Genomic DNA, 535,833 nt, shown 5'->3' with positions numbered 1-535,833 from the left:
ACACTAAACCAGCATGGAAATGAGTGGCCAAGCCGGACAAACGGCGTTGAAATTCTTGCAAATATCCACCATCATGGGTTGCGGTCTTGGCTTGACTCGTCTGTCTGCTCATATCATTATGCTGTAACGCAGCAAGGAGGATGGAGTAATCTCTCAAGACGTCCGGCCACTGCCTGACTTGACAAAATAGGAAATCGCCAATTTGTCAAGATTTTGGCGGCTGAACCGGAGTGAATGCCTTGTTGTTCCGGGCAAAGAGCAGGGTCAGGGAGAGATGGGCTTCTCGAGAGACCTTCCAGTTTCAGAGACCTTCTGTTGGTATAAGAGGCAATCCGCCGTCAACCTTTCTTTCACCAAGGAGTAGCAATACACGTACATTACATTCATTAGTACAACTCCAGTCATTCATTACCTCGTCATTCGTTCCTATTCCTTCATTATCTCATCATTCGTTCCTATTCCTTCTCTTTACCATACAACACAACCTTTACATTTATTTTGTCTTCCTGACATTCTCTTTATCCTATTCAACCTCGTTGGTTGCCTTGACCATGTTGACTTCAACATGGCTTGCAACAACACTCCAGGTTGTGGGCATCTTGATGTCTGTTAGCCTGGCCGTGGCAAACTCGGGAAACAGACTCGGAGCTAGTCCATATTACCTCAACCCTGATGCTTGTCCGGAGCGGTGCAGCATTTCCGGGCCCGAACCGGGGAACTGGTCTGTCTACCCGGATCTGAAGCAGCTCAAGCAATGTCAGGAAACCATGTTTTATGCGTTTTCTCTGTATGATCCAGTTGATGATGGCTCAACAGGCCATCGCATTCATGCCTGCACATCATTCGGTCCAGACTTTTCTCAACTGTCAAACTCGACCGCCGTGGCCCTTTCTTTTGCCCCCGTCAACGCCAGTTATGAGATTGGTTGGTGGGACGAGGATTTCGGCCTAGCTGCTTCTGGAATCCGTTCCCTCACCAAGCAGGCTCGCCGCTACCTCGCTCATGGACACGGGGCCACGGACAAACCCACCATCATGTTTGCCCAGTCTGGCCAAGCCACTATCGGCCTCTACGTTGGCCAAGGCCTCCAGAGTCAAGTGATTGGCTCTTCTGCCCTCAAGCTCTTCGAGGATAACCTTGCCAACTTGAATGTCACAACGCCCACATTGGCCATGCAATTCTGTGGTCCGGACCTTGGCGGCGCCCATTCGTTTGGCCTGATGGTAACAAGCAACGCCACTTTTGGTTCCCTCCAGAACGCTGTTCAGTCCTGGGCGAATGGAACTTGCCTGTCATTTTCACAGTCCACCAACATGACGGGCCAGGTCTTGTACACGACGCCACTTGACAAGTTGGCTGATGCCAAGAACTCTACCAAGCCATCCAAGCTCGCCATCACGAACAGTCGGAATTCCGGACGTCATCAGCATCTTCATGTCCGTGCCGAGTGCAAGACTATCCAGGTCAACTCCGGCGATAGCTGCGCCAAGTTGGCAAGCAGATGCGGCATCTCGGCCAGCGACTTTACCAAGTACAACCCGGGATCCAAGTTCTGTTCCGAGCTGGTGCCCAAGCAGCATGTTTGCTGCTCCAAGGGAGACCTCCCTGACCTCCGACCCCCCAAGAACTCTGACGGATCTTGCCATGCCTACAAGGTTCAGGAGAACGACAACTGCGCCAGCATTGCTATCGAGAACGGCCTCAAAATGGAAGATCTCGAAAAGTTCAACAAGAAGACCTGGGGCTGGGCTGGGTGCGAGCGCCTATTCTACAAGACTATCATGTGCTTGAGCGAGGGTGACCCCCCCTTCCCCGACCCCATTTCCAACGCTCAGTGCGGTCCGCAGAAGCCAGGTACCGAGAAATCCAAGGACGCCACTGATATCTCTGATCTCAACCCCTGCCCCCTGAATGCCTGCTGCAACATCTGGGGCCAGTGCGGTATCACCAAGGACTTTTGCACTGATACCAATACTGGTGCGCCTGGAACTGCCAAGGAAAACACCAACGGCTGCATCTCCAACTGTGGTACCAAGATTGTCAAGGGCAGCGGCGATGGTTCAGTGCGTGTTGGATACTTTCAAGGCTACGGAATGGGCCGTGACTGTCTCTATCAGGATGCTTCTCAGATCGACGCGTCAAAGTATACGCATTTGCACTTTGCATTTGGCACTCTGACCCAGGACTTTGATGTTGAGGTGGGCGACAAGCTCTCCCAATATCAGTTTCAAGAGTTCAAGCGCGTCAAGAATGTCAAAAAGATTTTGTCTTTCGGTGGTTGGGACTTTTCGACCAACCCCGCCACCTATGCCATCTTTCGCGAGGGCGTCAAGCCTGCCAACCGCCTCACTATGGCTACCAAGATTGCCAACTTCATCATCAAGAATGACTTGGAAGGTGTTGATATTGACTGGGAATACCCTGGAGCGCCTGATATCCCCGGCATCCCGCCAGCTGAGAAGGATGAGGGGAAGAACTATCTCGCCTTCCTCGCCGTCTTGAGGAACCTGCTGAAGGGCAGGTCTTTGTCTATCGCTGCTCCTTCTTCCTACTGGTACTTGAAGCAGTTCCCAATCAAGGACATTGCCAAGGTTTTGGACTATATCGTCTACATGACGTATGATCTCCATGGCCAGTGGGACACAGAGAATGCCTTCTCGCAGGAAGGGTGCGACTTCGGTAATTGTCTCCGCAGCCAGGTGAACCTCACTGAGACTCAATACTCGTTGGCGATGATCACCAAGGCAGGTGTCCCTAGCAACAAGGTCATCGTAGGCGTCACCAGCTTTGGTCGATCTTTCAAGATGGCCGAGGCGGGTTGCTACGGACCGGAGTGTCTCTATACTGGCGACAGGTTGAACTCGGGTGCAAAGAAGGGGAAATGCACCGATACCGCCGGTTATATTGCTGATGCTGAGATCGGCGATATTCTCAAGGATAAAAGCCGTGTTGTCAAGCATTTTGTCGACTCGACCAGCAACAGCGACATTCTCATCTACGATGACACCGAATGGGTCTCCTACATGAGCAGCAGCACCAAGAAGGTTCGAGAGAATCTCTACAAGTCATGGGGCATGGGCGGAACTACTGATTGGGCTGTTGATTTGCAGACGTATCACGACGTTCCCAAGCCAGCAAAGAGCTGGGCCCTGTTCAAGGAAGCTGTCAGCCAAGGGAAGAACCCCAAGGAAGATTTCACTCGAACCGGCAACTGGACAGACTATTACTGCACTGACCCTTTCGTCAGTCGCTCAAAGGAGTACACTGTGATCGAGCGGTGGAGAGGGCTCCAAGCTGATGATGCATGGAAAGATGTCATCAGAATTTACAAAGACACGGACAAAGCCGGTGGCCTCATTTTCTCGGATTCGGTTGCCCAGACTCTCAATACTGGAAATGGTGTGGACTGCGGATCGATATCGGGGGCCGGCTGCGACACTAAAAGCACCTGCTTGAATGGAATGGACGCGGAAGATTCCGGACCTGCTGCAGAGATGATCTGGGATTCGTTTGTCTATCTCCATGAGATGTTTGCGGCCTTTGACTTTGCGCTGTACAAGGCAGCGACCGGCATCAGCTTCTCCCTCGACGACTTTGGGAACAAGTTTGCTCCAATCCCTGAGGAGGAGGACAACACATGGCTTCTGGTCCTGATCGATCTTGTCACTATCGGAACCGCCACCGCTGCTGGGCCCTTTTTCAACTCGTTCCTCAAGAAGCTCCCATACTTTGCCGCCAACGCCGCCACTCACGACAATATCAAGGATACAACCATGACGCTGATTGGCCAGAGTACAACTCTGGCCAAGGACTTGCTGTCATCTAAAGAGTGAGTCGTCCCATATTCTGACATGACCATGTTACATGCTGACCTTTCACGTAATCATCAGGTCTGACTGGACACCAGAGAAGCAGGCTTCTTTTAACAGTTATATGGGCCAAATAATCAAATATTGGTCCGGTGCTAACGTTAAGGCACTACGCTGGATTTTCGACGGCACAGATGAGGCAATTGATACACTATGGAACCTCATCTCTGACGGGAAGCTGATCGGGGGCCCCTTGTATAATGGGGAAAGCACCCTAAAGCAGGAAGATGATCTCCAAGCCAACATTGAGAAGTCCTTCTACGGGCTTAACATCCCTACCCTCTGGCGACTTTCCGAGACGTATGCCTTTGTTCTCGACTCAGGTTATAACTGCAATGAGGAATACCCTGTCAAAGACTATCTCGACGAAGACACCATGGACGCCACCAGCGTGTGCTACGAAGGGAGACGTTACTATTTGGTATATCCCAAGGGTGACTCCGAAGAATGCTCTTGTTCTTATATCCATACCCACTGTGAGAGGACTTGTAAGAACAACAAGTTCAGTGCGCCGCCCGGCCTGGACTCGTTGGACGGCACGTTGTTTGGAGGCATCACGAAAGAGGACCTGATCAAAGGGTGAGTCATTCGCAAGCCAGTTTTGCAGGCTCTCCAACGGCTGAGACATTTTGCAACTCGAGGGTTTTCTTTCCCTTCCTTTTCCACCCCTACCGCAATACAGTGGCTAACTGAATGGTTTACCCAGATCCGTCCGCACTTATAACAAGAATGGGAAAAAGAACGTGGCGGGTGATTGGGACCCTACCGGCGATGACAGTACCTTCCGGGACCTTCTTGATGTCGACATCACGACCCCAGGCCTCGTGCGTCTCCCTGTATGTAGCCCTGAGCGCGCATTTCAATCATGGGATACGGCCTCCAAGGGCTCCAGCCCCTCCTACCCGTGCGACATCCCCCCCGGCAAGAATGAGTGCGGAGATTCGACCTTTGTGAACGAGACGAGCGACAAATCCCCATTGGTGAAGGATTGTGAGTCCATCATCAAGAACATTGAAGGAGACGGCGGCACCAAGTGGACGACGCAAGTTGTGGGCAAGAATCAGCGCAAGATTGCGGCCGCTGGCACATGCGCGTTTGGAGTCGAGGCTACCAAGGTCGATGGAAACGTGAACTTTGCTTTCGGTGGACAGGATCTCATCGACATCATCAACACGTCCGTTGAGAAGTATAGCAAGGACGGCAAGATCGGTGCTACGGGTGATTTGCACTGCAGCGGCAATGTGAAGCAACAGCCTGTTCACTGGGCTATCTATCATACCTGAGCAGGTCACTAGATATTATATTAGTACTAGTAGTTTGTATTCTGTAGTTAATTCTTAATTATAGCATGTATAAATTAGGTTCTCCCTACGGCTTAAGCTTGTGAGCCCGTTGTCCACGCGTTGTTGTTGAGTATTATCACGGTTCTCAAAAAGGATATCGGTCACGATATCAAAGAACGGAGATACAAACACATGATAACAGTAAATCCCAAATAGAAAACTAGGATGGCACTAACGTGAATGTATCTTTACGGATTCACGCTGGGTCTATCACCCCCAACGCCCCAGGATCAACGCCAACTCTGGCTGCCCAGTCATTACCAGCAATGCTCAGAGAGCATAAGCACACACAACTCCAAGTAAAGGCCCAATGGGAAATACATGTCGATGAATTTACAACATGACGTGTCCATCTCCAAGTGGCCAGGCAACACTGTTGGTCTCTACTCTTCGGGTTTAGTGCCAGGAGCCTTCGCCAGTCATATCGGTGTCCAACAGCCACCTCCAATCATCGACAACCGAAGTCAAGTAAAAGAGCATGTGGACGATTCCGTGTGACAGCCGTAATGTGCAAAGTACGCCTTGCAAGGATCAAGAGCACGAAGATAAGAAACGCGATGGTTTGCACATAAGATGCATCCCCGTCACATTTCTCTCAAGTTCTGCTCATGCTTATCCTCCATTCCTTCATTTTACCTCCTGGGAACATCACGACTCATTAACATTCAGCCCCTTACCATTAAGTCATCAGTTTACAAGGACACGCTCCAGTGATCAGTTCTTCTAACTACTCACAAGCCCCAAGGGCCGCATCAATCCTCAAAGCCGAACATGTATTCGTACCAGTATTCCTCTGCCTACCAGCAACCTACATCTCCCACCACTGAACCAACTCAGCCCACGGATGAGACAACCATGTATTCGTACCAGTATTCTTCGTCCTCTGCCATGGAAACACCACAGTGGCCGAGCTCCCCTACCTACCAGGACCATCCGTCATTCTCTGAAGAAACACCTCGATCTGCAGAAGTGCCGAGCGCGTATTCGTACCCGGATTCTTCATCCCAGATCTTGACAGAGCCGAGTCAAAACACGAGTCTATCCGACAACTCGAGGTACGACGGCCCCCGCCAATTTCTGTCACTTCAAAATCTAACATGCAATAGTTTTCACTGCCTTCATGCTGGCTGTACCTCCAGACCCTTCAGACGGGCCGCCGATCTCCAGCGCCACTACAAGCACACTCATCAACCTGAATCGAACGAGGCATACTACTGCGACTATCCACGATGCACACGCTCCAGCGAGCCTTTCCGACGCCGCGATCACTTCCGCGACCATCTGCGTGAATACCATCGCGAGGATATCCAGAAGCGTGGCGAAGTCGTCAACGAAGAATGGCTAGATGATCGTCACTCGGCTTCGAGCTGGTGGCGTTGTGCACGATGCCTCGTCCGTGTCTATGTCTCTCAGAATAACTTTGAATGCCCCCAATGCAAGGGGTCGTGTGAGCCCAAGCGCAAGGAGAGGCGCCGCGGGCATCGATATGATGTTTAGGGGAAGACTCTTCAGTAGGTTCGCTGTCTCCCAGAGGCCAGCCTATCTCTGTTCCTTAGCTATCGGTTTCGTTTCTTCCTCCTACCTGAGCTTTTCTTGTTCATCTACCTTTTTTTCTCTCTCTCTTTTCTTTATCTTCTTTGCTATCTATTTTAATGGAGACGACTTATGATTTATTCTTCTTCCCCAGATTGCTTATTCCTTATCTTTCCTTGTAAATAATTAAGAAGGTCTGCTTGCTGCGAGACGACTTTGATAGCTACATCTACTAAAGGAGGCTTACATTGATAACCGAAGAACGCGTATGGCTGTTGCCACGTTATCTGTAATACGAGACACAAAGGCCGACCGTATTGTCTCGGTGTCTGTCACTCGTTGAGCTATGGTCAACCGTACTCCGCGTATCGCGCGCCAATGAAATAATTTTCGCTCGGATAACCATGACCCCCAGAGCCGAACACGCAGCCTGTCACGTCGGATGATAAAGCCCCGGGATGTGGACAAATCACTCGATAAAGAGAAGACAAGCATTCTGAGCTAAATGATGGAATCCTTGAGGTCAGCCAGAGCTTCTGATTCGACGGCGGTGCCCTCGGGAGCGGTTGCATAATTCTCGTATCCCGGAATACGAAATTCTCATGTCAGATCCGATGCTTCCTGTTCCGCATGTTCCGGCCGCCAAGATGCAATGCTCGACTGCGTGCGTGTCACTGTGGCTCATTATCTACTTGGAAGCATCTCGACGCTCATGAACGATGGCTCTTTCACCTACTTTCATCTAAACATCTTGAATGCATCAAAGTTACTCCAAGACATTGCCTGCCACAGCCCTTGTTCATCGGCCGCTAAGCAAGCCGACAATGCAGCCCACCTCCAACTCGGCACTCGGCCGTCAGCACCGGCGACCACATCGCAAGTCCCGAAATGGCTGTCTCAACTGTAAGAAGCGCAAAGTAAAGGTAATCTTCACATCTCATCATTCCCCTCCCAGTCACTAAACAAGGCAGTGCGACGAGACAAAGCCCATGTGCTTCAACTGCATGCGCTTCAACGTCCCCTGTAGCTTCGACCCTCACTCTCCTCCCACCTACGGCCCAATACCAAAGGCCCTGTCCGACGAGCTAGAGGCAAGCCAGAAGATTTCGCCTCATCGAGGCCCGGGCCGTCCGCGCAAAGACTGGGCTGCCCTCGGCAATGCTCTCAGAGAGGCAACAGCCCCGGGATCACCAACTTCAAACGCTTCAACCACTTCCTCGGCTTCCCCTCCGGCCGACTCGGAAGCCTGCTCGCTGAACATTGTCGATGCTGATTTGATGCTGCACTTTGTTCATCACACCGCGGGCACGCTCTCCAAGCCCAATGACAGCATAGGCCTCTTCTGGAGGAATAATGTCCCCAGAATAGGCTTTTCTCACCACTTCGTGCTGCATCTCATCTATGCCCTTTCTGGGTTCCACCTCGCCTATTTGGAGCCAGCCGGGTCCGATACTCGGGCTCGACATCGCTCAATAGCTACCCAGCACTCAGAAGTAGGCCTCAAAAAGCTCAACGAGACGCTCTCAAACATCACAGAGGAAAACTGTGGCGCCCTTTACGTTGCAGCAACGCTTGTATCATACTGTGCCTTTGCTGCCGGTCCGACATCGCCCAAGGATCTGCTAGTCTGCAAGGTTGGAGACGAAACCACGCTTCACCAACTACCATTGATACACGGCGTGCGGTTGATTAGACAGACTGTAGACCCTGCCACGCTCTTCTCGGGACTCTTGGAACCTCTCGCAGAGTCCGGGCCAGACGAAGAGGTCGAGAGCTCTGCGCATCCGCACATGGACTGGGTCGAACCCTTTGCCAGGTTGCGAGAGTGGCTGACGACCAACGCGAGTATCAACATGACCATCTACGATCACGCTCTCTCATCTCTTTCTTCCATATACGAGGCCAACTACGGCAGCGAAAAGGGTGTGTGCAAAACCCCTTCAGCCAACCAGCTCATACTTGGCTGGCTGTATCGTCTACAAGAGACATTCATCGCAGCTCTCAAGCGACAAGAACCACCAGCCTTGCTCATCTTTGCATACTACGCCCCTTTGATAGCAATACTTGAGGAGTGCTGGTTTCTAGAGGGATGGTCAGAGCATCTCGTCGATTCAATCAAGGCAATGCTGAGTGACGAGTTGTCTACGTTTATGGAATGGCCGACAAACGTGGTGGGAAAGGTATCAAAGATCCATGCTCGCATTTAGATAAAGTATATAAGGCCTAGAGAACATATTACAAGTCTATGAAATACGAAGATGTTTATACAAGAAAAGTCTACAGGTGCTTGTTTACCCTGGTACAACCTTGGTAGGTTTCGAGTTCCGCAACGTCTCAAAGTCAGCAACGGCGCAACGAGTTTCCTCTTCAGACACTGGCTTCTTCTTAAGAAGCCAATCTCCTTCAATACGCATAGCCGCCTCGATCGCCTTGGGCGTTGAAGTCACGACTACAGCCCGGATGCTTCGGTGTATGCCCTGGGCCGGATACGCAACGAGTCCGATGGTAGCAGCAGTTGTCTTGGTCACCAAGCTCAATGCGCCCTTGCCCAGGCCCTTTGCAGCCCCCAATGCATTTTCTTGACGCTTGCCGTGGTATGTGTACACGGCAATGTCTGTCAGAGCCTCAAAGATTCCGTGGTAAAAGTTCTTACCAGCGACCACCGCACCACTCCTGAAGCCAGTGATATGATCCCGAGGCCTCACATCCTCCCCATAAAGATTCGGTACAGCTCGCAGCCCATCCGTAACCGCGATGGGAATATCGACGAATATGCCCTTTGCAGATGTAACGGCCAGCTTCCCAAGACTCTTGGTTGAAGTTCCAGCCGCTCTCCTCGCGACTCCGGATTCGCTGACGCTTGCGGAATCGCTTTGCGATCGAGCCTGACTTGATCCGCTCTCTAGTGAGGTTTTCGTTCGCGCTTGGTGTTCCTTGATTGTCTCGTAAGGTTTCACAAAGACTCCTGCTGTCGCATCTGCCATTGACGCAGCGACTTCCATTGATGCTGATCCAACGGCCGTGAACGGATCCCAACGTCTACTTTCAATGAATATGGGCTTTGGTTTGTGACTACCGAGTAAGGTGTCAGTACCGCCAACTTGAAAGGCTAGGCCTACTTACAACTTCAACTTGCTCCGTTCGAGTTTGTTTGCTCCAGTCAAGATTCGCTCTGCCTTTTTTGACAACAAGACTTGGTGTCTTTTTCCTTTATATGACCAAGACGCTGGAAGCTCTGGAACCAAATCACAGCGCTGTGGCTCGATAGGCAAATTGGAGTGAAAATGTTGGACCGCGGCCTGGACTCCCGATTCAGTTTTCATGCTTTCCGACATCTTCTGCGCTGCGATCGCGACTTCGGGCGTCAATGCATGTACTATAGCATCGGTGAGATTTCTAGATGTCAGGGATGAGTGAGGGATTGGCTGTGGGCCAGCGCCGGCGTTGGCTACCATCTGACCCCAGAAAGGTTGACTATCAATAGTTGTCATGTCAGTATAGATCATGGACCAAGCAAGCATGGTTTCCTTACTCTCCAAAGAACGGGACGATCACCGTCGGTATGCCGTAAAACAGTCCGCAAGCCGTTGTTCCGGCACCGCCGTGGTGGACAACAGCAGAGACCTGCTGAAACAGGTATTCATGGGGACAATCACCGACGTAAAAGATATTGGGGTCGTCGTCACCCTCAAGTTTGCTCCATCCCTGTGATATGATAGCCCGAACTCCAGCTGTTTTGATCGCCTTCAGGACCATGATCATCAGTCGGGCTGGGTCATCGACAACAATGCTTCCGAATCCGACGTAGATAGGCTTCGGTCCGCCTTTGAGGAAAGTTGCGAGATCTTCAGGGGGCTGGTATGAGGGGGGTTGTCGGAAAAAGAAACCAGAGATACCTAGATCATCTGTTAGAAAAGCCGTATATCATATGTCTGGTTGTACGACACCCACTTATGTTGTGGCCCCATTCTCTCGGTTTAGGGATCAGAGCTGGAGACCAGCAGTATGTGAATGGCACTTCCAGAGACTTAAGCAGTCTCGGACCTTCGTTCATCGGAACATGCTCGAGGCCGAGTTTGGCTTCTCGCCAGTGGTTGACCAGGTCTCCGAGCCTACACTCTTCGGTCAGTCATCGAAACCCATAGGAGAGCTGATCATTCACTTACCCTTGCCACGTCAGAAATTCCACCACACTGTATGACAGGTAATTGGCAACTTCACGTTCCTTGCCAGTACTCGGGTCATTGATATTCGCCAAGGGATGAGGAAAAGCACCTGTACTAGTCCAAGGCATAGTGAACATCATGTGTAGAGGAACACCCAATGCCTCAGCGCAATGAACATGTGCAAAGCTAGGCGGGTTGGCAATTATAGCATCTGCCACAAACGGATCGCCCGTCTTGGGATCAGGCATTATGCACGAGTCCCAGAACCCATCGAGCATCTGAGCAATCATCTTCCTCTTGGTGTTTATATCTCCAGCTCGAAGACTATCGATGCTTGGGATAAGCCCTGGGTTCTTGACCATATATGCCATGAGCTGAGAGGGATCGCCTCCAACAGGGTAGAACTCGATATTGGACGATTGAACAAAAGTCTCGAAGACATCGTGGGTGGCCAGTCGAATTCTATGACCGTGTTTCTGTAACTCGTGCGCCAGCGCAATAAAGGGTTGGACATCGCCACGGCTTCCAATGACTTGGATGACGATGTTGAGGGCAACTACTGAATGATCTCGGTTCTCGTATTGTTGGTATGCCGGCGAAGCCAACCCGGGAGTCACGTCGAGTTCCTCGAAATTTGGAAGTTTGGAGAGTCGTCGGCTCAGGGTCGTGGATATCTCGATATCGATTCGGCCGTCATCTGTGATTTCTAGTCAGTATTAGACACCATGAATCTCAGTTTTGCCCTGCTACCTCTTGTAGATGCATCAATTGCAGCTGTTCTCGTCTCGTTGAGCTGATCGATGCCATCGTTCGTGGATGCCATCTCTGCCTCTGTCATATGGTTGAAGCGTCTGGAGCACAAGGGATGGCCTCAGACAAGCAGATCAAATTGGCTTCCTCGGCATGGAGCAATCCTGCCCGACGTCATTCCAGTCATATAAAAACAGTACAGGGTCTAAAGCGGTGCGACCAGGATAGGCACTACCGCCGAAATGGCCGAAGTAATTGCACGATTCTGAATCATGGTCCCCTGTTAGATCGACTATTAGCTTGGCTCTAAACATGGGTGACTCGGAAAGAAAGCGAAAATTCCAGCATTGGCCAAACATCATCCCTCCTACCCACAAGTCCACTTTTCATGGCGCTCATATCCGAGTCTATGATAGAAATAGCCATGGCTGAGACGTGGGCCACGTAATGAATCATGTTGCGTACCTTCGGTGTCTTCCAATGAGATCTCAAGGAGTTTTCGTATTGTAAGTTTGCAACCCCTGTCCCCGGGGCGGCATACCAAACACCGCTGGTTATAGCCTTGCGGGTCCTCGGCCACGAACAGAATGACTCCGTGAGCCTGGCTATGTCATGACTTGGCGGAACTTATCATTTGAGACCAAAGAAGCTTTGGGTCAACGTAATGATGTGGAGAGCTAGAATTAAAAGGAGTGGGGAGTAGACAGAGGAGCAAAGCCAGACAGCAAACTCTTCTTCTCAACTCACCTCCATCTGTTTCGTTCTTCTTTCTTACGGCGAGCCTTCCTCCCCCTGTACTTTCCCCAGAAACCGCTCTTCCGATATCGATGCCGTCTCCAAAAATCGCCGACTATTGGGAGAATGTGGGCTTGACGGGTGTCATCTCCCGCGCCCTCTTCCGAGCCCTCCAATGTCTCTTCGCCCTCGTCGTTGCAATACTCTACGGACTCGACCTACAAAAAGCCACCTCAAAACACCTAGAAGCAGATTCAAGATGGATCTACGCAGAATTCGTCGCCGGCGTCTCCATGATCGTCTGCATCATACACCTCTTTTTCACGGCTACAAGCTGCGGCTGGACGGTACTGGACGGGATGGTGTCGGTTCTGTGGCTAGCGCAATTCGGTGTCTTTGCGTCCCAGTTCCTAAGCGACGACACTCCCTTGTACGACGCAAAGTTTTATACATCAGAGAGCAGGATGAAGGCTGCGGTTTGGATAAACTTGATTAGCATGCTCCTTTGGTTCACGACCACGGTACTGGGGACCATGAGGTGCTGTGCTCGCCGGAGGAAAGCAAAGACGTTGAGCCGAGGCGAGACGGTTGATATGGAAAGATTAGAGAGTCAACAATGAGAAAGAAGTATAGTTACCGACAACATGGGGCTTATAAGCAGCAAGGATAGCTACGCATTCCATAATGACAAGACTTTTTATTCATTGCTACCCCTAGAGGAGCTTGAGCGGATCCCTTTCTACAAGTATCTCGTTTTTGCTCGACCCGTGTACCTCTTCACCCACCACGGAACATCCAGTTCTCTAACAATCTTAACCTTGTCAGATCTTCTTAGATCCCTTGCTGGCCTCACGAGAACAAAACCCAGTGTCTGTCTTCTGACTCGGTTATCCCATCAAGGGCTGAACCAAACCCAGAACGCAGCTGATTCAACATGCTACAGTGACCATATTCAATGGTCAAATGAGCTCCAGAGACAGCCCTTTGAATTTTTAAGTCAATTAAATAAATAACTAGAGGCAAAGGCAACATTCTTGGCAAGTCGCGCATATTGCACCCCTTTCTGGGTGACTCTTTACTATGACTCCGTGAGGAATTACGCTGGTGTCAACACGGCTGTACATTCATGACGACTAACTTCCCTAATCACGACTGATTATCGAAACGTCCAAGCTCTTCTGATAAAATCAAGCTTGGCTGACTAGCGAACTGTTACATCGCAAGTTTCTCGATACATACTCTTTGTGCTTGCCCTTTACATATGAACCAATCTCAGTTCTGATGGCCCGAAATACTCGCTTGTTCAACATCAACTTCAAAACGGCCATCTCGCTTCTTAAACTCAGACAGCTTCGTCAGTTATTCCCTCATCCAAGCTCTCATTCAGGGTTGACCCTCGTTCTTTCATCCCCTCGAAACTTCCACTGCTGTAGCCAATCGTACTTAAACTCCAACATCCCAAACTGGAAACCCATTCCCTCAAACACTTGTTTCAGCTATCCATCACTCATGAGCTCAGCTCCCTCAGAAATTATGCCGGCGCAGCCAGCAAGCAAAGACATGGCGTTTTTAGATAGAACGCGGCACATGGCTATCACGTGGCACCCGAGATGATACTTTTCTCGACACATCTCTCGAGTTTATCCTCACCTCAACGTGATCCCCTAGATTATCACATCGAACTCGAAGCACTTTGCCCTTCCATCACTATTACCCACAGTACCAGCTCAAAAAGATGAAGAGAGCTATCCCCTCCACGATCAAGTTCAAGCGCCTCATTCCCCCATGACACTGATACGCAGCGACGCACAAATACTACCCTCCACGGTTCCCAGTGTCAAGAACCGCCAATACGGCACCAAGAACAGAAAGCCATTATTACAGACCTTCGAACCACGTACTGCGCGTGAGGTAGTGGCTGAGCTAGAGCTGAAAAACGGCAAAGACTGGAAACCATGGCTAAAAGGGACGCTTATGTAACATTCTATGTTACCTCTTGTTGGATTCATGCACGCGATAAATTGCTCATGATCACTCAAGGCCCTGTGCGTTCAGTCAATTCCGATGCGGCTATGAAGGCGCTGGATGAGTATTATGAAGAACTACATGAATGGAGTAAGGATGAGGAACATGAAGAAGATGCCAACAAGGTCAACGATGTCAGCAGGGACAACGAGAAGGAAGACGACATTAACAGAAAAGATGGCAGGCAAGGTTCAAAACTGCAGTAGATGGGTTGAGGTTTAATACCCCCTGCCTCACACGGATATACTATCTTCTGAGCCCCAAGCCGTCTCATCCCCAGCAAGTCCGGATGTACACATTCTTCTTGTCATCAATGACGTCTCCAAAGGGGCTATCAGCCATAACAGCAAAAAGACACGGTTATTAATACATGACGCCATCGAAACTCGATACCACGTAGCTTAGGCCATATGCACAGAGAACTCACTGGATGACAACAGAGGAAAGACCTTTCAATATGCGAGACGAAGCGGTCCAGAGTAATGAGGGCCGCATAACAAACAGTGAGTGTAAAATGATAAGTGCAGGCTTCCTTGGCTAGAATGACTGCTGAGTTGTCATCCTGGTCACAGTAGTTGGCGTAGTCATAGACAGATCGTCGTGGGAGGCGCTGTGGGAGGCATCCACATCGTAAAAAGTATCATCATCCATGGTCAAACTGACTCATCGAACCAGTTCTCTCTAGTGCTGAAGCGTTCATCTTGATGGCAGCAGCATGACTTCTTTGTTGCCTTGTTGCCAGAAGGTCAAATTCAAGACAGGCTGCCCAAGTTGGACGAAGAGTCTGCATCATTTCCGGTCCAGGGGCCTCTTTGTCAGATGTTTCTTATATTCATGGATGCGCAAGGACAACACTGTGCCACCATCAGGCTCCCTGCAGAAGGTCCTATTCCCATCGCCGCCTCGTATGTTCAGAGCTAAGTACCTCGCCTCAGCCACTACTGTCCCGTTCATAGTGAAGGGAAAAATAAAATACAAGAATATTGACATATTAACCCACCCATCTACAAGGTTAGTGATAAGGATACAAGAAACCTATCAGGCAGGCAATGTACAAAGACCCTCCAGATACCAAACCTCTCAAGGGAGTAACCATCCAACTACCTATATATTTCAAATACATTCCCTTCTTATGAATATTATATGATCTCCACATATAGAAGAGAATCTACTATTTTGGTGCTCCGTTTCTTTCTTGGCTCTCGTCGGTAATTAAATAAGCCAACAGTCCAGAGCTACGTTATATTGAAGAATTACACGGGATCCGCCAAATCAAGCGTCGGTATTTTTCTGAACAGAATAAAGGCAATGTGAGTGCACCTTTCTATTACTTCTCAAAGTGAACTTGGCGTCTTAGCAATGCTGATGTAATAGCGAGCCCTTTGTTCTAGTATTCGATCCATCAGATGGGCATAACCTCACCGCACTCCGATGCTCGTCCCCTGAAGTGATACCACGGGGAGGGACGAAAACAACACGCCGCTTTTCAAAGTGGAAAGCCAAGGAGACGTTTAGCATAACTTATAGATGTAAATAAGAATTTATTATTAAATAGTTTCGCTTATTTGGGAGTTATGGATGGAAGTTTGGGTATTATATTGCTCGCTCGAAGTAGCTTACCCTAGACCTTATCTACACCATGTCGAGGCTTTAGCCGTGGACAGGTACTTCAATCACTGCAATCTACTAAGGGCGCGAATGTAGGGTTCAATATTATACGTCATGAGCTTCAATCTCCACGTATGTGATATTTCCTTAGCTCTCCTAGGAGAATGCTGCGAGAGGATCATCCACAAGATCAAAACCACCACCCGGCAAGTCGATGAAAGGTGGGCTTACACTCTCTTACGTCAGTAGTCAAGAATTATCATTTGACCATTAATAAATATTTGCTAAAAATAAAAGGGAATTCGTATTCTAGACCATCACGGCGTCTTTGTTTCCGTTCGCACTCGGTTTTTTGCTGTCCTAGTAAGACGCGGACACGGAAATCGGGATAATGGACCCCGCGTCACGATAAAAGTCGCCGAGAAGCAGCCAAAGCGGAAGGAATAAGACGCTGCTTGGCTTGAGTATATGTATCTATAAAGCCGCATTCATGACCTTGGTCGCCTATCGACGAATATTCTCGCATTTAAGAGGAAAGCGAGTTGATCCCGATCATAAACCTGAGCTTCCAACGTTTTCGCACGATACCCACCCACTCAACATGGCTCGCACGACCACACGTGATTGGGATAGTATCTTCATCCCGTTTGGAGGCATCGACTTCGGGCCCAAATCGTCCGCATCAACCGTCGTCACCATCATCTTCCGGACGGGTGATGACATCCCCGGCACGGGTCTGCACTGGCATGAGACACACACCGAATACCTGCAAGTCGTGGAAGGCTATGCACTTGTGACAATTGGTGATCGCACAGCTGTATTCACAAAGGATGATGGTGTCATCACGATACCCCGATATACAGTCCACCAGTACATGCGCGCAGACAACACAGAGAAAGGCAAGGCAGGCAAGGACATGGACCTTGTTGTTCGAGAATGGACAGAGCCAGCAGATGGCGACAAGGAGATCTTCTTTCGCAACATCTTGAGTCTGCTCAAGGATAAGAAGGATACTGTAACGGGGACAGTGGGAATGCTGTTTTCCATCATGGTCGTTGCTTGGTCACACGATAACTATCCTGTGTTTTGGAAAGGCCCCAGGTTTCTGGGAAAACGTGTTCAAGGAACAGTTCAGAGGGCCGTGACATACTCGTTGATGGGATGTCTTGTCTTCATGGGTCGGCTGGCAGGGTGCCAGTCGCATTATGCCGAGTATACGCCATGAAGAATTGCCGATGGCCATGTGACGAGTGTCTATGGAATGGCAGGACATATGAGCTGGGATAGAACGATTGGGGCTCGGCCACTCTTATCGTTGGCTTGTGGTCAAGGTGTTAGGCGAAAGCAGGAGGACTCCTTAATGGTTGCGGTACTTGAACATGTCAGGTACCAAGTCATGGCACTCGGCCGAGTTGTCGCCCGTGAGTCTTGACTAACGCTTCGTTCGTGCAGTTGAGACAACTCTGGTTCGGGTCCTCTGAGTCAACAACGCGGACTCGATCTCCGACGATCCCCCATTGACCATCAAGAACCACCTAAACACAATACATTGACACATCCATGAACCAACATTCCCTCGGCAATGACTACTAGCCTCCAGCTTAACTGGAAATGCGCCCGCAAGTACGTAACGTGAAACCCATAAGGCTGGGACGCGATGCGATGGACCACCAAAGTGTGGATGCGCATCTCCGACACCAAGGAAAGCCAGCATCCTCAACCCAAGAGTTTAATTAGTTTGCCGAACGGAAGCATTTCCCAATCAAGGTCTGCTCTGCCCCCATGCCGCGTCTCTGGGTCGCGTCTGCCGGAGTTGGGATGGCACCTTGTCTCACGATCGACGCCCCGTTGAGTCAAAACCATGACATTGAGATGCTCCTCAACTTTGACTCTCAAGACCAAGCAATCACGTCGTCAGAGCTGCAGTGGCAAGAATACGAGCTGTAGGCAGGCTGCTTATCGGGCTCAAGAGTTCAAGAGTTGCACAGCATGACGGGCGATGGCCGATACGACGCAGGAGATTTGCAGGTCCCCTGCTCAAGGTCAGGTCCAGCACTTCGCTTCCCAAGCATTGACAAGCATTGACAAGCATTGACAAGCATTGAGGAGACGCTGCGGATCCTTTACGATGTCTGGCCTAGTACTGCGGGTAATTCCCCGAAGCGATGGATGGGAAGCGGAGAACTGGGATTGAAGATCATCGATGCGTGTGAAGCTTGCGGCCGAGGCATTCATCCAAAGCAAGGAACGCGGCATTTCTTTTTTCGTCCAGAGTTGCGTTTTTTTCCTTTGTATGCGTGTTTCAGCTTGAGGCCTTCTCAAAGGGGGTTGAAAGAGGTCGATCACTCGGCATCCGGGACGGACCTCTCTTTCTTACCAGCATGACGGTAAAGCGTCTTCTTTGTTCGGCTTTCGTGAAAAGACCATGTCTTGAAGACGCGGTTCACAAACCTTGTGCGATTTGATGCGGCCTGTGCATGGAACCGGGTGTTTCAGAGCGCATTTACACACAAGGATGCTCTCCTCCCGTTGCAACCTCTGCGGTATCTAGCCCCGAAGGAACGGATGGGCAATTTCCATCACAGAGAGAGACGCAGACCCAACAGAGAAAAGAGCCGGTCGCTGCAATCGAAGGTTCCATGAAACCTTCTCTGGGGGCTAGCGAGCGCCTCCCCTACCCCCTGAGCCTTTGGAGATTGAGCTCTCGAGAGATGATGTCAGGGGAGGGGGAGAGCTAGCAGGAGATTGGATCGCCGGGATGCTTTGGAGAAGAGGCTTGATTGAGGACTAGGCTATTCGTGTCGTAGCGGCCTTCAACGTGCTGGTAACCCATCAAAGGGGTCTTGTCTCCATTTCCGCGGTCGCACAGAGGATGGCGATAAGAGAATTGTACATACTGGGCAGGTGCGTTTACTCAAGCGATGATCAGAGGTGAATCCTGGGCTGAGGAAAAAAAGCCACATCTTCCATCAACCCATCTGATATGGCCTGGGCGTTGATGATTGGGCGCTCCGTTCGCAGCGTGGAGGGGCGTTAGCCGCCACGACGACGCGATGAGCGCAGGGTTGGACGGGATATTGAGCTCAGATGAGAGGCCCTCGCATGCTTGTCGTCTTGAAGAAACGCAGCTGCGCCGAGCCTCTTGCTGGGAGCCTGTCAAAGCCAGTCTCGCGGCCTGTCAAGCCATTCTCTTCATGCAGCCTCTCATGCAGCCTGCCTCTTTGCCCATAAATCTCTCTGTCCCCGCCAGATGCTTGCTTTCCCATGCCCGTCTTGCGCTGCACATTCATGCGCGCCCTTCTGGAACGTCTCGTCCTGGGTGGGATGGGGGGCCCAAAAGGAACGAATCGACGGTCATCGAAACAAGAACCACACCACCCGCTCCGACGGATTCAGGGGCTATCCGTGTCAAGGGTCCCCCCCCCCCTCGTCTTTTTTCCCCCTCCTTGGGCGTCAACTTGTCGGTGCTCTTCAAGAACCCCTCTGTATCCTTGTGATGGTGCTCCGTTGTGGCAGCGGATAGAGGACGGTGTGCAAGCGCCTCGCCGGACGGGCTCAAGCTTGGAGACCCGCCAGCCGTATCGACCGGCTGTTGTTTTGTTGTTCCCCGTGAGGGCGGCTCAGTGGTTATTGAATGACTATTTGGGAGGCAAGCATTGAAGAACAGACAGAGTTCAGGTGACGTATCAGTCGTCTCAAACGAGTGGGAACGAACATCAGAAGAGGAAAAAGGAAACAAAATGTACCCTTTTCATCCGCCAGCCGTTGATGTTGAAACCATCCCCTCCTGCCTTGATGCAAGCCATTAAAGCACGAGCGACCGTCTCTTGTGTCGTCGGCTTTGGCCTTGGGCACCCCTGTAGATCCCTGAATCGCGACGAGCATGGATGGGAGAGTCCTTGACCAGTGACTGTTTCCTGCGTTGAATCATGGGCTTGCACCGGTATAATTGTAAAAGAGAGTTTCGAAAACTCTTACTGGTATGAATCTTCCATGATTCAAGTGTTATGACATCTGAGTCCATGATAAGAAGCTCCTCGTCATGAGCAAGTCATCACAACAACAGGTACCTACCCAAGTACATCCATCCATTACAATGTCCCATTCAACGGGGATCCACCGGGAACGACGGGGAGTGGTTCCAGGATCCAATGCTAACGTTAGTCCTTTTGGGGATGGTGAAGGCTCGGGCTAATTTGAAACAGAGACTGGGACTCTGCCAAAAGACAGAGAGACGAGACTCACTCAAAGAGAGAGGTACGTACCGCGACGCGGGAGTGCCATGCCCAGCCGGGCTCAATGCCCAAAGGACCCCAAAAGGAAAAGAAGAGGAAATGCACGTCCCTCGGACTCGTCGCACGGACCACATGCACCAAGGTTACGCCTTGTGGTACCGTGTCGACTCAGCGCCGTGTCGCACAGTACGGAGTCTGATCCCCTTTTCCCCTCCAAATCCATCCACCAGCCATCAGAACGGTACGGAAGAGGTGTGAGCGAGTGTTTTGTCTGTATGCTTCTCTTTGTATCAACTGTCGCCAACCAAAGTGTCATCTGCTGCATTCTTTCTTCTCACGCAGAGACGGATTTAGCATCATCCACTCTACACCAACCAGAGCACATCTGCCATCGCCAGCGCCTAATAAAGAAGCCCCAGAGGCCCAGTATCACCTAGACAGAGGCCCTCCACTGGCTCCTGCGCCAGCCTCTTAGGATCCCCCCCGCCGCCAACCGCTAAATTGCAACCGCCAACCGCCCGCCCGCGCCCGCCTCCGCCTCCGCCTCCCTCCCACTCCCCTACCTACCTGCCTTGCCTTGCCTGCGAATCCATTGCTCTGCTCCTCCTTAAACGACTGTCGCCCAACAACCTCGACGCCTGCGCCCAGCCTTGTCACCTTGGAGCAACGCGGCTAGACCTGGACGATTCTTCCTACAGTCAAACACACTTCCGACTCCCTGGTCCGTCTGCCAGATCCTTCTCAACTTTCCTCGCACCGTAACCGCATCGTCGATCATCCGCCTTCTCACCCCCTTCGATCGCTCCACCGCCTGACCCGAGACCTCCTCCTCCTCCCGACCAGCCATCGCCGAAGCCGCCGTCAGCAGCAGAACCCAGGACAAGGACAGAGATAGGCGGCGATAGACTCCAACATCCGCCATCGCTCGTGCCCAACCTTCCCGACGCATCGACAAGCAGCAGAACCTTCACCCCGCTCGTGACTCGCTGCCAGACTACACATCTCCCGCTTCGATTCACCGCCGAATGACGTCGGACGCCTCTTTGAAACGTTCCTGAGTCGACGCCAAGGGAGATCTCCAGACATTCTCGTCAAGCCATTCGCAACCCCTCGTTCGCGCTCCCCTCGGCTCCCTCAACAACCTCACCCTCCCTCCCTGTTGTCGCCCTCTGCCCGCATCATCGTCGCCTCACACGCTCGACGGATGGAGTAGAAGGCTATGGCCCATGCCCCGCTGCTCCGAACAAACACCACTCCGGTCTTCCCCAACTCGAACGGATTCGGTGGTCTACCACAGAACAGCATGAACCATGCGCCGCGCGCCAGCCAACTCTCTGGCTCGACAGCCTTTGCCGGCTCCTCGGCTTCTCTAAGCTCCCTCGCGAGCGCCGCCACCATCACTCCCCAGAACGGCGGCCCCGTTCTCGCAACCGCCAACATCATCAACCAAAAGGCCGATGCCTCCCGATCCCTCTACCAGATCTGCATCTCGCTCAAGCAGCGCCTAGCCCAAGTTCCCGGCTTCGACCCCTATCTCGAGACCCTCGACCCCAACGACCCCGTCGATCCGCTATGGAACCTCTTCCGAACAGGATACCCTCTCCTCCTCATCTACAATGCCTTGCAACCTGAGGAAGAGCTCAAGGTCGAGGACTCTAGCGCTAACGAGGCTAAGAAGTCCAAGATCGCCATCTTCAAATTCGTCCAGGCTTGCATGAAGGAGCTGCAGATTCCTTCATCCCATAGCTTTGTGATTACTGACTTGATGGGTAATGATACTAGTGGTTTTGTCAAGGTGGGTGAGCGACAGCTGGGCTTGTGCCGGCTCAGTCTCTGCGCCTGGGGCTTTGTTAACCATCTATGCAGGTGACCCAAGTCGTTAATTATGTTCTCGATTGTGCCGAAAAGCGCGGCACCCTCCTCCAAGTTCAGCCCTACCCCGAAGATGAAGTTACAAGTGGCCCTACACCCGGATCGCAGATGACCTACCGAGATCACATTGTCCGAGAGCTGGTCGATACGGAGCGAAAATACGTTCAAGATCTCGAAAACCTGCACGATCTCAAAAAGACGCTGGAACAGCAGGGTGCGATTCCAGGAGACATTCTTCACCAGATCTTCCTCAACATCAATGCCATTCTCGATTTCCAGCGCCGCTTCCTGATCCGTGTGGAAACCACGAATTCGATGCCTGCTGCCAACCAGCGATGGGGATCTCCCTTTGTCCTGCACGAGGATGCCTTTGATATCTACCAACCCTTCATCGCGAACCAGCGCAAGGCTGCCCAGATCGCCAACCAGGTCTTTGACAAGATTCAACAATCAGAACACCCCGTGGCGACCGACTTCAACACACTGGACGGTTTCTTGCTAAAGCCCATGCAACGATTGGTGAAATATCCTCTGTTGCTCAAGGTGGGTTCCACAAATTGCCTGGCTCTGGCCGCTTGACTGACATAACTCAGGACTTGAACAAGAAGACTGAGGACGAAGAAACCAAGGCCGACTTGGTTAATGGTTGCGAGGCGGCCGAGCGAGTCCTGCACAAGGCCAACGACGCCGTCAACCGGGACCTCTTGGATGAGGCTTTGGAGGATCTGACTAACCGAGTGGAAGATTGGAAGAGTCATAAGGTGGAACAGTTTGGCAATCTTCTCCTACACGGCGTGTACGGTGTCATTACTGGCAAGACCGACCAGGAGAAGGACGTACGTCTTTCATACAGCTTTTCTTGATCCCCGCTAACTGTGCTACTAGTACGAGATTTATCTCTTTGAATGCATTCTCCTGTGCTGCAAGGAAATCTCACCAAACAAGAGCAAGGACAAGAAGGACAAGTCGAGGTCATCAGGACCCAAGGTCCGGAACAAGAACGCCAAACTTCAGCTCAAGGGCAGAATTTTCATGACTAACGTGACTGATGTCGTGTCCTTCTCGAAGCCAGGTGAGTTGGGCTTCCCTTGCTTCATTATTGTGCGCTACTAACTTGAATCAGGCAATCACAGTGTGCAGATCTGGTGGAAAGGAGACCCTGGTGTTGAGAATTTCACCATCAAGTTCCTGAACGAGGAGACACTTAAGAAGTGGGTGGTTGCTCTCGAAAGCCAGAGGAAGAATAACGCTCCCCGTGCCTCGACAAACTCCGACTCTGCTACTGCCGACTTTGCTTGGACCAGGGACCAGGCCGGTGGCCTTGAGAACCCATATCTGCAACAGGATGATGACGAGGATGATGACTACGGGCCAGCCACAGCGCCAGCCGGCCTCCCAATGCCCCCGCACCCCATGGGTGTCATGCCTCGAACTGCCTCGAGCAGCAACTTGCGTGCTCGTGCAGGCACAGGAGAGAGCTCCGGGTCCCTTGCGGGTATGGTGAGGGCGCCTCCGCCTCGATTTCCTCTGCCTGTACCACCTGCTCCGCTCAGCCTTCAAACCCAAGGAAGCGGTGCACCTTCGCCTGGTGCCTGGGGCGGCGACAGCTACTTCTCACCAGTGGCCGAGTCGCCAGCATCGTCGCGCACAAGCACAGCGAGCGGCATGTTTACCACTCCTCACTATGGCTTCCCCAAGACTGGAACGCCCCAACCCCCGTGGGAGGATAGCAACCGGTATACCGCTCCTGCCATGCCGCGTGCTCCCTCTCGCGACGGTCCTTCGCCAAACCCTCATGGCCGCAATCCTCGTGGTCCTTCGCTTCCTGCAATGGCCTCGAACAGTCAGGCTGCTGCGCAACAGAGGAACCGCTCTTACAGCACTCCCGACATCAACGGACCCGGAATGCCCAGGACCCGACAGCCCAGCCAAGGCAACATCCCGGCTGTACCCGGGATCCCGCAGCACTTGCACCCAGGTCATGATCCTAACATTCCCAGAACCCAGACTGGCTCGCCCAGAAACGAGATGCCCATCCGAGCTCAAACGAACAGCCCCGGAGCTCAACGGGAGCGGATGCACCAGCACACGGGAAGTCTTGGCGGCAGCATGGCTCAGTTCCCTACGCAGCCAGTGTACCCACGACAAGGGACTCCCGCTGCTGGCGGTAACCCACTGCGTGTTGATGCCGCTGCTGCAAACTCACGAACTGTCTCTCCAGCCCTTGGCACAGCTACTCTTCCTCCATCGACAAACCCTCTAGCCAGCCCCGAGTTGCCTCTGCCGACACAGCTCAAGGTCCGGGTCAACACTGAGTCTGGAAACTACGTGACACTTGTTGTGGCCTTCAACATCACCTACCAGTCTCTGGTTGACCGAATCGACGCCAAGTTGGCGCGGTTCACCAGCAGCAGCATCAGCAAGGGCCTACTCAAGCTGCGGTATCGCGACGAGGATGGCGATTTCGTGGCTATCGAAGGAGACGACGATATCCAGATCGCCTTTATGGAGTGGCGCGAGGGAGTCAGGAACATGTACGCTGGAGGCGTTGGAGAGATAGAGCTCTTCTGCGTCGGCGACACTTCCTAGACACCTGTTCAGCGCGCACACCCAAACCAGATCGACACCCACCCAGAGAGGAGGTAGACATGGTGCATTGTGCTTGGGATACCCACGGATCGTTACCGCATTTTCGGCGCACGGAAAACCTCGTATTTATTTTGTTCGGATCATGATGTTAAGGCATGGATGACGACCAATGACCAGGGGCGTCTGACATGGAGGACAAGGCATCAACCATATAGACACGGCACGCCACTCGACACGGAGCGTCTCTTATCACGGTCACACATCTTGTAGTGCGACACCGCACCGCCTACCGGAGCCGCTCTTTAGCGACGTACATGGTCGCACGTTTTCTTGAGTCTGGGCTGAATGCCTTTGAGTTCTGACGGCTCTTTTGCATAGACATGCGAAACGGTTGCGTGAAGGAAGGCTTCGACTTTGCCTCACGCCTCAAGATCTACTCTTCCCTGCTTCTAGGGAAAGCCGTCTTGACACTTCCCCACGGAGCATTTGTTCTTTTGTCCTTGGGATTACACATCATCACCTTCTCAGTCACTTCATGGGGTCCGGCGCTGTTTCTAAGAACGGGGGCGTTTTGTCTTTCTTTTCATTCTTTGGCATTTATTTCACCCTTCTCTTTTATTTTGTCTGTCCTGGGTTCGTTCCTTTTCGTTTTTTTAGTCTCTGATGTGGACACACCCTCTGTGCGCCTTGAGGAGAGGTGTAGATGATGGGGGAGATTTGGGTTTGGGTGTGCGCTGATGATGGGATGGGATGGGATAGAGCAGTGGATGGGCGCGTGGGTGTCTTGCAGAGTGAGGAGTAGTGAAATGCAAGCGCTTTGAACGAATTTGTGCCATGTGACTTGTGATATCGTGATTGTTGTAACCGTGAGCCACCAAGACTTGATAATGTTCGAGCACCCAAGATTCAGCAGCATCACGAGAGATGAGATTCGTTGTAAGAAAGATTAGCATCACAAAGCAGATATTGCGTGACATCCATTGTTGACATGTTGAACATGTTTGTATTGTACAGTAGCTAAATGTACATCATCCACCTCTTGTTCTTCGTTGCCCATCATGAACGGGGGGTAAAATGTTGTACAATCCATCCCAAGCAGACGCTTTCTTTCTACCAACGCCCAAAATGCATACCCTTCTACCAATTCCCTCACCACCAAGACTACTTTTGCTTCCTCGGCCCCGTCATGTGCTTTTGCATTCGTGAGAGGTGGTAGTTGATCGTGTTTGTGGGTGCGGGAGGAGGCGCGGGACCGTCCATGCACTTGCGGAGCTGTGTCTCGACGGCGGCGCAGCCTGTGGCATTGTATCCGGCAGAAGCCCAGCAGGCTATTTTACGTTAGTATGCCGAATCTTCAAGGTGGAGGGAGGGGAGAAATGTACCGAGGACGCTCGACATGATGGCGATGCACGGGTTCTCGACCTTGCGCTTCGGATCGTGGACGCGCAGGGTCTTGAGGGGAGGAAGACGGATAGCCTTGTGACGGCCCGACATGATTGCTCAGTAGGTATCTTCTGGAGATCCAATTGACGGCGTGGGGAGTCGGGACTCGGAGGTTCAGATGCCGCTCGTCGTGATGAGCTCGCTGCGATGGTGGATTGAAACCTTTGGAGTTGAGGGTCACGTGTGGGCGGTGAGCGGGAAATGTCCGGTGATGGGATGATAAGATAAGAGCTGATGATAAGATGGTGAAGTCATGCCATGGCATGGAGACAGGGAGCTGCTGGCTATGACCCAGTATACACAGCCACTCAGTTCCCAACTGGCAAGGCCTTCTCCAAACTATCAGTGACACCAATATCATGAATGAAAGAATAATGCACCCATCATGGAGAAATTCTCACTGATTCCCTCAGAACTTCCTCGTCTAGCTCTCGCCACAACGCAGATCACTAGCCACAGCCACCCCCACAGCCACATCTCAACCCAAGCCCATGACACTCGGCCGACCACTCACATCCAACTTCCAACCTCAATCCATGTTGATCTTCTTCATGCGACACTTCCAGGTTTTCACCGTGACTGGTTACGTGACATGACGCAGGATTCTAGAGCCCTGTCCATGACCGTTGATCCTCCGAGGCGCAGTCTCTCAAAGTGGAAAATGCCGTTGTAAGACGTAAACTGAATGTTTGACACCGCCGGCTCCTTCTCACCACCCACCTCGCCACTACCCAATAGACTCTTAAACCAATGACGTTTTACCCTCTATGGTGGTCAGGAAGCTTCTAAAAACAACCCTGTATGACCCGGGATGACAACCAAACAAGTGAATATCTGACCGATCATGGTGTCAAGGCAGACTTGGTAGGGCAGACCGTTTCATCATGGAGCATCGCATTGCCCCATTGCTGTGACTTCATATCTCTTGGCTGTGTTTCTTAAGACCTCTGGCGCTCCAAAACACCAAACCTGGAAGTCTCAAGCATCAAACACACATCCGGTCCATCTACAGTTGCCAACAATGGAGAAGCCAAGTATGTCCTTCATCAACCTACACAAGCATCATCACTAACTCTCCAAGCTCCCCCTCAGAACGAACAACACCCCACCTTCACCGCAAACCAAGCGGTCAACCAAGACCAACCGCCGACCTACAACAACCGAGACTTCTCTTCTCCCCTCGCCCAGCCGCCTCTCACGAACCCAGGCTCTCCCCCTCCAGCTCATATCCACAACCCGAATGATTTCCCACCGCAGTCTCAGGGCCAACCGCCACAGTCTCATGGCCAGCCGCCGCAGCAGAACCTCAACAGCGTGCCGCTCCAGAGCCTGCAGAGCCAGAGTGCGCCGGTCGTGTGTCCGAGCTGCGGCGTAAGGGACTTTACCGTCACCACAGCCGAGGCTGGTGGCTTTACACAGTGAGTTTCTTTCAGAAAGGTTGAAAGATGGAAGTTGACCATGTTAGTGCCGCTGCGGCGTTGGTATGCTTCGTGAGTTGCCTGGGATGTATCCCGTATTGCATCTCGTCACTTAAGGATGTGCACCATCGCTGTGCCAATGTAAGTCCGAGATGTCCTCTACATAAACACGACACTGACGTTACAAGTGCGGCGTTCCGCTTGCAGATTACCACCGTAGCGGTCGTACCGAGGTGCGTTGCTGGCAGAAGTAAAGGCATTGTAGCAATGCTAGATTGAAACAGAAATGAAGGCCTATACTGTTTGGGTGGATTTGTTAATTGTCTCTTGTTCCGTTATGATACCATCAACTGCCTTCACCAGGCACAAATCCCTGTCCTTCTCGTCTTTCCTCTGTCATTAGAAAAGACCTAAATCAGATGCTCAAACACACGTTACACCTGTCAACCTCGATCGCAACGCTAAAGGTGTAACATGTTCATGGAGGACGATGCCTCTTCCTAATGTATGTCATACATCGTGCCTGACCCGACCGTATCTATCATGCCAGTGATACCGTACTGTACAACCCGACTCCTCTAGACAACGTCAAACTTCTCCTCATCTAGATCCATGCTCTCGGTAGCTCGAGGAACGCTTCTGAGGGCTGCCCAGCCTGTTTTCACAGGAACTTGTGCTGCGGGCTTCTTAGTAGGTGGCGGTGCAGCGACCTCAGGCTCTGGCTCCTCCTCCTCTTCGGCTGCCTCCTCTTCTCCCTCTCCTTCTCCTTCGCCCTCCTCTTCCTCATCCTCATCCTCCTCGTCGTCTTCGTCGTCATCATCGTCGTCGTCATCGCTCGAATCTCCCGATCCGTCACTGTCGGCATCGCTACCAGGATCATAGTCTTCTTCGTCCTCATCCTCTTCATCCTGCAGCTCCTGCTCAGCCTCGAGCTGCGCCTTTTGAAGCTCAGACATGCCCTCCTGACCAGCTTCTCCCTCTGCAGCTGCCCCATTCTCCTCGGCACTCTTCTTAGGTCCTCGATTCTCGGCCAACTCTAGCTTCGCCTTTCTCTGCTCAGCCATGCTGCGATCCTGCAGGCGGTTGCGCTTGATGTACTCGTCGATACCACCGTAGTCCTCCTGGTCCAACATGGAGAACTCGAGCTCCTCGGTCGCGTCGCCTTCGCCTGCAAAGACTTCTGTGACGATATTGAACGTCCTCTGCAGAATGTTCGTGTAGCTGGTCGCAGCGATGCGGTTCAGTGGGATGAACATGAGAGGCTTCCTGAAGCCCCAGAAAATGCCGTTCTCGAGGAAAAAGAGGTATCCATCCTTGGAGCCTCTAAAGGCCTTGACATGCACGGCCTTCTCGTTTGGTCGATGGGGCTGTCGGACCATGCTCTGGAACTTGTTTGGGTCGGCAGAGGTGATGTCGACATTGTTGCCTGCGGGCTTGAGGTACCGTCCAAAGGCCCAGTGAAAGAGGGACTTGTAGTTGTCCGACACAGCAGCTGCGGCTCCAGCCTCAGGGCCTCCGATGGTGCCCTGCTTCGGGGCCGTTGCGGGTACTGTGAAGACGAGCGGCTCTATCGTAGGAGGGTTCGTCTTGGAAGGGAGGCATGTTCCTCTGGGGAACAGGACGTAGTTGTGCTGAACTTGAGCCTTCTCAGGCACGGGAAGGTAAAAGGCGTATTCTGCCTTGTGTTAGCAAAAGTATCAGGCTAAGAAGCCATCAATCACGCACCAATGTCGGACCAGGCATGTGTTATGGCCGGAATTGGAGCCGTCGTTCCAGGAGCGCGAGCATAGAAGTGATTCGCCGTAAAGCACAGCTCAAACTTTTTTCTCTGCGGCACCGAAACCGAAATCTCCTTGATCTCCAAGAGCACGGGCTCGTCCGCGGCGTTGGTCTCTGGCTTCACGCTGGCCTTTGTTCCATTCGCGGTCCCGTTGGTCTGCTGAACATCGACTCTTCTCTTCTTGTGCGCGGGTTCGCAACTTCCCTGAAGCTGATCGTAGACATGGTTCGCGATTTCGTTGAACAGAGCAATCCGTCCTGGAGAATCTGGCGGAAAAAGTTAGTAACAAGTTGTCACAGCCTGCTCAGGGGTATTGTTTACCTGCTGCCCTCTGGATGCCTTGCAGAATGTCTGGGCGGGCCTGAAAGAGGGAGCCCAGCTTCTCTGTATCAAGCGAGACACCCATGGCTGCTCCAATCGCCTACGCTGTGAACAATAACACAGCTTTTTTTGGTGAGATTGGGTGTTGATGCAGGTGAAAAGAATTGTTGCAGGTTTGTTGGTGGTGAAAGGACGGGCGCATCGTCATGGTCAATTTCCAAAAGAGTGCGATAAGATAACGATCCAATCCAATCCATCCATGACGCCGGGCGCTTATTAGTCAGGTTCCCCCGGCGCTTAACCTGAGGCCCCCTATAACTTTGGTGGCTTGCAGGTGATTTCAGGGGGCTTTCAGCGCCTGACGTCAGGGGCTTCCCCGCGACGGGCATCAATTCACTGGGAAAGGTGAAGCTTCTGTCGGTCAAAGGAAAGGGTCCGTCGTTCGTGTTTCAAAGAGTTGTTCATTCCATGCAAAGCGATATATCATCATGACGACCCCATTCCCCAATCTCTACACACACCGCAAGGTCGCCGACACGGCAGCCAAGGCCTGCGACATCTGCTACAAGTCCAGCACGTCGGTGCTGATCACGCCAGATCAAAAGGTAAACGAGTAGCGGGAAGCGGCATGATGGAACATGAGGCTTATGCAGTCGCCCTGGTAGGACTTTTTCTTTGTGTGCCCCGTCCATCTCAAGGACCGCTACTTTTGCACGCCCAAGGTTGATGAGGAGGCTGAGAAGGCGAAGCGTGAGAAGGAGTTAGAGGAGGAAAAGGAACGGGTCAAGAAGGAGTACGAGGAGAAGCAGCGCAAGAAGAAGGAGAAGGAGGACAAGGACAAGAAGGACAAGGATAAGAAGAAGGGCAAAGATGATGATAAAGACAAGGACAAGGATAAGGATGAGAAGGAAAAGGACGATGAGACCAAGGTGTGTTTCCTTCGACTCTGGCGATATCTGCACCAGACTGATGATATGCAGGACAAAGAAGAGGACAAACCGACGCCTGAACCCGAAGAGCCCCGCGTGTTTGAGCTAAAGAGGTATCATCCACATCCCACTTTATTGATTGACACTCTCTGACAATTACAGCTCGTTTTACCAGCAAAGGTTGATGAAGAAGCGACAAGCCGAGGCAGCAAAACTCCAACGGGAACGAATGTCAAAGCCCGGTTACTTTCCATCCGTCCCCTCGGATGCTCCCAGTAGGGGATGAGTTGTTTCTAGGTCTCCCATAGATTTTGAGCGACAGCCTCCCTTGTTTGTGTGACGGCGTACAAGCTGCATTCGGCCCAGTGGCATCACGTTGACCCCTATTCAGATAAACCTGAAAGGCATCTGTTTCGACCTAGGCATAGGGATGATAATAAGATCCATGCATTGCAAAGAATTATTCTCGTTTTTGCTGTTCTCATCTCGTGTATCTCTCCTTGCCTTTGCCCCCTCACTCTCCAAGTTCAATGTTCCCCTGGTTTACCTCTGCTGGAGCTCATCGACCCTGAGACCCAGTTATTCAACAGAACCCTTTCTGTACTATATTCATATCCCTGAGATACACAGCATGCACATTTAAACGCTACTTTTAGGTATTCTCTCGGTCAACATTTGCACTTGTGGTGCTATAACTCATGGGTTAAGAGGAAGTAAATGTTTAGGCGCTCTCAAGGTTTAGGACAATATCTATAAGAAGATAGTTCAAGATAGTAATATTTTAGATCTATTTTATTGATCAATGTATCAAATGTATTTAGGGGAGGATGTGTTAATGCCCTTATAGTTGAGTGAAGCGCCTGCTTTTCATTGCCAGGAGAGACTGGCCTGCAATCCGATAGTTGGAAGGAGCCTCGTTCATGTGATGCCTTAGGATCCCTCATCCACTCAGGTCAACGTCGACACTTCTCTCTCTTTCACCATCATCATCAAACCACATTCCACTGGCAGTCTTTCACAATGAGTTCTCGCCCCTTGCTTCCATTGCCACCTCGTTTTGGGCCTCCCCCGGAGTCGATGATGTTCACAGTGCGAAGAGCCGCATCTAGTCTCCCGCCGATTCAGCAATGCTTTGACCAACACCATCTTCATGTCAGTATCAACTGCGGCGTCTGTGATAAAGAATTGTCAGAGGGATCCCACTGCATGATCAGTGAGCCGATCGCATGTCTCTGTGTATCCTGGGCTGACAGGCATAACAGTATACTCCAAGACCTTCCCGAGAGGACCCTGGAATTCCGTCTCGACACGTGTTCGGCTTCGTCCAGGCCATATCCTTTGGCAAGGTGACGGCCTCTGCTTCTGCAGTATTGGACGCGACAAGAGCTTGCCCCCCGGTGCCGCCCTCACCCATCTTCACTGCTTCTTTCTGTTCTTCGGACGCAGCCCTCCACGCGCAGTCTTCCGTCACATGCGCGACCGTCTGGCCACAGCATTAACCTTCCGTGGATTCGACAAGGCGCCTTTCAACCGTCACTACACGATCCGCTTCCCACGGGATGTGTCCGTTGCCGCCTTCCTCAAAACAGCCGCACAGCTTGGCTTAGGCCATCTTGAGAGTCTACCGGACGAAGTCATTTCCATCATCGCCAGGCTCTACGTGGGCTCTCCTTTCTTGGACGCAGTGCGAGTCATGGCCACTTCCCTTGAGCTCCGCGCCTTCACTCCCCATTGTGTCTGGTTCTCTCTCCAAGAAGTGATATCCTGGAAACGCGGAGACGCTGTTCCAGTGCTTGCTAGCCCTCAAAGTCCCCAACCGGGGCCAGTCAGGATCACTCTCGATCCCCGTGGCATATTTTGTGTGGATCGTGAGACTGGAGGGAACCCGTTACATACGCAGCGTTTCGTGCGCATTCAAGACGGCAAAGGAGTGAAGCTGTACTTCAAGGTATGGGTGGAGGCCTCGCTTATACACCGTCAGGCACATCAACTTACTGGTTCAGGACGGTTTGGCATACTTGAAGCGACCCGAAGGGCATACCTGGTTTCAGATCAATGAGCCTCTTCTTACGCGGCGCACCGAGGGTATCATAGGCTACATTCTTCCACCTCCCGTGGACAGTTACGGTCACCCTATTCTTCCCACGCAAGCACCACCACCACCATGGTCACCAACACAGTGATTGGGGGTAGATTTGGGTAGAGGTTGGGGAGAAGTTATTCTTAACTTTTGAAGTGTACTGTTGTATTGGCTACTTCTATACAAATAAGAATACACAGCCTCAGGCACATAGCCTTACGCACATAGTCCAAAGCGCTTCTGATGCCCTTCATTCCATACCGAGGATGGTATTAGTTTACTCACATATTAGCTACTTCTTTATAGAAGATTGTAGAAGTTACCCTCAGGTCATAAATAGGAGTATGTAACCTGAGGCTCCTCTCATACTCCTTTCTTCCATAAAGGGGATAACATGAGTTTACTCTAATGCTGCCTATTTCCATACCAAGGATAATAAAAGTTTACTCTTAAACCACCCAAGTAGTTCTATGCAGAGAACGATACACAGCCTTCGGTGCAGTTGCTCAAGCAACATCCATCTCGATACATGTTCAAGACAACGACAACAATGATTGGGTCACTCAAAAACTCTCCATAAACTCTCCGAGCTTGACAAACCGGACTTTGCAAAACGCGATCCCCATAACCCCGAACCCTGCCAAGGCAAACATCCCATCCATCCTTGCAGTAGATTGTGTGTCCCTCGCCATCCCTGTTTTTTCAACATCCAGACCTTCCTTTCCCGCTTAAAACACGCAAAATGCTACATCCGACGGACCAGAAACAAAAAACAAGACATGGGATTCTCTCAAATCTCGCATGAGGGGTCGAAAGTGTGGAATGCGACGCTCAGGGTGCGCGGATCTGGGAAGTCATGCGAGGTGGTCTGCTTAGTGCTTACCCGCGTCACCGGGGAATGGGTCATCCTAGGGAACGAGAACGACGTCGACTTGTCGGCTCGGTCTTGGCGCGAATAACGAGAGCGAGAGTATCGAGCACTCTAGTTGAGGAGTTGCTGCTGCATGTGGGAGACGAGATATGCTCGAGTTCCATTGCAGCCAACACACACAAAAGCCAAGCATACATACATGTCCCTTGGCTAGAAACCCTCATCCCCCCACTACATTAGGTGTACTCGTAAGAAAAGAACAAGTCAAAAACCTTTTTTTCTCTCTTTCTGTGTGTGACCAAAAGTAGACACATCCATCGGCGATGGGCAACATATTCGGATCCGAAACACACAAATCGCAACAACCATGACACACAAAAGCGATCTTGACGTCTGACCTCCCCCTCCCTTCTCGCCTGATGACCGCAGGACGCATCACCAAAAGACAATAACCCCCGCCGGTGAGCGGTGGTTGTCGCTTGGACCTTGCTTGACCAAAGTGCCTGATCAGGGTGGAAGATGCCGTTTGGCGAGCGGACCAAAAAGCAAGCATCGTGAGATTCTTGATTCCAAACCCCTTCATTGTAATTCTCCACAGTAAGTCCATTATAGGGCTGACATGAGGATACAGTAGCAACGTGTGACTCTACTCAAGCGATATTACCCATCTTCTCTCTTGTAGCAGCGGGCTCTGTGTGTCCATGTCGGCCGACGATGGTCGGGGGATGGGATGTGACTGCAACCCGGGCGTCAGCGGGCTAGTCTTGACGCAGGCCAATGTTTGCAAGTCTCTCTGCAATAACACATAGCACCACCTTTTTTCATGCTGATGCAGGTCAACTGCAGTGATCGTCTCCGAGTCCGATATATCTCTCACTCGCGTCATTTCTCCCTTAAGCATCAAGACGTCACTTCGGCCCATAAGCAAGGGGGAGTGTGAACTTCTCAGTCCCGTAGAAACCCATGATTCACCGAACAAACCAAATCTCAACATCTCACCGAGAAAAAGAAAAGCACACACACACCGCCCGTAGAGTAGCGTCTCTCCCCCAGTAAGCCCGGTCGGTGGGTTGGGGTTACAACAATGGATCATACCGCGCGCAGCTTTCCGCACCCACGGCACTCTCTCACACACCGATGGCGTGCTGAGGACGCAAAGGGTGTAGAGACAAGAGGTACATGAGCTCCGTCAGACACCAAGTACCTCTCTCAAAGAGTAGGGGGGCGTGGGAGACCTGTCAGCCCGGACCCACGGTTCGAAGGAATACCCTCCCACCCTCATCGCCTTCTAGGGCTTTGCTGGAACAACCTTGTCCAGAGCGAAAGGCTCTCTTGATCTGGAGGAAAGCCGCGCGGTGCGTTATTGAATCCCGATCAGCCATCTTTCTCCACCAGGGCGTAGTAAGAGACGTAGGGCTGACAAGGCGCTCGGCACGTCGGGAGTTCCAGGGGGTGCAGACCAACGACCATTGAGGCTATACGGAGCGCCAGAAGCAAGTACTGTAAATATTTGTCCCAACGGCATCCGCAGCTCCCGTCTCTGCCGCAGAGAGGGTGGGCGATGCCGTCCTGGCTTGCATAGCACTATCGCGGGTTTAGTCTCTACTCGGCATAGAGTGTCCATGCAGTCAGATGGATAAAAAGGGCCTTGTTCGATGAGGCACGCAACGGGTAGATAGGGTGTGGTTCGACGACGCTAGATCGAAAGCGTAAACAAGAAAAAGCAGGTTGGTTCTGCAACACAAAAAACGCGGAGAGCCTCGTGATCCGTGTCCCGCATTGTTGTTTTGCTGCGTCCTCCAAAGAAGGTATCAAGACTCGAGGAGGGTGGGTATCCTAGAACCATGTCAGTGACAGCTTTGGGAACAACGCTCGTCAAGACGTCATCACCTTCTTTGTCAGTTGAAGCTATGGCCACCGCATGACAAGACTTCTCTCCATCAAGAGAAGCTCTCCTCTCCCGTGGCATCCCATGGTTGCGAGCTCCTTGGCACGTAGTGGAGTTGATGGTATGAGGCCACTAACACTTCCGCAGCCTATCGCACACACAAGGCACATAGCAAAAGGGCGCAAAATCAGCCCAAAACAGGACGACGAGATTCCAATAAATGCCCCATAAGGCAACCGCCGAGAAGCGAGGGGAACTCCACAGGAGAGAATCCACAGTCGTAAGCAGGCAAGCACTGTTTTAGCTAGGTTAGCCAGCCACTTGTCAGAAGCTTGATACAATCATAGATCGCAAAACAATAACAAAATCCACTCAGATCATTGATCGAGAGCTGAAAAAAGTCGTCCAATCGAGTGTGTTCCCTCGGGTTCCCGCCAACGTGGCTGGCTGCCTTGCTGACACTCACTTCTCTCTTTCAGCCCCATCTAGGCAAAACCACCAACACCACCTTTTTGACCAGGGTCTTGGCAAAGCCCACGATATCCGGGCATTGCTTCTTGTACTGTAGGCAGTCTTTGCAATGTTGTGAATCTCTCATTGGTCCTGGAACCGATAGGGCGTTCAGCCTTACGGTGGCGGAGTCCGAGTCCGAGGGGGTGTTTTCCCCCTCCCCTCTCCATTTTTCGAAACAGTAAGACGGTGATTCTAAATCGTGCTGATCCTTCCAAGGCTGCTACTGGTTCTAGTAAACAAAAAAAAAAAAACAAGCAAAAAAACAGCCTGGGCGAACTATACCATAGCGCACCGCCGCCGCCCCAGGCAGAGTGAGCGGGGAACTCTTCTTTCGGATCATGCCTGTCCGAGATGGATATCGCTGACCACAGAATAGGCATCGCCCGACAAGGGACCATCACATTCGAGAACACGTCCGTCCTCCCCATGTCATGTCGTGTGTGCCCGAGAGGGGCCCATCTCTTCACTTGGCAGTCCGTCATCAGCCTCGTTAGGCGGGTCATCATGTCGTCCCAGTGCGTCCTCTTCTTTCTTCTTTCTGCCTGGTTGAGATCGCAAATCCAAGACACCATGTCTGACAGGTATGATCGGCCGGGGGACCCTAGTGCTGATGTCAAAGAGACCAAGACGGGCCATTATTGAAACTCGTCGGATGCTTCTGCCTCGCAATCTTATTTCCCAATGCCGTCTGGCGTGCCCTCTTCCCATCTCCAGGAACCATCCGATCCTCCCGTCTTTTGCCTCTGATGATCCCTCCGAGTATGCATACCCTTCTATACCCTCCGAACCTCCCGGCTCTGCTGTCTGTCCCCCTCTATGACACCTCATGCATGGTCTGGCCTGCCTTGCACACACGCACGTTTTTTCACGACACGCCCTGTAAGCCCTAACTGTCTGCCTCCCGCCTGTGTGAGAATGCACATACCCCACTGCGCATTCGCCCACTCTCTCAGTGGCCGGCTCGCTACTCATACCTTCTCTTGACAAGGCGATGCAAGGATCGAGGGCGGAATCTTCCTTGTTGGACAGAGGAGAAGCTATCATGTGTGTAGACATCCAGTCTGTCCCCGGTTCTGCAGCCGAGCTCGGGGCCCGGTGGGTCCCCGGCCATCCTCTCGGCGACGGAGCCTGGTATCGGACCTTTGGGACTTCGGGTCGGCGACCTCGCGGGGGTTTCTGCCACCTGCAGTAGAAATCACACTTGCTTCTCACAAGTTTCCGCTTCGCGTAGCTGCTGCACCGGGCGGCATCCGGATACCCATGCTCTGGCTGGCGCCCAGCCCTACCGGCCGCTTCACCACATCATCCACCCTCGCCCTCTGCAGCGAGAACGCCGGTGTCACCCATCCCCCACAAGAGCACCGGAATCCCTTCCAGTCGTACCGACCCACGCCCGCACCGCACTTGGCGTTGGGGCATAGCAGCCGTCCGTTGAGCTCGCCCTTCTCCAGCACGCTTCGCATCCAGCTCAGCGGCTCGACAAAGAAGTGCTGGCAGGGAGTCGCAGGCGAGCTCTTGTCAGGCTGACGGTGATCGATGATGAAGGGGGCTGTGACCAGGGTGCGACGACACTTCTTACATCGTAGACTGACTCCCGATTCGTCACGAGGCTGAGCTTCCTCGTCCTCGAAACGGAGCCTCGTAGGTGCCTGGCCGACTGCAAGGTTCTCCTCCACCTCACGCTTGTAAGCCCACCGCTGGTAGACTGGGTGAGCCTCGACGTCATCGGGACATCCCATCTCCCACCACAAGGCGAGTTGATCCATGAATCCAGGGTTGGGCTCGGCCATGGGGCGGGTGCGTCGAACAAAGGTAAGAGCGGCGTGGACCGCCTCCTGGGCCGTGGCTTTTCGCGAGCGATTCACCTCAGGCTGTGGGATGGCGTGGGTCGGGTCCGAGATGGCTGTAGGCGTGATATTGGGGTCGAACCGGTTCGGATAGCGCCAGAGCAGGTAAGCAATAACCGCAGAGACCGACCTCGACTTTCCGGCGGCGCAATGAACAAAGACGCCTCCCTTCTCCTTCTTGCCATTATTGTTGTCAATATTCAGATGCTCGACTCCCTTCTCTAATGAGACACCCCCATCGTCTGCGTCCTCCACCTTGACTCCATCCTCGCGTCGGCTCGCCCTCAGACCTTCCTCGATGAATCTGACAGCCTTGGGGAGCTCGATCAGCAGGTCAGCGTCATCCACATCGTCAATGTCGATGACGAGGTGACGAAAGTCCTTTCCGTAGTCGATCCAGGGTTCGTCTTTGAAGTTCTTGAGTGCCGACGGGTTGAACGGGACAAGGGACAGGACGTGCGTGATGCGACGGTCGGTCAACGAGTCGGAACGGCGCAGGGCCCAGAGCCTATGCAGCGTGAGCATAACCGAGTCACGCATGAAGCGTCACATGGGGCTTATTCGAGGGTATCAGTTTACTCACCCACCAACAAACAACTCGTCCTGTCCATCGATGCGACTCAACGCCATCTGTGCGATGCTCCGCTTGAGGAGCTCTAGTTCTCCGGCTTCAAACTGGTGCCCGAGGTCCTCCCACTGCTGCAGACGCGTGTCTTCCTTTTCGTCTTGCTGCGCTGCCAGGTCGCTGACTGCGTAGTGGTCGCCTCGGTTGGTCTTTTCGTCCGCCAGGATGCAGGTTGAATTGGGTCGTGATTCGGGTCTCTCGTGGCGTGTCGAGGAGTCGCAAGTTGGTCTATGCGTGATATTTATCGTCTATCGCAAGAATGTCTCGTGCTCGAAGAAAGGACCAGCAATATATCAACAAATTCAACAGTCATCAACAAAGTTCAATGTATAGATCTCGGTGTGATTCACAACCGTGACAACTTTTTCCACCATTGCCCCTCCTTCACGCGCCACAACCGCATTTACCCCGCCATCCGGTCTAGCCACACTTTGAAATTCCCATTAACCACTTAGCCACAAAAAAAAGGACCCTCAAAAAGGACCCTTTTTTCCATCCAATGTCTCAGTTAATCCCCAAGCCACGCCCGACGCCAAATCTTAGCAAACCTCGAAAACCCTGGGACGTTTTGTTTTCCTCGACACGCTGCTAGCCCAAACAGGGCATGCACTTCGTAATATGTCCATCTCTCTTCCCACGCTATTGGATTTTTAAACTCAAAAAAAGGCCTCCAGCCTCACTGCCAGGACCCTTGTCCCTGACCCCCAAGCCTTACAGGGCGATCTTCATCATCGTGTCGACCACGTGACCCGGACCCTGCTCCGTCTCCGCCAAGAATCATTGTTGGATCTTCCCGTATTCTCACCGAATTAAATACACAGCTTCGTAAAAGGGGAGCAAGAGCGACAATTATCCATGAGCAAGAAGAGTGCATTAGCTCCAGGCTCAGCTTCTTTCTGCCCAAGCTGAAGAGAATGAAAAAACTCAACATGAGAAATGACGATTGCACACCCTCCTTTTTGCCAAGGGACACGAATTTCCCAAAGAGGCAGCTGGTGTCTTCAACTCGCAGCTTAGTTGTATCTGTAATTCCGCTCAGGACCCCATCATGAACTTGGTTGCTCGTTTAAACAGCCTTGCCAAGCAACCGTTGAATTTCTACCTCGTCTAGGCTGAAACCATGGGTGCATGCACTGCAGATTAACCACGAGGCCTTTATCATGGAAATTGCCATCCTCAACAATTAGACCCTGCAACGCCTCTCAGCACAACCCCCATCTGCCTTGAGAGCCCTGCGTTTCACCATGGATCGTTACATCACAAGGGTAACCGGGTACTTGGGACAGGACAGGACGGACGGGACGGGACACGGGCGGGAGGACGCGAGCTTGGTTTGCTTTGCTTTGCTTTGCTTTGCTTTGCTTTCACATCTTTTATTCTTGTTCATTGACTGCTTACATTGTATGGATCGCTTCACACTCACTACCTTGCTAAGTCTTCTCGTCTGCTCTGCTCTGCTGCTGTGTATTGATTGCCCAGGAACCCAAACATGAAATCAAAGTGCCATCCGTCCCAATGCCGTTTCCGTTTCCGTGTCCGTTGCCATGATAGAACCTTTTTGTGCCGTTACCCATGAGATGATGCATGCGACATCAGCATCAAGCTGTGTCAGCTAATATGTATACGAAGTAAAGCCCATTTCCTCCCCTCTTTGTCTTGCGAGTTGTACATGAGCGACAACCCCAAATAATAAACTGTAGTGTAAACCCAGATCATGTCAATAACGCCCGGTTCCTTTCGTCATAACCTTCTTTCGTGTAGCTGGCGCCGGCAGTCGTCAAGGTTGCTCAACCGTGCCCAGGCTGCCAGCAGGGATCTTCAGCCCAGTCAGCAAGTAGCGCCTCCACCGACGCATGGCCAGAGGCCACCGTCTCGCCATCTGCCATCCACAGTGGTGCTGTTCCATCGCCAAAACTCATCTCGCCAGACGCAACTGAGGCTGTCAGACCGGGCGAACCTTTCGCCATTCGAGACTCAGCCCAAAGACGCCATGTGGTTGTGATGCAGACGTCTCCGCTAGGAACGCCTAGCTATCCAGCCAAGGTTGAGTCGAGTCGAGCCGTCGTCCAAATGCCGCATTGCTTTGCTTGTCGGTGCGAAAGGGCGGTCCATGATCCACGGCAGCATCATTTCCTGTCCCTCCCTCTCGAAAGCACTGCCACAATGGCCGGTCGGTTCAGCCCTCCACTGACCCCAGCAGTTGGGTACGGTCAAGCACGCCCTGTGCACGTTCGCTGCGCGCGGAATACCCCGATGGGACTCGGGAGATCAGCGCCCGTCGCCTAGCCGCTCGCTGATTCGCTTTGTAGTCCTGCCGCATCTGCATCCTGCGACAGTCCGTCAACGCGAAACAGTTTCTTCTCCACAATTTGTCGTTTAACTCGTTCGCTAAGCATGGGATGCTTGGGTGGCCGCGCATCCCATGGGTGGGTGGAAAATTGTGCAACTGTGCTGTGCGCGCGTCTTGTCTTGACTTGTCGTCGTCCCAAACCTTTTGAAGACGCCGTCTGGGCTGGATGATTGTCGATCCGTATCATCGGTCTTTGAGTCGTCGGCCGCGTTTTGGCCCGTCTCGTCTCGTTTGGCAGTCCAGGCTCCCTGTGCTGTTTTGTGACCCACTGACATCTCCTAGCGGCGACGGCTCGTTTTGTACCCCGCCTTCATCAGCCCCATCCTCCACTCATCTTGAATTTCCAACATACCACCCCAGAATCGTCGTCATCTGGCGGCCGACCTCTCATTCAACTCCAGTGCCCCTTTGTTGTGTGCGCGGCCGAACCTGGGCTGTGGTTGATCGTTCCATTTCATATCCAGTATTTACCGGGGGGTTGGATCCTCGTCCATCATACAGGCGTTCTCGAGCATGTTGGTCCACTTGCCGCTCGTGCCTGCGTGGCTGTGCTTCAGATGCTGTCTGAAGTGGTCCGCACGGTAAAACTTCTTGGACGAGTTGCACTCTCTAAACTTGTGCACCTCTTGCAGGTGCTTGATCCGCTCGTCCCAATCCTGGTCTGTGGCGTGTCGAGGCGCATTACCACCGCTGAGCACTCCTGTGCCAGGCCCGCGTCCAGACCGCGGGAATTCGTCGCCGCAGTAGCCACAGGTGTCAGCTTCTCCAGGCCGGTTGGTCGAGTCGTGGAAGGCCCGGTCATATCCAGAGAGCGCAGAGCATGACCACGAATGGCGACGGACATGGAGCGAGTTTTGGTGGCGCTCAGCCTCGTTCTTGTTCTTGAAGCGGTTTCCGCAAAAGCTGCACTCGTATTGCTTCTCAGCTTCGTGGGCGCTAGTTTTTTTTTGTCAGCAACCATGTTCCACATTGAATCGTGTAAAACCATCATCTGACACAACTTCACGTAAGATGGCTGATGTCGTAATTAAATCTGACTTACTTGAGTTCCTCGAGCGTCTCGAATCGCTTTGGCTTCTTGGGGCAGCACTCGCACATGAAGAAACCCTGCATCTTGGATCCGCCAGGCTTTTGTACTTCAGTGATCTTGCGCGTGCTGGCTCCCGAGACGGTCCTAGAGTGGACCGAGCCGCGACCCGAGATGGAGGTTCGAGGGCTGGGGTTGAGGGAGACAGGCGCCGTGTAAGGCGAGTTGCACGAAGTGGGGGAAATGCCACCAGGTGACAATCCTACAGGTGAACGTCGACCATAAGAATTGGCATTAGTGATGCTCGTTGTGGGGATGGACATTGTCGAGATGTATGAGTTGGATCGAGACGTCGACACCGAAGGCATGGTAGCTCCTCGAGCCAGAGTAGCAAGCCGTGTAGGCGAGCCACGAGAGCTCAGGTCACGTCGACGCGAGAAATCGGCCGTCATGGCGAGAAGATGATCGTTGGGGTCATTCGGGCTGGCTGCCCTCCGCTTCTGGCCACCCGGCATGTAGGCATCATCGATGTGAAGTCTCTTCAGCGATTGTCCATCTTCCATCTCCATGTCTTCCCCATTGAAATCGTAGCTCGACTGTGTTGACGTAGCATCATCGCTGTTGTTCCTCTTGGTTCGTGTTCGAGGGGAGCGATCGATATCAGAGCTATCGTTAGGTGACCGATCTCCGTAGTGGAAGGGGGTGCTTCGTGGGGAGATGGCAGTGTGAATTGGCGTCTCAGTCAGCCTTGCTGGGGAGCCCAGGATATTGTTGCGGGTGTGAATGGGAAGCTGGACGGGAAGGCTGAGCGCGGGAGGGAATCGCCCCTCTGCTGAAGGCCTCCGGGAGAAGGGCTCGGCGGCTGAGGCACTGAGAAGTGATCGTGGCGGTGACCTTTCGGAGAGTCTGATTGGGCCAAGCTTCTTCTTAAGGCTGTCACCGTCAATATCGGCAGGGGATCGGAATTGAAAGTGGTCGTGGAGACGACCAAAGCTTGTAGGAATGGACTCGCGAGACCTGTTCATGTCAGTGTTAGTTGATGTCCCTGAACAATGAGTCGACACCAGAATTCCTGGGAGCCCATTGGCAGGGCCAGCCGCTGGTGGCATTGTAAATCCCATACCTGTCGGTTGATGAGTAACTGGCATAACCCTCGTCTCGGTCACCAATGTCCCTTCGCTGGTAGACGGGGTGTTCATCGTGATAGGACGAGGTCATGCTTCCGTAACCGCTAGCAAAGGAACCATGTGTAGTATACTCGCGCTTGATACCCATATCTTCGGGAGGAGCAGGTTGATCAGCTCCTGGGAAATATCGAGGAGGAGGCAAAGGAGGAGGAACGTCGTTGGGGGTCTGGATTCCTGGTATTGACATGGCAGGACTCCGACCAAAAGGCAATTCGTGATGACTCGCGTGTGATCGGAACCGGTCGCCTGGGGGAGGGGCAATGATGCTCGGGAGAGGCGGCGCGGCGTCTCTATATTGTGGTGGGAAGGCCATGGTGTTGAGCTTGGCTGTTGACCTGTCCAGCTGAGGATGGAGCACGAGGCAAGACAATGGCAGCTGAAGTTCGGGGAGGCTTGAGCTAGGATGACGAAGGGCCGATCCCTGACGTGAACGACCCTTTTCTTCGGTACCCTATGAATTGCGTTTGCCAGCGGCCTCCTTTTTTTCTCGCCTGCCCTTTCCCGGCGACTCGTTGCGCAGGGTGAGACGGAGTGGTTCTGCAGTGGCGATGTTATGGACTCGGAGCAGCCGCTAGGTCCAAGACACCACAGGAGATCCAGCTGGGGGCCGCCGGTGCCGTAAAGAAGCGACGAATGACAGAGCGCGCTGGGGGTGTTGCTCTGAAAGTGGCCTGGTCTAGTAGGGGGAGTATGAGTATGGCGGATGGAGAGGGAGAGAGGGGAAAGGAGAGGCGAGAAAGTAGATGAAATAGAAGGGGGAGGGAAGGGAATGAAACGAATAAAAAAAAGAGTTTTGAAGAGCGGGATGTGGTGTTGAAGAATGGAAAGGTGGGAGAAGGTCGGGCGGCGGTTAAGATTGTTGACGTTGCTGTTCCTGGAGCTGGCAGGTGCTCTCTAGACTGGCACCCATGTACCGCAGTCAAGAGCAAAAGGGAAAGAGGTCCACGACTAGCCCGCTCCAGAGGGTAGCCTCACCACGAGGAGAATGTGGCGGAATTAGGTGTGACGACAACAGCGGGGAGGCGGACGCAAGCATGTACGCACACGCCTAGAGTTGGTGGATTGGGCAAGGTATTTCTTTGTTTTTTTTGCTTGTTTTTTTGTTTTTCCCTCTGTTTTTCCTTTTCAGTCCAAATTCCTCGGGAATAGACTGAAATACAAGAAGATGAGGGGACAAAAAAGCTGAAAGAGAACAAGCACGAGGAGGAAAAGAGATGTGGGAGATGTCCCCAAGAAGAGGTGCAATGGGGGGGCGTGTGGACGGGCGTGCACATAATAATTGAAAGAGTGAAAAGTTGCGAGGTGCCCTATTACTTGTCCATCCTCCCAAGGGTCGCCTCTAGATGCAGTTTGCACATCCGTGCCTTGTAGCATCAGTGCGTGCCTACCTGCGCATTTAGGGGGCGTGTGTGGTGGCATCCATCCAGGCAAAAGGATCCCATCCATGGAAGGGAAGGGTGCCGCGCAGCGCATGTGTTACTACGTACAACTGTCAGTTGGGCCTGTCAGTCTATCCTTATCCCGTCCATGGATGTCTCTGTCTGTAGCCAACTGCGGCGCACGCATATAGTGCTTGGGTGCTCCGTCGGCGGGCATTTCATTTGGACAGAGTTCCATCCTGGGTCCGTTTGTGCTGTACTGTGCTGTACTCGTAGCCAACGCCCGCTTGTATGTCATGTCGCCCAAAGATCGTGATGTGGGAGAGATCCATCGCCTCCCCTCTTCCTCTGCTAGTTCCCTGTGCTCGCTCTCGTTCACTGTCATCCTCGGACTTGATGACTTGATCTCCATTGATTGTTCAACCCCCCTGACCTCGCTCGCACTCGTTGCTTACATTAGAGCACCTACATACATCCATAGCACTGGAGCTCCAGGCTGAGATGCAGAATCTACCCAAGGGGGTGCGGCTTCGAATCTGGCTTGCGTTCCACCTTTGAGCATGCCCGTGGCCCACCACCTGAATCAACCCCCCGCCCCGGGCTGCCTGAGCCTGAGGAGCCCTGTGAACTGCCCGCCTTACGGGCTCTTGAGCCCTGTCTCTCAAGTGGGCATCTCCCAGCCGGGGGGGAGGGCCCTATAGCCCTGTGCCCTGGAGGGCTGCACTTGGGGGGAGGGAGTTGAGGGGAGTGTGAGAGGGTGTGTGCGGGATAGCTTCGCGGGGGAGGGGTGGGTAGGCTGTAGGGCCGACATTTGTGGGCGTGGTTTCCAAAGGTACAAGTCCTCTGCTCTGGGTCAAGTACCATGGATTGGATTGAGCAAGCCCTCGTCAGCCTCTGTCAGCCCTTGCTCACCTTCTACTCCGACCGAATCGGCACTGCGCAGCGAGCACCCTTTTCGGATCGCCGTTGGCGCAACGCAACCTTCATGTCTGTCAGTCCCCATTGCGTTGGGCGGGCGGGTAATTTTTTCCACATTTTTTTGCCTTTTTCTGTCTGTCTGTGTTTCTATTTCCCTGGATGTTGACGGTTGGTGACAAGGCCGAGGGTGCGAGGGGGTTGCATGAGAGATGCTGCATCTTGCTGCTCTCGATACAACCAACGCCCAACAACAAGCTTCTTCCCTGATCCTGGATGGATGCTTTTGGTCGCTTCCATCCTCCTTCTTTTCGCCTGCAAACCTCACTGGCCCTCATGCGCATTCCGTCCGCCTCCCGCTGCTATTCCTGGGTTTGCCCAGCAGCCCACAGTGGTTGACTCCGACTCCATCGGCAGGGCGGATCCTGTAAGGCTCCGGGGAAGAGCCTTGGATGAAGCCCTACGGGCCATCCATGATAGTACGTATGTCCGTTGCTGTAGTGCGCATGTATGCGAGACGCAACACGGGAGTTGGTGATGCCCGCTACCGCTACCCGCCCATGTTTGCCTGCCCAATGGCTCGTGGCTTTCAGAAACTGTCAAGTTCGCCTTGCTTTCGACCCGCTTCCATTCTTGGCCCAAGTCGGCAACTTTTTGAATGCCGCCTTCGTCATGCCCCTCGTGGCCGTGGCCGTAGCCTGACTCTCCTCCCTTCCCTTACCCACGGCGCCACAAGTCAAATCAAAGGGATGGGAGCTCTGGAGCCCGAACCCAGCCCAGTTCGCTCACCCTCCAGGTTCATCGGGCACCTCGGGCAACAGGCAACGGCGCTGACAAAATAAACCTTGCCTTGCTCTTGGCGAATGGAATGGAATTCAGCTCCCCCAACGCCTCTCGCCATGCCAAGAAGCTTTGGCTTCTCAACTCAGCCTGCTTCGACGCCTGGTCAAAGACACGCAAAGGCGAGGCTCAGCGGACAACATTTTGCGCACCATTCCTTGTCCAACGGCAATTGCCATCCCATCATCATCATCATCACCACCATCATCATCATCATGACTGACCTACACTACACTACAAGACTCGGCGCTTCTGGAGATGATGTTCCTGGGTTTCGCCCCATAACTCCTGCGACCTGCCAAACATAGAATAGAGAGGTACATAGTAGGGCAGAGCAGGCTTGACTAGTATTGGATGTCGCTGTTTCGGTTTCACTGGGCATCATCCCACGCCAAGTTGACTATGCGTCTCTTGCATTTGTCACCACCGCACAAAACACTCTCGGACCGTATTCACGCACTCGAATGCAGAAGGCGTCGCGTCCCCGCGCGCCGATGGGGATGGGAGATCTACCAGGATCTCCAGGGATACAAGGCGGGACCCCCTGGATCGTATCTCTGATGAGGGATCGCCTGACGACATGCGACAAGTCAAAGTGAGGTGAGGTTGCAAAAGAGGATGCGAGGATTCCAAACGGTTCTGTTTCTTCTGGTTGGTAGGCTTACGGGCGGGTTCAGAAATCCTGCCTCACCAGCCAAGGAACACTAGGCGGTTCACCTTGATCCTTCGAGATATCTTGAATCCTCTCACCGATTTTAGAGAGACGGGTTTGACCTCACAAGAGCCTCCATCCAATATCCGGTTGTGCCGGATGTAGGATGCAAGAATCCGGCCATTTTAACCGGCTCGGTGCCGGAGATAGAGTGCAAATTCGACTGCCTAGAGTCCGGCCAAACCAATTCTAACCCAAGCGTCATTCTCCCGCTTGAACCAACCCAACGCCGAGCAGCAAGAGGGCATCTCCCACCGCTCCATCCCCCACTGGCCTGGTGTTAGTCGTTATGGCCTGATCCCTGCACCCGGCCGGCTCGGGCTAACGAGCGGAAAGCGCATCGACACTTGTGACACTAAAAGATGAACCGACTTCGGCTTGGTTCCTCCTGATCTTGGTCATGACTACGAGGGCGAAACCAGTCCGTCGGGTGCAGCAGAGACCCGAAGAGGCAGGCGGTTATGGTAGCCCTTCAAGGCTGGGCCAACGGTCTGTCACTGCTGCAGGATGGCGGCTCTTTCGACTCAGCTGAGGTGGTGTTGAGGATGGAGCCATGTCCTTCAATCTGCGGCGCTGGTCCGATTCCTCGAGGGAGGGCATCGTCATGGCAGACGAATTGTCTGAATGCCAGCTGCGGGTTCTGGGCCAGTTCCCGCTGGTCGGTGTTCCTAGTGCTGGGTCCGGTTCGTCTGTTCTCAAAAATGACGCTATCCCTAGACTTGGGTCAGTCGCGCGCAGGCGAATCGCATTCGATGGATTGTAAAGAGGGTTCGAAACATGTGGATCAGAATGACCATCCTGCATAAGTTGTCAGATTCTTGCTTGGAATCTCGTATGTCCAGGTCAAGCCGAGTTGCGACTTACAGACTGCAAATGTTTCTTTGTTTAGCACGAGATTAGGAGATGATGACCAAGCCCACATCACGATCAACGGCATACGGCAAACTCCGCTGCCTCCTTAACTGAACCCGCCAGCTAAGCCCTATCACTCACCATTCCACCCAAGCGCCGCGTTAGCAACGCCAGCTCCGCAGGGGGTCCTACGCTGAGTCGTGTCTTGGCCAAGCACAGCTGGAGACATTCCCGTCCTAGTGACCTCGGGAGGTGGGGAGCCCGAGTACCGCGTCACCTTATACACGAGTGCGCCACATCCCACCAGACGCGCGCCACACCCACCACGGGGCCTCGGGCCTCGGGGTCTCAGCGCAGAGATGGCGCGAAATTGGCTCTCAGCCCTACCATCCAATGCAGCGCAGGCGGGACGGACCCCTTCTTTTGAGTGTTAGGGCTGGCTTGGTGCGCCGACTGGTTGGTCCAGGCCGATAGCCACACGAGAGGCGGCGTGATTTTTCTCTCGGGGAAGGCGGCGCCGCTGGAGAAGCCGATAACACGGCATGCAGGTGGTTTCTGGGAACGACCGCATCACGAGCACAGAAGGGGAAGTTGTCCGACATTGATAGATGAAGCTGAAGCAAGGGCATTCAAGATTGCCTGACAACACTTGGCTTTACCGGGGCATGGAGAAACGCTCGGCTCTTGGCCCAACCCGGATCCGGTGGTGATCGTCTCCGGGGGCCAGCATGCCAAGTGCTCCAAGCCCCCTCCCAATAGCTGGACTCGAGCACAAGACACAGGAAATGAATGACCTCCGGCGAGCATTAGCGGAGTTGAACAACCATCCATCGCGGAATAAGATGACGAGCCATGGTGTAAGTTCAACGACTCCCGGCAATTTGGAAGACCGGGACCCCGAAGGAGGGGGGTGTCGCAACGGGACACAAGGCTGCTGCGCCACACCTGCTCTTTTGGTGTGCGCTCAGGGCAGCCGGGATAAGCACTCGGCAGTTCGTACCTGCTTCTGCTTCTTAGATGCTTCCACGGAATCATCCATCCATCAATCTCCCTGCCGACTCGTGATGATGACCTTTTCTCTGCCAAACATTACAAACCATGACTATTTTGGTTCCCAAGGGATGCTCCAGCGTCGTCAGCATGCTCAGCCATTTCCCTTGACGCGGCCAATTGCCCCCTTCCCCGACTCCCATCCACATCCCGAGCGAGTACGTCAACACCTCCCTCGAGATATTCCCCCTCGCTGAACGACCATCCTGCGCCCAGAGTTCGCCGACGGGTGGCTACTAACCTCCAGGACCCCACGGACTCGAGTACGAATCCAGTAGGCACTTCGCCGTTTGGTGCCCGCTGGTGATGGATCTAGCCGTAGCCACGGGCTCAGGCTCAGACTTGACTTGACACTGACGCGCGGGCGCCAGAGAAACTCAACCGCCAGATTCGGAGCTTCGTCGAGAATCCACTGCCCAAGACCTCATGCGTACGACAGTTGCGCGACTCCAACAACATGAGTGGCCGCCAAGGGTGGGGTGGCTGTTGGCCATGCTGGTTGATGACTCGGTTTCGACAAGGAGCGACAGACCAAGGTTTCTTGGATTGTCGGTCTCGGTCTCAACAAACCCATCCCATAAAATGCTTTTTGATGACGGAGAATGCCGGATGTCGTGACATGATTCAATCTTGTTTGTCTCACTGGGGACCCCCCAGTGCTACTGCTATCGTTACTTTGGCCCAACGTCTTTGAACCCTTTGAAACTGCGCCGTTGCTGGTCTAGCATGATCGGGACATGGCAGGCAGGTGGAGCTACTGAAGCGTGGGAGAATGGGATCAATCAATCAATCACACCCTCATCCTTCAGCCCTGTACGCTGCCGGCCGCTGGTCAACTGAGGCCCTGTCCTGCGGTGTGAGCTGCCGTCGACGGTCACCTCGCAGAGTCGTTTCGAATACAAGGCTCGACACTTTCGCACGTATCAGAATCAAGTTGGCGATCCTGCATCCCGGCATGATTGACCCACGCAGCTCTCGTGTCGGTGGACTCTAGCCAACTGCCGAGCTGTGGCTTAATGCGAGGCGTCAGCACCTTGGTTCAACGCTGGTACTTGGCATTTCTGATGCGCAAGGTAGCACCGAGAGGCCAAACCAAGTTTCAAGAAGATGCGCGGGACTGGATCAATCAGGTTGTCGTGTGCGGCCGCCCTATCCACTCGAAACACCCGCCAACGCTGCAACCGTCGAGGCCTGAGCTACGATGCACGGCACATTGCGCTCTCATTGAGCATCCCTGAAACCTGATGACGACTGGCGAGGCGCAGCAACACCTTATTTCTCTAACCGGCTCTCCGTGTCGATCTCCCATAGCACTACGGCCCTGTGCCAGGGATGGGATGCTTGTGAGGCGAGGCCAAAAGAGGGTTTGACAGATGCAAGATCCCAATCCTTCGAAAACCCCCCGGACCAGACCCTTTTTGCATTTCGACAAATGTCTGTCTAATATCCGAACATCTCTCAAAAGGTCCAATAGTAGTCATGCTAGCTGGCTCGGCGCAGTCAGTTCGCCCGGTTTCACCTCTCGGTCGTGGGCCCCCGATATCCGGGATTGTTGACATCTCATCAAGGCCTCACTGGCAATCAGGTTCGGTCTGGTTTCCTAGAACGGCGAGTGGCATTAGCTCTTTGTCCTGGCCCATACAGCCGGTTCCCTGATGGATAGTAGACGGGATATTGACTCCTTTGAGCCAAGTCTAGTGGCAATCATGGAAATTGGGTGGTGGGGTTGCCGAGGTTCAGATACAGGCTGACGAGGGGCCCTGTCATTCCCAAGCCCTCAGAGGCTGCAGAGGCTCCCGGAGCCGCTGGGACTCTTTGCAAACACGGGGACTGAGGAGCCGCTAGGTCTCCTGGAGGCCACCAAGGGGTCGTGATCTCAACTCCATGACGGTCTGTGAGCATCACGAGCAACCGAAGCGCTTCGGCCCCGTACCTGGTCTGGAGCCTTGTTCGCCCCCCTGGAACACAGCCTTCTAGGGCTGCCCAATTCCAACCAGTCGGCACGCACCACGGGCTAGCAGTTGCGGGATACGGGAGAGGCGCGCCACTATCATCAGCAGGCACAGACAGACACAAGGGCGCGTGCATGTTCCAAGGCAAAAACATGAAGCCCAGCGATATGGGATTGGATATGAGAGGGCTCTTGGCAAATGCCGCTTGAAAAATCAGATCTCCGAGCTGCTCACAGAACGCAACGTCGTCCCGGAATATCCGTGGCAATGCAGCGTCGAGTGGATCGGGAAAGCTTGACAGGTTGTGGCCGACGGCTGAAGGCCTAGAACGGCAATGATCATCGCTTAACCCCGTCTGCCACTGTCGGCGTATTGTCTGTCTATCCAACCAACCTCGACTGCAAGTTGTTTCTATTCTGAACGAGTAGCCAACTCAACTTCCCTGGCAAGCTCTCGAATACGACTGCGAGATTGCGAGTTTCTTCCGTCAAGATCTGGCCCTCCGTTACCTCCGATGTCACTCAGCCACCAGATCGACAAGGCAATAGCTTCAGGGGTAGCCATGGTCATACCACTGACATGCTTCTCCCGAGCGGGCAAGTCAACGGCGCATTGTGTCCAGTCAACCCAGAATCAGAACTGGTCATACGTAGGAGAGGCACGATGCGTTGGAGGAATGTCGACAACCACTATTGAGGAAAAGTGGGCTGGGAGATTTGAAATGCCGTCGGTGACCAATCTTGAACTCAAGACGGGATGTGGCCAAGCGTTGGCTGGTCCGGGCTCAACAAGCATTTCGAACCACGCGTCTGCGGACGCCCTAATCGATAGTCGTTGAAAGCCTGCTCAAGTTGGCGCTGGGTCATCTGGTTGCGACTGGACGCCTTGAGGGCAACTCGACGCCATCACGGGAGGTGGGCGGACACATGGAGCTTGCCGGAGCAGCTGAGACATCAAGAGAGGTCGACCTCGGGCTGGACCGTTCTTGCTTGATCATGAGGCTTGGGACATGCGCTGATTCAAGCTTACTGGACGGTTTACTATGCGAAGGAGCAAGCTTGGTCAACAGTGGCTGAGGCTCCAGGTTACGACTATGCTTCGCGGCCTACCAAGAGTTGGGCACGCCCCTAGGACTTGGCCTATTTCGACTGGGTCTGAGATACTATCTTACCGCCATTTGTTTACACGGGGCGATTGATTGCACGTCTTGACTCGAGGCTCATGGAATCCACAACAGATCTGCAACTGGGTATCACCGCCCTACTATCCGAAGAGTCTATCCGAGAGCGAGTCAATGCGACGGATATCACGGGGTTGCGAATCGAGATTGCCTCTGAGAAACAAAAAGGCATATCCATGCCACCAGAGAGGCGATTTGCCAGTCAGTCGTCGTGGCCTGTGTGGCACAGTAAATGCGGAATAGCGGTACAGCCAAGCTCCCGCTATCGACGACTTTAGCATACTTACGAGGGATTCACGCCGGGGAGCCTGTGCGTGATGCTTGGCTGGAGCGTACCGTACCGTACTCCGTACAGTAAGCGGACCTGTCCCTGCCCTGCCCTGTAGCAAGGCTGCAATAGGGAGACAGTGGAGCGCGAGTGGAGAGAATACGGCCAAGGCCTGGGCCCCCTTTGGCATTCTTCCCGGGGCCCGTATCGAGGAGATTTCGGCCGGGGGCACTACAGCCCTATGTCTCGCGATAGACAAGATGCAAGATCCCCGTCGACAAAGACCTCTGATAAACTCCACAAGCCTCGGCAGCATCTCGCACCCCTGCGTTTGATGGTGGGACAGGGCAGAGGCTCCAGCTGGAGCTGTAGGAGGCCTACGCAATCCTTGACAGCCGGCCGGGGACAGCAGAAAGGTAATTGCCCAGGTCTTGTCCGGCAGTCTGGGCATGGCGCAAGGCCTCCCCGCCAAGAGCCCCCTTTTGACGGAAAGAGATGGACAAGAGGCACAAAAGGATGGGAAAAACAGAGACAGAAAGAAAGGCAGATGTCTGCACAACGGCCGTAGACGTCACACGAGCCCACCACATGGTTCGCCTAGGGGGATCTGGCGAATCATGCCGACCCAATCAGCCAAGCGAGGTGAGCTGAAAAGCTGGTGGCTTGCAGAAGCTTGGGGAGTTTTGTGGGGTTGATGCCATCGTCGACTTGTCAGTGAACCAAGGTGACATTGTTGTTTTTGGGTATTAATTCCGCACTGGAGAAGAGCTGAACTTGATCAATTTTACCGACAGCAGGGTCACAGCTCACCTGATCAACGCCTAGCTGCGATTGATTGATCAGTCGTCTCCCTTGGTGAGCTGGATCTTGAAGATGTGAGGTAAAGGGCTGACAGCGTGGCTTGCTCGCCTCACCTGAACAAGACCGTGCAATGGGGGAGGCATTTCTTCTTTGGACTTGAAAGCGTCTGTCACAGAGGAGAAGGGAATGGCGACGGGTACGGCTGGGGCGCTCGGCTCGCACAAAAGCAAAGAGCTGGGATGTTGCCCGTCGAGCCAACCAGCGACGTCGGCTTTGGCGAAGTGCAGGGCGGGCATGTCTCACAGAGATTGAAGCTGTCCAACGCTGTGGTCGCTGAGCGGTATAACAGAGACCGAAAGCGAAAGAGGGGGAAAGGCAAAAAAGTTGTTGGGCTTGTTCTGTTGGCTGCCGCACACGCAAGTTGTGCGATTCGTGGACAAAACCACCAGTGTCATGTCTCGTATGGCATCAGAGAAATTGGACTGCAGTGAGATATCGTATTTTGAAACACGGATATTCCTTGAGGAATCAAGACCAACAGCAGCACAACATCAGCGACAGACACTACAAGGCCAACAACACCAACACCAACAACGCAGGCTGTGTACATACTGTGCCGCTTTGCTGCCCTCCCTTGTTCACCTTTTGTTTCCTGTTAACCGATGCTGCCGACTCACCGTTGTCCAACCCAACCAACCCCCACGACGACGCAGAAGGATCTCAAGCGAGAGAGGCTAGGAGGGTATTAAGCTTTGCCAGCCCTCCTCCAACGTGGCTCACTGACAAGTTTGACAGGGCGGAGCACCCAGAGCCTGTGCCGCAGGTCTGCGTCGCAGATTAATTAGAAACCCCGCGTGAGAGCAACAAGAGAGGTCATGTTACGAAAGCGAGTAGAAAAAGAGTTTGACGCCTAGAATGACTCGATCCATCTCGGCAGAGAATGGCCGTCCATCGTAGGGCTGTCGCGATTCCTGTCCTGGTCCTGCAAAGTGCCGACCATTCCATTCCATTTTGCCCTGCGGTGGTCGGGAGGGACAGACACACAAGAACCTTTGGGTCTGAAACGGCGTTAAGGCCAAGATCGGCCGAGAGATGCTTTGTCAGTGTCTCTTGTTGGACGCACACAGACATCATGTACTCCGTATAGAGTGCTACGGTGCCTACATTTGCATGCCTTTTCTGTTTCTCGGCCGCGGTTATTTATCGTCGACCGTCGTGGTATTGAGAACTTGACCGCCGTTGTATCGACTATAACCCAAGTCGGCCGCCAATTCAGTTATCCATAGACAGAAGGATGCTGCATTGGAAGGGATCCTGATTCCTGATGGCAGGCTGGCTGGGCTCCATTTTAACAGGGAGAGGGGCGCAGCAGAGAAACAAACACACGCCCACCCCCCTATTCCGGTAAGCTTCTAGAAAGGTTCCCGAAGGATTCCTCTTAAGGCAAGAGGTAGAGGACCAGGGGGTGGCGTGCGTGGTTCAGCCCTGGACACGCAATCCCATCCATCTCAATCCCTGCAGGGAGGGAGAGAGCGATACCGAGCGGTTTTTGACCAATAACTCTTTTTGGAGACTTTCTTTCTCCAAATTCCCTCCTCTGGTTTTTTTTTCTTGCTCTCGCATGAAACTCATGAGGGCGTCACCTCGGTGCTTATGCGGATCACTCACCGAGCATCCTTGCCCTCTCTCCATTACAATGACGGCTTTTTCATCTTATTCACTGCTCGGCATTACAATGTCTGGGCGATCACATGCAAAGAGCCGCGGCTTGTGTTTGATTCAGCCATTGTACCGGGTCTTCCTTGGCACTGTACTGGCCTGAGTGTCTCCCGGCCCCAATTCCGCTCTGGCCCTTGTCTTCCGCGTAATGGCGTTTTTCTTCCTCTGGATGCCAATGCCAATAGTGTCAAGTACCTTGCAAGGGACGGGTTGTGGGCAAGAAAGTTTTCATATCGTCGTCGTCACTGACCTTGACCAAAATATTGGATTTGGGGAACTTTACGGTCCACTCGATTGCAGTTGAGAAAAAAATAATGGGACGAACATGCCATGTTCCGTTCGTTCGCTCGTTCCGTCCCCCGTTCCCGTACCCGTAGCAGCCGTGCCAGACGAAGGCTGCTTGCTAGCGGGATGCACCCACAAGGCCCAGGCCTCGATCTAGCGGTTCCCGGCCTCTTGGGGAGGACGAAGCTAGAATGTTGCTGGTAAAGGTGAAAGTGACAGCTCAAGTTGTGTCTCTCAAGTTGGCGCAATGTTGCTCCGTGTCCGTACGGAATACGGAGGAGTGACATCCTTGGCATCATCCAACTTTTTGCTTATACGTCTTACTCCGTACTCCGTGTCGACTTCTCTCTCTCTGAGAGAGCAAGAGGTAAAACCCCGCAGCATACCGTATTGGGGCTCAATAATTGATCGGAGAGGGACCTTTTGAATGGGGCCCGAGATTCAATAGCCCAGGTCCTGGGGACCACACACACACACGCAAGCACAAGGCACGCACGGCACCGTCAGATGATGCCCCTGTCGACATCGACACAGAACTACGCAATTAACGCCCGTTTGAACTGTGGTCTACGAGTCAACCAACAGAGAGGGAGGGGCGAGCATGGCTCGTGAGACTGAGCTCCATCATGCCACGGAAACCTTCTAGAACGGAGCAACCTGCCAAAGTAGTTGATGCATCCCGAGTCGGGCCTCATTACGTCGTCAACTCCGACCTTGACGTTTCGCTCGGGCTCCTCTTTTATTGAGTTTCCCAGGGGTTTGCCAAAAGGTTCCGCTCTCGGTTCCTGGACTAGCGTTGGGTCCCCATCGTGTGTCTCCATGAAGTGCCGTCTCCCGCAACCGCGGCATTCGGTCGGGAATGAAGAGCGACCTAAGAAGCTCCACCTTGTCCCTTACCCATGATACGTAGCAGAGGGTTTGACCTTTAACCAGATATGTGTGCGTGCGCGGTCCATTGCTTCACCGTTGGAATAATCTCCGACCGTGTTTCCCTCTGGGCTGGACAGAGCAATGCAACCCTGCGTTGGGGGGCTCGTCCATCTCGCACCCCACTACTCGTTCCGGAAACCGAAGCCGTGACCAGGGACAGGAGACTCCAACCTGCGGAGGGCAGCATCGATCATGGGAGTTTCAGACGAGGGGCGGTAAAGAAAAGCACGGGGCAAGGAAGGGGGGGACGTCATACCTGGAGAGTATCATGCCGAGGCATGAAAGAGCTTGATCAGAGCTGTTTGATGAGATACTTCCCAATCAAGACTTCAGCCCGACAAGAATCAAGAGGCGAGCAGAGATCCATGTGGCATGGCATAGCCCAGGAGTAGTATCCGGAAGGCCCGGGTAGGAGATAGGGCCGCTGCAGAGACCGATGCAGCCGGTAGGGCTGTGGTTCTTTAGCATCTAACCGCGGGATGGAACAATCTTAACAAGTGTGTAGCCGAAGTAGTAGTGGAAGTCATGATGTGCTGCAGAAGTTGCAGCACACCCTCTGTGAAAGCGACCATGCACGTTTCACTGTGCCTCGGTGCAACGAGCAGAATTGGGGCATTACTTTCAATAGGGAACATCCCAGAAATGGAACCTGCAGAAGAAAAATTGTATACGTGGTAAACGGCCCGTTTGTTCCATACTGTCGGTACCGCGGTGGACTGATGGAGGGGGTGGGTTACGCAAGTCTTCTATTTTCCAAGATTCTCATATGCGGTGTATTACAAACCGTTCTAGTATCAGGCTTTTTGCGGCAGACCAAATGCCGATCTGGATGGCACATTCCTTGCTTGGTGATGGGCTGTGTTATGCTGGTGGGTTTAGGTTAGCAAGGCTGGTCGGCAGTTGTTGCAACACACAGAGTTGGAGCACGGGGAGTTACATACCTGCTGTGGTATGACGTTGCCAGGGTTGCCACTGCCTATATCGTACGGGAGAAGTTGTGTTCTGGTGATGGTGAAACCAATGCTCTGTTTCGGTGTTGGACTTGAGGAGAGAGGTGGGCAACTTCCTGTCGGCGAACTACTAGTTCACCGGATTCACCAGAATTCCATTGATTTAGCCGACCATACATAGCATTCCTACCGTAACTGACTGCTGGCGGGGACTCGGACTTGCTAAGGTCGATATGAGGATGGTTGTTGACCTAGGGTAGCTGAGGTTCCAGGATCTAGATGTGAGGGCTTCGTGCTTGGCCTATGTTCGGCTGGAACTCCCCGATTGTTCTCTCAGTTCCGCCCTCGCACTCTTGCATTAGTCCCGGGAAGTGTCTCTGAAATGTATACAATGCCCTGCCTTGTCTAGGGGCACCTAGAAACACACCTGCCCTCTGGCGCTATCAATAGCCAGGTTGATGACGACGCCGTTGCGAAAAGGCATGCCCACATACCGAGAGACTACAACGGGTGAACACCAAATCACCGGTTTCCCATGATTCATCAACCTCTAGTAACCGGGGACTTGGGATTCTAGCAGACCATGACACATTCCTCACTCAGCTCTTATCCCACGTGGTGGGTTCCTGAAAGCTTGGTATGCAGCGTCACTCCTAGTGTTTGGACACATGACTTTTCACGAGCTGGCTTTAAATTCCCCAGAATAAGCGAGGAATGGTTGTGGGAGACTCTTGCTCCCCACATGATAAAAACAAAGGGATATATTTACCGTGCGGCACAGGAACGTAGATACCATTAGCATGGCATGTTGAGCATGGGGAACTTCATGACCGTTGATGCGAACCTTCCAAAACACGCTTCATCCTAACCCCAACTCTAATATGTGGATGTGAAAAAACAAAGGGTTAGTTTCGCGACTGAGCTGAGACCGAAAGTGTGGAACTCAAGGGATAGAACTGGAGCCGTGAGTTAGCTAGGCTGACTAGTTTACACCGGCAGTTATCCTCGCTCCACGAACGACCGAGACCATTTGGGCATGTGCTGGTGTCTAACATAGCTGTAGCCTTCATGTTAAGTGTCGGTAGAGTTGGGGAAAACGTCGATCAAGCATTGCATCTCGCTTGATGTCTCAAGGGCTGAGGATACAAGGGCTGAGGACACTTGTGGGTTGTGGTGCTGATGGCCTCTTTTGGAGACGCCATTGATGTCAAGAGAAAGAATGGGTTGTGGTAGTGGTCAATAGCGCAAGATAGTTGTTGTTTACCGCAGTCTAGTCAACCACCTCATCTCGAATTCGCTCTCATGAAAAGGAGTGACAAAGTTGATCTAATCCGCCTCCCTAGTCCATCTATCCATGATCGTGATCGTTTAGTCCAACACCCAGGCATCCATCATGCCGCAGTCTCATAAACTCAGAAGACGCTCTCCTCAGCGTATCCAACGTATCCAGAAAAGTAAACCGCCCCAGCCAAAACCACAACCAAAGAGGTCTTCCAAGGAAACCAACCCCCCTTCTTCTTTGCCTGAGCCTGCTGCTGCGCACTCATCATCTTGCCGAGCTTCTCCCTCAACATGTCAAGCTCACCACGCAGCGCAGTCTGATCTCCAGCCTTGTTGCTGGCAGATTCTTCAACGAGGGACTCGAGCTCCTGGACGCGGTCCTTGTACTTGGCCATCTGGGAGGCTGTCTCGTCGAGGCGGGCCTCGTAGGCGTCGAGTTGCCACTGTTGAACGTTGCGGGGGTCCAGCATGACCACGTTGCCGCCAGTGCCGCGGGGGGTGAAGCGGATGGGGGTTGCGGTGGTGTAGAGGCGCTCGTTGGGGGAGGACTCCTTGTTAGGAGTGTTGGTTTGGGGGGTTGTGTCGGGCATGGTGAAGAGTAGTGATGTCTTGACCGTGTGTAGTGGCGATGACTCAAGAAGTGATGCTCAATGGGGTATGTGCCCAAGATGGGCGACTAGAGGTGCCAGATGCTCGCATTAAGGAGTGAGAAGAGATTCTAGATGACGATGGAAGACCCTCATATTTATATCTTTTCAGAGCAACCAGGCCTTCATGCAGCAATGTGATCGCTGTCAACTCCTTTCATGACAGCTTGACCTCAACCTGAAGCTCTCCTTGTTCCTTTGTCCAAGGCTTCGCCGCAAAGGATATGCAGTAGCTTGCACGAAACTAACCATGCAAGTTGGACAAGATTGGGTGGAAATCAAGGTTGGGAAAGCAGTATTGAGGCGTGTGACAGTTCTGGAACCACTAGGCAGCTCAACAACAAAGAACTATGCAGAAGGTCTGAAGCAGCCAGCAAGCTCAATGATGGGATAGCCTCATAGGAACGACATGGCATATATGAGAAATGATAGATATCGTGTGTCGTCGTGCTGGTTGTGTTTTGGTTGTTATAAACCCGGTTTACGAAGGAGGCTGGCTCATGTTCTTTGTTTATCAATAACGTAGAAAATCGACCAGTCATCAGAGCGGGTTGCGCGATCCTGCTTGGTGTAGTTCCGCTCGAATTACCTGCTGGTAGCCTGAACCAGCTGCATGATTCCCAAGCAACAAGAGCCTTGCAGCTGGTCTTTGTTGTTCAGAGGAGCTGACGTATCTGCCGGTATCCTTCCGGTATCCTTGTCCAGGAATTGCGGGCGACCGCATGAAGCGCACAGCAAGGTCTGCTTTAGCTCCTTTGACGTGGTATTGGGCTGTTTGCCGTCATCGGCCGGCGACGCTGTAGAGATGAAGGCTTTCGATGGGGGACGTGAAGCCAACACACGTCAAGGACACTTCTTTGTCTCCTTTGGCGTCGATAGATATAAGCCCAGATGTTGTCTGCTCACAGCACACGTCCCGCCTGAGTAGCCTCAAAAGCCTCGCTCCCAGCAAGATCGTGAATAATGTCAATCCACATGACCTCCTTAACGCGCCTCCGAACCTGGGACCAAGTCTGCCGACCCGTCAGGCTCTGGATCGACTGCGCCAGCCAGGGCGCCTTGCTATCAAAGATGACCATGGAACCAATGAGGAGGAGCCACAGCTTGACGTTCGCGATGGCTTCTCCCTCGACTGGTATGGCTTCGATGGCTTCCCGTAGTTGTGAGGTGAACAAGTCCGACTTGAGCTTAACACCTTGGATTTGTAGGAAGATGGTGGACTCGTAGGCCAACAGACCCAGACGAATAGCCTCTCGGAGGGGATGTTCGTCTAGGGAGTATTCAAGGACGAGTAATCGGTACTGAACCGACAGCATAATCTCTTGGAATATTTCAGGCTCCAGCTTTCGACGAGCAGGGATGAGCTGGTTGGCCAAGGCCGAAAAGTCTCGCAGATCTTTGAAAGCGCTCTTGAGCTTGTAGTCCCAGGAATCCATCATGCTCAGCAGTGCCACGGTCGTCGTCTGAAGGTGGGCCGGCGCAGAGATGCCGTGAACGGTCTCGAGTAGTGGGCGCCAAGTCGGTGTACCTTGGTAGAGCTCAGGTTTGCAGCCATTCCTGATGGACCAGCCGAGGTCGACCCTACCGTCGTGAGTACTTGTCAAGTATGATTCCAAATGACACTTACCGGCACAACTTTATCTGCAACTGACGGTTGTCGTTGAATGCTTCAAGTCCACCTCTCAACCTGACGATATTCCGTAGACCGTTCGAGTGAGCTTCAAAAGCATCCACATCCTCCATCGCGTCCGCCATGACAGCCAGCTGAATTACCACAGCCGTAGTAACATCCTCAACCTGCTTGTCCTTGTCGTCAATCTTGTCCTGGAGCAGCTGGATGGTCTGCCGAAGGCGACTCCTTGTTTGTGGGGAAAACGAGATGCCCCAGCCATTCTCGTAACTCTTGCGACCTTTTGTCGATCGCATTTCAAAGAGGTCCTGGAACGCGCTGACCATGAAGAGCACCGAGTGGAGATAGGTGGCATCTTGAAGAAGCCAGCGGAACCAGCAGACCTTTGTGCGGTCGGTTTCGAAACACCATTCTACCGGATAGAGGGTGTCTTTGATGGTGGTAAGGACTGGGAAGGGTTAGATGGCTTGTAATGCGTGTGGGTGAGAGAAACTTACATCTGTATACGAGATACAGCGAGTTCCTATCCAGTGGAGTCGCAAAGTTGAAAAGGGTCAAGTCTGGCGGCGACAACATGCGAGCGATGAGAGAAGGCGACTCAACCCACGCTCTGTACTGAAGGTGATCTCTGTAGTAGTCTGGGAGTCGGGACACATCCATGCCTATGTCCGGGCGACCAGACTTGCCATCTCTCCGAGCCTCACCCTGCTGAGCCTCAGGGTTCACCAGCACGACATCTCTGGAAGCCCCGCGACGCTTGGTGTTCTTGCCGCGCATGACATGGCTGCGGATGAACTTGCGGGTCTCGGGGGCAGGTTTGCCCGCGGGATCAGAGGAGATGAACTCGAACTTTTTAGCTGCAACGTATCAGGATGAGTAAAAAAGATCCCGGGTGAGGTCAGGTTAAGCATACGCGCCGTCTTCCTAGCCCGTGGCTTCTGCCGGACGGGGAGCTGAGGGTCCGGAGTGGTAAAGAGGGGCTCAAGCATATTGGCCAGCGCGTCGTCGGTCCTAATTTTGGTTCTGTTCTGACGTATGATGATCTCGGAGACGGCGTGAAGAGTATGAGAAGGAGAGAAAGGGAGGGCTTGAGATTGTTAACTCCAAACGGACAACAGTCGATGCATGGTGGAGCTGCGTTGGTGACGATATCCGGAGTTCCCCACAGGTGCCAAGACACGATTGTTTTCCTATTCGGGTTAGATCCGTGATGGTGCCCAGCAGGGCTGAAGGATTGATGCGATGTAGTCGAAATAAGACCTGCAATCTTTGCCCAATTTTACGAATGTAGCGTCCCCTTTATTTTGGTAGCATACCTCGGTGTTTCACTCTTTTCCCGACCACAGCCTCCCCAATCAAGCACAGCTTATGCATCAATCCTGTGGTCCGGAGATAAGGCAGTCCCTTCTCCCAACCGAAAATACACATCATAACCCCTTGATTTCGAGCCTCAACTCCATGTCTCGGCATTCATTGATTGCCCGAAAGGGCTGTCAGTCGAAGCAGCTGAGCAATCGTCACACTTACCGAGCAGGCTGCACCGCCAAAATGGATGGCGTCAACAGGTCTCGATTGCTTTCCGCTTTGGACTTGGACCTGTTTCGCTGCGTAATTGATCAAGCCATCTGATGTTTGTAAAGTGTTATAAAAGGGAGTGCAAGTGTAGTCGTTTTGAAGATGCAGACACATCATTCTACAGTCATCAGTCAATAGACGCCTCTTCTAACTCTGCAACTCCAAGAACACACCAACATCATCACAATGCCTCCAAAGTCCCTCGAACTCAAGCCAGACTCCTACCGCTTCTTCCAATCTCAGTTCACCAAGCCTATCTGGCCTCCCAAGGAAACCTCTCTCGCCAACGGCACTGGCATCATCACCGGTGCCAATGTCGGTCTTGGATTCGCTGCAGCCGAGGCCGTGTTAGCCCTCAACCTCAGTCACCTTGTAATCGCAGTCCGCACAGTCTCCAAGGGTGAAGCTGCAGCATCCAAGCTCCGAAGCAAGTTCCCCAAGGCCAAGATCGATGTGTGGCAGGTCGATATGCTCTCACACGAGAGTGTCCAGGCGTTTGCCAAAAAGTGCGAAACTCTGGATCGAATCGACTTTGCCATCCTCAACGCAGGCACTCAACACATGGCCTTCACCAGAAGCCCTGAGGGCCACGAGTCCACGTTCCAGGTCAACTACCTCTCAACCGTCCTCCTCGCCACACTCCTCCTGCCCACCCTCAAGAAAAAGGCACCGGCGGGAAAGCCAGGCCGTCTCACCATCGTCAACTCTGGAACATCCCTGATGGTCAAGGTGCCGGACCCAAAAGACGAGCCGGCGCTAGCGTGGTACGATGACGAGTCCAAGTTCTCACCTGCGAGCACGTACTGGTATTCCAAGGCCCTGGCGCACTTCTGGATCATCAAGCTGGCGGAGCGTGTCAATCCAGACGATGTTATCGTCAACCTCGTGGATCCGGGGTTGGTCAGGAGCACAGATCTACAGCGAAACGCCAACATTATTGTACGCACCATCTCCTGGTTTGCCAAGTGGATCATCGCGCGGTCCCTAGAGCAGGGCGCGAGCACGTTTGTAGATGCGGCCATTGTGAAGGGCAAGGAAACTCATGGCTCCTATGTCATGGACTGGAAGATCTTTCAGTAAGTGTTCTTGAGCTTTGGTTAGATGACAGACACTAACAATTACAGTTATACCAAGGCGGTGTATGAGGAATACGGCCAAGAACTTGCCAGTCGGATATGGGACGAGACTCTTGAGGTCCTTTCATTTGTTGATGTTAATGGTATTCTGAACTCGTTGTCGGAAAAGAAGTGAAGAATGGAGCGATCTGACGAGCAGGGCTGTTGATGCTGAGGGATGGGTTATGTAAATGGGAGCTATAATATACTTAATTAATTCCAATTTTTATATATTTCACCTCGAACATCCGACTATATACTGCCAAGAATTCGTATTCCTAACTGCCAATGAAGATCAACCGATTGACAGGATGAATAGTCGTCGAGGCAGGTTCTTGTAGGGTAGGTGTAAGCTGACATGAATCCTTGCCCGATGCCCTCTATTGCCCGTTTGGGAAGGCGACCCTAAAGACACCCTAAGGCTCAGCAAAAGAAATTCAACGATGAATCATACCAACAAAACACGCGACAGACATTCTAACATCGACAAAAAGACAAACCACGACGTTTCAACACAAAAAGAAGTGCATCCAAACAGCAAAAGAATAGGAATTGAAGGAGTGCGACCATCGGGAATCGAACCCGACTCTAGCGCTTGGAAGGCGCTAATGCTAACCACTACACCATGATCGCTTGTTGTTTGTTGAAGGTAGTAGTGTAAGTCAAGCTTATATCTGCAGTGGAGGACATTGGACACGAATTGCCCTGGTGGGCCTCCATGCTCACCTGTCTCGGTTGGCGCCTCAAGATCTGTCCAGTTGCTTACGGCTTGCCCAAGCAAGGCACTGTGGTACGGATACTTTGTGTGCCAAGTACTCCTGGCAACACGGCACATTCGCGAAACAAGTGACGACAGCGGCGGTCTGCATCATTCTACGCTTACACACAACTGCCATCGAGTTTGAGGCTCTCAGAAGGTCAATGCCGTTCGCTACTCCACGGGCCAAGACAAACCCTTCGCTTGTCACCTTTGCTTGGCAACTTGGCTGCTTGACACTGGTGCACGGAGGGGAGCCTGGGCAGGGGAATGAAGCATTGGTGTGCGTTATTGTCACTGATTAGTGCGAATAGCTTCAAAGGCGGCCGACATTGCGTTTCGCAAATGCTACAGTACGAGTCGATGGGCTGACGTGGACGGCATCTTGAACAAGTCCGATATGCCGGTAAACCGCGCAAGGCTGGGCTTGAACTTCTAGAAGGAGGAGCCATGATGATTCAGCATCCACGCAATCATCGTATTGGACATGATGGATGCTGCATCCGGTCAGGACAAGCCGGGTATTCGGCCATGCCCGTGGGATTTCGCTATGGAACAGAAAAGGTTCTGCCCTCAGCTCCAATCTCACCACCAGATGAGATTGGATCGTGAACAGCGCAGCGCCGAGACGATCACGCCGTTATCCGTGCCGTTTGTTCCGAGTAGGGGTACGTACCCTTTTTTGCGATGCTACCTGAGTTCAAGTGGTGAAGCTGCTGAGTTGATGTTGATTCACGACAAAAGAGATGAAGATTTCGAGACGTTATCAATCTTTGAATTGACGCTTTTGCAACGAGATACAACTGGCTTAGAAATATCTCCCCCAATGTTGAGGCGCAGTCAAATTGCCTTGCTTCCACCTTCTGTAGTAGGCCATCACGGAGTGGCCGGCCCCATCTCATCCCCCTTCCATCAACCCAAATCCATCCCGCCCCCCGTCCCACCAGTCCCCGTCTTTCAAGGGCCAAGAAAACTTGCGAGGCCAACCAGGAGCAGTGACTGATTCCTCCCGCCTCATTCGCAGCCATTGACACACGTACCTCCTTCTCCCGCGTCGCATGGAACCTGAAAGTCTCAGGTCCCGTCTTGACGAGAGAGATACGTACCCTGTCGCTGGGCTGGGCTCTCTTGCCGAGTGCCGTCCTGGTGTGTCGCACGCTGCCAAGGCCTCTCTCTCTTGAGGGGATGCGTACGCCGCCAGTTGCACGACAAGAAAAGATACGAATCAATTCATCAATTCAATTTGGACTCGATTAGAGTAAAACTCAGGCACATGCCGGCTTGAAACTTTGAACCTGATCTTCCAGATTTTGAACCAGATTTGGAGGGGACCCGGGGGAACAAGCCACCCCTCAGCACCAAGACCAAGCCTCGTAGAAGCCGTCTTTGCCGCTCCTTCCCTCTGACGCTGCGCTCACTCGCTCGCAAAGAGGCAGCTACGGCTCCCTAGTTCCGAGCCTGCACTTTCCCTCCAGCGTCTTTCTCCCAAAGAACCAGTGAACCCCCCCAAAGGCCCTGCTCTCAGCCACTCAAGGCGTGTCCCCCGTCTCCACCGAAAATCTCCTCCTGGCCGCCGCCGCCACTTCTTGTTCTTCTCCAAGGCCGAACAGACCAGGCCAGGCTCGCACTCACTCTCCACCCTTCCATCGCTCCCCCAGTCTCAGTCTAGCCAGCCAGCCAGCCTACGTACTACGTACCAGGCCAGCCAGTGCGTGAGATACCTGCAGCCAGCGAAACTGGGCCCCTGGTCGCTTCCACGCGCGCTCTCTTGCCGGGTTCCTTGCGCATCCCGTCATTTCTCCCTCAACCGGCCGACCTCCAACTCCTCCAGTCCAGTACCAAGACTCCATCTCTTTGCCGGGCTCCGATTCCTCCCAACGACTCGACTCGACTCGTCCTGCCTTGCTCTGTCTGCCCGCCTGCATACGCACGCATTCCCATCACCACGCGAGCACGGCAGCCAGCATCCGCGATACATACACGACACCGCACAGGAACCCAGCGCCACGAGTGCCGCGAGCCGACCAAGATCCGCCTGTCGGCCGCCTGTCCTTTCGTGGACACTCTTGACCCGACGAGACTCACGCTACAACTTGTCTGGACGCAGCAACTCAAAGACGCCTGTTTCCCCCCATCACCGGCATTCGTGTTATTTCATTCTTTTTCCATCAACAGCACCGACATCGTCGCCGGCTCATCTCGACGATACTCCTCTTTGCCACTCTGAAGCCATCGCGACGTTGCTGTTCGCAAGCCCTCGCTCCACCAACCCGAGTCTCACCCACAGACAACCTCGCTCGTATCTGTCGCGAATTTCCATCGATTCGCTAGTCATTTAGCCATCATCAACCTCTCTAGTTTGACTTTATAGGCCGACCCTGTTCCCTCGATTGAATCGTCCCGAATCGTCATCGCCGCCCTTGCATCGCCGACTCCACGCGTCACACCCCTCGAGAGATATAGAGTGACAGCGCGAACTGCGGTTTCGTAACCCTGGAGGGCTAGACCTAGAACCTTTCATCCGGCCCTTGGCCATGGCGGACAACGAGAAGAGGGTTTCCACCGGTGGGGTGTCAGAGGTCCCCGACGACCGCAATCCCCAGCAGCAATACCAAGAACAATATCAAGAACAGGTTATTGCCGATTCATCCTCCGAGTACAATGAGGTAATGAACCCCGACCTAGACTTTCTGGATCGCCTGACCCCTGCTGCCTCGGCGCTCCTCATACCTCTCACTACCGCAGACTAGTTGAATTAACCCGTGCATTTGAACAGTCCTTCTCCTACGACCAAGATGACATGCGCGACTACCATGCTGCCGAGCAGGACCTTCACGTCACCGAGGATGACCTGCTCGAGGCTCGCGAGCTCGCTTCCAAGTACACCCTCGAAGATGTCCGCGACATCATGGGCCGGGTCTACCGCATCCACGAAAAGGATCCCAACTTTCCCCTGACAGTTATCCAAAAGATCAAGGCCTTCCTCGAGAACGACGAACTTTTTACGCAACCCGAAAAGCATGAGAACCTGGTACAAGAGATGAAGCTGGAGGCTGCCCTCATCACCAACAACAGCCCGTATGCTGAAGTCCGAGCCGTGGTTGAGAACAAGGATGACACCTCCATTCCCTGCTCTACTATCCGCAGCTGGGCCATCGGTCTCACATTTTCGGTGCTCCTCGCATTCACCAATCAGCTTTTCGATATTCGTCAACCTGCGATCCGTATCATGGCCAACGTTGCCCAGCTTCTGTCGTATCCCATTGGCAAGGGCTGTGAGAGGTGGCTCCCTGATCTTGGATTCACGTTCCTGGGTGTTCGTCATTCTCTCAACCCAGGTCCTTTCTCCAAGAAGGAACACATGCTCATCACCATCATGGCCAACGTCGCATACAACACCCCGTACACCAACCTCATCATCTGGGTGCAGTATCTGCCACAATACTTTAACCAGCCATACGCCTCCCACTTCGCCTATCAGATCCTGATCGCACTCAGCACCAACTTCATTGGCTACGGAATGGCTGGCGTCTGCCGCCGTTTCTTGGTGTACCCCTCTTATTGCGTGTGGCCTGCGTCGCTGGTTACTATTGCGCTGAACTCGGCCTTCCACACTGATAACAACAGCCCGGTCCAAGGCCCCTTTGCCAAGATCTGGCGAGTCTCGCGAATCAAGTTCTTCTATGTCATGTTTGGCGCCATGTTCATCTGGTTCTGGTTGCCCAACTACCTCTGGACGTCGCTCTCCAACTTCAGCTGGATGACCTGGATCGACCCCACCAACCGCGATCTCAGCACCATCACTGGTTTCAACAATGGCCTTGGCATCAACCCTTTCCCCACTTGGGATTGGAATGTCCTGCTGTGGGACTCGGCCGATCCTCTAATGGTCCCCTTCTTCAGCACGTTCAACCGCTTCGTTGGCGCCTTCATCTCCATGTGGGTTGTGCTGGGTCTGTGGTACAGCAACATCTACAACACTGGTTTCCTCCCCATCAACAGCAACCGTGTTTACGATCGCTTTGGTGACTTGTACAATGTCACTCGTGCCATCAATGACCGCGGCCTGTTTGATGCTGAAAAGTATGAGGACTACTCGCCCCCATTTTTGGGTGCTGGCAACGTGGTCATCTACATCTTCTTCTTTGGCATCTACACTTCGACGCTGACCTATGCCATCCTCTTTCACCGTCGTGAGATTGTGACTGGATTCAAGGGTCTTTTCAACAGCATGAGGAAGAAGAAGTCGACCGGAAACGACGAAATCCACGACCTCGATGTGCACACTCGTCTCATGAAGGCCTACCGTGAGGTGCCCGAATGGTGGTATATGGTGTGCCTTGTCTGCGCCATGGCCTTTGGTATTTCGGGCATTGCTGGATGGGATACTCACACGTCTCCTGGTGTCATCTTTTACGGCCTTGCCCTTTGCCTCGTCTTTGTCATTCCTGTCGGCATCATCAAGGCCATGACCGGTATCGAGGTGACACTGACTGTGCTCGCCGAGTTTATTGGAGGTTCTTTTGTCGAGGGAAATGCTCTGGCCATGAACTACTTCAAGTCGTTCGGCTACGTCACATGCGCCCACGCCGTCATGTTCTCCAACGATCTCAAGCTTGCCCACTATGTCAAGATTCCTCCCCGACACACCTTCTTTGCCCAGATCGTGGCCACCTTTATCAGCACCTTTGTGTGCGTTGGTGTCCTCAACTTCCAGATGACCCAGATCCCAGATGTCTGTACCGAGGACGCCCGCTGGAAGATGTCTTGCCCCAGCGTCAACACCTTCTTTACCGCCTCAGTCCTCTGGGGTACTGTTGGTCCTAAGAAGATCTTTGGTGAGAACGGTCTGTACACCGAGGTGCTGATTGGTTTCCCTCTGGGAGTCGTTGTCGTATTGGCTGTCTGGCTGCTGAACAAGAAGTTCCCCAACTGGACTTGGACTCGACAGATCCACCCCGTGGCCATCATGTACGGAGGCATTGTGTGGGCTCCGTACAACATGTCGTATGTCTGGCCTTCGGTGCCTATTGCGTACTTTTCCTGGATCTACCTCAAGTCACGATATCTCGGCTTGTGGTCCAAAGTAAGTGTCCTGATCTAGATACAATGAACTACACTAACGACCTTCCAGTACAACTTTGTGCTCTCTGCAGCATGGTCCTGCGGCATCGCCATTGCCGGAATCGTCATCTTCTTCGCCCTTCAGCTCGAGGGCACTGAGCTGAAGTGGTGGGGCAACACCATCAACTACGTGGGATGCGAGGACGATGCTTGCCCTCTTCAGCAGCTGAAGCCGGGCGAGTACTTTGGTCCTCGGGTGGGAGACTTTCACTAGACTCTCACCTCTAGACTCTCACGGGGTCTTGACATGATTTGATGATTTTTGAGCAAACGGTTTTGATGTTTTTGAGCGTGCTTTTTTGTTGTATCATGGGCATTTTTTCGGATCTCCTGGTTAAACTCGTATACCCCAGTTGCGCTGAGTGACAGATATAGACTGTCCTATTATGACATTATAGAGGAGCCTTTGGGTCAGAATGAAATGATGAATTCAATTTGGTGTACATGTATGTGACCGTTTTGTGGTTTGTGACTATTTGTATAATAATGCATGGTTCATGGGGGTATCATTACTATGTCTATCTTGTCGTGATATAATTACAGAAATATTGAAAACATGGGCGTCATATCCAACTGTGCCTATCATAGGCCGGGATGATAAATAAATAGGTGACACATTTTATCTTGTGTATGAGATTGGCCCTTCACCTCAAGAAACGAGGAGTTATTGACCGACGTGGAAGATCTAATACAGATCCCCAGATGGACTTGCGCTTATCAGCGTGAAAAGGGCCGACTGGGCTCACTTCAACAACCTCTTCGATAGACCTCCAGGATGAATCAGCGTCCTCGACTGATCTCCACGACGAGTCTCCGATACTGCTTCGATCAACTGGACTACCTCGACCGCCAGAGTCGTAGCTGAGAACGGTCCCCTCGAGCTCAGCGATATGCTTCTCGTTCTCGGAAAGGAGACTACCGAGTCTTGGGGCAGGGGCTGACTGCGCAGGAAGTTCGGCAACTGTTTTCCCGCGCGAGGCACCATCCAGCTCATGAACGCCATTAGATGGCAGCGAGGTTTCGCTGGTGGATTTCTTGGACTTGATCCACTCGCTTGCCTTTTGGCTTAGATCCTTCATGCTGCTGCGGCCTCTCAAGCCGAGAAAGCTCTTGCGCCATGAGACGGTGCGTTCGGACTGGGGACCGGATCTTGACTTGGGTCGTCGGAGGGTTGAAGTTGCCTCTGATTTAGGGGCGGGAGGAACAGGGAGGGCGAGTGTCCCGGCGGTGCGGAGGAGGTGAGCAATGTGCTCGAGCTGAGACAGGCTGCTCGGGTTGGAAAGGATGTCTTCCACTCTGAGGGTGATGACGTCGAGGTTGGGGATGTTGAGGGACCTTAGAGCCTGGTTGAGGTGCGTTGTGAGGGAGTGGGCGGATAGAATAGACCTAGAGATGGCGTAGAAGGGGATGGTCTCGAGTTGACGCTGCGGGATGCTGGATGAAGGCTTGATAACCTCGTTCCAAGCCCCAGCTATGGCCTTGTCTAGATCCTTTCGCTGGGCTGGCTGTAGAACAACATCAACCGGGACATGCAAGGTGCTGGACTCCTTGGGTGGGAACGGAATCTGCTTCACTGAGCGGCTAATTTCTTCAGCAGATTGGACCATTGGCTGGTGGATCGTGTCTGCGTGTGTAAGAGTCTCCCAAGCAGCGACAAGAAGGCTCAGGCAAGACTGCACAAACGAGGTAGAGAGGCGCTCTTCAGAGTATTTAATCTCAAGCGTGACACGGTCAGCGCCCTCAACGGTCGAGCGAACAAACAGATGAGGAAAGTCCTGCGCCGGAGGATCGACAGTTTTGTAAGTAAAAGTCATTCCATCAATGTTGAGCGTAGACGATCCATCAAGAGGCGACTTGACATCGTGCTGGACAATGGTGCTAAACTGAGTACACGCCCGCCAGTTGGTACACTCATTGACAAGCTCCTGGAAGCCAAACATGTCAAAGCGGGCATTGGACTGTCGCTGTTTCTGGACGCAGGCCATGAGATCGAGAGGCGTGCTATGGATGGCAGGAAACTGCACGCGCACGGGGATGACGTTGGTCAAGGGGCCAACCATGCTGCTGAGATCCATAGCAAATGGAGGAGGTACGTTCTGCGTGTGTATGACCTCGCCAAAGAGCACGTCGTTGACGCCAGAGAGGGTTGCGAGTACAATAGCCCAGGCAGCTTTGAGGGCGGTGTCGGGGGTCATGCCGTAGTCGACAAGACGACCTTGGGATGTGGTATGTTGAAGAGACTTGATCTCAGCCACGGGTGTTGGAGGTGTAGGTTTAATGTCATTGATAACGTTGGTCATGGAAATGTTTTCGAGTTGGCACCTCCAAAACTCCAAGCCCTGCTCGCGGTTGATGCGTGAAGCACGGGTGTATTCGAGGAAGCTCGATCTGGGAGTCGTGCTGGCGGCTCCCTCGTAAAGGGAAACAAGGTCCTGGACGATGAGATGCGACGAGGTGCTATCTATCTGCGTCTTGCTCAGACGCATAATGAGTGTACCTTGCTTGTTGGAGTCGAGAAAGGTGAATTGCGTAGCGGGTGTCCTTGGGTCAAAAGCGAAGCTCTGCTCTTCCTTGACGATGGTCTCAGTCATCTTGTCGAGCTTGGACTCGCAAGGATATGTCCTGAAAGGAGCAGGTGAAGCAAGATGGACTTGATAAACTCGATGCTCGTGCGCGACAAATGCTGTTCTGAGGGCAGGATGCATCGCCGTGAGATCATCACAAGCCCCCTCAAGCTTGGACAACTTGAGCGGTCCGTTGAACTTGATGACCAGACAGACAATGTCAGCACGAGAACTAAACATGCCCAACTCGAGGCTTCGGATCTGCTGAGACGATGCTTCGGTTACATCGAGGATATTCCGAGGTGAGCAGTTGAGCTGGGGCGCAATCACGTCCTTGACAAGCGCATTGTCAAACTTGTCCATTGAAAAGGCCAGATGTGACGGGGCAAACATGTCCAGTGTTTTCTTTGTGGGCTTATTGGATGACTCTGCGGCTCGACACATGTCGGTGAGGGAGACCTCGTTCAAGATGTCGAGGAGAGACACATGAAGCCCGTACTTTCGGCACGCAATGACGACTTCAGTGGCGAGGAGCTTGTTACCGCCGACAGAGAAGAAGCTGTCAGAGCCTTTGATCTCGCCAGGTGGGATGCGTAGCACACCAGCCCAGATGGACCTCATGACCTGCTCCGGGCGCGTCAGAGGGAGAGGTTTCTGGGCGAGAACAAGGCGTTGGATCTCTGTTGGGTTGGGGACGGTGGACATGTCGAGGAGTTCTTGGCCGGATACCTGAGACACGATTCGCTGTAGCTTGCGGCGGTTGACCTTGAGGGATGTAGACACAGGGAGTTCCTTGACGGGAATAAAGATTGAGGGGATGCAGTGTCGAGGAATCTTGGGTGTATGAGGACCTGGGTTCTCAATCGACTCATCAAACATCTTCTTTGCAAGAAAGGTTCTCTCCTTGACACGCTCGTTGACGTCACAAAAGTTCTCTTGTCCATTGAAGAGCGTCGGGTCGAGTTCGAGAAAGGCCGCGAGAAAGGGGGCCGAATCTCTAGTCCTGATTGAGTCCACCACGACATCAATGCCCTTGCCGAGACATCGACGGATGTGTTGCTCTACCTCTGTCACGTCGATTGTGGAGCCATCCACCACAATATCGTCGCGGATGCTGGATAGGAACTGGATGTTGCCATTATCCAGAAATCTCACACGGTGGCCCGTCTTGAGATATCGAGCCTTCTGCTTCTCTCCTTGATAGGGAATGCTTGGAGCGACCAGTGGCCTGTCAAGAGCAAACCGATGAGGTGTGACAAGGGGACTGTCAATGGCCAATTCACCGATGGCACCAACAGGCATTAGCTTCTTTGGATCTTCAGGGTTAAGGACCCAGAAGCGACCCGTGACGGGCGGAGTGATGACGTTCAACGGGTTGTCCCTTGTGATCTCAGTGATGGAGATGCCGAGGGGGCAGATGTCTGGCGCTCCATAAGCAAGTAGAACATTGCGGCTCTCCAACCAAGGCCCGTACGTGTCGGGATCCAGTTTGCGGGTTCGGAAGCAAAGTGTCTGAAGCGACGGGACAGAAGCCGGGGCGATCCTCCGTGCGAGGATGCCCGTCATGTACGACCACGTAACTCCCATACGTGCCATGGCACCAGTGAGATCCTGGGCACGATCCTTCGCCGAAGGGATACAGACGCAACCGCCGTGAACCATGGTGCCGAGAATCTCAACCAGCGAGATGTCGACGTTGAAGGCCGAGAGCTGTAGGACTCTGCTGAAACTGTCTATCTTGAGGGCTTGGCCCTGGCTCACAAAGATGGAGCACAGCGAAGAGTGGGTGAAGAAGATGCTCCTCGAGGCACGAGGGCTGATGAAGACACAGGCGGCTTGTTCAGGGCTGGCTTCACGCGCGAGCGACGACATGTGAGGAGGGAGATTGGCAAAGAGGGTGTCGTTGACGATGACCAGGTTGAGTACCATGGCGCTGAGGTCGCGCCACGCTGTCTCGGCCGCGAGAACAATGTGAGGTCTTAGGTGATCGATGGTCGACTTGACCGTGGCGGGATCATGGCAATCGAGGGCCACGAAGCTGGCACCAGCCTGCATAACGGCGAGGAGCATGACGGGAGCCCAGTGGTTCTTGTCCAGTACAACAGGCACGGCCATGCCAGGACCGACGCCAAGGTTCACAAGATACGTCCGTAACCTAGTAACGAGTGTGGACAGCAGAGCATACGACATGTCTCCATCCCAAGAACAGACAGCCAGAGCATCAGGACGCGTGAGGCTGTGCTGCAGAATAACATCGTGGACGCAGGCCGAAATCTTGCGGGACCTCTGAGTCGACTCCCAGTCGTTAACAACAAGCTGGGCGTAGTGACGATCCGTAAATAGGTCTATCTCATCAACAGAACTGTCCGGGTGCTCGATGATGCGTTTCAGGGCTGCCTCAAAGCTACTGATGATACTTTGCGTCTGGTTATGCGAGAGGTGTCGGGAGGTGAAGCTGACTTGGAGACGGCCGTTGGCAAAGATTGCAGTGAGGGAGAGGTCGCAGTCTGTTCTGCGTCCGGATGTCACAGGAGAGAGGACAAGGTCTGCTGCTCTGCGATTTTCTAGTGGGCTGTTCTCAAAAGGGTCAGAGTCTTGAAAGAATAAGCATGTGTTGAAGAGCTTTTCCTTGAGCCGCAGAGCATGCTGGATTTTGGCCATCGTGACATTATCATGCTTGCGAGAAGTGATGAATGATTCTCCCACAGACGCAAGGCAAGCCCCGATCAAAAAGTCAGGGCTAACCTCAATGGAGCACGGCAGGATAGTAGCAAAGCTGCCCACAACCTGGTTGATACCGCCAAGGAGCTGCTCATCTCGCCCACTAAACTGATATCCAAAGGTGACATGGTCCGCGCCCACAAAGGAACGGAGTACCAACGCCCAGGCAAGCTGCATGACAGCGTGGGGCTCGACGTGCTGTTGTGCGCAAAAGGCTTGGAGTTGAGGCCGTGTGACGTCGAGTGTATATGACTGAGATTGGAACGTGTCCCCTGAAGAAGGCGAGAGGCGAGGGAACAGGCATGGCCTCGCGTGGGATAACCCAATCTTCCAGACTTCCATGCTGTATGCCGTGTCGGTGGAGGAGGCGTGGTACAGATACTTGCAGTGAAGAGCTTCGTTGTGTGTCGGTTCTTCGCCTGAGTAGACTCTGCTCAACTCAGCCACTAATAAGTCGAGACTCGCCAACTGTGGCCGTTAGCATCTATTTCATCACACGAATAATATGGGTTAACAAACATCGCAGATTGCCTGACTGGTATCCAGCCTCACCAACGTCCTATCGGGGTTATGACACACCGAGAGACGATGACGCGGTTCCGTCAATGGCATGTTCAACTCTGGCAAAGTCGAGACGGCCTCATCAGGGTCTATCGATTCGATAAAGAGCATACTCGGCGATGCCTTTTTCAAAATGACCTGATCAAACAGTCCCTCCCGAGACACTCCATCAATGAAGATGCTCCGTAGAGCAGGCTTGTTAGTCACGATAGCCTCCCACGCAGTACACAGCCGCGCCGTATCGATCGAACGCCCCTTGCGTGCTCTCAGTTCGTAAACGGCGTGTACGTTGAACGTGTCGATGTTTTGCGTCTGGGCGATAAGAACCTCTTGCTGAGCTGGCGTTACGGGGTAGATGGTCTCGATGTCCCGCACATTCGGAATAGGAACGCCTGCGAGTCGATCGGAAGTAAGTCTAGCGAGAGCTTTATAAGATGATCTGAGCAACGGTGCATCAGCCAGGGTGAGCTCGGGTTCGTGATTCTGAAGTTTCCCAATGGCTTCCAGCAGAAGACGCTCAAAGACCTGCACCCAAGTCTCGATCTTGTCCTGGTATTTGGCCATCTTGTTGTATGTAAAATCCACCTGGGCTCCTGAGGCGTCCATCAAGACAGAAACTTCGAAGAGAGCTATCCTGCCCACTTCAGAGCCTGCTTCAGATGTGAGAGAAGCCGTCTTCTGACCTGGCGCTATCACCGGCTCCAGGAGGCCGTTCTTTCGCTGGAGCTGCTCTGCCGTATCCGCGCAATTAAAGATGACCTCCACCGGGAGACTCGCGGCCGCGCCTTTCGAGGTGGAAAACTCGGCTGCAAAGTAGGGGATGCCTTCTCTGGGGACGGTTCGGCGCGTATCCTTGATAAGCTTGATGGCCTGGATTAGATCGATCGTCGAGTCGAGGAGGACGCCGATGGGACAAAGCGAAGCAAACCACCCGGCCGTGTCCATGATGTTGAGGCCTCCATCAACAGCACCTCGGCCGTGTTCCTGCTTCCATAGCGTCGGGAGGGCTCTGTCAGGGAACATGTGAGAGAAAGAGAGCAGTAGTGCTGCAAGGAGGACGTCGGCCGGCTCTGTCCGCAAGACATCTGCGGATGCATTCTTCAAGATGTAGACTAGTTCCGGCGTTAGGGAGAAGGAGGATTGTTGAGTGTTGCCGTAGGTGTTGGCTTCTTGCGTTAGGTTCCAGTATTCGAGGTCGGCGGATAATACCTCAAAGGGGAGGGTCGGCTCAAATAATCGCTGGCTCATTTCGTAGTTTTGGTATTCGATCCAACGAGGAAAAGATGTTGATGGTTTGGATAGAGAGGTGCCTCGTTGGAGCAACTGGTCTAGGTCGTGTATGATGATGCGCCATGATAGGGGATCGACGATTAGATGATGTGCCGTAAGATGTAGCATCTGCTTGTTCTCGTTTTGAATGTGTTCGACAGCAAAGACGGGTCCTTTGGTAGGGTTAATAGCAGCCTGCGCTCCCTCAAGCAGAGCCCGTATCTCATCGTCGTCAACATCGATATGGTGGGCGAAACGGTATGAACTCGAAGTCGCAGGGACGATAACCTGAAGCCACTCCTGAAGAACCGGTCTGAAGCGAGCTCGAAGCATTTCATGCCTGGCGACTAGAGCCTCAACAGCCTTTTCGACATGCGACGACTTAGCTCCACCTCTTACTCTGAGCATGACGCTCCGCGTATATCGACACTCTGGCTCAGCAATGGACTCGCCCTTCCGCTTCAAGGCCTGAAAGTAAAGCTGCTGCATCGGTGAGAGGGGAAAACAGACCGTCTCACCCAGCTCCTCAGCATCATGGACCACCAGCATCGACTTTCGAGACTCAGCCCACGACTGCACCTTCTTCCGCCACTTGCCAGGGCTGATATCCCTCCGTCGCCGGGGCTCAGCGACCTGTATCCTCATGACCTCGTCGTATGTGGAATTGCTGATATCCTGAGCCCACATCTGGAGTCGCCGGGCGTCTGGCTCTTGACTATCGGTGAAGGGCATGTACGCGAGAGGAATCCAAATCTGCGGCCGTCGCGCGTCAGCAGCCCACTCCTGAACCGCCATCCGTAACGATCGCATCTCCTTCCTCTGCGATTCCATCTCCCTCCTCGGCGGCAACGTGATCTCGTCAACTTTGGATTCTGATGTACTGCTACTGCCAGAAATGCTGAGAAAGGCCACCAGCTGGCCGTCAAATGGCCCCGCCTTGGGCGTCGCGAGGCACACATTCTTGACCCTGGGAAAGGACCTGAGGAGACCGTCGAGGCTGGACCTGATGGGTTTTATCGAGTCGTCGTCAGTGGACACGGAGTCGTAGCTAGACATGGAATCTGCCCACTTGCGACTCTTTGGCGAGAATACGTCATCATCGGCCTCAGGACTGCGAATCGAATCTTCCGAGCTCAACGTCGAATTGGTGGTAGAATCAAGAGGTAAAGGATCAGGAAACGCCGTTATCCGCGTCTGCAGCTCAGCGAGCGTGGGACAATTCAAAACATCCTCGCTCTTGACATCGATGCCCCTCCTCCTGCAGGCCAGCCGCAGAGCTTCAGCCTTTGTCTCGTCGCCGCCCAGTTCGCTAAAGGAGTCGTAGAGGAGGATGTCGTCTCTCGAGATGCCGAGGGTTTGGGCGACGGCCTGAATGAGGCGTTCTGGAGGGGGCTGGCTGTGCTGTGAGAGTGGCTGTTGCTTCCCGAGAGACATTTTGGAGAGGATCCGATGGAATGAAAGTAGAATTGACAGCAGTTGTCGCGGGTCGGGTTCCGGGTGTTACGGCATGTCTCTCGAATCCGACGCGGTAGAAACAACGTCAGATTCAATTCAGTACAAAATATGTCGCCAAACAGTCAAAAATCAATTAAAAGTGAATACATCAAATCGCCGGGACCGGCGTTGGTTCACGGGCGCTGCCAGACCAGACCCTTAAGTAGGTACCACGCTCTCGGTTGCTGATGGATCACGGCGCGGCATGGGACCCTCCCCCTTGCGGGTCTCTTTGACAGCGCCTCGTCTTCCCCCCAGGAAGGATTGGGGGCTAAAAGAGCCAGGGGAATTATCGCTCAGCCTTTGTTTGGTCTGTTCGGGTCGGGTACTTGATCCGCCTCGATTTAGACACTGTTCTTGTTCTTTAATCTCAAGTCCGAGGTGGCGTGCGTGAGTGCGAGGCAGGGAGAAGTGTTGTTTACACCGCCAACATGCATCTATTCTCATGTACAGCTGTTGCTTTGTTCAATGTCACTGCGAGTAATATAAGGACACGCATGAAATAGGAACTCAATGACGAATTCAGAGATTATATGGCTGATCACCTTCTAACCATGTTGGGCGAGATGAATCGTGAAACCAGACCCAACACCAACAACAGACACTAGCAGATGCCGTCAAGATGCGAAAGCGGTCGTGATTTTGCGAGCTCTCGCGCCACTAGACAACCCGTACATCCGGACTATGACTATTCAGGAATACTCTTGATGCCTCACAATATGATCGACAGCTGCGTAGTCACAGCAAATTATTATCAACGGATGCCAGAATAGCCTCTCTTGTAGGAGGGGATCCACGACTTGGAGTGTAGCATCCATCCCTGCCCATCGTATCACCCCATGCCTCACAATTCTCTCACAATAACAAGAAAAATCCTCCACGTCAATTGTTTCCTTTCCTTTCCAATCTGAATCATGCTCATCTGCCCCCCTGCCGAGCTATTCCAGGAACTTTGGTGTCCCCTAACGTTACTCCACACACGGTAGTGACTTTTACGAACAGCCCTATGCCCATCTCTTAAAATTACGCGCCTGCAACAGCAATTTTTAACGTTCTGACGCTTTAATTCCGTTTTGCTTACCGGATTGCATGGTATGTCAGCTTTCCCCCTGCTTCTAGGTTCCCTAATCCGGATACATCTTTCATCCCCTGCATTAAGAACGAAATCCTCCCTTCCTTTGTGCTTCCTCTCTCGCTCCTTTGACTCTCAAATCACCAGATAACAACATCATGCCAATCATCTCGTATTCATATGAATAAACTTTAAATCCAAAACACATCCCACTGCTCTTTCATCACCGACGCCAGACAAGGCCTCGTCTCAAGTTGGGTTGATCCCCTCCTCCTACAGGGATGCCCTCTCGGCTACAAGCGAAATGGGACTGGGCCGCACACGTGCCTGCTAGTGCTCACCTCGAACAAAATGAAATTCCCCATCCTGTGCTTACTGTATAACATGATTCGCAAGCCCTGCGTCAGCTCAACGGGCAGGCCAAGCAGGTAGGGCGAGTATGCGCTGTCAGGGAACAACCGCTCACTTATGGAGACGGGAACGAACGGAAACATTTGCGGTGAGATTTTAGATCTGCCGGGCGCTTAGCTTAATGATCCGTCACTTCTCTGGGCGACTGTTTAAATTAAATTTCACTCGGACGCGTTTATACGGATGCTGCGCGGTTGTGAATCTCGCGTGCCTGGGGCTGAGTCTCTCCAGACGTCAGATGCAGCCATCTTGACTTGCTGGGGATAAGACAGGGATAGCCTCGTTGGAATACCACGACTATAGCGAGGTTGGTAAGCCAAGCCTCGTCTCTCACAGGGATAAACATGCATCAACACATTCACCTTGGCCAACTCGACCGTCAGCTTCACCAACAGCAGCCTCACGTCTCTCAATGCATCAATTCTACGTACAGCATATCCCTACTCAGAACATCCCCGTGTAATCGTACAGCAGCTCCCATCATTATGACCCTCGGATTCTTGAACCAAAAACCCTACCTACAAACCCATCCCGTCCGTGTCTATGCCCTTCCTCCCACGTAATCTGGTATCGTAGTCCTTCCTTGCCTAAACCACAACCTCGTCGTCATCGTCGGGGTCCTCGATGCTCGTCCTTCGCTTGGCTTCCTTGACTTCCACCGCCTTGCTCACACCCTCGCCCGTCTTGTCATCGCCATTGTCATCATCGTCGTTGGCTGCTGACTTGCTTCCCTCCTTCTCCTTTTCTGCCTTGGAGAGTCCAAATGGCCAGAGGCCGCTGAGTCCCCTCGTTGACCCCTCCTTTGCCGGGTTCACGGCCAGCGGCCTAAAGACCATCCTCTGCTCGTTGTCCTCACCAGCCCGGTCATCTTCTGCCATGGCAAAGTCTCCAAACTCGTCGTCATCATCGTCGTCGCGCTCATCGTCAGATTCGTTACCATCAAGTTTGCCTCCCCGGTCTCTCACAACATCCCGCCACCATGCGCCCTTTCCTAGGGCCTGCTGGTCGTCATCGTCGAAATCCTCTTCCGTGTCTGCAAAGGGATCCGTGGGGTTGTCGTCGTCATCATCGTCATCGTTACTTAGGTTGCCCGATGATTGTGCCTGGCTGTTCTTCTGGTGCATCGCCAACCGCGCCGCCAGTTGCAGCCGGGCTCGAGAAGGGGGAATGTTCAGCGGCGGAGGGGGTGGAGGGGGAGGAGGGATCGAAGGCGGCTCCATCGACCCGGCCGAGTTGTTCAGGGGGTCCGTATAGGCTCGGAACTATGAGTCTTGGTCAGTATAACGCCCTTCAGTTATCAACGACACTAGAGAAGGTGAGCCTGGCATCGGCATGGGCATCCGTGAAACTCTGATATCGCAGCATCATCCCCCATTCCATTTCTTTCCTCTCCGTAGCAACATGCAAATCCTAACACTCGTCTCCGTTGCCAATAACTCTATACATAACCCAGCTTCTGCAATCCCTTACATGACAGCTCTACCTTCTCCATCCGTCCACCTAGTCTAGTAACCCACAACGCCTGGTATCATATCTCAAAATCTTGCCGTCGTCAACAGTCTCATGAGCTCCTCAACTTCAATGTCCTCAAGTGTCTCGAGGTCGTCGAGAGTTGGCTCGTCATGACTGTGCATGCCTCGCGAAGGCACTCGAGTCCTTGTGCGTGGCCGATTGAGTGTCCCCCAACAGGATGGTCCCTCCTAGGGGTTTCCTGCTGGCTTCGAGACATGCTCAACCTGCTCAGCATGCGGATCTTCTGAGTCGCGCCGCCCATCCCCGTGTAACGGAGCCCCAGAGTTACCCCAATCCGCAGGCGAAGTCATTGTAACGTCCAGCCGGTCATCATCGTCCGGAGAATCTGCTCGCATAGGCTCAGGAGAACCCATGATCACGTCTTCAGGGGAGTCCACTATGCCAGGATATCCAGGGATGCCCCCTTCGCCAAAGCCTTCAGCAGAAACACCACTCACCTCAGAATTGACGTCTTCCTCGTCTCCATCTCCGTCTTCGTCTTCCTCATCACTGCTGCTGCCAAAGCCAGACATCAATGTGCCGGCGCTGATGGTAAAGGGTCCGATCCCGTTCCCACTGTCCTGGCTCAGCTCGATACCGCCGTTGAGACCGGCCTCGGCCAGGGCACTGGAGCCGGCGCCTGAGTTTCCACCCAGACCGGACAGGCCCACGCCACCAAGGTTGCCGCCCATGGCCCGGTTGCCCATAGCGACCTCTGGCCGGACGCCACCGAGGATGGCATTATCCCTCTCGCGGGTTTCGGCGAGCGCCCCCTCCACGTAGTTGATCCATTCCTGGCTCATAACTCGGTCAAGGACCGTTTCCGAGAGCAGTTCCGGAGGGTGCCGCTCAGTGAACTTAACAACCTCCTCGGCAATCAGCGTGAGGTGACCCATGTAGCCCATTCGGGTCTTGGTCTTGGCCTGAGACTCGTCACTAGCCTGCTGGCCGTTGATGATGGCACTTGTAATATCGGCCGCCTCAAACAGAGACACGGCCAGGTTGGGGTTGAACCCACGGTCCATGGGACCGTTAAAGACCTGCTGGACAATATCGTACACAACGTTGTGCAGGAAGTTGTTCCAGGGATATGCAAAGAAGAAAGACTATATGGGTCAGCACAAGCTCAGAGATAGAACGAGTAAGGCTTACAAGAATAGTCGGTACAACGCGATACTCGACAAACTGCATCTTCAAAAAGTCTCCGACGACGGGGTCAATACCAGCATCCTGCTCAGCGGGCTGCTCCCCAGCTGTCTCGTCCCCAGTTTGCTCCTTCTTGGCCTCAGTAATGGATTCATCCGCTAGGGCGCGTTGAGACTGAGCTTCAGCTACCTGAGGGGGTCGGTCAGCGCCAGACTCAGGCGCAGGCGGAGCTGAGAAGAGGGGCGCGGGGAGGTCCTCAGGGTGAGGCGAGAAGCTCCGGGGCTTGGGTTCGTCCTTTGCCGGCGCATCAGTCGACTCAGGCTTGGTATCGGGCTCAGAGGGAGCCGGGGTGAGCATCACCGAAGAGTCAGAAGCTTCGTCCTTGGCAGCTGCGTCGGTATCTTGCGTCTCTGTATCCTCTGACTTGCCGCTTGCTTCCTTTGCTTCAGGCTTCTCAGCCGACTCAGCCTTGGCCGGCTCTTCAGTCGCAGGCTCAGGAGCCTTGGGCTTTGTAGGTGACAAAGGCGCAACAACCAAATCAGGTTCGTCGAAACGGGTATCCTTGGTCTTGTCTGTTTCGGCGCCTGGTCGAGTAGGGCTGAGCGGCTCGTCCACGAAATCGTCCTCATCCTTACCAGAGAACGAGGTGGTGGAAACAGGGGGAATATCAACCTCAGCCTTGACGAACTCGTGAGAAGTATCCTCGCTCATCTCCTTGCTGGGCTCAACCTCCTCAAAGCCATCATCATCTGCATTCGTAACCTCCAGACGTCGGCCTTCCTCAGGTGCGGCTCGTCGCATAGTCAAGTCGTCGGTGGAAGGGTCCTCCTCCTTCAGCGGGCCAAGCTTGCCCTCGGACCGTAGACGTTGTCGCTCAGTATCGCGGGTGGCAATCAACTCTTCCGAGCCCGGCTCGTTGAGCAGGCCCATGTTACTACAATGCAACAACTCGGCCATGAGTTCGCACGTCTTGAAGCGGTCGAAGCCGAGCGGTTCCAGCTTGGCACCAAACGTAGAGTTAATCTTGTCCTTCTGTGAAGGAACGTCCATGATCAAGCTCATGAACTTGGGCACGTTCTCGGCGAACAAGCGGAGAAGCGTGCCCAGATAGATTGGGTCGCGGCTGGAGGGCACAGCACTAGCCTCAGTGCCCATATCCGGATCATAGTCAGAGTTGTTCTTTCGAATCACCTCGATTATAATACCGACACCGACGGTAAGAGGGTTACCACCGCCGAGCATGTAGCCGATGAGCTGCTCGATGCATGGTTTGGACACGAGCTGACGAGTAAGCTCGTTGGGTCCGATGCACTGCTGCTCGTTCTGGGAAGCATTCGCCGAGATGGTGATGATGGCCTTGATGAAGTCACCAGCAGCCGTCTGGACAACCCAGTTGTTCTCGGGGCTTAGACAGGACAGGAGGGTCGGGATGATGTCTTTGGAGTACAGCCACTATGTGAGAATAAAAGTTAGCGCAGTTCATTCAGAGAATCGGTCCTATCAAAGTGGGTGCGCATACCTCGACAACACCCTGGCCACCTTCATTACGGTCCAAGGCAATAATCTTGAGCAAGAGGTCCATGATCATGGGGCACTCGACATGCCTCAGCAAGTTGGGGACGGCATCTGACAGGCTCATCAAGAGCTCCATCATGTCCTCGGTCTTCTTCTCAAACAGAGACTCATTGACCTTGGTAAAGTAGCTGGCCTGGAGGGGGTCGAGCGGGGCAGGGCGGGACAAGAACTTCCAGAAATCGCGTATCAATTGGCGGTTCTCGGCCAGGGCCTCATAGATGGACCAGGTATCAGAGCTGAGAATCTCGCAGGCCACAAAGGCGTAGCGGTTGCGCTTCTTTTCCTGCTCCTCCTCGTCATCGTTGCCGGGGTCGGTGGCGCGGGAGGATGCGCGCGATCGCGAGAAGGGCAGCAGGCGGTTCTTGGCCTTGTCTTCCTCGTCGGCGGGCTCCTCGGGGGTCTCGACCGTCTCCAGCTTGGGAGCGACGACGTACTCGAGGAGGTTCTCGAGGACATTGTCGCCGCGCAGGTATTCGATAAGCTTGGAGTTGTGCTGCTTGAGCTCCTGGATCAGGTCGCTCTCGTCGAGCAGCTCCTCGAGGGTAAAATCGGGCTTGTCGAGGATGGTGTCGATGGTGGATATGTTGGCGTAACCGCCAAACCTCCAAAACATGGTGACGAAGGTATGCCGCGGCGCCGGACTCGCAGCACCGGGGCGTTGGGCGTGAGGGTTGAAAGATGGATGTGGAGGTGAGGATCGAAATGGATCATGTAATCAGGACGAAGTCGGGCATGCGGGCTCGCGGTGCGGTGGTGTTGAGCGGGAGCGGGTCGGCGGGTGGAGGGCCAGTCAGAGTCCTAGATAGACAGGATACCTAGCCAAACAGCGGCGGCGGGCGGAGGATTTAGGGGCGGAATCGAAGGTTATGCGATGGATGGACGAGAGGCGCTGCTTCAGTGGCATTCCCGGAATGCGTAGAGGCGCAAGGAGAGGACGTCGGTATCGCTCAAGGAGAGAGAGGCCGTGTCGCACCAAGAATCAGATGGCAATAGGCGACCAGCCAGAGCGGAGGGAGGGTAGAAGAGAAGGTGGTGGTGGTGCGGTGATGTCAGGCTCTCACGGCGAGAGAGAGGAGCTGGCTGCTGACTCTGACTGACCTGAGGGGGAGGGTGAGAGAGGGTTAGCGAGCGGCAGCGACAGCGCGCCAACGACCTAACATCCACTGTGTGGCAGCAGCGCAGGACACGCACACCCGACGCACGCACACAAGGCAGAAACAAGAAAATCAACAGGTTCGATCCTAACCCAGAATAGAGAAGGGTTCACACGCACGCGACACTGCGGCTGAGGGAAATTGGCACAGGACAGCCAAAGGACGGGGAGTTTGCGGCGGCTGCAGCGGTTGGTTGGTGGATGGCTGCACCAGAGCTGACGCCTCGTCTGAGCTTTGGCGGCCTGAGGTTGGTATTTGGATAAAGATGATAGAGATCTCTTGCAATGACTTTCCAGCCTCTACTGCCTCTGCTATCTCTACACTCCAGGTATTTAGGCCGCTTGCGTGGACGAAACACCCAGCGTTTCCAAAAGCGTACACCGAAAACAGTAGCCGCCTTGTGCGCATCAGCCCAAACGCATGTGCGCCAGTGGGGGGAACACTCGACTCGACTCAAGCAACTTATGGAGCCCTCGGGGCAAAAAGGGGGACAGACGACGACGCGAACGGCAAAGACTGTAATTAACAGCTGCAGGTTTGAATTGCAGACCAGCCGATAAACCCTAGATCGATCCTTTACCTGTGCATAACCGATGAACGAGGGTTTGTTTACAAGCTGTTGTTGTCAGGTCACACGAGTTGCCAGGCCAGCTAAACACCAGAGCTGAAGCTGAGCTGGTTCACGTGGTTGCGTCTTATCAACTGAGACAACTCAGGTCAGATGTCAGCTTGAACAATAACGAACGTCAGTATGGTCCAGATAACATTAACGTTACTCGACGACATCACCGAGAATAGTCACAATCAACCATGGCCCAAGATCTAACCAGATCTACTCCTGCACAACTCATCACACCAAACATCTATCCATCAATTCCCAGAAACGCCCCGTGTGCCCTCCATCTTCCCCGGTCCCGGCCATCTCATCACGGACCGCCTCGTTTCTCCTTCCATGCCCCCCCAACCCTGGACTGCCACGTTTTTTCCCGTGTCCGCGCCATCGCTGCAATCTACAATGCTGAGTGGGCGCACGCGACAACCTGGATCTCGTGTGGCGCCGCGTGTGTCTTACTCGAGTGATACTGGACCTCGGCACGGGTGATTTCTGCGACAGGATGGCGTTGATGGTTAAAGAATCATTCATCGGTTCTTTCGCCAATGCCTTTCTGTTGCGTGTAGTTATAGTAGTCAGGCTGCTTACCCTAGCCTCTTAAGCAAGCCCCGCTGTATCTGCGGTTCAGCCCTGAAGTTATCCTGATCAAGATGACATGTTAGTCCAGGGTAAAGGCAAGTAACGAGGCAACCATTCATCATGGTTGTCACTGTTTCACAGCATATTGCCATGGATGCCATGTAGGGTTATTGGATCATGCACTTCATCATAGCAGGAAACGGAAATGCGATAGGTCAACTAATTTCAACAAGCAGTTCTCAACATTCTAAAGAATACAAGTATAGAAATGTTCCTCTAAGAAGTAGAAACCAAAGATCCAACAAGCCCAACTTCAACATCGTGTACCTATCTAACAAGCATATCCCACTTCGTGCTTAACCAGTCTTGGACAGCTTACTTTCCGGAACTCCATTGAAGGCCAGCAAGTTGGGGCTTCCAGTTCCCCTGTTAGCCACAACATTCCTCGTACCCAGACTCTTGATCCTCTTGGTCACATCAGCTGGCGTCGGCAGCTTCTCCAGGGCCATCAGATACAGCGCCAGACCCGCAACATGAGGACAAGCCATGCTCGTACCGCTGATGGTCTCTACCGCAGTGTCGCTCCCGACCCACGTGCTCACCACATCAACGCCCGCAGCAAAGATATCGACCACGGCGCCGTAGTTGGACCAGCTGGCACGCATATTATTCCTGTCGATGGCGGCTACGGTGATGGCGTTGGGAGCCGAGGCTGGGGAGACATCGCGGGCGTCTTTCTCTTCGTTGCCTGCTGCGACAATTGTGAGGATGCCTGCACGGTAGGCATTCTCGATGGCCGCGTTGAAAGCTGGGGAGCGTCCGCCGCCGAGGGACATGGAGACAACTGAGTTTTGGGCACGGCCGGGAGTGTTGGTGATGTTGGTGACGGCCCACTCGAAGCCGTCGAGGATCACATCAGTTGTCGACTGTTGACCTTAGCACGGGATCAAGATATGCTGAAGGGCAAGGGTACTTACACCACTGGTGTGAAAGACTTTGACAGCAATCACACTGGCGTTCTTGGCGACACCAAACTCCCTGCTGGCAATGGTCCCCGCGCAGTGCGTTCCATGGCCATTGGCATCAACAAACTCAGTGTGAGGAAGAGCGTTGTATCCAAGATGAGCCCGCCCCTCAAACTGGGTATGGTTGCAGTTGACGCCAGTATCGAGAACATACGCCCACGTTCCATTCCCGGAAGAGTTGTCGTAGCGATACTCGTGCCAGTTGGGAGTGCGATGTGAGATGGATCCAAGACCCCAGGGCGCTGGGCTCTGGGTGACGACTTGCTGGTAGAGCTCAAACTTGCGGACTGGCTCGACGGCAATGACCTATTGATGTGAGACTGCTGAGCAAACACTCTTGGCTGTAGAGACTTACATCGTCACTGGCCTTGATCTCTTTGATAGTCTCCTTATCAAATTCACCAGAGTACCCCTTAAAGTTGTCGCTCCAGATCTTTTCGACACCATTCTCATCACGGCGGTGCAGACTGCGCTTGTGAACGTGTTCGACCCACGAGAGATGGTTCTCGATCTGGACCTCGACGATCTTCGGCTTCAGTGTAATGATGTACTTGCCCTCGACTACATCAGGGTCTTTGGATCGAGGATTGGGGGCGGCGAGGACCGCGGGGAGGAGGGCCAGGAGGAACTTGAGGGAGAGCATGTTGTTTGATGTAAGAGAATGTGACTGTTGTGATGTTGGGAACTGATGATGATACTTGCTAGAAGAGATGAGAAACACCCCCTTCTTATAGGATTATTGCCATCATCATGAAATCTATCGAGGTCGAATATTTTGCAAGTTGACAGTACGAAGACTCCTTGTTAGAGGCCTCTTTCTCAAGCATCGTGTACACAAAATCTCCTCATGTCTCCGTTCAACTCGCACACCCGCGGCGATCTCAATTACCCTCACCGACCAAAACAACACACGGCGACTACGTCGTGACATCCAAAACTCACAGTTCGCGAATACTTCCATCATCTTGTCTACGTTACACCCGCCTCAACATCACCTCCAAGTCTCCGGACCCGAACGACACGTTTTTAGTGTCAGACGACAATTTCCACATGTGCATTTCAATGCTGGATCTTGAGCAACAGAGAGAAAAATGAGACATGGATTTCAGAGTTGAGCTTGCACAGAGTTTCTGTTCCTGCAGGTGTAGTTGACGCCACTCTTCTGAATATCGACAGCGCCAGTGTTGGACCAAAAAGCCACTGGCGTCGATCAGATTCGCTTATGAGAGTGACCGACATGGGAAAGTTGAACAAGACAATGAGAAAACAGAAATTTCCATGGAATTTGGTGCTAAATCGGACAGCTCTCGTTTACGCAATGTCTTGAGAAGGGGCTTGTGGAAGCTGATGGCGAAGAACCCCTATTTTGCATCAACTTCTCTGGCTGGCCTCGTGTGCTTCCCCAATGTATCAGACAGCAAGAGGCAAAGACTCGGACATGTTGGTCTACGGAAACGCCGAAGCTGAGCAGAGTCAAGGCGATGGTACTGAGACAGGAGACGAATGGCTGCCCGGATGATCAACCGGGTTCTCTCGGAGAGCCCCTATTTCTTATTCTATGACTTGGGCATAGTTCTACCAACATGATTGATACCACCGAGACAATGTTCCCATGTCCTCCTCGGCCCTGAAGCCAACGATAAGGACTGTCTATTATGCCCCCGCAACCGCCTTAGCCATCACCCGTAGTCCCTTGTCAAACTCGGACTTTACGGATCTCATCTCGGCGACCTCCTGGGGCAAAACACCCCTCCACCATCCATACCACTCGGCCACCTCGCTCAAGTCAGCCTCGTCGAGGGCGAGCCACTCCGTCAACTTCTTGTGCCACATGGGGAACAAGTGTTGCATGAGCACCTCGGCGATGACCCGTCTACCCAGCATGGGCGTCCACTTGAGGATTCCCGTCAGCACTGGCAGGTAAGGTTCCTGATCGGCAGGGTCCACGCGGAAATTCCGACGTAGGTACTTGCCCATGGACGGCAGGACGTGCGACATGACAAGCGGACGCCACTGGTCTCCAAGAACACCCTCCCAGTCAGTGAGCCCTGGGAAGAGGCCTCGCTCAAACTCCCATACATCGATGAGTTGTCTGAACTTTCTTCTGACATCAGCCACAAGGCCAGTGCCCTTGGGGTCCAGATGATATGATGGCAAGTACTGAAGCCAGGGGAACAGCCAAATATGCGGGAGATGGCTTTGACGCCTCTTCTTTGGGTTCCAATCCGACACTGCCGTCTCCAACTTTCGAGCGATGTTGTCCATGAACTGCGCGCGGATAAAGGGAGGTAGAAGATCATCCCAAGCCTCCAAGATACTGAGCATGGGTGTTGGGTCAAGAACATCCCAAGAACGAACCGCGGCGAGGGCTTTGGGAAGCCAATTCTTGTACATCATACTCTCGTATGGAGTTGTAGACTTGTGATGGCGGCGATACACATCGTCTTCATTGACCGCCGATGACTGCCACTTGCCCAGGGATTGGCTGTCTGATTTTGTTGGCATGAATAGGGGCAGTAGTCCTTTGAGGTCTGACGCGAATCGGTTAGGCTCTTTGAGAGGATCCCAGTCTGCCTCCCGAAGGAACGGATGGATGGCTGCCACCGCGATATCGGCAATCTCGGCGGTTGCGGCCTTGAGTTCGAGGGCCTTCTGTAGACAGCTGATGACCTGGTCCCAGTCGGCCGTTGCAAGTTCTCCGCTGACAAGCTGCGAGAACACCTGTAACCTCTCAAAGTCTGACCGCAAATCGTCCATCTCTTGTTCCTTCTCCTTCAGCTCCAAGTCGATCCATGTCTTTCTCTCCTGCAAGCTCTTCCACTCATCGGAAAAGGCCAAGAGATCGGCTTGAGCTCTCTTGACCAGCTTTCTTGCCTCGATAACCTCTGAAGACTCTGGTGTCGCCGTACCCGTAGTTGGTGTCATGATGCCGCTCGTTGATGTCAGCATCTTGCTACCCGGCCCTGTCATGTCGAGGATTGGGGCGAATGCATCTGGGATATGAAGGCCAGGGGCAGCGGCCTTGAGCTCTTCTGCAGTGAGGTACTTTGGTTTCTGACGTCGCGGCGTACTAGCTGCGCTGTCGAACGCAGCCCCAAGTGACTTGGCCTTTGCCTTCTTCCGCCTCTTCTTCTTTTCCTCCTCATCGGAATCAACCACAACTTCGCCTCGTAGCTGCGCTTGTCGCTTCTCCTCCTGACGTTCCTGTTCCGACTTTTCTTTGACAGCACCTAGACCTCTGCCTTGTGGACGAAGGTGTGCCTCGATGATGATATTTCGTCCCTGGCCCTCTTTACCCAGACCTTGCCCCTCCTTGTAACCCATCTTTGCCATCATTCGAGCACCAAAAGACTTGGGATTGACCTTTCCCTTGGCACCAAAGGCGCTCGGTTGAGGCTTGTTACGTGGCGTTGGAGAGCCATCGTTCTGTGGGTTTTTGAGCACCGGCTCGTTTGCAGAGGATGGAACAAAGCCCATGCCGAGGGGATTCTTTCCATCAAAACGGGTTCGAAAGGTCGGGAATGATGGTGCGTCTGCGCTCCCACTTCGACTCGAGTTCTGCGTATCGTCGTTGCGCCCGAAAGCTCTTGCTGCTCCAAATCCAAGTCCTACACCGCGCGCTTCTTCCTCGTCCTCGTCGTCATCTTCGTCCATGGCATTGCCTCCTAAAACCGGTCGGTTGTCTTCGGAATCTTCGTCTTGGGCATCTTCTTCTTTGTCGCTGCCCGCGCCCGTTGAAACAAAATTCATGCCTTTGTTCCTCAGGGTCGTCTTCTTCCATTTCCTGGCGGGGCCATCGTCCTCGCTGTCGGAGCCGAAGATACCCAGTGCTGCCTTTTCCTTGTTGTTGCCTCCAACGCGCCGCCGTTTTCGAGGGTTGAAGTCTCCAAAGTCGTTGTCGGCGTCGAGTCCAGGCGCGAGGTACTCATCTTCGGATTCAGACGCGGAGGAGGAGTATTCTGCGGCGGCGGCTTTGGTGAGTCTTGAGGGATCGAATGACGATCGCGTAGACCCGTCCATAGTGGGAATTTTGAAACAGAACGCCCGCGATGTTGGTGATATGTGTGTCTAGTGCGAAAGTGCACAATTAGTGGTGTTGAAGAAGGACCCGCGACGCGAAAGGCAGAAGCATCGGCCAAGCTCGAAGCTCAGACATGACGATGCTTGCCAGAAAATGTTATCTTATCAATGCGCACGTGACTGCTGCCTGCCAGGTATCACCTCCATCGCCAGTTTGAAGAGCACAATATTGGCTGATGACCAGTCATTATATGTTTTTCTCAAGACAGTATGCGAACTTAAATACTTGATGATCATATTTTTGCTTTGAAATACTGTTTCTTCATTTGCTTGTGCTTGGCATAACAGTCTTTGTCGATATCTGTCAGCAATGTGGCAATCACCAACATGGGCTGTCTGACAGCCAAGGGTCCCTGGAATTCGGATATGGGGCCTCATCAGCCACGTCAACACCCAGATGAATATCTTTGCCACGCAATTGAAAGCAGGGCGAGATGCAAGTATGAAACTTGCGGAATCCTTGATTTGATACAAATTGTAGACGTCATCCAAGTCGTTCCTCGAAGCGTTCCGAACGCTTTGTTGGTGTATGCGCAGCGTGGAGGAATGTTACACATGGGTAAAGTCGGTAATTGTGGCTGAGGTTGAAGCGTTCAAGCTTTCACGTCTGCGAACATAAAATCATGTACTAGCAAGAGGATAAATGTTCAAGCCCGGTATTTCCTTGTTCTAGCTATGATCTCCTGTTCACATACGGACAACATCTCTCAAACATGATCAACTTGACATGAAGATTGTTGATGTTCGCTGACCCTTGCAACGGTGTGTGTGGCTGCGTCTGTTTCTGGGGCAATGGGCTAGATTGGGCGTCAATAAATGGTGTGCAACCAGAGGACAACACAACAGCCCCAGTGGAGGGCAGCGATTTCGGGTCAGTGGCACCGCATTTTACTCGATTTAATATCTGATAGAACCCCTCCTTTCCCGAAACGAAACCTGCCATTGACTGTCACAACTCTTTTTGTTTTTCTCCGACAGCTTACTACGTATTTGCTGTCCATCCGTCGCAGTAGGTCCCCTTGACTCCCCATAATCTCCCGCTCCAAGCCCCTCAACCCCTGTCCATCAGGTGACAGGCGCTTGTTGACTTCCACTTCCTTCCCCTCCACTCCAACAAACGAAACAAGAGCCTCTCGACAACAAGGATTCAATTCTGGCGATAGCTACAGTACCTACTTGGTGCCTAGTAGTGTCAGACTGATCTGTTGCTCTTAGACCCTCTGTTTCTGGACTTGGACTTTTTCAAGTTCTCGGGCTCTTCTTGTGGCACCTTCCCGCATTCACTAACCGTCGCTGCCTCCTTCAGAAAGAACAAGGCAGTCGCTTTGTTTCCTCCTTTATCCACGCGACCACCACCGAACGCCTCTCCTCCAGTTGATACCCGCCACTCTACCCATCACTTTGATTCTTTGGTATGTTCATTCTTCGTACAAAAGGAGCCTCTGGCTTCTGCCCGCTACGGCTCCTTGAATCCCTAAACCAATATGGAAGCCCCGAAGCGCTCCCGTTTATTCCAGAAGCTAATCGCCTGGATAGTCCAGGCCTTAAAACCCAAGAAGAAACGACACACTCCTCCCGAAAGATACCCCCTCTCGAGCTCTGCGCAGTACCAATTCTCCGACAACCACATAATCATGGCCGACGAAGATGACTATAGCTCCATCCCTTTGCAGGACCGCTTCCCCCACAAGGTACGCGCTTCAAACCCCTCCCCCACGAAGCTCCCGGCTGACGAGATGCATGAATAGGTCTGGAAGGTGAGAAAAGGAGCATACGAAGAAGCCGCCAAGCTATTCGAGAAGTCCCCCGACGAAGCCGATCCGTGTTTCCGACCGTTTCTGAACGACCCTGGCTTGTGGAATAAGGCCGTCCTCGATTCGAACGTCGCCGCCCAACAAGAAGCTATCATCGCCTTGTGCGCATTCCTCAAGTTTGGTGGACGAGACTGCTGTTTGAGAACGCGAAACCAAACCATCACTCCTATTGTCGAGAAGTGTCTCTCGTCAACTCGAGCCGCTACCAAGCAGAATGCTATCGAAGCTCTGCTCCTCTACATCGAACTCGATGTCGCTGGGCCTGTCATCGAGGACATGCTACCAGGCTTGTCAAACAAGGTCCCCAAGAACGTCGCCGCGACCCTACACGCCCTCACACAAATCTTCCACAACTACGGATGCAAGATCGTTGATCCTAAGCCTGTTCTCAAGGCTCTCCCCAAAGCCTTCGGTGCTGCCGACAAGAATGTCCGTGCTGAAGCCACAAACCTCACAGTAGAGCTCTACAGATGGCTGCGGGAGGCTATGAAGCCCATGTTCTGGGGTGACCTGAAGCCCACCCAACAGACAGATCTGGAGGCGCAGTTCGAGAAGATCAAGGCTGAGGGCCCCCCTAAGCAAGAACGTCTGCTCCGATCGCAACAAGAAGCCATCGATGCTGCACCTGAAGGTGGTGAAGAGGGTGTTGAAGGCGAGGAGGAGGGCGAAGATGTTGGTGAGATGGACGCCTTCGATCTGGCAGAGCCTCAAGATATTACCAAGAAGATCCCGCCCAACTTTAGCGACCTGCTCGCCTCCTCGAAATGGAAGGATCGAAAGGAAGCCGTCGACGGCCTTCACCAGGCCCTCAATGTTCCTCGAATCAAGGAGACGGATTTCAACGAGATTACCCGAGGACTGGCCAAGTGCATGAAGGACGCTAATGTTGCGGTTGTTACTCAAGCTGCATTCTGTATCGAAGCTTTGGCCAAGGGTTTGCGCAAGGGTTTCGCCAAGTACCGCACTACCGTCATGCAGCCCATCATGGACCGCCTGAAGGAGAAGAAGGCCACAGTTGCCGACGCTCTGGGTGCCGCTCTTGATAGTGTCTTTGCTTCTACTGACCTGACTGAGTGTCTCGAGGACATCACCGCTTACCTGAGCAACAAGAACCCTCAAGTCAAGGAGGGCACCATGAAGTTCTTGATCCGATGCTTGCGAACAACGCGCGATGTGCCCAGCAAGCCAGAGCAAGCCACCATTTGCGAGTCCGGCAAGAAGCTGTTATCCGAGTCGAGTCCTGCGCTTCGAGATGGTGGTGCTGAGATTCTCGGTACCGTCATGAAGATTATTGGCGAACGTGCCATGACACCGCAGCTTGAAGGCCTGGACGACATCCGCAAGAACAAGGTCAAGGAGTTCTTCGAGACAGCTGAGGTCAAGGCCAAGGAGAAGCCGAAGCCTAAGCCTGCTGCTGCACCTAAGGCGGCTCCGCCCAAGAAGGTAATGGGTGGTGGTAAGAGGCCGATGGCCAAAAAGGCTCCTGCCGCTGCTGTGATGCCTCCTGAGGACCCTCCCCTCGCCCCTCAGCCTACGTCTCGACCAGGCGGACCAGCTAGACTTGGAAAGCCTGGTCTTGCTGGACTCAAGGGCCCTCAGAAGAGGACTCTGGGCGGACCTGGCTCCCCTCGTCGAGCCCCTGCAGCCCCTGTCATGCCCGCCGAGGATGAGCCAGCACCGGCACCTCAACCTCGTCTTGGCCTCTCCCGTGGACTGGCTGGCCGCTCTCTTGCGAAGCCTGCTGCAGCGCCACGCCCAGTTACACCAGCCTCACCCCCGCCTCTTACTGGTATGTCCGCCGTGGACCGTGCCGAACTCGAAGAGCTGCGAACAGCCAATGAGCGGCTTCTCCGCCAGGTTGACGAGATGCGCCAAGAGAGAAGCAAGTTCATGTCCGAGATTCAAGAGCTCAAGAACCAGAACGCTGGTCTCATCGAGGACCACACACGAGATGTGCTAAGCATCAAGGCCAAGGAGACACAACTCGTGCGAGCGAGGAGTGATGCGGAGGCTACCGAGCAGGTTAACGATCGACTGAGGCGTGAACTTGAACGACTCAAGAGGGCCTTGAGCCGCGCCGAGGCCGAAGGGATGCACAGCCCTGGCCTTGCTTCGCCCACGCACGACGATGTCTACCGAGACAATGGACCTGGGTCTGCGAGCCGCCATAGAATGAGCATGACCAGCACCATGTCTGAAGAAAAGGAGAATGGCGAGCCCATGGTTCCTCGTAACAAGTTGAGTCCCGAGATGCGATATGCTGGCAGCTCGGCATCATCAGGCCGCGGCTCTCCGGCTAGAGGCTTCAGAAACGTTGCATCCTATCGCGATGACGACCACTCATCCGGCATTGCCCAACGACCAATGTCTTCACTGCCCCAGCCAACAGGTGGCAATGGTGTTGAGAGCTGGAGAAGAGCAGCCGAGGTGACGAGCCAATTGAAGGCCCGAATTGAACAGATGAAGGTGAATCCACTCTCTGACGAGACATTGCCTCCAGACACTGACATTTCCCTAGGCTAAGCAAGGGCTCGCTCGACCCTGATAGACTAACAAGCTCAAAGTACGGATCCGTTTGCTGTAAGACTTTGTAATGATGATGATATTTTGGGTGGTTCATCGCGGAAAAAGCTGGGGGTGGTATGGATCTGGGACAGACACGGTCCTGGTTCTGGGTTGCATTTTACTACGGCGTTGGAACTCAATACCACCATCTGCTTTGCTTCGAGGGTCTGATAGAGTTTTTATACACGAGGGCCCATGGCTGCTTTGGGATTCTGCGAAGCAATACCCGCGGCGGGTCAGAGATACCTAGTTGATTAATGCATCATATTGATGAACCTGCACTGTCTACATAATGTTGAACCCGTCTACTAATGGAGAGTCACCTCTTGAACATCCAGCGCCTGTTGAAAGATGGTGGTCAAAACCTTGATGAATCGAATATTCTTGTCATTATCGCATTATCTGAGAACAAAAAGCACTAAGATATCAGGCAACTCCGCTGATCGCTACTTGTTATACATGGCTGTTCCGCCGTCATCAGGTCGTGGTGTTGAGATCCAAATTATTCCTTCTTCCCGCCCTTGGACTCGGTGTCTTTGGGCTTGTCATCGTCATCTTGCTCCTTGGACCCCTCGTCTTTGTCCTTGGGCTCTTTCTCTTCGCTCTCCTCATTCTTCTCGCCCTTGCTCTCATCGTTGCCCTTGCCCTTGCCCTTGTCCTTGCTCTTCTCACTCTCCTCCCGGTCTTTGGATTCCTTCTTGTCCTGAGCGTCCTCCTTCTCATCACTCTTCTCGCTTTTCTCCTCACCCTTTTCACTGTCCTCGGTCTCTGTCTTGGCTTGGTCATGGCCCTTTTCGCTCTTCATATTTTCTTGCATCTCTTCCTGCTTCTTCTTCTCATCCTCCTTGGCCTTTTTCTTCTTCTCTCTCTTCACACGCTCCTTCTCCTCCTCCTCCAACTTGGTCCAGTTGGTCTTGGTATCAGCGATGCCAGGTCTTGAAAAGTTGTCGCTCAGACCGTGACCACTGAGGGAGTCTCCCTGGCGGATCTTGGCCCTGCCCACCAAAGAAATGAAGATGGCGAGGCCGACCATGGCAGTCAGGAGGAAGCGGTAGGTGCCGTACCATTGAGGTGCCCAGCCACGGGTGGCGGCTCTAGAGTCGGCGAAGTAGAGGGCAACAAAGGCCATAAATTGCGTGGTGAGGGCATATTCGACGGGCAGGAAGAGAGTCGGCCACGCGATGATGGAGGCGGCCAGACCCATGCCGTAGCGGAAACGAGTGCGTTCACGAAGGGGCTGCTTCTCGGCATATTCCAGACCCTATTGAGCGCTATGGTTAGTTTGTGTGGCATAGACTACTGCGCACTTAGACACTGACCCAGTGGATTGCTCCTAGGAAAGAGATGATAACAGCACCATATCCCAGCTGAAGGGGCTCGATGATGCTCAACAAGTGCTTGGCTGTTTCATGATCCACAAAGATGGTATCGTAGAATGCGTTCCCGGTAGGCCACTTCTTGTTGAGATCCCAGGCGAGGAAAACAGTGGAGAGAGATGTTGCCATATAGGGCAGTGTGCCAGCCAGGCCGAGGATGTGCGACTCGCGGGGAACGCTTTTGAATCGAAATGTGTCTTTGACAATGTCCTGTGACTCGAGTCAGCAGTATTAAGGGAGAAAGGCTTAATCATCTTACTATGTCATGCTTCAGCTCGCCGGCCATGTCATGTTCGCCGGTTGGGGGCGCTTGAGGTTCCTCGAGAACATGGCGCACCGAGCTCTGGGACGAGACTTTGCTTGGGTCTGACCCTAGCAATTCTTGTCCACGCTTACGTTCGGCCTCGCGATCGATGGTTCGATATGGAGGAGGAGGGTCCTTGTTCTCTTTGTCGGATTTGCTGGAGAAGGCAATACGGGCTGGTTGACGGAGGAGAGGAGCAATTGCGAATCGAGGAGATGTTTGAGTTACGAGCTTGACCGTGCTAGGGGACGCTCCAGAGGCAAGATGCCATAGAGAGCGAGAGTAGGAACGGAACATGGCGAATGCGCGGAGAAGCTACTTTGATGAGCCCTCTTGTGATGGTGGTGGGGATAGCGCGAATGGTGAACTTATGGCACGCGAGCAATGTACGAGGAGGGAATCGAGCTGACGACTGAACAGGTAGCCTGAGAGCTGAACGGAGCTACTAGTAAGACAAGCTTGACACAAAGAGAGCGAGGTGTTTGAAAGAGGGAGATGTCAAAGTTGAAGATGGTTGCTCTAAGAGCTGCCTGAAGGAGAAAGGCAGGCACAAGAGCTTCTCCAAACAGCCAAGATGGGCATCTACGTAATGGCCATGACCCCCGTGCTTGCTTTTTCTACAATTGAATTCTGTCACACGTGTGCCTCTCCCGCCCGGGACCGGCCAAAGCCTGTGTTCCTGCTCCTGTCACACAAAGCCATGATCGCGATGTGATGATTGCAGCTGCTTATCGTGACGTCATGAGAGTTCGTTCTGGGGAAAGCTTTTAAGTGGGCTTGATGAACACCAAGGAACTCGACTGCAGATGGGCCACCTGCAGGTTGAGATGGAATGCAGCTGTTGAAATGAACATATACACAAAATATTATAGAGATGATCCAATTTCTATCAAAGTAGTGAATGCCTTCATTCCTCCTGAGCTCATCACTCATGAATCGGCCGTCATCAACGAGAAACCGATGCCCCCACCTTTACCTATTAAAGTGCTGGCTTCCGCTTCCTTCCCCCAGGTCTGTTTAGCGCCTGAAACGCTGGCCAAAGCTCCCTAACAGCCAGGCTCGACAGCACTGAATTCGAGGCCCACCACAGACCAGACCGGTACCTAGATCCCCACTCTGGCGCTGCGTGGTACCAAGTACCTTCTTGGCTGTTGGGCGCTTGAAATGGTAACAGCGTCATACACGCCACACCATTCCCTCTCCAGCCCAAGGCTGAGGTGCTGCTTCCCACTTTTGCTCCGGCCAGAGTCTGTGTGCTGCGTCACTCTCTCACGCTCGCAGAGGCAACACGCACACGCAACCAAATCCATCCATCCTTGATCCTTCACACGACGCGAGAGGGACAATCCGCGATACCTTCATACCGTTTACCCCTAGAACCCTCCCATCGCTCGAAACCGTCTCCGACCCTACCCCCGCTTCATCTTCCCCGCCGGGCTTCGAATTGCCAGAGTCCACCGAGACCTCGGATGGCACCCCGTGTCTACGATACGCATGCCCAGCGACAGATGACGCTCCGATAAAATACCTCGTACGAATCCTACCTTTACTTCCCCGGCCCGGGTTACGGCCGAACCGCCGCCAGAATGTTGGAAGGCCTCGTCGCCGGCCTGCTCAACCGCTTTCTGGGCATGTACGTCAAGAACTTTGATCCTGCCCAGCTCAAAGTCGGTATCTGGTCGGGAGATGTCAAACTACGAAACCTAGAGCTGCGCCGTGAGGCCCTGGACCAGCTCAAGCTTCCCATCAATGTTATGGAAGGTCACCTCGGCGAACTCACCCTCATTATCCCCTGGTCCAACCTGCGCGGCGCCCCCGTCAAGGTCTTTATCGAGGACGTTTTTCTTCTGGCCAGCCCTAAGGAGGAGGCTGAATACGATGAAGAGGAGGAGGAACGCAGGAAACAGCGGCTCAAGATGGAGAAGCTGGACAGCGCTGAGTTGCTCAAGGAGAGAAACCAGGAAGGCATGAGCCAGGAGGAACAAAAGAAGAGCCAGAGCTTTACGCAGAGCCTGGTTACAAAGATCGTCGACAACCTCCAGGTCACGGTCAAGAATATCCACATTCGATATGAGGACTCCATCTCAGCACCAGGACACCCATTCGCCCTGGGCGTTACCCTCGAGGAGTTCAGCGCCGTCAGCACAGACGGCCAGTGGAAGCCCACCTTTATCCAGGACTCGAGTTCCGTCACCCACAAGCTGGCGACTTTGGGCGCACTTGCTGTGTACTGGAATACCGATTCAACACTACTCGGAACTGGCCGTGAGGCCGCAACGCCCTCTTCAGAGATGCTCCCACACGATGAGATCGTCGAAAAATTCAGGGAGATGATTGGAAAGGGCGCCGAGAAGAATACTAGCCACCAATTCATTCTGAAGCCTGTCAATGGACAAGCCAAGATTGAGCTCGACAAATCGGGCGACATCAAAGTGCCCAAATTCAATGCGAACCTATTGTTCGAGGAGATCGGTCTTGTCCTGGATGATGACCAGTATCGAGATGCCTTGATGATGGTCGACCTTTTCCACTACTTCATTCGTCACCAAGAGTACAAGAAGTTGCAACCAAAGGGGGTCAGACCCAAGGAAGACCCCCATGCATGGCTACAGTTTGCCGGTAATGCGGTGCTATCCAAGATCCATGAGCGCAACCGAAAGTGGTCATGGGATTACTTCCGGGAGCGTCGTGATGACAGGAAAAAATACATCGAGCTATTCAAGAAGAGGAAACAAGGGCAACAGATGTCTCCTGAGGACACTGATGCAATAAACTCCCTTGAGTGGAAACTGGGCTATGAAGATCTGCGGTTCTGGCGATCTCTGGCCCGCAACCAGCTCAAAAAGGAAAACGCCGAGGCTCTCAAGAAGCAACCACAACAACAGGAGCAACAGCAACAAGGCTGGCTCTCGTGGGTGTGGGGTTCCAAACCCCAAGAGAAGATCGGGCAGAATGAGGAGAATACGCAGATGACTGAGGAACAGCGACAGGAGCTCTATGAGGCCATCGACTGGGACGAGAAGAATGCTCTTGCGGACGAGGTGGACGTACCGCGAGAGGCCATCAAGATGTGCATTGAGACCTCCCTTAGCACTGGAAGTTTCACTCTCAAGAGAAACCCCCACGACAACGCATCAGACTTGCTTAGTCTACACTTTGATGTATTCAAGGCCAAGGCTCTTCAGCGAAAGGACTCCCTCCTTGCCAACGTCAGCCTTGGTGGCTTGCGTGTCAACGATGGTACCACTCCTGACACACTCTACCCTGAGATTGTGAGGGTCAAGGATGCTCCCGATGTCAAGCAGCGTCGAAGACTCTCGCTGGCGGAGCTCGAGAATGCAGAGGAAGATCCCTTCTTCCAGTTCGAGGTCGAACAGAACCCGCTCGAACGCGAGGGCGACATTGCTGTTGTTGGAAAGATGAAGCCTCTCGAGGTCATCTGGAACCCCAACTTTGTTGTTGGCATTGCCGACTTTTTCAGACCCCCTGAGCGTCACATGGAGTCTATCACTGCCCTCATGGAGAGTGCTGGTGCTACTGTTGAGAGCATTCGGGAACAGACTCGAGCCGGTCTTGAGTTTGCTCTTGAAGAACACAAGACGATCAACGCCGAGCTGGATCTTCAAGCGCCCCTGATTATAGTGCCCGTCAGCATTACTACCGAGGACTCAACTTGCTTGATCGTTGATGCTGGTCACATTCATGTCAACAGTCAGCTTGTCGACCAGGACACCATGAAAGAGATCCAGTCCAAACAAAAACAGTCGTACAGCGACGAAGATCTCAAGCGGCTCGAATCGGTCATGTACGACAAGTTCATTGTCAAACTGACATCGACTCAAGTTCTCATTGGACCATCCATTGAGGAAACCAAAGCGCAGCTTGTTGACAAGGACGATGAGGCCCGGCTTCACGTTGTCGAGCAGATCAATGTCGACTTCACTGTCGAAACCTCGATCCTCCCGAAGGCCCCCAACCTGACCAAGTTCAAGGTCTCAGGTCACTTGCCGATGCTTCACGCCACTGTTTCGGACTCCAAGTATAAGAACCTCATGAGAATCATTGATGTGGCGATTCCCAAGTTTGGTGAACCATCACTACCTGAACCACAGCCGGAGGGACAAAAGGAGCAGTCTCGACCTCGACTCAAGAGCACGGCGTCTAATCGTTCCCGAAGAAAGTCTCATCGTGAAAGGCGGCAATCCACGCCGTTCCCGTTCATGGCCCAAACTGCTGTCGTGCTTGACGATATGGACGAAGATGACGACAACTTTGAGGACGCGGACGATGGAGGCGGTGTTGAGCAGCTTCGCATTCAGCAAAGGATCTTCGAGTTCAAGTTCAAGGTTGACACCCTCAAGGGTTCACTTTATCGGAGTGACCCTGACCAACGAAAGCCCGATTCTCTCCTGGTTGAACTGGTCGCTGAGCGGTTTGGCTTGGAGTTTTACACAAGACCTTACGACATGGCAGCCGAGGTCTCACTTGGCTCAGTCACAGTGGATGACTTTGTGGACAACCCTCCTGACGAATTCAAATCCATCATCTCGTCGGGCGATAGCGATGATCTCAAGGCAGGTCGAAGCCTGGTTCACGTCAAGTTTATCAAGGTCAATCCACAGTCGCCCGAGTTCATGCCTGTCTATGAGGGCGTCGAGACCAACGTAACCGCCAAGGTCTCGACAATCAACCTGATCGTCACCCGAAAGACCTTGTTGACGCTTCTGGATTTCATCCTCGTTACTTTCACCAATAACGATAGTCAGCAAGCTGGCCAGCCAGGCGGCCCGCAGTCCCTCCTGGACAACTACGATGATGATACAGCAAGCGTCGATGTCTCTTTCAACACCACCCCTCCACCAAACTCTGGTTCTATCCGGGTAAAGGTCGACCTCAAGAGTATCAGGCTGATCTTGAACAACGATGGTATTCGACTCGCCACGTTATCATTCAACAAGGCAGACGCTGGCATCTTCCTCCGGGCCAACACGATGCGCATTTCTGCCCGACTCGGCGACCTCTCCCTTGTTGATGATGTGAATCTCGGCGTCTCGGAGGACTCCCATCTTCGCCAGCTCGTGACTATTCAGGGAGATGACTTGGCCGACTTCCGTTATGAAACTTTTGACGCCAACAATTCCAAGACATACCCAGGATACGATAGTTCCGTGTTCCTTCGCGCTGGTTCCGTCAAGCTCAACTTTGTGGAGGAGCCATTCCGCAAGATCATTGATTTCTTGGTCAAGTTTGGCAAGATGCAGGCCCTGTACAATGCCGCACGCCAGGCTGCCATGAACCAGGCCAACCAAATGCAGCAAAGCCCCAGCCGCTTCAAGTTTGATGTTGTGGTCAACACCCCCATTGTTGTCTTCCCCCGCGTCGTGAAGCCGGGTCGACCTGAGAGAGACCTGATCACAGCATACCTGGGTGAGATCTACGCCCAGAACAAGTTCGCACCTCTGGATGACAGCGAGGATTCCGAAATTGCAATGAAGCTCTCGGCTGGTATCCGCAATATCAGGCTCACCTCAGACTTCCATTACGCTGATGATGTTTCTGAGGAGCTTGAGATGATCGACCATGTTGATCTTGGGTTCAACATCACCTATGCCGAGCACAAGTCTGGAGTCAAGAGACCCGAGACAGAGATCGAGGGAACCATGTCTGATTTCAACCTGCGGCTTACCCAATACCAAGTAAAGTTCCTCATGGAAATCTCCAAGTCGGTACCTGCAGCATTTGCTGGCGAGGGCAACGATAATGAGGAAGAGGCGGCCAAGGCAGTTGACGAAGGGACCCTGCAGCGCGCCCGAACACTCAATACGGAAACGGACTCTGGCGATGATCAAACGCTGGTCGATCTCGGCCCCGAACTCAGCTCTATTGACCAAGCCTGGACAAAACTCGATCTTGTCTTCCGTATCAACACGATCGGACTCGAGCTGATCATGGCAGAAGAAGATGCACCCGTTCATGACATTGCAAAGTCAAGTCTTTCACGGTTCTCGCTTGACGAGACCAAGGTCAAGACGAGGATGCTCTCAGATGGCTCACTTGAAGCGGAGTTGCTCATCCGGTCATTTACCATCTACGACAGCCGACCCCGAGAGACAAACAAATTCCGTCGCATCATGTCATCGATGAACAAGGAAGTGCAGCAGCTGATGGCGAGTGTGACCATGTCGGGTGGCAAGGAAAAGAGCCTGATCGCTATGGCCACCATTGACAGCCCTCGAGTCATCTTTGCACTCGACTATCTGTTTGCTATCCAAAAGTTTGCCGTGGAGGGTTTGACTGTCGAGGAGAGCAGCCCGATGGATTATGAGAGCATGGCTGAGACTACCCCCGAAGAGTCAGACACCGACTCTCTGCAAGTCACATTTTCGGGAGATAGTGCTTCACGGCCTCGATCACAGCTTTCACGGCAGCAAAGCACCGACGTCGCTCAAGTCGAGGAAAAGAAGGAAGAGCCGTCGATGAGCATCGCTTTCCGAGTCAATTTGGTCGATGCGCAAGTCATCCTCATCGCGAACCCTCTGACCTCGAGCTCCGAGGCGATTGTGCTTTCGATCAGACAAATGCTTCTTTCTCAGCAGCATGTCCTGACCTTCCAGGTGTCTCAAATTGGAATGTTCTTGTGTCGGATGGACAGGTTCGAGACGTCTCGTCTTCGAATCATCGATGACTTCTCGATCCAGCTCAGCATGGACAGCTCCAAGCCTCTGTCCACCAGCATCCATGTGGATGTTGAGCCTCTTGTGCTGCGACTATCACTCCGCGATATTCTTCTCGTGCTTCAAATCGTCAGCAAAGCAGGAGAGCTATCCGGAAACGAACCAAAGCAGGCCAAGGAAACCCCTGCTGAACAGAAGGCCCGGGAGTTGCGCAACGCTGGCATGAAGCAACGATCTGCCAGTGGACGTGGACAGTCTACCATCGCTGGTCGAACAAAGGCGACTGCAGCCAGCCATGCTCCTAGCCATGCCGTTGATTCCAAGGCAAAGCAACAAGCTCAGCAAGTTGCCCAGCGAAGACATGAGGAGTTGTCGGCTACAGTAGAAGGCATTCGTGTCGTTTTGATTGGCGATGTGCACGAACTTCCCATTCTTGATCTTGGCATCAAGAAGTTCAGTGCGGCTGCTGAGAACTGGTCTTCGAACCTGAAGGCCGAAACTGCCATGGACCTTTACTCCAACGTGTACAACTTTTCCAAGTCCAGCTGGGAGCCGCTCCTGGAGCCATGGCAGGTGGGCTTTGGCGTAGCCAAGGACACTGTCTCTGGTCTTCTTTCAGTCGATGTTGCCTCCAAAAAGGTCTTCGACGTGACCATCACCACGGCCACGATTGCATTGGCATCCAAGTCGTTTGACTTCCTGACGACTGAGCAGGATGTGCTGGACAAGCCCCGCGGAGTTGAAGCACCCTACCGCATCCGAAACTACACTGGCTTTGATGTCGTTGTCCACTCCAAGAGCCCAATCAGCGATGAGCCCATCAACCTTCGCCTGGAGGACGGCAAGGAAGCACCGTGGAGCTTTGAGCACTGGGAGAAGATGCGAGAGAATCTTCTCACCGAGTCAAACCGGAACTATGTCAACATCCAGCTCGAGGGCAGTGGGTTCGACCCTGTTAAGAACGTCCGACTCAATCGGGAGGGTGAGTATCTTTACAGCCTACGTCCCAAGACGGATAACGTTCTGCATCGACTGTGTGTTGAGGTGGAGCTTGGAACCGAGGACAACATCAAATACGTCACCTTCAGATCTCCCCTACACGTTGAGAACGCAACACAGATCCCGGTAGAATTGGGTATCTACGATGCGCAGGAAGGCCATCTGCTCAAGATTGAGAAGATTGCGCCTGGTGACTCTCGACCGGCCCCAGTTGGTGCTGTGTTTGAGAAGAGGGTTCTTGTTCGACCTGATGGTGGCTTTGGCTACCAGTGGAGCAACGACCAGCTGTTCTGGAGGGATCTGCTCAAGCGACCTACGAAGCAGGTTGTGTGCAAGGGAGAGAATGGAGATCCGTTCTACTTCCAGGTCCATGCACGCTTCGACAAAGCTAACCCGCTGACCAAGTAAGTTATTTCCCTTGATGGTGACGCGCCGATTCTAATGTGGCTAGGCAATACCCGTACATGAAGATCAAGCTATCAGCGCCGGTGACACTTGAGAACCTCTTGCCGTACGATTTCAAGTACCGCATCTACGACAAGAACACCAGAAAGGACTGGACCAACTTCCTGCGAAAGGGTGGTGTCAGCCCTGTTCATGTTGTTGAGCTCTCCCACTTGCTGCTCCTCAGCATCGACATGCAGGACACAGTTTTCAAGGCGAGCGACTTTTCGATCATCAACCCCGGAAATAATGAGGACTTCCGCAAGGAAGGCAAGCTTGTTGTAAAGGATGACCAAGGACTACCTTTGAACCTGTCTCTGCACTACTTCAAGATTCCCAACAGCGGTGGTGCGTTCAAGGTCACAGTCTACAGTCCCTATGTTGTTCTGAACAAGACTGGCGTGGATGTTCGAGTGCGCGCCAAGGGATTCCTCCAGCAAGCAAAGCCGGCGGCGGGACAATTCCCTCTCATGGACACATCGGATCAGGAACGTCCCAAGGCGTTGCCCTTCATGTTCTCTTATGGAAGCGATGATCACCGCAACCGAGCACTCCTCAAGGTCGCGGATTCTGAGTGGAGTAAGCCCCAGAGTTTTGACGCCATTGGCAGTACTTCTGAAGTTGTCCTCAACTCGCCAAACAAGAACAAGGAGATCCACGTGGGAATCACGGTCAAATCGGGCGAGGGCAAGTATAAGTTGACCAAGGTTGTCACCCTCGCGCCACGATTCGTGCTGCACAACAAGCTGGGCGAGGAGATTCTTGTCAGGGAGTCGAGCTCGTCTGGATACCTCACTCTTGGACAAGGAGCTCTCCAGCCCCTTCATTTCATGCAAAAGTCCAAGGTGAAGCAGCTGTGCCTCTGCTACCCTGGTGTCAACAACCACTGGACTTCGCCCTTCAATATTGCCGACATTGGTACGACTCATGTCAAGATTGCGAAGGCTGGACAGCGGCAATTCCTGGTCAGAGTGGAAATTCTTATGGAGGATTCTACCGTCTTCTTGAACCTTAGCATGGAGACCAAGAGCTGGCCATTCTCTATGCGCAACGAGAGTGACACCGAGTTCATGTTCTGGCAAGCCAACCCCAACGTGGACGAAGAAGGTGTCGAGGATCGCAGTGGCTGGAGACAGATCCGGTACCGCCTACCACCCAGGAGCATCATGCCCTACGCCTGGGACTTCCCCGCAGCCAAGTTCCGTGAGATTATCATTTCAATCAACGGTAAGGAGCGACATGTCAAGCTGGCCGAGATTGGAAACCAGATTCCCATGAAGTTCACGACTTCTACAGGGCAGCAGAAGATCATCGACATCAATGTTGCTGCAGATGGACCGAAGCAGACCATGATCTTGAGCAACTTCCGCGCCAGCAAGAGCATGTACAAGCCGAAGACGTTGTCTAGGACCAACACCGGCCCAGAAGCCTTCGAAGTCAAAGATCAGGACACGGGGGCTACTTTCCGTGCTCAGCTCAAGCTTGCGGGTATCGGTGTGTCTCTGGTGAACGCTCAGATGAAGGAGCTCGCCTACTTGACCCTTCGAGATGTCCAACTGCGCTACAGCGAGTCTCCACTGATCCAAACCGTTTCGATGGCGATCAAGTGGATTCAGATCGACAATCAGCTCTACGGTGGTCTCTTCCCAATGATCCTGTATCCCAGTGTCGTACCCAAGAAGGCGCAAGAGGTGGAAGCTCATCCATCGCTGCACGCCATGATCAGCCGTGTCAAGGATGACTCGTACGGTGTGCTATACATCAAGTACGCAACTATTTTGCTTCAGCAGATGACGGTTGATCTAGACGAGGATTTCGTCTTTGCTCTTCTTGACTTTACCAACGTTCCCGGTGCCAGCTGGACGATGGTGGACGATGAAGGCAAGCTGTGCGATGAGGATCTTGACATTCCCGAGCCGACACAGCTGCAGGCTGGTCAAGACATTTACTTTGAGGTGCTCAACATCCAGCCGATGCAACTTGACCTCAGCTTCATGCGCACAGAACGAGTGAATGCTGAGGACAAGGGTTCATCGCGCAACCCCATCATGTTCTTCCTCAACGTCATGACCATGGCCATCGGTAACGTCAACGATGCGCCAATCCGCTTCAATGCCCTCATCTTGGACAATGTGCGGGTAACAACTGCAGTGCTCATTCAGAATTGCTCCAGTCACTACAGCCAAGAGGTCATGTACCAGATTCACAAGATCTTGGGATCTGCCGACTTTTTGGGTAACCCAGTGGGCCTCTTCAACAGCATCTCATCAGGTGTGACGGATGTCTTCTACGAGCCGTACCAGGGCCTGATCCTGTCGGATAAACCAGAGGAGTTCGGGCTGGGCATTGCAAAAGGCGCCGCTTCATTTGCAAAGAAGACGGTGTTTGGCTTCAGTGACAGCTTCTCCAAGTTCACAGGCAGTCTAAGCAAGGGTCTTGCAGCGGCGTCGCTGGACAAGCAGTTCCAAGACCGGCGACGTATCACAAGAGCGCGCAACAGGCCAAAGCACGCCTTGTACGGTGTTGCTGCGGGTGCCAACAGCTTTATCACAAGCGTCGCATCAGGCGTGGGCGGACTTGCGCGCAAGCCTCTGGAGGGTGCCGAGCAAGAGGGTGCGCTGGGCTTCTTCAAGGGTGTCGGCAAGGGCGTGATCGGGTTGGCAACCAAGCCTGCTGTTGGCGTACTGGACATGGCCAGCAACGTCAGCGAAGGCATCCGCAACACAACAACAGTGTTTGACGGGCAAGAGTTGGATCGCACGCGATTCCCGCGGTTCATCCCACATGACGGCATCGTGCGGCCGTACAACCCGCGGGAAGCTCTCGGGCAGTACTGGCTCAAGCAGGTGGACAACGGAAGATACTTTGACGAGCAGTACATTGGACACCTGGAGCTGCCCAAGGAGGACATGGTGGTGATGGTGACATATGCTCGGATCCTATTGATCCGATCCCGACGATTGACTAGCGAGTGGGACGTGCCGCTCAAGGACATCCAGACGATCGCCAAGGAGCGGACGGGAGTGAGCCTTGCGCTGAGAGGAGGGGCTAATGGACCGTTTATCCCAATCGGCGAAGGCAGCGAGAGAGGGTTCCTATACAAGATGGTTGGAGTGGCGGTGGAAGAGTTCAACAGAAGATTCAGGAGCGGAGAGTAAACACAGAGTAAACGAAGACACGGGACATACGCACGGCGATGGTAGTTTGTTACAGTAGGGCATGGGCATGAGTGCGACGGAGTTTGGAGTTATTGTTAGATTGCTGCGGTGAATACGACGAGTGTGTTGCAATGATGTGCTGGGTATTGGCGCGTACAGGGCGTTGTGTGAAGCGTGATACGTGTAAATGGCCGACGCGGGCTTCAATGTCTCGGTCTAGAGCTTGTTGCAATACAGCCCAAAGATAATAGTATCTGGACTATCTGATCTTTGTCGGGAGAGGGCGAAGTCCTAACCGGAGATGACCGATGGAGGACAAGAGATGTTGGCTTGGCTATATCTCTAAGGGAAGGAGATTTTAACTGTAAAGGGTGCTGTTTATCTCGGAGAAGATGTCTTGGCCGGGGCAGCTAATCTCGTGGGTAAGCCAGATATTGGCAGGCAGTGTAGCCTCGGCACATGCTAGGTTTCTGTAGCTACTGTAGCTGGCTGAGCTAGGTAGATGACCTGCCTACCTAGTCGCGTGTAACCCGGGGGCGGGGGTGGGAGGGCTATCAAGGGGTGGCAAGATCGGGGAGGGAGGGATGGAGGGAGCAGGGGATGGAGATATGGGGGCGGCGGCGGCGGCGACGTTTATCTCGGGGCATGTTTGTTTGGACTGGGGAAGAGATATGAGATATGGGGGAGGGACGGAAGTTGATCGAGAGTAGGGCTCTTGTGTGGATGGTGCCGGTAAGCCACTTACAAAAGGGACCTTTAGGGACCTACCCAAAGGGGACACAGGTGAGGGATGTGTAGACAAGGGTGTCTATTTTGGGGATAGGTGCCGAGAGGGATGAGGTGAGAGGCGGGATACCGCGACTTGGTGGTGATGGCGTCGAGGTGAGGGCGCAAGACAGAGAGATTGAATGAAGTTGAGATTGAAGACATCACGACAATCAAGATACACTGTTCAGCTGAAATTGCTGAGTTGTTCTAATCAAGATAGTCGGGTAGCAGCAGAATTGGAGTTTACCAGGTAAACGGACATGACCTAGAGCCGGACGGTCGGGAAGGATCCAAGATGGTGACCGAAGACCGACGAGGAGCTACACAAGTCCCCCGCTGCCTGCAAGCTGCAAGCAGTGAGCAAGCAAGCAGTGAAGGGGTTTATCAGGTGTCTCTGATTGGCCGGAGCTGACAATTGAAGGATTGCCAGTCGCGTGTCATTGATATCCAGTCGATCCAGCTGGAGGAGCAGTTGGCTCTCACGGACCAAGGCCCTTTTGCTGAAACCCACCATTAGTTACAGGGGAGCTAAACCCGCTACAGGCCTTCTCCGTAGTGGGGTACAGGACGTCAGTGGACCATTGGCGCGCCGCGGGTAGCGTGCATTGGCAGCAGCGGGACCCGGCTGGGGCGCTTTCAACTCAGAGAGTGATTGGTGGGAGGGGGGTTGTAGGGCTCCAGCATGGGGTCAAACGTTCCAGCAACCTTCCAGAATAGGAATCGAGGGGTTGAGGTGCGGCCGAGTAGACGCCGGGGGGAGTGGCGATGGTTTTCTTGGTGTTTTTTTTGTGAGTGAAGTGTTGGTTGTGGGAGCCAAGAGTGTCGATCATTGATAGAGAGAAGGAGGTGGATGGAAGTTGCCAGTGTAGAGGTAGTCAGCTGACCTGGAACACTGTGCCGCCCCAGAGGAAGGAGAAGAGATGAAGCAGAGTTGAGCATCTCCAACAACTACCCCTACAGTACCTGGTCATGATAACCTCGCCGCAAAGCAACCTCCCCTCGTTCGAGTCAAGCAACCACATGGTCAATCAATGGATGGACGGATGGCCCACCAGATTGCAGAATTTGTCGACCGACACACCGGCCCGGGGTGTGCGCAGTGCGTGCCACGGACGGAGGAGGCGACCAGCCGTTGGCACTGCGATAAGCTTCGACATGGATGTGCCGTGCAAGGTTTAGATCCCATGCCGCGATAGTTTTTTTTTTCTTTGTATCTGTGTCTGTCTCTGCTCGCGTGAGACCAGACCAACAAGGGATCGTCCATTGATTCGGGGTCCGGGGTTGCGTTGCTTCCTCCGGTGTCACCCTCTCCAATCTCTACAGCTACGCCTCCCACTCCTCCCAGTATTAAACAAGCCTCCATCCCCACCGTCGGTCAAGATGATCCTCTCTGTCGCCGCCGATCTGACTGTCCTCTCTTCTCAAGGGCCCGGGTCGCCTTCCTCATTCTAGGCCAAGCCTAATCGCAACCCTTCAACTCGAGCAGCACGTCGCGAGCTTCAACACCACCGCTCGCACTTAAACAGTCCAATTGACCTCTCTCGTCGTCGTCATGGCTGAAGCTACTCCCCCCGCCGCTGCCAACGCGCCCCGTCTCAGCTCGGATCCCGCCCTCGAGGCCGAGAACCAGCACCGCCATGAGCATCACAACCACTCGCCGCGCGTCGACGCCGACGGCGGTCACCAGGACCCCGTCTACTACACCGAGGGGACCAATGCTCAAGATGCGACCGCCGTGCCTCATCAGGGTCATCTCCACAAGCATGGAGTAGACGCCGTTCCTGTTACTTCGATGGAGAAGACTGGCCATGGAACTCCCCCAGACTACAGTGACCATGAAAAGACTGAGGCTGGTGTTGTTGCCTCGACTGGTGATGACAGCGAGCGACACCGGTCTGGAATCTTGGGTTGGTTGATCCGACATAAGCGACCCATCATTCACCTCTTCCTCTTCATGCTCTTCACTGGCTGGTGGATGGCCTCTCTTATTGTTCATCGCAACGATAAGAACTGGGTTGTTCCCTTCCTTCTCTGGCTCGCCATTACCCTCCGTCTGATCTTCTTCCACGTCCCGATCCGATACGTCTCTGGTCCTATCCGCTGGACATGGCAGCACACGGCCGTTGTCGTCTACGACATGATCCCGGCCAAGCTCCGCACCCCCGCCGGTGCCTTTGTCGCCATCGCCACCATCCTCGTTGGCTCGTTTGCGTCCGAAGAAGTTGCCGACAACACTCGCGAGAACAGAGCTGTCAGCTTGTTCGGCATAGCCGTTTTCCTCTTTGTTCTCTGGGTCACCAGCCGGGACCGCAGACGCATCAACTGGCGCACTGTCATCGGTGGCATGCTTGGACAGTATATCATCGGTCTCTTTGTGCTCCGCACCGGCGCCGGTTATAGCATCTTCCGCTTCATCGCCCTCCGTGCTGCCGATCTTCTCGGGTTCGCAAAGGATGGTGTCATCTTCCTCACAAACCCTGACGTTGCGGCGACCCCGGGATTCTTCTTCGGCGTCATCCCGGCCATCATCTTCTTCATCTCCCTGGTCCAGGTTCTGTACTATATTGGCTTTGTCCAGTGGTTCATCATGAAGTTTGCCACCTTCGTGTTCTGGGCCCTTGGTGTCTCTGGAGCTGAAGCTGTCGTCGCTGCTGCTACACCCTTCATCGGTCAGGGAGAGTCTGCCATGCTGGTGCGTCCATTTGTGCCTCACATGACCAAGGCCGAGATTCACCAGATCATGACTTGCGGTTTCGCCACCATCTCGGGTTCTGTGCTCGTCGGCTACACTTCGCTCGGTCTCAACGCGGAGGCCCTCGTGTCGTCTTGCATCATGTCCATCCCAGCCTCGCTCGCCATCTCCAAGATGCGATACCCTGAGACCGAGGAGACCCTGACTGCCGGCCGCGTCGTGATCCCTGAGGATGATGAGCACAAGGCTGAAAACGCCCTCCAGGCCTTTGCCGATGGTGCCTGGTTGGGTATCAAGATTGCGGGAACCATTGTCGCGTCTCTTCTTTGCATCATTGCCCTTGTCGCCTTGATCAATGGCCTCCTCACTTGGTGGGGATACTACATCGACATCAACGACCCCAAGCTCACTCTGCAGACCATTCTGGGCTACTGCTTGTATCCTGTCTCGTTCCTGCTGGGTGTCTCTCGCGAGAGAGATGGGAGTGACATCCTCAAGGTTGCCAAGCTCATTGCTGAAAAGATCATCACCGTAAGTTTCCCTCCAGTCTCTTTGAAGAAATTGTGACGAATAACACGCTGCCATAGAACGAGTACAATGCATTCAGCGCCTTGGCCACGAGCGAGTACTACGCGGACCTTTCCCCTCGATCCCAGCTCATTGCCACCTATGCTCTCTGCGGATTCGGCAACATTGGCTCTCTGGGTATTCAGATTGGTATCCTCGGTCAGCTCGCGCCCTCCAGACGTGGAGACGTGTCCAGCCTGGCCTTTTCTGCTCTGTGCTCTGGTGTCCTTGCTACCCTCACGTCGGCCAGTGTCGCTGGTCTGGTCGTGACGACCCAGATTTCTGATTTCACTCGCGCGGGCAGCTCATAAGGGACTGGGCCATGTTATATGATAATAGCTGTGGTTACTGTATGGCGTAGGACTGGGGATGAGTGACCACTTGTACATCCGTATATGTCCTGTAGTACCTTGCATGCATTTTACGTTTGGCCGCGATAGATTGGCCTTGATTTTCGCAAACCAACATGTTCTCCTCTCCTCGCGTGATCTTGCATGTACGTACATACATGTAGATTGGGTCCTGTACGTAGATTCCCACTCAGACGCAACGTTGCAGACCCTGAGGATTCTTCTCCACACTCGTCTCGTCTCGTCCCATGCGAGCGAAACAGGGCCCACGGCATCGTACCACCGGCTGTTGACCCAGCACAGGGCACTGAGGGGCCAGCCTTGCGGTACAGAGGAAGTGGGTTGACGATGGTAATATGGAGTAACAAGCGGGGGGAGAGCTAATCACTTCAAAGTACATAGAGTGAACCTCGATACATCGGTGTATACACCCATTGACATCGAACTCATGCCGACAGAGCTCCCGAGCACATGAGCGGCGTCAGAGATTTCCTATTAACCTTTCTAGTAAGCTGCTGGCCCAGTAGATAGACTCGGTATCGTAGTTGTTTAGACAGCGCTTTAACGGGCCGGCTCACCGAGATGCCACATCTTGCCGTCCCAGTTGAATCGAGGTGGTGTGCCACACTCTTTAATGTACAGGCCGCATGGCAGGTCAAGGGTTTCGCAGGAAAGATAGCAAGAGTCCTTGGATCAGATCTCGCAGTCAAAGAACTCGCCGACGCTATCCAAGCATGAAATCGTCGAGAGCCGAACCTGATTCGCCAACGACGTAGTCCGCATACACCTCAAGTAGCCGTCGTCGATTATCTCGTTGTAGCGGACCTTGACGTTTGCCACAGTCACGCAGCGAGGTTTCAGTTCGTTGTTGTAGTCGAGGGCTTCGATCTGTTCGCATCTGTCCGGAGTGAATGGGCATGGATCTAGGCGTTCGTCGTCGTCAGAGACGGGGTCATATGGCGGTGCCTTTTCATCGTCCTCGTCCTCGTCGTTCTCATCATCACCGCCATCATTTCCACCACCCCCTGAGCCGTTGTCGTCCTCTAAGTCTGCGTCAAGCCAGTGATAAAGGCTGATTTATGCGTTCACAGCACCTCCTCGCCAAACGGCAAGACAGTCAGCCAGTACTTGACCGCGCCGCCGTCGTAGAGAACTGGGAAGTCATCCTGACCGTCGCCGTTGAGGTCTGCGAATCGGATCTTGTAGCCGTCTTCACGGATTCTCTGGCCTTTGCGTATCGTGGGAAACATGCCGGTGTCGAGGTACGCTTTGACGGCGCCGCCGCTGTAGATGATGAGGCAGCTGGCTCGTTTGACTCCGTCGACGTCGGCAAATTCAAGGCGCAAAATGTAAAGATTCTCACCAAAACCTGGATGAGAGAATAGCATGGGAATAAATGTGCCTCTGTGATAGTGGTGGATACAATATATGTTTGAGGCAGAGAGGAGAGGTTTGTGTTGGTTTGCCTGCTCTGTTGCAAATGCTGACATAAATAACCGCACACTGTTTGCATACATAATGTTACACAGGGTTGCATATTATTTTGGATCCCTACCTGACCCCAACCCCACATCTTCACCAGTCACCAACAACACCATGACCGCCTTTCACCCCTTCCCTCGTCTCCCCCAAGAGATACGCGACCTCATCTGGGAAGAAGCCGCCAAATTTCGAACCGAGGAGCCCGGGGTCCACTTCTTCACCATCTTCAACAGCAGAATCGAGAAAGAATCCCCGCCCTCGCACAGTACAAGCTCAAGGGACCCAGCAGATCACGTCTCGCCGCACCGAGGCGTAAAGACGGAGAAGGATTTTCGTGGACAGAGGGGAATGCGTCCATGTATTTGGATCGTGGACTTTGGACGGCATGCAGTGATTCGAGGGCTGCGATCATGAAGGCTTCGGTGATGACCATGTGCTCCGGATCGCGCACTTGTCAAGCATGCGACTACATCAGCTCGGATGATACCGCCGACATGGCCAAGCTACATGACGGACCGCAGACAGGAAAGTTCATGCTGGACGGGCACGAGCAGGAGATGATAGTCTGGTCCGAGAACGACCTGTTTTGTCTTCAACCTTACAAATGGAACACCCTCACCAGGATCAGCCCACAGCACGCGGCCATTTCCCCCCGACAAGGCAAACTGCATCTCAGGCACGTCGCGTTTGAACTGCCGCACGACGAGATAATCAACCTCTCCTGCGAATACTACTACCCTCAACCCGACGAGAATGCCCCCGAGCCATCATCCCACCCCATGCTAAAGTGCATGAATGACCTCATCGACGACGAACGTCTCCGGCACATTAAAAACGTCTGGTTGATAGACTACGAACTCAAGAGAGCGAACCCGCGACCCGCCGCGCGACAGTTCTGCGCAAACGGGCTGAGGTTCGTCGAGGTTACGGAGCGGGATGCCGATGAGTGGACTGACCGTCGGGGGGACGGTAAGGATGCGCTGGAGTTTGTCGGGTGGCTGAAATACTTGAACACCTGGCAAGATGAGAATGCTCCTCCTGAATTTGGGGTTTTGGCGTGTGAGGAATGCTGAGGGAGGTGGTGGGAGTGGAGAGCCTCAAGCTGATAGGGGCTTACAACAGAGACTTCTCATGCTGCCGTGATGGTTGCATGGAGGAGCATGGACACAGATGCCATTCCAGCATATCCCATCACCTAGTATATCAGCGTCACAATATAACATTCTCGCAGCTGTGACATAACCTTGTACACATGTTACTGTATTCATTAGGGATTATACTAAACCGTCATCATCATATCCACGTGTATCCTCATGTATCATCCATCCCCCTTTTCGTCTGTGTACTCCTTCTTCAGCTCGGCAACTTGACCAGCCTTCTAAGCTCCCTCGAAGTCCTCCCGCTAGACTCATCCTTGTCCGACGACCTGCTCCCCCTCTCCTCCTTCTCTTGTTCCTTCTTCTTCTTCTCCTCCATGTGCTTAATGGCGTCTTCCGTCAGCTCCTGTCGGTTGAGGAGCTCCCATACGTCCTTCTTTCGAGTCTTGCGGTCGCCTCTGCTGATGAGCAGACCGGCTGTGATGTTGCACGTTATGCTGACGCAGAGGATTACCGTTGTCAGTGCGAATGGTCGGGTGTGGTAGTCGATGCCCCAGGTGCAGGCGCCCAGAGAGATCTGGAGACACGAGTGACAGTCCAGGAGGATGACGATGGCCATGAGGTAGCTCAGAGGAAAGGCGTGATGTGTAAATGTTTCTTGGGGTTTGTAGAAACTGTGTGACTTGGCCATCTTCTTCTGGTGATGCTGCAGACTCTTGAGCTGAGCAAACGTCAAGGCCGGCATGTCCGATTCGGGGTTAGGCGATTTGGCATTCTCCAGATCGACCATCTGGTCGCTATCCTTGTTATTATCGAGGTTGTTCATGCTACCGTCTTGTCGATCGTTCTCAGGGTCGTAGGCTTCAGCTTCCAATAGCATCCTAGCTTGGTAGCCAGTGATACGTCCATTGGTCTCATATTCAGGACTATTCCGGATTTCCGGCGGGACGTTCTTCTTTTTTAGTTTGGTCCTGGGTTTCTTGCCCTTCTCTGCTCTCCGGATCATGCCGGAGTAGCGGGCGATAAAGATCATGTGGTATGTATCGACAGCACGGAAGGGTGCCAAGCCATCACCCATGATGGCGAACAGCGCGACAAGGACGCTGTCGATGATGTGGATGGCGTAGACTTGCTTCTCGCCCACATAGATCCAGCCGATGAGGAAGAGAACCCAAGCCAAACCAAAGAGGGTAATAAGGGTGGCGTAAAGGGTGACGAAGAAACCAAGAGGTCTCCTGACATATTGTCCAAAACCCTTGAGGCTTCGTTTGAATCGCGCACGTCTAGAGTGAAGCATATGTCGAACATGGTCGTCCAACTCGGCCTTTTCCCTAGCACTCCATCCTTCGAGGGTTGCCCCATGGGGAAGAGCAGCGTAGTGAGACTCGGTCAAGCGCGATGTTATGGTGCTGCTTCGTTGGATGGGCGGGGGCTCTGCTACCGTTTCGGCAGCTTCTGCCGCAGCTTCACGGGCTTCACGTGCTTCGCGAGCGGCTTCTCGGCGTCGTTCTTCGGCGATGGCTTCCCTTGCCCAGTCTTGTTCGGGATCATGTCGAGAGAGGGCATAGGTAGGTCGGCGGTTAACCCAGTTACCGAGATCGGGGACGAAGAGGGAGTTTTGGACGTTGGTCAGGGTAGAGAGGGTCTGAACCTCGGGGTCTGGTCGTGTTAGTCGATGTCGCGATACACAATGAGATAGATAACTCACCAATGACGTCTAGCCAGTCCACCAGTTCTTGGGCGTATTCTTCCTCTTCGGCGGTTAGAGGTCGCGTAGCTTCATTCTGGTCCCCTTGCCTTCGATGTCCCGGCCAGAACATTCGGCTCATCTTCCTTGCCCGTTGCAACCTAGACATTTCCACATCTGATTCTCGTGTGTGAGCTTGGTCAGGAAGCGATACGGCCGGAGATAAAGGACTCGCCGGTCCATCCATTCCCAGCTCTGCGAGACTCGGTCGGGCACCCTCTTCTGTGAGTCGAGGCATGGCTATTTGAGGCACCCGCCTCGAATGTCGAGCAAGAACGGGAGCATCGGAAACTCTTGCTCGCTCAGGTTGTGAAATGCTTCGGGGACGGTTCGGATCGAATTCGCTCGAGAGACCGCTGTCGGAGTAGAGGGATCCATTGGAAGTCCGCCTCAGCCGGATGCTCGGAAGTCGAGCCTGATCGACTGGAGGTCGTCTCGGTGGCGGTGCGACATCGGGAAAGGCGGAAAGAGAAGTCTGCGAGGGTAGTCGTGGGAAAGATGATAGAGAAGTTTGTGATTGCGCCGAGGGAGCTTGGCTCAGAGGATTGAAGTAGTCGGGGGCGGACTCGTCGACGGCCGCTGGACTCCCCGGTGTTGCAGGAGGGTTGATGGATGCTCGCGATGATGATGGGCTCGGTGTGCGGCGGAGGTTGGATGCCGCTGCTACCTGCAGGTGGCCAGAAGGCCCAGGTTGATGATGCGAAGCCATACCCAGTAATGCATGGCAAGAAAGCAAAACAGAAAGAGGAAGAAGAAGAGTGATGGCAGTGGTGATAATAAGCGTTGGTCTAGCCCGTGGTCCAAGGTCGGAAACCTGGAGCCAACGGAATTAGTCAGGTCGTCACAGCGCGAGCCGCTGGCACGCTCTAGACCTTGGTTGCTTGATCAGCGAAAAGAGACAGAAAATTGATTTGATTTCGTTCGAGATGGGCGGCACCAAAGATGCCGGTTCATGACCGAGTGGGCCACCTACGTCACATCCGCGAAGTTGCCCGTCTCCCTATGGTCGGAGTCTCGGTGTGGTAGGGGTCCCAGGCGCGACTGGAGCGTCGCCAGTGGCTGGATATTACGTCGGGATGGCCGGGATGTCCGCGGGATCCGGCACAAGCAAGATAAATCATGATAATCATTTGACGCCCCGAGATTTTAGAGAATCACGGAGTTACGGGACCTTGAGCACGCGAAATCACGGGTTTTTCTCTTTGTTTATGTCAGCCGCGGATGCCGACGTCGGAAATGGAAGCATGACGTCATGGGCTGATATCGTGATGAATGTTTTTAAACAACAAATCTAGCTTCTCTAAGAGCTAAGACTACCACTACCACCTTTTAAGGCCAAGACAAGTTTTCAACCCGTTACATCTGCCTCAACGACCCTGCGCCGGCGCGGCTGAGGCGCTTCTCCCGGGTCATTAGCGCGTCAACTGCCAGGACAACCCGCCATCTGGGGTCACATTCGCGTTGTGCTAGTAGTGGCACTGACCAGGACGAGCAGACGAGATCAAATTTGTCCAGGGCGCCACTTACCTCAAGGTGGTCTGTTCCAGGGCTTTGGCCACCTGGGAAACATTGAACGTCTGCCCTGTTTCATCGCTTAAGAGTGCCCTGCTTGAAGGGCTGAATTTGCTGCTACCCCTTGCTGCTCTAGGTTAGGAGGCGTCAAGGCAAAGGAATGAGTGTATCTTGTTCTGCAAATAGCAAGAAACATGCACAAAGAGTCTAAGAGACTTTAAACATGATCTCACCCTGTAATATTTTCTATTATGATGTTGGTACTGTTTCTATAAATCTACCTATTACAACAGTCATCTGCCTTGCGGGGTCACAATATTTTGTTTCATGTGGAGATCTCCAAACCCATCTACCGAAGCATCTCACCCACAATCAAGACTCAGCTAGTCACCAGATAGCTGGAATTCTAGTCACTATAAATAGTTAATAAGTATATCTATACACAGACTAGTTAACTTTTCTAACATCCTTCGCATTGTGTAGTTGACATTTCGCCACATCTTGCTAATACTCCTTGTCCTCTTGTGGTAACTATTGGAGCACCTCTTCCCATTGCGATGGTGTTGAGCATAGCCACAAAGAGTGTAGTACAGCTTTCAGCATACAGTAATGATGGTCAGCGCTCAATGCTACATAGAGTCGCAACGTAAATGGTACCTGCATCTGTGTTTCCTGTGGGGGCGAGATCGACCTGGAGTGCCCCGGTGAGGCAGTGCTGATCTTTATTTCCAGCATCCTCGGATTGCTACCGATCAATGTGGAGATCGATGACATGCTACCCATCAAGCTCCCGAAGATCGCATGTCTGATAATATCCCGAGTGGTCAATGGTACCTTGGACTTTATATCTAGACGTCTGGAACCGCCTTTGGCACCTGGCGAGCCTGGGTCTTGCATGTCTAGTTGGGCCAAGTACAAACAATGCTGTGCTCTTGTAAATGGTCTCGATGAACATGTTGTTCGATAGAATTTGTTAGATTGAAGTAAGTCAATGATAGAAGGCCGAGTTGCTGGTCATCCTTTCAAAGTCAGTGTGCATCGCTTACGGTATCAACATGGCGTTAAGCATTAAAGAAAAGACCACCTAAGATGGTCCATTTTTATAGAAGAAGAATATTAATGTACCTATTTTACAAGTATCTATCGTGACTCGTGACAATAAAATTAGTAGCAATGTATAATTAAAAAGAGGGAGCATTCCCCTTCGGTCCTGTTCCACTGGCCGTGTGCCCCATGTTTTTCAACTCTATCGAGTTCTCATCGCTAAACGTGCTCAGCCGCTCATGATGCACCCTCACCTCCTCCGTCTTCAAGACACCTCCCGAGCTGGGAGACGACCTGGATCGGCTAGTCTGGGTGCTCGTGGGGTCTTGCAGGGCTTCTTGGGACTCTTGCCACCCGGCGGCTGACATGATGACGACAGAGTTGCGGCCGTACTTGGAATGGGGGCCGTATCGTTTGGATTTCGTGTTGCTGCTCGCTACGTTGGTCGCGTTGGTTCCGTCGAGGGGGTTTGTGTGGGATCTGTTGCGGAGGTAGCTCTTTTGACTCGACTTGAGCTCGCGGTATAGCATCCTCCTATTTCTTTGTATTAGGTATATTTGCGATGGACATGTATAGATAGAAGTACATACAGAACGGGAATGCACACGGCCATGATGGAAGCCGCAGGTTCCGTGAGAGTCCAGATTGTGAGGTCAACACGGTCATAGGTAATATCGGTACTCGACATGCTGACCACCAACACAGCCTTGACAATACCGCAGATTCCAGCACTATACGAGCGTTAGTCACTTGTCAGCTTCATCATGTCTTGGGGGATGTCTCACATGGCTCCTAGGCTCATTGCCACGGCGACACCGAGTCTCTCGCGGCGTCGCATCGACATGCCCATGAGAATAGGCCAAGGAAGGAAAGCCAGAACAAAGTCGAGAATGGCGGAGTAATCTAGACAACGGGTCAGCCGATTGAATCACGGGCTCGTTCCCTTTTCTTCTTACAAGCTGCAAACAGCTGGTATTTGAGCAGCTTCTGTCCGTCCCAGCACGTTCCTGGCACCGTTTTGTCCCACACTCTTTCCACAGGAGTGCACTTGGCAAAGCCAAAGATCCAAACGAGGTTCATGGAGATGTTGATGGTGACGATGATAAAGATGAGAAAGTACTTCATCCATTGGTTTGTGGCGATGCGATACAGCGTCACGGCAAACGACGTCTTGCTCGTCGTCGTCGCGAGGATACCAAACGTCGCGACGAGAATGGTGAACAGGTTGATGGTCTTCTTGTTCTCATCGCTGATGGTCCACATGTGACGGCCAAAGCCAAGCGACACGAGATAGGTATTGATCGACACGGCGATCGCCAGTGACACCTGTAGAAGCGTCAATCGTCAGCCAGAGATCCAAAAAGATTTCGGCCCGAACGTAGCTTACCCAAGAGATGATCAAGAAGTGGTCGTCCCACCAGAGACCTCTGCCTCGCCAGAGCTTGCAGTATATCCTCAGAAAGAGCAGTATGGCGCTCGCAGCCGCCAGAGCCCAGCAGGCTGCGAGAAGCCGAGTGCCTCTCTCCTCGGCGTCAATGCCCGCCATGCTCGTGTTGGTTTTGTCGAAACTCTAAAGTTGTGCACGGGTGGAATCGCAACGGACGATGGAACCGGGAGGGAAAGGTTAAGAGGGAAACGTCGTCCGGAGGGTTGGATGGCGACAGAGTCAGTATCCCTGAGGGGGGAAGGGAGGGGGAAGACCCTCTCGAACCCTGGAAGGGTAATCCACCGTCTTGGGTATTTATACCGTGGCATCGGGTCGGGTAGAGTTTCTGTCAGGAACCATGGCGTCACGGGTCAAGGGGAGACGGCCAGGAACCCGAGGAGCCCTCATGGATGGGTTATCGCGCCATCAACATCAGATTGGGATATGATCAGCAATGCAAAGAGAGTCTTAAGCCACGACTAGAAGCTGAACTTGCACGGGGGGCCAGTCATGAAAGTAATAACAGGCAAAGCGAGGTACTACGCAGTAAGGCCTGTCCCTTTTAGGCCACTAGAGCCGCCCGGTGTCTGGCCACTGTTTGTGTCCTGAGCGGAATCGATCCGAACTTGGGGCATGGTGAAACCCTGTCTTCAGCTTGAGACTACCGGACCATTGTGAGCTAACCCTTATAATTTTTCCACAAGACGAAGCATACTGTATTTGCTTCTTTTACGAATTTATTCCAAATGCCGCCGAGAGGGAACTTATGTGTGCTATATAACTCGGCTTGCTCGGCATTCAGGTAAGGATTGGAATCGCGGTAGAAGAGTTGGTAGAACAAAGTGGCATGGCATGGCATGGCAGTGAAGAGCCGGGATGCAGGGGCTGCATCGCCTGTTGGTTCGCAGTCAGGGGACATCCATGCAGGGGCCAAGCCTGCATGTATTCCACTTGTGGCATGCAGAGCAGAACTGCAGCCCGTGCCCAGAGCCACGTGTGCATGGAACGACGGGGACCAGTACCACGGATGAACTCTTGTTCATCTTCGGCTGTTTGTAGCCGTACATGGGATGGAAGCAAGGGGCCTGGGCCGTTTGGTGCAGACTATTGACTCGTGGCCCTATATCACAGTCAATACTCACCGTCTGCATCCGTCGACGTCGTGCTCGGCCTCGGAGGCATCCATCTCACTAGAAGCCAAGGGAACAGCTTCCTTGCCTGCCACGATGCTTTTCCCCTGGCTACCTTCGTGGGGCCATGCTGGCGTGACATGCCATTCGTGGGTTTCCGGCTATCTATCCAAATTCGTCCTTTGGATCAGGCAAGGATGGCAAAGTAGGAATACTAAGAGAAGCGTCTCTTCTTTGCTTTTTAATGTGCTTCTCGGGGGTCATGTCGAATCTGGCAATTCTTGGCCGCGGGGCCACGGAGGTTCAGACAAGTTCCGAGACACCCCTCACCCATGCTAACCATTGTTGGGAATGATTTTCCGCCCGACAAAGACGGCGTTATACTACGGCAGAGGAAACCGGGTTAACTGACAGCTGGAAAGTTCAAAGGAGAGAAGGTTTGTTAGCGGAAAAAACGCCGTTTGTCTACTCATGGTAATTTGTTGAATGCGGTCGCTTATTCGTATCCTCCCCTTCATGACTCGAGATACTTGCACCGCCATCCTGTGGGGAAAGCTCCCGAATGGAAATCGTCCTAGGCTGACGATGGATCTTGCGGATCTTGAACCCAGTCGTGGACCGCAATGGCCGCCGGTGCACGGAGCAGCCGTACGGGCGTTTTCTACAAGACGGACGAGGTAATTTCTCGACCCTTTCATGCCTATCAATTGCGTCAGGGGGCAAGGGCCCTTTGGGATAGATTTATAGCTGGGCTGTCGATCGCATAGACAGACTTTCTACTAGTGTCTCACCAACCCTCTCCTTCTCTTGTCAAAAATCCCATCTCGCCATCTTAACTCTCCCGAGATGTCTTCCCACGTGGCCAAGATCCTCCTGGCAGCTCTCACGAGCTTGACTCTTTCCGAGTCGGCCGCCCTGCCGTCGTCTGCTGCCCCCACGGTTCGCCTGCCTCTGGGAACCTATCAGGGTCTGCGCAACGAGCACTATGCTCAGGATGAGTTCCTGGGCATTCCCTATGCTCAGCCCCCCGTTGGCCCTCTGCGCTTTGCCTCGCCCAAGCCAATCACCAAGAAGTTTGACAAGGTCCAGACTGCTACTGAGTATGGTCTGACGTGTATCGGATATGGCTCCGATACTCAGAGCCTGGGCAACCCTGTCTCTGAGGACTGCTTGAGCATCAACGTTGTCCGTCCCGCTGGCGTCAAGCCTGGTGACAACCTCCCCGTTGGTGTCTGGGTCCATGGTGGTGTAAGTTATCAAAATATCAATTGACTCACTGTTGCTAACCTTGCATAGAGCTATGTCAACGGAGGTTCTCGTGACCCCCGCTACAACCTCAGCTACATTGTTGAGCAGTCCGTCAAGGAGAACAAGCCCATCATTGCTGCCTCCATCAACTACCGAGTCTCGTACTGGGGCTTCATGTTCAGCAACGAGATGGAGGAGGCCGGAGCCGGCAACCTCGGCCTCAAGGACCAGCGTCTTGCCCTCGAGTGGCTTCAGAACAACATCGGCGCCTTCGGTGGCAGCCCCAAAAAGGTCACCATCTGGGGAGAGTCTGCCGGTGCTCGATCCCTGGGAATGCAGCTCGTCGCTTACGACGGAAACCATAAGAACCTATTCCGCAGCGCTATCCTCGAGAGCGGCAGCCCTGTTGCCAAGTTTGCTGATGCCGATGCCTGGCAGCCTTACTTTGATGCTCTTGCCAAGAAGACTGGATGCACCAACGAGACTGCTCGACTTGAGTGCCTTCGTGGGCTTCCCTGGCAGACTCTCAACGACATCTTCAACGGCACCAACCCCCTGGGTGTCACCTCGCCCACTTTCAGCGCTGTCGTCGACGGTGATTTCATGACCACCCAGGGCTCTAAGCTCCTGAAGGAGGGCAAGTTTGCTCACGTTCCTGTCCTTATCGGCAACAACTTTGACGAGGGTACCGCCTACGTCAAGCAGGGCATCAACACCGACTCCCAGTGGGAGGCCTGGCTCACCAGCCTGGGCATGAGCGCCAACCAGATTGCCAGCCTCTCCACTCTGTACCCCGACGACCCTGCTGTCGGAATTCCTTCTTCCCAGGTTGGCCGACCTGCTGCCTCTCCCTGGGGTCTTCAGTATAAGCGAGCTTCCGCCTTTGCCGGTGACTACCAGCAGCACAGCGGTCGTAGACTTCTCGTCGAGTCTTACGCCGCCGCCAACCTCCCCGTGTACTCTTACCTCTGGAACGTCTACGTCAACGGTCTCGGCCCCATCTATGGAGCCACTCACTTCCAGGAGGTCGCCTTTGTCTTCAACAACATCCACGGTGTCGGCTACGCCACCAACCCCTTCGAGGGCAAGCCCGAGACCTTTGTCGAGCTCGCCGACCTCATGAGCAAGATGTGGGTTGCTTTCATCCACGGCACCGACCCCAACGTCTGCAGTGGCAACCGCACCCTTGCCTGGCCCAAGTACACTCTCAACAAGCCTGACAACTATGTGTTTGATGTCAACCGCACTGGTCTGGCTTATGTTGAGAAGGATGATTACAGAGAGGCTCCCATCGACTATCTCCTGCAGAGCGTGTTTGCTTAAGCGCGAGGTAGCCTGGATTAGACAATACTTAATAGACTAGAATAGATTAATCATTTCAACCATGCCGTCGTTTCTGAGTGCCGAACAAAGTGAATTTCTCGTAAGTTGTTAAATAGATAACAATAGCAATAAATGCTCACGGCCGTTGCTCTTGAGTGGTTCAGAAGCAAGTTGGCATATAGGCAGCGGGAACCACTTGTAAGCTGAAGTCGGCTACTAGCTTCTTAGCTCCCGGCTTTTCGACTGGCCGCTAAGTTTCCCTTGAATAGATATTACAAGGGAATTTAGGCTAATTAAAATGCCGTATATCCGTAATATCATGGTCTAATATTATGGCGTGGTTTGCAAGAGTCAATGCGTCCCATGGCTGGCTTCAGGGGTAAGCGAAGCGATATCTTGATGACAAACATTCTAGATGAGGGCTAGCGACTTGGCAAACTGGTTCAGATATCAAATCCGCGTATAAAAATACGATAAAGGGGAAATTCGAAAGTCCATCTTTGTTCTTGTCCAGTGATTTCATTCATACTGATTCTCAGCAGCCGGTCTCTTTTCAACCCAGCCCATAATCTGCACCACAGAGATAGTGACTGACCTCTTCTACATCTGATGAGACTTGCTGAATTTTTCTTGTCTCGGAAGTTTTCTACTGGTTACTGATGCTCGCATTTTGAATCTTTGGAAAATGGAAGAAAGGTGGGCGTCCCTCTTCTTTTTTGATATCGCTGGAATGGCAACTCCTCTCACCCCCAAGGATTGTTATCTTCTATGCATGCCGCCATAGAAGGTCTAAATAACCAATTTAGGGTGCTTTATGATTAGAGTTCGACGCCGTCATGAATTTATAACGATATTTTTTGCTGTTGTGGCTGGTGGCCTCTTTGGGACGCCATCAAGAAGGGTTGAGATTGGGGGGGTGGCGAGTAGAGGTGAACCTTGATATTATTGTAATATTTGAAACCCTATAAGAAACCTCTGGAGAAATATTTCCCGAGACATAATTCTTAGCCCCAGGCCAACGCTCGTCTCCCTGCCCAAGAGACCCCTATCCTCTAACCGACGCGGCCACCTTGTCATACGCCTGCTTCAACAAATCAATCATGATATCCATCTCCTCCTCAGTGATAGTCAGTGGAGGAGAAACGATGATGTGATCTCCCACATATCCATCCGCAGTCCCAGTTCCCGGATACACAGCCAACCCAAGCCGAAAGGCCATCTCTTGAACCTGAACTCCGAAGCGCAACTTGCTGTCAAATGGCTTCTTTGTCTTTTTATCCTCGACAAATTCTATGCCCCAGAACAATCCCCGGCCACGAATGTTGCCGACATAGTCGAGAGGACCAAAGACTTCCACGAGAGTCTTGTGCAGTCGAGATCCTAGCTCAGCACACCGGGAAACCAAGTTTTCGTCCTTGACTATCTTTTGAACAGCCAGAGCTGCGGCACAGCTCAAAGGATGAGCCTGATATGTGTGGCCATGGTTGAAGCTCGCAGTGCCCTTCTTGAGAGTCTCAACAATGTCTCGATGAACGAGTGTAGCAGCGATAGGAGCGTATCCTCCACCCAGGCCTTTGCCGATCGTGACAAGATCAGGACGAACGTCGCCATCTTGTTCAAAGGCAAAGAAAGTTCCTGTCCTTCCACTTCCACACATGATTTCATCGAGAATCAAGAGTATGCCGTACTTGTCGCAGACCTTTCGAACTCCTTCAAAGTATCCTGCTGGAGGCGAGATGCAGCCGGCTGTTGCTCCTCCGACTGTTTCGGCGATGAATGCGATGATCTTGTCTGGACCGACTTCTTGGAAATGGTTGTCAAGTTCGGTGATCAGTCTGTTTGCGTATTCATCTTCCGTTTCGTGGTCCTTTTGTCCGCGATACCCATACGCAGGGCTCACGTAGCTCACATTGTCAAGCAGAAGAGCTCCCTCGTAAGGTGCTTTTCTGGCTAGGTTGCTGCCCACGCTCATAGCTCCGATGGTGTTGCCGTGATAAGCCTGTCTTCTCGAGACAAACCGTGTCCGCTGGGGTTGTCCATTCTCGACGTGATACTGCCTCGCAAGCTTCATAGCCGAGTCCATAGCCTCACTCCCAGAACCGATAAGATAAGCCCTCGTCAAATCAAAAGGGTTACCTTCCAGGAGGAAGTTTGCGAGGTTCTCGGAGCTATCGGTGGTATAGGCCATTGTGTGAACGTACGAGACCTTGTCAGCTTGTTCGACAATGGCATCACGGATCTCGGTGCGTCCGTGGCCGATGATGGCAACTGCAGCACCTGCGCAGCCATCGAGGATTCGGCGGCCGGATGATAGCGTAAGATAGACGCCTGATGCGGAGACGACGGATTCAGGTGCGTGAAGAAGCGAGCGGTGCATGAGATGCGGCTCTCGAGTTGGTTGATCGGTAGAAGCCATCTTGAATAACTGGTGTCTCGAATTGTGATTAATGTTTGGTATTGATGGTAGCGTGGTGTGAGCTGATTACAAGGTATTTAAGTTGTGTGTGGTTGGTTGATGGTTTCGAGAGTTGCTTTCAGCTGAAGAGTGGTTGAATCATCGGGTTTGCAGCCGGTCAAACCCGAATATCGGGTTACAAAGGTTAGCGATAAAATAACCCGAAATCTCGGGTTCACAATATCTAAGTGCAAGATTGTAAAACAGGGATGAATTAAAAGTTGTAGATTTGTTTAGTATAAGCTGCATGAAAGTGTATACAGTCATTATGCAGAGGACTTCTTCAACCGCAGAGACGGAGGTAGCATCATATCCCAACATTGTTTCCAAAAGGATAACACCGAAGGCACCACATAGGTATGTGGAATTGTTCGTGATATTAGCAACCTAGTCTGCATTTGCATCTCCAATATTGTCAATACTTGTCGATAACAGATGAGGGTCATCGTAGAAAGATAGAAGCCTCCACCAATCCTCGCCGAGGAAGTCGTTGCCGTGTGCCAAGTCATCTTGAAAAGCAATCCCACCCCCAGCGTTTTCTTCCTCTCCTGCTTCGTTCATCGTCGTCTGCTGCGTTGACCTCTCGCTAGGGGGGTTGACAGAGGATGACACTAGGCTGCTACTATCAAACGTCTGTCGAGGCATCCCTTTGAGTGGCGCAAGATGTATCGACTCCTCCAGCTCTGGGTAATCGTATCTCGACCTCTTGACGGTTCTCCCATGGCCCTCCATGGTCACACGATGAAACAAGCTCTTGGCAGTGTTTAGCACGTCAATCCACTCATCAGCAAGCTTCCATATCTGCCCAATCCTGACCAGATACGCCATAGTCCTCTCTGCTTGTTCCTCAGCATTCTTGGTCTGCTCTTGCGTAAACCCCATAAACTTTGGGAACGAGGCAGCATAGAGACTCCACAGCGTCGAGGAAAAGGCACACAAGCCTGAGAAGGGCGTACGGAGGGAGCAGCCGACGTGTTCGAGATCGCCTAGCAAGTTGGACATTTGTGTTGCAGCGTTGTATAGCTCGATGAGGTTCTGTGACCAGAAGGCTTCTGGTCCTGGGGCTTTGAGTAGCGGTGGCTCTATAGGACCTCGTGGTTTTACTTCGTCGACGGGGCAGAATGGGATATACTCGCGGCAGAGAAATAGAAAACTAGGTAACCAATAGTTAGTACGAATCAAATCCACGGTAAACTTGTGTGCTCACCTGACGTAGTAAATGAGGTTGATGTAACCAAACCTCTCTGCTTGCCCCCGCTGAGCATGCATGGACACCTTGGTCCCAGGATATCTGATGAGGGCATCTTGAGACTCTCGCCATTTTATCAAGCCCTGCTTCATCTGATGCCACTTGGAGGTCTCATTCCAGGGACACTCGGCTGGCTCCGTCATGCCAGGTTGTCTTCTGCCGCCCTCTGCTATCCACGTATGCACTCTTGACCAGATCCGCAGACCCTGAATGAGAAGGACGAGGTAATCGTCGGGTCCATAGATTCTCGAGTCAGTTTGTCCAGGGCTTAGTGTTGGCGCTGGAGTCGCCTGGGCTCCAAATAAGAACTGCGCGTCGTTGATGGGCAAGGAAAAGTGCAAATCTTGGTCAGGAAACATGGCCTGTCGACGCTTGCCGCAGCTGAGTAACTTGTCCATCTTGAAGCAAGTCCACAGAGTCCTCTTCTCGATCTCCGACAGCGTCTCGCCTTTGCTGCATCCTGCGAAGCCGGTACTCAGAAGCCCCTGAGCCATTCGGGTGGCGATGCCCGAGTGCATCCAGGCATTGAAGCCATCTCCGTCGCCCCAGTTGCAGAGGGAAAGAATAAGAAATGTTTGGATGAGGGCCAAGCTGGGGCCATTGGTCATCCTCTTTTGTGCCTCGTTCGTTATGTAGGACACGTTTGGTTCGTCGATCGGGTCATCGTCCATGTAGCGGTGCGACACGACCAAGATGGCCAAAAGCCGTAACTTCTGCAAGACACCAAGTTCCCCCTCATGGTACTCGAGGTCTCCAGGATGTATGAACCCAAATTCAGGAAACTGTGCTCGAAAGATGGTAATAGCCTTTATGAGGCGATCCCGGGGGACATGACTAAAGACGTGGCCGATGTCCCGGCTGGACTCCTCTGCTGGACTGCCCGGGCTAAGACGGCGTCTCTTTGCCGATCGGGGCCTGGAATCAGACGACGGCTTTTGACCCAGGATAGGCCCACTCAGAGCGCAGGTTCGGACATGACCACTTTTTGCACAGCCGGCGCAAGGGGGCTGGCCGTCGTGTCTGCACTTGACCTTGGATCTTCTGGTGTAGGGTGAATCTTGGTTAACCCCTGTCGGGAAAGTGACGACGGGGAGATGGTTAATTACCTGCACCTATATGAGACAGTTAGACTCTGTCTAGTAATTGATGAATTAAGCTTACTTACCTTTCACAAGCTATTGTCGTCCTCATCCTTTACTCTTGTCCTCACTGTTATCGGCTGATGCCCTTCAAACGCGGGGTTCTCGGCAACATGATCGGACAAGAGTCGGACACAGATCCTCCGTTAAACCCGAATCGGGTTTGAAATTTACGGCTTCGGGTTCGGAGGCACGTGCTCCAACACGTGCCATCCGTTCAATACGAGATGAAGCGCGCAATGGAGCGCCGCTGACTGGACGGAAGAAATTCGATACCCGAAGGCGCGCCCAGGTCTAATTATTCGTCCGTTCGTAAAACTAACGTTAGTCTGAATAGTTCGACGGTTGATCCATGCCCGCCAAGGCCCGTCTCAGGTCGCACGCCCTAAAAAAACGACGATTAAAGGACTGTTTCAAGGAGAACCCCCAGCACATCCACTGGAGCGCTTGGTGACACCATGAAAACACCTAAAACAAGGCTTGGGCCTATCGGCAGTTTTTCGACAGTTTCATGATGCGGGCATGGGTTGTTTTTTTTAATGAGAGTAAGCTTATTCTTCTGCTGGGTTGGGTAGTGACAGGTGGGTGGTGGTTTTGTGTGAATAGCCTCCATGTCTGGCGCCCTCTAGAGTCTCAAGTCTAACCTTCAACTAACTCAACCTTGAAGATAAGTGCACACGGGTAATTATTAACAGGCCCGGCTATCGAAAGACCAATTCTAGAAAACTCCATCTTCAAACCCCATAGCTTCTCGTCTTCTCCTGACCCTGGGCGAGAAACATGCAATCCCAGCGCCGTGGCCCTCGCTACCCCTGATCCGCAGGTTCCATCCCGTCTCCGCAGCCTCTTTATCCCGCCAATTGAGGCCTGGCATCAATCCCAAAACGGGACGATGCCCGTTTCCCAGGCTGTTCAGCTCGCTGCTATATATTTCGTCCCGTTCTCGCTCTGCCCTACAATGGAAGAGACTTGTTCGGTAGACGTTCTTTTTTACTTTCCCTTTCAGTGTATCATTCGTTAAACATCATCACCGTCCATTCTTTTATTCCACTTATTTTGCATCATGCGTTTCTCCTCTGCTGCTAGCCTTTTGGCCCTCGCTGCGTCGACCGCGGCCCAGGGCACCTCCCCCAAGTCCGATCTTGACGCTTCCGTTTGGCAGGCCCTCAGCAGCGTCAAGGAGACCCGATCCTGGGAGGACCTCCCCCGCAACCGTCCCGCCAAGCGCCAGTCCGGATGGAACCCCCCCTCGAACCTCGCCACCCCCCTCAAGGAGGTCTGGGATCACTGCCTCAAGACCTACTCTGACGCCCTGGGCTTCAAGAACTACGGCTGGGACCAGCTCATTGCTGGCAAGGGCAAGCTGAACATGTGCGTTCGATGGGAGTCTGACCAGCCCGTCACTGCTGCCTACCGTGAGGAGATTGCCACCACTCTCCAGACTCAGTACAACAAGTGGTTCAAGTGGCTCTACGGCTACGACAACTTCCCCTACTCGGACATCAAGGTCAACGTCGTTGGATGGGCTGTCAAGGACAAGAGCCTCCTCCAGGGTTCCACTGCTGGCATTGACGTCTACACTGACGTCGACTCTGAGGGTGTTCCTCAGTGCTCTGAGAAGTGCGGCCGCTTCTTCCACCAGGATGGCAACTACAACCAGTGCCCCGGTGGTGCCGACCGACACTACGACCAGTCCCTCTGGCTGACCAAGGGTATGGCCGGTGGTGCTGGTGGTGATTGGGGTCAGAGACTTGGCCCTGAGGGTGTCGGCCACATTCTCCTGCACGAGATGGGCCACACCTTCGCCCTTGACGACTGTAAGTGATGTTCCCTATGCTGTGTGAGCAACTAGCTAACTTGTACAGTCTATGACTGGACCCCTACTGGTGTCACCAACTTCGTCATGCTTGCTGGTTCTTCCACCACCATCACTGACTTTGATGGCTGGATGCTCCGCAACTGGTGGTACGAGCTCTCCCGCAAGCGAGGCTGGCAGTCGGGTGTCTCTTCCGGCTCTAGCTCCGGCAGCTCTTCTCCCTCGGCTGCCGCCTCTAAGCCCGCCACTACCGCCGCCGCCTCCAAGCCCACCTCGACCAAGGCCGCCGCCTCTAAGCCTACCACGACTCAGGTTTCCAAGCCCGCTACGACCAAGGCCTCGACTCCCGCTGCCCCTACTGCCCAGACTGGTGCTACCGCCGGTGCCTACGCTCAGTGCGGCGGTGCCTCTTACACCGGTCCTACCACGTGCGTTTCCGGCTTCAAGTGCATCAAGGCCAACGAGTGGTATTCTCAGTGCGTCTCGGCTTAAACGTTGACGGCCTATCGAAGTTGTATGATGAGAGGAGTTTGTGGAGCATGGCGAGTGGTTTTGTAGCATGACGAGGAGTTTTCAGAGCCTGATGCTGGTGGTTTTATGTGTACATATTTATCAAGTCTCGATATAAACCAGCGGCCCTAGTGGCCGTTAATACATACACACTGTTGATGAGAAATGGCTATCCATGATTGTGTACGTGACAATCAACGATGCTATACCATTCCATGCTTATGATGATTATCTACTAAGTTGATGAGATGAGTACTGAGCAAGATGACGGGTGTCAGGGCAGTGTTCAGGCTCACCTTACGGTTAATAAAGTCCTACTTATCGTAAAGAACCATAATACTCTCAAGCAATGTCAAGAAGGCTAAATATTTTTGTTTGAGAATTACAGAGCAGGTGACTGAATGGGTTGTTGTAATCACGCGGCTTTAGACGTTTAAGCTCAATTTAAGCCTTAAGCTTATTTTAGGGCATAAGCTCTATTTCCACCTTACAACACACACCTCAATACACCCGAGCCTCAAAATGATGAGCAATTATTAATCGGTCCATGTCCGAGAACCTGCTCAATTGAGCGAAGAGGGTCTTATACTGCCAGTGCCGAGTACAACAGGGGTTCTAGCTGACGAGCTCAGTGTAAACTGATCCGCGGTAGACCCGGACCCATGAGAGAAGAGGGAACTGCGAGGCTCAGTGCCATCTACAAATGCAACGTCAGAGATTCGCACAGAAACGACAAGGCGGAGACACTGACCACATCTCCGAGCCCAAATAAGCATCAGCCGCCGCTGCTACAGTCTTGGCTCTTGCACTGCTCAAGGATGGACTGTGAAAGCAAAAATAAATGATTGGTTGCTTTGATGGCCAGAGTCTGCAATGATCCACTGATGTAGCGACGTGAGAAGGATTGAGCAAGATATCATGGGTCCAGCCTCGACCAGGATTACTGCCAAGACTTTTGTGCCGCGAACCAATGGACCCTTAAGAGAACCTCAAGGAGACGCAGATTGGAGAAGTTCGGCATTCTTCTTTGATTCTTTCTTCTTCATTCAAACTCTTTGGAAAAATCTAGGCGGCCATGGCTCTGAAACTGTGTCTGCTGCTTGGCTGGCATGCCGGCCTGGCACTGTCCGATGGCACTGGCATGATTGGATGGGGAAAGACCATGTACCATCCTGCCTGCGCCTTTGCATGTCGCGGTGTCGTTAAAGGCTGCCCTTTGACTTGTACCCCAAAAGAGGATGATGCAGCGATCCATGGCTCAGGACATTCAACCACCACGACACCGCCAGAATGTTACACCAGCGATCCTGCCTTTCTCAAGACTATGGCACTCTGCATCGACACTTATTGCCCGGGAAGCGACGCACCTGAGCTTTCCTTGATCGAAGACTACTGGCGTGGTCACTTGGCTACTGGTACTGTCGGAACCATGGAGTGGAAGCCCGCCATGTCTTACCAGAACGCTCTCGCAGGAGCCAAAAAGGACGAGGAAGAAGCTTCAGGCAGGATGAGCAATGAGACCAAGAGCAGCAATGACCACCATTCCATGAAGATCAAGGCTAGACAACACGGAGGGCATGGTGGACAAACAGAGCAGACGACGGAATCTGAACCGGATACTTCGTTGCCCATCGCCGTGTCGGGAGAGCCCCTGAATGTCACGAGCTTTGTCTTGAAGGCGAATTGGCAGAAGCAGTACAACGGCATGACCTCGTTTGAAACTAACGAGATTGGACATGTAACATACACGTAAGTCGTCTCTGAATCCATCATAACATGTTTCTAATAATGTACCAGCATCGCCATCATGCTTGTTGCCATCTTTCTCCCAGTCGTCCTATCACTATTTCGACTCATCCCAGCTCTGAACAGGAGCATCTCCTGGACTTGGCTCAACTCGGTTCTCAATCACCCCCCAGCCTGGGGCACATCCCACCGCTCACCCGTCGCGCCTCACCTGGGAGGAGGTCTTGTCCCAACCCGTGGACAGCTACTGTTTATTCTCCTCATCAGCCTACTCAACTTTGTCTTTCTCATCGCACCTTACTACAACATTCAACCCCAGAGTTCTTTTGCTAGTCTGCGCGAGCAAGAAATCAGCACTATCGGAAATAGAGCTGGTGTCATGGCCATGGGAAACATGGTGGCGCTTATGATCTTTTCATCTCGAAACAGCCTCCTCCTGCAGATGACTGATTGGAGCTATGGCACATACCTACTGCTTCATCGCTGGCTTGGATACTGGACCATTCTGCACACTGTTCTGCACTCGATTATGCTGCTGGTGTACTACAAGCTCTTTGGAGACTACGAAGCCGAGCTTGTTCAGGATTACTGGATTTGGGGTATTGTTGCAACAGTTGCTGCTGTCATCATCTGGCCAACTTCTCTGCTTGTCGTTCGACAAAAGGCATACGAAGTGTTCCTGGCCACCCACCAGCTCATGGTTCTGATTTTCCTCATCGGATACTACTACCACATCTGGTATCGCTACGACTACAACTGGGGCTATGAGATTTGGATGTTTATCGGCTCTGGTATCTGGGCCCTTGAGCGTCTTGCCCGGGTGGTTCGAATGACTGGACGGGGTCTGAAGACTGCCCTCGTCTCGACCGTCGATGGTTCAGAAGGAGAGTATCTGAAGATCACCATCGACGATGTTTCAGTTCATGGTGTCGCCTATCTCTGCTTTCCGACCTTGAGCTGGCGGTTCTGGGAGACTCATCCTTTCTCCGTTGCTTCGTCACTGTCCTTTGAAGAACCCGCTTCTGGAAGTGAAAGCAACATCGGAAAAGAGAAGGACGACAAGGCCGATTCTACGTCACAGCAAGCAGAAGTACCTCGCGAAAGGACCGGCCCTGTATCCAGAGCGACATTCTACGTGAGGACACGCTCAGGCATGACCGGAAAGCTCCACCAAAAAGTTGCATCGGCTGGGGGTATGCTTCGACTACGAGTTCTTATCGAGGGCTCATATCATTCCAGCCCCGTCAATAAGCTGTCCCACTGCTCTGACCTCGTCTACTTTGCTGGTGGAGTCGGAATCACTACCATGTTGCCACTCCTCCACGAGAACGGAACTAGATCCGCACGCGTGTACTGGGGCCTCAGAAACGATTCGCTTCAGAAAGAGCTCAGCCAAGAAATGTCCGGTCTCCCACCAACTGTTAGTGTTACCACTAGCGTAGGGAAGCGCATGGGCATTGCGGAAATTCTTCAAAGCGAGCTAACGGCTAGTGGTGGACGAAAGGATCCCATCGGTATCCTCGTCTCAGGACCACCGGGCATGGCGGATGATGTGCGGGTTGCTGCTTCGAATCTTGGACGATCTGGTGGTTTGAGAAGAGGTTTTGTTCTTATAGATGAAGGATTTAGCTGGTAGTTTTACTCCATGTCTTGTATTTACTGGTGAAGCCATTTTACTTTTGCTGCACTAAGCATCGGCACCACAGCCGAGATTATAAGCTGGAATGAAAGCTGGGGCTGAAGCCTCTTAAGGCAGCTGATTAAAGAGAAGAGATTTTATAATAAGATTATTCAGAAGAGTAATAGATAGACCGACTTTGACTCAACCAAAGTCATGTACTAGCCGATCAAGGCCGTAGAGATTCCGCCCTAAGCATCCTGTGCACTTGTCCTGTTGCCACGATATTCCAGTGTCTCGAGCCCAGCCTTTTCGGAGAACTTGACATCCTCCTGGCGGATAACCTTGACATCACCAAAGATCTCGTCAATCTCCTCGAGGGACTTGCCTCGCGTCTCGGGATAGGCGAATGCAAAGACGACGGCACAGAGAGCATTGGTCAAAATGAACAGGATCTAGATGTTTGGTCAGAGTATGTAACATGGAAGGTTTTTTCCCGCTACTCACGTAATACTTCCAGCCCACCTCTGCCAGGGCAATTGGCGAGCATTGGGTGATGATCAAACTGATCGAGTAGTGAACAACCTGGACAATGGCGTTTGCCTTGGCACGGAGCTCAGTAGTGAAAACCTCGGGGCTGTTTGGTGATTAGCAAGAGTCTCACTCAGAATGTTGCTGTACTCACGGAATAATCCAGGTCATGGGTCCAAGCAGAGCCGAGTAGTTGGCAGAAACGGCAAAGATGCAGGCAATCAGGCCCCTCTGAGCTGCAGCGTTGGTAGGCAGACCAGGACGAGCAGGATACAAAGCCGCAAGGATCGTAATGATCATGTAGCAAAGCGAGAGGAGCGAAGAGCTGATGACCAGAATCTTTCTGCGGCCGATCTTGTCGACGAAGAACAGGGACAGGAAGCAGGCCACGGGAGCAACTGAACCATACAGACCACTGACGAGAAGCTGACGGTCTTGGTCGAACTGGAGGGTGGCGTAGATGGCAGTCTGGTAGTACTGCACAAACGAGATACCAGACAACATGGCAGCAGCCCAGACGAAAGAACCGACAAAGAGACGCTTCCTGAAAGCAGGAGTCTTGATAAGATCAGCCCAAGACAGCTTACCCTGGGCCTGAAGCTCCTCCGCAATGTTGACCTGAATAACAGTAAACTCAGTGCGGCACCACTCGTCGTTGGTTCCGTCGTAGTGGTAGTTGCGGAAGGCCTTTTCAGCTTCCTCGTAGCGACCCTTGAGGCAGAGCCAGCGGGGGGATTCGCTGAGGAAGAGGACTCCGACGCCGAGGAGAAGGGCTGGGATGCTCTGGATGGCGAAGCCGAGACGCCATTGGTTGGGGTTGTGCCATTTCCCTTCACCGACACCGGTCCAGAGGGCGACGAAGAAGCCCCAGGCAACCACTGAGGGGGGTTAGTTTTGATAGTTACTCGGGAACGGGAAACTTACTCATCTGGTTGACTGCGGTAATCTTGGCTCGCTCATTGGTCTGGGGAGAGTTAGTAAGAGGTCTGTCAAAAGAAAAGGGGTTATCGTACCTTGGCAATCTCAGCGCCGAAAACAGGGGCAACTCCGGTGATGGTTCCAACAGCAAAGCCGATCAAAAGACGGCCCATGATAACTAAACACCAGTTAACATGATATTTCACTCCTTTTTTCGAGCACTTACGCATGGCAACATGAGCTGCACCAGCCATCAAGGCACCACCAATTACACCCCAAATGCAGCCAAAAGCAATGGCCTTGCGTCGACCTAGTCTATCACTGGTGACACCAACAGAGGCACTACCCAGCCATGCTAAACTCAGGAGTCAGCATCTAACCACGCCTTATACATGAAAGAACATACCTCCTGCCTGGTAGACAGAGACAATGGCACCACGGAGAGCAGCATGAGGATTGCCAAAGTAGGTCAAAAAGGAGTTGAGAGCCAGACTCGGCGTGATGATTCCGGAATCGCTATCAAAACATGAGCCGATCAATGCCTGATGTAACGTTGATAAGGACAACTTACAAGCCATAGAGGAAACCACCTATTCCAAGAAAGATGGCCGTCAAGAACGGCTTGCTAAGCCAAGCGTCACTCCTCATTTTCGTTCAGAGTAAAGTTCAAAAGATGAAGGATGCAATGCAACACTGAGAAATCTCTGCTCCTGAATATCTTTTTTCAACAGTCAAACTCGCCTCTATTTGAACTTTCGGGGTATAATTACCCGGGAACAAGGATCCGAACCTGTCATCAGACTACAGCGCGGGGTCTCCGCACTCTCCCCCCCCCCATGGAGTTTAGATTGCGGGGTTTGCGGAGCCGGAGACACAGCTAGCAGCACCTCGCTTCCATTCAAAGGGGTCAGCTCCTCGTTGAAGCGTCTGCTTGGCTCTGTTCTCCAAGCGGGGGTGGCTGCCAAGATCGGCAATTCGACATGGCAGTTGAGATTTGTGTCGAAAAATTGTTAACCGAGGCCAAGTGGTGGCCTTGAATAAGAGCCTCTGGGTTATCCTTGACATTCCTGACTCGATCTTGTCTGTGCTCTGTAGTCAGTCAGTCGATATCACCAGCTTTTAAAGATGGTCGTCAAGATACTCGTCTACGCGGCCGTTGCTGTCGCTCTCGCGTACCTCGCCCTCGTCTTTCCCAGGGTAAGTTTGCCCTGGCCAATCCGCATTCCCTGATTACCACGCGACTGACAATCTGCAACAACAGCTCAAGCAAGAGTGGAAGCTCTATTCCCACCGTTCACAGCTCCCTCCAGGCCCTAAAGTCATCAGGACGGGCATTCGGAAGCCATGGCTCTGGTTTCAAGAGCTGAGCCAGCAGTACGGAGATGTCGTCTATCTCCAGCTAGGACCTACCCCAACTATTGTTCTCGGCTCTGCACAGGCAGCATGGGATCTTCTTGAGAAGAAGGGCGCCATCTTTTCTTCTCGTCCGCGATTCATCATGGGCGGCGAGCTGCTTTCAGGCGGTATGAGGGGTCTCATGGCTCCTTATGCAGGCTACTGGAGACGCTGGCGCAAGCTTCTGCACAGCGGTTTCATGCAGCGCCAGAGTGAGACTTATCGACCTATCCAGAGTCTCGAGTCCAAGGTCTTGATGCATGATCTTTTGAGATCGCCTGAAGACTTTCGAACGCACCTGGAGCGATATGCTGCATCTGTAATCGTCACCGTTACTTATGGCAGGCGTGTTGAAGATGTCAGGAGTGACATTGTCGTCCGCCGCAACGCAGAGTCGATGGAGCGTCTAACAATGGTCAAGTATGCAATCCCAACCTCCTCTGTCTAACAAAAGCTGACCATCTGGTAGCATTCCCGGAAAGTTTGCTGTGGAGAGATACCCAGCCCTCAAGTACGTGCCTAGCTTCCTGGCACCCTGGAAGGCCGAGGTTCTCCAGCAGCGAGAGAAGGACATTCGCATGTACACCGAGCTCATGGATGAGGTTCGCGACAAGGTTGCTCAGGGTGTTGCACCAAACTGCTTCGCCAAGCACCTTCTTGAAGAGCAGGCTAATCTTGGCATGTCGGACTTGGAGATTTCTTACACGGCAGGCTCACCTTTTGGTGCTGGAGTCGAGACAGTAAGTGCATCTACAAATAACCTCGAAATATGGTAACTAACTCGGTTCAACAGTCAGCGGGTTCTCTGGCTAGCTTTCTCCTCGCATGCGCCAAGTTTGGCCCCCAGTTTATCCCAAGAGCCCAAGAAGAACTCGACAGAGTCGTTGGAAATGATCGCCTGCCCACGTTTGATGATCTCCCCAAGCTAGAGTACATCAGAGCTATTACCTCTGAAACCTTGCGATGGCGACCAGTTGCTGTACTTGGTGGCACTCCCCACGCCAGCACCGCAGATCATGTGTACAAGGGAATGTTTATTCCCAAGGGCAGCACCATCATCGCACCTCTCTGGACTCGTAAGTCTACCTCATAAGTTCTCTTGAGTAGCTACTAATCATGACGCAGTCCACCTCAACGAGGCCGACTTTCCTGAACCCCACGAGTTCAAGCCTGAGCGCTTCATGGAAGAGCGCAACTATCCCGGTACCTTTGGCCACAGCGCCTTCGGTTGGGGTCGTCGTATTTGTCCTGGCATGCACCTTGGTTCTGCGTCGGTGGCAATCAATATTGCTCGTATCCTCTGGGCATTTGAGGTGAACCCTGCCAAGGATGAGAAGGGAAGGGATGTTGATGTTGATATGTGAGTCTCCTCTTTTATGAACGACTTCTTGTGCTAATGCGCTGCAGTTTCGCGTACTCTGAGGGCTTCAACTCGGTTCCTTTGCCCTTCCCCTGCTCCATCACACCACGTTCTCAGAGACACACCGAGGTCATTGGAGAAGAATACCAAGATGCTCTGGAGCAGTTGACGGCATACACGGCGACCACGAGTAAGATTTCCTGATCGGAAGAGGGGGAAAAGGGATAGAACTGTTCAGGGCAGGTTTGGCTGGCTCTCATTTTTACAACCTTACTCTCACTATAATGCTGTAGACTTGCAATTCTCATCTTGAAGATACCTCAATTACACGTCTCGCAAACACGTGAGACCTGACAAATACAGTGGAGATGATTCAAGTGGGTTTCGGTGTGTTAATGAGGCCATTCCCAATCCGACCCACGTCCGAGAAATACAGGGGTCGAAAGGAACAATCATCATCGCTTTGACGTGGCTATTACGTAGCAACTGAGATTGACATTATCTCGATGACCCCATAATCCTCATATTCAGCCTCGATCGCGGAATTGTCGCCTTTTGCACCCTACACCGTTAGAGTTGGTTGGTCAGCGACGCTTAATTGGGACCGGAGTCATAGGGTGTAATTGACGACTCCACATTCCGCGCTCGTGACTCTTACTAACTTAGGTAGGGGAGCCTCCCCTGGACATTTTGAGAGCCTCCGGAATTAACTTCCTCCCAATGAAATAATGCAAAAACCATCATGTCGACGAATACAGATGATGCTGTTGAAAAGACCATCTTTGATCCAAGTCTTATGAATGACGACGCTTACTTTGGATACTCCGCCTTTGACGACTTTAACCTGCATCATTTGCTCCCGGATACAAAGGACGGTAGTTGGGTCTCTCGCTTTGAGGCTCAGCTGATCGACTCTTCCAGTCAACAATCGCCCTTGACAAACACACATAGCCTCTCCGGGACCGATTCTGGCACTGGAACTCCAGCTCTTGAGCAACTCGACAATACACCAGATGCGCCGCAACTTCCCGTCGCATCAATCGGCAATGCCGCTCCCCCTCCGAAGATCGGCGCCAGGTTCTCGCGGGAAGCTGTCCGCGTGTTGAGGCAATGGGTTTCAACACACAGCGACCACCCATTTCCGAATGATCACGAGAAGGAGATTCTACAGAATCGGACGGGCTTGTCAAAGACGCAGATACTAAACTGGCTGGCCAATGCTCGGCGTCGCGGCAAGATCCAAGCTCGTCACCCTGGTTCGCCACACTCGCCCAGTTCCACCCAAGCCATAGACATTCCCGGGAGGAAGCCCACTCCTGCCCCCGGGGAGAGGAATAGATGGATGGATCCACTGGCAAGATGGGTTGATTCGCCTCCTGAGAGTGAGCCTGCGACTGCGACTGCTATTGCGCGCGCTGTGGCATCATGCGGTATGTCGCCCACTCCTTGAAACCCAGGACTTGGCAGTAGTCTAGGAAAATGACATTGAATGGCTTCTGACTATTAACAGGCTCTGAGGATCTCGACGGCACGCACTACCAGACAGGCCATGGCCACTGGCTCTCCAGAGCTTCGTCAACCAGCAGCATCGGGACTTCGCAGTCGAGCGACAACTCTGCATACTCGCAACACTCCCGCGACTCTGTGGCTTCTTTCAGATCATCTAGTCGCGCTTCACGTCGCCGCAGACAGAACGCCGCCAATAAACGAGCTGATAAGAGAACCTCGCTGGTTAGATCCCTCAACACCTACCAGTGCACCTTCTGCACCGAAACCTTTACTACAAAGCATACTTGGCAGCGCCACGAAAAGTCCCTTCACCTTCCTATAGAGCGGTGGGCATGTGCTCCAAATGGACCTCGGATAATGGATGACAACGGAGTCCCTGTTTGTGCTTTTTGTTCCCAGCCTTCACCCGACGACGCCCATTTCCAATGTCACAACTATTCAACCTGCAGCGGACGCCCACTTCAAGATAGATCGTTCAACCGCAAGGATCACTTGACACAGCACTTGCGACTTGTTCATGATGTTAAGCCAGAGCAGTTGGGATGCCCGCTGAACCAATGGAAGCTGCCGATGCCAGGGATACGATCCATCTGCGGGTTTTGTGGTCTCAAGATGGATACTTGGGAATTTCGAGCGGATCACTTGGCGGATCATTTCAAGATGGGTAGTACAATGACTGATTGGAAAGGAGACTGGGGGTTTGACGCTTCTGTTCTCTTTCGTGTTGAGCATGCCATCCCACCATGTAAGTTGGTCCCTATCTTCAGGCTCTGGCAGTTACTCATTCCACTTAGACTTCATCGGCATTGATCACAACACCTTGTGCCCCTTTGAGGCAAGCAAAGGTCCATTGGAGACGCCGAGAGACGCCTATGAGCTGATCAGCCTGGAATTGGCCAACTTTGTGCACGTCTACAGTGACAAGTTTGGGGGTCTCCCAACGTATGACAAGATGCAGCTTGAGGCGTGTCGCATCTTGCTATCGGCTGAGGTCATCTCTGACCGGGAAGGCTCTAACGCATCTTGGCTACGAGATTTGATTATTTCAGCTGATGACATCCTTCAAGAGGCCAAGATGAGACCGGTGCGGTCCATATTGGAGGGAAAGCTCCGGCGACTCAAAATTCCTGGAAAGGACAACTTGTTTGATCTGTGCCCGATGGAGAGCCAGCTATACGACTTTATACGTGCCGGACAGTCTCAATCCTTCACCGATGTTGAGCTACAACAAGAAGCCTCCCGCCTCATCCAGCAAGCCGGCGTTGAATCTGATTCATCATCTGAATACGTGGCTTCGTTTTTCATCCATTTGATCAACTCATCAGCGGCATGGCTTGCACCTTTCCGAGAGCGCCACAAGATAAGTCGCACACAGAACACTTCTGATCTACGCTCAGGTAGCTTGTCGAGGATCAACTCGATTCTTCACAACTATAGTGAGCTGGAGAGAATACTATCTGATTACATCGAGCTTCTCCGGGCTCATGGCATTGTGCCTGACGACGCAGCCCTGCGTCAAAAAGCTAATGATATTATCGAAGAGATGGATGATGAGGAATGGAAGTCAGTTGCCCTGAATAATGAAGCATGGCTTGCAAAATTCAAGAGCCGGCACATGACAGACTCTAATACTCAGTCTAACAATTTCACCTCGGGATGCCTTCACCATTCTGATGAGGCGCACTCTTGGTTGGGCTCTCAGCAAAACATCAACTCCGACGGCGCAAATGCCTGGATGAAGACCAGCTTTCTACTAAACGGCGACTGTTATTATCGTTGGATTGCGAGAGAGCTCGCCCGCTGGGTCGCCATGACCATGTCACCCAACAACCCGAACCAGCATGTCCCGACGGACGAAGAGATACAGCATCATGCCAGGTGGATATTGTATAACGAGTAAGCCTACCGTAAATAACTTGAACGACAACTGCTAATCACTTCCAACAGCGGTGATCCCTGGAACCAGACCGTCGCCGAGAACCCAGCCTGGCTGCGGCAGTTCAAGATTGACGTCGGCATCCTGAAGCCAGAACAAGCAGATTTTGCAGACCAAGATAACTTGGAATTTTAGTCACGAAATAGGAAGGCGCATTTGCTAAAACTTGGGATAATGCAAATATGAAACTGATAATACTAATCTCGAATATTTTAAAAAGACAATTTAAAGTAAACTGCTTCCTTTTACAATTACAAACAGACTATTCCCTCATTAAAGTCATTGTGAATGCGCTCTAAAGTTAAAACCTGTCTAGTAGTGGTCTCGCTTTCGCCGCGGCCATCATTGGTGTCACGCGGATAGAGGCTTTTCGGCCTCCGCCCATATTGGAGATTCATGTTTTGGCAAATTTGGTGTATCTGCCTTGTGTCATTGAAAACAACTTTCAGGATTGTCGTCAAGTTTCATCTCGTTGGGGGAACGGGACTACCTGGAGCAAAGAACAGGAACTACTGCCCTGTAATTAGCGTGCTTGTATGATAGAGAGAGCTTCCATATAGCAATAAAGAACAAGTCTCGATAGGCTTTGGTAGTGGGATCAATATATTAGAAAGAATGAAATATTTGAAGAAGAGCGAAATCCAAAAGGGGGGTACTGGAAGGCGAGTCTTAGAAGCTGGAGGGTTTCTTTCAAGATGGGCGAGAGTGGAATGAGAGCCTTATCGACTTCTGTCACCCGTGGCTAAGGGTGGCCTCTCGTCTATCGCGAATTATCTGAAGGGACTTCTACCAGGCCCTGGCCACCTAATGTAAAAATAGAAAGGGCAATGCACCACTGAACAAACAACCTTGCCTTTTCAGGCTGGAATGGAATCACCCTGATGAGGCTGACAACTCATGAATGTGAAGAGGGACAGTGTTCTTTGTCGTGGGTATTGGTTGTTGGGCTCAGTGACGACTCCAAAAGAGGCTGTCAGCCACAAGGGATCTTAGTTACCCTTCCCTTAATAGAGGCCAAAGAGAGTACAGCCATTGCGTACAATGAAGCTCCTCTTTGAGCGGAAAATAGAATCAGCTAGGATCGAAAAGAAGACAGTTGATAATACGCAACGGATGAAATCTCAATGCCGCGTAGCCTAAGAGGCTGTTCTTCATAGCAACTTGCAATACCCTAGGTTAATTACCGTGGCGAGCTCAAAATATAAATGAACGAATAACAAAGGTCTTTGTGGTCTTTGATTGCCATTGATTGGCATGCTTGAAGCCCATCTTCGGCTAGCAAGAGCATTTGGGTGGCATCCCTACAGAGCGCACACCCGCATGAGACGTAATCAAAGAAGCTATCAAGGTCGAAAAAGAAGCGTACTCGAGACAAAGAAGGTAATAAAGAAACAAGATGCTGTTCTATGGACGAAAGTAGGCGCAGCCTCTTGCGACTTTGAACATAAAAGCAGCGGCCCGTGGCTCGTCCTATCCTTTTGCTTGCACCATCATCAACACACTCAGTAACAACCTTTCGAGACTCACTATTCCAAGCAACAGCATACTTAACAGCACACTCCCAACATCCACTATTTACCACGAAACATCACATTCCACACACCCGACGATAACCTCAGCCTCACTCTTGGCCAACCTCCACCACACTCAACACCTCGTCAAAACTCGCTCTTCTCTAAGCAACCATGTCGCCGACTATTCGTAAAGTCAAGGAAGGTCCTTCTTTCGGGGCGCGAATGAAGGATCACCTGCGAAGATATGGCGGTAAAGCCAAACGTTGCCTGATCGCCACCGTTCAGATTTTGGCGGCGGGCGTGACATGCCTTTTTTTCCTGGTTGTTTTCCTGCTTTATTTGCCTATCCTACTTGTGAGAGCCCTTTACAATCTACCACAGTTAGCAGCTATCTGTATACTTGACTAGTTTATAGCATTGGGTTTTAATGCTATTATGTATTTTAGTAGTGTTCTTTGCTCTGGTGTACGGCGGAGAGGTCGTTAAGAAAGAAGAATAGTTGTGTAGTATAGAGATACTTGAAAGATATAGAATGAAATCTCAAAAAACAAGCTTTGACAGCTGATCGCCGTTTTGAATATTTTCAATTTGAGAAAAATAACCTCGGGGCCCTTCTCTCGCTTTTTTTTTCTCCCTACGTTAAAGGTGGTGGTATGTTGTTCTGAGGAGCAGCCCCTTAGGAACACCACCTTTTCATTGAAACCGTATCATAGCTACCCTTCTTTGATCCAGTTAGCCAACAGCCAAAAAGATGACAAAAAAGACATACAACACCGGGGATTCGCTGGTCGTCACCGACCCAACTACTAATCCAGCGCTTCGCAGCTTGACTCTGGGGGAGCGGACGGGACCCCGTATTTTCTACGAGCTATGGTCGTATGTGCTGAACTGCGCGAAAGAGTCGTGCCAAGAAGGAAGCCGGATTGGCCGTACTGAACAGAAATTCAGTCTGGTAGGAATGTTTATATCTTTAATGAGTCAAAACTCCAGGCATATTCGAGTCACCTTGTATGCATATCCTAATGGTTGCTGCCGGACATCGGCTCTGACTCATATGAGGCTTAATAATGGATGCAAGATAATGCAACCGACATGATATCCCTCATCCTCCTCTCTTTCTTCCTTTTTCTCTTCTCCAACATCCCTCATGATTGCTAGCAAAATGGACTTGCCTTTCACAACACTCGATGTATTTACAAAGACACCATTCCGAGGCAACCCACTGGCCGTCGTGACCATTCCACCACCAAGTCAGCGACCTCCTCTCACCCAAGCCCAGAAGCAAGCCATCGCTCGGGAATTCAATCTCTCGGAAACCGTCTTTGTTCACGATGTCGATGCTTCCTCGGCATCGTCGGAGAGGGTCATCAACATCTTTACGCCTGATCGTGAATTGCCCTTTGCTGGTCATCCAACTATCGGCACGGCGGTTTTCCTCAAATCTCAGGGTGTAGAGACTCTTATCGCCAAAGCGGGAAGAATCGAATGTCAGTTCGGGCAGGATGGTTCTGCACGCGCTGCAATCCCTCACAACGTCCGGCTTCACCAGCAACAGCTGAGCCGAGCCGAGTACACCGATTCAGATGAGAAACTCGCCCAGCTTGCCGCGGCTGAGGAAGGCGCTCGTCTTTTCAGTATCGTCAAAGGCATGACGTTTGCTCTTGTTCAGCTGCCATCGTTGGAGCTTCTTGGAGCTGCCAAGATTGGAGCCATGGGATATCTCTCCGGCGATCTGCAAGACGAAGGATGGCGCACTGACTTTGACTCGAGGCGCTACTACTTCGTACTCACGGGCCACGAGACAGCACCTGATGGAAAGAGGTTTGTGCAAAAGGTCAGGACGAGACTCGTGAAGCGCGCAATGGAAGATCCAGCTACAGGTAGCGCCGCATGTGCCCTGTCTTGTTACTTGGCCTTGCATGTCTTGTCTGCCGACTCTGTCAGAGTTGAGATCACCCAGGGCGTTGAGATGGGTCGGGAGAGTCTCATCGTGGTGGACGTCGAGGTGCAGGTGCTGCCTTCAGGAGAGCGTGAGGTAAAGACTGTTCACCTCAGTGGAACTGCGGTGGAAGTCATGAGCGGAATTATCAGGGCCAAACTCGTCGATTCAGACTAGATGCAGAGAATCGTGGACTTCATGTGAACAGCGGCTTTCAAGGCTCATTTTCCCTCGTGGAATGTCGCAAATTTCAAGATGAGATCGTGTTCAGATCAGTTTAAGACTAGGCAAATAGGGCTGCTTCTATCGTACTCAGTGGGGATATATCTGAGCAGCTGGCTGAAACCAAAATAAGATCGGGCGTCTAGGAATTGTATCGACGGCAGAGTACATCTCGCAGCCGTGCCGATCGCTGTCTCAGCTGTCGGGAGAACCCGAGGGACAGTAAATTGCGATCGTCTTTGATGGAGACGGTGCATGCATGACGCGTCAATTTTATCCAGGATGCATTTCGCGAATTGAAGATCAAAGGCGAGTGATCCCCAGATCCTGATATATCGGTTGCGACTTGTGGCATTGGCTGGCAGTCTCTGGGGAAACGGCAACGAGGCATTTGGCCAAAAGCAAATGTAATCACAACTCACAAGATAACATATCCGGAACTCACGGCTTAGAATCGATTATCTCGGCTCATATTTTGAAGCCGAAGATTCAACGTTCTCGACCACGTGCGATAACTCAACGAGCCTCAAGTCTCTATTACGTAGCGACAGAAAATCACCTCAAAGTTCATGATAACCCACATCTGCTAATCTCTCAAGGTGACAGACGAGCCACATCCCTGACAAGGGTTCCCCAGTCCGCTAAGCAGATCTCGGAATAGAGTTTCGACGCGCAATTCTAGAATTTATGAACTTATGCCTGAATCCCGGGGGCCAACCAACACCAAGTCGTGTCGTGATCGGCTTCTTTCCCTATAACGTTAAAGGCCGATGTCGTTGGTCCGCACACGTTCCTCTCTCGGCACTCTGACTCGCCCCGGTGCATCCGAGTCAGCTTTAGCGGAGCACAGATTATCACAAGGACAAAGCTCTTGTGTAATGATAACCCCCTCAGATAGGGTTTTAGCGGGGGTGGGCACGTTCATCAACCCAGGGCGTGGAGAGGAGAGATTGGCCCGGCAAGATCGTCCAGCCTCTCCCCATAAGGTGAGGTAACAAAAAGGTAACAGAAAAGAAAGCCCAAGGAATTGCCGCAGTTCCTGCCAAGAGGTGGTTGGGGTAAGGATACGACTCCGCGGCCTCCCTTTATCAGTGGTTTGTTGATTCGTCCTAGTCTAGAAAAGGAAGCCCGGGGATCCCCAGTCCTTGGCGCAATCAGATATCGAGGGGTTCGAACTGGGGTTCAAGGCATCGCAATCGAGCATCTCGCTTACGCCGCAGAGGCACGCCATATCGACGACATTTTCCCCCTGAGATGGATGGACAGCGACAGTTGAGAACGGTGAATCCGTGCCGTAATCTCGCAGCACGCAATGCAAGGGCGGGGATTAGGAACACTGTAAGGATTCCACACTAGAAGCCCGGTCGAACCATTGACCGGGCTGCGGATCGGCGCTCTGCAGTACGCAACTAGGCATCCGGCCTTGCGCTTGCAGCACGCGGGCCAGAGTCAGTCTTGCTTCGGCCGCTAAAGCAGGAGTTCCGATTCGGTGTCCGCCCTGGAACCTTGGCCCGTTGGTTCTACCTTGTTGCTCTCGTTCCTTGACGATGTGATGCTATACCACCGGCCCGATGCACCTTGTTTGTTATCAAATCAAAAACCAAATAGGTGGGATGTCCGTCGTAGGATCGGACTTGGCTTCCGGTACGTCAGCGTTCCCGTCTATTTAAGATGAGGTCTGTTCCCCATTCCAATTGACCTCACTGTCGGTTCCTCTCCAGCTTCCACAAGGGTCATCCAAGCTTAATCACACCCGGAGACTTTTCAAGCCAAGAACCATGTCGTCCTTCACATCCTTGCTCTCCCTGGGCGCCCTGGCAGCTACTGCCCTGGGCTCGCCCGTGCCAGAGATCCCCCACCTGGCCCCCCGAGCTGTGAGCGACTTCCAGTGCTTCAACGCCAGCCTGCCCAACATCACCATCTTTGCTACCGGTGGTACCATTGCCGGTTCGGCTGGCTCGGCTGACCAGACCACTGGTTACCAAGCCGGAGCTCTGGGCATCAAGGTCCTGATCGACGCTGTTCCCGAGCTGTGCAACATCTCCAACGTTCGTGGCGTGCAAATCGCCAACGTTGACAGCTCCGACATCACCTCGACTATCCTCACCAACCTGACCCACCAGATTCAGGCTCAGCTGGATAGCCCTTATACGCAAGGTGTTGTCGTCACCCATGGAACCGACACTCTCGAGGAGTCCTCATTCTTCCTCGACCTGACGGTCCAAAGCGACAAGCCCGTCGTTGTCGTCGGCTCTATGCGCCCTGCCACGGCCATCAGCGCCGACGGCCCCATCAACCTGCTGTCCGCAGTCAAGCTCGCCGCCAGCGACAGCGCCAAGAAGCGAGGAACTCTCATCACCCTCAACGACAGAATTGCCTCTGCTCGGTACACCATCAAGACCAACGCCAACGCTCTCGACACTTTCAAGGCTGAGGAGCAGGGCTACCTGGGCGCCTTTGAGAACATCCAGCCTGTTTTCTGGTACCCTCCCGTGCGACCTCTGGGCCACCACTACTTCAACATCAGCTCCATCTCTGCCTCTGAGCCTCTTCCCAAGGTTGACGTGCTTTACGGCCAGCAGGAGGTTGACCCCGAGCTTTTCGAGGCCGCCGTTGAGGGTGGTGCTAAGGGTATTGTCGTTGCCGGCGTCGGTGCTGGAGGCTGGCCTACCAAGGCCAAGGAGGCTCTTGAGGAGGTTGTCAAGAAGACCAAGGTCCCCGTTGTTGTGAGCCGCCGAACCGCCTGGGGTTTCGTGTCTGGCCAGGACTACGGTATCAACGCCGGATACCTCAACCCTGCCAAGGCTCGCATTCAGCTCCAGCTGGCTCTGGCCAAGGAGCTTCCTGCCAAGGAGATCAAGGAGATCTTTGAGTATACCCATGTTCAGTAGATAATGTTCACGAGAACCTGATTATGTTCTGATGAGATATGCGATAGAATATCGATTTTAATATCAAACCAATCCCCAATTATCTGTTCAATTTGCGTGCTTAAGATGATAACAACCAGAGATATCTTCTGGTTAGCGTATCCAATGAGTGAATTGTTTTTGGGAACGATGAGGTGGACATGTTGACCTTAGATAATTGTCCACACATCCTTAACCAGCTAAATCCAATGAATGGGAGATGCAATTTTAATCTTTTCGACCTCACAATCATGAAACCTTCTTTCTCTTGCTCTCATCAGTACCATGAGCCCAATCCAGCCAAGGCAACCCTCCAAAATGAACATCAAACCGCTCATGATGACGATCATGTCGACGAGCAGCTCCTCCAAAAAAGTCGAACCCACTATGCACAGTCGCCGTCTCCAACAACTGCCAAGCAAGAAACACCCACATCGTAATGATATGCGTTCCTAGTACGACGGGCGGCAACGCAATAGGAAGAGTATTCGCCACAATGTGCTCGATGGGATGCGCATACTGTGACGCAAACGAGACCGGGGCCGTAAACTTGTGGTGCACCTTGTGGATACGACGATAAAGGTACGGGACGTGCAGGAGTCGGTGTGAATAATAGAATAGGACCTCACGGGCCACGATGCATAGTACCAGGTCTTTGAGGAATGACTCTGTAGTGGGGAGTGATGTCGTAATTTTAAACGGGGAGGGTTTGTTTTGCGAGGCTGCGGCGGCGGCTAGGCCTAGTTGGATGGTAGTGACGATGATCTGGTTTCGAAGAGATATGACGATGGCATCGCAGACTTCTGCCGTCGTCGGTTGTTTGGGAGCAGGTTGGATCTTGTGTTTGGCTGCAAAAGTTGGAGCTAGGTAGTCGAGAGAGAGGAAGATGGCGGATGGAATCCACCAAAAGACGACCTGGACAGCAAAAGAACCGACAAGTTCTATCATGAAAGGACTGTGTCGATCCACGATATCATGCCAGAGATGAGCCATGATGCCTCTCACTCAAGGTTGCCAGAGTTGAGTTGGAGTTAGTTCCAGGCACAAGCGGCCACAGAGATATATACGTAGTCAGTAATCCAAGAAGTCGACTAACTTGATTAAGGAGGAGATATCCCATCATGCATGCACCCCGCATTTTCATCGTAAATTCCAAGAGATCGAGAGACGTCTCCTGCATTGGCTTAACCGGTTCTAGTAACGCCTTGAGCAATCATTGCCTGTTCGACGCTCAGCCTCGGTTATACCCGGTAGAGGTTGCCACCAAGAGCAACTACACGTGAAAGGAATTGTTCTTCCCGAGGCTTTCACGAGGAGATGCTGAAGAGACAAAAGATGTTTTCGGGTCACATGTGAGTGGTAGGTAAATCAGATCATGAAGGAGAGAGTGTGTAGGATTGAGTCAATGAGTCTAATTCAAAGGAGAACATGTGAATAAACCAAGGTAAAATGTGTAGTATAAACATGATAGTATAAACATCAGAAGTTGAATGTAAACCGTAGCCATCATCCCATCCACGCCAGCACGCCTCAACTAGATAGTGCAGTAGTTGGCATGCTCATAATCGCTCAAGCACCATCTGTTCATTCCATCAGGAGTAACAAACGTAGCAGCAAAATCCGGCGTTCCAACAGGGTGACATCCCTTGCCTCCATCCTCAGTAACAGCCACAGCATTGGCATAAAAGTCCTGAGCATTTCCAACAGTCAGACAACCGTATCCAGGGCCTCCGTGCTCAGCGTCCTTGGAAGCGATAGTTAGAGCGCAAAAGTGGATGTTGCTGTCGTCGAGAGCGATTCGGCACCACACGCTGTTCTGGCCCTTTCCTCCATCCTGGCAATCTGTGCTGCAGATCTCCCTGTCACGGTCTGTGCCGAGGCTGGCAATGGCTGCAGAACAATAGGTCACCTGCGAGACCATGTCCTTGTTGACGCCATCAGACGTGAGGCACTGGATCTCGTTGACCTCGGAGGGAAGAGCGGGAGTGTCTGACTCTTGGTTGCCTTTGCCGCCACGACGGTCTTGCTTCCTCTCAGCCTGCTTGCCCTCGGTGCACTCCTGGTCATAGGTCTGGTAGCCGTCAAACTTGGCAGCCTTCTTCCATGCGTCGACTTCGTTGCCACCGCCGCAGTTGCAAGGCATGATGCGCTCACCCAACTGGACGTTGTAGCTGACATCGCCAGTGTCGCACACAGGGATGGTGAAAGTGCCCTCCCAGCTGGTTCCGCGGTCCCAAGGATTAGCCCAGCCGTCAGTGACTGCTTCTTGAGCTCGCTTGACAGAATTCTCGCCCTCGTAATCAAAGCGATGAGCTTGATAAGCAGCGATGGATGCTTCAAACACATCGTTGAGAGATAGTTGGTAACCCTGCTCGATCCAACCAGCAGCGAGCTTGTCCCAACCAGTCGGGTGGTCCATCTTTCCAGTATCAAAAGTGTTGAGGCCGGTAGTAGAACCAAGACCAACAGAAGCTTCGTGCCACCAGTACAGATAGTAGACGCCGGGGTCTCCCTCACGGCAGTACTTCATGTCTTGGGGACCCTGCTTATCCTGTTCGCACGAGCCGTCGACATCAGTGGTGTAGGTAATGAATATCTTTTGCTGGCGCCAGATGTAGTTGATGGCTCTGGCGTTGAACTGCTTCTGGAGATACTTGCGAAGAGTCGCCAGTTGGGAATCGGATGGCTCGCTGCTAAACTCCTGACCGGGACCTGGAAGGAAAGCTCCGCCAGAAGCATAGTTGCTATACTAGTCAGCCAGTTCAACAGTGTGATTGAATCAGACGTACAAGAATCGGTTGCCGCCCCAGTAATTACCGATAGCAAGGTTCTCCTGCATATCATTGAGGGCAGTTCGAGTCTGCTCAAACACATTGGTCATGAAAACACCAAGGTCCGCAAAGTCGGAAAACTTCTGATCAGCAGGATACTGCACAACCTCACGGTAACCCGTTCCAATGCCATTGAGCAAAGCACCGAAAGCAGACGAGGACTCCTTGGCAAAGTCGTTGGACTTGACCCAGTTGTTGAGCTTGAGGTATGAGCCGCCGATGGAGAAAGCAGTTCCCATGCCGACGAGGAGTTCCTTGTGTTGGTGTTAGCCTTGAAGTTGGTTGTATGGGGACGACGGGATAAATACACGGAGGAAGAATTCGAAGCTCTTCTCGATGGGAGGGAAAAAGTTGGAGACGAGGTAAGCCGACATGCCCTGAAGGTTCATCTGGGTCTCGTCTAGAACTTCCTGTAATTGAAGTCGGTTAGCCTTCGACTCTGTTGCTCCTTCTAAAAGGAGATTAGGGCAGCATACGATGAAGTCTCTGAAATAGGACTGAAAGCCTTGGATGGACTGGAGAACCATGTAGACGGGGCGCTGCTTATCATGGTCGCCACATTCTTCGCCCCAGTCGCCGGAGCACTTGATATCTATCAAGGATTAGACGCGTGTTAGCCCGTAGAGAGCGCATGGTCAACATACCTTCACAGAAGATATCACCGAAGCACTGGTCATTGGGCTTGGCACACTTGTAAAACTCTTTCTGCAGGTGCGAGTGTCAGTTCATCCTTACTTCGTGCTTCGATAACTAAACTTACGCCATCCAAGTACATTCTGCCGAAAAGATTGACCTTTGAAAATTAGCATGCTTATCCTGGGACATTGTGATCAGTCCTTACAAAGTTATTGGGCCAACCGTTGGGGATCACAGCCGAGGTATCGGGCCCGTTGCCACCAAGATACCTGAGCCACCATGCTTCAAACCAAGCATCAGTGCCAGCCTCGAACCAGTTGTTGATGTTGGTCGAGTCCCAGGTCTCAAAACCGCAACGTCTCTTGACGAGGTCAGAGATGGTCTTGCTCTCTTGAACCACAGAGACTGGGCTGGCGGATGAGAAGGAAGACAGGAGTAGGCCTGAAGCGGCCGTAAAGATTGAAAACCTCACCATGAGGGAAAGACTGAAGGGAAGAAGGAGTGGTAAAGGTTGAACAAGGAATGAAAGTATCAGACACGAAGCGCCTGCAGATCGAATCTCAAAACCACCTCGGGCGGTCAACCTATATATACCTCTAGCAACGCTTCATATCCATTAACATCATCGATGTTTAAATGTTAACAGAGGAGAGCCCGGAGGCATGCCAGTCGGCCGCCATGATGCCCAAAACGGCAGCTTCAATCGAGGTAACATGAGCCCTAAACTGTTTAAAGCGACCGAAATCACACCAACTCATGCAGTTGCAGACAATGCTGGTGAGCTCAACACGGAGGCTGATGCTGCAGCATGACAGTCAGTCGACGATGAAACACGGGCGTTGACATGTGGAACGAATCAGGGGTTAGAATCCAACCCACGAGGTCGAGGAACGCAGGGATTATTGAGATAGAGTAAGCATTCGAAGGATTCAACTGCCGGTCCTGAACGGTTTTATTCAACGCCAAGTAACGTCAGCCTTACGCCCGGGACAGCCCTCGACGCTGATCAGAGCATTCTAATTAGCTCTCCAACACGATACCGGTGGACCTGAGGCTTATTTTTACCTTGTATTTTAAACTCATCAGCGGTTGAGCGGCCGCCCAAGCTCATGGAGCCACTGAAACGAGTCAACTCGTCAAATAGCGGTACTTACTTTGGTCCGCATGCCGCCCCGATGAGCCGGTATGGGATTATGTGCATTGGTCAAGAGGACGACTTGTTTGATCAACCGTGTAATGCATGACCTCTTGTTCAACTATAACTGCAATCGGTGCCTGATGCTTTTCCTCTGCGCATCCAAGGTTCGTATTGTATGTACATCTCTATTTTCCTGGCGGCTCTGGGAGAACTTGGACGACCAGCTATCAAATAAAGACCAAATCGCCAACTCCATAGCCTGTAGTCTGTCCCAAAAACCTGCTCCTTTCAACCTTGACGAAACCAGTCCAGGTGTTTGGCTGAATTTCTTGGTCCCCGAGTACAGATCTAATCCGCAAATAGTCTCCGTTATCGAATCTCAGCATCCAGCTTTGAGGGTATGTTCGATTTGATGTAGACGACCACCACGAGTCTTCCCAGTGCTCCTCCAGTGTAAAAGGTAGAACCATGGTCGTCTCCTCGCCAAGTCGTACTGTGGCAAACCTCCACTCGTCCGAAGATTCGGGCCAATCGTACGCCCAGACGCTCACCCTTATGTTGGGATCGGGGAAGTGGACCTCGAAAAAGGTAAAGGCATCCGGGGGACCCTTTATGATCTGGTGGTCGTACCAGGTAAGCGACTTTGACGGGTCAAGGTCCAGAGCCTCCCCAGCGCCGAGTTCCAATGTTCCCGAGGTGCGAGCGGCGGGAATTGACCAGTGCGAGCAAGTGTTGTAGTTCGGTCCCCAGGCAATAACACCATTGCCCCCGTTCAACAGAACTTTGGACGTTCTGCCCTCGACAGTCAAGTTGAATGAGTATTGGGGTGCCGTGGCAGACAGCTGCATCTGAGAGATCTTGTCGGGAGCAGCGCCATCAAACGAAAAGTCTGGGAACTGAATACTCAAAGAGTCCGAGAGCACCGTCTTGGATGCGCTGTTGACTTCACAATGTTGCACATTCTTCAAATACTTGAGAGTCTTGAGGTCCAGGACCGAAGACTTGCAAAAGGTACTGAACTGGTGATGGATGAGGAGGAACTGCCGCCCGGTAGTGGTGGTGACAAAGGTGCTGCTCCAGTAAGATCCGCTGTTCTGGTCTTGAGATAGATTAATTTGGGATGGGATCCGGTTCTTTAAACGAGGTCAGTGTTTCTTGCTCTTATAAGACAGGGAAATAAAAAAAGGAAGAAGGAATAAGCAGGTCTAAACAAACCACCCACATCACCACTTACATTCTTCCAAGTGTCGTGGTTATCAGGTCGAAAACTGTAGCTGAGTGCGACCGCTGAGGCCCACCACATAAAAACGACAAGTTGAACTATTAATGAGGCCATCGTGGGCACGTTGGCGCTCGAGGGGCAGAAAGTATTGGATGTGAATGCGTGTAACGTGAGAAAGAGGCTTTGAAAACCGATACCGGATGGTTATTCTGTCCAAACCGTCGGGCCATGGGCCGTACTTATGTTATTTGGTGATCACCGTGACCATGACTGTAGCCCAGTTGTCCACGACAAATGTTGGTGGCTCTGTCGACGCGCGTTAAGTTAGTTATCGGATTCATCTCGAGTCCGTTGTTCCGGGAAATCATTCCAAAAAGACGGCATTATCCGCCGCCCTTGAAGTGAAAGCGGACCCGGCCAGATAATCAAACCCCGGCTTTCCAAAGATCCAATGCCGCCTTTCATCAGACTCCGGTTCATCTGGGCCAGGCCATTCTGTCAGATCGCAAGAGGCCAATGGTGGCACTGAGACGACCGATTACTAAGCGGGATTCAACTGGCCAAGCCATGCTCCAAGGAAGAAAATAGAGTGTAGGTAATTAATTAATAAATTCATGCCTAGATTTCCTGCACAAGAGCCGAACCTACTTGGCGGACTTCGGGCCCCCAAAAAAAAAGCCGGGACAGGTTGAAAAGGTTAACGGATGGGTTCTGCCGAGAGACGGCATGCAAGTCACCAGGCTGTGCTCTGAAGCTGATATCCCTGCGCCGGTGGTTGCCATTCGTATACCCAACGACTAACTTCTTGATGTCATCATGGCTGATAACCGTGATCTCTACTGGCCTGAAGTAATTCTTTAGCCAGGTCCAGTCATCGTCAGTGTAGAGCGTGGTCCGTTGCCCAGACTGCCTCTGCCCACCCCCCTTAGTCAAGCAACAAAGCCCACCGCCGTGATTTTAAGGTCACTGGCAGGATTTTTCGAGGGGGTCGTCGAACAGACAAATGAGATTGGCCCGCGAAATTGTCTGGCTTGAAATATTGGTTGCCACATTTATTCAGCCTTGCGCTGTGGCTTGTAGATTCTGTGCCATGGGGGTGGTAGTCATACGAGGATGGGCAGACAACACCAAAGCCAAGTTCAGCTAAAGCAGCCTCATGAGAAGATGGCCCTTCTCGAGTCATAATTCTTCGAATAGGAGATCTCACGCTACAGACAGTCAGATCATATTATAAGAATATCACCACACGCATTTCAGCTCTCGTCAAAATCCATACTCAGACCTCTTCTAGGACTCGATGTAATAAATTACTTGTCAACATGCTGCCCTACTCATCATTACCTGCTTCCATTCCCATTTCTTTACGCTTCCATTTGGGTGTAAAAAATGGCCCTCTTGGCACTACAGCCAGGAAACTGCAGCTCTTCGACTGCCGCGTTGTATGAGGTTCGACCATTTCCACATCCCGAGTACCAGATTACGCACCGGCTAACTATACACTTCCTGTCATAGAACATCGGGCGGTCATGTGAGCCATATATATCCGCACTTGAGACATGTCCTGTGGCCTCTGTCACGCCCGCTCAGAGACTGAAGGCTGCGAACCAGACAGCGACTTGTTCGCAGAAATTGTTGGTGCCACATCCTCTCTATTATCAATATTGACTACCACTATTTGATGGTTCGAAGATTATAAGGCAAAGTATAGTGGAAGTGTATTCTTTGCTAACCATATGGTCTAGAAGCGAATTAGATGCATACAATGTAGCACCAATATCGATTGACTCTCGCCCGGACTGCCAATTTCCTGAATTTCTGCCGGTCCGTCTTAACCCAAGTCTTTCCAGTCGTAGTGTACTGACGAGATGCTCTCCGCAGATACTTAACAAGACATGCTTTATCGGAGATTCCATGTGCCCCAACCGTACGGTTCCGAAAGACAGCCCAGTTACTATCACGACGTGCAAAACAGAAGCGTACGTACCCACGAACGACCGACTCCAATCCCGTCTTTTTCTCGTAGGAATCTCGCCGTTCTAATCTATTGCATAGAGCAATCCAGTACGTGCGTTGCACGATCCAGAAGGAACCAGACGAAGTAGAAGCATGCGTCGTCGACACCGCTGTCCGAGTTGATTGGCTCCCCAAGCTTCACACCTACACAGGAGCTCGCAAGTGCAGGAAACCGAGTACTTGGATCTGGACCCAGGTCGGAACCATTCTTCTACACATTGCAGGGGCGGCGCTATCGGTAATCGTCTCCAATCCCCCGCGTATGATCGTCAAAAAGCCACGAGACGGTCAGATGGAAAACCGTGGTGGAATGGAGATGCACGACATGAGGCTCCCTGATCAGCCTGGCATTCAGAACCCCTACGGGTACCCTCCACAAGTTCATCCACCCTACAATCCATACAATTACCAATTCCAACCTGGATACGGTCACGCAACTGACCCGAATCATGTCATGATGCAACAAAAGCAGCCCCAAGCATGTCAGCAAGTTGAAATGGTTGAAAAAAGACTTTGGGTTCTTGATGCTACTGCCGCCCTTCAGGTCATACTCAAAACTCTAGTCACTGCCTATCTGACGGTCCATCTTCTCGAAAAGTCTGGGTACCAAGGCGACATCGTCCTCGAACTTGTCTTCTTCGCCATTCGCCCTCGCACCGCCGTGATCGATGGACTCATGGGCTTGTCCTCTCGCTGGTCACGAGACGCCGTCGCGGCGTTGGGGTTCGACTTATGGCTCTCATTCCTCGGAGGCGGATACATCTACACGTTCTACTGGGGGCACATCACAGCGCCAACCAACCCCTTGGCTCCAGTTGGTCAGTTGAAGATATTATCTGTGGGCTCGATGATGATGCTTGCCCCATCTGTATTCTTCATCCTTGTTTCTATGGTGGCATCCTGGGTTGTTGTGCTGAGAGCATCTGGCTGCTGCGGGGGACGAAAGAACAAGAACCACATCCTATCGGGTGTTTTGTTCTGGATGTTTTGCTGTATCAGCATCACCTTCGTCTTAGCATTCCTCATGTTCATCGCCGCCCTCGAGATCATTGCCCGGTCAATCATGGCCATCCGCAAGACGAAGAGAGATTCCGAATCCAACACGTTGTTGCAGAAGTTGGTTTGGGAGCCTTTTTGGGGAAGATATATATCGACGACAAGCTCCAAATTCTGGGTTGTTTACTGGCTTATGCTGATCATGTCCATGGTTTCTCACGTCGGGAGTTGGATCTTTTTTGTCAGTTATTTAAAACTGGCAGGGGACTTGTTCTGTCCAACGCAATCTGCAGAAATTTTGTGTCTGTGGATATTATTCCCACTTGGGATTGATGCAGTTTTTCGCCTGTTTCGATGGTGGACGAGAGATACGTATGAGGTGGTATGAGATTGGCCGGCCCTGAGAAGGGATCAACTGTTTCGCAAGAGCTTTGTGGCATGATGAAAACAAATAATCATATTGAGCCAACACTTTCCGTTATCGGTTGTCGCTCAAGTTAGATAGTCTTTAATAGGCCGTGTCTCTCCCTCTCGTCCAACTCCCAACAATGGCTTCCCTTCAGGTGTCGAATCCATGAAACCGTAGCGCACCCGCTCATTCTTCATCGCAAGTGTGATTTCAGCCGCACTTATTGCCCCAGAGTTGGCCCCATTTGATATGTCAATGAACTTTGAGTCTCGAACAACTGTGGAAGCATAGCCAAGAATCTCCGGTCCATCAGCCATGTGTGTAAACACCACACCCGAGACACCAGATAGAAGCAGCACAATACATGACACAAAAAATAGCGCCATCCATCCCATCACAACATCATATTTCATGACAAGTGAACTGCTGACCTCGACCGGGGTAGAGACGTTGTGCTCGTAGTAGCCGTCATCTGTGGTGTCGCTTGCTGATTTTTTGAGGAACTGCTGACTCAAAAGAAAGTATGTGTTGATTATCTGGGAGAATCTGCGGCTGAAAACTTGGCCTTTCATGTTTGCAAAGGTTTCTGTGTGATTCGTCCCGAGTAAATCGTTTAGTTTCGGATTGAGCAGATACCGGAGCGACAGATCAGGAAACGAGCCGCCGCCCTGTAGAATGTTGCTCACTAGAGGCATATCCTGAGAAATCCAACCAAAGACGTCGGGGAATGAAAAGTGCAGGATTTCAGGGTTTGCGTGGGTGCGTCGTGAAGGGCGCTGCGCGACGACGGAGCATTCATATCTCGCTGAACTGCTCCGGCGCGAACACTCAACACGGGACTCGACGTACTCCTGATGTGCCTGGCAAAGGGCATGGACGCCAAGTCTGCGTGCGTAAGCATTCAATGAGAACTTCGCTTGGAAAAGTATCTTGGTCGGCTTGACCTCAATTCCCTTCTGTTGTTCAAAGATGGCTGGCGTGAAACCGAGATCCCAGAGCTCTTTCCTATCCGTGATGTTGTTGAGCCAGTAGACATCAACAAATCGGTCAATGGCCATTCTCCAGGTTATCGGCCTCAAATCGTCCTCACCCCTGTCCATTGGGTAGCCATGCCATGTGCCATTCTTCCCCGTTGTTCTCTGTGGTGCGACCGCGCTTTTGATCGTCCAAGAATGGTTTGTTAGACCAAGCTCTTCCTCATAATAGCTATCTTTCTGAGTTATTGAACAGTTGAGGTCAAGGTAGCTTGACTCAATAGATAAAGTTGTGTTGCCGGTCGGCACGTTTGTGAGTGCAATGCCAGCGAGTGAGGAGAATGAGTCAAGGTCTGAATTCGAATCCACCTCGATCCAGCCCTCAATATCAGTCCCAGTGTCGGAATCACGGGAGAGAAAAGGGATCTTGACGTTCCTCCAGAGATCCATAGGATCTGTCTTGGAGTCTTCTGGTGCTAATATCAGAGCATTGTACCAGCTGGCCAGAAGAGAAGATTCAAAGGGCGACATCGTGTCCGCCCCAGATGCCTAAAATCCTAAGTTTCTTACTACACGAGTTTAACCGTTGGTATCAAAGTAGACGATTGTCGAGGATTCCATCTTGGGATTGAGGCGTGACCCAAGCATGCGGAGGAGTGACTACTCACCCAGGGGGGAGAAAGACCAGATGAGGAGCAGGCAAATGCCGAGGGGGTTAAATATTCGCAAGCTGAATTGAGTGATTATTGTAGCGCCGACGGTTCGACTCCCCATTAGCTGTTCCAGTGTGCCCATGGTCGAACTTCTCTCAAGCCTCCACCGCGCGAGCTCGTAAGCAAGGCGACCAACCATGGAGGCAAAAAGGATGGGAAATATAGTTGCTAGCTATTGAGTATTGGTCAAATACAGTCGCGTATGAGGAGTTGGGGAATACCAACGACGGTTGTAGCATTTCGCCATCTTGCGAAAATTAACGCATCTGCATCAGACTCATCAAGAAGCAGAACAGCAATACCGAATCCCAACAATGCAAGGGGAGCAGCAACTGTCGCAAAGTCGGTCAAAATAGTCATAAAATCGAGGCCTTGCTTGATAAAACGCGGGCGATTCTCCTGGAGGCTGGTGTTGACATTGGGCTGCTTCTGAGTTGCCTCGTTGACAACCCGCCTCGGTCATGACTTGGAACCCCCTCTATCGTTTGCTCGCCGTGCTCGGACTGGACTGGTGACACATACTGAGGAACTGTCCTATAATGGACTGATGAGGTGGAAAGTGGAGATGGAGGAGATGGTATCATCTTGGACAAGTAGAGGTTTGACCCAAGTCGCAATGGAAATAATACGGAGCAGCAGGCAAGGTTAATGAGGGGAATATCGGTTATATACCAGCCGATCCAAGCTTCGTTTTTAGCCCCCAACGATGCTGGTCACATTCTCTATTGCTGTGCCTTGCGACATTCTTGAAATGATATGATCCATGTACCATTGGTGGAGTCATAGGGTTATATATAGATTACTATCCATATTTGGTAAACACTGCGAAGGGCTTCTTGTAGACTTTAAGAGAAACTACCGTCCCACATCTTCCAACTCAGCAAATCTCAAAAACTCTCCATCTACTGAGAAGCCCGCGGCCGACCACGTAGGCCGCAAAAGAGATGACATAGGCCAGCCCGGCAAAGATAATGAGACCCCGGTAAGACCCATCTTCAGCTCCCAGGATAGCCCCTGCGATGGGAATACCAATAAGAGTACCAAAACTGCAAAGGGTATATGCCGTGCCATTGCGTTTCCCGTAATCTTCAGTCTTGCAGACTTGGCCTATACAAACCGGTGCAAACGCCACTGAGGCACCCGACCAGAATCCGTAAAGAATAGTAAACGACATGGTCATAGCATGACTTCCATGCGCTGGCAGCCATAGACAAAATACCAGAGCCATGCAGGCAAAGGCTATAACCGTCATGGTGTTGACGACGCCGAATCGATCCGCGACGTAGCCAGGCAGGAATCGACCCGGTACTGCACCGACATTTAGAAGAGTGTTGAGCATGTAGGCGTCTTGGAAACCCCAGTTCGAATGAATGGCGTAGGAGCATATGTATGAGATGGGAATGAAGATGGCAAACTCAACAAGGACCAGACCGAGTGTCATGGTGGCATAGTTGATGTCTTTGAGAGCCTTGAAGTCGACAATCGAGCCGGCTTTCTTATTCGGTGGCAGCCTCTTGCGTAGCAGAACACAGGCAACCAACCCATGGACAGCGCAGATAAGAGCAATGACTCTAATAGACCAGCCGAATCCGATGCGAGGCGCGAGGTAGAGGATAACAAGAGGCATCCAGACACCGCCCACTCCCCCAGAAGTGCAAGCAAGGCCAGTGGCGAGACCTCGCCTTTTCATGAACCAATGCCCAATGACTGATAGAGCGGGGTTGTAGAGGAACGAGGCTGAGATGCCCCCTAAGACACTGAAGGAGAGAAAGAACTGGTAGAAGTCTTGAGCAAGACCACGTTAGTCTATATAGAGTCACAAACGAAGTTCAACTTACCCTGAGCAAAACTCATAAAGATCAACGAAAGAATGATTCCTATTGTGCCAGGAACAATCAACAATCGGATGTCATGCGAGTCAAAAATGGGTCCTGTTCCTATACTCAATAATTACGTCTCACAATTCCATCTCGAAGCAATGCTTACCGATTTGGGCACCACAAAAGAACAAAAAGAATGCGTAGCCACTGAAAATCCAACCCGTGGTGGATTCGGGCATCCCACGAAGATAGTGCTCACTCAACCAAGCTTGAAGCATAGCCAGAGAGTTCAGGAGGCCCATGGATGGAATCATGGCGCACCAAGAGCCAAACACAATGAGCCATGCTTCTTTTCCACCGTCTGGATACTCGTCTTCTGCCTCGAGTGCAGGCTGGGGATCAGGGCACGTCTGGCAGCGAACATCTGACTGCGCATCTTGGACTCGCATGATTCTCGAGTTTCCTGGGGTTTGATGTTTTGGTTGAACTCGAGATGGGGTTCTCTAGGGGAAGGGATCGAGACAGACAGCCTTTTTATCCAAGGCGAATCTCGGTCACAACATAATCTCTAGTGCTTAAGAGATCTGGTCTATTCTGCTATTTCCGGGTGCCCAGCCAACGCTTTCCCTCTTCTTCCAGTCATGTTAGAGTGACATAACGTGAAGATGCTGTCACCTCCAAGCTGAAGCCAACCAAACAGCAGCATCCCCACTTGACGGCATCTAAGGCGCAAGAGACATATTCTGGTGGATCCAAAGATAGAATTCAAGTGGATGTCGACTTGAGCTTAACTTGTTCTGGTTTCATGATTCCAAAGAGCTGCGGGCCTTTCTCCGTACACTATTATCGAGTTACGTAGGCAGCCGGCTCTTGAGCTGGGCAAGGCAGCTCAGGAGGCTCTTTTACCTGGAGAAGGCCGGTGAATAGTCATTTTGTCGCATTAACTGAGCCAGGCGACCACATGATCATTGAAATAAAAGAATATTGCTTATGGGTTTCTCCTTGCAGTATCTGATCTCACCTTTCTCTATCTGTCATCACAAAAACAGCAAAAATGGAGCCACAGCCTCATAGCCGTTAACTCGAGGACTGCGATTCTAGAGCCTGTGAATTCGGCTGCAAGCAAGTAATTTCAATAGTCTTGAGTCATGAATGGTAGGAAAAATTAAACTAATTGCTAACACCCTGTTTGCGCCTCATCTACCTCAGCTCAACACGCTCGACCGTGGCAAGGTTGGAACCAAGCAGCTCAGCAACCTCGCCTTCCATGAGCCCCAGCAAATAACAACATCCTAATAACAAGTAGTGATTGCCCTCAGGTCGTAAAACAACTGGCAAACTACATCCAGTCAAAATGCACAAGACATCTTCCACCTGTGTGCCAGATGGACACATCCCAATGTACCCATCACCCGTGGTCACCAACCTGCAACCCTCAGCCTCACCCGCCGCGGTAGCCCATTTCCTCATCAATTCGTCAGAATTAGGCCCGCCGGTGGGAACCGTGCCGCCGTCTTGCAGAATTTGTACTAGGAGTCTCTCGTTTAGCTGCTCTCTAAGGAACAAGAACCATTGGAGGTCTTGGAGGTCGAATTCGGGCTTTTCGCTTCTGAATAGTATGCAGCAGATAACTTTTAGTAGGGACTTCCCATCTCTGTACTTTGGTCCAAAAGAGTCGAGGAAGTGCTCTAGGCACGAACCCATGTCATTTGCGAATAGCTCTGCCGAGATAGGCTTGTCATAGACCGATTTCACTGTCTGTGCCTTGACGACCGACACCCAAAGACTATCACCAACAACGCAAGCGTCAGGACAGTTCCAAAATTCGATAGCCTCGCCATAGACTCGGTTCACGTCCCCAGGCGGACGCTGCCTCACTTTGCCGCTCAGGTCTGCGCCAAATGCCGGTACCCAGGTGGGCACGTTCTGCTCGGGTCGGATGCCGGCAGCGCGAACCCCAAGATACGATAGGGACTTTAAGGAACGCTTGCCACCCGGATCTTGTTCCCTCTCTAAATTTTGCACTACCTCGAGATATTTCTGTGTAAACTCGATATAGACTTGTCCTACAGACTTGGTGTAGTCAGGGACGATGTCAAGACCGTTCAAGCCCAACAAACCATAAACATAGTCGACTGGCCGAGTTGCTTTGAGATTACCGTTGAAGGAAGCCTGAAATACAACGCTCTGATGATGCGATGTACTGTGTGCTTGCAGTCGCATGTGGAAAGCTTGGAAAATCGCCCCCAGGCCCATTACAAGGCCGCGCATCCGGAATTTGACCAACGGCCGCATATCCTCATCCAGTTGGTACACGGCGTCTAGCATCTGGTACAAGAAGAAGATTGCGACCTGAAGTTTGCCCGAGGATATGGCGTTTGAAGGACCCATGAAATGAAGTCGTCTTGCGAGGATCATCTCTTGCTGGATCCATACCCGAGACCAGAATGGAAGACGTGTGAGGTCATAGACAGCGCTCCAGGGGTTTTCAGGTGGAAATTCAATGCCATCGCCCTCCCGAAATGCGTCCAAATGCTGACTGATCCAAGACAAAAGGACGTTACGGTTGAAAAGTGATGTGAAAGCCACCATGTTCTTTTCCCAGCCAGGACCGTCGAGGATTGGGAGCGGACCGTAATCAGATTCGTGCTTGGATTTGATGACCTGGAAGGCGTCTTGGAAAATGTCAATGGGCCCTGCAGTGTCTTTTTCTTGTGAAGACAACCAAGCAAAAACAGCATCCGCCGAGGTGTACAATTCCCTCATCAGCTGAACCTGGGCTGATCGTTCCGATAGATCAGCTTGGTTGATGCACACGGCATCAGCCCATAGACGAAAGTTGGAAGGGTCCGAGTTTCTGCTCCCATCTTGTTGCATGGCAAGCCAGTGCTTCTCGACGTGCTTCAGAGCGGTCGCTAGGTTGACTGTGACTTGAATAGGAATGCCATCGACAATTATCTCTTCGGTGATTGACTCGTCGCCCCAGACATAGGAGAGGCAGACAAATTCGGGTTTTGTGTCTAGAGACACGTGATGAAGCTTGCAAACAACCTTGTCCGTCGGTGACCGAGAGAGGATCTCAAGGAGGCGGATCTCCCTGTGTAGGTTATTGAAAGGATGATATATGGATTGTCGTGTCGGCGTCGCGACTCTTGCGGACCGTGAGAAGAGTTTGAAAGGCCCAGCTTTCATCATGGAGCGGATGGACCCTTGGCGACTGCTACCTGGCGATCTTGGTTTCATGACGTTCTTTGCGAGTTGAAGCGGAAAGTGATGAGCAATTAAGAAGTCTGGTTCTACAGGAATAGAAATACCGAGAGCAAAGAGGGGAACAGTCTTTCTTTTTCTCCCCCTTGCTAGTCTGTGGCGTCTCAGCCGCAGCTGTGTTTAAACATGTGCCTATCAAGTTGCTAGGTTAGCCGCTCATCAGCGCCACATCTGATCGTCGTCAACTCGTGCGTGAAGAATATGGACAAATTGTGCTCAACCACATCCTTACCGATCCCATACAGAACAATGCCTTGATATTCACCTTGGCTTTCACCAATTCCAAGACGAATGGGTAGCTTCAGTCGGCTCGTGAGAAAGATCTTCAGGCCATGGTGTAAAGATCAAACTACTGGTAATGGTGAAGAGCCCAAAGACCTGCGTGTGTACATCTTATCTATCATGGAATATTACTGTAAACCTAATCCTTGTCTTGCGGATATGTCAAACCTCCTTCACGTCTAATACCGTCCATCAGCCTCATCATTCGAAGTGTCTCGTCCAACGGAATAATAGCATTCTCAGTCCGACTGTTTGCAATATCCGCTGCCACAGCGTCGGCCTCCCAGAAGAAGCCAAAAGTTCCGTCCGGCTTCTCCACGTTGAATGTACGCTCACGTCTCTCATCAGCCTCCCCAAAGCCGGGTCGTGATCCTTCAAAAACGCGGAAGCCACTGGGCACACTTACTCCAGGGCCGAAGAGGATAATAGTTCCGTCGGTGCCTTCGATTCGCGCAAACTCCTCTGCTCCTCGGTATCGAAAGGTGGATGAACAAATTGCCGTCTTTTTTGCGCCTCCGGTGGTGGAAGCGTAGTCAAGTATGACGACATTAGCCTCATCTATCTCGTTGACAATGTCCAAAGAAGAGGTGACCTTGATCGGCTCTGGGTGTTCATTTCCGACCTTCCATTCGCCCAGAATGATGGATGCATACGTCAAAGTGTATACACCAATGTCGAGTAAAGCACCGGCGCCAAGCGCAGGATCCTTGAGTCGAGAGTTGGCGGGCAGTGTATCCAGGGACATCTTGTTGCCAAAATCGATGAGGAAGCGCTCCACTTCTCCTATCGACTTTTTCACCAGGATCTCCTCTCTCAAAGCAGCGAACAATGGGAAGAACCTAGTCCACACAGCTAACCAAATGTGAGCATCACTGACTCGTGCCGGACCCTGGAATCTAGCTTACCTTCCATCGCATAGACACCCTTGCGCCTCGCTGCATCCACCACCTCCTGGGCTTCCTTCTCGTTGATGGTGAAAGGCTTCTCACACAGCACATGCTTTCCCGCCGCAATGGCGTCCAGACAATTCTTCTTGTGAACAGAGTGTGGCGTCCCAACATAGACGACGTCGACGTTAGGATCATTGTATACGCCTTGGTAGTCGGCATACACTTGCGGTCGATGCTGATCAGGCGTCTTTTCCCATACCTTGTCGACGAATGCGTTCCCTTTATCAATGGAGGAGGAACCCAGAGCAACAATCGTATGCTTCGCCGGGGCATCCGACCTAGGCGCTAATATGTCCTGGGTAAACATTGTAGAGATCCATCCCGTGCCTGATACCGTCAGTCATGGCCCAGATCCGCATGTTTATGCCTCGCGCCTGTATCATACCAAGAATCCCCCATCGTACATGGGGCGATGTCTTTTCGTTGCTACTCATGATTGCGACGTCCTAGGTCTCTATCACAGCGATCCTGATAAACTAATGATTGGAAGTCAAATGTGATGAGAATCTACGAGACTGAATTGAGAGTATGATGGTCTTTATTCGAATTCAAGAGCCGCCTCCGATCCGTGAGAGCCGTAACTCCATTTGTCATTCTCCTAACCTATTCGGTCCTGGGGGAGTGACTTGCACGTCGCTATAATGACCTGATCAGGAACAGACTGAATGATGCTGTATACGGAAACCCCGATACTCCGCGAAAGTTACATCATTGGCCAGTGCTAGAAACAAGGTGGGAAATCCGTTTTCGCTTTCTTTAGGAGTATTAGTGCGACCCACTCCGGGATTTGATACCCGAGCACGAGTGTAAAGCCGGCCAGCGTAGCAAAGACGAAATTCCCCTACTGTAGTAAGAATAAGCGACGGGGCCAGGAATTAGATCCCGAGACAACTAGAGATGGAGCCCACGCCAAAGTAAAGCCGACAATTTTCCGGTATGCAGGGCGGCTAACTCCCCCCTGCAACTAGAAGTGTGACACGAGACAGATCTAGAGACAGAAGACGAATGATATCCGGTGCAGACTGCAGTGTGCCACCGCATGACCGGCATTTGATGGAGCAGGACAAGTACTTTGAGGACATGATTGGTTTGGGAGGAGGTGAAAACAGGCCGTCCAACTCTTGACCCCCCACGCATATACTACGTAGTAACAGCTCGACATCCGAAACTCCGCGAACAGGTATCATGACTCGCGACAAGCCGGCCCATCCTCGGGTAGTTATCTTGGATAGGAAATGATAGTTTCCCCCAGGTTTCGTAGCTTTTTCTGGGGTAGCGTGATGCAACAACCTTGTACGCTGCTACCATGATGGGCAGACTCGCACGAGACCATGTATCTACAACCTTTGTCCATAAGCGTTTGCAGCATTGCTTGTCGTATAGGCTACCCCGGATTTTGGGCCAGCTTCCCCGCGTTCTGAGGTGGTTGGCTCACCTCGGCTTCAACACTCTCGTCAGGGGTCATCGGCTGAAAATGAAGTATATAGCTGAACAGTCTGCAACCACCTCTCCTCTCCAACCTCAATAGCTTGGTAAACCAGCGTCTTGGCATTTTCGAACTTTTCAGTATGACTTCCAAAACTTTCAATAGTGTGGGGCCAGAGCTTGCTGCCGTTCTGCCCCCAAACGACAAACCATGGTACAAGAAACGAAACCAAGTCTTTCTCAACTTCTGCCTCATTAGTCTTTTTCTCCTTTCTTCTGGCAATGGCTACGACGGCACCATGCTTAACGGTTGTCTCGCCCTTCCGCATTGGCAGTCCTTCATGGAACATCCAACCGGGGCGTGGCTCGGGTTCATCAGCGGTGCCCAGAACCTTGGCTCTATCGTCTTCTTTCCCGTCGTCGCACACCTATCCAATCGCTTCGGTCGAAAACCAACCATCTTTATCGGCTACTTCTTCCTATGTCTCGGCGTTGGCTTGCAGACCGGGGCTATAAACCCATCCATGTTTGTTGCTTCACGAGTTGTTGTTGGCATTGCGAGCGCCTTTTTTGGCGGATGCGTGCCTCTGCTCATGACGGAAACGGCATACCCCACCCATCGTGGAGTTCTTACGAGTCTCTACATGTGTGGGTGGTATGTTGGTGAGTGCTTATATCATAGAGGACTCTGACTGCATAAGCTAACAATGTCAATGGGTTCCTTCCTTGCCGCTTGGTCTACGTTCGGTACCCGCAATTATGATAATGATTGGAGTTGGCGCATCCCATCTGTCCTACAGCTACTCCTCCCAGTAATTGTTCTTCCGGGACTGTTCCTGGTGCCCGAGTCTCCACGCTTTCTGGCCTCCAAAGAACGTTATAACGAGGCTCGCGCCTTTCTCGTCAAGTACCATGCAGAAGGTGACGAGAATTCACTTCTAGCAACATTTGAGCTTGAGGAGATCACGCGAACCATCCAGATGGAACGTGACTTTCAGAAGAGCAGCTCGTATGGGCAGATGCTTGCGACTCCTGGTAACCGCAAGAGAACCTTCATCACCGTCTTTCTGGGAGTCTTTGATCAGTGGGCTGGCCAGAATGTCGCAGGCTACTACCTCGCCCCGGTGCTCACCACCATTGGCGTTACCACAGTTACAGAACAGACTCTCGTGAACGGATTCCTCCAGATCTGGAACCTCATCTGCGCCTTGACTGGTGCATTTAACGTTGATCGTGTTGGACGTCGACCTCTTTTCTTAGCCGCCACCGCAGGCATGCTCGTCTCTTACATCCTCATCACAGCGCTTTCTGCCACCTTTGCGAAGGGAGGGTCAGCAGCGGTCGGCACCGCAGTTGTCCCATTCCTTTTCCTCATGTACGGCTGCTTCTCTCTAGCTTTCACACCCTTGATGGTGGCATACCCAGTTGAGATCTGGCAATACGACTTGCGTGCTCGTGGTCTTTCTACAATGTGGGTGTCGACTGCGGTAGCCGTCTTCTTCAACATCTTCATCAACCCAATCGCACTCGAGGCAATTGCGTGGAAGTATTACCTACTCTACGTCTTCATCCTCGCCGGCGGCGGCGTAGTCATCTATTTCACCTTCCCCGAGACGCGAGGTCACAGTCTTGAAGAGATGGCGCGAATCTTTGATGGCGACGACGCATCGCTGCCTCAAGAGGGAGTTTTGACTGAAAAGGCAATTGCGGCTGGAAATGTTCACCATGTTGACAATGCTGGCAAGGACCAAGACAAGGCGTCTCAGCCAGTCTAAATTACTTGACGCGGTGAACAAGTGGGTTGACGAGTTCCTGTGCCTCTGGTAGGGGATTGTGGAGAGAATTGGTAGTGTCTTTGTGTCGTATCGGTTGTTTGGCGAGGTAGATCTAGAGATTTCCGTATTCTTCAAGTCTCCGGTAGAAATTACTATCATCATGCCCTCAAAGCTAAAGTGTTTGTTCTATGTGGTCTAGACAGTGCTGATGTACAATGCGTGTTTCAAGGTTGTGAGTCGCAAGATTCCACGTGCAATGTAGTAGCAATCGATACCTCATTCAACACCCCCCCATATCTTGTACCATTTCCGTCGTGTATTGCCTGACTACTTCAGTTGTGCTGAGACCCAAGCTCTCTCACTCTCAAAATACTGACAAGTTTACACCATGTTTTGCTCAAATAGCGTCATGCTGCTGCATCGGAGGCTATTCATCTTCCGTCCAGTCATACAGTTCTCAGCGCATCAAGCTCGGAATTAATTCCCGGCGTCCATGCCGAGCTGAAGAGTGTTTGTAATCACACTTCGCTTTCGCGTTGGTGTTGGCCGGGGAGTTTCGGAGAACCTACCTTGTTTGCACTGTATCTTGGCAGTGGGGGTTCACAAACATCCGGAGTGCAACCGAGATATTGCCATTGCGAGATACGTACCTGTGTGGGCATCGTTTACATCCATGAATACAAGTATAAGTAGGTAAGAGCGCAAAGAGATTCTTCTTATCGCCATTGACATATAGTTTCATTTCTAATCCCTTTTGAAATCAAAATGGCATCCAAAACCCTGAGCGACCCCGTGAAAGGCGTAGGTTCTTTCTCGTCCCAATTTTGTATAATCCTTTGTCTTACCAAAATAGTTTGCCGAGATTACGGCTCAAGAGAAGTCGCTCGCGCTACCACACTTCACCGCTGAGGATGCCTTTGAGATTGGCGTCTTGATCCGGAACCGGCTGAGGGAGGTCAGCGAGAATCCTGCAGTTGTAAACATTACGCTTGCCAACAACAAGCAATTGCTCTTTCACGCCGCATCGCGACCTGGAACGGTGCCGGAGAACGACAACTGGGTGGCCCGCAAGAGGAACTTTGTGCTGAGGTTTGGATGGAGCACCTGGGCAGGTCACAATCTTTTCGACATGGGTGACGAGGAAAAGTTCAAGGCTCGATTCCAGCTTGGTGAGACGGCTGGCGATTACGCCATTCATGGTGGCGGATTCCCTGTTCGCGTTCAGAACGTCGAGGGCCCAGTTGGCGCCATTGTTGTGAGCGGACTTGCCCAGGAGGAGGATCATCAGGTCATTGTTGAGTCTTTGCAAGCCTTCTTGAATTCCACACATTGAATAAAGCAAAATCAGTCGCTTGAATTCATCAACCGCAGAATGTTTGAACGAGCTCTTGTGTTCCCTGTAGGGAAGTTGCTCAATGTCTCATACCTATGCTACATCGTCCAAGTCAGCATAATCCAAACCTTTTTGTCATCGAGCCTACAGTTGCAGCACGCAATCTTTCGTCTTCAAACGCAAATGTGTAGAAAACCGCTATTCACCCACTAAAATATGGTGTCATGTCTGTGATATCCGGAGCCACAGACCTCCCATGGTAAAACCCTGGTATGTTCGACTCTAGATGATTTTGTTGCCGCCGAAAATGCAACATTGTGAACATTGCGGATCGTGTGACCTTGTGTTTATAGAGGCTAGCACACAGAGCGGCTAAAGGTGAGGTTATCCCAAGGTTCTGCCGTTGTACAGCCAGCCGAGAGATTGACCAACGCCATGGATGTTAGCTAAGTCCGATACTCCGCGGGGCAAGTCATACGTGCACCGCCGGCGGTGCAAATAAGGTCACGTGATATATCGCACCGCCGGCGGTGCAAATAAGGGCAACGTGGTCTTATTGAACAGGGATAACACCCTTCGAATAAGGCCCTCAATTTAATCATCAACAGCTTCTATCGCCCCAATTCAATGACCAGCAGCTTCTACATTATCAATTCTATCTACAATCCCTTTCCCCTGCTCCAATGGATCCAATTGCGGCTTCTCGCTCCTTCCCCGATGATGCCCTCCCCCCCGAGGGCGAATATCACAGCCGCGAGGACCTACGCACCGCGATCAATGCCTGGGCTGCGCCGCGAGGCTATGCCTTTGTGACTGGGAGATCAAGGAAGACTCCCAATGGAAGATGCGTAGTTATCTTCAACTGTGACCGTGGAGCAGGGCGCACTCCTGCCCCCCAAGGACCCAAAGCAGCAACGGCGGCAGACCATAACGCGCCGTACGGGATGCCGCTTCTCTGTCATAGCAAAGGAGAGCCTCTGCGGCGGTATTTGGAGTCTGAGGCATCGTCCCGAGGCTGGCTTTGATAAGCATAATCATGAGCCAAGCTTCAGTCAAGTGGCACATCCAACGCTTCGTCAATTATCCCGGCAAGACGAATCAATGGTTCAACGGCTTCACGGGGCCGGCGTTGAACCAAGGGAGATTAGGTCCTACCTACGCATCAATTCAGATACACTTGCTACACAGCAGGATATCTATAATTGCATTGCACGGGGTAAGCGAGACCTCGCTCAGGGCCAAAAGCAACATACGTGCCCTTGCCAATGAGCTCGAGAGCGAGGGCTTCTGGAGTCGTCTTCGTCTCGATAATGATAGTCGAGTTACGGCAGCAATATTTGCACATCCAAAGTCACTGGGGTACCTTCAATCTTATCCCGAGGTGCTTATAATGGACTGTACGTATAAGACCAATAAGTATAAGATGCCTCTTCTCGAGATAGTTGCTGTGGATGCCTGTCAACGAACTTTCTGCGTTGCATTTGCATTCCTCAGTGGCGAGGAAGAAGATGACTATACCTGGGCCCTCGCACATCTACGGAGCATATACGAGCTTCATAAGGTGGCTCTTCCATCTGTGATACTCACAGATCGCTGCCTAGCTTGTATGAATGCAATTGCTTCTCATTCATGCTTCCCTGAGTCAATCTCGCTATTATGCTTATGGCATATTAATAAAGCTGTCTTGAGTTATTGTATGCCTGCATTCACTCAAGATAAAAGCAACCCTAAGGGGCTCGAGGAGTGGAATGAGTTCTTTGCCCTCTGGCATAAGCTTGTTGCCTCAGCAACAGAGGATATTTACGACGAGAACCTCAAAAAGCTTAAGGAGCTCTACATCCCGAAGCATATCAATGAGGTGGGCTACCTTATCCAGACCTGGCTGGATCCCTACAAGGAGCGATTTGTCAAGGCGTGGGTTGATCAATACCTCCACTTTAAGCAATATGTTACGTCACGTTGTGAGGGTATTCATAAGCTTGTTAAATCACACCTGAAGACCTCGCAAGCTGACCTCTTTGGAGCCTGGAGGATCCTCAAGCTTGTGCTGTCAAATCAGCTTGCCGAACTCGAGGCACTTCAGGCCAAGCAGCACACAAGCACGCCTCTTCAGCTATCAGGGGTATTATATAGCCATATCCGTGGCTGGATCTCACATGAAGCCTTACACAAGGTTGACTCTCAGCGGGAACGACTATTAAAAAGCATATCCCGCGTGTACAGGCGTATTCACGAGGACTCTTGGTCTGCCTTGTGCTCATACCCTTCAGCTATTGCTAGTGCGAAATGAGCCCCTTCAACTACACCATTTCCACACACATTGGCACCTCCAGCGCTCAGGGATCCCCCAGCTTCTCATCGAGCCTCACAAGTTATTTGATCGCCTAGCGGCTAATTCAACGCTGCCGGCAACGAGCACACAGCGTGAGCCCAGTACATTTGAGCTCGTTGAGAGGGCATCACAGCCAAGGGCACAACCAAAGTGTTCGAGATGTCATGAGCTTGGCCATAAGATGACCTCAAAGGCTTGCCCCTTGCGCTACGAGGATCTATTAACAGCTCCACCGGCGGCTCCAGTCCAGACTTCTACGACCACGCAGATAATAACGCATATATCTTCTCGCTCTGTGACCCGCTCTTTATCCCCGTTATCCCCATCAGGCGCCTCTATTATATCCGAGACCATTACAACAACACATATATCAACACACACGACAACTCGGGTATTATCTCCCCCGGCAGCTATGCCAATGGCTACCCCAGCCGCGCCTGCATTGCGAGCTGATGATCCTCGTGCTATCTTCCAACGATATAAGGAAGCACGAGAGGCCTGGTATGCTACGTTGCCTCGGGGAATGGTCAAGACCAACCAGCAATTTAGGAAGGCTATGAAGCTGCCTACACGTTACTCTAAAGCTGAGTATAACTGGTGCCTTGACTATAAGCAAATGGGGGAGGCATTGCAAGGAGGGAAATGGCATTAGGGACTGGACTAAGGAGGAGATGATGAGTTATCTTGATTGGGATAAGGCTGAGACTGAGCGGGTTGAATCTAATGTAGAGAAAGAGATGGCACAGGAGCCCTTTCTACAGCGGCGAGGGATGCAGCATATCTGGGATGCTGCTGAAAGGGATCGTGAATTACAGGAGGATTGGTATAGAGGCGGGAACCCCCCCACTAACATTTGTAAAATTAATATGAGATATAATTAGTATATACTATTTGAAAGAGAAAGAAAAAGGCAAATTTCCGAGTATATCATATATAACTTAATGGCTTATTTTGGTTGAGCTATGGGTGAGTTAAATGATTGTGTAATATGGGCCTGGTAGCCTTCAATTATCTATATAAGAAAATAACTATCCCTACATAAATTACTGCCTTCCTTGCCAATACCACTGCACATAGCCATTCTGATCAATATCCGCAATGTGAATCCCTGCATTCTCTAATGCTGTGACGGTTGGCTGATAGGTAGTCATCCCCACCGCCGGCGAGGGCCAAACTGTGCCCGGGATGATTACGGGCTGATTCCGATATACCTGATCTCTGGCCTGAAGGGTATGTGTACTCCAATGGGGGTTAATATCAGGGTTAACCCTCTGTTGTTGTTGCTGCAGCTGCTGATTCCAATACGCAACATGCCACTCTCCCTCAACCTGATATCCCCATGGGCGTGATAGCACAGCGATAGGCGCACCTTGAGGAGGATACTGAGTATTCTGCGCTCTCACAAGGGCTTGGGGATTCTGGGCATACAGAGCATTAGATGTGGTAGGGTCATTCGGCAATGTATGTTGAGCCCACCAATAATGCATCTGCAGAGGCTGGGCTCCCGGGTGAGGATTATTGGGGCGTTGCTCTTGCTGCTGGTTACCAGTAATGATATGCAAAGTAGCTGGGATATTTGTATTTATTGGATATACTGCCCCGGCCGGTGTTGATGTGCTATCAACGAAGATAGGGAAGTCCTGAGGGGTCTGACGTTGGTTGTGATTCCGGTTATTCATCTTCGCGATGTTATTTGAGAGAGGATGAAAGTCTCCTTCAATAGGAAAAAAAGCCTGCTTTTATATATATTAGAAGTATTGAAGTGATTCACTTCATAACCGTGCTATTCAGTTGTGCAGGTGAGGGCATCACATATTGTTCACAGCCCAAGGCAGATTGGCGCGTGGCTAATAGATTACGTTGTATCCTGAATATCTGTATACATAGAAGGCCTCGTAATCTCTTCAATTGCACGAATAGATGCTCTCTTAATAGATGAGGGAGGGATATCTCTTGATCACACACATATAAGTCGGTCTTACATAACAGATCTTATTTGCACCGCCGGCGGTGCGATATATCACGTGACCTTATTTGCACCGCCGGCGGTGCACGTATGACTTGCCACTCCGCGGCAGAGTTGCTTACCCAATATTTGTTGGATTAACCACTGCACCACTGCACAAAAAAATAGGGGCCTTAATAAGACCTATCTTTAGCTCCTAGGATAGCCCCTGCGATGGGAATATTAAGAAGAGTACTAAAGCTATAAAGGCAAGCCTGACCCCTGGGCTCTGCGCTATATGAACCATCAATCAACCATAAACCTGTATATAATACTGTCTAGAGATCTACTAAAATTATCCTTACGGCATCATGCTATAGGTTGCTTGTACTGGCGCAACCACCGTGTTGTAGAATTGTATCCGGAATTGCCCGACATTGAACTGCCTTGTCGACTTAGGACCCTGGAACGAGGACTTGATACACCTCTGAACCGCATTGCCGTATGAATCGCCTGCCTCGCGGTAGACATCGTCAAGTCTGTCGATGGCGGTATCATATTGATCTAGGATTGGAGCTGAAACGGCTTGTCCCCTCGATTCATCATGCAAGGTCTGTCGAAGCTCTTCGAAGGGTGTTTTGAGGCATAGCTCAATAAGAATCACGCCGAGCGTGAAGATGGTCTTGTTGGGAATTAGGCGGCTAAAGTCTTTTGTTGACGGCGAAAGTGGCTGATCCATCGTTGTCGGCTCGTGAAACGCATACGAGTTGGATGGGAACTGTGAAACAAGTTTCATCCCTTCGCTTCCCTCGTCGACGAAGAACTTGATCTCGTCCTGATCCCATCCTTCTCCCAGCCACGGACTGTCGCTCAGGTGAAGAACGGACCACGCAATCGAAGTGGCAATAGCATATCGCTGTTTGGCCGAGAGAGCAAGATGTGCGTGGGCCTGCCGTCTGTTCTGGTTTAGGAGCAGATGTCTCAGCGAAATTGTCCTGGTAAGGCCCGATAGCTCTTCCGAGTGTTGGTTGAGGGAAAAGTGCGAGAACTGCTGGTCCTTGTCGGCCTCTGGGTCTCGGAGACAACCAGTAATACACCACGGAGCGCATTGTGTTCGGACTTGGCCACACAAATTTGCAATAAACTGTGCTGGCGGTGGCGGCGGTGGAGTCGTATCCTGGACTATTTTGATGAGCGATCAAATAGTAAAACTCGGGGTTTTCTTTGAGGCCTACCAGGTTGAGGAGTTGTCGAGTGAGTGCGATATGGTAGTCGATAGATCATGTCAAGAAGACTGGATGGAGAAGAAGACTTGGCCTTGGCCCTAGCAGGACTAGTAGTGACTGTCTTTGTGTTTCCTTTTGGCGTGACGTGGAATTTCCGCCATGAGTGTTCCGATTCTGGATGCGTCTCATATGACAATCCTGCAGAAAAAGCCGATTGATAGCGCAAAGGGCCCAAATTCCAGTCTAGGTCTATGGTTGCTTGATGAGATGATGGGCAGTTGCACTGCAAAGCAGATTTTAGTGCTCTGTGGAAAGATCTCAGACATGATCGGATCGAGTCGCAATGCTTCGGATTGAATCCCCTGATGAGGGCTTGGACTTGGCGAGTGTCATCTTCGGTAGATACCTCGGTCCGTTCAAGACAGTTCCTCAGGTCTTGGTTCCACTTCCTGAGGTCATCGATAAGGGATCGGTTCTTCTTTGAGGCAAACGAGCGCTTTACTCGACGCCACTCCCATAGAGCCCTGTCCGGATCACCTGTCCACCGAGGCTGTAGTAGAACATATTAGATTGAGCTCTTAACTGATAGCTTCAGCACGCTACATGCGGTGTGACAAGGCATCTTGCCCTTGATGGAGGGTTGAAGTAGCGGGACTGATAGTTTCAACACACCTTGCACTTTTGTCAAGGAAGACATAACTTGAGCTGAAAAAATACTCACCTTGCCATTAATATCAATGTCTAGATCTCTCAGTAACTTCGACGTTCTCTCGTCCATTGCCTTGATGATGACGATGAGGTCCTGGTGGATGCCGGGAAACTTGGCACCGAGACATTCCTGTAGCTCGTCCACAGAAGGATTTTCCAGTCCAATGTTGCGAAGAGTTATCTCCAGTTGACTCTTTTGCATAGTCAAGTCGGCACGGAGAGTCTGAATGGCGACGTAGTAGTTTTGGTGAGTCTCGAAGGGCTCGGCATACTTCTCCAATGCCCAGATGGCAATGGGAATGCCGCCAAGGACGAGGCCTGCGACCTCAGCCATGACATGAACGCTGTAAAGATCCTCAGCGCTACGAAAACGACAGCCGCTACGACTGGGAGCCGCGGCGGTTTAACGTTCGTTGAAGAGGGATGACGGGCGACTCGGTGAGGGAGATTGATGGTGGCCCCGCTGCGTTTCGGCATATCAGGCTCTGACTAGGCTGTGTGCGCCTCATTTTTTGTTGGACAGTGATTGGATGAAGGATCAGTTCACTGCATGAGCTAATAACAAAACAGTTCTCAGAGGTTAGCAACCCCTCTTTTACCGAGGGTTCTCTCCAAAGACCAGAGGTTACGGCCATTCTACGACATTTGATGTGGGAAGCTTGCCCATCAGATTATTCTTCAACTCAACCGCCATGGAGGCCGTTCGAGCCAATGAAACGACGCCGTCACTCTCCAAGTCATTTAATGAGTGTATACGGCTATTCCAGACTTTCCTGTTAGCACTCCACGACGAGAATTGTCGTGTGGTGCGGCTGAAGCAGGTTGATCTCACCGAGATATCGGACCAGTGTGGAAGAGCCAAAATCTGGGGAGACCAGATGAGAGCAGATCTTCCAGAGAGGGCTCGAGGCTCACTAGCTGACACACTCAGGCACGACAATGATCTCAAAGGCTTGGTTGAGGCTATTTTCATGCGACTAGGTGGACTCCTCCGCCAAGGCAAGTAGATAGATCAACGCAACTGGGACATTTATCTGACCCTGTTCCAGCAACATTTATCGCCGAGAAAAAGTACGACCCCGTTCTCGGGTCAGACCACGATTCAATCAGCAGCGTCAGCGCCGACGACTCGGATACTGGCTCCGACTCTGGTTCAGATGGTGATGACCAACCTCGGCATAATAGGATGCCAAAGATCCGTCTACTCGTTCAGCAAATCACAGATCAGATTCGGTCGCTATATGACCTGTCCTCCTTGCTTCGGCGGCCCAGGATAGCAGACAAATACATTCGCTCTGTCAGTTCCAAGTCACACACAGCCGCATCGGACACGCTGCCGCTCATGGTTTGCTTCAGCAAGTTAGATGAGAGTCACGCCATAGAAAAGATACTGCAGTGGCGCGGCTTGACCAAGAGCGGGCAGAGCCTCAACTGTGAGAATGAGCCCCCTGCTGAAGAGAGACACAGCTTGGCAACTGACGAGGTCGGTAACATTCTGTGGTACTGCCAACGACTCGCAAGGGCGAACACGAGGCGCCGAGAGCAGCTTCGGTACTGGGCCGATCATCCGTATGTTTCCACGCAGGACAAAGACACCTCGTCCCAGACCTTGCCGGTCTTGGTAAAGCCTCCTGTCAAAGCATCAGAAATCAAGGAGGAGTTAGGAAGCCAGGCATCCACTCTCAAACTGCCGAGCGTCAAGTTCCCGCCAGCAGGCCCAACGTCAACCGTGTCCAAGCAGAGCTTCTCCACAGCTACCGCCTCAGATGTCCACGATACCAAGACAAATGCTCGGCCGCGGACAATCTACACTCCCACGAATGTTGGCCAAGGCAGGTCCAACGCTGTCCCGGACCCCCCCAAGACGGACGGCAAAGCGACCTTTCCATGTCCGTACTGTGGAATTACCCTCGATTCTAGCGAGATGCAGAGGAGGCAGTCGTGGAAGTACATTGAGTCCTATCACGCATTAGTTAGACCCTACTAACCACACCCATAGGCGCCATGTATTCCGTGATCTCCGTCCATACATCTGCACATTCGAACACTGCCAGAATCCTGACAAGTTGTACGTCAGCCGCCACGAGTGGATATACCACGAGCTCCAGATTCACCGGCGCAAGTATGTCTGCAAAGAGTGCCCCAAGACATCTTCTAGCAGGACGGAAATGTTAGCACATGTCCAGGAGCACTATGGAGAATCAATCTCACCGGCGCATTTGGATGTGATCCTGAATCTCTGCGATCAACAAGATGATGGTATGAATGGTGAGAAAGAGGAATGCCTAGTGTGTGGAGAGGAGCTCTCGTTTCTGGCGTTGCAGGGACATTTGGCCATGCATATGGAGGATATGGCTCTCTTCATCTTGCCCAACACCCAAGAAGATCAGGACTTGGGGGGAACCAACGACTCGGTGCAAGTGGAAAAACTCAGCCATTCCAGGTCGCAGATAAGCAGCCTCGGCTTTTCTGCACCTGGAGATTATGGACAGAACCCAGCCGACTTCTCCAAGCTACTCACCAGCGAGGAAGCGGGGTATAGCTCCAAGCTTACCCACTGGAAAGTTACTCACGATCCAGAAGTGGCATCGTTGAACGCCCTGGTCCAACAACTGGGAGACCAGGACGAGAAAGTCAGACATGCTGCTGTTAAAGCCTTGGGCAGCCAGCCAGCTTTGCCATATGAGATCAGCGAAGCCATGGGGGCAAGATTGGAATGCCGGGACCGTAATGGCCTGACGGTGCTATCGTGGGCCGCCAAGAATGGCCATGAGGTCACCTTCGAGCGACTCATCGAGAAGGGGGCCGATTTTGAGTCCAAGGACTGGTATGGCCACACGATTCTACATTGGGCCACCTTGGGTGGAAACGAGGCCATCGTCAGAATGCTGCTTGAGTTAGGAGCTAATGTTAACTCCAGGGATGACGATGGAGAGTCGCCCTTACATTGCGCCGCCCGGGGTGGGAATGAGGCCATCGTCAGAATGCTGCTTGAGTTAGGAGCTAATGTTAACTCCAGGAATGACGATGGAGAGCCGCCCCTATATTGCGCCGCCTGGGGTGGGAATGAGGCCATTGCTAGAATGCTGCTTGAGTTAGGAGCTGATGTTAACTCTAGGAGTGATAGTGGAGAGTCGCCCCTATATTGCGCCGCCCGGGGTGGGGATGAGGCCATCGTCAGAATGCTGCTTGAGTTGGGAGCCGATTTTAAGTCCAAGACTAAGGATGGAAAGTCACCTCTACATTTCGCCGCCTGGAATGGAAACGAGGCCATCGTCCGAATGCTGCTTGAGTTAGGAGCCGATTTTGAGTCCAAGACTGAGGATGGAAAGTCACCTCTGCATTTCGCCGCCTCGGATGGAAACGAGGCTGTCGTCAGAATGCTGCTTGAGTTGGGAGCCGATTTTGAGTCCAAGACTGAGGATGGAAAGTCACCTCTACATTACGCCGCCTGGAATGGAAACGAGGCCATCGTCCGAATACTCCTGGAGATAGGAGCTGACGCCCAAATGAAAGACAACAGGGGCGACACGGCGCTGTCACTAGCCACCAGGAACGGCGATGAGGCCATCATCCAGCTTTTGCAGCAGCATGCGGACTCCCCAGCGAGTCGCCAGTCGTCCGAGGCCTACCATTCAGTTCCGTATAATGCTGGGGACGTCACCGCTGGCATCTCTTCTGCCGAGATCAACCTCAACTCTGTGCCTACTCTCTACAAGAAGGTTGGGCAAGATTGGCATGCCGTCTTTAACCCCAAACTGCAACGAGATCTCGACGTCGATCTAGTCCACGTACTTGAACATTCCTTTCCTGTCACCAGCGTGCGGTTCAGTCACGATGGCATGCACATAGCGACTAGCAGTCACCGCACAGCCCGAATTTTCGACATACAGACTGGTGAGCAGGTGTGTGTCCTGGATCACAATACTCCCCATACGGACCAGAGTATATATATAAGCAGCGTGACCTTCAGCCCTGATGATAACTACCTGGCTACGGGTGGCGATCATGGTATGGTTTGCGTGAGTCAATTTCCTGCCTGTATCCAGCTTCAACTTAACTAAATACTGACATGGCCAGTTGTGGGACATCGAATCTGGTACAGTCTTAGCCCAACTCGAGGGGCGTAAGGGGGACATCCACGCGATAGAATTCTCTCCTGATGGAAGAAGTATTATTTCAGGTGCTAGCGATGGGACTGTCCGTTTGTGGGATGTCAACACCCGGGCTAACACCCGTACCCTCTCCACCGGAGACATGATCGTATCCATCACCTTTTCACCCGATATGCAACTTATCGCTTCAGGGTCAGAAGACGCAAGCATAACGGTCTGGGAAACCAGCACAGGTGCACGTCTGATGCGCCTTGAAGGCCCTGAAGGGCACAGAAACCCTGTTCTTTCGGTCGCCTTCTCGCCCGACGGCGAGACCCTTGTCTCAGCCAGCTTCGACCAAACTATCAAGGTGTGGCATCTCGGCATGCCCATTCAACCTCAAAGCACATGGGAAGTGAAGTGTATCAAGACTATCCAAGGTCACACAAACATTCTCAACTCTGTTACATTCACCCCTGACGGAAACGGGCTGCTCTCCGGGTCTAGGGATAGTAGTTTGCAGTTCTGGGATACAAAAACAGGCATGGCACTATTCAGGCTTCAAGGCCATATGGATACAATTTATTCGGTTGCCGTTAGCCCCGGGGGAGGCATCTTCGCCACTGCCTCTGCCGACGGGGAGGCTCGTGTTTGGTTGTACGGTCCGTACGAGGCAGAGGGAACCTAGCATAGGGGATAGCCTTTCCGAGTCCTCGGCTGAAGAAGCGCTTGCCTTGTCCCAGGAGGAATTCGAATAGCTTATGTAGATAATAGATAGGACAGCGACATGCAAATATTGATGTTAAAAGCAGCCGGTAAATCAAGCAAGAGTCTGGGCTTACCCTACGAGGTTCACCATGCCGCATTGCCGCGCCCAAGGAAGTCATAAGACGTTCATACGATACAGGAGACTCCAGAAAAAAGAATTTAGGGCTCCATGATAGTTTAAGAACGCCAATCGGCTTGTTGCATAAACCGTCTGGGCACTGACATGAGAGCCCGTAACCCCAGAGATCAACGAAGGGTAATGAAATATACGGGCTCTGCCCTAACAGTAGTTGCCGGATTCGAGTAGTGATAATCGCCGGGAAATGAGAATAACTGATGCCACATCTGTAAACAGCCGAGAAACAAATCCTCAACCGTAGATGGTGTTGAAGAAGGCGCAAGACAAGAAGTGAAACAAGCAACACTTGGCCGGGACCTTTTCGGGGATGATTCGGTTTCTATTAATTTAAGGTGACTTTAAATCAGGCAGTTCTCGTATCAAAGAATGATGAGGAAACATAAACATCGGGGAAATCGACTTGCCAGTCTAACTCGTAATGCCTCCTCACGATGGCTTCGCCGCGAGTTCCCTAACGTTAGGCAGCGCCACAGCCTTGAAACAAGTCGACAGAATACGCGCCAACTTTTTGAGTGAAGCGTGGCCAACTAAACTTCCCAGTCTACTCTTGTCATACACTATCAAGCTCAGTGTCACACCCCATGCACGCCACCACCACCCTGTCTGAAACGCCAACTCCCGGCTGCTGTACTACCCAAGGCAGAGCTATTCTCAACACCACTAAGACGCCGCCACTTCAGCCATACGCGTGTCCAGCGCGGCTTAGAGCTGCGGCCAGCTCCCGTCGGGTGGCTTGGGTGGGAGCTCCCAGCTGAGCTCCTGTTCCCCAGCAACTAGGTCGGCTGAGCTCCTTCAGGCAGCAAGATCTCGGGCGGTCAGATCTAGGACTAGGAAGACCCTTGTTGGGTGGAAAGTAGGTTCAGGCACCAGACCTGTTAGAAATTGCTTCAACGTTTACTCTTTTCCAACATGACTCGTAGAGGCAGACAGCTGTTGAGGCGGTTTGAACGGAACGTCACCCTGTTTACCCGAATTCACCCGTATTTCACTTAGGGATTGTTTACTCAGCAAAATCCAACATATCCATTAATCCTATCCATAAGCCATCATAGCCATCGCGGCCATATCATCATACTGTATAGACTAATGCATGGAGGCATGTACAGTGCGCCTCAGATTACCAGTCCAAAACCATCATATGTATGCAACCCAACATTAAAACAGAGCAGCCAAGACGAGAGGCAGGGCGTAGACCAGGGCCATGTTGATGATGGAACCGTGGCCGGCCGTGTTGGCAGGAGTGGTGCTGCTGCCGCCATCACCTGAGCCCGAGCCCGAGCCCGAGTCTCCGGAACCAGAGTCGGAACCGGAACCCGAGTCGCTGCCGGAGCCAGAGCCGGAATCAGAGCCAGAGCCCGATCCAGAGCCGGAGTCTGAACCAGAGCCAGAGCCAGAGCCACCGGAACCTGAGTCGGAGTCGGAGTCAGAGCCACCAGACCCAGATCCAGAACCGCCAGAACCGCCAGAGCCCCCTTCCTTGTCATCACCATCCTCATCATCACCAGAGCTGCCACCGCTGCCACCACTATCACCAGAACCACCCCGGCTTCCAGAAGATCCAGACCCAATATCCGAAATCCTAGCCTTGGCAACAGTCAACTCAAAAGGCTGCTCACCACACTCCTGGACCATCTGAATCTTGGGCTTGTTGTTGGTCGCCTGGAAGCTGTTGCTAGTGAGATCCTGGAACTTGCCGTCCGTCTCCTGCAGCTCCGAGTTGTACACATCCGAGCCGTCCACCATCATCTTGAAGATACACCCCTTGACCACCTGGTTGACCTCGGTCTTGTCGGAGCTGGAGCCCGCGGGCTTCTGCACCTTGACCGAGGCGACCACGCGGACGTAGTCGTCCTTAGGGATGTCGAGGGGTGACTCGACGTTGATGGTGCAGTCGGCCTTGGAGTTGGGTTTGGGGGAGAGGACACTGCTTTTGTTAGTCAAATGCGGGAGTGACATGGGGGATGAGACTTACATGACCTTCTTTCCACCGACCGTGTCAAAATTGGCGTTCTGACCAGGCTTGGCTTCGTCAAGAGGAAGGTCGATGGACTTGTTTGTCGCAGCAGCAGTAGCAACAGTCGTGAACGAAGTCTTGTCTCCAGAACCTCCAGCAGTCTTCGTCGCTACGGCGGTCTCCTCGGCGTCATCATCATCATCACTGCTACCCGTGGTGGCCGGGGTATCATCATCGTCCGTCCCCGTCGTCTCGCTGCTATCAGTCTCCTCAGGCTTGTCATCGTCCGTCGCAGTAGCTTCACCATCATCATCGTTGCCTGTCGTGGCGTCCGGGCTCTGGTACGAGGGGTTGGTGGCAGCACCAGTAGGCTCTTCTGTGGGCGAGATCGTCTTGTGTTCGACATCTTCGGTATTCGTAGGCTCGGGCGCCTCGGTATCGGAACCTCCAGTCTCTTGAGGTGTCTCTGCAGGTGTCTCTGCAGGTGTCTCTGCAGGCGTCTCTGCAGGCGTCTCTGCAGGTGTCTCTGCAGGTGTCTCTGCAGGTGTCTCTTCAGGTGTCCCGGTCTCCCCTGATCCTCCAGTTTCTTCAGGGGTATCGTCGTCGCCATCCCCCGTCTCAACGGTCGGCTCGGGCTCGGGCTCAGCATCACCGGTGGGCTTAGTGTCTTCGCCGCCGGAGGATCCTGTAGGGGCGGGCTCATCATCGTCTGTTGGTGTTGTAACGGCCGGAGTTAGCGTAACTGTTCCATCATAATCTGCAGGCGGCCGAGCCTCAGGTGTCTGTGTACCAGGCGCCTGGGTAGTAGGTGCCTGTGTCTCAGGCTCCGCGGCTGTCGTCGTCAGGTCCGCTGGAGCCTCGGAAGGCTCACCTGGAGTTTCTGACGGGGTTTCCGCGGGCCCCTCCGTAGCAGCTTCGGGCGGAACTTCTGGAGCTTCCGAGGGAGTTTCAGAAGGATCTTCGGGAGCAGGCTCAGAGGGTCCTTCACGAGCCCCGCCGGGCACTTCTGGTTCTGGTTCCCCTGAAGGCACTTCCGGACCTTCCTCAGCACCTGTTGGTGACACCTCAGGCGGCGTATCATCGGGTAATGGCTCACTTTGTGTTGGCTGTTTAGGCTGGGGTTCAGGTTCCGTATTGGCGGGGACGTCGCCGCCAGCGTCGCCGCCAGTCTCTCCGCTTCCGGTGTCATCGCGTGTGACGATATCCGGAGCTGGGGCCCCAGTGTCGGCAGCCGTTTGGGCTAGACCCTTGACGGCGAGAAGGCCCAGGATAAGGCCGCTTGAGGGACGCATGGTGTTGACTTGTGCGTTCTGAGGATGGCTTAGGGATTGCCAAAGATCAAAGAGCGAACCGTAGATGTCTTGTCAGGAGTTGTCACCGATCACCAGTCAGGGCTGGACCTCGCCTCTATATATACCTCTCCTCCCCAACTTTCCCTAGCAACGGCAACCCCGCCCTATGAGTTGTCGTCTCAGTAGGCGAGGTTTTGAGGCTTAGAGCTGAAAGGCCCATGATGCGAGCTGAGGCAACACACCCCTAGTGCCAACTTTGGAGCGGTAGCACGGCAGCCACCATGCCAATGGGTGGGTCCCCCCAGCGTCTAGGGCTGAAGGATCGGTGAGAAATGGCCTCAGTGTTTGCTTCTGGGGTCCAATGACAGCATTGTCAGCTGTCCATTCGCCCACCTCTGCTCCACAGGGCTTCAGTACTTTCCAAAGCATGTTTCCCAACCTCGCCGGCAGATAAACCACAACGAGAACAACGCAAGAGGGCTGGACCTGCCGCGGGGGGCTTTGCGACGCCATGGTTGGGTTGCCTCTTTGTTGTGGTGGACGCCACGGAGATGCAGGTTATCACTAGTCCAGTAGCCAAAGCAAGCCACGCCACTTGTAGGTCGCCGACTAGAAAGCCACATCGCCGCTTTTTGACGGATGCTCGAGAGACGGCTGAAGGGAGAGGTCTTGGCATGGCCAAGTCAACCTTGCACTATGGACTAGACCGCACAGTGTCTCTAGGCGAGGCAGCCTTCAGTGGATTCTAGGCCATCCAAGGGCTGTCGCGGTTATGGTAAGCTGGTACACAACCCGTCTCAGCGCTGGGGCCCAGGACCTCTCAGACGCCCGGTAATTCGTTTAAGCTTATGCGGCTAGCATCAATGTTTATTTACCCTTGTCAGACAGGCTACAGCCAAACAAGGTCTAGAGCTGTGTGAACGAAGGCTTTGCTCACCAGGTCTCGAACCCGGGTGGGCCTCTTGAAGCGGCACGGAGGAGACCCGCGCCTCCGACCAAGGGTTTTGTCAAGGAAACTCTCAGAGGAGTAACAATAAGCGAGAAGCCATTGGAGAAGAGCCTTGCGAGAAGCTGTCACCTCGGAACGAGGCTCCCAGGAACGAGCCTCGCTTGGAAGTGCAAAAGCGAGCCTTGCAGTTCTGAGACAGATAGACGTACACATGCAAAGACCCAAGCTGAAAGGTTCCCCAGATATCATGCACAGAATTCAAACAGGTAAAGTGCTCACTCAATTGTCGTCACAAGATGCCTCTCGCAGAATCTCACCCACCATGAAGTTGTGATCTGACTATTTATTCTCTTCTGAGAAATGACTGATTCACGAGCAACCCAAAGAAGCACGCCAAGACTGCCAAGAATCGCACCTCCCGAGAGACCAGCCCAGACCCCAGGTCTTCCGGATCAACACCGATCAGCCAGCATCTCGGTTCGGTTGTCAGCCCTACCAGTTCACGAATTACCACCAATCACCACCAAATTCTTGACCCCATGGAACCTCGTCTGTCAATAATATGCACTTTGGTATTGCCAGCCGCGGACGTGGCTGGCAGTCAGCAACGCCTTGCATTACTTACCTGAAGCCCGCAGGTTTGAAGTAGGGCAGCAGATGCGGTTGCCGCGGCTGTACGTCAGAGTGTAAACAAGCAGACCAGGTTTCGCCTTGTGGGCGCAAGCCAAAGGCTGGCTGACTGACGTCCCATGTTGAGCTTAATGGCCTCAAGAGGCCTCAAGAATTGAGAACGCAATCAGCTTCCAGAATACGACTAATGCCAAGGGCAACGCAAAAGTGATGAGTGACCATTCATGAGTCATCCACATCCTGTTCGTTTCCTTCCTCTTGGTATGGGGAGGGGATAGACGACTCTCTCTTAAGCCACTTGAGCTGCGGCTGGCCAGAGCTATTACCTATTCCATCAGGCCATAGGGTAATTGCTGTGGAGATTACGCAGGGAGAGAACGAGAGAACAATTCATCCAAGACAAGTCAATGAATTCCTGTTTTGTCGGTATCGACTCAAGAGTCATGCAAACTCGAGGTGGTGTAACTTATGATCTCAACCAACAAGCCCAGGTGCATCAACCGATCAGAGAAGCAAAGAGTCTCTTTTATTCAAAGGCACCATCAGCGGCCAATTCAACAGTTCCAGTGGGGGAGCGTCTTGTTCCTGTCCGCGTACTTGTTCACTTCGCATCCTCCCCCTTGAACCACATAGTTAGGCTTGTGTTCCCACATGTTTAGACCTTCCCGCACGGCCGAGCCCACTCACATGGCATTTCTCCTCTCTTGGAGATGGTAGGATACGTCTTGGGCGGCTCCGAACTTCCCCGTCTACATCACAGTTAGCCTGCTTCAGTCTTGTATAGGGTTGGAAAGATGCGTACCCGGGTCGGTGGGAATATGGCCGGGTGTCCTCGCCGTCATCCACCGGATGGGGAATGGGATCAGGCTTCACTGGGTACGGTCGCTCAACTTGCTGGTCTATATACATCATTAGTTCTACGTCCATCTTTCCAACACTTTGCACTTACGGATGGGGACATATCCAGTGTATTTTGGCAATTTATCCGTCAGTTGAGGTCCTACCCTGTAGCGAAAGTGAGGGTGATGGGGATGATGAGGGCGTTCGAGGTGGTGAGGACGGTGAGGGTGGTAAAGATGATCCACCGCGTCATGAGGCCGGAAAGGACGGCCGAGAGGCTTGTGGTGAGAGTCAAGCGGCAGCACGCACTCAGCCCTGACATGAGACTTGCTGTAGCTCGTCGAACAGCTGATACCACTAATAACCTTGGAAGTCGCATCAACAACGAACTCAGACTCGCTCACACGGAGGGTTCCATGGCCGTAGTCATCAACGTTGAACTCGACATCGAGCTTGAGATCCGAGATGGTAAGCTTGTTGCTGCAAGCTGCGCAGTGAAACTTCTTGTCGTTCTCCTCAATGTCATAGACAGTTGTAAGAACAGTGTCGGTGATCTTGCTCTTTTCAAAGATGACGGCGAGCCTCTGGGCTTCAGATGGGGCTGTGTCCTTTGCCCCACAGAATGCGGCGAACGCGAGGAGGACGATACCAAGGGTGAGCACCATGGTGAGGGCTATTATCTTTTTGCGGGGCCGGGATGCGGAATGCTGTGATGTTTTTTCACCAGAAGATTCTTTCATCCGAGTTTGCGGACGACGTCTAATCAACTGGGAAAAGCCGGGGATTTATACCTAGAACCTGGTGATTGAGATGAGAACAGATTGCCTCATAGACTCAACAAGAACGCGAATTAGAGGGGTAATGGCCTCTTTGTGGACGCACCTGAGGTATTCAGGCGACGCCACGAGGTAATATTAACCAGGTCTGATGCGGCTATTGCTGTCATCTCCGAGAGCTTATCAGTCGTTGCTGGATTGGGCGCGACGAGGTTCATGATGGCATGGCGCTTTACATCGTCTGCAGAGAATTTCTCCGCCCGGGAACAAACCAGTCTGGTATTGTCAACGGCTATGACACGGCCGGGTCGGACGACGAGTGGGAGGCCTCGACTTTGAAAGCCCCCTGGCGGCCCGGCTCGGCGATTTTCATGCCACTTTTGATACTCAGCGCATGGAAAGCAAAGATGCGGCTGCTGTTGAGAAACTCAAAACTGACAAACTTCAGCTCATACGACGTGCCCCACTGTCATCACCAGCCTCTGTCTGATCCCCCTGAGCTAAGCCGAAACAAAGAAAGGCCATCCTGAGCCAACGAAAGCTGCTGCTCGAGCATGCCTAGGATCAGAGATATTGATCTGATTATAATTGCATATTGATTACACTGAGATGCAAGACTTGGTTAGATTACCACTCCATGGATCAATTGTCCTGGACAATGTACCAGACAATCCCTCGCTTGGGCTCAATCGCTCATCTCAAACGCGCCATTGCGTTCAGTATCAACGCAGATGCGAAACTCGTCCATCCGCAAATCTGCAGATATAATGGAGGTCAGGTTCAACTACTGATAGGTCCATTGGTATCTTCACCATGTAGCCAAGCTTCGTCCCATTGGCTTGGTAGGCCAAGGCGGCCGGCCTCCAACATCTGCATGTCAGCCAAAATGGAAGCCAACACGTCAATGGCCGGCCTCCCGCTCCAACCACACCTAACAGAGGAGAAATGATTTCGCAGCGGCCCAAGTCGATCCAAGAATAAATACAGCAGCCAATGCCACTTTGACTTGCACATAGCGGACACTCATCTCTCCGCCTATTCCAGCTTGGAATTTACCGACTGGCTTTTACCTCTCCAACGATTTGACCCGACTCAGCAGAAGGCTACTTCAACAAGAATGAAGTTCTATGCCGTCGCTATTGGTAGAACCACGGGAGTTTTCGCAACTTGGGAGAAAGTTACCTGATAAGTTCAGTTGCGTGGACCTCGAACTAACGAGTTTGTGCAGTGAGACGAAACCCCAGGTAAACGGCTACAGTGGTGCAAAACACAAATCATTCAAGTCGAGAGAGGAGGCTCAGGAGTTTGTGGATCAACACAAGATAGAGGGTGATCCAGTCGTCGGAAAGGTCATCTTTGAGGAGCCTGAGGAGAAAGTCGCTGAATGGATGAGAAGCTCGCCCAGCCCAAGATCCAACCGTACTAGGCGCGAAGACAGCCCGACCAACATGGCCGATGGAGTGAGTGGAGAATGGTTGTTGCGTCTCCAGAGAAGGGCAAAGTCCGTCGTTTGAAAGTTGCGAGACGGACAGGGAGATTTGAGAGAAGGGAGAAGAATTCGTTTCATGCAAAGTGTTTTCGTAGATAATTTGATATTTCTTTCATTTAACTATACTTATCAAGTGGTCTGATCTAGCAGCAAACCTCATCATGACCAATTCATTGTCATGCCTTGGAGGGACTGGGTCGTCCATCGCCAGTTCAATGATTGAAACACTGCCGTATATGTTGTCGATCATTTCCTCTCCCCATTTGAATATGTATTGGTCTTCGGTACACTTCAAAGAGCTTATTAATCTTATCATGAGTCGTGGCCCTGCAGGCGGACATAACGGAGATTACTGGCCAGCACATTCGTAAGCCCAGATGAGGGTCAGATTTCTCTCGACTTCACATTCTAACCACGCATCGAGCCAAATTCCATGTCACACTCAGTCTCGGCTCGCGCACTGCAGCGCCTTGGTACGGCGTGCGATGAGTGTCGCCGTCGCAAACAGCGATGTGACGGACAGCAGCCCGCTTGCCGCGTCTGTCAAGAGTCTGGGTTGATATGTCGGACGACGCAGCGCGGTACACGAGGGCCAAAGAAAGGCTACATAAAGGCCTTGAAAGATCGCGTATCGGAGCTTGAGGCTCTCCTACAGAGTCATGTTAGCACCAAACAGCAGCAGGTGGAACAACCACGAGAGTCTAATTCAGAAGGCCTCTGCGACATGATATTGCCGACACCGTCCACAGGACTTTCGGATGAACCACTGAATAACGATATCCCGTTCTGGCTGCCAGAGATGACTGAAAATGCCGAGGCCTTTACTGGTCACTTGGCTGAGTTGACGTCGGCTTCAATGCTGTCTCTGACCTCTTCCAATTATCCACAGATTACGAGCATGATGCACGCTGAACTGTATGATAGTCCCTTAAAAAGCTGCTTCTATAGGGCCCTATTATTGACCTTTGCAGGGATCAACTCTATTTCGACCGTGTGCATCCGTCTATACCCATTCTCCATCAGAGACGATACTTATCTTGGTCCAAGGCATCTCACAAGACCACATCACGTATTTGCCTTCAACATACTACATGGGCACTAGCATCTCTCCTCTCGACCCAATTTACCCATCTGGCGGAATCGCTTTACCAAACCGCTAAGCAGATGTTGGAGTCTCTCAGCCTGGAGAGCAAAGACCCCCATAGCCACGACACAGAGCTCGTACAAGCATGGGCGCTGATTGCGATATACGAGTCGATGCGTACATATCATCAACAAGCATGGATGAGCGCTGGCCGAGCCTTTCGCTTAGTTCAAGCCTTTCATTTCCATGAGCTTGATATGCCGATCAAGATGGATCTCACTCCCCCGCCGGAAGTCGACGCATTCATCGAGAGTGAGGAGAAACGGCGCGTATTTTGGATGGCTTACTTCCTTGATCACCTGTTCAGTATGCGGAACGACTGGCCCGTTACTTTGAACGAGCATGTGGTAAGTGCACCTTCCATGAGATACTGATAAACTGACAATGTCCAGATCTGCACTCGTCTACCGGCTCCAGAAAGTGAATTTCAAAGCGGCCAATTTGCCCTGGGTCGTTTCTTATCAGAAGCAATGACCGATTTCAGTCAGACCACATCGTCTCCATTCAACGAGTGTCTCATTCTAGCCACCATCTGCGGTCGCAGTCTGATGAATGATCACCAGGACAAAGTATCAAAAGCTTACGGTGATCCGGGCTCAGAATTGGAGCTGCAACGCCAATGGCTGGATCATATTCTCACGACCAGGCTTGAAGCATTATCTGACCGTTACCCATCTCCTACTGAGGCACACGATCCTCTCCTATTGTTTGCCAACATCCTCGGCCAGACCACGGTTGTGTACCACTGCAAGGGTATCATCGAGTCCACGGCCAACTCCTCGACCTTGGAAAATTCTAATTCCGAGTATCTCGAGATCCAGAGTCGCGCTGTAGCTGCCATCAAAGACATCGTCAGCCTTGCAAAAGCCATGAGCGAATTACATTTCTCCAAGGTAAGCCACTCACAAACGTCACATCTGAGCCTTCGCCAACATTCACATCCAGATTCACCCATTAATGCCAATTCCATTATTCATCTGCGCTGAGTTTCTTTACGACCATTCTTCCAAACAAGAGGCTTTTCAGCCATATCTGCAAGAGTTGGTTTCCATCTTCTATGGGCTCACGAATGTGAACAACCATGAGCAGACCTACGTGGACTTATTACCTCGGTCATGCATCTCCAAAACGAAAGAGCTGCTCAAGCATGGCATTGGAGCTAGTACAGTTGAGGCATAAAACTCGGAGGACCGGCAAAATTAGTGAAATCTCCATTATACCCCACCCTTGAACGCCGCAAGACTGTCACCTCAGTCGTGACACGCTCAAGATGTGACGATCCGACGATTGACGTTGAACATGGCCCAGATCGAAGAAAAACGATTCGCCATGAGATCGACCGCAGTCACAAGCAAGGTCGTATACAACCGGTCAAGGAAGTCCTCGGGACGATCTAGCCAAGTCAAGACGCCAGCCACGCACAAGAAACCAGACTAGCAAGCCCAAGGAGCCAATTATCCTCGCGTGAAACTAAGCATTTAACGGAGAAGCAGATTATCCCTGCTCCGGCTATTCCATATCTTGCATGTGCTATCGATGCTCCGGAGGCGCAGTGCAGTAGCACGAACTGAAAGTTCCCCTCTCCTCATCTCGGCTATTTATCCACCTTGATTCCACCCATCCCGCACACCAGACGGGCCGGCCCGCTAAAGTTTCCATTCTTGCGCGGTTGTTGAAGAATCCATCTCCCTCCATCCACTCCTTCTCATCTTGGGTCACCGTCTTGTTTCTGATGCTCAACTTAGTCCAGGGCCAGACTCCCATCTCTTGCGACCGTCACTGCATCCACTCGCCAGCATCCTTGCAATCTCAAGTCCCCATTGCAGCTCGCCACAATGGCCGTGGTAGCAGTCCTTTTGGACAACTTGGTGCCACTTCTCTTATGCTGCTTGGGTCTCTTAATTGTCCGAAAGTTGGTCATTTACAACAAGCTCAAACAGTTCGGCGGCCCCAGATGGACTGGCTTCACTGATTTGCCTCACAGCAAGGCCATGCTCCAAAACCGTTGCCATGAATGGTACGAAGAGGCGAATCACAAATACGGTGAGATATTGGATTCATTTCTTGCTTAGCTAACTAACACTCTCTAGGCCCAATCGCGAGAGTTGCGCCAACAGTCCTCGTCACGTCCTCTCCGGAGGTCTGGATGCATGTCAACAACAAGCCCGGCTACAAACGGTCTGACTGGTATTACAATGCCTGTCGTATCGAGTATCGAAAAGACAACGTCTTTAGCCAAACCGACAATGACAAGCATGACCAGCGAAGAAAGCAGATGGCCCCTGGAGTAAGTTACTTTCATGGGTACTCATGGCGTCTACTAACATCGCTAGTACTCTGGGCGAGAGAATCTTGAACTCGAGAAGTCCATCGACCTCCGCGTTCAGGAGCTAATCGACCTCATCCGCACCAAGTACCTCTCAACTCAAGACCTCATCGTCCCCGTAGACCTTGCCCAAAAGATCCAGTACCTGACCCTCGACGCCATCAGCAGCATCAGCTTCGGCAAAGAGTTCGGCATGCTGCGTAGCGACTCTGACGTCGACGGATATCTCCAGTCAAGCGAAGAAGGTCTCGCAGCTGGTAACTTTGCTCTTGCTCTTGGCATCAGCTGGATGGCTCATGCCCCTATCATCGGCGCCTACATTGCACCCTCTCCAAAGGACAATACTGGATTTGGAAAGATGATGAATGCTTGCTTTCGCTGTGTTGACGAGCGTGCTGCAAACTCCACTGATAAACGTTCCGATATGCTGGCATCCTTCATCCGTCACGGCCTATCGGGCGCCGAGTTACGCTCAGAAGCCCTTGAACAGCTCATTGCTGGCGCCGACACCACATCTACAGGCATCCGCGGAGCTCTGCTGTACATCATGACGAACCCACGCATATACTCAAAGTTACAGAAGGAAGTCGACAGCGTAGTTCAGTCGGGCCAAGTTGGCGAGGGCATCATTCCCATCTCCGAATCCAAGCAGCTGCCATATCTCCAAGCTGTCATCCGGGAAGCTTTACGAATGTGGCCCCCAGCAGTCAACATCTTCTCCCGGGACACGCCACCCGGCGGTGATACCGTAACCGTGAACGGCGAAAGCATCTTCCTGCCGGGGGGCGTGTCTATTGGATATTCAGGCCACGGCATCCACCACAGCCAAGAAATCTACGGCCAAGACTCGAAAGTCTTCAGACCCGAGCGATGGCTGAACGCAGATCCCGAAAAGCTAGCCGCCATGATCCGCACAAGCGAGCTAGTCTTTGGACACGGCAAGTTCCAGTGCCTAGGCAAACCAGTGGCCCATCTCGAGCTTGGAAAGACCATATTCGAGGTAAGCAAGGGAGAAAGTTTCTTGCTGCTGATATCTAACTTTGAACATAGTTGATGCGCCACTTTGACCTGGCTCTTGTGAATCCAACGAAACCGTGGGATGCTCGAAACTCGCTCGGTCTGTTTACCATATCCGACATGTGGGTGCAGGCAATGGATCGAACCAGCAGATCCAAAATCTAGTGAGAGAGGGACTCAAGCTATTCTTATCCAGATCCAAGATTGTATAATGATTGAGATGGAACTCGATTTATGCTGTTGATGTCCCCGGATATGTATACTGTCAAGCGCTCGGAGTGTTCTTTCAGGTTGATCACGTCAGTCCCAGTTTGCCATAACGTTTATTTCTTTTTATCGTTTCAGTTGAAAGGAGGGTATCGACATTCCCGTAATATCATCCCCAATCTACATATATGCTCAATATGGGTGAAATCATTCTGTCTGGGGCTGTTCATATCCAAAAACCAGAGCCAATCAAAGTAAATGTCGTGATAAATCAACGCTTGGCGACGAATGGCAGTCAAGACCTAGCCCATACAGCGGGCATATCTCCGAGGCCGCTAAGAGGGCAGAGAAGAAAGGACTACTGGGCTGTCCCTGGCTTCTGTCCGTAAACATTGGTCCTGTGGAGTGGGTAAGCCAAAGAACGAGGAACGAGCTCAAAGCATCACTTACATGAGATAGTACGGCCGAATCTTGGTGTTACGTATGGCCCGGCGCATCTCCATGACAAACATCTGAACCTCGTCGTATTCCCATCCCATAATCTCCCGCAAAATGAACAAGGCGAAGCCCTCCAAGCTCTCGTCCATGAATGCCAGGTTGTACGCGCCAATCTGCTTCATCTTTGGGTCGCTGCTCCAAGCACCGCACGGCACTTGATACGTCTTCTCCACAACCTTTTCGAAGCCGGCTTCGGTGATGAGCTTGCGCATGGTGCCGTCCATGGCGATGCGGAGCGTTCTGTTCATCTTGTCCGTCGCGTCCCAGAATACCTTGGCCCAGCGCTTAAAGATGTGATCGGGGTCGTCCCTGATCTCGGGCAGATCGCTGTGCAAGTGGATGTTAATCTCCATATTCTCGATCCATCCACCGGGCGCCAGTGCCGCGTACGCCTGGCGGTAGAGTTCACCCCAGTCGCTGATGCTGCCGTAGAGGGCGCGGATGTGGATAAAGTCGAAGCTCTCGGGGCGGAACGTCCATTCGAGCTGGGCGTCTTCGATGTGGAAAGCGCAGTTTGGGGGCACCCAGTTGGGCTGGATGGCGCTGATGTCGGTACCAATGATCTCGGTCTCTGGGTACGCGTCTGCCATGTCGATAGCCCAGATGCCGGTACCGGTGCCCACGTCGAGGACCTTGGACATGTGAGTGATGGGCGCGTCAAATAGGCGGTCGTTCTTGAGCATCACCATGAAATGGTGCGCTATGTCGAGGCCATTATTTTGTCTATCATCGTTGGGACCCCAATATTCGGTCGTTTTCGAGTTCTGAAACGTTCGCCCGTGGAGGTTGCGGTAGTCAAAGATGCTTTCCGAAAGAGACGCGGTTGACGACACAATGCTAGCAAAACGTTAGCCAACGGTGCGCGCCACAAGCAAGCCCGACTCGCCTTCCATCATCCTCATATGCGGAATCCTCTCCAGCATCATCCTGGTTCTATCCGATCGACCTAAATTAACACCCCGGTCTGTCAAAGTTGGGGTCGAAGCAACGTACAAAGGGGATCTGCGTGTTTGTCGGGTGGGACGTGGTATCGCCAGGGGACGACGATTGGACCACCTCGGCTGGCGACTTCGGGGACTTCGGCGACGACTTCGAAGGCGATCTCGGGGCGTCTTGATCAGACTTGGGGCTAGACATGACGGTTCTAAAGGCTCGGCAACAGACAGCTCGGGTGTGACGATGTGGGGGTTCCGCTCTCTCTAGTGCGCTGGGAAGTGTTCTTTGAAGGCGGCAGGGAGAGGTATCGCGGGAGCCAGCTAAATTAATTACCCCGCTATTCGCCGGAATGAAGACGCGATATTTCCAGGGGTCTGAGACCCATTTGTCAGTCCATCTTTCGTCTGTGACTCCCCGTTTGGCTGGGGACAAGTATTGGCTCTTGTGGGATGAACAAAGCTTGATGGAGCTTCTCCCTCTTTAACTTAGATGAAATAACCTCAAAGCATTGATGCTCAAGCTGTTGGTTGCAGCCAGAACGGTCACGTGGACTCCGCTTGGCTGACCGGTGCTGGGGTCCGTCCCAAGGACCTGGTAACCGATCAGCCCCTTATGCACCCGCCCTGGATTGATTGGAATGCGTTGAACTGGTGCTGCGTAGTGTGTTCTCCTGCTTGTGTGATTCGGGTCTTATGCCTTTTCCCTGCGGCATACTCAATTCAGCCATCCGCAACTCTTCACACTTGAGACTCGACCCCCTCGAAAGCCGCCATGGCTGACTAAGGCCTGTCACTGCAGAGATGGAAGTCGCGTCCTCCACACTACCTAACACATACCTACCTGCCTAAACAACCAGACACGTGACGTGCTCAGATTCCAAGCTTTCTCCCCGACGAGAAATTGTCTCCATTCAGAATCTCCTTTTTATCTCAAGGAATCAATCGCCGTTATTGGCAGCCAAATTCGAGTCGCCGCGCTCTGGTCTTGCACTAATCGGACTTCTGCCCAATATCAACATGGCAATTTCACACCCGGAGACACTTCAAGACCTCCACCAAGACCTTGTGCGAAAGTACAAGGTTTACGGTGCGAGAGTGGGCGAGATTTGGAGGTCGCTTACGAAAAGACAAAGGAAACATTGCATGCAAGCTGGGGCAGCAGACGGCGAAGTGTTGAAGAGGGACGATGAGGTTTGCTGGATCGATCCGTACCGCTCTGGCGAGGAAACATGCCCTGTCGAATCCGAATCCTCAAACGCTCGTCGTGCCTCTCATGTGCGGAATGTGCTTGAGCCGCGCGCAAGAAACCAGCCCGTGAAATGGGCACACAATGGAGACGAAATAGAACTAGAGTTTCCTACGTACAAGTCCTGCGGATAGGCCAAAGCCGTTAGTGCGATCCAGCGTTGGTATGGGTATCCAAAAAAAAAAAAAAAAAAAAAAAAAAAAGCAGCCTGCGGCCAGCGCATGTGAAGCAAAGTTGGAAAAGTTGAACGAAAACCAGGTCGATGCCGGCGAGTTTATCAGTAAGTTTGCACTCCCACTGCTATACGGTTCATATGGGAGACTGACTAGCGTGTCTAATATAGCTAAGCATGATTACGAAGCGCAGCTCATTCGGCAATTTTTCGACTTGTTGGTCGAAGGTCGACTCCCGGCTAAATATGACAACCCCACGCGGGGCCGGCTTACGTGACCTTTATTGCTTCTAGATCGATTCTCTTCTAACCAACATCGAGACTTCAGCCAGCAATTAGCTCACAGCAACTACGGCAAATTACAAGTCCGCGTTTAAAGGTGAGCCGAACGAGAAGAAGTGGCTCGACAACGTGCTTCACTCGGGAGGTCTCATTTCGGCGTCGATACTCAAGTTCCCAAAGGCAGCATTTACGCACAAGGCCCCGAACCCTTTGCAACCAGACATTTGGACGCAGAGTAACTTCAAGGAACTGTGGGACGAGGGCAAGGGCGCTGCTGGGCCGTTCTAGAAGGCTTACCAGGGGGTGTTCAAATGTACCGGTAGATATCATGGAACGATTGCGCTATGTATAATCATCAAAGTCGCATGCCTGTTAAAAACATGTCTATTTTTTTTCTCGGATTCAAGTTGAAGCTAGTTTTTGTCATGAGTCTAGGCTATGGCGTCATCAGGGGGCCAAGGAGAACCACCAGAAAACGAAACTTGGCTCCGGATTGCCATTACCAAGTCTCCCAGCCGAGGTCTTGAACGTCATCGGTAGCTTCGCTAGCCTCTCGCGCCCAATGGTCATTACTTCTGTCGCCCATCCAACGTATGAGCCCGTCCTTGTCACCCACTCTCTCCCTCGCCTTCATATGCTCGGAATGAACAGGGTGTTCCATCGGATCCCATCTGACCGTTTCACCTTCCTCCCATTCGATGGGCATGGGGTCAAATTTAACGAGGCAGACATTATGATCTTGATCAGGACCCCATTGGATGTCTGCATCTAAATACATAAAGAGCCAGCTACGGTAGTTGGTGAAATACCAGTCCCTACTCCTTTTCACCCAAGGTAAGCCCGGGAGTCCTTCACTTGTGCTACCGGACTGAGGCTCATCATCATCGCCAGAAGACAGCTCTTCAGCTGAATCATCCACTCCTTCTCCACCCGCCTCATGCTTCTTCTTCTCCTTCAAGGCCATCTTCACCTTGCGGACCTGGCGCCACATGGTACCTCGAGCAGCAATCTCGCCACGATAATGCGCAACACATTCTTCGGCGGTAGCACCGGGTAAAAAAAAGAACTCGTATCTGAAGTCGCCGGTGCTATAAAGCAGACGGCCGCCCCTCTCAAGACCAAAAACGAATTTGCAGCCGTCAAAGTCGCGTGGGATTTCTGGGTTAACCATGTAGAAGATCCAAGAGGGCAAATAAGGTAGATTGGCCCTGTTCCCTGACCCGGACCACGACATGAGGGCCGGGTTGCCGGTGTGATCCTTGAAGGTAACGTTGTGATATTTGACCTTGGATGGCAGAGGTTTGGGTTCGACGACTCTGGGGCGCTTCCTTGCAGATGGGGCCATGCTGACTAGGGATTGGGAACCGTCGCCGCGGGCTTGAGCGAGTTATAGTCTTAACAGAAGAGTAGTCGGGATGGAAGAGAATAAATTAAAAGCGTTAGTGAGGGGAAATTAATATTGTTATACTGTAGCCCTTAGTAAGTGCCTATCTTGTATTATTGCATAAGTAGTGAGTGCTGTAGACTTGAAGATGTAGTTGGTGCTGAACTCGAAGCTTCCAACGCTTGAGTTGCTGTGAAGCTCGGCAACAAAGCTGTCTCCGTTTATGGCAGCATACAAGTCATGTTGCGTGCCGAGGAACCTAAGGGGCGCGGAGATGAAGCCGGGATCTGGACCTTGAGACGTAATCTTCAGGACTGGGCCTTCACTGAGCACACGTGAGATACTCGGGCTCCACTCGGGGTAGCTGCAAATCGTAGGATCAATGTGAGCAAGCTCAAGCGCGAAAGAAGCAGGACGGCAAGGCTGAGCAGATTCCAGTGCTAGCCACGCAAGAGCCCCAGGAGGAGCGGGTGGAAAGCCAAAGGAGGAAGAAAAAGACACGACCCGCCCAACCTTCCGCTTTCAATGTGGCTATGAAATCGCCCGTGGTTGAAGTGGAGGAGCCTTCGCAGATATCGCAGACCTTGAGTGGAAGCGAGTCGGCCATGGATATTTTTATGAAGATCTTCAAAAAGTCGGAAGCTCGAGGCTCAGTGAGCTGGGTATCGTTCGAGGCAGCCATGGCCGATCCAGGTTTCTCAGTCTATTCGAAGTATAGCTCTGTCTATACGTTTCGGCCGCCCGAATCCATGGCGATTCGCAAGCCAGTAACCTTACATCGTCCGCACAATGGACAGATCGAGGGCGTTAGACTTTTGATCCTGGCACTGAGGTTGAAGCGAACCTATGGATGGAGTGAGCAGACGTTCCAAGTTGCCTGAAGAAGATGTGGTTTGTGAGCCTTGGCTCACGAGTTCCCCCTGGGAAGTGGTGTTGAGCTCGACATGATTGAATGTACTAGGCGCGCCCAGGTCTCATTATGTACTCAACTATATCCTCTAGTTTGAGCGACCGCGGAATAAGTCTCATGGTCCACCTGATTCCCCAGGACGTGGGCATCATTCATACTTATTGGCACTCCCTCGGACCAGTTTGAGTACCCAATTCTAATCACACAAAGCATCACGGAACAGCAAAGACCATCTCCAGACGCTCATCTTTGACATAGTCTGCCACGGAACACAGCAATCTCGACAACTGACAATGCTACTCGGCGAGCGGATGTTTGACGTACGTTCACGACACAATATGAACATGCAGCGATTATGATCAACAAGGGACTCCTACCGCACAAACTGCTTTGTTCGTCGCAAAGCAATCTTATCGCATTGTCTACTCAGCTCGTTCAACCGACGGCAAGCCGCAAAGTGTTCAAATGGTTGCGGCCTTTGCTCAAGAATTTGCTGAACAGGATTTTGAAGGATTGTCGCATTGGGGGCTGTGCGCTAGCGGCGGTTCAAAATAATATCCATTGATCCATTGTCGGCCGGCTGGCGGTTACTCAAAGACATGGACTCTGCCAACAGACGATTGTACGCCATTGATCAATAGCCTCGATTGATAAGCCGGCATTGATCAACACAGACTCTCGATTCATGTAATCACTCAGCTGAGGCAACGAACAGGCCGTGTTACGATTCGTGTCACCCAAACACAAGGACCCATTTGCCTCGGCACATGGTCAGAAAAGCCCCATTCTCGCGCTTGGCGGACTCTTTAATTCGTCTCCTCCGATTCCCCCTAAAAATCGTTGGGTGCCACGTTTTTTGGTGGGAAGCAGCTTAGCAGCCATCGTCATCCCCGGGGCGGCCGAAGCCTCCGAAAGAAGAAGTCATCCCGGTCGGAGAGCGACCGATCAGTCAAATACCCCGTCGGACTTTTTCGAGAAATCCCCAACGGTCTATCAAAAACGCTAGCGACTCAGCCTTACAGGAGGATTCGTTTTTTATAAACAAGCGCAAGCCCCATCGTTGGCTTCTTCCTCATTCATCCTTTCTTACACATCAGCAGCCATGTCTCCCAAGCTCCCCATGCTGCCCGGCTTCACCGCCGTGAGCGACCAGGTCCTCGTCCGAGAAGCTCTTCCTGAGCAACCTCCCGCCGATCATCCCGAAGCTGTCGTCATCTACGGCTGGGGCGATGGACTTCCCAAGCACGTCTCCAAGTACGCTGAGGGCTACCGCGTGCTGTTCCCCTACTCGAAGCAGATCATCATTCTGAGCCCCATCTCAAAGGCCATGTTTACCAGCCTCGACCAGCGGACAGAGGCCATGGTTCCCGTCCTTGAGAACCTTGAGAAGCTCCTAGGAGATCGAAAGTCGTCGGTTTTGATTCACGCCATGTCCAACACGGGCGCCATCAGCTACGGAACCACCCTCAAGGCTTTCCAGGACAAGAACTCTTCCGCATTCCCTCACCAGCTCCTCGTTCTCGACTCGACCCCCGGAAGCCCGTGGCTCTCTCGCCGGACCCTCGGAAACTGGTCCCGTGCCATGAGTCTGGGCACTGCAAACTGGTTCCCCTGGCCTTTCGCTGTCACCCAAGCCCTCTGGGCCGGAGTCCTGCTCGTCAACGCCACGTATCAGTGGATCACAGGCACCGAACCCGCAGGTGCCTTTGCGCTGAGAGTCGTCGATGATGAGTCGTTTGAGACAAAGGAGGCCAAGAGACTGTACCTGTACAGCAAGGAGGACGACCTGATTTCCTACGAGGACATTGAAGCCTACGTCGCCGAATCCAAGGAGCGAGGCTACGTGGTCCGAACTGAGCTCTTTGACGGAAGCGGTCACGTTGGACACATGCGAAAGCACCCGGAACAGTACTGGAAGGCCATTGAGGATGCATGGAAGTGGTCCAACGATGAAAAGAACGGCGCATAAGGGAGTAGAAAAGGACGCATGGCAATGCGATGGGATTATGAGTTTGGATTTTGTACATGTAATGAGCGTGGAATTCGATAGAGGTCACGGGCTGGAATCATGCCCTATAGACATGGATCAATACAGCGATGGCTTTGACAGCCTGCTTTCTCAATGCATACTTTCTCAGTCTCTACTGCCACTACAAGAAAGTCCAAGTCGTCATTTGGCGGATTGTGCTTATTTTTACAGCTGGGTGCCATTGGGGACGAAATCATGCAAGGCTTGGAGGTTTTCATTGTGTGAGGGAGGTACATGACGGCAAATTGGCAACCTCTATTTAACAGCATAGAGGCATGATCGGTAGCAATAGGAGTGGACGTTGAATATCTTAATCTCGGAGAAAAAGATGCAAGGGAAATGAGGGTTTATTTTACGTTGCAGTGACATTGAAGCAGGAGATGGTTGATAAAAGGAGGTCGAAGTTCCTCCTGACTGTTTACTTGATTCTCATACCAGGACAGACGCTGTAAATAAATGGCAGATGGCTCTGATGATATTAAGCCTATTCCGATATCAGATAAACTTCTAATAGTTTACCGAACCTCGCTATGTGGTGCCATACTTTACACGACAATACCAAGCCTCGAGGCTGACGAGAGCATCACACCCCGCGTGAGTCATGCCGTTGAGTACAGCCTCAGCGTAATCCCAGTCTTGAATCCATCATTCTATAAAAACCACATTCCTTGTACATGTCTTTCTCAGGACCACATTTTGGGTCATCTTCAAACTCCAACTTCCATCATGAGTTTCAACATCGTCACACCGCAAACCCCCCTCCCCCCTTCGATCCTCCACCAACTCGCCCTCGGCAGCCCGTTGGACGAAATCTCCAACCACCCCGGTGCCGTACGACATCACATCTTTTACCACAGCGACCGCAACAAAAAGACAAACAAACTTGAACGATCGATGCTCTTCTTTGTCTACCAGACCGGCAGGTTTGGTCCGCAGAACGGCTTCCGCCTCTGTCTTGTTCATCAGGGGTTTCATATTGCGTCTGCGATAAAGCATGAGGGGGATCTAGAGGATGATATCGACCGGTTGGAAAAGGGCATTCCGCAGGGTCATATGGAGGTTGCAGTTCTGGGAGAGGCACCAGTTTATGTCAACGACGAGGATGGCGGTCACATAGTGTTTGAAGAGGACTGAAAATCAGGAAGTCGAATGTCCAGCCCTGCGAGAGATATATACCCCCAGAGAGAAAAGGGGTTTCTTATGCGCATAAGCTCTTATTGAGGTAGCCCGCCAGCTTGGACTCCCATCAAGCCTGAGATGTGCAGTATAAAAAAGCCCAAGAGGAGCATGGATCGGAAGGGATGATGATCTCCAGAAAGCAAAGAGTGTATACAGTTGATGTGTCTCTCAAATACCTATACTTGGATGCAGAAAATGTAAACTATGAAAAAAAGACAGGAAACCCATGATCTGTCGTAAATTTCAACCCCCTGGAGGAGACATCACAATCCCTCCTCATACAATCATTCGAGAAACCCTAGCTGCCAGATCCTGGATACTATACGGGTTCGTCAAATCATTGATGGGTAAATCAATCTGGAACGCGTATCTCGCCCAAGATCTAACCTCAATGGCAATGAGCGAATCCATGCCATACTGGACTGCTGATCTCGTAGGTTGTATCTCGCCAACCTTCATTGACAGCACCTGTGCCAGCTTGGCAACGAGAGCAGAACAAACGACGGGCTGTAGAGCCGCCTCTTTGCCCTCAGGCACATCAGCAACCCGTCCCAGAGTGTTTCGGAAGGCCTTGACGGCTGTCTGAACTGCGCTCTCTCCGCCATCAGACTCGGAATCAATCGCCGCATTGTCAGCAGCCCTGGATCGCAACAAACCAAACTTTGCGTCCTTGGCCCAAGACTGCCATTCTGCTGTAGCTTTGTCAATCATGCCAAAGCTGAGCACGATTTGACTCTTTGAAAAGTCATCGTAGGAAGAGTCTCTGGCCAAGTTTGCATTCTTGGGCGAACCCGTTGCAATAGCTCCCTCGACAACGCGTAGAACATCCCTCACTGTGATGGGCCTGAGTCCGCGGGACAACAGAGAAGCCTGGATCTCGGGACGCTCGCTGATGTTTCCAACGTCCTCGACAAATCCGAGGTCAACAGACGAGGCTGGGAGTTCGAGGCTTTGACGGTATCTGGCAAAGGTGTCGAGGAAAGTGCTGCTTGCCGAGTAATTCGACTGGCCCTCGTTACCCAAGACTCCACAACCCGAGCTGAGCATGACAAAGAAGTCGAGGTCGTGGTTTAGAAGGCATGTATGGAGATTCAGCGTGCCGTTGACCTTTGGACCAAACACCACATCAAAGTCTTCCAAAGTGATGTCCTCGAAAAATCGGTCCTAGGTGAAAGGATTAGATGGATATACACATGAGAATCATAGTAGACTCACGCTAAGTCTCAAGGCTGAGTGAATAACTCCACCAACAGGAGTCTCGATGGAAGCAACGAGGCGTTCGACAGCTGCAGAGTCACCCACGTCGCAGACTTCAACTCTGGCATTGCATCCATATGATGACAATTGTTGCAAAAGATCATCAGACTGCATAGCCCTCGAAACCGAACTGGTAGCCAGAACGAGGTTCCGAGCGCCATAGCTGGCCATCCACACCGCAATTGCGCGTCCCAAGCCACCAAGACCGCCTGTGATGATGTATGTCTTGTGCTGACTGAAAGAAGAAGTCTTGGGTCGTGTCTAGATGATGGTTAAATACAACCCTGGGTGAAAAGTATTGAGAGCACATACCTTGATCAGTTGCTCGTCATCGACATTCGTAAGTGATATGACCTGTTTAACCTGATCACCTTCTGACAGTGTCGAAAAGGCTGACGTTAGGGAGTGAAGCCCAGCCACCGAAACCGACATGTCAAGAATGATTTCTTGCTTCTCAACCATGCCAATCACTTGATCCAGCAATCTAATGCAATCCAAACGTCAGCTATCGGGGAATAAACACGAAAGGATTTGACCACTTACCTTCCTAGGTCGTCACTGCTCTCTTGATAAGCATCCGTGAGATCAATGGAAGCAAACATGACATTCTTGTTGGGTCGAGGGTAGAACTCATCGTCATGAGTTTCACCCAACCCAATCTCGATATATGTTCCACGGTTCGCCACCACATGAGAATACTCTGCATATTGGCCGGACCGAGTGTTCAACACGAGCTTAAACGCTTGACCGTCAGTGGCGCGGGAGCGGCCGGTGCTTGCCGGGACAACGAAGATCTTGGAGGAGCAGATTCCGTGTTTGGTGAGGAGAGACTTGTCCTTTTTGTCACTGACGGCGGCGGAAACATCTAGCTTTAGCGCTGTTGCCGTCTTGATCAGAGCGATGCCTTGACTTGACGTGGCGTTGATGACGAGGATTTTCTGATGTCATGTCAATACCCGTCAACTCTGGGTTAATGGTACACATACCTGGCCTGCCGAGACTCTCGCAGCCGTAGTCAGCGCGTACAACGCAGTGACAAAGTTTGTAGGGATCGCCGCCGCATCCTAGACCCTAGTTAGCCGTACACTCTCACTGATTCTAGAGCTCTTCTTACCTCGAATGAAAGCCAGTCAGGTATCTTCCTACAGCAATGTGAAGGTGCCAGGTAGTGTGTTGTAAAAGTCCCTTGACCAATAACGGCAACTCGATCTCCTGGGCTGAATGCTGTGACATCAGCAGCGCAGCTCTTGACGATGCCAGAACACTCGCGGCCGAATTCTGTCGCCGGAAGAGATCCTTGGGCGATCCATCCGTCCTGATCCAAGGTTAGAGACGACATCTATGGAAGGAATCAGTTGTACTTACCCGTTCGTCGAGTCCAACGGCTCTGACCTCGACAAGAACATGTCCATCCGGCAAGGCCGAGTATTCATCATCTTGCGCCATGGTCAGACTCTCCAAGATTCCTGGTTCTCCCACAACTAAGTGATGCGGAGCCTTCACAACCTGGGTCACAGGTGCCTCCATCTTTCGAGCAGGACCAAAGGCGTTTTCCAGACGATCATCCTGCACAAGTCTGCAAGTCCAGAGCTGCCCGTCCTTCTCTGCCACCTCGTAGTCCAACTTGGAGATTGGATCATCATGCGAGTAATGGATCCGTTCCAAGACGTGGTAGATGACGTTGGGTATAGCATCGCCCTCGCTGGTCAAGTCCAGGGTGTACAGCTCAAGTTGACTGTTTTCCCCTCGGAGGGTTCGTGCAAAACCTGTCACAAGACCACCTGTCGTATTCTTCGGATCCAGATATACCTTTTGGGTAACCCAGATGCACTTGATGGGTTTATTTAGCAATGACTTCAGTGCCTCCAGCTGCTCTGGTCGAAGAGAAGCAAGAAGGCTTCCCTCAGCCTCGTCCACGAGGATGAGCCAGTCTCCAGACCATTCTTGGGAAGCAAGCTCTTCAAGATGACTGGATGTTGCAGAAATACCACGTTTGCCGAGGTATCGCTCAATGCCGTCCCTCGTTGATGAATCGCTACCAACTCCAACGATGTGCACCTTCTCCCCAGAAAGTGACTTGGGTGGAGTATAGTCAGCAGGCTTTGCTCTGGCCATCATAACGATGGTGCTAGAGATCTGATCAACATCGCTCTTTTCGCGTCTGGCTTCGATCTCGGAAACGCTGTCGAAATCCTCAGCGAGCTCTGCACGCCATTCGTCCATGGTAAGGCCAGGTCCAGACCGGCCAGGTGATCGAGGGCGTAGCCACCAGCCAGTCAAGGGTCCCTACAAAAGAATTAATCATGAGATCTAAATGAGGATGCGTTGGATCATACCCAAAGGAAATTGGCTGAAGTAAGGTCTGCAAGTTCAAATGTTAGCCAAGCTTGCAAATCACATAAACGGAGCATGTTACTTACCCTCTGACAGCTCACCCACCAAGAGGTATCCATCGTCACGCAACAAAGATCGAATATTCTTCATTGCAAACGGCAAGTCGGCAGTTGCGTGCAGAACCTAACATTGAATGGTCAGCAATCAATAGAACCTGCCATGACGTACTTCTGGGACCTACATTCGCTGCAACCACAAGGTCATACTTCTCCAAGTTCTCAGTAAAGCCTTGCTGAGAAAGATCCTTTTCAATGTCGAGAGTCTTGAACTCGATCCGGTCCCATTCAGCAAACTTCTTCTTGGCCTTGTCGAAGAAACCAGCCGAGATGTCTGTAAAAGTAAAGGACTGGTAAGCATTTGGCCCTCCGGCCCTGGAGAAACCGCGCAGCAACTCAGTTGTCGCGCCACCAGTTCCAGCTCCAATCTCCAAGATTCTCATGTTGGGATTCTTGTGTGCCAAGAGCTCGGCAGTAGAGAGGAGTTTCTGGTTCATACTCGTTGTGAAGATGCTCTCTTCGTAGAACCTGTACAACAAATCGTTCTCCAGCCAGACTGCCAGTGCTTCAACTTCTCCTCGGAAGATCCTTCCCATGTTGATGGCCAGTTGAGATACGATAGATGCATCGACAGTCTGAGGAATCCCCGAGTTTGAGACGACATTTGCGATAGCATCTTGTACTGTTGCAAATCCATTCTGCTGGTGACGCGCCACGAGCCTTTCTTTGAGCAACTCAGCCTGGTCAAGCAGCCACGAATGGTAATTTTGCAAGTGAGGAGCCAAGTCTTGGCCCTTTTCGAGACCGTTCTCGACGATGAGTGGTATGAGCTCCTTGACCAAGTTCTCGAGATTGACAAGCTTCTTCTCTGCTGGAAGACTCTTGATCTGGATGGAATTCTCAACATTCGAGATGTCGCCGATGTCAGGCCTCCAGATGAGTCTCAGCCAGGGGAGAGTAGTTTGATCATCACCCGTGGCTCTGTCCATCTGCAGACCTTCCACGACAAAGAAAGGTCTCGACGACGCATCGTAACACTCAACGGTGCCTTCTATCCGGCCAAAACCCACGGGCGATGTGTTGGTAGTGCAAGACGCGATGTCCGTGTTGTTAGCGGGCATGCGGATCGAGATTCTCTTCATCTTGGATGGCAGCAGCAATGTATCAATCTCTTGGAAGTAGCCAGAGCGATTAGCCAATGCTGGTGTCTGCAGAGCCGCATCCATCATTGCAGGATGCAAGAGATACCGCTGGCCGGGAACGGGGGACTGAGCAACCGACGTCATGTCGATTTTGGCAGAACAAGCCGAGAGGCTTGGACGAACCCGAACTTCATTGAGAAGCTGGAACTTGGGACCATAGCCATAGCCAACTCTCTCCAGAGTTTTGTAATAGCTCTTCAATGGTACCTTGAGGGGCATATGATGCCAAGAGGTTCTGCGCAGAAGAGCACCATCATCTTTGTCCGCTACAAATCGTCAGCTTGGATCACCTCGTTTTGACATTCATCACTCACTTTCCAGGACTGCAGCTTTGCCATGACAATGGCGGATATCAACGTCGCCTCTGAGTGAGGAAATGGTAAAGTCATACCACGTCTCGTCAGATCTGGCATTGTCATTTTCCGGGATCAGTGTGAGAAAGAGATCGATGGGTGATTCGTCAGGAAGAATGATTGAATTTGAAAAGACAAAGTCTTCAAATTCGAATGAACGAGTTGCCCAATCAATCTCTTTGGTCTCTTCTTGCACTTGCATCATAGCCTCCACCACCATTGCTATGCCGGTGGTGAAGGAAAATGTCACAATGCCATTGACCTGTCTGGAGTTAGCCTTGTCTTATAAGATATCTTATCTTTCGTACCTGATGATCAACGAGCCAAGGCGCATCTTCTATCGAGACCTTGTTCCTCCATGTGGGAGCTGATGGATTCACTCCTCGACAACGAGATCCTAGAATCTCATGTCGTGGTGATTTACGGAACCGCCATTCCAGGCTGTTTCGTGGCTCGGTCCACGGTGTTGAGGAATAGTCCCAGGCGTAAGGGGGAAGGTTGTCTTGAAGATCGTTGGGGAGACGTCCGGACTTGCCCCCAGACCTGGCGTTGTTGACTTGCTTCAGATCCAACTGCTTTCCATTGAGGACCAAGTCTCCGGCAAGGCTCAGTAGCTGTTGGCTCGAGTCTGCATTTCGAAGCATGGTAGAGAAATAGGGGAGCTGGGGCGAATCAGGGAGAGACTTCATAATCTCAGATGTAGGACGAGAAAGCAATGAATGAGGCCCAAGCTCAACACACAGATCCAACTTGCGATCTGCTTGAGTCATAGCAAGAGTCACTGCATCAGTGTAAAGAACTGGGGATACGAGATTTGCCCCCCAGTAGTCGGCATCAACCTCGGTCCCCTTCAGCTCGAGACCCGTAACAGATGAGTACATTGGAACCCGTCCTGCCTTTGGATGCAGAACACCCTTGAGGTTACCGATGTACTCATCCACCACATTCTTCATAGCACGGGTGTGGTAGGCTCGAGTCACAGCGACGGCCCTGGCCATAATGCCATGACTGCTAAGCTCGGCGGCCACATTCTTAACTCCCTCAGCAGAGCCTGCGAGAGTCAGATTCTGAGGACCGTTGAAGCATGCAATCTGCACATCGTGTCGCTCCAATGCATCTTGCAGCTCTTTCGCCTTTGGTGCACTTCTGCAGGCCAACATAGCACCTGATGGGGCGTTCTCGCAGGCGATTCCTCGATAGTAAGCGACCGTGATGGCTTCCTTGGCGGTAAGAGCACCACAAGCGTACGCAGCGGCTGTCTCTCCACCTGAATGGCCAACGACGGCATCTGGAAGGACGCCCCAGCTGGAAAGAACATCTGCCAGTGCGATTTGGACCGCCATGGAAAGAGGATGGGCGAGTGCCGGGGAGTCAATCTCTTCTTGCGAGAGCTCAGCAGTCAGCTTGTCTAAAAGAAAGTCAGTAACCACCAGACAGTAACTTGGAATTTTCGTGGGACGTACCTATCAGGGACCATGCCGACTTATTCGACGACTGAAGTTCTCCAACGACCTGCTCAAGATTGTGCAAGGTGTTGCGCGCCACAGGGAATGCCTCGAGAAGACGTTTACCCATCTGGGACCACATAGCTCCTTGGCCTGTGAACGCAAATAAAATTCGAGGAGCATCAGTACTGGAGGGCGTTGAATTCGATTTCAGGGCGTTGTTCTCCAGCTGCTGAATGAGACCGTCAACTGTCTGGGCAACAGCGTACGACTTCCATGGCCGGGCATGGATCTGGCTTCGAGCATTCAGCGCGGTGATAAGGGGATCCGTGAAGCTGTGGCTTTCATCGTGAGTTTTGAGAAACTCCAGGAGGTTCTGTGTGTTTGTGTCTCGGGAGCTGCGAGAAGCCCCAGATGTGAACACAAGGAAAGACGGTTTGTCTCCCTCCTCATGATGGCCATTGACGGACCCGTTGGTCAGTTTAGGTTCCTCATGATGACCATTGACAGACCCGTTGGTGAGTTTGGGCTCCTCATGGCCATTGACGGACCCATTCGTCATTTTGGGCTCCTCATGGTGGCCATTGGCAGACCCGTTGGTCAATTTGGGCGGCTCGTAAAACTCAACGACAGCATGAGCAGTAGATCCACCGATACCAAGCGAGTTGACGCTTGCTCGGCGTATCGACTTGGAAGGCCAGGGCTGGGGACTTGTCGGAACACGAACTCTCCACCCTTCAAAGTCGACTGGGCAAACCAAGGTCAGTTGAATCCGAAATAGGTGTAGGAACTAGGAGACACTATACTTTTGGGGTTGGGTGTCTTGTAATTGGTGTTGGGAGGAATTTCCCCCTTTTCCAAGGCCAAAACTACCTTGATGAGACTGCTCAAACCACTGGCAGCCTCTGAGTGTCCCACGTTCGGTTTTGTCTGTTTGCTTGTTAGTTTATGGTTTTCGCAAAGACGAGGAAGTGTTGCCAATGAAACTTACAGAACCAACCCAAAGTGCATCTTGGGATTTGTGACTGGGAGCAAAAACTGAACCCACGGCTCCCAACTCTATGCAATCGCCCACAGGCGTACCTGTTCCATGACACTCAAAGTATCCCGTCTCGCTAAAGTCGTTAATTCCTGCTTGGGCATAAGCCTGCAGGATGGTATCTGCCTGAGCTCGCCCAGAAGGTTCCGTAATTGCTGGAGTAGCACCAGAACTAGACTCGTCAGTCAACCCGAACTGTGCAACCTTGCTTGCAGACGTACCTGTTAGATGAAGTACCCCTGATAACGGCTCGAATATTATCCCCATCTCTAATCGCATCGCTCAGTCTTTTCACATAGACGGCGTTGGTCCCTTCGCCACGTCCATACCCATTGGCACTAGCGTCAAATGTCTTACACTGGCCATCTGCAGCAATAGCGCCAAGACGTGTCAAGGACAATGCATAATCTGGGCTCAGAAAAAGGTTGGATGCGCCAATCACAGCGCCGTCACATTCCCCAGCTTGCAATGCTTGGCAGGCGAGATGCAGGGCAACCAGGGCGCCGGAACAGGCTGTATCGATGGTGACACTGCATGATGACATGTGTCAGCACTGTAATCAACTTTTCAAAAGACAACATACCTGGGACCACCAAGATCAAGAGCATGACTGATGCGGTTTGCAAGCATAGTCCGTGTTGTTCCAATGGCGATAAAGGTTGGAAGATATTCAGGGTCCTGCATCAGCATGTCGTGATAATCGGCCACAAACATGGCACAATAACAGCCAATCTTGGACTTGGAGATCGTCTCCATGGAAATATTGGCCGACTCGAGGCATTCGTAGACAACCTCGAGCAATTGCTTCTGCTGTGGATCCATGGCTGTTGCCGTGTCTTTGCTTATACCAAAGAACTTGTGATCAAACTGCTTGATGTCCCTCTTGACAAAGTGGGCACCTCGAAATGCCTGAGCTCCCTTCTGATTGGGATCCATGGACAGAAAGTTCTCGGCATTGAACCGATCCTTTGGTATCGCCGTGGCCGACGAACGTCCTGCTCGAACATGGTCCCACAGGTCTAGTGGTTTGTCGATGCCTCCTGGGAGACGACAAGCCATGCTCACAATGGCAATTGGCTCCCGCCATTGTGAAACCTGTGAAGCCATTGCGTAGAACAGAAGTGGAGTGACAAAGGTATTCTCAGAGATTCATTCCAGAGGAAAGAGTTACACGAGAAGGGAAGGATCGCGGGCTACACCACAAACATGGCACGCATACGCACCACATACAAATACGGCCCGAGAGATCCAAAAGACGTCCGGTAATCAGCCCATGAACTTACCTACCACATCAGGACATTGGCCCGGTTCATGTTCGTTCAATTGCCCGCTTCTAGTCTACCCCACTAATGCATGAACCGGCTCAAACTCGAGTCCGGACCATGCGGTGTACTACCTTGCAGTATCGAAGGATGGAGGTTACAGTACAGTAGCTAGCCCATTGCCATGGATGCGCTGCCAATTATCTTCAATTGTTGGTAGTAAGAGCCATCGGGTAAGCGGGCATGACTCCCGTGCATATACTCCAACCGGCTTTGCTGGAACCAACATCTGCCTACCTGTCATGGCTTTATACCATCCATCATTAGGTTGCGGCTTTGTTAGATAATTGTGCAAATTGGCCGACCCCAATGCATCATCTACCACATACTTATGAAGCACCACCCCTAGACTTGGTTGCTTTATGTCCAAGGTCACCTTGAAGCTTGAAAAAACGGTTGTTGGTCGTATTTTTCAAAAAGAGGGCATCGCCGCACGCGTAACCCGGTGTTTTAAAAAGCGCATGGCCCCTCGAGTGGAACTACTCTGACCAATAAGCGCGTGTTATATTTCAGCATTGCTTGTTCAGGCTCACAAACCGGTTTATGGTAAACTTGGGATGTACATATATGAACAGCTCCTTTCCATTTTCCACGGGACGTCGGATATCATACCATCAAGACGTTAGCTCTACTACGTAGTACTACTTTTGGTGCTGATCTGCCTTGGAACGTTAGAACATGGAGGGCCATAAACTTCAGCACTGCCACGTCAACGGTATCCACATCTCGGCTCCGTCCAAGATGGTGGGATGGTTACCTTGCTGTTGGGTCTGCTTCTGTCGTTGCCAATCACGGAGCTGAGATGCGACAAGGGGACCCCAGAACTCGGTCTCAGGCTCGGCTCGGTTTAGAGGATTCGCGTTCCAAACTGGGATGTGTTAGTCTCAAACCGTTACCAACGATCCAGTGTGTGGTGTCAAGTCGCATTGCTATTTTAGGAGGAACATCTTATAACGGCATGTTTGAGGCACAGTAAAAATGGGTGGATGATATGATCTACACGAAAATGCCCGAGCAGCAGCAGGTCAGATCTTCCAGGGTTTATTAACATCTTGGGTCTAGCTGACATGTCGTTGACAAGACGGTGGTGCAGAAGATGTCACCTTCCCCTCCTTTGAAAAGGTCTCGTTCATGCAGGGACTCCATATTTTCTTGATATCATCCCAGTTATGCAGAACTCCCTGTCAAAAGAAGATTGTAACCTAGACGTCCCGTGGATGCCACTGCATACAAGCCAACCCGAACTCGGGACAGGGCTCCCCATCCTGTCGAACCATGTGCTGCCGATTATTGGTCACGTTGAAGTCTAGCTTCGCAAGTGACCTTTTCGAGAAAGCAACTTTCCGGGCCGTGCTCAACGCGTGCGTCTAGTCCAAGCCAAGGACCTACTTTCCCGTGGGGAGAGAAGATTCGGAGACTGAGGCCGACATTGACGACGTAGCCGAACTATTCAACGGCTTTTGGGCACAAATAGTTATTCTAGATGGCAATTGTAAGCATAAGAGGATTTGACAAAGGGACAGATGGTACTCACAGCGTCATGAAGGAATGGTATTTTGTGTTGCCAATTTCCTTCCGTACATCAACCAGAAACGTCTTGACCTCATCCGGAGTCCAGCCCAACGCCTGCGTAAAAACAGGCATCGACAAAGGCTCAAGAATAAGCAGCCAGTTCTGCGTCATCAGATGGCCTATGCGCTGCAGCTTCTTCCCCGGGTAGCACGCATTTGTCGTCGCGCCGTTTCTGGTCTCGATGATATGCTCAAAGCCTGTTTCCTGCAGCAATGGCTTCAGCTTGTCCGGGTAGTATAGCGTTGTACCGCACTGGCGCATTCCTTGCTCCAGCAGGTCATTCCATTTGCGGAATGCGGTGCCACGCAATGAATGATTCGGTGACTGTAGAATCGCGATCCATTCCGTAAATTCGACCCATCCTCCAGGCTTCAGATTGTCGAAACACCTTTGGGTTAATGTCCTTTTCTCTTGAATATCGCCGAGTTGTCGAACGTGAATAAAATCAAAGTTGCCGCCGCCGGTAAAGTCCCAATCGTGGGTAATATCCTTTGTCAGAAAGCTACAGTTGGATCTGGTATAAGGCGGGTGGACTGGCTCGATGTCGACGCCTAGAACGGAACAGTAAGGATGTTTTTGGGCTATCACCGACGCCACGTTTGTTAGCTTCAATGGCAATGGACATGAATGTGAAGAAGAGACTTGCCAAATTCCTATGGAAAATGTCAGTAACAGATGCAAATCATCAATGACAAAACTTACCAATGCCCATGTTCCAGGGCCAGTGCCGACATCAAGAACCCGCTTCGGTTTTGATGAGATAGGTGATAAGTGAAGCTGCCCTCTGAAGATATCGATCATGATGGTGTGCTGAATGGCTAGCGCAATCTGTCAGTACGCAAGCTAGAGGGAGTGGCGGCCTCAATCCATACTATTCCTGTCTTGTTCTTGCTAAGACGAAAGCGCATTAGCACTATCCAAGCGTATGATGGTGAGACGGGAGCATACCTGGCTGTTTGGCACCAAGCCGTAACCTGCAAATTGTTTGATTAATTCTCGGATGCTAATGACTTGTCATAATCAGGGGCGGGGAAACGTACGAACAGAGGGTTTGTTGAACTTCTTGACCAAAGATTGAAAGAAACGTTTGGAACGTGACGCGGTGACCCGAGTGGAACTCCTTTGCCAAGTCAGTATGAGCAAACAGATGAACATACCAGTATGGCAGGTGACTTACCGTTCCAAAGGCCGATAACTCGACACATATTCATCTGAAGAATCAGAAGACTCATCTAGTACACTGATTGGTTGAAAAACAACTTGGTCTTCAATCGTAGGCTATTTCTCAACAGTCAGTCAAAGCAACAATCATCGACTCTGGGAATGCCCACATCCTCAACTCTAGCCCTTGCAGCCGCGGCCGGGGAAAGCGTTTGCCGGTCCCATCCCCCTGAGCGTCGGCTCGAGGGTGTGCCAGGGATGCCCCCGCTAGCTCCGCTCTGGTGTTGGCTGTCACCAGACACGCTAGAGGCATAGTTCGAGGAGGAGGAGGCGGTGAGTGTCGACATGGAGGTTTGCGCATGGGGCCTTGAACCGCCACCACTATCGTGCCCCTTGTCGGCTGCCGAAGACATTTGTTGCAACGCGGGCCGCGCCGAAGCCCAACCGTCTGTTGGTTTGGCCCTATGTTAGTTTGACCTTTTGGCGTCGTTTTGAGGAGGGTAAAATAAAGGGGAAAATGGAGAAAAATAAGAATAAGAATAAGAATAACAGATGTCGGTATTAGACGCTCGCTAATCGATTTGCTGAAGGAATTATATGTGCGGTTCTGATGTCGTCGGGTCAAAATTTGTCGGGCTAATGGGTCTGAAAGTTCAGGATGGGATCATGTTGCCCTTCTATATTTTCTTGGTACTGAACGCATCCTTGTTGTTGTCTCGTTCTCTCAGTGATTGTCCGAGTCTAGCCCTGTCCGGTTGGCTCAGTACCCCCAAAGCGTCTCCACTAATGCCAGAATAGGAGGATTCATGCGAGCTCTAGCGCTGTTTAGAGTTTGTCACATTTGGTTAGAATCTAGCTCATCCCAGGTTTGCTTTTGTCTGAACCTGGCTTCAGTGTTACTAAGATAACTAAACTATGTGGTAAATGTCACCTCATCTGTTAGAGAACTATGGCCCGGCCTTCCCGGGGACTTGGTATCAGCCAAGACTCAGTGGTAGCCGAAGTATCCCCGTTGTGACCTGGCCTGGTTGGAGTCCTTGCCAGCTGAAGGGTTACGTCTCGCTTTGACGACGATATACTACGTAGATCTGCTAAAGGGGAATGTTGAACGGCCCGAGCCGTAGCTCGAAAACTGTGCATCTTCCGTGCGCATATGTCCAACGCCAACTCTTTCCGCGACATGATGGGGCCCGTTTCAGCTGATGGCCCATCCAACGGTGCTCTTTGGGGCCACTTGGTTAGCCATCATGACTCCTAATCATAACTTCCATCAAGCATAAAATCTGTAGTACACAACAGCCCAAATTCCAGTTCCCATAGCTCCCAATAGCGCCAAGTTTCTCACTGCACCCATGATATATCTCTTGCCCAACTTCATCTCCTGTCCTGCCCAGCCCACAGCAGCATTCTCATGTGGGAAGGGCTCATCCGGAACTGGCTTGCCCAGAAACTCGCACAGAGGCTCCCATCCATCTTCGACGCTCCACTCCAACAAACCGGGCCACATGAAGCGCACATAAAGATACCAAGACCAAAAACACTCCTTGTCTAGACACGAGAGCAGAAATAGCGGCCAGTGATGCTGAGCTCGTGCAAGCGTATTCGAGGCACTCTTATGCCAGGCGTCCACGTCGCGTCGATATTCAAGTACCACCTTGGCCTCTGGATACGCCTCGATGAGCTCTGCTGCAAATACAGATGCTGGCGCATCAGCAACGGCTACTGCGTGGCCCATTACAGCGTCAAAGTCGGCGGCAGTGAGGTCTACGTCACCACCCATGGGCGGAAACCACCTATCACACCATCAGTCATCTACACAAGGTAGTCAAAGACGTGATGGACTTACTTCTTCCTGCACAGGCGAACCCATTGCTGCGAGTAACTGGGACTCAAAGTTGATATCCCAGCCGTGATACGTATGATCGTAGCCTAGTTTGATCAAGGCATACTGCAGCGACTCAGTGCCACTCCGCGGCATCCCAATGCAAATCACCTCCATGGGCTTCTTCCTCTCCCTCTTGGGTGGCTCCGGCAGGGAGTACAGCCACTCCACAAAATGAAAGAACCATCCGTCAAGGTTTGGCATATTGACTTGTGTTTGCCGAAGTTGTATTCTCTAATGAAGGTGCTGAGGAGAGCGTAAGCAGAGATTGCAAAATGATATTGTGGTAAGCAAAACCCCGCTTGGACGAAAGGATTGAGGCGCAGCCCGATAACGCAGATCGAAGAAGAGAGACTATCACGCGGGTGTAGAAATAAACGAGACACTGTCTAAGAGGATTAAGAGGATTACCTAACTCCTCATAAGTATAATAAATTAATTTATAAAAATACCATAAAATAGTATAAAATCTAGAAGATTTTTATCTATTTTTATTATATTTTAATAACCATATTTAGGGGGGGATAAGCTAATTTGTCTATCCTCATATCTTGTTTTTTCCTTGACCCAGGTGACTATGTAACCTGGTGATAACTAGTTCCAAGATCAGTCTAAATCCCCCGGGCCTTTGTAGCATTGTTTGACGCGTTTTATCTCCCAGGCTTAACTTAAATTTATAAAATCATATTGTTAGACTACGAGACAAACTCTCTTTTAATTCCTAGTCTCCCTTTTCAAGCCCTTCTAACAAAGAAACTCGTTACTCAAGGTTAATACTTTCTTTCTCGCCGTAGCCTCCTTAACGATCCTGTCTGATATCTTCTGGACCTTCTATAACAAAATCCCCTTCTAGCTAGATATAGAGGCGAGACGATGTCGACCAATCTCTGAAAATACGTGCGGTCATTCTTTGCAATGAAGCCTAGAGAAACCAACAAGCAATATCAACATGAAGCTATTATAAAGAACGAAAACCATCCATGAGAAATCAAGCAGCCGATCAAAAAACCACAGCTAATCTGCATCACTTCGGCCTGTCACCAACGGCGTCTTGGCAAGGTCGAACTTGATGATCCTAACCCCGCCACCGCTGCCTCCGAGAGCAACATTTTCGCCCCTCGCGGCTCCACGGCGTCCTTGATTCTCTTGATGCTGGGGCGGGAGCCAAACAAGCCTCGTCAGCCCCTGGAAGACCCATCGCTCACCCAAGTAGAGGAGATCCTGCCAGTCTTTCTGAAACTCTCCTGAGTAGGCTTTCTCACCGCTCGTGATTGGAGATGGTGAGAGAGGAAGTCGCCCCCTCGGGCTTGTCAGATATCGGCCATCGTCGGAAAGCTCCAGCTGAGGTAACCAACCTTCGATTCGATACCTCCCAATCTCCTTACCAGTAGAAATTTCCCACTGATGAATTATCATAAAGTCTAAATTCTCATCGTGCCCGTTTCTCACTGCCACAAGTTGTCCCGTCGGTGTGATGATTAGGTCCCAGCTCACTTTGGCAAAACGCTTGTCAATACCTTCCAAAAAGAATTTCTCGCTCAAATGTTTCGTATCCCACCCCGTGATGAAATTGTCATCTTTCACTGACACAAACAGCTGGTTGTCATTGTGGAAGACGGGTTTGAGGCAAGAACTGTTCGTGTGAGATATGCTGCCCCTGTCCCTCCCTGTCGCTACCTCTATGAGCTTAACTGTTACGCTGCGAAGATCACTGCTTAACCACATCGGGGCAACCAATTGACCATCGGGAGAAAAGATTGTTTCTCTTGGATCGCTCAGATCCTCGGGAGCCAACAACAATATGGATTTCTGCGTTGCAAGGTCCCACAACTGAAATTGATAGCTCAATCCAATGTTGGACCAGGTCCCGATGAACTGGCCATTCGGTGAGATTTCAAAAGTTGTCAGCCATACATTATCCGACAGGGAGAGTCCCCAAGTCTCCTCGAATGTTTTCGTATCAAATACCCGCAAGTTGCAGCCGGAGCGGTAGTCTGGCAACACCATGCGAGTGCCGTCCTGGGAAAAAACGACATAATCTGACTCATCGGTTTCAAATAGCAGTTTCGACATGCTGCTGTCCCATATCTGGGTCCTCGGGCCACTCATCGCGACAAATCTTTTGTCTGGGGAGGTTCTCGCTTGCCGGACTAAATCCAAATCCAAAGGCCGTGATTTGACATGTCCACCAGACGCATCCAACACTCTCGCCCCGTCGGCTGAATGGCCTAGCACCTGGCTATCGCTGTTGGGAAGGAACATCAAATCTTCAAAACTTGTCGGTTCTTCCACGGGCAGTCCATCGATCACACTGCTCGTATCCCAAAGCTGAAGGCCAGCCCCGCCGTATATCGCGATCGTGTTGCCGTCTCTGCAGAACGCAATATGTCCAACATATCTAGTAGTGTGAAAGCTTCCAATAACAGCCCATTCTTTCACATCATGAAGCTCAACATCAGATTGGCCAATCACAAGAGCCAACACTTTCCCATCTGGAGAGAAAGCCATTTGCGTGACGTCCTTGGACGGTCCTTGAAAGCGTTGAATCCCTGTTGATAAATCCTTGATTGTGACTGCTTCCTTTGTAGCCGTTGCCACAGTCTGGCCATCGATAGAAAATGTGGTTGTCAAAATGTCGTCGTCTTCCCCAGTCTCGGGCATCTCGATACAGTCTCCTGTTTCCACACTCATCAACACGGGAGGGTCGCCTCCCCCTTGCCCTGCAAAGTAAACCAGGCTACCGTCTCCAGAGAATGAAACTGGCTCTCCAAACTCTTCGCCTGAATAACGGCATTTGTGGATTATCCGCCTCTTGTCGACATTCCATATCAACCGCGTGCCACGAGACCCTACTGATGCCAAGATTCTGTGATCTCGAGGTGAAAATGCGACGTGCGAGATACTCTCTCCGTGGCCCCTTAATTCGATAACCTTGCCTTTGGCAAACTCTCTCACTTGTAGCGACCCATTGTCTAATCCAATTGCAATTCTTTTGCCATTAGCTGAGAAAGAGACACAATGCGCCTCTCTAGGCCCGCGCCCTTCGAACTTGAATCGTTCGGTTCCGGTGATGTAGTCCCACAAACTTGTCGTCCCATTGGAGGATACAGACGCTAACAAGTCTTCGGTGGGCGAGAAAGCAATACAGTAGTAGACAGAGGCCTGACCGCCGAGAGTAGTAATCAGCGGGGTCCAATTCTCTTCAGTAATCGGTTTCTGGGTGATCCAAGGAGGCATCAGATCTGTGAATTGGGAGCGTATCACACTATTCTGTGGGCTGAAGATGAGTGCGGAGACGTAAATCTGCAGGGGTGCATGATCAATGACCCATCTGTTGGCAAGCACAAAGCGCCTGGCGTCGTAGGCAAAGGAAAATAGTCCAGGGGAATCAGCTGGCTAATTATCAATGTCAGCTATCGAATCTAGCGAATGACACGAAGGGGGATGTAGCTTACATTTATCATGCCCTGCAGCTTGTTGATCATAGTAATTGTCGTTGGTGTCTCCCCAATGAAACTCATGGCTTCGAGCCAGTACAAGAATCGCTCTTTGAGGAACGCATGGATCTCTCCATTATCCTGCAACTCATTCTCCAGACGACCGTCTTGATCCAACTTGGCGAGGTGATCGATCCAATAGCGGCACGCATATCGCAGATGCTGAGGGATGTTCTGCTCTATCTGGCGTCGCGGTACCTCAGAAGCTAGCTTTGCTGGCAAGATGACTTTGCAAATGTCCTGAAAAAGCTCTGAGGACATGATGTCAAGGCAACGCCGTAAAACTTTTCGATGCATTGTAGTTTCTTCGATCTGGAACTGTAACTGCTTGGATCGCTCCTCGTTCAAGATAAAATCGCGGAACGATAGATGCACGAGTCCAAGGGGAGATTTCTCGTCCTGAGGGACGCTCACAATCGAATTCAGTTGACGCAGTATGTCATCTAGCGTCTCTTTTGGGAGGGAGACAAAGACTCCAAGTGAAGAAACAGAGACAGGCTCAAAGAGAACCGCGAGAAAACCAAGGATTGCGCCTGTGCGAGAATAAACTCTTTTTCTTGTCTTTTTCGTGGAACTGGCCAGATGTGGGAACGACAGAACCTTGAGGTAAATCTCGTCGACTTTCTGCTGGGGTCCTTTAACTTCCCCATCATCTTCAAAGATTTGCTCCAGACGCTCGAGTCTGGCCTCCTCGTCGGTAAAGTCTTCGGCATCCAGAAAGCGGCATGCAGTAGCTGCGTAAATGAAGAGACCATCGGCCTTTTGACTGAGCTTGTGAACGTCTGCCTCATCAATCCAGTTCTGCGAGACGCCGTGCTTTTCGGCGATCTTGGCCAAGGTGTACGAGAGATAGAACGTGATGTCGTCCGTAGACCCGTTCTTTTCCGTAGATGTCTGCACTTTATCGAGAAGGACAGGTCGGTACAAGACGCTAGGAAGTCTTTCAAAGCCTCCAACAAGGTGCTTGTCTCGTCTGCTGGTAATCAAGAGCCGAAGTTGGACTTGATGGAGATGCTCAAGAGTCGCGAGCATTTCCAGGAGCACCCTGGCTTCTTCTTGTTCCAAGCACTCATCCAGTGCGTCAACCACAACCACGAGTCGAACGGGCAAATATGTCTCCTCATCAAGGACAGAGAGAGGCTCAACAATCAGATGTCTAAGCTGCTGCGATGGTGCCTTCGTCCCAATCGCCAATCTCTCATTTATGGCACTGACGATGTGTGATTTGAAATCAGGAAATACTTCCGCCAGGCATCTAGCCAGAGTTGGAAAGAAGGTCGCCGTATTGTTTCTGGTAGCATCGCCTTGCTTAAAGAAGAAGCTAGCGCCGAGGAAAGCGGTGCTTGGGGGCGTTCTTCCAGCCGTGAACGGTTCTCGTTCGTTAAGAGCGTTCGCAACTGTTAGTGCAACACTGGTTTTTCCTGTCCCTGCCATGCCATGTAGCCAGAAGATCACTTCTCCATTGGGGTTCTCTGCCCAGTCCTGGATCTCGCTCAGAATACGGCGTTGGGTCCCCGGTAGGCAAGGGGCGTCAGCACTCAAGGTTTCGGCGGAATCAAAGATGGCATTTCCCGCAAACGGTAGTGACAGCAAGAGCTGTGCCTCGTTTCCAGTCTGCTGAGCAAGATGTGTATGTCAGAATTTGGCATCAGTCTGCGAAAGAGTACTTGTCTTGGGTCGCCCACCTGCACTGCTGCTAGTGTAGCCTGCTGCAAGGACTCAATTCTCTCGGCTCTTGTTTCGATGTCATTCACCCGTCGCCATGTCTCCAGTGCTCTGACTCCAAGTCGATCTTGCACACCTTGGTCGATGAGGCGGCTGGTCGACTCGATCTCACTCCACATCTGCTTCCATCCATCGGCGCTCACGGTGTTTCTGAGAGCACGACGGACTTTGCCCCTGGCGTATTGGAGGACAAATCGAATTTGATACATGTAGACTTGGGCGTAGACGCTGACGAGCTTGGTTCTGATGCTTGAAAGCAGCTGGCGGGCAGTTTCAGTTTGACTTGAGACAGTTAGCTTCAAGCTCTATGTTCAGTTCTTTCGGGCTATGGGACACACACCTTGCGTCCTCGAATTCGGCACCAAGAATCGACTCTTGGATTCCTTGGTACCGGATAAGAAGGAACAAAATGTTGGTTAGGCCATTCGCTGCATCCTCGTCTTGCTGGAAGAGGTTTTCTAGCATCTAATCACGGCGCAGCTCAGCATTGGCTCAACAGTAGGAGTGTAAAATAAGTGAACAAAGTCCAAGCTCACTGGAAGAAGAGTCAAAACGCCAGCCCAAGCCAAGGCGGCATGCGGTTCAGCCGCAACGGCGCCATAGATGATGGGCTTGAAGCTCGAAACCAATTTCACGGCTTTGAGGACGGCATTCCGCACGACGATACGTCTTCCACGGAGGGAGAAGGCGAGATGGGCTTCCGAGAACCCCTCAAGTTTCTCTTGGGCGAGCTTTTGGATCAGACCAAGACGTATTGTCTCATCCTCGGGCCCAGCGGGAGCTTCTTGGAAGAGTTAGGTACACCTCTCATCCGCTTGATCAGGGAAAGAGATGGCGTAGCCTCCCCAACACGTACCATCTGAATCTGAGCCTGTGTCGTTTCCCAGGTAGGCCTCAAATGCCGCCAGCAGGTGAGAATTCTCTGGGTCCTCTTTTACTATACTGTATGCTTCGACCCAAAGACCCGCCCAGGTAGACGGTTCTCTTGCCTCGTCTGCATCTTGAGGTCGGTCGTGGGGTTTGTGGAGGATGGAAGTTTCTGTGGGCTCTGGGCCAGGTCGGCATGATCCAGATCCAGTTGTGCAGGTGCTTGCGGGGTCGGCGTTGGTGCTTGAGGAAGGCGCCGGCGAGGGCTCCCTCCCACGTCGTATCAAGTTCTTTAAACGCCGCATCTTCCAGTTCGGGCACTACGTCCTGATGTTCGATCGATTCATACGCATTGTATCTTCTGCTTGGGATCTTTGGGCTGCGAGTGATGTCGAACGAAAGAGAGCCTGATTGTTGGGTGAACCAGGCAGCAAACTGAAGAGGGCAAAGCCCCACACAGCACAGCCTGACTCTTGCTGCAGGAAAAGCTACCAATCCGCGTTCACCACGAAGCGCCGGGTGCAGAGCCTGATCCTCTTGGAAGGGAGCTGGTTTCTCTATATCACGAGGTGGGAGGCAATTTACATGTATCTAGACAAACGAATGGCGTATTAGTGTTGCTATCTAAAAATCTATTTCAAGTAGGTAGGTAGTAGTGAGATGAGAGATGTACCAAAAACCAGCAGGATGTCCTGAAAATGTCCGTCTATACAAATGTGCCCTTCTTTCCCAAGTCTATAATGATAAATGCGAATGCTCTCTGTGCTTAAAAGGCGACGTTGATCTTCCATCCAACACGGTGAACCCTCGCACCAAGGATAAAGGTCGTACCGGCCAGACAAAACACTCCAGCAAAGACCTTGACGCTAACCCAACCATTCGGCTTGTCGATGATGGCTCCGGCGATGGGGTTGGTGACGAGGCCACTGATGGAGGCAACGAAGAAGACAATGCCAGTTCGGAAGCCAATCTCTCGCATGGGCGAGATCTGAGCTACAAGAGGTCCGATGAGGGAGACGTAGGCGCCGGAGCAGAAACCGAAGAGGGCGGCAAAGGCAATGATTCCACCCTCGGTCTTGCAGGGGATCCAAAGGGCAAGGATCCAGATGGCAGTCAGGTAGCAGACAGCGATAAAGATGTTGTACTTTCCAATCCTGTCACCTAAGATGCCAGAGATGACACGTCCAAAGAAACTGGCCGCGTTGAGGATGGGGACGAGGTAGTCGACAATGCTGGGCTTCAGACCGACCTCGAGCGCCTGGACCGGAAGGTAGTTGATCGGGACATACATGCCAAAGGTGAAGAAGAAGAAACCGAGAATGACAAGCACAAACTCTGGCTCACGGAGCGGCTTCACCATCTGAGCCTTGCTCATGTTCTGGGGGTGAGGGGGGTGCAGAGCCTTTATAGTGAGGTTGGCAATGATGAGCAGGCCGAGGATCAAGAAGCCGCAGGTGCGCATGGCCCAGCCAAAGCCAACCTCCCTGATCATCCGGCTAACCATGATGGGGAAGATGACACCACCCATGCTTGAACCGGTGGAGAGGATACCAAAGGCGGCTCCTCGGTTCTTGTCGAACCACGCATGGATCGTGGACAGGGCTGGCCATGTCAGTGAAACCCGGCCTGCATGAGAGGGGTGACATGACACTTACCAGGTTGGAAAATGGCAGAGACACCGAGGGCGGAGCAGACTCCTTGCGACAAGAGAATTTGATAGTACTGGGTGCTGATGGAGGCCATCATGACGCCAAAGACGTGGAAGAGGGTTCCCACAAAGATGAGATGGCGAGGGCCGTAAGTGTCGTAGAGCTTTCCGATGACGGGTCCCTACAAGAGTCAGTAAATCGACAAGTAAAGATACGAGTAAGACATACCATTGCCATCATGAAAAAGATCTGTAGTGAGGGGATCCAGGCAATGGTGCTTGAAGAATAATTGTTAAGGAGATCATTCTGGTAGTACTCCTGAAAAGCTCCAACACCTGTCAAGTGTCAGCCACGTATACAGATCAAAGCATCTCCAGTGGCACATACTGTTAATCCAGCCAAAACTGCAGAACGAAGTACACCAAACGCCAAGCACGACGAGCCAAGCTCTGAGTCCACCGTCCGGAGCTCCACTCTTGGGTGGTGGTGTCGGTTGCGTGCTACCCTCCTCAATGTCCGACTTTTCCTGCAGGCCAGTGTTGTTGATCTGGTTCTGGTCCGCCTGGAGCGTGAGCTCAGACATGTGAGGCGACGAAGGAGTGTTGGGGGCCGTCATTGTCGAGGTAATTGAGTCGTCGGCACTTGTCGTGAGGCTCTTGAGATGCTGTCGCTCTAAGGATCAGATAAACAGGGAGTGGGTGGGCAAGCTAATGTTATATACCACCCTCGCCAGACGGGTTCGGACAGATATAGGACCCATCAGCCCCATAGGGTCCCATCCAAATGGCGAATTCACATCTGGCATTAAGTCCGCGCGCGAGGGCAAACAGCGAAAGCCGAGTCGCAATCCCTCTCGCGCAGGGGAAAACACCTTGGAACGGCGGCTCCTGATTGCTTCGCTCGGCGTCGGTGGATAAACATACGCCGAGACCGAAGCTAGATCGGCCGGGGAACTAGTAAGCTCGATCCTTCTTCTCCACCTTCAATACCCCGAGCGCTTCGGCCTGGACAATCTTTCTCGGCCTCGCTGACGACAAGGCGCCGAAGATCTTTGAGAACATCTAAAAGGTAGGCACCGACCGACTCGGCCGTCAGAAGCCTTGGCACACCCCCATTCTTCCACCATGGCATCCCGGCCTCGGCCCCAGTCGAGCCGCAACATCGAGCGGTCCTGCGCCGTATGCCACCGCCGAAAGGTCCGCTGCGACAAGAAGCTGCCCTGTAATCAGTGCATACGCGGCGGGTTCCCGTGTTCGTATCCTCCTGTGCAAGACGTGATACGCCGGACGCGCAAGACCACCATCAGCGATGTTGCCACGCGTATATCCGAGATGGAAAAGACCATCGAGGCCTTCAAGTCTGGTCAGGTAGCTTCTCCACAAGTACCACTACCAACTCCATCAACAGCACTCCCTGAGAGACCGAGGAATTCACCAGCGTCAGAAACTACAGAGCAGAGCCGCCGTGAAGGTCTTTTGTTGAGCAAAGGCCGAGTTAGTCACTATGTGAATGAAGTTCTCTTCTCTCGTGTTATCGAACAGGTGTGAGACCAATCGCAATCAACAACACATCCTCTAACATCCATGTTCAGGAACACGATGTACGCACAGCTTTGGCGACACCGAGGAGCGAGTCTCCCCCGAGCAGCTCATTTGCTTCGCCATTCAACCCCATGGGTCTTCTTTCAAACACCTCCTCCACAGTACCTCTTGCCAGCTTCCATCCTCCAAGGTCACTCGCCATGAAGCTCTGGAAGATGTTTGTAGAAAGTGTTGACCCTTGCACCAAGATCATGCATGTCCCAACCACCGAGGTGCGAGTCTATACAGTGCTACAGGATCCTTCCAAGGCATCGGCCGAGAATCTGGGCGTCTGCTTTGCCATCTATTACGCTTCGGCCACGGCTCTTGACCGGGATGTGGTAGAGGCCTTCTTGGGGGAGGACAGGCAAACAGCCCTCCATCGTTACAAGGCAGGCCTAGAGCAAGCCCTCGCCGAGACGGACTTTTTGGAAAATCCAACTATTCCTCTGTTGCAAGCCCTTGCAGTCTACTTAGTGAGTGCCAATATCGCAACCACTTGATTGATATTAACGAAACAACAGGCGGCCATGCGAGTCAACAACTCGGGCCGAGCAGTTTGGATAATGAATGGCCTTGCCCTCCGAGCGGCGCAATCTATGGGTCTTCACCGAGACGGTCGGAAACTCGGGTTATCCCCATTCGAGTCTGAGATCCGCCGGCGATTGTGGTGGCACTTCCTGGAACGAGACGGAAGAGGAGGCGAGGACTACGGTCTCCAGAACCCATCAGGTCCCAATCCACTATACTCGGTTGACCAACCAAGAAACCTTCACGACAGTGATCTCTCCCCTGAGATGAAGGAGCTCCCCGAGTCAAGACCGGGTTGGACGCGCATGACCCTATCCTTGGTCAACATCCAGATAGCACGAGCATGGGGACGATTATTTCAGATGGGCTGGTCCACAGAAGTAACGCCAGGAGAGGAGGTGCGTGCCGCGGTGGTTAAAGAAGCAGGTGTTCGAGCCCACGAGATACTACAAGGCTGCAACCCCCTCATCCCAGAGCAGATGATGACAGTGGTGATTGCCCGCTTCCTCGTGCAGAAGCTCGACATTGTCAGTCGTCGACAGTGGCAGAGCCTACACCAGCCCGACGACCGAAACTTCTGGGCCACGGAAAACAACCTTCTCGAGGCCCTGAGTGTGCTGGAGCAGTGCAACAGCATGTGGGATGTCGAGGATCTCTCGCCTTATCACTGGATCACTCGCGCGTTCCCGCAGTACCACATGATCTTCTACATCCTGAGGCATCTGTGCGCTTGTCCACGGGGGCCAAACGCATCGAGGGCGTTTGAAGCGGTTGAAAAGCATCTAGCGACTGTTAACAGGGGGGAGACGGGTGCTCATAGAGGGCTAATGTGGACGGTTCTCACCACTCTAAGGGAGAGGGCCATGATGATGATGCAGAATGACGGCGCAGAAGTGGAAGGGGAGCCGCAGGGGGTATCGGAGAAGGGAGATGGTCGTCCGCAAACCACTGTCGCTGACGGCGGAGGCGCGCCCGAACAGATGCAGCATCACATTGAAGGAGAGCATCTGTTACCACCGGACTGGGACACGGTGCTTCAGGATTTTCCGTGGGATATGGATGATTTTAATATGACATTCTAAGGGATGTCTGTGTTACCCTAGACGCTGTATTATTGAATACTAATTTTCAATCTTTTTTGTTGTATGGAGTAATGTTGAGTAGGTGTTAAGTGGCTGCCTGGTAACATTGAGGCGCACATTTGCCAAGTTGATCAATTTCTTTGTGTAAAATTGAGGTCACGCGACCTCAACCCAAGGTCGCGCAATAGATAACGCAAGCAAGCCAAAGAAACTCCTAAAATCTGCTAGATTCATTCATCAGGTGACGACTCGATATTGATTCACAAATACAATGACAAAGACGGGGCGTCAATTAAAGTCCTTGTCTTGTACTGTTCGTGGTCCATGTCCTACCCGAGACTCAGATCTCGCCCCGCCTGGGCCTTTGCTGACCCGACGCCTCCCGTCCCGTCCATCTGTCCATCGGCTGCTGCACCCCAGTTGACGGCTGCCGCCTCGACGTTTAAGCCGCATCGACTGCGCACGGATTGACAGGCAGATTTAAACAAAGCTAGAGCATGAAAATCGATTCATTAATGACCAATAGTTCCAATTAACTCACTGCTTCCGGTACAGATGATGCCGATTTCCATCCATCCGCAGCCTGTCAACAAGGACAATGACTCGCACTCGTCCCCCTCTGTAAGGCTGCAGCTGGCTGACTCCAGAAGCCTAATCCCCCCTGACCTCTAGGGGCTGGCCCTGCGTCGACTGCCGCTATGGGGCAGCCACAGCTGAGGGTTTGGCGCTAAGCTGTGAAAGGCCAGAAACAGCCGCGCCCGTATCGGCCGGCAGAGAAACAACCAAATTGATTCGGTCGATCAATCCAATGCGCTTTTGCAGTGAGTGAATGAGTGGAGCCTGGAACCTCCACTTTCACCTCCACCGCCGTCACATTCATCCCGTGGTGGTCATCGCCTCCAACATTCCATTCCATCCATCACTGCTCGCGTCCGCACGTTCAAGCATCCCCCTCCTCGTCCCTTTTGTTCGGTACATATCCGTGTGCATACTTTTCCGTCCTGTTCCATACATCGGTTACTCTGCGCTTGATCTCTTGCGTCGTGCTGCTTTCGCTTTCCGCGCGTCCTGTTGTGGCACCGCTTCGTCCTCCCACCGAACAAACCGATCTTCCCCAACCCTTTGAGCCAGCCCCATCCCCGACGACACACGCGCATCTTTGGACCCGGCGCTGACTCTCGCGCTCTAAACCCGTCTTGGTTCCCCTCAGGTCTCCCGCTTGGGGCTCTGCTTCGTCGACAGGGGCTTCGAGCCTCGTAACCATGACCAAGAAGGAGTCCTTGTCCTCCATGGATCCCTTTTCTCCTGCCCACCAGCCCGACGAGGGCTACTCCGAAGATCCTCTTACGCCGACCGTCAATCAAGATCTCTCGTCTGCTCTCGCTTCCTTACGGTCTCCCTCTGACCTGAGCGCATGGCTAGTCGCAAACTCGTCGCTTCTTCCGCTTCAGGTCAAGACTGGTACTGATCGCCGTTTCGACTCGTTCGTCGACATGAGTTGCTGACATATCTACAGAGTTGACCATGGCTCTCCTCGATAACCTCCCCACGTCCGTCATCGCCGAGATCGTCCACCGTTTAAACCCGAGACTCTACATCGACTTTATTCAGTATCTTCCCGCCGAAATCTGCCTCAAAATCCTTGGCTGCCTCGATCCTGTTTCTCTAGTTGCCGTGACCCAGACATGCCGGGCCTGGTACGAGTTGGCTTTGGACCGGAAGCTATGGGAGCGCTTATACTACATGGAAGGGTGGAAGACCATTAACTCCGAGATCGCGGCCTGCGAGGCCAAAGTCAACAATGGCCTCAACTTTTCGATCCGCCAACTCAACCGCCTTCAGTCGATGCAGGACGCGCATCCCAATAAGATCCGCGCCGTTGTGAATAGCGATGAAGACCTCGAGATGACCGACGGCGACCGTACGCCCGGCCCTAACGATAGCTCGACTACAGGAAGCATGTTTGGTAGTCCAACGTCGTCGTTCTCATCAAGCAGGCCTGCAGTTGTCCCCATGGGAGAGATGGACCTTGATGGCACTAGGATTCCGAGTCTGGACCGAACTTATTCTTCATCATCGGACACGAGAGGAAAGCGTAAGGAGCCAAGCGGCGACACCGAGTTCTCAATGCCACCCATGTCAGCCGCCGACGCATCCAATATGCTACCGCCATCTAATCTCTACACCTGGGATGTCAGCCGAAACCGGTATCGCATTAACTGGCGATACCTGTACGCCATGCGTCGCAGACTCGAGTCGAACTGGGAGCTGGGAAAGTTTACCACTCTTCAGTTCCCTCACCCGAACTTCCCCGAGGAAGGCCACCAAGAGTGTGTCTACACGATTCAGTTCGACAGAAACTTCCTTGTGAGCGGTAGCAGGGATCAAACCATGAGAATATGGGATGTGCACACTCGCCGACTGGTCCGACCACCGCTGACCGGCCATGTGGGCTCTGTGCTCTGCCTCCAGTTTGATGCTGATCCCCAAGAGGATCTCCTTGTTTCTGGAAGCAGTGACTCTAATGTTTTCATTTGGAAGTTTTCTACTGGCGAGTTGGTTCAGAAGCTGACAAGAGCTCACCATGAGTCTGTGCTCAACGTGCGGTTCGATAAGCGCATTCTCGTCACCTCGTCGAAAGACAAGACCATCAAGATCTTTAACAGGCACCCTCTGCGCCATGGGGATTTGGGATATGGTGGACACGATCTGGTGAGTCCTGTGCCGACCAACCTGCGACGGTACGGCTACGAGCCCGACCTGTCACAAGAGCTTCCCATCAGGCCTGCGTTTTCCATGATTGGTCGTTTGGACGGGCACAGTGCTGCCGTAAATGCTATCCAGGTTCGTGATCGGACTATTGTTTCCGTTTCCGGAGATAGGCACATCAAGGTATGGAACTGGCCCGAGCAGGTCTGTACCCAGACAATCCCAGCGCACGAGAAGGGCATCGCCTGTGTCGAGTTTGATGGGCGCAGAATCGTCAGCGGCAGTAGCGACTACGAGGTCTGTATCTTTGACGCGCCCACCGGGCTGAGGGTTGCCCAACTGCGAGGACACGCCCACCTGGTTCGCACAGTCCAGGCTGGATTTGGAGATCTACCATACAGCAAGGTCGAGGACGAGGCAGAGGCCAAGGCGGTGGATGCCGAGTACTTCAGAGCGTTTGAAGCTGGCGAGATCGACCACAATCTGGAGCGAAGACGTCGGAGAGATCGTCGGGCGAATGCAGGCAGCTCGCGACCCCAGGACGTCCAGGCATTCGGGGCTAAGCTCCCCCCTGGCGGTGGTGGTGGTAGGAAGTATGGTCGCATCGTGTCCGGCTCCTATGACCAGAGCATCATCGTCTGGAGGCGCGACAAGGAGGGTGTTTGGAAGCCTGCTCACCACCTGCGACAGGAGGAGGCAGCAGCTGCTGCTCAGCGTGACGCCGTCGCGGCCGCGTCTAACCTGGCGGCGGCGAGGGCTGGAACTGCGCATGGCCGGCCTACGAACCAGGCAAATGGGCCTCGCTCTCCGCCTGCGAGTGGCTCATCAACGGGACCCATGATGCTTAGAGATCACCATGGGGACAACCAACGAACATCGGCCTCATACGAGGCACTTATCGATCAGACCGTACCCCATGGACCGGCCGCGTTACAGCGAGTGCTTAAGACGTACCCGGTCACTCTGGCTCACCACTCTCACTTGCAATCAGCCATCGAGCGTCAAACTTCGCCGTTGGCCAGAGCGCAGTTGAGGGCAGTGGTGACAGAGGCTCTGGCTGCTCTCCAGCTCAGTCAGATGCCACCGCGGCAACAATCAAGCCAAGGGGGCTCTGGAGATGGCAATGGGCCTGGCCACCCACGAGCCCCGCGTGCTGCCGTCGCTGTCCCCGGTATGCCGGTCAACCCTCCCTTGGGAGGACAAGTTGTACACCCTCCTGTCGTGACCCTCGCACAGGCTCCAGGCGCGCCGCCTGTGCAGCCGGCCGTGCCGGGCCAACCTCAGAACATGGCCCAAAACATCCTGCCCCCGGGCCATCACCACCCGCACATCGCAGCGGCGGAGAACTCACCAGCGCGCGTCTTCAAACTTCAGTTTGACGCCCGCAAGATTATCTGCTGCAGCCAAGCCCCTGTCATCGTGGGATGGGATTTCTGTAACAAGGACCCAGAACTGGAGGAAGCTGTGCGATTTTTTGCAACAGTCGACTAAAAACGCTAGGCGATGCCTTTCAAATCTTTCGTTTCCATGGAAAGCAGCATTCATTTGAGCAGGGAGTTTTTTGTTGTTTGGTTGCATCGCGAAATAGCAAGCAAATGGGGGCGGTTTCTCGGAATTTCTGGAATATGAACTTGTACCACCAACTCGATCACAGAGGAGGAGGCGTGCTTTTGGAATTCAGAGTGTACGACAATTATATATCATGTGCTTATAGAGGATTCTTGTAGGATCACAATACAGCGATGGATGGAGAAGAAAAAAAAGAAAAAAACATATTGGAGTCAAAATGCGGTTTGAAACATGCGTGAAAATTGTATGCTTGTGCGAGCGAGACCCTCCTTATCCAACCAACGCCTGTAGCAAAAGGAATCCGCCTGGATACATGCGATGCTGTCCTCGTATATCGTCCAGTGTCGTAGCGTCTATCAACCCGCAGCCTGCTTCACCTTGTCTTCCGTCTGAGGAGGCTCATCAACAAACTCTGGCACGACCTCATCCTGCAGGAAACCAGGCACAGCACCACCCATCTCTTGCTCCAGCTCAACCTCCATGCCCAAAGCCTCGAGCTCAGCATCCAACTCGCTCTCATCCACCTCGTCAGGAATGTCATAACTCCTCGCCAGACTATCCTGAATCTCGTTACCAACATCCATCAGATCGGCCATCTCATCCTGCAGCCTCTCAATCTTGTCAATGTCAATCTTTCCATACTGCTTCCGCAGCTCCTTGTTGGTAGTCTTCATGGCGTCGACCTGCGTCATGACGTTCTTGAGATTGTCCTGCATGTTCTGCGCCTGCTCCATGTTCCACACCTGGCTCTCTAGGTTCTCCTTCTCGCCCTCGTATGCCTTGCGCCGCTGGAGCACCTTGAGCGCCTTTTGCTTGATGGCCTGCTTCCCCGGTCCTTCGCGCATGCGTGATAGCTTCTCTTGGTAGGCGGCCAGTTCGCCGTTGAGGGCCTTGACTTTGGTGTCGAGGGATGCGATGCGCGTGTCGAGGTTGGTGATGGCGCCGTTGAGGGTGGGCTTCGGGCCCGTGGGCTTTGAGCCAAAGAGACGGTTCATGTTGTTCACTGGAGAGGATTGTTCGGTTCGGCGAGGGGAGTTTGATCGTGTTCGTTGGAGGAGAGGTCGCTTTTGAGGTTGGGTTTGGGTGTCTGGAGATGGCCGCCTGGAGGGATGACGTTTGGTCGCACGCGGCTCAAGCGACCGAGTGGCGGGGCGGGACCCCTCCTTGCCGAAATGGGGGGAGCTATCTGGATGACTAAGCTTGAGATGTGTGATTGCCTGGCGGGAGGGTTCAGAAATGAACCAGAGTCAACAAGGTACCTTGGCCAGTTGACGAATGCTGCTAATGTGCTGAGCAAAGGGTTGTCAAATATTGTAGAAATAAGCATTTAAGCTGTAGGGTAATAGTAGAAGAGATTTTGTATGCTATATGATTATTTTAATTGCAACTTATGCTAGGTATTCTTTGAGGAGGATAAAACTGATGCCGTGGTGCTGGTGTCTCTTTTTTTATTGACCTGCAAGCTTGAACTTCAACTTTGACATGCACCTGATGCAGTCGAAACTCTGGATGCTTCTCAAGACTTCAATGTAAAGTGCCATGAATAGAACTTACGTATATAGCCCAGTGTAGCATTGCATGCCTCAAATTTCCATTCATTTACTGCCAGAAAATGATCGCACCACCAACAAACATCGGTGAGGCCAGGATCCCTGAAGACCAAGAACGGGGGCCTTCCATGCGCAGGCCGCTCGGGAATTGCCAGTAAAGTGGCTGATCGGCAAGGTTTCAGTACAGGTCTAATTAGGGTCAAGCGATTGGTTCTGGGGGCGCTATTCTAACGATTTTACATGCGCTCCGAGCTTGACGCCAACTGGTAGTGCCTCATTGTTCTTCAGACGTCCTTGATCCAACGGGACTTTGCGACGTGGGCCTCATTGAGTCGAGAAATAAACAGACGTTCCTGAACCAGTAAATTTCGACAATAGAGCAGCGCGTCGATTTGAACAAACCTGGCCCCTCACTGCATCCCCTGGTTGGCGGCCATCACTGGCGACCATCGCGCGTTGTGCAGAGTGGAGTCCAAAAGGGTGCGCCCCACGTGACCCGCGCGGTTGTTTGGCACCACACCTCGACGCGTCTGGCAGAAGCGTACCCGCCCACACTCCCAAATCCCAGCAACCTCTACAAACACACAACACACACTCCACCAAACAATCTTCCCGCGCAATTCGTACCCGAACTTTTCTCTCTTCTTCGCACACACACGCTTTTGCGCTTCACGATCTTCGAGTCAACTGACTTTTCTTTCACACTTTCGAACTTTATTCAAGCTTCGTCTTTAACCGATTTCTCGTCAACTCTTTGATCGTTGCCCCGCTGTGTTGGGCGGTTTGTTTACTTTCTCTCGTTCCCGCGCTGCACATCCTTCGCGATGGCGGCCGCGGATCTCCCCAAATGGGGCTTTGGGCAATCACCCATGAAGATGTGAGTTCTTTGTTCTTTCTATCAGCCATGTCTATTGAAGTTTCTATTGTGTGCTAACACTTACTCCAAGTCAACCCGTCTCGACCTCCTTCATCCCCTTCTTCTCCAACGCCCAGACCGGCACAGAAGCCACCAACATGTAGGCTTGCGCACAATGTTGTTGCGCCACGCACGAGATAGCTAACGCGATTGCAGGTCATGGAGCACAGATCTCGCCGCCCCTACACCCATTTCTCGCCTTCCAGCTTGGTCTCGCATCCCGATCCAGCGCCATGCCTCGACTGGTCAAACCGGCCAGATCATGAAGCGAGTCGGTCTCTGCACCCGACGCCGCCACCTCGACTCCGTTGTCACAAAGACCTTCAAGACCCCCGCGCCTGAGCCTGAGCCGGCTGCCGATGAGTTTACTCTCGAGGAAGAGTCGCGACGCATTCGACGTCGAAGTGTGGACTTCAAGCCTGTCGAGGGAGACATCGATTTCGAAGGACAAGCTTGCTCTGAAGCTGAAGTAGCTAACATTTGGATGCTCGCCAAGGGTATGTCTGCCGTTTCTGCCACTGATTCACTCACTGACTTCTCTCTAGTCGACGTTACCAACTACTACATGACAACATCCACCGAAACCCACCTTGCAGACAAGATTGCATCCCGACGCGGTGAGCTTGTCCAGGTCGTGCCTATGAAGCGATACGCCGGTGCCGACACTGTCGATATTCCTGTGTCACTTGTTCCCAACGGAGGTAACAAGCTTGGCGTCTACCACCAACTCCTTCCTATCATCGAACGAGCTATGATCAACGGCGACGGCCAGGTCAGCCTCAAGACGGCATCCATCGCCGAGGCTCTTTACATCATGCGACAGACACAGCGCAATGTTCGCAAGCCTGTTTCTGCTGGACCCAGATTGTCCGATGTCACCGACTACACCGAACCACCCACTCCCACAGCCATCCTCCGACCCGTTATCCACGCTGAAGCGCGATCGCCACAGAAGCGAATCGCCCGACTCACAAGCCCCATCAAGAAGAGCATGCGCCTTCTCACGAACAGCGTCTACAAGCTTGTTCCTGGCTCGAGTCCCAAGGCCTCTCCATCTCCAACCAAGTCCGATTCGGCTCCTTCTACCCCCATCCAGCAATCGCCCAACCCTGCGAAGCCTGCTATTACCCCTCGTGGTATCGACTCTACTCCTCTCACCCGATCCGCCGACACCTTCGAGGATGACTCAATTGAGCATCTCACTCACGCCCGACCTGTCGCTCCCACTCCCTCTCGATGGAGCCGACGCGATCCTTCCACCCCTCAGGCCTTCAGCCCCGTGCGTCCTATGCGAGCGCCCGCTACTCCCATCCAGACCGACAGCCCCATCGGCCTGGCCGCTCTCCTTCCTCCTACTACTCCTCAGCTGCCTCAGTTCGAACTTACTCCTCGATCTGCCGAGCCCGCTTCCTTTGACTTTGGTACTGTTTCGCCAGCTTTCAACTCTTCCATCTCCTGGATGAACACCTCTGTTCAGGCCAGCGAGCCCAAGCGTATTAAGAACGTCAACAAGGCCCGCCGACGCCAGAGTGAGCCCCTCCTCCGAAAGTACCTCAAGGATAAGGCACGACGCGCTTCTTCTTCTCCCCAGAAGGTTCGATTCCAAGAGCAGGATATCTTCCGCGATGACATCTCGATTGGCTCTTTGTTTGACTCTGTCACCTCTACCCCAGCCAAGTCTACTCCTACCGATGTTGATTCTTCTCAACTTAGCGTCGTCGAGGAAGCTTCCGAGTCCGAGCCTACCATGGATATTGTTACCGCCGCCGAGCTCAGCGTCGTCGAAGAGGTTACCGAGCCTGAGCCCACAATGGACGTTGACACTGTCACTGAGCCCGTTCAAGAGGATGCCACTGTCGAGCCAATCCATGCCGACACTGATGCCGCAGATAAGGCTGAGCAAGCTCCTTCTAACACTCATCCCACCCCTACCGCTACGATTGAGCACGGCGTTGTGAACATCGACATGCGCCAGAACCCTGATATCTTCGGGACCCATGTCTCTTCACCTCCCGCTCCCGTCTACTCTCTTTCTCGCATGGCCGATGACAGATGCCAGGGCCACGCTAAGGTCGTTGTCACTGAGCAGAACGGCAGACTCTTTGTCAGATTTAAGCTATCGGCCGAGTACGCCCACATGTTCCCCGCGAGCCAAGGATTCGACGGATCTCAGTTTTCCATGTCGCCCTCCATTTCTTCCTCCCCGAGAATTACCTTCAAGTCCCCCGCCATTGACAGGGCTCCGACTATCGACAGTGTGATTGAGACTCCGAACGTTTCGATTGCTACTCACTTCCACACACCAGAGCTCCCCCCAGGGGAGAACACTCTGATGTTCCGTTCTCCTCGAATCGGCCTTACTCCTGCCGAGTGCACAAACATTGGTGGCACTCCTGGTGTTAACACTTTGCTACAAACCCCTAGCATCACCGGCTTCAGCGCGCTTAATGGCCGCGCTGGGTTCCAAACCCCAGAGCTCCCCGCCGGGGAGAATACCCTGATGTTTGGCTCCCCCCAATATGGCTTTACTCCTGATGGGCACACAACCATTCATGGAACCCCTGGCATTGACACCCTACTAAAGACGCCTAATACCACTGGTCTTGGCATCATGAATGGTGGCAACCACACTCCCGCCCTCGAGACACCTAAGGTGGGTAGTGCGGACGAGACCCTTGTGGTTTCGTGGAATGATTTGCCGGCAAGCACCCCTGCCCAGAAGAACCGATCTGATGACACTCCCGGCGTTGAGACTCCCAAGGTGACGGGAGCAGACGAGACTCTGGTGATGTCATGGGATGATTTACCAGCCACCACTCCTGCTCGAACTGCTCGAACTGCTCGTACCGATATGACTCCTGTCGGAATTGCTCCTCTTGAGATCACTCCCACTGAGATCACTCCCACTGAGACTGCTTCCACTGAGACTGCTCCCACTGAGACTGCTCCCACTGAGGCTACTCCCACCGAGGCCACAGCCCAATTCGATGATGCTCCCCAGGTCAAGACGACTCCTGACACTACGCCTGCGCAAGAAGCAGCACCCGCCCAGACAGCAGACGCGCGCCGCCATGACTATGATAGCCCTGGCCGCGAGTACATGCGAGAGTTCATCAAGCGCTCCCGCCAGAGTATCGCTACTACCACTACCGAGACCGGATCTCCCATGGCGCCAATTGCGAAGCGACAGCCTCTGGAAGCACGAAGCCCTAACAGGGGGAGCCCACAGAAGAACAAGCGCAAGCACGATGACGACAGTGGAGAAGTGCAGTCACCTGCCAAGAAGGTCAAGTCCAGCAAGGAGGAGCCCAAGCAGACTACGCCCAAGCGAGCTCGCCGCACAAAGTCTACCCGCCAGAAGACAGACCTGGCGATGGAGATGACAGATCTCCCTGCTGATGCTGAAGAGGCGACAGCAGAGGTGACGGAGACTGTTGAGAAGCAGACGGAGGTGGCTGAGGCCGAGGGCCCAGTCACACGGCGATCGACGCGACTTCGGTCGCGGGAGCAGACCAGCGGTGCTCCCAAGTCGTCGATCCCAACTCCGATCAAGCTGAATCGGTCTGGCGCCGGCCGCAATGGCGGCGCTGTCCTGAACTCGAGCGTGCGCAGCGAGCAGCAGGACTTGACCCACCAGACGCGCCTCAACACCAAGAGGAACAAGGGGAGCGCCGAGTATCCCGCCCAGGTCCTGGCTAAGCACGCAGAGACCAAGGATGAGGATGACTCGGACGCGAGCCGGGCGTCTGGTGAGTCAAGTGCCTGCAAGGGCAAGAAGTCGGTGGGGTGGAGGGAGCCCCTGGAGAGCGTCCAGGAGGCGAAGCCCAAGAAGGGCGGACGGCCTACTAAGGCCAAGGTGACGCAGGGGAAGACGGGCGTTGCCAAGCCCAAGTCCACTGCCCAGAAGAAGCGTGCCGTCAAGGCCGCTGAAGATCTGGGCATGGCGGGCAACGGCACGCCCGTCAAGCCCCAGCGGGTGACGCGGGCTCGAACTCGCTCTCAGTCGTGAGGGAGCGTGATGTTTTTTTGGAAGATGGCAACGAGACGGGGGGAAGGGGGGGGGGGAGCATGGCTTCCGATCCTCCTAGGGAGGAGATAATTCAATGTGTATGACTGCATTTTTTGGGGCGTTGGGGGAAAAGCATTTTTGGGCGCGGCGTTGGTGGTCGCGCAAGATACCACAGTGGAAGTTTTGTGTTTGTGTTTGTTGTCTGAGTTGTGTCTGAGTTGGTTTTTGTGTCGGTCGGTTGCTGTTTGTTGTTGTTGTTGCTTTTTTTTTTTTGGTTCCTGGGATATCTCGTCGAGGAAAGACGATTGATAGTGTTGGACTGGGAGAGCCGGGAGGCTCGTGTATGGAAATGACATGTTTGACGCCGTGCCTGTTAATCTCTTTTACCTGGTGATGTTTTGTGATGTCTGCCATGTATCTAGGGAGAATTCAACAGTATGTAATGCGGCCCAGTTAACTTGTACAGACATCGTCTCTAAGAACCCATGACTTGTTTCCGTTCTTGAGTGGTGAACAAGAATCCAGGCATGGGAGGTCTGGTAGTGTCACTCTCAATCTGGTGGCCTGCGTTTTATCAGCTCTTGTTACCTTTGGTGTGTTGAAACTGGGAGTGCGGTTGACGTTGGCGATGCTGAGTCTGGTGACATCGGGGGTCTCTAGTCGCGTGTTGGGAGTAAAGCCATTTGGAGAGCCAAACATCAGAGTGTTCTCGGGGGGGGGGAGCTCCGGCGTGCGGAAGTCAGGCGTATCAGAGACGTTGTTGACAGCGCCAGAGGTGGTAACATTAGGGGTGTTAAGCAGACTATCGATAGCGAAAGTTCTGCTAGCATCCGTGTTCCGGGCGAGAGTAAACCCGCACTGGGGAGAAGGGAAGAGCAGAGTGTTCTCCGCTGGAGGGAGCTCTGGGGTGTGGAAGCTGGGCGTCGCGGAGACATGAGGAGCAGAGCGCCTTTCGTCCAGGAGGCTGCTCTTAGGAGCCGTCTGGGCGTCTTTGGCGACGTGAACGGGGCGACTCAGGTTGGCTCCGTCCTGATCGGTTCCGCGCCTCCAAGGCCATGAATCGAGCTGTTCCAGAACCGTTGGCGGAGCGTCTTGAAAGACCCGCGTCGACCCTGTGTATGGTCTCCAAAGGCGATCTCAGATCGCCTATGTGCAAGAGCGATGCTGTCGGAGTCGAGACCAGCAGGGAGCTTGAGTCTGTCCATGTCGCCGTTCATGGGCAGGACGACCGGACGAATCCCTACCTACTGCCATGCCATGGCCGTAAACGAGGCCCGGTGCTGCGTCCGCGAATGGGTCAAGGACGCACCGGGGCCTTTACAAGACTCGAAGAGAGAGATGACGGTCTAATAGAGGCCGATACTGAGGAGCTCGTTCCTGCCCATGACCTCTTCCGGGATCCCTGAGCTACTCGGAACTCCCCTCTCGCAGTCACCCACTCCCTTCTAGCCGCGCCAGATGGGCACGTTCCTCTAAGAGGAGGGCATGTCGAAACGTCTTTTGTGTGGGCTTCGTCTGATTTGATGTTCTTTTTAGGGTGCTGGACGACTCCGACGCTTTTCTCAGAGTCGTCGGAGGCATCAGGGCTAAGGATGGGTATCGAGTCAGCACCAACAGCTATTCTATCATGTATTAGCGAACAATCTCTAACGCGACTTCACTATAGTCGTCAATTACTTTTCGACGTTGGATCATGCTCTACAGAGGCGGCGTTGGTCAAAGTACAACGAGAACACCGATCGAGATATGAATCGATGATGACCGGAGGTGTGCCAAGAGAAACCTCCGAGACTCAATAGAAAACTAGGTCTGGGGCCTATTGGCATAGATATGACTAATGTTGGTGACCATGCAAGTCGCCTCAACACTCCCAGACTCTTGGTGAGCATCATGAACCAGCATTTCGAAAGTACCCCATGTCGCTCTTTTCCAAGTTATTCTAGGTTCTTGAAACCTCAAACAGGGCTGGAAGAGTTGGAGACAGAGATGTCCTCACTTTGTGTCTTAGACGCAATGCCAAAATTGGATCAAGTGGTGCACGTCATTTCCTGCGGCAGTCTCACATGTGCTTCCTCAGTCCTAGATCATTACTGAATGACTGATGAATAAGCCTTTGACAATAAGGCTTGCGTCCAAGTCATTGTCTCTACAATGTGTCAATTAAGCAGACAGGTGGGGCAAGATAGTTCAGGTTGACTACGGACTCGGAGCAAGCGATGATATATCCGTAGAAAGGAAACTCATGTATTGCGGTTGTATAGTATAAGATCTACATGTGATCGACAATACCTGTTAAGCTTAATACAGAGTGACTGAGTCCTGCCCAAGCATAGCCGTGATCAACAGTATCCTAGCCTTATACATCTGTCTGCATACACTACATAGCATACCCGAGTATTCACGACAGGCACAGCCGACTTCAACTTGTCCAGCCTATATAAACCAGAAGCATACACAATATTCTGTCAAAGGCGCACAGGGTCCACTTCGTTCTGTCCCGCATCAACCCCGCGACTTCGTCAAACGGGACCTATCCTCGCTGTGCAACTCGTCCTGGCACAGCGACAGGTGACACATATAGAAGCTTCACCCTTTGTATCTTGGACTCTGTTCAAGAACAAGACGCGTAAGATACTCCTCAGTCGTGTATGCATACAGAAAACAACAGAATACGAGAGACGCCACCCACACCGAGAACTGTCAACAACTCCGAGACAACATTGGCCTCCCTCTTTCTTCCCCGAATGCATCCTCCCGTTTGTACTTCCAACCACGGGCGACGACATATTCAGATCTGTCAAGGCTAAAACCAACCCGGCTCATCCTTCCATTAAACATGGTGCCACACACCATGCAAGCAGCCTTTTGTGCGTTGTGGTTTCATGTCCAATGGCTCGTCCCTTTCATGTCGGTCTTCAAACGCGGTGGCGTCTACTCTCCGACGCGTATGTTACCCGTACGCGGGGGGAAAGTATAAGCCTCTGTCGTCATGGTTTGCGTTCTTCAGCCCTGAAAGGTTCGCGTCGTGTTGGATTAGATGTTAGTGAGGCGACGCCCGCTCAGCGAGGGGTCGCATCATATCGTATCGCCGCGTCAGGCAGTGCGACGCTCAAACCCTTCTGCCTCGCTTGGATCAACCATCTCTGGCTTCTCAAGGGTGATGGCTTCACTGCATCCTGTCAGTTTGCAGAGGTGGTCTGATCGACGAAACATTCTTTGTCGATCGAAACATTCAGTAAACACCATTGAGCAACATGAGCAACATGAGCAACATGAGCAACACCAAGGAACAGCTTGTTTGTTCAACGTTTTTATTCTTTTACTTCATTGCTCCTCGACTCCTCTTCAGGGTCCGAGGGCTTCTCCTACACCCTCCACCAAGCCATCAGAGAGGCACAGACACATTCCTCTTCGATACACATGATTGTACAAACCCCCCCTGTGTCATGTCATGCTCGTCTCTGGCTTCCCCTCTTTGTCCTGTCCTGTTTTGCCCAACCTGCCAGAGATGCTCATCCAATCATCCATCCCTGGCCAGGTCCATTATCTGCATTTGCCATCCATTGTCGACGGATAACTCAACTGTTTGTCTCTTTGTGTCTGCATCTGAACCTGTATGTCGTGCATGTGTGTTCCATGCACCCTTCAAGAGGGTAAAATCAACCAAACCAAAAAAAGCAGTACAAACTCCAGGGACAGGCTCATATCGCTCTGTCCCTTTTTCGCCTCCCTCCCTCCTGATCTAAGCTTTTTGACTTTTTCAACTGCAAAACAAATGTCCCTGGCAACGCCCCTCCAATCCAGTCCCTTCCCGTCCATCCATCCATTTATGTACAGGTCTAGAGTAGACAATAACCAATAATAACTAATGTGCACACGTCTGTCTGCTCAGCGCAGTACAGAACGCGAAGGGTTTGCGAGTTGCCGTCGTGGCTATACAGGGAATCATCCCAAAAAGAAAAAAGGAGTGACATGAGTCGGGGTATCTCCGCAAGTAAAGAAGATCAGAAAGAAAAAAAAGGAACAAGAGAGAAATAGAAATGCCCAGCAAACCCCATGATAGCTGGCCGTGTCGTTCAATGACTTCTAGTTTTGTCTAGTCGTCATCGCATCAAGGTCGTTAATATGTATTATCGTTGGTCTTCGAGTTTCGCATCGCATCGCATCGCATCGCCTCATCAGGCAAATCCATTACTTTCGGAGCCCGACCTTGCCGGCCAGATTCTTCCAGAATCGTGCTCCCTTGCGCTCTTCGCTGTGCGTCCGTAGCATCACTTCGTCTCGTTGCATGGGTCCTACAATGTCCTCGTCGCCTCGCGCCGGGAACTTGCCATCTGCGTCAACCAGTCGTGGAATCGCACTGGGAAGTCCGTCCTCGAGCCGTCGCCACTGCATTCCCGCAAAGACGTCGTCCGTGGGAGGTCGTCCGAGGAGGGCAGCTCCGCCGCTGCTGGCTCGTGCCCGTCCGCGACCACGGCTTCGGCTTCGGTCGGAACTCGTCGATGAAGGTGCCGAGCTGGTAGCTTCCACAATCTGCTCCATGAGATTGTCGTGCATTGTCCTCCATCGCTTCTCGAGGTCCGCCCACTTGGCCTCGGTCAATGCGTAGATCTTGCTCGTCTCGCCATAATTCTCGCCCGTTCGGACCAGGTGCTTGGTGTAGTTACATCGGGCCAGATCCCAGTCGTGGCGCAATTGCCGGAGCGCTTCGAGGTTCACGGCATCAGGCTGGTACGGTTGCGGCGTGATGGTGAAGTTGGCGTGTCCCAGGCGGTCCGACCACTCATCGTGCTCTTGCAGAATCGATGGGAGCGGAAGCGGCAGCTCGGGGCTGTTGGGACAGTGTCGGAACGAAGAGACAGACGGCTTGGTGCTCAATGACGGTCGAGGGAAGTGTGTCGAAGGCGGCAGCGGTGAGGGCATGTCGACAGTTGCCGAGTGAGGCGCGACAGTGGGCGACTGAAGAGGCGACTCGGGCGGGGGTCCGCTGAGAGGGCTTGTCATAAGAGGAGGAAGCAGAGGAGTAGTAGCCAGGCCACGCTCTCGCTCCAAACTCGACCGCTCCTTGTGGGCTTGCGCCTTCTCAATGTCGATGGGCGCAGGCAGGGTGGTTGGCAGGTTGACGCTCTCGGTGCTTCCATAATATGACACTGCAGGTGTAGGCAGGCCAATGTTTTCCGGCATACGGTCCTGACCAGGTCGGCTCGGGGCAGACATGGACGACGAACGACTCGAAGGGCCTCCAGATAGCACGACACTCTCCAGGCTAAGCTCGGTGCTGGGAGAGAGCATAGGGTTGCCCCGCGCGCGGCTGTTGGATCTCCATCGTGACATGCTAGGGAGTCGCGAGCCGATGCGTGACGAGAGACCAGCAAAAGGAGAGTCGGTACCCGACCTCTTTCGAGAGGGGGCTTCGGGGGGGACGTCACCGTCACTCAGGAAACCCATGTCGTAGTCGATGTCGTAGTCGCTCACAAGGTTGCCGTTGAACATTAGATCTTCGGAACTATCTCGGTGCTCACAGGGCTCGTCGCCTAAACGGGAAAGCATTAGGTCAGTAACTCCAAGGGCACCAGTAGGGAAACAGGTCGAGGACGGTTCCTAAAGACCTAACCAAAAGGACGGGACATACAGAGGCAGCTGTAGAGACCAAAGTGATCCTCGAGATCAGGGCTGTCATCCTCATGTTCGGGTTCCAAAGGCTCCTCCTGCACATCGGGCAATAGTCGCATGGGCGCCTTGGGGTGGACAGACTGGGTGGGAGAAACAGGACTCTCGTTCAGTTGAGGAGGAAGGTCGAGAGACGAAGCCGAGCTCGACACTCGAAAGTGGCCCTTGGGAGAGAAAGTCGGGGTGACGGGAGAGGCGACATCGGACGAAGACGAGTTTGTTGTGTAGTAGACGTAAGAGAGGTCGCATTCAGCGTTGACTTGTTGGATATCCCACTTGCGGCGCTCTTGGACCAGCTGCGGGAGGATCAGCGGCTTGAGATTGGGCGACATGATGTCGGCCGGGGACGGTCGAAGCCGTAGATGTCGGAAAGGACGTGAAAGCGAACGACTATTTTGGTTGGGATGTACAGTATGGTGTTGGTGAAAAAGGGTATGTAGAAAGAGGAGGAGGAGGAGTACTAGTAGTAAAGAGGGATGCCTCGGAGGTGGATGTGGGTGTGGATGTGGATGGCGGTGGTGGCACAGCAGCTGGGTACGTAGGTACGGAGGTACTTCAAGAACAAGGACTGCAGTGGCGGCGGATCCGGGGGCCGGGGGGGGACTCTTTCCTCTAAGACCGGGGTGGGATTGCAGGCAGGTGGGATGGTGGAAGTACTGGAAGGTGGGTGGGCAGGGCAGGAGCAGGAGCGAGCACGGGCGGGTCCCCTCAGTCTCTGCACTCTCTGGTCCTGTAAGCCTGGGCTCCGGTCGCGACTTCTGGTCTGGGCGGAAAAATGGTGGGGTAGGTTGGGTACAGTCCACGAGGCGACGGCTTCCTGACCGGTGGGTTTTTTTTAGTGGGCTGTGTCCGGTGCCAACCTGGGCGTAGTACTGTAGCTGGTGCGGTGCTGACTCTTGTTTTTTTTTTTCTTGTTGATGTTTGGTAGCGAGCCCGCACTGAAAAAAAAAAACAAAGTCCGGTCGTCGGGTGAATCGCTGGTTGCTTTTTCTAATGCCTTGAGTCAACTGTTGGTTGGTCGTGGTTGGCTCCGTTTGCTTAGCGCTCGTGAGGCGGGTGTGACTCGTAACAAGCGACAGGACAGAGAGAGACAAGTCGACAAACGGATGGTTCCTCTGGGTGATGAGGTGCAGGATTTCCTTGTCCGATGAGAGGCCGTTAAAGAAGAGGGAGAGAACTAGCCGGACACGACACGACGGTTATATCAAAAGCGGGAAACCAGGTCATGCATGGGTGATGGCTCTCTCGGGCGTCTGGGCGGCGGCTGGGCTGGGTAGGTAGGTTGGCGTTGGCTGGGGTGCGCCAGACAGCAGCACGGTATCCGTACAGGACAGGGCCGAAGTAACTTGAATGGATGATGGGAGACGAAGCGCTCGGTCGTCCACGTGTTGAGCCGTCGGTTGGGCGCGAGTACATGGGCCTGCTGCTGCTGCTGCGCTGCTGCTGCTGCTACTACTGTACCGCGGCTGTAGGTGTGTATGTGATGTGATATCGTCGTTGTACTTTATGTATGTATGAAGTATGTATGTACTGTACGTTGTTGGATCACCCAATGCTGTGTGGTGAACTTGACATGACCGGTGAGAAGAGACTCCTGGTGCTTGTACGTTCTCTACGAAGTATCCTGCCATGTGCTTTTTGCTGTCCCTGAACCCGCGCGCGTTGATTTGCGGCTTGACTGGCGGTGATGGATTTGTCAAATGTCGATGCTGCGTGCAGCAGACAGTATAAGCAGCGCCGTTATACCAGTCTGGGACAGGGATGAAGGATTGGGTGACTTGTCCGGGGGGACGCGCGGGGAGGAGCCCTCGGTCGAGGCTGGCTCGCCCGAGACGCCGTGTCTCTGTGGCCTTGTCGCGGCTACTGTCGACTCCTGCTTCACGACTCGGTGAAGGGGGAGTCTGTGACGTGTTGATGGGGGTAAAGGGGGCATGTGGATGGGGAGATGGACGAGGGGATCATAGGACTGGCAATTGATTCAACGGGGTTCTGACGGCCAGAGCAGCTTCCAGTGGACGCTCACAGGGCACAGTGGGTTCCGGCAGGGCTCTTCCAGCGCTCAGTCGGGTGGGGCGCGGCATTCTCTGTGGACTCTGCAGGCTCTGCAGTGGGGGACTGGAGGCTGGCCAGCTCGTCCGGAAGACAGAGAGATGTCGTTCCGGAGAAGCCCTGCCCTTACCGCGAGAAGACCGCTGCTAGCTCCCAAGAGGCTGGACGTTTGGAGAAGAGACATGGAGTCGGGAGAGACAGGGCGTGCAAGGGGGCAATCCTTGCGTTATCCGTGGCTCTAGTTCCTGAGTCTTGGGCGTTGTCCCTGGGCTGATCGACACGACAACAGACTGCATACATACAGCTTCGAGGCCATGACACTATGTGCATGTATATCCGCGCAGACGAAATAAACACACAATGAGACGAGTGGCTGCAGCTATTCGCTGTTTGAAGGAGGGGGGCCATGCTCAAACATCCTGGAGGCCATGAATGTGAACAAGCACATGCGCCGAGGGAACCAGAGGGAGGAGGACCCTGAAGATAGGGACTCCGAGCATAAGCGACGTTTTGCGAAGGGATGAATTGGTAATTCAGAATCTATCATCATTGGCGAACAAGGCAACTGACTTTACCGAGCCATTGGGTCTCAATTGTGATGCTCCCTTTGTTGTTCGATGCTCGATTGAATTCATCATGGCCGTCTGAGACAATCTTTGATATCGATCCGTGGGATGGACGCCACAAAAGGCAAGATCAGTTTGGCTTCTGGCAGCTCCTTCCTTCACATGGCAACAAGCTCCCCCTCCGATCCATTTCCATTGGACGCAAAGATCGTCGGTAGCTCAAATTTCTTCTTTTTTTCCTCTTCCTTTCTTTTTCCTGCTCATCCCGCCCTTTGCCCTCTTGACGCCTTCATCCTTCATCGATTTCTCATCATGCCCCCCGCTGCTTTGTGTTGTCATTGATCCCACCAGAGATGCTATGCAATCCTCTTGACCTCTTGCCATCTCCTCATCCCATCTTCCCACTTGTCGTCCCACATTGGGCCGAGCCCCAGCTTTCCAGCGAGTCTCTCCCTGTCAACCAGGGCTTCCCACAGCCTGGGCCGACCAGGGCTCAGAGAAGCCGCGCCGACAAGGGTGCAGGAGCTTGGGAAGCGCCAGCAGGGGGTACGTAGCCCTGTCTTCGGCCATCTGGCACCGCCTCTCCGGGTCGGCGCACCCAGAGAGCCAGAGAAGCGTCCAGTCTCGATTCTGCCCTCGCCGTTTCCGCTTCCAACGGGCCTCGAAGCCCATCCTTGTCCCCGGAATCCCATGGATCCATGAATCGGGGACTTGCGACGGTACTCACCGTCTCTCACTGTCCCTTTCGCCTCGCCGCCGTTTTTCTTCTTCGATGTCGGTTCTGGACGCCCGACGCTTGTGCCATTGTGGAAGGACTGCGCGTGCTCTCGGGGCAGACATCATGGAGCCTAGCGGGATTTCAACTCCCCGTCGCGTTCAAAGGTGCCTACAGTACTTTTTTTTCCCGCTCCGACAATCAGACTTTTACCCGTCTTGCCGCCACCAATGAACTCAATCAGAGGAACAGGAAACGGTCGACCGAAGCCGCTGACGGCACAGGTCTTCTCCCTACAGCGTCCAAAGCAACCCTGTGTTTCTTCCAAGGCACAGTCACACAAACTGTCAATTTTAAACCATCCAAAACTGCAGCATTACGTCGTTATCTTGGGCTTGCCGCCAGAATGAGGAAACAACGTCGATCCCTTCCCCGGTGAGCCTGGACGCTGGAGTCTTTCCAGCATGACAACTGGGCCTCTCCCGTGTCCCCGTCCTTGCGATCCAGCCGTTGTCTTCTCCAAACTCCTGATGTGTCTACCCGTTCGTCTTTGTTCTGGTCGCTTCTGCGAAGCCCACTTCTATCCGTCCTGTTGAACCGCAATCCACTTCGTCATCACGGGATGCCTGCTGGTTGTCGAGGCGGCTACATCCGACACAACCAGAGGTTGTTTCTTTTTTTTCTCAGTGAAGAGTCAATTGACTCAAAAATTTCACTGATTCGCCCGTGCCCCTCTTGCAAAACACTTGTCCACTCACCGGCTTGCTCTCCCCTTGAACTGGATCTGAGATGGCTGGAAACTTCTGTGCAAATCCCCAGACGCAGGGAGATGAAACCGTTGCGTTGGGTCCTACTGGGATGTTTCTCCTGAGACCCAGAACTGAGCCTCCCATGTTTCTTCTTCAACACCGCTCTTTACATCCCAACCTTTCTGTTGTCTTGCTTCAGCGAGTCTCACGTCGCATGCTCCCCGGAGCGGGCAGACTCGTGGCCAACGGGGCGCTCTACCCATCGCGGCCTAGCGGCCGCAGCCCGAGCCTTCCCAGTGGAAGGGAAGTGATGCCGAGGCGTCGTGCCGGGGTCGTAGAAGAACCTGGAAGGCTACTAAAGACAGGGCGGGTCTGCGTGGCTTCGAAGCCCAGCACTGAGAGGTTGCTCAAGGGCCCGCTGAGAAGACGCCAAATCGCGCCGGCGCAGTGGAAGCGACCGCCGTGGTCCAGCGCTCCGGGAGACAAGAGTGATGAAAAGCTTAACCCTCCTTGCTCATTTTACTGTCTCCAGTCTGCTTGGTATCGATCTACCGGGATCTTGCTCAGTCGACGTCTCATCGGACAAGCATCGAGATCCGATGTGATGATCGGATGGAGACCAAGCGACGAATATGTCGGGGAGAGTCTTCGGAGAAATGACCAAACGTGCCAGCCCTCGACCACCAACCCTGTTGGCAAGATTACCGGATTTTGCTCATCGCGAGACTCATTGACGGAAGGGACCGACTTGCCATTCTAGCCCACCTCTCGAGACCGCTTGCACAACCGAAAAGCATGTACGTACCGCCAGAGGACCCTCTCGTCGCGTGCGGTGTATCCTCTAGCCATCCCCCAGCGGCCACGATGGCCCTGGTCTCGGAGGTTGAAGGCCCTGCCGCATTAGCTTGACCACGGTACCTGGGCCGACACTGTCAAGAAGGCGGCGACGAATGTTCTCTCCCTCCCAGTCGGTGCCCGCGGAAGCTGGCAGCCGTTCCGCTCTCGCGCTTGCATTCGGTTGTCGTTGTCGTTGCAGTCGGTTGGATCTCGCTGGGCTCTAACTATGTGTGGTAGGTCGCACATGTTTCCGGCTGCCCTCCTCTGGCACAACTTTCATAAGCATGGATAATGTGCATGGGTCTGGAGAAATCGCTTTGACACACGACGGCGTCCAAGACTCTTGGACTGCATCACCTGGTGTTGATAGCGAATTACGACATGATGAAGCACCGTTGAGCGCGACGGCTACACCTTACTGATTCGGACTGGCGCTGGAATCAACAAACTCTCTTTGAAGGGAGATTGGCCGACCGGCGCTATCTCCTCCGTCTTGAACCCGGTTGACAGTCGGACAACTTGCACAATTGTCGGAGTACAGATTTGAGTTTACACTTGACGAGTCGTTAAGCTGTCACGCACATGAGCACCATGTGGCAGACAACGTCGACGAAGGTCACTCTTGGACGAGGAGAGGGTGAGACTGTACAATACTCCGAGACTAGGTGAAGAACCCTTCGAGTCGTGTGATTTTGTTCTCTAGTTCCGGTCTCGGGGTTCAATCTCGTCTTCCATTGTTCTTCCGTGGCGTTGTGTCATCGCTGGACTTTCCGAGGCGCTCTCCTTGTAGGAGCTGCATGCAGGGAGGCTATTGGACAATGGGGGAAGCTTCGCATTGCACCCTTCTGCAACATAGGCGCTCCCTCTGTTCCTTTCAATGACGGCGTGTGTCTGACAATAGCTGCCGAGACATTGCCAACCCCTTGTTTTCTTCCCATGAACTCGACAATACAGCGTCGCAGCATTCAATGAAGGCTTGACAAAGTTAAACCCACAGGAACCCTTACCCGACCCCCCTTCAGCCATTAACAATCCGGCGCTATGAAGTTAATGGAAGCGAGCGGTTTCTTCCTCTTGGGAACAAAGCTGCGTCAACCTTTCTTCTGCCTTCTCCTCTTCACCTTTGTCCGAAGTCTCCATCCTCTGTTGGCGATTGGCTGGCTGTTCCCGCCTAGGCCCCTTGCAGATCCCTACCGTCTTTGCTAGCCCAGCCCGCCTTGTTGCTGACCCGCAATGTTTGATGCCTGGGCAAGAAGGAATTGATGCCTCGGGCGCAAGGCAGCTCAGGTTCGCACCCTTGTCATCTGCAGGTGGTGTCCTCCCACCATGATGACGATCCATCTACAAACAAGGAAACAAGCTTGATGGGAGTTCAAACGGCTCTCAGGAGCGCAAGAGGAACCACTTTTCATCAATGCCGCTCTCATCGGATGCCGTCATCATTGTCGCAACATGCTTGCATTGCCAAAATTGGAATTATCATGAGGAAACTGCGGCTACGAGCTCGGTCAAAGCGTCATGGCTCAGCATGGCCGGCGTAAGCGGTGCTCAATCTGTTTGAAGCCGGATCCCCGTTGTAGGCGTGATTCAACACGTTTTCGACTCAGAGTTGGGCCGGGCCGCATGGCATACTCACCACGCGGCATACGGTGCCGTATCCAGCCTTGTTGCAACCACATGAGCTTATTCAGCTCTTATGAGCTGCATCCTCTATATCGGGGATAATTGTCAAGCTCCCGGTGTCTTCAGAGCTCGCCATGATGACGAGACTGTGATCGAAATGACGGCTCAGAATCCCAAATCGGTCATATCTGCGCCGTTATACCTACTCAATCTTGTCTGTCGCTTACGACAAGGTTCGGCCAAATGGGCGACTATTGGAGCTTGATGACTGAGCCAATGTCGGGAGCGAGACGCGGGCCGGCAGCCGCAGATGTTCCAATGCAGGTCCAACGGCTGCGGCCGCAATCTCATACATTGAATGTCAGCAAGCATCTAACACGAAGGGTCTTGTCTCGGCAGTCATTCTCTGCCATTGAGACAATGATACCAACCCAGAGAAGGATCATCCAGGTGCAGATAACTCAACAATCCGTCGTCATCAACTCATTGGGGTCGTCTTCAAAAACGTTGACGATGCAACCATTTCTCAAGACTGCCACACAAACCAAAGCTTCGGGTCCCAAGCCTCCGAAATCTCGCCCAGAAATCTGTTCCTGGTGGCGATAGGGGCGGCTCCGCATAACGATTGGGCAATGGCTCTCCAATGTCCAGTATGGTTACATCGGCGTCGAGTTCGTCAGAGGGCTGGAGCCCACGATGTCACCCAGGGAGGGCACACTCGGAAGCTTAAAGGGAGAAATGCCGTTTAGAGCCTCCAAACTGCTGGGAGAGGTGCATGAGCCTCATGAAAATGTTGACAACAGGTTGACGTTTTAGTCAAGCCCGTGTTGACCAGAGCCAATCGAGACTGGAAGAGCCGTTAGAGCCCTGAAAATCTTTCAGGATCTTACCAAATCGGTTCACTTGATCCAGCTCGTCAGAGGCACGTCACAATTGATATCGGAAGGCTGGAACACGTTCCCCGAAGAGTTGAGGGAGCCACAGTTGCATTGCGCTTTGACAGTTTACACTGTTCAGCCAGCCATTGAAGCTCATTAAGGGTCCGGCTTCTCAGACACGCAACTCGATGGATAAGTTCTCATCTGCAGAACTTGAGCAGTTTGGCCCAAATTGGATTCAACTCTACGGTGATTGGGTCAAGGGAAGTCGGAGGCTGGAGCTCTCAAGTTCGGACTGAGACTGGAAGCAGGGCGTGTGCTGACCAAGAGCCAAGAGCGTTGACCAACAATTCCCACTTGCATCTCCACCAGGCTGACGAAAAATTCGATCAGAATTTTCCGGTGATCCTGTGGGAAGTCTGGATCCTGATGCTGGACTTGGGCTGGGCAGCCTTCTCTGCGCCGCGATGAGATTCTGACAAGGGATCCACGTCTTGGGAGTCGCTTTTCGCTGTCCGAGAGTGCTCCGAGTCTCTCCGCGAGATGCGCGCTGGATCAGCGGAGAAATCGCCATGATATGCCGGGAATCTGCGATTCCATCGTGGGGAAGAGGAAGAGGGGGGAATCGTCCGATCTGGGCGCTCCAGGAAGGGAGCTCCTTGTCTCGGGCTGCAGCTCTCGTGAGAAATTGGTCAGTCTCGACAACGGCTGTAAGACGGGTATTTCCATATTGCTTTATATTGCTCTCGTGAGAGTTCGTTCGATGGTGGCAACCGGACGAACAGTTCTCAGCCGAACCCTCAAGGACGCGCATCCTGTGTCGCGAGTTGATGGTGTCTCAACCTGCACACACAAAGTTCCCAACAAGGGAACCCACACAATTGGACTCTCTTGCACATGCCAGTGAGTTTTTCTTGCTAGCAGTCCTGGCTATTGGCCCACCGTCTGTCCAAAAGAGGTCTAACAGAGGAAGGGCGAAAGCTTGGTGTGGTGTTCCTGACGATCGCGAGCCAGGGTTTACTGGTCACTGTGCCACACAGCCGCTTTTGGGGCTGAGTTGGGAAGGGCTGAAGCAGGTGGCCTCTGCAAGAGCAAGAGCTCTGCTCAGTACATGGCATGCGCTGCAGTGCGGTGCAATGCACATGTCTCTGCACCGTAGATGCCTACCCGAGCAGGACTCTTTTCGTGGCAGTCAGATGGATGCCGACTTGTTCCTCGGCTTCAAGGATGAGCTTGGTAATCGAGTTGAGTTGCAAGCGCCAACTCCACCAGGTTCCATCGAGTATGACTGTTTTGAACGCCGACCATCGGGTCTTGGAGTTGGCTGTGGCTTTGTCAGGCACCGGGCCTCAATGGCTGGCTCAGGCACCCGAAGAGTTGAGTGGTTGCATTGGTCCTGGGGCTAGAACAGGGCTTGGTTGCGGAACCGAGGCCGGCGAGAGACGACAATAGCCCCGAGTCGACGATGGTCCTTTTGGAGGCTGTTTTCTCATGCTCCACTGAGGGTCTAAAACGTGACTCTCGGCATTCGGAGGATCAATTGATTCGGCGCTTGATTGAGGTGCCCAGCCATCACCAGTCTTGCTAGAGAGCTGTTGTGATGTTTGGTAAAGCTGGTGCAATTATCTCGACAAGTCGTTTATTCATCGGCCTAGTGGCCATATCGATCTATCCTAATGGTATGTTTGATCATCAGCATGAAACAAATCATTTCGCGGTAAGGCCCTATACAGGCCGGACCCTACCCTCTGCGCCGTAGGTGCATCCTGTGTTGGGTACAAGACATACAGACGCACATGTTGTCTCTGCGGGCCAGCCGGGGAAGCTGAGGACTCTGGGGCGGCAGCAAAGTCTCACGACCATAGCGACTCAAACTGTCGGCTTGGCTCAGGGTTCCTGACTCCTGCGTCGGCCTCACAGGAGATCCCTGTGACGCTTCAGAGTAAGAGCAGGCGAGCAAGTGCCCCCTGCGAGTTCGTCCTGTTCACCGCTGCGCAGTCAATCAATTCCCTTGCCTTTTCGTCTTGCTATCTTCTCCCTTGTTAGTCATGAGAGGGACTGGCCCTGGCGGAAGCTATCCACGTCCATAGAGGGCCCCGGCTAGTGGCCTGCGCCGTGTGGCGGGCTCTCATTCGTCAGAAGCCTGACGCCCAAGGCTGCTGCACATGAGAAGCTCTGGGGACAGGCTGAAGATTGGAGAGTCTCAATTGATCACTCCTCTCAAGATTGAGCGTGGGGGAGCCGAGTGCTGAGAGACGGCCACGATATGCCATTACGTCCGGGGGAGATGATGTGAGGCGACCCCGTGACCCAAGGATTGCGCCTTGAGGCCGGGACGTGAGATAGTCCATGAGCAGGGCCTCACCGGTGTACCTGCGATGCGAGCCAATTTTCCCTGCGTCTTCGGGCGTCAAAGGCAAGACCATGCATGAGGCGAATACAATGGCACGCTGCGTACGTGGAAGCGCCTGGTTGAAGTGTTGCGACGAACGCCCAGCGGTTCCCCCTCTGCCTTGTATCTTCTGTTCTTGGTCAGCTGAGGCATCCTTGATGAACTGGATGTGCAGAAATGCCGCGACGACAGCAATGTGGCGAGGGATACTGATCCGAGTCGCGCCACGGCCGCGTCAGGGGGACTTGTATGGCGAACTACGACGTGTCTATATGCCTCACTTGTCTTTGCTGTGTTGTTCTTGCGAGATATGGTGGTTTGCATTTGTGGCATGCGGTGGGAGCGGTGAGGCTGGGAGATTCTTGCCGTGGTGTTTCGATTGAATGAGGGAGTTTCTGACCTTGATGGCGTTATAGTCGTTGTCTATCGTATGTGAGACTATGCGTCGAGGTATGTAGGTAGTTGCGACTACAACCTTGTTGCGTGAGTAGGTGGTGGCTGTGGTTCTTGGCCTGCTTCGGGATAACGGTGATTGTGCATCTAGGCGATGTGCCGAGGATAGTTTGGATGACTAGACATTATGAATCTGTTCCTTGCTATTAGTAATTACGGATGAGTTGATGGGAGGGATCAAACCAAAGTGAGGCTGTTCGCGATTATGTGTGATGCGTGAGTCTAGGGTAGCTCAAACTTGTTAGCAAAAGTTGCGACAACTGTTGATGAAGGTCAATTCGCCCATGTTCTCGGGGTAATTTGAGATATTTCTTGATAAATAATTATATGGCATTGGTGAGGTCGACCCGTTTTGCTAGGACTTGGTGAATGCTGTGTTGTCGTGCATCCTGCCAGGTGGTAGTGTTGTAGACTCTTTCGATGCCAAAGCCTAGTACACACAAGATCATGAATTAGAGTCTCTAAGGATGCTAAGCTCATCGGTTTAAATAGACACATAATTCTATAGATGCCCAAGATACTGGGTGAAGTGATCTGCAGTCAGTTTCATCATGCCTTTGTGTTTCTGCGTCATGGATGTGAGCTTGTTATGAGTGAGAGGAAGACCTTGATGAAACAGCAGCGACATAAACGACGAAACGTTTGACCAATTAGCCAGAGAAAGCTACATATCAAAGAGGTCTGCGCTCTAGTGCGTATCAACAGCTTGGGCACAAACGCATGGGCAGACGCGAGTCCTTTGCGAGAGTGTCTGGCCTCGGTTGGCCGTAACAACTGATCTCATATGATGACAGTCAGATAAGCAGCCGGGATATGAACTGATAAACTAGGGAGTGACAGCTGACTCCTTGTCTCATTTGACTTGTATTGTCATGGGTGTTTCTTCTGGATCAAGTGGGATTTGACAGACCGTGGCATCCAGGTTCGTGCTAAGACACTGACTTGTCTAACCCGGCAGGTCTGGTGTAACTACGTATACATGTCTGAACATCAGTCTTCAACTGGAATGTCTTGACTTGAGACGTGGGGTTTACTGTCGATGTTACTCTCCTCGTCACCTTGGATATCTTGAGCGACCGGTCTGGTCTGAGTGAAACCTGCGGGAGGGATAAGACAGCATACGATAAGACCGACCGTGAAAACTGCCCAAGCGGTGAAGAAAGCAAGTTATATCATCTGAACAGCCACCGCGGCCATGTCTCAAAGCCCAAATGTCACTCCTCCGGATCCTGTGGTCCGATCCATCGGCGAACGGCCCCACCCTCCCGGAGGCAGCACCCGGAGGATCTACGACAGGGCTTTTAACGAGAGAGAGCCTCAAACGAAACCGGGCAAAAGTCTGTCAAAAACAGGAAATAAAGACTCTACGGGTTCTTCCGTCTACGAAGATGGCTGAGCGTTGTACTTCTACGCTAGACGCAACGCCGTTGCATTAGAGGCGGGTGGTGACGACCACCCACGCGGCTTTGCTTGTGAAAATCCCTGGTGTAGTGGATGAAATTGAGGGGAACACAGCTATGTCTTGTCATTTTCAGGGCTTGAGATATGATGTCTTTTTGATTCCTTGTTGGACCGATCGCCTTTTCAGCTGATATTCTCATGACGTCACGACTTGGTGTCGGATCGCACACGAGGGCGGTTGACGTAGGCGGCGGGGCAACTTGGGATGGGGAATTCCAGGTTGATACAATGATATCTATGATGAATCTCCCGTAGAGATCTTTCTCATCGCCAACTTCTTTCCGTTCAGTAACTAAGCATGGATGCGCCAGTAAACGACGAACCTCCCCGTCGGCCCTCGACAGCCGGCGCAGGAAGCGAACCAGAAATCATCGAAACTCACCAAGAAGAAGCACCAACGACAAGCCACGCCCTCGCGGAAGAGAGCAAAAACTTTGAAGAAAAGGGTGCAAGCCAGATCGAGCACGGCGACATCGAAGTAAAGAACCTAGGATGGAACGATGAGGTCCACCGCGTGCCGCAGCCCCTCGTCGGGGGGCTCAAGAACGACGACCTCTGGACTTTGATCCGGAGGTTTGATAAGCAGGTTTTTTATGTGAGGAGTATTGAGGAGCCCCCGCTTGGGGAGCTGGATATGAATATTGCGGATGATGAGGAGTTTTCGCCGGAAAAGTTGAGGGCGCAGATTGAGAGGTTGTACATGTCTGTTTTTGTGCAGCTGTTTTCTTTCTGGAAGCATATTGTCAGGCTCCGGTCTTGGAAGGAGCATCAGAGGACATCAGCTTTTTTGGCAGTGTACTCTCTGGCATGGCTTCTTGATCTTCTGGGACCGACCATCATCGTCTTTCTCATGACCCTCATCGTGTCTACACGAGCGAGAGAGATCTGCTTTCCCGGAGCTCCCCCTTCTCTGATCGACCCCAAGACCGGAGGTGTTCAGACGCCAGCGGCTGGTGTTCTTGCATCGGATGATTCAGTTACTGGAGCGCCGGAGAAGCACAAGGGCGAGGCGGTTGAGCAGGAGGCTCACAGTTTTGTCACGAGTTTGTCTACGGTATGTTCGGGTGTAAGAGTGACGCCGTGCTCTGGAAGGAGGCAACTGACTGAGATTTTCAGATTGTTGTGAGCACCGCCGCTGGAAAGCATCCTCAGACGGATCCCGATGAGGACAGCACTGCTCCGGATCCTACTCAGCTCACCGAGGATGTTACCGATGCGAAGCAAAAGACTGGGGGAAACCATACGAGTATTGAGCATAACAGGGCCAAGAAGCCAGTGTCCGACGCTGTGTGGGCAAAGGCCCGTCCAACGATGCATCTCATCGCCGACTTTGTCGATACCTGGGAGAGATTCGGAAACGCCCTCAGTCCAGCTGCCCCTTTCCACCGTCACAGACCCAAGATAATCCTCGTGGGCGCTCTTTTCCCTCTCCTCCTCGGATCATGGTTCACCTCTCCGTACATTCTCATGAAGGGCGCAGGATTCGCCGCCGGCTTCGGATTCTTTGGCGATCCCATCATCACTCCGGGTTTGAACTTTGTCAACAGGACGTATCCTCGATGGGAGAAGTATGTCGAGCTGCGAAACACTATCCTCAGGGGTGTGCCGACGAATGCTCAGCTGGCTATTACTCTTTTGCGTATCGGAGAGAGGAACAAGGCCCCTCTGCCTCCGCCTCCAACTTCTGATGTGCCTCCTCCTTGCGAACCTCACGAGACTGCTGGTGAGGGTCTGGATCATTTAGGTGTGTATCTGCAACTTGTCATGATTGAGCCAGGACTGACACCATCAGAAGGAGTCTCGCAGGGTGAAATCGCCGAGGCGGTGCAACCCGATCCCGAAGTGATCCATGAAGACGAGCACGAACAGGAAGAAGAAAAGACCAAGCACAAGAAGTCGCACAGAATCATGAACTTTATCCGCGGCACGACAAAGGGCGGCGTACAAACGGCCCTCGCAGCCGACAAGGCAAAAGCCAAGGCCGGAGCCCGACACGCCAAGAACCGCCTCGGCGTCGTCAAGGGTCAGGAGCAGCCGAACCCGGCTACGGGGCCGATCCGGTTCCCGGCGCGGTACAAGGGTAAAAAGGGACATGCTTACATTACTGCTACGGCTACGACCCCTGCTGTGAGCTGGACGTCGGATATTGGAGATGTGAAGCCCGCGTGGACGGTCACGATTGGGGAGATTGCGGAGCTCAAGAAGATGGGAGGGCTTGGGTGGAAGAGCAAGATTATTGTTGGGTGGGCTATGGGAAGTGAGATTGTGGACGGGCTGATGATCAAGACTAAGGATGGGAGGGAGCTGCATCTAACAGCGGTTGTTATGAGGGATCAGCTGTTTAACCGGCTGATTTCTATAGGACAGCAGATGTGGGAGGCGTGGTGAGTCTGTCAAGTCTGTTAAGAGTTCGTAGCTGAGGTGATTTAGCATGTAAGCGATGGATTCATTGTGTTTTGATATATGACTCAAATGAACCAGGTGCATCCTGGGCTTTGGCGATGATGAATTCTTGGTGTTTAGTAATTCGTTTATGACTCAATTGATCCATCCTGACAAAGGCAAGGATTATCCCGAGATCTACACATGTGCCGAGAGTGGGTGTGAACATGTTTCGTGTGACGTCAGTGTAGAATCGACCGTCTCCGAGGCAGCTGAGTAATTGACAAGCTGACAAACACAATTCTTTTTGGTGTTGAGCATCGTGATAATTATGCCGTCGAGTAACAGCATGTGCTGGATCCGACCTCGGCTTAAGACATTCCAGGCTTCAATTACGCCCTTTGGAGTTGCCCCTACATACGTCCGTATTCCGTATTAGCCTCGAAAGTGGGGGAGAGAGTGGGATACGAGAAACAAGGCAATCGATATAACACAACCACTGCAGCCTTGAATTCGGCACACACTCAACACGGCATCCCGGCCTTTTACTCTGTAGATCACCGACTATGAGCTTCACCCCAGAGCCCTACGACCCCGTCACCGCGGCGACTTGGCTCGTCTGCGTGACGTGCGGCACGCAGTTCCCCACGGCGGATCGCTCCAAGGTCAAGACGTGTCACATCTGCGACGATCCTCGGCAATTTGTCCCGCCGTCTGGACAGTCATTCTCTACGCTGGAAGAGCTGGGAAAGACTCACAGGAACGAATTCACGCCTTGCCCCGCAGATGCTAGACTCACATTCATCTCGTCAACGCCAAAGCTCGCCATCGGACAGCGCGCCATCCTCATTCAGACGCCGGAAGGCAACATACTGTGGGACTGCATCTCCCTTCTCGATGAGGAGACAATCTCCAGGATCCAGGCCCTTGGTGGCTTGCGGGCGATGGTGATAAGCCACCCGCACTTTTACAGCACGCACGTCCAGTGGGCGAGGGCATTCAAGTGCCCCGTGTATCTGTCTGCCGAAGACGCCCGGTGGGCCACCATGGCGTCGGCACATCAGATCCCGCTGGCCTCGACCGAGACGGAGGTGGTGAGCGGGGTGAAAGCCATCAAGCTCGGGGGACACTTCCCCGGGTCCATGGTTCTTCTATTCGACGGGCGATTGCTCATCGCCGATACGCTCATGACTACAGCCGCGGGCGTTGGAGGCTGGGAGGTGGACGCCACGGGGACTTCACGGTCCAAGCCGCCGGGGCTGAATTCGTTTTCGTTTCTGTACAGCATCCCCAATTTCATACCCCTCAACCTAGACGAGATGTCTCGCATGTGGGGGATCTTGAAAAAGTACGACTTTCGAGCTACGTACGGGGGGTTCACGGGCATGGATATTGAGGATGAGGGCGTCAAGGGTAGAGTGCTTGAGAGCATGAAGATTCAGGCAGGACACATGGGATACGGGGAGAGTGAGTTTATGCAAACCAAGCTGTAACGAGTATATGAAGGCTATGATGATCCATTCTGTCAGGGTATCGAACAAAGAAAAAATAATTTTGAAACAAAAAAAGATCAACCCCCAATTCCCAACTCCGGCTTTGTTTCAACTTGCGAGATGATGCCCTCTAAAATGTGCCTGTGCCGCCCATGCTCAATGCGCCGTTAAAACAAACCCAATGCCAATTTTCCGATCCTATGAAAACCTCCCTTGACAGTCTGATTTATTCCTTCTTCCAAAACTTCCACTTTTGCTTTGTCGCGCAAGATGATGGGGATAGGTAGCGGTTGAGCATCTCGCGGCCTTCGTCGGGGAGGTCAATGACAGATTCATTGAGAGTATCGATGATGAATCGGTTGGCTATTACAGTCAGCATTAAATCACAAACACTCAATTGATGAGAAAAACTCACGCATAAGATCAAGCCCTTCATCACCTGCATCAAGAGCCATGTCTATCCTCGTAGAGTTGTAGCAGCCGTACCGCAGCTGCAGCTCAAGCATGCACCTCCAAAGATCGCGCGTCTCGTCGGCCGTCATGCCCTCGCAGCTGCGTTCAGAGCATGTGCTCGCCTGACGAGCCCGATCCATCGTTGTGGGACGTTCTTCGCGGTGGTGGTGGTGGTGCTTGGGCATGGCGTCCTCGGGGGGGCTCCACATAGCGGGGAGGGAGAGACGACCAGGGCGATTCTCGCGATACATTTTGGTGGTGGTGTAAGTGTAAGTGTCGAGGTGAAGATGGTGAGAGTAGAAGAGGTAAAAGTCGTGAGAAGAATTTGTGAGACAGCAGCAGGGCTGTCGAGATTATATCGCAATCAAAATCAATTAATTGCCAGTAAATATAGCCGCGCAATCGGCACTTGAAACTTGTCGCTTTTCTTGCTTTTCCTTCAAAGGTCAAGGCGTTTGATGCGTTGTCTCTGTTGTGGTGGGTCGGATCGTCATGACACTGGCTCGCCCAATATGACAGGCAAGACCCTGTTAATTATGCGACCACAATAAGGAGTAAGAGTAAAAGCTGTCGAAATAAAAGAAAGGCCTTGAAAAAGAAAGACGTCAGGTCCCTTTATATCTTGGGTGCCCAACGGCGAGTACCGAGATGGGTGTGAGGGGGCCCCCCTTGATGGATAAGCGGGCTGAAAGGGTGGCAGACGCCACGGCTTGGACGGCCTGTCTTTTTTGATGGATTGCTCGGATGTGCAGGGCGAGGGACCAGATCAGGGAACCTTGACGGCGCGTGTGGCGGGCTGGTTTTACTCTGGAGGAGGGCGGGCGTTGTCGTCACATGCAGCAGGGCGCAGAAAGAGGCTGTGAGCATGCACAGCAAGTGAATAGGTTTGTAACTTGTGTGATGGGCTTGTATCTAGGGCAAAACTGTCATGGGGTCCAAATGCTGGGGGTTTCATCATCGTCTGGAGAAAAGACGTGTGGTTGCCCGTCTTGATCAGCAGCTCAGCGCAACTACTGTAGCCAAGACGACCAGACACCAGAAACAAGACAAAGCACAAAGCTTGGCCTGCGAATGCCCGTGCGTGAATCCAGCTTGGCGGATCTCAGCCCAGCTCTACAAGAAAGGGTCACAAGACCCCGAATTGGCAACGATAAGCTTTGGCGCCAGAGACGAAGATAACGGGGACCCGGCAATGATTGTATCATGACGATGAACCGAACCGGCCTGACTCAAAGGGGATACAGTAAAGGACCAGTAATTGTAGAATTATCATGATACAGTACATAAGCCCTGGACGCCCGAGGCTTCCGATATACCCGGTCACTCACAAAGATTTTCTCTTGCAGACATCATGGACTTTTTTTTGACTCACACACTTGTCGCTCAAAGGGCTGAAAGACAGCCAAGACCCGCTTCGCCGATGTGGGCTCCCGTTAGCGGACCGGAGACCCTGGATCCACATGACGGGACAAGATGACTCTGAAGAAAGACACTGATAATGTACTTCCTGATAATGAATGAGACACATTTTGATTGTGGACAAGGGAAGGGCAAAGCGGTCAATCATGCGGGGGATGTGCAAGTCTTGCATGTGGCTACCTGCAAGGCGCATCAGATGCTTGATTGTCTCTGTACGAGGACAAAAGTCGTATGCCCTCGTCTTGTACCCCCTCAGCTAGAGAGGGGCTGTACAAACCTGTAAATTCCAAGCTTGCCGAGAAACGAGAAAACAAACAAAGCGGACACACGGGATTCTCCTTTGATTCCGGGGAATGTATGTGGCTAATCATCTTGTGGCGTCACATCCTTTTGCGGCGTTTCTCCCTCTGGCGCCCTCCCACCCATGTCCTCGGGTTCTCGAACTTGCGCCCCGTCAGCCCTATCGATGTTTCTTAGCCAGTTGGCAATCGTGTGTGTTATTTTTATTGCTGATGTGGACAATAATCAGGCCATAAGCACAGAAGAAAAGCTGGCGTTTTGTCGTAATCCAATGCGGTCAGCTACACCGTCTCTCTCCAGCCAGCCTTGAAAGCCGTACGGCATTCCGGTCTTGCCGGACTGTGCCTCTTGAGCAAATGCCGGAGTCTAAGCGCCGGGTACGACGGGTTCCGCGGGTGAGGCACAAGAAAACCCTCACGACTTGCCGAGATTTTGTTTACTTTTGATTGCCCCTGTCACCTGTCAAATTTTCTTTCCACTCAATTCTCCTTGGGCCGTGAAATCTGGTTTTTAACCCTGCACGGGATCCATTTGATGCCCGACCCGAGGGGCCTTCACCTCGGCATCATTTGAACGAGGTTTCGGCATTCTCTTGCAAAAATAAATAGTACTGTTGGAAAATAAGCATTTATTAATATATTACCCCTGCAGGGATTGACCTTGGGTCTCACCCGGGAGGTTGGGCGAGTCTCGGCAGGATGCAAAAGCTTATATCCTCGAACGGACCCTCTGGAAAGTAGACGAAATTACGTATAAGGCATTGAGAGGCATTAATCGTAAAACCTCTTCACGGCGGAATTATAATTGGTCGCCTCGTTTTTGAGGCTCTTTGGGCTCCTGCGTCAACGGGTCCAAACGCCTTGTTATACCAATCATTCGACGACAAGAAGCACAGCCCATCACCTCGTTCACAAGAGTAATGGAACTGGCAGCAAAGTTCCTATGCCCTGAAGCAAATGTTGAAGAAATAAAAAGTCTCCCAAAATCTCCTACGAGGGCCCTCCGGATGTCGTCTATAAGGCTCCCTTTCGCCCATGGCCTCTGTTGTCTTGCTGGCTCTCGTCTTCCACCTAGAGGACTGTGACTCGACAGTGACTCTGGGAACTCTCTAAGTAATCAGTGAACGCGTCAGTATCCAAACCGGCAATGCATCCATTGGTTCTTAGATAAGAGCCAATCGTAAACGCGTGGTCGTTTTTCACTGCAATTTTAACCCCCTCGAAGAACGGTGAGCGCACGAATAAGGGCCGTTGACTAGCAATTCACAAACATACTATATGTCTGGAGAGCTCGACCCTGAAACTTCTGTACGGCGGAATTATAATTGGCTGCCTTGTTTTTGAGGCTCTTTGGGCTTTTGCGCTGGCATGCCCAAAGACCTCTTGTTATGCCCATCATTCGACGACAGCAAGTCTGCCTCATCACCTCGTTCATGAGGGATAGAGAACTGACAGCTAGATGCTTCAAAGCAAAATTTTACGAACAGGGCTACTTATAGAATCTCCATGTGAATGTCTTCCAAGTCCCGTCTACCAGCTTCCCCTAATACACGGGCTATCCCCGCCTGTTGACATCTTTCACAGGGTCATAGGCAGACTCCCATCTGGAAGATCCCAATGGCTTGAGAATTTTTGGACAACAGCCCTTACCCACGAGCTTGCTGTTCCTCGGGAGGGGTTAAAAATTGCAGTTAAAAAATGGAAGACTTCGTCATGGCGCAGTTTGACGACCATTGGCTCTCATCGAAGCCAAGGGATGCATCGCCCCAGCCATGTTTGCCTAAGTTTGGTGCGCGATCTGGATACAGGTTGACATATTGAGAATGGAACCCGGGACTGTTGATTACCTAGAGAACATACTTTGTATCTCTTGCGAGGGCTGCCGAGGTTCAGAGTTCCAATCTGAACGAGGATCATGCTGCATACAAACCATCAGGGGAGTAAGAAGACATCGGTACTAAGGCATTGTGTGATCTTCTTCTCAATGTAATAATTGTTATATCACATTTAGGGGAAATTGGATAACTTTGGTGTTCTGGTGTCTTGTTTATTTCTTGATTCGTGTGGTAGGCTTGACAGGACAGAGAGGCAAGGCCTTGTAAAATGGCACTGTCCCGCGGCAATGCTGTTCCCTGCGGTAATTCCGTTATTGTATATTTTCTTTCTAGTAAGATTTGGGCTCAGAATCGTCCTTTTGTATTTCAGGAAAATGTTGTCCTGACCTTTCCCAGGATTGAGCTTGTAGTTAGCTTAGACGTTGCATATACAAACTCACAACGAGTGACCCAACACTCTCAATCCTCCACAAGAATGGCACATCCAGGTATGGATGTATTCCATGCGAACACCAAAATAGGCCCCGTGTGCGTGTTAAAATCGCAGTGAAGAAACTTGCCTGGTTGCCAAGGCTGCAGGACCGAAGGCGAACCACGTTGACGCTGGCCGAGGAGTGGACACTGAGAGAGCGACATGTCCACTCACATTGCATTCCCGCCAGAGGATTAATCGGCTAGCAAGCATTACGAACTACAGGAAAGTCTGTGGGCGGGTTAAATTTGCAGTGAAGGGTGGAACAGCCACCAAGGCTTGCAAGACAACTCGCGCCGCTGTGTGCGTGTTAAAATTGCAGTGAAGAAAATGGCAAATAGTTCAACGATGCAAATACTGCCATTCGGAAACATGGAGAGCCGAGGCGAACCATTGGTGTTGGAACTGCAGCGAAGGCTGTCAAGTGACACAAGCATCCCTGCTGAGACAACTCACGCCGCCGTGTGTGCGCTAAAATTGCAATGAAGCTACAGTCACCAAACATGACCGAAGGGGTTGAAGCTGCAGTGAGAATAGCTGATGGGGATCACAAGGATCCCTTTTGGGATAGCTCGCACCGCTGTGTGCGTTTTAAAATTGCAGCGAGATAGGAGTGCAGTTACCTGACGACTGGCGAACCACACTGACAATGGCCCATGTGTAAAACTGAGAGAATACGAGATGGTCATTCAAAGTGAATTCCCGTAAAAGGATGAATGCTGCGGCAAGCAGGCATTACGCATTACAGGCAAGTCTATGTGTTGGTTGATACGGTGAAGAAACTCCTGCTGCCGTGAAAGTGTAAGACGGGCCGTTCGTGTGTGTGCGTGTGTGTGTATTAAATTGTAGTGAAGACTGCAAGGGGTACAAAGATCTTCTCTGGAACCCGATAACTGGCACCGCTCTGTGCGGGTTATATCTGCAGTGAAGAAAAAACCGCAAGTCTTGGCAAAGGCAGGAAACGAGGCGAGCCATCGACACCGGCCTGGATGCCCAGGATGAGCTCACATGCTATATCCATTGGATGGCTGGTATCATCGAGGTTGCTTGGTAACCAGCCATCTTGTGTATATTGGACAAGGTAGAAGACCGCTGAGCGGACGTTCGGTGAGGATGGGGTACCAATCTGCATCTGCTTTGCCCAAGCGGGGGAATCAACATCTATACTTTCGGCCTCTGGATGGACATCCCTGTTTTGGTTAACGTCGTCAGGCCAATACTGCTTGAGCTACCGCTAGCCATCGAGACATGTCTGGGGATGCTGGATGGTAGATGGCTGGTACAAGACGGCCTAGCTGCGGTTATGTTAGCTGGTCAACCTCAAAGGCCAAGCAGAGGAGAAGCAACTCCGTGTCTTTATGATCGCTGCAGTATCAGGCTCATCGGTGTATGGGTTCTGCTGAGCCCGGAGTGGACAGTCTCAACGGAAAGTCCATGTATGCCCACCACAGGTGTAGCTTCCATTCTCAGAATTCTATACGTAAGCAACCTGCAATTTTGACTGTACCTAAAAGTTTAATCTTTCCATGTTCGCATCATCTGGCTACCTATGGTCATGGCAACGGGGTAAATGGGAAATCCTGAGAGAACTGGAGCGTGTGAGCTAAAGCAAGCAAAACAGGAAGCCCAAGCTCGTCACAAAAGTGACCAAAGAACCATCCGACTCTGAAGTAGAACTATTGAACGGAATGAGAAAGAATGGTGTGATCGAGGCTCCAGTCCCTATCATGAAACCATGGGATCCGCGCGGGGGCTGGGAGAGGTGGAGGGCATGTGCAATGACCTGGAGCCGACGGAGTTCATGTGAAATTCGAACCAGATCCATCTGTATATCTTCTTTATATCTTCACTTGGCCCCTGGCCTGCAGAGGGCAGACGCTGAACTGTGTCGATCTGTTGACCGCCCCAGTGTTGAGTCCTTGTCGTCGGGTCTCGCGTTGACTGAAGTCTGACATCTTGAGACACTTCTGTCAGTCTCATAGAGTGAGACATGGCTCATTCTCGCAACTAGCGAGGCTCTTAATATCATAGATAGCGGGAGTCTTAGTTTAACAATAGGCTAATCTGCTTCAACTGCCGGTTGCAAGGTCCCCTGGTCGCTCGTGTTCCGGAACCACAACTGAAACCATACCGAGTTCCCTACACTTCAATAGGCCAACAAACATAGTTCAAGTCAATGTTCAGCCTAAACTTGCAGTCTGGCAATGCCTCAATCAAAAGTAGCTCTACCGGCAACTCGGGAACAACTACGTGACACTCTCTTCAACTCCTCCCGCATAAACCTGCCGTAGAGCAAGTTCACCCCTTTGTACGTAAACCCGACTCTCAAGTTGCCCAGTTTACGCCCGACGTCCCGGAATCTACAACAATAGCCGAAGAAATAATGCAAATCATGATACCCGACTCTAGAATGGCATCACAGAAAACCTCAACCCACAAGGTCGCAACACCCATCACCCCGCGTCTCACCATGCGTGACCTGATCGGCAACCCCCACGCGCTTCTTGACTCGTACCCATGCCCTGGCCTGATGACCCTACGCACGTCAAAAAAAGGAAAATCCTAGATCTTACGGTCCGCGCGGCTCCGATTGACAGTCCTGTGTTGCCCGAGACATAGGGACGGGAGAGCAACATGGGAAATCACGCTCTTTTTCTTTCATAGTGGCGAAGACTTGTAAAGTCGATTATCCGCACAATCGTATTGTGCGTATTCCTTCCCACCCTCTTTCAACTTAATAAGCCTTGTTTGCTTATGCAACCTCTTTCCCCCAAATGATCGACCGCTAAGCTCGGTTTGTCAACATCAAGCGCTGTCCAGCCTTACTTGAACCGCAGCATGAGAATCACGACGTCATTCATCATGGCAGTGAAAAAGAGGATCGCGTTTCAATCCCTGGAACGGCCCTGACCTGCAAGCATTGTCCCTGAGTTCGCCCCGTCCATGGGAGCTGGTCCTCGCTCTACACGTGGTAGTGGCATGATTGCTTGCTCTGACAAGGGGAGGGGGGGTGCGTTGGATGACCTCATGGGTGGATCATCTGCCACGGTCGGCGTGATGCGCAACAGCTCTCACGAGAAAGCTGTAACGTTGTAAAAGGAGTGAGACGCGGAAGCTTACTCTGGGCAAGCTCTCGATACGGTAGCTGTGTTTTTGTTTAGACTGCGGTGAACGCGTCGATCGCCTCGCTTTCGCTCCGTGGCTTATCTCATCGGAATCGACTGTGGCGGAAAGAGACGCTGTCGACGTCAACATCTCAGATCCGGTAAATCAAATACATCACGTACAAGGCGCAGCAGAAGAGGCAAAACGTCATTGTGTGGTTAACTTATGGTATTTCTGCCATTCAGTAAGAGCTACCTCTTGCGGGATCAGAGTCACCGCCCATCTCATATCCAGGTCCCTCCCTTTGCCCCCGCCCCCTCACACCGAGATCACAGAAGCAGAACGGCTGGTTACGCCTGCGTGTGTCGTGGTAATAAATGATTTCCAACCGTGTGGGGTATCCCAAATGCAAAATAAAACAATAAACAACGCCTGAAAGATGTTGCGAGACCCCTGCTGTGCTTTCCCGCCTTGCACAGATGATGGAATGGGGGTTCGGCGGAGAAATGTGGTTCTCCCAAAGTCTAAATGCGCTTTCCGTGAGAGAGTTCCGAATGCTGATGCTGATGCTGATGTAGACCGAGCAAAAGAGAAGAGGTAGGTTGGGTTTGAGGGAAGTTGTACATGTGTGTTCCCGGGTGGAAGAGGTTGGAGGTGTATCGGGTTGGGTGGATATCTGAGTCTGAGTGTCTATAGTCGTTTCGTTGGAGTGATGGCGAGGTCTGAGGTGAGATAGGGTGCGAGAGGTAGATGGTAGATGGAGATGCCTTGTCTGTTTGACAGGCTGATCCGTGGAGGAAGCAAAGGATTGCTTGTGGCGGTAGATGTCGAGTGTCGTTTGGCGCGTCTAAAGGGGTATCATAATGTCGAGATGTCCGCCATCAAACTCCCTCTTCCTCCTGATCTTGACTCGAGTCGATTACTTCTTGTGCGACTTGGAAGATCGCGAGTAATTCCTCCTCACGCGCTCGCGTCCGCGGCGCTCCTCCTCGTCGCTGCCGCTGCTGAGACGGCGACGTTCCTCCTCGTACCAGGTGCTCAGGGCCTTTCCGCCAAAGGTCAGGTCCTCGTCCTCGATGATGGTGGGCTGGACCCAGGCGTAGGCCGAGGCGTCTACTTCGCGGGCTGAGGGGTCGAGGGCCTGGAGATTGGGGACGAGGTAGTAGCAAGTTGTCTCGGTTGAAGAGGCCATGGTGTCGGTTGTTGTGTGTGTGAAAAGTTGATCGCAAGAGTTTGTAATTGTGGATTGCGACCTGCGCTGGGCTGGTATGCGTATAGAGTTATATAAGAAGTTGTTTGTTTGCGCGTGGTGTTTGTTGTTGTGCTTGATGTCTTTGTTTGGGTCGTTTGGAATGGACACGACGGTATAAACAAAGGGAGAGGTACCTTCTCGGTTTGGTGTGTGGCGAGTGAGTAGTTGGTGGATGCGTCAAGCACTGATCAAAAGGAGCTCCAGCTCGTGAATAAGAAAAGCAAGCAAGAAACGCTGAATAGATGTGACCAAGATTTGGGGGTCTGTAGATTTGTAGATGATGAGGAGGAGAAGGTAGAAAAGCTGGGGAAGGGGATTTCGGGGGGATGGGACATGGAAATATGAAGCCCTGGAGGTGGCCCACGCTTTAGGTCTGCTCCACTCAAAATGGATGGGACTGGAGCCTCAGGTCGGTCGCTGGAAGTGGAGGGTGGCGGGTTTTACAGGGGAGGGGGGGAGTGACTCTCACAAAAGGGGCGTGGGGTGCTGAGCCGCACTGTGCCTCGTCGCTGGGAGAGCTGGGCCTCATCCACTGTGGCGACCTCCGCCTCCGCTGCCCAACAAGGCAGCCCGTCCCGGGGCGGCCCAGCGGGCAGACAGCACAGTGTGAGATTCAACCCGGCGTGGCCATAGCGGAAGAGCGGCTGTCTCGTCCCATGTGGTTTGAATATGGAGGAGGGCCAAAAAAAGATGGCAAGGCTTGCTTTGCTTTGTCTGACACGAACAAGGCACAGGAAAAAGCCTTCTCGGATTCATCCAGCCTTTTTGCGGGGATACGTCAGAAGGGCTTGCTCCTTGTCAAATGCCATCTTATCTTTGTCTTTCGGGGCGACCGATGGCTGACATGTCGTGAGAGTCAGATCCCGGGTCCGACCTAGCATCGGGATGTCACGAAAGATGGCATCTTTTGAGGGAATTTTCCTCTCTCCATCTGTTGTTGTTGAGTCTCATCCTCGCGCACACACACACCAAGCGGAAAGATGAGGGTTCGCCGTTGGGGTGTTGAACCCGCCCTGTTGGAGTCGTCCGAGTCGAGATGGATGGACGGCCTGAGTTTTGACTGGACGAACACGTTGACTTTGGGGGGGATGCCGAGTTTTTTTCCCTTCTTTGCTTTTGGCGGATCTTTACTTGACAGAGTAACTACATCTCACGTATTCGGCCAGATTTTTTTCATTCTTTATTTTGATGCTTGAAAAAGAATGTTGGACGGTCGCTGGTGATACGAGCGCTACACTTTGGCGTCGTATCTCACCCGCATTCGATAGAACGCTCATGGTAAGACAAACCGACACTTGGCCGATCCCGACTTGGCGTTCGTCCACGTCGAGCATTTGCACATTTTTCATGGGGAATTTTTCTTTTTTCAATTCGCACATTCAATCAAGCTCTGATGATGTGTTCTGGCAGGTCTGGGTCGACGGGGGTGCTGCCATGTGGAGCCAGCGAACAAAGTCCAGACGCCTCGGTGAACTGATCCGATCCATCGCGATACGACCAAAAAAAGTGAGGCTGGGCTCTTTCGCTACGCTACCGTGGTTATCGTTAAAAAAAAGGGGAGAAAGCTCGGGCCTCACCCGGAGCGAACCCGGCCGAAGAGAAATGAGTCGATGGTACGATGTGAGACCTTTTGTCTATCTGTCTAGCTGAAGAACCATCTGATAGTCCTATCTTGTTGATGCTATCGCGGACACGGATGAGGACATTTAAAAAAGACACACTGTGTCTGAAGAAGCATCGTGGCATCGTCGCTAGGGTTGTGATACACTGCCCGGGGCTATTGAATGGCTATGCAGCAGCTGCCTGGGCTCAGCCAGCCCTGTCAGACAAGACCATCTCCCCTCTCGGCCTGTCAGATCAGAGAAGTGTGGGAAGAAAAGTGTATAAAAAAAAAGCTGGCCTCAGCCTAACCAGGCAGCTCGCATGGCTCTCTCCTCCGTGATCTCCATCCAGACAGCAGACATGGGCTCTTGCAGGACGAGGCCCAGCAAATCTCGGGATCCGCCGCCACTTTGGCCAGCCAACCCCTACGCGACGCGGCATCTCGCCATGGGGCCTGATTGCGGGGGAAGCAGGCATTTGCTTTTTACAGGGGGCCCACGAGAGGGGAGTGTGGATATTCATTGTCTCCAGCAGGGCAAATAACCATGCATATGATGTTGTCTTCTTTTTTCAACCGAGAAAGAGGGGAAGCACAAAAGGTGACGACGACGACAATAATGGGGAGCTGCTGACTTGCTCCCGGACTGCTGACGATGGTCGCCGTCAACCTTACAGGGCTGGCAGACCGACCTAGAACGCACAGCTGACGGTGCCCTCTGGAATGGGAGATGGGCACCCCGTGCGCCGCTGCCTCGCAGAGCTCTAGACCCTCTGACACGAAGCTGTGAGGCACGCGAGCTGGAACTGTATAACTGTACTCTTCTTATCAAGGACAGCAGACTGAGGCTGAGTTGTCCCCCCTCCCTGTCAGATCACCTGCATCCGTGCGAAAAGGCAATCTGGTAAGGCACTGAGACAAGCCTAGTATCAATCTACCCCATGATTTGAAAGAGGAGACCATGTGCCGCAATCCTGGAAAAGAAGGTCGGCGAACAAGAACCTGGGGTTTGTCCCCCCGTCACATGTTTTGAGCCCTTGTGTGTGAATTTGGGGGTAAGAAGCGGGGAGTGGGGGGGGATATGGTTGGAAGTTATGCGCCACGAGGACAAGGCCATGGCGAATGGGCAATTGATCTCGGGGGGATAGGGCGGTAATGGGGAAAAAGGATGAAGCAAGTGTTGAATCACTGTCTCTGATTTTGTGTTTGAACCACTGAGGGCGCGTTTTGCAACAATGATGCTCTGAATGGCATCTCTCCGCGCGTCACGGTCCAGATCTCTTGCTCTCTGCGTGCGTGTGTCGAGGATGCACAGAAATCCGGGGTCGCGCCTCCGTGTGATACCCTGAAACTGCCTACCTCCGCCTTGCAGGCAGGGCTCATGAGTAAAGATCCTTGTCTCCTGCGAATCCCGGAGCCGCCATTCTTCAGCAGCTGGTCCCGGGGTCCCGGGCTCTAGGTCCATGTGTGTGTGATTCAGCTGCCCCTCCTTGTCGAACAGCCTCGACCGGCGGCCGTTGAGAGTCTATCGGAAAACCGTAGAGTCTATTGAAACCCAAGCCATGATTCTATTGAATACGGCTGAGAAACCTATTGAAAGAGCCTTTTTGGCGCTGAGACAAGGCGCAAGCCCAGGGGAAAGAGACATTTTCGCAAGCTCCGGCTTCTCCCAGCTTGCTCGTCAAAGTTTTTCATCCCCTTGTCCAGCATTGACTCGTTCCCTTCCATTCGCGCGCATTGTGTCAAAAGATTTTTCTCGAGTCCACCGCCACTGAGCAAGCTCCGAGTCATGGGGCTCACATCCAATCGTACAGTGTGCAAACCTCACCCCTTCCAAGAGTCAAGCCAGAAGCCGTCAAGATTGCCGACCATGACAAATTTGACACCGCCGGTGGCGCCTCGCTCTCTCACCGACTTCTCCGGCCGGGGAATTTCTATGTGTCTTTTGACTCGAGCCGTCTTGTTCTTAGCTCTGTTTGCGATAGCTAGCTCGCGATATCAGTCAATTTCGATGACTCTATCGTCGAAAACCCCCTCCCCGGTGCCAAGGCCGTTCACCCCGCTCCGGCCTCGGCCCGGCCATATGGGCTTCCGTATCCGGCGTCCCGCCCGGGCAAGTCTCGGTATGAGATCCATCGCCCCCTCTTGCACAGTATAAACATTTTCTGGGGAACAAGAAAAGGCTCCCCTTCGACCCGGGATGCAGAAGAGTTAGCCGAGCCGACGACGCACGTTTCTTCTCCTCAAAGACGAAATGCTGGGATCAAGAGCCCGGAACAATACAACGCTGATCGATGCATGTGAGAAAAAACCCTCGCCTTGCGATAATTCCAGGGTTGTTTTTGCCCCAACGACGTCACTTGGACATAATTCCCCCAGCATCGACAAGAAATCTGTGTTCCGAAGAGACCGAGGTTCCACCTTGGCCTTGTGGGCAATTGAGTAAAAGAAAATGGCGGGGTGTTTCGCGATAAGAAAAATACCGGTTTTCGGAGCCGGCAAGGGCTGAAGAGATCGGACCCCTTGGCGATGATGTCACCATTTTTCACTTTGACAGCTGCTTTTCGTCAATCTCCCGCTCCGAGCACGACAAAATCTTGATACCGAGATCCTGGGAAAGGGGCAAAACAAGATGGACCATCCTTTTTACTGTGCGGCGTGGCCAAAGGGGCGTGTACATTTCGTCGGGCTGTAAAGGGCCCCATGACCCGGACCGACGCCCAACGTTTCGAAGATCTAATGTTGACGCCATTGATAGCGGAACCGTTCACACGACGTAATTCTAGGATCCGGCTCTAAACTTGTTTTGAAACGGGTAACCTGCAAGTCATTAGAACGGTTCGTTTATCTACTAAGCTGAATAAGCGCGTCTGGGGTGATCACTCAGTCGTTTCGAATGGGGTAATGTCATTGTCGCAGTAGGCTTCTTGCATGACGGGTCGAGTTACACTTGCATATGGACCTATAAGACTTGTTGTATTCATATTGATGGTCTCCAACACGCCCGTTTGCTTCAACCCCAAGCTTGTGTTGGTGGTTTCCCTTCTGCCCCAGCTACAACGACTCTCTCGGTCGGGATCTGATTGGAGTTGGCATCCAGCTCAGCAGGACCCCTGTTGATCACGGGCTGTATAGTCGTAACCTCTTGACCAGACACTTTTCGCGGTGGACGTTTCAATCCGATAGACACAAAAGGCCTAGGCAACGCCCGGAGTCTCTCTCTGATGCTTCTGGATGGGCCTGTCCTTCTCCTACCGATGCGAATCCCCAGGCATAGTGCAGCGATAATGAGCCCGCAGCCACCCACAGAGCCGACGACAGCCCCTACTATGAGGTTGACGTTCGGTTCTCCGCCCTCCTCGCCCTCTTCCTCACTATCTTTCGCCTTCGTGGTCGGGGTGGGAGTAATGATCGGGTCGGTGACTGGGCTATGTTGAGCGACTAGAAGCATCCGGGGAACTGACTTTTCTCACATCCGTTTGGTACATTCTCTGGTTCATTTCGACACAGTCTGCTAATCGAAGTGGGGATGTTCTTGGGCATACAATCGATTACGCCCATCGTCGATCCGCGATCCGGCCATGATTCTACAACCTTCATGCTGCCGCAGGGAATCGGGTAAGGGTAAGGATCTTGACCCTTTTAATAGCAAGAGAGGAATTCCGTAGTCATAGATTCGCCAGGGGATGACGTGTAAGTTTCGACCGTGTCTCCTTTGTCTCCGCAACGGACTGTCATAACTATTGAAAGTTCTCAACATGATGATTCACGCGAATGAGGAGAAGTGCCTGCGCTTACTTAGATGCCCCTTTTCAACAACGTAACCAATGACATCTAGTGGTTGAGTGGTCTGGGACGAAGTTCGATGTAAAAGAAAAAGAAGAACGAGAAGACAATATGACCTTGTTACTGACAAGGTCATGGTGGAGCTAACTCAAAAGCCCTGAGTCCGAGTAGAAGAATAGCCCACCACATACAAATGAAGAACAATGAGAAAACGAGATTGGGAGAGAGCCTGATCTTGTATAGTCGAGACTAAAGAAACCAGGCTCGGAATTCGGTCGGTGGCGCCTCGAGCCAAGCATGCCACCACGCTCTCCTCACCTTCGACAGACTTGCCGTGGGGGGCTATTATCTCAGATTGGCTGGCTAGCTTCGAATATGCAAAAATTGCTGTCCCTTTGCAGCCACTGAAGAAGCTTGAATTTCAAGCTGAAACCGGGGTAGATGCAGGTCCGGTAGCACAGAGAAGCCACCAGGACGCCGGGGAAGGGCCGGATGAAGATACCTTCTATATATGTATATTGAATCTATTCTCGATGAGAACATCTATGAGTTGAATCTGACCATTGGATGATCCCTAACCCAAGTTTCACCCTGATGGCCAGAAATCCACTAACCAAGATGGTGCTTAGAGACTGCTCTATTTAAGCCAGACCCCTCATAGTTTGTGTACTAGAGCTGACAAAACCACTTGACATTATACTGTCCTCAGAGACCATTAATACCCTCTTCATCAAAATTGTAAACGCCATTCAATGATATTCAAACGACTTGCCAAAAGCGGTTCCCTTAGTAATAACGCGTGATCACCTGATGAACCCCGCATCCAAACCCATCCCGCAAAACCAGCAGTGCAAAAACAACCTACCCGCCGACGAATAACGGCAACAAGAAACACATGAGAAATCCAGGGCCCACGAGAATAACGTCATAGGCCGCAGCATGGGGGCCATGGAGACCACCAAGCTGCCCAGCCTCGCCCCGAAACCGGGAGGCGCACCTGGCCCCGACCTGGCCGCCGCCCGGACGGCCTCTCGCGTCGCCGTCGCCTCGTCCCGCAAGACGTCGACGACTAATCACGCGTGCGTGCAGTGTCGGAGGACAAAGACAAAGTGCGACGGGAGACACCCCTGCGCCAGGTGTCAGTTCAACGGGCACACGTGCGCATACGACACGCGCACGCTGTCGGGCGACAGGCTGAACAAGCTCACGCATGCGTTCAACCAGCAGAAGGATAGGCTTCAGCAGCTCGAGACCATCCTGGCGGCCATGAGGACCGGGACTGATGCGGAGGCGGCCGAGGTCATGGCCTGGATCAGGATAGGGGAGCCTGTTGAGTCGATCGTTTCCTATCTTGAGTCGAGGTCCAAGTCGGTCGTCATCTCTGAAAGGTCAGTTGCGTTTTGTTTTGTGAGCATGGGTGTTTTTGGTACAGACGAAATAGACTATGTTGATGGACTCATCCTTCATGATTGCTTTGATGTCATCTGGCTTCCTCGCAGTGTACCTGCCCATGCTTTCATGTTGATTTCTCTGTTCCTCGTTCAGCAACTCAGCCCTTGGAAGATCCCCTAATCTGTAATAGGCTCCTCGGTTCAAGCGGCGAAGCACAGAACAAGTTCATCGAGACGCTCTTTGACAGGACGGAATGGGTCCAAGGCGTGACCATCCCAACAGAGGCTGTGTCCATCGATCTCAAAGCCCGCACCCAGTGCTACTTTTCATCTAATTTCGGAAACCTCCCCTTCTCCAGTGGCATCAAAGCAAACCACTACCCTCCTGAAGCTCAGAGGAGTCAACTCCAGAACTACTATGCCAAGCACAACTGGGCCATGATGACGGCCAACGACGGGCACGGCATGGCGTCGGTGACAAAGGCGTGGGCCGACACCATGAACAAGGCCCGACAGCTCATCGCCTCGGGGGTTAAGCCCGACGAGCTCACTGGGGCCTTCCCGACGGTGGCGGCATTGTTTGACAAGAGGGAGTACGACACTGCGCCCATGATCAGCAAGTGGGCGGTGCAGTTCATATATAGTTCTCGACATCAAGACTATTCGTTTACTTCTATGGCTTCCGTGTGGATTGTATGGGTCGTCATGAGGTGGATGATCAATCCGACACCAGATACATACTCGGTGAGTGTGATTCTCCACTGCTCAACTGGAGACGTCTATCTAGTCTCGTGGCTGTAGTTGTTCAAATAACGGAGGCGGTTGGCTAACAACACACAGGCAATGCCAGATTGGATCCGGCCAACTGAGCTCCAGGTTTTTGTTCCACACATCGACATGATCGACTGCATCATCTGGCCCTACTTCCGAGACTACGTGATCCAACGCCCTGAGATGCAACATGGTGGCCTACAGTGGCTCGCCGCCTGCACAGCAGGAGTTAAAGTGTCCTGGGCGGGAACAGTCGAGGACGCCTTATGCGTTGATGAGGCGACGGGGAAGAGGAGGCTGAATGCAGAAGCCGAGGTATGCTCCCTTGAGTATCTGACGAGAACCAAGACTGACCAAGAGCAGGCAACACTACGAGACCTGAATAACTGGACCCTCGCAGCGTCATATCGCGCATTCATGCCAGGGATTGACGGAAACATACCCATACGGACGATGGAAGACTCTGTGCAGGATACCCGAGAGTTATAGAGACTGAGCATGTAGAACCGACGACGTAATTATCATGTACTAGCGGTTTTGATTTGAGAGGAAATACCCAGGTCAGAATAGCCTCGCGGAGAGGCAAGCCACGCGGCTTCATGTCAATAGACAGGTGTTTGAAACTGAGTATCATATGCATTTTACGGATAGAAGAGTCGTTGTTAAGGACTCTGGATGGGCTTCTGTACACATTGCGGATGCAACATGACGAATGTTTTCATCTTATGCACACTGCCCATATATTCTATCAGTCTCCTCAAATCATGTACTGTGACGCCGTAAATTAGTCAAAACAAGGCCAGGGAGCTGCATTGTTCCAAGGGCAGAGCAACTTGTAGCTGTTCAGGGTCAAGGTTGCCCTCGTCTGTCCTTGGGTCGATTTCTCGCGACGGCTCTGATGGAGGAGGCTGGACCGCGTGGTTGTCTGTGACAACCGAGTGAAGAATTGACACTGGTGAAGACCAGATGGTTAGAGCCCGTTTTGCGACAAACAGGGGGCTCACAAGGGTTGAAGCCAAAGGCGATGGCGCGTGTTGTTGGCTGAACTGATGGATGTTTGCTGAGCTGATGGTGAGGCTGCGTGGATGATTTAGGTGCTGAGAATAAGAGCTGTTGGCAGAAAGAGACTTGCGTTGGTACTGATGAACAGACAGGTAGGAAGGTGTTGTGCGAGCTGAGGTGCCTTCCCACCTGATCCCTCAATTGTTTCCCGAGGGAGGCACCTGTTGAGCGATCGGGAGGCATGAGCGAGAGATGCCCAAACACTGACGAAGAGTAAACGTTCGTTGAGAACAATGCTCATTCTGTTCGTTTGCTGTTGACCGTGACTCTTCCCCTCAAAGCTATATTATGAGTTCTGCCTTCGCCCTTCTGCCTTCTTCTCTCCTTCTCCATTCTCCGCAAGCCCTCCCACCTTGATCATCACCAAACCTCACCATCTCCACCATGTCTTCCGACTGGGACCGAGTCCCCTCCGACGCCGGCTTCGACAGCTGGAACGACCTGAAACTTGCCGCTGACGAGCGCGCCAAAGAGATCACCGCCGAGCTGGAAGCCAAAAGGGCGCAAAGAGATGCCAGGTTTGCGGCCGAGATGGAGAGAAAGGAGTTGGAGTGGGCCCAGACGCTTAGAAGGAGACTGGCCATGAAGCCCATGGAACCCGAGAATGGTAAGGCGATGGGGGGAATGTTGGTTATGAAGTAGTTGGTGAGTGTTTTGTTCAATCATCTGCTGATGGACGCCGAAGCTGACGATTGAACAAGCCGGAGATGAGGCCTCATGACGGAGGAGCATCGCAAGGTTTCGGAGGAGGAGACCAGAGTGAAAGCCCGGCACGAAACGGGCAAAAAGCTCAACAGGAGATGGTCAAGATGCCGGCGGATCAGGGCACAAAGGCGAACGAGAAGCGCAAGCGCGGTAAACAGCCCGTCAACGGACACTGATGCGAATCCATTTGAAATGGACTATTGCGGTCCTTGTAAGTATACACTATTACACTGAGAAACCAGGTCAAGCAGTCACTAACCTGGGTATGAGTGGGACAAGGAGCTTCAAGCTCACCTCGAGGGTTTGGCGGTGCAAGCGGACGAGTGGTTCATCTTGACTAGCAGGCCTTGCGGATGGCTTCTATTCTGGAGTGGATGAGAGGCCAAAGATTGCTATGAGGCTCTACGTAGGAATGATTAATGGGCATTTGGCAGCTAAATAGTTACTGAGAAAGTCTGATGCCATTGCCCTCGTGCTGGTTGTTGTTCCGTCGCCTGCGCCTTGTGTACGAAACGCAACACCGTTTCCTGTCTAACCATGTGGATAAGTGAGGACCGTAGAAGTTCCGTTTGCAAAGCTTCGATGACTCAATGCAAAAGCCTCACATCATGTTCATTAACCACAGGATGCTGGCATGGCGTGGTCAGCTGCTAGTCGCCATGTCCTTGCTGTCACGTATTCAAAGCAATCACGAGGTCTATGTGTCTTGGTATATCTATCATGATAAAAGATATGAAAGTATTCAATGCGTGTGTACAAGTCATTATCTTTGTGGTTATCATCTGAAAGTCTTCTTTTCGCCCATCCTCACTCAAACTCTCACACGAGCCATGCGACATCCTCCAGCACACTGCTCTACACCATCTCTAAAGCATCATCATCCTTACGAGACTTCTCCAGACGTTTCTTCAACTCTTTCAACCTATTTGCCCGCCGCTCCTCTTCTCCAATCCGCAGTGGCGGAGCGATGATCCGTCGAGAATACCACCCTGCAGCGGTGAGTATTGTCACGGGTATCGCAATGACCCAGTATATCCAGAATTTGTTTGAAACGGTCCATTCTCCTGTATCGTCGTCGATGTTGAAGAAGGACATGCTGAATACGGCAGAGATGAACGTCGCGGGGAGGAAAGTCAGGGTGGCGAATGCGATTGTCTTCATCGCAGCGCTGTCGGACTGGGTGGCCTGACCGATCTGGACAGAGATGGCCGAGTCGTACTGCGCGACTAGGTTGAAGGAGAGTTGTATCTCGTTGATGAGGCGCTCTTTGTTGGAGAGGGCTCGAGATTTGAGGCTTTCGAGGGTGTGCTCGTACCAGAACAGGCGCTCGCGGACTTGTCGGAAGCTCCCCTTCCTTGGCTGCTCGCCAAACCATTGTTCTTCCTCCAAAGTCTTGTGTTGTTCGACAATGGATTTGACTGTCTTGAGGCAGACATCGAGGGTTTCGGAGACGTGAATGGCGTGTCTTGCGAGGTCGTGTAGACCCCTGTAGTCGGGGTCTGGCTTACTGCGCTGCTTCTTCTTCTCGACCTTGCGAATTTCGGTCCTCACCGTCCAAACGGCATTGTTCTGTAGATCCGAGAGCTCTTCAAGAAGTCGGACGTGGACCCAGAAGGGGTCGTGGTGAGGTTCGGTGTGGGAGCCGTCGAGCATCCCGTTGGGGATGAGCTCAGTGAGCTTCGACTGCTTTTCGGATTCAAAAACGAGAAGAATTGTCTGGTGAGATGAGGCGATCCATCTGGTAAGTGTGTTAAACTTGTACCAGGAATGCCCGCCTTCATGTAACTGCTTGACGAGGTACCGTGACCATGCATCTGTGGGTGTCAGCGTGGATCATAAAGAATGACTGGGTTGCTCACTGAGTGATGTAACAATGCCGTCTTTATCTCTAAATGTCTCGCATCCAAAGTGGCCGTTGGACTTTTTAGCGTAGTTTGACCACCAGAGCTGTGGCATCTGGAATTGGGTGGTGAAACATCGGCGACACGATTTGCACTCGCGGATCTTGTCTGCGTCGGCGAAGCTGAGAAGGCATTAGTGGTAGTCGGATGAGATCCGAAAATGAATTACTGACATTACTACCACGTGTGAGTCGGATTGGAGGATAGGAAGTTCGGTTGCGCCATGAAGTTGAGGTGTCGTGATTGTCTCTTCCCGCCAGTCGTTTTTGCCTGAGGCAAGATCAGCATTCTCCCCATCAACCAGCGACATCCATCATCAACTTACTCTTATCCCAAACCCGAGCCTTCAATGGAACACAATCGGGAGAATTGTCAGGCATTTTTGGGTATCATGAAGAAAAGGAATATTTAGAGGTTCAAGTTGCGAAAAAAGGGGAGGACCAATGTTTCAATAGGCGCTCAGCCTGATCTGTCCGACCAGGGTGGTGCGCGGTCTGAGGCGAAGCACATCAGGCAGGCTCTGAGAAATCAGATATGATACGCGTGATAAAACGAGGCTGCAATTAATTGGGCAATTGTTTTATGCGGATTTGTGCAACGGGAATGGGATTGTAGTGTGATTCTCATGCAGGCTGGAGCAAGGTATTGAAGACAGGTGATACAATGAATTGACAAGTCACTAGGTTAAGGATGGGTGCCATAGTATTCCGCACTTTGCTAGACTAGCCAATAGAGATCTCACCATCATTCTGACACTTTGAACTATCTCCTAGCTTATGTACGCTCTCAAACTGCTATCCATACCTGCTCCAACAAAACGCCCTCCATCCATACCTCAAGCACAGATCACACAACAAGCCTTCCGGCCCCAACGGAAGCTAGGATCGAAATCTGCCTCGGCTTCCTGAAAGAGGAGCCCGGCATCGATAGCGCGCGCCACGAAATGGCGATGCGGCCATCTCGTTGGTCGCGACCGGTCTGCGGCTGAGGGACCCCTGTTCCTATCTGGACTGAGGGGTTGAAGACGAGCTGTCTTGCTCTCGACCCCGTGGGCATTCTTTACCCCCTCTCTTTAGTGCCGGAGCAGGGTCCTGCTGGCAGGCAAGGCAAGGCGGGCGTTGGGTTGGGCTGGGTAATAAATAGCTAGGAATGGGATGCCAAGATGTCCGGGTCCTTGGATTTGCGACCCTTTTCGCTCGTCTCTACTCTCCCCACGCGTGTGTAAGTAAATGGCTTCTCCACAGCCTACCCGTGCCGCCAGCACGGCACCGTCTCAGCGAGTTGCTCGAAAGGCAGTAGGAGCATCTTCGACCCATTCTGCTTCTCCGCGTCCTGTTTCTTTGGCTTTGAGGCCTGCTTCTACTTGGAGTGCCCCACCAATTCATCCGCAGCCGCAAGGTCAACAGCAGTACCCTCATCAGCAACCGAATCAATATCCTCAAGCTCAGCCAGGTCAATATGGGCATCCGCAACAGTATCTTCAGCAGGGTCAGCCCGTGGCTCAGCCAGCCCCGGCGGGTGGTGTTCATTATCCTCAGCAACAGCAACCGCATCAGTACCAGCAGCCTCAACAGCAGCATCAATCGCCAAGCCAGCAATACCAACAGCCAAGCCAGTATCAGCAGCCAAGCCAACAGCATCACCAACCAAATCAACAACAGCAGTTGCCAAGCCAGCAACATCCACCACAGGCGCAGCAACAACAGCCGCCTTATCAGCAGCCTCAACACCAAAGTCCGCATCAACAGCAGACATACCCGAACCAGCAGCACCCACAGTCGCAACAACAACCACAGCAGCAGCAAGCATACCCGCAGCAACAGGAGCATCAGCAACAGCAGCAACCCCATCACCAAATCCCACCACACCAACAAACGCAGCAACCTCCGCAGCCTCCGCAGCCTCAACAGCATAATTACCACCACCACCAGCAACCACATCAGCAAGTCTCTCAGCCTCAGCAGCAACATGACTATCACCAACAGCTGTCGCAGCAGCAGCAGCAGCAGCAACAGCAACAACAGCAACAACCTCACCACCACCATCAACCCTCAATCTCGAGCCCTTCAGCACCTCAGAACCCCCCGCCCCAACCGACACCCGAGCACCCACCACAACCACCACCAGCGAGCCCAGCTCTGCAACGTCCCCAATCGATAAGCGATCATAATAGCATACACTCGTTTACGGCCGAACATGGAAGACCCCCGAGTATCAGCAGCAGCAGCGCTGGTATTGCGACGCCTGGGACGACCATCACAACGCCGAGCACATTGACAAGTCCACTGTGGGAACATGCTGCTGTCCCTCCTGCGACGCAGCCAGCGCCGAGTGGACGGGTATCAACTGGACAAAATTCGTCGACCTCTTCAATTTGCAACCATTGTCGCAAAGGTGAGCGCAGTAGACGAGAGAATGGACAACAGATACTGACAACTTACAGCCATCCCACCAAACGTCTCCATCTACACCTGTCTCATCTGCAGCACCGCGCGCATCACTACAGTCTTTTGCGTCTGGTGCTTCACCGCCAATGCTGTCAACATGTCCCACGGCCACGACAAGACTTACTACGTAACCGACTCCGATCCCCGCGTACAACTCTCCGTCCCAGACCCCACCTCCCACCTGTGGACCATCCGCAAGAATGTTTCAGGGCGACTCTGGTATACGCATAATTCGACGGGTTTGAAGACGCACATCAAGCCTACGGCGGCTGCGTTGTCGGGATACTCGGGGCTGCCGGCGGGTTGGGAGGAGAGAAGAACGCCTGATGGGAGGACCTTTTACTTTAATCGCAAGATGGGGAGCAGCTCGTGGACGAAGCCGGCGAATTCTCTGCCTGATGGGTGGAAGGAGTTGAGGACTCCAGACCAGGTACCGTTCTACATCAATGAGAGCCTCGGACTCTCGACTTGGGATCGTCCAGGACAACAACCAAGAAAACGACCGGGGCAGAGCAACAAGGTCGTCACAAGATCAAGATCTGGACAGCCCAACAGCAACCAAAACGCCGGAGACGCTCTTTTGTCTGCCACCATCAACGCGGCCAGACTCACAGGCCACGGCGTCGAAGTGGCGAGTCGACAGATGGGCAAACTCGGCAAGAAGAAGAACTGGAAGAAGATGGGCCGGATCATGACACAAGCCAGCGGTTTATCCATGGACTCTGACGGCGAAGGCGGCGGCGGCGGCGGAAATAGTTCTGACGACGGAGGGTATGAAGAGCAGGGACAGTATCAGGAGAACCCCGGCTTTCAGCAGGCTGCGTTTTCGGAGCAGCAGTCGTTTATGGATGGGAATCAGACGCAGGCTGGGTATCAGCAGCCTGCCTATGAGCAGCAGGCGGTGTACCAGTACTCTGCGCAACAGGAGCAGCCTGTGTTTGAGCAACCTGCGCTGTACGACAACAGCGGGCAGTTTGCATACCCTGGCAATGAGCCTCAGCAGGGCTATGAGCAGCATCAGGAGCCTCAGTATCAGTACGGTCAGAACCCGGCGTATGATCAGCAGCCCGTGCAGGAACAACAGCAAGTGCCTCAGCAGCCGGTTATCCCTCAGGAACAACCACAGTACTATACCCAGGAGGCCCAACAGCAGCCTGGTCAGCAGCAACCAGTTATGCCCCAAGAGCAACCGCAATATTATCCTCAAGAGGTTCAGCAGCAGCCCACTCAACAGCCAGTACCTCAACAACCAATTCTCCCTCAGGAGCAGCCTCAATACTACACCCAGGAGGTTCAGCAACAGCCTATACAGCAACCTGCGCAACAGCAAGTGCCTCAACAGCAAATCCACCAGCCAGTCCCTACCCAGCAACCTACCTCATTCGATCTCGTCATGCCCCCGGATCAAAATAGCGATCTTCCTCCACCCGCCCCCCAAGAGTCATGCATGCCTCCTCAACCGAGCCAGCAACCGGCAGTCACCAACCAAGTCCCTACGACCCAAGCACCTATGTATACTTTCCAGCAACCATTCTTCTACGACCCAACCCCTACGACACAAGCCCAAGCTACCGTGACATACCAGTCGCCTGTCTACTCGCCGACATATATACCTCCGGAGCAGAGCCAGTTGCCGCATAACAATCAGCCCGAGATCATAACGAGCGACGTCCCCCTGGTCGAGACGTATACCTCAGACAGCACAACCGTCTTTGTCGACAACAACTCATTCGTGACTGGAGGCGGACAGCAGAATGCCGCGAACGAGCCCATCGGCCCCGTGCCTGATACCCAGGGGTGTGACATTGTAGTGGAGGTGACGATTCAGCAGCAGCCAGAGCCTCTGGATGTTCCGAATCAGTCGAGTTTGGAGGCCATTTCAACCCCGGAGCCACTGATCATACAGGAAAACGATCAAGCGCCAGACTCGATTTTGACAGCTCAGTCAACAGAAATCCAGGGTGACATGGATGCATCTGCTGCATGCTTGGCCCTCATCTAGGGGATTCGAACTAGTATAGGCCGCCAAGATATTTGAATAAAGTTTCTCAAAGCTGAACGATTTTGAGAGAGCGATATTAAGCATATCTACAAGTGATGAATGATGAATAAGGTCAAATTCGCTTTGTATACTGGGGTCCCAATAAGATTGTTCGCCTGACACAACCACCCTTCTCAGACAGACTAAAGATTTCCATCTACGGCTCGACGTCCATGTCCTCGCGTTTAGGGACCTCATCTACCACGTCCTTAGGTACACTATCCTCATCTACTTCCATGCCCTCGTCTTCATGGCCCTCATCCGCCTCCATGTCCTCGCGTTCCCAATCCTTAACCGCCTCATCCGCATATTTTGTGTGTGGGTGTTCTGCTCCCAAGATTGCACGGCGCAAGCGCGAGCACTCCTGCATCAGCTCAAGAGCCTCCTTATTCTGCCCTCGACACCTCAGTGAATTGGCCAGGTTATACATCGTGATTAAGGTAGTTGAATGCTCGTCGCCAAGTGACTGACGCTCCAGGTCCAACAGGGCAGACAGTACTTTGACCGCCTCATCGTACCGCCCGTGTCCGTAATGCAGATCACCTAGAAGGCTAAGGACTTTCAACGTCTTGGGGTGATTCTGGCCATCTTTGTCTTGACGCAGCTTCAGTAGCCGACGAAGGAGGTCATCGGCCTCATCATACTCCTTTAGCTTCAGGTAAGTGCGGGCCAATTCGTGCATGCAGTTGAGGGTTAGGTCATGATCCGTGTCCAAGAATTGTCGTGCGTCGTCCAATATGTTCATGAACAACTCTTTCGCATCCTTCCAGCGGCCCTGTTGTCTGTGAACTACCGCGAGGAGACGTTTGCAATCAAGCGTGTGCTGATCCTTGTCACCCAGCGCCTCTGACGCCAGCGTAATTGTATTTCGGGCGCATTGTTCGGCCGCTTGGAGTTGCTCCAGATTGATGAATGTCCATCCAAGATTCAACAGCGCCTGAATCGAGGTCTGATGCCTCTCGCCAAATCCCTTTTGCGCCAGACGCACCTGGGTTTCCATCGCAAGCCGTACCTCCTCCCATCGCCCACGCCAGTAGAGAAATTGGCAAGCCCGAACCTGAAGATTGTACGCCTCTTTTTCCATTCCATGAATCTCGGCCCATTCGCATACTCGCAGTGCATGTGCCAGGTATCTCTGACTGTCACTTTCTCTCTCGTGATTGTGTTGTGTAACATGAGGATAGGCACCATCCACGACGCGTAGCGCAACTTGGGCAAAGTGTACATCAAGTTGGCCTGGGGACTTTCCCTTCCTGAGGTCGTACCGAGCTGCATGCGCCACCAGTCGGTGCATCTCAAACGTTCGCTCGTCGTCTCCGCTCTGGAGCTCTGTCATGAACGAGAAGTCTTTGAGTAGGCGTACTGCCCTCTTGAGTTTCTGTTCTCTCTCTCCCTCCCCTATCTGAGTTTTCTTGTGGTAGCTGGCGGCCGCTGCGAGCAACTCCATCGGGATGCTCTGATTGTCAACAAATGCTAGGATGTGGAGAATCCTATACGCAGTCTGGCTCTCTTGTTTCAGTCGGCGAATGGAGATGCTCCAAGTCCTCAGCATGCTCTTGTGGGCGTCACTCCATCTGTGCCTGTCAAACTCATCCTCTCCAAGAACCTGCCATCGGCTACTTTCTTGCTTCACCTGGGACAAGTACTCGGATACAGATGTCTCTGCATTGTACATATACACTCCCGCTTGCGAAACGGCCAACGGGAGCCATTCAAGCTCCTCGAGTAAGAGTTCCGCTTCTCGAGCCTCTCCACTGGGCGTTGCTTGATGCCTAGATGTCTCAAGTAACTTACTTGACTCCTCGATTGTCATCTTGCCGACTCGGATCCCTCGCTGCCAGCCAACAAGTTTTATAACTCGCTGGTCACAGCTTGTCCATAGTACCGTGCCGCTCGGTCCCTTCGGAATGAAGTTCAATAGAGTGTGCTGTTGTCTGCCAGGCGTCGAGCCTGCACCAAAAAGAGTCAGGTCATTGGCGTTATCCAGGACAAGGACCCATCGTTCCTGCGACCCTATGCCATGGCGTACTGCATCCAGAAGTTCCTTTCCTTTCAAACTGCTTTCCAGACCCAGCGTACGAGCAATATTTTCGTAGTCTTGCGTGAAGGTCTCATTCGTATCTGCTTGGACCCAAAAGACTGAGCAATCGGGGTCACTACAGCGGTTGTGTGCATAATGGAGAGCGATTTGTGTTTTCCTGTAGATGGATGCTTTAGTGATGCCTCCTACCTGAATACTTGACAAAGATCTCTCTTACCCTGACCCCTCAAGGCCCCAGAGCGCTGCGCTGTGAAATTCACTCGAGTCGGATGGCAGCAGTTGGTCGAGTTTGGTGTTTATATCAGAACGGGGGATAAAGCTCTCGTTTTGATTGGAGGGGATAACGCGGTATGCGGCCCGAGCGGGGGTCCTCTGATCGGTATCTGAGACTGATCCCATGTTTCTACCTGAAGTAGGGCTATAGGAGGTTGACTCATTGTCGGATGGGTCATCTTCCAGGTCATCTTTTTGTCTCGAACTGGAAGGCTCGTCGGTTCGCAGGTACTTCTCGACAAGCGCCTTGGCGACTGACGCAGCTGTGACAGCTGCAAACTGCAGCCAGCTTTTGCTATTGTGGTTGTCGGCGTAGTCACAGATGCCTTTGACGATGATACAAGGGATGCCAACCGAGGCGCTGGTGTATTTTATCGCGAATGCGATTAGGTCATGCTCTTGGGCGATTGCATCGCGATCTTCTCCTGACGTGGGTATTATGCCTCCTAATCCGAGACGGCCGACGAAAACTCGAGGCACTCGAAGCGTATCACTGTCTTGGAGCCGCTTTCTGGGGACGCGCTGTTGTACGTCACATCCGAGCTCATGGCATGAGAGTTTGCTGCTCGCATCGCATACCACAGGAGAGTCATCATTGCATACTCCGCAGAGTCCCGTAGAGCGATGCCTATGGAGATAGGAGGCCGGATACAGCTGATCGTTGTCGGCTCCAGGATACCAGTAGTTTGCTGCTTCATCCACGTCTGACTGCCAACTCTGAAGCTTCTCCAAGTGGGAGGCTGCCTGTTGCTCGAGCAGCTGGATACTGTGGCTTGCCTTCAACGCTGTAAAGAGATTTTGGATGTGTAACGGCGACCTTCCGAGCCTATCGCCGAGCGTGTTCATGGTTTCGAATGTTGGGGGATATAGCCTCTCGTAGCGAACGATGGTGTTGCTGATAACGACATCCCCAAGAACGAGTTCATTGCCGGTCCCCGTCTTGGGAACGCCTCCACAGATTCCCGTCAGAAGAAGAAGCTCCAGGTTCGGGAAACTAAACCGAATCCAGGCGGTTTCGCTCGCAGTCCTGACTTTCCTTAAGCCGGACAACAATACGATGATAATATTCAATGGCCCAATTCGTCCGGCAGTGTACTTATTGGGGTCGCCAGGTGACCCGCCGTAGTTCTCGTCCCAGACCCCATCAACGAGGTGGGAGATGGCATTGTACTCGACCAGCAGATCGCAGACGATGGCAATCTGGAAATCGTCTCGACTCGCAGGCGGGATGGCCACGACACGTGGGGCGACATCTTCAAACCTGTGTTCCCTTTGTTGAGATCGGAAGTGCTCTAGTATTGGGTCTGAAGTGGGTGCGCCCAAAGCTGCATCAGTCGTCTTCAAAATTTCCTGTCGTATCCGGGACCATCCTTGCGCAGCTAAGGGCGAGAGATCTTTCGGCAGCATCAACAGAATCTTGATATCTGAAGATAGCCATTGAGGATCAAAACCATCCAAAATTTGCTGAGAAGAATTCCCTGAGCCATCCTCAACATCTGAAAACTCCAGTGGGATACTGTCCAGCAGATCAGCACCGCTTGGGCAACAGATCTTGGAGTCTCTATCGGCCAGGTCTGGCTCGGATGTGATCAAGCTTGCCTCGGATGCGGGACCCATGTAGTCTCCTAGATTATTAGAGCTGTCGATTGCCAATCGTCTGAGGTGCCCTGCTACATGTTTCTCCATCAGTTCGAGCCGAGTCAATTCATCAACTGCCGATCCCCTCGCCCACTTCTGAATTGAGGATGACAGTTCTTGATTTCCGGTGCCTGTGAGGTCATACCCACAGATGGGGCAAATATTTCTGCCCCTCTTGCGAGGTATCTGACAAGACTCCGCTATGGCATGCTTTTCCTCGTCGGTGCAATCCGAGTGTTCGGAGGCAAGGTGTTGTTGGAATTGGCCCTTTTCGGAGAATTCTTCTACCTCGTGATCAATATCGCAGGCCCAGATGAACGGCTTGTGGATTTTCTGTGGCCACTTTGTTGTATGGATATCTCTCATATGTTTGGCCCAGGTGTTGAACTCTTGGAAGTTGAGAGGCCCTTGTGCGCAGTTGTCAGAAAGGCAAATGAAAGGGCAAAGGTCTTTGTTGACATGGCGTCTGCAAGATATTTCAACTTCTGTGCCACTAGAATGAACATAAGGAGAAAACATACACCCACGCCAATCCCATTCTCTCGTGCTTTTCCAGTGGTCGGCAGCAAAACGGGCAGGGGGGCTCCGGTTGGTGAGGTCCACACTCTGGCGGTTCCGGGTAGTCTTCAAGTGCATCAGCCATGAAGGTGCGGCTCTCCTTCGACGAGGACACGACGGAGTCGTTTTCGCCTTGTTTCAGTTTGGCAATAACAGACGGTGATGGAGCGAACTTTGAGGCGTTGGTCTCGGAGTGCTCACCCAACATTGGGGAATGGTCAAGATGTTGCCTCTTGAAGGTCATTGCCGCTCTTAGGAGAATCGAGGGAGATCTTCGCTTCTCTCCTCTGGCGGCATCACTCTCCGTGACCGAGGATGCCAGTGCCTGGACCTTCCCCTCCCCTGTTCTTTCACTATGTTTGGTGTTGATCTGGCCAGCGAGCTTGGACTGGTGTCTGTGGAGGTACCTGAGCTTTTGCCGCCGGGATGCCATGCTAAGAGCCAGATGCTCTTGCAGGGACACGGAAGCAGTCTTGTACTTGAACTGAATAATCAATCTTGCCAGTTGAGTATAATCCTCGTCCCCGTATTTCTGTGTGAAAGTGTTGATCCGATCATCGAGACTGGAGACAGAGTGTTTCCTGATGGCAACACCAAGGCGGTTGAGTCTGTTTATGCTGGATTCGATGGCTTCCAGTGCCTGCGAGGGTGTACCCTCGAGCCCAGAGGCGCTGGTGATATTTCCATCCGCAGGTGCATCATGGTCCGTCGAGGCGACTTCTAAATTTTAGCAACGAAGCCTTTTTCTGTAATGAAGGAAAAACCAACGAAAAGCCAAGTTTCTCTGCAAGACCGAAAGCATTTGCATAACGAGGCTCTGGACTTCATCGCTGTACTGTAGACGTTTATCTAACGATGCATTTAACGGAGCAAACACACCGAGATAAGACGCCCAGACGTAGAACCGCTGGTGCTGGAGGTCTACCCTCGTGTGCAAACTGGATGAAGGTGAAGATGAGCTCGCATACTTGGAAAACAGCTCCCCGCAAGTTTGGGCGACGATGAAGATCCTACGCGTTTCTTCGGTGCACCTATCTCTGATATGGCCGACCGCCCCGGCCGGGATATGGGTTGCCATCTGGTCGTGGAGATGTCATATATTGATCGATCGACACTGGTTCCTGGCATTCGACTCTGTCATATTCCACCCGGTTTTGAGGTTAGCGAGAACTTGAGAGACCGATCAGTTGCGCATAACATCGGGCTGCGTACAGTGTAAATATCACAGCAGGTTCACGCATCAAGTACCCTCCATTCCTTGTGCAGCTACCTGCAGGACTGAAGGGGCGAGGCTCGGCAATCCTGCCCCGCCTGGCTGAATGACCAACTTCAGCCGCAGAATGAGCTTCTCTGTCAAAACCTGTGCGGAGAAGATCCCCTGACTTGCTGAAGTTTTCCTCACTATCACTCGTCCGCTGGTAGGGGCTACATATGGCGGTAGCCTCCAGTCAACATGGCACGTATCGAACTCGACACTGAGGAAATAAAGGCATTGATCGACATCCTACAAAAGCTGGTGCCACTCATATCCAAACAAATAGCATGTGGCAGAGACCAGGTAACAAACTTGGCTGTGTTGAATGCCAGAGACGCCATGAGCTTTGAGCTGGACCAGGTGTTTCTCCATCTACGCAGAGGTCAGGAAATGTGCCTAGAGGATTACACGCAATTTCTGAGAGACTTCCGGAAGCTCAAAATATTACTTGAGGGGCTTATCGACGAGCAGGTGTTGGGTTCAGATTATTCGTGTGGGGTGAGTAGTCCTGGGTTTATCGCTGAGGTTTAGACTGAGCTTGGGCTGATTCGCATACCGAGAAGCAACCGTCATCCATTGAACAAACGCGGGAGGCTTCAGACACGGATGAGTTCCCGAGACTCAACGCGTTGATGAGACGTGCCACCGATGAATCGGATGGCTCGGATCTATCCCACTTCATCAAGCTCCCAGACACCAACAAAGGCTCACGTGAAGCAGAGTGCACAGTCACCCAGTTCAACACAAATAACTCGAAGAGATGCGCACAAAAAGGCGCGGATTGCCAGGAGAGTGGGATTGATTATACCGCCACCGGACAAGATGGGTGTTATCAGCCAAAATCTAGCTTGGCGACTAACGGAAAGTCCATGGCAACATCCCACGAACCCTTACGGACGCTGGTCACAACTCTATCGCAGACTATCGGGGCCAAAGGCTGCAAGCATCAGCATGTTGCGAAGATCCAGGTTCGGGAGCCCACATGGAGTGCTGAAGTCTCGGAAGGTCTTGATCATAACTTGTTTCTCTCGTGCTCCTCGGTCGAAGGCAAGTGGCAGCAGACTACTTGCAGGGTTGTTGCAAAACTGCATGTGCCCATCATCCCCATCGACTCAAGACATAACTGACGGTATATCTAGACCACCTGAAGAGCCTCCATTGAAGATGATGAAGCATACTTGCAAAACAATCCAAGACCGCCTCGATGGTGAAGAGACCCTCGTTGTTTTCCTGCACAGAGATGGCATCGTATGGAATCCCGATTCCTCGACAATCATCCAGTGTCCCCCCATCTGGCCGACTCTTTCGTTGGCTGAGATACTCCAATTAGGCCCCGATCCTCTCAGGCCATACGACAAGGTGATTCTAGCATTAAACCTAGGCCGAATGCTACTCCGAACATACGACACAGGGATGGACGGCTGCGCTTGGTCAGCCGAGGATCTATTCTTTCTCTTCGAGTCTTGCCAGCAAACTGCTCACGAGATATACAACCCATACCTGAGCTACTCGCTCACGGGTCATGGCAAAACTATCGGAACTACGTCACCCAGGAAATTCCCCATCTTGGTTGCTTTCGCCAAATTACTCTTGGAGATTGCGTGTGGCAAAATTTTGGGGCCGTTCGTGCGTCGCCCAGACCGACCAGAGATCTCGTTACTCGCTGAGCTAAAGAAAGGCAGCGTGGCTGAGGAGGTTGTAGCAGAATATGTGCGTGCGATCGAAAAATGTCTCCGAGCGAACAGAGAAGACGGCGATGATGCGAAAAGTGAAGAAGACCAGTGCCGAGCAGTCATCAGAGACGCCGTTGCAGACCTTGAAGAGGCTTGGAGTACCGCCTATGCAACCAAGGGTGACCCCAACCAACCAAAGGAGCTCAAGGTTCCTCGAGGAGTGCTCAAGAGGAAGGCATCCAATACCCAAAACAGTCCTGCGAAAAGGAACGGCTCAGTCAAAGTGGTGCGAGAACAGCTCTCTTTACCGACGGGATACCAAACTACTTCCTCGCCTAATGGCTTATTTGATGTCACAAGACTAAAAATACTCGGAGACTGTGTAGATTCACGGTAAGGCCCTCAAAGTTATGACCAAGCACATGAATCAAGCTTACGGTTTTGAGTTGTGGCTGGGCAAAGACTTTCCTCGAACGGGCTGAGAGCTTCTACAACAAGCATATTCACCACCTACCTATCAAAAATCGCATCCGCGTTGCTATCCTCGACACGGGTATTGATGACACAAAGGTGTTTTTCAGAGCGGCAAAAAAAAACAGGACAAAAAGAGATAGTCCGGTTATGGACCAGAAATCCTTTCTAGCTGGCATTTCTGTTACCGACACCGACGGACACGGGACGAACGTGGCCGCTATTGTATTGAAGATGGCACCCGAGGCCGACTTGTACGTGGCCAAGATCTCAAAAGGTCATGAAGTCGATGGAACGCATCACATAGCCGATGTAAGACTTACCTTTCATGCTTGCAGCTGATCTGCCCCGGAGACCACTGACCAGGGGTGCAGGCCATTGATTGGGCCATAGCACAAGACGTTCATATCATCAACATGTCCTTTGGATTGTCCAGCCCCAACTGGAACATCAAAGCGGCTATCAGACGCGCCGAGTCCCTGGGAATAATCTGCACTGCAGCAGCATCGAACTACGGCAGCAACCAAGCGAGATCTTTCCCAGCAAAGCTTGATCAAGTGCTCTGCATCCACGCGGGGGATGGGAACGGTAACAAGAGTGGGCTCAATCCCACTCCATTGCCCTGGAGGGACAACCTCAGCACCCTAGGCGTGTGCATTCCGTCCGTGTGGGAAGATGAAGATGAAGGTGATCATTATATTTCAGGCACCTCTTATGCAGCTCCTGTGGCTGCAGGAATCGCGGCCAATGTTCTCAGGTTTGTGCAATACGCGACGGAAAGGGGCTTGATGACACAGTCTCAATGCAGGGACGCCCATAGCTGCTCAGGGATGAGACACATCATGCTGGCAATGTGTGAGCCACAGCACCGGGACGGATACTGGTTTGTGATACCATGGCGAAGGATCTGGAGCGAAGACTCAACTGAGTCGGATGTTGTCAGTAAGATGAAGGAGGCGTTGAAGAATGTGTAGATAGAGTAGCTTGTTGAATCATCTTGGTTGCTCCAAGTCCTGGCCAACCTTTGGAACGATCCAAACCACCTCTTCACCGTTCTCGGCCTCCATCTCAGTAGTCAAAGCCTTGTCAATAAATACATTGTCAGGAGTAACATCATCATCATGCATCAGCACCATGGTGCTTTCGGTCTTCACAGCTCCTCCATCCTGCATCACGGCCTTGTCTTGGTGCGTTTTGTTGCGCAGCTCTCCTTGATGGTACCAGATTTTCTTGACACGAAAAGCGACAATGAAGTCGGTCGAGCCTTCCCAGCTTTCGCCTTGTGTAGCGGAGGTAGACAGGCCAGCCTCGAAGCCAGTCTGGCAAGGCGTGGCCGGAACATTCAAGCCGCCATCCAGCTTGAAGCCCTTGTTTCTACTTTGACTGCTCTGAAGGGAGCATTCACGGCCGATCTTGAGCCCAGTTACCACTGATATACAACGTCAGCAAGAACTCCAAGGCTAAAGGGGTGTGTTTAAACGATAGCATCATAACTCACTATAAACGGGATCCTTGTATCGGCGGAGTTTCATGTAATGGCTGACTTCTGGTACCTTGACGCTTTTCTCAATGTACTCTGGCGTAGGATCAAAAGTCGTTGTGTCCAGTCTCTTGCAGATCAAGACATCGCTCTTGTTCTTCTCGTAGAAGACGCCAGCCCCTGCTCCAATGCCAACTAGGCCAAAAATTCGGGCGAAAACACCGAGTTCGCCGGACAAAAGTTCGCTTCGAGACGTTGTGAAGCCAGTCTTGATATCGGCAGGGTTCTTGTCATCTTCCGGTATTTCAGGCACGCTGCGGCGGTTTAGGGGTACGAATTCGGTCAAATCGTCCAGGATATGGCCAAGTTGAATTGGCCCATTTGGCGGGGGAGCCGTTGTCCAGTTAGGAGCGAGGATGTATGTTTTCACCATGGTCAAGCTGGCCCGTGGAGCGAGATGAAATGGAAGATGAAGAAAAACAGCTGGTAGGCGCCGAAGCACAGCAGTATACTCTCGCAGTAGACCATAGGATGGACATGATTTGCCGCCATGTTTTTTCAGCTCATGCAAGATTATCACAGAAACAAGGTACTTAGAGCACAGTGCGCAAAGTAGTGCGATCTATTGGTGTGTCTGTCCCTTTGTGCAACATTACCCAGCGGAGCGGGGGAGAACAGAGCATCGACTATGGGCCAAACGCGCGGCCAGAGTCATCCCTCATCCCTCGTTTTCATTTTTCCAGGGTTCTCATTCGATCTTTCGGCATTCTCTTGGATGATCACAACCGCCCGGCAAAAATACGCCTTACAGTACCCGTTTCCGTGGCCGCTGTTGTTGCTCGTTCGGTATTTCGACCACCCCTCGACCAGTAAAGCAACATTGGGCTTCAAGGCAGCTGTATTTGGGCTGTGAAAATGAGGCTGGCGGTAAGTGGGAGGCCGACAAAATCCCTCACGTGGACATGCATCGCCATCTTCCACAGCCTGATTTGTCTTGGCAGGCAGACTCTCTTGGCTTTCTGCATGTCGTGATACCAACCAACTACCAGTAGTAGGTCGGTCGCGAGGAAAGAAAGTGTTGATGTGGCAAATAACAAAGGCCAATTCGCAGATTAGTAGCTGTAGTAGATTGTACATCCGTCGTTCTGTAGAAACAAAGCTGCTATGGGAATTCTTATTAGAGAGGCTGTCGTCTCTGAGGGCGACTCTGTGAGCACCACCAACCAACCAGAGTTCGAAGCGGCCTTGTTCAATTCGGCAGCTAGCGGGTTTCAATCTTCAAGATGCTGCGCGAGCAAGTTAACAACTAGGTGCCCATGTTAACTAGCCACTATGCGAATCAACCACTTTCAATTCGAAACAGAGGCAATGATGAGCTTGTTTAGTTTAATTAGGTTTCTAAACACAGGTTCTGAGGAGGCAGACAGGATAATAATACGGTGATTCCTAATATTGGCGATAAAGCTTATCGAGGTAGATAGACACAGGGCATAGCCTAGAGCCGATCTAGCCCATAAGGGGAAATCACTGTTTCTAGCCACAGTCGCCCAAGAAGCATCACATCCAAAGGGAAGAAATACGACACAAAGACATTGTCTTTTATTCAACATTTCATCATGCTCATGATAGTAGACATAGATCCTATACGATTGACCAAGTACCCGTTCCTTTAGAGACAGCTTAAGCATCCTGCTTGCGCCTATCTTCAAGCTCAACACCAACAGCGTTGCTCTCATCAGCAATGCGCTGCTTCTCATCCCGAGCGACATCCTTCTCATCAGCATCCCGGTTTCCGTACAGACCAATCTTGTACCAGGGAAGCTCGAACAGGTGATCCATGCTCTCGAGGCTGCGTCCGCCGGTCTCGGGAACAGAGAACCACACCCACACGCCGCCGACAAAGGTAACGGCCGCGAAGCACCAGAAGGTTCCCTTGGGGGAGATGCCGCCGTCAGAGGTGGGGAGGAGCATGTTGGGCACGGCGCGGGAGTTGCCGTATTGGTTGGCAAAGTGCAGAGTCATGGCCCAAGAGGTGGCGAGGGCTCGGATGCGGAGAGGGAACAGCTCAGCAGTGAGGAGGTACTGCATGGAGTTCCAGCCGAGAGCCCAACCGAAGCCGGAGACGTAGATCATGGCGATGGCGCCGCGGCTGGCACCCTTGTCGGCAGCGGGAAGGACAAAGTCATCGACGACACCGAGCTGAGGGATGCGAGTGAGGAAGGAGGCGACGTAGATCATGGCGATAGTCTGGAGAGTGATACCAGTGAGGAGAGCGCGCTTTCGGCCGATGACATCAACGAGGAAGAGAGCGCAGATGATGGCGGCAATAAGCTTGACGATACCAAAGACGGCAGTGACGAGAAGAGACTCCTCGCTACCAGTGATACCGAGAATCTTGAACAGATCAGGAGCGTAGAGGGTGATGGAACCAGCACCGGACCACTGAGACAGGAACTGAACCATGGTGGTGAGGTAGAGGCGGTAGAGGTTGCTGGGAACAAGGAACATCTCCTTGATCTTTCCAAGCCAGCCAACACCCTGGCTAGCCTCAAGCTCGTGGTCAAGAGCCGCCTGGATCGTGCTGATCTGAGAGACGACATACTCGCCATCAGGAGGCTGTCGGCGAAGACGACCCAGAACGTGGGCGGCCTCGTCGGGCTTACCCTGCTTAACCAGGAAACGAGGCGACTCGTACTGGAAGAAGCTGAGGATGAAGATGATGCCGGACATCATGATGTGCAGGGAGGTGGGAACCAGCCAGCGGTTGTGGGTGTGCTCGTCGAGGTGGAGGGCGCAGCCATAGTTGGTGAAGTAGGCGAGGACGATACCGAGGTAGACAGCGCCGGTGAACATGCAACTGCAGAGACCACGGACGGCGGCAGGGGCGATTTCGGCAATGTAGACGGGTCTATGGCAAGTTAGTTGATGAAGTGATAGTGAAGGAGTGTTGTGCTGCTTACCCAACGACAGGTGTCTGACCAACACCAAGACCACAGATGAAGCGACCAGCATAGATGGCTCCAAGGTTTCCGTTGACACCACCGATCATGAAGATGACAACACCGAGAGCCCAGATGGTGCAGAGGATTCGAGTAGCCCAGATACGTCCAACACGATCACAAATGAGGAAAGCACTAGGCCCTTGTAAGCAAATAACATACCACGAGCAGGGGAGAAATTCATGATCCTTACATGAGAGCACCACCAACAGAACCAATCTGAACCATGGCAGAGACATTAGCCTTAATGTTGGCCTGCTGAACAGTCGAGTACGAATCATAGTTGATCGTGTCCTTGAAATCGGCAGAGTTGAAGGCTCCAGAGATGAGACCCTCATCAATACCTCGGGCGGCACCGAGGAGCGCGAAGGAGATGACCGAGAACCATAGTCGCCAGTTGAAGACGCCCGCTGGCTCGCCCAGGTCCTTGAGCTTGAAGATGTTAACGGGCTTCTTTACGCCTCCTGCCATTGTGAAATGATGTAGGATGAGACGAGGGAGAAGAGGAGGAGGGAGGAAGAGGTGTTTCTCGAATGGATCATAGCAAGAAGAAGAGGGACCTGTTCAGGTCCTTTATACATTCTTCACCCATGCTCGGACGTTTCTTTCTCCACGGTTTTCTCCACGCGACTTCTCCAGGTTCGGGATTCTACGTCCGCCTAGTCTCTACAGTAGTTTCTCTTACTTACACCGACGGGGAACGGAAAACGAGCTATATCCGCTGATCTCTGGAACAAAGTTCACGACCCCACGGGACCTGTGCCGAGCCATCCAATAGCGGAGACTCCATTGCCCATCTCGTTGCCTCCGTACTAAACGCAACTGGGACGTTGCGCCCGTCGTGGGGAAGAAAACGGAAGGGTTGGGGGAACTTCTCCACGGGGACTCGGCGGCGCTAGGACAACGCTTCCCCTTCTTCTTCTGGGTCCCGAAGTTGGTTGGACATGAGTCGTGTCAACCCTCCTCCATCATCATATCCATGTTCATGGTCGGGATATCGTCGTCCGACCCCGCTTGTTTGATTATCCGACCGTAAGGCGGTGCCCAGCCGCCGGCGGCCGCGGCACCACGTTATTGCCAAGGAGGCCAAGCGACCAAAGGTGAGCCGCATGTCTCGGCGGTGTATCCAATTGGAGGCGGGAATAGCCAGCCGTGATTAATTCCAACGTCAGAAGAAGAATCGAAGACGCCACAGAAAGAGGGAACGAGCCGACGACAACTGCCGTCTGGTGGCCGCAGAATCAGCAAATCTATTGTGCTACGGACCCTGGCTAATGGCCAGATCCAGATCCCTCTCCGCAACTTCTGACCGCATTGACATTGGAAGGGTTCCCCTGGTGTTCTGGCCACGAGTCCTCCGCATTCCCCGCAGCCGACATCTCCGTCATCTGAGAATTAAGGTGTAAGCCTAGCTTAACGCAAATAGGCTCGTGTATGGCCCCGGTCATCTCTCAAGCAAGGAATCGGTCCGGCTGTTGTTCTGCCCACCGAGTGATCCCCACATCCCGGAGACGCTTTCTGCATTCAGGCCTGGCTGGGAATAGTAGTGTGGATAAGTACGAGTAAGGATGACAATCCAGAGGCATCTCGCTCGTCAGCAGGCCGCCTATAGGGCCGCCGGTTCACCAAAGTGAATCCACTCTGATGAGAAATCCCAGCAAGGTCCGTTGTTTGAGTTGACCAAGATTCCCTGTATTCGCTTCCCCCTGCCCAATTTGTTCTGCGGAGAGGTCACAAGCGGCGCGGTATTGGAGACTTGTGATTGAGAGAACTTTTCAAGGTGCGGGGTGGCACGATTATGAGGCCATAGAGTTGGAGATGTCCCCTCAAGTCCAGTATCGACCCCATATGCGATACTCCTCTTCTGTGCCCCGGAACCTGAAGCTAACCTCTGTAATGTCCTGGAATCCTTCCTTCTTCTGCGGAGGCTTGTGTCGAGCGGAGAAGCCAGAAAACGCCAGCTTGGGCAGCACCTGTCGTGACTCTGGGTTGAGCGACTTGTTCATGGCGCGCACAGCATCATTGTGCTCGCACAGCGCGATGGGAGTCTTGAACCACACACAACGGATAGAGATGCCGAATTTCTTGGCAAGCTCTACCCAAATGGTCCTGGTGTCGGGATCAGCGTTGGTATTGTCTGGGCGATCCCTGTTAGCGTCATGAGGGGTGGCATGGGGCATGGGGTAACGGCAGTCGAGAAATTGGGGAAGTGCGCACCTATCGCAACAGACCGTCCCTCTTGGAGATGTTCCCTCGCCGCCTGCACGCACTTGTCGCGACTCTTGAGGAGGTCTTGGTTTACCCTCTCGTACCCCAGAGGTTTGAGGTATTTCCAGTAGAAGCTACTCTTCCCCGCGCCGGGAGGTCCACAGAATAAGACCATGTCCTTGTCGTTAGTCTTCTCAAAGACGACGTTGTCGGGATTCCCCGGTTCGGATATCTCGAAAGGATGGTCGGACAAGTCGAAATCTCGAGCGAAACTCCGAGGCTTTTCTCCGAGGAAGAACTCCTCCGGCGTCTGGTATTTGATTCCCACGTTGTGCGCAAAGTTCCTGTCCGAGCAGCTGAAATCCTTGGCCGTCGCTGCGCCGTTTGGCCCCTTGCCCAGGGAGGCTGTGCGCCCTCCCGCATCGCCGACGAAAATGCTGTTCTCGATGTCTACCTCTTCTTCCGGAATGTCAAAGTCGTCACACAGTTCCGTCCACATCCCTGTTCTCGGTTTTCGGTATATGTCGTGCGCGGTTGCGGCGTAGACCGATGTGGGAAGGTTCAGGTTGCTGAGGACGGCGCTGCACTTCTGTTTGAACTCGGTGACACGCTTTTGCGCAGAGGCCTTGGGTCCCTTGAACTTGGGATCAAAGTGCAGTGTCAGACCAGCTTGGTTTGACAGAATGACCACTCGGTAACCATCTTGGTACAGCTCTCGAAGTCGACTAGGCACACTAGCATCCCACCACTTCCAGTCTGTGCCGCTGCTAGCATGCTTCTTGCCTGATGCAGTAGCTATCAGGGTGGAATCAAGATCAAATGCAGCAACCTTTCTCCTCTTGATGTTCCTGTCTTCTGGCGTCTCCGGCTCGTACCGACCGACGAGGAGTGTGGCAGGGGTATCATCGTTCGGACTCCGTTCGGACCAGATCGTTGGGTCTTTGGGCTTCTTTGACGTCGGTGTGAAGAAATTAGCTACAGCAGTCTCTACCTCGAGTCAGTTTCCAACCGCATAATTCCTGCCAGGGGGCATCTCACTGGTTGTTCCACTCTGGATCTTTCGCTTGACCATCGGCGGGGAAACTGGAGCGTCGGCGGCCTTGCGCTTCTGAGAGGAGTTTCCGGAAGCCATCGTGGTCGCAGGAAAAAGGTTATCGGCCGCATGTAATTTATCTGTGGGATCAACGGGGCTGTTCCGTAGATGATGGGTCCGTTGGTGAGGCAGAATTCTTTGTGGTTAAAGGAGGATGCTTAGATCCATCGCCAAGCCTTGAGGCTCGGGTTCACGCGTAGCACCTCCTTGACGCGTAGTCACGTGCTGAGCCGACCAGCTCTTTCGGAGCTCTAGTGGGGCGCTTCAACCATTGCTCTTCAACATCCCAACGACTTCCATCGCAACACGTTAATAGCCCCTGCGCATTGCGTTTAAGACCTTCCACCCCTTTGATAAAGCTCCAGTATTGTTAGCGCCTTCATTTCGGTCAGACAGGGGTCCTAAGCCGGGTTCAATCGCACCCCTTGGTCGTCACCATGTACGAGGTCTTCCTTACAGCAATCGTGGATGACAGCAGCTTTGGCCCAGCATGCGCTGTCCTGAGCGGCCTCTGCGGCATGCGCCCATGGGAGAGCTTCCAGCGGGTGCTCTACTTTCACGGACCCCCCAGAGCCGGTGGCATGACGCACCAAGCGAATGTCGACAAGCCCATGCGCAAGGATGCCACCTTCTTGTGGAAAGAGATTAGCCAGAACTTGCTTCGACAGTCGTACGTCATCCAAGCGCGTTACGATATTGCCAAAGAGCGTCAAACGGCTCCTATGGATCTCATTGCGACACCTGGAATGCTGCGGTGGACCGACTTTCCTGAGCCGCCTCATGGTCGACCCATGCTTACCCAGCGCAAGAAGATTGAGATTTGGGATCAAAGGAACCTGCCTCTAGTAATGCGCGACAATAATTACCAGTGAGTTGCCCCCTCTCTGTTCTATGCGGCTGGGAACTAACGGAAGCAGGTTCAAGACAGAGATCATAGAGGAGGTCCACCGCTTCTACCGCGACGACGTCGAGTTCTGTCTCTTCCGCTCTTATTTCCTTCACCCGCAAAACAGATATGTCTCTGTCGAATCAAAGACGGAACAATTCCCCCCGTTGGATTCTCTACCGCCCTTGGACTCGCTTGTGCCGATCGACATGGAGAAGCGCTGGTTCCTCCATGTCAAGACGCATGTCATGTCAGACAACAAGCCTGACGACCTTCGAAAGGCGCAGGACCAGCTCTTGGCGATCAGGGCAGAGCTGGAAGGCGTCTTTGACTTTAGATCTATTGACCGCAAGGTTTATGATACCAGGATAGCTCAACAGGCACAGGGGATCCAGGCCTTGCCTCAGAAGGTGGTCATCGGCAGGAATTGAAGTTCGCGGTTGGTGCTTGTCAGGACCTAAAGCAGGGCTATATTTGGATACGAGGTTGCCTCCCTCGTCCATACTCGCAGCTCGTCACTTGCTGCGCATGGCAGCCAGGATACGGTTGTTCAGACCTCTCCAAAGCGAGCGGTCTCCTTTAAACATTAGATGATACCCTTTAATAGTCAATCTACGGCTTGCTTATTCCCCATAATAGTCCCCGACGTCCCATACGCAAATGGCGGAGCAAGGGACGTGTCAGATAAGTACCTCATTGTTTCTTCCAGGCTTGGTCTGCATCTGTCACATTGTTAGCCACTTCAGTTCGACACGCAACAGACTAAGCTCACCCTCGTGAATAACTGGGACTGGAATGTCCTTCCTGGCCTCTCGCTTCTGCTCATAATCCACCCCAAATCTCCTATCCCTATCCCTCACATGCTTAAAGTCAAACTGGCCATCAGCCGTAAAACTCGTCATGAGCTTCGGCGGGCCCAGAGGAAGTGTATCACCCCTATCTGTTTGCCACAGATGATACACCTTGCCGTACAGATGGACTACCTGATCCATCTCCATGTTTTCAGCGACCTCCCATGCGGACTCTGGCACGGCGCGATTGGGCATGATGAGCATGCCGGACTTTACTTCGTACACGTGAGAGTGCCAGAGTTTGCGCTCCTCCTTGGAGAGCGTGTCGTATAGTTTCGGGGTGATCATGTATTCTATCCCAATTAGGCGTGCGGTGGGTTCATCAGAGTCGTATAGGAGACACTGTCGAACATCATCATCTGGTCCTTTGTTAGCAGGAGCTTGGTCTTAGGCGACATGAAAGAGTACTCAGGTGGGCGCAGTAGTGATTGGCTTCCACAAACCGCTTGGGATCATCTGCGTATGCATGAAATGCATTGAGATGAGCACAAATACTCTTGACTGGTCGAAAGTCCTAGATACATGAGTTCGCTGCACCAACTGAGAGTTCACTTGGGGGTCTCTAACCTGGGTCACCGCAGCACCAGCGGTCAACACTTGATTTGTAGCCGAGAGCGGCTGGCCCATGCCCTCATTAGTGGTAGGGATTTCTTCTCTCTGAGACGAAGCCATAATGGATTTCTTCAATAAAGTTGTGCCGTCGAGGCAAGGTTTGCGATCATCACGGAATCTGGCTATTAATAAAGTCCAAGTACCACCCAAAATCAGACTACGTCATGGATAGATCTATCTTGCACAAAAAGGGAAACATTGTGTGTGCCATTCCAAGATTGATCAACACCAAACGAGATTTCGCTACTCACGATCGCATCTCCCGTAGCGTCAGTATGACGACCCAATGACTTCCGAAGTACTCGGCGCCGGAGACCCACTTACTCGGCTGGGACTCGGCGGAGCAGGGTGAAATTTACCCTACACTCCGGCCATGGATTCCTTGGACGACAATCTCTTCGATAAGTAAGACGCATAGTAATTAACTGTGTTTTATTCTTACAACTCACTTCATCCTGTAGAATTACTTCATGTCCCCCTTTTCTCCTACTCGCACAAGTTGTTCTCTTCTGGATCTCGAGGTTATCGTGTCATCTTTCACCCAGCAACTTTTCCACCAAATCGAAAGTTTTCCCCAGCATAATTGACATCCTCCCCCCTTGCCTTCAGCTCAGCTTCAATGTCCATAAGCCGATTGTACTTGGCAACTCTTTCACCACGCGCTGGTGCACCCGACTTCAAGTGGCCAGTTCGAAGTGCCACCGTCAAGTCAGCGATGAAGTCGTCGGTCGTCTCTCCCGACCGATGAGACACGAACACGCCCCATCCTAGACTAGTAGCATAGTTTGCTCTGCTCATGACATTAGTGTTAAGCATATTTGTGTAGATAAGAGGTACTCACGCCTCAATGGCTTCGCTGACGGTGCCAATCTGATTCACCTTGAGCAGCATCGCATTACACGCCTTCTTCTCGGCCGCCATCTTGACCCTCTCCACGTTTGTGCAGAGAAGGTCATCGCCAACAAGCTCAACCGGACAGTCTTTGTTGAACTCTGACCAACTCTGCCAGTCGTCTTCAGCAAAGGGGTCCTCGAGCAGCACCATGGGGTACTTATCAAGGATGTCCTTGTAGAGCTTCTGCATCTCCTTGGAGCTCCTGACATCTTTAACTGACTTGTTTTTGAAGGCCAAGTCGTAATTTCCCGTGCCAGCGTCAAAGAACTCAGAAGAAGCGGGGTCGCAGGCCAGTTTGACACGACCAGTGAAGCCTGCTTTGTCTATGGCCACAGTGAGAAGATCGAGAGCCTCTTCCAGGGTGGAGATGGGGGGCGCAAAGCCACCTTCATCTCCGACACCAGTTGCTAAACATCTCTCGTTAATAGCTGCCTAGAGCCACTGATGTCATGACTCACCCGGAGCTCCGAATTTGTCTGTAATGACGCCCTTGAGAGCGTGGTAAACTTCAGAAGCAATCCGAATAGCCTCATCAAACGACTCTGCGCCTGTAGGTGCGATCATGATCTCCTGGAAAGCCATGGTGTTTCCAGAATGAACGCCTCCGTTTAGGACGTTGAGGAATGGGACGGGCATCACGTATGGCTTCTTCACGCCTGCTTCAGTTCGCAAGAAGTCATAAAGAGGAACGCCCTTTGTGTCGCGTTAGTATTTGAAAGCAAGATATCGCTCAATTGATGACCTACTGCGGAAGCTGCACCGGCTCTGGCACATGCCATGCTGATACCAAGTATGGCATTGGCACCTAGACGAGACTTGTTGGGCGTGCCATCGAGCTGCTTCATGAAAGCATCAATGTCCTTTAGTTGTGTCTTGGGATTAAAGCCCTTTGAAACGAGGGCTGGGCCAATGACTTGTTCCACATTGTGGACGGCTTGGGTAACGCCCTTGCCTCCATATTTGGAGCTATCTTTGTCTCGTAGCTCGACAGCTTCATGAGTCCCAGTCGAGGCTCCGGATGGAACTAGAGCGCGGAATGTGCCTTTGGCGCGTTAGTTTACAGCTGTTGAGACAACGGGATGTAGTTTGCCAGACCCTGGGTAGTCGTCACCTCCACCTGGACGGTCGGATTCCCGCGGGAATCGAGGCGCTGCGCAGCTTTGACACTCTGAATCATGCTGAAGACGATGTGTTGCGAGGCCGATAATATTTTTAATGTCTGCTCCTCTGACTTGTTGTCTGGCGCTGGGACTTCATGTTATCACCAGGATAGGACGTTGGAGGTGAGCTATTTACCGCCTACTTATAAAGCTGTAATGAGTCGATTCCGTCATTTATATTTAGGATACTTTAAAATAGAACCGGATGTTACGGCATTAACTATGTTGCCAACTCTCTATCCTGTCTGCTTGGTAGTGTCTACCCGCCTTAACCGACATATCCGGGCATTAAACTGACGTCAATTCCGATTGTCCCAGCGGACAATCAGCAGAGCCTGGATATTCCCGAAGGAAAAACTGGGATATTGGCTGGGAAAGTCACATGTTATTTTGAACGCGATGAATTAAGAGTGTCGCATATTCACGGTCGAAGAGATTGGGGGGGTTCTCAAGGGACGATAGTTTTAGTAGAATAGATTAGTTCAAGGAAATAGCTGTCTAATTGCCTACCCCATAATGGTGATAATTACTGGTCGACCTTTCTCTCATCATCAAACTCAATGATCGACGCCTCAGCACTTGCTGCGACAAGAAGATTATAGCACTTTTCGCCTACGCTCAAACTCCCGGCATAAATGTCAAAAGATTTCCCTAGTGAGCCTCTTGGCCAAGGATCAGTTGCTAGCAGTGACCTAGGGGTCGAAAGACTTGTTAGAAGATCCCTGGTCAAGCTCAAGTGTCTCCTATTTCTTGGGCTCTGGCTTGGGGGCTGGCGGCGCTTGCTTAGCCTGAGCCCAGAACCAGTCATTAACTGCATCAATGTGCTCGCGTTCATCCTCGATCACCTGACGGCTCTCGTGAGAATCATGGCCCGCAAGGTCCTTCGTCTCCTGGTTCTCTCTCACCTGCACACGGGGCTGACCTACCCAGGCAGGTCGGAACATGTTCCTCCATTGAATCTGGGCCTGGTTGTCAAGGTAGATCTTGTCCCTGGCTAGTTCGGGGCTTAGAGGTCCTGACTGTCCCAAGCGTGAGAAAGCTGCTGGGGCCAGAGGGGTTTCTTTTTCAGTGGTGCTCACCATTGGGGAAGCTCCTGGGGTGAAGTTGTTGGCGACTGGGTTGAGTCCTGTGGTTCTGATGGAAGGGGGGATGTTGTTCCTCGACAGGTAGGACGATGCTGAAGAATAGACATCTGTTGGAGTTCCGTCACTGCGAGGAGTGACGGGGCCTGCGATTCGACCGGCATCAAGTTGATGATAGCCCTGTGCACCGTAATGTGAGTATGTACTCGGGATCAGATGAAGAGGACGATCATAGAGGTTGGCCTGGCCACGATGGGCCTTAGTGAAGCCGGGAGGAACCTGTCCACGGTAAGTAATAGTCCTCAACGTACGATCAAGGGGGATTCTGGACTTACCCTCGGCCACGGCGTCCCAGTCGACGTTGAGGTATCTGTCAGAATCATCGCACACGTTAGTCTTTGGCTCAAACGGGGGGGCTTCCTTGTCTCGACGAAAGGTGATAGTCCCTTGGACCTTTGGTTTACCTTGTGTGGTACCTGTGGAATGTTCACTGGCAGGGCCGGAACCAGGGAAGGGAGGCGGGTCGGGGCGGAACTTGATGGTTCCGTGGACCACGGGTCGAGGAAACTCGACGCCCTCTTCATCTTCCTCTGGTATCCAGACTTTGCCAGCGGGAGTGTCAGCGGGGAAATCTTTCAGGGGGATGCCGTTGATGAGGATGAGGGGGATGCTTTGGGTGCGAGGGGGAATATCCCAGTTGGGAGGGGGATCGACCCGAGTGGGACGGAGGGTGATGCTTTGAGGGGGATTGTTCTTACCTTGGGTCCAAGAATTAGACTGAAAGTTGACACCGGGGCCGGGATACGTGGTGTTGGTCTCCCGGAGGGTAATAGACTGCTTCTTGTCAGACATGGTGAGAATGCGTTGGCTGTTTCTGCCTTGTCGCGTTTGATGTAGTCGTCGGTAATGTTTGGCTGTTTGCCTTGGTGCGAGAGAAAAACGAGGAAGGTGAACATAAGGGAACGCGGAGATTTTATAGTAAAACCTGGAGATGTTCATGGTCTGCCCGTCCACGTGTTGTTCACCAAGTGCGCAACAAATGCTCTTGCAAATAGCACTGAACAAGTACGGCAAGAGCCAGATGCATTTGTGAGAATGCCTTTGTTCGCGATGATTCGTTCTTTGACGCTCAGATGATTGAAAGCGCCTAGGTGAACAATGAAGTTGTTTGGTCTGAGTGTTTGTGCGGTGTTGGTGATTCGCAGTCGTAATCAGTCACTCGGTTCAAGGTCACTGATGGAGCGCTCGGTGAGAGAAAAAGGATGAGCATGGGGAAAGAAAGGTGAAAAGTATTCACTGTAAGCTTTTAGAGATGAAAACAAGAAAAGGCACCATAGCCCAGCTACAGATACACACGTCAACCCGCCCCCGGCCCTGGCACAACAGACCACGTTTCTCCGGTAAACACCAACGAACCTTCCTGCCGTAGCTTCTCCGGATCGACGTATAGCTTGACTTCTACATTTGGCTTGTCGACGTTGGAGACGCGGGCGACGAGGTAAATGATGGGCGACACCATGGGCGAGAGCGTTGTGTTGGTGTTCTCTTGCATCTGTCATAGAGTCAGTGAATGATACTCCCCCTCTCATCACGGGATAAAACGTACCCTCTGGTATTGTCTCTTGCTCATGTAAAACGGCGTGCGTGAGTGTCCCGTGGTGGCCTTGACCTCGATCATGTACAGCGGCTTCTTGGTCAACCACGCCGTCCGGTCGAGATAGCCCTTATCCACGAGATGCGTCGTCAACGCGCGCTTCCTATCAAAGTAGACAATGTCGGCTGTTTCCCTCCCCGTCCAAGGTAGCATGTCAGCGTAGTTAGGGTGGACCGTGACGAATTTGCGCATCTGGCTTTGCCAGTTTTCCCTGCTGAATCTTGGTAGTGAAGGGTCCATCTTGGAGAGGAGCTCAAACACCTATCGTGTGTCAGTGGGCGATAACACAAACTTGCAAGTTACTTACGAAGAGTTCGCCTAGCGCTCCAATCTTCATGTCGCGCTCAAGTGGGTTGCGCGACCGGAATCGTCGAGAGAGTTCAACTTCGTCTTCTTCAACATCCGGAAGAGCACCAAATAGACCAGACATGTCGTATGCGCCCTTGCTGGGGAACCTCGCGGTGCTCGCTGCCGAAATGACATTGTTGACCAGCCTCAAATACTCTGCATCATCGTCAATAGTCGGCTCCTCAGGCCGCCCACCCAAGCCCTGAAACTGGAACGCCGAAGTGGTGGACTGTGCTGCGGGCGAAGATCCAAAGACAAAGGCTGGCTGTGTGGCTGGTCTTGGCTGTGGTTGCCCGCTCGTTAGTCTGCTCGTCGCGCTCACGTTCGGTGTTTGGGGGGTGTTGTTTGATGTTCGGCGATTTTGGCGGGGAGGTTCGGTTGTGGAAGAAGCTGGAGTAAACAGTCTTCGCCCGGTGATTGATGAATTTGACGTCGCGGGGCTTCTTTGGCGTACGGGGAGATCTCCCCACCGAGGAGGAGATCTCATGTCGGCGAATTGACGGAACACGGAGTCTTCGTCGTCGCTGGAGATGTCGTGTTCGTGGATCTCGGGTTGCGCAAGGTATCTGGCGATGAGATCCTCTTCAGCTTCAGGATTGATGGTGTCGTCGGGGTCGTCTTCCTCCTCCACGACTTCCACGGCCGGCTCTTCTTCTTCGCCGGATGGCTCTTCAGCAAAAATCTCGCCCTCGACTTCCAAAGTATCCTCATCCTCTTCCACTTCTTCCTCCTCTTCAATCTCTTCTGGAATCTCAACCTCCACAATACCCTCCGCCTCCAAGATCTGCGTCATGTTGATAATCGGTGCGTTCAAAACAGAAGTGACAACCTGAATAGCCCGTGATCCAGCAGGCTTCGTCTGAAAAGTCGCAGGGTCCATCATCATCCACTCCATTATCCGTCTCGGAAGAGCCGAAAAGTAGCAGAAGCCTTGGGTCTTGGGATCTCGAGGAACGTAGACCTTGAGGGTCTCGTCGTCTTCGCGTAGATGGAGTTCGCTTCTCTCTTGGACGTGGACCAAGTCGTGGCCATCTTGGGAAAGGTGCAGTTCTGATGAGATGCCATCTGTTTCGTAGACTTCTGTGCGACAAAGGACCCAATAGAGTTCTTGGTTGTCGGCCATTGTACGGGGACTGTTGAAGTGCACGGCGATCCTATAACTGTCAGCAGTGACATACCACTTAGCCCGAGAGAATTACCTGTAGAGACCATCTGCCTTTTGCCGAATGTCGCGATCAGGGTACTGCAGTCTATCCATCCTCCCACCCGCCACAGTCGAAATCTCCCTGACCATGGTAGACAGATACCTCGTCTCCAGCCCCAGCCAAGAGAGGAATGGCCTCAAGCGACGAACTTCATCAAGAGAAAAATCGAGAATCTTAGCCTGAGGGCCGAAAATATCACCCAGGGCTTTCCGATCGGTGATGGCGAATTGTGTTCTGCCTGTTTGCAACTTGACCGATCCGTTGGGATACTTTACGGGAAAAACCTTGCCGATGAAGATGGGTTCCTCATCAGGGAAGTCATTAGCAGAGACCAACAGGGAGTTGAGTGCCCATATCGTTTCCTTGACTGCCGTGGTTGACGGGGAGGGCACTCTTGCACCCATTTCTTTGAGTTCATCGTAGGCCATGTCCAGTGTCAGCTCTTGCACGCCAAGAAAGCTCACAAAGAAATCCTCCAAGTCGGGATAAAGATCGTTCAGTGCCACTCGTCCTCTAATCTGGGTAGCGCTAGACCAGAGACATTCGCCCGCTGTGTACCAGCGACTCGTGTTCCCAATGTTGACGTAGACCAAAGCCTCTTCAGCAAATGCCTTCCTGGGATGTGTTAGCTCGTCGCCGAAAAGGCTGAAGAGGCTACATACTTGAGCTTTAACGCATCAATCTCAGGAAGGGTTCGCCTGATGTCGTCCAGAGAAGTGTAGAGATCGTTGATCCAGTCAAAATCCTCGCTTCCCACACTCTTCAGCTTCCGTATCTCAGCCAAGTAGTGACTCCAAGAAGCGTCTGGAACGCCTAGTGTCGTTTTGAAGAACTGCCTCAAGACATCGAGCTCGTCTCCGGATCGCCCAAACTGTGCCTGGTAAAGGTGCTCAAGCGGGTACGCTGTCTGCATGTCTTCTCGAGCGCTCCAGAGGCACTTTTCGGGTGATGCCCATGTCGCTGGGTTGGAGTCATGTCCCGGAACAAAGATCAGGTTTCCATCAGTAATCTCTTGCCTGGGTATGTTAGCTCAATATTTTTAGGTGTTTAAGAAGACAGACCTTGCCTCTGCTTGCGCGTTCAGGAAACTATCAGCCTCACGACAGCGTCCGTAGATAACCTCGTAAAGATCCAAGATTCTGGAGTTCCGACGAACACCTGCAGCCGTATTGCTGAAGCGAATTGTCTTGAGAATGCTCAAGTAAAATTGTAGATCGTCAGTGTCGCCAACGCCTAGATAGTCGACTAGAAATCCCCATTTCGACCGGTATGTGCCCATAGTGATGGGCTCGTTCAGATCAAGAAAGATAAAGTCCTCGTCTTCGGCGTATCGAGCATGCTTTCCTTCAAGCTCAGGCAGGGGTAGGTAAGTTGTCGATAGTGGTTCTGATAGTGCAAACTCGTTTCCGCCCTTGCAAACGACCTCCATGTCTTGCAGCTGCCTCATGATTTCCGGCGATGCCGCCACAGTCGCCTGTTCAAATTCCCAGACTTGCTGTAGCGCGCCCAAAAGGCATTCGGGTCGGTGCTGTTCGATGAACCGAAAGACAGAAGAGAGTTCCAACTTCCGCGCAGCTCCCATCTGGGTGAGTCTAAGATGTCGACGTAGGAAGAGTCGGTTTTCCATCCACGCTACCCACGACCACCTGGAACCTGGCGGTGTGGCTGGCTCTTCGTCAAAGTACTTTTCGTGCAGGAAAGGCGCTGCGAAGCCCGTCGACTCTTCGTTCGGCTTGAGAAGTTTGCTTGGGCCGTATTCGTCGTCGGTCGCGAGGTAGACGTCCTGCCTTGAAGGTGAGCATGCTTTCATGTCCTGATCATATACGTAGTAGCCGTCTAGCCTCAATTGAGACTCGTCTCCATCCAACAAGCCTTCTGACAGGTATAGGAACTTCAAGTGGCTAATGGAAGCTGAGAGTGCCGCCTCATCTGCCACAGCGACAGCTGGCTTCTTCAGGATCAGACCCCGAACATCCTTCACCAGTGCCTCGATGACGCCAAACTTGTCGAATAGCGCTCTTCGGTCAGGATTGTCAGCAGCGTTCGGATCGACGAGGCTCAAGTTGAGGTCGTCGGGAATGGCCAGCTGCCCAGGGCAGTGCGAGTAGTACAAAGGGCCACTGCCGGCAGAAACCCACTCGCCATTCTCCAGGGGGATAAATTTGAGGTCTTTGATCCGATCTTGTGACGCTTTCAGGGTTGCGGTGTCTTTGAGTAGGACGAGGGCTCTTGCTGCGAGCGAATGCCACTCGTTATCCGTCTCCGGGTTCTTCATTCGTGACGCTTCCGGTTGCTTCTGGAGATCCTTTTCCACGCGGACAATCATATCCCAAGCAGAGACATTCTCCAGCCCATATGGCTTCAACAAAGCCAAGTCTTCCGTCTTGTACTCTTTAGAGAGATAAATCTCCTCGTCCATATCCATAAACAGGGGATCTCCCTGCTTATCACGCAACCACGGCTGCAGCCGGCACAGCTTATGAATGTAGTCGAGCTTCCCCGTGCCCAGCGTGCGAAGGACCTTGACCTCTTGAATCCGCTCCTCGATCCTGTCCAGCAAGCCTGACCAGAAGCTGTCCCACGGGTAGGAATCGCGCTGGGGAAGCCATCGCATCCACTGATACTGGAGCGTGGGGTGGTCGCAGAACTCTTGGATTGCTTTGATGAAGCAGTCTGCGATTCCGGTCAAAAGCGCGCGGTTCCTAAGGGATGTGACGACGAGTCCTTGTCGACTTGCCTCGGTGACGAAATCGGTGTGAATGAGGAACTGTAAACATGTCAGCTTCCGGGTGAACCCTGAGGGCCTTATTCCTCACCTTGAAACCCATTGGGCGCATTGGCAAAAAGGCAAAGACGTCCTGGCTTTCAACAATGGGCGTTGCAGACTCCGCCAGCGGGAATGCTAGAACAACCTCTGCTGATGAATCGGCACGATCTCTTTCTTCCGAGTAGGTTCTGTTCTCGCTCTTGGGAATGTTCTCGGCCATGTGCTTTGTAACGTGATACCGTCGCTCCTCCACGCCCTCAGAAGTCGTCTTTCGAACTGTTGCTGGGTTGCTGCCGTGGAGCGAGTAGGTCGTCACTGAGGTCAAGCTGTCATCTTCATCGAAAAATGAGACCTGTACTCTGCGCAGCTTCCGGAGGAAGAGAAGAATGGTGTGCTGAAGGTCTTGAAACTGAAGTTTGATGGTCTCCAGTTGCCGGGCATCTTCCTCGGGGTCGTCGCTCGTGTGAAGGAATAAAGTAATCCGTGTCAGGGTCTCCCCAAGAACTTCGTCAGTCTCCTCCCACACAGGCGTAACCATGCCGAGTCCCGAGTCTCCCTTTCGATGAGTAAAGGAGAAGGAAAAGTCGTTGGACTGGATGTGAACCTTCCAGGCGGCCATAAACACAGACTTGAAACCGATGCCCTTCTCGCCGATGTAGCCCGCTGCGCCGACTTTGGAGCTTTTGCCGATGGCGCAGATCGCTCTCAGGTTTTCATGTGTGAAGCCATTCTCATTGCACTCAATCGACACCTTGTCGGGCCAAATCTTGAACGAAACATAAGGATCCTCGCCTTGCGAAATGGCGGTACTGTAATTGTTGTCGTCGGCATTCTGCAAAAGCTCAAAGACGAATCTTGCATTGCTTGTGTAGAGGTTTCTCGCTAATCTGGCTGGTATGTGAGCATTCACCTCCGTAAAGCGGCCTCGGCCTGTCACACGTACGTCAAAACGGCCGAACCGATCATCTCATCCTTCCGGAGGAGAGCCTCTTCAACCTCACGCCTGAGGTCGGGGTTGATGGCTCCGATGGCGGCGAGCTGGTCTTCGCCTAGATAGCCACGATCTTTGGCAATCTCCCTCACCAGATCCCGAGCCGTGGTGCCCGGCCCGTCCGAGGCGCCCTCAGAAGTGGACATGGTGGAGAACCCTTGAGAAACGAACCCTGTAATATGTGTGAAGCGCGTACGTGGGGGAAAATCGAGATCTGGCTGCAGAGCGAGATAGCAAAAGATGAAAGGTTTCAGGGAACAATCACCTTATGAGCTGCGGGCTTATCAGGCCCTCCCAAAGGAATAAGCTGCGACAATTTGCCGAACTGGCCTCGAGACACATTCCCTCCCCGTGTCGTGACTCGTACGAGGCGAAAAACAACACATCGGACGCGCCTAATCTCATGCAGGGGCCTTCAGCTTTGGGTCCAGCAGAGTCGATGATTGGCTCCGCCCATCGCCAAGGTGTCAGATTCCCGCGATGATCCCAGTTCCAAGGCGATTGTCGACACTTTTCTTCTGCGACGAGACGCGTTTTGTTGTCGCCAGAAGGGCCCGTTTCTTCCAATGACGAGCGTTAGATGCCATGGACTCACCTGTGATCAGCAAGCTGAACAACCAGTATGTTTCTTCAGCAGGAGGAGCAGCTCGGTAGTCGAATACTTGGTCTGCGGGAGGATGAAACAGTCTGGGGTAGATCCCGTTCAGCTGCCGTAGTGCCCGCAATCCCTGTTCACCTCGTTAGCGACGGTTAACTGCCAAGGATGATTGGTGGTCTGTTCTGTAGTTGTTCAGCTCAAGCAATGTCACGAGTGTCACCTCTCATCCCCATGTTCTATCACAAGACTACGCAAGTTGTCGAAATCAGGTGTCTTGATTCACTACCTAACTTCTCCACTATCCATCACATCACTTCCAAGATACTATCACACCTCTGTCGAAACCAGTCTCCAGCCATGCTGCTGAAGATCAAAGCATGCGGGTGCCACTCAAGAATGCCTTGACATTGGCCATCTTCTTGGTGGCGTGGCGAACCTTGGAAGCATTGCCAGGGTCGGCGACGAAGACAGGAGCCGGAGCTGGGACAATTGGCTTCTGTGGGGGGGAAGGTTGCTTCTTGACGGCACGCTCGACCGACTCCTCGGGGCTCTTCGGGGCCCATCGACTCGACTTCAGTCCGACGACTGAGTCCACACTAGCGATTCCTGGGCGAGGAATGTTAGTTAATCAGAGCACCGTTAGTATGGCGTGTCGGGTGTCCTTACCAGTAGGGGACGCACTGGACTTGCGTGAGACCTTGTCCTTGGGGCTGTTGGTCGCAACCTGGGAGGTCCATCCGTTGTCGACAGTGTCGTGGCTCATGGAGTGAGACTTGCTGACAGACTCATCGTTGCTCTTGGGCGTGACGGGTCGCTCGTCGGAGCGCTTGGCTTGGACGTTGGCGGCGGAGATGGAGGGTTGGCGAGGCATTTCTGGTTGAAGGTGGAAGGGACAGGTGCTCGCACCGCCCCAAAGATCTTGCAGCATAGCCGAGTGCTTCTTGCTGACAAAATCATCTTTGGGATCGATGGGAATACGCTGAAGAAGGGGTGACTCGATGATTTGTTTGGCATCTCGTCGGTCGCCAACGTTGTCTTCGCGAGCAGTACACTCCGTGCAGCGGATCTTTTCGACGGCAGAAAGGTCAATACCGCAGGTGCTGATGTTCTTCTCGATGGTGCCGCAAGTGCCAAAGAAGCACACGCAAGCGCCTCGAGCGCGGTCGCAAACATGGCGACGCTCCGCAACCATGTGTAGTTGCCCACAGGTAAAGGAGAGCGAGGGTGCCTTGGAGGGGGCACAGAGAGCGATGGTGATGAATTCTTGACACATCTTGGCGACGATGATGGGAGATGTCTGATGTGATCTGTTGGAGAAGGGAGGACAGCAGGGTAGAGGGATGAGGAGGGATGGGTGCTTGGTGATGTGTAAGATCCTTTGATGGTTGGTGTGAAGATTAGGATGAAAGAGGATCTTGCGGTGATGAAAGAAGAAGGAAGGAAAGAGAGAGAAGAGGTGGGGAGAAAGAGGCGAATATATAGCCGGAGGAGATCCTAAGGCTTAGGGGCAAGGAGTGGATGCAGAGGAGCAACTGGCAAACACTGGTACCCCCGCGTCGATGATGAAAATACCCTAACCGGGAGGACAATAGGGAAGACAATAGGCTTGATGAATAGGTACAGTGAACTCACCTATTCAGGCGTGCCCTGTCAACTGAAAAATCACCTAATCGGGGAGTGTCGCCGCAGCCTGCTCAGATGCGGCCTGGAGTTGAGTCGCCTCGCAACAACCTCAGAATGTAAACATCACTCTTGTTTGTATGTCCCACTAAGCCATATTGGGAGAATTTCCAACGACAATAGAAGTTCATGCCCATTCTTCTCTTTCTAGGTACCTAACCAAGAAGTATCACCTTGTCCTCCGATCGGACGCACGATTTGGTGAGCACCGAATCCAGCACTTGACCAACCCCTCGCCGCTCATAGATGCCATCCTTCTCCACTACGTGCATGACCCAGAAGAGATTCCAATCATCATCATCGCCTACTGGCACTTGTGACTTAGGGAGAGCGGAGCCTGCTATGGGTTCTTTGGAGTATGCGATGATGAGGCACTCCACCTCGATGCCGGCCGTGTGCGAAGCGATGTTATCTACATGTAAGGAGCCCACAAGCTCGCCATCCGAGGCAAAGAGAGGTGACCCTTTTACCCACTGTAGGGGGCGTTTATGACGAGGCAGCGCCTTCGATGAGATATCCTGCTTCGGCTCCAGAGCAGGCGGAGGTCCGGTGATGAGGCGAATGGATAGGGCCTTGAAAAGGATGACAGGGTATATGGGAAATTTTCTGTCGTCGGTGAGCACCTGTTGTGGGTGACCCAAATGAGTGGAAAGATGCTTACGGAAGGTTAGGGACAGACCCTTTGTGCTCTAGCCGGATCGACTCAATCGCCCTCTTCGCATCGCGAACTCGAGCATCAAAAGGTTCGTCATCGTCATCGGCAACAATCTCCCGTACCTCCGAAGCAGGTGTATCTCGAAACTCGTAATCCAGCTCGTCTCCCTCACGCCTCACAGTCGTAGGTCCAGAGAGCTCTCGTGCTTTGCAGTTCCGTGCTTCTGCCGCCGCGGTCAGAAGGGAACAACCATTTAGGAACAGCACTTACTGGATGCGCGATAGGTGACCCAAGAGATCAATATCAGCCAAGCCATATCATGCTTGATGTGGTAGGCCCACCAGTCGACCTCAGCTTGGCTGTTGATCACGTCGTCCGAGTAGATGCCTCCGCCTCCAATCTCTTGACCGTATCGCTTGCCCTGGGTGAAGCACGGGAGGGGAAATGCCAGAGACCAAGCTGAATACCGGGCCAAAAGAAAAGAATTCTGGAGATATTGCGACTGTCTGAGGAACTGAACTGTCTCGTCGGCGAGTGCGTGCGCATATCGGTCAGTGAATCGTTCAATTCGTCTCGGCTCGTTATATTCATCGACGTTATCGACCTCGTTTACAGATCCCTTTCTCGTCCAAACATGCCACTGGATGAAAGTTCTTCTCTGAACCCAGTGGAAAAGCCTTTCGGCTGCCTGGCTGTTATGGTCTGGCCCTTGACGAGTCTCGGGCGCCCAGGCAATCGGGCCCGACCAGCCTGCCCAAGAGTAACTTGCAAACCCAGGCCGTCGTCGTAATTTGCCGTCCATGGATAGAAAGAGAAGCGCTGAATTGAGATAGTTTGCAGGAAGCCCGTCGGCATACCACGATGTCAATTCGCCTCCGAGCTGGCGTAGAATGCCAGATAGCGCCCGAAGAGCGTCCCCGTCGTGCTCGAGTGTACGGTCCGAGTAATCCTCACACAAATTTTGATAGACGTCCCACGCAACCAGGTTACCAGTTCCCGGGCTTGCGATTGGCAAGATACAGTCATCATCAGGATCTTCCCATTTCCCTTGAAGATCGGCGGCAGTCTCCTCGCACCAGTTGGCTTGCGTACATCGGAAGTACGCCTGGTTGTTGATGAAGATCAGACTTCGTCGCGGGAGAACAAGCTCCTGCAGTGTCCATCCTTGCTGGTTGTACGTGCTGTTTTGTAGGTACCAGTACATGCTGTGGGTGACGGCGATCTTCATCTTCGAATTGAGCTGAGCAATGTGCTGGGAGGGTTGCCTTGAGCCAGGCCTGACTCCAGGTATACCCGATTGCACACCTGTTCCTGATGCAGCCACAATTGCAAAATGTGATCCTCGAAGAATCGAGTTCATCATTTCGATACCACCTTTCATGTCCCGTGGGTGGTCCTGAACGAGGCAGAGTGCGTCCACCCACAGGTACCTTTCGCCCAGCGATCGCACAAGCTCCATGGCATCGGTTATTGTCCGCGGGAGCTCTGGGCCAATTTTATCCAAGGCACCGGGTGTCTGGAGAAAGTCGAGATTGCATTGGAGGAGCTCGAAGACGGGCGCTTGGTCCCGGACGTAACTCAACGTCACGTATCGCGTACCAAGTGGCATGTACCGGACGCACTTGGTTCCAAGGTCCAGCAGTCGAAAGTTGGATGTTTTCTCCTCATTTATTGATAGCGTCTTGTGCTCTATGCCCCTCTGATCTGTGCATTAGATGAAGTGTGTCGAATCGGGGTGTATCTTGTTGCTTACTACTTCGGTGGGCATCACATTGCTCGGGATCGGCGTGAACTCGATGTCTCTCTGAAGGAGATTTTCATGAGTCTAAATGATATAAAAATGTTTTGGAAATTGGAGTGCTTACCAGGGACAGAGGAAGGTGGAAGCAAGAATCTCCGTGCTTCTCCTCACATTGCCGCAGCCATGAACGAACAAGCCATGTTGAAACCTGTTCTTCTTTGACCACTCTCGCGACATAAGGACCCTGTTCTGAGTTAATCTTCTCGGTGCCATTCTCAACAAACAAAACTCTTGTTCCGCATAGCAAGGGATGTGAAAGCCGAAGGCAGTGTTCCCCAGGGCGAACTGTGATCCGGACTGGCTCAGCTCGGGGGGCTTCAAGTCCTGATTCTTTGACAGCGGAGGCGAGAACTGCCTCATTCAATGCTTCCAGAATTATCTGACAAAAAGGGCAGCCTTTTCTTTTCTGGAGCTCCCCAAGCGTCCCTAGCAAGTAGCCATCAGCGTCGAGACCAAGCGCACTTCTCAATTCATCATGAGAGGGTACCTCACCATTAAAGGCGCCAATGCCTCGAACAGCTTGACAGAACTCCGTACAATGACCGATGCTAATCTTATTTTCGCTTCTTGACATCGTGCTTCAAATTCGTATGGTTTGGTTGTAGGTCGGCAAAAGTGGGGATGCGAGGTCAGATTTGTCGTCTGACTTGCTGACTGCATCTACACGAGCGGGGAACCAGGCTTCAGAGAACACTGGTCCATCTCTGCTGACAACAGACCGAAGCCATCCTATTTGGACCGAAAATGCTGTTCTGGTCCAGGATACCGCGTTTTATAGCATTGGGCTTTAAGATAATTATGTGTTGAATTATGTTCTTTGTCAAGGTGACTGATGCTCTCGTCAAGAGGCCGTTCTGGGCTGTAAAGCTCTGAACACGACGAGATCATCACACTGTAAAAGGGTCGGAAATGGTAGAAACTTTTGTCCCATGGTAAGAAGCTCGACATCTCCACGCGTATGGGAACTAAGATGAATGCTAGTGGTTTAAGGGGCGGTTTATTTCGCTTGGGCAAAGTCGATGCCTGTGAGAGCTAAGTTTGGAAGAACACCCTGGAGCTTCCTGGGTGTTGGATCTTCTATGAAAACTATGGTATATTTGGGCACTGTGATTGGGATAGCTTATGGAACGTTGATTCTTCAATATACGAATTCAAGATAGACGCAGGGTACCAAAGCCCCGTCCTTAAGAGACGGCATCCGCTTGTTCAACAGGTGCAAAAACCCTAGAAGAGTCCGAATTGCAAACCTAGCTACTATAGAGGGACTAGAATTTGAAGGGTTACTTGAAAAGATTGGCTATAGTGGAAAAGAGGGAAGATGAGAGTCTTAGGAAAGCTTACTCATAAAAGTAATTAAACCAAATACCGAGCAACCCAAGACCCCTATTCATCTGCCAGCACGTTTCATTCACGTGCAAGTGCTCCGAGACAACAGCGGCACATCCTTCCAGAAACGGGCGCATCCACCGCCGCTCAAAGTGCCGTTGGTCCTCAAAGCGTGGTGTGACAGTGGCAGTTCCAAGACGTCACAGTATGACTTACTATGGAGAACATTTTTTCGAAAGGGACAAAGAACACACCGATCAACAACTCGCGCCTTGGCTACTTGGCAAAGTGGCTAAACAAACAGGCAGCAGAATTAAATCTGCAGGACAAGACATGCTCGCATGAGCCGAGTCGGGGTAAACTGGAGTTGATCCACTGTTGGCTCTGGGCATAAAACTTTTGCAGGTCAGGCGTGTTTTTCTGTGCTGGGCAATTGTGATGGTTTATCTAGACTCTGCTGAATGGCATTTGCAATGAGGCCATCTGGTTTGCTCTGGTTGCCCAATTCGAGCCTGGGTGGTGTTCACACGCATCAATCTGATGCTAACCCGGCAATTAAACAAAAAAAGACGAAAGGATGCGGCATCTCCGCGATCATCCTTATTCCCTCCCAAACCCGTTCACACCAGAAACCACCGTTTGACGTCAGGCTCATGAAGGCGGTTGTGAGATGGTGACGCACGCCCAGGCGACGCCAAGAGGGTAGTCCTCGCGTGAGTGCTAACCATTTAAGCTTAACTGGCTTGGCGGATAGGTTGCGGGCGCCACTCCCGGCTAACCGACGTGGTAGATTTTCTTGTCGATCATTTTGTTGGTGGGCGATCTGACGTCGTTGGATCTACGGTTGGGTGAGGCTCTTTTTCTCAGCTGGGAGCCTGAATTGAGTTTTGAGAGTCGGAAATAGTCAATTTGTGTCTAACATTGCGGAAATCACGTAGGAGGATGGCTGTATTTGAATGTAGGATATTTTGACTGACCTGACTACGACTAGATAGCCAAGATGTTCAATGTTTCACGTCCATGAGCCTGCCGCGTAATTGTCACAGCCGGGCAACTCACCTCACACAAGGAACCCACAAATCCAAGGCAACAGAATTAAACCAACAACTCCTGCAGTTCATCACATCTTGGAACAACGTCATACCTCGGATTGCCCAGACTGGGATTCACCGAAGTTTCGGCCGTCGACAGCCAAAGAGAGCGACGCTCGTACTCGACGATCAATCTTGGCGGGAATCCACCAACCCTTTTTTCTCCACACGAGCCAACATCCCTTCCAAACGCCTGATTTATGTGAAGGGGAGGTGGTTCTTTTTGTTGGAATTGCGTATAATAACTGGGTCGTGTCCATCTTTTTTGACAAGACAGAGATTCTGGTGTTGGTTGCTCATCATCTTGTTACGCTTGGGGCCCCAGATTTACCCCAGACTTCCCATGTCACTGGTATAAAGGTCAAACCCCTTACCAATTCTTTACTTCAAGCCGTTATTGTCATCACTTTCAAGATTGTTCAGCCGGCACAATGCCACCTCCACGGGTTGATGATGAAGCTCCATTTCAGGAGTATGGGGACAACAGTCACCGAAACTCCAGCAGCAATGGCACCCACGACGAAAAGATGGCGACCGGCGAGCGCCGGGCGTCTACAGCTGCACTCCTGCGCAACCCTTTGGTGGGGTTGAGCCGAGACCAGGTTCTAGCTGATGTTGACGCTTTTGTCGAGGAGAAGGGCCTTCAGGAGCACCGTGAGGATTTCCGCAAGGGAGCTCTCGTCGCACAAGTGAACAACCAGGCTGGCGCCTTTGAGCATATTGATATGCTCACCGAAGAAGAAAAGGCAGTCCTTCGAAAGGAAGAGACTCATCGTTGGCACCAGCCTTTTGCCCTTTACTTTCTCTGCACTCTCTGTGCGGGATCGGCTATCGTGCAGGGTATGGATCAGACAACTGTGAACGGGGCCCAGGTATGTTCCTCTCACCCATCCATTCATGGTAATGGTCTAACAAAACATAGGAATTCTACTTTATAGAATTCGAAATCAATAATGTTTGGATGAAGGGATTCACCAATGGAGCTCCCTACCTCTGCTCTGCCCTCATCGGATGCTGGACCAGTCCCATCCTCAACAAGTGGACTGGACGTCGAGGAACAATCTTTATCTCTTGCCTCATGTCTACTATTACCGGCTTCTGGATGGCTGCGTCTACATCGTAAGTTACTTCTACCTTCTGACCCAGACCATCTCTAACAGTTTAATAGGCTTGGAAACTTTCTCGCTGCTCGTTTCATGCTCGGTTTTGCCGTTGGTGCCAAATCTAGCACTACACCCGTGTACTCTGCAGAATCTACGCCCAAGAACATCCGCGGCGCACTCACAATGATGTGGCAGGCGAGTCTAATCCCGCCCGGTATCAATTACCCTCACTAACTCGTGTCTACAGATGTGGACTGCTTTTGGTATCGCGCTCGGCTTCATCGTCTGCGTAGCATTCCAAAATGTCACAATCATCGGCGGCGAAACATCACCCTGGCGCTGGATGATGGCATCGACCTCAGTGCCCCCTCTCATCGTCATGCTTCAAGTCTACTTCTGCCCCGAAAGTCCCCGCTGGTACATGGAAAAGGGCCGTTTTGACAAGGCCTACCGCTCAGTGAGGCGGCTGCGCTTCTCTGGTGTCCAGGCTGCGCGAGACATGTACTATGCCTACAAGCTGCTTGAGATTGAGCGTGGTGAGCGAGAGGGACGGAACTTGCTCAAGGAGTTCTTTACTGTTCGTCGTAATCGACGCGCTGCTCAGAGTGCGTGGTTCACAATGGTAAGTTTACTGAACAAGCCTCCTTTATTGAGCATTTTCTAACATTCCTCGCTTCAGTTCATGCAGCAGTTCTGTGGTGTGAACGTTATCGCATACTACTCAACCAGAATCTTCCAAAACGCCAGCTACACTCTGTCTGAGGCTCTCCTCGTGTCTATGGGCGGCGGTATCATCAATTTCCTGTTTGCCATCCCAGCAATTTACACGATTGATACCTTTGGCCGCCGCAATCTGCTACTGGTCACCTTCCCTCTCATGGCAGCATGTCTCTTCTTCACCGCCGGGACATTCAAGATCGACGAGGGCAATGACTACAGTCAAGCTCGAATTGGCTGCATCACCACGGGACTGTATCTATTCATGGCCGTCTACTCGCCTGGTCTAGGTCCAGTACCCTTCACGTACAGCGCGGAGGCATTCCCTCTTCACGTGCGAGACATTGGCATGGCCTCCAGCACCGCGATAACTTGGGGATTCAACTTCATCATCAGCCTTACATGGCCACCCCTGACGGAGAAGATAACAGACACTGGAGGTTTCTGTTGGTACGGAGCATGGAACGTCTTTGGCTGGGTCTTCTGCTACTTCTTCCTCCCAGAAACAAAGAACCTGACTCTGGAAGAACTCGACAACGTGTTCAACGTCACAAACCGGGAGCATGCTGGATACTACACCAGGAAGCTTCCCTGGTATTTGAAAAAGTACCTCCTCCGTCAAGATGTCCCCCCTTTCCCTCCTCTGTACGAGTTTGCGGCCAATGATGGGTATTATCCCAATGAGAAGCCGTCTACACGCCACGCAGAGAACTACACTACCAGGACAAACTCTGAGGACGACCAAGTCCTAGCTGGGCGCAACTAGATGAACTGCCTGAGATTAAAAGGCTGGCCACCAGCAATGTGTTCTCACATGAGTTCTGACATGTATTTGTACCAATGAGGGCCAGTGGGCTAAAATGCTCCGGCCAGGAGGATTGAACTTTGGACTGGCGCTATCTCGAGGCTGATTCATTGACCCACGGAGTTATTGCATATACTCTGGGATAACTAATTATGATAGTGAATGAGACAAGTCATTACAACTTCTACCGCTCCTTATTTCCGTTGATCAATTGTCGTAAATCAAAGCTGGCTTCGCAAAGATTGGTCGCAATTCCATCTGTTGATCACACCTCTGCATCTGGAATTTTATATAGCACTCAAATGAGAAAAGGGTACACACCTGAAAAGTCTATCAGGGTGAGAATAGTTTTATCTTTCAAAATTCTTTGTTACCTGGGCTTGTGGGACCACCCTTGAAGGCTATGTTGGGAAGGATGAGGCTATGCAGGAGGGTACAAGGCGGAGCAAGCGGTGGAACAACGCACAAGAGCTGCGATTCGTGTAGAGGTAAATGATATGAACTAAATAACAGCCTTTTATCGAAACTGTCTAAACAAATAACTGGTCCATCGATTGTCAGTGTACGCTGATGCATCATAGCGCTAAGTGGGCTCACAGCGTCGGCTCACAGCGTCGGCTCATGAATCTCCCGAGATCGCTAAACTTGGGCGCTTACAACTCAAGGGACTGTATCTTAAAACGTCACATAGGAGCGAATCAATGTGATTGATCTGCTGTGGCGTGAAACCAGGCGGCTGCAGGTTGGCCGAGGGCAGGAGTAGCAGGGATCTTTCAGCTGTGTGAATCCTTCAACAGCACTGCCTGTCAGACATGTCGCACAACCTTGAGAACCGACTCGTACAACTTCTGGTCTTAAAATGCTCTATCTAGCTCCTGCAAATTGCACACGACTGTGCAAGAATCTCTCAGCTCCCGTGTGGTGAGGTCTACCACCATCTACCACTTCATCTCAGCGTCTGAGACCTGCGTCGTCTCATGGCTCAACTAATCCAAAAACCCAACTGATGAATAACCAACCTCCTCAAAATTCATCAATGGCACCTCTAAAAGTGTCAGTCGACATTGTCGAATCTGAGAGAGCTCCAGAGGTTTCAACTCCATTTCTACCCGATGAGGAAGCCAAGCAAAAAACAACATTAAGACGAATTCGCGACTCATCTCGAAATATCGCACGCCTCTTCAAACAAGCGTTTCAGCAAGCATGGCGCGACCTTCGAGATGCGAGACCGAAAAAGTGGTACACTCTGCGGTGGCTAGCATTTCTCTCCGTCTTGTGGAGCTGCGCGTTGATTGTCCTCATCGTTTGCTTTGCTCTGCTCTCTGCTGGCAAGTTTGGCTTCGAGGACAGCTCATGCCATCCAGATGGCGAGTTTAGTCCTTTTCGAAACAGCTTCAATTGGTGGGCGCTCAAGGGGACATTTCAAATTACCCTGAAGGTCGGGAATTTTGATTTTGCGACGGCCAAGATTATCGACGTGATATGGGATCTCGTGAGTCTTTGAATGAAAGTTGGGCCTGGAGACGGCTGACAGCTGATGTTCTTAGGTGGTTGGTCGAGGAGGGCAGACGATACTCACTCTGATATCATGGCGGGCATTCTCCGACTATCTTGCTGTTTCAATCATAACCAAGCCTGCTACCTACACGACTGTGTGGCTTCTGAGATTTCAGACAGATCCGTCCTTCGTCTCCATCATGAGCCTCCTACATCAATTTGTCTTCCGACGGGGCTTGGCTTCGAGAACTGCCATGTCCTTCATGGTCGCAGCAGCTCTGCTGATTCTAGCTTTTCCCACCGTTGCCAGTTCAATGACTGGATACACAACCGTCAATAAAGCTTACATCGAGGTACCGGAGACTGGTCTCGTTGAGTTTTCGGCGACTTACCCAGCGGCATATGTCATCCACGACGGTTCAAGGATTGGTCTACAGGATGAATACCTAGTGCGTCTGGTGGACTGTATGCGACCCCTGTGAATAGTCCAAAAGAGATAAGCTGACCCTGATTAGATTCTTCCGGGGACCCGATGATAGACGATGAGTCGTATCTTCCGGAATCCTATTGTCGAGACTGGGAAACAAAAGAAAAAGCAGGACGGGGGTGTTCACTGCAATACGACGTTGCAAACCGTAAGACTCGTCGGAAAGATGGATCCTCCCAAATCTAACCTGAGGGAATAGATGTTCAAGAATATGGATGGTCAGCCACGAGCAATAAAGATGACCAAATCAACGCCACCTTCAACAGCACGTTAAAACTTCGAGGCGGACCACTCAACATATCGCCCTATTACATACCCTACCACCTCTGGTTTTACTACAACTGGTCTGACCCTAACAACCTTACTGAGGGGAGAGACTCGAAGGCGTCAATTAGCCAGGCAAAGGACAAGAAAAGGCTTGTGTACGATGTTTCAGGGAAACCGTTTAATCTTACGGAACTGGAGAAAGCGGGAAACTGTTCACCAGTTCCAGACGTAAGTGTTCTCGCCCATCTGGTGTTGCAAAAGCTAATCGGGCTGTATCCTAGCGATTCCAGTGGGGTTTCTCGTTCCTTCAAGTCCTTGCTCTGTCGATATTTCTCCTACTCTGGACCTTTGGTATTGCCATCATGTGGACGAAAGCCCACATGACGCTAAAGTTGAACGGGTGCTCTACACATTCAGCAGGATGGAAGTCGCTTCTCGAATATGCGAGCGCCATAGAAGCCGAACTCAAAGAAGCTGGTATCGACCACCGGAGTCTCGACGATGACCAACTTGACGAGAAGATTCAATCCGTACTTCATGGTGGAACAGTCTCGTCTTCGGATATTCTCACCAAAGGGATCTACAGCCTACGGCACGACGCGGGCCAGGGCATATTTGCTTTCTTGCCTCATGTTGCGCAATGGATAGGCAGAGAAAAGTGGTGGTTCCTCGCCCTCATCTTTTGGCTCCCGGCCTGCCTAGCCAGGACCAAGTACAAATACTTCCTTGATGAAGCAGTGTTGATGGGCATCTACGGAGCGTCCATGGCTGCGTTTGGGGCAGTGGTCGCGTCTAGTGCAGGTGTGAACATGAAGCAGAGATTAGTGCTGTTATTTTGTTTTGGACTGACTGCTGTCTTGTTTTATGTCGCTGTTTACTTGCTTTGCATGATACCTGGTGTTCTGCTTGGGGTTCGAGCGGCGCAGTTTGGGTCAAAGACGGGGAGCAAGATTGTCTTGTTCTCGTTACCGTTCATTGTCAACCTTATCATAGCTGTGGTGTGTTTTCTTCGATAAGTTTGAACAAAAATGTCAAGATGGTTGTCGATCGCACCATCCGAGCCTCGGTCTTGATCACATCATGTGTCGAGAGCCTTCTACCATTGGCCTTTTTTAACACCCATCAAAACTCGTGCTCGGACAGGTGAACAATTTAAACCCCCGATTTTGCAGAGGCATCTCTACCTTTGCAGTCCTCAATCCCGACTATCGATGCCAAAAACCGGTCTAGGCCCGCCCCTAGCGGAGGAACTCATCTCCAGCGGAGGAGGCTGCGGAGCAATATCCCGCCGACTCATGGGCCGGTCGCTGCTTTGGGTAAATAGGCCATTTCACCTACGGAGACGGGCCTCGGCACGATTTTAATGGTCGGGACGTGTTTTTTGATCCGTAATTCCATGTTGAATCTCAATAAATATTGTTGGCTTTGCCCCTTCTAACAAGGTCTCGACATCTATGATCTAGGTATCTAAACGTTCACACCAACACACAATCATGATGGCGCAATCACCACTCTCAGAGCCACTAACGCTGCCCTGCGGCTTGACCTTGCCAAACCGACTAGTCAAAGCGGCCCTCGCCGAGCAAATGGCCGACTGTCAACAGCTTCCCACACCAGCTCAATTCACCCGAACGTACGGCGCATGGGCAGATGGAGGTTGGGGCATGATTATGACGGGTAACGTCCAAATTAACGAAGAGTTCCTCGGAAGCCCCAATGACGCGGCTATGAACGGAAGTATCGCGGAGGAGAAGGTTATCGCGGCCTACAAGGGGTTAGCTGATGCTTGTCGACGGGCAGGGACACCAGCGATCATGCAGATTAATCACCCTGGTCGGCAGTCCCCGTTAAGAGCTGGAACAAAGTCATTTTGGACCAAGAATCTTGCTCCGAGTGCTGTGCCCTTGGACATGGGCTCGGATTTGGTGTCAAGGTTGGCGAGCTGTGTCGTCTTTGGCACCCCCAAGAAGATGACTCTCGAGGACATCCAAACAGTCATCCAGCGCTTCGCCAACGCGGCAAGGATTGCTGCTGCCGCTGGATTCGACGGAGTAGAAATCCATGCTGCTCACGGATACCTGCTTGCACAGTTCCTATCAGCAAAGACTAACCTCCGAACCGATGCTTATGGCGGATCAGTGACAGCCAGGGCAAAGATTGTTACGGACATCATCAAGGCTGTTCGCGCTGTCGTGCCCACAAACTTCTGCGTTGGCCTCAAGTTCAACTCTGCCGACCATCAATCTCCTACAGAGTTGCAAGAGTGTCTTGAGCAGACTGCTTTCATTGCCGAAGCTGGCCTGGACTTTTTGGAGGTCAGCGGAGGAAGCTACGAGAACCCAACAGTAAGATTTACTCTTCCGAGTCTGGAACAAACGGGGTTGAAGCTGACACAGATGGCAGATGATTATGGGAACTGAGGAAATTGCAAAGTCAGAGAAGACGGCAGCAAGAGAATCCTTCTTCCTAGAGTTTGCCCGCGAAATGAGAGCCAAGCTTCCAGACATGCCACTCATGGTAACTGGAGGCTTCCGCACTCGTCTAGGCATGGAAGCAGCTCTAAAGGAAGGAGCCTGTGACCTCATCGGCATTGGAAGACCATCAGTCCTAAACCCCTCTCTTCCAGTCAACACCATCTTAAACGCCGAGGTCAGCGATGAAGACGCCAAGTTGTACGCACGCAGAGTACATGCTCCTTGGCTTCTGAAGAAGTTTGCGCCTAGATCAGTTGGTGCGGGCGTTGAAAGCGTAAGTTGATAAATCCTTGAAGTTGTGAGTAGTGCTGACTCTTGATTAGGCTTGGTATAGTAAGCAGATGCAACAGATGGAGAGAAAGTGAGGGAGAGGTTGGACCCTATCAAGCAGTACACTATTTCATATGTCATGTAACATTAGAAGTAAATAATTAGAATCTAGAACTTAGATTCGTTCGGAACAGAACACACGAAGAATTCAAAGCATTACTTAAACTTGGTTACAAGTGAAGTTGCAGTCGATAAGAATATTGACTCAGTCGCGCATGGCCATTGACTCGAGATGTCTACCAAACGATAACAAGAGTAATACTCTTCCTCTTGACACAAGTTAGTAGGCATAAAAGAGCCTCTCCTCGTTGTTCTCCCGTCTGATCTTGCGGTTCTCACGAATCAACATCCACCTCATAAGCCAAGCCAACAACGCCGAAGCAGCAGAAAACGCAGCACTGCTCGACATGGCAATGGTATACCTAGGTTGATCCGACTGGGGCCACAGATACTGCAAGAGTTAGCATCTTCTCTGTAGATGAAACTTTGAAACTTACAGGCGTGTAAATGGGACCTAGCGAGGCGATTGTGTTCACTATAGCGAGGGAGATGGCCTTCTTTTCCTTGGTTTGGCCGCATGTGCTAGAGACCCAACCGAGGATGACGCTGTTGCAGGCGTAGACGCCACTTGCAAAGGCGCACATTGCAAAGTAGCGGGCACCTACGTTCATGGTGGTGCAAGCAAGGATGAAGCCAAAGACGGCAATGAGTTTGGCCACAGTGATGTGCCAAGTCCTCTCATTCATTCGACCTATTCAGCTGTCAGCATAATGGCTTCGTGTGTTGGGTTTTCAAAACCTACCAGAGTTGGCAGCCCATGCAATGCATACAATTCCCGAGATGATATACGGCGGACAAGTCAGAGCAAGAGTGACATTCCGACCAAAGCCCAACGTGCCCACGATGGTTGGGAAAAAGTTCTTGAAATTGCTGGCGGCCATATGAAAATGTTGCATGAAGATGAGAACCCAGAGCCGAGGGTCCCGGCAGGCGTCGATGAGGCCAGCCCAAGTTGTCGTGTTGGTTTTGATCTGCACCGTGTCGGCCGCGACTCGCGAGTGGGCTAGTTCCCTCTCTTCCTCGGAGAGCCAGCGGGTGTTGATGGGTTCGTCTGGGAGGATCCAAGCTGACGTGACCGAGATGACAAAGGTGATTATGCCTTGGAGTATGAAGAGTCATCGCCACCCAGAAAGGCCTGCTACGCCGCTCATCTCAAAGACTCCTATGGCTATGAGCCCGGCAAATGCCGTTCCGCAGATGTTGGCTGTGAAGAGGATCGAGATTCGAGTGGCAATTTCCTTGCGAGTATAGAAAATCGAGAGCATGTAGAGGGCGCCGGGGTAAAAGGGGGCTTCGGTAATGCCGAGGAAGAAACGAGTGAGGAGGAGGCCCTTGAAGTCCTTTGCGATGGCGGTGAGGGTGCTCACGACAGCCCAGAGTGCCATGGCTCCGGACATGAAGAGGGAGGGTCGAAGACGAGTCATGAGCATGTCTGAGATATGTCAGCGAGGGTACAGTTATGGGAAGAACGGGTGATGAACTTGATGGAATCTGCCCGAGGATATATCCCACAAAGAGGATAGAAACACATGTCTGATACTCTGTGGAAGAGAGGTTAAGCTCTTCCTCCAAGTTATCCAGCCTAGCGACGGTGATGGCATTTCGATCGAGATAGTTGAACCAATACATGATCCAGAGCATGGGAAGGATGACCCAATCCAGCTTGCGAACAAGCCTGATCTCGGCTGGGTTGGTCTTGCTGCGAGCGCCTGTGCCATCTCTCGCTGCAGAAGCATGGCTTTCATGCTTCTCCAGATGATGGCACTGGCCCTTCTCCTCATCGTGAGCCAGCTTGTCAGCACGTGGAGCCTCAGACATGTTGGTTTGTCTGTGTATAATGCAATAGAAAATGTAGAGGAAGTGTTGAGTCTGATGAAGATGCCTCCATTGCTGGGAGGCGATCCGTCTTGATATAGGTCCCGAGGAGTAGCCAGTGGCCATATCCAGAGTCCAGATTACCCCGGACTACCCCGCGTTGCGCTAGTGATGCCGGCTGGACCAAGGGGTTCCCCGCCTAGAAACAAGGTTCACGCATTTTGGCTTGCTCGTCACGCTCGATGCAGGTCGCCCAGACTCCCAGAGCTTGGTCCAGCCCTGAGGCATTGGGAGGTCTTCTCTCGGTCAAAGCAATAGAATTCCTACTCAGCATATCGAATGAAATGGTCTCAGGAAACTCCAAGAAACCCAGTTACTTATCTCGTGTAACCATTCCTGCAAAGCCCGTCGCCTGAGGAACATCCACGAAATTGGTTTCAAGACATAGACAACCTCACGCAGGTCAGCCCCATCTTCTCGCTCATCAATCTAGACTAGACTGTTGCCCCTGCACCATCAACTCCTTTCCAACAAGGATCCAATCACCAACCAAGCGCCATAGTACGAGCCGTGGTTGCCGTCGGTGTCGTTCCGGCTAAGGGCGGACTCACCCGGACCGGAGTGGATACCCATGGCCCGGAGAACATACCGGCTGAGAGAAGCGTGTTTACCAAGCCATTTCCCCGAACTTGCCATTGCATACGTAGTTAGCGGGTCATGGGGGTGAAGTAGATTGGATGAATTATCCTAAGACGGCTAAGAGGAGCTCTCTCCCTACCACCCCAAGTCAAACTACTCCGGGCCCAGACCAGGGAGGCTCCAGAGGAAGTTGAGAGAATCAATATCCAACCCCAGGGACAGCTGGTCACACCCTCCTCCAAATGGTGCGATGCTAGAATCAAACGGAAGCGAGACCCAGGTGTCCCCCGCGTCAAAGCCCACAAAGCCGAGGTCATCTTCAGATGTGCCCATCGTTGCCATGTACCCTTCTGCCCCCTCCGTTTCGTTCTCACCAGCACTGTTAGAAGGCAGAGTCCGAGCATGTTGCTCACCAGCACCCTGTCCTCGGCTCGCGGTAAGATGAGCTCGGAACTGGGCAGTATGCTTCTCTATCAGGGCTGCATACCTCAACGCAAAATCCATGTCATCGGGAGGGGATGAATTCAGCGTAGAAGTGCACTGATCCAAGACATACAAAGCATCGTTCACATCAGTGTGTGTAGAACCGACACTCAACGCCTTGAGGAGAAACACAGATGAGCTAATGACGCTGATCTTTACGCGGGCTGGTGCGTAGGGAAGTTGGGCTTTAAAGTCACTCATGGTTGCGATGCGCAGCAACTTTTTGCTGTCCGAGATGACCTCCTGCAAGAACCTGGCATCCTTTGGAGTTATGAATGCAGATAGGACCTCGTCTGGGTCTGTGTTGGTGGTTGTGAAGCCAGCGGATGATGCTCGTGCGATTACTGCTTGGATTGAGATGGCTCCGGTGCAAGCTTTGAGGTGATGATACTCGATGAGAAGCGAGTCTCTGAGCGGCTCGTTTATATCTAACCGTTTGATTAGCTCACGGAACAATGGCCATCCGAACTACTCCTACCTTTGCACACAGAGTCGTATTTCTGCTGCCATTTCGACAAAGATGCTGCAAAGTGCTCCAAAAGGTCGGCATAATGATCACCTAGAACCTGACTCTGAAGATGTGCAGCAGATTGAAAGAACATGGACGACGCCGTGCGTGATAGTTGAGTCAGTTCCAGGCTCAAATCCATGTAGGCCATCCAAGATCGATGAGCGGGCTCGTCCGGGTTCTGCATTGGCAGCCGCGAAGCAGTAACAGCTATGCTCTCGGGAAACACGGAAGGGTAGCCCAACCTCGTCGCCGTCTGTGTCAAGTAGACGTATAGAAGCTTTTGTGCCCTAAGACTGCGGATTACTTGCAGTTCTGTTGACCTCGAAGCTTCGGGTCTTTGACTTGAAATAACCCCGAGCTCGTACGCAAGGTTATTGGCCATGCCCAAGAGCATCCAAGACATTCTATTTGCCCGCTTGGCGGGCTCAAAGACGTCGTCCTTCCACCTAATAAGAGGAGCCTCGTCATTCATCCTCCTACGGTTCACAGGATCATAACCAGGTGATATGAGTAGTGCATCCCAGCCATCAGTTTCCGGAGGGAAATGCAGGGCTCGGGGGTGCCAGTCCGAGATCAGCATCAGGCTCTCGACGGTCCCGATCGCTCTCGTCTTGGCTGTCGAGGTCTTTTCCTGACCGAGCAGAATCCGTTTGATGAGCATCTCGCAGTGACTCCAAAGGCGTTGGTGGATATTATGACTTCGTGAAGTACCGCCGGCTCCAGGGAGCATGAAGAATCGTGAGGCTATGGTGAGGATGGTACAGCATAGCATGGCCTCTTCGTGGATGAGGTGTGTGTGAGCTGAGTGGCTTCGAAACTGGTCGACGATGACGGGCGAAAGAGGCTGTAGTTTCTCAAAGAAGCTGTCTCTGTCAATTAAAGCCAGGTGGCAGGAAAGTTGGGACTTACAGATCCATGTACGTGACAGCTTCTTGAGCCGTGAACAAGCCCTGACGCACGAAACGACACTTGTCCCACAGGTCCAAGGTGGAATCTTCAGGCTCTGACAAGGCGGTGATCGTGAAGCCCACCCCATTGAAGCCTCCAGGTGTAATTTTTGGACCATTGGTCGGCTGGGATGGCGTTGACGCGGCGACACTGCGTTGTCGATCGACTGCATCCGACAGAATATCCAGGGCATCGTTGGTGCCCGTCACAATGCTCGATCTCACTCGGTCGTAGAGGGAATGTCCCGTGTTGTTAGGCGATTGCGAGAACCCTAAAGCATCTCCCTGGTAACCGCCTAGTGACACGTCCAGCTGCTTGGGCGACGCGCCGGGCAGCTGGACTTCAGGAAGGGGATGTTGACGAGACGTCGTCGCCGTCTCCTGCTGTGTCCATTTCGGAGGTTCACGGTGCTTTGGTCCTCTTTGGCGATGATCAAAGCGACACTCTCGATGCTCCCTCTCACACTTGTTGCACGGGGGCTTGTCCTTGACGATGCACCTCGACTTGCGAGTTCGGCACGAGACGCATGCGACATAGCTCCGCTTGAAGGAGCGTTGACTGGTAGAGGGACCGGGACTCTCCATTGTGTGGAAACAAGAAATTCTGCCAGAAAGATCGGACCTTGCCAATTCGTTGTCGGGGTCAAGATCGCAGGGAAAGAAGTTGAGGGGTCGTATCCGGAGCCGCGAGTATCCGCGTCGGTCCGGCCCCATCCGGTGGGGTCCGGTCGACATGGGAATCTCAGCAGAGGAGGAGACGCCACGACCAGTCAATCGTGTCTTTGAGACATTCCTGTACAATCATGACGTCTAAGCAGTAAGCACGGCAAATGCGGAGAGAGAACCAGGCGGCGCCGATCATCGGAGGGCCTCTCAAGCATGACGACAGCATCTCTGGTATAAAGTTGGCGACATGTGAGCCTCATACAAAGCATCAATCGGATATCATCCAAAGAAACATCACATCTCCCAGAAACTTGACCAAGAAACAACCTCGCCAACATGTCCAAGTCCATCGTCAACACCAAACCTTACCCCTTCCACTTCGAGGCAAGCCAATACCCAGCCGTCCAACCCAGCGGCAAGGGCGTTAAGGTCGACTTCTCCAACTGTCGCGGCACCACCCCATCCATCCAGGCCTCGCGGCTCAGGGCCATGATGCGCGAGGCCCACGACGACCCTTCCAAGATTGTCGCGCACGTCTGCAGCTACGATGCCCTCAGCTCGCGACTTTGTGAGGAGGCAGGGTTCCCGGTTCTCTTCCTCGCCGGATATGCCATGGCTTCTGCATTTGCGCTGCCGGATACTGGGTACATTGCTTATGGGGAGGTTGTGAATAAGATCCAGGAGGTTTCCAGAGCGACGACAATTCCTATTATCGCAGATGGTGACACGGGCTATGGCGGCCCTATGAACGTCCGTCGAACTGTTCAAGGGTAAGTCTAGACTGCGAAGCCGCGTCGAAGATCAGTGATGTTAACGGTTGGTGATAGGTTCGCGCTGGCTGGGGCGGCAGGTATCATGATTGAGGACCAGACTTGGCCAAAGCGTGAGACATCCAATAATCCCAAATACCGGACAGTAATCTAACCCACCGTGCTAGGCTGCGGTCACACCGCTGGCAAGAGTGTCGTCTCCAGAAGCGAAGCCTACGCTAGATGGCAAGCCGCCGTCGACGCCCGAAACGAAGGCCAAGACATCTGGATCCTGGCCAGAACGGACAGCCTCATCCACGGCTATGAAGAGGCCGTAACCAGAGCTCGCAAGGCCATCGAGATTGGCGTCGACGCCGTCTTCGTAGAGGCCCTTCCCGACCGAGAGTCCATGGCCCAACTGCGAAAGGATCTCAACTTTCCCGTGTTCGCCAATATCATTGAGGGAGGAAAGACGGAGAACTTGTCGGCCAAGGATCTTGCCGAGCTTGGATACTGCGGAGTAGCTTATCCTTGGACTCTGGTGGCTGCCAAGTTGAAGAGCATCCGCGAGACGCTTGAGGGTGTCAAGGGATCCTTGCTTGTCGGGAAGCCTCCGGTTGTTCTGTCTTACGGTGAAGTGTGCGAGGGGGTTGGGTTCAATAAGTATTACGAGCAGGAAGAGAAGTATCAGTATGAGGGGCGGACAAATGGAGCCAATGGTCACCAGTGGAAGTATTAAATGGGGTGTCAAAGAGATGCAGGCTTGGAAATGGAAATTGTTGAAAGAAATGTTGCAAGTTCAGGAGAACATACAGAAATATCAAGGAAACGTCATGGTCACTCCCACAAATTGCAGTGTACTGTGTTCAGGGCAGAATGTTGTTCAGGTCAAAGGCAACGGAACAACTCCTTCAGCTTTAACAGTAGACCTACTCTGAATACAAAATTGCGACCTCTTTCTACTCGAGCGGATACACGAAGTTCACTGTGAGTCTGCTTGAAACAAAGGTGCAAATTTCAATGGAACAGGTCTCTCAACTCCGGCTTTTGAAAACATCCCTCCGAAGCTGGTATCGAGTGAGGCCGATGTGCGTGGTCGGACCAAGCAGGGAACAGGAGATGCAGAAACAGTCTATCTTCTATTGTCGAGGCCAACATAACTTTTACGGTGAGACTATCATTTGCTTCATAAAGCAAGTCTCAAACTGTGCCCATATGGATCCCTTCGTAGTTGCTCCCATAGCCTTGGTTGTTGCACAGGGCCAATGCCAACTTTTACAAGAACCTAACCAGGAGACCATATTCCATGCCGACCCTCGCGTGTGGTGTCTCTAGTTGTTTGCAACACTTTTGACACCTGGAATGGTGACATACCCAGCCTCGAAGCTTCTGCAAACTCGCATTTGCGCCGTCTACCGCTCGGTCGCAGAGTTGTGAAGGCTGCAGAAATGTTAATCAGAGTGTCCCTGAGACTCCATCGGCACACATACCTGATGTCATCCTGGTCGATGACAGGCTTGTCCTCTTCTTCTTCTTGAACCTTGCGCACATTCACCGGGCCACTGTTGGACACCAGGGTGAGCTTCTTGGCATCTGAGCCTTCCTCCTCAACGTTCTTTCTCTTCTTGCCCTTGGCGCGGATCTCGCTGAGGTGCTCAAAGTAGCTCTCTGGCACATCTGTCTGGTACTTTCCACAAAAGACTCCAACTTCGAAGTCCTTGATCTGGGTCTCGCCATCGATGGCATCGAGGCAGGCGGCCTTGAGGTCATCCAGCGATTGGTAGATCAACTAGACTCGTCAGCGATGCACGTTTGTAGGCGAGAGGGGAGTTACCTCATCGGCGCCGATCTCCTTGGCGATCTCCTTCACAGTCCTATTGTGAGCAACGAGCTCTGTGTTGTTCGGTTAATACCCTTCCAGAAGCACATGTATGTGGTATACTTACGTGCGGGGTCGGCAAGATCAATGCCATACTGCAAGAAGGTGCGTTAGTCAGAGATCTTCCAGAGTTGCTACTCGCCATATTGGCAATAAACCGAGCGAATGCAGTCCGACTTACCACGTGGGGGTGTGTGATTTCGGGAGAACACGAAGCCAGGATGACCTTCTTGGCACCAGCTTCTCTGCTCATCAAAACCTAGAGGCAAAGTTAGCCACTTATCTTATCGGATAAGATGCTCCTGCCAGTCCCAGAAGAGCATATCTTGCTACTTCGCGACCAGCGGAAACAAGGTACATACAATTTCACGTGACGTGTTACCACGAACGATGGAATCATCAACGAGCAGGACAACCTTGTCCTTGAATTCGGACGCGATGGGCGACAGCTTTCGTCGAATGCCCTGTTGTCGTGCCTTTTGGCCCGGCTGTAACATTGTTAGTGCTGCCGATATAACCCCGAGGATGGTGATAAGGGATCAACAAACCATGATGAATGTTCGGAAAGTGTATCTAAAAGACTGGTCAGCCCCTGGATCCATTATCAAGCTTGGGATTTTCTTACCTGTTCCTGACAAAAGCATTGGAGAGCGGCTTCTGCAGGCGACTGGCCAGGGCAGCTGCGGATGTGTTGCTAGTCTTGTTGACGGAGATTCGTCAGTTTACCCGCTTGTGTATGGAAACCCAAACGAGCGCTTACCTCAGGAATTGGAATAACTGTTCAACGTCGATCAGTCAATGTGTCGAGGGCAGACTTGGCAAGAAAGGAGTTACTGACCAACATCAATCTCTTGGACACCCTTCTCGCCCAGCACATCCTTGACCCTCTCTGCGAGCCTCTCTCCCATGTTCTGCCGACTACGGTAGATGGAGATTCCATCTTGAGAGGAGTCAGGCCTGGAGAAATAGACCATTTCGAAAATATCGGGGGTGTACGACTTCATCTCGACAATTTGTCGGAACTGGGGGTGGCCGCCCTTCTGGATGAAAACGGCTTGTCCAGGCAGAATGTCGACAATGTTAGTAAAGCCGAGCTGGGTCAGGGCAACAGACTCGGAGGCCATGAAGTAATCCATAGTTCCATCAAGAGTGGCAGAAGGTCGGGATCCGAGGCAAAGGGGGCGGATTCCGTTCTCATCCCTGAAGAACATTAGTAACAACTCCAAAACATGCACGCAGATCAAATTACCTGAAACCGAGGACACCAAAACCAGTGATCATGGCAACACAGGCAAATCCACCCTTGCACCTCGAGTACACTTCACGGAGACCGGCGAAAATGTCGTCCACATTGGCTCGAGCCTTACCGAGCTCGTGCAGAGCGTGAGCGTAGACGTTGAGGCTATCAAGCCAAGGTCAGCATATGCTTAACACGAGCCCGCCGTAACAACATGAGCTTACAGAAGTTCTGAGTCGGAGTCGGTGTTGACATGGCGGTGGGCCTCAAGATCCAAAAAGCTACGGAGTTCCGTGCTGTTGACCAGGTTGCCGTTGACAGCCAAACTCAAACCGAAAGGGCTGTCTGTTTGAAGGGAGTATTGTCAGTACACTGAGGGTTCGCCTTGGGTTGTTCTTGGGACGGTATAACTTACTGACTGGAACATGTTAGTTTCAATTTTTCAGTGATAGGGTTGTCAGTCACTCACCGTAGAAGGGCTGGGCTTCAGAACTACAGCGGGAGCCGTCAGCAGATACTCCTTGAACAGCAACAGGAGATGCTTACGCAGAGGAAGTTCCAGCAGTAGGATACCGGACGTGAGAGATACCGGCATATCCGGGAAGTGTCTCGGGGATACGGGCGGGTTCCTGGAAGACCTTGGAGGCCAGGCCGTTGCCCTTCATCTGGTACAATCTTCCTCCCTGGCAGACTGTGATACCAGCAGCATCTTGTCCACGCTAGTACGATCATCAGCACCATGATGAGAGTGACGGAAAATTGTGGGTACTCACATGTTGAAGATAGTAGATGCTCTCGTGGAGCTCGATACCAGCCGTGGTGGCTTTGGGATCGCCGAGCTGGGTTGAGGTCAGCCAAGGGTCTCATCAGCACGAGGATGAGGGTGGAGACTAACAAGAATGGCACTGATACCACACATTGTCGCGCAGGTGTATCGATTGTAACTCGAAAGAGGGTATCACCCAAGTGGTTGCGCAAACAATGACGCCCTTGTTGATGTTGCTCAACGCAGTGACCTTTTGTTCTTGAGGCGAGATTGAGATTTTAGTGGGCACTGAAAAAAGCTGCAAGCACCGGACACCGGAGGAGGGTGGGGCAGATGGGATGCCTCAGGCCCGAACCTTTCCACGGGTTCGGCGGGTAGTCATGATTGCCTTCACCAAAACTCTTTCGACACCAAAAGTATTAAAATTAGGAGTCCAATGGTTGTCCACCCGTGGCCTATCAATATCTAGTTGATTGTTGAATAAAGACAATGGCCCGAGAATGCGAAAACGGCAATTGGGGAATTTGTGTAGGTACGCCGATGCAAGCACCCCAATTGGGTCCCTGCCGCAGGGCAAGGGCCTATCGCGCACGGCGAACACGATGGGAACCAGGATCAGAGATAGATAGCCCGAGGTCATGGACCGAAGGCGGGGTTGTCTTGGGCCAAGTTGGTTGGGGGCAGTGGCGCGCGATTAAAGAGTCATGATGGCAACCTCCAGCTCCAATGTGCGACATTCCATTAATAGCCCATACCTGCCTAATGTTCTCGGTATTATCAGTGACTTCAGTGAGCTTCGGCTCCGCTTCTTCCTTAGAGGCTTGTTTCAATACTCGAATTATCCTTCCGGCACACCCGTGATGCTCAATGGATGAGAACCGGTTGGAGACCTAGAACTGACTCGCCATCTCAACGGCCTCCGTTCGGGGGCGATTGGCCAAGGCGGCCCGGAGAATGATCCGCAGCCACCCTAGAGTGGAACACCAAAACTTGGCTGGACTCTGTCACCGCTATGGGAAAGAGGATATGAGGGTGTTCTACCATTGAGATCCATGACAAGGACGCCAAGAACATGGCCGAACAGACCTTCCAGAGTTGGATCTTTTAACCTATTGCCAGGGACGTTTTCTACCTACTTTTACATCCAGAGGACACACCGAAATCGAACACACGTTGCGATTTTTGTTGTAATGCGAGACCTCGTTTCAGTTAATGTCTCAATCCTTAGACATGGCTGAATCCTTTCTACTCTTCCAAAGTAGACATGCTGCGCCAAGGTGAGAAAAGGAGGAGTGGTAACTCCATCACTCTTCTGCCCGCCAACACCAACGAACTTTACTGGATGTAAGTCGGCCGAATTTTGGCCCTTGGAAAACGGTTACCCGAGATGTAACAAGGCTCACGGCCCCTGAAGAGTACACGTGAACTTCTGTGTATCTTCAGTCGAACATCGCACATGACACAGCCTCTGAAAGCCAGGACTTTTCCGGGCCCTCGGTTCTAGTTCGGGGAGGTGTTAATGAGCTTGTGCCATGGTCGGATGCCCCGCAAAGCCATAGATTTGATTCGACAGTCCAAACCCGGCTCGGGATGCTCAGCCTTCTGTGATCCGCAAGCGATGATCATGTCGTAACGCCTTGAGATTGATTCTTGTTCCACCTGATTGCGCTGTGGCACGTTTCTTGGTGGCTGTACTTTCGGGGACTTTTCGTCGCCACGTTTCATTCGTGAGTTGGTTTGCGTCTTGGAATCTTGGTGGGCCCTTTCCCCTCTATCCTTTGATGCCATCTGAGGGTTTGTTTGTTGCTTTTGTTGAGAATGGTGGCCTCGTTCTGTAGGGAAAGACTATTGCGGACTTGATTGTGACCAGAGAGGCTCGTTGCAGTTGTTGTGAACGGATATATAAGCCCTCGTAGGCTTCTCATTGAAACTTGAAAGTGACCAAGACATGTACAGCTATTCAGTCATCGAAATTCTATGCCCTCTTGTCATTAGCATCGTGGCCAAACCTCATCACGAAGATGTCCGATCACCTCCCACTACCCACGCCGGAGGCACCTATCGGCACGCCCTTGAGGATTCCAATGCACCCTAGGCCTCTAGAAACCAACACTCAGCCCCTCATAAACAGTGCCGCCCCTGAGGTGCCGCCTGACAAGCTCAACCGCAGCAAGCGAGGGAAAGTCCCTAGCGCGAAATGGGAGGAACACAAGGAAACCCTTTACAACCTTTATATTGTGGAAGGATTGACATTGGAGAAAACCATGGCCTTCATGGATAAGCACCATGACTTTCAAGCCTCGTGAGTTGTTCTCTATAGATATCTGACTCTGGGTACTGAGACTTGCCAGAAAGACAATGTACAGACACCGTTTCAAGTCTTGGGGGATGTTCAAGAAGTTGAGGAAGGGCGAAGTTCATAAAGATGTCGCTCGGCACCCGGAAGAGCTGCAGAACAGCGACAATGAGGTCTTGGTTTCTGCCAACAGGGCCTCTGGGACGCGAGTGCAACGCTATTTGACCAAGCACGGAGTTTCTATTCCGGAGAAAACCACCAGTGCCGTACCGGCTTCCGACGCCAATGATGTGGGCTCGCCCATGGCCATGGGAACTCCAGCGAAGGCCCCAGCAGAGAAGGCACCTTGCGCACTCCTTCTCCCGGTTGGCTTCAAAAGTCCCCTTGATGCACACCATTTCCTTCCTGGTGGGAGAATAATCGTCATCGATGGTTTTCGCGCCCTGTAAGCCGAAGTCCTCCAGAAGATTTCAGATGGGCAGCTCAACGACGCGATCTTGAGACTTCGCAGTGCATTAATCACGCTGCAAGACGTCACTAACCCATCCCAACGTAGTAGGAACAGCTTGGTATCTAGTTGATGTCTATGCCTCGATTCAAGATATCCAGGATGCAGACAAAGTCATCGACTGGATCTCCAGTGGCTACAGCCAAGAGCTGAGTCTCTTACACCCTCGAACCTTGTACCACTACCAGCGTGTCATCGAAAAGCTTGAGGCCTCTGGGCGAAGCAATGACGCTAAGTCGTTGGGATTCCGTCTCTTCACTGCGATCCGGGACAACGCCCCGCCCACCAAGATTATCTCGGTCCTTCAACCTGTGGTATCTGACGACGAGCTCGCGGGTGTTACCAATAGCCCCGAATTTCAGCGCATCTTCAGCGGGCCGTCGGACGTGGACCAAATGGACCAGCAGCTCAGGTTTGCAACCATCTGGACTTTGGCCAGGCTTCCTGGAATGCAGCTGGTGGTGCAGAAGTTGATTTCGAACTTTAAATCTCTTCCTTTGGACCTAAGAGGCCGGGAAGTAGAGGCCAGGTGCATCTACATCTGGGCTTTGGTCGATGAGAAGGCTCTCGAGACTGCCAGGTCGGAATGCCTCACCGCTCGGCACACACTGACTTCTCTGATTCTCCGCGCCGATCCACTGCATTTGACAGAGCTCATCCCACTGGCAAGAGAGCTGCAGTACCAGCACCACCTTGTGAAGGACACTTCTGGGCGCGACGCGATTGGGAGATGGATAGCGGACTTGATTCAGGACGAGATCTTGAAGCCGTTTCGGGGGATTTACGGCTAAAGCAGAAGCTTGAAACTAATACCTCACTTCACAGGCATTGGATTGAGCTACCAATGCCGCTTTAAGCAAAAAGAGGCGCTGCTTTGGTTTACTTTCGCCTACAAGGCCTCAATCAATGTATTGGGGAATGACCACCCCACCTCGATGCGGCTTGAAAGGGCGATCAAGGACCGATATTGCGATGATGGCAAAGAGATTTTCAAAGGGTTTAAGTTTTCCCGATAGTTGTTTATTGTTACTGCAAGACAAGAAGAGAGAAATTGACATCTACAACGTCATCTCCACTGTGAACCAAAAGTTGGCTGGTAAACCAAACCATTGACTCTAATAATCATCTCTGCCAGAACAGAGCATTCCACGTGCTTATATGAGCATCGGCCCGTTATAACTGACAGGGCAAGTGCCATGCCTTGGCTTAAAGATGATGCTCCTGGCTGCGCGGGTCCCGCGCATCCCACGGTTCGCCCGGAAAGTCGTCCGATGAAGGGAGACACAATATCTGAGACTTGGCGTGACTGGGAAAATATTAGTATGCTACTTCATTCGCTGGTGGTATAACGGTTGTTGTCTTCCAGAATTAAACTTCCACTGCAACGTAACCTCTTCTCCTCAACCATAAACCAGCAACCATGTCACCATCATCTATTGAAACGAAGCTGCCCAACCTCTCTTTGCAGGTCGGTCCGGATCATGAACTGAAGTTAGTGAATGTTCCGGTGCCATCGCCCAAACATGACGAGGTTTTGATCAAAGTGAAGGGTTGGGATCTGTGGGTAAGGAGTCTCTCCACCCGTTATTCCACCTGAGTGTTTATTCACGCAAAAATAGATCGGATATTTACTTTTGGAAAGCAGGCGGAATAGGCCCGCTTAGAATCGAGAATGACTACTTGAGGGGGCCTATAGTCCGGCCTATTCCCGTGACTCGGTCTTCCGCAACTCCGTTGTGCTCGGAAGACCAAGCACGGGGGGGCGGTTGAGTTAGCAAATGTACGCTTGATTGGGGAAAAAAGAGACTTATATCATAGCTATTTTATAGTGCAGAGAGAAGTCACTTCATTATTATCATAAGCATGCATTGCTGTAATTAATGGTTGGGGTATCTTTATATTTATGATCTCAACGCGACGGTTAGGCGGGGTAGTGATATCTTACTCACACCATCACTTGCAGAACTCGAGATTATCTCGATAAAGAAGTGACTTATAATAGTATGGGGCGCCTATATAATTAGAGGTATCTTTCTTATTACCCTAATCAACCGGCCTTTTCCTTAGTCAACGTACCCCCCGTGCTTGGTCTTCCGAGCACAACGGAGCTGCGGAAGACCGAGTCACGGGAATAGGCCGGACTATAGGCCCCCTCAAGTACATTCTTGGACATGAGGGTTCTGGTGTTGTTGTACAGTGTGCACCAGATGTCGACTCTCTCCAAGTCGGTATGTGGCAAACTTCCCCTATACTGTCACAGTGTCCAGAATTTATACCACAGTGCTGACATAGTGCAACAGGTGACCGTGTGGCTATTGAGGCTCCTATGCCGTGTGAGAATTGCCAGTTTTGTCAGAGTGGAAGGCGTAACATGTGCAGCAACTTGCGTATCATCGGCGTGTATCCCACCGACGGAGCCTTGCAGAGATACATGGTCCATCCGGCCAAACTGCTACACAAGTCTGTTAAACCATATGCTGGCAGACCATAAAATCAGTCACTAACAACTTGTTAGGCTGCCAGACAACATCAGCTTTGCCAACGCTGCCCTGCTAGAGCCACTCAGCGTAGCAATCCAAGGGATCCGGGATGCCGGCGGTCTTCCACTCGGCAGCGCCGCCTTGATCTGCGGTGCTGGGCCCATCGGCTTGTTGACTTTGGCAGCTGCCAGGGCCTCTGGGGCTCACCCGTTGGTTATCACAGACATTGAACCGACCAGGTTGGAGTTTGCCCAGAAGCTCGTGTCTTCGTGTTTCACATACAAGGTCGACACGAACCTGACTCCTGAGGAGAATGCCAAGGCGATCAGGCAGCTATACGGGCCGGGAGAGTACTCTGCCCCCGAGACAGTTCTTGAATGTACTGGCGCGGACATCAGCGCCCTTGTTGGATTCCATGCTGCAAGAATGAGTAGCAAGCTTGTCATTCCTGAAGTTGGTAAGGGTACATTTACCGATTTCCCCACTGAGCTTATGATGGGTAAAATGGTCAGTATCATTCCTCCCAAGACAGCCATTGAATTTATCTAACCTGTTGTAGCTTTCTATCAAGTCCTCTCGCAACTACTACGATACCTGGCCGGCTGGCATCGCCTTACTCAGCGGGGCCTGATAAATCTGGATCTCATCACACATAGCTTCCTGTTGGAGAAAGCAGATGAAGCCCCCAAGTTGGCTGCCGAGTCCAAGCATGACACTCTCAAAGTGCAGATTGTTGACGAGTCTGATGGCTCTCAGTATTAACCCGTATCTTTTGATGGCAGAGGGAACTCGCCTTTCAATAGTAGCAGATGCAGTCTAAATAAGATTTACACTAGTGGAGAAGACGGGTATCGCCCTCCCATGAGGATACAAGCCTCCCCCAAGAAGGTGACAGGGTGTGAACACTCTGTCGATCCAACCTAGCTTACCACCAATGCAACTATTTAAACCTTGTTTCTGTTGTGTGCATATGCCAGAACTGAGAGACTGGCTGGCGGATGAATCAGGATCGTTTGGTATAGGTTGTGTCCACGGAGAGAAGCGTCACTGATAATGACCGTCAGGACAATTACTAGCAGAATAAATACTTAAAACAACCACAGCCACTGTGTTAGCATTGGGATATGATGCTATGATGTGTTGATAATGTGTTCTTTATTATGGTTGAAGCCCGGCCCTTGATGGGTTAACTGAGCCAGAAGATCGATCGTAGAACGTCATCAAGTAACTGCTCGTATATTATATTGCGTGTGCCTTTTTGGCGTTATGAAATGATTAACTGTTTCAGCAAACGATCACCAATCCTTCCAGCTGACTCGCCCTTGAAAGATCACCAGCCAGGGCGGAAGTTTTTCCCCTCTCTGCAGAACCCCGGAACTCCATCTTCGTCAACCAGCTTGCTTCTTCCTTTGACCTCTGACATCATGCTTTGCAGTTGCCTCATCGCCTCCTCTCGAGCCATGGTAGAGGCCCTAGCAGAACCTCTTAAACGGGAAACAATCTGGGCGGTGATCTTCGAAGCATCCTCATCAGGCATTGACCAGCATCGAGGCCGGTCATCTTGTATGTTCGCTTTGTGCGCGGCCATTACTACCCTGGCACATGGTTGCACTTGCTCGTGCCCTATGTTCGCCATGTTGGCCTCTGGATCGAGTTGCTCGAGAATTCCATTGATCAGCCATACGTGGTTGACACTGAGGATGACCATCGACGGACCACTGTAAGCAAAGTGGACCTCTTCTAGACAAACCTTGACGCATTTGTAGCTAAGCTGAGTGCCAGTGAGCGAAACTCGCACCGGGATATTGCCTGAGAGGGAAGCGCCTGCTTCAAGAAACACCCTCAAAGTCTTCGAGACCTCTCCAGAGGCTTTGCGGCTAACGCTCGAGCCCATAGCTGTCCTATAATGTGAAAGTCTCCTCAAGATCGTGCTGAGATAGAGAACCCAGGGGCTTGTCAAGGCATCATCGTTGCCGTTGGGGGCAGCACCCTGCTGTAACAGGCACTGGATCAATGGGCCTCGGTCCTCATACACAGTTTCTTCATCCCTAATGTTCTCAACTCTATGGCAAAAGCCGTACAGAAGCGCATCCAGGATTGAATCAGGGCCATTCCTTGGTTGCACCTGAAGTATTCGACCGGCAGTGTAGCGCACGAGCCCTGACAAGCCTGCCCAGAGGAGAAATTTGGCCTCGATCAATTTCGGATCTCGCCTAGGTAAGTTCCGTGCCTTGAGACCCATGTCTGCGAATCTTGACCACAGTCTTCTTGTCTCGTAGGCCCTTTCAATGGCCGATGTGAGATCTTCTGGAGGATCACCATCCTTGTCCACGGTACGGCTGACTGAGAGTAGAAATGAGCTAAGCTCGCTGTATCTGAAAAGGTGTTTGATGTCCTTAGGAAACGGCCAAACGTAGCAACGCAGTAAGCAAGCTCTGATCAGTCTCGTACGGGCGTCATTTACGGATATCTCGCTGGTCTGCCAGAGGCGCCGCCCGTCCTCATTTTCAAGGAGAAAGTCGCGAGCTGTCCGGTGAATGAACAGGACCTTCATTTTTGCATAGTGCACCATACTGTTCCTCCTAGGAAGCTCGTTGGACACTTCAAGAAGTCCGGCTGATCGGATCTCGACTGCCCTCGCAACGTGAGAGCACCTCTTATCAATCTCTGCGGTGGAGAACTCCTCACCACGGTCCAAGAATCGATCCAAGACAGTCGCGTCAGCAGCAGCCATCAGCTCAAAGACAGACACCGACCCTCGCTTCAGGCACTGAAGGGTTCTGGAGTGCACCCTCTCCTCTACCGTATATTCCGCCGCAAATATGATGTTAAAGAACCAAGAAGAACTCTTCTGGTAAATCCCACAGTCATCGTTTAGCCTCGACCACATGTCTTTGTACAGTGCTGCTAGGTCTCCCGGCATCGACTCAAGTCTCTGCCCAAGTTCAGTATCAGAGTCACCGTTCTCGATTCCCCTTGCGAGACTCTTGGAAACTAGAACAACCCAGAGGAATACCCCATCGGCCTTGCAGATGATGGAATGCACGAAGGCTTTGATGCGTAGTTTCTGGCCTGTTGGTGAGATGGCCCGGTGCAAGCATCCTGTGGCATATTTTCTCATGTCATTTTCTGTCAAGTCCTGCATTCTGAGACTTGCGTGAACCTGGAGATGGTTTCGCAAGACCTGTTCCGGGCGGCTCGAAAGACATAGTTTGACTCGTGGTCCCGAGAGCCTATCCAGGAGGAAGAGAAGATCATGATAGTCCCCTTGAGGGGAGAATTCGTCCAAGCCGTCAATGAACAGACAAATTCCACTTGTGGATTCCGAAACACAGTTTTGAAGAAGAGCTTCTAGTTTCTCTGTGTCCCAATCCGCGCTTGATGACGGTTTCTGGCAGATGCCACGTGTCTTGTGAAGGTAATTCAAAGCCATCTGTCTGTTCTCACAAAAGATCTGGTACATCAAAGAGCATAGTAGGCCCTTCAAACTTTGTTGTATCTCTGATCCTGCTTTCCAGAAGTAGTGCGAGAAAATCTGGACTTCGGACTGCCAGTTGCCCAAAAGCCTTTTCGTCTTGGGATTGGATGAGACGAACTTCATCAGAGTGCTCTTCCCCGAGCCTGGCTTGCCAGAGATCCAGTAGATGTGGCATTTGGATTCCAGCCAGTCCACGAAGCTGTCCCAGTGTCCTCCTTCCCCATCGAAACTGGATCTCGGTGAGAAGCCACCCGTAGAATCATCCTCATCAACAGTTGTCCACTCTGAAAGGGAGGATTCCTCGTCCGGTCCCTCGAGTATCCAGCAGTATGTTTGAGGATAGTTCTCAGTGATTTGATTCTTTCGTTCCTCCATGCTTTCGAATTTAAGGCTTTGTAGTAAGCGCTGATAACCGACTTCCTCATTTTGCTTGTCTTTCCATTCCTGGAATTGGTCTATTTGTCGCTGAGTGTTGCTTTCCACAGCAGTAATGTGTGTTTGTAGCAGTTGGGTGTTCTTGGACGACTCAGACATGATGTGCGCTTCCATGCGAGATTGCGCATTGTTCATGGCCTGGAGCAGTTGATCTCGCGTTTCCGTATTTCCCTGAGCGATCAGATCGAGCTTGTTTTCGTTTATTGCAGAGCACTGCTGAATTGTGTCTTCCAGAAGGCGGCGTGAGTCAGTGAGGGCGCCTTGCTGCTCGATTGTAGAGGCATCAACTCGATTTAGTGTCCTCACAAGAAGTTGAGTGTTCATGACCGATTGGATATTTCTGAGGCTGGTCTCCAACTGTTCTAGGCGCGGTTTCCGAAAGAGTGTTTTGAATCCGAGTCGAAAACTAATTCGATCTCCTTTCTGGCCGTTCTGAGGTGAAAGATTCTGCATCTCTTGGGCCAACTTGGTTGCGACATCGAGACACTTCTCTGCTGTGTCCCGAAGAGCCAGATCATCGCTCGATAGAACACCAGTGCCTCTGTTCAGATTGCTCTTCAGCGTCTCAGAGATTTTTGACAGTTCTAGACTGTAATCGTTGAGAGCGGGGTCCGGCTGTCCATCTTTAGAGATCTTCCTGCACAGTGAGAGAGTCTGTCCAGCGAACGTTATCGTCTGCATGACGCTGCAGGCAAGCCCGAGGGCTGCCAGAGGCTCGAGGCCAGACATTGAAGAAGTTTCGGTAGAGGGATAAGCTGCCACTGTTCAGATTCTTCTGATGAAGTTGAAAGATGGGAAGGAATGCGAGAGAAAAAGAGAGAAGATTTGAAGACGAGGCTCTCAGCTGGATGGCTGTGAAATGGCTGAGCGTGCAGGTGCAGGGATGTCTCTCGACAGCCAATTACAATCATCTCGAGGCTTTCTGAGAGGGCGTTCCGAGTCCTCAAGCACAGGTGCCCATGGCATTTTCCTGGGTATTCATGCATGTTTACAACAGCAACAGCAGTCCAGCTACCGATAGGCATATTTCATTACTCGCGGTAGGTATTATAAGCCATGGATCCAAAGCGATAGATGATGAAATAAGCGTGAAAATGATTAAAAGTTAGGTAGGGAGTTAGTCCGGAGTCGGAACGAGATACCTATTGAATAGCATTATTGGGGGACTTTTCGGGCAAACATGGGAGAAGAGGCAGGGAGACAACACGAGGGCCGGTCAGCCCACTTGCGCCCTGGGCATACTGGTGTGGTTAAGAGTCGGGGGTGCTTCCCTCAACATCCATAGGAGTGCAGAAAGGTTTGACGTGCCCGATTAACTCTCCATTCTCAACGAGTAGAAGAGAAAAAACTGATTTTGCCAGTCTTCTTACCAAGACTTTGTCAGTAAATGTGGTGAAACCGTCACGACGGAAGCCATTTAAACCCCACCAATCGCCGATCGGAGCGGAAAGTGGGGCCGCTCACCGAAATCGCCGGGCGGATTTTCTCTTCTCCCTCTAAATTTTGGCGATGCCACCGGCCCACCACGGACGATCCCTCGAACAATGACTCAATTGGCACGAGTATAGCTTCCTCGCCCTTTCTTTTGCGATCATGATGCTCCCTCTTGGTCGCGGAAGCTTTGCTCTGCGCCGTAGAGCATGCGCAAGCTCCCTAACGTTGCTGCGGGCGCGGCAATGCCTGCCCCGGCGCTGCTACTCCCAGAGCTCCGACCCAGAGGCTAGAGCTACAGCTGATGGGACGATCAACGAGACCTACAAGAAAGATATTCTAGGCCTCTGGGAGAAGTGTACGGCTCTCGCATACTCTCCGCACACAATGGCTAACACGCGTCAGACAGCAATGCGGATCTGCCCCTCAAGAACACCAGGCCTGGCAAATACTCCGGGTTACTAGGCAAGAAGAGGGCTGTATCCAAGAGCCTCATCTTTGCCGACCTTACCACCTCGTCGGGGGAGGTGATTCAGCTCTGCGCCGATGCCGCAAACGATCCCGAAGCCCACGCCCTCTTGCGCGACGTCCCCGCCTTTAGCCCCGTCCTCGTCGATGTGATCAACGAGACCCCGAAGAACGACAGCGTCGGGGAGCCTTCGTCCGCTTCTTCCAAGCCCACCGTCTCCCTCACGAACCTCCGAACCCTCAACAGTGTCCCTAAGGACCTCATTGTTACGAAAGAAGTCAACTTCCCGCCAAACAAGCGACACTACCAGATCAAATTCCACCCAGAGCTTCAGGCCCGCCTCAAGTTTCGGTCATGGCTCAAGGCAGAGCTGACCAAGGGCCTTCTAAACAAGGGATTCATCGATGTTGAGACTCCGACGCTGTTCAAGTCAACACCCGAGGGCGCCAGAGAATTTCTCGTCCCGACCCGCCGGCGCGGCATGGCGTACGCTCTGAACCAGAGCCCCCAGCAGTACAAGCAGATTCTCATGGCGAGTGGTATCGGGCAGTACATGCAGTGGGCTCGCTGCTACCGTGACGAGGACTCGCGGGCGGATCGCCAGCCAGAGTTTACGCAGCTAGATATGGAGTGGTCCTTTGCTGGTGCGACAAAGGTGAGGCAAGACGTCAACGACATTGTTCTAGATGCTTTGGAGGCCCTACGGCCGGCGCATAGCTATAAAGAGATTCGAAAGCAACGAGTGCCCGTATTGACAGAGATTCCTGATGGCCCACAGCCTTCGGATGAGCCTCTCGCGCATAAGTTCACAACGATCAAGTTCCAGGACAGTATTGCTTCTTATGGAACTGATAAGCCTGATCTGCGCATCCCCAACAAGGTATAGTTCTCACATGGGTCATTCAATGTACACTGCTAACAGTTTCAGGTCCATGCTCTTCCAGACCTGGAGCCTTATCGCCAGTTCGTCAGCATGATTACTGATCTAGAAGACCCGCTAGTCGAAGCCTTCACATTCCCACTGGAAAACTGCTCTCCCCAGGAGGCGCACGAGTTCGTCATCAAGTTCATGGATGATCTGCCTACGGGACTGGCAAACAACCCCGATGGACAGCCTTCAGTGCTGGTTTACGACTCGAGCAAACCACTCATGGGCTTGAGCTCCGTCGGCTTCGAATTTGAGGCCATCTTGGACCTTGTATCCGAGGGCAAGGAGCTCAATGACGGCGATCTCATCGTTTTCCAGGCCAGGGAGAAGCCCCAGGGTCAGTACTGCAAGGGCTCCACCAAGATTGGCGAGATGCGCAGTGCTCTCTGGAAGGCCCTGGTCGAAGCAGAGTACATGTCGACGCCGAAACTCGGCACCCCTGGCTCACTTCAGTTTGTGTGGGTGACTGAGTTCCCCATGTTCAAGCCCGTTGAGGAGGGTGAGCCAGGTCAAGAGGGCAGCGCCGGCATCGCGGCATCCCACCACCCCTTCACCGCGCCCCTTTCCCAGGCCGACCTCGAACTTCTCTTCACAAACCCCCTCGATGCCAAGAGCGCAGCCTACGATCTTGTGCTCAATGGTGTCGAGGTCGGCGGCGGCAGCGAACGTATTCACGTTGCCGAAGTTCAAAAGTTCATCATGCAGGACATCCTAAAGGTTCCCAAGAAGCGAATCGCCGATTTTGCTCACCTATTTGAAGCCCTGCAGTCAGGATGCCCTCCTCACGCTGGTTTCGCCCTGGGTTTTGACCGACTCGTCGCGCTCATGACGGATACATCAACGGTTCGGGATGCCATGGCGTTCCCCAAGACGATGAAGGGAGAGGATCCGCTCGTTAAGTCGCCGAGCAAGTTGACAAAAGAGCAGCTTGAACCTTATGGGTTGTATCTCCGGGGTCAGAAGGACTCATGAGGAACCTTCCAAGACGGGAGGATTTGGATAGCGCCTTGGCCCGCAGTAGCTGAGGGTATCACATCGCGACTCACTAGAAATGTTTCATGTTTGGGCTGGGAGGCGAACTATATACTGTATTGTAAGTGTAGACAAGTGTACCATAGAGGCAGCGTTATAGAACATATCACTCAATGGTAGATGATCAGAAGATGAAGTAAATATGTTTAATGAATTGATGCTTGTCTAGAAAACAGTTCTGTGCTTCGCGCGTCGTAAACCGTTGCATTATGCCCTATGCCCAGCCAGTTCCGGCAACGACGTTCTATCGTGTTGCTCGTAATCTAATGCCCTTGGGTCCCCAAACTCCGATAATCATTAAAAAATGTGTATGCCTTTTCGCGCGAGGGGGTATCTCGAAGGTCGTGACGTTGATGTGTTGCGCTTAGGCCATGATGAAGCCGAAAGCAGTGGCGCCGAGGGCAACCAGGGCGGCGACGGCACCAGCCTGGCCACGCAGGCTCACGGCAGCGTTGTCGTCGTCGTCGTTGTCAGTGCTGGTGGCAGCCTCGTTCACAGCGCTACTGACACGGGAAGCAACGCTGCCAGCCTTGGTGGAGACCCAGGTCTCAGCGGCGTCGATGGCGGTGCTGATGTGGGAAGCCTTATCCTTGGCCCAAGACTCGGCCTCGGAAGCGTGCTCCTGACCCCAGCTCTTGACGTCGGAAGCCTTGTCCTTAGCCCAGGACTCGGCTTCGGAGGCGTGACCCTCGGCCCAGGTCTGGGCGTCGTTGGCCTTGTCCTTGGCCCAGGTCTCGATGTCGTCGCCAATGTCGCGGCGGACCTCGGGGGCCTGGGTGATGGCAGGGGCAGCGTTGTTGGCGGCGACGAGGCCGGCAGCGGCGAGAACGGCGATCTTAGTGAAGAGCATGTTGATGGTGTTGTGTGGTTGGTGGTTGAGTGTTGGTGTAGAAGATGGAGTAGAGTTGGTTTGTTGAGATGTAAGGTTAAAGTAGAAAACCTGGGGTATTTGACTGTTGTGTTGCAATGAGCTGAGATGAAATCAAGATTAGAAGGGGCATAATCTCCCTTCATATATACCTGCGCGGCGGCGTGTTTCAATTTTGTTTGCTTTCCCTGGTCATCTCATTTCGCAATGTGGCGGGGACACAAGTTGCGTCAATGCCTCCACTAATTTTCAGCTACCGTTGTCACAGCCATTTGAGTAAGCCAATCACGGCTTCTCCCTTTTGCAGGGGATCTCCAGCTTTGTTCGTCCCTGCCGTCGATCGGCTGTGGCTCCGCCTAGACTGCGCCATGCCAGGCCATGTCATCACCGCCTGCAAGAGTCCGACTGTCAACTGCCGTCTTATTTTTCCCCTGTCAGACAAAAAGATCCACAGATTTACCTGATTTGTCTCTGTGAGTGCGCAGCGAGAGTGGCAAGGAACATGCCACGAAAGGGCAATGGACATTCCCGATCTGGAGACTGCTGCACAGCCAGCCACGGTAATGCATCAACGGTTCGGTTAAACTCTTGAGTTAGAGTTTTTGGTCGTTGCTATTTTGGTTGCAACGCGTGGCTGGCAGCCACACTGGGGCGCAGGGAGACGTGGCGACGCCATTTATTGATGGGGCTGGTGATTCCCTGCTTTGAGACGGGACGCGTTGCCCCGTGCAGAGGGAGAGGCCTCCTAAACAGCCTGGGAGAAATACTTACGCAGCGCCAAGAGTTGAGTCGTTTTGAATGAATTGGTCTACTTGTAACATGTGAGGTAGCTTAAGCTATGCATGCATGGTCAAAATAAGGTTTCTTCAGTAAGCAGGGATCTGAGCCATGGTTTACATCCTCGCATTCGCGATGAGGGAGCAACACCACCCCACCAAGTTAGTTAGCTTTTTAGATAGCGCTCTAGCGGTTCGAAGTCTGTGGGGGGGAACTTTCACTCAACCAAGGATGGGCGATAGGGGTAGGTGTAGGGTCGGTCTTGTGCATGGTGTTGAGAACTGGCAATGCAACTTCAAATATTACATCGCATACTCTTCCAGTACGGCTTTTAGCTTCCCCTGTGATCTACTTGTAATTCCTTCTCGCCCTCCCACTTCCATCGTCAGGAGACGGCATCTTCTGGCTCCATCAGCCGCGATTTTGATGTTACTCGGTGACCTCTGTTAGTATTGCTTCTCAGAGCCGTCCACAATCGACAAACCTTGATTCCTCTTCACCTTAAAGATGTAAACCATGGCCAGAAGGCTAGGCCCGGCCCGCATATGGCCGCCGCCGGTGTCATGTCATCCTCCAGCTCCCCAATCGACGAGCAGCTAGATGAACTTGGCATGTTTGTTCCCATAGAAACCAAGAGCGCGCAACCAAATCAAGTTTCCCTTGTCGAGTCGGATTCTGTTTGGGTCCCCATGCGCCTCTTTATCCTTCTCATTCGGCAGTCGAGAGCAGCGAATAAACTCATTGCCCTCGATTTCGTAAGCCCCCATGTTCTGGACCAACCCATACTTGGTTCCCCTGCGGAGGTCAAGACAGACGAGGCCTCTCCCACGCACGGTATCAACCTCAATCATGATCAGTCCGCTCAGCAGCATCGTCCACGTGCTCAGTGGTCTGTCAATGGAGAAGCTGTCTTCCGACTTGCGATTGAACACTGTGTTGTACGGGCCTCGCGTCTGGAGGACCGAGATGGACTCGTCCTGTAGTAGCTTGGCAAGGATGAGCTGCTCGTCGACGCCAGTCACCGAGGATAGCTCCGATACGCTCTTGCACAAGACACGTCCGTGTAGGAAGTCATTCCAAGGCCAGTTTTGAACACGAACGCTTTTTGCCACGAGCAGTACAAAGGCGGCCAGCACCCAGCAGTACGTGGTGATGTTGAAGGGGTCCACGCCCGTAATTCGCTCCCCGACAGCCACGCCAATGGACACTCCGCCGGCAACGAGCACGGCGCAGAGGAGCATGAGTAACGAGACATACAGCCTGCAATGCACCATGACGCCCTTTTCCTCGAGTACCCAAGGCTTCATCGTGTTGCTAAAGTTGTCGAGCTCCAACTGGTGACGTTGAATACGTTCCGGGGTTGTCTGGTCGTCATCTGACATCTGCGAGGTTGCCTTGGCTGCATCCAAAGGAAAGCTAGTCTCGCGACCAATGTCGGCGAGTTGCCTTCCGGCGAACAAGTTGTTGCGCTGCATTAATGCTTTCGAGAGAGACCTGGGCTCGCCCGGGCCGCGATTGCGCTGCTCGACATCATATTCGGCCGTGGTGAGGCAAAAGAAGGCCATGTATTTGCCAACCTCGCGCGGTTTTATTGGGTTCTTCTCCCGCTCGTTCTGAAGCTCGGTAAAAATGGCCGTGGTGATGAACTCGCTCACGGAGCACACTATCGTTGGGCTCGTCATGATCAAGGGGATCATGACTGTTATAGCGTGGCTCATGGACTTGAGTATAAGAGGGTCACACGTTTGCGCGTTCTCGCTATTGCGCCCATCAGGTGCGTAGCTCCATGAGACACGGGTGACAACCGACTGGTTCGAATCGTCGGAAACGATGCTCTCGGGCTGATTGACCATGCCACTCGAGCCGCTAGGCGTGGTACCTGGTGGCTGGTTACGTGTAGATACTGACGCCTGGACATAGTTCACGGTCTGATTAAGCAAATCGAACGAGCTCCTAGCGCAGTTGACCATCTCCGTGTCAGAGGTGCCGAGGAAGTCGTTTTCGTTGTCCTGAAAGACGAGCGTGCGAAAGTGCTCGAAGCCCGTACCATACACCATTGAGCAGAGTTCGTATGAGGTGACCGACTTCGTCATCAGTTTATTCGTTCCGCGTAGAGGGACTAGGATGCAGCGAAGCAGATTAAAGATGTTGAGTCGATACTTAGCACACTGGAGGAAGTAAACGCTCCGCATGGAATCCTTCTTGCTCGAGGGTTCCAGCGGCGCAAGCTCCCCCCGCAAGTTTCGCATGCCTTCAACTAGGGGCTCGATGTCAAGGTCAAGGTCAATGCATGCGAAGCCCTTGTCCATCATTTGATTGGCGCCTTGTCGTCCACGAACATCGTACTCTTTTGGTGCCCGCATGTTGCGATCTGGAACACCGTTGTCGATGGAGATCTGAGCGCATTCCTGCAGCCTTGTTGACACAATCTTTACTTTGGCGGATATCTTGGCCAAGTTGGCAAGAATGTGGAGGTGAAAAGACTTCCCATCGGCTGCAGCGCACAGTACTCGAGCTAGTACGGCAGTGCAATAGTTGACAAAGTCGAAGGAATCTTCGCGGCTGCAGCGCAACTTGGTCTCGCCGGAATCATCCACGGTATCGTCCTCTTCCTCCTTGTCACATAGATAGTCAAGAACAACTCGGCTGCTCTTCAAGAAGTCAACCTTGCACAGATCCTTGATGTGCAGCGCGAGAATGCTCTCGCCGTCGTATATGGCAATGTTGACGGCTTGCCAGATATGGTCGGCCATATCGGCGAGCATCTCGTACGACCTTTTTGAGTCAACAGCCAGAGCCTCGCTTCCCTTGAACTCCAACGGCGTAATGCTGGTGACAACATCGCGGAGTCGAATGACCTCGGAAGCCCAGAGCCGTTCCTGGATCTCCTCGCTCACTTCATAAGGCGTGATGTCGTCCAAGTTCGGCAGGTCAGTGACCTCAACCCCCGGTGCAACGGAAGGCATGCAGAAGCGCTTGTGCATGTTGACGACTTCAAGGATTTCATCTTTGGTGACATTTAAGCGAGTTCCATGTCCAGGCTGAGGCTCATCGTCCCCTGAGGGGACCAAGGTTTGCGAGTTGGAGTCCGACTTCATAGGCGCGATGTTGTCCTGCGACCAGTACTGAGAAAATTGAAGATGTCGATAATATGGAAAAGAAGTAAACCAGAGATGGAGAACAAGCAGGTCGGGCGTACTTGGAAGGGGGCGACGAGGAGATAAGCGATACAAGCGCCAAGATGCACCAGGCTCCGAGCCTGCTTCCCACAACTTGACAACCGCGGTGTAAGGCATACTTTACTGTGCATGGGCTGACCGACATACTCGCTAAATTGGTATTGTGATTGGGCATTATTTCGCCCAGGATGGCAGGCCGCCCAACAGAGCGTCATCCGAGTATCTATCCTTACAGAACATTGGGCGGACAGGTTGAAAATGTGTTTCAACCGCAGAACAACTGCAAGCCCCGCCATATCAGGCAATAATGCTATGTGGCAATATTGGGAGGCCTACAGATGGTCATCGCTTCCATCTCCATCCATGACTGACGAGCCGAGCCCGGTAGACTCCTACCACCCACCCAAGAAACATCACGCTTGCTCCAGCATTTCAATTCCATGACATCCTGTTCTATTCTCTGTCTTGTATCCTATTTAGCCTCATCAACCAACCGTTCTGTTCCTTCACTTGGGAGCCTTCCTCACTGCAACCATGTCCTTTGAGGAGTACCAGGCAATTCTGCCTGAGCTACTCAGTGCCCCTGGAACTACCCAGCCTGCTCCTCCGGAAACAACCCAGCCTGTGCTTGAAGCAACAGCAATCACGGTATGTCCCTAGCTAAGCGCAACCTCAAGAAAAGGCGTGAGCATGAAGCAATTGACAGAATCCCAGACCCAACCCAAGCCATCGAACAATGTCCGAGCCAAGGGCTTTGTGGATATCATCGAGTACCATAGCGAAGGTCACGAAGTGGAAATTATCCCCGCCGAACGGTTTCTTCCCACAAAGAGAAAGAGCAACAAAAAGCAACAAACGTACAAAGACTACGCAGTTGTGCTCCGCCGAACATGGGTGCAGGGGAAAAACGCCCCCGTAGAAGTCGAAGTGCAACTGGAAATCCAGTCCGTGGCCCTCTGTCGAGCATTCCGAAAGATTGCCGTCAACTCTTATGAGGACACTGACCTATCGAGTTTCCCGATCAAGCTCAAAAGTCCCTTCCCGGAGATTTTCTTCTACCGGGATGAGATCAAATCCTTGATGGAAGATGAGAGCAGAAGCGAGGAGGTCCGTCAGGGCGCTGGGGCCTTGTACGGTTTCGTGCTCAAGAACAGGCTCATGACGAGTATCGTGGCAGATCACGAAAAGTACTTTAACGAAGGCCAGGTCATTGGCGACATCCTCTGGACCATTTACCCTCCAAACAGCCTGGTGGTCATCGATACTGGAAAGCTTCAAGAGTGTTGGATTTGCCGCAACGTCGCGAGCTACCAGCACGGGGACGGATACCTTTGGATGGTGACTGGCTTCAGAATTGGATACGATGGATCCTCCCCTGGACTTACTAAACAGACTTTCAAGCTTCCGGTTTCGGACAAGCAGGTGTGTAAGATCTCAGATCTGCCCCTGGTCCCAATCAAGAACTACCAGGGCTGGCCTTCGTTGAGAGAAACTTTGCTTGCCAGGGCCGCAACTTTGCAAAAGGTGCTCGGAAAGGACCTGTCACAATTTGCGCCACAAACATACGCCAACGTTGGATGGCGGACCGAGTTCAGTAGCTACAGCGCATTGCTGAACCCTATGTTGCTCGCCAAACAGGTAAGTTAGAGTGATTCCGAACTATTGCAGATGGCGAAAAGTATCGCTGGGAGGACTGTTGATTGCTAATTTGTGCTGCAGCTTGATGACCGTGTGGTGGTGGACTACAAGTCGTTCCTCGATGAGAACCAAGGCAGCGCGGCTGAGCTCGTGGATTTTCGGAGCAAGCTCAAGAAAACCAAATCGACGGCAAAGGCAAAAGCAAGGGGCGTCTTTTCTAGCGATCGCCATAGAAAGAAAGACCGTCGTCGTCGCCGCCGGCATCACGGTTTCATGGGCTACCCGCCCGACGATTCCGACTCCGACTTCGACTTAGACTCCGACTCCAACTCTGACTCCGACTCTAACTCTGACTCTGATTCCGCCGGGGTTGATCCCGATGCGTCCGGGACCGCCGTGGATGCCCAAGAGTCTGAAGGCTCGCCCGAGCCTGACCTCGGCAATTTGGATGGGTTGTCCGAAGCGGTAGAAGAGAGCTTCAGCGTCTCGAAGGAGAACTTCAACCTTTTGTTCCCCGCCCTCGTTCCTGCGTTTGGGCTCAAGAAGAAGAATTGGCTCTGGGTACTCAGCGATCAACTTCGGGATGTCGCTTGGAACATGGTCGCATTCAAATCCCTGCAACTGGAAAAGGCAACGAAGCATCTCGTCCAAGCTCTGGTGAAGGGCCACAAGGCCAACTCGACTGCGTTTGACGATGTGGTACCCGGTAAAGGCCAAGGGCTGGTTTTTCTTTTGCACGGGTACGTCGTTTGCTCATTGATCAAATGCTCGCCGGCTAACGAAACCATAGAAAGCCTGGATTGGGGAAAACTCTCACTGCTGGTGGGTGATGGCTTGCCCGCCGTGGGCCAGCAATGCTCACAAGTTCTATAGAGAGTGTCGCAGACTACCTTGAGCGTCCCCTGTATTCCATATCAGGTGGAGAGCTGAGCACCGAGGTCACACAGTTGGAGAAGAGGCTGGATGTAATCTTTGCTCTGACCAAGAGATGGGATGCCGTCTGCCTCCTCGACGAAGCCGACGTGCTCTTGTGCAAGCGAAACTCGGCCGAGATGGACCGAAATGCCATCGTTGCAGGTACACGCAGATTCCGAGCTTGGCTTAGGTCCCTTCCAGTGGCCAGATCAAAGCTAACATGTGATGACAACAGTGTTTCTCAGGAAGATCGAGTACTTCCAGGGTGTTTTGTTCCTCACCACTAACCGCAAGCAAGACTTTGACGAGGCATTCAAGAGTCGAATTCATGTCACGATTTCCTACGGGGACCTGTCAGACGAAGCCCAGTCAATGATCTGGGAGCAGCTGATTACCACAAATAAAGATGTGCAAAAAGACGATTCCTGGACTGCTGGCGCTTATTCAGCCCTTGGGAAGTTGAAGCTCAATGTAAGTAACCTCCATCTTTCTCTGCGCCGTTTCAACGTCTCTAATCGACCTTGGTAGGGCCGGACAATCAAGAACATTTTGCGGACGGCTGTCGCATACGCCAATGCTGATGGGGAAACACTTGGCCTTCGCCATGTTCTGGCGATTTTGCAGACCGAGCTTAAGGAAGTCGATGAGGAATCGTCAGTGAGCACGGACAGCTTGGAGAGCACCAAGAAGGCTCAAGTCAAGGCTGCTTTGGATGATTTGCAACGGTTATTGGGATAGGGGCATATGTCGCTAAGAGAGCAAGTGGCCATTATGTCGAGGTTGATTGGCGGATTTGTTGTAAATTGTTAGATGGCGTTGATGACTGTATTTACGTTCGTCTTAATGGAGATACCAATGCATGCCTGCCTGTGTCCAGTCCACTCTTTGCCTCGGGTTAAGTAGCTCGACGGAAGTAATTGAGCGACGCTAATACCTGGGATATTATGAGGTCATCATGGTATTCAGTATGGCATCGGCGGAAAGGTAGAGATCCTGCGTAAGCCTACGCAAAAAGGGCTGAATATGTAAATGAAGCCAACCGCCGCGAGACCCATCCCCGACCGCGTGGTGGCCACAGGCCTATGCTAAATACAGCTGCGCGCTGCATGCGCCGTCCCTGTTCTTTCTACTCTGCATAGCCATCAATTATCCCAACTTTTACTGTCATCCTTGCACCCATATTTATACAAACCCCCTGTAAGAATTGTCCTTGCCGGATTTCGACCCTCTATCCCTCCTCTTCTGGCCTCCCTCTTTCTTGACTGTCTTGTCGTGAACGTCTACGCAATGTCGCTCCATATTCCACTTTCGACTAAACACCTGACGGCAGGTAGGACATGAGAATGTCTCTTTGGCGTGAGGCTGGCTAGAGGACACATCAATGCCATGGTCAAGTATGCCGAGAGGGTTGGCTCACTTGGAAGTAATCCATGAAACAAACCTGCCACAAGCTCCTGTATCACTGAAGAGTGACTGGAAGTCGAGAGTGTTAGCCCATGGTACAGTAAGCGAAACCTCGGGTGCTTAACCTACCTTACCAATCTCAGTCATGTAGTTTATGGCTTCTTCAATGCTCTGCAAATACCCCATCTCCACTAATGCCTCAACTACAGAGACTATCCCGCGTGATGTGACATCTTTGGTCTTCTTTTCGGACACTAGGTGCCTTAAAAATTGGTTGTGGATGCGCTCCTTCTCTCGCGTGCACTCCTGGTTCCAGGAGAGTAGCGAACGTATGTCTTTCGATATCACGCCTCGGCCGGATAGGTCATACCAGAAGTCCCCGTTATCCTTGAAGTACTGAAGTACAGCGGCGAAAACCGAGGTGTCGCATAGCTCCTTGGGGCTATTGATGCAAGCCAGCGTGGTGTCGGGGACGCCGCTCGTGGTGGGCTGCTCGACTATGTTGGGTGAGACAATAGGTATGGTGTCCAATCTTGGGGCATAGTAAGACTGCGCAGTTGTTATCGAGGATAGCTCGGGCGAGAAGGATGGATCAGGCGACAAGGAAGGGTCGAATGAGAAAGATAGATCGGATGAAAATGATGGAGCAAGTTGCTGCCAGTGCTGCTCTGCGTCTGTAGAGTCTGTGGACTTGTCAGCATGGCCCCTCAGTCTCTCTTGGAGGCGCAAGTTACATCGATCAGAGTCTCGGGTCGCAGAATCGGCCATTGAGAATCGGGGACTCTGGAGCCCGGAAGCCTGGAGGTCAGTCAATGGCGTCAGGCCAAAGCTCGACTCGGAGACATAGCTGGACGCCAGGTCACTGCCGTAAATGGCGCCCATGGCCTGCTCGGTCATATGACCTCTACCCAGGTCGATGAAGTGAAGGCGATGGTATTCTTCGGGCCAGAGCTTTTCAGCAAGCTGCTTGAATGCCACTTGCTCCGCTAGATCCTCAAGGGCATTGAACCAGAGGGCAATGCCAGCTAGCATTTTCGTCTTCTCAAACCTACCTCTCGCATGCAGCATACTGGAGACTACATATGAGAGACTGCAGAAGGCAAAGATCTTTTTGAGATCATTGGGAGCGGGGCCTGTCAAGGTGTTGCGGAAGGCAAAGACCGCGGCTTCTAGAAGCCCCTTGGCATCTCGGTACATCTCACGAAGATGGGTGATGACTGGCACATCCAGACTATCAGCTACCCTCACAAAATGCCGCCAATAGCATTGCACCCCAGCTCGAACATCTCCAATTGAGGACCAAGCCTTCTCTCGGGGTTGGAGAACCGGGGACACCCCCACAGGGATCGTCTTCAGCTCAAGAGCAAGGTTGTCGGTTGCACTTCTGAGCAGCGAGGTCGCGCGGAAAGGTTGTGTCTCGTCGAAGTACCGCATACCAACAAAAACCCCATCAATCACCCCAAGAGGCTCCATGGCTCGGGCTCCCCCCGGTGGCACCGCCGGTGGACGACAAGTCGCTGTGCGTCAGTAGACAGGAAGTCATACATACGATGTGCAACTTATTGTGGGTGTTGTAGATGTGCAAGTCGGGTCTGGGGTATTTGGGGAGTGAATTCGCAACTTTATCCACTGCGCCGCGTCTGAGATCATATTTATTCATCTGGGTGAGGCTCATCAGTTTTACTCTCTTACGACGAAACCCCTCAGTGCAAATAGCGCCTGGTTTGCTAAGATCGTTATTCATTGGCGTCTGCCCAGACCAACACATCATTTCAAGGCCATGCACTGTTCAGGTGTTTGGAAGCCCCCGAGGAGTAGCAAAGTGACTCAGGCTTGACCAATGAGTTCATCACAACCCAACCGTGCCCGATGAGACCTCGCTTCTTTGGAAGTATCTGCAAGTCATTTCTGCCCAGTTTCACACTTTTGATGGCGAGTAGCTTTGTTAGGCGGTCGCAGGGGTGTGGTTCAGCCTTACATGGAAGCCCTACTTCACTCGTTGGGTGACGGGGCTTCAGCGTGTCAGTCTTAGCCTCGATGAGCTGTACCGGCATTATCGGGAGCTCATGAATACTGACCAACACCTCAACAATGGATATTCTGTGGCTGTTCCTGAGTAGATACGGAAACTCGCGAGTAAACTGCGAGTAAATAGTTCAGCAGGTTTACTCCTCGAGTAATCTCAACTCAGTACTCGGAGCAGATAGCGAACCTAGAGAAAAATACACACATATGTTAAAAGCCTTTGAGCTGATCATCCATCATGATACTTATTGAGAATGCCAGCACAACAACTAGATGCTTTTTTTGACTCCTCGACAAGGGCCACAGATACCATACCGGCATGAGCACTCCGAAAGACAAGATGAACGGCGAGCAGAGTTGGTAAACTCAATCCGAAATGTCGGAAACGAGTACTGATAAAGGAGATAGCGCCATCGGTAATGCTGCAATTCTGGCTGACGGAACCGGAGCGTGTCGTCTTTGCGGTTGATGTTTGGTCGTCCGAGCGGGCTCTCTCCAGGCCTAGAGGTTACACGACCGCTGACAGCGGGGAATCAAAAGCAAGGAAAACTGACACGTTGCTGGACATTGAGGATTCGAAGTGTGTTTCAACGCCATTTGCAAATAGCAAGACAGAGCCTGGCGTCGTGTGACGCTGTTGATTCGAGACTCGGGAAACAATACTTTTCTAAGCGCAAGGAAGAAGAAAATAAATAACAACCGCCGCCCTTTACTCGTGAATAATACCTTCCCTTGTCCCTGTCGCGCGCCTCAGAAGCCCCCTGTCAGTCAAAACACTTCACACTCGCCATACAGTTGTCAGGCTGTCGTGCCCCGGCTGGCTGGGCACTGATTCTTCTTCTGGTGTCTTTTCATGTTCCACTTTCTAGGGAACATCTTTTTGCAGTCCGGACACCTCACAGCGCCCCTAGGGAACAATCAACAGTTAGTAAAACTGTCGCTTGAGCTACTTTCGGAGAACTCACTTTTTGGCCGGCGCGTTGCAGCGACATTCCTGCGTGGACAATTCAGCAGCCGTTGGGGGGGTCTTGATGCTCTGGCAGAACATTTCCTGCGCTGTGTTGTCATTGAACAGCACCTGCAGTTGGGACATTAGCACGCTGCTGGGTATTGGGGGCCAAGGCTGCTCACCTCTGCAAGCGCTGTCATGTAGGACTGCGCCTCGTCAACGCTCTGCAAGAAACCATAGCCGACAAACTTCTTGGTGATCGACAGAATAGTTGGACATGGAGTCTGCAAAAGCTCTTGCTTCTTGCACAACGGATCCATATACAATGATTGAAGACATTCCTTGTCCGTCGACCTTTCCTGGTTGGAAGAGAGACACGAATCCAGGTTCTTGGCGGTTACCCCGTTCCCAGAGAGAAGCACCAGGGAGTCGGACGAGCCATCTAGAAAGCTCCCAATAACCTTGAACAACTCTGTGCCTTGGAGATGCTGCGGGCCATTGGGGGCCGAAGACGCTGCCCTCGACTGGCTTGTGTTCTCCAATTGACCGAAGGATCCAACCTGGAACCCGGCTTGATCAGGATCCGACCATGGGGTATCTGCAATTGCGTTCATGGTCCCGCCAGGAATCCAGCCGAGGACAGAATAGTCATTAGTGTCTCCCGCTGTGTCGTACGGCTCGAAAGGGCGACCTTGAGAAGTGTGTACCCAGTTGGCCGCAACAGGAAAACCGCCCGGTAGGGCATCAAACGTAGCCGAAGTGTAAGGCAGCAAAGGAACATCTTGGATCTGCCATGTTTCAGAAGAAGTGACACTAGGGTAAGCCTGAGGATCATTGCTTCTGGGGTATTGAGGCCAGTCTTGGTGCTGAGGAGCCATTCCGACGTGGTCAACTTGCACGATCGGAGGCCAGGATTTTGCCATGGCAACCTCAATCATCTGTCGGTCCTCTTGCTTTTCCAGGGACTGTAGACAGACCCGAACGTCGTCTAGAAAATTCACCGAGCACGATGTTCCCTCGTGCTGAAGAATGCGTGACACGGCATATGACAGACTGCAAAGCCCAACGACCTTGGGAAGATCAGTAGGCACAAGACCAGCCAAGGCGTTCCGATACGCAAAAAGCGCAGTGTCACAGAAGCCTTCTAGATCATCCACAGCCAGGGGCACATCTCTGAGGCCTTCCCATTGGCGCTGCATCTCACCACGGAGCGCTTCCAGACGATCCCATTGTTGCTTTTGCCTGTCAATAGGGCAATCTGACGCAAGAACGTTGAAGCCAGCGAGCAACCCGTCGATATGTGACAGCCTTCTCGACGTCGGGCCTTCCGGATTCGGTCGAGCCTGCATTGGGGCCCGTTACTTTGTGTGTGGCACTCGACTCGGTCAGAGGTGCAATGGTGCAAAGCGAGGCTGCGGTTTCATCCTTGCGTCGAGGCGTGGGTGTAGTGAGCGTCAATAGATCAAGTACAAGAGAAAAAGATTGCAAGAGCAGTGATGAAAAGGCATTGTAAAAAAGCCTGCTTCATCAGGGGAGGGAGGACGCTTTTAATAAGCAGCGACGGCTACGTGCAGCTCAGTTTTGCATCTCCCACCGACCACGTCTCATCATTCTAGGGCGATGCTCGATTCATGGCCGTGGCACACACGTTTTTCCTCGTACAAGGGCCTGCAGAATGCACACTCCCGGGCGAGAAGACAAGGCATCCGACCCCAAGGCTGCAAGTACTTGTGAGCAGGCACGCCAGTCAAGAAATAAACAAGACACCAGAACTCCTCAAAGGGTTACCCAAGTGTTCCAAAGTAGGACGAGTAAAAGAAAATATGATAAAAATATTAAGAATATATGATAATGAAAGTAATATTTAAGAGTACTTTGATCTCTTCTTATCATGCTTTATTGGCCATCTTCAGAGGAGGATAATCTAACAGGTGCCTCGTTTTTTCCATATCCCAGGTGGCAGGGCCTGAAAATGGGAGCCCGGAAGCTGGCGAACTGCATCTGAGGCGAACGAGGCGCGTCAAGATGCCTCGCGCTACTGCAGCGCACAGCGGTGCGTACCAGATTCTTTGACGAATTAGAAGGACGAGGTTCATTCTTGGTAAGGGTATTTAATTACTGCTGCCAGAGCTGCATAGTTGCGCAACCTCGGAGCTCCTGGGAGCTATGGCGGTGTGATTCAGTCCAAGTTGTGTGTGTGGGCTCTTTTACCTTGGGCGAGAATATTCCAATTCCCCCCAACGCCGCGGTATCCAAGCTAGAAGGCGGCAATATCATATCATGGTCTTATCTTGACCTTCTAGAATTTCCAACAGCCGTCCTCATCAGCGGGTGAGCCTCCGTGTTAAACACCCACTCATCCAGACTAATAACATCCTCGTCGGAAAAGATGAGGAAGAAGTACTTGAGCGTCTCGGCCAGCCAGAAGCTCTCCATGTAATCCTTGAGCTTCACATCCTCCCTCGTCACGTCCTCAACCGCCGCAAACGCCTCGCTCGTCTCGGCAGCGTTCCGGATCGCCGTCCACATGGTCCACGCAATGTCGCGGAACTCTTGGTTGCCAGTGATGCGGTAGAGGATAAAGATGCTTTCGATGGCTTCCGGGCGGAGGAGGTATGCCCTGTCGCGGGCTTGGAAACCTAGGGGCTCCTTTTTCGATCGCGGTGCGAATTCGCAGGGTTCCCAGCTTGGACAGGCTTGGAGGTTGACAATTTCGGGCATGAGGCCGGAGGGATACGCAGCATATGCGCGGGCGCACCCGCGAGCCAGCTTTTCGCCGACGACGACGTGGTCATCCCGTCCAAGGACCTTGCCTCCGAGGGCATACATACCTCCAGCGAAACAAGTCAGATGCTCAACGTCCGTCTTCAACCTCACCTTTTCTCTGAACAAGCTAGCCTCTCCCAGCATGAGAATGTCGTCTTTGTCTGGCAGCATCGGTCGGAAGATCAAATGCTTCATGCCTGCATCGGCAGCATCGAGGTACATGTCCTTGTACTTGGGCTCCAGTCCCTGCAACAAGACATATTCCTTGATAAGATACTCATACAGAGAATCCCCATTCGCACCAAACCCAAATGTGTCGTCGTTCACTTTGAATCCATTCCACGCATCGATCCGGAGTGGCCACAGGCCAGGAAGAGACGTCTCGTTCTGTGTCCGCTTAAAGGCCTGGGTAATCCGATCGATAGCGTCATAGTACCGGGCGTCGCCAGTTCGCTGCGCAAGACGAGTAAACTCCAAACTCATGCTTCCCAGACTGGCAGTGCTTTGCCTGGGCTCCGGATGACCTTCACCTTTTTTGAGATGGCGAAATTTGATGGTGTGTGGTGGCATATGCTCCGAGTTGTCGAATGTTGCGTACAACAGATCGCCCAGCTCAACCGCCTTTCTCAACAAGACGCCCTCCCCGCTGAGCTCGTATGCTGACAGCAAACCTCCGAGATGCCTAATCGTGGTCTCAAAGACGTTGAATCCGTCACTGGTAGGTTGATCCCAATCCATCTGTGCAACATAACCAACAGCCTTGTAAAACTCTTTCTTCATACCCATGATCCACAAGGTATCGAGGTTGTCGACGATGGTGGCAGCCCATCCGCTAAAGGTATCGCGCCCGTCCAAAGTAAGCGGCGCCAATTCATCCCGACCCCATGCGTGTTTTTCATACGCAGTCCAAGTCTTTCGGAAAGCACGCTTGATCTCGTCTCGCCGTTGCTTGGCCGTGTCGAGGTCTCGTTTCCTGAGGTCGCCGGCCGAGAAATCATGCTGAATCCGGGGTAATTCGAGAGGGATGCCACGGGGCAGACCAACCCGCCCAGAGGGGCTCACGGGCTGCTTGTGGACGTGCTGGCTCCAGTCATAACTGCTGGGAACATATGGGATGTTGCGGCGACCGTAAGATGGGCTGCTCCAAAGGCAATAAAAGACCAAAAAGGTAATAAGGAGCGAAAGAATGGCCCTAGACGGGGTAAACGGTAATCCCACGCCCATGATCTCACGAAGATGGCCAGAACATTAAAAGGAAAGAAAAAGGTTAAAAGGAAAAAATAAGGAATGAAAGCCTTGTTCAGCTCAGGTAACCATTGGGATTCTACACAATGAAACGCTGACGGGTGTCAATGTCAAAGCGGAGGGTCTCAACGCCGGAGAAAGTAATCATGACGGCAGCGAGTCAGCGATCGGGGGCCGGGAGCAGCAGATCTTATACGGAGACAAACCTCAGGGGCCCGGGATAAGGATGCCGCTCCCGTAAGGAGACGAGATGAATTCTCCTGATTCTCGTTCCCCCACAAGCTTGGCACCTCGACACGCGTCTCGGTCGTCAGGGAGAATATTCTAATAATAACCGCGAGATCCGCCGTCATCCTGTACGAGCGAGCCAAGGAAGATAAGAGGGGAAGATGCACGGTGCTTGGCAGGGCAAACAAGGCGGCTCACAATGGATCGCCAGGGGTTTCAGTGACTGAGGCTTGCACTGTGTCTGTGTCTCAAGGGATGGGCATGGCTGACTTTTGCACCTGGGATGCTTGCCGATCAGGCATTCTAAGCCAGCCACTCGGCAACTCGGCGCATGGTTTCAGTGTCAGCTCCATAAAATGTCTTGAGAGTGTGAATCTCTGGTGAAACTTGAAGTGTCCAAGACGACGCCAAGAAATGGTAAAAGCTAAACCATTCCTCCTTTGGGCAGCTCCGTACGGGAGGGAAATCTCGATCAACCACTTTAAACACACATCAAGTGTGGCGTTGGCCAAGGGGTCAAGCCACACACACTGTGCTGTGCCTCACCGCCAAAAATTCAAAAATTCTGCCGCTTTTCCAGCTCCAACGTCTGAGCCAAACGACAGCCATTGATTCTTTACTCTACCAGCCTTGTCCGACGTCTTAACCCCCACACGCTCAAAATGTCGTCTATGCGAAATGCCGTCGCACGGCGACCTCACCGCGAGCGAGCGCAACCGCTAGAGCGTCAACGTCTCGGTCTTCTTGAGAAGCACAAGGTTTGTCCCGCGTCGCCCCGCGCAGCATTCAGCAAACTGACAATAGCAGGATTACTCTCTTCGAGCCAAGGACTTCAACAAGAAGAAGGCGCAGCTCAAGGCGCTTCGCGACAAGGCGGCCGAACGAAACGAGGATGAATTCTACTTTGGCATGCTGTCCCGCAAGGGACCTGGGAACCGCGTGAAGGATGGCAAGAAATGGTCTGGAACCGTCCAGGGCGATCGAGGAAACAAGGTGCTGGATGTCGATACCGTGCGCCTACTCAAGACGCAGGACATTGGCTACATCCGGACGATGCGCCAGGTTGTGTCGAAGGAAGTTGCCAAGTTGGAGGAACAGGTGGTTCTCACACGGGGATTCGACAAGCTCGACGAGGACGGGGATGAAGAACAAGAGGACGACGACAGCGAGTTCGACTTTGCCACAGCGCCCTCGAAACCGAAAGCGCCGCGAAAGATTGTATTTATGGACGACGAAGAGCAACGGGAGGAAATAATACAGCACCAGATGGACGAGGACGATCAAGACGCCGCGGACAAGACGTTTGAAGGGTTTGACGACGAAGAGAAGGAGGATGCAGAGCTTGAGCGAGCCAAGTCTCTCCGGCGTCTACGGCTACAACTCGAAAACGCCCGCAAGAAGCTCCAGACCCTGAAAACCGCCGAGGAGGAACTCGAGATTCAGCGCGCAAAGATGGCAAAGACGGCGACGTCGGGAGGAACCACACGCAAGGGCAAGAAGATTATGGTTCGGACACGAAAGCGATAAACTGGCATCACATTTTCTAAGGCAATTCTTCTTTGGCATCATCATTCTTCGTGTTTGTTCGTTACTGGCTCGCTCTGCTGTGCATAGCTCCCCTAAAAAAAAAAAAGCTAATCGATACCCTTTAACGCCCGTGTTATGAATGGATATCTACATGATACAAAGATGGATTTCCCCTAAATTCTTTCCCTCCGAGAGTCCCTCTCGATTATGTCCCCGCCCTGTCCCTTTGGTATTGTCATTAATACTTTGATCCAACGCATTTATACATGCCCTTGAAAACACCCCCGAAACACTTGAACCCAAGCGTCAGCACCCAGATGAAACAGGCAAACAGGCCTTTTATGATCTTGACGACCACTCGGATGAGGAAGGGCAACTTGTCCTCGAATTCCTTGGACTTGCCCTTGCCTAGGCTTTCGTCTTGGCTTTCGACGTCAATCTCGAATGACTCCATCTTGCGGCGCTTCTTCTCTTCGCGCTGCTTCCTTTCCTCACGCTTGCTCATCTTGCTAAGACGGCGCTCTTGCTTGGGTGTGAGGATCAGCGGAGGCGGAGGCTCAAAGGCCTCGACGGCGGGTGTGTTCTTTTCGTCGGCTGCGGCGACGAGCATCAGCGCTGCGACGGCAACGTCGATGATGTAGTATGACTCGATCTTGGAGGCAATGCCGGTGTCAACCTCGAGCCAACCACCGCCGGTGCCATCACGGGTCAGCTTTGCGAGATGCTGTGGTGACTCGTGGTGCTCAAGAGTGTACTCGACTCGAGACCAGGCTGGCGACCGCTCAATGGTGACGCAGAAAGGAGCAGCAAGGGCAGGGTGAACGAGGAAGTGGTTTGAGCTGTCGTCATCCCACACAAGACGAGCACACTCTCGCTCAGCCATCATGACAGTGGTGGGATCAGCGGACCGCTCAATGGCCACCTTTGTTGCCGGGGTAGGCATGAGAAGAGCGACGAGACCATCATTAGGACGATGCTTTCGTGACTCTTCCTCGAGGGTGGTATTCAAGGCTTCCTGCCAGTGCTTGCCGTCGGTAATCTTGGGGCTGCTTGTGCTGCTGCTACTAGGGCGGATGATGCTGCTAGCCGACGAGTTAGTGTCGGGCTTGGGGCCCTTGTAGGGCTTGTTGGGGTCGTGTCGTGTAAGAGTGACATAGGCCGAGGCTGATGTCGGGTCGAGGCGGAGGTTATAAAAGGGTTGTGAGGCGGATGAGAGGTTATAGACGGGAGCATCCTTTTCCTGGCTCAACTTCAAGCAATACACCCTTCCTTCAGAAGCAGAGGCTTGCCATCCGTTGGCAACCTTCCACAGGTTCTTGAGCTGCTCAGTTGAGCTGATTGTGGGCACGAGAGGAGGTTCCTGCTGAAGTCTTTGGGGTCGGGGCCATGCCGACTTTATGGACTGGATACTAGAAGGGCTGACAATGGGGCTCCGAACGGGACCGTTTGGCGAGTTGAAATCAGATGGCGTCTCGTAGTATGTCTGTCTGCTGAGGACAGCCCGCGGCATCGGAGCGGGCCTGTTTTCTGTGGGGGCATACACCTGCTGGTCGAGGGGTACATCGTGGTTGTAAGTCGGAAAGATGGAGCGCAGCGGCTGTTCGGGGGATAGCTCGCCCAACGGCGGCTTGGCTATTGAGCTTCTGAAGCGCTCACTGCTAGGCCCAGCAATGACATCTGGGTCGGTGTGTCTTGGGATCTCAGCCGCCGGTTGAGGTCTCTGAACATGAAACTGTGCTTCCTCATGCTGTTGTTGGTAGATGGCCTCAAACTCAATTGGCGTCTGCGAAAAGTTCTGGGGTGACTGGCGTCCGTTTCGAGCAGGCGACGCCGGCTGCTGAGTTATCTCTGGAGACATGGCTTGTGGTGTAGCAGCCCTCCTATCATGAGGCGTGGGTGCTCTACGCTCGCGGGACTCTGAGCGACGAGATGACCGGGAGCGGCGGGACTCGGAACGGCGGTGTCGAGTCTTCGAGGTCGACGGCGGCTTGGAAGAGTTGGGACTCGGGAATAGAGAGAACCCTCCTGGGGTCGGGGTGGACGACATTCTGTCTCGGACAGAAGAGGCTTCTTCTCAGAAGAAGAGAGGTATTATTTGAAGGGTATCGAGGGAGGTGGGTATCAATAAAGAGTCGAGGCTAGCAAGACGTAAAGAATAAACAATATCGACAAGAATGTCTCTTTCTCTACCGGCTCATGGTTGAATGGGTTTCTTTCTCTGCAAATGGATTCAGACCCAGCAGATGCAAAAGACACGAGGCAACAGCAGCTGTTCCCAAACAAGAGGAACAATAACAAGACAACAAGAAACGACCATCCATTTGTTATATCTCCTTCCTGCACTGCACCCAGGTTTCACCCACAGGGTCGCGTTTTTAAGCGCTCGCATACTCGAGCATTGCAGCAACTCCAACCTTTTCTCGCTTCCCCGCCAAAAATAGACACCCAATCACGTCGCGCATCACACTGCAGCGAGTCTCTAAGCGCGCAGAGGTGAGGGGGGCGCGGGGCGCCATTGGCTGGAGGGGCAAGATGAGGGTGCGCTTGCGATGGGTTTTTACTGGGAGGGCGGCAGGTGATTGATGTGACGGGCTGTAGGATGGACGGAGAAGAACGGGGAGGTTGGGGCCCAATTGGTGAGGTTACTAGGGGATTCATCTGCTGGGAACAGACCATATTCCGTCATGGTTCAGAGAGTGCAGTCTAGAGGACAAATAGAGGGCCGTGAATTTAGACCTGAAATGCGGCCCTTAGAGCAGTTCACCGCCAGAAGCATGGCATAAGTACATTTGCAGCTGTCAAGTCATGTGCTTGAGTAAAGAGAACGGGCGCTACTGGATGGCGATCCCGAACCCTCGGACCCGGAGATCAGAGCCTGCCCCGGGCGCTACATGGGCAAGGCTCCGGAGACTGCCGGACTGGGTATTTTGAAGTTAGTTCAAGACAAGTCAGGCTATTTTCCATGTTGTTTATCCTTTCCATCGGGTATTTTCCTATTTATATCACCCAGATTCCAGATTCCCGGGTTGAACTGAACCAGGTTGGCGGATACAAGTACGGATCGATCTCCTGATCCATCAGTTCGCAGCCAATTTTCACTGTCCGTTTACAACCATTGTGACTACACCACCTACAAATACCATCCTTGTCTTGATCCTTTTGTATTCTTGTGCTTGGTTCTTGTCTTGTATTCTTACATTCACACCATAAACCCATCGTCCTCAACTGTACAGTTAAACCCCTCGTGTCAGAGCGGCGTAGATGTCAATATCCTCCCAAACGCCACAGATGCAACACTAGCTCTCCCAGCCAAACTCTTTACTTGTCTTCGTCTCTTTGCACATCCTCCCAGTCCGAGTCTTTTACTTCTCCGGTCGGTCCTTGGCTGTGAGCCCGTGTATCCTCTCCCCCCTCTGCTCCATCTCCTTCTGCCTCGACAGCCGGACGTGCTCAGGCAATCCCCACCACTCGCGCATAAACTCTTCCTGCGCAGCCGCCATCTTGGCCTTGCGCTCCCTCTCCCTCTGTCTCTCGATCCGCAGCGCGAACCACTCCTCTCGCGCGGCGTCGTGCTCGGCCTGCGTCGCGTGAAGCTTCATACAGCTGTTCATGGTGCGGTGCTCGGGGCGGCATGCGAATGAGACGGTGAATGTTCGACCGAGGGCGCAGGCGGCAAAAGCTGAGACAGCAAAAGTCAGTTGTTGAACATGGCCTGATCATATGACCGGAGATGCTCACCCTTAATCTCCTCTGCACACTCCTTCCGGACCCGCTGGTAAAAGATATCTCTAACCTGGGCCTCCTGCGATGCCGACAGCGGTAGCGGATTCCTCGAAGGCACCCCCAGCCTCTCCTCCGGCGCCGACGGGTTCTGGGCGGCCATTGCGGCCATGAATCGAGCTCGCGGAGCTCGGACCTGGGCGGATCGTAGAGTGTTGAACCGGGAGATTCGGATCCCGTATGTGAGAATCGGTGCGTAACGTCGTGGGTGTCGTCGTCGTCGTCGGGTCTGGTCGCTGAAGCTATATCGGACGAGGAGCTTGCGGGCCGCAGCAAGTGTGAGCCCATGGATGGCAGAATTTGTTGACCGCCTTCTTGTTTTGTCAGTGGGGAGCTGGGCTTTGACGCCTACCCCATACCAGAGCTGTTTCATCGAAACAACAATTGCGACAGAAGAATTGTCGCCATATGGCTCTTTCCAGGCTATAAAATACGCCTGAAATATTCTCTGACGAGTCCATTAAAGTACTGGAGAGAATTTGGGTTAATTGGCGCAACACTTATCTGGTTTGTTTAGCAAGGATTTGCCCTGTGTCTCTTACACCAGCGTTTCTCGCTTAAACCTCAATGGGTTGTGTCTGGACGTAGGCCATTTACTCACATACCCGACACTTTGACCGAGGCACCTTACCAACAGTGGGCGAAATCTTGACATACCATGGCTGGACAAGGATTCGTTTCACTGTCAGCTCCAGCGGATTCATTCCGCGTGGAAAATCCAGTGATTTGATGCAGAGACGAGAGTGATTGAGAGGCTTGAGTTTCTCCGGCAATAACCCACTTTATTCCCCTTCAGGTCTGCACATTAGGGGCCTCCTTGACCGAGTTTCGGCTGCTCCGAGGCCGTGATGCATTAGAAGCAGGCTGTCAAAGTGGGGAGGAAACACAGAGCCTGAAAGCAGTGGACTTTAAAAGTTGGACAGAGTAGTGGTGCGTAGTGGTCGATTATGCCGGGATTTATTTGTCTGGCCCTCTATAGAAGCCTCGTCTTCACCGGCGTCCCACTTGAAATGCCAGGGCAGGGGTTGTTGGATGCGTTGTATCATGCAGCCGAAGACCGTCAACTTGCAATTATCAATAATACCCTTTCCGTTGGCTGCGTTGCAGTCGTGCGACCCCAATTATACAGAGCTGGTTGATGGCCGAGTGTTTATTGGTGTTTAGCTGCTCAAGATTCTTCAGCTGAGTGTTGAGCCGTCTTGGCTTACAGGCTTGGATTGGTCACGGTGAATTGCCGACATGATATGAGTGGATATGGGGTAAATGGGGTTGCTGACCTGGTTGCCGGGTGTGTCCCGTTGCCACGCAAAGTGTTGCGTCGGGATGGTTGGCAAGGCTGGTTGGGTTGATTCGTTAATTAGACTTGTGAAGAGGTTACAAGAGATTCATTTGCTTGGTGGGCACACAATTGAGGATGAGGGTAAAAAAATTGGCTATCTATCGGAACGACAAAAATCAAAGAATAAATACAAGCAACAGAGTATAAAATAAGAGCGGATAGAGTCAAGCTGAAAGCGAACAGGAGGGCGAGGGAAACCATCAGAGTTGCTTAGACAACTTCTACAGGCCAGTTGCCAAGGCCTCTTTTCCAAACTTTTCCCGTATCTCCTGTTCTGTAAACCGTTGCACATGAGATTCAAGCAGAGCCATCCGATCTTCCAATGTCATAGATATCTGCTCACCAATCGGCACCATGCACTCGGCAAGGGTCCGGTAGTCCTTCATCATCAGCCGCACCGTGATCATGATGTAGTCGATGTTGTGGAAAATTAGGGCGTGCTGAGAGGCGTACTTCTCCTTGCCCCTGAGGAACGATACGGGATGCTCGCGCCAGTGTCTCAGGGGGTTGAGGTGATGGGAGGTGTGGTAGCCGTCGTTGAAGCAGTGACGGTTGCTCTTGATAGATGGGTCAGCTCGCGTATAAAAGAATCAGTGGTCAGAGTTGCTCGGACTTACCGCGACGTCAATCAGAGTGATGCTTGACCGATAGTCAGAATCAGGCTCTTCGTGATCCACGAACGCGTGCTGACCCCAGTTTCCCACCATCAGGCCAGCCCGAAGTAGCAGCAAGGGCAGAAGTAAGACGGCAAAAGTAGCACTCGGGTTGGATCGGTACAGAAAGATGAGTGTTGCGTAGTAGCTCAGCTCCCAGAAAGCAGCCTTCAAGGCAAGACCTAGCTTTCCCGTCCGGATAAAATACGAGGGCAGGTCGAACCAGATAAAAAAGTAGAATCGTCCAACGTAGTGTAGAAAGTGCCATATGTTGTCACGTTGATAACGGATTGTAGATGAGAGGTCGTTGGGTCCGTTCCCCTCGACGTGGTGATGCTTGACATGATGGTAAAAGTAGGAATTCCAGCTGTGTCCCATGAGCGGATCAAGGACATAAGGGAACAACGTGTCGAAGATGATGAACTTCTTGCTGAGGATGCCTCGCATGTGAATGTGTTGATGCATCATGAGGGTATACGTGCCCACATAACTGATTTGCATGAAGCAGTGGGCGAGGGCGTGAATCCACCAGAACTTGTAAAAGAGCAGCGCGGCGCTCGGGACAGACGTGGTAAAGTACAGCAGCAAGTGCGTGACCATGACGACGTCTGTCTCAACTCGAACGATGGAGCGCGCAACGCGGATGTAGGGTTGCAGAACCCATTGATCGAGGACACGGGGCAGTTTGAGTAGACTGAGTTCCGTCCCGTTGAACACTGTGGGTTCAAAGTTTGGATCTTTGGGGTTGTTGAGGGCGGCGAGTTTGGCGATTGTGCCATCGTCACGGTGCCCGGCTGCCAAGGCGATCAGCAAGGGCACTTCTGAAGCATTGGAAAAGAAATGTAAATACATACCGGAGCCATTTGCTGGGGATTCCCCTTGCTTGGAGGCGTGCCCATTCGCAACTCTTTTCGCCAGGCCTTGATGCTCGACTTGCTTCTCAGTCGTTTCAGCGCGAATGTCAGCAGCAAGGTTTTCAAGAACCAAAGCATCAGGCTTCGTAAGCTGCGGGTCAAACACAAGACGACCCATGATTTCTGGTAGTAATCGATGTCGTAGTTCCACGGCGCTTGTAGAGGTAACCAGCAAGGCTGTATGTGTGTGTCCGATTTCAGACTTTTCAACCACGATAAACTCTGGGAGAAGTAAATCAGGAGCTGAAAAGAAAAAGGAGAAGAGAAAAAAAAAAGTTCTGAGAGCCTCAGGGCAGAAACAGAGGCGCCTTTTGTGCAACCCAAACCTTACGCCCTGGTTTGATGAATTTACAGGGTTCTTTTTTTTTTTTTTTCTCTTCGGCAGGCTCTCGTGTAACCATCCATCACCACGGCGCGTAGTCAGTATTCCTGGTTTGATGAATATGGGTGGCTGCACCCTTTTTCCTTTTGGTTTTTTACGCAGCCTGCTTCGCCTTTGGATGGCCGTGTGGTTATCAGGCAGGTCAGCGAGATGTGAGAAATGTACCGATTTGTAATGTTGGTGTTGTCCTTGAGGTTGGGCTGAGGTGCTGTTGCATTTCTCCTTGTTCAGAGATAAAACCCCCTTGTTGGTCTCGCGATATCCATCTTACTGTTCCTGAGTTTCCTGCATCTATCAGTCGACTCGCAGTCAACTGCCGAAGCCAGCATGGACTATCACAAACACATCGCCCAAGATGCCATCAGGCGTTTCACCTACCTAACATCCTTCTTCCCTCCCGCTCCGCTGTTCCTGGCCGGCCTACTGCCCCGTCCCGCTCACGCCGCCTATACAGTTCCCTTTACACCAGCTCATACCCTCAGCCCAGAGCAGTCAGAATCTGTCGACCAGGCGGGCGGCAGTCTCGACTTTAACAACTGGGTCCACCGCGGCATGGTGATCCGCAAGGGCTCCAACGTCTACGAGTGTCTCGCCAACCTCACCGCTGCCCTCGACCTCGTCGGCTCGCTCAGCGCCGGCGAGTACAACGGCGCCGCCGGAGCTCTGAGCCTTTTACCTACTGCTGGTGCCCTGCTCGGCGCTCCGACTCGAGAGATGTGGATCGTGTACAAGCTTGTCCCGTTGGCGGGTTTGCTGAGCATGTTTCTGAGTCTCGGGGGTTCCATCACGCCGTCCAACGTCGGAGAGTATGATCCTGCTGAGCCCTTCTCCTACGGCGGATTCATGCCCACGACTCGTGTCAGAGCGGCCAAGAGGAGGCCGACGACCCCGGCGAGCTCTGCCCCTGGCAACCGCGGTGCGGCAAATACCTTTGAAGCCGAGAACGAGCAAACCGAGGCGCAGGCCTTTGCCCAGGAGGTCCTCCAAAGAGCCGAGGATGACAGCGGAGGTGGGATCAAGTTTGGAATCTTCCTAGCCATGGCTCTGCAGTTCATCCTCATCATCGCGACGCTTATACCAATGTGGTATGCACAAAGGGGTGCAGTGGTCTCATGGTGGTGTCGTGTATGTACTTTCTTTGAGTGTCCTCGTCAACTCTTGGCTCACATTGTTCAAACAGGTCTGGGGTTGGATGTACTTCTGGTACTTTCTGGTCACTGGAGTATCCATCTTTGACAACCTCGTCGCCGCCCCATTCACAACCAGCTGGACCATCCGCGTGTCCAGGAAGCCAACGGGGATCCTGCTGGACGACACCGTCTCCAAGATTACGGACAGGCGCAAGTACGACAACGCCCTCGAGGCCATCAAGGCCGGGCCAAATACCAACCAGCGGATCCGGATCGCCACCGACAAGGGCTCGGGATACTCGCGGACGTGCTTCTACGTTGTTGTCTCAGTCCAGGGCATATCGCGTATGCATGCAATCGCCCAGATCATCTCCAAGGCGTCGAGCGTGGCAGTGTACGCCTTTGGAACTGCACTATTTGCGTCGGCGAGCCTCATGTCCATCTCCATCGCGCTGATGGTGCTCTGCCTCTTGCTGCCGGCCGGAGTGGCGGGACGGGTGATCGCCATGTGGATCGTGTCTCAGATCGGTCGCGAGAATAAGCCGATACTTCACAAGCTGGTCAAGTCGGAGAACGAGGCGGGCGAGTACATCCACGCCATCGCCGAGCTGGACCTGCAGCTCGAGATCCGAGGGCATGTCATCATGAGCGGGTGGTGCATCAGGTCGCGCAACAGGCTGTTCTCCCCGGCCACGTACATCGGACTGCTGGCGAAGCCGTTTGACGCCATCGCGCTGGCGGAGAAGGCTATGCGGGGGACGCCACCTGCAAAGGGTTCACCGGTGATGCAGTCTAATGGCTTCATGCTGCAGGAAATTTCAAGCCCTGCGAGAACTGATGAGATGCCGCTGTATCGTGGCTCCAGGTTGAGCGGGGAGTAGGGTTCCCGCCCGCGCTGAGAGGGGGTAATTGAAGTGGTTGGTTGGAGTCAAGGGTGGATGATTTCTTGCCTGTGGAATGTAACTTGTTTCGACTTTGATGAATTGCTTGAACTTGTCAATTCTTAGACTTGGAGTGGTCTCTTGTTCCAGGTAGTCAACCAGGGCCCTTGGACACCACATTTCCCAGGCTTCCATCGCCCTTTGTTCAGGCTCATACTCCTGACTCGCGACAACTCAATTAGCCCATTTGTGACCTCCAATGAGCCGAGCCACTAGCCTACTTTCCCCAGATTCTGGGGGAATTGACTTTCTCTCCCCCAACCGTCGGGCGACTCTCCCCGCGTCCGACCCCTGCCCCCCATTGATCCTCGTCCATGCCCACCATCTTTTCTCAGGCAGTCGAATTCTCCACCTTCTGATTCGACCTCGAAGGCCAAGCTGCCAAGGATGACGTTCCATGGCCTGTCAGCCTTGACGGGTTGTACCTCGATCCATATAACCTGTCGCCTCCCTTTGTAAATCTGTCTTGCTTGTCATCTTTGTCAATCCCGCTCTTTTGCTGTACAAAATGTCTAGTCATGGCGCCGACGCAGCCCAGCCCGGAAAGTAGCACGCGCGAGCAGATCATCGTCGAGGCGTGGGCTCAAGGCCTCAACGTCGGTGCTATTGTGATCCTCATCCTGCTGGTTTTGTGCAATTATCGCCACAAGGCTCTGCTGCATAAACTGATTCTCAGCGAAGTTGGTCATTACGCCGTCATCTTCTTTGTCTTGCTAACTGTTGACTCTAGCTACTACTTGCCCTCGGACATGGGTTCTTTGCATTCTTTCAAGAACCCGAGTTTGGCTGGTAGAAAACCTACCCAAGCTAACAATTTGACGCAACTAGCTGACCATTTAAAGGGTCCTCAGCAGCACAGCAGCTCTGCTGTACATTTCCTATTTTGTACACAATGTCATCGCCTGGCTCAAGATCAAACCGTTCCTCCCAAAATGGGGCTCCCGAGTCTTCATAATCTCCCTCCTCGCCGTACAACCATTTTGGGTCCTCGAAACATGGGCCAACTTTCAGTACCACAACAACCTCGGGAGCAGACTCTTGGACACATCAAGGCTATTCGAGCCGCTAGCAAGAGACCCCTGGTGGGTATTCACCACCATAAAACTCGTCCTGGCAATCAACGACAACTACGAATTCACGATACCAAAGCTCGTTCGGATAAGCCCGCGATTCGGCGTCATGCTTCTTTGTCTTTTTCTGTCCATCATATTTGTTGTTGTGGATGTCGTCTTTATGATTCTGGTTTCGAAAAGAGGCGGTTTAAACCCATTTTGGCGGGTAAGTACCTCACACACACTCCAGATGATTGTTTCTAAGCAACCCATCAGCTCGCACTTGTTTTCAAGTGTGCATCCGATGTCATATTCTTAGACGACTTTAAGAGCGTTCTTGATCGTATCTCGGAGTCCGCTATGAGGAAGATTGCCACATTCAGTTACCGAGACGATGATACTTCACAACCTACAAATCAGAATCGCTCAACACCTGGCTTTTCTGGTTTCGAGTTCCGCCGTAAGAGCTCAAGGCCAGCAGCATATGGAAATGAGAACGGCTGCTTACAGGGACGCTCGGGGTCCTGTGTGAGCGCCGAGGATGGCCATTATGAGTATGCAACCAGCTACGACCATTTTCTCGCCGAGGATAGTAGCCCTAGTGGCCATAGGGGACAGAGAAGGGCTTCAGAACATGGAAATACACATTCAAGAGGTGAGTAAACACTTGAAGAGTCTGTCTTCTCGAGTTTGGCTAATGTTATATCAAGATATTGAACTCGGGGAACGAGAGGATGGCATTCTCATGGAGCCGGTGCGAGCGCAAACAAGAAATAGCCTCTTTAGTTCCAGCTCTCCACAATCGAGATAGCGGTGTCCAAATCAGAGCCCTGGGCATGGTCAAATACTGACTGCTGCGAGTTTCATTGCATCCCTCTAGGCTAACAATCGTGCTTATCTGTGCTTGTAAAGTTAAACTCGTTTACTAATTTTGAGGATATTCTCTGTCGCCTTCCCCATGCTGCACATTTGAGCAAGGCTCTTCATTACGTGATCAAGCTAAGCCAAGCCAACCAAACCAAACCAACTCGGTCCTGGCGGCTGCTTCTCTCCCAGTCTCCTCAACCTTTTCTTTTATTCATGGGTCAATCTATCGGGACTCTGCTTCCACTGCGACTGCGGTTATGGCTTGGCAAGCGGATCTTCCGTCCGCTTGGCCCCTTTACAGTGAGGGTAAGCTGGCATCGCCTTATCAAAGGACCATGCAAGCCCACCGAGGTGGAGGCCATGCAGTACGTCGCCGCCCACACAACGATTCCAGTGCCCAGGATCTACGCTGTCCATACCGAAACCAACGGCCGCATTTACATTGAGATGACTTATATCCAGGGAGACAGCCTAGACAGTGCTTGGCGTCGCATGTCGGTCGACGAGAAGAATACCGTTTTTGCCGACATTAAGCAGCGTGTGTCTTGTCTTCGCGAGCTTCAACCTCCGGCCCAAGATATAGTCTCCTCAGCTCTTCAGAATCCCGCATTTGACTGCCGCATAGGAGCTTGCTACTATGGCCCCCTGAACCAGTACGAGTTCCACTCATTGGCCCGAGGGCATTTGCGCATGGAAGACGTCGCACCTTTCCTTGGCCCAGAAGTGGCCAAAGTGCACACGTCCCACTACAAAACTCACTTTACCCATGCAGATCTGGCACCGAGGAACATTATTGTGCGGCGTGGACGTGTCGTCGCTATCGTTGATTGGGAGTTTGCGGGATGGTATCCAGAGTACTGGGAGTTCACCAAGGCGTACTATAACTGCTTTCCCGATGATGAATGGGAGGATTATCTTCACATTGCTCTTCCCTGCTATGACACAGAGCTTATTGCGGAGCAAACTCTCTGGACGAGGCTGCCGGAGCCCGGCACAAAGACTTCATCGTATCGTGATGGCGTTTGGGTCGAGCGCCAGGGGTCGAGCCCTTCAGCAGCTTGGTTAGATGCCAGGGCAGGCCGTCAGCTGTCAGATCTGTGGTCTTTGGCCCTTTCTTGAGGGCCAGATGGCAGTTGATAGGGTGTAATGAAAGAACGATACTGATCGTAGTGCCCTGCTCTTGTGTTTCTTCGTTAATCAAAGGTGACGTGCCTCTTGGGAATTCATATTAGAACTCATCTTCAATCTTTTGACCAACCTTGTCCGAATCCTTAACTGCATTCTCGTCACATTGAAGTGGATCTATCATTTTCCAGCATCATAATAATAGGGAGTCTTAAGCGCCGTGAACCCCCTGCTTTAGACTGGGCGCTTATATCCTCACCGCTCGATAGGTTTCACGGATGGGACCACTCTGAGGCCTACATACTGAGCGAATCATTCTTAAGCGAAACCGCAACGCGGTTACTGCGACAGCTTCTTATCATATCAACTTCTTGTCGTCTGTGTTGGATCCATGTGCCTAATACAACGTTAGGTACAGCGTTGGCTCATCTTCCACGACTATAAAGCACATAATGTCTCTACACTGACAAATATAGGTATTCTTTTCATTTTTTTTTAATTGGCTGTAAGGTGAGGTCTTTCTTGAATATAGGAACCTCCTGTTAGCGTGGTAAGCACAAGTCGCCCACCATCACCTTGTTGCTAACTGAGGTCTTCTCGAGCAACAACCATGGCACGACTAGTGGCTCTGACTTTGAACCATCGGGATAACTTTTCTCATGGAAGATCTCGGCAAGTCTTTGGCTACGAGGCATACCATTGGGCCATTATGATCATGCCCGAGCCTAGTCAGGGGCAGGACTGCTGCGTCTTTGATGCCACCGACGCATCCGAAATCGACCCTGTCACTTTCCGGATGAACAATCCTAGCATGGACTGGTGGTTTCGGGTAAAGGAAAACGTTGATCCTACTCTCATTGATAAGCTCATCGGGCGAATTGTGATTGGAGAGGTGCCAGATGGTGTGTCGAGCGCTGATCTTCGGAGGCTTTTTGAGGGAGTTGAACTACCTGTTAAGAACAGGCATCCCCAGCAGAGCTGCGTGACTTGGGCGCTCAATGCCATCCGGGCCCTTCAGAGGCAGGGGTGGGTATGGGAATTCGAAATTGATCCGTTCAAAGGTATGGCACTCTCTTATGCCGATGAGAGAATGAAGGGAAGGGATTCGAGCGAGCCGAGCCTCAAGTATTTCAATGTCTAGAATTCAGGTCTTCTGGCTCAGTTATCCCATCGGGGGCCGAGGTTCAACTATAACAAAGAACACATTAGTCTAGAATTCAGTAGGGCATGTGTAGAAGGCTTCAAGCTTTTGCTGTGTGGAATGATTCAAGTAGTGCTTGGATAGGTAAATGTGGATATTTGCCTGTTGAATTGAGTAGTTCAGTCAACCTTGTGGGTCGTTTGATGATGGGCCGTCTCCTTGGAGCTCATTCTAGACTGCCTACGGGTACTAAATGTGTCTGTAGTCCCCTGATTCAAGGTTGACCACCCTGTAGGGCTGGATATTGACAACATGAGAGGCCGAACGGGTGCCGAGCATGGCAGAAAGGAACACAATGTTGAACAGTGCCACACTCCAATCATTGTATGGGTCAATAAAAGTGGACTCTTGGAACTAACGTTAGGTCTTTGCAATCAACTCCAGCTTCATCAACTCAACCTTGCTTGTCAAGTCTCAGATCAGAGTCTCGATAGCATCTTATCGATACCACACAGGGATACTCAAAGTAGCATTATTAATAAGAAACCTGTATTACGCGTCTGGAAAAGATGTGATACGCGTCAGAGATTATCTTCGTATTAGCGTTTGAAACAGTGTCTGTAATCAATGCGCCCGCTTCGGTCTCGCTTTCGGTCCCGGTCTCTTAGCGTGCTGCCATGGTATCTAAGCCCAACCCGCTCCCCCCGTGGTCTTCCAGGTCTCCTGCATCTCTTGGATGTTTTTCTTTTACTCAGCTGAGATCGAAAAAGGGAATCTGAGATCCGATACGGCCACTTGAAGCCTTCCAAGATGTCTGTCACGTCTAATGCAGACCTCCCCCCGCCTCCATCAAGCGACAAAATCAACATTGCCATAGCCGACCTTGTCATTTACATACTTCTACTGTTTCCGGTTATCCGGATAACTTGGAGGCATGGCAAGTCTGGCATGGTCTGTTGGCCCATCTTTTTTTCATACTTTCCTCTTCGATTCGTCTCGGATGCCTATCAAATCGCCAACCGGAACGAGCCTGAAATTCCCAATGCGGTTGCCATTATGACTAATGCCGGGAGCATTGCTTGTTTATCCTTGACCATCATTGGGTTGATCTATGAAGTGTAGGTTCTACAGTGGTCCAATGACAGAAGAAGTGTTGCTAACCCATAGCTTCTATAGGAACGTGATCCTTCCACTACCTCCGAAACGCTGGACCGAAAGAATAATGCTAGCCGTCACTCACCTTGCCATCACGGCAGGGATTGCACTAGCTACATACGGAGGAGCCCCTAAAGCCGGAGCCAAAGGGGGAGTTGTGGCCGAGAACTTGAACCAGACTGGCAACTGCTTGATGATGTTCACCATGATATTCGGCCTCGGGTGGTGGTTATGGCAGACTAAGAAGCGTGTCATGTCTCTCAAGTCCCATCCCAACTTTGAACCTGGGAAGTACTTGCTGCTGGCAGCATGTGCAGCACTCCCCTTTCAGCTGATTCGGATTGGCTACAACCTCACCATGGCCTTTACTCCGTATGCCGTCATAGATCCGTTCTCGGGATCTTTTGCTTCGAGGCTTTTGTTGATGTTTGGGACGCAGCTTTGTGTAGCTATTGCTGTCACTGTGGGTGGATGGATGAGTGTTGGGCTTGTGCCGGCACATGCTCTGGGGCAGGAGAACCAGGGGTTTTCACGATTTAGAACCCCGCGACCTTGGGTCTGATACTATAGAAGCTTTTTTCTGCACCAATGAAGGAAAAGGGGGCACTGCCACAACTAGGGCTGAGATGGTTAGAAACTGTTAGAATGTTACGGGATAGGTTGGCTTTCGGACTTGGCTCGGTTGGGAAACAGGGCTATTGCTGATTTTTGAGTTGGAGTTAGCTGACATTACTTGAAATCGAATAGACATGGCTTAAAAAAACCTCGGTTTCGGTTTTGGGGTGTTGGGTATTGATGCTGTCATGTATTGATAGCTGTGTGTTTCATTGTCGTGGCTGATGGCCTCTTTGGAGACATTATTAATGACAAGAAAGACCGTGATTGAGCCGCAAATACGTGTATTTACAACCCTTGATTCTGAAACCCTGCCACACGAGTGAATGGTGGAACTGTCTCGACTGACGGATCTGCCCAGGGATCTCCCATCTTACGTCGGCCATGACGACGCCCCCATAAATCCCACGTTCCAGCCGCCCTTTAAGGCTGGTCTAGGCTCGATTTGGGTCTGGAATCTCGGTCTCGGCTTGAGCCTCAGGGCTTAGGTAGCCATGACAGACCAATGAGATTGAAATGCGAGACCGAGACCAAAATAGGACTGATACAACATGGGGTTGCTTTGATTTAGGCTTATTCTTAAGGTAAATTGTCAACAACAGAGATGGAAGAGAGTTTGAGGAATTGTATATAAAGATTGGAAATGCCTTGAGATGTGTCTGTCTTGATCCATCACCACCATCCAGTTTCACAATCTCCTAGTTTCTAAAGTTTCCTAGCTTCTACACACATTCACCTCTCTTTGCATCTTTTTTTCCTATACAATCTTGAATTAAGCGTTCCTTATCTTTCTTTTCAATCATGTCTGGCTTTTTCTCCAACCGGGTTAAACTCCCCATCCATCTTCTTCAACTCGTCCTCGTCGTCGGGGTCCTAGTCGTCTCAGTCGTACGAATGCTGAACCAGCCGAAAAACGCCCCTCGAGGTCGTTCGAACACCATGGCACTTGGAATGGTATGCATCATCTTTGAGAGGAGCTGGGGTTGGTTGCTAACTGTGGTTTAGGCTGCCAAGTCGCTGATTATTATCCTCTATCAAGTCTTGTCCGATCATGTGCGAGCCTTCAAGAAATGGTCAAGCCTCAAGGCCTATGTTATTCTCAACGCACTTGAGATTGTCTTTTGGGGCGCAGGGGTGTTCATGATGATTCAAGCAAACCTCAAGTTTTGCGAGGGTATGAGTTGCACACTTAGCTGGATTGTTGTTGTTCTCGGTATTGTCATGAGGTATGCTCCAAACATGAACAAACAGTAAAGAAACTTGACTAAAAATTTTGTTAATCTAGCTCTCTCGCCTTTTACATGACTATCGTCACTTGGCTCGACTTCCGGCACTTCCGCACATACGGAACCCACCGTGGCCGCCATTACCAGGGCAAGCACCTCGAAGTCCAGTCATCCGAGAGCATCACGATGGACACTGCTCCGATGACTCGACGACACCCAGGCGACGAAGGACAGGAGCGACTTGATATTCCCAAGCCAGTTCAGGCAGACTACGCGTATTATTCGCCAAACGCGAGACGCGAGATGAACCATTATCACCACGGTGATGGCCGATACGAAGCACGTTGCTCTTCCTGAAAAAGCAAAACTGGATCATAGAACACGGGTATGGCGGAGATTTCTTTGATGGAGAAGACAAGATGGATAGAAAATAGAGAGGGATATAGCGAGCAGGATGTCTCCACTTGGGCAATGCAATTGAGCGGCACATAGAATTTGATTGAACTAGGTATTCATTGTCATACAGCAAGACGATAGCATTCAAGCTGCCACCACATCGAGTTGTTTCCCAAGGCGAAAGTCAAACCAACAGCCACCAATTGATTACAATGCAACCTGGTTAGTGCCAGCCTCACCCTGGGCAACCCTTGTTATCGACGGTGGAATATTGATCCAGTTTTGGTGTTTTAAAAACCCAGCACGAGACCAGACCATGTAAACCGGACACCTCCCCCCAACCGCAATTCGCCGACACCGCTACCTAACTACCTACAATGCTTCCCTCATCCCTCAAGAGCATCTATCGCCAGTACAAGGCCGACACGGACTCTGTAGCCACATGGTTAGCGACGACTGCCAAGGCTAATGGATACGTCGACGACACCGGCAATGCACTAGTTGCTGCTGGATCGGAGGGCAAGAAGAAAAAGAAGAAGAAAAAGAAGAAGAAGAAGAAGAAGAAGAAGAAGAAGAAGAAGAAGGCCAACGCCAACTCGGTACCTAAGCCTAGATATGTCCTGAGGGTCAGAGACTTTGAGCCCATGGCGAGATTCATCGCCAAGCTCGAGTCCATCAGCATTCCTGAAGATTTCGCCATCGCTCTTGAGCGAGTCATTTGGGGTTCGTTCTTCAACTTCACATCTCACCGCACAAAGACTGACCTTGATGCACACAGTTCGCAAGACCTTTGTCGACTTGCTTGTCGCTAATGGGATCCCTACAAGGGGTGATTCAGATGCAACTCATTCGTACTTTGCCGATGTGCAGCTTTCAAGGCTCCTGAACCAAAGACTACTGCCACGGCTGAGGATCCTCTCAGGAACATTTTTGGCGTTCTCGAGGTGTACACACCTTCCGAAGAGTTCTTGAACGCTCCAGCGGCTGCTGTTCCCAAGCCTACGCCCGACGTCAAGTACACCGTCGAGGAGGACGACACCTTGGGAGATGCACTGTTTGCTCTCATCTCTCTCCTGGATGACTTTACCCGTCTGCGCGAGGAGGTCAGGTCACTGTGGAAGCGCCACCTGGAGGGATCTCTTGATCTCGCTGCTGCCGCTGTCGCGACAAACACGGCGTTTGAGCTCGCTCGCAGTATGGAGGATGAAGTGAAGCCACTATTTGACAAGCACGGTGGTGTGGATGAGCTCATCACGGTATACTTTACAGGAATCTGCGAAGCGTGTGGTGTTGACGCGGAGATAAGGGGGGGTCAAGGGGAGCTTTACAACCTGGCGGCGTACGATTTGGCCAAGGCCTGCTTCGCAAACGGCATAAGAATGCTCAGAAGCTATGCGGTCAGCAACGCTGGTGACAACATCATCAGCAAGTACAACGGCAAGTTTGGATGGTACGACGAGACCCTAGCGGGCTCTGCCTCGACAAACCGCGGAAAGTGGGATCAGGACTTTACGGCGTTCAACGGAGTCATCACAGAGCTACAGTTCCTCTCCTCCAACATGGGACAGGGGGCGAGGATCGAAGACGAATTAATCCGTGATGTGGGAGCGCTGATGAACAGCACCGAACAAGGTGGCCAGCCTGATATGAGTCTCTGGCTGTCGTTTGCCATGCAAACGTACATCGAGGTGCTGCAGTCTTTCGGGAAGAACTGCGGTGATGCCTATGAACAGATGCAGCAGGAATGCCGCAGGATCAAAAAGACCATGCTCCAAGTCCCTCGCACGTCGAAAGATCGAGACAGCGTCCTCAACTCCGTCACCAAATGGGACAAGGACCCGATCTGGCATTACCGCCACAAGATGATTAGGCTAGGCGCCATGCCCAGGCCCAACCCCCCTCAGTTCCAGTTCCTACGTCGAAACCCGATCCACTGCGGTCTCCTCCTCCACGAGATACGCACCAATTTCCACATCTCGGGTGTGCGGTATGCGGCACACAGCGGAGGGTTGATGGTGACTACCCAGCTGTATCACGCTCTCCATAATGGGAAGCTGCTTCCAGAAGACGTCGTGTGGGAAGACCTCGACGAGTTTTGGAAGAGACAGGGAAACTCGGCCTTCTTTGTCGGAGATCCCCCCACGGACCGTGAGGGCTACTTTAGGAACTACTGTCTCAGCATTGGCATGTCGGCCAGCAACTGGGCGCCTACCAAGAGACAGGGCAAGGTCAACGTCAACACGGCAAACCGCCGCAACCTCAAGTTCAACGAATGGGTGTCTCTGACGATGAAGAACCGGCTTGTACCTGCTGGAGAGCGTCCCCCTCTGTCGGCCGACATGATTGAAGGGATCCTGCTCGACGGTCGCCGACATGAGATCATGGACGGCAAGGGACATGTCCGACCAGAGCTCAAAGAAAAGACCGAGGAGGACAAGGTAAGCTTGCAAACTCAGGGAAGCAAGATCGTGTCTAACAGTAGATTTCAGGTCGACTTCATCAACCTCTCGCCGGCCGGCCTCATCGAGAAGCTTGCCTTGGACGTGCACGACGATGTACCCAAGATCACCTTTGACCTCTTTACCCTCCACAACACAGCCTGGAACCTCCTGACCAAGCTCAAGGCCGAGTTCGCCAAGATCATGGGCCCCGAATTCCTCAAGTACGTCCCAAGAGAAGAACTCCTGCCTTACGTAGCAGGTTACGTCTTTTCTACCGCCGCAGGACGTCAAGACATAGAAACAAGGACCGAATCAGTGGACATCCTAATCAAAGCCGCTGGAAGGTTTGTCGAGGGATTCCTGGCAAATGGAAAGGGACGGGTTGTCAAGGAGGGCAGCAAGGCGACGGTCAGGCCCCAAGAAGTGTCCAATATACAGTTCAACGCGACTGAGCCTTGGGGGCTGGACCAGCTCATGTCGGAACTTCAGAGGGAGGCAGGGAGGTTGGGCAGGGGAGGTCGTGGAGAAGAGTGTCCTGTGCAGTGAGGTGGGCGTGTAAGGTTTGTTTGGCTACAGATGTGTAATATTTGGCTGTCTTTTGGGGAGATTTGGTATGCGCATGGGTAACCAGGAGACGTCAAACGGATACGGATATTTACAAGTTGACGGCTCCTAATTGTATTAGGGTTTTACTTACTTGTTGGTATGGATCCAGCCGTGCCACACGCAAGGGGGCTGTTTGAGATGAAACCTGGTGTCGCACAGAGAGTCCAAGTCAACGAGTGAATCTTTTGGGGTTGCCAAGCGCAAACAAATTCACATCCCGACAAAGCATCCATACTCTCCCTCGGGCTTTCAGGCAGCATCGACCTCTGATTGGAGTGGCCTCAGGCTAAAACGAGACGGCTGCAACCTTGATTTCCGACTAATAACTCGCTATCGCACAGTACCCGTGGATGTATTGTCGTGAATGCGAACAAAGAAAGATTCGACATGAGGGCAATCAAACGGAAGCTGCGTTTGAACGCTTTGATACGTCTATAGGTATATAACTTTGACTTGCACCTCGATCCAAAACACAATCTCTTCTCCTCACACAGCCAAGATGAGCTCCTCCGACGAAAACGATCGCGTCGTCCAGAACCTGCTTGATGCAGTGTGGACAACCCTAAACCGCCCAGGCCTCGCCGTATTCGCCATCGGAGGCGACGTCCAAAAGCCCGACCCTTCTTCAGAGATGACATCTTCGCTGGCGATTCGCTGGGACTGCGATGACCAAGGCCAGTGTCACAAACTGCTCCTTCCTGTGGGGGATGATCCCGCTTCGAAAGCGTCGTTTGGCATGATTCTCGAGGACTGCCAACCAGCGACTTTTGGGGTTGGGAGTAAGGAGGTTCTTGATGAGGAGTATCGGAAGGCTGGAAAGCTGGATGATACTGCTTTCAGTACCAGCTTTAATCCTTACGAGCATGGCATCATGGATACCATCAATCAGGTCCTGGCGCAAGGTGCGCATCGAGAGGGCCTCGGCGTGAGGGCAGAGATGTACAAGCTCAACGTAATTTCTCTGCTGTGCTGCATCGACCGCATTCTTACATGTCATAGGTTTACTCTGGTCCTTCTGGCAAGTTCAAGGCGCACGTCGATACTCCACGATCAGATCGCCAGATGGGCTCACTCGTCGTCTGTCTCCCAGTTGCGCATCAAGGTACGTCTTACTCATGGGTGCTTCTTTGCAACTACTAACAATCCGCAGGCGGTGAGTTGGTCGTTCGACACAGAGGCAACCAAGTCAAGTTTGACTGGGGACCCAGGAGCGCCGACACCATTCAATGGGGGGCTTTCTTCTCTGACTGCGAGCATGAAGTCCTCCAGGTTACTGAAGGGCATCGCATGACTCTCACCTACAATCTCTTCTGGACAAGCTACGGTCCTGCTTCTATGGCTGACAACCTCAAAGCGCTGGATCAAGAGTCTCTTCACTTCTATTCCGCTCTGCAGAAGTTGTTCGATTGTGAACACTTTCTAAGTGATGGTGGGTGACTTTTCCCTACGGTCTTTCGTGATCTACCGCTGACGCTCTCGCAGGAGGTCTTGTGGGCTTCACTTGTGCCCACGCCTACCCTCACACCTCCCATTCCTCCATGGATGATCTCCACCACATGCTCAAAGGCATCGACATGGTCGTCTACCAAGCCTTAAAGCGTCTCCTAGGCTCAGCCTGCGTCACAGCCGTACTAGACGACACGGAGTACAATCAGAACAGTGAAGAACGGAGGAAGTACCCAGACGATGAGGAGGGCAACTACAACTGTGTCAGCGCTTCTCTGCAGCCAGTGCTCACCTGCGAAGACTACGACGAGGAGAAAATGCCGGATCCGGGCACCATCGCGGATTTCGGTCGAGGGCCGGCTTTTCCTCGTCAAGATGTGACTTGGCTGAACCATGGGCCAAATAGTCGGACTGCTAGCGAACTCGCTGTTGCGTTCATCACGGTGAGTTTTGATCTGTATCATGAGGGGACTTTGATCTAATGACTCTGCAGTATGGTAACTCACCTGGGATTGATGCTTATTACTCCACGGCTGTCATTCTGGCCAAGGCCGATGCGTTTGGGGAAACGTGAGTTAGGTTTGGAATCGGGAGGCGCTTTGTCAGACTGAACGAGCGGCATACGGACCGCTTCGGAAGAGGCGCGGCGTTCCATCCGTGTCTCGGTTCGTGACATCATGGAATAATAGGCCGCCATCGGTTGTAATCGTGTGCAATACATCCACCTAGTCCGCTCTTCGCAGTCTTCCATGCAAGTATGAGATGTGTGTGTATTATGAGTACCAAATATACAACGAATGCACCATGCCCGAAGCCATTCCTCCCAACCATTTCATCACGGGATATCAAACAAGCAAACAAACTCCACGCGCCGCCTTCAATTGCCGGTTTCTTTCTTCCAAGTTGTCATCTACCGTTGAGGATATCACTGTGGAGCATAAGACTGTTGCTGATACTGCTGAGGAGGTGGCGATACGGCAGGAGGAGGAGCAGTGTACTGGTTCTGGCCGTCGAGCTCACTTCCATAGGTCTGAGGAGGGGCGGGCTGTTGGTAGGGAGCCTGCTGCTGGGGCTGCTGTTGGGGGAACTGTCCGTATGTAGGCTGGCCCTGGAACTGCTGTTGTTGCTGCTGATCCTGGGGAGAGTACGGAGCCTGAGGAGGAGGATAAGCACCCTGCTGCTGGTAGGGGCTCTGGGGCTGTTGGAAGGGGGCCTGCTGGTAGGCCGGAGCGGGAGTAGGCTGGGGAGAGAACTGCGGCTGCTGCTGCTGGGGAGCAAACTGGCCGTTGGGAACAGGCTGCTGAAACTGTTGAGGCTGAGGCTGGCCCTGGAACTGCTGAGGAGGAGCGTTCATGGGCTGGGCCTCGGAAATCTTGGTTTCCATCTGGTAGTTGTCGGTAGGGGTTCCGGTGCCGGAGCCGCCCACGGCGAAGCGACCTTCCTTACGACCGCGAAGGAACATGAGAAGAGTCCAGACAAAGGTGGCGATGAAGAGGACCCTACCAGAGTTAGTCAACGTCTTGATAGTATGCGCCAGCAAACACTTACCAAACGAGAGCGCCTAGTCCAGCGATAGAAGACAACATGGCAAGACCAATCTTTGTAAGGATGACATCGCGCTTAGTGTGAACAGCACGCTTAAAGATGACATCGCAGCTCTTGCTGTTGACGACACTTCCATCATCGTAGCAGTCGCCCACAGTGACGGGCACGACATACTTGGACCGACGCGAAGCAGTAGCAGCCCAAGCAGCAAGCCAAAGAATGATGAGAAGCCCATCGACGATGAGGACAGCGAGGATGTGGTATGCGCCGCGAAGGCTGGGAATCTTTTCGGTGAAGACGACGTAGGCGACTGCAAGCCAAGTAAGGATAGACTAGATGTGTCAGTTCGAGGTGTTGATAGGAAGGATGTTGAGAGAACGTACAACGGCGAGGGAGAAACCTTCTTCGTCGAGGTAGGCGTCGTGAATCATGCGACCGCAGAGACCGACGATGATGAGGGAGATGAGGAATTGGAAGCCGCGGATGATCATGATCCAGAGGGGAGTGTGAAGGACGTGATCGCCCCGGGGCTTTTCCACGGGTTGCTCCATTGTAAGTGAGTGCTCGAGTATAGGTAAAGTCGTGTAAGTGAGGTCGTATAAGTCGCAACAGCTCTCAGGACGCAGACGCTAGAAGAACAACAGATCTTGAGCCAAGAGAAGAAGGCGCACCCATCAACGAGGACGGCGCAAACAGCCTTATACGTCTCGCGCGTCTCCCCTCCAGAAACATACAAATCTCTAATCTGCTGTGCATCTACCGCGCAGCCCAAGGCAGATTCGAGAGGACCCTGTCGGATAGGTGCGTTAGCGTCCCTCAGCCGCACGCACGCCGTCCCATGAATGGGCTCCGTCGGGCGCTTTTCACGGAGTGGAGCGTTATTTCGATGAGGCGTCAAAGGAAGGGCGTCTTGTTTCTTTTGGGACGAGAATCTTTTTAAGCCTCTTCCATGTGCAAGTATCTCTACTTTTTACTCCCTTTCTACATGCCATATCTGACGAGTGTGACGATTTACGAGAAACAGAACGTGGTACAAAGTGGTTGACGCTCTGATGTCCAACAGTGATAGTCGAGACAAGGCATGGACCGGGATGACCCCTTGCTAGGCTACGACAACTCCACACCCCTTGCTCTTCCGTGCCTTGAAACACTCCGGCAAGTCGGCATGGGGGAGAGACAAGTACCGTTGAGCGGAGCAGGGCAGGGCAAGTCGATAGTGTTTTGATGACCGCTTTCGACGGCCATGATTCTCTCCTCCAGATGGTGATATTACACTCAAGAGAGTTTTTACACAGGCTGTCAGTAATAGAAGAAATCGTATATCTATATCAATGTGTGCTTGTGAGGTGTCATTGTCCCCCGTTGATCGACGCCAGGTCACTCCAAGAAGGAATGCCTGGCACCCAATGTCTCGCGAATTCGACGCATCTGATTTGCCAGATGAAGCCAATATACAGGTGGGACTCGCACACGAAGGATCTAACCCCGGAGAGGGGGGACGATCCGGCTGGGGATGTGTGACCCATGTCTGTTTCTCTGTCAAAGCCTTGCTTACAATTTCACTGCCTCACCTCGACCACAACTCCGATGCTATTACCAAACAAGGACAAATCTCTCGTACGTTTTAAGAAATCTCAACGCCTCGTCTCGAGCTAGCCTCATCGCCAAGACGACTGGAACGTGACAGAAGCGGGCTGAATCGGGAAGCAGGGGTTAGGCCAAGCCCATTTAAAAAAGAAAGCCTCGTGGGCGGGTCCTTGCAGGGCCGGCCGTTGAATTGAGGTGTGCCTGGGGCGGAATATGCAGGGCAGAGCGCGGAATGAAGTCGAGATTAATTAACGAGAGTGTCGGACGCGGCGTTGCTAAGTCCGATTGCCGCCTTTTTGATGAATAGGCTATCTATGAATAGAATCCGGAGACTAGGAGCTGATATCACCGATATCCCTACTCGTTGTTTGTTAATCTCCCAGTTCAACTCTGGAGGTTTACATCATTCCTTGCCTGCTCACCTCTCAGCCCTGCATCTACTCTTCTCTTCACTCTCACCATGTCAGCTCATATCACAAGGCCACAAACACCAACTTCTGAAACAGAACCATCTATTTAGGCGCCTGTCTCGCCGGAAACGACCAAGGCGACATCCGTGCCTTGTACTAGACTAAGACTAGACCTCAACTAGAAACCAAAAACTAGGGCGCGACCGTTGAGACGTCAAGTCATGACTGTCACGTTCGGAAACCTTGACGCCTCGACTCTTTCTCCCGCCCTGCCGCCGCCGCCGCCTCGTTCTTTGGCTCATTCCCCTGAGCTTCCATGATGTGAGCCCTTTCTAATCAAGGGAAACGCTCTGTCTTTTGAGTGTTTTTTCGTTTTACTGTGTTTTTTGTCCTTTCTTCCGCTGACTGCTCTGTCCGATCCGTCTTTTGCAATTCCACGTCTCAAGCATCTCAGTCGCTTAGAGGTTAACTTTATTCCTCGTTGGGGCCCTTGATCAGCACCTTGATCGCCTCACCCTCCTTGACCTTCTTGAAGGCCTCCTCAGCCTGCTGGAAGTCGACAATGCCCGTCACGAGCTTCTTGACGTCGACCTTGCCAGTGGCAACCAGCTCGATGGCCAGAGGGTAGTCGCCGGGGCCGTATCGGAACGAACCGCTGACGGTGGCCTCCTTGATGCACATGGCCATGATGGGGAAGGTAATGTCAGACTTGCCCATGCCGCCCTGCACGTAGCTGCCACCGACCTTGAGGACGTGGATACTGGCCTGGATCGAGGGCTCGGCACCGCTGGCGTCAATGACAACGTCGGCACCCTCAGGGAGGTCGGCGAGCTCGAGGATGTTCTTGGCGTTCTCCTCGGGGGAGATGCGCTGCGAGGCGTAGATGTGGGTAGCAGCAAAGTCCTTGGCAAAGTCGAGCTTGGACTGGACAATGTCGACGCTGACAATCTTGGAGGCACCGTAGGCGCGGGCGACAGCGGCGCAGAGGAGACCGACGGGGCCAGCACCCATGACGACAACAGAGTCACCGGGCTTGACATTGGCCTGCTTGACGATGTGGACACCGACGGCGAGGGGCTCAATCAGGGCACCCTCCTGCTGGGAGACGTTCTCGGGCAGCTTGAAGCAGAAGTCGGCCGGGGCGCGCCAGTAGCCGGTGAGGGTGCCGTGGTAGGGAGGGGTGGCGGCAAAGACCATGTCGGGGCAGAGGTTGTACTTGCCAGCGAGGCAGTTGGCGCAGCGACGGCAAGGGTATCCGGGCTCGAGGGCGACGCGGTCGCCGACCTTGAGGGTCTTCACCTTCTCGCCGACCTCGACGATGGTACCGGCCGACTCGTGGCCCAGGACCATGGGATCTGTGACGACAAACTTGCCAATGGAGCCATGGACCCAGTAGTGGACGTCGGAGCCACAGATACCAGTGTAGTTGATGGCGACGATGACATCGTGGGGATCCTCGAGGGTGGGCTTGGGGCGCTCCTCGAAGGTGACGTCGCCGGGCTTGTTAAGGACGAAGGACAGGTTCTAGAGGGTGTCAGCTAGAGTCTGGGGAGGGGACCAGTCAAAGACGTACGCTGGCCATTGTTGCTGTGGTCTGAGTCTGTGATGGATGAGGGGTTGAGGGAGAAGAGGAGGGACGAGGTTCGGTGTGGGATGTCGGTCTTCTTATACTGGATCGATATGGACGGTGGGTTGTTGAGTGTGGAGCGAGCTACCAACTATTCTCGTGTCAATGCTGCTGAAGGAAGAATTGTTTCAAAAGACACGTCTTCTTTTTTTTTCCATCCGGCCGGGAAAACGGGGGAAGCAGGAATCTGCTGATGAGGGCGACATGTGCAGGTCAAATAGACTGATGGGGGAAAATCAGTCCATGCCATGATTCCCGTCCTTTGCCCATGATGGATGCTGCAATCACCCCCCACGTCACCGTGTAGGTATACAAAGCAAAGACCCCGCGATCAAGAGCAAGGCCAAGCTCTTCCTCGCCAATCAAGTACCCGTCATGCTCGCTGCAACCCTCGACCGAGCTGTGTCTGCTGGCACAGGGGTGCCGGGTGCGTGGTGGTGGGTAAAAAGAGGTGGCTTCCACAAGTGCCGCACAACGGAGGTCGGCGAGAGCCCCTCTCGGGCTGTTTCTCTTGTCATGACGGGAGCGCTTCGAAGCTTCGTTTCTTCTTTGCGAGACTTGGGTAAATTTTGCTTGGAGCTCATGATCGCATTGGACTCAATTTAGCCAGAAAGACTTTACCCGCCCCAATCGAAGTACAGAAGGTAGATGGTCTGGTGGATCCCGTGACACGCCGGCTGTCAATCCGTCGGTGAGGGAAGGAAGCTTCAGCGGGGCGGCCACCTTAGGCAGGCACCAAAGATAGGTACGATAACTGAGAGCTTTTGTTAGTGGTATAAGTCGAATTGTTATGGATGGCAACACATAATGCTCTCACTTACTCAATCGCCCGTTGTCACAGGTCAAACGTGGCCTGTGGAACCAACTGATTCGCCCTCACATGCGAGAGAGACTCCTGTGGCTGCTGATGCCGAGCGGTTATCTCTCAGATCATGATGCGCACTGCCCTGCGCTGCATTGCACTCTCTGCTTCATCCCGCGCATCCTTCACCTCTTTCCCCTGTGCCTGTGTCTCGCCTCGCCATTCTTACGTATGCGCAAGATAGCAATGCCGTGACATTTACATCTCCGTTGAGCCGCATGCCGTGATCCTCTTCCCTCTTGAACACTCTGCGATCAATGCTTCCCTCTTCCCTTCGGAGCGAGCGGATCTCCAACGGCCTCGGGGCGGGCTCCGGCGCGGAGCTGCGACAATGGGTATAGCGCTCGGGGGTGTGCGGGGATGGGACGCGGCCTTCGGAGAGGAGGGGGGGAAGCATTGGCATTAGCGGATCCGCTTCACCTACAGCTGCTGGGAATCGAATGATTCTGGGGGAAGTGGATCTCTCTCTCTAGAGATCCGACTCTGTTTGTGTAAAGCTGCGAGCTCAAGAGTCATGTCCGAGGGGGGAATGGATAGTTTATATATTCCTCCGTCGTATGATGCAACTCCATTCACCCTGATGGCCATGCCCGTTTCCGCTCTCTACAGACTCTAAGCAGACCTTACTGGGCACATAAACGCTCCGCTGGGGTGAGATACATACACGCACACGCCTCTTGCTTCATCCTACATGAGCCTCAACCGAAATGGCCTGAGATGAAGAGATGCCAATGCCCACCAACGGTTCCAAGATGCAGCTTCCGCTCGTCAGAAAACAGGGGCAAGGTGGACAACATCTGCCGCACGCCTCTTCAATCTCACGGTTCCTTGAGTTCGGATCAACGGGAATCATAATCTCGCATATGGCCTGAGTATGTGCCGGGATCACGTCGGCACTGAGCACATGTTTCGAATCGTACCTAGGTAGCTCAAACATCATGCGTACCACAGAACGTGGAATATCTCGATTCGTTGCTCTCGGGTTACATTCTCGTAAAGTAACAATAAAACGCCAGCTTTACCCCCCCGTCCTCCGCATCCCCGGATCCTCCCCAGGTCTGGGGCCCATGCATAACATAAACACTAGTGCAGATCTCCATTAAATCACCCCAGGTTGTAGTGCGCCTCCTGGTGGCTCACGGAAGAGTGCCGTCGCGTTGTGCTGTCCTCGGGGTAGTCGTGCTCGATGCTTGGGTCGCCGACGTGCTGCCTCAGGGCCGAGGGGGGGGCCTGGGCCGCGTCACATGGGTCTCGAGAGGCCTGGTGGATTTCTTCTCGGCGAGTTTCAGTTCTTCTGTGGCATGTTAGTTCTGTCTTTGACAAAAGCACTCATATTTCTTACTCTGGCTTTGCTTGGGTAGATGGGACACCAGGCACGTTCTCAACAAGCGACTGGATCTCGTCTCCCGTTCTAACACCTTCAGTCTGTTGCGTTTGTTCAACCCGCGTCGACTCGAGATTCTCAGTACGGGTATTGCTAGGAACAGACTCTCGTTGCTCGGTTTGCTGGCTTTCTCCAAAGTGCACCCCGTGAGACTCCTCGCCCGTGGGCTGGAGCGTCTCCTTGAGCTTGTCCATGAGATCAGAAGCCATTGTGAGTTGTTGATTTGTAATGATTGATGCTAATTGATGAGAAGGGTGGTGTAGATGTCTTGAAAGGTCTGGAGAGCTCATTCCTCAGCTCCATGGCATCCCTTTTATAAGCTCCCCCGAATTTTATCCACGGCCACTTCCATCATCCTTCTCTAATCGATCTTGCTCAGCCACGTCGATCCCCTCGAAAAACCAGGAATAGCTCGTCACCCAAGCATCCTCATTCGACGACCAGAGTCCCCAGATGCCGTCATTCACTCCAAGCCAGAAGCTTCCGACAATGACGTCGATCAAGAGGCGTCATGATTGCTTGGCGTCGGCGGCGCAGGGGGCGGCAAGCTCGATAAGCATAATTCCAAACCTAATTTGCTGTTACCGACCTCTTGGGCGAACCATTCGTCTGTTCCTGTTTTTGTGCGCAAGGGCCCTTGTTGACCGTCAGGAACCACTATGATATAATGCCAGGCCGAATCGGAGATCTACCGTGACATTGGCTAGCCGGGACGGTAAATGATCCCGGCTAAAGTCGACGTTGTCGGTGGGCCGATATGTTCAAATACCCGGATCTCGACGAGACTATGGGTCTCAGAGGCTCCAACAAGGTCTTGGGGTCGGTCCGCTGCATTACGTGGCTTCCTATCAAGAGCATCCGTGGATGTTCTCGGGGCTTTGCTCGGGGCCGGTGAAGAAAAGATACCAATCGAAGTGATAGCGATTTCCGTCGAGGTACAGCTGATCCCGGAATAGCCTCTCTTGGCATTGACGCCATCACATCAACCAAGGCCGCTCAGCCTCTTGACATCACCCAGAGCTCAACACATCCTAGATGGCACACTCAATATTAGCTCTTGTAACTGAATATCTCATCCAAGTCTGGCTCTCTAAGACATGTGGGCCTATAGATTTGGGTCGCTATCTATTTTAGTCTCGCTTCATCAATGAGCTTCAGTCAAAACGCCCTATCTAAACATCCGATATTTCTCATGTTTCCATCTACATTATAAGCCTAAAGAAGCGAGACTATCCAAGTACCAACTCATCCTCAAGATTCCAAATCCCAGTCACATCGCTATTAAAGAGCCCGGTGCTCCATCATGCTATTCCTTGAATCCGAACTCTTGCGCTCCGTATCGCTATCCGTAACCCCCTGGTCATCAGCCGACGACCCCCTGGTAGAAGCAGCCTCGATCACCGGTAACCCCTCCTCTTCCATGACCGGCCTACTAAACCGATTAAACAAAAGAAAAGAATCTCGTCCGAGTGGTGTCCCATTCACCGGCGTTGCAGAAAGCCTAGAGCACCTCCTAATCTCGACTGCGTCATCATGAATGGGCTTGACTCCGCAAAAGGTGTAGATGGCATCAAGAGCAGGGATAGATAGTCCATGAACAACGATGGAGAATAAGACGAGCCAGTAGACGACAGGACCAATCGCCAGTACTAGGTCTGTCTCTTCTGTGTTTCCCTCGCCGAACTCCGGCAAGACTTCTCGAGCGTATTCGATGTAAAAGACGGCGCCAGCTCCGATCGGTCCAAAGTAGCCCATGAATAGCGCTTCCTTGTAGTTCTTGCAAACTTTTGGCATCAACTTGTACGCCACGAGCATAGCTGGGATCCGTCGCAGAAATAGCACCATAAAGCCGAGACAAAAGAGTCGGTCATAGGTGAGTCCCGTGCCCCCAGGGTCTTGGAAGGCAGACCAAGGCAATACCGTGCCGATATAGAAGAAGCCTCCAAAGTTGAGAAGCATCTGTATACTTGTGTTGACTTCGTCGTAACGCCGTTGTGATTCGGTGAGATAGTGTCCGTCCCAGTTGAGGGCGCAGCCTGCCACGAAACAGGCCAACGAGTCGTCGGTGCCGATGGCTCCGCACGTTCCGACAATGAATAGTCCTATTGCTGTAGGGAGGAGGAGAAAGGATTCGTTGTCGATCCATTTCCTGGGATTTATTAGCAGTGCTCTGGACAATACCTGGAGATGACTTGCCGTTTCAAGCAGAAATCAATACTCTTCCGAGAGAGATATCCAACCGCGATCCCATATACCACAGATAGAATCATCGTGTATAGCCAGGTTTCGAGAAACCACTCTTTGAGGGCCACTCCGATACCCATATCCGATTCCTTTGTCCGAGAGAGCAACACCTCCGTGTCGTTGGCCCGTTCTTCTACTCTTCCCCCTCCAGTGCAGCGCATGATGTACACTGCTAGCATCAAGAACGGGAACCCGAACCCATCGTTCGCTCCGGCCTCTGCCGAGATGATCTCTCTCAGGGGACGCGCCACGAACTTGTCCGCAAATGGACCCTTGGCAATAGCCTGTGAGAGGACTGGATCGGTACACGCAACGCAGGACGCAATAACCAAAGCCGAAAGAACCGTAACTTTAGGCACAGTTGCTATAACGCAGAGTGTCGTGCAGATCCACATCATGGTCATTATCGGTAGCAGACAGAGTGCCATCTCCCGCCAGCGGGTGAGGCAGTATCGAGCGGGGAGTTGATAGCCTGCCATGACAAGTTGGAGACCGATCATGACTCTAGTAACGCCCTACGATGGTCAGTTCTCCGTAACCTGCTAAACACTAGAGTGTAAAACTTGCCAGTGTGATGCTCCGCGTTTGACCCTCATGACCGGCACCCCATTTATCGGCTTCGATGAACTTGGCAGCCACGGGCCCGAGTATGATTCCGACTACCACTGCCGGGACTAAGATGATTTGAGCTTTAAGGCGATTTTCTCTCGTCTAGTGAGGATAGAGACTCACGGGCGATGCCCAGATACCATGACTGTCTGATCTTGACCGATATAATGCCATAGAGAACAACAAAGGCGCCTCGGACTAAGCGTCAGCTTCTGGACCACGATAATCTAGAGTACAAACTCACCCAGCACTGCAAGCACAATGTTGAGCTCACTAACATCGAGAGTCGGCATATCGACGAAGACCTTTGAGAAACTCCAAGGACTAGTGCCAAGCCAAGAGAAGCTGAGGCGAAGACCTTCAGGATCTAGGCCCAATTCTAGAAAACAGCCAGGCGGGAAATTAGTAGCATGGTATTCGTCACCCAATGACGGGATCATTTCTCCCTCTCCCTTGATCTACACCCTTATAAGAAAAAATCCCCCCTCCCCTAACAAGCTTTTCGCCCGTGAGACAGAATCTCATAGATAAGAGTTGAATCAGACGTGCCGACAGCCGACCAGAAGGATACAGAGAGAGCATACTGGGGGATGCGAGGTTCAGTGTAATCATTCGCCCCTGTTTCACCGCGGAGAGGCCGATGAAGCATTGCTGATGTTGGCGTTGTACAGAGGCGGCACGAGGATTCCAGACGGGCCAGTCCTGTTTCACTGCTATTGCGGCAGATAGAAGAGGAAGACAAGTAATACATGGAGAATAGTAGCAATGACGATGATTAGGCATGCGTTAACATCGACCTGTCATAGGCCAGTCGACTTTGTACACTATCCTTTGGCGCCTTGCGTAATTCACAGCCAACACGAAAGGCCCGACGATCGTAATTGGCATTGAAACAGCAATGTCTCAGTCTCGACAGAAACACATAGTACTTATCAGTCTAAAGAGAAAAAAGTAAAAAGTATTTGTCAATCTCGAAATCTTTCAAGTTGTCACCTCCTATGTGTGATTCGCCTGCGTTGCCGCGGTAGGGCTCGATCACGACACCACCTGTAGCCGCACACAAACAAAACCTCTCAAACAACCAACTTTAACCTCGAAGTCACAACACGATGGAGTCAACAAATTCATATGATTTTACTTTATTCAAGGGAATATTTTGGGCTACTTGGGTAGGTACTCGGCAGGAACTGGAGCTTCCATGATCCTCATTACAAGTCCTCCTCAATCCTTTCCTCCTCTTCCACACTCTCTCGGCCAGCCCATGTCCTCGGAGGGACCTTTTGTGGCATTTTTTGGGTCTTTCTGGTAGAGAGCATGTGTTTTGCTCTCCTCCTCCACCTTTTGGAACCCTTCCACTGTCTCTCCGTTTTGTCCAATTTGGCACCTCATTCTTTCTGAGCTGCTTTCCTTGTGGTTCTTGTGCTTTCCTTTTTGTTTCCAGCCCAAGGGGGTCATTTATTCATCTTGACCCCCGGAATTCCATTCGAGACTTTCTCATCTCGATTGTTCGTTCACGCCTTCTTCTCCTCGTCGCGCTTCTTGGCCATGGGAGGGGGAACCTGCACCTTCTCGAGGCCGTGGCGAACGCTGGCCTCGCTCGAGTCGGGAGTGAGGTACTCGCCAAAGGTTCGCTGCTCGAGATCCATGTCCTTCCAGTCGACGCCGTCCCGGCTGCGGGCAACGTGACGGTAGTAGACGCGCTTAGCAAACTTCCAGAGCTCGATGCCACCAAAGAAGAGACCGGCTGCGATGAAGACGATGCCCCACTCCCAGGTGATACCCTTGTGCTTGAAGACAGTGTCGCTGATGACGGGGATGTACTGGAGAGGGAAGAGAGTGGCGAAGCCGAGCATGATAGCCCAGAAAAGGAACTGGTTGCGCCACACATCGTGCATCCACTGGGTGAAGTACTTCTTGGAGCCAGGCTGCATGCGGAAGAAGGATCGTCGCTTGTCAATCATCTCCCAGGCGAGGAACAGAGAGAACCAGGTCAGGCAGGCAAAGGTGGTGGCACGGGCCTTGAAGACGGTCTTGCAGCTCTCGCTGTACTTGTCGTTGCAGTCAATACCGAGCTCGCCGTCACCAAAGGCGTATAGGCGGAGCACGAAGGCGCTGAGGCACAGGCCGGCGATCCAGACACCATAGACGATCATGTCAACGATGAACTCAAGAGTGAAGACACCAGTCTTGAGGGGCTGAGGAGGTCGGCGGAGGATACCAGCGACGGCACGCTCGAAACCGAGACCCATGTCGGGAAGACCAGAGGTAGCCATGATGATCCACATGATCTGGACGGGGGCGATGGGGAAGACGGAGAGACCGGTGCGGTCCTTGAAGACGAGACCGACGAGAAGGACGAGAGCCTGCGCGACGTTGGTGGCGAGCACGTGGAGGATGAACTTCTGGATGTTATCAAAGATACGGCGACCCTCCTCGATGGCGGCGACGATGGAGGCAAAGTTGTCATCACTGAGAACGATATCCGAGGCATCCTTGGCGACATCAGAGCCGGCTTGACCCATGGCAATACCGACATCGGCACGGCGGAGCGAGGGAGAATCGTTGACACCATCACCAGTCTGTTGCAGTCAGTACATCGTGTTATCAGGTATACAAGAAGCCGGTACATACCATAGCGCAGAACTTGTCACGGCGGTGCAGGGCCTCAATCATTCGGACCTTAGTCTGAGGAGCACATCGGGCAATAACAAGAGGGAGGAAAGGCAGCTGGTCAACCTCATCATCGGTGAGACCATCGAACTGGGTAGCAGTCATAACCATAGTGGCAGCAGTCTCAACGGCGACGAGATCCATGCGGGTGGGCAGGATGCCGACCTCGATGGCGATGGCCTTGGCAGTCTCGGGGTGGTCACCAGTAAGCATGTGAACCGAGATACCGGCCTCGTGGCATTCTCGCACAGCGGGAGCAGACTCGGGACGGGGAGGGTCGTAGAGACCGACGAGACCACGGAAGACAAGGTCGCACTCAACGGAAGGACGGTCGATTTCGTCACCCTTCTTCATCGGGACGTTGTAGGGCTTGGAAGCAAGAGCCAGGACACGGAGACCCATACCGGCGAAAGCCTCCATGTTGCGGAGGATCTGCTCGCGGAACTCCTCAGTGATGGGGACCTGCTCCTCGTTGTCCTCAGGGCAGTAGGTAGTGCAGGCACCAATGACACGCTCGACGGCACCCTTGGTGAAGGCATAGAGCTGCTCGGTGCGGTTGTCCTTCATGATCACAGACATGCGCTTGACATCGGAATCGAAAGGCAGCTCGGCAATCTCGCTGAACTGGTTGGCGGCATCGTGGCTGGTGAGTCGGAGCCGGTTCCAGTCGAAGCGGGAGGCAAACACCTGGATAGCAATCTCGGTAGGGTCACCACGAGCGTGCCACTCACCGTTCTTCTCGTTGACGGTGGCAAGGTTGGCAAGGGAAGCGACCTCGAGGAAGGCAGTAAGAGCAGACTTGCTCTGGCCAAGGAGCTCATTGATGGAAGCAACAACGCCGCAAGCCTCACCACCCTGCTTGAGGGGAAGCTCATGGGGCTGGGATCGAGACCATCGTATATCGCCAGTGGTGGGGTTGAAAGGCTCGGTGGTGTTCTCAACGAGGTAGGTTCCCTTACCAGGAGTCCAGGCTCCACGAGCAACCATCTTACCCTGGGTAAGAGTGCCAGTCTTGTCGGAGCAAATGTCGGTAACGGCACCAAGGGCCTCGAGGGACTTGAGGTTTCGGACAATGACGTTTCGCTCAACCATGCGCTTGGTACCGGCGGCCATGGTGATGGTCAAGACGACGACCAGACTAGCGGGAATCATGGACAGACCAGTGGCGACGGCATAGATGATGACCTGTTGGGAAGCATCGAAATCGTTGGCAGCAAGGACAATGATGGCGCAGATGATGGCAGTGCCGAACAGGAGAAGTGCCAGTCGAGACAGCTTCTTCTGGAGAGGAGTGCCGACGTTAACACCGAGGAAACGACCAATGGCATCAGTAAGAGTAAGAGTGTAGGCCTCGAGGTATCGGTGGGGCTTGGCAGAGCCATCAGCCTTTCGCTTGACGGGACGAACACGGCTGTCCTTCTTTCGGAGAGCAGCAGCAATGGCACCAATCTCAGTGCAGGTACCAGTAGCGAAAACGATACCCTTGGCGCGGCCCTTGGTGACGGTCGAGGAGCTGTAGGCGACGTTGATACGGTCACCGGGACCAGTGTTGTCTTCGAAAACCTCATCTTCGTTCTTTCGGACAGGGAGGGACTCGCCAGTCAACATGGCCTCATCGGTCTCAAAGTTGATGGCCTCGATCAGTCTGTGGGGATTCAGTCAGCGCCATGCCAAGAAGCATCTGCAGGTATGCACAACTTACCGGACGTCAGCAGGGATCGTGTCACCGACCTTGATTTCCACAAGATCACCGGGAACGACCTGCACAGAGGGGATAACCTTGGAGTCGCCATCTCGGACGACACTGGCGGTAGGAGACGACATGGATCGGAGCGAGTCCATGGTCTTCTCGGCAGAATACTCCTGGAAAAAACCAACTGTGACGTTGAGACCAATGATGAAGGCGACGACGCCGCCCTCAATCCAAGACTTGATACCGAAAGAAACGGCCATAGCCAGGATCAGCACCTTGGCAAACGTCAGTCAAGATTTCACGGCATCCTTCGGGTAAACAGGGGTGAGGAGGTTGGGATAACTATTGACACGAGACCGAATGCCAAACTAGGCAGTTCGCAAGCTGAAGGTCAGGTGGCAACAAGCATCGAGATATGCTTAACAGGACTTTGGAGAAGGGTGGGGTTATCCAATAAAGGCTGAAAGAGACTCACCATTGTCATGGCGTTGGCAACCTGGGCAATGATGATCTTGAGGGGTTGCACACCCTCAGCATCTCCGAGATCATTGTTACCAAAGGTCTCGAATCGTTGCTTGGCCTCGGCTTCAGTCAAGCCGCTGAGAGTGTCTGTCTTCAGCTCCTGGACAACCTGGTCGAAGGAGAGGGCATGAGCAGGCCGGGTCATGGGCTGGTTGCTCTGGCCAGAGACATGCTCAGTCTCGGACGCCTGGTCCTTTTTAGCCATGGTGTAAGTCGGGGCTGGTAAGAGGCTCCAGCGTGGTGGTTTCTCGGAGGTAGGTTTGGTTCGGTCGAGGGAGGAGGTTGTTGTTATATCTCTCGAAGAGACTCGAAGGGGTGTTTGTGCTGGGTGACCCTCAAGCCTATGTCTGGGGATTCCTGGGAGGAGGATTCAGGAAGCCTTTCGTCTGGCGTCGAAGGGGTCGAGCAAGCAAAAGAACCTTGGGGAGGGAGATATCCGAGGAACAGAACAGCATCATGGGGTGGGGATGAAGCAGTCTTATAGACAAAGCATCGAGGAGACTGGGGCATCTTCGACGAGGACGGACATCCATCTCCCACCCCGTCTTGCCATCTCTCTAACTCTAGTTCCCAGGTCGCTATCGTCTTGGACAGCCACTCGTCCAAGGAAAGGTGGATTCCATCATCCTTCTCCAGCGAGCCCCCACAATGCCAAGATTGATCCATTTTTTCCTTCTCTACTGCTGCTTCTCTTCGAAAAGGCGGGGTTTGCGCTGGAGCGAGCGCCTTGGCGATAAGACGGAACCTTGGTTGTTGTTGTTCAACACCCGGCCCTTCCACCTCCGGGCTTGTCCGATGGGCGGCGCCGGTGGATTGCCCCGGGCCCCAGTCCTGCACCCTGGGGCCTGTGGACGCTGATTGGCGTTGGGCCGTGCCGTTCTGGACGGTGTTGGGGTTTCTGGACCGTCCTCGACGGTCGGGCACCTCGCCGTCCGCACGTCATCCCACCGGTGGAAAGCACCTGTGACGCGGCGTGGCGGGCTCGGCATCAATTGACCTCTGTGAGTGGACGGCGGAGGCCTTGGCCGAGTCTTGGTATTTCTTGGGCGACCGGGGTGAAGGCCTCACGAGAGCCTGCGTTTGCTTTTGGGCCACCGAGTCCGAGGCCGAGCCTTGAGAGACGCCCATGCGCGCCCATGAGCGTATCATCAGCCCTCCCCGGCGCCTTGCTTGACGCCTTGCTTGACGCCCTCACGAGGCTTCTGGGAGGCTACTCAGCACTTCCCATATCGTCACCGGTGGTGGGCCCCCTTGCTACTGCATTGGCACCCCATCGTGAACCGACGTTAGACGGGAGGGGAGAATCTCTCGGTGTTGGTGATGTGAGATAGTGCTGCAACGACACCCCCCTCCCTTCCTCTCCTCTCAGCACCACACACACCACAGATTTTTTCTTGTGCATTCTGGTGTTCTGACCTCTGGGGCGAGGGATTGGTATTGGCATTTCTGGGCATACGGTGCTCCGACAGAAAGGTGTCGAATCATTGGACACTTGGTCGTCATGACCGACTCTCTTGTTGCTTCGTCCTTCTTGTCACGGTCGCCGCCGTCGCACCACCTTGTCCTGCAGGAAGGACTTGCCTGCTCTCGCCTTTTAGGCGTCAATCAAGTAATTTCTGAAGCAACCCATGATGAGCCAATCTCCAAGAGGTTCTGGACCCAATATCTGCGACCAAGTCGTTAGGGCCAATTTCTCATTGTGATGTTGCAACGGGACCGGGAACAGAGCCGCTTCTTCGTCAAGGAGGCTCTCCCTCACCCCTTCCGATGTCGACCGGCCGGATAGGACGGAGCACCGAGTCGCAGGACGGCACGGAGCATCCACTTTGTCGCTGAGACCGTCGTCGGCTGTCACTGGTCATCACAGGGGCGCCCGAGTCGGTCGGGCGTCAGGTCTCGTCTCGTGACCTCTGCCGTGGAGATCTCGGGATCCCGATGAGATCTCGAGGGTGGTTGGATGGCACATCGGTTCGCTCGTTTCTTGGGCCTCGTTCGCGCTGCAACGCACGGCAGCGGCTTTCCATGCCATCGAGTACCTTGCCTTGCTGCGATCCTGTGCAATCCTTGCCAAGTATGAGGTGCAGGCACTGCCACACTGACGAGACCTGAGGTTGTTAGCAATCAAGTCTTATCTTTGCCCAGAGTCCTAGGACGCCTTAGCTAGGCAAAGTACCTCGTCGTTAGCGGCTGCAAGTGTGCAGGGGTGTGTTTCCGGTGAGAGAGCATCGATATGCTACCGCACTAACTGCCAAGCCGCCGAGATCCAGAAGTTTGCAGCATTCTCCCACACAGTCTCGCCAAGTCTCGTGATGTTCTGTCAGGGCCCTATCTCTCACGTGACCTTCCGGGACTCTTTCTAGAAGACTAGAAGGCGGCCCCTCATGCGAGATACTTGATACGTAAGCAGACCTCCACCAAGATTCCCCTGGATCTCATTCAACGTGACAATAAGCTTAAAATCGCCGACATCTTGTCGTGGGCGGCCCACCCTTGGTCGCAATGGTACCCATCTCGCGCAGAGCTATCAACGCCGTCGCCCTTGGCCGCGTCCGAGGCTTGCTGTTCAGGTCTCCAAGGCCCGTCGGGGCGTCTCAGGCGGCGATCACGCAAAGGCAAGGTTTCCTCATTACGGTTGCATCGCAATGGGATGCGTCTTGTCTTGTCCGCGATCTGCGACTCGTGCGCATCCGCTAGCTTCCCACCGAGACGCGACGTTGTCTCGCCTGTTGGATCCAGAAGCAGAAACTGCAAACGTGCAACTGGAGACGAGGTGACGATCCCTGCCGCCCATTGAGAAAAGAGACGCCAGACGCTGACGCTGACGCCTAAACGGTCGAAAAAATGAGACGCGCCGTATGCCTATGCCGCTGCGCTGCCGCACGCAGGACGGAGGATTTGGTCCCCACTCACGACGGCACTTTCACCTCTCGCTCACACACGAGGCGCTTACTGGTGCTTGCTTGTACATGATTAGCATGCCTATACCGTTCTCTCACAGGCTGTTGGATGGTCCTCTACTGCGCAATACATGCTTGGTACATAACGAGGCTCTCACAGGTCAGCGTTGGGTCACTCGTCGTCCGCAATTGGCCAGCTCGCCCGCTCCGCTCTCCGGGATGCGGTCTTCGGGGCGGACACAGCGGGCTCCTCCCCACGGAGGTCCCACGGCACAGAGGACGCAGAGTCCAGTCGAGGCTTTCCGTGGCGGAGATAGGACTCTTGCTGCAGGAGATAGCCCGGGTATGTCGGCGTCACGATAACACAATCACTTACGGCTGTCGTTGTGTACGGACACGGCGGAATGCAGCGGGTGGGGTGTGTGGCAGCAATGGCACTCACCACGATGGGGCATCGGCACACCCTGACTCCATTCGGAGGGGGGACAAAGAAGAAAATCTGCGCTGCAGGTCCCAAGGTGAGGTTTCAACTTGCTCAGCATCCCAGTCCAATCTATTTGGTGGCTTGCGATTGCCGTCGTTGCCGGGTGATGGTATCAAAGGCGGTTCCCATCCAGCACCAAGGCTTTTGAAAGGATCCTCTCGGGCAGCCACGGACGGCAGTTCGGCACCGACCACGAGGTTTCGAATGGTTTCCGCGCGGGAACGGCGGCCAATGTGAGGAAACTGGGGGAAGCTGGGGAAACCGGGGGCGGAGAGGGCAGACGGAGGTCTTTGAGCTTGAATCGCGCAAACCCCTGGACTGAACACGGGCTGACACCGGCGCGGGAGTTGGAATCGGATCGGGGAGGTGAGAGCGCCGCCGTTCTGATACCACTCGGGGCTCGGAGATGAGACGGCAAGGAGCATCTGCCCACCAATCTATTCCTGGACCCAGACCAGACCTCTTGGGCAATCTTAGGCCAGCCACCGTTGTGACAGTTGCGGCTCTAGTTGCCAATTGTCGCATGTTTGTCAACACAGCTAGGCAGCTGGCTAGATGCGAGCCATTCAGAGCAATCCGGGGGGCATATCTTGGGGCAGGATCATGAGATTGACTCACATCCAACCGCAGCTCAGGTTCGGGCCTCAAAATATGCCGCCTGCCATGTTCGGGTGGCATTGAAAGGTAACGACCAAGATGGAGGTTGACCGAATCCCAGCGTCTCTCTCTCTCGCTTCGAGTTTATTCGCACCAGCCTCGCCAGCTTTGCTGCTTGGCTTCCTTGAGACTCCTCGCGGACGGACGCCACAGCCTAGGTTTCCCCAAGCTTTCGCCCCTTCTGCATTGAGCAGAATCCTGGGGTGAACCATCCTGTCCAGCATCAGGCCCTCATCTTTCAATGCAGCCAAGCCCTCAGGCTACGTGGTCTAGGCCTCGACAGCTGGAGAACCTCAGTCTTCAGCCGCACAGATGCATCTGCCTCGATGGATGAATGAAATCATTGCGGGGTTGCAGATGCCGTTGGACAACAGCGACTGCACGGAAACTCGGCGTCTCTGCCATTGTATCGGGTCTTCTCGGTTGGTCTCGATCAAGTCGTGTGCAGCATCTCATTTCCCTCGACAGTGCCACGGCAGGCAGACGGCGTGCATGCTTTTTGCGCGTATGAGTGTATCTGGAACGTAAGGCAGAATCCTCGATAGACTGCTGCTGCAAGGCAATCCTCTCTGGTCGAGATACCTTGGATCAAGGCCCAACCAGGCCTCTCGAGGGTCCAACCTCCCCCACGATCGTCCACCGAGACCATTTTGAGAAGCCAAGCACTTGCAAGGCCTTGGGGGTCTTCGACAAGCTTTTCAACACGTGTCATGATATGTCGGATTCAACCACCATCACCACCCATGGCCCTTGGGTGACAATCTCTGTCGAGGGGGACTCGATCAACGCAAGACGCCCACAACTCGACGCGGCGGAAATGTCCACCCCCGTCGGAGGCTGCGTCGAGAGCGGAACGCCCAGCGGCCCCACGTTCTATCAACGCCAAGCGGCGTGGGTGGGCTCGCGAGGACAGCGCTGCAGGGATGAAGGATAGGACCCCAGCAGCGGAGGGGCGGCGGAGCCACTCGCAACACTTCGTAGCAAGACCGAGAACGAGGCGGGGCACGTGTCCTCCGCTGACACCCTCGGAGCGGAGATGTCAGAGGCAGAGGAGAAGCGACCAGGATCTGTTGGGGAGGGGTCTGGGGGGGAGAGAAACTTGTTGGCTGTGGTCAGGGAAGAGGAAGAGACAGACAGACGAGGACGACAAAGAGAAGCAATCCCGGGAAAGGCGATGTCACCACGCAGGTGCACCCGCAGACCGGCAGTTCACATTATTTGCCTCGTTCCCGCCAAGAGCACATGGGCTTGTCTTGTCGGGGGTGAAGAAGCATTTGACAAGGCCTTGGCTTGAGCTTGATGGAGGAACAGAGACATTGACAGCGGTGGTGGCACAATGACCGGCATGCTGGCGACAGACAGAGAACCGGTCAGTCGGCGCTCGCCGGGGATGGGCCATCAGCACCGATTCTATCACCGAGTGCAGACGAAAAGGGACGTTGCCAAGGACGCCTTTTTTTTGGTGGTCAGGCCAATTGGCAAGTTTGTCATTGAGGCCGACGTTCTCTGCAGCAGCGCAGCATTCTCGATAGTCGAGGCTGCAGCACCACCGTCTTTGACACTGGGTAGACGTGTCGACGCTTAGTTAGCCAATGTCCGTCCGAGTCTGAATCATGATAACCTCGGATCGTGAGAATGCCCAGAAAGTTGGCTGAGCCGGATAGAAGGGACAGAGGCGAAGAGGGAAAAAAACGCAGGGGGGAAGCCAAGCATCGAAGGCAGCAGCAGTAGCAGCAAAGCCAAGAAAAGGACAAGACACTGGAGGCACGCCCAGAAAACGCTCGTTCCCCTCAAAAGGCTTGACGATGTTGTGCAGGCGAATGGCAAAAACGCCCAGCTTGTGCCAAGAAGAAACAAGAAGGAGGGGAGATGGGAGGCAGATGCCCAGCCTTTTGTCGAAATGGCCCCCCCGCGCAGGAATCCTTGCCTGTCTAGAATGGTCAAGTTGCAGGACGAAGGCTGGTGAGTGGTCAATTGAGTTTCGGCCCAGGTCCGTCAAAAGCTGCTTGTTTCTTTTGGCGCTGTTCGTTAATAATGCCTCTTCCCACTGGATGAGACAGATTGTATAGCCGACGGGCTTGGTATTAAGCTAATATTAGCCTCAACTGTTCATCTCTCGCCAATAACGACTCGTCGATAACTATACTGCGCAGATAACACGCACGAGACCATATCAAGAAACAACCTCTTCTTTTTTGCCACTTTTTCAGGACCCCTGCGCTGGCTTCCACGCGAAGAAAGGCCCCCCTCGTTTTGGACGACGACCGAGCAGCGTAGTCTTGGCATTAACGAGCGGGGAAACGAGATGAACTGCATTCAATCGCATCAATTCGTTTTTCCTTTTCCTTTTCTCCTCTCTCTCTCCAACCGAGGGAGTTCGCATCACCGGGGGGCGTCCGGGGGCATGGAGTTTACGCGGAACAAGGGGGGGTCTTACATAACAGCGGACATGTAAGCCCGTGTTGTTCTGGGGTAAGGATGATACACATTGTGACAAGGGTGGTTACGTTGAAGAAGCAAAGTCACGAGGACAGCTGAAGGTGTTGATATTGACAATTGAAACTGCGTAGATATCCACAAAAAATAAGGCCTATATCTTGGCAATCCTCGCCCAGGGGATCGAGACTCCAGCATTGCAACCCATAGACGGGCGTCTGCTGACATGCTCAGGTGGGAAGATCCTACACAACGACGATATGTGCGAGGTTGAATACGGAAGCTGGTTGTTTCATTTAATAGGTGAGATAACATCATCGCACATGAATTCATTACAGTACAAGAAAAAATGCCCAATATTCGCCTCCTCAAGAACCCCCAACCCACTGCAACCCACAACCAACAAGACCCCATGTCGATTGGTGCCTCGAGGCCCTTGCGGCCAAGAGTGACCGTCTTTCACATCCTTTCCCTTTGCAAGATTACACTTTCTACACTCGTTGAGCTCTCCTCTCGACTTCCACCACCACCAACCACCCCAACATGATCATCTCCCATCCAACGACTCGCTTCAAATCTTGGCCATATGGTGACAGCAGCACGTCCAATCTCCCCCAGGACCTTGCCTAAACACACTCGAGCACCACCCCTCAGTAGCGACCATCTCGCCTCCCTTGAGCTTCCAAGCGGTGACGCGATAGGTGAGGGCCGAGGCCATCATGTCGATCTCGACAAACTCTGGCTCCCCGTGGATCTTGTACGCGGTCCAGGGCTCGTAGTCTTCCTCGATGTACTCGTCGAGCGTGGGCTCCGTCTTTGGCGAGTAGACCCTCCTGTCGGGCTCTGCGAGCACCGCGTCCTTTGTGATGTACTTGCGCATCGTCTCTGGCTTGTCAGAGGTGAGGGCGCGCCAGAGGAGGGCTGAGGCTTCGAGGGTGCCCTCCTTGTTGCGGGCGAGGATTGTTCCCTTTTTCGGTTCACCCATTGTGAGGTTTGTATTGTGAATTGGTGGTAGGTAAAGACGAGTTTCACTCGGGGTATTGAGGTGATGCTATCGTAAGGTGCTCTAGACAAACTTCAAATTCGTAAAGCAGGGGAAACGACGGCAAGAAATCTTATCTCCTCCAAAGCCTGACGTATGTCTTGATATCATTGTCTTCCAACCCTTTCCCACAGACGTTGCTTGCCCCCAAAAACCTGGCAATTGACCCATCTCCAATCCCTGTTTTTGCCTGACGTCAGCGCTGCGCAACGTCAACCAAGACGTATTGTCATAAGGAAATCGCCCAATGGACAGTAATTGCAAGGCAACAGGATTCTTGTTCCGGGTCAATCATGACCTGATTATCCGGAATATTCTTTTCGTCTGCCAATTCTCCCCTCATCGGGGGACATTCCCATCCTTGATCTCAACCAACCCCGGCCCACAAGTTGATCTTGTACACACACCACCACGTTTTCATTATCCCATCCTCATTCACCATCACAACCATTTTAGATTCACAGATTCCCCATATCTCTAGATCTAGCTACACCGATAACGGAAGGTCCTTGAAACTGTTGGCTCCTTGACCCATCGACGGCGCCCATGACGATGAGAAATGCCAAGATGACTATCGAGTTCTAGGGTAAATGCCAAATTCTTCGATACGACCGTGAGGGGTTAGGGGGTTAAACCTGAAGAGGAAAGTCGGAGGGTGACGTCAACCTCCGTTTCTCAAACTCCCCGAGCCCATGGAGACCAAACCCCATCTTCATCATGGGACCCTTGAAGCAGGGTCCAGCAAGTCTATGGGTCCTTGAAAATACACGTAACAGTTACTTCACAAGATAAATACGGTGAAAACGGAGTTCTTGATCCTTTTTTGATTCAATTCATCATGTCGTTAGGTCATCATATTAGGTCATCAGGCTAGATACATGAATCCCTTCAATCTCTCCACCAACGAAAAAGTATACCTAGGTATTGTCAGATAGGCTGCGTTTAGCCAAGCAGTGTGCAATTATATCCCACTGATACAAAAAAATGAAAAACCAGATAGTCAAGGGATTGTCGTTTCTCCCAGACATTCTCTCCTCCTTTTCTTCCTGAGCGCCAATAGAGGGTTTCAAGGAAATGATTGCGTCGTGCTGTCATCTAGTTGTAAAAAAAACAGGTAGAAATAAACAATTCAAAAAGGATTGAACCCGTCGAGCTGACTATATCAGTGGAATCTCTCCTTGATGTATACCATAGCCGCGAATCCTGCGCAGCACTTGGTGCTCATCTCGTGCTTGCACCACGGACACCGCACCGTCATGGAAAGGCTGCCTGCGAAGCCGAGCTGGTCCGTCGACGAGAGCACAGCATCCGGGTTGGACATGGCCTCGTAGAGCTTGCTCGGCATGTCGTGGTAGTACTTGCACTCGCAGCACTCGACAAACATCTTGGCCACGGGCTCGCCTGGCTGCTGGTGCTCCAGGTTGGTCCTGTGGCGGAGCGTCTTGATCGATGCCTCGGGGTCCGAGAGGGTCGGCCTATGACCTCGTAGCGGACTGCCCACGCGATCGAAACGCGGGGATTGAGGGTTGACAGGAGATCGGATTCGAGCCTTGCTTCTGTCCTTGTGCTTCAGAGGGGGGTGCAGCTGCGTCGGGGATGAAGCAAAGCTGGTCTCAGCCGAAGAGTTGAGGTCCGACCTCTTGCGCTGGAAGGTTGGGCTTCGGAGGTTGGCATTCGAGAATGCTTCCATCACCCTGTTTGCGGCCTCCTGAATAGGATCGGCCTCTGCCTCTGAGCTGCTGATATCAGAAGGCTCGAATCGGTCGGTGGGGAGAAGCTGTGGCGAGTTGGTGTATGACCAGTATGGGCTGACCTGTTCGTACCCGTGGTTTGCTGGTGGTGGTAGCACGGGCTTGATAGTCGCCAAACTGGGGGAATGACCCATCTCAGACTGAGGAGGAGTGGTGTGTGGTGTGCTGAGGGGGGATACAGATTGAATGGCGTCCGAGTAGGACGAATCTGAAGAGCTCGTCGTAGGTCGACAAGTTGGAGAAGACATTGCCGGAGAAAGATGCTTGTTCGCATGTCGAGTGCTGTGAGTAGCGTCCAGAGGAACGCCGCCACTGATGTTCAGCCCCCTATAAGGCTGACTATTCGACATGATGGGAGTTGACGAGTCAGTCTTGGGAGAGTCGGTTGGAGGTTCAGGCGAGACGTTGGCCGTCGAGGGACGAGAGACAGATCCATGGGACGAGTGTCCACGGCTGAAAGCACTCTTGGCAGCCTCTCTAAGGGTCCATTTTGTGCTCACGGCTGGCGAAGACTCCGCAGTGATGGGCTTGGGGCGCTCGCCGGCTGAGGTGTGCTCATACCGGATGCTAGGCGGGTTGTGCTTGGAGGACTTGGATGACCTGCTCGACTCCATAGACTTCTTATCCTTGGGTGAGCCAAAGCTGCTCTTGGAGCTCGAGGGGTCATCTTGTGGCGAGTGCGATTGGAGTCGGGTCAGGAAGATCAGAGAGTTCCTCTTGGAGCTCTTTCGCGGAGGCTCAGGTGCAGTTGACGTGGAAGTGGCGGATGCCCGTCGAGGACGGGGAATTGCCAGTGGCACAACCGGCGGCTTTGAGACGGTCGTCTTCTCCTCCGGAGCAGGTTTCTCGGTGACCTTGGGGGTCTTGATCCTCAGGGGCGGAATCTCCTTCATCTTCTGGCTCTGGCTGCTCTCGGCGCTCACCGGTCTAGCCTGACTGCTCTCACTCTGAGTACGAGCCTTGAGATCCTCATGGCTCTTTACAGACTTCTGGTCAGACACGGTGTGTGAGCCGTTCTTGATGTGAACGCATCCCCTCCTTGTAAGGCCCTGAGCCTTGTTATATAGGACCTCGCTATCTGGCGTGTGCACCTGGTTCTGCTCCTCTTCATCTTCTGTATCATCAGCCACAGCACACTCGGATGCAGCAGAGTTTCGCTTAGCGCGCGCACTCCATAGGTAAATGTTGACGGAGCCTCTTCGCTGAGGCGACTTGGCGGGCTTCATCGGGTGACCTCTCGCAGCGGCCGTGTTGATCGAAATGGGCGGGTACGCCCTGCGCTGGGCGTCTGCCTCTTTGGTCTGCTGGGGGTTGGTCTTGAGAGGTGTGAATGAGCCGTGGCCAAGAAACGATTTTCGTAGAGCGGGATGCACCTTGCTGTTGCCCTTTGCTTGGTCCTCGAGGACCTTTTGATGAAAGTCCTCCTTCTTCTTCTCCAGCTTGACGCCTCCGAGGAAGCCGGTGGAGCTGGTCTCGTCGAATGAAGCTCGTCGAATCTCGAATGAGCTGCGGAAGAGGGATGTGAGCGAGTTGGAGCGGCGATGGCTCCGGGGCTCTTCGGGCTCGTCGTTGTTCCTCCCGATGGAGAAGCCCAACAAGCTGGAGGATCGAGATCGCCGCTTCTGCGTCGCGGGCCGCGTGGGTTCGGTCATGCTTCGACCTTGGGAGGCAAAGACGCTGGGAGAGGGCGGAGGATGGTGCTTGGTCAGCTTTCTACCACGAGGCTTGGGGGCATTCTTCCAGGCCTCCTCGAGGGCCTCATTCATGGCCTGCTCCTTTTCTTGTTCCTTTTTCTTATCGTCTTCCTTCTTCTTCTCGCTCTCCTTCTTTTTTTCTTCCTTCTTCTCCTTCTTTCGTCGGTCATAGGCCTCCCATGTGGGGGATTGACAGACGGAGCGCTGCTCCTCAACGTCTGGGGGGAACATGAAAGCCACCGTCTTTTGTGTGTGCTTATCTGCTGTGAGGTCGGTTGTGGAGGCTTCCCTCGAAGAGGAGCGAGAGGCGCCTTGTCCGACTGGTTTTCGCTGTATCACATTGGGTGATTCAGCTCGCGCGGGAGCTGTGTGGGAGGAGAAGAGTGGCGGAGGCACGGCATTGTAGTTTCGGACTGGAGGAGGGACTTTCTTGTCCTTTGGCACCAATTCAAAGCGGCGAGGAGCAAAGCCGGGGCTTGGAGGAACAGAGCTATCTGTAACGGTGGGAGATGGAGGCACAGAGCCTTGGTGGGTTCGTTGGAACTGCAATTGCGGTCAGTCTTACATGATGCTTCCTCGGTGGTTCTGGGACCTACATTGAGCTTCTTCTCCAGGTCCAGCATGCGCTGTAAGCTGTTGGAGCGCCCTCGCGCCTGAGGCTGGATAATCTCTTGCATGATGAAGGTGTTGTAAGTCTAGGCGAGTCGACCCGAAGCTGGCGACACGCAAAAACGCCTCAGAACATGCGAGGTCTGTGAGGAAAGATCGGGAGAAAATGTGAGCGCAAAGAAATGGGCAGAAAGCAGCTCTTGTCGGACAAGATGGCGTAAGGTGGGGGTGGTTTGCTGCAGATAAGCGCGAAGATTGAATGAGTAGTAGCTTGCGGGATTGAGCTCCTGCGGGTGTTTGCAGCCAAAGAGCTAGCTGAAAGCGCCGAAAGAGAATCGCTCGGGAGCCGGGTTCGGCGAGAGAATCAACTCTGGCGATGGTGGATGTGGGCGCAGATGGTGGTGTTTGTTGTTGTTGCTGTTGCTATGAGCTTTCTAGACTCATGCCCCGCCTTCTTTTCCTGCTCTAGAAAACGAGAGAAACTGTTCAAGAATTGAGTTTCTGGGGAAAACGACGAAAGCGGCGACAAGCAAAAAAGAATCTATTGTCGAGAAGCGACGGAAGCGGTCGTGTCTCAAGATGTGGGCGGGTAAGTAGAAGCGGTGGGACAAGGCGTTGCTGTCTCGTGATTTGGAGGTTTGTATGCAAAGAGGTTGGTCTTGAGAGGTTGGATTCGACCAGACCAGAGGGGAGGAGGGGGGCAAAAAAGGCAATGGGAAGAGGGAGGAGCGGGAACGGATTCAAGATGAAAATAGGAATTCCTGATGCAACGTAGGACTGGGATATTGAGTGTTTGTAAGAGATAGAGGAGGGAGAAGCAGGGGGGGTCGTCTTAAGATGAAGGACGATGATGGGATGAGACAGTGGACATGGGGATGGGGAAACATGAGGAAGAGCAGAAAATAGAAAAGTCCCGAAAATTCCTGACGCTCGCCCTGGTGAGACTTTCTTTGTCCAGAAGCCAAATTGCAGGGCCCAGCCAAGCAAGGCAAGCGAGTGAGCAAGCAAGCAAGATCCCGATATCCCGGATGGTCTCTTGTTCTGCAGCAGCTTGTCTTCCATGTCTGCGGTACTGTAGAGACTAACATGGCTGGGCCAATCCGAATTGCCCATGACGCCCGTCGACCCAACGACACCAGCTGAGCAGCGGTCTTCCCGGATGCGATGCGATAGGATGGGTCCTCCGCATCATGGGTGCGTGATTGCGGGATGGCGGCATGGCCCAGCCCTAGTTAGTGTAGTCGACCCAGAAAAGCCACTGACTGTAAGCTGCCCTGGTTATTGACGTGGATGACGGCCTATTACTGGGCTAAACTGGAACCACCCAGATCTGAGCTCAGGTATGAGAGCTGTTTCGGTAATGTTTGATAGCTCTTCAAGATGCCCTGATAAGCTGATTCTCTCCTCATCTCCCTTGAATAATTGGATCGTCGTCCCCTCATGTCTCTCTCTCTGCAATCACATTCGTTAGATTGAACTTTCAGCAGTAGAAGCACCATCCAACACCCGCATCCTGCAGTTGCTCGTAAAGACCTAAAATCAAGGTCGTCGTCTATCCATTGTGGGTTTGGGTCGGCCGAGAATACGAACTGACGAGGTGGGCACCACAGAATCAGTGTGGCTGTCATCGGCGGACCGCGTCACCCCATTGGCCGGCCACAAGCTCCCAACGCCATCATCGGCCGATCCACAGCTATGGCCTTGCAGTGGCCCTACAGCTACAGTGCTCTTCAGTGGGAGGGGCCGAAGCCCGGCACTGCTGAGGATGCACATGGATCCAAAAATAGCCCGCATTCCCAAGGGCCTGATCTGACTGACGTCTGCACACCAAAATGCAAATGCGAGCGTACACGAATAGAACGGGACCACTTCCCCAAAAAGATCGATCAAGAGGCGTCTGCCTCTGGAAAAGACACGAGTGGTGGCTGCTTGGAGCTTGGGGCTCTGGGGTTTGGCCTCATGATGGGGACAGCTCGTTTATGTCCCGTCGTTTACAGTGCTTGAGGTGAAGCCGGCGGCAGCGATGCGAGGGGACACCATCTCAGGTTAAGCTTACAATGTTTATGGCTTATACAATTGAGGTGGTTGGCTTCCAATGGCCTTCGAATAGGTGACTCTATCTATCTAATGTAGGATGGAGGTTGGATGAGGAGGTTGAGTTTATTATGGAGTACAAAGGATGAAGTGCAGCACAACGTGGCAAGCTCATCTCCTGCCATCCAAACTTCTTCCCGTCCGTCCATCCAACCTTTTTTCATGTCGATCACAGCGGAATAAGAACCGATAAAAACAAGAGTCATGCCATGCCATGCCATGCCCCCAAACCTAAACATACACAAGAGAAGCAGGCGGCTGGGAGCGTTGCTCGGCTAACCACGAAGAAGGGCGCCTAGCGCCTGCAAGAGCCTGCAGGACAGCTGCGCGGTGATGTGATGCCTGACGCATGGGTGGTGTTGTGCTGTTCGTGTTGTGGTACCGCCCAGACCTCGTGCTAATCTATCCGGGGCAGTCCGTGCATCACGTTTTTTCTCCCGGCGGCGGTGTGCTCATGGGTGAAAGCAGGAAATATCACCGGACACGAGAAAGAGGGCCAATATTGAAAACCCTCATAAGAGCGGCGTATGATCTTGTTTACCTCGGTACGCTGGATGTCATGATACCACGAGAATGAACCGTGGCATTATCACAAACAAGAAACTTGGGTCTTTTCCACCTTGCTCTCCTCCCTAGAACCATGGGTTGGGCACCATCAATATATTAAACGGCATCCATCGCGAAACCGCAAATCCATCAACTTACGAGATCCTCCCCTCTTGATCTGGATACGATCGACATCCAGCCCGCGGTGGATCACGCAAAATTCCTTGCTGCAAAGTGCGCCCTCATTCTTTGGCCTCAGTGGCCCTTTACCCTCGTATTGTTGCAGCAGCAAGGACCCTGCTCCGCGTAAATATAGTAATAAAAAAACACCCCCGCTTGGGGCCGAGATTCTGCGAGGCAATGCGGATGACTGACTTCTTCTGGCCTGGATGGGCCTTCTAAGTCAATGCGATTGCTCTGTGTTTTTTTTTGTTTTTTTTTTTATCTGCGTGAGGGGGAGAGGATTCTGTGGGTTGAAGGATTGGACTGTTGGTCTACCCTACACAATGGCATGGAAAATTCACAGCCATTGATCCTTATTTCCATGAAAAGAAACTGGCTCAACTTGCCATCTATGTCTGGAGGCTTTTGCTTTTGCTTCGATTGACATAGAGTGCAGTTAGTAGGTAGTCGGCCGACCGGCCGCAAAGATGAGCTTGTCTCCAAATACGAAAACAATGTTGTAAGTGGATAACGGGCTCACCCAACAGAAGAGTCCCGACGTTGATAAAACACCCGACATCGTATTCCCAAGATCCCTTGCTCCAAGCTTCACCCGCAATCCGTATAACCCATGCTCCAGTTTCAAGTCCAGGAACGTCAAACACGACGTGATTCAATCTCTACAATACGAACTCACTAAACTCAGGAACGTACAACCGACTGTTCCTGCAGAAAAGGACCCCAAGATTGCTCAGAACTATGTTCCTGCATGTGCCAAACTACTTGATCTGCTGCTTTTCAGGGTCTGATTCCCGGGATGGCAGGGCAAGAGGCTAGAGTTGCACATCCATCTTGGCGACACTGCCCCGGGAGGCGATGTAACGCCTGTCAGGAACCATCTTGTGTGGTGCGAGGAGTGAGATGGTACCTGAATGCATGAGAATAGGCTTACGGAAGCCCTTCGAGTTCGTCTTATGTCTTGACTGCTCAGCTTGCTTCAACATACAGTCAGACCTCTCGCAGCAACTTTACTTGGTTGGGAATATCACCAATGACGTCATCATATAGGAGCTCAACCTCTCAACCCATGGATTGAGAGCAAGTTAGACTGAGGAAATAAAAAACAAAAGGTCAATTTTGCAAGAAATATCGAGAGCAAAAGCACATGAAATTTCTCATTGATTTGGGGCCTCCAGACCATCGGCCGCCTCGTGAGGGAGGCTCGCTGCTGGGAGATGTATTACATAAGCCTCAAATTGAGCCACACCTCCAGCCACACTCGGCTGAAGTTTATCCGACAGGGCATCTTTCCCCGCTCACGTGAGGGTCGCCTCCCGCCCACAATCATTTGCCAAATTCCCAAAAAATCGATCTTACCGCGCCTCCAGTCGACGACACACCATCCACATCACCACCAAGCAAATCATTCACAATGGGTAAAGTTCACGGATCTCTTGCCCGTGCCGGTACGTTGCGCCCGCCGCATCTCTTCGCGATGATGCTTTGATGATTAGAACGTCGCTGACAGTAACGCAGGCAAGGTCAAGTCTCAGACTCCTAAGGTACGACGGCGCCGCGAATAATTTCCATCGATCCCGACGACTCCGATCACTAACCATCCGGTCCTACAGGTTGAGAAGCAGGAGAAGACCAAGGTCCCCAAGGGCCGTGCTCTTAAGCGCCTCAAGTACACCCGACGATTCGTCAACGTTACCATGACTGGTGGCAAGCGGAAGGTGAGCAGACTCGACAGGACCACAAAACCACGGGCGCTGACGATGCCGACAGATGAACCCCAACCCCGGCTCTTAAACGACTGGTTACCTAGCACAGGATTTGCGGTATTGGGAGGTTGGCTTGCAGAAACCGTTCACCGATGGTTGCTTCACTCAGCAATGGGAAGATGGATTAGGTCGGGTCGCACGATATAGGCTGAGCCCCTTGCACAAAATCAAAAAGGAATGGCGAAGAAGCACTACGACTCTACTCGGCGTCCGGTGTCGGTTGTCAATACAACAAACATTTGTTCGCGCCCAGACGAATTTGCCATGGATTGTGAATACTACGGCGCTCTATGATGAGGATCCTCGACAGGCGGAAATGGATGATGACTGCGAACCTCGTAGACCCTGTGAACCCCGCTGCCATTTCGGCGAGTGACTCACGCCGATGACATCCATGTCAGAATGAATGCCTGAGGATGATGCTCTTGATGAATAGCCCCTAGTTGCCTTTGTGAATGCGACAATGCGTGCCTCAACGATCGACTAAGGATGCATTTTCGATTACTGTGCAGTTCGTGATGAATTGAACCATTACGGCGCCATGTCCAGAGTCACGTGATATCAATTTCATCCTCCCGCCTGAACTCTACCCGAGCTCCTCCATCACAACAGCAATAACACACCTCAACGCGTGCTCAATTCCTCCTACAGACCGACAACCCCAAATCACAACCTCAAAATGGCCGACGTGGAAATGGATGTCGACGTCGACGCGGCGTCCCCCCCGCCCCCCGCGCGCAACGAGTCCGACATGCAGACCCATGCGAAAGCCACAGCCGTCCGCTCCATCGAGGGCTGGATCATTGTCGTCACCAACGTCCACGAGGAGGCCGACGAGGAGTCTCTGCAGGATATTTTTGGAGAGTACGGCGAGATCAAGAACATGCACTTGAACCTGGACCGACGAAGCGGTTACGTCAAGGTGAGCCTGCGCCAGGACACGTTGCGATGCATGGGATGCTGATGATGAGATGCGTCTAGGGATACGCGCTGATCGAGTACACGACCCTTGAGGAGGCCCGCGCGGCCATTGACGGCGCACACGAGACAAAGCTCCTCGAGCAGACCATCCAGGTGGACTTTGCATTCGTCCGACCCCCGCCTGGTAAGCCAGGACGCGGACGGGGCGCGGGCGGTAGGAGGACAGGCCGGAGCAGGAGTCGAAGTCCCGAGGGCAAGGAGCGCGAGGAACGCGAGGAACGCGACTGAAAGGATGCTTCGAGAGCCGGAGAGAGACAAAGAATGCGCGGTTACGACATGCAAGGGCGCATGAACAAACACGGCTGGAGCATCGCCGATGTGCATGACCCGTGAAGGGTCGAGAGCACGTCGGCACGCGTAATGTCTATATATGAGGTATGTTTTTACGCGTCTTTTTTGAGGGGTTTAAATCTGACGAGATGTTTAGATCAAGAAAGGATTGGACTACGTTCGCATGGCTATTGCATTCAGAATGACGGATGAAAAAGTGTTTGGATTGTATGAGCAAGAGATGCGTCAAGAGATGCACCTTGTGCTGGCTGGTTCGCATAGCTACAGTATGTCTCGCTGGCTTGACTGGATAATCTGGTCATGGCTATACTGATGAGATTCTTTGGAATAGGTATTCATACTATCCGAAATGCTATTGCGAGAGGCACATCAGCCGTCAGTTTGTATCGCTGAAGTCTGGGTTACAGTCGTGTTTCGTTGTGCACCTCATGGGATCATGTCCCGACCTATCCAATCTCTGAAGAAAACTAGGGAGCAACCGATGCTTGTTGCAAATGCGAAGAATGAGAAAGAAACAAGGCAGTTTAGAGGCATGCCTTGAACTGCGCCGCATCATGGACGCCTGTGAAGGTTTACTTGGGCTCCTTAGAATACCCAGGTGAACGACTCCTTGACGGAAAATTTCGTCGATTGCCTGCTCAGATTAGCCCCTATCTTCAACTTTCATCCAGTTAACTCACCTGATATCAGCGCTCGACGCACCGATGAGCACCTTGAAGGCGCCCTCCTCGGCGATCCATCCAGGAACAGTCTCGTCATAGTACCCGACAGCGTACTTGTCGAGGCTGATGGTAATGTGTCTCGTCTCATCCGCTTCGAGGAACACCTTTTCAAACGCCACGAGCTCCTTCTCCGGCCTTGGTAGTCGACTCTTCTCATCATGAACATACAGCTGCACCGTCTCTGCACCGGCGCGACTGCCAATGTTTGAGATGGCAAGTGTGATGTTTATGACGCCGTCGGGTGTCAGCGTGCGGGTCGAGATCTCGGGACGGCCGTACTCGAAGGTCGTGTAGGAAAGGCCGTGGCCAAAGGGGAAGAGGGGGACTATCTTGGCGTGGTCGTAGTGTCTGTAGCCGATGTAGAGGCCTTCGCCGTAGAGGACTTTGTGGTTCTCGCCGGGCCAGGTGTGCCAGGCTGGAGTGTGCTCGATGCGCTTGGGGAAGGTTGCCTGTGGTCTTGTTAGCGAGGATGTTGGACTTGAAGTACAAACTTACCGGGAGCTTTCCACTGGGGTTTTGCATGCCAAACAAGACATCGGCGAGGGCGTTTCCTGCTTCTTGTCCCTGGTACCACCCCTGGATGATGACGGGAACATGGTCTGCCCAGGGCATATGAACCGGACTGCCAGATTGGTTGACGACAATGGTTCGTGGGTTCGCTTTCACCACAGCCTCAATGAGCCTATCCTGACTCCCATCAACTGGCAGATCCATCGTCTGGCGATCATAACCCTCTGATTCCCACTCAGCGTCCACCCCAACAATCACCACAGCCACATCTGCCGCTCGAGCCGTCTCGACCGCCTCCTGAATGTAGTCGACACGATCCTGCTCCTTGAATCCGATGCGGCAGCCGCCGTACTTGTGCGTGATGCCAAATTGCTTCTGCTTCGAGATGGGACGGAGTTCGTTGGTCATTTCTACACGGAGTTCGACTGCCTTGTCTGCTTCCATGTCGACATCGACGAGGTAGTCTACCGAGCCGTCAAACATTGCCTCTCCCTCCTCAGTCCACTCCCATAGATCGAGAACCAACTGCCCGTTGACGTATAGCTTCCCGGGACCTACACTCATGAAGCTGATGGTGTGCTTGCCCGTTGTCTTTGGTGTGAGGTATGTAGTAGCAATGGCAGACCACTCAGGACCAACCTGCTGAAGGGGCGCCGAATCCCAGAGGAAGAGATCTGTGTTTGTCCTTCGCTGTATCACCACGGGACTTCCCTCAAACTTGTCGCCCGCGAACCAGTCAATGTTGACACCGGGTTTCCCAGACTTGTCCGTGCAGTAGTCGGACGCAACGGGGAGCCACTTGTGGATATAACACCCCTGAGCAAAAGTGACCTTTTTCTGAGATACCTTGCGGATGCTGTCGAGAGGAATCGTGTTGTAGTACGGGTTCAGACTTGCACTTCCACCACCGCCGGCGATGGCCCTGTTGGCGTTTGGTCCAATGACAGCAACCTTGGTAGACTTGGGACACAGCGGGAGAATACCATCGTCGTTTTTGAGGAGCGTGAGTCCTTCATGTCCAGCAGCTCGGATGAGTTCTCGCGTCTCTTTTCGATCGTCTTCTCGCTCGGGTTCCTCTGGTGACATGTCGCTTCCCTTGAGTCGCTCTACCAATGTGAGCATGTTCTCTGCAGCTTGGTCGATATCCTCCATCTTGATAAGGCCCTCGTTAGCTGCGGTGATGAGCTTGTCTAACCGCCACTTTGCTGAATAGGGGAACTCGATATCGCATCCAGCCTGTACAGATTCAACAGACGAGTTGATACCACCCCAATCCGAAACCACAGTCCTAGGTAGAATTAGCATATCCAGTGAATGAAGATAGGCACAGTTGTCAATAACCCATCATAACCCCATTCTCCTCGCAAAATATCCTTGAGCGTATGCTTATTCAAGTCTGCGTGAACGCCGTTGATGAGATTATACGAAGACATGACGGCCCAAGGATTCGCCTCCCGGATCGCAATCTCAAACGGACGGAGGTAGAGCTCTCGGAGAGGCCTCTCAGTGATGAGCGAGTCTATCGTCAGCCTATTCGTCTCCTGCTCGTTCCCAACGAAATCTATTCACCCTTAGCATGCTGAAAATGTTAATTGCCAGTGTACTCTTTACGCTTGATGGTTGCCGCTACGCCCCTGTCTTGTAAACCTTTGATGTACTGGGCCGCGAGCTTGCCCGTGAGGAGGGGGTCTTCGGAGAAGGACTCAAAGTTGCGACCGCCGAGGGGGTGACGGTGCATGCAGACTGTTGGAGCGAGGAGCATCTCTGCGGATCTCGCTTTTGCTTCGAGGGCTAGGTGTTGGCCGACTTGGTAGAGGAGGTCCTTGTTCCATGTGGCTGCGAGTGAGATGCCACATGGGAATAAAGCAGCCTGGCCTATTCAGTCATTGACCATGGTGTATACTTGGCAACTGACCTTTGTGCCGCCAACAAATATCCCTCCTCGAGCTCCATTTGGGCCGTCTGTCGTCTTGATGGCTGGGATACCCTTCTCGGGTATGGCTCTTGTCCGCCAAAAGTCGGCAGCGGTAAGAAGAGAGACCTACAAAGTCAGAATGCATAATCTGATATAGTCAACGTCCCTCCAATCATGCCTTTTCCTTCAAGCTTAGTGTCGCCAGCTTCTCCTTTGCGGCGGACCGAGTGTCCCGAAGGTGCTGGCTCTTCTGCGGGGGGCTGCAGGGCGGAGAGTACTCCGTGTCAGGAGTGGAAGGGGTATTTGACTCGTTCATGTCGACAATGTAATGGGGCTTAAAATGGCAGGGAGTTTGATGTATTCCCCTTGTTCAAACACCCAACTGGAACTTGAAGGATGCGAGTTGAGCCTGGATAAAACAGCAACCAGTCAGGTGTATTTCTACAGAAATAAGAATGCAGCCGGAGAAATAAGAGGTGGGCAACCAACTTATACAGCCGGCAGACGAGTGAGGCGCCATGAGGGATTCACAAGGTCATCCGTTTATTGCACCGACATGAGGCGAGGCAATTGGCCGAGAATCCCTCAGTAGGAAGGTACAAGATAGGCAGAATCACCTCCAACCACAGAGAGACAGGGATATGGGTTGTTTGAGGTCTTCCACGACTGAGGCTGGACAGGCCGGGGGAGTGGGGAAAAAAATGCAACCGCAGCTGAGAGGCGATGCTAGTTGCAGATCGATTGGGATAGCAAACGTCCCGGTATAGACGGACCGTGAGAGCGGCCGAGCGTTGGGACGATTGCGGGAGGCTCGGGGGTAGTGGTGGTGGTGGTGAGCACTTGTCCAAGGAGAGAGGTATAAGCCGAGATTGGAAAGGAGAAGGGGTTCTTTTCTCTTGTATGCATAGCAGAGGCAAAGACTCTGTGGGCTCATAATCATCAAAAGTTGCGAAATGCTAAAAAAGCCCCATTTGACAAATAAAACTCCCATGTTTTGGGGTGAGTGAGCGCATGCCACGTTGCACAAGGGCGCCTTATCGGCGGTCAGCTAAGGGCATCCATCTTGTACCAACGAATTGGGAAAGACTCTTGGCATCGATGCCGGAAAATAAGATGATGTTTTGTTTTGTTTTCGCTTGGATAATAAAGAATTCAAGCGAGGTAACTCGGCACCGAGAGACTGGGTGAAGCGTGCGCCTTGGTGTGTGTTATGACAATTACCCTATCAAGATACGAAACCCGCGTAACCAGGCACCCAGCGGTTGTCGGGATCCCCCCCCAGTCTAAAAGAAGGTGTGCGGCCCTTCGGCCCGGGAATCCCACCTTTGAGGTGCCCGACGGAGCCGGGGCAAGCGAGAGCCGGGGCTGGGGCTCCGGGGGTTTTCTTTTTTGCTGGGGGGTGCGTGTGGGGTGGCCCGGGGGTTGAGTTGAGAAATGTCGGCATCGCCGGACGGGAATGTCGATATGGCATCAGACGCTTTTTTGCATTGTTGATAAGTTGTTTTTGTTCTGTAAAGATGGGTTGAGTTGTGGTTCTGTGTATGGCTTCAGTGTCACCATTAACATGACCAGGTGGTGATATTCAAACAACAGCAACCCAAGTAAGAGACAATACCATGATCCTATTAGAAATCTCCCAGATAACCATAACCTCATAGACTCGGCAGTTGCCAGAGTCGTAGCACATCCGAGCGCAGGTAGCAGCAAGAGTGGTCCTGCACCTTACCAGCCTTTGTCTCAACAGAGCGAAAAGAGACAACGTCGGCAGCTCTTCCGAGCATGTAACATCCTATACGTGCGGATATATGTATGTCGGAAGCGCCAGATTGATCGACCTGCACAAAAGAAATGACCCTCGGCATGGATACGACGTTTCTTGCCTTGTCCATGTACCGAGTTGACGTGGAACCTTCGCCGAGGCACCTTCAGGGGGTGATACACTCGCATGCCGAGGCTGCAACTGAAGCTTTTCAGCTAAGCAGTTACAGATCAAGCATTCACGAGCCCATTTCACAAGTTATTACCCATTCAGGTATCGTGATCCACTCATCACTGTCAACCATGACCCGAGTTGCATCTCAACACTGCCAAACCACCGGCTTAGCCTATACCCTTATCATCCAGGAAAACGCAGCCTGAAGTAAAGACGGGCACTGAGAGTGGCCGAACGGTCAAAGTCTTCGTTCCTGACGGGGGCCAACACGGGGAAGAGAACCGCACGACGGATGGTGCGTTGTTGTGTTGGGGCTGCGATCGGGAGGTTGCTGTAGGTGCTTGTCCAGCGCGTACTTTTTTGCATTTTCTGCAGGAATACGGAAGTGGAGAATTTAAATGAAAGTTGATATGTGAGAATCCTCTAGCTTTGCTCTTTTACGGGGAACTTTTGTTTTTCTTGCGTTATTGAAGTTGATGGAGATGAGTGGGTTGACAGGAGAGCATGTTGGACAGGAGGTTGAGTGCACCGCATCGTGATAAACACAAGATTTCCCCAGCTATTGCTTATCTCTCAATCACACTGATAGCGCTAACGCAGCAAGGAAAATGCCACTGAACGAAGAGAGTTCAATTAATCGCCGCCCTTGACTCCCGTTGTACAGCCAACTACAAACTACGCTGTATACAGCACGGTAAGGAATGTGGCTAAAAACGTTTCACAAACATCGGATATACACCAAAAAACGACTCATCAAAAAATAGAAACATCCCGGGTCTCGGATATTAATAAAACGCCGTGTTAAAACATCAACACCAAAAGAACCCAGAGTTCCCCCTGTCAATATCTCGATCGGCGGGTCGGCGGCGTTGCTCCCCTTCCCGCTTTCGTCACCTCCCCGAGATCCGCATTTAGTTCCCGAAGCCTTGGATCGACCCGGGCCCAAAAGTTCATCGAGAAACGGGCGGGAAAGCACCTTTTCTTTCTCTTTTGCATCATCGTGCAGATGTTTGACATGAACTTGTGCCTCTTAGCTAACGGTTTTGGTGATACCTGCATTTCCTAATCGAACTTGGTCTTGTTAGTTGTCACTCGCCACTTCAACACCACAATGCCTTCGTCAGCTAGAAGCCGCTCACCCTCGGTATATTCTCTCCACGACCTCTCTCCGCGCATCACACAATCTTTATCAACAACATCATCATCCCCGCAGTCGCAGCCGGACCAAGAACCGGAGCCGCGTGGGGAAGGGTCCGCCGTCCCGCCGGCCGAATCGGCCAAGACGCCGCTCGCCAGGTTCTGGTCTTCGCAGGTGAGCTGCGAGGTTGACCTTTCAGCCGCGCGTGACCACCTCGGTATGTTTACTCTTCTGTGTAACTGGAGGAATAATAAATGTCCTCTTCAGCACGTCAACCTTGCGGCTGATGCTCTTCGTTTCATGTGGAAGCATCCCCATTCTAGAAAACCCCCCGTCACAAGACCTTGCTCGGTTATACAACCTGGGCTATATAGAACCCTTATATAGAACGCCATCTGCTAACATGATATTCCCCCATTTAGCCAACGAGCGTACCTTTCTCGGATACCTGCGTACATCCATGATGATGTCCATGGTGGGGACCCTGGTAGCCCAGCTCTTCACAATCAACCACGAGACCAACCACGGCTCCGGTTTTGGCTACTTTGCTGCCGGGAAACCCCTAGCCATAACCTGCTACGCCTTCTCGATAGGCACTATCCTACTTGGGGCCGTTCGGAGCTGGAGGCATCAGTATGCCATATTGAGCGGCAAGGCCTTGTCAGGTGGCTTTGAGATTCACTGCCTCGGTATATGTTCTGTTCTTGTGGGTTGAGCTTGTGATTGTTAGAGAGTAAGACTGACATGTGGTAGCTGCTGCTTGTCTTTTTTGGGTTTCTTCTGGCTATTGATGTGCTCAAGGCGGTTTCTCCCCTTCCCAAGCCAACGTGAGTTCGGAGTATGCTGTTAAACGAGGAACGACATACGAACCAAACCACAAATCACAACCTCTTTGGACTCACTTATACCTATGAGTTCGGTTTAACATGGCCTGATGTTCAGGTAACTCGAGTATTCATTGCGCACAGTAAGTAGAGAGAGCAGCCTATAGTAACGAAACTCAAAACACAAAAGACTTCCAACACACTTGCATCCGAACTAACCCTCACATCAGGGCTTCTTGCCTCGTTTCTCCTTCAAGTCTTTCTTTGACTTTCTAACTCTGACTACTCTCCAGATTCCCGGCGCCGAATCATGTCTCCTGCCACTCCTGCGTGGCTGTCAGCCTGGGTGTTGTCGTCATGGGTTAGCAGAGAGTCATCATACCTAAACTGGCGTCGGATACCGCCACCGTCGATGCCGTTGGATGTACACATGATCTGGATGCTTGGATCAGGCATCTCAAGTGGATCGTCTTCTGCTTCGAGGGGCTCGGAGGGGATCATGTCATAGGAGGACGACTCAGTCATTGCTCGGCCAGCTATGGGCTGCAGTACTGGAGTTTGAGGCGCCTTACCATGACCACCGGGCCTGGCCTCATCACTCAAGGATGGGTCAACATCATCATCACTGGGATGTTGCCAACTGGATGTCCCAAGAGATGAGGCAGCAGGCTCCGATCTCAACTGCTTAACCTGAGCAGCCGTCTTCGCCGGAGCAACACCACCAACTCTCATCTTCTCATGGCTATCCTCATACCCAAGAAACACATCCATCGGCGCCGTCACCATAGGCGAGGATGGAAGACTCGGCTCTGAGGGGAGCAGCGGACAGCCATCCTCCGGGCTCGCCTCACGGATCGTGGTGGGAGTTTGGAGTTCGTGAGGACGAAGGAGGGGAAGAGGGGACTTGGCGGAATCGAAGGCGCCCTTGTCCTTAGAGTGATGAGTCTGAGGAGAGTGTCTGGCAACATCAAGGGTTAGTATTCAACTTGACGACACTGGGTTAGGGAACGGTACCTCTCTACAGGGACAGGGCCTTCTTCAAGGCTGATGCTGCTATCCCGTCTAGCCATCTTCCTAGACCGAGGAGGCGACGGACGAGAGCCATCAATACCACAAAGAGGGTCCATGCTAGGTGGCAAAAGCTGGGGGGAGAATATTGCTTGTTCTCGAAAAGAAAGAAAGTGACAGGACACGGGGGCTAGTTATAGGGCCCTCTCATCATACAAGCCATGTCCCCGGACATAGACGACGCCAGGTTACCGACAGAAAGGAACCGGGGCCCTCCCTAAGAGAATCCTCCCGTCCGCGACAAGCCCACGACAGGCCCGAGCATCTGGGTCGCGCTGCGAACCATCTTCCCGTCCTGCCCCTGTTCCCGTCATCTCTTTCCTCGACAAGGCAACCAAACCAATGTACCTGGGACCCAGTATACCGGGCGACCCCCGGTGTCTGTCGTGTCGGATGCATCCCCGGGCCTGTCTGCTGTGGGGAAGCCGTCAAGCGGATGGCTTCGCCTGGTGGTTCGCCAACCCAGTCCGCCGGGTCGTGCCTACGACGGGTGATCTGCAGGAAGCGAGACACAAGAAAAAAAAAACTCATGCTGGCGTGGATTAGAGACAAAGAGGCTTTTTGAGTTGATGACAGGCAAACTGCAAGGAGAAGAAGAAGAAAGCCCTAGCTGAGAAAGCAGAAGTCAGTTATTCCCACCCTCGAGAAACTCAAATCCCATGAGCCATGTCAAATCTCCCTTGACAGACCCAGACACACACTCGTCAGACCCAGGCCAGTGGGCGGGGACACACTCGGCCAACCGTCCTGCCGGTAAAAGGGGTGGTGTGTGTGCTGCAATACCCGATGGCCTGGTAAGGCACATCTCATCTTACCCACGTCGGCGGTAAAAGAGGCTGGCGATCGTCTCTCGCTCGTCACCGCTTCGTTTTTGTTGTGCAGGACAAAAGAACCCTGTTGGAATCAGCTGTTTTGCAGCCGAGTTTTCCTTGCTTTTTCCTCGTTATCTGTCTCATGGCCGTGGGTGTCTCGGCTTCGCGCTGCAATTTTCCTCGTGAGGATAATGGCTACCGGCAGTTGGGTAGTCTCGGTTAAGGCTGTGCAAGCAGGGCGTTAGAGTTGCAAGGCAAACATGTATTGGCATTACGTCTATTTGGACAGAAGCAGTTAAGGATGCAAAGCTGGATGAAGATCACTTCCAATGGAGCTCCAACAATGAACTGACATTCCAACAAGTATCCTGCAAAAGTCTGACAACCTGTGACAGGGCGAAACACTACCGTAAAACCAACAACTGTCCAACAATGACCCGACAAATGGCCAACAATTGACAGGGTATAATACTACGAGAAAACCCCTAAATCCAACAATCGACCAACAAGTATCCAACAAATGGCCGACAAAAGACCAACAATTGACCTACAAATGCAACAAAAACCCTGTAATCTCCCTCAATTGACCTCTCACCACTCCTTTTCCATACATACAACTCTCCCAACCCCTCCCTCTCGAGGACCCCCTGTCAAGAGTGGCAGGCCTCAAAAAAATCTCATGGACCCCCTGTTCATGCTCTGCCTCAAGCCACCCGTCCCTCGTTGTCGGGTCCGTGGGAAGTCCTGAGTCAGGTTACGTTTGTGCACGACCGGGGTTTGACTCTATGCATGAGGTACTCGTAAGCACATGTTGTTGTGCATGCTGTCCTTTGAATAGCACTAACAGCCCGATGTCTATCGGACAAGGCATAGAGCATAAGTATGGAACATGCATTGAAAGGTACACACGCGAGCTGACGAGATGTTAGGAAGCGTGGGGTAGGGATGTGGTCTCGATTGAGAGACGACAACAGCTGAAACTGAGCACAATCAAGAGACGAACAACTAGTAATGCTTCAATCGATAGTCTATGGATCGCCATTGTCTTATTAATGCCAAGCATATTGTCCTATTGTCCTTGATTCTCCTTGGTTATAGACCTTTGCACTTACATCCTCTCATCTGTCTGCCCGAGTTACACGTCACTCTGGCGAGACTGATCACATTTCTGCAAAATGTAATAGTTCGTTCAGTAATCCATAAAACTCTCCTGACATCACTCAGAGTAACCCATTCAAGTAAACCGATGTACCTACCCAGTCCTTCAGCACAAAGCAATACTGCGCAGCAAATAACCCAAACCAACCTTCCGGACATGGCACAATACTTTGAAAGAGAACAAAGTTCTCAATTTCTCGTCTATAGCATATTTACTGCCAGAAGAATCCTATAGGATTAAAAAAAAAAGGTTCAAAACCCAACCGCTCAATGCAAACGCCCAGCAAAATGCCTTAGTATCCATACTTCTGTTGAGAGCAAAAACAAGATATATCCCTTGTTGTTGAAGCTTGAAAAAGGAGAAAACGCCCAGTGATGCCATAATCACACTCTGTTTTATATGCCTGACCCAGCCAGTCGACCATCTACAGCTCGTCTCGGTCAATGTTGGGAAGCTGAAACTTCCACCATCGAGGTCCGACGGGAAGACCGACCCAGACGCGGTAAAGGCGGTGGAATTCATAAGTAACGACGTTCCAGCTGCGAAATGTCAGTATCTGTCTCATGATAATCTCAAAGATCAAAACTTACAGTGCCCTGGGAGTGCGCATCCAGCCCGAAATAACCACCTTCATGGCAGCACGGACGTGAGCAAGCTCATAAGCGATATGACTGCTGAGCGAGTCGTCCGTAGGCCCTCTTTGCCTCAGCTCAATAAACTCCCGCATAGCGTCATCCATCTGCGCGTTCGTCTCAGCCTCGGCCTCAACCTTGGCCTTGACCGCGTCCTGCTCGATCATCCTGTCGAGCTCATCCTCGCCTGAATTCCTCGCCTCCAAAAGGTGGCGGAACTCGTTAACGGCGTTGACAGAGCTGCTGATACGGGCGTACGTGTTGAACAGGGCCACAAGCTCGGTGCGCTTGAGGACAGGGATGTCTTCGCTGTTGTTGTCGAACTCGAACAGAACCTTGAGGGCAGTGCCATAGCCGGCAGCCTGGAGCTTGCCCCAGAGACGGCACTTGTCACAGCCAACACAGTCCATCAGACGGCTAACGTTACGGAAGCGGTTGCGGAAATCCTCCTTCAGGGAAGGCCCCTCACCGTTGACAAACATGAGGGTCTCGTCAAAGATCTGGGGCACACTGGCAGCTCGCTGGGTAACTTCGAGGACCTTGGCACGGGTGGCAGCGTCTCCTGAGGGGTCGCCAGTGCAGAAGGTGTAGTCATCAGTCTGAAGGTAGGGGCCAATCTTGGCAATAGCGCGGGTCATAAGCGCATAGTTAAAGTAGATGTTGCCAATGCGATCGGGGAACTTGTGAAGACGGTGTTCGTAGCAGGCAACGTTGGGGTGCCAGTCGCCTGTGGTCTGGTTCAGGAAGTTGTAGCACAGGTGGGCGCTGATGCTGGCGTGCATTCCCGACATGACGCGGTAAAAGACACGCTTCTCAAGACACTCATCGTCAACCTCGAAGCCAGTGTTGGCGACAAAGGGAGTGTTGGGGATCTGCTGGCGCCTCTCCTCGAGCTGGGCCTGACGTCCAGCAGCATCGAGAATCTGCTTGAAGTCCTGGGCGGCCGGGCCCGGCTTCCACTGGGAGGTGCCGAGATCGGCAGACTTGGGGAACGAACTCTTCTGGAAGCAGTTCTCACGGTAGACGGCATTCCAGACTTGCGCGGCGCCGGCGCCAGCATATCCTGTGAATCGTTCGGGGTTTCGGACCAGGCTCACGTAGTCGCCCTTGGAGCTTGCGCTCTCATCCTCGGGGACGCAAAAGTCTCGCTCGTCGCATTCGTCATCGTATTCGAAAACGCAGCTCTCACCGACGTCCTCGCCAAGTTTTCCCTGGAGAGGTCGCTCAGGGTGCTGGTGATGGGCCTTCTTGCCGGGGTGCTTGGCGCGAGGACCCTCGAGCTTGCCCAGCGCGTGAGCGCGCCAGACCTCGGGGATGTCCTCCTCGTTGTCCAGGGTCTCGACGGCGCATCCAATGTTTCCGCACATTCCATTTTCGTCGTTCCAAAAGGGACACTTCTTGTGGAAGAGGTTTACTCGGTAGTGGGAGAAGAAGTCGGTGTTGTGGGTGAGGTCGTCGACGGCGGGTTTGACTCCAGCATTGAGCTTGTCGAGGGTCGCAAACGAGGCGCAGGCATCGCCAACGATGGACTTGGGCGAGATCTGTTAGGGAACAAAGTTAGCAAGCCCAGGGCAAAAGGGTGGACTTTGCGCGGGCTCATGGGTGGCAAGCAATGACTTACATGACAGTCGTCCGAGGAACTCTCGCAAGAACCTGGAGCGCCCCAAAGGGCAAACACAGAAAGATAGAATAACCTGCTTGCAGACTTCATGACTGCTCAGCGACGGGCGAATTCAGAGTTTCGAGTCGATGCAGGCTGCGGAAGCGACAGCGCGGGAACGAAGCGACGGGCCGACGTGCAGCAGGCAGTTGACCGCAAACGTCAAAGAAAAGACGGTATATGTTTCCCTCGAGGAGAGATTTCGAGTCGCTAGCGAGTGAAAGGCGACGTAAAAAAAAAGAAAGACACAGTCGTTTTTGTCTATAAAGTGCTTTGTTGTAAGAGAGAGAGGAAGAAGAAGCGACGTATGAAGTAAGGCAAGTGGGTTGACAGGACCCCCAGCGGCGTCGGCGGGCAGCGATGGACACCTTTCCTATTCTGTACAAGCGCCGTTGAGTCTCGAACGGTCAAATGTACCTTTAATTCTAGCACGAGTCTCGAACAAACAAGAGAAGAATAAGATGCTGTTCAAGTAAAAGTTCTGGTATGTTGAAGGAGCAAGTACAAGTTATAGGGCGAAGTATCAGAGGCATCAAGCCACGTACGGAATATCCTAAAAAAGATGCCACGCTGGCTGTTGATCAGTATGCTACCTCCGAGATCCGTTCCCGGACGAATTTGAGGCGAAGCCGCCGCAATTCGTGCGTCGTGGACCCCGACACTCCGTCAGCCTCGTCCTCCAATTGACACGATGCAAGCATTCAAGGAAGACATTTGGCGAGTGTTATTATATCCTAGAAGGGAATCAATAAACCCCTCAGTTCTACCAAAACCACAAAGAAACATATAAACCTGAGATCCTTCTTTTTTGTCTCTTGCAAATCCGGATATGCATGTACTCTTCAGCTGCAATCTGTCCACAACACAGAGTGGCAATTACAAAGCAACTATTGATTTACAAGCAACCATTTCCCTCCGCTGCACTCGGAGAGTTTTGACGTAAAATCAGGCGATCATTCAGGCACCGCAGGCAATCAGCCCAGCAGTGAACCTGTCTTGTCACGGCAGGGGTTCACGGCATAGAACCGAGAAACCTTATGTGGCATCTACCAACCTATTGCTACTGTAGAGAGTATCAGGTGAATTACTCCGGGCTACAAACAATTCATCCTTCGTGTTTAAACTTTTTATACAAAACCACTACCCTCCAACATGTGAATTGCTATTTTCAGAAAGAATGCTCAAGAACCTTTCCTCGTCTCCCCCTCCATCCTCCGGAATGCTCCATCCAACCACCACTCCCAAATGACATGTCTCCAGTGTTTCCTCTTCCCTCGTCATGGATCTGAGTCAGCAGTCTCAGAGTCGAAAGATGTGGCACTTTCTACCCATGGACTTGGAACCAGCCACGACTTGGATAGCTCCCCCCGATGGCTCAAAGCCACACCTTTTTGTTCCTGGTTCTTGACTTGAACGTGGTGTGATGTTCAAGTATTCAAGTGGATCGGGACGCAGGCACAGCTCATTAATGGTAGGGGTCTTTCTTGTGCCTAATCTACGAGCTTATCGAGGCCCAAGTTGTAGACCTACACAGTCGCAATTTGTCAAGCTTCTTGTGCTATCAATACAAGACTCATTATAGATGCTCGCACACGTGTCTGCTTCATCCCAGCTACGCAGTATGCGATCCTACATCCAGTCATCCCATCCCTCCAATATCCCGGTCTCGCTTCCATGTTACCTATGTAACTCCGGAACCTTTCCGCCCACTCAAGACCAATCCCTCTCTCCTCGCGCCTGTACACGATGTCACCAATGGATACTTCCCAACTCCACTCCCCAAGGGGAGTCGGCTATAAGCCGCATGCCTGCCTGCTTTCCGTGACCTGGCCCATTCAAGATATAACCATGACTGCCTGGCCCCAAATCAGAGACGATAGAAAGGATGATTAGAAAACCAGTAAACACTCTCTTGAAACCCATACAAACGCCAATCGCGTTTCCGGACCATTCCAGATCCAATTCCGTATTAGACTGCACCCATGTCTTGTTGCCGTTGCGGCGGAGCGGATCCAACTCGCGACTCCATCAGCAGTGATCCATCCTCCCCGCTCTTCCATGCCAACCAGACAACCAACTCGTGGTCCATGCGTCATACACACAGGCACACCCGACAGACTGGTTGGGGAGCCGCTCGTTGAATCTCGAGGATGAACGGTGCGGTGTTAGGACGGCATTGATCATCAAGGCCAGGGTGACCATCGAGCACTGAGATATGGGACGTTGCGCGCGTTTTGAACCAACAAAGTCTCTTTTTGCTTCTCTTCTCTTCTTATATCTTAACGTGTAGACCGTGAAATCGTGAGACGACGTCGGAATCTCCGTCCGAGCTCTGCGTTTGGCGCCGACCGAAGGCGCTGTAAAGTAGATATGTATGATAGGTAATTGAAGGGGAAATCTGAGTCGTGTGGGGATGGGCTGATTACTGAGGTGGTTGGAAGTTGAGTTCTCGCCTGGTGAGCACATGTTAGCCACCAAGGGCACGCACGCGGGGGGCATCAAAGCACGATAGAGCAGACTCAGCAACTTACTTGAACAAGAGGATGTGTGGCTCTGGCTCATGAACTTCGTAATGCTCCCATCCTAGACTCTGTAGGTGCTCGTTAGTCTCGCAGTCCTCCATCATGCCCGCATCATTCCCCAGTCGAAGCGTGGGGATGGCGAGAGCGCGGGTGCCATACCTGAGTGATGCCAAGAGCTCGCCATTCCTCCTCCCACAAGAGCTTGAGGGTACCCTTGGCAGTGTCGTGGTAATCCTTGGGGATGGCCTTGAGCATGGCTTTGGGAAGCTGGACATGGCGGTATTCGAATTCACTGTCCGAGTATCGGGCCGAGTAGTGGATGGAGTCGATGTACTCTTCTAATCGTGCGCGCTCAGAGTCTGAAAGAGGCCGGGGCGACTTATTCCGGCGAGAGGTGTCAATGTCCATGGGCATTTTGGCGGGTTTGTTGTTTGTTGTTGGTGGTGAAGGCGGGGGGGAGGATATAGCTCGAGGTTTCGAGAATGCGGGGAGGGGGGCTTCTGGAGCTCGGTTGATCGATCGGTGAAGGCGGGTCAAAACCAAGGCTCGTTTGGACGGAACGACTCCCAATGCTCCGTGTGCTTGTCGATGAGGGTGTTATCCCGCGTTGTTTTTGTATTTCGCTCCGGCTTCGTGGGACGAGGCGGAGAAGAAGGCTGGGGCTTTTTGAGAAGCTTTTATAAAAAGTCACGCGAGATCGGCAGTTGGGGTCTCTCGCAGCACGAGGCTGGGTTTATTTTTCTCAAGGCGGTCAAAGGATCTTCCCGGGGTAAGGACTTGGACGGGGACGAGGGTTGTTTCTTGGGCCGGGTTGGTCTCGGTCGCGGAAACAGGCGTGAGCAGGGAGCTCGTCGGTGGAGAGCTTGTGCACGCGTGCTTGGGGCACGACGAGAACGAATATAACGAGGGCCGATCGAAAAGCGTAAAAGCCGTGAAAAAAGGCAGCAGTAGCAGTCGAGTAGTGTCAAGCAAGGAGGATGCGATGGTGGGTGTAAAAAAGAGAAGAACGGGACGGAGGAGGAAGAGAGCAAGGGGGGAAGGAGAAGAGTTGAAGAGGGAGAAAAATAAGGATTTTGGTGTTGATGGTGTTGCGGCGGGTTTTTGGAGCCAGCGAGGAAAATGGCAGCAACGGCGCGGTACGGTACCTACCTAGGTGTACCTTCCGTGAGCGGGGGTGGCCAGTCAGTGTGTGCGGCCGGTGCTTGTGCGTGTGCGTATGCGTGCGTGTGTGGAAAGATGGAGAAGAAAAGTAAACAAATGGGTGCCATAGTAATTTCCATCCATCACACACACACCTACATACAAGTTCCCACTTTCCCAGCCATTCATTCAACAGTTTTTTTTTTCCTTCTCTCTGCCTGTTACAAAATTGTAAACAGAGTGCCTTTTGGGGAAGTCCGTAGTGGCCACAACACCCATGCCTCGTCACCTTGTTTTTGCTCTGTTTGGTTAATGACGAAAGCCACAGCCCATATTGGATGCCCAAGCATAGCCTCCACAGTGTCTTACAGTACTTTGAGCTCTCTCTTGAGCCGTTGCTCATACTCGTTACTCATGGAAGACTGTGGAAGTTGGAAAAACATCCCATGTCGATTCTCCAGCTGTCACCCTTTCTAGGCGCGACAATGATCGACAGTTTCTGGGTCGGTTGGTTGGGCGAGCAAGTGCAGAATCGTCCCTGGTCACAACGGCGCCGAGCATGCTTCTTTCTGTCGACAGGGATCCGGGGACTAGACGGCCGTTGGAACTTTTCTGGTCTCTGTTGGTTTCGACCGGTGATAACAAACAGAGCTTCGGAGGTCCGTGCTCGTGGGGTGTAATTATTGTCTTGAAAGTCTTGAAGCTATACCAAGTTCACGTCTGATTACAACTTTTAGCGAGGCAAGCCTGTATCAGACAGACGCTGGGGTGGTCCATCGTTCATTCTTCCGCCATTGCTTTTTGCTCCCCTCAATCTGGATATTACCGTGATGACACAGGTCACTGAAACCCCAGCACGTGGCGCCCACACCGTCATATCTCAAATCCCTCCCCTGTTGGCATCCCATCAGTGATAGCTTCACTACCGTGGAGGAGACAACATGGGTAATGCAATCAACCAGGACTTTTGCATTTCACACTTCCCGTCTTTCCGACTTGATCCCGCACAGAAGCACACATCACGTCATGAACCAGAGATGATGTCACTGCCTTTCATTTCAGCCTGCAAGCCCTCGGGCAAGGATCCTCCTCGTTCGATTTGCCCTTTCTTTTTTGTCTGGCCCTGTTTTCTTTTTCTTTTTCAGCCCCCCCAAGCTGAGCCTGATCGTGCCTGGATCTGCCTGGCTTCTCGCGGCGCTGCCCGGCCCCTCATGATAACCCACAGGAACCCGAATTGCATTTCTGTCAACTGATGCATCTCTGCTTTTTTGTTCCGAATGTGCTCGGTCACCTCCGCCTTGCTCCCCCTGCAGTCTCTCGGTAGCCTGTGGCAACCCGGGAACCCAGGGCCCCCATCTTCTTCTCGAACGATAACCGAAGCTCTCCATCCCGAAACAAACCCACCGAGTTCCCCGATTCTCGTCGGTCATCCACGGGTCTGGTAGGCTCACGCACCACTTGGCCGGCTGGGATGAAATTATAGACCCTGCGTAGGGTCCCGGCTCCAAAATTGAACTGGTTCCTTGTTGGTCCCTGGAGGTTGTGAGGCTGCCTGGTCCTAGCAGGCTTCATTGGGGTAAACGCATGTCAATCCGAGCCGAGGTGACGGCATGTATGAGCTCGGGGACTTCCTGAGGCCGTGCATGATGAGAGCTGCCCTGAATCACTCATTATCGAATGAAATGAGTTGATATTCGTCATCGTCGTGACTATAGGAATGGTACAGAGCCCAACGGTGGAGCAGTACCTCGCCCGACCTTCTTCAACGCAATATGGTTGACAACGTTTCCAATCTTGGCCTTGATGCCTGTGACGTTGATCTCCCAATCCCGGATGTCAGCAAACTTGCTCTGCTTGAATAACCTCAACGTCTCAAGAGATAATTCGTCCCCGGGAAGATGAAATGTCCATCCAATGGATATGTGAAAGGCAGTGCCCACAGTATCTCTTGTATCCACGTCATTCGTATTGCGCTGATACAGAGTCGGCTGGCCGAACTGGGTCACGACGGTGTTGCTCTTTGCCAGGAGAGCCGTGAGCTCTGGGTTCGGGGCCCGTACTGCCTCTTCGCTGTCGGATCCTGCCTTACTCACGCCACTGGCAACGCGAAGAATGAGAAATGTGCGATCCGAGTCGGGAGACCTATACCAGGCCAGCCCTTGAGGCCTAACGATGAATGGGGCAATGCCGCTGCTGGTGAACGTTTGCGTGATCCTGTCCAGAAACTCGTCCTTGTTGCCCGTACTGAGAGACAATGGACGCGACAGGCTGATGTGTAGTGGTAGAGGAGATCCCAGGTCGCTGGTCAAAAAGTTGAAGAGCTCAATCTCACTCGATGCCTGCTTCTCGATGTCGGCCAACAGTTCCGTCAAGAGGGCATGCTGTGTAGTGGAAGGATGCCCTAGACGATATCAATTATGCACATGATGGCCTAAAAGCCTTGATACTTACACTCGACGTAGAGATGACTCGGCCAGTTTCCAACCACATGGGGAACTTGACGCTTCCGTCCCTGATGGAGGCTCGGGTCATCCACGACACTCTGACGAACGGTAGAAGCATATAGGTCGTGAAAGGTGTCGGGCAACGGGGGCATGGATGAAGCTTCGGCATCCTCGACTTGAGGCCGAGCGCCGGCATCGGCAGTTGCATTGCTCGGAGCCCTAATGGTGTCCGACGTTCGGGAGGAGTGGGCCGCCGTGCCATCAGCACCCTTCCGGCGCTTGATGCGGCGAGAGTCGGGGCCGGAGTCCTCGTCCGCAGAGTCGGAGGAAGAATAGTCAACAAGAGCCATGGCTATGGCTCGTGATTGGTACCGTCGCGCTGGCTGTCGGTATCAAGAGAGGGACGCGTACTCCTCGTATTGATTCTGAACGTGCCTAGACTGCGGAACTACCGATGCCGAGGCTTTACAGAATGATTCTTGTGTTTGCGCGGTCTGAAGAGTCTGGAAGCAGCTGGTTGAACCTAGGCAAAGGGAAGTGTGGGGCGGTGAGGAAGGTGGGCAAGTTAGCAAAGGGCTTGTTTGAAGCATCCATATGAACACCAAGACCTGGGGACCATTGTTGGCTCAAGTCTGTGATTCTTGGGGACTAGAAGCTGTAGAAAACTGGACAAGATATTCTATCACTCTCGTTCAGAAAAGAAAGATTTTCGAACACGTAGAGCATTGCTACAGTAGTAGCATAGATCTTATCGACATGCATCGGCGATCCAACATTCGTCGTAGGGTAGCATTCACGCATATTGCTGATCAATTGCGTTGTCAAGACTTCGCTAAGCATGGGTTTATTTCCCAACAAGAATCATGCCCAGAGCTTAGATGCAGAATTAAGCAGCTTTTCACTGCTTAATGCCGCGATGGATGACCTGTCCCTGAGTCCCTGCATTCGCTCGAGACAGACTCTGGACAGGCTAGCAGGGCAGCAAATGTAATACTACTGCAAAGTGCTTGCGTCGGCGGTGTGTGATACTCGTGTCCGTGTCTTGGTCTGGGTCGGGTCATGGCCTGAGTGACAGTGTCCGGGCCCCCCGGCCCCCCGAGCTAAGCCTTGGACGCCCGGGACGCCGGGGCACCACCGCCATTGGAGTAGCAAGGCCTGGGCCCGTTCAGCGGCCGGCCTAAGAGGTCCCTTCCAGCAGTAGCGGGCAGCAGGCGAGTCCCTTTGGCGACCAGGGTTGAGATCCCAAGTGCTATGCTATTTTTTGCGATATCAGGTGACAGCTTAACCGATGGGCTTCGTTCCCTTGCAACGTCGGCCTGTGACCTATGAGTCGATTCAAAGTTATCCCGGTTTACAAACTTTGAATGACATTTTCTAGGGACGCGCGTTGAGGGTCTAGTTAGTTCGTGTAGCTGACGTCGTTCTCAACCGTTTGATCCGGGCAGTGCCGCGATCCGAAAGACAAAAAGGAGGGCGAGCGATCGTTCGTTCCAGGACATCCGGAGCAGTGCAGGTGAAGAAAGATGGATGGGCGACATGGGGGTCGGTGGTGAATGTGCAAGGGGTGAAGGCCAGTAGTGACGGGAGCTGCCCCTCCCCCTCACCCCGCGGAATGTCTTGAAGACAATGGATGAATGGCACACCGGACGGGACGGAGTGATTAGACGGTGCCTGGGCGGCGTCGATGGCGTCGAGCCATAGCCGGAAGAAGCTTGCCAGGTGTGGACGGCACGGACAAAGGTTGCGAAGGAAGCTCGAATTGAGTCACGAGGAGCTTCAGCTTGACCCCGCTGATGGACACTATGGGGGTCCCTGAGGTGGTAGTGGACGCATGATGGACGACGAAAGGAGGGGGACAAGGGACGAGACCACGCCGAGATCTGTAGGTAGGGTGCTTTGCCTCACCTCGCCTCGTACCTGCCGCACCTTTGAGCTTCTTTTTTTTCTTGTCTCCATTTGTGCTTTGCCTATTTTAAAAAGGGGACCTGCATCTCCTCCATCCCGTTTTGTTTCGTTTTCTCTTCATCCTGTCTCTCTCGACATCCCGGGAAGTGCCAATACCCTAGACTGCCGACCTCACATGGTCTCATTCGCCGACCGATACGAGATCCCAAGACTCGACGACGTTGCCTTTACCGCTGTCGTAAACTTAAAAGGCCCCTTGGCCCAGCACTGCCATCAGCGACTCAACTCTCAGGTGTCTGCTCAATTCACCTCTTTCAACTGATCACGACTCCAACCTGTCAGCGACCTACCGAGCACACGACACACGCGTCCTTCAATCAGATACACACCGAAGCGAATCTCTCTTGTTCAAAGCTCAGATTCTTCTATCGCCACTATGGAAGAATCCAGAGATAAGCAGTGGGTGAGTTTGATAAAGCCCTTTGCGTAGTACGACCCAGTCTTTTTTCCCCCGTTTCAGTTCCTTGGTCTTTCGTCAAAATGTTCCGTGCGCTTCTCTGCCCAACGTCATCTCACCAGGCCCAATCGAGAGCAAACGTCAGGGACCCAGCAGGACCCTTTTCTGATTGTCTCTTGTTGCGTCAATGCCGATCCCCGTCGTTCCGGGATCCGTCGTCTTGATGCTGTCTCTTGGTGGACGCCAGCGCAACTGCCAAGAGTGGTACATGATGATTCAGCCCCATCCACGCAAGCTGGATGACGTTTCTCATGAACCATGCTCGCCCTGCATCAGTCGCGTCGCATGTTTTTTGTTGTATTTATACTCTATTCTAACAATTATTCATAGGCGAAAGCTTACATTCTCGATCCTTTGACTGCTCCTGAACCAAACCAAGAAACTGGCATTGGAGCATCTCACAACCTTTCAGCGCAATTACGCAACATATCTCTTGAGAATTCAAGCCCAAGCCCGAGCCAAGACCGCAGCGAAGATCGCAAGCACAAGCATAGATCATCATCTCATAGCCATCGACACCGCAGCTATCCTACTCCTCCTACTTCAGCCAGCCCAACTCGTTCTGACTTTCATCCCTCGAACCCCTTCTCGGACTCTGCGGCTTCACGACGAGCTCACTCTTCCAAGTCGCTGTCTCCTCCAAATTCACCCCCAGCCGACTCTCGCCGTTATCCACCCAACTCTGCAGTCACCCGTTCGTCCAGCGCCCGGGTTCCCCAGCAATCAAGCCTTCGACCTCCGCCTGTTCACCACCGTAGCTTCAGCGCCGGCAATTGTGACATCTCACGCAAGCCCTCGCTAAACCAGCGATTCCCAGGTGACATGTCTCATAGACCACTTGAGATCCTCAGAAAAGAGGCCCGCGCAGCTGATCGCGCACCTCATCTGCGACGAAAGCAATTGCCTGTTACCGACACCATTGATGCTCTTGACACCATCGGTGGGACATACCATCACGGCGGTCCTTATGACGCCACTCTTGCCAGCCGCAACAGAAACAAGCTCTACTCGCCCGTTGCCGCCGTTCAGGATTCCAACAACGAGGCTATCCGTGCCACCCCAAGAGAGTACATTGAGGACTCTCTTAGACGGCATATTCCACTTCAAGGGACTGCTACAATTCCCAGCGGCGAGCAGGATTTCCGTGGTGACACAATTGAATATGAAGAAGGTGCCGATCTCATGAGAGAACCCGATGCGGTCGGCGGCGCATACAAGCGTTGGGATGGTATTGTATGTACCCTTGTTGATGCACCCTCTTGCTCTGAGCTACCTACTAACAGAGGTAGAAATACCATCCTGATGATCTCAAGGGAAAGGGAGAACCTTCCTATACCTATGAAAAGGACCTGAAGGAAAAGAAGCGTCTACGCCGTGGGGAACCCGTCGAGTACGAATTGTCATCAGGCATGAAGAGTAGCAAGCGCCCTCCCTTCAGCCACCACCGAAGCTTCAGTGAGAGCCCACGATCAGCACCTTCTCAAGACGGCGCTTCAGATGGAAACGGGCTTCGCCGCAACAACTCGACAGGCCGACATCGTCTGAGCGATGGTCTTCGACGACGCTTTGGTAGTATCAGGCGCAAGAAGGTCGATGAGGTCCGATAAGTTTCCTAAAGGCTAGACGCTGTGTTTCTTTATCTCTTTGTTTGTTTGAATTTGGGCGTTATCATGCTGGCGATTGATAAGGAGAAACTCTTTGTTGGGACTATGACGTGTATACAATGGCGAGATGCTACCGATGACGACACGGACGCGATTAGGATTTTGTGTTTTACTGGGCAGCGCCTGTCCTTGGCAGTGGCAGAGACATCTTTAGGAAAAAAGAAAAGCGCCAAGTATGGTTACTGTGTGCTATGAGCGAGTAGAGCTATGAATTATATCCAGTACAGCCGTTGTGTCTTGTGTATCATGTTCGAGGGATTCGCGAGACTATTTGGATGACCATAGAAACCTTTTAGAATGCATTGCTCTACTTGTGCCCAATTGTTTATGAGGCAACTAAACAATGGCAGCCATGTAGCTGCGCAAACTATATATCTGATACACGACCTCGTCCCATAACAATACACCTCCTACCAGGCTAGAACCTTAGAAATACGCCAGCCCACTCCATCCCAGCACACCCTCAAGCTCATCCCTCAGCTCTGCAACACCATCATACCCACCCTTGCCTGCAATCTCTGCCCTCTTTGCAGCACCCAGCTCAGCCCACCTCGCCAGGATAGCACCGTCGACGATGGTTCGTCCCGCGGCAGCTTCAACACCCACAGGTCGTGTACCACTGGGTAGACGGTATGCCTTTGCATTGAGACCTCCGTAGGGTGTCAGCGCGGGGAGGAGCTGGTTCGTTACGGAGAGGAGGCGACGGTATGTCGTCTCTGGGAGGGGTACGAGGGTCGAGAGGTGACCTGACGGGGAGGCTAGGAGGAGGATGTGGGAAGGATCTGAGGGGGATGGGTGAGCTGGGGGGGTTGTTCGTGGGAGGAGGAGCATTGAGGTCGGGGGGTTGGGGGAGACGGAGAAGGTTGTTCGGTGGAGGAGGAGATGGCCTTGAAGGGACTTGGGATCTAGAAGTTGTTAGCTTGGTTGAGTAGTTTTAAATGCTGGAACTTACGCTCGGGGTTAAACTCGAGGATGTGCAAATCGCCATCGGCGTCCGCCGCAACGATGGCAAGATCCTCGCCATCAGGGAGGAAATCTGCTACCAGGAGCGGCAACCGGCCGTGACTCTTGCCCAGGATCTTGAACGTATAAGGCTCTTCAGTGTATCCTGCGAACCAGACACCCTTGAAGGCATCAGCCATGACACACAGACCCGTCCTGGGAAGCTCGCGAGCGCTCGAAACGTGACAGCTCATATCAAGGAAAGCCACTGGTAGCAGGGAGCCATCCTCCTTGAGGCCTCGTACCATACACTTCTGGCCTTGAGCGACGAGCATGAGACCCTGCGTGCCAATCTCCGAGATGGCAGTGACACCACCTCGGGGAATGTCCTCTCGAGCAATGGCCTTGAGACGCTTGTTGGTTTCGGGCTTGCCAGGTTCGGGGATGACGGTGACAATGTCAAAGACGTGGACGCGGCCGCGGATGGGAAGGTCCTCGCCCTTAGAGAGGGCGGTTCCCACTGTGAGGAGGAAGCGGCGCTCCTTTGTCTCCTCTGAGACTTCGAGCTGCAGTGTCTTCATACACTCGATGGATTCACATGACTCGAGCTCTTGATCGTGGATGACGGTTAAGCTGATAGGACTGATTAACTTGAGAACACCACGGGGCATGGTTGGTGCAAATGTGAGAGTTTCCTTGGCCCATTCTTTGTGATAATCGTCATCCCTCGGTAGCTCAAACGGCTCATTCGTTGTGCATCCGGCGATATATGTGCCAGTCGGCTGATGATACGCAATACCACAAACATCGCTGTCCAAAGGTACCTTCTTGACAGATATGCCAAGGTCGGTAAAGTTGGTCTCAGAGGGAAGCTGCGTGACACGTGCAATGCCCTCGTCGTCGGCGTAGATGAAACCTCGATCGCAGCCCTCGGTATGGAATGTGCTCATGCCACGGACGCCAAGACCCTGGAGACCAATGACGCGAGGGATACTCTTGCTGGACTTGAGGACGAAGCTTGGTGATGGACCCGGAAGGAAGACAGTGCTGTAGCCGTTGACGTTGGCGCATGGTCTTAGGGGCACGAAGCGTGGTTGCTGGACGGCATCGTCCTGTGATGTCTCGACGGGACTCGTGGCGAGTGCCGCATTGGAAGCCTTCTTGAAAGTAAGGGTGGCGGATAGCGTGGGTTCAGCACCCTCTGCGTGGTAGCGAAGGGGCTCATAGATGGTGAGATCGTCGGTTTGGTTTCGAAGCTGAGGAGGTCAGTATTCTTCTGGCAGAAGAGCATCAAGCTGACTTACGATGAGATATGGTGATTGGGATATAGTGTCTCCAAGATCTGCCACCAACAGCTCGCGGAGATTCTCTCGAGCCAGGCCTCGGCGGAGAGTATAGTCTGCAGAGAGGTAAGGAGGAACATAACACAAGCCTTCAGCGACGTAGACTGGCTTTGAGAGATCGGGAAGCGCGTAGACCTACTGAAATTAGCTAAATGAAAATGCAGGATGAGTTTGTAACTTACGTGTAGGGCTCCTGTTGAGCTAAGAAGGAACATCATAATCTTGGAAGTGTCCGCACCCTTGTCACCGACACTTGGCTGGAAGATGCCCTTTGTATCCGTGTACAAGCAACCGGCGTGCCATTTTGTGCTTTGAAGCGTGTTATCCGTCTTCTCAACCTCTTCGAGCTCGTTGTTGCTGTCGATCTGCGCGATCAAGACACTACTGTCGTCACGGATGAGCAGTAGATAGGGGTCTGCGATACTGGCGCTAATGACTCTGGGTTCAGCCCCAGTTTCCTCATCAAGCATCGGCAGGATCTGAGTGAGACCAAGGTCTGTATTTGTTAGCATCTACACGAGCAGCTTCAGCACAGTTACTTACCCCCGTCGTAGGATCGAACCTCAGATTTCAAGACCTGAATGACCCTCATTTGCTTGCCCATTGTTCCAGCCTCAACAGTAAAGCCAGCCGCAGGGTCAAACTCGGTCTCTTTCAGAGTCTCGAACCCAGCAGCAGTGAGGGCATACACGTCTGATGTCTCATACCCGTCGAGATCGACCTTGGCCACAATCATGTACTTATCATGCTGTCCGAACGTTTCATAGTCGTTCCCAACAGTGACGTTTCCTCCCAGAGACTTGGGCACCGGCTTCTTGACACACATGGTCCAGAAACCACGTGCTTCTGGAAACTCGAATCTTCCGATAATCTTGGGTTGAACATGTCGGTTGAGGATGGCGAGAGATCCCGAGTTGCCGCGACCAACCACGCAGGCGAGTTGCAAGTCAGAAACGACGCCCTTTGACAGGGTCGCCTCTTCGCTATCTGGCAGGAAAGCTGCCTTACCAGATGTCAAGTCCCTGATAGGAGCGATGCTGAGTAGGGTATCGTGAATGCGGAAGCTCAGTTCACCCGATTTGCCCGCTCCGTTGAGAGCCTGGGCTGGCTTTGCAGCTGTGGATTCAGTGCCGTACAGATCATCGTCTTCGTCGTCATCATCCTCAAGATCGAGTTCGTCAACATCAAGCCCAAGGTCGGTGTCGACGAGGCGTGTCTTGCGCCGCTTTTCTTGGCTCATCTTCCTCGACCAACCCAACACAACAGAGTCGCCAGTCTCGCTACCAATAAAGAATGTGTTTTTGCCCAGTTTTGAAGCCGTTGATGCACGGCTCTTGATTAAACTGCCTCCGTTTTCCTCTGGAATCATCTTAACGCTGATACCAGATACTGTGCGACCGTCGATTCGGAATGACACTATGCCGAGTCGCCCGTCATTGAGAATCAAGAGTAGTTCTCCATTCTCAATGTACAGCTGTTCAATAATGCAACCCTCTAACCGAAGGTTCAAATCCGCCTGGTCGGACAAACTGAAGGAGGTAATCTGTCGAGCCATTGAGTTGACAGCCACGCCATTGGCCTTGCCCGACTGATCAATATGAATGAGCTCGTTCTCTCCGACCAGCAACGCGCCGCCAACAGGCGCTGGCAGAGCAACCATCTTGTAGAGATCTCGCGGGAGGTCGGTAACTGAGAGAATGGTGGTTGAAGCGCGCTGCTGCAGGTCAAGCGTAAAGACCTTGTATGTGAGGTGATCTTTCTGGCCAAGAGAGTGCGCCCGCTCTTGGCTGGACGACAGGATGCCAAAAGTCGGCTCTCTATACTCATGCAGGAAGGCCAAGTGCACGGGATGAAGCAGACTGGGATCAAGCAGTGGGAGACGGAGGACAAAAGACGGTGTATAGGCTGCTTCTAGAGTGTCGCTATCTCCATTGGCGACTGCGGTTGGCTCCTTGACGGGCCGCGGTCCGTCGAGATCCTCATCCCAATCATCCATCTCCAAGTCCTCTTCCGCTTGTCGGAATGGGAGGATAGCGATGTTGCGCGAGCCGAACTGGAAGGCGGCACATCTGCTGCCCGGGTCGGCCTCGAGGAAATTCACGTATTCGTCAAAGGCGACCTCCCAGGGAGCGCCCTGAAGCTCGTCCTTCTCATAGTAGTGGATTGAGAGGGTCTCGAGGGTGTTCTTTTTGGGATCCCACTCGCATAGGCACATCTTGGCCGCTTTGTATGCTAGCAGGAGAGCCTCACCCCCGGATTTTGTACGTTTGGTCTTGATCTTGGCAAGACCTATAACGGTTCCAGCGAGTGGCAGCTCTGCGACGAGCACTAGCTTGGTGTTGTTTGTGCGATCGGTGCGGACCAGCATTGACTCGCCGCCGCCGAGGAACGAAGATTCGAGGCCATCGTCGTCATGTGCGCGGTGATCAAACTCGGGCTCGGCCTTGGGAGGCTGCGCAGGCTGATTCTGGGCGTCGAATTCGGCCGAGATGGCCTTGGTTGTAAAGATCTGGAGCAGGGAGCCCTTTGCGACAACGAGGTTCGAGGCCGTGGCGGACGTGAGGGCGATGGTCAAGGAGTGTGTGACGGCTGAAGGAGCCGCAAGCTCTGTATAGGCCTGCATCTTCGCAAGACCATTCTTTCGTGGTCAAGTGAGACCGTTTTGAAGCTCTGGCGGTTGTCGCGACGATGTTGGACCTTTGTTGAATGTTTGCCCAAAAGAGATAGAGCTCAAGCTCAAGCTCGGAAAACCGTTATGCCGTGGTCCGGTTTCGATGTGGCAGGAGCCACCCCTCCAACAGGAAGGGGTGCGACAACGGCAAAAGTCCACTTCTGGCCTGCATGGGAGCATAATAAAACTTGACAAGGTAAAGCGACTTCTATTGAATAGCTTTCTATGCTATTGGATTGCTATCGAATTCATGCGCAATGCTTCTAGGCCTGTAATCCGTCGCTTCGTCGGTTGGCCAGGGGTGTACAATAGACACACGCCTCAAGACATTGTGCACCCAGCGAATCAGCACTCGTTCTTTGGAATGCAATTATCAAAATCTGGGGTGGTTCCAGGGCATCACGGGTTGTCCCCTTCGGTAACGCTAGCGTATCAATTGCGTCACAAAAACAACCGCGCCTCGAGCTTCAGGTCAAGCCCAGGGATCCATGGAAATCTTGCTTTTTGAGTGAAGCTTTCCCTTGCCTTTTATCAAAGCGCGACCCTCGCTACACAATTTATCATTTCGAGTTCGCTTGATTTCTCAAGACGTCACTATTGGCGCTTTGATTTGATTTCTGTCTTCGGATCCTCGGATCTGCCAAACAAAGCAGCGCCAGCAAAACAAGCCACGCTGCGAAGCTCTTTTTAGCGGCTTCATTTCTTCTGCCAACTTTGTTCGTTGATCCTCATTTGCTCTAGCAGCTTGAAATACTCCGACGATACCCTCATCATGGCCCACGCTGGCCTCGTGCAGACCAGTCTCATCTGGGTCGCCTACGCCGTGGCTGTCGCCCTCTGTCTCATCGCTGCTCTCATCACCACCTTCACGTGGCAGACTCCTCGAGAACGATCCGCCGTCGTTAGCATCGTCGCCATCGTTAGCTTGACATCTCTGCTCGCTACCGTCTTGCTCCTCCCCGTCGATATCGCCCTCATCTCCGCGACTAGCTCTGCGACCCTCGGCGCCAAGAAAGACTGGGCCACCCCCGAACGCATCGACAGCATCCTCCTTACTCTCAAGATCGTCTATTACAGCCTGTACAGCTTCGATGCTTTGCTGTGTCTGATTGTCATTCCCTTCGCCTATTTCTGGCACGAAGAATATGATGAGATCGAGGTCGAGGAGGAGGGTCGCACCCTGACCAGCCGCTTTTGGGCGTCGGTCAAGTACACCCTCTTCTTCGTCGCTTTCGTCGTTGTTCTATTCCTGCTCGGATTCTTTGTCCCTGCTGCTGGCGATAGCTCTCAGGACCATTGGGATCTCGACTACTTCAAGAAGTTGATTGCTCAGAACCATGGCGAGAAGGCGCTGACCTTTGCCCTGGGTCTGTTGCTTACCCTCGGCACCTTGCTCTACGTCGTATACACTGGCGCCGGCCTTGCCTTGCTTCCGATCTCCTTTATCAAGGCTGCCCCTTCGATCTCCGCACCGCAACTATCCGAGACCACTGCCTCCCAGCTGGAGCAGAACCGCGAACGACAGCGACAGATCGAGATGCGCAACGCTGGCCGACAGGAGGGCATGTCCCGAAAGGATCGCCGAGAGCTGGATGCCTTGGTTCGGGAGGAACAGACGCTTGTTCGACGTGAGAGACTCGCTGCCGAGGCTCAGGGAGAGGGACACAGCAGGATATACCAGGCCTGGCTCAAGGTCTGCGCCGTCTTCCGCCCTATCAAGCTGATCGGTGGGATTTTGCTGCTTCTCCTTTCCGTCTTCATCTGGGTATCTATGCTCATCACGGGCATCGACAAAGCAAAGAACTCGATCTGCAAGCAAAAGTGCGGCTACATTCTGGGTCAGATTCATGTCTTCCAGCCCATCAACTTCATCTTTGTCAAGGCTGCTAAGGCTTTTCCTGTCGACTACATCCTCATGGCTCTTTTGGTTCTGTTCTTCTTCAGCAGCTCCATCTCGGGTGTTGCAAGCGTTGGCATTCGCTTCCTCTGGGTGCGCATTTTCCAGATCCGCAAGGGTAGAACTGCCCCTCAGGCGCTCCTCATTGCTACGGTTATGCTGGCCCTCATCATTCTCGCTTCCAACTATGGAATCGCAATGATGGTTGCACCTCAGTATTCCATCTATGGCACTCAGACGATCTGCACCAACGAGCCCGCTTATCCTGGAGCGCAGCCAGACTGCAGGAACCACACAGACATGATCCGACCATGCTCTGAGGCTCTCAAGCTGAGGCACGCCAAGGATGTCTGCACGCCCTCAATCATGTCGACGTTCTTGAATCGCATCACCATCACTTGGCCCTTCTTCGGTCTTGTCGACTTCTGGGCGCAGTTTGCTTTCTTGGCTGTCTTCCTGGTTGTGTTTGTCACTGCCATCTTCCGTACTCCTAGGGTCAATCTCTCCCAGATTGACGAGGAGGCTGAGGCTGATGAGGAAGAGAGCCTGCTTGCAACGACTGGCAGACGATTTGGTGCAACATGGCAAGATGTCAGAGGTAAGACTGGCAACTCAGGGAACAACTCGACAAACAGCGCTGGCAATGGATCAAATTCCGCGGCAGCGTAGTGATGTCTGGCACAGTGGGTTTCCAGTGCGAGATGACTTAAGGTATTTTAGGGTTGGGCAAAGGCGCAGTAACATCAGGTATGAATTGGAGTTCAACAAGGTCCATGGAAAGTCTGGGTATCTGTCTTTACATCGCACATGATTGCAGGGTCGGGATTGATTTTGTTTGAGTAACAGGGGCTTCGCAGAATGCTTTGAAATGAAACACTATGCCCCGAGTGCAACCTTTCTCTTCTCCTTCTTCTTCCTGTCCTTTATGAACTGCACGGCCTTGTGACTACGCTCGTCAAACCCAGCGTTGGGTCCAATGTGCATCTCCCGCCAGCACCGGGTGCAGTAGACATCGTCGTCGCAGCCTGGGCAGCGTAGCGTGGCATCTTCGAGGCATACGGTGCACCAACTGTCCATGTCGTCGTCGGTGTAGTTTGTGCGCGTTGTGAGGCGGTTGATGGGCTTGCCTGAAGGCTTGGATGTGGGGACTGAGGGGAGGGAGAGGGAGTCTGAAGCTGATGGGGAGGGAGCACGAAGGGCGGCGAGACGGGCGGTGATGTCGTCGATGTCTGCACTGCCGGCACGGGCTGACGATGAAGGCGCGGTTGGAAGGGTGTCGAGGTTTGAAGGGAGGTCGGGGAGGGTGAGGTCAGCGTCCTTAGGGGTTGTGTCTGTTTCTTGCCCCTCGTCTTCGGACTCAGACTCTGGCTCTGGGGTCTTGTCCTTGTTGAGGGCAGCTTCGAGTTCCACCTCGTCGCGGAAACGGGCGATGACATCGTCGACCTCCTTGTTCATGATCTCACCATCAGAGTCATCAGAATCATCCTTGTCTTTGGAAGTGTCTTTGACCTCATCCCCTGTGTCCTGTGGTATCGAGCTTGCAAGTTCTTCCAATAAAGCCTTGACTTGTTCATCATCTGGCTCGACTTGAAAGCCTTCCCCAGGCTTTACATCGCCCAGGAGCTCTTCCAACGTTTGGTCATCTGTCTGAAACATGGCATCGACATCCTCATCTTCCAGTTTGCGGGGCTCCTCTTTTGGAGCCTTTTTAACAATAGGGCTGGGGCTTGGTGATAGCTCAGCCGCTGGACGCGATACCTGGGGCGAGGTCTTGGGTGCTGATGGTGAGGCTTCGTCTTGGCTCCGCAAGGACTTTAGTCGTGCAGCAAGGGCATCCTCGCGAGTGGGAGTTTTCCTCCTCTCGATTAAATCAACGTTTATGCTGGGCGGTGTGTTAGTACATGCTCTTGTTTGAAGTTGAAGTGACTTTACTGTGTTGCTGCGGGTTTCTCGGGCGTTGCGCTTCCACCCCTCAAGGCCTGAAGACGATCGAGGAGCGATTTGTCGACATCGTTGGGCATGGTAAATATGCGACTGATATTATCGAGTGTGTAACTATAAGGGCGGTTATGCCCTATTAGATGGCGGACGCGACGTGCTGTGTTTGATAGACGAACTCAGTTTGATGTTGGGTTGAAGTGAGGCGATGCAATGCGGTCATAACGGCTGAGGCGTTGAGATACAGCGGGGGCGGGGCTTCTGGGCGCCCAGTCCTTGGCTTGATCAGTTGGACACGAGATCTTGATTTACGGATCCAGATGATGTACGTGGGAATAATCACATAATGTCAGGGTATAAGATAAAATGCATTCTATTTATGTCATCTGATAGGGCTGGGGATATAATAGCAGAGAGTTCTCGTAGGTGTCTTGGCGTGGGGATTGAGTTGGGCAGGGGTCACGTAGACCTCAAGTCGTGGCGGCGTGCTGGATGGTAACACAATGACCACGATATCTACCATGAAATTGGAAAACAAACATACGAGTTATGTGGATGTTTGATAGGTAGTTCATGTCACTGCCTCGCGTGCATGGGGTAGCTTGTGGCACCTCGGTTGACTGAAGTTTGTGAATGGATGCTTCGTGCACGACAATGGTGGGATATCTGGCTCGTTTAAGAGTGCACATGGCCGCTCTGGCAATCAGAAATGGATTCCTAGCAACGGTACGAGAATTCCTTTGAACTGATCCATACTGCATATCTGTGGATGCGTGACGCGCGTCTGATCGCGTGGAATCTCAAGATCAACCTCGCAAGCTCCCGGGTTGTGGTGGTTCCAGTTTGTCGGAATGTGGGAGACCCAGACCCCTGCCCTGGCCGCGACGATTCAGCCTTAGACATCTGCTTTGACAGAGAGCTGAAAAGGAGAGTTGTCTGGCTGCAGAACACTATTGATTCCTTTATGGGAGACCATCTGCCCTAGCGTAAGCTGCATAATCCTGGTACCCGTTGATTGCAGGGGCCGCCAAACACTTGTTTGCTTCGTCATTCAATGGGGTCTTGATTGTATGCACCATTACGCCACCCGTTGCGTTTGCATGTTTACTACAATGGATCCCAGGAGAGATGAAAAACAAAGAGATCTGCGACGTTTGCATGGGGTTAAGTATTCCCTAGCCCCGGGTCTGTCGCCTTTGTCGTCGCGTGCCGTCATGTTCCCTATTCACCCTTCATCGCCATGTTTAGCAAGGCGGGCGTGTTGCGCCTGAATACTCATGCATTGCAGATCACAGCTGCAGTCGCATTTATCTGGCTCTTTGTAGTCCTCGTCTACTGCTATAGAGACCTATCGTTTTCGACACCGTCCCCTGATGTCAGTTCAAGCCGGCCCAGCAGCAGACCCAACCGACCCAGTGCACCGGGTTCGCAGACGTATGAACCAATTAAGCTGGGCGCGCAGTACTTTCTCGACTATCCACTGAGGGAACCATACAAGGATATCTTTGGAGAGCTGGGGCAGCGCGCGCAGTTCCTTCGGTTATGGATTGAGCAGTTGGAGGATGTGGATGGGAGTTCTGAGGAACGTGAAGAGGTGGTGGAACTCATTGAACGACTGACCAAATCACTGTTCCCATATCTCAAGCAGAATGAGGGTGCTTCTCCTCCACTTGCAGCGATTCAAGAGCGAATCGGCATTTCGCAGAATGAGGCAGGCAATCTGACAGCTGCGAGGAAACCCGCTGGCATCGTCATCCCCACGGGCGAAAACACACTTCGATTCGCTTGTCATCTCGTCGCATCCCTAACGAGAGTTCACAAAACCACGCTGCCGATTCAGATTGTATATGCCGGAGATGACGACCTGTCTTCGGCTGGAAGGAAGAAGATACAAGAGGCGGCCGGCGACACTGACGTTGACATGCTGGACATTCTCACCGTTTTCGACGATGAGACGCTCAAACTCGCCGAAGGAGGATGGGCGATAAAACCCTTTGCTGCGCTCGCGAGCCACTTCGAACAGGTCATCTTGCTCGACGCGGACGCTGTGTTTCTTCAAGATCCCGAGCAACTACTTCGCCAAGATCGATTCCAGGAAACCGGCGTCCTCCTATTTCACGACCGACTGCTTTGGAAGGGAATGTTTGCCGATCGCCACAATTGGTGGCACGAACAGCTCAAACATCCCAGTCCGGAGACGGAAAAGTCACTCGTGTGGACGGAGCACTACTCAGAGGAAGGTGACTCGGGCATCGTGGTGGTCGACAAGACGCGGCTCGACGTCTTGATCGGTTTGTTGCATGTCGGCTGGCAAAACTCGGAAGCGGTGCGAAATGAGGTGACGTACAAGATCACGTACGGAGACAAGGAGAGTTGGTGGATTGGCTTCGAGGCTACGGGGTCCAAGTATTCCTTCTCGCCGCATTATGGTGGGATTGTTGGGTGGTTGGAACCGACTGAGCAGGACGAGGACAATGCAGAATCAGAAGAAAAGTCGAAGCGAGAAGAAGAGGTCCGCGTCTGCAGTTTCGTCATCGCCCACGTCGACCAAACCAACAAGCTCCTATGGTACAATGGCGGCCTGCTCAAGAACAAGATTGTCAACCAGACCAATTTCGAGGTGCCGACGCACTGGATGATTGATCAGACGTGGTACAAGGGTGCTGCGAAGAAGGATATGAGTTGTATGGCTGGAGACCAAGCGACTGAATTGTCGGAGGATGAAAGGCGCATTTTGTCGAGATCTATTGAGGTCGCCAAGGATGTGGATGAGCGGTTAGGATTATTGTCATGATTGTCAAGGGGTGTATGGCGTCGGGGGTAGTTAAGAGTAGATCCGGACATGATCTGGTATTGTATCAACACAGCGGCCTTTGTCTTATCCAATCCTCGGTTTTGTACCTTGTTAAAGCGAATCGACCAATTCCACCGATGTTGGTCTCCATGTTGCCCTGAATGTTGTTTGCGCTGGATGCCTTTGCCTCAACGGTCAATGGCAAGAACACTGGTTCATGTGGTTGGTGTTGATGAAGTCAATCGCCTCAAAGCGCGTCTTCGACAAAGCCACATTAATGCCCTTCCCGAGAGTTCCTCTACAGCCGTTAATACCGAAGCCATTGAAACGCATAATCGTAATCAATTGCATGCCAAGTGGCGTCTCGCCTATGTAAGTGAGATCCATCGCGACAAGACGACGTCAGCAGTCGGCGTGGCCAACCTCCGATCACCGATGGTAATCAGCGAAATTTGAGCACTTTGAACGAAAAAAGCCTTGAAACACGAATCCCTTTCCGGTCGTCGTGGACTGATTCTCCACGCGTTTCCGGTATTTCACGGCGGCTGAGGCCGTGTCCCGGGTTCGTGGCCACATTTTCGGTCCCGGACATTTGGCACTTGTCCGGAATACCGGGGATCTGACGATGTCAGCCGAAGCAACCAAGTAAATAAATACAGAGAAAAATCCCTGACTGTAGCATCAATAGAGAGTAATTCACTTATCAAAATATTAAACATGTCTTTTCCTGTTGCTCTACGATCTGCCCGTCCTGCGCCCGTCATAGCCACCCTGGCCGCGGGTGGCATTGGAGCTGGAATCCTTGCCAAACTCTTGCTTGGGAACGCTTCTGCAGAATCTGATGCTCCAACCAAGGTTTTCAAGGGCGGTCCTGCTTTTGTTTCTTTGCCGCTTGAGAGTGCAGAGCTGGTCAACCACAACACGAAGCGATTGCGCTTCAAGCTTCCCCGGGAGGACGCTGTTAGCGGACTTCCTCTAACATGTAAGCATGGTGGTTAGAATACTCAACGGGTGTTTGCTAACATTTTGTAGCTGCCTTGTTGACGCTATCCTGGCCCAAGGGACAATGGGTGCCCGTCCCACGACCGTACACTCCGGTCTCTGCCTCAGGTAAATGAACTCTTCGCCCCAAACAGACCAACTTGCTGACCCTCTACCAGATGAGCCTGGATACCTAGAACTTCTTGTAAAGAAGTACCCCAATGGCAGGGCTAGCAGCCATCTTCACTCCCTCAACCCAGGAGACAAGCTACTCTTTGCCGCTGCCCTCAAGGGTTACAACTGGAAGCCCAACAGCTACTCCCACATCACTCTCATCGCAGGCGGTGCTGGAATCACACCGATCTACCAACTCGCGCAAGGAATCCTGAAGAACCCCAACGACAAAACTTCGATGACGCTGGTCTTTGGTGTCAACAGTGACGAGGACGTACTACTCAAGCAAGAGTTTGAGAAGTTCTCGAAGGAATACCCTGATCGGTTCAAGGCTATCTACACCGTTAGCCACCCCAAGGACGGATCGCTATTCCGAAAAGGCTATGTCACCAAAGAGCTTCTCAAGGAGGTTGTACCTTCGCCCTCACAACAGGAGACCAAGGTCTTTGTTTGTGGTCCCCCAGCCATGGAGGATTCTCTCGTCGGAAAGTGGAATTCGCCTGGAATCTTGAGCCAACTGGGTTTCAGAAAAGACCAAATTCACAAGTTTTAGAGGAAGAGAATGTGCATAGGATGAAATTAATGCTGGGATAATGTTGATAGAATATATATACCACTCATCTCGGAGAAACCCCAAGTAGACCAAAATTCATTTATTATTTGTTGTCTTCCTCAGAAGTGGTCTGTGGCCGCTACTTGTCATTTCCGGCGGCGACAAAATCTACCAGGACAGCCGCACATGCAGCAGTTGCGAGAATGATATCTGTTCGTCTCCCATCCGTCATGAGAGCTAGACTCGCTGCGAATGCACTGGTGAAGACGGCGATCATTGCTAGTCGAAGAGCCTAATTTTTGATGAGGTATAGTGCCACAATGACCGCTTGAATTACCAGGGAAGCCTCAATGACTGTGATGACGGTAACGAGACGTGAAACACCTTTTTTTGAGTAGTACTTTACTCTTCCGGTTGCGTTGTCCCTTGACCCCTTCTTCAAGGGGGTTAGTATCTTGGAGATCTAGGTATGTTACTAATAGTGCTCGTTTCTTCATATTTAGTCTTTTTCTTATCGACCTATGTTCATTGCCCCCTGGCTATTATCTTCCCTTTTGCGATCTCATATTTAACCACTGTATTCTTGAAGTGTCTTGCGAGATCATCCGCAGTCTTGAGCCCATCCACGCTATGCGTCGCTGGTGCATGGAATGCGTTAGCTGTCTCTAGAGGACTCATAGTTACAGGTCGACCAAGGCGCCAGAAGCCGTGATATAGAAACATGACGGCCACGGCACCAGCAAAAGTAGTAGCTAGCGATGCAGCAAGATATTCCTTATTGATGGCGTACTTGGTCGTAGTTCGCATCTGTGACCCTTGAACCGCCTGCTTAAAGGTCGAGTTGGAGAAGGCTATCGCTGTACGGAAGGCCAGCTCACGGAAGGTTTCGAGGATGGGTGGCGTCGGATCAGACCAAGTCATGTTTGTTGTTCCCATTTCAGCGTCGCTCGAGTTCATGTAAGTATAGCCCATGGGTCCTTTACCTTGCAGGGCTAGGATACCCGTGAAGTAAAGAGTCACGTTGCTACTGAACATGGAGGAAAGGGCGAATGCAAAGCCTCCGAGTAACGACGGCCATGTTCCCAAACCAGAAGTCTCCATATAGGGATACATTAGTTTCTCGGTCCGATTGACTATCCCGTCCACGGTTGGACTGGACCCTCGGAGAGTAACAGTGCCATTGGCGTAGCTGAAAGGATACCGGACTATTGCGCTGTGTAGGATACAGGTTGTCACGGTGAGGTCTCCTTCGTCGCCGATCGCTCCCTTGTAAGTAGTGTCGAGATGCACCATCGTTGGGACGTTAAGGCCGTTGTCGGTAATCTGAATGCCGCCAACCACCCACGACTCACCAGGCTCTTTATCGATGAAATAGCTCTGACTGCTGCGAGTGCAGTTGATATCGAAGCCTGCACCGATGAGAACGCCCGAGCAAGTGCCTTCACAGCCCTCAAGGTCGAGCTTGATAGGATCCCGGTTGGTGTAGGCGCGTAAGATACGTGAGAAGTTGGTTGTCAGAGTGCTAAGGGCATGTGCCCGGGTCATGTAGAGTCCTGTTGGCTGTCTGAACTGGCCTGTCGAAAGAGCAGCATGGAAGGTTGCCGGCTGGGTGGGAGTGTCAGGCATGATGCGGACTGCTCGTTGAATCAGAGGTCCATTCGCAATGGTCACTGCCATCAGAATTGACACGAGTGTGATCTTGCTGACATTTAGGCGCAATAGTCCCAGGAATGACTGAAAGGCACTCGAACCGTGTTCCCAATAGCGATGACTTTCTGCGAGCGTCGCGCCTTGAGACATTTTGATCCACCAGGTGAGTGCTCTGCCTTCATGGAAAGCGACACCAAGCCCGATGTTGGCGATGGCGATAAGGACAGCGAGTGCCACCGCCAGTTGGATTGGTCTATCTTGAGTCGGCCATGAATCGACTTCCTTTCCACTGGCCGAAGACAAAGTGGCGATAATGCCTGCAGCAGAGACTATGGCAACGACAATCCCAGCAAGGCCGGACCACGGAATACTCTTGAAGAAGCTAGGCTTCCAGTGTTGATTCGAGGGGTAAGGACTGATAAGTTGGTAGGTTGACTCGAAGCCGTTCTTGTTGCCCACGTTTTGCTGCATCTCGTAGCTGTTGTTCGGGGATTCATGTTGAGGCCAATTCAAGAGATTGTGATCAGACATGGCGTTGACACGGACTCTTTCACCGTGGGCCGTCACTATTACAGGGTTTAAACAAGACAGGATGACAAGGAAGAAGAACCATAACAGAGCCGCGTTATGATCCTCGGTCGAGAGCGTGCGGGGTACTGCAGGGATCCATTCAGAAGTTGTCTCTAGAGAAGAGAAAGGAGACAACATGGGGAGCCAATCGATCCCATGCACAAGACTGTCGTGCATATTGGTCATGAGTTTGTAATCAGCCAGCTGAAAGAGGTTTCCTTTCGTCTCGCGCTTTATCTCTTATCTTACCTTTCAGTTAAGCCCGAATCTCTTGGACTGCGCGAAGATATTATTTGCTTTTTATATTAACGTACTTGATAAGCGAGTGTCTCAGATAAGCGAGTGTCTCAAAAATCCCTCAACCTACATTATTCCTACTTGATCAATTGATTCATAACCACCCAGCATGTCACAGACGAATTATGAGGCTAGAATGCTTCTTGCCCTTCAGGCCCTTCAGAATAACCCAAGGTTAAGTCTCCGACGCGCCGCATCGATATATACAGTCTCTTGGAAGACCCTAGGTCGCCGACAGAAGGGCGTTCTTTCTACACAAGAAACCACTACGAAATCACGCAAGCTATCAGATCTAGAGGAACAGATCCTTATTCACTTTATTCTCGACCTAGATTCGCGAGGATTCCCCCCCCGGCTTCGTGGTGTCAAAGAAATGGCTAATCAATTACTTGCCGACCGCGACGCGCCACCAGTTGGCGTGCGCTGGGCTCATAACTTCGTCAAGCGACACCCAGAGCTCAAGACGCATTTTTTTTCGGAAATACGACTACCAGAGAGCCAAGTGCGAAGATCCAGCCATTATCCGCAACTAGTTTAAGCTTATGGCGAATATAATCGCGAAGTACGGCATCTAATCAAATGATATCTATAACTTTGATGAGACGGGCTTTCTTATGGGCATGATTGTAAGCGGAATAGTTGTCATAGGCTTAGAAAGGCATTTAAAGCCGAAATTAGTATAGCCTAGAAACCGGGAATAGATTACAGTCATTCAAGCGATCAATGCGGAAGGCTAGGCGATCTAGCCGTTTATCATCGGTGCGGGCTAATATCACCTCGCCAACTGGTACCGAGAAAGTAACCTTCTGGGCGATTAGGCAATTATAATGACCCAAAATGGCTGGACCGATAATGAGACTGGCCTTGAGTGGCTAAAGCACTTTGACCGGTGCATAACTAATTGATTAATTAGTTCCTATTGTCTCTTAATCCTCGATGGCTATGAAAGTCACTAGTCGATCGAATTTGAGAGATATTGTGAGGAAAAGAAGATTATCTGGCTTTGTATGCTACCTTATTCCTCTTATCTACTCCAGCCTCTTAATGTCGGGTGCTTTGGGCTACTAAAGAAGGCCTATGGTCGAGAAATAGAGTATCTGATTAGATGCTTTATAACCTACGTTTTAAAGACTAAGTTCTTTCCGGCCTTCTACGCTGCATACGAGGCCACTATGACGGAAAGAAATATCAAGGGGGCTTTTAAAGGAGCTGGCCTTATTCCCCTTGACCTAGAAACTATGGTCTCGAAGCTTAATGTGTAGCTACGGACTCTAATGCCTGCTGAGGAGGGATCTGAGCCTTTAACCTCTTGGGTCTTAAGGACCCCAAGGACTATGCTTAAGGCTAGATCTTAATCTGAATACCTTGAAAGACGAATCAGAAGGCACCAAAGTAGCTCCCTAGAGTTAATCCTTGAAGCCCTGAGGTCTCTTGAGAAGGGGATAAAGGCAGTTATGCATCGGGTTGCCTTATTAGCTACTGAGAATAAAGACCTTCGGGAGGTAAATGAGATACTTAGTCGGCGCCGGAGGGCAAAAAGAACCCGGCTATAGAAAAAAGGGGTTATGACGGTAGAGGAAGGAAGGCAGGCAATTAATCAAATGGATGCTGATGCGCAGGTAGTGGCTGAATTATCGAGACGTGGTAGTCAAGGAAGGTTGGCGCGACTGGGGGTTCGGCGTTGTGGTATCTGCGGCCAGCCCGGCCATAATGCAAGGACCTATTAGGTAGTGATTAAGATATCTGGGGAAGAGTATAGTGAGTAGTTTTAATTGATTAAATAGTTAATAGTGGTTTTCTAATGATTTCTATTATAAGGGTTAAGATTTCTTGAGACACTCGCTTGTCTGAGACACTCGCTTATCAAGTACGTTACAAGCTCGGGAGGTAATCGTACTGGAGAAGCTGGTGAAAGCCTGGTAGGACGCAGCGCCATTACCGATAAGGCTCCGAGCAAAGATATGAAGCCAGCGGTCGAGCGGAAGACCGCGTGGGGCTTGGTAAAAGGCCAAATTAAGAAGCTTTTCGGAAGTCGTTCGTATAATCCTGATTGAAGTCTGTGGGTATCGGAACTTAGAGATGCTTCCCTCTGCGGCCTCTCCTTTATAATTGAATACCCGTTTTATGTTAACTTCACAGTATTAATCAATTAATGCATATAAATAAGAAGTATAGCGTAATAACTCTCTATGCTAGGTTCAACATCAATATCAAAGCTCACCTTGTTCAACCGCATTTCTTTGAGCTCAGCCATTCGCTTGTCCAAAGAGCAAAAGAAATATTAGCAGAAATTAGTACATTGGGCTTTCATCACAAATCAAGTAGCCTTAGGCCCTGAATTAGCTACCGAAGTCTTTCCAAAATGATTTCCCGAAGACCTTGTGAAAGTTGATGCTTCTCGTCGGTGCACCAACCAAAGCTTCATCTCTTCCATCATGTGGGAGGAACCGGTATTTGACTAAAGTGTTCATCACCGTGAAGTCCCGAACTGGTCACTGTCAACGCAATGATGGGGGCTTCGAATGTTATACTGAAGTGAAATGCAGTCATTAGGCCGCGCGAGATACTGATATGAGGCAAAGACGAGATATGAGCCGGCTTTAGGATTTAATGTACGCAGCTATTTTAGGGGAGAGAACTTTTGTCTATTGGAAAGGTGGACAGGACCACTAACGGCTATTCTGAGGGACCAAATGCCGACGATCAACGTTGAAGCCTACGGCATGTGTTTGTCGTCTTACATACTGACGCGTGTCGAGTTATTCAGCCTCATCCTTCAGAGACAACAAATATTGACGTCACCTAAAATAAATTGTAATCAAATTTAGTTCAATTACAAAGATCTATAATCAATGAGCTATCTTGAAGGATCTGACATGCTGGCAAATTCAGTTGCTCAGGTGGAAAACGAGGCTAGGTGAATCAAGAGATGAACTGGATAAAAAGAGAATTACAACGCTGCGTATGGTATCCCGTCTGGCCTGAAATAAAAGCCATCGGCACATAGCACTAATGGGAGAATATGCGAATGGTAAGCGTAGCGTCTGCTTACTGAGACGGTCTCAGTTGCTAAGCTGAGTTGAGACTACCCTGTCATGAGAACAGCCACGGCGTTGATCTTGTGGTCCCCGCTGACCGCAATCTTCCTCTCGCAAAGCATTCGGCGAGCGGGGAAAGAGGAGATGCTTTCCTAGAATGGTGGTTATGGGCCGACAGCCCGATCTGCCGGCGAGGGACCGGGGCGTCATGCTGTGCCCCGATGATGTGTGCGCAGTCCAATGGAGGTTTTCAGCTCCGCCACTTTGAGCTGTAGCTCTGAGACTAATGAGATGGATAGATGCAGAGGATGGGAATGCCGAAGTTTTCAAGAAATATCATTCGCGCAAGTTTAGTAATGATAATGTCTTTGTTGCATCGAGGAGGCCTCTAACTCGGCTCTTCCTTGTAGTAATCGACCTTGGAATCCCTGCCTGAACCTGAATGGCAATTGACAATTCGGAACCCGTGGGAATCTACTGTGGGCTTTGTGATTATATGGGGACGGTCAGATTACGAGCTTAGTGAGAATGCACATACAATCCCATGTCGCGCTCCGGCTTTGCGAAGAGCATTGACGCAACTCTGGGATATCCCGGCCGCCAACTGCCGAGTACACTCGAAGCTTTCCATCCCAGCCCAGCTTCATCCATCTTGTGTAGAATTGGACAGTGAAAAAGCCACTGGAAAGGTCCAGATTCCCAAAAGGTTCGGCACGATGCTTCCCCGAGGACTAGTTCGACGCCGTAGGGCTGGGGGCTAAGAGGGCGCAGCTGTCCTGTTGGCTTAGCCTTGAAGCCTTAAGCTTAAAGCTGGAGCTAGGGCGAGATCTTGTGCTGTGGAGGCGGTGCGGACGCTATTCTTAGTGGATTGGCGTTGACGGCTGACATAGTAAGCGGCATCCTGGGCGTTTTTGCACCACCAGTGGGGAGCCATAGCCTCCTCCGCTAGCAGGCGGGCGGAGGCATCGTAGCTCTGGGCTCGAGGATAGAGGTTGTCTGCTTGAGATGTGTGAGAGATCGAGATGTATAAGAAGATGCCATCCCTCCAAGATATTCGGACCTTTCCTTCTCATCATCACAACAGCATCAATCCAAAGCCACAAAAAACCAATTTCTCTTTTTCCTTTTTTTCTCTTTTTTTTCCTTATTTCCTTTGTAGGGTCTTCTCTATTTCCTTCCGACTCTCACTTATCAACCACATCTCCCGTTGCTTGATAATAACAGTTCTTCTTTCGTTCCTCATACCAAAGACAAAAACATCCAACATCAAAATGCAGTCCGTCTTCGTCGCCCTTTTTGCCATTGCCGGCCTTGCCAGCGCTGGACCAGCCGTTGAGAAGCGAGCTGAGTGTCCTGGCACCGGAGCCTACTACGTCTGCGGCAACAACAACTTCCGCGGGTACTGCAGTGTCGACCCCTGCGCTATTCCCTGGTGTCCCGACTTCAAGCTCAAGACCTGCGAGCCTGCCACCGCCGAGAAGCCGGCCGGTGAGAGCCCCACCACCACCGTCATCGCCGAGGTCCCGGCCCCCACCGCCACAGTCAAGAACCCCGGCGCTTTCCCTCCCGGTGACGTCTGCCCCCCCGGCCTGGGCCGACTCCAGGTCTGCGCCAACAACGGTTTCCGCGGCTGCTGCAAGGCCGAGGCGTGCGGCGTCGCATGGTGCCCCGACTACAAGCCTGGCACCTACGAGCCCGTCAAGACCATGAAGGTCAAGGTCCGACAGTCTGATCCCACCGTCTGCGCTCCGGGCACTGGCTTCTTCCAATCGTGCTCCAACGGCTTCCGGGGTTGCTGCAAGTCTGATGCCTGCGCCGGCAAGACTCCTGTCTGTCCTTCCGCGCATGTCAAGGCCCGTCAGGCCGACCCTACCGTTTGCGCTCCTGGTACCGGTTTCTTCCAGTCTTGCTCCAACGGTTTCCGTGGCTGCTGCAAGCAGGACGCCTGTGCTGGAAAGGCTCCCGTGTGCCCCCAGCCCAAGATTAAGGCCCGCCAGTCCGACCCTACTGTGTGCGCCCCTGGTACCGGCTTCTTCCAGTCGTGCTCTAACGGCTTCCGGGGTTGCTGCAAGACTGATGCCTGTGCCGGCAAGACTCCTGTCTGTCCTTCCGCGCATGTCAAGGCCCGTCAGGCCGATCCCACCGTCTGCGCTCCCGGCACCGGATTCTTCCAGTCTTGCTCCAACGGCTTCCGGGGCTGCTGCAAGAAGGACGCTTGCGCCGGAAAGGCCCCCATCTGCCCCCAGTAAGGTGGCTTCTCAAACTTGAACAATATAGAGGCTCGGCATCATCGGTTTTAGAGGGATAGACTTGGGATTGCATGGATATTATGAGGACATTCAGTACATACCTTTGCATTCATTTGGGAGTTATTCTATTTGGGATTCATGTTGTTTTCACCATTCATAAGGCTTTGGGTAGCGTTTTAACTGTAAATATGTTAGAAACTAACTAATACATTCCTTCAAATAACTCAAGAGCCTCACAAAGTGTCAATTGTCTACTCCTCGTGTACTTCTCTCTTCTCTGTCTAGGCTTCTCCTGGCTTCACCTGGCTCTGTTCGGAGTAATTCCTTCCATCCAGTGGAGGCTATAGCACTAAGTGGTCGGGTGACAGTGGTGTGGAGACGTAATTACTCCGGCCAACAACGGAAACTCCGAAAAGCCCGCGGAGAATTTCACCTCCTTCACCATCACATCCATCCACTTCTCCCACAGAATGCGACTCCGACAGGCCGGTCGACAGGCCAGACAAGGACTGGTCAGTCAAGCATGTGAGCTATGCAGGCGACGCAAGGTCAAATGCGATGCCGATAGGCCAGAGTGTGGGAACTGTCGCGCATTGAAGCTGCCATGCGAGTACAGCGCCCAGAGGAAGAAGCGAGGGCCAAAGCCAAGGGCTTTATCGACTATCGAGAACAGAGGCGATGGCGAGCAGGCACAACCTTCAACAATTATCTTATCTCCATCTATGCCGCAGGCTACGGTGCCCGTCATTGGCTCCTCACCACTATCGTCGGCAGTGACTCCATCTCCCATCATTGCATACTCTCCCCAAACTGATGCCAGCTCGCCATGCATTGCATCAGCAGCTCGAAAAGAGAGCACGGCTGGAAAAGTTCATCGGACACTTGCAAGTACTCTGGAAGCTCTGGCACAATCTCCAGAGAGCATCATCGAGGAGTGCATCGAGATGAGCATGCCGTTGCGTTTCCCTCCCGTTCCCGTCATTCAACAGGAGACACTCGAACAGAGAAGTCACCTGTTGCTCCCGGCTTCACGAAACCTTTTCGAAGCTATCCCTGACACCAACAAGATCTCCTCGTCGCAGGGCGGTCTCATGCGAGACTTCTCCCTCTTGGCAATAACCTTTGCTGGCGTCTGTTGCCGGATGCCTCACAACTGGAGCCCAACTCTTCGGGAAGCCTTGATTACCGCATTTCTGGAAGCAGCCCGTGGAATGATGGCCTGCTATGAGGACTGGGATGTTGGCCATGCCAATTCGACGTCCCTTGTGATTCTCACCTTCCAGTCATCGGTACTACATCACCTGGGCAAGACACGCGCATCATGGCTCGTCATGGGCCAAGCTATTCGCTTGGCTATAGACATGCGTGTATATGACGAAGCATCATACCAAAACCTCGATCCTCTGGAGTCCAAGTTGCGGCGGAATATCTATGGACTACTCTACGTTAGTGACATGTCGGCTTCGATTTTGAACAACAAACCCCTGTCATTTCACGAGATATGTTTGGATGAGACCTACACACCAGTTGAGCTCTACAGCGATTTCAACCTATTTCCTGCAGGAAACAGTCTTTTTGAACCCCTGTATGAGCAGCAGCTTCATCAAGGCTTTTACCTTTGCCACGGGCTCTGGAAGTCAGCAACAAACATTCTCCTTGACATGAAACTTCTCTCCCAAACACTCAATACTTCCGGTTTTCAGCTTTGCTCCCAGGACCCTAGTCAGCAGCGGATCATGCAGGCATACATGTCCTTCTGTGGCATTCTCGATTCGCTTCCGGCTTGGCTCCGCGACCCTGGGACGCATCTTGTCGCAGACGAAGCAGCAACGGCTTTCCAACAACGGACCTTTTGGTACCAGAGGGCAGACATTGTAGTGACTTTCCATTGCCTTCGGCTTGTTCTTTTACAACGGGCCGCCCAGAAAGGCTTATGCGCACTGCTTGGACTGACCGATGATCTGGACATGCTTGCTCTTCGCAAGATCGAAATTGCCAGTGACCTCGCTTCAGCTACTACAGGTATTCCATTCGAGGCGCTACAGGCTAATGGAGAGCCACTGGTAATTGTATATCTAGCCCTTGCGAGCACGGCATCACTAACACTGACAGGTTGAGAAACTCCGTCAAGTCGGCGTGAGCCTGTTGGAAATCGCACACCAGAACGAGAATACAGCTATTTCTGGCCGGGCCCAGTCGCTTTTGTCAACAATAATCGATATAATTGCACGGCTGGACTCTCGAGTATCCGATGAGCTGAGTGCGTACCCAGGCTTGGCATAACGAAATGCAGACATCAAACCAAATCCTATTTGTCCGCGGAGAATTCCACCCCCTCACACCATCACTCCATGATCCACCTCTAACCAACTGGGAGTGATTCGACAGGAGAATAAGAGGTGGACCATGGAAACGCACGTTCCTGGTCATAGTTCTTAGCTGCATGCTATAAACCCGACATCTCAGTGCTCTCGTTCTTCCCTGCTTACATCTCATTCGAAATCCAGTCTTCGTCACACCGTCACAATGAAGCTAGTCGAGTATCGCAACCCTATTGTGCCAGGGTTCTCACCAGACCCGTCTGTTGTCTTTGTTGACGGCGTCTTTTATCTTGCCAACTCATCCTTCCACGTCTTCCCGGGCATTCCTATCTACGCATCGCGAGACCTGAAGACATGGACACATATTGGTAAGGACTGGAATAGGGCACAAGCATCTCAAAATTCTAACAACTCCCTAGGCAATGCTATCAATCGGCCGGAACAGCTAAGTCTTGATGGAGCTAGCACGGCCAAGATGCCCCTTGACACAGGATATTTCATGTATGCGTCAGGGGGCCTCTTTGCCCCAACAATTCGCTATCATCAAGGAAAATTCTACGTCATCTGCACCAACTTCCCGGCGTTTGGAACGTCTCCAAAAGCACAGAACTTCATAATTTCTTGCACAGATATCTGGGCTGGTAACTGGAGCGACCCAGTCTATATCCCTTTCTATGGCATCGACCCAAGTCTTTTCTTCGAGGATGATGGCTGTGTTTACTTCCAAGGATGTTATTCCATTGGCAACCGAATGAAGCAGCCGACCTGCACTATCAAACAGTTCGAGATTGACGTCGAAACTGGAAAGCAACTCTCAGAAGAGCGGGAGATTTGGGGAGGCCATGCGAAATACGACACCGAAGGACCTCATATCTACAAGATTGGCAAGTGGTACTACTTGCTGGTAGCAGAGGGCGGAACCTTTGAACATCACATGCTTTCCATTGGCAGGTCAGAAAGCATCTGGGGGCCGTATGAGGATTACGCACACAACCCTATCATGACCGCAGATGGCAAAGATGAGTACATTCAAAATCTTGGCCATGGCGAACTATTCCAGGACGGCGAGAGCCGGTGGTGGGTGAGCGGACTGGGCGTTCGGAACGAGAACGAAGGCGAACCTCTTGGGAAGGACAACTTCGTGGCTCCTCTTGGAAGAGAGAGCTTCTTGGCTCCTGTCGAATGGCCTGAAGGCGGCTGGCCAAAGATCACCCAGCCCACCATGAAGTTCCTGGCGAAACCTGTCAAGGTTCCGGAGGGACTTCCAGAAATTGTTGCTCCTCGCAACGTGAGCAACCTTTATATCCGGACGCCCGACTTCTCCAAGTATCGAATTCCCGGGGATGATGCCAGCCCCTGGATTCTATACCCCAGCCGCGCCAATCTCTCGACTCCATCGGGCACCTCGACGTTTGTTGGTCGAAGACAGATGTCTTTGAACTCTGTTTCAACTGCAACTCTTGATGTTTCGAAACTGGAAAAGGGGGTTGAAGCAGGACTGGCTGTGTACAAGGACCACCCTCGACACGTCTCTATCATTTACAACTCGAATTCTCGAAAGATCAGTTGTCGGGCTGTCAGCATGGATATCGATAACGTGTTGCTTGGCGAGACCTCTGTCAACGCCGAGGTTTCCCAGGTACAATTTCGGATCGTTGCAGACCCCAAGAAGTGGACTTTCTTTGCTCGTGGTGGTGTGAAAGAGTGGACTCTGGTTGGAACTTTGGAGGCTTGGAAGTTTGTTGCTCGGGAGATGACTGGTCCCATCTTTGGTATCTTTGCTCATGCCTTGAGTGAGCAGGGTGAATCTGTGGCTGTTTCTTTTAAGGAGTTTACTGTGGATGATAAACGAGACTGAGGGAAGACTTACCCGCAGAGCAAGGGCGCAAATTACAAGCCCCATGTCGGGTCACTGACCCGAAGGGCGCCATGAACGGGATAGAGAGAGAAGAAATACCTCGGTAATCCGACAAGACTTATATTTCAACCTTTAGGGGCTTGAGAGCCGTCTTTAAGCACACGTTTGTTACATTACGTTGTGTAATACGGCTACTATTTCAGGAGGCAGCGAGAAAGGAGTTCGGTGTCAGAAATGTTGGATTTTTTGATAACCCAAGTTGGTACCTGACCAATAAGTTGAAGAATATAGAGTTTTTATGGAGTAACTCGGGCGTTACAGTTCTAGGGCAAAAAAGAGTTTTCCGGAGGACTCCGAGGTTGACACTGCTCGTGGAAGTATCTGACAAGTCCCCCAAGTCATGATTCGCTCAACGCCCTTCTTTCAACATGTCGAGTGAGGAGCCTTGTCCATTTCGCCCTCGGAGTGCTCCGGGCAAAGACGGCGAGGATAAGATCCTCGCCTCTCAGCGTGCAGGACTCGGAGACGCATCCGTAGAGCAACCTCCTTTGGAATAGATTTGGATTGGTAATTGATCAAAAGAAGTCTCTAGGCCCCTCTACACCCTCTTAGTGGGCATCTCATTCATCAAATTAGCTAGCTAGGCTCGCCTTTGTTTGTTCCGTCGTCCACTCCGACGTGTTTATCGCCTAGACTATTAATTCGCCCTAGCCTCATGATCCAGGCTCGACAAATCGACGACGTTGCTTTCGCGCTGCAAGGGGATGGCCTGTCAGGCAATGGGCCTCGCCCTTATATTCCAGGACGGCTTAAAGGAGTGCTGCCTTATAGCTAATAATGAAGTGACACGGGATACAAAGAATTTATAAACATACTCAAAGGGATAGAGGGAACAGATAACTTGAAAAGACTGCATCAGGCCTGGGGCAATGAACGACGAAGGCTTGTTAGGGACAAACTGGATAGAGCAACAATCCAAGTGCAATGCAAAGCCGTACTCACCGGTTCACTTATCTCTGGTCTTCGGCTCCCGCGGATTTTGGCGACCCAAAATCGTTGTAGCAGTCCGGGGTTTTCCTCCGCAAATTGCGACTCGTAGCTCCGCAGCACCCCTTGCTTGGTGGGTTTGCCAGGGACTGTTCCGCATCTCTAGGCACATCCGACATAGTACAGAATGCATTTTGAGTTTAAAATTCCGCCTCTAATGTTCCACAGTCGATCTACTGCGCTCTGGCAACGTAATGGACAGGCTGGTGCGGCCGCGCTGGGATAGATAAGCCCCCCTTAACGCTTTCCGCGGAGCCCGGATGGGTCACTATCAACGCCGGTAGTACTAACAGTTGGACAATTTATAAATGAACTTTTCTTGTGTGTGTTACATCATGATCAATAAAAGCACTTGTTATCAATGGCGATATCCCTCTCCAAGACAGACAAACTGCGCTTGGCGCTGCGATTCTGCCGAGGTATGTTGCGGTTGCACAACTTGTGATCTCTGTCTCGATGCTAACCACTGCTCATAGCACCCTTTCAGATTTCCGCGTACGTTATACGTAGCCTTGCCATTGCATCCGCTCGAGGGCTCCCTCTCAGGACATATGCTATTTGTGCAGTCGCCAATGCCCTCGCGGACGTCTTTGATGCCCGTGACACTCAGTATTTGTGTCCACCGACAAGACAAGTATATGAATCATGGATTCATAAACTCTTTCAGTCTAATAAGAAAGAGCACTCGGACGTGGCTGGACGGTTGCGATGTGATATTCAACCGCTGGATGAAGGCCATTCCTCGATTCTCTGGGTCGGAGACCGCAACAGGGCAAAGAAAGTAGTGCTGTTCTTTCATGGCGGAGGCTACATTGCCCCTTTGCTAAATGCATACATGGAGTTTCTTTGCAGGGCCTACATCACAGCCGGCATCGAGGCAGGCACCGAAGTTGCAGTGGCAATCCTTGAGTACTCCCTCTCTCCTGGCGCACAGTATCCCACTCAGCTATGCCAGGCGAGCAGCGCACTCGCACATTTGCTGTCATCCGGGATTTCTCCAGGGAACATCATTATTGGCGGAGATTCTGCTGGGGGGAATTTGACGGCGCAGTTGCTCTGCCACATGGCGTGGCCTCACCCTGAAGCTGTGCCCATCGAGCTGGCCGAGCCTCTTGCCGGAGTATTTCTCATCTCTCCATGGCTCAGCACACGTACAACCGATAGATCTTTTGCGGAAAACGGGTCGATTGACCTTTCGGCTTCTTTTGTCCGTATTATCACGGCCGAGCTTCTGGGACCTGACTGGGAGGAAGAGGCGAGCGATCGCTTTAGCCATGCCTTCCCACTTGACACGAAACACCCTTGGATGGATAAGCTAGCCACAATGACAAACAAGATGTATCTCTCGGTAGGATACCAGGAGGTGTTTCGAGATCAGTGTGTGGAGTTTGTGGACAAGGTACGGGAAGCCAACCCAAGCATGGAACTTCAATTTGATGTTCAAGAGAAGATGGCGCATGACTTTATAATCCTGGAGGCCCATGAGAAGCGCAACGGGGAGTGTATTGAAGCTATGAAGAAGTGGGTGAAGAGCATGTTGGTAGAAGATTAAAGATGGCTGTACTTGGTAGAGATTTGGTAGATACTTTATAGAATTGGGCTGAGGACTACGAGCAACAATCTATGTCCTGTTGCTACAAACAGATTAATCATTTCATGTTTCCTGAGCTAGGTATTCGCCACTTTCTATCCTCTGGCAGAGCTTTTTCAGAACCATACCACCATACTTGAAGTCATCGACGTCCAGATAGACAGTAGCACACAGCCTTGCCCATAGCGCACCCGAGAAGTACAAGACATTGATAAAAGTCTGGTAATCCTCCGTAAACTTTCGGAACATGAAATTGATGACAGTATTGACGTCCTTTGCCGGTACCCCTTCAGTCACACTGATATGGCCTCGAACTGTAAGGGGCAGACGAACGTTGGCAAATCCGACATGTCTCCCAGTGGGAATCGGCAAGGTCTCTGTACCCAGTATTTCGGCAACGGCACGTCCGCCTGCACGGGCGAGGTCGACACAGTACTCTCTGATGGCTACCTCGCCTCCGCAAACCCTGCTCCGAAACTCAAGAGCTGCTGGTATACACAGAATCGGGGCTGTATCGATCGTGCCGGTGTACTCAAACTGGGCGACAAACGCGTTTTGGGCATTGGATTGGTTGGGGTTAAAATGCTTGCTCGACCCCAGGGGCACGAAGCCGTGAGAGGTTGGTAAAGAGGAACGCATCAGGTGCTGGTTTCGAGGCGCAACATAAAAGACTGCGCATGCTCGGGGTATGAACAGCCACCTGAGATGAGTGTCAGTTTTGAGGGCGTTGGGAAGCGGTCACAGACTCACTTGTGGCAGTTCGTGACAAGGAAATCCGGATCTAGTTCTTTGAGGTTCAGGTCAATGAAGCCAATGCCGTGTGCACCGTCAATGACACTAAAGATCCCATGTTGCCGACAGATCTTGGTCAGTTGCTCGAAAGGCATCCTTACACCGGGCATGCTCATGACCGTGTCGAATATTGCCACCTTGACCTTATCGCCATATTCCCTGATGCTGCCTGTGAACCGTGCTAGGATTGACTCTTCAGTGTCTTGAGTAGGGTCAAAATCGACCTCAAGGCTCGTAACAGGAGTTGTCTCCGTCAGATAATCCACTGTCTTGCCAATGGCACCGTATACACCTCTAAAATAAAGGACCTTATCTCCAGGCTGGAACCTTAGGTTGCGGAGGACTGTATTCAGACCAGTAGTTGCGTTAGGTACGAGGACAGTGCCCTCGACATCGGCGTTGAGAAAGGAGGCAACCTGATGACGGATCTCGTCGAGCATTTTGGGGAAGGTGTAGCGAATGAACTTGTCAGGCTCAGACTCGGCTGCATCTTGCCAGTGGCGCAATGCATCTCTGACATGGCGGGGATAAGATCCATAGGCCCCTCGAGAAAGGAGTCAGTCGTGTAAAGCACAAACCCTAGTCGATTTGTTTTCACCTTGGTTAAGATTTACTTGCTCTTTTCTGAACAAAAAGTGTTTTTCTCGCATCTCTTTGCCAAAAGGGATCATAGTCAAGCTGTCCAGAATGAGGAAAAAAGGAGATCTCGACAGGATAGAGAGATTTGGTGGTAAGCTGTAAACCCACTCCAAGGATGAAGGTCGGGAGGTGGAATTGCAATAAGGCGCAACCTAGGGAAGACACAGAGGTAGCTAAATTGATAATGACTAAGGAACATTGCATCACATATCAAATGGAAGTGCTTTCTAAGAGCCACACTGGTATTGGATAGCTCATAATATCCGTCAACTGAAGCACATCTGCACGCGCTCCTTGATGACAAATCTTTCCACATGAGGGGGTTTGGTAGCAAGCTTTGAAGCTACATGGAGGACGGAGGCTAGGAAGTTAGACCTCAACAAGGCGCAAAGCAGGCGAAGCAGAAAGGGGGGGCACAATTTGTAGTCTCGTCAACCAAAGGGCGTATAGAGGCCACCCTTGATGACAAATTTGCGCCAAGCAGAGCTTGATAGCAAGAGTCTCGCAGCGATATCGGCAATATGATGCGGACGATGCCGAAAATAGCCAAGACTACAAGTTTGAGGAGACAATGGGTTGATTTGACTCATGGCACAGGGTGAAATTGACATGCGTTGAGCGCTATCTCAGGGTGGCGTTGGCAAATGGAGACTCATGGGGATCCTAATTTGTAATCACCACGTGGTCCTGGACCTTCGCAGCTATCTAGGGCGCGAGAGACAAGCGATAATGGCATCACCTCGGATCAAGAGGGAAGTCTTCTCGTGTGACCATGCATCTGGTGACGGAAACTCCCCTTATCCTAGGTCTCGTACTCTGTGCTGACCGTATTCCGAACTGGCCTCGTTCTGGGCTTCCTTGGCAATAGATCTGGTTCTTCAGTCCACTGGCTTCATCTACCGAGGCGTAGATACTACAGATTCGGGTAAGAAAGACTCCTAGTTTCAACAAGCATGTCTTGATTTGCATGATCTCCTGAGATGGAGCTCACGGGGCTTTGTCCCCTATCAGAGCCGACAGTTGTTGCTTCCATTCCAGCAACGTCCTGTTAGCCGCTTCCAGTTGCCGCCTCGTATCCGCAACCTCGAGCTCTAGTTCCTTGTTTCTGGCCTCAAGTCTCTGCTTCTCATCGAAATCCGCGTGCCTGTCTGCGGCTTCACGACGGACTGTCTCCAATTCTGCCCTTAATTTCCTGATCACACCCCCTGCTGCAAGTGTCTCGTTCATGTGCATTTGCACCACCTGGTTGAGACGAGTGACGTCTCGCTCTAAATTTGTGACCTTCGATTGGAGAATTGTGCCGTTTTCAAGCTCCCGATACACCGTCCAGAGCGCTGAATCGACTTCTGTCGGTAATGTATTGAAGCGAGACTTTCTAGCCGAGGGTATCTTCGTCTCAGTTCTCGCTTCTGTCGTTTGTTGAGACGGGTTAAGAGTATCCCCCCTTGGGGGTGTCACCATCGGTGGCTCGATGTGCCAGCCCCGATCGACGCATATGAAACAATACCATACTGACTTGTTCTCTCGGACGATGGCAACACTATTTTGCTGACATTCCAGGTGAAATGACTTTCGACAAGTGTCACAGGGCTTTAAGTCTCCCGATGTGCCGCATTCTGAGCACAGTGATTCATGTGGACTCCCAGACGCTTGAAATAGGTCCCTTTAGTGGCTGAGCAGACCCGAGTGATATCTATTCAACACACCTCTCCAAGTCTTGTGTCGTGCGAGGATTTCCGATAGTGTCTCTTGACGAGTCAGAGACGTAGACGGCGATTGCGGTTGTTTCGGTGGGTGTAAGAATTCCGCCTGTCTTGGTTGTTGCGCTTTCGAAGTTGAAGTTTGGGCGTGTTGAGACGATGGTCGAAGCCGGCGGCGTTTTGGGGTTCTGTCGCTGCCGACGGGGTTCTCGTGCTCAATGGGTGTCTCCATATCAGCTTTTCAGACCAATGTCAAAGGGGAGGAGGTTTTCTGAGTTTTGAGACAAAATATGGGATTAACAGCGGCTAGCGAATGTCTACATTTATAAGCAGGAACGAGTCATTTCGTCTGGGTTCTGCAGGGTTGGCTTCAGAGTCCGCCGCCTGGCCAAAGTCTGTATTGGCATCCTTCACGGGCACAATCTCACTAAGTGTTTCCATGTCTGCCCAGCCGCGGGAAATACTGTTGCTTGGAGGTTGATGGAAAAGCTCATGAGACTTGGGCTGCTTCTGTATGCCGGCTTTCTGTTGATTTGTCCACCCAGAGGGGCTAACTAGCACACCAACACACCTACGCGCGATCTTGTCAACTGCGCCCTTGCCCGCTGCCCCTTGTTGGCCGCGCCCTTGTTTGCTATGTGCGCCCTTGCATAGAGTTTCTGCTGACAAATTTGTGGACATTGTCCAATGAATTGGCATAGATAAGGCGAAGTGCCGATTTGTCATGCTTTGACGGTCTCCCCTTTGTCTCTTTCATGCAGCATATTGGGATTCTTCCCGTTGTACATGAGCAACAGCAGATGTGTTGCTGTGAAGGCTGCCGCTCGCATGGTCAAGCGAGAGGGAACACTATTTCCTTACTTTCGGGTAGAGGGGATTATCAAGCCTGGAATTACCCCTTGGACAGGGAATTAGTCCTGGACAAGCTAGTATTAGATGGATTACGGCATTCCCAAGTGGAAGTAGAGGTCCTGTATGTCACAACCAAAAAGGTCCGCCAAAAGCCGATTTGGTGTTATTAACAGACTCTTACTTTATATCTATATCACCCATCCTCGTTTCATAGCAGAGCCTGGCACTCCATCTCCACCTCGGCTTCAAATGGGAGCGCAGAAACCTGGACACAAGTACGGACCTGTAGATGCTGATGTTAGTCCCAATTCTGTCCTGAATCGCGATATGACTTACCGGCTGGGGCTCCTCAAAAACCCCCAAATAAGCCTTGTTTAACTCTGCAAACTTGCCCATGTCTGTGATAAAGACGTTGACCTTGATGACTTTATCAAGACCGGATCCGGCCTCTTCAAGTACAGCCTTCAGGTTGTTCAAGATCTGCGTCTGAATGCGGGGGACAAGAGGAGTCAGATCACCCCTTTCATTTACTATACATTGATGGATGGCTGGTCACTCACGGTCTGGGCGGCGACTCCCTCCTGAAGCTTTCCGGTGGCCGGGTCAATGCCCACGTTGCCGGAGACATATACCATGTTGTTGGCCTTGATGGCTTGTGAGAAAGCAGGCAGAGGTGCTGGGGCCTTTGTCGTGAACACGACTGCATCGCGACGAAAGGTACCCTGTGAGCTCATGTTGACGGGAGGCTGACTGGATGTGTTGGCAAGTAGATGTGCAGAAAATAAAGTGATCAGTGTGCAGAATAGATACCTGTGAGAGGAAAGGGACATATATGTACCGGTCTGTTCTGTAGTTGCCCGGTCCGAAGCCGGAGTAGTCCGATGCAAGCGGTGACGCAGGCCTAATGATGGTGCCTCCACCCCCATGACAAATTGTCTTCCTGTTTCCGCTATGCGGCATTTCAAGGAAGGGCGTAGTGGTGCGAGTCAAGCCCATGCAGCAAGGGACATGATTACCAATTTGGTGACCTCGGCTTCATGATGGGCTCTGATCCTCCCCTTACCCGGTCACTACACACTGAGCCCTTAAGAGCACTAGACCGAATGAATGGCGATAAGAACCCAATCTCCCCATCTTGCAAGCGCTCTGTCGTCAATATTGGAGATTTCTTGATAGCCCTGTCCTCTTTTCTTCTACACGAGAGCTTTCTTTCGTTCTCGCCCACAGAGCGCACTTACACGCGAACAACTAGCCAATAGCCATGCCTACCTACGAGTTCCATTACATCCTCCCCCTCACTGGTGTCTAAAAGTCACGTCTGGCACACCTCATTACCGACTGGCACGCAACAACTTTCAAGGCCCCTCGCTTCATCGTGAACTGCCGCTTCGTCGATATCCGTGCCTCCAACCCCGAGGACTTTTGGGTTGGTGGCAGACAGCTCAAGACAAACAGGCTCCTGATCACGCTGCGCAGTGGAACAGGACGAACGGCCGAACAGTATGCTGGTATTACCACCAAGTTGGTCTCCTTCTGGAACGATTCCATCAAGGAGGTTCAGGCCGGTCCGAAGGAAAAGGAACTGAAGGATGTCTTCATCATGGGCTCATACGACTCGGCCTTTGAGAGAGGCTTCTTCTTGCCAATGGTAAGTTGTTTAAAAGTCTAGTTGAAGTCTAAAGCAGTTATATATGCTGATATGACCTTCCTTCAGCCCGGCAAGTTTGAGGAATGGGTCGCTGGTAACGAAGCTGAGTTTCGGGCGCTGGCATCTGAAGGAGACGAGATTTTCCAGGGCCTGGTGGAGGAACTCGAAACGCGCCCAGAATTCAAGGTCGTTAATAAGGCTTAATTGGTATATGAGAGATTCCACCAGTGAAGCTTTGTGGAGAAGGGGCTATTACGATTGCCGATGGTACAATGACGTCTCTAAGAGGAGCTAGAAGCTGTGATGATAATCCCCCAGTAGGGACGGCTATGCTAGGTGTAGCCGCTACCATATTGGGCAAATAAGCCAGATGAGCAAACTTGACCAAACTTGCCTTGACTGAATCACGTTGATGGCGACGGTGACACTCCGCCCAGTGCCCTCAGGCCAGTTGGCCATCAGTTAGGGTCCGTAGGTCCAGAGAGCGGCTAAGATCGGACTGTAAGGGTACGTAACCATGAGGGGAGTGTCAATTGACCCACATCTTGTTATCTACTCCTTACGGCCGGTTGCTCCGGTTCGTTGTTGCAGATGGTACAAGGGAGTTATTGACAAGACGGCATGCAGGGTGCCGAAGCCGGCTTCTATCTGTCAGAGAGTGGAATCTGGTGTCACTGCTTATATAAAGGAATTGGCCAAAACCTCATTGTTGGAGGATTTTCGGCTCAGGGCACCTAGAAACATCAACTACAAAGACCCTATAAATCAATCCCAACATGGCCGCCTCTGACGCAAGGGATGCTGGCTCTAGCCCTGCTACGTCAGCTCCCAAAGCCGGACTCGATGCCTCCAAACTGGTCTACAATCTCATTTCGCCCCAGGGCCCAACAGAAGTGCCCAATTCTGGCTGCACCGATCACATGCTCATCTGCAACTGGGATGAGGCCACGGGGTGGGAGAACCCTGTGATTCAGCCATTTGGACCTTTATCTCTCTTACCGAGCGCCAACGTTCTCCAGTACGCCACCGGGTGCTTCGAAGGCGTCAAAGCCTACCGCGGCTATGATGGCCAGCTGCGACTCTTCCGTCTCAAGCTCAACTGTGAACGGATGCTTAAGTCTTCACTTCGCGTGGGTCTCCCGCAATTTGACCCTGAGACCCTGGAAGAACTTGTCCACAGCTTTGTTGCCCTGGAAGCTGAGCGTTGGTTGCCCAAGGATCGGGTAGGGCAGACGCTATACCTGCGGCCAACTCACATCGGGACTACGCCTGGGCTTGGCCTTCAGAAGCCTCGTCAGTCCTCGCTCTATCTTATCGCCACGCTCGCTCCTGGCTTCTCCACCAATGGTGGCATGAATCTGGTTACATCTCCTACTAACACCATCCGAGCGTGGCCAGGAGGGTTCGGAAACGCAAAGTTGAGCGCCAACTATGGACCCACCTTGTCTGCCCATGCGGGCGCAATTGCTCAAGGGTTCGACCAGGTCCTGTGGCTATTCGGTGACGAGCAGTATGCCACAGAGGCTGGCGCGAGCAATTTCTTTGTCATTTGGAGAACAAGGCAAGGTGGCCTTGAGTTGGTAACAGCAGGCTTGGAGAGCAAGACTATCTTGGAAGGCATCACTCGGAGAAGTATTATTGAGCTGGTACATGCCCGACGAGATGAGCCTCAGAGCTGGTCAGTCGATGGTACGACTTTGGAGTCACTTACAGTAGTCGAGAGAGACTTTTCGATCAACGAGATCCGTGAGGCCGTTGCCGAAGGCCGGTTGGTAGAAGCCTTTGCTTCAGGCACCGCAGTGAGTAATTGTCTCTTCGTGGAAATCAAGGAAATTCTAACGTCGTGGTTAGTACTTTATCGCCCCAGTCAGACACATTCGCCATCGCGATGAGGATATTGTCATTCCTCGTGAGAAGGGTGACTCTGGGCATTACGCTGCACTTATTAAAGGTTGGCTTAGTGATATAGTCTATGGCCGCTATGCGTTCTCCGACTGGACCAAGGTTGTGAAGGAGACTCAGTAGCCGCAGTATATATAGCGCTATAGGTTAGCAAGAGAAAGTTGAAAGAGTTGCCTGTGAGAGCAGGGGTATTTTCTGACTTACGCGTTGGGCATCTCAACAGAGTTGTTGAGCTGCCAGGATAATCTCCTTTCCTAGACATATTGATTGATCAGTTCCAAAGCGGTGAATCTGTATGTCAAGATCACACATCTTCAAGTCCATGTGTTTTGTGTAGTCATGTCTCACATGTGGTCTGAGACACGTTGTCTTGGCTGAAGCAATTGAGTCAACATGCTTCAGGTTGCAACTGGAAGGCAACCCGAGCTTTGGCAGCATAACTTACTGAGACAACTAGACTTACCTACCCTCAACTCAGCAACTGCCTATCCCACTGTTGAACTCGTGACACTGCCCTCCCCTCGAGTTGGGGCACGATAGAGACGTCCGTCACCCATCCAATGGGGCGGTGGCGTAGTTGGGAGCGCGTCAGACTGAAGCTACAACTTCAATCATTAATATCTGAAGGTCACCGGTTCGATCCCGGTTCACCCCACAACTGTCCTAGGACGATTCCTTTTTGCCGAGGATGAGTCCTTTTTGTTCGCTTAACGATCTCCACCCCGTCCCCCTCAACTGAGACGGAATAGGAAGCCGTCGCCTCCATCAAATCCCTCGGGGCGGTGGCGTAGTTGGGAGCGCGTCAGACTGAAGTCAAAACTTCAATCACCCGTTAATCTGAAGGTCACCGGTTCGATCCCGGTCCACCCCAGCGTATTAGCTAGTTGACTCAGTCAACTTCCTCTTTTTGCTAGTTGTGACTCTTGTCTTCAGCTTCTGTATGGTTGCGCTGGAATATGAAGCGGATGGCTTCATGATTAAGTAATCAAGTCACAGGGGCGGTGGCGTAGTTGGGAGCGCGTCAGACTGAAGTTATAACTTCATTCTAGCAACTTGGTTGTGATCTGAAGGTCACCGGTTCGATCCCGGTTCACCCCATAGACTCTTCTTTTTGGCCATCCCCGGGTCTCTATTTATCTTTTTGGTTAAATCAAGTTGTCTTGAGTTGCGTAGAGTTGTGGTGAGTTGTCACCGCTGAGTGGGGTACCCAAGTGTAATAAAACTGTGGTTTTCTTTTAGCTCGCACAGATCACCCAGGACAACTCCGAATACCGGATTAAACGTTTAAGGTTATTTTGTTGTACTGAAGGACCTCTGGCTGATAGGTTCAGAAAGTTGGATGCCTCAAGGCTCACTCAAGCCTGGTGGGACTTGGGCCTCTGTTCAGGGGCTAGAGGGTAGGATAAAGCGTGTGATTAGGGAAGACGGATTGGATGCATAGAAAACAGAGAATAAAACAGTCAAGGGAGAAGGAAGGAGAAAAGTCAAGAGATAAAAGAATATCCCTAATAACTAAAACATAGCGTCTCCCTCAGAGCAAGCCAGTACTTTAGTGAGGGACGATAAGCCGGGTCGACAACACATGAGAAGACAACGCTGACCAGTACGAGGCAAACACAGAGGGAGGCAATGTACCCCCTGCGGAAAGCGAACGATCCTCCAAAAGCACCCCTCAAAAAAGAAATGAGCGCAGCCCATACCATGTCGCTACTCCCAGAGAGACTGTCGGCATAGACCCGTCTCGGTACGACTCGGCGTCGTACGATGCCCTCGACATCTTCGCCATCAATGAAAAGAGCTTGTCGTAGTCTGAAATGCCTCCTTGTACGGACTAGAATGTGTTGAAGGAGCTCCCAGGGCGGTCGAATTTCTCCTGCTGTTCCCTTCTTTTCCCACATATGATAACTCACGCAGCGAAAGACGGCCGTGAGATGGGCGATCCTGGATGAAAATCAAAGCCAGAAGAGAAATTCCTCTCGGCCAGCCAAGACTGCAACAAGCACTGCGTTAGGTGCTAGGCAAATGAGAATGGTCATCACATCGAGGAGTGTATGGGGTTGGATGGCATCGTAGACCCATCTCATCCAAAGTTTGTAGCCGACCCAGACAATGATTCTGGTGGAGCGAGCAAGGTTCAAAATCGAGTACCAGAATGTTTGCGTAGGCAGCCTGAGGGCCTGGCACTCCAGTTGTGCTGGACGCAGGCCCACTGGTGCCCTCATATGTAGCCATTCGACGGGTATGGTATTAACTAGCTGGACCTGAAGATCCCCGTGTGGTGAGGTTCTAAGTCCTAACTCGGTAGATGCTGGTACTCCCGCCTCAAGAAGCGAGCGAAAAATGGCCATGAGTTCTCTTCTCTCAGCATTGCGCGATTCGTGACTCCCTAGAAATAGAGTGGGATCCGAAACGGCCTTGGCGAATTCTGAACAAGCGGTCATGCCGAGATACCTTTGCATGGGAAAAGCCCCTCTAGCAAGCAGAAGGCTGACCATTGATGCTGAGAGAACCCTACCAGTCCGAGGTGATAACACTGGGCAGAGGGCATATCGAAGAAGAGGATACATCAATTCTCGGCCCCTGACCAGACTGGTGTCTCGATCCAACTGACGCCTGACAAAGTAATGGAGGCCGTATTGAACGGCACGAGGCCACTACCGAGCCACGTGTGTAACGACTTCGAAGGAGGCGATTACAAAACGAATACTCAAGGCAACATAGCCAGGAATGATAAGCTTCTAACGACTGGTCCAGGAAAATGTCATCCAAGAACTCCATCAAGTCCTCATCCGCATCTCCCAACTCAGTCTCAAGAAGACGCATGTGGTAGGCAAAGCTCTCGAGATATGAGAGAAAGATGTCGCGCAGAGTCTTTGTTCGTGGCCAGCGCTCCGAACTTGCGTCTTCTAGCCGAGGCAGCTGTTTCATACGCAGGAGGAAACTTGTACATAAGCATCTATGCACGCTGAAGTCCTCTCCTGCATTCTTTCGTAGAATATCCTGACCATTGAAACTGCAGAGAAAGCTCCTAACAGTGCTGTGGGAGAAAACTACGTGAAGACGCCCAGGTTGATGGGGATTGAGGGGGAGGACGTCTATCATGTCCACTGCGTAAGCCTGAAGTTGAGTTCAAAGAACCTCTTGTATCCTTAGTTGGGTCGAGTCTTTCGGAAAGACTGTTTGTACCACTAAGTTCTTAATCTGAATCTGATCTATCCCCTCTAAGATTTGAAGCTCGAGTAGTTCAAGGGGTCGCCGGGCGGCTAGCATCATGAGCAATATTCTTGCGCATTCTTGACAATAAGTGCGATCGAGCCGTTGAAGTGTTTCGAGGAAATACTTCTCCAAGGTCAAGGGGAGTGCTTCGAGCCTGCTTTGGAGCATGGAGGCCGAGTCCTGGTTTGCTGCCCCTCTGGCTAGTTGATCGCACACTAGACAGACCCAAAGGAACACTCCATTCGCCTTGGAGATGACTTGGTCGACGAGATGGGTGGTAAGGCTCTTAATGAGACAGCTGATACTTCCCTGTGTACTGTCAAGGTAGCCAGGGCGCTGGAGTCGTTGTTGAACATAACGTTTGATGTCCCCTTCGGTGTGGTGCTGAAGTTGGAGTCCTCGCCTCTCCCCTGGCTTCCATTTGAGGAAGAACTGCTTGAAGCTCAGCCATTCCCGGCTCGAGACGCGGATTTTTATTGTTGGAGACGCAACCAAGAGCTTCAACAGGCAAAGCATTTGGTCCAAATCTCCTTCAAACTCGTCCAGGGCATCGACAAAGAGGCAAATATTTGTCGGAACTGACGTCTGGCTTGCCAGTGCTCGAACACACTCAAGAAGTTCCGATCGAGACCATGGCCAACCCTGTAACGATGGCCTCTCCCAGCGGCGGGGGCAGATGATATGAGTTAGTCGAGGGACTTCGACGATGACTCTTTCCAGTAGTGACACCAAGAGCCCATCCAGGGACTGCTGAGTCTCACCACCAGTCGCACCAAAGAAGTGGTCGACCACAATGCAAGAATTTCCGCCTGCCCATTGTTGTAGAGCTTCCCTTGTCAAAGGATGACTGGAGAGAAATTTCATCAAGGTTGTTTTTCCAGATCCAGGCTTGCCGCCACCCAAAATAAGCCGTTCATGCTTGTCAACCACTGGTAAAAACCAGCTGTTTTGGGATCCAGCATCCATTGAAAGGTACCGGGGTAGGCCTCGAGCACATTCCTGTAGCGGATTTCTTTCGCCGATTGCCGCAGGCTGTCTAGTATTCTGAGCTGGGATTGTAGAGTGCTCATATTTTTGAGGACGAGATTTCCTAGGTTGATCCCATCTTGAATCTTGCGAGATTCGTGTGCTGCATCATCTTGTCTGGCTACAATCTCTCCGACGTAATTCTGTAGCGCTTTTAGTTGAATATCCACGTCTCCTAGGCTGGACAACGTTTTAGACTGCCGAGACCTACCAGCACTGTTAGCACTACTGCGCAGTCACACTAGAGTAATACTCCTACCCGACAATGAGAGAAATGCAGATTTTTAGCTCCTCTTGGAGGTTTTTGAACCGCATTTCGAGCTGCTTGATCTCTTTTTCCTTCCTTCGGCTCTTAAACGTCGCCATAAGGCTTTCAACGAGGTTGTGGTCTGAGCTGACTTGTTCAGCTCGACTTCAATTGTCGGCGTGTCATATATTTTCAACACCTCATGGGAGAAATATGAAGTACAAATATTTATTTTGGCTATGCTAAAATTCATTTTTTACTCGTTGGAAGGATATGTGACCTTCTCAAGCGGCACAAACTCCTCCTTGATGGTCCTCGCGCTAACAAAGCGCTGCAAGTGAGCCATCGTACCAGTCTTGTCGTTGGTACCCGAGTCACGAGAACCACCGAAGGGCTGTTGCGCCACCACGGCGCCAGTGCACTTGGTGTTGAGGTAGAGCATGCCAGCGGCGTGCTTCAGGGTGTCCTGGGCCTTGCGAAGGACATAGGGGTCTAGGGCGAAGATGCTGCCAGTGAGGGCATATCGGGATGTGGTGTCAACAGTCTTGAGGGTCTCCTCCCAGGCGTTGTCAGGGAAGACGTAAACTCCAAGGATGGGGCCGAAGAGCTCCTGGCTCATGATGTTGTGGCGAGGGTTGGTAGTTTGGTAAATGGTTGGGTGGACGTAGTAGCCCTTTTCCTTGGAGGCCTTGCCACCAACGATGAGCTCGAGCTCAGGGTCGTCCTTAGCGTCCTCGATAACCTTGCTCAGCTTGTCAAAAGAAGCCTCGTGGATGACAGGGTTAATGAAGTTTTCGAATTGCTCGACGTCCCCAATCTTCAGGGCGGAGACTTGCTCCTGGAGGTGCTTCTTGAATTCGGGCCAGACTGACTCAGCAACGTAAACTCGCGAGTTGGCCGAGCACTTCTGGCCTTGGTATTCAAAGGCCGCGCGAACAGTGTTGAGAGCAGCGCTCTTGATATCAGCAGATGGGTGAACAATTCCCCAGTTCTTTCCACCCGTCTCTCCGACAACGCGAGGATATGAGTTGTAGATCTCATCGCCAATTCCGTTGCCAATCTTCTTCTGTAGACCCTTGAAAACCTTTGTCGAACCAATGAAGGTAAGAGCACCAAACTCAGGTCGTTTCAATACGGCGTCGGTAACTTCCTCAGGGTTACCAGGAAGGAACTGGATAACGTCCTTAGGAAGACCAGCTTCCAGAAGGATCTGATGCAGAAGCCAACTAGCGTGGAGAGCAGAATCAGAGGGCTTCCACACAACCACGTTGCCCAGAAGAGCTGCTGGTCCGACAAGAGTAGCACCAAGAGCTGTAAAGTTGAAAGGAGAAATGGCGTAAACGAAGCCCTCCAGGGGTCGGTACTCCATCTTGTTCCACACACCGGGAGTTTGAACCGTGGGCTGCTGAGCATACAACTTCCACGCCTCGCTGATGTAATGACGGAAAAAGTCTGCTGTCTCAGCTGGGGCATCGATCTCAGCCTGCCAGATGTTCTTGCCCATGCCGAGCATAGTAGCGGCAACGATGTCAGAGCGATACTTGCCAGTCACCAGCTCAGAAGCACGGAGGAAAATAGCAGCTCGATCCTCAAAGGGAAGAGCCTCCCAGGCGGGCTTCGCCTTCAGCGCGGCATCGATAGCGGCGTTGACCTGGTCAGGGGTGGCGGCTCCATACTCTGCAACAACCTCCTGGTGGTTGCAGGGGTTCTTTTGCTTGAGAGTCTTGTTGCTTGCAACCTGAAATCGTTTAGAAATTTGATCATAGGACAGTTGTAATTGAAACTTACTGTTGCACCGCTGATCTGAATGGGAATATTGACGGGGAACTTGCTCTTGAGCTTCTTGATGCTCTCGGTGAGTTCCGCTCTCTCAGGGGAGCCCTTAGCATAGTTGAACTGAGATTGATATTAGCTGAGAGGCCAATGAAACCACACAAGAGAAGTTCATACCATCTTCTCATTCTCAAACTTGGGAGGGCTCCAAAGACTCAGAGATCTCTTGATCGAGAGTGTGGTAGCAGTGCATCGACGAGCAGCACGCAGGCCAGCCAGGGGCTGTCGTTGAGCCAACAAAGATCTCTGCATATTGGATGATTTCTCAAGAGTCCAAACAAAGATAGAAAAAGTGCTGGTATTGAGATCTATGGTTCGTTTTCCAACAGATCTGGCAAGATTACTCGTCACTTCTTATCATTGAGTTTAGCAAGAGTGTCGGAAGGCCATCCCGACGATATACACCAACCCGGCGGTCATCGCCGACAACTCAACAGACCAAAGTAATGACACCGACGCTAGCCTATTAGATGAAGAAGTCTACTCGTTTCTTTTTCTTGGACCGATTGGCCTGCAGAGGTTTCGTCGCTTATCTCCTTTGATAGATCACCGTGGATGCATGATCACGTAGACCCCGTGACCACCCTCCTGTTGTTGCCCACCCCCGCATCCAGCCACACTGGGGGACTAAGGTGGTTCTAGGCCAGGTTCGCTCCGAGATAGGAACGTCGGGAAATCATCCCGGCTTCGTCTATTCGCGGGATGTTTGATGGAGGGAGGAGAGTTTCGTGAGGAGGTTGGACGGAGAGGGCCGCATTGGTGCGGGTGGAATGGCAATAGTGTCATGGATATATTGGTGCGAATGAAGTCTTAAAGCAGGAAGTGTGTCACTCGACTCAAGGTCATTGAATCTATCTCGATAAGTCGATCATGTTTTCTAGAAGTGCCGTGTACAGCCGCAGGCAATTGCTGCCACTATCATCTCGCTTCCTTTATCGGCCCAGACGCCCCCTCACTGATGCGGCGATCAAGCCATCCATCAAGTCAGCTCCGGCTTCCGCAGAGGAGCCTTCAGCTCTCTCCAAGCTCCCTACAGGAGTACTACTTCGCTCTGTTGCCTTGACTACTGTTATGGCGACAAGTTGGCTACTCAAACCCTCCCTCGCCTTTCTCGCCTTGATCACACAGACGAACTCCGCCATTCTGAACCCTGATAAGAACCCCCTCCTCAACAGGGTACTCCAATGGACCATTTACGATCACTTTTGTGCTGGCAACAGCATTCCTGAAGTTTCCAATACCGTCAAATACATCAAGAACCTGGGCTATCATGGCATCATTCTCGGATACTCCAAGGAAATCGTCTTGGATACCAACGCCGAGGCTTCCCAGACTGGGGTGAACGAGTACCCCGCTGAGTATTACAGGGTGATTGATGAGTGGAAGAAGGGAAACATTGAAACGCTTAACATGATTGAAGCTGGCGACCTTCTCGCCATCAAGTAAGTACACCCATATCTACAACACGAATCTGAGCTGACTTTTTCAAGGGTCACTGGCGCTGGTCCCATCGCTGTAGATGCCATGCAGGCTGGCAAGCCCATGCCCAAGTACCTGCACGATGCACTCAACGAGATTTGCAACGAGACGAGGAAGAGGGGATGCCAGCTCTGGATCGACGCGGAACAGCAAGTTCTGCAGAACACACTAGACGACTGGACCATTGTCTTGATGCGGGAGCACAACCGAGACGGCAACGCATTGGTCTACAACACAATCCAAGCATATCTCAAGGGCGCCAGGGCAAACGCCGAGAAGCACATCACCCTGGCTGCTCAAGAAGGCTGGACAGTTGGCATCAAGTTGGTCCGCGGTGCTTACATCGAGAACGAGGTCCGATCCTTGATCCACGACACAAAAGAGGACACGGATCGCTCATACGATGACATTGCTGATATGTTCATCTCCCGAAGAGTTCCTAAAAACGCCGCCAACCTCAAATTTCCCGACGCCGCTTTGGTGCTAGCAACCCACAACGCCGAAAGCGCCCAAAAGGCCCTCCAAACACACCGTCAACGCGTCGCATCCGGCCAACCCACCGTGCCAATGAAGTGCGCCCAGATCATGGGCATGGCAGACGAGCTCAGCTGCAAACTTCTCCAAGACTACGAGCAGGCGGCGAGCCAGGGCAAGGTGACGGCGGAGACGCCGCGGATCTTCAAGTGCCTACCCTGGGGGTCGGTGCAGGAATGCATCGGATACCTGTACCGACGGGCGGTTGAGAATCGGGGTGCTGTGGAGAGGACGCAGCATATGGCTGAGGCGATGAGAAAGGAGCTCCGCCGTAGGGTATTCGGTTAAGATATGGTAGAATAAAGAATAAATTTACTGGTAAAATTTTGAATCTTGGGCTTTGATAATTTGGTGACAGCTGTCTGCTCATTTCAGGGGCGTTCTTGGTACAGAACGTCCATTTGTAAGTCACCAAGAGGGATGATCTCTTGAGAGATCGGCTTCCACTTTCATGAAAACATACTGTCTGGTACAAAAGAAATCTACTCCTCAGCGTCATTGTGTAACAAACCTGACCTTACAATTTGACGATGAGATGACCGTCGTGCAGGTTCACCAGCTTTGAGAAATGAATAGCATCTTGGAAAGCGCTTTAAGAGGAGATTTGCGGACTCTGACAGTTTATTATACTAGTATCTTACATTTCATCCTTCTTCTCATCTTGACTCCTTTTTTGAGTCTCTTCTAGAGTGGTTAGGAGCTCACTCCTCGGCTGCTCGTCTGTCCACCTTGATCGGGGCAGCTCAAATGTCGATGAGATTCGTCCATAAGACATGCCACCGAGCTGCGCAATGGGGCGTAGCTTGTCCAGCTCGATATGGCTAAAGTCTTCGTTGGCTGCGTCTTCCTGTACCCAGAAGCGGGTGGCCTTGATAAGACAGATGGCGGCACTGCTCATGCCCGGCTTGTGGCCGTCAAACTCCTTAATGTCAACAAGCTTGCCCTCAATAGACAGCACGGACTCCTTGACACGTGATGGCTTGACTGTGGTTGTTTGGGCCTCTGTCAAGCCAGTGACATCCCATTCCGAAAGGCCATAGGGAGCATCAATGGACGAAGCACTGACAGCCTCAATCATGTTCTCGGAGACAGTGTTTATGACACACTCTCCGGTCTCTTTCAGGTTCCGGTAAGTGTCCTTGACGGGACCAAAGCGAGAGGAGAAGCTAACGATGAACATGGGGGGATCATGATCGACTAGCTGAAAGTAGCTGAACGGGGCGAGGTTCTTAGTCTTGCCATCTGCCGAAAGGGTACTGATGAAACCAATGGGGCGAGGGGCAATGCCGGAAATTAGGAGACGGTAATTTTGTGAGACAGATCGATCCGGGGAGTAGGGGTCGATCTCTTGGTGGATCTTCTCCTGAGGAGAAGGGGGAGGGCCGGTGCGGACACCCTCCCCAAATGTCCAGGATGGATCGGGAGACTTTGTGATCTCGATGGGCTCGCCCGAATGGTCAAAGTCGGGACGATTGGCTATCATCTCTTCAAAGTTGGTGACCTGCTGCACGGCCGAGAAGGCAGGCTTGGCTGCAGCGGCAGCGGCAGAAGAGTTCATCCTGACTGCCGGAGGTGACAGCCTGAACGGCCGCACGTGCAGTGAACTGGATGGGAGTCAACACTGCTGCAAACCACATGATCAAATTTGGAAGGGTATGTCTTACCGTGCAAGGATGAAGCGGGATGTGCAGGCCCGGGACAGCATGGTAGGTGTGGTCAGATGATTGACTGAATCGGGACTGTCGATGGCAACTTGTGCAGATTCTACTGCAAGCCCCCAAAACAAGTTCGATATGTGAGACCAGAATTCAGCCAATAATTGGACGACCCCTGAACTGGTAACTCTTCGCGGGCTGGTGATAGCTTTTGTGAGCGAGACGAAGATTGTGGGCGAGATCGGCACTGATATACCGACATGACTCAAAACGGCTATATGGCGGGTACTAAAACCCCAATGAAGGCTATCAGCGGCGTTAAATGTCGGAACGACGCGCCGACGTTGACAAATCTGGTTCCGATAACGCGCCCTGCCAAGACCGTTGATAAGCCTGGCCTAACCTTGCCAGATAAGGAAAGTCGGGGTCGAGGCAGGTGCGAAGGACATAAGTCGGAAGCCTCCCCCGACTTTCCCATCCAGAGTCCACACCAAGCCCCGTCGAATCATCACGCCCCCGTTCGTTTCGTTGCAATGCCGAATAATCCTCAGCATCAGTTCAGAATAGTGAAGAAGTGTCCGAAAGCGTATGTTGTTTCCTTCCTTCTCCACATGACGTTTTCCGCTTCCAACCGAGCTGACAAACTCACCCGCTCTCAAGATGCAAGCGATGTCGCTCCATGAAGGTCAAGTGCTCCGGCGCTCAACCTTGCGCAAGGTGTGGCCGCAAGAACGAAACATGCATATACGAAGCCGAAGAGAAGAAGGTTTCGGTTCCTGAGAGGTGAGTTGCTTACATGACGCGTGACTGCCTGGCCTTGTTGTCTCATTCCACCGCAGTTATCTCCGTGCCTTGGAGAGCCGCCAAGAGGCACTCCCGACCCCCGGCTCCCTCCGTGACAACGCCGGTCACTTCCGGCCCCGCCCTAGACACTCATCCGTCTCCGATTATGGGTCCTTGACTGTGGTTCCACCAGACGGGTCCGTCGTGTCCGGTCAGGTGGAACCGGAGGAGGGTCTCACTCTTGGGACTCCTGAAGCCGAACATGATGAAGACGACCAAGAGCCGGGCTCTCTATCGGGTAATGAGGTGCTCGAGCCAGCTTTCCGGCAGAACCCTCTCGTCGATAATGACTATGTGTTTGGACGAGCACTTGGACGATACTGTAATGCCGATCCCCTCTCCTCCAAGTGGGCTGTACACTGACGATACATCCCAGGGTACATGGGCCCGGCATCATCCTGGGCGTTTTGTAGACGAGTCTTGGCCCTTCTTGGCAAAAATCTTCCAGAAGCCAACAATGAGTCTTTTCCTTGGCATCTTGACGGAGTGGCATTCCGTCTACAGTGGAAGCCTCTGATGCCTGATGAGCCGCCAGACGTGTCCAACCTTCCCCCTTCTGATTATGCCCTCTTTCTCATACAAACAGCAAGGTTCTACCTAGGTCCATTTGCGTGTCTCATCGATGAGACCGAATTTATCCGTCACATCAGGGAGCTCTACGAGGATGCCTCAGCCAAAGCGTCATCATGTAAGCTGTGGTATGCTCAGTACTTGCTGATGCTGGCATTTGGAAAAGCCTTCCTGAGTGGGAGGAGCCCCGACGGAAGCCCACCTGGATACCAATATGCCGCCAGAGCCATGCAATTGATGCCTGAGCTGGCGGGTATTGCTCTGGATCCAGTGCTGTCCGCCCAGGCGCTTACCCTGGCGGCTATCTACTTTCAATCCATTGATATGAGGGTAGCTGCCTTTCAGCATGTACGGACACTCTTCTTTGGGGTCTTGGGGATTACTACTAACAAACTCTTAGATAGGACATGCCCTCCGCATCTGCGTGCTATCTGGCTTCCACAGGCATATGCCGGAAGAGGCTGTTGGCGCTCAACACTCCAAGCGCTGCCACAAGATCTTTTGGGTCGTCTACATGCTAGACCAGGAGTTTGCTGCCCTCATCGGCGCGACGAGCTCCATTCGTGACGAGGATATTACCAACAAGCTACCGTCCCAGGCGGACAACTCCTTGAACGCGCTTAGTCTTACGCTTCACGTTCAATTAGCCCGTTTAATAGCGAGAATCCTCGGAAGTATGTCTCCGCGTCTAATTTTTCGTTCTAGATACTGACTTGTTCAAGCGGTTTATGGCGTTGGCAAAGATTATGATGGGACTCTTATCAGCGATACGCAGTCCATCCTGAGAAACCTGGCCGAGCTGAATCGAGACTTGAACGCCATTATTAATAACCATTTCCGGGATTCTATCAGTAAAGCTTCCAGAACGGCGACAAGACTTCTTTTGCAATATCACCACGTGAGCCACCCGGATGCTGCTTTGCAGACCCATTACTGACCTATCGTCTAGTGTGTGGTACTTACAACCCGACCGCAGATAATGTGCGCGTTACACATGCACATGGAGCAGTCGAAGACGCAAGTTACTCGGGAATTGACCCTGTCTCGTCCCGTCTCGTCATTAATACAATCCTGCGTCGACTCTGCCATAGCTATCCTAAAGACACTCCGTGCCCTGGCCGATGAGGACCTAATTGGTGAGATTTCCAGACATTATCCAATTACCCCTTCTAACATGATATCTCAGAGGCATTCTTGCCTTTCCAAATCGAATACGCCTCGTCCTCCGCCTTCCTTCTCCATCTCATCCCTATTATATGCCCATCACTCCTCCCAGACTATTCATGGCGGGATGACGTTCGATATGTTCTTGACACTTTAATTGCCAAAGGAAGCCTGGCTGCACCTCTCAGGAAGGTTGAGTTGGAACAACTAGAGCAGAAACTGTCTGCTCTAACGCCACCGAGCGACGTCGCTAGTCCTCCGCCTCCTGCCGAGGTGCACGAACCCCAACTAGAACACGGTGGTCCTGAACATGTTCAGCCGCACGCCCCTGACGAAATGGGATGGGATCTTTTTGCTGCTAATGCCATGGCTGGTTTGACTCCTGGGGAGTTGCTGGATCTAGCGGAGCAACTGGATGTGGATAGTTTTCTTTACCAGCCCGAGTTGTAGCACATCTTTGGCAAAAGTTTATCCACAAGGATTTAACTGAAAGTCTAGAGCCTGAGTCGAGAGAATAAAGCTCTGCTGTTAGCGGCTAGCATGTACAGGTTTCCTTGCGCGAGATAAGATACCGAGAATATGACCAGATCAATTCATCTCATTCTTCCGTGTCTTGTGTGACTATCTTCTCTATGATTGCGAGAAGAGAGGTAGAATCTTGGTAAATAAAAAACAGCAATAATCCCAAACTATCATTGTTAATGGGCATCCTTGATTCCTAGTGCCACGATTCATTCATCCGTCTAGTTTACCCGGGCCACAATCTCCAATTCAATCAACATCCAAGTGAGAGGACCCTGTTTCGGCATACCACTGAACTGCTACTCATGACCAGTCCAGTCTAGTAGTCTCCTTCGAGCGTGTCCCCCCACGTCATGCGAATATTGTACCGGAGCATGTCGGTCAGTTCACCCCGGCCAACCCTGCAGGGACTGACACGTACAAGCCGATGCTCGTCTCTGTCAAGAGTGGTCAGGATGGAGCGCATCATATCGACATGCAGAGCGGCCAGGGGCTTGGTGTTCATGTCTTTAATCGGGTACATGCCGAAGCTGCGGGGCGAAACGATCCGGAGCTGCTGGCTTCGCAGCTTCTTTTGCACTCCGTTGAGAAGGCCGTACGGATGCTCTGGGGTTACGATGCCGTGGATTCTGCCCGAAGGATCGTAACGGTACTCCATGTAGTGGATCATATCGGTGAGTTCGTCCACAAGGGTGCTGTCGTCTAGTGCCGCATCGATAATTCCCAGGAGGTACTTGACACTCTCCAGCTTGAACATTCCACTGTTCATCATGTTGGCGAGATCAACGGCCTCTCTGTATGCCGCCTTGAGGGACTTCATTGTACTCAAAGTATCCACGGCGTCTTGGGCAATTGCTCTGTAGCGGCGTGAAAGGGCATGTCCCTTGGCCTGGATCCCGGCCACCTTCTGAGCCAGGGTGCTGAGCGTCTCGACGCGTGTCTTGTGGCCGTCTAGTTTGGTCTCGGCCTTGTTTACTCGCGTCCTACTCTTCTCGAGGTTCGCTTCGGCTTGTTTGAGGCTTCTTCCACGGGCTTGCAGGGCAATCTGGAGCTTCTGTTCGAAATCCCAGGCAGTTGGGAAAGTTGCTGTCCACTTTGATGCGAAGCGTCAGCAGGGGAGCGACCGGAGCTATGGAAGTGACCTACCTCGTGGACCTCAAAGCACTTGCGCTTCACCTCCATGTTGTCTCTGCTAGTCTCGTCTACGGCATTCTTGGCGACTTCCATCTCTTCGTGATACCGCTGAAGAGATGTCGTCTCGGATGCGACGTCACTCTGGACTGTGCGAAGACTCAGATGTAGCTCTGCTTCGACGAGTTTCGCTTCCTTTGACCACTTTCTTAAGTCGTCTCCATGGGAGAGTAACTGAGGGGCGGAATGAGCGTCAGCTGGCTGATAACACCATGCCAACAAGAATGATCAAGAAGTCTTGGCTATTGAGCCTCTCTCACTTACCGAGTCTCGATGCTCTCGGGCACAGCTGCAGCAAGCCTCACCGCAGGAATACACGTTGAACCAGGCTGACTTCATGTCTTCAAGGACTGAGTCGGTCATTGGCGAAGGTTGAGAGCTGCCCAAATGTTGAATGAGGGCCTTCAAGGTCGACATGGCACGCCCAGTGGCGCGAGCAAGGTTTCTTTGAGCTAGAAACTGATCGTTCAGGTTGCTGGATGAACAAGTATCGGAGTCCTCTCTGATGGAGGTGAGTCGGGACTCAAGGTCCCAAACTCTTTTGTGGTAGTCCTTGCCCATGTCGAACTTCTTCTGTGGAGGTTGAAGGAAGAGAGAGTCGGAAGATGCAAGAGCTGAATGATCACCCCAATGTGCTCATCCAACCGTTTAAATATTCTCCATTAACCCTTTGAGTCGTCGCCCCCCTTGTCATCGCCCCCTTGTCATCGCTGTCAGCTCCCGTGTCATACATCTTAGGCTTCCATCACACTATATCATTTCGTCATCTTGTCGGTTGACTCTTCTTTGAGAAGGAATAGGGCTTTATGGTAGGCGCTTAGTTATGTCTTTGATTAAACGGAAGCCGACCTTTCAGAGAGTCGGTAAGATATGCTTTGTTTACCCGTGTCACGGCCAAACATTATTGCCAGCAAGACGCTCGGTTTCATAGATTACACAGATGGGCCGCGATGAAACAGATCTTCCTATGATAATTAAGTAAGCGAGCATCTAGTTGTTCGAAATCTCGTAGACTCCCTTATTCTGGCATTCTGGGGTTTTTAACACCTTATGACCTCGGCACCCTGCAGGCTCGTCTTTATTGCCAACCCAGCTATGGCACATACTGCATTGTAACTCGCTCTATGACAAAGAAAAAAGATGCTCCAGAATAATAATGGTACAACGCTATCTCATGGAAATGACATCGCCAGTTCGCCGCCTAATGCTTTCTTTAACCAGCCTACAGCATCAACATGAACAAAGCAAATGCACCACCAGCAGCCAACGCGCTAGCCCTAGACAAAGATGCAGCGTTTACACCCACCTCCGGGCCCAGAGTCTGAGTGCTGTTGATCTTGATGCAGGTCAGACGTGAGACAGTCTCGTTCACGATGCTGTCCTTGCCCTGGCCCTTGACAAACAGAGTCAGCAGCGGGGTGATCCTATTCAGCTCAGGATAGGCAGTTGAGGCGTTGAGACCTCCCTATTGGAACAAAGAGTCAGTTGGTTTCTTGGTGCATTCCAGGGGAGAAGTATCGCGACTTGCCTCGAATTCAACGAACTCGGTGAACATTTCTGCCAGATTGGCCGACTTGGGCAGGATTGGCCAACAGTCGCTTGTCGAATTGCGAGAGCCCCCGATGTTTTCAAGCTTAGAGAGATCCTTAGCAGAGATTCGACCAATACTCTTGCCGCCTCCAGTGAGGTTGTCGCACGCATCAATGTCGTTCTTTAAGAGGTCCTCTTGGAGGGCCTTGCAAAGATCCCTCGACTTGCCTTCGGCAACCTTGGATGCACGATCCTGGATGGCATCGACACACCTCTGACCCATGACTTCGGCGCAAGCATGTGAGCCAAATTCGTCAAATGTGTCTTGGGGAGGGTCATGAAAGATGACGGCACAGCCGTGCACCTCATCTAGTGACACGTCCTCCGGTGTGCCGAGATAGTAGACTGAGGTGAAATCGTCGGCACCATGGCCAGAAATGTTGACACCCTTGACGATAGAGAAGTAGTCCAGAGACTCTGAGATATCAGGGATACGGGTCAAGCCGATGTTCTCAAATGTTATGTTGGTGACGGTACAGTGAGGGTCAAAGTTGTCCATAGGACATGAGACCGCCTCGCAGCCGACGATAGTCTGATCCAGGTCTTGGGCATTTCCCATCAAGACCAAAGATGAAAGGATGATAAAATGTGTAAAATGCAGCATAGTGAAAGAGTTGAACACCAAGCTGAAAGGGAATGCAAATGTTCAAAGGAATCTTACAAACTACCTTGACAAACCATATGCTGGAGAAGGGAACAGGGTATTTAACGACAAGAGCTGGAACCTGGAAACAGGCCATCCTGAGTATGAGGCCACCAGTGCACCCAAAGAGGGCGGCAAAATTATGACGCATATTATGGGTGTCGAGTGTCTGAGCGCGCCTCAGAGTTTCAAGTAGTCAAATTGAGGCTCAGACGGCCTTGATCTTCTATAACGGGAAGTGTAGGACGACCTGGCTTTGAAGACCCTGCTGTAGATTAATGATCCGCCAATCAGGAAGCAGCTTCACTGTGATGAACAACCACGTGCGCCACTTAAGCGCTAGATGGGACTACGGTTGGCGGACCCTGGGAGTTTGCTAGCCAATCACAGCACACCAAGACAGGGTTCAAGATGGCCGTTGACCTCTGTGTCTCACAAAGGGACCATCTGCCGCGGGCAGGGACCTTCCTCACGCGTAAACGGCTTCACTTCCTTGCTCTCCTAGCCGCGCCTGGAATCTAATGGGTAATTTGTGGGCATGGAAGCCGACCTGGTTAAGGCCCGTCTCCCCACAAAATAGGCAGTCTTGCGTGATTGCAATCAAAGGCAGTTGATAAGCCATAATGAGATACAAAAGCAAGGCGTAGAATGAAGGCGAGAGTGACAGGGCACTACAGGACCCAGTACTAAAAGTGTACGGGTCCCTTGGCTGGCTCAGACAGGCTTTCACTCTGTTTCCCGCTCTTCGTCTTTGTTCCTTGCCTTCCCTATCGCTTCCAAGAAAGACTTGACCGTTTGCTTGCGGTCAATCTTCTCGGTTCGCGTCTCCGTCACATATATCCTTCTCATGCTCTCCTCCAGCATCTCTACCGTCACCTCCATTACGTCCATGAACTCAAGAAGCCAAGAGATGCGCCTCTCAAACCAGCCGGCTTTGTGGAAATCACCGGAGAGTGGTTTTTCTGTCCTCGATCTTTCATGTTGTAGCCAGAAGGCATAGCCTGCCATTGACTGAGCGATTGAGAATTTTGGCCACAGCGCCGGGGCGGATCTCCGATCGTACCTGTCAGCTCTATAGTCGACTTCATACGCCTACTCCTTTCGTCAGTGCCTGCGAAAAAAAAAATACTATAGATTTTGCAGATTAAGAAGACCGTTGCTTACCTCATCGTTGAGTTCCGAGTCTGCCTCGTATTTCTCTGTCTCGTATAAACCTTTCAACTGAATCATGAACTCGGTCCGGAGCTTTGAAAAGCCAAAGCAAGCAAGCCGCTCCATATCCATGTCTAATGCTGTGATGAAGTCGCTCTCTTCATCCAGGATCTCCTCAATGTCCCCGTCTTGAAGATGCGGTGGGTCCCAAGGTTCCCGAACTTCACATTTGATGCCGCGACCACTATGACAGCAAACGTGGGCTATGGAGATGTGAGGCTTATCGCATAGAACTCTGCGATGAAGAGATAGGAGAAATCTCTCTGCGGCCTCAATGTCGCGGTATTCTTCAAGGAGAGTGAGTAATTCAAAGATCCATATTCGTTCAGGCCTGGGATCAAGAATACTCCTAGAACTGGATCCGAGGTCAAAAATGGAAGATACATGACATCCGTCGGGGGAGCACGGGCATACACAGTTGTCCGCGATCAAGGGATCAGCTCCAGCGCTTAAACAAAGCTTGATAGAGTCAATGACATCCCAAGTGACCCATCCAATCTCGCCCAATCCTGCCAGAAGTTCGAAAAAGATTGTTCGCCCGTGTTGGCTCACGTTTTTTGCATCCGCACCTCTCTCGAGGCAGAACTGGATGACGGCGACGTTGGGATATCTCGCTAGGGAGTTGATTGCTAGCTTTCCCTTACTGTTCTTCTGATTGAAGTTGCTGAACCCACATTGGACAAGAGCCGATGCAATTTCGAGGTTATAAGCGTAGTGCATCAAGGTATTATCCTTGACATGGCCGTCGTCGAATGTGAAATTGACGTCGTTGGAGAGTTGAATTATCTTTGGGAGAAAAGACAGCTGCCGTTTTGAAACGAGAAAACTGATGGGAAAAGCACTGATTAAAACCTCCTGGACAGTAACTTGGAAAACGCCCGGTTCCAAGTTGGGCTGTATAGCCAAGAGGGCGTCTAGAGCCAGATCCCAGTGGTTGCAAAATAGAGCGTAATCCAAAAACGATCCCTGTCGTCTCGAATCTCGTAGAACAAGATTGGCGCCTCTTGATATCAGTAACATTGTGACTTCGGTTTGGCCCATAGCTGCGGCGTACATCAGTGGAGTAGTTCCAAGCTTGTCAGTAACGTCTATGCCATGTCCTGCATCCAACACAAGACGACATAGTTCCGGACGAGTAGTCGCGATATGCAAGGGAGTTTGTCCCAAGAAGTTGACATTGGTCTCGAGTGGTTGCGATCGATGTAAAAAACTGGCCGCGGACTCAAATGGCTCGTTGAGGAGCACGTGGTGCAGGTTCGTGGACCCTGAATAGCCTGACATTATGAGCTTCTGTTAGCTTGAAGCAAATAAGAGGGACTTACTCGGGCTATATCTCAAAATCTTCCCAACAAACGCAATAAAGAAGGGATCAGGGACAGCTCCAAAAGTATGCCAGATTGGTACAGATGGAGTGGGCCATCTTTCGGAAGGGGATGCATGAATGGCGCTGGCGTCGAATCCAGATTCTAGGATAGCATCAAGGACTAGCAGGGCGAGGTGAGAGCTGCAGATACTCCACTCTGCGCACTGAACAAGGAAGCTATATTCAAATCAAATGTCAGCTAACTACAGCAGTCCTACTAAGTGCATGCTGACCTTTCAGTTTCGTCCTCAAGCGTCACCTGACAGTCAGTGACGAGCATGCGAAGCATGGAGATCTGGTCATCTATCCTACTAATCCAAGGCTCCTGCAGAAGTGTCTTCAGTAGTAGTCAGTGAGTTGAGCGCCAAACCAGTAGCAAGTTGTAGCTCACTTTTATGTAGCTGTTTCCAGCAGGGTTCTTGTGATATTTGAGAGAACTGTCGGATCGATAGAGTTCGGTAAATCTTGTCCGTGCTTCTTGGAGCGAAATCAAGCCGTGTTCGAGGCGCCATATAGTCTCGAACCCTGGAGACGTGTAGTTGACTATTCTTTCCACTCTAAGAGAAGATCTGAGTTCGAGCCCTGATCCATGAACCATGAACCCGATGCCGGCAATTATGGCTATTGGGACGCCGTACTTTGACAGAGCTAGTCGGAGGCGCAGACCAATACAATCGCACCCTGAGACCTTCTCCCCGGACCTCCCAATGAACATAGAGAGCGGTGTATATTGCAAGAACCAGAAGCGGCCGGTGATGCCAGTGAGATTGCATGAGCAGTCATATCTTCGTGTCCTGGAAGTATTTGAACTTGTCCTTGCTGTAGGTAACGTGACGCGATGTTCTTGATGTGATTTTGAGCTCGGTGGATTGGTCACTGTGTTGGTGCACGTTTTCATCTCGCCAGCGTCTCCTTCGTCTTTTACTTGATGAAACTCTCCCTCTTGTGCTTTCGATGGGTCGGCATTTCTGTTGCCGGTTGGTGTGAGTTCTTGGATGCTTGGAGGCTGGCATTGTGCAGCCATAAACGCCCTGTGAGGAATCAGGTCAGTCGCGGTCAGTAAGCTATCATTAGGGAAACACATACAGATTCAGAATGTTGATGATTTCATTGATGTCTTCTCGAAGATCACTAATCTGTTGTTTTGGGTGTCGAGCTAGCACTCGCTTCCATTGACGACCACGGCCCTCTCCGGTCTCTTGATATTTCTCCAAGAGATCTCGGATTGTCGGTTCTGTCTTGGCGTATCGCTGTTGTACATGTTGGATTATACCGTCGACAGGTTGGTATCCCTCCCAAGCCTTCAACAAAGATACGGCCTGGTGGAGAATCTCGAGCATCTCGAGCAGGGTTGTCAGATCCTTGCGCACCTCGCCAGGTTTCAATCGCATCTGACGCAGAGCGTCGATGCTTTTCGAAATCTGAAGGGCGAAGGCGGCGATGCCAACTCCAGCAGAGACGAAGCCGACAATGACTTCAGCCATGTCCGACTCCTACTCAGCTGACATAAGGTTGTTGGGAGATCTTCTGGCTCAGTTTTCCCATCGAGTGCTGGGCTTCAACTGTTATTGGGAGGAAACGAGACGAGAATTCGTAGCCGTCTGAGCTTCGGGTTTTGGGCATCAAAATTGCAAGCAAAATTCTGCCTTGCCAACCCTCTGTTTGCCTGATGGCACCACCGCTGCCAATGAGGTGCGATTTTCAACCACTGCGGACGTCGAGAACTCAGCCTGCAGGACGGATCGCGCCACATGCATTGGCACCTCCCTATTCGTTATCGACTCGGATCAACTCCTCTCCACTGTCGTGTTGATTTGCTTGAAAAAGGCGACGCTGTCTCTGGGGGTAGTTATCAAAAACATCACAACCTTTTGTCCACCTTCAAAGCAACATGAGACTCATCAATACCACAACCCTAGAGATCGAAGAGTTCTTTGACATCTCTATACCTGAATATGCCATCCTGTCACATACTTGGGGCGACGGCGAAGTATCGTTGCAGGACTGGGCCGACCGCAAAAACCGCCGTTTCAAGCCCGGTTTCCAGAAGATCATGTGGGCTTGCACCCAGGCTGCCAAGGACCAGCTCGACTACGTCTGGGTGGATACCAACTGCATCGACAAGAGCAGCTCGGCAGAACTCTCAGAAGCCATCAACTCCATGTTCAAGTGGTATCGGAGGTCCACTGTCTGCTACGTATACTTGGAGGACGTGCCGGCCATGACCCTGGATCAGTGTATTGAACAGGACAGTGTCTTTAGAAGCGCAAGATGGTTTACCAGAGGCTGGACCCTTCAGGAGCTAATCGCGTCGCCAAATATCAACTTCTTCTCCAACGACTGGACACCGATAGCTACAAAGCCGGAACTGGCGCTCTGCATCTCCGAGATCACAGGAATCGCGTGGTCATGCCTCCTCAAGGGCAGGCTCTCCATGTCCCATCCATTGAGGAGATACAGCGTGGCCCAGCGGCTGGCATGGGCATCTCGCCGCTCGACGACGCGCATCGAGGACCAGGCCTACTCACTCCTTGGGCTTTTTGACATCACAATGCCGCTCGTTTATGGAGAGGGCCACGAAGCTTTCACCAGACTTCTTGGAGAAATCATCCACAAATACGCCGACCACAGCTTCTTCGCCTCTCAGCTGCGATACGCTGACTTTCTGCCCCGGTCACCTACGGAGTTTTGCGACTCACAGTCTGTGGTCGTCAGCAGTTCGCCGCAGCTACAGAAACATTACATCCCCGGCGATCACTCATATCCGTTCCATCTCACCAACACGGGCTTACAGATCACTCTACCCATTGTGACTACCCTGGTGCCGCACTTTGTGTTTGGTGTTCTCGATTGCTGGGACCTTGAGAAAGCTAGCACCCAATCTACCCGCTCTGTCTCTCGGATATGGATACCGTTGCTTCAGAAGGGCCCTGAGCGATTGCAGCAGTATTCGCGGTTGCTTTGGCCTAAGACTTTCTTCCCGGTGAAGCTGGCCCGGAAGGAGAGTATAATGGGCGCGGTGCACGAGAACGAGAACACCACGGGAGGACCGCGCGTTCATCCGTCAGAGCATTCTCTCTTCTGGGCAAGGGAGGGATCATATACAGAATCTGCTGCGATACCGATTTCGAAGTATGTCGATCCCCTCTCAACGGGTTTGCAAAGAAGCATTCTTGTCAAAAAGCCGTATGCGACCATGATATCTGTTCCATCGTGGGACTCTCGCGAGGCTCGAAGTCCGTTTCTTTTATGCTTTCCTCGAGGGACTTCTAACTATCGTCTCTATGGCATCTTTCCTAGCGACAACATTTTAGACGCCGCATGGTCAGCAGAAAAGCCGCCTCTCCTACCACTGGTGCTGCCACGCCGAATACAGGACAACGGGGAGAACCACAGCGACCTCCACGGCGCAGTGGTTGTCTTCAAGAAACGTCAAGTACGGCCCCCGAGGTTTGTCGCCATATGCTTGGCCAATATCGGACACCCTGGTGAGGATGACAAAAGCCGGATCAAGTTCATCCCCAAGTGCAAGGTTATCCAGGATTGGGAGTTTTCGAAAGCCCAAGACATGCAAAACATTGATTTTCGTGAACTCTCTGATGTTGATGCCGAAGGCGATGCGTTGGTCAGTATGCAGAAGGTGTCAAGTAATTCCAGGTCAGTGACCCAGGGCCCTGAGCCCCGTTTCGTTGGCCTGACCCAGGTGGTCTTCGATAGAAGGCAGATGATAGATGAGTTGCATCTATCGCCTAACCAAGTCCCAAAGGCGCCGGAGGGCATCCTGCAGCACTATGGCCAAGAGGTTCTGATGAAGATATAGGCGATTTCATATAGTGGGCAGCTGAGGATAAATTTATTAGGGCGCAGAAGTTCAGTGGGCGTAAAAGCCAATGTTGCTCATGCTGGGTGCCGTGATGCGATCGATTTCAAACGCCCTAATGAAGGCAAGGCTGTTGACACTACATTCACTGTCTGTCATTGCGGTCAGTTCTCTCTATCTTCCAGATCACTCTAATCACAGTGTTGTCAACAGTAGAAATCAAATTGGCATTCTCAGCAGCCTCATCGACCAAAAATGGCCCAAAAAAAATCTCCAACAGCCTCCTAACCTCCTCGGCTCAGCGTCTCAAACTGCTCGTTGGTGAGGAAGTGGCCACCGCCCGAGCATCGCCAGCCATCGTTGGTCCTGAGCCAGTCGTACCCGGCGTTGCACCTGGTGGCCTCCTTGAAGATCTTGTCCATCTCCGGGTTGTCCCTCAGACTGACCTTGCCACCCACCGGGATGCTTCTGTACTGCTGTAGTTCCTCCTGCACTCTCTTCTGCGCTTCCTCTTTCTCCGCTTGCTTCCGCGCCTCTTCCGCCTCAACCTTTCGACGCTCCTCCTCTTCTTCTGCCTTCCTCTTAGCTTCCTCCTCCTCTACTTTCTTTCTCGCTTCCTCCTCAGCTCTTCTCTTTGCTTCCTCTTCAGCCCTCTTGCGCTCTTCCTCCTCGGCGATCTTCAGCCGCGTCTCTCCTTCGATCGAACGTTTAAGCTCGCCCTCTTGGCTTGGCTTGTGAATACCAACAGTCGGAGGTGCCTTGGCGCAGACGTCCCATTCGAGGATCGTGCGGCGTGGATGAAAGTAGACCTTGGTCTTCCATTCGCCCTCAACTAGTACAGCGGCAACAGCCGACAGGGCCGCAGATCCTTGAAATCCAACGTGCAAGCCTCCGGGGTTCTGTTTATTCACAGAATGTGAGTCTGTGACCCAGCCGCCAGAGTTGCGGTTGTAGGAGAACTCGTGAAGCTCGTCACGATCGTCCGTGGTGTAGACACGAATCCCGAAGAAGGGCGACGCATAGTTCCAAGCAACTGCTGCGAGCATAGCCGTGGGAGGGAGCTTGTAGGCTGGAAGCTCCTCTGCGAAGATACCAATATTAGCTTAAGTTCGTTCATGAAGTTACAATGAGGACAGTAGCATGTGAAGGATTGTTGTACTAACGTTGAACCCAGCCGGTGTGATCATCTGCGTAGACATACGCCAGCACGTCGTTTGTATCGACGAAAAACAGCCTCACTTCAGCCCAACCTCCCGAGATGGCAGTCAAGGGAGTGCCGACCTTGGCTCCGGAGGCGACTACAACACTCTTCTCGGCGATCCAACCCTTCCCAGGGTTGAAGATAGCCTCAAGAATAGAGTTGTCGGCAGCTTGGTAGAAGACGTGAATCTTTCCGTCTCCCGAGCGAACGACGGCCAGCTTCGTCTCAGGGAGGGGCTGAATGTCAGGGAACCCGGTCTTTTCACTCGTCTCAGTTCCGTTCTCGGTGGCGAGGATCGGCGTCAACTTCCATCCCGGCGTGGGTGGAATCAACTCTTCAGGCTTTGGGAGTGGAGTGTCAAAGTCGTCTTTGACCGTGGGCGAGAAGGAACTGTTGTTGATGCGCTGTGATATCGTCAGTGTTTGCCATAATGTAGGGCATTATCGCTTCACCTCCTGAAGGTTCCCACCGTTGGCCACATAGTAGACTCTGGTCTTTTCACAGTTAGCCCAACTTCATGCGAGAACTCAACATGACTAAGGATTATGCATACCTCCCACACTTCGTTCGCCAGGTCAGCCCACCATCCAACGGAAGCAACAGGGCTCCCAGGAGCGGCATCATCTGCAACGAGGTCGTCCGAGGGCCCATGCCACTGCTGTGAAGTGCTATACCTAGACTCCCTCACAAGGGAGCAGCCCGCGTTGTACCCATAGATGGATGGCTCAGTGTGGTAGACGCGGATGAAGGTGTTCTGTTCAGAGGCTGGCTTTGGCTCAGGTTTCGCATCGCACGGGCACTGCTTGATATTCACAGGGTTTGGCGGGTGCAAGAACGTGATGGCCGAGAGGTGGGACTTGGTATAGTTGGAGGACATGTTGATTGATGTCGGCTTCAGTGAATGGAGAAGGTGTCAAGACTGTGATGAAATATTGCCTAAGGCTTGTCCTTGAAAAAGAGCTTGATAGATGAGAATATTCACCTTGGCTCTAGGCATCTTATATACTCATGAAGATAGAGCTTCCAGAGCACCTCCCTCCCTCTGCCTTTCCGGCATTGCCGGACATTGTTGTAATCTGTGTGTTTTCAATTCTACTATCTTGTCGAGATTTGACCCCAGTCAGCCAGCCATGATACTGTACGTTGCCAATAGTCTTGAGGGCCTCCCTGGAGTTTGGCTGTTTTGAAATAGGGATTGAAAAGTGATCGACAAGGCCGCTTCACTGGCCGCATAGGGAGTCATGAGGCCTAAGCTCAACGAAACCTATCGGCAAGGGTTAAACGGCTTAATCCTGATGACGGCATATGCAACCTGGTCGACGGCATATGCAAGACGCTCACCACTGCCTAGTTAGATGCTTACCGCATGATTTCTTGTCTGGCAGCCCTTGAGAACGGTCGTTAAGAGTTAGACTCATTGGATTTATACGACCTTTGGCTGGCTGAGTAGAGGCCAACTTTATCTTTCTAGGACTTGGACTTTCCGAGAGACAATACCGATGCAACTCAAAGGGTCCTAACACCGACGGATGAACTCATATTATGTGGTCTTGCCAATCTTTTTTATCCCGTCCCTTGTCCTCTCCTTAATTATGATATATAGGTACATACTGAATGACTATTTGTACTGTCCTAGGGGATATGAAATATCGTTCTGTCTTCACAGATGTGGAAAGCTATAGAAGATCCACGGTGTGGCGCCTAAATTATCTCACATTTGTGAGCTGAGCATCCTTTACGTGCGGGGTGAGAAGCCTCTTCTTTTTCAAACCCCTTGTCAAGATGTCGATACGTCTTGTGCATTAGTCCTACTCGATTTATTTTCCTCAAGTACGTATTCCATCTTGTGAATTAGTTAACCCATCAAGGGCCGGGCTTCACAAGTACGTATTCATCTGGCGCCGGCTGGGCAATATGGCGAAGAGGACATGGTCATGCCTTGACGATTCTTCCCTGGGCTCGCAGGAGTCACTTGGCGACACGCCTTTGGACGGGGCCTCGGACAACAACAAATCCGTATCTTTTGGCGACCAGTGGCTACCTGATGACTCGGTCAGACCATTCTTTTCTGGTACTTGGCATGTCGTGACGTGTTGATTGGGTGAGGTGCATTCTCACCCCGCGCTGTAAGCTGCAGCCACGCTTACTGTTCATCTCTGGTCACGGCTGGCCTAACTGCTGGGACGCTGATAACCTCACCGCCTCGTATTTACCCGTTGTGTGACTGCTTACGAGGTTGATAGGCTTAAGCCAGTCGGCTTCGGTTTATTACGCTTGGAGTTGCATCTTCACTCCCCTCATCTCGTATACCACTGCCCTCAAATTGCTGGGTTTTCTGGCAAGTTTTCTTTGTCTAGGCTGCATATTCTTCCCTCTTGGAATGTGATTCATGAGGACTACGTGGCCTAGGTCTGGTCCTGGGCCTGGTGACAGTGGGGGAGATGACTCCCTCTACTTATATAGCGGCAAAAGTGTCTCAACCACCTAGATAGCCGTCCACTGGATGAGAAAGGGGCTTTTTTTCAACTCGATCCAGTATATTGTAATTTGTCGTCCTCTACAACCTATTACCGTTATTTCACGTCTTAGGCCTAGATGACAACTCCGTGGAAAAGTGATGGGAGATATGCTATGTTCTAAACGAGGTCGTTATTGAACAAGCTATAGTCTTTTCAATTATGTCCATGTTTTTCGACAATCTTTATCTTCGATAATAAACCCTTGTATATATAACTCTACCTACGTGAGAATAGGGATGAATACCTTGGCACCTTACATCGGACGAAAGATGATCCGTGTGAGTGGTTGGTTGAGCAGCCTGTTTGCTGCCTGTTTTATCTTCTCTTTCGTCACTTTGACGAGGATTTAGCGCTGCTCTCATGAGTCACACCTAGCCGTACCGGATCCAAGAGCCCACGGCGATGATTTAAACGATGCGCCAGAACGACAAAAAATCTCATGGCAATGGAAGCAGACAAGAAGCTCTTCAAGAGCTTGGCCATCTCCAATTCTGAGCTAGCCAATGAGATCCAACAACTAGCTCGCTCAAAGAGCCAACAAAATGACGATCATATCGCCATCAAGGCCCTGCTGCTGAGGTTGTATAATTCAATCGTCCGGCTCACAGGACGACGAGGACACCCACCGGCTCCGAACAAGACCATCATTGAGGCCTATCACAGCTTCTTTGAACCTATAGAGGCACTCGCTGGACTTCCCATGGGCGACTTCCTCACTGCACGCATGTTTATGTACCTTTCAAGTGCGTTGATTCACGATAAATCTCTCAATTTGAGGTTTAGCGAGAGCAAGGCCGCAGCCGCCTCGGCATTCTTACATGAGTTTTGCGTCGAGCTAGACGATGGGTTGCTCGAGCCCCTGAAGAGGATATGGATCAAGAATAACCAGGAGCAGTTCCACTGGGTCTTTTCCGAGTGTCCAGTTCAGCGCTCAGAAGAGTCGGGTATCGATCCTGCCAGATATCCAGACCTTGCACAAGCGCTGTCGCCGGAGGAACTCAAAGCAGCAGGGGGGAAAGGACGGCAATGGTTTCGTTCAGACCCTAAGGATGAACCGGACTGGAAACTCTTCTCCACAAGGCTTCCCGATATTGATGACGAAGACACTGAGAATCATCTTTGGAAATGCATAGGAACCGACGGTCCTATTTGCTCAGGCCGGGTCTACCGCACGCTTAACAAGGACGCTGGCGAAGAATCTTTTCACTCTGTTCCCGTTCTTCGAAGATCACGGCAGTTCATCCTTGATGCGCGGCAAATCTCAAAGCCCCTGATAACCAAACAGGGAAGCCATCTCCTGGCGGGGATACTCTTCAGGGCAGAGATACCTACCGAAATCCGAGAAATGATTTGGACATATATGAGAGAGCCGCCGCCACCTAGACAAACCGACTACCTCAAAGGCCTCGACATTGCCTCGGCCTACGCCCCTTTTCCAAAAGTCCCCGAGCCTTGCCAGGAGTGCAAGGGGAGAAAAGTAAGACGGCGAGACAAGAGCATAAAGGAAACTTGCCCAGAACATACCATTTACGTTTGGAATCTCCCTCTGCGCATGTTCCACGTTCTGCACCCGGAGGGCAACTCAGGATGGTGGCCCTGCGCGGAGGGCCTCGAATGTTCTGGGCACCATGACGATGAAGAATGGCGCGTGGAGGATCAAGACAAACTTCTAGGGTGGATTGACGCCGTCATTCTTGAACGCAACTATGAATGTTCTGAGCTCTACGATACAGGCTACGGTCCGCATGAATCCATCACCAGAAGCCCGAAAGAAGACGAGACGAGACGAGAGAGATTATTTTCAGAAAATGGTCCTTTCGTGGACGTAACGGAGCAGCGCAAGATGGAAGGCGGTCTCTGCGGTCCCCTAAGCGTAATGGCGCACAAAGCAGCAGTAGTCCAAGCGTGGAATGATGGGGGAGAAAGGAGAATCGACACGAGCGAGGTTCAATGGGCGCTGGGACGCAACTTGGTCGAACAGGGGAGGGCTGAGGATACAATGAAGAACCTGTGGCACGGCACTACCCGTTCCTGTTGGTTTTGCAGAAGGTAAGCAACCGGGATGTCGTTCGTGAATGAGCCTGCTAACTCTGTAGACGTCCGCCGGATTATTTTAGTAGACCACGTCACTTCCCACCCTTGATGGCTGACTCGTCAGACTCGGACACGGACTGGTAATAACTACCATCATGAAGCATGATAGAACTAGCACAGAAGTCTCTTCATTTATTTGTCACTTAGATCAGAAGTGAGCGTACTTAGTGCTCTAACGAATGCGAACTCCAGGACGGAAGGATCCCTTTTGAGCTCTACAGATCATCTTCCGGCTGAGATCATGCTGGGTGTCTTTGGAAACCATTCTCTGCCGCAAGGCGAGGGCATTTCGACTCTCGCTGACCCCATCAGAAGGGAAGTTGAATCATAGACAATAAGCGAGGACCCAGGAAGAACAAAATTTGCCAGCTTCTCAATATTCTTTTTATCCCGCACCTAGTATTGCTCGCAGTCAGTCAGTCTATAAAAAGAAGATGATAAACTCCACCAATCGACGGAACCTGTCCCGATCGGAACCGGGCCATTTTGTAATTCCCCCGAGTCGCCACCTAGGTGCGTCAATGCATGAATCACTTCTCCACATGCTGAAACAGGCCTAGATTTATCATGATTTTTGAGTCAGAGAGTCGGCTGCGAAGACAAAGACGCCCGAGTCTTGCAGGACATGCTCTGCCGATGTTCCTGGATCTAGATATAGATAGACCTTGACAGCCCTACCAGAGCCTTTGAGGGACGCTAAAATCAAAGCAGAATCAGACTTCCTTGCGATTTATTATACTTTCATTGCGGCTTAGAATACACCATGGCTCTCACTTTGGAAACGGCCGGAACGATTCCCGCCAGCGCCCCTTACTATGACCTCGGTCATCACACGAGGCAAATCACCACCAAAAACCCAGACGCTCAAGAATGGTTCAACCGAGGCCTCATTTGGGTGTATTCCTTCAACCACAGAGAAGCAGCTGCCTGCTTTGAGCAAGTCATCAAGCATGATCCTGAATGCGCCATGGGTTATTGGGGTGCCGCTTTTGCCTCGGGACCCAACTACAACAAGGTCTGGATGGCCTTTGACGAAAGGGATCTAAAGGTTTCTCTCAAAAAGTGCTACGACTATTCTCGAAAGGCCAAGGAGCTTTCCTCCGCTGCTACTCCCGCGGAACAGGGTCTCATCGAGGCCCTTCAACATCGCTTTCCAAGCACCGAGCCACCTAAAGATTTCACACCTGCTGTTCTGGCGTACGCCGACGCCATGAGACAGGTTCATTGTCGTCTTGGGAAAGATGACTTGGACGTTATTACACTCACGGCTGACGCATTGATGAACACGGCGCCTTGGAAGCTTTACGAGGCCATGACAGGAAAGCCCAACTTGGAAACCCCCGTTCTGGAGGTTCACAACGTGCTCGAGCGCGGTCTGGAGCTTCCAAGTGCAAAGAAGCACCCCGGAATCCTTCACATGTACATCCACCTGGTTGAGATGTCTAACAGCCCAGAGAAGGGCATCCGGGCAGCTGATTACCTACGCAACCTTGTCCCTGATGGTGGCCACATGGCTCACATGCCAAGTCACATTGACGTGCTCGTCGGAGACTATCGCCGAGCCCTGTACACCAACCTCGCTGCCACAATTGCCGACGACAAGTACTACGCCCGAGAGGGCGGCAAGAACTTTTACTCATTTTACCGCATGCACAACTATCACTCGCTGATCAACGGGGCCATGATGGCAGGCCAAGCCCGTGAGGCCCTGGAGGCTACTGCACGCATGGAGGCCACCATCACCGAGGACATGCTCTTGGTCAAATCACCTCCACTGGCCGATTGGCTCGAGTACTTCAAGTCAGTTAGGGTGCATGTTCTCATTCGCTTTGGAATGTGGGAGGAGCTGAAGAAACTTCCCCTCCCAGAGAACAAGGAGCTGTACTGTGTCACGGTGGCTTCGGCGCATTACGGCAAGGGCATCGCTTGGGCTGCTACCGGAAACATTGAGGAGGCTGACAAGGAGCGAGAGCTCTTCCATGAAGCCCTCAAGCGCGTTCCTGAGACACGACTCATCTTCCCCAACAAGGTTCTCGATGTGTTCCAGGTCGCCGTGGCGATGCTTGACGGAGAGATCGAGTATCGACGCGGTGACTACAAGCGAGCTTTTGAGAGCCTGCGTCTAGCGATCGAGAGAGACGACTCACTAGTCTACGCGGAGCCTTGGCCCTGGATGCTCCCGGCCCGCCACCCATACGCGGCTCTACTTCTTGAGCAGGGACACGTCGAGGAAGCGGCACAGACTTACGCCGAGGACTTGGGACTCGACGACAAGCTGGTTCGAGCTCTTCGGCACCAGAACAACATCTGGGCGCTCCATGGGTATCACGAATGTCTAGTCCGTCTTGGACGCACAGCCGAGGCACGCATCATACAGACGCAGCTCGCCATCGCTGCAGCGGGCGCGGACATTGAGATCAAGTCCTCTTGTTTCTGCCGACTGGAGACAATGGAGAATGGAAAACAGAGCTGCTGCAAGTAGGGAATTTGGTCTGATCTTGGAAAACAAAGCACCTCTCTGGAGGATGGTTTCTGATTCGCACATCAAGTCATGATGTTTATTGTGCGGCCAAGAAGGATCTTCTTGCTAGATAGCCGCTAGAAAAGTATGTAACTAGGGAAAAAGAATACTAGCAAATGATCGAGTCTTTGAAAGCCAGCTCCATCTCAGAAGTTGATGTGTTGTAACTACAAAAACATTCCAAGTATCCAGCCCCTCCATCTACTTGGTATATTTGTGGATTTCGTCACTAAACAAACAAACAAGTTCCATAAGCGCGAATGGTGCGTGTTAGACTGCCTCTTTTGTTCCTTATTCATCGTTCAGCCTCCGTTCTGAGGGACATCAGGAGTGACGGCTGTATTTGGCCTTTCATGCAACAGGAAAGACACATGGGTCAAAAAGGAGGCAATTCGACTCTTTTATATGCATGATGAACTAGGACTATATCTGTACCTCTATTGTCCTCCGCCCATAGCCATTTACTGCTGCTTGCGAGGCTCAGGACCCGGGTTGACCTGTGCCGCCTCCACAGCGGCCGCAGCCTTGTTCTGATCTTCGTAAACCTTCTGAACCGTTGGCCGAGCCTCCATGCGCTTCATCCAAGCTCCAACCTTGGGGAACTTCTCATAAAGATCCTCTCCTCCAAATCTGGGAGCCCAGCGCTGCCAGGCCACAAACGAAAGATCCGCAAGAGTGCACTTGTCACCGACGAGCCACTCTTTGTCGCCCAACGCTCTCTCTAGGACGCTGTTGACTCTGTGAATCTCCTTGACGTAGCGGTCGATGGCGCTCTGCACCCTCTCGGGGTGGAATTTAGTGAACCAGGAGGCTTGCCCGTAGTAAGGAGCCTGGCCCGAGACTTGAAAGAAGAGCCACTGCTGGATTTCATGCTTCTGCTGAAAGTCGGTGTAGCCAAGCTTATGATCCTTGTCGTATTGCTCAATAAGGTAGTTGACAATGGCCCCAGACTCCCAAAGGGTCAGGCCCGTGTTTGGATCCTCAATCGTGGGCAGGCGTCCGTTGGGACAGAGGGACAGGTATGGTTCGTTCTTGACCTCGGTGAAGTTGACGAATCTGGTCTCGTATGGGATTTCCAGTTCCTCCATGACGAGGGCGACCTTCCAAGGGTTAGGCCCATACTGGTGCGAGTAAAGAATGATGGGTTGCATTGTGAGAAATGACTGATGTTGAATAGTGTGAAATGTGTATCCTGCCCCGAGTCATCTTGAGCACCAACCGTCATGTCTTATAGTCTTTCGATATATTGTTTAGTACAAGACTCGGATCAATTAAGTCATTATCCCGAGCTTGCTTCACCTCCTATTGTATTTTCCTCTCTATTACTCACATCGGGGATCTCCACATAGGTGGAACATCGGTGACCAGGTCCCCTGAATCAAGACCCCGAAAAGTGCCCGAAGGCCTTGGCGCCGAAAGTATAATCCATGATAGCTATAGGACCTCCTGGTTAATTGCTTCGAAATTTTAGAATAATGTGGAGATACACTCAGCTCGCTAAGCCGATATGCTGGCAACGCCAGCTTAGGTATACTACACTGCGCGCATTCAGTTTTGAATATATCTCTCATTCAAGGAGGAACACGCACACTCGAACTTCTTAACCTGGCTTCTATTCCTTTCTTGACTCTTCCTTTCTCCTCCTCTTCATTTATATTTTCAGTGTATATGCTTCTGGGCCGGTCAAATGCCCATCGAATCGCATTCAACCAACCTGTTAGCAAGTAATCGCAGAGCTAAGAGTGCCGTGCACGCCATACAAGTTTGTAGTGTAATTGTAATTGCCAGTTGTCACCTGCCCAGTCTCACCATCATGCAGGCTGAGAGTTCCAAGGCATCAGACCAGCCAGCCTGGGGTTGAAAATGATCCGTTCGGACGCCGACTTGATCCGAACCAATCGCCCGTGACCGGCTTTCCTCGGCAGGCAACGTCAAAGATAAGTCAAGTCATCATCAGCTCAGGCAGTGCCCAAATGTGCACATTTGTCGACTGCTCACATCGAATCGTCCATTATACACTGCCACCACCACCCGCCCCAGTCCCCTGTGTGTTGAATGTCTTGCCGATCTGACCATGGGTGCGAGAAAGGTTGAAAAGCGAACGCCTGCCTGTGAGGCATGCCCCGGCGCTGCTTTGCTCTCACAAACCTCTGTTGTCTCTGTGGACGGCGTAGGGTCTGCTATGGTTAGTCGCCTAATTTGTCTCAGTCCTTTGTGGTGACCGGTTTTCCAATCACTTCATACTGACCAGCCAAGTTACCAGCTCCAGTCTCTGTGGCCGTGTGGCAGTGTGTGAGTTTTCCCAGACTGTTCCTTTTTACAGCGCCGACTAACGTTTGGGAGTGCAACTGTGGGTTTGAATCACAAGTATCTCTATCTCAGATCTGTTATTGCTGCCATCATTATCGATGCTCGAGCTGCAATTACGCATTTATTCCCTCATATTAAAAAACCCTTCCTCAAAACTCTGTGCTAGGTTCCACTAGTGCAAGCAAGGGTTATTCAACATGAACTCATCAACTCGATCTTCGAGCTTGGTTATCATCGACTCATCCGCGTATGAATGGGATGAGAGGTTCATCAGCGGCCAGCCCCAAACATATCAATCCCAAAACACTCCATTTGTTGTAGGCAGATCCGAAATAGCGTCGAGCCATGTGCCTACCGCGGCTAACGAACTCATCGATTGCTTTTTAACTGTACTGGGTGATCGTGGTGTGCCACATGGGCCCAGTACTTATCAAGACCTGGACCTTCGAGCTTTATGTACCGGATGCAACATGAAAACAGTCGAAGATGGTTTGGAGGACAACGTCAAGAAGCCCATTGCACTGCTGGATGACAGATCTCGGTTGGCCGACAAGCAACTGGCTGTAGCAGGATACAGGCGTGCAAACCCTGGACTGTTAAACGTGAGCCAACTGTTAGTTGAGCTGAAAAAGGCGGTATGTTGAAGAACAAAGAATTAGTGTGTACTCGGACGCTAATTACCTGATCGATTAGAGATACAATTGCCGTGGCCAACCCGATGCTGAAAGAAGGCTTTTGTGAGATGCTTATGCACGAGAGATGATATCAGAGCCTCACTGACATACTTACTAGATATGTGACGAACCCAGACAGTTGGGTGATCATGGTCTTGCTGTCCACTGCATCTCCCGAGCAAGCACTGTACCTCACCGAGTTTTTCTACAAGTACCTCGGCTCTAAAACTTCCCTTGGCATACATCGCCCGGTTCGTTTAACTTCTTGAGGTGCTTGCTGGATACCCACTGACTGATCCCTTTGCTAGCCACGAGGAGTTCTTTCTTTCGCATTGGAGTTTCACTTACAGTTCTATGTCTGGCGCGAAGAAGATGTATTGCGGGAAGATCCGAGAAAGAAGAAGAGCGATAAGCCCCTGCGAAGGTCGTTTCGACTTAACTACATTGATGAAGAAGGTTCCGAAGGGGTTTCTCAGGTCTGCATTTACGAGGCCCAGATCTCGTGTCTAGTAGCAGGCCTGGACAACCATTCATGGATGGCATATCTGTTCATCGACACATACTATCAGGAAGATTCCTCTTCTGAGAGTGTAAGGTATTATAACTCCCAAGAAGACCTCAGAACGGATCCTCTCGCAGCTGGCACAGTGGACTCTGATCTGCCAATATGGACTCCGAGGGAGTACTTCCTCGTTGTGTACGAGTGTCGGCTGAAGCAAGTCAAGCACGCTCTTCAGAACCTGGTCTCGAGACTGTTGCTGAAGCTGGAGCCCTATGTAAGATTTCAATCTTCGCTGAAACTGATTTTCTTAGAACTGACATCGTGGCCTCAACTGAAGATTCAAGATTCCATGACCCTTGTCCCTCGCCCGACAGACGAAGGCATCTCACCAGCCCAAAAGAAGAAGATACAGCAGATGTTGAACGAAGCCAGTAGGGTGTTACGACAAACCATTCACTCGATCTGTAAGGCCGTCGAAGTCTGGGACAGATTCAGCAACCGGGATGCAGCCTACCTATCAGACATTCTCCGACCTAGAAGCGGCAGGCCGGACCCGATCCCCCCTTTTAGAGTTGTTGCCAGAATAGGGGAGCACATTGATGGACTGAGGGATCTTCAGCGCCTCGCCGAACAGCAGCAAGAACTTTGCGCGGGCCTTGCCCGTGAGGTAAGTCGACTATTTAGGGGACGACGAGGAGCGGCCGATTGTCCATCTGAGAAACTTACAACATCAGCTGGAAATGGAGCTCGTCATGGAAGACAACGAGATCACTGTCCAGCAACAGGCAACGGGCGAATTACTAAAGACCTTGACAGCAATCAGTGTAGTGAGTAGCACATCAATAATCCCCCATGTTGGCCAACTCCAGTGCTTACTACTCCAAGCTATTCCTACCCCTGATGGCCACGGCTGCTCTGTTCAGCATGCAACCTGGAGTTCTGCCCCCCAGCTTCTACACCGGAAAGTCATTTCTCCTTTGCTGGCTCCTGCCCACGTTTGTTGCGGTAGTAGCTGGTGTATACTACAACCGAAAGTCGTTTCGGCTGTCCCGCTCTCGTAGAGGAGGGGCCTCGCTCCAGGATCACATCTACTCATTACAAATGCGAGGCCGGTATACCGAGTCGGCAAGGTCTTTGCTCTCTAGGGGAGCAGATATCTCGTACAGGGACGATATTGAACTTGGGCCTGTTTCACATGTGGCGAGTTTCCTTGATTAGAGTGAGGGTGATGATATATGGAATTTTGCGAGTGAGACCTAGACAAGCCATACCAATTGACTACACCAGGACTGAGGAAAACAGAGATTCCAAGTCCTCAACTTCATCCGTAGTCCTCTGAGACATCTCCCTTTCCCTGAGCTCCTGTTTCGCTCTCTAGTCCCTATTCTCAGGATTGATTCTCCCATTCTCCCGAGAATAGTCCCTGACCCTCAGTGTTCCGCCCATCGGCAAGGCAATTCTATGCGTAGCAGTGATGAAATGGTCCAGTTGCTCTTTGTCTCTGAACGTGATGTAACCAATATGCTCTGACATTAATCCGATAGACTGGGGCGAGTAGTTAAAGAACCGACGGGCCAGTTCCATGGCTGAATTGAGAGAGCGTTGAAGTGGCCCTTGGGTACGGATCGTTGCAGTGAAAGGATGCTCCTTGCTGTTAGGGACCTGGAAACCCTTCTTCTTAGTGAAAATTCCAGCAATCTGGCCGCATTCTTGCCGAAGTCTGAGTTTCTGCTGGTTTTCTAGGAGGAGCAAAGCACCAGCCAGCGCGCAAGTGGCAACGGCATCATCTCCGGCGTTGTCAGCAAACCCACCACCGAGATCTCCCCTGCCAGGTTTAAGATCTTGCCAGTGGTACCCAAAGATCTTGAGTAGAGATGTAAGTCCGGCGGCATTCCCAGCTGGCGCTATTTCTTTGGTAATGTCACGAAGATCCGCCCATGCTGAAAAGAAGCGCATCGCTTGAGGGAAATATGTGGGCAAGTATTCCCACTCGGCTGCCATCCCAAACCCAATCATCACGAGGTTTGCCTTCTTGTCGCAGCTCTGGATGAAATCCAGAATGGCAGCCTCGAGGCCTTCGAGGTCAACTTGTCGCTCCTGGCCCAAGCGATGAGCGCGGCGAACTGGCATGCCGATATGCCCCCCAGCGCGAACGAGACCGTCTTGTCTGTCTTGGTCTATCTTGATGTTGAGAGTTAAGCCTTTAAGTTGCTTCGTTGTAAAAGTCTTGAGGATTTGGGCGGTCGGTATTGGGTGACGTCGGTGAATCTGGTGCCGGTGCTGGGAAACATGCGAGACCGACTTGATGGAGCATGCGGTCCTTTTCGCTTGTGATGGCGACATGCTCTGTATCTATCGCGAGGAAAGCCGAGTCCTTGAGCGCATTGCGCAGACCTTGTAGTCTCGCGATCCTGTTGTTGAAAAGGTCCTTGGAAGCCGGCTCGCGTTGGAGTTGCTGGTAGGTAGCCATGTTGTTCGAGGGACTGGGCATTGGTCCATTCATTGGACCTCTTGACTGGCCTCGCTGGTCTCTGAGGGATACGATGTCGGTGTTCAAGATGCCCCAAAGGGATAAGTCTTCGATGAAGCCGAGGGGTAGAATAGAAGAGTGAAGTGTTCTTAGATGGGTGGCGGTAGGACTTGGGGCGGAGTCAAAGGACGAGCGCCGGGTCAGAGAAGCTGAGAAACAAGAAAAAGAGCGGTGCACAGTCAGATATTTATTATTTTCATTGCCTTGCAGAAGGTTTTACAACTCAGCTATGTAGGTAGATTAAGTTACTCCATGCACGTACTGCAGTCAGTTATAAGAGAGTTTACCATGGGTTTTGCCTCTCATCGTGCGTTTCCGACTCCCCATCGAGTATCCCTGTCACCTACTGTTGGGAAAAGGAGGAAGATAGCCCAAAGAGCCGGCAAGGTTCTTTAGAGAGACCCAGAAATGTTCTGATTGCCCTCCTCGACCATTTTCCTAGCCCAGTCAAGATGCAGCCTCTCATCCGGGCCAGCTTCGTCGATGGCATCTGTTAGTCTTCACCGCTGATCCTCGGCTATAAGCCTACAATCAATTCAGTCATTTAGTCGCCCTTGAGCACTCGGTGAGACACTGTGGGTGTTGCATGGGTAAAAGTACCAAATCCCACCTGATGATTGAACAGACGAGATGAGGGAACTCTTTGTTGGCATCCTGGGCGAAAAAACTGCGCTGGACACTGCAGTTGGCAGTAAATACTTATAGCTTGAGTATAATGCAACTCGCAGTGCGCACAGTCAATGTCGTGGGCCGAGGCAGAGGCATAGTAAGGCCTTGAATCGTCGCCGCGTTTCCCTCGTCATTAGCGTCCCCATTCATCACTAGCTGTCGCATCGCCACGATCCCGGCATGACTCTCCTCCTTGGAGCTTTGAAGTTCTTACATTGTTCGAAGTCCGATCGCTCGTCTGTCTCGTAGGAATTGATGGCCGCCGGGTTCGGTCGTGAATGGGTTGCGACTGCGAGGTTTCATTTCAACCCCCTCCTACGCCTGTCATTTCCGATGAGGGATTGGAGTATCTGCGATATGTCAAGAAACCCAATGCCGCACAGCATGCTTGTTGAAGGGCAAAGGAAAATGAAGATGCCTGAGTTGCGCCGGATTCCATCTCCAATGGTTGTGTCGCGTGGGGGAAGCCAGCCCAGCCCGCCCCTCGATTAGAACACCCAGGTCCAAGGGCTTCTAAGCTGTGCCTACGGTCCGCGTTGTACTTAGCATGCCGGTCGCTTGCAGGGTCGCTTAATTCAGCTTCAGGTTTCGAGACCAAGTGGGTGTCGGTCGAGTCCGAAGAAGCAACAGCCTTGTTTACCTTTTAAGAGGCCGATGCTGGCGGTATTAACGATGTGCATCCGCAGGTCAGGGCGGCGGGAGGTTCTTAGAGTCCGTTGAGACTCAGCTCGACTCGGCAATCTCAGGCCGGTATCCCATGGGCTCAATCATTTGTTTGGGCGTCGATTCGCGGGTTCTGCGTAAACGAATGCGTAGTGACGGCGTTCGGTCCTGAGTCGAGCTGCGCTGACTTTGTTGCTGTAACGTCATTAGCCCATGCCGCGATGGGATCACTCGGGAGGGAGCGCGACGAGAGGTGTCGAAAAAACAGCTGATGCTAGAATGGTGAAAAATTTTCGGTACGTCAACAATACCATGGAGAGGAACAGAAGCGGATGGAATCGAAAGAATAAAGGCTTTGGGGGCGAGCCTGATTTTCTGTTTCTGCCCAAGGGACTCGACCACGTCGCTGACGGCTGCGGAATGGAGGGGGAGTGATCGCAGTGATGGATGCTTCGAGGCCGTATGTTTACCTGCTTTGTAAGTACGAGGGAGTGCAGTAACCGCAGCGAGAGAACTAATGATTATTTTTAGTCGACGCAAAATGTGCAATGGATGCATTCGAGGGTTGAAAATGCAATCAGGGCCAGAAGGGAAGTGCAGGTTGATAAGCGTGTCAGAGTCACCGGCATATCGCGTCGATTCTTGGCGCGCGGAGGCCTCCCCACCAGACAAAGGAAACGGGAAAACACTCAATCGCGGGATATGCAGTGCGTATTTTGCTCACTTTGCTCATTTTGCACCCGAGGCTGAGCAGGTGGTCCGTCGCGGGAGGCAGATTGCGAGGCACCTCCAGCCTGGGCATTGTCGAGATGTTCCACCAGCGGCGGACCGTTGATGATTGGGTCCGGGCCAGCGACAGAACAGGAGTCATCCACGGGAAATCTTGACGAAAACGCCACCCCGTTGGCGGCGTGTTTCAACATCTTTGCGACCCCTGGATGGACGCAATGATTGGATGTCAAGAGTTGTAGGACAATCGAGACTCGTGTCACAGTACAGTACCCGTCTTTGTTTCTGGCACTCTTTGTCTCCCACAGGTGAAATCTGCTAGCCCGTATTGATACAGCACTGAATGGAGACACGACGTCACGGCCCGCCACAGTACGACAGGCCTGGGCGTTTTTGGCGTCGACGTTTCCTGGGTGCAGTAGAACCTATGTGCGGTTGACAATGTCAAGGCGTTTATGGAGGCCCACGTTAAAAACAACTGGAACCTATCAACCTCCGAAACATCGGAGTCCGGACGGGCAGTCAATCTGTCCGCTGTCCCCAGCTTCATCCGCTGTGCGTGAAAGCTCACAGGGCCTTGTGGCGATCAGGTGGGACGCAACCGGGACCCATCCTGTCCGCCCATCCCTGGCGGATCGCCAAGCTGCCAAGTCGCCAAGCTAAGAGCCCGCCACTGAGACCCTTCGGCACAGTTGATTGAAGATGGCCAACATGGAAGCTCTTACTCAGAGCAAATCAATCGCAACTCCAAAGATCATAAAAAGAGATATTGAAAAATACCTTCTCGGTGCCGTGATTTCCGTTTGGACTCGTCCTCGACCCTTGGCGGCCTCGCTCCCAAGACTTGGATCCGGGCTTTGGCTGTCTTCACGTCTGTGTTTGGCAACGTCATCTTGGATGGCCCCAGAGCCCAGTTAAGGATGGGGAAGCTCTTGAATGGCTGGATCCATCATCCGTCCAGGGGGCGTCCCTCGGCACTAAGCCCCAGGGGGCCAGGGCCAACCTTAACGCGAGAGCCCTCCCCGCGCACTGCTCCAACTGGCTGCCCGACCCAGCCCATCTAACACTGGGCTTTCAACGTTGCCCCACGGCATCGAGAAGAATAAAAACGCCAGAGGTACAGGAGACATGTTTGTCATGTCATAAGTATGGGGATAAACGCAACATAATAGCAATATAATAACATATAGAAGACGTTTGGAGCATTACCTATTACCATAGTAACAGCTCTAATTTTTTATTAATTGTGGAAAAATTCTTGTCCGGCAAAACAGTAGCAGTTGAAAATAGTGAGAGGTACCTTATTTCTTCACCTGGCCACGCCAACGATCTGACGTTCGCTGCGCCTGTCAGCTGGGCCAAGTTCTCAGTCCCAGTACATCAACCGTACGCCGGAGAGGACCAGAACTGGCGGCCAGAGTTGTCGCCTTTTTCTGCCTTTTAGCGGGTCCCCATCCTTTTGCCTACGCAGCTGTGATGGTTGGAGATGGGCTCCGATATTGATATGGGCTGCCGATGCCCCCTTTCTCCTTGATCTCTGTTTCTTCACTCTTCTTCCCTCTTTTCAAGTCGCAGCGTTCAGTCCCTTCCTCATTCATTTGGCTGTTGCTGCAACCATCAAGAGGTTGTGATTCTCCAAACAACTGGATTGTTACAAAGATTCCCCAAATTACGTACCGTCGCATTTCTCCACGATGGGTATCTGCGCCGTTCAGAGCAAGCCACATGTGGCTACCCTCCCCAGACCCAGTCTTATCCGAATGAACCTCTCCAGTGTTATCGGCAAGAGCAATGATCACCAGCTGATCTCGCCTGTCGGCCTCGAACAGATCGAGTGGCGAGACGAGGTGGAAAAGAAGGATATTGCCCCGTCCAGCATCACTTTTGGAAATGCAGCGACCAAACCAACCAACAAGGCTTTCGTCCCAAGCTACACCGGGACCATTGTTCTTGACGAGAATGGTGAGTGGCTGCCGTCGCGCAGGGGCATTGTGGCAACTGAACCATCCATGCTAACAGCTACCGGGATACCTAGGCTACCAGCTTTGCTACAATGTCATTGCTTTCAGTTTTATCGCCGTCCAGCTGTTCGAATGCATGTCGACAGCCTATTCCGAGGCATTCGAACATCCCAAGCCCTCGGCCGATTCCCCTCGCCAAAACGGTGGCACCGATGTCGACGTCAACAGACAAGTCTCATCTTGTGCTGGGTACGACCCACATGTCTACGGCGGTCACAAGCGACAGAGCACTGGCGGCGGAGGTGGAGGATCCGAGCCCAAGAAGCATCGGTCGAATAACCAGGGCGATGGCAACTACAACAATGCCCCTCCCGGCGATAATGGAGCCAGCAGCGGCAGTGGCCACGGCGGTCACGGCAATAATGGTGGAGGTTCCAACCAAAATAACGACACCCAGAATTCCAATGTATCCACCGAAAAGAGATTCGCATGTCCTTTTCATAAGTTGGATCCTGTGCTCCACGCAGCCTGCGAACCCATCAAGCTGACCACTTGGGATCGCGTCCTCCAACATATCCTTCGAGCCCACGTTCTTCAGAAGCACTACTGCCCCAACTGTCGCACCCAGTTCAAGGGGAGCACGGCGGAAAGTGAGAAGAATAAGCACATCAGAAGTGGATGCCAGTTTGTCGGCATGATGGAAGCCGGATACATTTTTCTCCAAATCGACCCCGCGAATCTCTGTTTCGAGACCGACTATGAGAATCTCAAGGGGCTTCCACGCGGTTCTGACGAGGAGAAGTGGTTCAAGGCATGGGACAAGTTGTTCCCTGGGGTGCCACGTCCTGCATCCCCTCTCTTTGAGAGCATCGTCGATATCCTCCGCCGCAATGCGCGCCGTGCCCTTGCTGGGGTACCGGAGCCGCTCAGGAGCATGTTTAACAATGCTATCTTTGATCTCCCCACCGTGGCTTCGCGGCTTGCCTCGCGGGATCTGGCCCCGCCAAATTCCGCCCCGACTTCCACCCCAGCGGCCATGGCGACCCCGACCATGACCCCACAGGCTCCCGCCTTGTCCCCGGGCCAGATCGCCGCTCAGGCTCAGGCTCCGGCCCCGCCCTCGGCACCAACATCCAGGCGACCTCAAGTTCCGCCTGGCATGCGCGCCAACTCGGTTGCTGGCCAGGGAATCAATAACCCGACCATGCAGCGGCGCATGCAGGCCCAGGCTCGGATGAACCTGTCCAGCGTGCCATATGGCTTCAACCCGACTGCTGGAGGGGCGCTGCCGGCCCAGGCTCAGACGAATCCCCAAGTCCGACAGGGCCAGCCCTCCAGTGGCTGGCGGATGAATGCTCCAGCCAGGCCCCACCCGCCGGCTCAGGCTCGCATGAGTCCCTCCGCCGGGCACGGCCCACACGGGGCGACTGGCCGGTCGATTCCTGCCCTACCAGATCAGGTTCTACTCTACCCACAGAGTCCCGTTGGCCAGAGTTCTATCGACCAGAGTTCTATCGGCCAACAGAACCCTATCGCTCAGCAGAACCCTGTCGCTCAGCAGAACCCTGCCGCTCAGCAGAATTCCTTGGACGAGTTGAACAACCTCGACCCGCTTCTACAGGTATGGGACGGCTCGATGCAGGACATGTTAAACAATCCGGTTTGGGACTTGGGCAATGAAAACATCTTTGCTAATCCCGGGATGGGTCTTGACTCGGGCGTTGATAAGGATGAGGATGACGATGAGCTGAACCACCCCTCAGCCTTGGGTAACGGCTCTGGCTTCGGCTATCCGGACCCAGGATCGGGGTACATGGACTGACGCCGTCGCATTGACGAGGCATTTTTACCCTAGGCTGCGACTTGGAGGAGCAATACTTCGGATATTTCCTAGAGTATATTTGGAAGTTTGAACTTGTCTATTAGTTATGCTATTTACATCTTGTTGTTCTCTCTTTTGCCCACAACATGCTCGTGAAGCCATCCCGACCCAGGGTACAGAAAAGGTACTGGCCAAAACTACCTAGGACTTGGTCGCTGCATCCTTTGCCCAACACAACCACAATATGAGCCTCTCTCACGCGCTATTGTGTTCCTTCACCATCTTCCCTACGAGATTCCCCAATGTCAACTTGCACAACGCTGCTTGGGCCATCTCATCATCCTGCCCAGCCTTCTCTAGCATCCCTTGTTTCTTCAAGAAGTCGGAAACGACTGTCTGACCGTACTGCTCCCAGTAATCCCTGGCTATGGAAACTCCCAGTCCCAATCCTTTGCTCAGGTACGGTGAAGAAACCGGCTCTCGGTCAGGGAAAACGGTGGCATTGATCCGCTCCCAACGCCGTTTGTTGCTGAGCTGCGGCTTGTCGTCCCTTGCCAGTCTGGCTTTCTGGAAGTAATTGATGCCTTCAGGCAGCACCAATTCCCGTAGCTCGCAGCCTCTCTTGAGGATGTGGCTGTCGCATTGACTTGCGGAGTCGAACACCCGAGAGCATATAGGGCAGTAAGGAGGCCTCATGTGATGTCGCTGCACGTGTCTGATGACGTTTTCAGGAGTCACCAGATGGTGCTTTTTAAGGCACTGTTGGTGTTTTTGGGGATCTGATGCGTAAAAAGGGCAGGAGAAGTGAAAGGTTCCCCTTGGTGGCGAAACAACCACGAATTCATCGTCGCTGCTTTCTTGATGGCTTGAGGTTGTGGGCTCTGACTGCCAGTCTGATGGCCGTGAGCGTTTCCGAGGCGGCTCTTGTTTGTCTGATGGCGCAGTGTATTGCGCAATGTCTATAAACTCCCGGACTCTCTTGAAGGAGATATCCAAGAGTGGTTGCACTGCCTGTTGGAACCTGTGGTCTTCAGGTAATACCAGAATGTTGGCATCAGACTGGTCTCCACAGCACGACTCGACATCAGATTCATCACTGTCAGAGTCTTCGAATTCGTCTTCTGATGAAGCTGGAGTGATGTAGCTGTGTGCGCCAGAGATCTCTTGGCGTGAGCGAGATGGCAATTGACGATGGACAGGGGTCCCCGGCCTGCTCCGTTTGGTACCAGTCAAACCCGCCGCTGTGGACGAGCTATGTGATCCGGCCGAAACATTTCTGTATGGGAGGCTCTTTGTGGTATGTCTGGTTGGGGGTGTAGAGTGCCGTGAAGTTGGAGAGTGAGGAATGGCCATGGTGGAATCAATGCTTCTAAGGCACAAGAAAGTGAAATGAATTGAGTAGATCAACCATGAGAGGGAGGATGAAGAATGAAAACATCGCAAATGTAAAGGAAGAAAGACTCAGGTTTTATATAGATGCTCCAAAACTCCCTACCAACATTGAGATGAAGTTTGACCTTACCGCCTGGTCGCCTTGGCAGAGGACCACAAAGTCTCAGCCTCGGAACACAGTCGTGCTGTGGCTTCAGGCCCATGTCCGCCCTAAGGCCGGTGATTGGGCCGATCTCATGCACCCCCCACACTCGCCCTCACAGCTGTGTAGAGAATGCCCCTTGGATTGCTCTCGCTTCAACGAAAGACGACGTATGACGGGGCGAAATTCCCATGCATCGTTGGCTCAATTATGCGCCAACTGCCGCTCCTTTATTCTAATTGCTTGCTTACAGTACCTTGACCGAAGATCCAACGCGATTGAGTTGAACGCCTCTTAGGAGAGACTGACGTTGTTCGCCCTCCGCTAGCACCCATGCCCAGGCGGCCGCGCACCATTGAGAACCAATCCATTAAACTCGATTGAAAGCATCACCGTCACAGGCATGGACTATCTATGCTATGCGGTAGGCAGGAGGCAATTGGATTATCTACCCAGCTACACTGCTGCCTACTCAAGTAAAAAGTATATCGATATAACCGAAGAAGCCTCTTCGCACCGTCATCAGCCAAATGAGCATCCCACTTCCCGCCGCCAAGTCATCTGCATCAGGGGTTGCATCCTCTCTCACAGTACCCGTCCCTCAGCCTCACACTTGCGCCCTCGGCCCTAGGAATCAGTCTTCCTCCGCCTCCCATACACGCACATTCTTATCTTTAGAAGCTGACGCAAGGCGATACGCAGACGGTGAGAAAGCCACAGAAAAGACGGCATCTTCGTGGCCCCGAAGAACATGTATCTTCTGGCCAGTCCCTACATGCCATATCATGATGGTCTTGTCCGCAGACCCAGATGCCAAACGCTCACCGTCGTGGGTAAAGGCGACAGACCACACAAAGTCTGTGTGCCCGCGCAGGCAGAGATGTTTCTTGACCTGTTTGCCAGGTCTCGTGTCCCAGAGGATGACTGTCTTGTCGGATGAGCCGGATGCAAGGCGTGAGTTATTAGGGGAGAAAGCTACAGCGTGAACACAGCCGATGTGGTCGTCGAGAGTTTCGACAAGGTTTCCCTTCAGATCCCAGAGACGTATTGTCATGTCAAGAGACCCCGAGGCCAGGTATCGACCATCAGGTGATAGGGCCACGGATGCGATTGAAGAGTCATGGCCTGATAGCTCCAGACTCAGGTCACCACCCTCGAGATCCCACACCCGGACGAGATTGTCATGCGCACCCGATGCTAGGTAACGACCATCTATCGAGATGGCCACCGACGTGACATTCGCATGTGCCAGGAACGTCTTGGAGGGAGAAGTGGGCGAAGCCAGCTCCCACAACCGAATCGTTTGATCCAACGAGCCCGAAGCCAACGTGTTGTCCTTTGCAGATACTGCAACACTTCGAACAGTACCAAAGTGTAGTTTAATGGTCTTCTGGACACTCTTTGTTGACAAGTCCCAGATGCGAATACTCTTATCCTCAGACCCCGAAACGAGCTGATTCCCATCGGCAGAGAAGGCCACCGAGAAGACAGTATCCTCATGACCCGAAAGCACATTGCTCCAGAGTACGGGTTGGCGGGATCGAGTGCTGTTTGCCTTGACACGCGGAGTATTGACCGACGAAGGATTCCTCGATGGAGTATTTCCTGATGGAACATTTCTTGACGATGCATTTCTCGACGGCGCATTTCCTGAGTGGAAATTGCCTACTGCTTCATCCCATCCTAGTGAGGAAGAAACGTATCGCTTCTTCTCCCAAGGAGATGACTCAACCGGCGATGATGGTAGCTCTTGATAGGGCCGTGAAAAGGAATCCGGTCTTGCTTGGCTTTCTGTCTTCGATGTTGATGCTGGAGTCGTAGGTGTAGGTGCAGGCGCAGAACTGCCACCGGTTCCCTCTTGCTTAGTTTCTGTCGACTTCCAAGGCTCTGGTCTCGGTCCAAACATGGGATGACTGGTCCGCGACGAGGTTGGCGAGCGTGAAACCTCGGCATGACTCCTTCGGGTTGTAGCCCGGCGTGTTGTCCCAACGTCGTTGGTTGGCTCGTCGACTATGACCTGGCGAGTGCCAACAGTGTTGGACACGTTGGTGAAGTCAACTGACCCTGCCATGAGTCCATCTGAAATGACGTCGGCTTGAAGACGTGACATCCTGATGGTTCCCCGAGCTGTAGGTTGTGGTTGCGATGGCAACTCGGGAGCCACAGCAGGAGCCGCATTGGGCGGAGCATCAACTGGAACCACACTAGGTGGAGGATCAATGCGAACGACCTTCGGAGTCGTGGATACCGTCACTGCGACGGTCTCAGAAACCCTTTGCGTAGCCCTCCTCTCCAACATCTCCGTAGTCTGAGCGGCCACATCCGCCGCACTCACGGCCCGCGCCGGGCGCGGCGCCAGCTCGTTGTCGTCCCTATCGTGCTTGCTGCATAGAGATCCCATACCTTTTCATGGCCTTGCGGATGCAGCCCCAAGGACTTGCTGGCCTCAGTTAGTGAGTTGTCGATGCGAGCTGAGGTCCAGCGAGTCAGGCCACGGAGTTGGTCGCGAGACCTGACCGGGATACCATTATCCTGGGCGAGTAAAAATTGCCGCCTGGTTAATTGCACTTGTTTTAGAAATTGGGCTTAGCCACTTTCATCAGAGGGCCTTTTGTCTCAACACAGGTGTGTGAGCTGCAAGAATAACGCACAGCTGCGCTGCGAGATTCACGAAAATGCTTCGGGCCTGAAAGGACAAAGTGCTCTTCAATTATGTTCTATTTTTCAATTGTATTTCTAACTGCTTAATAGTCTTTTTCTTCATTTCGTCCACAGCTGTGGCAGCTGGAGGCGTCAGCTGCGCAGCTGTAATTTCCTCACGGACTTCTTCGATTGATGCCATGCTACATATCTGCATCAGACTTTGTGATCCTTTTATTCAGTACGAAATGCCTTGGTCTCTATAATACAGGTATTGTTTTACGTCCGATCCCAAATGCCTTTTATTAATTACATGTTGAAGTAAAGCGTCACTGGCCATTTACACCTTTTCCCACTTGAAGCACTTGAGCAACGACACCGTCTTCTGCCCAGCTTCTTTCCTTTCGCCGCCGTTCTCCTCGAAGCATGTCCATGTCCCGTCATCATTTCTCCTCCCTCTGTTAATCTGCCATCCGCGCAAGACCAACATGCACAAAGACGCAGCTACAAACATGAAGCCCGTAAACAGCTGCGCCCCAAGGTAACTTCCCGTACCTAAATAAATTTCCACCGCAATCGGTTCGCTGAATGTTGAAGGGATGACCATTGCTACCCAGAGGATGCTCAATCCAGATGCGAGGTTCTCGATGCCCATTACCTCGACGATGACGGGCGCTGCGTTGACCCAGAATATGCCAGCCGAAAGTCCTCCGACGAGAGCGAACGTGATGAGTACCCCAAACGTTTTGGCGTTTACCCAGATTGCGAGTGAGAAGACGCCCGTCATAAAAGTCATGAGGGTCGTCATATTGAGCCGACCGTATCGATCGCTGAGCCATCCAAGACAAGGCCGGCCGATGGCTTGGCCCAGCATGAAGAAGGCGGGAATCATGGAAGCCTTGGAAGAGTTGAGTCCAATCACGTTGGCGTAGTTTGCAAGCGTAAAGATGAGGACGAAGTATCCAAGCATGCTAAACGCACCGAAGCCCAAGATCCATAGATACTCCTTTCTCTTTAGGAGCGAGGTATCAAAGGCAAGTTGCCGCGCCCCCGTAGCACCGTATCGTGTCTTGATGAGGAGCGAACAGACGATATTTACCACTGCAGAGACAATGGCGAGGATTCGGTACGCCCATTCCAAACTCATGGTGCGGATCATTGCCCCGACGGCAAGCGAATACGTGAGACCTCCGAGTCCTGCGCCTGCGATGGCGATACCGTTTGCCAAGGCGCGTCGTTTCGTGAACCATTGAGAGATGATGCCATAAGAAGGTAGGAAAAGCAGTCCCATGCCAATGCCGAATAAAACGCCCTGTGATAGGAAGAGATGCCAGATTTTCGTCGAAAGACTTGCGCAGACGAGACTGAGAGCTTGGAGAATGGCACCTATGACCATGGTCGGTCTTGTCCCAATCTCCCGAACGATAATGGTGACAAGCGGCGAGATGAGCATCATGACACCAACGCTCAGGGAACCGACAGTTGCATACATGAGTGCCGTCGCGCCGGGGAAAGTGTCTTCTTTCAGGTAGTGAGCCAAAAACACCGAGTAGGCTGCGCTGATGCCCCAAGAGTGACCGTTGACGACGGCCACCGATGTCGTGACGACCCATCCATAACCTCCATCAGGTGCTTCGGTAGATGGCGATGCGTTTCGTTGAGATTCTGCCTCTGGAGCAGCCGAAGCCTCCTCTTGGTTCCCCATAACTGTTCGAGGAGGTCGATTTATAAGGAATCGGAATGCTGCTATGCTGTCGAGGCCTCCCTTGTTACGCGACCGTGATGCAAATCCAGATACTGACGCCGGGCCAAGTCATCTATAAGAGATATAACGGACCACCGGGTCAAGATCCCGAGAAGGTTACTTTGGAGATTAGCATTTGTCACCCATTGCCTGACCCAGTACCAACAAACAGGGTCTTTATTTCCCTGTGACGACGGTTATTCGGCTGGGGAGGGCGCACGAAAGGATTTTGCCAAGAGGGCTGTTCTAGTCTCCGATGTAGTCTCCGATCTCAGGCATGCAAGATCGGATCTTTTACGTGATGCTGGGGTCGGCTCTTTATGTCACTGACCCGTAACATCTTTCGGCTCACCAAACTTGGCCATATAATGTTGATATTCGATATCAATAACAAAACAAGGTTTACACGAGGTCACATTCCCTGTTTCTGAGAAATCATGGCCATTGTCCCTGGATTCTCCTTGTTCCGTTGCGGGAGGAGTTGTAAAGGTTCCAAGTTGAGTGGACCGATAGCCGTGTAACCTCGCGAGAACCGAACGTACAAGACCCGCCACATCGGCTGGGCCGACGCGGTAGAAAAGATCCAGACTAGATATTAGCCCTGGTCATATGGACAGATCTAGCCAAAGGGGTTCTTTAGATCCCGTTTCCATGACTCCGCACCACATGAGTCCAGTCACGACCCATGATGCCGTTGAAGGGGGAGCAACGAGTTGTTAATCACGTAAACGCACCGAGGAATTACTTGAAAAGAGTCTCGGTGCCATTATTCAGCCTTGAGTTTGTGACTGAAAATCATACGTCAAGTTAGTGATACCCCCTTGCTTGCCACCAATGCACCATTTCAAGTTTCCTTGTTGCTCTGTCCGTCTACGCCTGGAGACGAGATCTAAATCATAATGAACCATCTAGACTTTCTGGTCCAAGCTCCATTCGGGCTTTGCTACCACATGATATCGTGAATAAGAAGATAACCTGTTTACGGTTATGCTCAAAGGTGGTTCGATGTCTTTGTTATCTCTAAGCCAGTAGTCCTCAAGCCAACCATGTTTCCTTTACCCTGGTCCCTGATATCTTTTCTAATGTGCTGTGACAAAATATTCATATCATTCGCATTTCTAGAGTCTGTTCTCATGTTCACATCGGAGAACAGCTGCAGCAGAAGGGCTCATCACTTACAGAGCTGAATGTTCCGGGAAATCATTCAGGCCATTTAGCCACATCGTTCGCGGATCGGATTGGAAAACGACTTCGAAGGTCTTTCCAGGGTACGTAATGCTTGTTTTAACGAGTATCTACGAAATTGAAGAAATTATGGTTAGGTGGTAACCCATCAGAAATCTTTTGACGATGGATACACACCAATGCAACGGTCGTGAAATGGAGCGGAAAAAAGACACTGCCTGTGGAAAGCAGTCCAAGCACCATGATGCGACACGGTACGGCCTTGGCCATGATAGTTTTCCTCTCGAATCTTGGAGTGTTCTAACAAGAAGGTAATCCGGGTTGGTTGATGGTCATTCAATGAGTTATACTATGTTACCCGGTAGTGACGATAAGCTCTCTTCGGACCAGGAAATACAGATAGAAGCACTTGTAAAAAAACAGATCAGACGAGTAATAGAAGCAGTGGAACGGGAAGCAGAAGGTTTATCGACCTTATCTTCTTGGATATACGTGAGCCTCCTGGAGTGGGTGCAATCCGGTTCCAAGGTCGCTCGCTATGTGGTTGCGACCATACACCGCCTTCTCGATATCGTCAATCACCAGTTAAGATAATATTTCCATCATCAGGAGCATATGTGTCGTAGCAAGGGAATTGAACCCAAGCTGTTGCGTTTGACTCTTTATTCCAGGCGCCTCTAAAATCTTCCCAGATACGCAAAGGACCAGAAAACATGTACGTGGATTTTTTGAACACCCAGACCATTCCTGCAAGAAAAGACAACATGCTGCTCAAAGAAAGAACCCCAGCCCCCGACCAGATGCGCCAAGGCATTAATACACCTCCATTTCCTCGTCTTGGATCTCGTCCTGTCCGTCGTCGTCTTCGCCGTCGTCGGAGGATTCGTCGGGGACCTGGATCTTGACCCTGCGCGCCTCGCCACCAAAGACCTTGACCTCGTGCTTCTTGGCGACCAGCTCCTCCTCCTCCACCTCCATGCCGGCCTCGGCGTTGGCCTCCTTGAGCCTCTTGATCTCGCTGCCGCGGAGGCGGGGGAGCAGGTGCTCGTTCTCGGAGACGAGCTTGCGTGCCTGGGCGAGCTCGCGGGCGCGCTTGCCGGCCATGCGCTTCTTGTAGAAGACGCGCTCTCTGCGGGCGCGGATCTCGCTGATGCGCTTCATGGCGACGATGGTCTTCTCCACCAGGTCGCGGTTGTAGCGCTCGGGGACGTTGCGGCGGGCGCCGAAGAGGAGGGTGCTGTCGCAGACCATCTCCTTGCCGGCCTTGACGCGCGAGGCCTTTGTCCACCGGAGGGAGCGGGGGTTACGCTTCATCTTGAAGTTGCGGTGGCATTTTGATCGGCAGAATCGAAAGGATTTTCCTGTTGCGGCGGTGTGAGCGAGTCGACAGAGTTGAGAGAGCTGGAGAGGCACGTACCATCGTTTCTGACAAAGGTGATACCCTTGGAAGGGTATGATGGGCGACCACAGAAGAAACACGGGTCGACTCTAGAATCGAGAAGTCAGCATCACGGTTACTCCCACAGGAGCGCTTCAAAAGACGTACCTCATCTTGGCGACTTGGTGATGGTTTACTAACTATCGCGAAATTTTGCAGACCAAAAAATCTGGTCTGCAAGGTGGGGTGTCGGCGCCACTATTTTCCGCTCCGGATAACGATAAGATAACGCTGGTGCAGGGATTAACTTGTGTGGATTCATGCGTTTTGGCACTGCGGATCAAGCTCTCAAGGACATGATCCATCTCATTTCACCGCCAAGCGCATATGAGATGTCTCCATCTCGTACAGGATTTTCGTGGTTTCTCCTCGTTTCCAGCGATGACAATGATTCATTTAGATCTCTATGTGATCATCTCCAAAACTATCCTTGTCCAAACACGTCAGACATGGATGTTTCCACTTCCACCATCAGCGCTCCAAGGCTCTTAGGGAGCATTGACTCATGTCGGTCTGATCCGAGGACGCCTTATCCACTGTAGCGGCTGTGTAGTTTGTAAAGACTGTCCTACATTCGCGCTCAATGGATGCCGAAACGCTAGAGCGCAGAATATACGAGGTCGCCTTTGCGAGCTCAGCTGGGCTGACATGTACATTCAAGCAATAAAACATGACATTTTCGCAACGCTAAACCTCTAAGCGACACATCATGTCAATTCCTCTAGAAGATGTTAGCTCAAGCAAGCCAATACCTTAGAATCACTCGCCCACTTTCTCAAAATTTGTTCACACCAAGCTCAAAGACCCTCAGAAAGAAATCAGATTGTTTGAGCTACTCCCGGGCTCCTTCGAAGTTGATATCAAGCTACGATTCTTCCATACTGCTCTTCCTGCGCCGAAAAGTGAAAGGAAGAGACCAATCATGCACGATAAGCTGAAGAACACGCTTCCGCTGGGCTGGAAAATGTTTCAAACTTCAGCGGGGTGTTACATCTTTAGCTTCGCTGGGACCTACGGGCTCAAAACGGCGTGGACACATCCTGATCCGACCTATCAATACTTGGTAGAAGACACTCGGTCTGACAAAAACGACCGATGTTCTCTAAGTTTTGAGTCTATATCGTATGCCTGGGGATCGACACAGGATCCCTTGCAAGCACTTATTGAGTGTCCCTCCCAGCCTCAAGGTTTTGCATACCTCGACATCGATCAGGATCTGGCCAGCGCTCTGCGGCGTCTCGGACGCGAGAAAACAGTCAGGGCCCTCTGGGCAGATGCCATCTGCGTCGATAGATCTAACCCCGATGAAAAACAGGCTCATATCTTTAGACTAGCCGACATCTTTTCACGGGTTTCTCGAATTGTTGCCTGGCTTGGCCCTGCTTCCGAAGACAGCAGTGAAGCATTCGATACGCTCCAGCATCTCGGTGAGCAGGTAGTGTCAGTGGAGGACAACTGGGTCCCATCTCCGGATGCGACTGAGTCTGACTGGTATCGCCCTGACCACAAGATGCCATTCTCCAGTGAGACAATCTCCGCGATTGAAAAGTTGTTACTGCGGGACTGGTTCCGGCGCATGTGGGTTCTGCAAGACATCATCCTGGCAAGCTCGCGGAGTATAATTTAGTGCGGGCATAGTTAGATGCCATGGCACATTTTCAGCAACGCAGTACGCAGTCTCGATCTCTGGCTCAGCTAACCCATCAAGGGCCGGGCTTCAACTGTAAAGAACACATTGTCAACGCATCATAGCATCATATCCCAATGCTAACACAGTGATTGTGTATCTTTGTTTCCCGGATGGAAGTATACCATGTTCGAAAGGAGAATAGTAACATAGTGCATCGGGAATATGCGTTATAGGTCCGAACGCTGCTGACATATTCATCAACATTGAAGACAATAGTCTGCTACCACGGTTGTTGGACTGGGGTGTGTATGTGAATTTGTCGGGACCGAGTTTCAGACAGGTCCTTGTCATGGTGCGTATTTTTGATAATCCGGCGTGTGCTGGTTCTAGAATATCCTTCTAGCTTCTCTCGTATAAGGAACTCGTCGTGGGGGCCTGACGAAACCAAAAATATACACATCCAATCAGACCCATCAGAGAATTCGGGCTCGTGATTTAAATTAACCCTTGCGGACTGCCGTGATAAGCTTATCCATCGCTTGCATTGCCGCTGAAGTAGTGACAGTCACCGACATGATATCCCAAATCTAGGTGATATAATGCAGATCTTGGATGTGGCCTTCCTCATTCATCTAGTTGATCCGTGTGGTTTTGTATGCTTTTTGACAAGGCCACGGCCAAACTTCCGAACTTAGCGACGACCCGAGGATGAATACGACAGCACTCCGAGCGGGGCGGGGCGGGGAGGAACCTTTGAAGATCGGTCTCTATCTAGATCAGGGAGGTGATTTTACCGAGTGTAACACGATTAACTAGTGATATAGGCCAAGAGTTTAAGTAGATACCCGGCTGGCATAATTGGCTGAACCACGTTAGCTCAGGTCCTCCTTCGGAGGCAGCGTGAATGGCATCCATTTCCTGAATTGGAAAGTCGTTGATAAGAGTTGTTCACCTGCCTCATTGAAATCCTCGAGAGCTGGATAATAATAACACTCGAAAGGCTGGGACAGAAGACTTGGCGTCTATATTAGAAGACAACCCATCCTTCTGGAGCGATATCTTCATCCATCGCTTCATAGACCCTTCTCTTGCTTCCTCTCCTCAAACCCGCCACCATGAGGTTCTCTGCTGTTTCCGGCCTCGCACTGGCGACTGTTGCTGCCACTGGCGCCAGCGCCATGTCGGCCAAGATGGAAACCCTCAGGAGCGTCAAGCAAGATCAATGGGCGCAGATGCGTGACGAAGGTGCCTTTGACGAGGACCAGTACCGGGCCATGGCTGTGACCAAGTGCGTCAACGGAAAAGCTGGAGAGTATTCTTGCAACAACGTCGACATGATGGCCTTCTTGAGCCACCAGGACATGGGCAGCCGAACCCGCATGGGCAATGACATCTGGGGTATGTGTTAGGGTCAAGTCCATGAGAAACGAGTCATTGTGCTGACAAACACTTTAATAGGATGGACATCCGCGACTGGTAGGGAGTTTGCCATCGTCGGCCAGAGCGACGGCACAGCCTTTGCCGAGATCAAGTCGGACGGCAGCATCGTCTACCTCGGCCGTCTGCCAACCCAGACTGTCAACTCGGACTGGAGAGACATGAAGGTCATCGGCGACCACGTCTACATCGGCGCCGAGGCCAGCCGCCACGGCATTCAGGTCTTTGATCTGAAGAAGCTCCTCAGCATCAGCCCCAGCAGCCCCAAGACGTTCAGCATCGCCTCTGACTTGACCGCCTTCTTCAACGGAGTCGGCAACTCGCACAACATCGTGGCTAACCCGGACACCAACATGATCTACGCCGTGGGCACTGGCTCGGCTGCTAACTGCCGAGGTGGCCTCTACATGGTTGACGTGTCCAACCCGGCCAAGCCAGTCAATGTTGGATGCGAGTCCCGTGACGGCTACGTCCACGACGCACAGTGTGTCGTGTACGATGGTGTTGACACAGCCTTTAACGGCCACGAGATCTGCTTCAACTACAACGAGGACTCGCTCACCATCGTCGACGTGACAGACAAGGCCAAGCCTGTCCAACTGTCTCGCGTGGGCTACTCTTGGAGCGCCTATACCCACCAGGGCTGGCTCGCCACGAGCGACATGCGCTACCTCCTTCTCGACGACGAGCTCGATGAGATGGACGGCACGACGCCAGACTCAAAGACAAAGACATATGTCTGGGACGTCAAGGACCTCAGGGCCCCCAAGATGACGGGAGTGTACTCTGCTCCCGTCACCACCATCGACCACAATCAGTATGTGCTGGACGGCCTGTCCTATCAGTCCAACTACGCCTCGGGCCTGCGCATCCTCGACGTCAGCTCCATCGCCGAAGATCCCACCGGTTCCAAGTTCGAGCAGGTCGGTTTCTTTGACTGCGATCCTTTCGACGATAACACCTCCGGGTCAGTGACGTTCCGCGGTGCGTGGAGCGTCTACCCCTACTTCAAGTCGGGCTATATCGTCCTGAACAGCATTGAGCGCGGACTGTTTTCTCTTAAGTATACTGGACCCAAGCCTTAGTTAAGCCTTAGTTAGATTGTTATTAGCGCAAGAGTTGAATATAACAGAGGTCTATAACTAAGTTACTTGTATGTGATATGAGGTTATCAATTTCCAGTTGTTCGTCGCATACTCGCAGAGCATCAGAAATTTTCAAGCCGCCATCAAGCTCTAAAGCGGGAGCCCGAACCACCTCAGTGGCCTGAACAAGCTCAACACTAAGGGCAGGATTCCACGAGTGATAAGGGATTCATGCGAACCGAGGTGTCACGGCCATGACATACGCCAGGCGGGGAAACCCGGCAGAATCACCTGACTAAGCAAGGGACCGAAGGGACTAAACTTCGCTCTTATTAGTC

At 52.3% G+C, this 535,833-nt stretch overlaps 157 protein-coding genes and 7 pseudogenes across 164 annotated transcripts, besides 7 other annotated features; 74 read left to right on the top strand and 90 right to left on the bottom strand.

The window, feature by feature from the left end:
• Positions 1-551: 551 nt before the first annotated feature.
• Positions 552-5,152, top strand: NCS57_00189300 (uncharacterized protein; the record flags this gene model as incomplete). Its single annotated transcript, XM_053051940.1, has 3 exons — positions 552-3,829; positions 3,891-4,448; positions 4,576-5,152. The coding sequence occupies 3 exons, from the start codon at positions 552-554 to the stop codon at positions 5,150-5,152; spliced, it is 4,413 nt and encodes a 1,470-aa protein (XP_052920455.1).
• A 798-nt stretch (positions 5,153-5,950) lies between these two features.
• NCS57_00189200 lies at positions 5,951-6,709 on the top strand (annotated as a pseudogene). The gene is made up of 2 exons: positions 5,951-6,267; positions 6,319-6,709.
• Positions 5,951-6,709: a sequence feature.
• A 791-nt stretch (positions 6,710-7,500) lies between these two features.
• Positions 7,501-8,952, top strand: NCS57_00189100 (Zn(2)-C6 fungal-type domain-containing protein; the record flags this gene model as incomplete). Its single annotated transcript, XM_053051939.1, has 2 exons — positions 7,501-7,668; positions 7,717-8,952. The coding sequence occupies 2 exons, from the start codon at positions 7,501-7,503 to the stop codon at positions 8,950-8,952; spliced, it is 1,404 nt and encodes a 467-aa protein (XP_052920454.1).
• Positions 8,953-9,036: 84 nt separating this feature from the next.
• On the bottom strand, positions 9,037-11,734 carry NCS57_00189000 (Glyco-transf-28 domain-containing protein; the record flags this gene model as incomplete). The annotated part of the gene is made up of 6 exons (XM_053051938.1): positions 9,037-9,817; positions 10,079-10,219; positions 10,278-10,641; positions 10,697-10,857; positions 10,912-11,608; positions 11,662-11,734. The coding sequence occupies 6 exons, from the start codon at positions 11,732-11,734 to the stop codon at positions 9,037-9,039; spliced, it is 2,217 nt and encodes a 738-aa protein (XP_052920453.1).
• A 4,896-nt stretch (positions 11,735-16,630) lies between these two features.
• On the top strand, positions 16,631-17,254 carry NCS57_00188900 (Cupin-2 domain-containing protein; the record flags this gene model as incomplete). Its single annotated transcript, XM_053051937.1, has 1 exon — positions 16,631-17,254. One exon carries the CDS (start codon positions 16,631-16,633, stop codon positions 17,252-17,254), a length of 624 nt encoding a protein of 207 aa, XP_052920452.1.
• A 4,229-nt stretch (positions 17,255-21,483) lies between these two features.
• NCS57_00188800 (DH domain-containing protein) lies at positions 21,484-24,725 on the top strand (the record flags this gene model as incomplete). Its single annotated transcript, XM_053051936.1, has 5 exons — positions 21,484-22,059; positions 22,131-22,679; positions 22,730-22,972; positions 23,022-23,208; positions 23,260-24,725. 5 exons carry the CDS (start codon positions 21,484-21,486, stop codon positions 24,723-24,725), a joined length of 3,021 nt encoding a protein of 1,006 aa, XP_052920451.1.
• A 1,161-nt stretch (positions 24,726-25,886) lies between these two features.
• Positions 25,887-26,219, bottom strand: NCS57_00188700 (37S ribosomal protein mrp10, mitochondrial; the record flags this gene model as incomplete). The annotated part of the gene is made up of 2 exons (XM_053051935.1): positions 25,887-26,053; positions 26,108-26,219. The coding sequence occupies 2 exons, from the start codon at positions 26,217-26,219 to the stop codon at positions 25,887-25,889; spliced, it is 279 nt and encodes a 92-aa protein (XP_052920450.1).
• Positions 26,220-27,177: 958 nt separating this feature from the next.
• On the top strand, positions 27,178-27,840 carry NCS57_00188600 (LITAF domain-containing protein; the record flags this gene model as incomplete). Its single annotated transcript, XM_053051934.1, has 4 exons — positions 27,178-27,202; positions 27,250-27,586; positions 27,634-27,727; positions 27,775-27,840. The coding sequence occupies exons 1-4, from the start codon at positions 27,190-27,192 to the stop codon at positions 27,838-27,840; spliced, it is 510 nt and encodes a 169-aa protein (XP_052920449.1). The 5' UTR covers positions 27,178-27,189.
• Positions 27,841-28,164: 324 nt separating this feature from the next.
• Positions 28,165-29,772, bottom strand: NCS57_00188500 (uncharacterized protein; the record flags this gene model as incomplete). The annotated part of the gene is made up of 3 exons (XM_053051933.1): positions 28,165-29,261; positions 29,312-29,632; positions 29,688-29,772. The coding sequence occupies 3 exons, from the start codon at positions 29,770-29,772 to the stop codon at positions 28,165-28,167; spliced, it is 1,503 nt and encodes a 500-aa protein (XP_052920448.1).
• A 313-nt stretch (positions 29,773-30,085) lies between these two features.
• On the top strand, positions 30,086-30,902 carry NCS57_00188400 (uncharacterized protein; the record flags this gene model as incomplete). Its single annotated transcript, XM_053051932.1, has 4 exons — positions 30,086-30,292; positions 30,353-30,616; positions 30,668-30,729; positions 30,779-30,902. The coding sequence occupies exons 1-4, from the start codon at positions 30,176-30,178 to the stop codon at positions 30,900-30,902; spliced, it is 567 nt and encodes a 188-aa protein (XP_052920447.1). The 5' UTR covers positions 30,086-30,175.
• A 734-nt stretch (positions 30,903-31,636) lies between these two features.
• Positions 31,637-32,799, top strand: NCS57_00188300 (uncharacterized protein; the record flags this gene model as incomplete). Its single annotated transcript, XM_053051931.1, has 3 exons — positions 31,637-31,829; positions 31,879-32,564; positions 32,620-32,799. 3 exons carry the CDS (start codon positions 31,637-31,639, stop codon positions 32,797-32,799), a joined length of 1,059 nt encoding a protein of 352 aa, XP_052920446.1.
• Positions 32,800-37,176: 4,377 nt separating this feature from the next.
• NCS57_00188200 (TYR-PHOSPHATASE-2 domain-containing protein) lies at positions 37,177-39,172 on the bottom strand (the record flags this gene model as incomplete). The annotated part of the gene is made up of 3 exons (XM_053051930.1): positions 37,177-38,323; positions 38,399-38,668; positions 39,156-39,172. 3 exons carry the CDS (start codon positions 39,170-39,172, stop codon positions 37,177-37,179), a joined length of 1,434 nt encoding a protein of 477 aa, XP_052920445.1.
• A 2,085-nt stretch (positions 39,173-41,257) lies between these two features.
• NCS57_00188100 (uncharacterized protein) lies at positions 41,258-43,317 on the bottom strand (the record flags this gene model as incomplete). The annotated part of the gene is made up of 3 exons (XM_053051929.1): positions 41,258-41,726; positions 41,833-42,834; positions 42,941-43,317. The coding sequence occupies 3 exons, from the start codon at positions 43,315-43,317 to the stop codon at positions 41,258-41,260; spliced, it is 1,848 nt and encodes a 615-aa protein (XP_052920444.1).
• A 14,932-nt stretch (positions 43,318-58,249) lies between these two features.
• Positions 58,250-58,708, bottom strand: NCS57_00188000 (uncharacterized protein; the record flags this gene model as incomplete). The annotated part of the gene is made up of 1 exon (XM_053051928.1): positions 58,250-58,708. The coding sequence occupies one exon, from the start codon at positions 58,706-58,708 to the stop codon at positions 58,250-58,252; it is 459 nt and encodes a 152-aa protein (XP_052920443.1).
• A 959-nt stretch (positions 58,709-59,667) lies between these two features.
• On the bottom strand, positions 59,668-61,384 carry NCS57_00187900 (uncharacterized protein; the record flags this gene model as incomplete). The annotated part of the gene is made up of 4 exons (XM_053051927.1): positions 59,668-60,346; positions 60,393-60,843; positions 60,893-61,252; positions 61,309-61,384. 4 exons carry the CDS (start codon positions 61,382-61,384, stop codon positions 59,668-59,670), a joined length of 1,566 nt encoding a protein of 521 aa, XP_052920442.1.
• A 772-nt stretch (positions 61,385-62,156) lies between these two features.
• NCS57_00187800 (uncharacterized protein) lies at positions 62,157-63,221 on the top strand (the record flags this gene model as incomplete). Its single annotated transcript, XM_053051926.1, has 2 exons — positions 62,157-63,046; positions 63,095-63,221. 2 exons carry the CDS (start codon positions 62,157-62,159, stop codon positions 63,219-63,221), a joined length of 1,017 nt encoding a protein of 338 aa, XP_052920441.1.
• A 3,155-nt stretch (positions 63,222-66,376) lies between these two features.
• Positions 66,377-69,180, top strand: NCS57_00187700 (uncharacterized protein; the record flags this gene model as incomplete). Its single annotated transcript, XM_053051925.1, has 3 exons — positions 66,377-66,508; positions 66,619-68,928; positions 68,977-69,180. 3 exons carry the CDS (start codon positions 66,377-66,379, stop codon positions 69,178-69,180), a joined length of 2,646 nt encoding a protein of 881 aa, XP_052920440.1.
• Positions 69,181-69,610: 430 nt separating this feature from the next.
• NCS57_00187600 (uncharacterized protein) lies at positions 69,611-77,515 on the bottom strand (the record flags this gene model as incomplete). Its single annotated transcript, XM_053051924.1, has 2 exons — positions 69,611-74,719; positions 74,771-77,515. The coding sequence occupies 2 exons, from the start codon at positions 77,513-77,515 to the stop codon at positions 69,611-69,613; spliced, it is 7,854 nt and encodes a 2,617-aa protein (XP_052920439.1).
• Positions 77,516-79,645: 2,130 nt separating this feature from the next.
• On the bottom strand, positions 79,646-83,904 carry NCS57_00187500 (uncharacterized protein; the record flags this gene model as incomplete). Its single annotated transcript, XM_053051923.1, has 4 exons — positions 79,646-80,320; positions 80,795-81,676; positions 81,723-83,168; positions 83,236-83,904. The coding sequence occupies 4 exons, from the start codon at positions 83,902-83,904 to the stop codon at positions 79,646-79,648; spliced, it is 3,672 nt and encodes a 1,223-aa protein (XP_052920438.1).
• A 2,089-nt stretch (positions 83,905-85,993) lies between these two features.
• NCS57_00187400 (uncharacterized protein) lies at positions 85,994-87,305 on the bottom strand (the record flags this gene model as incomplete). The annotated part of the gene is made up of 3 exons (XM_053051922.1): positions 85,994-86,563; positions 86,615-86,968; positions 87,018-87,305. The coding sequence occupies 3 exons, from the start codon at positions 87,303-87,305 to the stop codon at positions 85,994-85,996; spliced, it is 1,212 nt and encodes a 403-aa protein (XP_052920437.1).
• A 1,010-nt stretch (positions 87,306-88,315) lies between these two features.
• NCS57_00187300 (G-patch domain-containing protein) lies at positions 88,316-90,727 on the bottom strand (the record flags this gene model as incomplete). The annotated part of the gene is made up of 1 exon (XM_053051921.1): positions 88,316-90,727. The coding sequence occupies exon 1, from the start codon at positions 90,680-90,682 to the stop codon at positions 88,316-88,318; it is 2,367 nt and encodes a 788-aa protein (XP_052920436.1). The 5' UTR covers positions 90,683-90,727.
• A 1,499-nt stretch (positions 90,728-92,226) lies between these two features.
• On the top strand, positions 92,227-95,101 carry NCS57_00187200 (uncharacterized protein; the record flags this gene model as incomplete). The annotated part of the gene is made up of 3 exons (XM_053051920.1): positions 92,227-92,433; positions 92,491-95,022; positions 95,075-95,101. 3 exons carry the CDS (start codon positions 92,227-92,229, stop codon positions 95,099-95,101), a joined length of 2,766 nt encoding a protein of 921 aa, XP_052920435.1.
• Positions 95,102-95,623: 522 nt separating this feature from the next.
• NCS57_00187100 (uncharacterized protein) lies at positions 95,624-97,098 on the bottom strand (the record flags this gene model as incomplete). The annotated part of the gene is made up of 3 exons (XM_053051919.1): positions 95,624-96,382; positions 96,441-96,707; positions 96,757-97,098. 3 exons carry the CDS (start codon positions 97,096-97,098, stop codon positions 95,624-95,626), a joined length of 1,368 nt encoding a protein of 455 aa, XP_052920434.1.
• A 1,289-nt stretch (positions 97,099-98,387) lies between these two features.
• Positions 98,388-108,076, top strand: NCS57_00187000 (Vacuolar protein sorting-associated protein; the record flags this gene model as incomplete). Its single annotated transcript, XM_053051918.1, has 2 exons — positions 98,388-104,878; positions 104,926-108,076. The coding sequence occupies 2 exons, from the start codon at positions 98,388-98,390 to the stop codon at positions 108,074-108,076; spliced, it is 9,642 nt and encodes a 3,213-aa protein (XP_052920433.1).
• A 2,320-nt stretch (positions 108,077-110,396) lies between these two features.
• NCS57_00186900 (uncharacterized protein) lies at positions 110,397-112,414 on the top strand (the record flags this gene model as incomplete). The annotated part of the gene is made up of 2 exons (XM_053051917.1): positions 110,397-112,067; positions 112,124-112,414. The coding sequence occupies 2 exons, from the start codon at positions 110,397-110,399 to the stop codon at positions 112,412-112,414; spliced, it is 1,962 nt and encodes a 653-aa protein (XP_052920432.1).
• A 1,931-nt stretch (positions 112,415-114,345) lies between these two features.
• On the top strand, positions 114,346-115,008 carry NCS57_00186800 (2EXR domain-containing protein; the record flags this gene model as incomplete). The annotated part of the gene is made up of 1 exon (XM_053051916.1): positions 114,346-115,008. The coding sequence occupies one exon, from the start codon at positions 114,346-114,348 to the stop codon at positions 115,006-115,008; it is 663 nt and encodes a 220-aa protein (XP_052920431.1).
• Positions 115,009-115,288: 280 nt separating this feature from the next.
• Positions 115,289-117,488, bottom strand: NCS57_00186700 (uncharacterized protein; the record flags this gene model as incomplete). Its single annotated transcript, XM_053051915.1, has 2 exons — positions 115,289-116,691; positions 116,741-117,488. 2 exons carry the CDS (start codon positions 117,486-117,488, stop codon positions 115,289-115,291), a joined length of 2,151 nt encoding a protein of 716 aa, XP_052920430.1.
• A 1,984-nt stretch (positions 117,489-119,472) lies between these two features.
• NCS57_00186600 (uncharacterized protein) lies at positions 119,473-120,881 on the bottom strand (the record flags this gene model as incomplete). The annotated part of the gene is made up of 5 exons (XM_053051914.1): positions 119,473-119,869; positions 119,926-120,066; positions 120,121-120,238; positions 120,292-120,661; positions 120,723-120,881. 5 exons carry the CDS (start codon positions 120,879-120,881, stop codon positions 119,473-119,475), a joined length of 1,185 nt encoding a protein of 394 aa, XP_052920429.1.
• A 1,856-nt stretch (positions 120,882-122,737) lies between these two features.
• NCS57_00186500 (Carboxylic ester hydrolase) lies at positions 122,738-124,462 on the top strand (the record flags this gene model as incomplete). Its single annotated transcript, XM_053051913.1, has 2 exons — positions 122,738-123,139; positions 123,188-124,462. The coding sequence occupies 2 exons, from the start codon at positions 122,738-122,740 to the stop codon at positions 124,460-124,462; spliced, it is 1,677 nt and encodes a 558-aa protein (XP_052920428.1).
• Positions 124,463-125,507: 1,045 nt separating this feature from the next.
• NCS57_00186400 (uncharacterized protein) lies at positions 125,508-126,878 on the bottom strand (the record flags this gene model as incomplete). Its single annotated transcript, XM_053051912.1, has 1 exon — positions 125,508-126,878. The coding sequence occupies one exon, from the start codon at positions 126,876-126,878 to the stop codon at positions 125,508-125,510; it is 1,371 nt and encodes a 456-aa protein (XP_052920427.1).
• Positions 126,879-127,304: 426 nt separating this feature from the next.
• On the bottom strand, positions 127,305-129,357 carry NCS57_00186300 (Zn(2)-C6 fungal-type domain-containing protein; the record flags this gene model as incomplete). The annotated part of the gene is made up of 4 exons (XM_053051911.1): positions 127,305-128,070; positions 128,125-129,207; positions 129,273-129,278; positions 129,332-129,357. The coding sequence occupies 4 exons, from the start codon at positions 129,355-129,357 to the stop codon at positions 127,305-127,307; spliced, it is 1,881 nt and encodes a 626-aa protein (XP_052920426.1).
• Positions 129,358-130,368: 1,011 nt separating this feature from the next.
• Positions 130,369-131,613, top strand: NCS57_00186200 (CBM1 domain-containing protein; the record flags this gene model as incomplete). Its single annotated transcript, XM_053051910.1, has 2 exons — positions 130,369-131,122; positions 131,171-131,613. The coding sequence occupies 2 exons, from the start codon at positions 130,369-130,371 to the stop codon at positions 131,611-131,613; spliced, it is 1,197 nt and encodes a 398-aa protein (XP_052920425.1).
• Positions 131,614-132,706: 1,093 nt separating this feature from the next.
• NCS57_00186100 (Ferric oxidoreductase domain-containing protein) lies at positions 132,707-135,013 on the top strand (the record flags this gene model as incomplete). The annotated part of the gene is made up of 2 exons (XM_053051909.1): positions 132,707-133,380; positions 133,429-135,013. The coding sequence occupies 2 exons, from the start codon at positions 132,707-132,709 to the stop codon at positions 135,011-135,013; spliced, it is 2,259 nt and encodes a 752-aa protein (XP_052920424.1).
• A 233-nt stretch (positions 135,014-135,246) lies between these two features.
• On the bottom strand, positions 135,247-137,092 carry NCS57_00186000 (MFS domain-containing protein; the record flags this gene model as incomplete). The annotated part of the gene is made up of 8 exons (XM_053051908.1): positions 135,247-135,450; positions 135,503-135,632; positions 135,681-136,404; positions 136,451-136,490; positions 136,540-136,622; positions 136,671-136,799; positions 136,851-136,960; positions 137,016-137,092. The coding sequence occupies 8 exons, from the start codon at positions 137,090-137,092 to the stop codon at positions 135,247-135,249; spliced, it is 1,497 nt and encodes a 498-aa protein (XP_052920423.1).
• A 477-nt stretch (positions 137,093-137,569) lies between these two features.
• On the top strand, positions 137,570-139,403 carry NCS57_00185900 (uncharacterized protein; the record flags this gene model as incomplete). Its single annotated transcript, XM_053051907.1, has 6 exons — positions 137,570-137,641; positions 137,706-138,259; positions 138,309-138,579; positions 138,633-138,915; positions 138,965-139,199; positions 139,247-139,403. 6 exons carry the CDS (start codon positions 137,570-137,572, stop codon positions 139,401-139,403), a joined length of 1,572 nt encoding a protein of 523 aa, XP_052920422.1.
• Positions 139,404-139,941: 538 nt separating this feature from the next.
• Positions 139,942-142,779, top strand: NCS57_00185800 (uncharacterized protein; the record flags this gene model as incomplete). Its single annotated transcript, XM_053051906.1, has 4 exons — positions 139,942-140,629; positions 140,710-141,453; positions 141,503-142,604; positions 142,656-142,779. 4 exons carry the CDS (start codon positions 139,942-139,944, stop codon positions 142,777-142,779), a joined length of 2,658 nt encoding a protein of 885 aa, XP_052920421.1.
• A 2,541-nt stretch (positions 142,780-145,320) lies between these two features.
• On the top strand, positions 145,321-146,274 carry NCS57_00185700 (uncharacterized protein; the record flags this gene model as incomplete). Its single annotated transcript, XM_053051905.1, has 1 exon — positions 145,321-146,274. One exon carries the CDS (start codon positions 145,321-145,323, stop codon positions 146,272-146,274), a length of 954 nt encoding a protein of 317 aa, XP_052920420.1.
• Positions 146,275-148,097: 1,823 nt separating this feature from the next.
• NCS57_00185600 (Asparaginase) lies at positions 148,098-149,210 on the top strand (the record flags this gene model as incomplete). Its single annotated transcript, XM_053051904.1, has 1 exon — positions 148,098-149,210. One exon carries the CDS (start codon positions 148,098-148,100, stop codon positions 149,208-149,210), a length of 1,113 nt encoding a protein of 370 aa, XP_052920419.1.
• A 267-nt stretch (positions 149,211-149,477) lies between these two features.
• NCS57_00185500 (Fatty acid hydroxylase domain-containing protein) lies at positions 149,478-150,221 on the bottom strand (the record flags this gene model as incomplete). The annotated part of the gene is made up of 1 exon (XM_053051903.1): positions 149,478-150,221. The coding sequence occupies one exon, from the start codon at positions 150,219-150,221 to the stop codon at positions 149,478-149,480; it is 744 nt and encodes a 247-aa protein (XP_052920418.1).
• A 541-nt stretch (positions 150,222-150,762) lies between these two features.
• On the bottom strand, positions 150,763-153,170 carry NCS57_00185400 (Fatty acid hydroxylase domain-containing protein; the record flags this gene model as incomplete). Its single annotated transcript, XM_053051902.1, has 7 exons — positions 150,763-151,972; positions 152,018-152,313; positions 152,368-152,469; positions 152,536-152,651; positions 152,704-152,764; positions 152,820-152,852; positions 152,901-153,170. The coding sequence occupies 7 exons, from the start codon at positions 153,168-153,170 to the stop codon at positions 150,763-150,765; spliced, it is 2,088 nt and encodes a 695-aa protein (XP_052920417.1).
• Positions 153,171-154,060: 890 nt separating this feature from the next.
• NCS57_00185300 (CrtC domain-containing protein) lies at positions 154,061-155,169 on the bottom strand (the record flags this gene model as incomplete). Its single annotated transcript, XM_053051901.1, has 2 exons — positions 154,061-154,966; positions 155,068-155,169. The coding sequence occupies 2 exons, from the start codon at positions 155,167-155,169 to the stop codon at positions 154,061-154,063; spliced, it is 1,008 nt and encodes a 335-aa protein (XP_052920416.1).
• A 3,387-nt stretch (positions 155,170-158,556) lies between these two features.
• NCS57_00185200 (uncharacterized protein) lies at positions 158,557-159,978 on the bottom strand (the record flags this gene model as incomplete). The annotated part of the gene is made up of 1 exon (XM_053051900.1): positions 158,557-159,978. One exon carries the CDS (start codon positions 159,976-159,978, stop codon positions 158,557-158,559), a length of 1,422 nt encoding a protein of 473 aa, XP_052920415.1.
• Positions 159,979-161,037: 1,059 nt separating this feature from the next.
• On the bottom strand, positions 161,038-162,483 carry NCS57_00185100 (annotated as a pseudogene). The gene is made up of 3 exons: positions 162,147-162,483; positions 161,999-162,091; positions 161,038-161,945 (listed from the first exon to the last, which is right to left on the bottom strand).
• Positions 161,038-162,483: a sequence feature.
• Positions 162,484-163,614: 1,131 nt separating this feature from the next.
• NCS57_00185000 (HET domain-containing protein) lies at positions 163,615-165,172 on the bottom strand (the record flags this gene model as incomplete). The annotated part of the gene is made up of 3 exons (XM_053051899.1): positions 163,615-163,634; positions 163,681-165,077; positions 165,141-165,172. 3 exons carry the CDS (start codon positions 165,170-165,172, stop codon positions 163,615-163,617), a joined length of 1,449 nt encoding a protein of 482 aa, XP_052920414.1.
• A 496-nt stretch (positions 165,173-165,668) lies between these two features.
• On the bottom strand, positions 165,669-166,913 carry NCS57_00184900 (putative dimeric dihydrodiol dehydrogenase protein; the record flags this gene model as incomplete). The annotated part of the gene is made up of 3 exons (XM_053051898.1): positions 165,669-166,381; positions 166,435-166,806; positions 166,865-166,913. The coding sequence occupies 3 exons, from the start codon at positions 166,911-166,913 to the stop codon at positions 165,669-165,671; spliced, it is 1,134 nt and encodes a 377-aa protein (XP_052920413.1).
• Positions 166,914-168,047: 1,134 nt separating this feature from the next.
• NCS57_00184800 (MFS domain-containing protein) lies at positions 168,048-169,679 on the top strand (the record flags this gene model as incomplete). Its single annotated transcript, XM_053051897.1, has 2 exons — positions 168,048-168,567; positions 168,718-169,679. 2 exons carry the CDS (start codon positions 168,048-168,050, stop codon positions 169,677-169,679), a joined length of 1,482 nt encoding a protein of 493 aa, XP_052920412.1.
• Positions 169,680-170,444: 765 nt separating this feature from the next.
• Positions 170,445-171,012, top strand: NCS57_00184700 (uncharacterized protein; the record flags this gene model as incomplete). Its single annotated transcript, XM_053051896.1, has 2 exons — positions 170,445-170,480; positions 170,533-171,012. The coding sequence occupies 2 exons, from the start codon at positions 170,445-170,447 to the stop codon at positions 171,010-171,012; spliced, it is 516 nt and encodes a 171-aa protein (XP_052920411.1).
• A 4,638-nt stretch (positions 171,013-175,650) lies between these two features.
• NCS57_00184600 (uncharacterized protein) lies at positions 175,651-177,557 on the bottom strand (the record flags this gene model as incomplete). The annotated part of the gene is made up of 3 exons (XM_053051895.1): positions 175,651-176,471; positions 176,525-177,065; positions 177,237-177,557. 3 exons carry the CDS (start codon positions 177,555-177,557, stop codon positions 175,651-175,653), a joined length of 1,683 nt encoding a protein of 560 aa, XP_052920410.1.
• A 358-nt stretch (positions 177,558-177,915) lies between these two features.
• NCS57_00184500 (C2H2-type domain-containing protein) lies at positions 177,916-182,005 on the top strand (the record flags this gene model as incomplete). The annotated part of the gene is made up of 4 exons (XM_053051894.1): positions 177,916-177,973; positions 178,273-179,170; positions 179,223-181,245; positions 181,304-182,005. 4 exons carry the CDS (start codon positions 177,916-177,918, stop codon positions 182,003-182,005), a joined length of 3,681 nt encoding a protein of 1,226 aa, XP_052920409.1.
• A 1,374-nt stretch (positions 182,006-183,379) lies between these two features.
• On the bottom strand, positions 183,380-185,470 carry NCS57_00184400 (uncharacterized protein; the record flags this gene model as incomplete). Its single annotated transcript, XM_053051893.1, has 2 exons — positions 183,380-184,148; positions 184,197-185,470. 2 exons carry the CDS (start codon positions 185,468-185,470, stop codon positions 183,380-183,382), a joined length of 2,043 nt encoding a protein of 680 aa, XP_052920408.1.
• Positions 185,471-187,603: 2,133 nt separating this feature from the next.
• NCS57_00184300 (uncharacterized protein) lies at positions 187,604-188,554 on the bottom strand (the record flags this gene model as incomplete). Its single annotated transcript, XM_053051892.1, has 4 exons — positions 187,604-187,668; positions 187,737-187,798; positions 187,852-187,948; positions 187,999-188,554. 4 exons carry the CDS (start codon positions 188,552-188,554, stop codon positions 187,604-187,606), a joined length of 780 nt encoding a protein of 259 aa, XP_052920407.1.
• A 1,228-nt stretch (positions 188,555-189,782) lies between these two features.
• NCS57_00184200 lies at positions 189,783-190,125 on the top strand (annotated as a pseudogene). Its single transcript has 2 exons — positions 189,783-189,787; positions 189,894-190,125.
• Positions 189,783-190,125: a sequence feature.
• A 1,319-nt stretch (positions 190,126-191,444) lies between these two features.
• On the top strand, positions 191,445-192,477 carry NCS57_00184100 (Zn(2)-C6 fungal-type domain-containing protein; the record flags this gene model as incomplete). The annotated part of the gene is made up of 3 exons (XM_053051891.1): positions 191,445-191,645; positions 191,691-192,191; positions 192,244-192,477. The coding sequence occupies exons 1-3, from the start codon at positions 191,496-191,498 to the stop codon at positions 192,475-192,477; spliced, it is 885 nt and encodes a 294-aa protein (XP_052920406.1). The 5' UTR covers positions 191,445-191,495.
• Positions 192,478-193,133: 656 nt separating this feature from the next.
• NCS57_00184000 (uncharacterized protein) lies at positions 193,134-194,806 on the top strand (the record flags this gene model as incomplete). The annotated part of the gene is made up of 4 exons (XM_053051890.1): positions 193,134-193,341; positions 193,389-193,585; positions 193,632-194,624; positions 194,675-194,806. The coding sequence occupies 4 exons, from the start codon at positions 193,134-193,136 to the stop codon at positions 194,804-194,806; spliced, it is 1,530 nt and encodes a 509-aa protein (XP_052920405.1).
• A 400-nt stretch (positions 194,807-195,206) lies between these two features.
• On the bottom strand, positions 195,207-196,483 carry NCS57_00183900 (uncharacterized protein; the record flags this gene model as incomplete). The annotated part of the gene is made up of 4 exons (XM_053051889.1): positions 195,207-195,246; positions 195,299-196,183; positions 196,233-196,279; positions 196,340-196,483. The coding sequence occupies 4 exons, from the start codon at positions 196,481-196,483 to the stop codon at positions 195,207-195,209; spliced, it is 1,116 nt and encodes a 371-aa protein (XP_052920404.1).
• A 1,997-nt stretch (positions 196,484-198,480) lies between these two features.
• Positions 198,481-199,326, bottom strand: NCS57_00183800 (uncharacterized protein; the record flags this gene model as incomplete). The annotated part of the gene is made up of 1 exon (XM_053051888.1): positions 198,481-199,326. One exon carries the CDS (start codon positions 199,324-199,326, stop codon positions 198,481-198,483), a length of 846 nt encoding a protein of 281 aa, XP_052920403.1.
• Positions 199,327-201,377: 2,051 nt separating this feature from the next.
• NCS57_00183700 (uncharacterized protein) lies at positions 201,378-202,244 on the top strand (the record flags this gene model as incomplete). Its single annotated transcript, XM_053051887.1, has 1 exon — positions 201,378-202,244. One exon carries the CDS (start codon positions 201,378-201,380, stop codon positions 202,242-202,244), a length of 867 nt encoding a protein of 288 aa, XP_052920402.1.
• Positions 202,245-203,759: 1,515 nt separating this feature from the next.
• Positions 203,760-212,276, bottom strand: NCS57_00183600 (uncharacterized protein; the record flags this gene model as incomplete). Its single annotated transcript, XM_053051886.1, has 17 exons — positions 203,760-204,647; positions 204,699-205,001; positions 205,053-205,224; positions 205,284-205,678; positions 205,727-205,804; positions 205,855-206,055; positions 206,106-207,026; positions 207,077-207,102; positions 207,161-207,257; positions 207,316-208,598; positions 208,647-208,947; positions 208,994-210,093; positions 210,149-210,877; positions 210,937-211,060; positions 211,122-211,341; positions 211,391-211,699; positions 211,753-212,276. The coding sequence occupies 17 exons, from the start codon at positions 212,274-212,276 to the stop codon at positions 203,760-203,762; spliced, it is 7,671 nt and encodes a 2,556-aa protein (XP_052920401.1).
• Positions 212,277-214,021: 1,745 nt separating this feature from the next.
• Positions 214,022-215,637, bottom strand: NCS57_00183500 (uncharacterized protein; the record flags this gene model as incomplete). Its single annotated transcript, XM_053051885.1, has 6 exons — positions 214,022-214,881; positions 214,936-214,954; positions 215,012-215,037; positions 215,104-215,183; positions 215,241-215,341; positions 215,395-215,637. The coding sequence occupies 6 exons, from the start codon at positions 215,635-215,637 to the stop codon at positions 214,022-214,024; spliced, it is 1,329 nt and encodes a 442-aa protein (XP_052920400.1).
• Positions 215,638-216,494: 857 nt separating this feature from the next.
• Positions 216,495-217,310, bottom strand: NCS57_00183400 (uncharacterized protein; the record flags this gene model as incomplete). The annotated part of the gene is made up of 2 exons (XM_053051884.1): positions 216,495-217,017; positions 217,108-217,310. 2 exons carry the CDS (start codon positions 217,308-217,310, stop codon positions 216,495-216,497), a joined length of 726 nt encoding a protein of 241 aa, XP_052920399.1.
• Positions 217,311-218,120: 810 nt separating this feature from the next.
• Positions 218,121-223,500, bottom strand: NCS57_00183300 (uncharacterized protein; the record flags this gene model as incomplete). The annotated part of the gene is made up of 6 exons (XM_053051883.1): positions 218,121-220,502; positions 220,562-222,220; positions 222,289-222,610; positions 222,669-222,793; positions 222,865-223,112; positions 223,185-223,500. The coding sequence occupies 6 exons, from the start codon at positions 223,498-223,500 to the stop codon at positions 218,121-218,123; spliced, it is 5,052 nt and encodes a 1,683-aa protein (XP_052920398.1).
• A 461-nt stretch (positions 223,501-223,961) lies between these two features.
• NCS57_00183200 lies at positions 223,962-225,508 on the bottom strand (annotated as a pseudogene). The gene is made up of 4 exons: positions 225,232-225,508; positions 225,073-225,179; positions 224,851-225,025; positions 223,962-224,797 (listed from the first exon to the last, which is right to left on the bottom strand).
• Positions 223,962-225,508: a sequence feature.
• Positions 225,509-225,968: 460 nt separating this feature from the next.
• Positions 225,969-228,037, top strand: NCS57_00183100 (Zn(2)-C6 fungal-type domain-containing protein; the record flags this gene model as incomplete). Its single annotated transcript, XM_053051882.1, has 3 exons — positions 225,969-226,385; positions 226,436-226,900; positions 226,949-228,037. 3 exons carry the CDS (start codon positions 225,969-225,971, stop codon positions 228,035-228,037), a joined length of 1,971 nt encoding a protein of 656 aa, XP_052920397.1.
• A 1,262-nt stretch (positions 228,038-229,299) lies between these two features.
• NCS57_00183000 (F-box domain-containing protein) lies at positions 229,300-232,237 on the top strand (the record flags this gene model as incomplete). The annotated part of the gene is made up of 2 exons (XM_053051881.1): positions 229,300-229,498; positions 229,554-232,237. The coding sequence occupies 2 exons, from the start codon at positions 229,300-229,302 to the stop codon at positions 232,235-232,237; spliced, it is 2,883 nt and encodes a 960-aa protein (XP_052920396.1).
• A 434-nt stretch (positions 232,238-232,671) lies between these two features.
• NCS57_00182900 (uncharacterized protein) lies at positions 232,672-233,412 on the bottom strand (the record flags this gene model as incomplete). Its single annotated transcript, XM_053051880.1, has 1 exon — positions 232,672-233,412. Exon 1 carries the CDS (start codon positions 233,308-233,310, stop codon positions 232,672-232,674), a length of 639 nt encoding a protein of 212 aa, XP_052920395.1. The 5' UTR covers positions 233,311-233,412.
• Positions 233,413-234,689: 1,277 nt separating this feature from the next.
• Positions 234,690-238,790, top strand: NCS57_00182800 (uncharacterized protein; the record flags this gene model as incomplete). The annotated part of the gene is made up of 4 exons (XM_053051879.1): positions 234,690-234,742; positions 234,813-234,881; positions 234,938-235,278; positions 235,327-238,790. The coding sequence occupies 4 exons, from the start codon at positions 234,690-234,692 to the stop codon at positions 238,788-238,790; spliced, it is 3,927 nt and encodes a 1,308-aa protein (XP_052920394.1).
• Positions 238,791-242,981: 4,191 nt separating this feature from the next.
• Positions 242,982-244,792, bottom strand: NCS57_00182700 (uncharacterized protein; the record flags this gene model as incomplete). Its single annotated transcript, XM_053051878.1, has 2 exons — positions 242,982-244,324; positions 244,423-244,792. The coding sequence occupies 2 exons, from the start codon at positions 244,790-244,792 to the stop codon at positions 242,982-242,984; spliced, it is 1,713 nt and encodes a 570-aa protein (XP_052920393.1).
• An 11,689-nt stretch (positions 244,793-256,481) lies between these two features.
• NCS57_00182600 (uncharacterized protein) lies at positions 256,482-258,620 on the top strand (the record flags this gene model as incomplete). Its single annotated transcript, XM_053051877.1, has 3 exons — positions 256,482-257,237; positions 257,300-258,567; positions 258,614-258,620. The coding sequence occupies 3 exons, from the start codon at positions 256,482-256,484 to the stop codon at positions 258,618-258,620; spliced, it is 2,031 nt and encodes a 676-aa protein (XP_052920392.1).
• A 511-nt stretch (positions 258,621-259,131) lies between these two features.
• NCS57_00182500 (Lactamase-B domain-containing protein) lies at positions 259,132-260,058 on the top strand (the record flags this gene model as incomplete). The annotated part of the gene is made up of 1 exon (XM_053051876.1): positions 259,132-260,058. The coding sequence occupies one exon, from the start codon at positions 259,132-259,134 to the stop codon at positions 260,056-260,058; it is 927 nt and encodes a 308-aa protein (XP_052920391.1).
• Positions 260,059-260,284: 226 nt separating this feature from the next.
• Positions 260,285-260,762, bottom strand: NCS57_00182400 (uncharacterized protein; the record flags this gene model as incomplete). Its single annotated transcript, XM_053051875.1, has 2 exons — positions 260,285-260,421; positions 260,474-260,762. The coding sequence occupies 2 exons, from the start codon at positions 260,760-260,762 to the stop codon at positions 260,285-260,287; spliced, it is 426 nt and encodes a 141-aa protein (XP_052920390.1).
• Positions 260,763-268,165: 7,403 nt separating this feature from the next.
• NCS57_00182300 (uncharacterized protein) lies at positions 268,166-268,833 on the bottom strand (the record flags this gene model as incomplete). The annotated part of the gene is made up of 2 exons (XM_053051874.1): positions 268,166-268,331; positions 268,565-268,833. 2 exons carry the CDS (start codon positions 268,831-268,833, stop codon positions 268,166-268,168), a joined length of 435 nt encoding a protein of 144 aa, XP_052920389.1.
• Positions 268,834-269,767: 934 nt separating this feature from the next.
• On the bottom strand, positions 269,768-270,227 carry NCS57_00182200 (uncharacterized protein; the record flags this gene model as incomplete). The annotated part of the gene is made up of 2 exons (XM_053051873.1): positions 269,768-270,018; positions 270,149-270,227. 2 exons carry the CDS (start codon positions 270,225-270,227, stop codon positions 269,768-269,770), a joined length of 330 nt encoding a protein of 109 aa, XP_052920388.1.
• Positions 270,228-275,182: 4,955 nt separating this feature from the next.
• Positions 275,183-276,930, top strand: NCS57_00182100 (Zn(2)-C6 fungal-type domain-containing protein; the record flags this gene model as incomplete). Its single annotated transcript, XM_053051872.1, has 4 exons — positions 275,183-275,667; positions 275,862-276,414; positions 276,511-276,756; positions 276,805-276,930. Exons 1-4 carry the CDS (start codon positions 275,219-275,221, stop codon positions 276,928-276,930), a joined length of 1,374 nt encoding a protein of 457 aa, XP_052920387.1. The 5' UTR covers positions 275,183-275,218.
• Positions 276,931-277,887: 957 nt separating this feature from the next.
• On the top strand, positions 277,888-278,384 carry NCS57_00182000 (uncharacterized protein; the record flags this gene model as incomplete). Its single annotated transcript, XM_053051871.1, has 2 exons — positions 277,888-278,133; positions 278,205-278,384. The coding sequence occupies 2 exons, from the start codon at positions 277,888-277,890 to the stop codon at positions 278,382-278,384; spliced, it is 426 nt and encodes a 141-aa protein (XP_052920386.1).
• A 679-nt stretch (positions 278,385-279,063) lies between these two features.
• NCS57_00181900 (uncharacterized protein) lies at positions 279,064-280,489 on the bottom strand (the record flags this gene model as incomplete). Its single annotated transcript, XM_053051870.1, has 4 exons — positions 279,064-280,022; positions 280,068-280,231; positions 280,283-280,379; positions 280,435-280,489. The coding sequence occupies 4 exons, from the start codon at positions 280,487-280,489 to the stop codon at positions 279,064-279,066; spliced, it is 1,275 nt and encodes a 424-aa protein (XP_052920385.1).
• A 782-nt stretch (positions 280,490-281,271) lies between these two features.
• Positions 281,272-284,558, top strand: NCS57_00181800 (uncharacterized protein; the record flags this gene model as incomplete). Its single annotated transcript, XM_053051869.1, has 3 exons — positions 281,272-281,330; positions 281,501-281,583; positions 282,553-284,558. The coding sequence occupies 3 exons, from the start codon at positions 281,272-281,274 to the stop codon at positions 284,556-284,558; spliced, it is 2,148 nt and encodes a 715-aa protein (XP_052920384.1).
• Positions 284,559-284,754: 196 nt separating this feature from the next.
• On the bottom strand, positions 284,755-289,822 carry NCS57_00181700 (PNP-UDP-1 domain-containing protein; the record flags this gene model as incomplete). Its single annotated transcript, XM_053051868.1, has 3 exons — positions 286,856-289,822; positions 286,392-286,753; positions 284,755-286,283 (listed from the first exon to the last, which is right to left on the bottom strand). The coding sequence occupies exons 1-3, from the start codon at positions 288,526-288,528 to the stop codon at positions 284,755-284,757; spliced, it is 3,564 nt and encodes a 1,187-aa protein (XP_052920383.1). The 5' UTR covers positions 288,529-289,822.
• A 738-nt stretch (positions 289,823-290,560) lies between these two features.
• On the top strand, positions 290,561-293,480 carry NCS57_00181600 (Subtilisin-like protein; the record flags this gene model as incomplete). Its single annotated transcript, XM_053051867.1, has 6 exons — positions 290,561-290,860; positions 290,926-291,449; positions 291,502-292,428; positions 292,482-292,818; positions 292,881-293,263; positions 293,315-293,480. 6 exons carry the CDS (start codon positions 290,561-290,563, stop codon positions 293,478-293,480), a joined length of 2,637 nt encoding a protein of 878 aa, XP_052920382.1.
• Positions 293,481-293,498: 18 nt separating this feature from the next.
• NCS57_00181500 (uncharacterized protein) lies at positions 293,499-294,443 on the bottom strand (the record flags this gene model as incomplete). The annotated part of the gene is made up of 2 exons (XM_053051866.1): positions 294,005-294,443; positions 293,499-293,935 (listed from the first exon to the last, which is right to left on the bottom strand). The coding sequence occupies exons 1-2, from the start codon at positions 294,417-294,419 to the stop codon at positions 293,499-293,501; spliced, it is 852 nt and encodes a 283-aa protein (XP_052920381.1). The 5' UTR covers positions 294,420-294,443.
• Positions 294,444-295,666: 1,223 nt separating this feature from the next.
• NCS57_00181400 (MFS domain-containing protein) lies at positions 295,667-297,468 on the bottom strand (the record flags this gene model as incomplete). Its single annotated transcript, XM_053051865.1, has 3 exons — positions 297,179-297,468; positions 296,947-297,120; positions 295,667-296,894 (listed from the first exon to the last, which is right to left on the bottom strand). The coding sequence occupies exons 1-3, from the start codon at positions 297,454-297,456 to the stop codon at positions 295,667-295,669; spliced, it is 1,680 nt and encodes a 559-aa protein (XP_052920380.1). The 5' UTR covers positions 297,457-297,468.
• A 1,343-nt stretch (positions 297,469-298,811) lies between these two features.
• On the bottom strand, positions 298,812-300,325 carry NCS57_00181300 (uncharacterized protein; the record flags this gene model as incomplete). Its single annotated transcript, XM_053051864.1, has 3 exons — positions 298,812-299,122; positions 299,203-300,180; positions 300,232-300,325. 3 exons carry the CDS (start codon positions 300,323-300,325, stop codon positions 298,812-298,814), a joined length of 1,383 nt encoding a protein of 460 aa, XP_052920379.1.
• Positions 300,326-300,723: 398 nt separating this feature from the next.
• NCS57_00181200 (Mediator of RNA polymerase II transcription subunit 18) lies at positions 300,724-301,603 on the top strand (the record flags this gene model as incomplete). The annotated part of the gene is made up of 2 exons (XM_053051863.1): positions 300,724-301,154; positions 301,204-301,603. The coding sequence occupies 2 exons, from the start codon at positions 300,724-300,726 to the stop codon at positions 301,601-301,603; spliced, it is 831 nt and encodes a 276-aa protein (XP_052920378.1).
• Positions 301,604-301,865: 262 nt separating this feature from the next.
• Positions 301,866-302,719, bottom strand: NCS57_00181100 (uncharacterized protein; the record flags this gene model as incomplete). The annotated part of the gene is made up of 4 exons (XM_053051862.1): positions 302,591-302,719; positions 302,432-302,537; positions 301,945-302,382; positions 301,866-301,894 (listed from the first exon to the last, which is right to left on the bottom strand). Exons 1-4 carry the CDS (start codon positions 302,693-302,695, stop codon positions 301,866-301,868), a joined length of 678 nt encoding a protein of 225 aa, XP_052920377.1. The 5' UTR covers positions 302,696-302,719.
• A 453-nt stretch (positions 302,720-303,172) lies between these two features.
• On the bottom strand, positions 303,173-304,706 carry NCS57_00181000 (Enolase; the record flags this gene model as incomplete). Its single annotated transcript, XM_053051861.1, has 5 exons — positions 303,173-303,425; positions 303,477-303,936; positions 303,988-304,222; positions 304,276-304,571; positions 304,625-304,706. The coding sequence occupies 5 exons, from the start codon at positions 304,704-304,706 to the stop codon at positions 303,173-303,175; spliced, it is 1,326 nt and encodes a 441-aa protein (XP_052920376.1).
• Positions 304,707-305,432: 726 nt separating this feature from the next.
• Positions 305,433-306,623, bottom strand: NCS57_00180900 (uncharacterized protein; the record flags this gene model as incomplete). The annotated part of the gene is made up of 1 exon (XM_053051860.1): positions 305,433-306,623. The coding sequence occupies one exon, from the start codon at positions 306,621-306,623 to the stop codon at positions 305,433-305,435; it is 1,191 nt and encodes a 396-aa protein (XP_052920375.1).
• Positions 306,624-307,128: 505 nt separating this feature from the next.
• NCS57_00180800 (uncharacterized protein) lies at positions 307,129-312,882 on the bottom strand (the record flags this gene model as incomplete). Its single annotated transcript, XM_053051859.1, has 8 exons — positions 307,129-307,323; positions 307,378-307,686; positions 307,733-308,927; positions 308,973-309,593; positions 309,641-309,994; positions 310,040-311,745; positions 311,795-312,632; positions 312,689-312,882. 8 exons carry the CDS (start codon positions 312,880-312,882, stop codon positions 307,129-307,131), a joined length of 5,412 nt encoding a protein of 1,803 aa, XP_052920374.1.
• An 822-nt stretch (positions 312,883-313,704) lies between these two features.
• Positions 313,705-314,607, bottom strand: NCS57_00180700 (uncharacterized protein; the record flags this gene model as incomplete). Its single annotated transcript, XM_053051858.1, has 2 exons — positions 313,705-313,940; positions 314,001-314,607. The coding sequence occupies 2 exons, from the start codon at positions 314,605-314,607 to the stop codon at positions 313,705-313,707; spliced, it is 843 nt and encodes a 280-aa protein (XP_052920373.1).
• A 562-nt stretch (positions 314,608-315,169) lies between these two features.
• Positions 315,170-318,050, bottom strand: NCS57_00180600 (HET domain-containing protein; the record flags this gene model as incomplete). Its single annotated transcript, XM_053051857.1, has 5 exons — positions 317,535-318,050; positions 317,423-317,473; positions 315,940-317,368; positions 315,676-315,892; positions 315,170-315,620 (listed from the first exon to the last, which is right to left on the bottom strand). The coding sequence occupies exons 1-5, from the start codon at positions 318,042-318,044 to the stop codon at positions 315,170-315,172; spliced, it is 2,658 nt and encodes an 885-aa protein (XP_052920372.1). The 5' UTR covers positions 318,045-318,050.
• Positions 318,051-320,318: 2,268 nt separating this feature from the next.
• On the top strand, positions 320,319-322,473 carry NCS57_00180500 (uncharacterized protein; the record flags this gene model as incomplete). The annotated part of the gene is made up of 5 exons (XM_053051856.1): positions 320,319-320,759; positions 320,810-321,006; positions 321,056-321,185; positions 321,238-321,612; positions 321,670-322,473. The coding sequence occupies 5 exons, from the start codon at positions 320,319-320,321 to the stop codon at positions 322,471-322,473; spliced, it is 1,947 nt and encodes a 648-aa protein (XP_052920371.1).
• Positions 322,474-323,548: 1,075 nt separating this feature from the next.
• NCS57_00180400 (Oxidored-FMN domain-containing protein) lies at positions 323,549-327,602 on the top strand (the record flags this gene model as incomplete). The annotated part of the gene is made up of 8 exons (XM_053051855.1): positions 323,549-324,004; positions 324,060-324,474; positions 324,525-324,644; positions 324,696-324,991; positions 325,045-325,564; positions 326,327-327,108; positions 327,167-327,511; positions 327,561-327,602. 8 exons carry the CDS (start codon positions 323,549-323,551, stop codon positions 327,600-327,602), a joined length of 2,976 nt encoding a protein of 991 aa, XP_052920370.1.
• A 245-nt stretch (positions 327,603-327,847) lies between these two features.
• NCS57_00180300 (MFS domain-containing protein) lies at positions 327,848-329,445 on the bottom strand (the record flags this gene model as incomplete). Its single annotated transcript, XM_053051854.1, has 5 exons — positions 327,848-328,018; positions 328,065-328,318; positions 328,370-328,726; positions 328,775-329,059; positions 329,109-329,445. The coding sequence occupies 5 exons, from the start codon at positions 329,443-329,445 to the stop codon at positions 327,848-327,850; spliced, it is 1,404 nt and encodes a 467-aa protein (XP_052920369.1).
• A 789-nt stretch (positions 329,446-330,234) lies between these two features.
• NCS57_00180200 (Zn(2)-C6 fungal-type domain-containing protein) lies at positions 330,235-332,607 on the bottom strand (the record flags this gene model as incomplete). Its single annotated transcript, XM_053051853.1, has 3 exons — positions 330,235-330,992; positions 331,043-331,938; positions 331,985-332,607. The coding sequence occupies 3 exons, from the start codon at positions 332,605-332,607 to the stop codon at positions 330,235-330,237; spliced, it is 2,277 nt and encodes a 758-aa protein (XP_052920368.1).
• Positions 332,608-333,024: 417 nt separating this feature from the next.
• Positions 333,025-334,176, top strand: NCS57_00180100 (uncharacterized protein; the record flags this gene model as incomplete). Its single annotated transcript, XM_053051852.1, has 3 exons — positions 333,025-333,458; positions 333,516-333,571; positions 333,626-334,176. The coding sequence occupies 3 exons, from the start codon at positions 333,025-333,027 to the stop codon at positions 334,174-334,176; spliced, it is 1,041 nt and encodes a 346-aa protein (XP_052920367.1).
• Positions 334,177-334,849: 673 nt separating this feature from the next.
• Positions 334,850-337,472, bottom strand: NCS57_00180000 (Amidophosphoribosyltransferase; the record flags this gene model as incomplete). Its single annotated transcript, XM_053051851.1, has 16 exons — positions 334,850-334,877; positions 334,928-335,226; positions 335,272-335,330; positions 335,384-335,411; positions 335,498-335,575; positions 335,679-335,804; positions 335,865-335,889; positions 335,942-336,015; positions 336,077-336,093; positions 336,155-336,516; positions 336,566-336,718; positions 336,778-336,898; positions 337,023-337,045; positions 337,100-337,272; positions 337,327-337,392; positions 337,449-337,472. 16 exons carry the CDS (start codon positions 337,470-337,472, stop codon positions 334,850-334,852), a joined length of 1,656 nt encoding a protein of 551 aa, XP_052920366.1.
• A 1,868-nt stretch (positions 337,473-339,340) lies between these two features.
• NCS57_00179900 (Clr5 domain-containing protein) lies at positions 339,341-340,914 on the top strand (the record flags this gene model as incomplete). Its single annotated transcript, XM_053051850.1, has 3 exons — positions 339,341-339,621; positions 339,671-340,023; positions 340,172-340,914. 3 exons carry the CDS (start codon positions 339,341-339,343, stop codon positions 340,912-340,914), a joined length of 1,377 nt encoding a protein of 458 aa, XP_052920365.1.
• A 629-nt stretch (positions 340,915-341,543) lies between these two features.
• On the top strand, positions 341,544-343,365 carry NCS57_00179800 (PKS-ER domain-containing protein; the record flags this gene model as incomplete). Its single annotated transcript, XM_053051849.1, has 6 exons — positions 341,544-341,683; positions 341,743-341,841; positions 342,191-342,351; positions 342,424-342,583; positions 342,639-343,114; positions 343,163-343,365. The coding sequence occupies 6 exons, from the start codon at positions 341,544-341,546 to the stop codon at positions 343,363-343,365; spliced, it is 1,239 nt and encodes a 412-aa protein (XP_052920364.1).
• Positions 343,366-343,933: 568 nt separating this feature from the next.
• NCS57_00179700 (NACHT domain-containing protein) lies at positions 343,934-347,245 on the bottom strand (the record flags this gene model as incomplete). The annotated part of the gene is made up of 1 exon (XM_053051848.1): positions 343,934-347,245. One exon carries the CDS (start codon positions 347,243-347,245, stop codon positions 343,934-343,936), a length of 3,312 nt encoding a protein of 1,103 aa, XP_052920363.1.
• An 840-nt stretch (positions 347,246-348,085) lies between these two features.
• Positions 348,086-350,316, top strand: NCS57_00179600 (annotated as a pseudogene). Its single transcript has 3 exons — positions 348,086-348,305; positions 348,353-349,296; positions 349,345-350,316.
• Positions 348,086-350,316: a sequence feature.
• A 424-nt stretch (positions 350,317-350,740) lies between these two features.
• On the bottom strand, positions 350,741-351,226 carry NCS57_00179500 (uncharacterized protein; the record flags this gene model as incomplete). The annotated part of the gene is made up of 1 exon (XM_053051847.1): positions 350,741-351,226. One exon carries the CDS (start codon positions 351,224-351,226, stop codon positions 350,741-350,743), a length of 486 nt encoding a protein of 161 aa, XP_052920362.1.
• A 1,391-nt stretch (positions 351,227-352,617) lies between these two features.
• NCS57_00179400 (uncharacterized protein) lies at positions 352,618-355,119 on the bottom strand (the record flags this gene model as incomplete). The annotated part of the gene is made up of 1 exon (XM_053051846.1): positions 352,618-355,119. The coding sequence occupies one exon, from the start codon at positions 355,117-355,119 to the stop codon at positions 352,618-352,620; it is 2,502 nt and encodes an 833-aa protein (XP_052920361.1).
• Positions 355,120-355,734: 615 nt separating this feature from the next.
• Positions 355,735-358,491, top strand: NCS57_00179300 (AAA domain-containing protein; the record flags this gene model as incomplete). The annotated part of the gene is made up of 7 exons (XM_053051845.1): positions 355,735-355,848; positions 355,915-356,838; positions 356,920-357,578; positions 357,629-357,660; positions 357,712-357,915; positions 357,989-358,224; positions 358,282-358,491. The coding sequence occupies 7 exons, from the start codon at positions 355,735-355,737 to the stop codon at positions 358,489-358,491; spliced, it is 2,379 nt and encodes a 792-aa protein (XP_052920360.1).
• Positions 358,492-358,935: 444 nt separating this feature from the next.
• NCS57_00179200 (C2H2-type domain-containing protein) lies at positions 358,936-360,630 on the bottom strand (the record flags this gene model as incomplete). Its single annotated transcript, XM_053051844.1, has 4 exons — positions 358,936-359,119; positions 359,171-359,226; positions 359,287-359,840; positions 359,892-360,630. The coding sequence occupies 4 exons, from the start codon at positions 360,628-360,630 to the stop codon at positions 358,936-358,938; spliced, it is 1,533 nt and encodes a 510-aa protein (XP_052920359.1).
• Positions 360,631-361,980: 1,350 nt separating this feature from the next.
• Positions 361,981-363,480, bottom strand: NCS57_00179100 (uncharacterized protein; the record flags this gene model as incomplete). The annotated part of the gene is made up of 3 exons (XM_053051843.1): positions 361,981-362,089; positions 362,148-362,260; positions 362,314-363,480. 3 exons carry the CDS (start codon positions 363,478-363,480, stop codon positions 361,981-361,983), a joined length of 1,389 nt encoding a protein of 462 aa, XP_052920358.1.
• Positions 363,481-364,417: 937 nt separating this feature from the next.
• NCS57_00179000 (Alpha-1,2-Mannosidase) lies at positions 364,418-366,121 on the bottom strand (the record flags this gene model as incomplete). Its single annotated transcript, XM_053051842.1, has 1 exon — positions 364,418-366,121. One exon carries the CDS (start codon positions 366,119-366,121, stop codon positions 364,418-364,420), a length of 1,704 nt encoding a protein of 567 aa, XP_052920357.1.
• Positions 366,122-367,032: 911 nt separating this feature from the next.
• NCS57_00178900 (U3 small nucleolar RNA-associated protein 11) lies at positions 367,033-367,897 on the top strand (the record flags this gene model as incomplete). The annotated part of the gene is made up of 2 exons (XM_053051841.1): positions 367,033-367,128; positions 367,178-367,897. 2 exons carry the CDS (start codon positions 367,033-367,035, stop codon positions 367,895-367,897), a joined length of 816 nt encoding a protein of 271 aa, XP_052920356.1.
• A 238-nt stretch (positions 367,898-368,135) lies between these two features.
• NCS57_00178800 (uncharacterized protein) lies at positions 368,136-369,944 on the bottom strand (the record flags this gene model as incomplete). The annotated part of the gene is made up of 1 exon (XM_053051840.1): positions 368,136-369,944. The coding sequence occupies one exon, from the start codon at positions 369,942-369,944 to the stop codon at positions 368,136-368,138; it is 1,809 nt and encodes a 602-aa protein (XP_052920355.1).
• Positions 369,945-371,259: 1,315 nt separating this feature from the next.
• On the bottom strand, positions 371,260-371,915 carry NCS57_00178700 (COX assembly mitochondrial protein; the record flags this gene model as incomplete). The annotated part of the gene is made up of 2 exons (XM_053051839.1): positions 371,636-371,915; positions 371,260-371,576 (listed from the first exon to the last, which is right to left on the bottom strand). Exons 1-2 carry the CDS (start codon positions 371,787-371,789, stop codon positions 371,260-371,262), a joined length of 471 nt encoding a protein of 156 aa, XP_052920354.1. The 5' UTR covers positions 371,790-371,915.
• Positions 371,916-373,237: 1,322 nt separating this feature from the next.
• Positions 373,238-374,701, bottom strand: NCS57_00178600 (FA-desaturase domain-containing protein; the record flags this gene model as incomplete). The annotated part of the gene is made up of 3 exons (XM_053051838.1): positions 373,238-373,573; positions 373,634-374,463; positions 374,524-374,701. 3 exons carry the CDS (start codon positions 374,699-374,701, stop codon positions 373,238-373,240), a joined length of 1,344 nt encoding a protein of 447 aa, XP_052920353.1.
• Positions 374,702-375,292: 591 nt separating this feature from the next.
• Positions 375,293-376,976, top strand: NCS57_00178500 (uncharacterized protein; the record flags this gene model as incomplete). Its single annotated transcript, XM_053051837.1, has 2 exons — positions 375,293-376,090; positions 376,146-376,976. The coding sequence occupies 2 exons, from the start codon at positions 375,293-375,295 to the stop codon at positions 376,974-376,976; spliced, it is 1,629 nt and encodes a 542-aa protein (XP_052920352.1).
• Positions 376,977-377,554: 578 nt separating this feature from the next.
• Positions 377,555-380,074, top strand: NCS57_00178400 (Non-specific serine/threonine protein kinase; the record flags this gene model as incomplete). Its single annotated transcript, XM_053051836.1, has 6 exons — positions 377,555-377,716; positions 377,767-377,825; positions 377,879-378,314; positions 378,365-378,743; positions 378,799-378,842; positions 379,001-380,074. 6 exons carry the CDS (start codon positions 377,555-377,557, stop codon positions 380,072-380,074), a joined length of 2,154 nt encoding a protein of 717 aa, XP_052920351.1.
• Positions 380,075-380,690: 616 nt separating this feature from the next.
• NCS57_00178300 (uncharacterized protein) lies at positions 380,691-381,221 on the top strand (the record flags this gene model as incomplete). Its single annotated transcript, XM_053051835.1, has 1 exon — positions 380,691-381,221. One exon carries the CDS (start codon positions 380,691-380,693, stop codon positions 381,219-381,221), a length of 531 nt encoding a protein of 176 aa, XP_052920350.1.
• Positions 381,222-381,986: 765 nt separating this feature from the next.
• Positions 381,987-382,938, top strand: NCS57_00178200 (uncharacterized protein; the record flags this gene model as incomplete). Its single annotated transcript, XM_053051834.1, has 2 exons — positions 381,987-382,339; positions 382,398-382,938. Exons 1-2 carry the CDS (start codon positions 382,032-382,034, stop codon positions 382,936-382,938), a joined length of 849 nt encoding a protein of 282 aa, XP_052920349.1. The 5' UTR covers positions 381,987-382,031.
• A 992-nt stretch (positions 382,939-383,930) lies between these two features.
• Positions 383,931-384,574, top strand: NCS57_00178100 (uncharacterized protein; the record flags this gene model as incomplete). The annotated part of the gene is made up of 3 exons (XM_053051833.1): positions 383,931-383,945; positions 383,997-384,217; positions 384,277-384,574. The coding sequence occupies 3 exons, from the start codon at positions 383,931-383,933 to the stop codon at positions 384,572-384,574; spliced, it is 534 nt and encodes a 177-aa protein (XP_052920348.1).
• A 416-nt stretch (positions 384,575-384,990) lies between these two features.
• Positions 384,991-387,600, top strand: NCS57_00178000 (uncharacterized protein; the record flags this gene model as incomplete). Its single annotated transcript, XM_053051832.1, has 3 exons — positions 384,991-385,336; positions 385,484-387,051; positions 387,103-387,600. 3 exons carry the CDS (start codon positions 384,991-384,993, stop codon positions 387,598-387,600), a joined length of 2,412 nt encoding a protein of 803 aa, XP_052920347.1.
• A 559-nt stretch (positions 387,601-388,159) lies between these two features.
• On the top strand, positions 388,160-389,674 carry NCS57_00177900 (annotated as a pseudogene). Its single transcript has 5 exons — positions 388,160-388,612; positions 388,660-388,762; positions 388,811-389,089; positions 389,143-389,549; positions 389,600-389,674.
• Positions 388,160-389,674: a sequence feature.
• A 357-nt stretch (positions 389,675-390,031) lies between these two features.
• Positions 390,032-391,202, bottom strand: NCS57_00177800 (MARVEL domain-containing protein; the record flags this gene model as incomplete). The annotated part of the gene is made up of 3 exons (XM_053051831.1): positions 390,032-390,605; positions 390,655-390,983; positions 391,035-391,202. 3 exons carry the CDS (start codon positions 391,200-391,202, stop codon positions 390,032-390,034), a joined length of 1,071 nt encoding a protein of 356 aa, XP_052920346.1.
• Positions 391,203-393,119: 1,917 nt separating this feature from the next.
• On the bottom strand, positions 393,120-394,230 carry NCS57_00177700 (putative D-xylulose reductase A; the record flags this gene model as incomplete). Its single annotated transcript, XM_053051830.1, has 2 exons — positions 393,120-394,172; positions 394,222-394,230. The coding sequence occupies 2 exons, from the start codon at positions 394,228-394,230 to the stop codon at positions 393,120-393,122; spliced, it is 1,062 nt and encodes a 353-aa protein (XP_052920345.1).
• Positions 394,231-396,241: 2,011 nt separating this feature from the next.
• NCS57_00177600 (uncharacterized protein) lies at positions 396,242-396,730 on the bottom strand (the record flags this gene model as incomplete). Its single annotated transcript, XM_053051829.1, has 2 exons — positions 396,242-396,431; positions 396,480-396,730. The coding sequence occupies 2 exons, from the start codon at positions 396,728-396,730 to the stop codon at positions 396,242-396,244; spliced, it is 441 nt and encodes a 146-aa protein (XP_052920344.1).
• A 1,072-nt stretch (positions 396,731-397,802) lies between these two features.
• On the bottom strand, positions 397,803-399,667 carry NCS57_00177500 (Na-H-Exchanger domain-containing protein; the record flags this gene model as incomplete). Its single annotated transcript, XM_053051828.1, has 5 exons — positions 397,803-398,670; positions 398,718-399,280; positions 399,333-399,439; positions 399,498-399,572; positions 399,619-399,667. 5 exons carry the CDS (start codon positions 399,665-399,667, stop codon positions 397,803-397,805), a joined length of 1,662 nt encoding a protein of 553 aa, XP_052920343.1.
• Positions 399,668-400,885: 1,218 nt separating this feature from the next.
• Positions 400,886-404,476, bottom strand: NCS57_00177400 (annotated as a pseudogene). The gene is made up of 4 exons: positions 404,213-404,476; positions 403,747-404,012; positions 402,006-403,689; positions 400,886-401,953 (listed from the first exon to the last, which is right to left on the bottom strand).
• Positions 400,886-404,476: a sequence feature.
• Positions 404,477-411,304: 6,828 nt separating this feature from the next.
• Positions 411,305-411,718, bottom strand: NCS57_00177300 (DUF4440 domain-containing protein; the record flags this gene model as incomplete). Its single annotated transcript, XM_053051827.1, has 1 exon — positions 411,305-411,718. The coding sequence occupies one exon, from the start codon at positions 411,716-411,718 to the stop codon at positions 411,305-411,307; it is 414 nt and encodes a 137-aa protein (XP_052920342.1).
• A 1,219-nt stretch (positions 411,719-412,937) lies between these two features.
• NCS57_00177200 (uncharacterized protein) lies at positions 412,938-415,897 on the bottom strand (the record flags this gene model as incomplete). The annotated part of the gene is made up of 2 exons (XM_053051826.1): positions 412,938-415,763; positions 415,817-415,897. The coding sequence occupies 2 exons, from the start codon at positions 415,895-415,897 to the stop codon at positions 412,938-412,940; spliced, it is 2,907 nt and encodes a 968-aa protein (XP_052920341.1).
• A 4,166-nt stretch (positions 415,898-420,063) lies between these two features.
• On the top strand, positions 420,064-420,443 carry NCS57_00177100 (40S ribosomal protein S30; the record flags this gene model as incomplete). The annotated part of the gene is made up of 4 exons (XM_053051825.1): positions 420,064-420,097; positions 420,168-420,193; positions 420,263-420,367; positions 420,420-420,443. The coding sequence occupies 4 exons, from the start codon at positions 420,064-420,066 to the stop codon at positions 420,441-420,443; spliced, it is 189 nt and encodes a 62-aa protein (XP_052920340.1).
• Positions 420,444-421,094: 651 nt separating this feature from the next.
• On the top strand, positions 421,095-421,624 carry NCS57_00177000 (RRM domain-containing protein; the record flags this gene model as incomplete). Its single annotated transcript, XM_053051824.1, has 2 exons — positions 421,095-421,337; positions 421,397-421,624. The coding sequence occupies 2 exons, from the start codon at positions 421,095-421,097 to the stop codon at positions 421,622-421,624; spliced, it is 471 nt and encodes a 156-aa protein (XP_052920339.1).
• Positions 421,625-422,272: 648 nt separating this feature from the next.
• Positions 422,273-425,150, bottom strand: NCS57_00176900 (Beta-glucosidase; the record flags this gene model as incomplete). Its single annotated transcript, XM_053051823.1, has 7 exons — positions 422,273-422,321; positions 422,368-422,858; positions 422,905-424,207; positions 424,261-424,480; positions 424,531-424,789; positions 424,835-424,960; positions 425,013-425,150. The coding sequence occupies 7 exons, from the start codon at positions 425,148-425,150 to the stop codon at positions 422,273-422,275; spliced, it is 2,586 nt and encodes an 861-aa protein (XP_052920338.1).
• A 2,728-nt stretch (positions 425,151-427,878) lies between these two features.
• NCS57_00176800 (DUF202 domain-containing protein) lies at positions 427,879-428,736 on the top strand (the record flags this gene model as incomplete). The annotated part of the gene is made up of 3 exons (XM_053051822.1): positions 427,879-428,122; positions 428,328-428,611; positions 428,659-428,736. 3 exons carry the CDS (start codon positions 427,879-427,881, stop codon positions 428,734-428,736), a joined length of 606 nt encoding a protein of 201 aa, XP_052920337.1.
• A 219-nt stretch (positions 428,737-428,955) lies between these two features.
• On the bottom strand, positions 428,956-429,856 carry NCS57_00176700 (uncharacterized protein; the record flags this gene model as incomplete). Its single annotated transcript, XM_053051821.1, has 3 exons — positions 428,956-429,055; positions 429,112-429,687; positions 429,744-429,856. The coding sequence occupies 3 exons, from the start codon at positions 429,854-429,856 to the stop codon at positions 428,956-428,958; spliced, it is 789 nt and encodes a 262-aa protein (XP_052920336.1).
• A 2,336-nt stretch (positions 429,857-432,192) lies between these two features.
• On the bottom strand, positions 432,193-434,111 carry NCS57_00176600 (uncharacterized protein; the record flags this gene model as incomplete). Its single annotated transcript, XM_053051820.1, has 3 exons — positions 432,193-432,307; positions 432,359-433,941; positions 434,022-434,111. The coding sequence occupies 3 exons, from the start codon at positions 434,109-434,111 to the stop codon at positions 432,193-432,195; spliced, it is 1,788 nt and encodes a 595-aa protein (XP_052920335.1).
• Positions 434,112-436,482: 2,371 nt separating this feature from the next.
• NCS57_00176500 (Cyclin-dependent kinases regulatory subunit) lies at positions 436,483-436,996 on the bottom strand (the record flags this gene model as incomplete). The annotated part of the gene is made up of 3 exons (XM_053051819.1): positions 436,483-436,513; positions 436,592-436,650; positions 436,742-436,996. The coding sequence occupies 3 exons, from the start codon at positions 436,994-436,996 to the stop codon at positions 436,483-436,485; spliced, it is 345 nt and encodes a 114-aa protein (XP_052920334.1).
• Positions 436,997-439,431: 2,435 nt separating this feature from the next.
• NCS57_00176400 (U6 snRNA phosphodiesterase) lies at positions 439,432-440,534 on the bottom strand (the record flags this gene model as incomplete). Its single annotated transcript, XM_053051818.1, has 2 exons — positions 440,174-440,534; positions 439,432-440,123 (listed from the first exon to the last, which is right to left on the bottom strand). The coding sequence occupies exons 1-2, from the start codon at positions 440,514-440,516 to the stop codon at positions 439,432-439,434; spliced, it is 1,035 nt and encodes a 344-aa protein (XP_052920333.1). The 5' UTR covers positions 440,517-440,534.
• A 1,973-nt stretch (positions 440,535-442,507) lies between these two features.
• On the top strand, positions 442,508-444,195 carry NCS57_00176300 (uncharacterized protein; the record flags this gene model as incomplete). Its single annotated transcript, XM_053051817.1, has 3 exons — positions 442,508-442,534; positions 442,919-443,821; positions 443,878-444,195. 3 exons carry the CDS (start codon positions 442,508-442,510, stop codon positions 444,193-444,195), a joined length of 1,248 nt encoding a protein of 415 aa, XP_052920332.1.
• A 483-nt stretch (positions 444,196-444,678) lies between these two features.
• On the bottom strand, positions 444,679-449,160 carry NCS57_00176200 (Cft1-like protein; the record flags this gene model as incomplete). The annotated part of the gene is made up of 5 exons (XM_053051816.1): positions 444,679-445,157; positions 445,205-446,450; positions 446,499-446,672; positions 446,720-447,033; positions 447,081-449,160. The coding sequence occupies 5 exons, from the start codon at positions 449,158-449,160 to the stop codon at positions 444,679-444,681; spliced, it is 4,293 nt and encodes a 1,430-aa protein (XP_052920331.1).
• Positions 449,161-449,980: 820 nt separating this feature from the next.
• On the top strand, positions 449,981-451,774 carry NCS57_00176100 (putative lysosomal cobalamin transporter; the record flags this gene model as incomplete). Its single annotated transcript, XM_053051815.1, has 1 exon — positions 449,981-451,774. The coding sequence occupies one exon, from the start codon at positions 449,981-449,983 to the stop codon at positions 451,772-451,774; it is 1,794 nt and encodes a 597-aa protein (XP_052920330.1).
• A 207-nt stretch (positions 451,775-451,981) lies between these two features.
• On the bottom strand, positions 451,982-453,126 carry NCS57_00176000 (uncharacterized protein; the record flags this gene model as incomplete). Its single annotated transcript, XM_053051814.1, has 2 exons — positions 451,982-452,987; positions 453,038-453,126. 2 exons carry the CDS (start codon positions 453,124-453,126, stop codon positions 451,982-451,984), a joined length of 1,095 nt encoding a protein of 364 aa, XP_052920329.1.
• A 1,157-nt stretch (positions 453,127-454,283) lies between these two features.
• Positions 454,284-455,837, top strand: NCS57_00175900 (uncharacterized protein; the record flags this gene model as incomplete). The annotated part of the gene is made up of 1 exon (XM_053051813.1): positions 454,284-455,837. One exon carries the CDS (start codon positions 454,284-454,286, stop codon positions 455,835-455,837), a length of 1,554 nt encoding a protein of 517 aa, XP_052920328.1.
• A 717-nt stretch (positions 455,838-456,554) lies between these two features.
• NCS57_00175800 (NADH-cytochrome b5 reductase) lies at positions 456,555-457,545 on the top strand (the record flags this gene model as incomplete). Its single annotated transcript, XM_053051812.1, has 3 exons — positions 456,555-456,819; positions 456,870-456,947; positions 456,998-457,545. 3 exons carry the CDS (start codon positions 456,555-456,557, stop codon positions 457,543-457,545), a joined length of 891 nt encoding a protein of 296 aa, XP_052920327.1.
• Positions 457,546-457,684: 139 nt separating this feature from the next.
• Positions 457,685-459,726, bottom strand: NCS57_00175700 (uncharacterized protein; the record flags this gene model as incomplete). The annotated part of the gene is made up of 3 exons (XM_053051811.1): positions 457,685-457,837; positions 457,883-457,981; positions 458,230-459,726. The coding sequence occupies 3 exons, from the start codon at positions 459,724-459,726 to the stop codon at positions 457,685-457,687; spliced, it is 1,749 nt and encodes a 582-aa protein (XP_052920326.1).
• Positions 459,727-464,209: 4,483 nt separating this feature from the next.
• Positions 464,210-465,349, top strand: NCS57_00175600 (Zn(2)-C6 fungal-type domain-containing protein; the record flags this gene model as incomplete). The annotated part of the gene is made up of 1 exon (XM_053051810.1): positions 464,210-465,349. The coding sequence occupies exon 1, from the start codon at positions 464,372-464,374 to the stop codon at positions 465,347-465,349; it is 978 nt and encodes a 325-aa protein (XP_052920325.1). The 5' UTR covers positions 464,210-464,371.
• A 604-nt stretch (positions 465,350-465,953) lies between these two features.
• Positions 465,954-467,632, top strand: NCS57_00175500 (Zn(2)-C6 fungal-type domain-containing protein; the record flags this gene model as incomplete). Its single annotated transcript, XM_053051809.1, has 3 exons — positions 465,954-466,122; positions 466,190-467,412; positions 467,462-467,632. 3 exons carry the CDS (start codon positions 465,954-465,956, stop codon positions 467,630-467,632), a joined length of 1,563 nt encoding a protein of 520 aa, XP_052920324.1.
• A 243-nt stretch (positions 467,633-467,875) lies between these two features.
• Positions 467,876-469,528, top strand: NCS57_00175400 (GH43-C2 domain-containing protein; the record flags this gene model as incomplete). Its single annotated transcript, XM_053051808.1, has 2 exons — positions 467,876-468,038; positions 468,090-469,528. The coding sequence occupies 2 exons, from the start codon at positions 467,876-467,878 to the stop codon at positions 469,526-469,528; spliced, it is 1,602 nt and encodes a 533-aa protein (XP_052920323.1).
• A 1,408-nt stretch (positions 469,529-470,936) lies between these two features.
• On the top strand, positions 470,937-472,127 carry NCS57_00175300 (Abhydrolase-3 domain-containing protein; the record flags this gene model as incomplete). The annotated part of the gene is made up of 2 exons (XM_053051807.1): positions 470,937-470,994; positions 471,052-472,127. 2 exons carry the CDS (start codon positions 470,937-470,939, stop codon positions 472,125-472,127), a joined length of 1,134 nt encoding a protein of 377 aa, XP_052920322.1.
• Positions 472,128-472,229: 102 nt separating this feature from the next.
• NCS57_00175200 (Aminotran-5 domain-containing protein) lies at positions 472,230-473,398 on the bottom strand (the record flags this gene model as incomplete). Its single annotated transcript, XM_053051806.1, has 2 exons — positions 472,230-472,866; positions 472,917-473,398. 2 exons carry the CDS (start codon positions 473,396-473,398, stop codon positions 472,230-472,232), a joined length of 1,119 nt encoding a protein of 372 aa, XP_052920321.1.
• Positions 473,399-476,357: 2,959 nt separating this feature from the next.
• NCS57_00175100 (uncharacterized protein) lies at positions 476,358-476,883 on the bottom strand (the record flags this gene model as incomplete). The annotated part of the gene is made up of 3 exons (XM_053051805.1): positions 476,358-476,432; positions 476,486-476,635; positions 476,710-476,883. The coding sequence occupies 3 exons, from the start codon at positions 476,881-476,883 to the stop codon at positions 476,358-476,360; spliced, it is 399 nt and encodes a 132-aa protein (XP_052920320.1).
• A 527-nt stretch (positions 476,884-477,410) lies between these two features.
• NCS57_00175000 (Tautomerase-3 domain-containing protein) lies at positions 477,411-478,001 on the top strand (the record flags this gene model as incomplete). The annotated part of the gene is made up of 3 exons (XM_053051804.1): positions 477,411-477,452; positions 477,510-477,797; positions 477,864-478,001. The coding sequence occupies 3 exons, from the start codon at positions 477,411-477,413 to the stop codon at positions 477,999-478,001; spliced, it is 468 nt and encodes a 155-aa protein (XP_052920319.1).
• Positions 478,002-478,573: 572 nt separating this feature from the next.
• Positions 478,574-479,822, top strand: NCS57_00174900 (Branched-chain-amino-acid aminotransferase; the record flags this gene model as incomplete). The annotated part of the gene is made up of 2 exons (XM_053051803.1): positions 478,574-479,596; positions 479,649-479,822. The coding sequence occupies 2 exons, from the start codon at positions 478,574-478,576 to the stop codon at positions 479,820-479,822; spliced, it is 1,197 nt and encodes a 398-aa protein (XP_052920318.1).
• A 4,622-nt stretch (positions 479,823-484,444) lies between these two features.
• On the bottom strand, positions 484,445-486,273 carry NCS57_00174800 (Multifunctional fusion protein; the record flags this gene model as incomplete). Its single annotated transcript, XM_053051802.1, has 3 exons — positions 484,445-485,926; positions 485,977-486,084; positions 486,139-486,273. The coding sequence occupies 3 exons, from the start codon at positions 486,271-486,273 to the stop codon at positions 484,445-484,447; spliced, it is 1,725 nt and encodes a 574-aa protein (XP_052920317.1).
• Positions 486,274-486,891: 618 nt separating this feature from the next.
• NCS57_00174700 (Proline dehydrogenase) lies at positions 486,892-488,322 on the top strand (the record flags this gene model as incomplete). Its single annotated transcript, XM_053051801.1, has 2 exons — positions 486,892-487,463; positions 487,512-488,322. 2 exons carry the CDS (start codon positions 486,892-486,894, stop codon positions 488,320-488,322), a joined length of 1,383 nt encoding a protein of 460 aa, XP_052920316.1.
• Positions 488,323-488,671: 349 nt separating this feature from the next.
• Positions 488,672-489,592, bottom strand: NCS57_00174600 (Flavin-Reduct domain-containing protein; the record flags this gene model as incomplete). Its single annotated transcript, XM_053051800.1, has 1 exon — positions 488,672-489,592. One exon carries the CDS (start codon positions 489,590-489,592, stop codon positions 488,672-488,674), a length of 921 nt encoding a protein of 306 aa, XP_052920315.1.
• A 600-nt stretch (positions 489,593-490,192) lies between these two features.
• On the top strand, positions 490,193-492,716 carry NCS57_00174500 (Zn(2)-C6 fungal-type domain-containing protein; the record flags this gene model as incomplete). Its single annotated transcript, XM_053051799.1, has 8 exons — positions 490,193-490,275; positions 490,350-490,472; positions 490,529-490,854; positions 490,909-491,450; positions 491,503-491,776; positions 491,825-492,000; positions 492,052-492,238; positions 492,289-492,716. Exons 1-8 carry the CDS (start codon positions 490,223-490,225, stop codon positions 492,714-492,716), a joined length of 2,109 nt encoding a protein of 702 aa, XP_052920314.1. The 5' UTR covers positions 490,193-490,222.
• Positions 492,717-493,107: 391 nt separating this feature from the next.
• NCS57_00174400 (uncharacterized protein) lies at positions 493,108-494,540 on the bottom strand (the record flags this gene model as incomplete). Its single annotated transcript, XM_053051798.1, has 3 exons — positions 493,108-493,881; positions 493,935-494,153; positions 494,244-494,540. The coding sequence occupies 3 exons, from the start codon at positions 494,538-494,540 to the stop codon at positions 493,108-493,110; spliced, it is 1,290 nt and encodes a 429-aa protein (XP_052920313.1).
• A 661-nt stretch (positions 494,541-495,201) lies between these two features.
• On the bottom strand, positions 495,202-496,173 carry NCS57_00174300 (uncharacterized protein; the record flags this gene model as incomplete). Its single annotated transcript, XM_053051797.1, has 2 exons — positions 495,202-495,444; positions 495,520-496,173. The coding sequence occupies 2 exons, from the start codon at positions 496,171-496,173 to the stop codon at positions 495,202-495,204; spliced, it is 897 nt and encodes a 298-aa protein (XP_052920312.1).
• A 765-nt stretch (positions 496,174-496,938) lies between these two features.
• On the bottom strand, positions 496,939-500,271 carry NCS57_00174200 (uncharacterized protein; the record flags this gene model as incomplete). Its single annotated transcript, XM_053051796.1, has 6 exons — positions 496,939-497,304; positions 497,377-498,698; positions 498,747-498,964; positions 499,021-499,124; positions 499,179-499,818; positions 499,874-500,271. 6 exons carry the CDS (start codon positions 500,269-500,271, stop codon positions 496,939-496,941), a joined length of 3,048 nt encoding a protein of 1,015 aa, XP_052920311.1.
• Positions 500,272-500,678: 407 nt separating this feature from the next.
• NCS57_00174100 (HET domain-containing protein) lies at positions 500,679-502,607 on the top strand (the record flags this gene model as incomplete). Its single annotated transcript, XM_053051795.1, has 1 exon — positions 500,679-502,607. The coding sequence occupies one exon, from the start codon at positions 500,679-500,681 to the stop codon at positions 502,605-502,607; it is 1,929 nt and encodes a 642-aa protein (XP_052920310.1).
• A 284-nt stretch (positions 502,608-502,891) lies between these two features.
• Positions 502,892-504,685, bottom strand: NCS57_00174000 (Fucose-specific lectin; the record flags this gene model as incomplete). Its single annotated transcript, XM_053051794.1, has 4 exons — positions 502,892-503,688; positions 503,771-504,212; positions 504,261-504,302; positions 504,362-504,685. The coding sequence occupies 4 exons, from the start codon at positions 504,683-504,685 to the stop codon at positions 502,892-502,894; spliced, it is 1,605 nt and encodes a 534-aa protein (XP_052920309.1).
• A 2,087-nt stretch (positions 504,686-506,772) lies between these two features.
• NCS57_00173900 (uncharacterized protein) lies at positions 506,773-508,380 on the top strand (the record flags this gene model as incomplete). The annotated part of the gene is made up of 1 exon (XM_053051793.1): positions 506,773-508,380. One exon carries the CDS (start codon positions 506,773-506,775, stop codon positions 508,378-508,380), a length of 1,608 nt encoding a protein of 535 aa, XP_052920308.1.
• Positions 508,381-509,184: 804 nt separating this feature from the next.
• On the top strand, positions 509,185-510,903 carry NCS57_00173800 (uncharacterized protein; the record flags this gene model as incomplete). The annotated part of the gene is made up of 1 exon (XM_053051792.1): positions 509,185-510,903. One exon carries the CDS (start codon positions 509,185-509,187, stop codon positions 510,901-510,903), a length of 1,719 nt encoding a protein of 572 aa, XP_052920307.1.
• A 500-nt stretch (positions 510,904-511,403) lies between these two features.
• NCS57_00173700 (uncharacterized protein) lies at positions 511,404-512,093 on the bottom strand (the record flags this gene model as incomplete). Its single annotated transcript, XM_053051791.1, has 1 exon — positions 511,404-512,093. The coding sequence occupies one exon, from the start codon at positions 512,091-512,093 to the stop codon at positions 511,404-511,406; it is 690 nt and encodes a 229-aa protein (XP_052920306.1).
• A 1,356-nt stretch (positions 512,094-513,449) lies between these two features.
• NCS57_00173600 (uncharacterized protein) lies at positions 513,450-515,646 on the top strand (the record flags this gene model as incomplete). The annotated part of the gene is made up of 7 exons (XM_053051790.1): positions 513,450-513,887; positions 513,946-513,989; positions 514,045-514,177; positions 514,235-514,702; positions 514,766-515,095; positions 515,163-515,255; positions 515,314-515,646. 7 exons carry the CDS (start codon positions 513,450-513,452, stop codon positions 515,644-515,646), a joined length of 1,839 nt encoding a protein of 612 aa, XP_052920305.1.
• Positions 515,647-515,802: 156 nt separating this feature from the next.
• Positions 515,803-516,898, bottom strand: NCS57_00173500 (uncharacterized protein; the record flags this gene model as incomplete). Its single annotated transcript, XM_053051789.1, has 2 exons — positions 515,803-516,525; positions 516,731-516,898. 2 exons carry the CDS (start codon positions 516,896-516,898, stop codon positions 515,803-515,805), a joined length of 891 nt encoding a protein of 296 aa, XP_052920304.1.
• A 3,815-nt stretch (positions 516,899-520,713) lies between these two features.
• NCS57_00173400 (uncharacterized protein) lies at positions 520,714-522,802 on the top strand (the record flags this gene model as incomplete). Its single annotated transcript, XM_053051788.1, has 2 exons — positions 520,714-520,981; positions 521,055-522,802. 2 exons carry the CDS (start codon positions 520,714-520,716, stop codon positions 522,800-522,802), a joined length of 2,016 nt encoding a protein of 671 aa, XP_052920303.1.
• Positions 522,803-524,970: 2,168 nt separating this feature from the next.
• NCS57_00173300 (uncharacterized protein) lies at positions 524,971-526,737 on the bottom strand (the record flags this gene model as incomplete). The annotated part of the gene is made up of 1 exon (XM_053051787.1): positions 524,971-526,737. The coding sequence occupies one exon, from the start codon at positions 526,735-526,737 to the stop codon at positions 524,971-524,973; it is 1,767 nt and encodes a 588-aa protein (XP_052920302.1).
• A 579-nt stretch (positions 526,738-527,316) lies between these two features.
• Positions 527,317-528,681, bottom strand: NCS57_00173200 (MFS domain-containing protein; the record flags this gene model as incomplete). The annotated part of the gene is made up of 1 exon (XM_053051786.1): positions 527,317-528,681. One exon carries the CDS (start codon positions 528,679-528,681, stop codon positions 527,317-527,319), a length of 1,365 nt encoding a protein of 454 aa, XP_052920301.1.
• Positions 528,682-530,718: 2,037 nt separating this feature from the next.
• NCS57_00173100 (Ribosome biogenesis protein RLP24) lies at positions 530,719-531,474 on the bottom strand (the record flags this gene model as incomplete). The annotated part of the gene is made up of 3 exons (XM_053051785.1): positions 531,452-531,474; positions 531,323-531,393; positions 530,719-531,266 (listed from the first exon to the last, which is right to left on the bottom strand). Exons 1-3 carry the CDS (start codon positions 531,454-531,456, stop codon positions 530,719-530,721), a joined length of 624 nt encoding a protein of 207 aa, XP_052920300.1. The 5' UTR covers positions 531,457-531,474.
• A 2,614-nt stretch (positions 531,475-534,088) lies between these two features.
• NCS57_00173000 (uncharacterized protein) lies at positions 534,089-535,495 on the top strand (the record flags this gene model as incomplete). Its single annotated transcript, XM_053051784.1, has 2 exons — positions 534,089-534,371; positions 534,432-535,495. 2 exons carry the CDS (start codon positions 534,089-534,091, stop codon positions 535,493-535,495), a joined length of 1,347 nt encoding a protein of 448 aa, XP_052920299.1.
• Positions 535,496-535,833: the final 338 nt, after the last annotated feature.

The sequence above is a fragment of the Fusarium keratoplasticum genome, chromosome 1 (assembly GCF_025433545.1).
Source record: "Fusarium keratoplasticum isolate Fu6.1 chromosome 1, whole genome shotgun sequence".
Lineage (NCBI taxonomy): Eukaryota > Fungi > Ascomycota > Sordariomycetes > Hypocreales > Nectriaceae > Fusarium > Fusarium keratoplasticum.
This window is presented reverse-complemented; position numbering and strand designations above follow the sequence as displayed.